At 38.6% G+C, this 523,999-nt stretch overlaps 4 protein-coding genes, 3 long non-coding RNA genes and 1 other non-coding gene across 21 annotated transcripts; 5 read left to right on the forward strand and 3 right to left on the reverse strand.

Moving 5' to 3' along the window:
* The first annotated feature begins 39,561 nt into the window (after positions 1–39,561).
* Positions 39,562–66,303, forward strand: LOC129464682 (UDP-glucuronosyltransferase 3A2). 2 transcript variants are annotated; one of them, XM_055246040.2, is made up of 7 exons: positions 39,562–39,749; positions 42,059–42,160; positions 52,887–53,001; positions 55,482–56,013; positions 61,868–62,099; positions 63,556–63,775; positions 65,593–66,303. In XM_055246040.2, exons 1-7 carry the CDS (start codon positions 39,656–39,658, stop codon positions 65,867–65,869), a joined length of 1,572 nt encoding a protein of 523 aa, XP_055102015.1. In that variant the 5' UTR covers positions 39,562–39,655; the 3' UTR covers positions 65,870–66,303. The 2 variants fall into 2 exon arrangements, with proteins under 2 accessions (XP_055102015.1, XP_055102016.1); XM_055246041.2 differs by lacking the exon at positions 42,059–42,160 and having other exon boundaries at positions 39,563–39,749.
* A 12,123-nt stretch (positions 66,304–78,426) lies between these two features.
* LOC129464839 (uncharacterized) lies at positions 78,427–79,601 on the reverse strand. Its single transcript, XR_008651772.1, has 2 exons — positions 79,477–79,601; positions 78,427–78,697 (listed from the first exon to the last, which is right to left on the reverse strand). It is a non-coding gene; the product is annotated as an uncharacterized lncRNA (long non-coding RNA).
* Positions 79,602–79,622: 21 nt separating this feature from the next.
* CAPSL (calcyphosine like) lies at positions 79,623–107,789 on the forward strand. Of its 3 annotated transcripts, none has more exons than XM_055246213.2 (5): positions 79,623–79,749; positions 93,001–93,137; positions 101,608–101,785; positions 102,077–102,286; positions 107,503–107,789. In XM_055246213.2, exons 2-5 carry the CDS (start codon positions 93,001–93,003, stop codon positions 107,602–107,604), a joined length of 627 nt encoding a protein of 208 aa, XP_055102188.1. In that variant the 5' UTR covers positions 79,623–79,749; the 3' UTR covers positions 107,605–107,789. The 3 variants fall into 3 exon arrangements, with proteins under 3 accessions (XP_055102188.1, XP_055102187.1, XP_063475396.1); XM_055246212.2 differs by lacking the exon at positions 79,623–79,749 and adding an exon at positions 79,780–79,869; XM_063619326.1 differs by lacking the exon at positions 79,623–79,749 and adding an exon at positions 92,412–92,534.
* Positions 107,790–131,640: 23,851 nt separating this feature from the next.
* IL7R (interleukin 7 receptor) lies at positions 131,641–159,900 on the reverse strand. 6 transcript variants are annotated; one of them, XM_063619910.1, is made up of 11 exons: positions 159,385–159,771; positions 158,633–158,831; positions 156,178–156,315; positions 155,284–155,366; positions 151,358–151,496; positions 143,914–144,071; positions 140,160–140,317; positions 137,764–137,932; positions 136,870–136,963; positions 135,829–135,904; positions 131,641–135,433 (listed from the first exon to the last, which is right to left on the reverse strand). In XM_063619910.1, exons 4-11 carry the CDS (start codon positions 155,363–155,365, stop codon positions 134,930–134,932), a joined length of 1,380 nt encoding a protein of 459 aa, XP_063475980.1. In that variant the 5' UTR covers position 155,366; positions 156,178–156,315; positions 158,633–158,831; positions 159,385–159,771; the 3' UTR covers positions 131,641–134,929. The 6 variants fall into 6 exon arrangements, with proteins under 6 accessions (XP_063475980.1, XP_063475979.1, XP_055101816.1 ...); XM_063619909.1 differs by lacking the exon at positions 156,178–156,315 and adding an exon at positions 159,213–159,299 and having other exon boundaries at positions 159,385–159,644; XM_055245841.2 differs by lacking the exon at positions 156,178–156,315 and having other exon boundaries at positions 159,385–159,900.
* LOC134732813 (uncharacterized) lies at positions 140,559–151,418 on the forward strand. 2 transcript variants are annotated; one of them, XR_010116373.1, is made up of 3 exons: positions 140,559–140,690; positions 148,492–148,707; positions 151,288–151,418. It is a non-coding gene; the product is annotated as an uncharacterized lncRNA (long non-coding RNA). The 2 variants fall into 2 exon arrangements; XR_010116372.1 differs by having other exon boundaries at positions 140,570–140,717.
* Positions 159,901–192,265: 32,365 nt separating the features above from the next.
* SPEF2 (sperm flagellar 2) lies at positions 192,266–388,617 on the reverse strand. 3 transcript variants are annotated; one of them, XM_063619888.1, is made up of 37 exons: positions 388,407–388,617; positions 377,558–377,660; positions 364,452–364,704; positions 361,638–361,808; positions 358,640–358,780; positions 356,051–356,115; positions 350,740–350,926; positions 346,275–346,463; positions 334,481–334,668; positions 330,350–330,518; positions 309,529–309,748; positions 308,090–308,244; positions 306,467–306,527; positions 304,992–305,053; positions 303,005–303,108; positions 300,064–300,320; positions 296,026–296,134; positions 294,889–295,046; positions 291,262–291,435; positions 287,571–287,645; positions 281,327–281,475; positions 269,157–269,284; positions 268,941–269,079; positions 255,452–255,589; positions 249,417–249,568; positions 245,411–245,591; positions 235,230–235,377; positions 232,668–232,793; positions 230,283–230,421; positions 227,320–227,549; positions 214,263–214,369; positions 213,367–213,549; positions 210,923–211,015; positions 206,610–206,789; positions 199,797–200,042; positions 199,497–199,619; positions 192,266–192,413 (listed from the first exon to the last, which is right to left on the reverse strand). In XM_063619888.1, the coding sequence occupies exons 1-37, from the start codon at positions 388,462–388,464 to the stop codon at positions 192,324–192,326; spliced, it is 5,451 nt and encodes a 1,816-aa protein (XP_063475958.1). In that variant the 5' UTR covers positions 388,465–388,617; the 3' UTR covers positions 192,266–192,323. The 3 variants fall into 3 exon arrangements, with proteins under 3 accessions (XP_063475958.1, XP_055101815.1, XP_063475959.1); XM_055245840.2 differs by having other exon boundaries at positions 306,452–306,527; XM_063619889.1 differs by lacking the exon at positions 361,638–361,808 and having other exon boundaries at positions 306,452–306,527.
* Positions 373,097–373,158, forward strand: LOC129465077 (U7 small nuclear RNA). The gene has a single exon (XR_008651856.1). It is a non-coding gene; the product is annotated as a U7 small nuclear RNA (small nuclear RNA).
* On the forward strand, positions 388,577–460,245 carry LOC129464525 (uncharacterized). Of its 3 annotated transcripts, XR_008651622.2 has the most exons (5): positions 398,263–398,447; positions 409,536–409,595; positions 458,328–458,385; positions 459,354–459,483; positions 460,207–460,245. It is a non-coding gene; the product is annotated as an uncharacterized lncRNA (long non-coding RNA). The 3 variants fall into 3 exon arrangements; XR_010116374.1 differs by lacking the exons at positions 398,263–398,447; positions 458,328–458,385; positions 459,354–459,483; positions 460,207–460,245 and adding exons at positions 388,577–388,671; positions 449,312–449,387; XR_008651623.2 differs by lacking the exons at positions 458,328–458,385; positions 459,354–459,483; positions 460,207–460,245 and adding an exon at positions 449,312–449,387.
* Positions 460,246–523,999: the final 63,754 nt, after the last annotated feature.

The raw sequence follows: 523,999 nt of genomic DNA on the forward strand, positions 1-523,999 counted from the left end.
AAGGGCTAATATCCAGAATCTACAATGAACTCAAACAAATTTACAAGAAAAAAACAACCCCATCAAAAAGTGGGCAGAGGACATGAACAGACACTTCTCAAAAGAAGACATTTATGCAGCCAAAAAACACATGAAGAAATGCTCCTCATCACTGGCCATCAGAGAAATGCAAATCAAAACCACAGTGAGATACCATCTCACACCAGTTAGAATGGCCATCATTAAAAAATCAGGAAACAACAGGTGCTGGAGAGGATGTGGAGAAATAGGAACACTTTTACACTGTTGGTGGGACTGTAAACTAGTTCAACCATTGTGGAAGTCAGTGTGGCGATTCCTCAGGGATCTCGAACTAGAAATACCATTTGACCCAGCCATCCCATTACTGGGTATATACCCAAAGGACTATAAATCATGCTGCTATAAAGACACATGCACACGTATGTTTATTGCGGCACTATTCACAATAGCAAAGAGTTGGAACCAACCCAAATGTCCAACAACGATAGACTGGATTAAGAAAATGTGGCACATATACACCATGGAATACTATGCAGCCATAAAAAATGATGAGTTCGTGTCCTTTGTAGGGACATGGATGAAACTGGAAAACATCATTCTCAGTAAACTATCGCAAGGACAAAAAACCAAACACCGCATGTTCTCACTCATAGGTGGGAATTGAACAATGAGAACTCATGGACACAGGAAGGGGAACATCACGCTCTGGGGACTGTTGTGGGGTGGGGGGAGGGGGAGGGACAGCATTAGGAGATACACCTAATGCTAAATGACGAATTAATGGGTGCAGGAAATCAACATGGCACATGGATACATATGTAACAAACCTGCACATTGTGCACATGTACCCTAAAACCCTAAAGTATAATAAATAAAAAAAAAAAAAAAAAAAAAAGAAAAAAAAAAATTTTATTCCTCCTTAATTTTTCTTTAAGCCTCCATTTTCTGAGGCAAACTAACCTCCTGGAAAATGAAAAGGCAAAAAATGGGTAAAATCTAATAATAATTACCACACTTTTTTTTTAACAAATGGGTGTATATACTGGCAAAGTAAAAACAGGAGACTTAATAGTTGTCTTTGTGTATCTTCATATATGTGTATCTTCTTTATTTTAGAAGGCAAAACTAGAACCAAAGAGTAGAAGTTACTAGAGATAGATTTCTCTTCTCTATGAGAATTTCTAAATTATGCAATTTACCAGAATTGCAATAGGCTTCTCAGACATTGAAAATTAAATGCTGTCTAGTCAGAGAGCCAAACAGCATCTGGCAAGGATGTTTTAGAATGAGACCCTGCACTGCATGGAAAGTTGCATTAGGTGACTTCTAATGTCCCTTTCAATTCTAAGAATTTAATGAGTAGAATCCAGTTAATATGGTTTTACTGCATTTAAGATAATACACAATGCCGTGTGAGTCATAGACTAATTATGTTTGTATACAACTTTAGCTGTTGACTTTTTAGCTCTCTAATATTTGTAGTTTATTTGAGTGAAAGAAAATTTTGTTAACATCTAATAGTCATTATGTGTTCTCAACTGTTGCGTGGTCAAAGTAAGCTTGTTTTAGTAATATTGTTTTACATTTTAGATACATGAATAACAACCAAAGTTAGCAAAAATGTCTCTGTGTCATTTGTAAAAGTTGAAGTTTGTAGAGACTGTGACTTCAATAAATCATGTAAAAATAAAAACATTGACCTATGATTTTTAAAGATACTAGGATAATTATATTGATTAATGAATCTCTGATGAAAATAATTAAATTATATTTATTATAATTTAATTATAATCTCTTGACATTAATGAATTATTTTCTGTTCCCTTATTATATGATTATTTGTGCTTCTTTTCTAGGAATGGAAAGAACGTTATGGACACAATAGAGAAGATTCCACTAGGAACAGAAATATTCATACTGACCCCAAAGAGTCAAACTTCTCAGATGTTAATACCAACCGTTGTAAGTAGTTTTTCTAGTTCACTTGGAAATTGTTTTCTTATGCTTGCTTGCATAGAGATTGAGTGTTAGAATACTCATCCGGAAATGCCTATGTAGAATTATAAATGGTATATTTGCAGTGACTTTTTTTTTCTGCATTCCTCAGTATATAGAAGGAAGGGGAAGCTCAAATATGTACTGTGGTAGGGAAAAGAGAAACTGGAGCATCAAATGAATGGTTTTAAGTATACTAACCCTAAATAATGTAAGCACTTATCCCAGGTATGTTCTAGGCAGGTGTTTATTTCTACAACTTACCTTGATGTTTTTCTTTCCTATTAGTAGGTATAGGTTATTTGGTCATTTTTATAATAATTTATTGACTGACCCATATAAGTTAGGCATATTCCCAGGTATACAGCAATACAAAGAAGGTATATTTCTTGTCCTCAGGATGCTCATAATTGAGTGAGGGACTGATACCAGACAGAAGCCATCTGCCACCAGGTGGGTTAGGAAACCTTCCTATAGCACTGACCCCACACTGACATGATGCAGAAGCTATGCCAAGAAACCAGTTTTTGCCTAGTACCTTGAACTGAGTAGAAGGAAGAGGCTGTTTTTGGGAGAGATGTAAGATTGCTGAAAGAGCCCCACCACTGAGGCTTCAGTGCACAGGGTTTAAGACTGTGGGTGGAGGAGAAAAACTGAGCACTCTCACCCACTCAGCTACAAGTTTCGCACTGAGTACCAAGCAATAGTAGTCAATTGTTGGAGGAGGAATAGAAACATGGAGAAGACTACCTCTGTGGCATGTCCATATCCATGCAGGGACTACTGAAATCTGAGAGTGGAAAAAGAATACTGAGAGAAACCATCTGACACTTGAGGCCCTACTAAGTACAAGGTCATAGGATTTCATTACTAGAGAAATGTGAAGTCTGTGGGGACTTAAGGAAACCAAAGCAACAACCAAATCCAAACTCAGATCAACTATAGGTTGAGTGATTCCAGCCCTCAACAGTGATGATCTAATAGAAGAGATGTGCCCATTCTGGGCATAAAACTATGATTTCTCTCCATCTTTTCCTTCTTTTACACATATTGTCTGACTTTTAACCCAAAATTATGAGATATACAAGAAAGTAAGATAATATGAGCCATTTTCAAAACATAAAATAGTGAACATACCAGACCCAGAGGTGGCTCAAATGTTGAAATTATCAGACAGTGCAATGACTTTAAAATAACCAGTTGACATGTTAAATGATCTGATGGAAAGCTTGGACAATGTGCATGAACAGATAGGGGGAATTTCACCAGAGAGATGGAAACTATACAAAAGAGCTAAATAGAAATGTTGAAAATATTTTAATTACAGATTATGTATGATATTGTAGATTTCTCATGACAGCTCTGATGGAAGGATGCACACCAGATGCAGAAGGAATTCAGCTTGGGGATTGAAAAACAGGGCTTATCTTAGGAAATAGTTTTTATAATGAAGAAATATTTCTGTAATAAGGACATGTTTAGCTGAGTATTTAAGAATGAATAGGACTTAGCCAGGTGAAGGGTATTTTAATTAGAAGGGAGACTAAGTGCAGGACGTTGTGGCATGAGAGAACCTTTGGGAAAATGCATGTTTTTCTCTGTAACTAAAGCCTAAGCATGGGGAGGCTAATAAGAGAGGAGGCCACAGAGTAGCTGGGGAGCAGATATTGTCATTCTCCAATGTTTGTATTTGGGGCCGGGCACGGTGGCTTACGCCTGTGAGGCCGAGGTGGGTGGATCACCTAAGGCCGTCTTAGGAGTTCACGACCAGCCTGGCCAACATGGTGAAACACCGTCTCTACTAAAAATACAAAAAGTAGCTGGGCATGGTGGTATGCACCTGTAATCCCAGCTACTCAGGAGGCTGAAACGGGAGAATCACTTGAACCCAGGAGGCAGAGATTATAGTGAGCCGAGATCATGTCACTGCACTCCAGCCTGGGCGACAAAGCAAGACTCCATCTCAAAAAAAAAAAAAAAAAAAAAAATTTGGATTTTGACCTAAAGGTAAGATTTCAATCTGGGAAGAAGCATGATAAGATTTTTGGTTTAGGAAGATGAATCTGATGGCAGTATAAAGCATAATTCTTGGGGAAGTGAGACGTAGAAACCATTTCAGAGACTGTTTGGTAATACAGTCAAGAAATGATTAGGGTCTAAAATAAGGCAGTTTTCCTGGAGATGAAAAGATAAGGATTTATTTGAAGGACTTTAGGGTAGAATAAATAGGAAAGGGCTAAAGCTTTAGTTAAAACTAGGAAATAGGATTCTGTAAAGGGATTTGGATGCTTGCTTACCATAGAGTGGAAGGAAGTTTACAGAATAGAAAGACCTGGCAAGACGGGAGAATGCTTAAGAGAAGACGAGTCACAAAGTCATAGGATGATGAATTAGAGAGAATCTAGCATGTATTGGGCAATTGCGATTTGCTGAATGAATGAGAGAAAAGATGAAGAGATTTGCTTTTAGGACAAAGTCCAAGCTTACAAAAATGTAAATATGATAGAATTGGCTTGCATTAAGTTTTCAGAAAGAACTATATCATAAAGCTGTTGTAAATCTACTTGGACTCCTGTGAACAACATTGTGAAAATTTTGTTTATAAAGAAATCCCTATCCACATAGAGAAGGGAGAGTTAGTTTTCTTTATCGGCTGTCTGGTATGATAATCATTAGCCACATGCGGCTATTGAGCACTTGCAACATGTTGAAATGATAATCTTTTGGCTATATTGTGTTTAAATATATTAAAATTAATGTCACTTGTTTCTTTTTTTTAATATAGCTACTAGAAAATTTCTAATTAAATATCGGCTTGCATTCTATTTCTATTGGCTAGTGCTACCCATACTCTTGCCTTATGGTAAAAAGACACCTTTTTTTAAGAGTTTGAGCTGATTACACCTTAAAGTCCTAGCCAAGAAATGAGGTTTACTGTAAAACCAACTCAAACTACTTTTGTTAATGAACAGTTTCACCATCGTGATACCATAGTTAAATGTTAATTCTGAGTTACACTAATGAAATGTTTGCACTGTATCTGCTTCTGAGCTTAGAGAGCATCTTAGCTAACTACAAGTCTAGAGAACTTTTCCTTGCTATATTCTATTATACTGCTTATAATTTTAATCTGATTTTAAGGAACCATGTAGTTATCTTTTCTTATGTTCTTTGTCTTCAGAATGAAAATTCAGATTCCTTGGAATTTTGATTTTTCTTTCTGTACCTCCATAGACTGTGACCCATAAGTTAAAAGACAGTAGGGAAGTAGACATTTTTCCCCCTTCCTTTGCAGCTGCATTCAAATATACCAGGGCTAATAACAGGACTGAAAGGGACCGGATAGAACTTCTCCAAGATGCAGAACCTTTGGATTTTAATGCAGAAACATTCACTGATGATCCTCTTGAATCTGAATCAGGAAGGTAAGTTCTAGCTGTGACATTTTAGCTCCAGCATTCCTCTACAATTTTAATAACACATTGACTTGACAAGATTGAAAATAAGTAAGTAAAGCTAAAAGTAAACAAGTGATAAGTAAAGGAAAATGTTCATTTTCACTAATAATAAAAAATATACTAAGTAACTTTTGATACCTTTTTAGACTTTCTAATGCTTTTATATTTTAAAAATTATATCATCCAGTAATGGTAACTAAAATTGTTATCTTCATACAATACTAGTGGTATTATAAATAAGAAAGAATACTTGAAATATATAGCAAAGGATCACAACAATATTTATATGCCTATTTCTGATTGTCCCGTTTGTGAAATTTATTATATTTAGTAACTGCTGCATAGCAGTGTCTAGATGCCAGACACTATTCTAAGCCCTTTAACAAAAATATTGTAATTGTATGGTTGCAAATTCAGTTGGATTTAAATCCAGAGAGGCTCAGTAAAGTGCCTAGAGTCACACAACTTGTAAATGGCAAATCAGGCATTCAGACTCCAGTATTCTGGCTACAGAGTCTGTACTTTTAGCCATTATGCTATGAGGACGTAATTAAAGCAAAATATCATGTGCACGAAAATGTTTACTATAGTACTGCCTATATGCAGTAAAAACCTAGGTTATATTTATATGCAACAATTGAGAGTGGTTATTGAATTGATTAATTTCCCAGATGTGTCCTACATCCCCCGCCCCTTCTTTTTACATCTCTCACTCTGTCATGCATATATTCTAGGGTCTAAAACAGTTGCTGGTTGATTTATAATGAAGTCCTTTTGGATAATATACTTGGAGAGTAAGTTTCTGCTTTCAGCTACTGACTAGATTTTACAGTACTTACAAATTACATGGCCACTCCCTTTTAATGTATTCTTGTTTTCCTGTCTTCCTTTATTATTTTTGATGCCTCAGATCATTTCTTTATGTTCCCTTTTTAGGTATCAGCCTGGTGGACGATATCTCTCAATGTCTCGCAGTGACATATTTAATGATGTTTAAAGTCTGAAAAAGTTTGTGAGACCACTAACCAAGGTCAACACATCAGTTCAGTCTTGATGAACATCTGTGTACCCTAGAGTTTCCTCTATACCCAGTGAAAAGTGTCAAGATAACAAAAAAGGCACTGAGAATTAATTATACCTTAGGAATAATAGTTTAATTTGCATTGAATAGAGTATCACCTTTTCCAACAAGATTTATTACATATCATTTCCTAAGCATCTGCCTTAGAAGTACAGTTACAGTGGAAGGATTTTAAAAAAGATCAACATATGTTAAGAACGTGCAGTTCAGTTTGTTTCAGATTAATTTTTTTTTCAAGAGAGTTATTTTAAAGATTCAAGGAAGCCATAAGTTATACTAAATAATATTATATACAGTTTTGTTATTGTGACTTACATTTTTGTTACTTCTAAAAAGTATATTCAACCTGTATTTCCCAAAGAAATGTAAGTGAATGGAGACCTCAAACAATAACTGTATTCATAAAACTCGTGTCTTAAAACAAGGCTTACCTACTAGACATAACTGAATGTAAAAAGTGCTTTTTCAAATCTGTTTGCAAACTAGTGGAGGATTTTTGCATGTATAAGATTAAGGTTATACTTCAACTGATGCGTGTCTGTGTATTTAGCATGTGTACTATAAGCAGGTGATATAGTATTCCTTCAGTCTTTGTAGTAACTGGATTTTTTTATGCTTCTGGTATTGCTTTATAAAAGATTTTCATTTCAGAAAGCTATGTTCACACTTACCATTTAACATATTGATTTAAATGTTGATTATGCCATTCAAGGATAAATCCTAGGCATTAATGGAAAATTGTTTTTTTTTTAGTAGTCAAAGAGTCCAACAAAATCCTTCAATATTTAAAGGTACCTGTTTATACTTTTTGAGAAAAAAACTGGTTCTTCAAAGGTAAAAAGTGAATCCATTTACTGTTATTACTGATACTTAAATTGTGGTTTATAGAAAACAAAACTAGATTAGAATGGAAATGTGTAATAACTTGTTGGCTAAACATTCTTACTAAATAGATTGTTTTAACCTTTGTGTTTAAGCTAAATTTATGTATTCTATTTTAAAGCACTAGTGTTTTATTGAAAAGTGAACATGTTTGATCGCAGCATGCTTGCAGAGAGTTTTCTTATGTCCCTAGAATATTTGCAACTCTTACTGAATCCATGCTACATTGCGTGACCATACTTCAGCTTGCCTAATACAGTCTCAGTGCAACACCTAGTATCCTGTTTATTACTAGTGATTACTTTCACCCTCAAGTATCCCAGTTTGAAGATGAATTATATGGTTCCCCTAACGTGAAGTTAATCTTTCCCCAAGACATAAATTTAAAATTTTTATTTTTCTTTTTAATAAATATTATCATGTAAGTTGTTTAAAAACACAGCTCTATGCAGATATTGAAAGGAATAGGGCATCGTCCTCATCATCTGAAAATTTTGATCTTCGAGTTTTTATGATCTTTGAGATTAGATCCCTTTTAAAATAATTGTCAGTGGATAGACTTACTCTGATTGAAGGTCATATAGACTACACTTAAGAACACATACTTACAGTCTTTTCACGTGAAGTGTGGCCAGAAAGCAATAAGCCAGGAGCAGAGATAATTTGATGCTCTTTGTAATTTAATGATTGACTAGTTGAATACCTTGGGCAAATCACGTAGCTCTTCAGTGCCTCAAGTGCTTCATTCTGCACTTTCATTTGCAGAATGAAGATGATGCTTGATATTTACCTGCTGATCTACCTTACAAAGCCATTGTGAGGAAGTTGAGTTGGTGTTTATGTACTGGAGTTTATAACTGTGCTATTTTTCCTAGTGATACTTGAAGGTATTGGATGGGGGAAATGATCATCCCAGAAAGGGGTCCAGTTTCTTGTTATTACAGAAAAGTTTACAAGTCCCTAAAGCAAAAATGCTTTTGGACTAATTCATCAAAAGTCCTGTGAAAGTAGTGTTGTTTTATTTAGTCTTTGGGTTTACTTTGGAATAATTTCTTAAGTATAATGTTTCTCATCAGGTTTTGTCATGAAATTAAGATGCTGTTGTTGAAACAGAAGCAGAAAAGGAAAAGAAACTAGCCAATTACTTTTATAACTAACTCTTATAATGCCCTAAGATAAATTGGTAGGAATGTATAAGGTAATGTTACCACTTTCCTTTAGTATTAAATTTTTTATGGTTCTAATAATTGAAGTATATACGTGCATACACTTCACAACCAGTATAGATTCCTTTATGACTTTAAAGTTATATTTAAAATAATACTTGGTTGTTTCAGTGATTCAGAATATTCAACTTCTTAAGCAGAATTTGTCTTACAGAATGTGATATACAATCATATAAAAATGTTATTTTGTTGGATAAATTTGAGTTCAGAAGGCAATGACTTGACCCTGGAAGACTCAGTTTATTGCTGGGGAACGAAGTTAATATTTGTCAAGCCACCTTGTGTAAAAAACTGTAATGGGTAGAAGTTTTCTCTTTTGAGAAGCTTATTGAAATATAATGACATCTACTGCAAAACAGGACTACTAAACACATGTACTTTACATGCAGAGTACATTTCTTAAAGAATTATTTCTGGTAATTTTTGATGACTTTATTACTTGATAAGTATTTGTTTAAAATTTTCCAAATTATTCTTTAAATAGTTGTTAGGTAAGAATATTCAGTAAGCCAGTAATTCAGAATAACTATTGCAGAAAATAATAATAATCTATTAATTTAATGAATCGCCTCTAAATTACTAATTAACTTCTTTTACAACATAAATAACTTGTTATCAGTAGAGCATTTTTTTAAAAAACAAAAGAAAGTATAAGTTTAATTATTAAAATTTGCTCTCTTACCAAATGAATACAAGGGCTTTTGAATAATCTCATTGCTTAAGAGGCCCTCATTTCACAAAAATGGTAAGAACTAAATCAAAAGATTCAAGGGTTTTCCCTTTATAAAGAATAGATCAGAAAATTTGACAATCCAGACATTCAAAAAAACATTCTGCCAGTTGATTTTTTTGGACTACTCTTTGATTAGATGATCAGTTCTGAAATTTAAGCTGGATGTATCCCAAATTAAATGAGCATAGGGAAGTCAATGTGTGTGGTTTTTTAAACGTATATTTTAGCATATTAATGGAGAAATTTAATTTACATTCAGTTACAAACCTCATTCTTTATAGCATTAATAGGTTTAGGGAATGTTCTTGATGGTGTGCTGATTACCACATTACAGAAAAAATAAACTCTCTATATTATAATTCACCTGTTTAGTAAGGTGAGTTTCTTACTCGTGATTTGAGGGGATCATGCCTAAAAATTACAAGTATATTTGCACTAAGCGACAAAATATGTCCCTGAAAAATCTTAGCATACTTGAATCATCAAATGTAATGGATTGTATTAAATTCTAAATGTTAAGAAGTAAGTAGATTTAGGGTTTTGTCTTTCTTTTCTTATGTCCTCTCCCATTCCTTTATACCTTTCTTCCTTTCTGAGGCCTATGTTTATAGTATGACTTTTAATGTGCTGAAAGATTTTCCTTCTGTTTTGTGTACAGAGTTGTTTTTGATGAGTGGTACACTCCGAAGGAGCTAGTTCTGACTACAAATCCCACTGCTTGAAATAGCAATATTGTACCTAAAGTAGTCAAACAGATTTTGCTAGACAACTAAGCAACATCTGAATACAAATGTAAAGTATGCTGGCTCAGTGTATCTTTTAGGTCACTAAAGAGGACACATCAGTAAATAAATTGTTTTCAGTGTAATATTTTTACATAAAAATAGATTTCCCCCCAAAATTTAAGATTTAGATTCTTGAGACATCTTTTTATGAAAAGGAATTAATAACATACATCATCAAAACTTTTCTTAGGAGCGTTGAAACAATATAAGAAGGTTACAGAAGGCCTTCTAAAATATGAATTCCCATCTGTATGAGGTACTTCTTTCCAACTCAGTGACTTTTTGCCCAGAGACTTGGAAGACTGGGCAATGTTTTCTTTCCCCTTTCCCAACTCCTGGAGACAAGGCCCTAGGAGCAATTTCCTCCAGTACAGCAGGCCGTAGTCCTGCTCTGTCTTACTTCCCACTGCAGCAGGAACATGTCCTCGCCTCTGATTCCTTCTGTACCCAGCCATTGGTCCATTGAGGTCAATTGAGGACTCACTGTAATTTTTAAATCTGTTAATAAAGCAAGAATATTGGCATGTTCCTCTTCTCGTCAATATCCTAAAAGACATTTGTTTTTTACACACTCCTTGGGAAAAATTAACTTTTTTTCACTGAAAATATTTCCTTTTGTGGTTATCTTGATCTCAGATTATTTTGTGAAAGAATTTTACTGTACTTAGTTCAAAAGAGTAGAAAGAATGATTTACTATTGCAGACATAAATCATAATTTATTTAAGCTGACTGTACAACACCATTTAGAGTTGATACTGACATAAATGTTATTAGCCTACTAATTTGGAACTGTATTTCTCAACAATGCTGGCAAGCATCTTCCCTACTTAGCATACCAAGTTGTAGGGGAGAGACGGTGTATTTATTTTTTAAAAGCAATCCAATGGATTTTTGTTCATATTTTGAAAACAACTTGAAGGATTTTTCTTATTTTAGATGGTAGAAAATATGTGGACCTGTGTTTTAAATTACTATAATATGTATTTATAAATTATAACATTGAATGATACAACAGAGCTCTAATATTGATGTTCTCACTTTCTGATATTTAATTTTTATAAATGTTTTTGTAAGTAACTAATTGTAGTATTGCTTTTAAATAGTTTTAAAATCTATCTCAAATAAGTTCTGCCCAGACCTGTTTCCTTAAGACAGTATTCTAAAGTTCAGTAGTCCAGTGTGAGCTTGAAATACTCCTATATCCCTTCAGTGATGTTTATATATACCAATACACAAGCAAATTATTAATATACCAAAAACCTAATTTCTGCATTGCATTAATAAAATACTTGTTATTTTGCCTTTATCCAATTCAGTTGATTAGGTGAAATAGAAAATTAATCTTTTCAAATGTGCATATGATCATAATTTTTCAAAATGTTACTGTGGTCATTTTCGGTGCATGATGCCAAATTTATCTTTAGTTAGCCATTGCTACCTGATACGTAATGACAAATGTTTTATTATCTGATCATTGGGTTGTAGATTAAACTATTTTTTTCTCTGTAGATTCTAACTACGTTTTCAAATATGTATTTGGAAAAAGCTGCAAAGTGCTACCTGTAAGCAAATTAGTAACTTTGGCCTTATCTATGCATAGTGTTCTCTCAGTTTGGTTTTGATAAATTCATTGACTTGCAGTTCCTTTGTAGTATTTTAATTTATTGTGATGTAATGAATTTTTTGAAATGTGTATTTGATTAGCTGTTAAAATATAGGAAAGAATGTAGCTTTGCATGAAATAAACTACATTTCTACAAGTTAATAAGAATTTTGCTGATTATTTATATATTTTACTTCATTTGAGATTAAGGTTCTTTTAAGTAGATTCAGGCGTTCTTTGTTCCTTATAAATTTATTAGCAAATATGACAAATGTTTTAAAATAAATATGTGTACTTTAGTTTTCACATTACTTTTTCTTATGTTTGAAAGTAATTATATATGTATTGAAACATACTGTACCCCATAAATACGGACACTTATGTATCAATTTAAAACAAAGCTTATTTTAAAAATTTTTAAAAAGAGAAGTTATCCCCTCACTACAAAATGTTTAAAGAAAATTAGATCAGAAACCAATGAGATTGAAAATGGGAAAACAGTGGAGAAAATCAACAACACCAAAAGCTGAGACTTTAAAAAATAAAAAAGATCAATAAATTTGATGAAATTTTAACCAGGCTAACCAAGAAGACAGAGTAGGCTGCTTTCCTGTATACCAAAAATGAAGACTTGGAATTTGAAATTTAAAATGCAACACTATTTACATTAGTCTTAGCTAATAGAGTAAGAGAAGAAAGGGAATAAAAAGTGTACAGATGGTTTTTTGTTCACAGATGACAGAATTGTCTATGTAGAAAGTCCAAAAAATTTTACAAAATAACTCCTAGACTAATAAGCAGTTATAGCAAGGTTACAAGAAACAAGGTTAATATACAAAAGTCAATCACTTTCCTATATAGCAGCATTGGGCAAGTGGATTTTGAAATTTAAAACACAATGTCTATATTGGCACTCCCAAAAATGAAATACTTAGGTATAAATCTAATGAAAGTTGTATGAGATCTGTGTGATGGAAACTACAACTGATGAAAGAAATAAAAAAAGTAAATAAATGGAGAAATAGCCCATGTTCATGGATAGGAAACCTCAATATTATCAATATGTCTGCTCTTCCCAAATTGATCTATAGATTCAATGTAATTCCGTTTAAAATCTCAGCAAGTTATTTTGTGGATATTGACAAGCTGATTCTAAAATTTATATAGACAGGCAAAAGACCAGAAGAGCCAACACAACATTGGAGAACAAAGTCAGGACTAACACTACTCAATTTCAAGTCTTACTATAAAGCTCCACTCCAGTAGTTACGGCATTGTGGTATTGGTGAAAGAATAAACAGATCAATGGACCAGAATAGAGAGCCCAGAAATAGATCCATATAAATGTAGTCCATTGATCTTCGACAAAGGAACAAAGACAATTCAATGGAGATAGTCTTTAACAAATGGTCCTGGAACATCCACATTCAAATAGATAAGTGTAGATACTGACCTTTCACAAAAATTAATTCAAAGCTGATCATAGACATAAAAGTAAAACACAAAACTATAAAACTTCTAGAAAATAACATAAGAGAAAATCTAAGTGATCATGGGTTTGGCAGTGAGTTTTTAGATACAGCACCAAAATCACAATTCATGGAAGAAAAATTGGAAGTTGGACGTCATTAAAGTTAAAACTTATGCTCCACAAAAGACACTGTTAAGTGTATAAAAAGCTAAAAAGCCAAGCCACAGATTGAGAAAAGTGTTTGTAAAATATAATATATATCTTATATAAGATTCATATCCCAAATATACAAAAGAACTCTTTAAACTCAAACCCAATTAAAAAGTGGGCAAAGAATCTGAACAGACACCTTACAAGATATACAGATGACAAATAAGCGTATGTAAAGATGCTTAAGGGAGTATGTCATAAGGGCATTGTAAATTAAAACAACAATAAAATACCACTTACTAGAATGGCTAAAATCCAAAACACTAAATAACACCAAATGCTGGCAAGGGTGTGGAGCAACAGATACTGTCATTCATTGCCAGCCACTTTGGAAGACAGTTTAACAGTTTCTTACAAAGCCAACATGCTCTTTCCATATGATTCAGCAATCAAGTTCATAGGAATTTACCCAAATGAATGGAAAACTTATGTCCACACAAAAACCTGCACACAAATGTTTATAACAGTTATATTCATAATTGCCCCAAACTGGAAACAACCAAGATGTCCTTCAGCGGGTAAATAAGCAAACTGTTGTACATCCATAAAATGGAATATTATTCAACCTCAAAAAATGAACTATCAAACTTTAAGAAGACAAGGAGGAATGCATATTACTAAGTGAAAAAAGCCAGTCCATACACTGTGTGATTCCAACGATAGGACATTCTGGAAAAGGCAAAACAATGGAAGCAATAAAAGGATCAGAGTTCCAGTGGTGGGGGGGTGGGGGTGGGAGAGAAGGGATAAATAGGTGGAGCTTGAGATATTTAGGGCAGTGAAATTATTCTCTTTGATACTGTAATGGTAGATGTGTGATGTTACACATTTGTTAAAACCCATAAAATTTTACAAAGCGTGAACCCTAATGTAGATTGTGTGCTTTAGTTAATGTATCAATATTGGCTTATCAATAGTAACAAATATACTAATACAAGATGTTAATTAACAGGGAAACAGGTAGGGGTTCTCTGAACTTTCTGCTCAATTTTTTTGTAAACCTAAAACTGGTCTAAAAAATAGTCTCAGCCAGGTGTAGTGGCTCATGCTTGTAATCTCAGCACTTTGGGAGGGTGGGGTGGGTGGATTGCTTGACCTCAGGAGTTCAAGACCAGCCTGGGCAACACAGTGAGACCCCATCTCTCAAAAAAAAAAAAAAATACAAAGTTACCCGGGCATGGTGGTGCCCGCCTGTAGTCCCAGCTACTTGGGAGGCTGAGGTGGGAGGATGGCTTGAGTCCGGGAGGCAGAGGTTACAGTGAGCAAAGATCACACCTCTGCACTTCAGCTTGGGTGACAGAGTGGAACCCTGTCTCGAAATTAAAAGGAATAACAATTTAAAAATCTCTTAACTTTTTAAAAAAGTAATTTTAGTGATACCAAAATCCAATATAGGCAAACCAGACTATTAACTTCCATATACATCCTTTTACATCTCTTTGAGAATAGTATAAGAAATATATAAAGTTAGTCAAAATTGCTAGATTTTCAAGCCACAAAATTCTTAGAAATAAAAAAAAATTTTTTTTTAAACAGTTTCGCTCTTGTTGCCCAGGCTGGAGTGCAATTGTTTGGTCTAGGCTCACTGCAACCTCTGCCTCCCAGATTCAAGAGATTATCCTGCCTCAGCCAACCAAGTAGCTGGTATTACAGGTGCCTGCCACCATGCCTGGCTAATTTTTCTGCTTTTAGTAGAGATGGGGTTTCACCATATTGACCAGGCTGGTCTCAAACTCCTGACCTCAGGTGATCCACCTGCCTTGGCCTCCCAAAGTTCTGGGATTAGAGTTGTGAGCCACCCCGCCCAGCCTAGAAAACAATTTTAAAGGGGAGGTTAGTGGCATTGTTCAGAAAGTCCTGTGGCTAAAGTGGCAAAAATAAGGAGAAAATATGACTACTATTTGACCTTTACCCAACTTTCAAAAGAACATTGCTTTTCTGTCTAAAAGAAGTAAGAATAAAGTTATTTTCACAATGAAGATAGCCAACAAAAATTCCTGAAAATGGATGTATCTTTAACACACACTTAAATAGCTAAAGGTATTATGTGACCTAATTAACCAAAAAGAATTCTAAGAAATTTGAAAAACTGTATTCTTCATTCACACTTGTGGTTTTCTTACCAGGACCAAAGAAATTTTTCGTCTCTGTCAACCTGTTTCACATGTCATCTCTTGCTAAAGAAAAACACAACTCTTTGGCTGGTGATAGCTCAGCCAATGCCCAATAGATATTTGTCAACATCTAATAAATTAAAATAACTTAGTACTTTGAATTCTAAGGATTTTGGAGACAATAAATGTGAATAGGCTAGGTTTGCTAGAGCACAAACAAGGGCTCAGTCATCTATACATCCCTAGAAACTAACAGTGCCTTTCATGGAGTATATGCTGACCGAAGGATGGTTAAAAGGTTAAAAGTGAATACAGAAGTTATAATAGTGAATATTATGGGAAAAGTCATGTTTAGTCATATACATATATCTTGCCCCATCCTTTTATAAAAGCCATACATTGTATATCCTGAAAGGACACAATGTTTTACCTTATGTTGAATTTACAGGGAAATATGATCTTTAACGTTAATTTTGATGAAGCTGTTTACTGAAACAGTTTTCAGAATGAATTTGAAGACTGTAGATAAATGTCACAAGTGTGTAGCCTAAAGTAGCATAGACCATAGGCATAGTTTTAACCTGTTTGAAACTGTTCATAATTGATTATGGAAGTGTTTTTGCTTATTTTAATTCAGTGTATTTTCAGCTACCAAATTATTTCAGTGTTTCATTCTGGGTGAGGGTTTTATAAGAATTGTGGGAATTAAAACTTTCTTTCTATAAATAGTTTATGTCAGTGAAATATGAGATCTATCAAAACAGGCATTTTCAGAGATCTTAACTCTAGCCAATTTCACTTAGGTACCTTGTTAATAAAAATAACTGAATAAGGCACAAGTCTGTAGACATATCTTAAAGCTCCACTGTTCTACCTCACCTACACCGAGGTGGAGATGAGTACAGTAAATGTTAAATCAACTTGGTAGAAGTCCAAGGGGTTCTTGGACTTTAATAGGGCCTTTCCTAAACTACATCTGAACAGTCAATCAATTTTGTAGAATAATAAGCTACAAAGAAGCATAGATATTACCCATGCTTTGTGTATGTATGCGTGTATGTATAAGTATACATAATACATATACATGCACGTACATAATCCTCTACATGTGGACTGTTAACATTGACATAGAACTGTATTTCCACATCTGGCTGGCTAGTCTACTGACTGAGCCTGGACAGAGTTTTACTTCTGAGAAACAAAGCAAGAGTTGTCTCTAACACTGGGATGAGACAAAACCGTTCTTTCTCCCTCAGTCTTGTTATTTTAGGGATAATGAACCTAAGGACATTTGCCTTTGTACACTTTCTCACCAGATTTTGGAGGTGTAACTCAAGCGATCACACCTTGCTCACTGGAAGCAGGAGGGAGAAAGGATTAACCATCAGCCTAATTAGGGAATTGTCTCCCTACCACAGCTGAAAGGTCCTGCAGGTAACTGACTGTGGCTTCTGGCCAGCCTGTTTCATTCTTATAGCGTAAAGACTTGTGAGCACCAAGCACCTAGCCTCAAAGACTTTCACAAAGTCCTTGGTTGGTTGGTTATTTCTTGACGATATGGAAATCATCACAACTGATGCTTGGCTTTCCCTTGATGATATCTTAACTGGTTTCCTTTTCTCTCCATGAAGTATTGAAACTGACTTGGTAATTTCTTGGCTTTTTCTATTTTCTTCCTCTGCCCACCCATCTCTCCATCCATGAGATGGGGAAATTCATGTTTCCATTAATTATTTATTTATCTTTTGAACTTCAAAAATGGTTCTTAGCCACCAAAAGATTCAACAGTTATGGCTTTCATTAAGCTCCTGTGGTCTCTGGACACTTAGGTTATAGAATTCATAAAGTGAGGAGGGAGGAGCCTTTATTATTTACTTCTGATTTGGACACTCGATTCTCTATATAAAACATCTCCCCATGGCCCTGGAATACAGAGATATTTCAGTTAAATTTTTGACATATATTGAAGATTTGTTCACATCAATACCATAAGGTTAGAGTTTATCAAGGGTAATGTATCTGGATATGATCAAGAAAACAGAAATGATGCCAGGTTTAACAGAAGTGATTGGTTATATACATGTTAGAATGCTAAAAGAACAGCAATGGAGCTATGTAGAAACCTAGAAAGAAAATCTGCAGAAAGCAGTCACCCCTATGGTTGGGAAAATACAAGTGAAGAGGTTGGAGTTACCAGATTGTAGAGCTTGAGGAAGAAACATTATGGAATTGGTGCTCCAACCAGCCTGCTGCTGGTACCTAAGCAATGCTATACAACCACATAAACATCTATTTGTTCTGCTTTCTGTTGTTCAGGGCCCAGGAAATACCTACTTTTTATTCTGCAGAAGAAAGTGAACATTCAGTGGGGATTGTATTAGGCCATTCTTGGATTGCTATAAAGAAATACCTGAGACTGGGTAATTTATAGAGAAAAGAGGTTTAATTGGCTCACAGTTCTGCAGGCTTTACAGGAAGCATAATGCTGGCATCTGCTTGGCTTCTGGGACGGCCTCAGGAAGCTTACTGTCATGACAGAAATCACGTCACACAGTGAGAGCTGGAGCAAGAAGGGGGAGGGCTGCCACACACTTTTAACCCTTTTCCCATTTGCACTGAGAATACTCACCTGCAGCACTTGCAGCTGCAGCATGTATGCCAAGATAACTTTGCCACGAAATGTCTCACTTTTATTATTATTTTCTCATCACTCTAGTATATCGACTTTGGAAATAAAAGACATAATTCTATAATTTTGTTTTTAGTAGTGGTATTTCCATGTATAAAATATAGTAATTAGTAGTGGCATTTCCATTTATAAAATATAGTAATTCTTGATCGCTGAAAATGTCAAATTTGAGAAAGTGTAATGTTCTATGCATGATGTTAACATCATTCTCAGACAATTGTTGGGTGAAGATTCATTTGATGAATCCAATTTTTCTGAAATAGACAATTCTGATGATTCTGACAATTCTGATGTTAGTTCTGTTTAGACAGAACTCCAAGAACAGTTTTTATATTTTATTTTTACATTGAAAGTCAATCATATTTGCTTTAGCCTCAAAGAACATGTTTATGTAAAAACTAAATGAGTGCTGGCAGCAAGCTGCACTTTTTTTTTTTTTCTCCTAAATGGTTAAAGGCTTAAACAGCCACATCTCTCAAGATCTCACTCACTATTGAGAGGGCAGCACCAAGAGGATAGTGCTAAACCATTCATGATAAACCCACCCCCATGATACAATCACCTCCCACCTCCAGCATTGGGGATCATATTTCAATGTAAGATTTGAGTGGGGACAAGTATCTAACCTATGTCAAGGATGATCCTATGCAGGTCAGGAGGCCAAAGCCGTCAGCTGTGTAAGCAGTGATTATCATGGTAGCAGGGCTTCATTACATATGACCAGAAATAGAATTACATTACAATCTCAGTAAATAAAATCATTGAAATATTTTAATGAAATTCTTTGTGAAACAAAAACTTGCAAATTTGGAATATAGGGAAATATTTTTTATTTGTTAGATGATGTTATTGTAGTGACTAGTAAGTTCACTCAGAAAACTCATTTTTTCTTCTTCCTGTGCACCACAGCTAGCTTACATTCCCAGGATCCTTTATATCTGGTGAAATCATGTGACTAGTTGTTACCAACCTTATGTAAAAAAAAAGTGATATGTGTCTCACATCCTACAATACATGAAGAACTCTTAAAAGTCAATATGATAAAACCAAACCAATAGAAAAACAGGCAAGGCACTTGAATAGGCCCTACATGAAAGGGGATTCCTAAATATATATGTGCTTGCTTTTCTTAGAATTGTTTTTATTTCTCTTTTTTAGAGACAAGGTCCCACTCTATTGCCCAAGCTCGAGTGCATTGATGCAATCATAGCTCACTGCAACCTCAAACTCCTGGGCCTAAGGGATCCTCCCACCTCAGCCTCCCAAGTAGCTAGGACTACAGGTGCACACCACCACACCCAGCTAATTTTTATTTTATTTTTTATAGAAGCACTCTATGTTGCCCAGGACTGGTCTTGAACTCCTGGCCTCAAGTGATCTCATCTTGTCCCCGCAGAGCTCTGGGATTACAGATGTAAGCCACTGCACCTTGGTTAGAATTATTGAGAAGCAAATTAAAGAACAAAATACCTCAGCCACACCCATCAGAATAGCTAATTTAAAAATAATAATAATGAGTTGACCTAAAAGGAAGAGGCTGAGACACAAAATACAATTTAAAGAGCTTACTTGGGCCAAAATGAGGACAGCTGCCTGGAAGACTGAGACCCAAGTAAGCTTGAAAATGAGCTCCTTTTGGGCTTTCTTACAAGCAGGTTCGTAAAGGTAAAAAAAAAAAAAAGGGACAGGGAGTGGGCTGATACAAAGTCATTCATCAGAAATTCTCAGTGGCTTACAGAAATAATATTGATTAGTGATTGGCTATACATTGTAAAACTATAGGTGAGGTAGGAGACTGGTAGGACTTGATTTCTTGTCACAACACTGCTGACCAAAACAGGATCTGGTTCAGACAGGATCAAGTGGAGAAACCAGCAAGAACCAGCAGATGGCGATGAAAGTGATCCCCAGCTGTCCTCTTTGCTCATTAGCAGAAGACACGCCCACCAGCACCATGACAGTTTACAAATGCCATGACAATGACCCGGAAGTTACCACCCCTTTCCATGACAATGACCTGGAAGTTACTGCCTCCTTCCAAGAAAGTTCTAAATATACCTGTCCCTTAATTTGCATTGGGCCACCCCTTAATTTGCATGTAATTGAAAGTGGGTATAAGGGAATACAAACACAGTTGCCAAGATCCCATACATTGCTGACTCTGGGCATGCTGCCTATGAGTTTGTCCTTCTCTTGAAGGAGCAGTACCATTCAATAAAAGATTGCTGTCTAACCCCACTGGCTTGCCCTTGAATTCGTTCCTAGGCAAAGCCAAAAACTCTCCTGGGCTAAGCCCTAAGTTTGGGGCTTACCTGTCCTGCATCATAGGGTTTGGGTTATAGTGTCTGGTGGGGCATTATTAGGTTAACTTGTGGCTATCTGTGGCAATAGCAAATAAATAAATAAATAAATAAATAAATAAATAAATTAGAGGCAAAGAAGAAGGTGGTATTTTGGAGAAATGATAGAAGTCTGAGGTGTTTAGAACTGTTTCCATGATCAGCAGAGCAGGGAAAATGGAGCTGTGACATAACGTTGTATGGATATAACCATACAAACTTGAGTGTTCTGTGGAGGTGGGGCTTGAGAAGTGCCCACTCATGTCTACTTAGCCCTTAAATAAGAGCTGCTCTTTGCTTTTCCTGTCTCAAGCATCTAAGGCAGCAGAAAAGCTGGACATCAATAACTCAAAAAGTCTTAAATCAGAAGAATCTGGAACCTCTGTCTCAAGGGCATATAATTTGCGGATACATAAACTTGAATGGGAAAAATACATCTTTATTTTTCACCACCTTTTAACTGAAAGTTAGCATATCCTTCCATTCTCAGTGTAGGCAAGAAACCCCATAAGTACTCATGTTACTGTTTGTGACTTTGACACCATCAAAAACTACAGGTGTTTTTGTATCACTTCAAAGTTGCTTTGGAGACATCAAAAAATCATTTACACTCACCATTTACACTCATTGCCACTTGGAAATTGTGGTAATTGACCCACACCTAGAACTTGTTAATACATTAATAAAGAATTGTATGTATTACTAAAAAAAAAAAAGAATGTTAACTATAGGCCCCCAATCTCTTCTGGCTTGTAGGTTTCAGCTGAGAGATTTGCTGTTAGCTTGATGGCGTTCCCATTGTAGGTGATCTGCCCTTTCTCTCTCTTTCTTTCATTTTGACCTTGGAAAATCTGACCATTATATGTCTTGGGAATGGTCTTATTGTAGACTCTTGTAGGAGTTCTCTATATTTCCTGAATTTGGCTGTTGGCTTCTCTAGCAAGGGTGGAGAAGTTTTCATGGATGATATCCTGAAATATGTTTTCCAAGTTGTTTGCTTCCTGCCCTCCCTCCCCTGCCCATTCAGGGATGCCAGTGATTCATAGATTTGGCCTCTTTACATAATCCCACACTTTTTGGAGGTTTTGTTCATTTCATTTTATTCTTTTTTTTTATTTTTGTCTGGTTGTCTTATTTCAAAGAACCAGTCTTTAAGTTCTGAGATTCTTCCCTCAGCTTGGTTTATTCTGCTAATTCTTGTGATTGCATTGTGAAATTCTCGTATTGTGTTATTCAGCTCTGTCAGACCCATTAAGTTCTTTTTTTACTGGCTATTTTGTCCTTCAGCTCCTGTATCACTTTATCATGATTTTTATTTCTATTTTTTTTTGGATTAGGTTTTCCCATCCTCCTGAATCTCACTTATATCTGTTCCTATCCATATTCTGAATTCTATTTCTGTAATTCCAGCCAATTCATCCTGATTAAGAACTCTTGTTGGTGAACTGGTGCAGTTGTTTGGAGGACAAGGTTGACTCCTCAACCTTGTTTCAATCACAGTGTCTAGAATTACTAAACTCATACAACACTCTGGTCATGTGAGTAACTGGAGTTGTTGCATTGGTTCTTTCTCATCTCTGCATGTGGGTGTCCTTTAACTGCAGTGTACATTAAGTACAGCCAATAGACTTCTGTTCTGGATGTTTTCATTGGGCCATGGCTTCGTGCAGGGTCTTTATTTGTTGCTGACTTCTTGTCTCTGGTTTCAAGGGGGTATGTTATGAGGTATTTTTGGCGTTGAAGCTTTAGGGTGTGATCCAGTAGGTGGCACTTAGGCTTACTGGTCAGTTGGTAGACTCTTACTTGGTTATGTGTCTCCCCTGTGTTTCCTCACAATTACAACTGTGTTCCTTCTCAATGCTCTGAGGGTGTGGGTTTTCCCTCCCCATTGAGTGCTGGCTGTAGATCATGGCTTGGCATTCTTGGGCTTTCCACTACAGCTCTGGGGTGACCTCAGTGTTTATGTTCCTTCCCCAACTTGAAAGGAGCAGAAGAAGGGATCTTAGTAGTGGTTGTGGCCAAGGGTATTTTGCTTGTCTCCTAGGGGTTCCACCCCAGAGAGATGCAGGTCAGCAAATGCTGAGTACATTCAGCTCAGGATGAAGGGTCTGTATTGTGGACCCAAGCCAGGGGTTCCCTGTCTTAAGATGAGCAGTGAGGGGTGTGTGGGACCCATGAGAGATGGACTGGCCTCCTCTCCTTAGGTCAACTGCAGCTTATTGGAGGTGTGAATAAAGCACTTAGGGTCTTTGCTTGTTTGTTAGTTGAAGGGTAGCAAAGGCAGTTCTACTGCAGAGGCAGTGGCAGAGAGGCTTACAATTGCCCCTGGAGGCTCTGTCTAGAGAGTTGCCAGGTTGCTACTGGCTTGATAGCTCTGGGGTTGGGGGGGCAGTTGCTGGAGGCCGAGGGCTGGAGGACTTGCCTGATGAGGAGATATCGGAATGGGCACCCATGTTACGGTCTGACCACTTTTGCATAGGGCTGTTGCAGTATGCTGGGGGTGCACTCCAGTCTGTAGTCACCTCAGATTTTCCAGTACCTGGAGGTATCACCATTGAAGGCTGTAAAACAGCAAAGATGGCAGCCTGCCCATCCCTCTGGGAGCTCTGTCCCAGGGAGGTACGGACCTGCTGCTGGCCCATACACACCTACAGGAGGTGGCTAGAGATCCTGGTTGGGAGGCCCTGTCTGGTGAGGAGGAACAGAATCAGGGAATCAGGGACCTGGTTAAAAAAACAGTCTGGCCACATTTTCGTAGGGCAGCTGTGCTGTGCTGGGGTTCCACTTCAGCCCCTGATTGCCTTGGACTCTTCCAAACCTGAAGGCCGGACCTGCTAAATCACCCAAACAACAAAGATGGCAGCCCCACTGTCCCTCTGGGAGCTCCGTCCTAGGGAGGTTTCAAAACTCTGTTGACTGGAGAGCACTGGCAGGGGTGGCTGGAGACCCTGGTTGGTAGGTCCTGCCCATTGAGGAGGAATGGGATTAGGGATCAATTTTGAAAAGCAGTCTATACAGGTTTTCACAGAGCAGCTGTCAAATTCTTTTTTTTCTACTTGATAGAGTCAGCTGTTGAGGATTTCTATTGAGTGTTTCAGCCAGATATTGTATAGAATTTCTGTTGGCTTATTTTTATGGTTTCTGTCTTTTTGTTGAACTTTCCATTTTGTTCATATAGTGTTTTTCTGATATCACTTAATTGTCTATCTGTTCTCTTCTAACTCACTAAGCTACTTTAAAATGATTATTTTCTGTTGTTTTTTTCTTTTTGTCAGGTAGTATGTAGATTTCTATTTCTTATGGGTCAGCCGCCAGAGCTTTACAGTGTTCCTTTTGTAATACCATAATTCACTGATTCTTTGTGTTCTTTGAGGGTTTTGTTTCTTTGCTTGCATTTGCAAAAGTAGTCACCTATGTCACTCCACTTTCTAGCATTGCAAGAGATAGACCTTCCTCAGTAAGTCCCACTAGAGATTCTGGGGTCTCTCAGACCTTTTCTGTGGATGCATCTGCTTCACTTTTCTTGTTCCCTCTAAGGGGGGAAGTCTTATGATTATGTTCTGTCTCTCAATCCTATAAAACCAGACCTGGTACTGAGAGCTTATCTATTTTACCCAACAATGCCCCAAAGTTTTCAAGTTTGTGTGCTTCTTCTCACATTCCAATGGAGTTGAACCTGCTGCTAAAATCTGCATCAGCTATTCAGATCCATGTGCCATTTGCAGGAGTACATAGGCCTTGTGCACAGGGATGCACAGGGCAACATCCATGGATAGACACACAGGATGTTTAAGGCATGCATTAGTTTGTTAGTGGGGGAGTCTGCCAGTAAGTTGTCCTTGTGTGGGGTTTATGGGTGGGCCTTTTACTAGAATCCTCAAGCCACTTAGCAGAATCCATGTCCAGCTATTGAGAATCACACACCAGTTGCTGTGTACTTCTTCCCCTTCTGAATACTTCCAGCTGTCCCAGACATTTCAGTTTTCCTGATCCCCTTAATGTTCTAGGTGGGCAGTGTACCACAGGCTGAGAAAACTTGTAATTCACTTTTCATTTTCTCCTTTGGGAGAAACTGTGGGCTAAGAAGGACTCCCTGGGCACTGAGCTGTGCCACCTGCTACTTAATTTCCATTCTTGCGCCTTCTTTGGGTGAATTAGAGGTATACTGTTATTACACCACTTTATTTACCCTATTGGCTTTTTAGTTTGTGTGTGTGTGTGTGCACATGTGTGTGGGTAGGTGTGTATGTTCATGTGTATTTGCATGTGTATGTATACGTGTATCTAGTGGTTCCCTTAGGGATTATAACATGCATTTTTCTTTATTGATCTATATTCAAAAATTGCCTATTTCATAACGTAACTAGATATAAAGAAATCTTCCTCATCTAAAAAAAAGGTGTTTACAAATTCTAAACTGATGTAGCATTCAATGGTGAAAAAATAACTCTATTTCTTTTCCCTGAAGTCAGGAACATGACAGGCAGGTCCACGCTCGCCATTTCCTTTCAACATTATATGGAAGTCCATGGAGTGCAATTAGGCCAGAAAATAAAATAAAAAAGAAAGAATAAACTCTTTGCAGATTATGCATTTAGGTACATGGAAAATCCAAAGGAATCACAAATGGTTCAGTAAACTCTCAGTACCAGGTCTGGTTTTACAGCTATTATTAAATGAACCCAACCTTGTGATAGGATAAAAGGTCAGTTTACAAATATCAATTGTATTTCTATATACCAGAAATAATTGAAAATCGACATAAAATGTCACAGTACATTTTATAATAATCATAAAACAAAATCTTTTGAATAAATTAAATGATCTGTACACTGAAAACCATAAAACCTTGGAAAAAATTGAAGAGGATATAATTAATTGGAGATAGACTGGAAGAATTAATATTGTGAAGAAATCAATTTACCCAAATTGATCTCTAGATTCAATTAAATCTTAAGAAAACTATAAAATTACTATAGAATTTTACTATAAACATCTTTGTTAAAATTAACAAGTTGTTTGCAATGTGAAATAGGAGAACTTCAGAAAAATTAGAATTCCAGATTTCAAGACTTACTTTAAAGCTACTGTGATTAAGGCAGTATGATATTAGAATAAGGCTATCAAGGTCGATCAATGAAACAGAATAGTAGTATTCAGAAATAACCCCACAAAAAATGATCTTTTGTTTTATGACCAAAATCCCAATACAATGTGGAAATAAAAGTTAAAAAATTTTTCCCAATAAATGTTGCTGAAGCAATTATATACCCACATGGAAAAAATGCCCAGCACTGTACATAGAAATTTGAAATGAATCATAGACCAAAGTATAATAGATAAATCAAAAAAGATTCTGGAAAAAAGCAAGTGATGCAATTTTGAACTCAGAATATGCAAGGTATTTTTTATTGGACAGTATGAAAAGCACTAATCTAAAAATAAATAAATAAATACCTTAGAATTATGATTAGGAAATTCCATTAATCAAAAGATAGCATTAGGCAAATAAAGGACCAGGCATATATTGGGAGAAGACAGCACCCAATGTATATTGGACAAAGGACTCTAACCCAGAATATATATAAATTCCTACAAAAAATAAGACAAAACAAACAAAAAAATCCCACATAATTTGAAAAATTACAAAATACTTGATTAGGAATTTCATAAACAAGGCTACCCAAATTGCCAATAATATATTTCAAAAGTATGCAACGTCATTAGTAATCAGGAAAATGCAAATTAAAACAAGGAGTTACTAATAACTAACACTAAAAAGACTGACTGACAATTCCAGATTTGGGAAGGCTGTGGGGCAAGTTGAACTCTCATACATTGCTGGTGGTAGTGGAAACTGGTACAATCCTTAGAAGAACTCTTTAGTAATATCTAAGAAAGCTTAACCTACCCTACCTTGTGTCAAGGAATTCCACTCCTAGATTTATACCAAGATAAATGAATGCACATTTCCAACAAAAGGCATGCATAAGAATGTTCATTGTAGCTTTATTTACGATGGTAAGAGCTGGTAACAATCAGATTCTCATTAACAATAGAATGGGATGAAGGGTGGGGTCCAACTTCCCCTCCCTACATAGAGCAGCCGTGCCCTGGCAACTGAGGACAGACCATGGTTTCCTGCTCTGGACTGGCGGGAGAAGTTCTGCCCTGACCCCCATACTAGTGGTAGCCATCAGAGAGGTCAATCTGTGGTGTATAGCCACACTGCGGCCGGGAACCAACGAACAAAGCCTTTGTAAACAGGTCATGAGCCCTGTGACGGGGCATGATATGGAAGCAGATCGTGTTCCTGCCAGCTCAGGACAAGGAGCTGGTGCACTTTCTGCTCCACCTTCCCCTGAGACTTCAGCCTGCTCCAACAGGATCTCTTTCTGCCACCCCCATCAGGGAGGGCATGTACACTGGGCATCAGCCTACCTGGTAGCTCTTACTTTTTATCGCCGTCTACCGGGCTGCATCTGAACTCCACCACTAAACAAAACATACATCGCTACAGTAAACAGCATCTGAGATAGCTTGTGGATAGGTTCCACCTCCTAGAACCCATCCACAACCAAGGAACCCGTGCAGAATACTTGCCTCCTGAAAGCACCTAGAAACTAAGCCAAATTATCATACACAATATACACCACAGTCATACAACCCCAAGGGAAAAAATTAAAAAATGAAAAAGCCTCACCCAAATGACAGCAAATTCAAAAAAAGAAGTTATAGCATCTTTGGATGAAAAGGAATCAGCACAGGAACTCCAGTAGTACAAAAAGCAACAGTGTTTTACACTTCCAAAGGATCACACCAGCTACCTAGTAATGGATCCTAACTAGATGGAAATGTCTGAAATGAAAGGTAACTCAAAATATGAATTGCAAATAATGAGATCCAAGAGAAAGTTGAAATCTAATACAAAGAAACCAGAAAAATGATCCAGGATATGTAAGTTGACATAGCTATATTAAGGAAGAACAAGACAGAATTTCTGGAATAGAAAAATTCACTACAGAGATTTCAAAATACAGTTGGAAGACACAACAATAGAAAAAAACCAAGCAGAAGTGATGGCAGCGGCAGCTCCAGACGGCCTGCTGCTGCCATCACGCAGGCTGCAGTAGAGGGGTGTAGACGGGGTTGCACGACCCAGGAGCCGGCAGGAGCCGCAGTCCCACGGAGCAGGCAGGAGCTGCAGCCCCAAGGAGCAAGCAGGAGCCGCACACCCCATGGAGCAGGCAGATCTAAACCTCCCTGTGCTCTTGAGGTCCAGGAGCAGGCAGGAACCCTGCCCTCCTGGGTGCCACTGCAGCTGCCCAAACCACAGCTGCAGATCCAGGCTAAAAGGAGTTCTGAACATGGAACAATACCTGCTACAACAAAAGCACGTGTAAGTAAAGCCCACAGACTCTACACAAAGCAACTACATAATAGAAACTGCAAAGCAACTAGCTAACAAGTAGCAACTGGCTAACAATACCACAATAGAAACAAAACCTCACATATCAATATTAACCTTGAATGTAAATAGCCTAAATGCGCTCCTTAAAAGACATAGAACGGCAAAATGGATAAAAAACAGATTTAACCCTCTGCTGCCTTCAAGACATCCATCTCACGTGTTCAAAATAAAAGGATAGGGCAAGATCTATCACTGAAATGGAAAACAAAAAGAAGCAGGGGTAGCAATTCTTGTATCAGATAAAACGAACTTTAAACCAACAATAGTAAAAGAGAACAAAGAAGGGCATTATATAATGATAAATGGTTCCATTCAACAAGATGATTTAACTATCCTAAATATATAGGCATTCAATATTGGAGCACCCAGATTTATATGACAATTACTTCCAGAAGTAAGAAAGGAGATAAACAGCCATATAATAACATAATAACAGCATTAGATAGATCACAGACAGAAAACTAACAAAGAAATTCTGGATTTAAATTTAATACTTGACCAAACAGACCTAATAGACATCTAGTGAATACTCCAGCTGACAACCACATAATATATATTATTCTCATCTGTGCACAGAACTTTCTCAAAGATTGACCACATGCTCAGTCATAAAGCAAATCCTAACAAATTTTAAAAAATGAAATTATACCAAGCATCATCATGCACCACAGTGGAATAAAATTAGAAATCAATACCAAGACGAGCTCTGAAAACCACACAATTACATGGAAACTAAACAACTTGTTCCTGAAAGACTTTAGGGTACATAATAAAATTAAGAGAGAAATAAAAAATTATTTGAAATGACTGAAAATAGAGGTATAATATACCAAAATCTCTAGAATACAGCAAAAGCAGTGGTAAGAGGAAAGTTTATAGTGCTAAATGCCTACATCAAAAACATAGAAAAATCTCAAATTAACAATTTAATGTTCCACCTGAAAGAACAAGAACAAGAACAAACAAAAGAACAAGAACAAACCTACAAGAACTAAACTCAAAGCTAGCAGAAGAAAAGAAATAACTAAAATCAGTGCAGAAACAAATGAAATTGAGACCTCCAAAGCCGTACAAAGGATCAATGAAATAAAAAGTTAGTTGTTTGAAAGGATACACAAGATTGATAGACCACTAGCTAGATGTAGGGAAAAAAGAGAGAAGATACAAATAACTACAATCAGAAATGGCAAAGGTGACATTACAACTGATTCCATAGAAATATAAAAGATCCTCAGAGACTACTACAAACATCTCTATGTGCACAAACTAGAAAATTTAGAGGAAATGCATAAATTCCTGGAAATACCCAGCCTCCCAAAGTTGAACCAGGAAGAAATGGAAACCATGAATAGACCAATAATGAGTTTTGGAGTTGTATAAGTAATAAAAATTAACCCACTAGAAAAAATTGGGCCAGGTACAGTGGCTCATATCTGTAATCCCAACACTTTGGGAGGCTGAGATGGGTGGAATGCTTGAAACCTGGAGTTCGAGACCAGCCTGGGCACCAATGTGAAATCTCATCTCTACAAAAAATACAAAAATTAGCGATGCATGGTGGTGTGTGCCAGTAGTCCCAGCTACTTGGGAGGCTGAGGTGGGAAGATTTCTTGAACCCAGGGAGTCAAGGCTGCAAGGAGCTGTGATCACTCCACTTCACTGCAGCCTGGGTGACAGAGTGAGACCGCTTTTTTGTTGTTTTTGTTTTTCTTTTTGTTAAAAAACAAAACATCCTGCTCCATCCTGGAGCAGATGGATTTATAGCTGAATTCTAAGAGACATACAAAGAAGAGCTGGTGCCAATCTTACTGAAATTATTCTAAAAAGTAGAGGAGGAGGGATTCCTCCATAACTCATTCTAAGAAACCAGTGTCATCCTGATACAAAATCTCTCAAGGACACAACAAAAAAAAAGGAAACTATAGGCCAATATCGCTGGTGAACATAGATGCAAAAATCCTAAACAAAATACCTGCAAACCAAATCCAGCAGCACATCAAAAAGATAATTCACCATGATCAAGTGGCATTTATTCCTCAGAAGCAATGATGCTTCAAGATGGGCAAATCAATAAATGAGATTCACCACATAAACAGAATTAAAAACAAATACCATTTGGTTATTTCAATATATACAAGAAAGCTTTTGATAAATCCAACATCCCTTCATGATAAAAACACTCAACAAACTAGGCATTAAAGAAGCATACATGAGAACAATCTATGATAAACCCACACCCAACATCATATGGAATAAACAAAAGTTGGAAGCATTCCCCCTAAGAACTGGAAAAAGGAAAGGATATCCACTCTTACCGTTTCTATTCGGCATAGCCCTGGAAGTCCCAGCCTGAGCCATCTGGCAAGGGAAAAAAAAATAAAAGACATCCAAATTTAAAAAAAAAGAAGTAAAATGATCTCTCTTCAATGACAATATGATTCTATACCTACAAAACCCTAAAGCTTATTCCAATAGGCTCCTAGACTAGACAAATGACCAGTAAAGTTTCAGGATACAAAATCAATGTACAAAAATCATTAACACTTTTACACATCAACAGTGCTCAAGCTGAGAGCCAAATCAAAAATGCAATCCTGATTATTATGCATCCTATGCATTGCATGCCTGCACCAAAGTACCTCATGTATCCCATAAATATATACACCTACTATGTGCCCACAAAAGTTAAAATTTAAAAATTAAAAAAATGCAATCCTAGGCCGGGCATGGTGGCTCACTCCTGTAATCCCAGCACTTTGGGAGGCCGAGTGGGGCAGATCACTTGAGGCCAGGAGACCGAGACCAGCCTGGCCAACATGGTGAAACCCTGTCTCTACTAAAATACAAAAATTAGCTTGGCATGGTGGTGGGTGTCTGTAATCCCAGCTACTCAAGAGGCTGACGCAGGAGAATTGCTTGAACCTGGGAGGAGGAGTTTGCAGTGAGCTGAGATCGTGCCCCTGCACTCCAGCCTGAGTCTCAAAAAAAAAAAAAAAAAAAAAAAAAAAGGCAATTCTATTCACAATCACCAATAGAACCCCATGAAATACCTAGGAATACATCTAAACAAGAGATGAAGATCTCTGCAAGGAGAACTATGAAACTGCTGAAAAAAAAATCGTAGACAACACAAAACAAATGGAAAAACATTCCATGCTCGTGGATTAGAAGAATCAATATTGTTAAAATGTCTGTACTTCCCAAAGCAGTCTACAGATTCGACACTATTCCTATCCAACTACCAACATCATTTCTCATAGCATTAGAAAAAAGCTGTTCTAAAATTCATCTGGAATCAAAAAAAGAACCCAAACAGCCAAAGCAATCATAAGCAAAACAACAACAAAGCCAGGCATCACATTACCTAACTTCAAACTATCCTAAAAGTCGATAGAAACCAAAACAGCATGGGACTGGTACAAAAATAGACACATAGATAAATGAAACAGAACAGAGAATCTAGAAATAAAGCCACACACCTACAGCCAACTGATCTTTGACAAGTGGACAAAAATGAACAATGGAGAAAGAATACTCTATTCAATAAATGGTGCTGGAAAATTGGCTAGCTCTATGCAGAAGAATGAAGCTGGACACCTACCTCTCACTATGTATAAAAATTAACTAAAGATGGATAAAATGCTCAATATAGGATCTATGACTATAAAAATCCTAGATAAAAACCTGGATAAAACTTCTGGACATTGGCCTAGGCAAAGAATTTATGACCATGTCCTCAAAATCAAATGCAATAAAAACAGAAATTGACAAATGAGACCCAATTAAACTAAAGCGCTTCTGCACAGCAAAAAAACCCAAAACAAAACAACAACAACAAAAAACTATCCACAGAGTAAACAAATAACCTACAGAAGGGAAGAAAATACTTGTAAATGAGTCATCTGACCAAGGGCTAATGTTCACAATCTACAAGGAATTTAAACAAATCAACAAGAAAAAAACAAATAACCTCGTTAAAAATCGGGCAAATGACATGAACAGACCTTCTCAAAAGAAAACATACAGCCAACAAACATACGAAAAAGTGCTCATCATTAATTATCAGAGAAATGCAAATGAAAACTACAATGAGATATTATCTTATACCAGTCAGAATGTCTATTACTAAAAAGTCTAAAAATAACAGATGTTGATCAGGCTATGGAGAAATGGGAAGCTTATACACTGTTGGTGGGGATGTAAATTACTTCAGTCCCTGTGGAAAGCAGTTTGTCCTGCCTAGGGACCTAGACTCCACACCCTTGATCCATTGCATCACCAGCCAGACACATTCCACAGCCCACTCTGACTCTTACAAGCACAGGGGATTGGCATATCACCGGGGTGTTGTGGGTCTCCTGGTGATTTAACCCTCAGCTGGGACTGGCCCTAAGGTATAAGGTATGAGGGAATTCCAAAGTCCCCCTTGACGCAAAGGAAATGTGGGCGCAGTGCCTGTAGTTGCAGGATATGTCACCAAGGCCTGGGAGCAGACTCAGAAAAGATGTCAATTCTCGCCCCTGCCTCTCTTCTCCAGGGCACTGTTGCATAGGTACTGTAAAACAAAAGGGGCACCTGGCTGAGGAAAAGCCTATCTGTGGGCCTTACATTAAGTGCCATCTACTGGATTGCAGCTTGAGTTACACCACCAAACAATGCAATGCCTCTGAAACCCACGCCAGGAACCCATCTACAACCTAGGAACCCATTCAGAGCATCGGCCCTCTGAAAGTACCCAGCAAAGAAGCCAACCAACTAAACACAACATTAACCGCAGTCAAACCCTCAAGGGAAAAAAGGATAGGAAAACAAAAAGGCCCATCCATATTCAAAAAGCAAATGAAATCCCAGGTCCCTCAGATGATAAGAAACCAGTGCAAGAACTCTGGCAACTCAAAAATTCAGGGTGTTTCATTATCTCCAAAAAATTGTACTAGCTCCCTAGCAATGAATCCTAACCAGATTGAAATGTCTGAAAAGATAGACACAGAATTCAGAATCTGGATGATAAGAAAGTTCAACGAGATCCAAAAGAAGGTTGAAATTCAATCCATGGAAGCCAGAAAAGTAACCCAATATATGAAAGACATCATAGCTAGAAGAAAGAACAAAACTGAACTTCTGGAATAGAGAAAACCACTACAGGAATTTCAAAACATATTTGGAAGCCTTAACAACAGACTATTCCAAACAGAGGAACTGATTTAAGAGCTCAAAGATGGATCCTTTGAATCAACCCAGTGAGAAAAAATAAACAATTTTTCGAATGAACAAAGCAAAAGAATTTATGACTAAGTCCTCAAAAGCAATGGTAACAATAACAAAAATTGACAAGTGGGACCTAATTAAACCAAAGAGTTTCTGCACGGCAAAAGAAACTATCAACGGACTAAACAGACAACCTATGAATTGGGAGACAATATTTGCTAACTATGCCTTTGACAAAGGACTAATATTCGGAAGCTATGAGGAACTCAACAAGATCAAAACAACCCAATTAAAAAGTGGGAAAGGACATGAACAGACTCTTCTCATAAGAAGACATACAAGCAGCCAGCAAACATGACAAAATGCTCAATATCACTAATCATCAGGGAGATGTGAATCAAAACTACAATGAAATACCATCTCATACCAGTCAGAATGGCTATTATTAAAAGCTCTAAAATAATAGATGTTGGCGAGGCTGTGGAGAAATGGGAACGCTTATATACTGTTGGTGAGAATGTAAATTACTTCAGCTTCTGTGGAAAGCAGTTTCTCTTCGAGAAAGAGATTTCTCGAAGAACTAAAAATAGAACTACTGTTCAACCCAGCCATCCCATTACTGGTTATATACCCAAAATAAAATGAATCATTCTACCAAAAAGACACTAGTTCTTGCATGTTCATTTTAGCACCATTCACAATAGTAAAGACGTGGAGATAGAAACGTAGAGATTTATGTATGGAATATCTATATGCACATCTGCTTGTATATGTATGTCCTAGCTCTTTCCGCTGAGAGAACTACAAACAGCAGTGCTTCCTTAGCAAGAGCACACATAGCAACTGTGTAGGTGTCTCTTGGTCTAGTAGATCATAAGCTCCATGAAGGCAGGGACTGACTCATGCACATCCTTACCTTTCAGCGTTAAGTTCAATTTCATGAACATAGGAATCTTTAGAAAATTGAACAGTTTGTAGGCATCCAGCTAGTAAATTTCAGGGCCAGGCTATAGCTGTCTGAAAACCAGCCTTCTGTGTCAAGCCTAAGCTGCTGAGAGTTGTCATTGAATGCTGCTTCCACCCTTCTGTTTCTTCAAACAGGTGCAAGTCTGCAGCCCTGGCCACCAGCATCACTGGGTGCTCCCAAACCCTGAGCCCACCAGTGGATGGTGGACTGAATGGACTACATCCTCCAGATGGGGTGGGGACAGGGGGCAGCACACCTCAAGCCTTACGCCTTCCTGCAGCCCTGGAATGAGCAGAACCTGCTCGACGTCTTTGTGCTCCTCCTGGGGCTCACTCTGGGCGCTATGTAGCTTTGTGGGAAGCTGCTGGGCATGGCACGGCAGCTGGGTGGCTGCCTGGGGCCAGAAAGCTGGAGGAGATGTGAGACCACGTACAGCCTTGGCGGGGTGTGTTTGTTGGGCAGCGCCACCATTTCTTGTGGGCTCCCCACCAGTTCTGGCAACCCTGTTCTCCACATCATCTCCGCTTGCTAATTTTGCCACAAATTCATCCTTACTGGCTCCTGCCTGTTAGCAGAATTCTTTCCAGTCCTCTTGTCCACCTTTATTTACCATCAGCGAGGGCTGTGCTCCGATTCTGTCTCTGAGTGACTTGGACCACTGACTCTTAGATTTCCAGCCTTAAAATCCTCCTTCCTTCTCATGCGCCTCTGTAAATCACAGCCTGACCATTCCAGACTCCCTGTCCAGATCTTGTCAGCCTCTTTCACTCACTCCTGCCCCTACCATCTATCATGGAATAACATCTGAGAAAGATACCTTGCATATTCTTTCAGTTTCTGCTTTGTTCTCCTGCATATTCTCTTCAATGCTCAGGAAGCTGCCCTGGGCTTGAGAGTTCAGGGCCGGACACAGGCTCGCAGGTCTCCACATTGGGTCCCTGTCTCTGGTGCCCACGGTGAGCTCCTTCTTTGCTGATCAGGCTGGAGACTGTAGGTTTCCAGATTTCCTGAAAAATAAAAGTTTACAGCATTATCTCTCCACAACGTCACTAAACGATTGGCCAAGAGATTTCTGTCCTAGTTGCCCAGAATTCTGTCATCTGGCTACTCAGGGCTATCAGCGAATGGGGCAAGTCTGCACTGGCAGCTGGCCAGGATGAAGGCAGTGGGAAGTGGGTGGAGGGTTAGCCAACCTGTAGGGTCTGAAGAAAGGGTAAAGTGGCCAAAAATCCTCCAGAATGCTTGACCTGTTGAACTAGAATATTTTGCTATTTAGTCTTGGCCTATATTCATGCAACCTAAGCAGCAAGCTATCATGGGCATGCTGATAAAGGAACACTTCTGTTTCCTGGTTACAGTCTCTGGCTGGATCTGAGGAAGCACTGAGTTTGCTTCAGTGACTTTCCTTTTTTTTAATTGAGATGGAGTCTCGCTCTGTCGCCCAGGCTGGAGTGAAAGTGGCACGATCTCAGCTCACTGTAACCTCCACCTCCCAGGTTCAAGCGATTCTCCTGCCTCAGCCTCTTGAGTAGCTGGGATTACAGGCATCCACCACCACACCTGGCTAATTTTTTTGTATTTTTAGTAGAGATGGGGTTTCATCATGTTGGCCAGGCTGGTATTGAACTCCTGACATCAGGTGATCTGCCCACCTCAACCTCCCAAAGTGTTGGGATTACAGGTGTTAGCCACTGCGCCCAGCCTTCAATGACTTTCTAAGTGTGATGGGGACCACAAGGTAGGCAGCCAGAGCAGATGATTTCAATCATGGAGCCCCAGATCCATGTAGATGAGAAGGTGGAATGCAATTGCAGCTGTGGTTCCAAGGACAGCACAGACAGGACTGTGTGTTATCCCTTGAGGGACCATTGCTACAAACCAGTTAGCACTAAACCTTAAGTCGTATAAGGAGGGTGAAACCCACTTTATTTGGGTTCTGTAGAAAATTTGCAAATGGACTCTTTTATCAGTTTGTATGGTTCTGAAGTTCTCTGTGCAAAGGATTTTGTAGTGAGTAGGAGGTATGTATCCACATCAAAATATCTCTACATGTACAGGAGAATGGAGACTTTAGGCTTTACTAATAGGCGCTAGAATTAATCTGGGTATTCATGTGTACTGTTCCTTTGTGGAGCCTATGCCACTCTTTGCTTTTGACTGGCATTAAGGTTTAGAAAATGCATAGGTTTGTATCGGGACGATGTAAAGAGAGCACACCATAGGGAGTTTCCCCTTCTGGGGCCTCCACAATCTGCATGTAATTAAATGCTGCATGTAAGATAAACATAAACAAGAAGAGCACATAACAGCCACAGAACCCATAGCTTCCCACAGTAGAAAAGAAGACACCAGATTGTAGCAAAGCTATCTCTCAACTTCTGCTGCAAGCCTTTATGGAGACCTAATGAGTCTGGAAATATCGTACATAGGAAGCAGGTTCACTGTGAATGGGTTATCAGTTTGTCTGAGTCCAGTGAGATGGAGCACCACCCCTGCTCCAAGTTATATGAAGGGAGATAATGGCCTAAAATAATACAGTCTTCAAAGAAAGCCAAAAAGTAGAGGAAATGTAACAGAATAAGTGGGAGAAATAGCAACCTGGTAGATTTAAACACATGCATTCGGACTGAAATACAAGATTGACAGACTTGAATAAAAATTTCAAGCTGATTGCTGTTTCAGGAGACACACCTAAAATAGGAGGACACAGGAGGGTTGAACATGAAAGGATAGGAAAAGATAGATCTTTTTCCACAATGGAAAATAAAATCTGAATGGTTAGTAGTAATGGCAAACAAAATAGACTTTGGGTGAAAAGTATTACCAGAGACAAAATAGGTCCTCATTATAAAATGAGGACTGTTTTCCCGGAAGGTATAATACCTGAAACTATAATTGTTCATATATATGCATTTAATGAGTAGCCTTATGTGTATAGAGGAAAAATTGCTGTAACACCAAGGAAAAGTAGAATTATAGTGGAAGAGCTATAAAAACATCTTAATGAAAAATTTCAAACATTCACAAAAGTAGAGCTTCTTTATGCCCAGGATTTAGCTCCAGTGATTACTAACTCCTGGCAAATTCTCTTTTCTTATCCTGCCACCCACGTTTAACCTTGTTTACCCCCACGACCTATTATTTTGAAGCAAATCTAAGAAATCATAAGACTAAATCTGTAAATGTTTCAGAATGTACCTTAAGCGCCAATTTCCTTCCTTCCTTCCTTCCTTCCTTCCTTCCTTCCTTCCTTCCTTCCTTCCTTCCTTCCTTCCTTCCCTCTCTCCCTCCCTCCCTCCCTTCCTCCCTCCCTTTCTTCTTTTTTGATGAAGTCTCACTATGTTTCCTAAGCCGGAGTGCAGTGCTGTGATCTCGGCTCACTGCAACCTCCACTTCCCGGGTTCAAGCGATTCTCCCACCTCAGCCTCCCGGGTAGCTGGGACCACAGGCACGCGCCAACATGCCTGGCTAATTTTTGCATTTTTAGTAGAGACGGGGTTTCACTCTGTTGGCCAGGATGGCCTTGAACTCCTGACCTCGTGTTCCCCCCACCTCACCTACCAAAGTGCTGGGGTTACAGGCATGAACCAGTGCACACAGCCAGAATTTCTTTATAAGATGTTTATAACCACAATTACACAGAACTCTTCTCCAAAGCAACAATAACTACTTAATATTTTCAAAACTTGGGTTCAAATATCTCTGATACTTCTATAATATTTTAGAGTCCATTGGAATCATGCTATTTAAAACGTTAACGAATCTGATACCTGACTTTTCATATCTCTTTCCATTTGATTTTTCTTAGTAACATTTGCCATTAATATACTACGTATTTTATTTCTTAGTGTATTTAGTATCAGTTTGCCTGGCAGAACAATGCCTGGCATAATAAATAGCTATCAGCCAGGCGTGGTGGCTCATGCCTATAATTCCAGCACTTTGGGAGGCCAAGGCGGGTGGATCATATGAGGTCAGGAGTTCAAGAACCAGCCTCGCCAACATGGTGAAACCCTGTCTCTACTAAAAAATACGAAAATCAGCTGGGTGTGGTGGCAGGCACCTGTAATCCCAGCTACTCGGGAGGCTGACACAGGCGAATTGCTTGAACTTGGGAGGCAGAGGTTGCAGTAAGCTGAGATTGCACCACTGCACTCTAGCCTGGGTGACAGAGAGAGACTCTGTCTCAAAAAAAAAAAAAAAGCTATCAATATAATTGTTGAATAAATAAAAATCTTGGAGTTTGATAACAAATCCTTTATTTTGCTAATGCATTATGAAAAGTACAAGAATAAGACGAACTGGAACCTTGTGATGTCTGCTAAACCTCGCCCTTCCCACACACTTGTCTCTCTCTCTCTCTCCTCTCTTTCTCCACAATAGGCATGGCTAGGTGAGGGATGCACAAATGAATAAGAATGTAATGCTTTAAATTCCAATGAGAAAAAATAACACCTGTAGACTGAAGAAGGCAGGAATAGAACAAGCAGAATTCAAGGACTCACTGCAACCAAGGATTTCTCTGCTTGTTTAGAGTTGCACTGAAAGCCCTTCCTAAAGGAAGTCTTAGTTTGAGGACAGAGAGTGTAAAGGGGACTACCGGACCTAGTGATCCCTGCCCTCACCGGGGCTGACATTGCACGGAGGCAGAATTACAAGCTGTCGTCAGCTTGTGCTCTTGGAAATTATGGAAAGATTCACCAGTCCTATTTCAGAATACTCATTCAGAATGATAGTCTCAGCTTTTGAATTTCAGTCCTCCAGGGACAGACCTGGACTTCCAGAGGTAGGACTCCAGCCTCTTTTCAGGAATGTTACCTTCTAAAGAGATACTAAGAGATAGATTCCAGGGAGGGTAGACTGATTTCCCTTGGGGATTCCCTTCCAGGGAGGTCTTGGGCTTGGAACATCAGCTCAAGATTTTAAGCAAGTCTCTCAGGAAATAGATTGTGGGGCTGGCAGTATGAGGTAATAGAGGCAGTTAGAAGGGAACTAGAGTAGGTAAATTCACACAGCCTTGGCAAAAGAGAGGTGGGTCCCACGGAGATAGAGCTTTCATCAGCGCGATTTACTGAGGTCCCTGCCATTCCTGACTCACAGTAAGGATTTTCCAGGCAGGAGGGCTGTGATCACAAGGGCAGAGCAGGGTTAAGGATGGGCTCACCGACCCCTCCTACTGACTGCTGGTACTTTGGTAGAGCGAGGATAGATTATCCAATGGAGCACGAGGGAGGAGGGGCAGAGGGCAAGAGGGGATGGACAAAAGAGAAGACTGGCAGGATCCTCACTCCTACCTCTACCCACAGACAGTGCCTTTGGCGCACTGAGGTGCACAGGGTCCCTTAGCCGGGCGCAGGGCACGCAGCCCAGGCTGAGATTCGCGGCTTCCGCAGAAGTGAGCATGGCTGGGCAGCGGGTGCTGCTTCTAGTGGGCTTCCTTCTCCCTGGGGTCCTGCTCTCAGAGGCTGCCAAAATCCTGACAATATCTACAGTAGGTGAGTGCTTGGACGGAGAATTCCCAGACAGGCGCGTCGCGGATACACGCACTGCCAGGGCTCCAGAGAACAGCGCTTGATCGGAGTCATCCACGTGATTTTCCAGGCTGGGCTTGTGGACCCGGCTGGAGGAGGGAGAAGCCCATTCAGCTGTGGGGCAGAGAGGGGCCTCTGTTGCTGAGGTGGGGAAGATAGTTTTGGAGAAAAGAGATTCTCCTTTACTGTCTCTTCCTGTTCAGGACGCGCCCCTATCCCGCAGGGCTGGGGCCAGAAATTTGAGACTCATCCCAGAGCTTGAGTTCCTGGGCTGCCTTCTGGGAGCGCAGTGGGACTTTCAGAGGCTCACCCCAAGTTCCATGGGGCCGGGAGGTGCACAGTAGCTTCCAGTAGAAACGGTGGTGAGCGTTTTCAGGCTCTTGGAGACCAGGGAAAAGCGCTGTGAGGGCAGCACTGCAAATGTTGTGAAGCTGCATCCGGAGCCAGGGTGGCGCAGGCAGGTATTTCATGGCTGCAAGGCCAGCGGAGTGTTTTCCACCAGGGGAAACCTGGAGAACTGCCCAGGGCTGAGGAGAAGATCCAGGTCATTCGCATCTTTTGGAGTATCCTTCCTTTTCCTTGTGCCGCTGACCGTTTTTGAGGGATTCATGGGACTGTTAATTCTGCATTTTGGGTCTCAGTTTTACTTCTTTTACTCTTACCACAAAGGGAATAGAAGATGAAAGAGAAACATATATGAACATAAAGGGATCATCTCAGGATCGAGCTTCCCCAAGACTTTATTTCAACCCATAGTGGGTTCTAATGGATTCCTTTTAGATCACGGAGTATTAGGGCTTGTAGAGCTGGGAAGAACCACAGATCATCTAATTCAGTGCCCATTTGAGGGATGGGGAGTGAGATACCTTCCTTAAGAGCACTTGTGGCCTCCCTGATGTCCCATGAGGAATTAACTCAGGGTTTTCTTACTGCAAGACCACGCTCACCACGACTTCCACTCTGAAGCCCTTTTCACTGGGGATTTTCAAAAATCCCTGTTTAAGAAACAGTGCAAGTCCATTTGAAGACTTTTTCCCCCTCTGTTTGAGTGTTAGTAGCAGTGAAGCAACAGAGCTTCTTGACTTCTTGAAAGTACACAGCCCTCCTTCCTCAGGCTCCAAGGAGTTGATGTCATTTCTGAGGTGCTGGAATGCTGATTTTTGTCCCAGAAAGCCACCTGACTCCCCAAGATCCACGCTAACAGCTGCTTCTGTGGGGACCCCTTCTTTCCAGCCCCCTGTTCTTACATGGATTAAAATGTGAGCAAGATCTGTCGCAGATTTGTACTTTATACATCCCTTGTGGCTCCAGACTATTCAAGCCTGGGTATAAGTAAACTGAGTCATTCAGAGAGCTGCGCACTGCTTCTCTACTCCCTTCCACCCCCACCCCCAAGCTTTTGGTCTTTACTATTCCATTACCTTCTGTTCTGATCTTCCTTTCTCTGCTGCTGAGAACCTTAGATTCAAGCAAAGGCTGTGTATTAGAACATGTACTGAGAAGACATTGATTTCGTGGAACTTGTACCTCTTTTGAGGGTCAAGCTTCTCTTTCCTTAGGATGGATGTTTCTGGAATCAGTGATTCCCTAGTCTCTCATGCAACCAGGATCCAGCAGGCCCACCCCAAGGGCCCCACAGTTGTCCTCAAATGTCTTAATTAGAACTTGATCATTGTTTGGTCTAAATTAAGTACATCCTTTTGAAATACATTAGAATCTTAAGGATTTGGATTCTAAGTAGTGGCCCCTCATTCCTTCTGTTCCAGTGATGATTTCTTGGACCAATCCCTTAAGGTTTCTATCTCCTACAGCAGCATAAATGTCCAAAGAGCAGGATCCCAGAAACAGCTCTCCTTGTTTTTTAGGAACTATTCACATTCTTATGTACAACACTATACCTGTATTTCCACCAATGCTGTGATTTCTTTTGGACTTTGTGTCTCCATAAGGCCTTAGTTAAAATATACATGTACCTCAGGCTGAGGAACTCCCGTGGCTAAGCACATAGTAGCTCATTACACTGACATGGATACTGTGACTCACAAGGGGCAATCTCTCACGGACCAGAGCCACAGGTAAAAATTTGGGCGGCCATGCTCTGGGTGAGTAGGCTGGGTTTTACCCAGAGGGACATGAGGAGACTGGCAAAACTCATCTTCCTCCCCTCGCTGTCCACTTCTGTTTCCCTATCTTTCCTCTCCTGGATTGATCACTACCGGCTTCAGACACTGTGGTCTCACCAGTCCAGAACTGAAGTTGTGCATTGTTCCTAGGTGGAAGCCATTATCTACTGATGGACCGGGTTTCTCAGATTCTTCAAGATCACGGTCATAATGTCACCATGCTTAACCACAGAAGAGGTCCTTTTATGCCAGGTATCTTTTCTCACTTTTCATGATTTCTCCTACTCCAAGCAAAGAACAAAATGCTGTTTGCATAGAAAGGCTTAGCAAAATGTTTTTTAAAAATCTAATTCAATTGGAAGGATGAAAAGCTTGTGTGTGTGTATGTAAAGTGCCAAAAAACTTCTTAGGCTCTAATTACCAGGACCTGACACTCCATACTCCCATATATTTTTTTCCCCTTACTTGACTTCTACTCTATCCCAAGCAACCATCCACTCATTATTATGAATTATTTTAACAAATACTACTTTATAAGATGGCTTAAAAAATATATTAAACATGGTGGGGCAAGGTGGCTCACACCTGTAATCCCAGCACTTTAGGAGGCTGAGACAGGTGGATCACTTGAACCCAGGAATTTGAGACCAGCCTGAGCAACCTAGGGACACTCTGTCTCTACAAAAAATACAAAAATTAGCTTGACATGGTGGCACCCACTTGTAGTTTCAGCTACTTGGGAGGCTGAGGGTGGAGGATCGCTTGAGCCAGGAGGCAGAGGTTGCAGTGGGCTGGGAATGCACCACTGCACTAAAGCCTAGGCAACAGAGTGAGACTCCATCTCAAAGACTCTCTGTATAGAGATGGAAGAGAAATATTCAGCCTTATTTAACACTTCTTACATGTAAGAATCACTTTTCGTTTTATAGATTACTTTTCCTCTTTTTATGATATCGGAATTTAAGTAAGCTTTTGCAAGGAGCCCCTTATTTATGCAGCTAAGTTAGGAGTCTATGGCTGAGATGGTCTTGCATTCTTCAAAAATAAGTGGCTGCCCACGAGTTTGTGCATAGTGATTTCAGATGTTCTTAATGGAGTCACTGAATCCAAAGAATTTTAGCCAAAATGAAGCTCATAAATCTTATCAACTCCTCTGTTGATCCACAAGGAAACAGAAACCCTGAGAACTTAACAGATTTGCTTGATAACAGAGTTGGGTGGATTTAGGACTTTATGCTCCAAAATTGCTCAATATGAAAGTGTTGCTCAGGGAAATGCCCAAACTCCATCATCATGCAATACACCTGGACATGCACCCCCTGAAGCTATAATTTTAAAAAAGAACAAAATCCAAAAGCAAGCATCTTGGAGGAAGAAAATTCTGAGATATTTTCAGCCTTTGAAGCTTATATCAGGCCTCGTCATTGTTCAGATTTCTAAAACCATTTTTTTTTTTTTTTGAGACAGAGTCTCGCTCTGTTGGCCAGGCTGGAGTACAGTGGCATGATCTTGGCTCACTGCAACTTCCATCTCCTGGGCTCAAGCAATTCTCCTGCCTCAGCCTCCTGAGTAGCTGAGATTACAGGCGTGTGCCACTATGCCCGGCTAATTTTTGTATTTTTGGTAGAGACGGGATTTCACCATGTTGGCCAGGCTGGTCTCCAACTCCTGACCTCAGGTAATCCTCCCGCCTTGGCCTCCCAAAGTGCTGGGATTACAGGTGTGAACCACTGCGTCCAGCCAAAACCATTTTTTAATCTACATTTTTTCATTTAAATTTTAAAATTTCATTGTGGTAAAATATATATAACAATCTACCATTTTAGCCATGTTTTTTAATTGAGTTAGAGTCTTCATCTGTCTCCCAGGTTGGAGTGCAGTGGTGTGATCTTGGCTCACTACAACCTCCATTACCTAGGTTCAAGCGATTCTGATACCTTAGCCTCCCAAATAAATGGGACTACAGGCGCGTGCTATTAGGCCTGCGGCACCCTGCCTGGCTAATTTTTTTTGTATTTTTAGTAGAGACAGGGTTTAGCCATGTTCGCCAGGCCGGTCTTGAACTCCTGATCTCAGGTGATCTGCCTGCCTTGGCCTTCCAAAGTGCTGGGATTACAGGCGTGAGCCACCGCACCTGGCCCCATTTTCAAGTGTACCATTTAGAGGCTTTAAGGACATTCATATTGTTGTAGAACCATCTCTGAAATTTTCAGAAGTTTTTCATCGTGAAGTGGAACTCTACTCATTAAACAGTGACGCCCTGTGGCTGACAGCCACTATTACTTCTTGAAACCATTACTGTGACAGTTATTACTATTACTACTTGAGACCATCATTACGAGACTGAACGAAGGAGGATGAACATAAAAATGAAAACTTAAAAGAAACTGTTATAAAGGAGCCAGGGGAAGAAGAAAAGAGCTCCCCGCTTCTAGTGAGCAAAGGCAGCCGCTGAGCTTCCACAACCCTTTTTTATAGGGTAGAATGAGCAGGCAGGAGGAGGTAACGATTGGTCAGCTGCTTGATTGATCACAGGTTCATATTATTACTAACAGGCTTCAGATTTGCCTAATCACAAGAGACACTGCACTTGGGGCATGACTGCCTTCAGCATTCCTTCTGGGTGGCAGATGCAGTTTGTCAGTTTGCCAACATTCTGCATTTATGAGAAACAGTTTGCTGTTTACTCATACAGCCTCCAGTGGTATACTGAGTTGATCACAATCCTCACTCTTTTGGCCTCCAACATTTCTCCCTGTTTTTGAATTAATTTGAGACAGGCAATTACTGGCTGTGCAGCCCTCAATTGCCAGTTGGTGGCCCAGCTGATCTTACAGATGCACAGGAAACCACGGCCAGCATGGCCACACACATGGAGTCAGGGGTCTTTGCCTGACCCTGATGCTCTAACAGTTTCTCAGCTTCCTGTGTGGTTTTCTTGATCTTTCTGCATGTCATGGGGGTTGATGTGTGACTCCAGTCGGTCCTCGTTCCATCTTCACATTCAGATTCAACTGGCTTATGGCTTGTACTGGGGGAACCAGGCCTGTGGTTGGAATCCATGGGTCCCCTCCAGTCTCCCGTTCCAGGGTCGCACACACCTTGAGAGCACCCACACGGTTTGTTCATTTTCTGTGAAAACACAAACATACCCTGGTCCCCACCTTAGTAAATCTACCAAAACAAAAGCAAAGGTTTTTGTAGCTGTAGCCAGGAGGCGTGCTGTTGCTGAAGCATCTGCACCACAAGCTACAATTCAGCTTCTGCCTCTTTTGGTTAATTGCTGCGGGGGAAAACTTTCCACTGATAACAAGAAACAGGCTCTTTCTGATTAACAGAAGACACAGAGAAAGCAAATCTGAGGCTTATCCTGCTTGTGCTCAGTTCCCACATCTTGACAAGCTCTGAGAAAACCTCCAAAGTCCTCTGCACATCTCACAGGTGCCAGCACGTGTTTACAATCTACGAAAGCCAAAGCTAAAGTTAGCCTTTCTGTAGCCACAGAAGACGGTACAAGCCAATTTTCATCCTCTCTCTCCTGTTCACCACCCTCAATAGGTGCTATAGGTGGGGCAAAAAATTCTCTCAAACCCTGAAATAACAAAAAGATGGTATGTACCAAACTCCAAACAAAAAAGAGAAAAGAAATAACCAAATTCTTCCCCATGTTATTTTGATTCAAAAACTTCCCGTTCTTTGTACCTCTAGGGCACTAAACAGTACATTTTTTAGAACACTGACCTTATGTTGCTGCCAGTAGACTTGTAATGGGGTTTCTCGTTCATCTGGTTGGTTTTGATTTCTTCTGGGCTTTAGTTTTTTCTGCTCCCAGACCTTCCTCACTCAAGTCCCTGTAGGATGCTGTGTGTCTCTATCAGTGCCTGGAAGTTCCTGCTAGTCTCTGCTAGTCTTTATCTATCCCTATTTGTCCCTGTGGTCCCTGTTAGTTCCTGCAAGTTCCTGCAACTCCCTGTCTTTCCCTACCTATTTCTATTTGTCTCTATCTCTATTTATTTCTATTTATCCCTGCTTATCTCTGTCCCTGCAGGCTTCTTCGGGTCCCTGCAGGTCTCTTCAGGTCTCTTGTTTGTCTCTGAATGTCCCTATTTATCCCTGTTCAGGCAGCATTTGTGGCAGACTGCCACAATTACTACTTGTTACTGTCATTACGAGGGACATTACTCTTACTACTTGAGACCATCATTAAGAGACTGAATGAAGGACGACAAACATAGAAATGAAAACCTAAGACAAAACAAACTGTTATAAAGAAGGGGGCCAGGGGAAGAAGAAAAGGGCTCCCCACTTCTAGTGAGCAAAGGCAGCTGCTGAGCTTCCACAACCTTCTTATTTATTGGGTAGAATGAGCAGGGAGGAGGAGGTAACGATTGGTCAGCTGCTTGATTGATCACAGGTTCATATTATTACTAACAGGCTTCAGATTTACCTAATCACAAGAAACACTGCACTTGGGGCGTGACTGTCCTCAGCATTCCTTCTGGGTGGCAGACACGGTTTGTCAGTTTGCCAACATTCTGCGTTTATGAGAAACAGTTTGCTGTTTACTCATATAGTCTCCAGTGCTATCCTGAGTTGATCACGATCCTCACTCTTTTGGCCTCCAACAACGCCCCATTACCCTTCACCTTCAGCCCCTGATAACCATATTCTATTTTATTTCTCTATTAATTTGACTATTCTGGGTACAGCATATAAGTGAAATGATACAATATTTGTCCTTTTGTGTCTGGCTTGCTTTATTTCGCATAATATCTTCAAGGTTCATTCATATTTAGCATGTGTTAGAACTTCTTTTTTATGGCTGGATATTCAATTTTATGGATACATTACATTTTGTTTATCCATTAATCCATTGATGGACATTTAGTTTTTTTCCACTTTTTGACTATTGTGAACAATGCTGCTATGAACACTGGTATACAAATATCTTTTCGAGTCCCTGCTTAAAACCATTTTAATATCTTTTACATTAGTTTTCATACTCTTCACTGTCTTTGTATCTGCCTAAACTGGATATCTGATTAAATAGTTGTAGTATATTCATTTTTAAGACAATTATTTCTTAATTTCAAAAATTGTAACTAAATTAAATTGATTTAAATTAAAATGTAGATGAAAAATTAATGATGACATTTCCAATAAGCTTTGAGAAACTACTGGCTGGGTATAGTGGCTCACATTTGTAATCCCAGCACTTTGGGAGGCTGAGGCAGGAGGATCACTTGAGCCCAGGAGCTAAAACCAGCCTGGGCAACATAGTGAGACTTCATCTCTACTAAAAATAAAAATAAAACATTAGCTGGGCATGGTGTCATGCTCCCGTGGTCCCAGCTACCTGTGGGAAGCTGAGCAGGAAGACTGTGTGAGCCCTGGAGGCTGAAGCTGATCATACCACTGCGTTCCAGCCTGGCCAATAAAGTGAGACCCAGTCTGAGAAAAAAAAAAGAGAGAGAGGGAGAGAAACTACTGAAAGCTACAGACCTTTTACTCTTTAACAAATACAAGCAGAGCAAAATCTATAAATGATTCAAGGAATGTGTGGGTCCTTTCTGTTTTTTCATAGGATTAGGAGTCTAGACTTTCTTTTAATAATTCCCTCATCACGGATGTCTCTGAAGCTTTGAAATAGAATTCTCATTTTTCATTTCATCCATAGAGCTTGGCTGAAGGTCTGCAAACAAGGAAACACATGATTGGGTTATTATTTCTGATCAGATGCCCAATTTAATGAATTTGAGCCAATTATTAACTCCTTATTTGGAAACACTTTCCCATACTGTTTATTTATTTGCAACTTTAATAAATGACATCAGAGGCACTGAAGAAGCAAAGGTTTCTAATACTCACATGTACTACTGCTCCAACCAATCAATATCTGGAATCACAATTGGATTATACATATTGGCTAGAAGAATATTCAAAAGCATAAGAGAGAAAGCCTAAATTGCTTTGAACAGACTGTGAGTAGAACTGGGGATTCTAAGAACTCTGCTAGTGATGACTCGGAAGGAAGGAACATGATAGAGAAAATCTGTATTGTCTTAGAGACTATAAATCATCATACACAGACTTTTTGGAGAAATATAGATGTTCAAGTGTTCTTACTGTCTCTAGTAAAATGTGAGAGGAAAGATAAATTGAGAAAATAACTATGAGGCAGAAAACGAGGACTTTATGGTTTTGGAAATTCTCAGCCTTTTAGGATTGTAAAAGATTTTAAAATTAGGGAATTCAACGTCAGGAAAGCAGTGTATCCTGTTGTCTTGTAGAGAAAGCCAATTGTATGGCTGGACAGCCTTTTGCTATTGCCTCTGAAGGATTAAACGGTCAGAGTATTCAGTCACACAGAAAGCTCATTGAGGAGATTAGCATGAAGCAGGTTTGGTGTGCACTGGTTACCAACTTGCCCGAGTCTGCTCAGAAAGAACACCCACATAACGCAACAAATTCCATGAAGTGGATTTTACTTACACGTGGGCAGCAACCGAAACCTAAAATTCACTGTGAGCTGGTCCTCCAAGGCTCAGAAAGCTGCCTGGGATGAATGGAGTCTCAACTGTACATGCCCCGCTTGCATTGCAGATAAAGGACCACGAAGTGCAGACCACCTTAGGTTTTATACCCTGGAGAAACATGGCGTGCTAAGCTGTGTTGAAGGACATCCTGTTTCTAGTGGAGACTGTAACAAAGCCTGGGCTATTCCACCCAGTGCCTCTCCATCTCAGACTGTTACATTCCCAGCACATCCTGCAGTTATTCTTGATAACTACAAGTGACAAGCAGAGAGGAAAACAGGGTCAGCCCAAGGCCACCCTGAGAACTGTCCTGCAATTAGGTGTATGTCTCATGGATTCCTTCACCCGTAATGGCAGAAGCCACCAATCAAGATGAAACTATCTCGTAAAGATGTGTGGAGGCTGGGCACGGTGGCTCATGTCTGTAATCCTAGGAAATGAAACAAAGGAAAAGGAAATGAAACAAACAAAGGAAAAGATGGAAAAGATGGATAGGACAAGATAATGACCGGTCTACAAATAAAATCAAATATCTATTTCCGCAAATAAACATAAACAGAGGATCATCACTATCTCACAGACCTGGTGAAAAGGAATGAGAACATGTCCCTGAAAGGATATTTATTCTTGTTCAAAAGAAACAGGTTGAAATGAAAAGGAAAAGGAATAGAAGTAAAATATTATGGCTACTTAGATCAGCAAGGTGGAGAGGAAGCACACTGAGTTGAGGATAAAAGAAAAGACATAAATGAGTAAAATAATTGAGGGGATATTCCTACAAGCCAGCCAGCCAGATATAAGATTTTAATGGTCCACATTACAGAGGCAACGTATTAAAGGATGATGAGGTGAACATCTAGACTCTACCTGGTGGTCTTGCTCTTCTAACAGGCAGTGGATCCTAGGCCGGGCGCGGTGGCTCACACCTGTAATCCCAGCACTTTGGGAGGCTGATGCAGGCGGATCACCTGAGGACAGGCGTTCCAGACCAGCCTGGCCAACATGGTACAAACTTGTCTCTACTAAAATACAAAAATTAGCCAGGCATGGTGGTTCGTGCCTGTAATCCCAGCTACTCAGAGGGCCGAGGCTCACGAATCGTCTGAACCTGGGAGGCAGAGGTTGCAGTGAGCCGAGATTGTGCCGTGAACTCCAGCCTGGGTGACAGAACGAGACTCTGTCTTAAAAAAAAAAAAAAAAATTCTGTGGAGCAGCCTCTTGTTTAGTGGAATGAATTACTATGACATACCCAGGAGAGTCACAAGGTACTCCCCCCAATTTTTTTTTTTTTGAGATGAAGTCTTGCTCTTGTCACGCAGGCTGGAGTGCCATGGCGTGATCTCAGCTTACTGCAACCTCCTCCTCCCGGGTTTAAGTGATTCTCCTGCCTCAGCCTCCCGGTACCCAAGAATTTTATAGCTTCAGAAGTACTGCCAATTTGGACGAAAAGGTATGAGGAGAATATGAAAGGGAGGAGAATATGACAGGAAGGAGGGCTCTTGAACTCCCCAGATTCTGCAAGTAGAAAATAAACTGACAAACCACTCAGCTGTAACCACATGCAACGATTCATGAAAAACGAAGGAAAACTCTGAAGGTGAAGCAATGAGCCCAGATGGCAGAGCTTCTAGCCCAGAAGGCTGAGCCAAACCACAGGATTATTCCCAGTCCTTAAAACCTAATTTTGTTTGCCCAGTTGGAGTCAAAATGTCTTGGGACTGGCACCTCATTTTTTTTTTTACTTTCTTTTGGCCCCCATTAGAAGAATGTCTATAATTGGTATCCTATGCCTGTCCCACTATTGGTTTTGGGGAGCAGGTCATTTTTTCCTAGTTTCACAGATCCACAGAAGGAGAGCAATTTTGCCACTGAATGGACTATACCCAGACTCTCACCCACACTTGATGTAGATTATTTGGATGATGTGATTTGGGAATTCTGAGCTGATGAGCTTTAGATGAGATTTTTCACTTTGAATTGAAATATAATTGTTTGAGACTTTGGGGGATGTTGGGACAAGATGAACACATTTTCATTCCATGAGGGATGTATATGAATGTCTGGGATCTAGAGAACGCACTGTGGTAGGCAAATAATGCTACCCCCAAAGATACACATGTCTGAATTCCTGTCATTATGAATGTGCTATTTTACACGTTCAAAAAGCAAAAGGATCTTTGCAGATGTGATTAATACAAGCATTTTGAGACAGGGAGAGTATCATGGATTACCCAGGTGAATCCAGTTTAATTACAAGAGTTCTTGTAAGGCAAGCTTGTCTAACTCGTGGCCCACCAGCTGCATGTGGCCCAGGACAGCTTTGAATGTGGCCCAACACAAATTCATAAACTTTCTTAAAACATTATGAGATTGTTTTTGCAATTTCTTTTTAGCTCACTAGCTATCATTAGTGTTACTGTATTTTATGTGTGGCCCAAGACAATTCTTCTTCTTCCAGTGTGGCTCAGGGAAGCCAATAGATTGGACACCCCTGTTATAAAGGAAAGAAGATGGTAGGAGAGTTAAAGAAGTGATGATGGAAGAAGAAATCAGAGTGATGTGATTGCCTGTTGGAAGGGGGCCATGAGCCAGGGGTGCAGGTAGCCTTGAGAAGCTGGAAAAGGCAAGAAAATGGGTTGTTCCCTAGAGCCTTCAGAGGAAATGCAGCTCTACCCACACCTTGATTTTATTCTAATGAGATGCATTCTGGACTTCTGATCTCCAGAACTATAAGATAATACCTTGTGTTGTGTTAAGCAACTAAGTTTGTTGTAATTTGTTAAAGCAGCAATAGGAAACTGAAACAGCCATGATAGGTGCTCAGAAGAACTCCAGGAGGCATGAAAGGAGGATACTAAAGCCTTTACAGTGCAGGTGTCCCTGGGGGGCACTAATGAGAGAGCCTGTTGTATTGCAACTTGGACAGATTCTGGAGCCTTCTGTTACAGGGGATCCTACGCAAAGTGGGCTGATTTTCAAGTAATAAATATGAGTGGACCTAAGTAAAATATATAAATAAGGAATATGTTGTCTTTAAAATGTAAAAAAGCCCTAAAAGATGTTGGGCTTGTAACATCATGGACACAGAGAGGCTCGGTAGTTGTTTCTTAGTGGTACTGGGGATGGAGCGGTCTTCAACTAACCAAATGATCCTTTGGAATTTAAGTGAGGGACTGGGTCTGATACTTTGCATGGGACAATGGCTTATCTCCTTTGTGAGCTCCTTTTTGAATGTTTCTATGTCTTAAATGAGTGTGGCAGATGAATCTCCTCAGAGGAGGACACCCTCAATGTAATGTTATATCTGTACTCCTAGAGAAAGCTGGAAGCAGTGGCTCTTGCTGGCAAAGACTGTGGGCAATAGTAGGGCTGTTGAAGTATACTATGGGTAGCCATGCATTGTGTTTCTTCCAAGGTAAAGACGTGCTGTGGCTGAGAGCCTATTAAAATCAGCATGGAAGAGAACATTCTAGCCAACTCTATGACTGCAAAGTATTTGCCAGTAGATACTTGGATAGAGTCTTTCCTTTCAATTAGCTTGAGTATGAGGGCCTTAATATGTGGGACTATGTGTTAACATACCCCCAATTCTTATACAAAATTTGATTTGGATGTGACGAAGGCACACGTGCATTAAGAAGATATGAGAGGTTTATGACTCATAGGGTGAGGTATTTTTTTTTCTTTTTTTCAGAATAGCAGGACAGGCTCCCAGGCCAATCTGAAAAATGGCTTTAGAGAGCAGGGAGGGATGACTGGCTTGAGTTTTTACTGTGAGGAGGGGTAGGATGGGCTGAGGATTTCCCTTCATTGTCCTGACTTGCATGGATTGAAACTCCTAACAGAGATAAGACAGAAGGTGTGTGTGGCTTTTCTTACCAATTTGCTCAGATGAAGCATGGGGTTGGGAAGGGGAAATGGGGCTTGACATTTGTCAAGAGGCAAAGAGTGAAAATGGAGTCAGACTTCTTATTACACATGGACAATGAAGAAGGGGCCAAGCTGGCAAGTCAAGATGTAGGGGACTATTCTTTTAATGAAGTCTTTTAGTAATTTTTGACTGAATTTAAAAATTATTTGCATGATCACTTTAAATAATAAAAATGATTGTTTTTGTAAAACAGAAAGAACAGAGGCTCTGGAATCAAACAAATGTGTACTGTATTTAAATACAAACCATACCAATGTCTCACACCTGTAATCCCAATGGTTTGTAAGGGAGCTGAGACTGCAATGAGCTAGGATCGTGCTATTGCACTGCAGCCTAAATGACAGAGCAAGACTCTGTCTCAAAAATAAATAAATGCATACATTAAACAATACTTAAGCAATCATTCAAATACATACATAATCTTTGAAATAAGTTTTGATATTGTTGTGCTAATGTTACTCTTTTATGTAGCGTATTTAACTTCTTTTTTAACCCGTTGCTGTTTTCTTAGATTTTAAAAAGGAGGAAAAATCATATCAAGTTATCAGTTGGCTTGCACCTGAAGATCATCAAAGAGAATTTAAGAAGAGTTTTGATTTCTTTCTGGAAGAAGCTTTAGGTGGCAGGTAATTTTTTTTTATTCTTTGAACCAAAAGGTCACTATTTTCATAATACAAATGAATGGATGGATGCATGGATACTTGGAATGAGGACAAGAGAAAGTGATGAATGGATGGATGGATGGATGGATGGATGGATGGGTGGATGGGTGGATGGATGGATGGATGGATGGATGGACGGATGGATGGATTGATAGATGGAGAGACAGATGACAGGGGGAGTAGATGAGTACTGCATGCCACATCATCCAGTAAAGTCCCTGGAAATTCCTCCTCATACCGTCTTTCTTACACTATAAGCATGAGTGCTTTTCTGCAGAAAGTGGGAAATTGTTTCTTCTGGGACTTCCTTGCAACACTTCACCTACAACCATTGCCTATAATCTCCCCAACACAGAAATTGGGATAGGCTCTTCAACTTTTCATTGTTGGTGGGAAAATTAGAGTCACCTTTTCCCACTTACTGTCTTCCCTTCTTCTCACATATATTCATAAATAAGGGAAGGCTTATGAACATTGGGTTTGTAGAAGTTGAACATATAGCCATGCAAAGTTCTTTTAAAAAGCAATCAACCTGGTACAAATGAAACATGAAACTGACAGCTTTTGCTTAATCTGGATGGGAAGGAACACATAACTTTTTAATCTTAGATATAAAAGAGGAAACACAGAAATCTATGCCTATCTTGATTAATCACAGTGGCCTTACCTCTCTTCTTTCCTGGAAAATTCTACTCAGTAGTCAAGGTAGTGCTTAAATCTGACTTTTTCCATAAAGCCTTCCTCCTCACCCAAGATGGAACACCACATTCTCTCCCCTATACATCTGATCTAATCTACCCATTTGACACTTAGCCTATATCATCTTGCAGAGTTAGTTATATATTTTAAGCATATGCCTCATCTCTTCTTACCCGGTTTAATATTTGTAAGGACAGGTATAGTTAAGGGTGCATTCTTAAAATATTTTAATTTATTAGCTTAATTTTAAATATGATTAATGAACTACAGTCTAAACATTTTTACTACTTTAATGGCTTTTTTTTTGAGACGGAGTTTTGCTCTTGTCGCCCAGGCTGGAGTGTAATGGCGTGATCTCAGCTTACTGCAACCTCTGCCTCCAGGGTTCAAGCGATTCTCCTGCCTCAGCCTCCCAAGTAGCTGGGATTACAGGAGTGTGCCACCATGCCTAGCTAATTTTTGTATTATTAGTAGTGATGGCATTTCACCATGTTTGCCAGGCTGGTCTCAAACTCCTAACCTCAGGTGATCCACCCTCCTCAACCTCCCAAAGTGCTGGGATACAGGCGTGAATCACCGCACCCAGCCCATTACTGAAATTTTCAAAAACGTTTGGCAACTTTTCCTTTGTTATGTGAATCTTTAAAAATATACAACAGGGGATGACTTCAACCAATCTGCATATCACTAGTGAGGGACCTTCTCTAACTGGAGGGCAATGGTACAGTGGTGTACAGGTTACGGGTGTGTCAGGGAATTGATTCTCTCAGTCTTCCATGCAGCCAGTAGGTTTCTGATATCTAGAGCTCTTGCACTTACTGCAGCTGGCCTAGGCATCCTCATCTATTTCCCCAAAATTCTGTAAAATAGGATCATATTCTCTGCAGGCATTATTGGGAATACATTGCAAAAGAATCGTCCCTTTGCATAGGCATATGTCAGTAAAGCTTTGACCTTATCTTATCTGAATACCCCAGCCTGCATTGAGGTGGAAAGAAATAATAATAAATAATTAAATAAAATAATAATATAAATAAGTAAACAAATATGTAAATAAATAGTATATAAAATATGTAAAATAACAATAACAAATAAAAGTAAATAATAAAGAAAGAATGATAAAGAAAAAAATAATGCCTTTCAAAAACCAGGTTCCTTTTGTTTTTATTTTTTCCATTGCTTAACTCCTAGGGGTAGAAAGGTGGAATTCTCATTTTCGGCTGAGATTTTTGGTTGAAATATACTCAAAGGGTTCCTTGACTGAGGCAATCTCTCGTATGCAAACACACAGTGCTAAAACTTAGCACATATCATCAATATTGATAAACTCTATCGTCAAGTTACTTACACAATTTGGTTGGATAAATAAGAAAATCACTCATAAAAACTCCATGTGTAAATGAGGGCTAAACAGAGTGTCACCTAATTTATCAAGGAGACGGAACTCTGAGATCTGCTACTCTGAGAGATGGCTCCCAGAGTAGAAGGACCTTGAGTCGGCATTGATGGTGGTTGGGATTTGGATAAGGAGAGAAAAGGGGAAGGGAGAAGGGTACACTCTAGAGAGTAGAAACATTTAAGCCAGGATAATTATGCAGAGGGTATTTGTGGGAAACTGGTTGAATTTGTGGGTGACTGCTAGAAAGGTTGTTGCTTTCCTGGGATATTTTCTTGATATCTCAAGATACTTTTATATACTGTAAATTTAACACTTCCCATGAATATTTATTATTTTTTTCTTACAGAGGAAAATTTGAAAACTTATTAAATGTTCTAGAATACTTGGCGTTGCAGTGCAGTCATTTTTTAAGGAGAAAGGATATCATGGATTCCTTAAAGAATGAGAACTTCGACATGACGATAGTTGAAACTTTTGACTACTGTCCTTTCCTGATTGCTGAGAAGCTTGGGAAGCCATTTGTGGCCATTCTTTCCACTTCATTCGGCTCTTTGGAATTTGGGCTACCGATCCCCTTGTCTTATGTTCCAGTATTCCATTCCTTGCTGACTGATCACATGGACTTCTGGGGCCGAGTGAAGAATTTTCTGATGTTCTTTAGTTTCTGCAGGAGGCAATGGCACATGCAGTCTACATTTGACAACACCATCAAGGAGCATTTCACAGAAGGCTCTAGGCCAGTTTTGTCTCATCTTCTACTAAAAGCAGAGTTGTGGTTCATCAACTCTGACTTTGCCTTAGATTTTGCTCGACCTCTGCTTCCCAACACTATTTATGTTGGAGGCTTGATGGAAAAACCTATTAAACCAGTACCACAAGTAAGTGAACCCTCAGCATTCAGTTTGGGATTCACGCAGAGGCCTTCAGTGCATAGTTGGTGGCTGCCACTTGCCAGTAGGATCCTGAGGCTGAAGTCGGGATAGGCAAGGGAGGCACCTAGGGCATGCTTTTAAAGGAAGTGAGGAGTTGCAGGGTTGTGCAAGTATAATATTAGGCCTTGCACCATCCTGAGATCAAGGGCATCTTTATGTGGATTCCTCTGGCTCCTCTCTTGCCACACCCTAGTCCTAGCCTTGATAAAATAAGCCCTGTGTTAAAGTTTCATTTTTTGTTTGCATTTTTATTTTGTATGATCACGTGTACAGTAAACACGTAGTTAGTGCCCATTACATGCAGTAATTGTTAAGGAGATAAGCTACTCACAATGAAACGACAACACTATGGATTCGGAGTAAGCAGCAGTGGGTCTGTCTGGGTCTGACAGCAAGAACTGCCGGTGTTATCTCCAGTGTTCCCTGCCTGTAGAGCCCTGGCTCCTGGCTCCACCTAGATCTTCTGGCTTGATTTCTCTGGGGTGGACCCCTGCCACTGTAATTTGCATATGCTGCTCAGGTGATTTGAATGCACAGCGCAGTTTCACAACTCAGAGCCTCTGCTATAGAAATTTTTCAAAAGGAAGAGAGCTAAGATGAGTTGGCTGCCTGTTGCCTCTGAGCACTGGGTTCCCATTTTACAGAAGTTATCATATTTAATATCCTGCCACCTGTAGGGAGGTGTGATCATTTTCATTTTTACAAACGGAGAAGGACAGAAGCTCAGGTGATGTAGGTGACCTTCCCGCCACCATGTATTTCAGAGGTCCTGAGGGCCTGGGCTTTCCAGCCACCCAAGTGTCTACTCTTTTAACTTGCACTGAGTGAGCAGGAAGAGTTGTGGAATGATCTATGGGTGATATGGGCTTTGCATTGGTGGCAGAAAGTTTTAGGAATGGAGCTGAGAGAGAAAGCACCCCAGGTCGGGGAGCAGGGGTCCCAATATGTGGAGATGTAATTGAGATCGCCATAAGGCTGGCTTCCCTGGGTGGCGCTGGCTACACTAGTGGAGTAGAAGATTCAATTGCATGAGTAAAGCTGTGGGGATTTACCAGAAACCTTAGCTATCAGATGGGTGGATCAGGCCTCCACCATGGAGTAAGGGGAGTAAGGGTTGAATGGCTGTGAGACAATATCCACTTAAAACAATAGTGTTTCTCCTCTGCATTTTCCAACTTTTATATAATGGTCTTATGTTGCCTTGTCATTATAAAAATGATGACAAGGCTGTGTTAAAGAAGTCCTTGGGAATGGTAAGTGGTATGCTGGCTGGAATCCAGTAGAGTCTGAACCACGTAATAGAATGATGGGTTGGGAGCTGGGGTGAGCCCTTGTAGGGCAGAGAGAATCAGAATCAGAGTTCAAAGAAATATTTGGAAGTAAGAATTGACAAAATTGTGCTAAACACAAAATTAAGACATTAGATACGGTAAGCCCAAAATATATGACACTGGTCTCACCAATTTAGAAACTTTATTTGCCAAGGTTAAGGATGCACCCATGACAGCTTCAAGAGGTCCTGACGACATGTGCCCAAGGTGGCTGGGGCATAGGCTGGTTTTATACATTTTAGGGAGACATGAGACACCAATCAATATGTGTAAGATAAACATTGGTTTGGTCCAGAAAGGCCGGAGAGGGGGATTCTAGGTCATAGGTAGACAAGAGACAAACAATTGCATTTATTTGAGAATTTACAGAGATAGCCACTGATGCCTTAGTCTGGGTTAGTGAAACAATAGGGCAGAGGAAGCAAGCCGACATACACTTGTCTCAGGCAAGCAGAGGGATGCTTCTGAGTTCTGTCTGCTCTTTGTCCACAAGGAATTTTTTTGTGGGCAAATGGTGAGGGAGGTATGTAGCTTTTTTTTTTTTTTTTAATCTTTGTGGCTATCCTATTTAGGAATGGAATGGGAGGTAGTTTTGCCTGATGCAGTTCCCAGCTTGACGTTTCTCTTTGGCTTAGATTTGGGGTTCCTGAGATTTATTTTCTTTTCAAAGCACTAACTTTGTTAAGAGCTACCTGGGGGACTTTAAGATATAAGCTGTCCAGGCCTGCTTTTGGGACAGAGCATTACTGCTTTATTTTTTTTTTTAAATCCACCACATTAAGGCATTGATCATTTCTTTTTTTTTTCTTTTGAGACGGAGTCTCGCTCTGTCGCCCAGGCTGGAGTGCAGTGGCGCAATCTCGGCTCACTGCAAGCTCCGCCTCCCGGGTTCACGCCATTCTCCTGCCTCAGCCTCTCCGAGTAGCTGGGACTACAGGCGCCCGCCACCACGCCCGGCTAATTTTTTCTATTTTTAGTAGAGACGGGGTTTCACCGTGGTCTCGATCTCCTTCAATTTTTTTGAATTTCTTAAAAGTTGTTTTATGGCCTAATGTATGGTCTATACTTAAACATGGTCCATGTGCTAAGTAGAAGAATGTCTTTTTTGCAGTCATTGGATGAAAATTTCTGCAAATATTATTAGGTTCACTTAATCTGCAGTGCAGATTAAGTTCAATGTTTCTTTGTTGATTTTCTGTCTGGATGATGCATCCAATGCTGAAAGTGTTGCATTTTCCATCTATTATTGTATTGGGGTCTATCTCTCTCTTTACCTCTAATAATGTTTGCTTTATGTGTCTGGGTGCTCCAGTTTTGAGTGCCTATATATTTATAATTGTTATATGTGCTTGCTGAATCAACCTTTATAAAATTATATAATAACCTTCTTTGTCTCTTTTCATGGTATTTGTCTTGATATCTATTTTATCTGATGTAAGTATAGCTACTCTTTCTTTTTTCTTGGTTTCCACTTTCATGGAATATCTTTTCCTACCCCTTTATTTTCAGTCTATGTGTCTTTTTATAGGCAGTGTGTTTCTTGGAGGCAACATGTTAAATCTCTTTTTTTATTCATTCAATCACTCTTTCTGTTTTGACTGGAGAGTTTAGTCCGTTTACATTCAATGTTGTTATTTGTAAGTAAGGACTTACTCCTGTCATTTTGTTATTTGTTTTCTAGTTGTGTTGTGATCTTCTCTTTCTTCTTTCCCTTCTTCTGCTCTTTCTTTTAGTGAAAATGATTTTCTCTGGTGGTATGTTTTAATTTCTTGAATTTTATTTTTTGTGTATCCGTTTTAAGTTTTGTGATTTGAGGTTACTACAAGGCCTGCAAGTAACATCTTATAACCCATTATTTTAAACGGATGACAACTGAACTTTGATTGCAAAAAGAAACAAACAATTAAGCAAAAAAGAACAGTAATAAAAATTCTACACTTTATCTCCCAGTCCGCTAAGTTTTTGTTGTTTCTATTTATATCTTATTATATTGTCTAAGTTCACTTATTCTTTCTTCTGCTTGATCTGTTCTTCTGTTAAGAGACTTTGAGGCATTCTTCATTATGTCAAATGCATTTTCAACTCCAGAATTTCTACTTTTTTGTTTTTAATTCTTTCAACCTCTTTGCTAAATTTAGCTGATAGGATTCTGAATTTCTTCTCTTTGTTATCTTGATTGTCATTGAGCTTCCTCAAAATGGTTACTTTGAATTCCCTGTCTGAAAGGTCACATTTTTCTGTGTCTCCAGGATTAGTTGATGGTGCTTTATTTGGTTCTTTGGGTGAAGTCATGTTTTCCTGGATGGTCGTGATGCTTGTAACTTGTTCATCAATGTCTGGGCATTGAAAAGTTAAGTATTTATTCTAATCTTTGCAGTCTGGGCTTGTTTGTACCTGTCCTTCTTGAGAAAGCTTTCCAAGTGTTCAAAGGGAATTGAGTGTTGTGATCTAAGTCTTTGGTCACTGCACCTGTGTCTGCATTAGGGGGCACTCCAAGCCCAGTCATGCTGACTCTTGCAGCCTTGTAGAAGTACCACCTTGGTGGTCTTAGGTAAGAGCCAGGAGAATTCCTTGGATTACCAGGCAGACTCTCTGGTTCTCTTCCCTTACTTTCCCGTATACCAACAGAGTTTCTCTCCTTGTGCTAAGCTGCCTGGAGTTGGGGAAGGGGTGACACAAACACTCTCATGACCACCTCCCCTGAAATTGTGCTGGATTACACTTGAAACCAACACAGCACTGGACCTCGTCCAAGACCTATGATAACTATTGCCTAGTTACTACTGATGTTTATTCAAGGCTCAAGAGCTCTTTAGTCAACAGGTGGTGAATTCTTCCAAGCTTATACCTTTCCCTTTAGGGCAGCAGGTTCCCTTCTGGCCCAGGTTGGGTCTAGGAATTCTGTCCAGGAACTGTGTCCTGGAATTGGGAATTGTAGGGATCTACTTACTCTATTCCCTCCCTTCCTAAAGCAGGAGTCTCACTCGTGGCCACCCCACCCCAAGCCTGTGAGAAGTACTGCCTGGCTACTGCTGATGTTTATTTTTGGCCCAAGGGCTTTTGAATTAGCCGGTGGTGAATCCTGCCAGGCTTAGGTCTCTCCCTTCAGGGCTGCAGGTTCTCTTCTGACCCAGGGCATGCCTAGCAATGTTGTCCAGGGGCTAAGGCCTAGATGTGGAGATGTTAGGATTCTCCTTGGTGCTTAATTTTACTGCAGCTAAACTGTGCCCAACTTGCAAGACAAAGACTTTTTAACTCTTCCCCCCTCCTCTCCTGGAGGAAGGAGTCTCTCCTGGAGCTGTGAGCTGCCCTGCCTGGAGTTGGGGGAGGGGTGACACAAGCACTCCTTGGCTGCCCTGGCTGGTGTCTCACCAGGTCATGTGCACTCCAGGGATTTTAGTTCTTGTGGCCTAGATTGCTTTTCAAGTTTATTTTGAACTCCAGAGCACTTTAGCCTGCCGTGGTTGGTCTAACCAGCACTGAGGTTCCTACTGCTGAGGTGGATGATTCCCTTCTAGCAAGGGCTGGTCTAAATGCTCCCTGCATGGGTGCCAGCTGAATTCTTCCCTGTGTTGCTTTGCTCTGTGACTGCAGAGCACTGACTTCCACTGCAAAGTCTATAGTCACTGTGCTCTGCCTCCCCTAAGCACACAGATTCTCTCTCTGCACCACATGGTAATTGAAGACTGTGTTTCCTACCTTCTCAGTGCCTCTTTCCTCGGTATGATGTTAAAACCAGGAATGGTGATTGCTCACCTGATTTTTTTTTTGTTCTTATGAAGGCGTTTTCTTGTGGATAGTTGTTAATTTGGTATTCCTTCGGGGGGCAAAATCACTTCAGGGTTCTATTCTGCCATCTTGCTCCATCTCCCTATGGCATTGCTGCTTTTAAAAAAATCTTTCTCTGTGGTTATAATTTGCAGTCCTGTGGGTGAACTACTGAGGGAGAGGATGAAGTATGTACAAAAAGATCAGTGACCGAGACTATCATAAAACATTAGAGGAAAACACACTAAAAGGTTACATTTTGTGTAGATGGAGAGGAGCCTTACCCCATGCTGCCACCATTTCTGCCCACAGCACAAGTGTTCTCCCAGCATCTCCATTCCAGCCTCCAGAAGTCCCACTCCTCATGTTGGACCCTGGACACCTACTAGTACTCTTCCAGATACTATTACCTCTAGTCTGACCTTAGAAAACTCCTGTGACTCCCTGGACCTATAATGGGTGGAAGGTCAAGAAAGGCCCTGATAATAGGGTCAGGCCTTCAAGAAGAAAGATGTTCCCACCAACACAAAGGACATGACCACAGTGCAGCTAGTACTGAGCTACACTAGGAGCTAGAATAATAGCTTTGGGACAGTGAGGACAGGGCGCTGTGTTAGTAAATAGTCTGGTTTTCACTTTCTGGTCAACTAGGCTTTCACCAATAATTTTGTCACCTCTTTACCTTGGTAATCTTTCTCCAGGACTTGCAGAACTTCATTGCCAAGTTTGGGGACTCTGGTTTTGTCCTTGTGACCTTGGGCTCCATGGTGAACACCTGTCAGAATCCGGAAATCTTCAAGGAGATGAACAATGCCTTTGCCCACCTACCCCAAGGGGTGATATGGAAGTGTCAGTGTTCTCATTGGCCCAAAGATGTCCACCTGGCTGCAAATGTGAAATTTGTGGACTGGCTTCCTCAGAGTGACCTCCTGGGTAAGGTCTGCCCAGGACTGCTCCTCTCCTTCCACTGACCTGTCTTTGGGGCTCATCACGTCTCTGACCTTTAGCTGGACATTTGTACCCACTGGTGAATGGTACAGGTAAGGCTCAGTGGACAGAAAAGTAGCAGCCAGCTGGAGTTCTTGGGAAACCAGGCTATACTTCCAATGGGATCAGATGCCAAAGCAACCAACTTTCCTTCATTCTTTTCTATCCCAGACCTGATGTCTGCAGCCCTATGTGATATTCCTGTCAAGTCTCTTTAACCCTGCTGCATTTGGTCTTGGACAAGGTCACCCAAACAAAATTAAAGACAACCTATCAACTCTGAATGTTTATACTAGGGGTTGGGAGAGGTGCCACAAACTTTAGTGATTTTGTGAGCACCAGTTCGGCCACATGGACTTACACAAACACACATCCACACATAAATATGGACACATCCTCTTAATTTACTAAGGGACTGAGCAACTTCTACCATCACAAGATTAATGCCAATGATGTATTTAGGATGTGCCAACATACCTGTGTGCCAAGCTTAGCAACTTCACAGTTGGTGATTTGGTCTACCGAGTTGTCTGGGATCAGAGAGCTCCCTCACCCCCAACAGGTTTTCTCTGTGCCCAGTGCTGCCCTAGACACTGACTAGAGCAGAGATTCACAACCAAGATTATGGCTCAAAAGAATCTGGGCAATTTAAGAAGTAGATTCCTGGTCCTACTTCTGTGAATATATTTTTTAAAATTCTGGGGTAGGGCATATGCCTCCCATTTCAAAGAAGAGACAGGGAGTCTGATGCACATTGCAGTTGAGTGACCCAGGTTGAGATGTGCTTGTCATTATCAACAATCACTTTAGTTAGCTCTAGGTAACGCTGGCATGGAAAGACAGGAACTGGAAATACAGAGGCAAAAGATCCAGTCTACTTTCAAGGCGCTTCTCTTATAATTGAGGACACCATACAGTCAATACAAGTTTTATGAGTGACACATGAGTTGTGATGTCAACAAATATGTCAGGAATACAAGAAAAGAGAAATTAGCTGTCAGTGGATAAAAGAGGGCTCAATATAGACAGAGGAGGTAGAAACAGAGAGACACACAGAATACAGATGAGAGAAGCAAAGAGGCACAGGGAGGACAGAGAGAAGGAAGAATGGATGGACAGATAGAGATGTATGCCTTGCTTAGCACTCTTCTCTACAGAATTCACTCAGTTCTAAGCCTTAGCTGAGTTTCTGGCTGACGGAAGATGTTTCCATATGATAGCAATGCTTGGAATCTTGTATCTTGGAACCGTAACCTTGGATGTGTCCCAAGCACAGTCATTAGATACAATGTCTCCAACACACCACTAGATCCCCTTGGCACTTTCTTATCCCCTTCATCTCGGCCTGATGTTTCGACATTTTCATCCTGAAGTGTCCCACCCTCTTTCTTATTTACAACAGCTCACCCAAGCATCCGTCTGTTTGTCACCCACGGCGGGCAGAATAGCATAATGGAGGCCATCCAGCATGGTGTGCCCATGGTGGGGATCCCTCTCTTTGGAGACCAGCCTGAAAACATGGTCCGAGTAGAAGCCAAAAAGTTTGGTGTCTCTATTCAGTTAAAGAAGCTCAAAGCAGAGACGCTGGCTCTTAAGATGAAACAAATCATAGAAGACAAGAGGTATGCAGCTTCCTGGGGTTGTGGTCATAATGATGAATGAAGGCAAAAACACTAAGGGCACTATGGGAATCTGGTTTTTTGGTTTTGTTTTGTTTTGCTTTAGATTAAAACTGTATTTTCTAGGACATGGGATAATATGTGTGTGATGCCAACAGCTGACCTGTGTCCTCTGAGAGCAAGACTAGAGCATTTAAGTTAGATGCTAAGAATCATATCCTACCTTTTCATTTTGGGGAACCTAGACTATGTACAGGGGGTCTCTGTGAGCTATGTTTCAGGTCAATTGGAATTCAGGTCAGCGGGATTCCAACTGAGGCAGGAGATTGCCTTTCTGTTACCCAAATACTCCACACTCTTCTCCCCCTTGGCCTTTTGTTTGTGGTGCTCCCTCTTCACATACTGGCTCCTTTGTCACATTCCGGTCTCATCTCCAACTCATTTCTTCTTAGAGTTCGCCTCTGACAGTCCTGAGTAACCTCTTCTCCCACCTACCCCAGTTATATCATTTCCTTCTTAACACTTCTTAAGGTCTGTAATTACCTCATTTATTTATGTGTTTGTTTATTTAGAGTCTCTTTATGTTGCCCAGGCTGGTCTCAAACTCCTGGGCTCAGATGATCCTCCTGCTTCAGCCTCCCGAGTAGCTGGGATTACATAAGCCACCATGCGCAGCTTATGTTTTCATTTATTATTTGTCCCCCTCGCCTTCCAACTAGAGAGTGGAGAATTAGCTTAATGAGGACAGCAGCATGTGTCTCTTGTTTTCTGCTATCTTCTTAGTGCCTAGCACAGGGTCAGCCGCAAAGTAAATGGTTAATGAATTTTAGTCAAGTGAGGCAATAGAAGGGACCCAGTGACCTCCAAGGTAACTAACTGCATATCCAGCACAGTGATCTCATGTGAAGAGAAAATTACACCTCATGTAATAAGTAAAAAGAGCTGAATAATTTATTAGAGTTTCAAGGGCACAAACCAAAATCGGACCTGAAGGCTTAGCATGTACTAGGAGCACTCAGCAGTTCTAGCTAGATGACTTAACCACATAGCTCATGATTCTTAGCCTTGGAAGAGTCATTAAATTCCATGGGTTGATAAACTCCAGATCAATTGTATATATTTGCAATTTCATGTATTGCAGTTGGTCATTTTCTGAAAAATGTGTTTGTAGCTTTCATTGGATTTTTCAATGACCTAGACCCAAAATGACCATTCTGAGCTGGGATGGTCCTCAGACATTGTACATCAGCAGGGCCAGCTTCACAATTTGTAGGACCTGGTGTAAAATAAAAGCGTGGAGCCTCTTATTATAAAGTTTGAGAACTTCCACATGGTGAAACCAAGTACAGGATGCTACTAATTATGTGGTACAAATATGCAGCCTGCAGCCTGGGAAGCCAGCCCTGGTCAACATGACGTTCTGATGGTGCAGGAATGTGTAGGCTTTAGCCTGTGCCTAACATTCCCCAGAGTGAGATTTGTCACCCCATCTAGAGACTGGCACAGTGGAGGTGCTCCATGTATATGTATAATAATTACATCATATATAATTTTCCTAGGGTACATCCTAAGCCTCCTTGGAGCAGGGACTAGTCTTTGTGGACTTGGTCACTTTTTTGAAGTTTAAGACTTTTAGCATTATACATGGATTTTTGCATGTAGGTGTCATGATTAAACTTCAAGGGGAACCAGGTAGATTACTGCAAAGCCAACAAAATTTCCTTGAAACTCAGTCTTTGGTGCATCATATAGAACGGATCACACATTCTAACTCTTGTGAGGTCACATTAGTAATGCCCCCTCTCTATCTCTCTCAACAGATACAAGTCTGCGGCAGTGGCTGCCAGCGTCATCCTGCGCTCCCACCCGCTCAGCCCCACGCAGCGGCTGGTGGGCTGGATTGACCACGTCCTCCAGACACGGGGGGCAACGCACCTCAAGCCCTATATCTTCCAGCAGCCCTGGCATGAGCAGTACCTGCTCGACGTTTTTGTGTTTCTGCTGGGGCTCACTCTGGGGACTCTATGGCTTTGTGGGAAGCTGCTGGGCATGGCTGTCTGGTGGCTGTGTGGGGCCAGAAAGGTGAAGGAGACATAAGGCCAGGTGCAGCCTGTTTGGTAGGTGATGTCACCATTTCTAGGGGGCTTCCCACTAGATCTGGCAGCCCCGGTCTCTAGTCCTTCTAGTTATCTCCTGTTTTCTTGAAGAACAGGAAAAATGGCCCCAAATCATCCTCTCCACTTGCTAATTTTGCTACAAATTCATCCTTACTGGCTCCTGCCTGCTGGCAGAATTCTTTCCAGTCCTCTTGTCCTCCTTTGTTTGCCATCAGCAAGGGCTGTGCTGTGATTCTGTCTCTGAGTGACTTGGACCACTGACCCTCAGATTTCCAGCCTTCAAATCCACCTTCCTTCTCATGCGCCTCTCCGAATCACACCCGACCGTTCCAGCCTCCATGTCCAGATCTTGTCAGCCTCTTTCCGTCACTCCTGCCCCTACCATCTATCATGGAATAAAATCCAAGAAAGACATCTTGCATATTCTTTCAGTTTCTGTTTTGTTCTCCTGCATATTCTCTTCAATGCTCAGGAAGCTGCCGTGGGCTTGAGAGTTCAGGGCCGGACACAGGCTCGCAGGTCTCCACATTGGGTCCCTGTCTCTGGTGTCCACGGTGAGCTCCTTCTTTGCTGATCAGGCATGGAGACTGTAGGTTTCCAGATTTCCTGAAAAATAAAAGTTTACAGCATTATCTCTCCACAACGTCACTAAACGATTGGCCAAGAGATTTCTGTCCTAGTTGCCCAGAATTCTGTCATCTGGCTACTCAGGACTATCAGGGAATGGGGCAAGTCTGCACTGGCAGCTGGCCAGGATGAAGGCAGTGGGACGTGGGTGGAGGGTTAGCCAACCTGTAGGGTCTGAAGAAAGGGAAAAGCGGGCAAATATCCTCCAGAATGCTTGACCTGTTGAACTAGAATATTTTGCTATTTAGTCCTGGCCTATATTCATGCAACCTAAGCAGCAAGCTATCATGGGCATGCTGATAAGGGAACACTTCTGTTTCCTGATTACAGTCTCTGGCTGGACCTGAGGAAGCACTGAATTGGCTTCAGTGACTTTCTAAGTGTGTTGGGGATGGCGAGGTACGCAGCCAGAGCAGATGATTTCAATCGTAGAGCCCCAGGTCCATGTAGATGAGAAGGGGGAATGCAATTGTAGCTGTGTTTCCAAGGACAGGACTGCGTGTTGTTCCTTGAGGGACCATTACCACAAACCAGTGGGCACTAAACCTTAAGTAATATAAGAAGAGTAAAGGACACCCTATTTAGTGTTCTGCAGAAAATACGATTTGCAAATGACTCTTTTCAGTCAGTGTGGCTCTGAAGTCCTCAGTGCAAAGGATTTTTTTTTTTTTTGAGGTGGAGTTTCTCTCTTGTTGTCCAGGCTGGAGTGGAGTGCAATGGCACGATCTCGGCTCACCGCAACCTCTGCCTCCCGGGTTCAAGCTATTCTCCTGCCTCAGCCTCCTGAGTAGCTGGGATTACAAGCATGCGCCACCACACCCAGCTAATTTTGTATTTTTAGTAGAGACGGGGTTTCTCCATGTTGGTCAGGCTGGTCTCGAGCTTCCTACCTCAGGTGATCCACCTCCCTTGACCTCCCAAAGTACTGGGATTACAGGTGTGAGCCACCGTGCCTGGCTGGTGCAAAGGGTTTTGTACTAATGAGTAGGAGGTATGTATCCACATCAAAGTGTCCCCACATGTACGGGAGAATGGAGACTTTAGGCTTACTAATAGGTGATAGAATTAATCTTAGCATTCGTGTTTACTGTTTCCTTGGGAAGCCTACCCACTCTTTGCTAACCTCCTCCCTTTTGACTGGCATTACGTTTTAGAAAATGTGTAGGTTGGTATCAGGGTGGAGGAAAGAGCACACCATGGGGACTTTTCCCTTCTGGGGCCTCCACAATCTGCATGTAATGAAACGCTGCATGTGTGATAAAGATAAACAAGAAGAGCACATAACACTCACAGAACCCATAGCTTCCCAGGAAATGAAACACTAGATTGTAGCAGAGCTATCTCCTGAAATCCTGCTGCCGGTTTTTATGGAGTGCTAATGAGTCTGTAAATATTGTGCTTGTGAAGCAGGCTCACTGTGTACTGGTTCCCAGTTTTTCTGAGTATAGTGAGACAGATCATTTCTCCCCATATGAGTTAGATGAAGTGGGCCTATTATTTATAGATTGGCAGCAAGGGACAACAGAAGTCTAGGATTCATTGCCAGCTGATCCCCCAAGGCTCAGGGACTTCCCCAGGGTGGATGGCATCTCACCTGCCTGTGGCCCACTTGCACCACAGCTGAGGCACACAGGGAAGCAGACCACCCTGGTTTTGTACCTCAGGGACAGCATGACATACTGGGCTACAGTGTTGAAAGACCTCCTGTTTTGGGGGGACTGGAACAGAGCCCTGGCTGTTTCAGCCAGACTTTCCCTCTATCCAGATGTTGCTGATCCAGCACAGTCTACATTATTCCTGTGACCTGCAAACCATAGCTACAATACTTTTTACCATGCCCAAGGTGACTACTACCACAGGGAGGATGAGCAGGCCTGCCCAGGGCAGTAACCTAAGTAACCTAGCCTGGGATCCCTGGGATCTAAGTTAGAAGTTGCTAAAGGGCTCAGAGAAGATTCTTTCGGTGGCCCAACTGTCTGCAATCAGATCTTCTCTACCTGTGTTTCAGCAATACCTGAGTTGTTTATCCAGTTACAGCAGGAGGTGTAGGCAATTGCATACAGTCTTCCCAGTTGGGCTAAAAGGCGGTCTAGAGCGATTCTGTTGTCTAAAATAATCTTCCCAAGAGAGTTGAGGGATGTCTGCTGGGCTACCAAAGCAGTGGCAGTAAAGGAAGAAATATCTGCCATGGTCAGGGACAGGCTTATGATTATTTCTTTAGGAGTGCTGACTCCTATCCATGCTATTAAAGATTTCATAAAGAATGTAAACCCAGAGTCACTTATACCTTCTGATATATCTCTAGTTGGCCGGGTGTACAGCTTTAGGCTGCTGGCCCAGTGATGAATCTCATTCCCAGGAGTGGTATATAGGGGCACCCCCAGCATGCAGGACCCAGCCATCCACTGGATTTCCAGGCACAGACATTGCTCATCCCATTTTTGGGTCACCCTCAGACTGCCCATGAAGAAATACGTAGCCGTCAGTTGTACATAGCACCCTTTATCCCATTTTATTGTTCAGTGGCCTACTCGTGGGTATGGAGGCACAGCCATTTGCAGCTAAGTCATAGTTGCATGAGCTCAGTTTCACCCCTATACTATTGTTTATAATGTCCCTTCCGAAAGGGCCAGCATGATTGCAGTCCTTGTTTTCGTCATTGCCACTGGGACACTTATCTTTCATGTAATCAGATAAAAGTAGTGTGTCAGGCCGGGCACGGTGGCTCATACCTGTAATCTCAGCACTTTGGGAGGCTGAGGTGTATGGATCACCAGAGGTCAGGAGTTCAAAACCAGCCTGGCCAACGTGGTGAAATCCCATCTCTACTAAAAATACAAAATTAGCCAGGCATGGTGGCGGGTGCCTGTAATCCCAGCTACTTGCGAGGCTGAGGCAGGAGAATCACCTGAACCCAGGAGGCAGAGGTTGCAGTGAGTTGAGATCACACCACTGCACTCCAGCCTGGGTCACAGAGCAAGACTCCGTCTAAAAAAGAAGGAAGAAAGGAAAAAAAGAAAAGAAAAAAAGAAAGTAGTATGTTAAACTATTAGCCCACCAAGGTTTTACTAATTGTGGTCATGACATTTTGCCACCTTAGGCCAGTTAAGTTAAAACAGGGCACCTCTGGTTCCCTTTCATGGCAGGATGAGAGGGCCACTGTGGTCTGTGACAGAATAAGGTCCAGGGTGGTCGATTCAACACTTCATCAGTTGACCAATTGTATTAGGCCATTCCTGCATCACTATGAAGGAATACCTGAGACTGGGTACCTTATAAGAAAAAAATGTAATTGGCTCATGATTCTGCAGGTTTTACAGGAAACATGGCATCAACATCTGCTTCTGGGGAGGCCTCAGGAAGCTTTCACTCAGGGCAGAAGTTGAAGCGAGAGCAGGCACTTCACATAGCAAAAGCAGGAGTGAGAGGGTTGGAGGGAGGTGCCACACTCGACAACAACCAGATCTTGTGGGAACTCACTCCCTATCGCGAGGCCAGCACCAAGCCTTGAGGGATCTTCCCCCAACATCCAAACACCTCCCACTGGGTGGCACCTCCAACACTGGGGATTACATTTTAACATAAGATTCGGTGGGGACACAGATCCAACCCATATCACCCATGGTGACCACAGCTTGGGAGGACCTAAAGAAGGCATTGTGCTTCCAGGCCCCTGCTGCCATGTCCTTGTGGAGAAAACAGAATGACAGGTTGGTGCCCCACCCCCACACCTTCTGGAGTATCTTGTGTTCCCTAACTATTGGATAGGAGTCGGGCTCAGTTGGTGCGGCACCCAGTCCACAGGCTACTACCTCTTCGGCACCCACTGCCCTTGTTGCGTAACCCAGACCTGTCAGCCTCTGTTTTCCAGTCCAGAAAGGGAGGAAACATCCTGTAAAAACTTGACATGTCTGAAAACGCCACTCACCCAACCGGAAAGATCAGATGTCCCTGGAGCCAAGAGAGGGACCTGTGCATGGTGGTATTCGTTGGTCCTGTCCATTGCTCTATGAGACTCCATATAGGGGAATTAACAGGGGGAAGCATCACCTCCGGTTTAGATTTTGTGAGCCCTGTCTGGGGTACTGTGGAGGCCCAAACCACAAGCCACCCCTGGGAGGCGAATTCTAAAGGGAGAAAGGAAAAAGAACGGTTGAGAATACTGTGATTGGGATTTCACAGGTGTAGCCTAATCAAGCAGCTGCATGATCCACCTCCACACTCACCAAGCCCAATGTTTCCTGACATGCTCTCAGGGCTGTGCTTCCCTGGCACTGGAGAGCAGTGTTTAGTGTCCGTATTGCCCTAGTTGGATAGGGGTACTATCCCACTAGCAGACCATTCCTTGGTCAGAGTGAAGTCCTGCAGTGTATCCAAAAAGATGATAGAAATTCTTTTCATGGGTTGCCATGGTAGTCCCAGCATCCATGCAAGTGACAGATATTTCTCCCTTTTCGGCAGCGAGTGGTTGTAGTCTTTGTTCCCACACAGAGGTCCTTTAATAGTTCAGTCACTTGGTTGCCATTTTCGTGACCTGAGAGGGAACAGCCCATCAGTCAAAAAGTATGTATTAAGATATGGTAGCAGGGGTGGCTGGCATGGCCATCACCACTGTGTGAAGTTGGCCCATTGGGCAGAACATCTACATCCAGTAAAAGTCAAGAGATGGCCATTCACTGGCTGGCCATCTGAAATTACATCTGGGAAACCACAAGAGACCCCATCGGTTTGTAGTTTCCCAGAGCCATCTGTAAACCAAGAAATGCCAAGTGGCCTTGGCATTCAGCCTGCAACAGTCCATTGTTAGTCTTCATGCCCTGAAGGCCTTTTTGACCAGTCAAACTGGGCTGTTACATTGCAATAGGATGTTTTGTACCAAATCCAGAATTAACAAAGCAATGTGCAATTCTGCACTCAGTATGCAGTACGGCTTTTGTTGAATAACCCACTGGGACTTGGGTAGCTTAGGTGACAGGCAGGAGTGGATATGTCCCATTGTTATGGCTCAAATTCTTGGCTGTGAGGGGCAGAGCTTCTCAGGCAGCCGTGATGTTCTGTACCAGAGCAGCCAACGTGTCAATGCCTATAATAATGCACTCAGGGGTAGGAACTGCAGTCACTACCACACAAAATGGCACAAAAAGCCTTATCCAAAGCAGATAAACACCTTCAGTCACTGTGTTCATCTTAAAACTTTCTGATGTCATCAGTTTAATTTTTTCTCTCTTTCCTCCTTTTCGCTTGACAGCAGTATAGGACCACTAGTCTCTGGTGGGCACCTGGAAACCTTAACCTTACCCCTAACTGCACCATCCAGCCAGACATTTGGGTCTGCATTATCCCTTCTTCAAACACCCACACTAACCATGCTGTGCAAGACTTCCCTGGACTTTCTCTGTATCTGCCCTTTGAAAAGAAATTCTCCCTCCTCGTCAGGTCCCACATCTCATGTTGGTTCTCACTCAGAGACCTCAGGGATCATCTGAGACTGTCTTTCTTGTTCCCTCTCAAGTGCCTCAGGCTGCTGCTGAGTTCCCACTCCTGGAAGTTTCCGGCCCCAGGAATGAGCGATTACATAAGTACCCCCAAACCAGAGGATTATGAGCTGCGGTCACATTTCCATATCCCTTTCTGCTGCCTATGTTCATGCGGCCAGCTCGTTCACATCTTTGTGGGTGACTTTTGTTCCACTTCTCACTGTTCCGTCCCCAGAAAACATCCAGATGCATGTTGAGACCCTGCAACCCGGACTGGCCTTTCCACCATGTGTTAGAAACTGGGGGGTATCACCCCTCCTGTTTCCCTAATAAGCCATGCTTCTGTCAGACCGAACCATGCTTGCTGTGTCAATTTTGTTAAACAGGTTCACTGTGCACTGGTTAGTAACTTATCTGAGTCCAGTGAGACAGAACCCAGCCTTCACCTCCAGCAAGTGACATGAAGTGGGTTTATTACTTACAGATAGGCAGCAAGGAGGCCTAGATTCATTGATTCATTGGGAGCTGATTCCCCAAAGCTCAGGAAAGCTGCCCAATGTTGACGGAATCTCCATTTAGTGCGCCACACTTGCACAGCAGATGAGTGACCCCAGAAAGCAGCCCAGCCTGGGTTTTATACCTGAAGGCAACGTGACACACTGGGCTAAAGCACTGAAGGACATCCTGTTCTAGAGGTGGGGGCATGGGAACAGAGCCTGGGCTGTCCCAGCCAGTTCCTCCCTGTCTCAAGATGTTGCACTCCCAGTATACTATTCTACAATTATTCATGAGATCTACAGGAGAGACATGATAGGAGAACTGGATCAGCCCGAGGCCATCTAGAGAACTGTCCTGCAGTGTAGGAAAAGAGAAAAGGACCATGGATGGCCTGCAAATGAGTTAAATGTGTGCCCAGGAAGAGACAGTCTACATTGCACATGAAAATTCTGAGAAAAAGTCCTCGGAGATCCAAGCTTTGATGACAGGAAAAGGACATGAAAGCATTAGGGACCGTTGGTGATAGTCAGGAGAAGTCTTCATTTCCGAGGAGGAAAGGATGAAAGAGAAGGGGGAGGCATTCTTTGGATACTGGATGATGAAGAAAAAATATGCAACAGGAGGGAATGTGTGGTTCTGCAGAGGACAGACAAGTAGGAAGTTGGACAATGCAACCTCCTAACCCCAATCACCAACTGCAAAATCCATGCATTAAGGAGATCGCAACTCACCATACTCCACCCTACCAGATAGAAGAGTCTTAAAATTGAGGGAAAAGCATCATTGAAAATCCCAAGTGAAAAATGGGCAAGGAGCCAGGCTCCTTGCCACCATGTCTCAGAGCAAAGCAGCCACCAGAGCTTTGTGGGTCCTTGAATCCACAGGAATGCCCACCTCACCATCCACCATGTCCCAGAGCCTGCGGAGACTCTGGGGGCTCCCGGGGCCTCAGGCCTGTCTCGGTACAGGCCTCCTCCTTTCTTTGCCGTCCCAGGCTGGCACGAATGCCTTCCCTCCTCCAGGATGGTAGGCAGGGGTGCTTGGTTGTCACCTCATTCCTCTGATGGAGATGGGGAGTCAGGAATGTGAGGGTCACAGGGAGCTCCCCGGGCTCCCTGCTAACTTCTCCATAAAAAAGTTGTTGGTGTTCGCATGTTCTCACTCATAGGTGGGAATTGAACAATGAGAACACTTGAACACAGGAAGGGGAACATCACACTCCAGGGCCTGTCATGGGGTGGGGGGAGGGGGAGGGATAACATTAGGAGATATACCTAATGTAAATGACAAATTAATGGGTGCAGCACACCAACATGGTGCATGTATACATATGTAACAAACCTGCACATTGTGCACATGTACCCTAGAACTTAAAGTATAATTAAAAAAAAAAAGTTGTTGGTGTTGAGCAAGACAAAATAACTGAACACTGGTGAGTCTGTTCTATTCCATTCTCTTCTGTTCTGTTTTAGGGGTATGTAAGGGTGGGAGAGGTGTGATCTTGCTATGGTGTGACTCTGACAAGAAAGCAGCTTACCAGACCCCGTTTCAGAATCTTGCTGGATTTTGCTTCCTCAGGCCGGACGCTGAACTCTGCTGGGCCTTATGATTGAGCTGAAGTAGGTGTTTGGATGGTCCAATCAAGTCTGCTTTCCACAGCTTCCAAGTTCACTGAGCACAGAGACCATCTGTTTTCTGGACACTTTGTTTATCTAACTGCAATTATACTCTTCTTTGAGGATTCTCAACACCAGTGTTATTCAAATATCCCAATAGACTAACAAATGAGAAGAAACTTGAAAAAAATGGGCAAAATCTGAGAGCATAAAATTTACACACACACATCTGTGCACACACATGCATCACCTAAGTGACCCTTAAACACATGAAAAGATGCTTGCCTTTGCTCACTTTCAGAGGAAGGCAAGTTAAAACTACATTATGATACCATTTCTCATTAGATTGGCAAATATTACAAAGATTTAGTAACACTCTGTGGTGAGGCTGTGAGGATACAGGCTCTGTCAGCTTTGCTGGTGGGGAAACAAAATGGTAGAACCTTATGGAGGAGGATTTGGCAATATTTAAGAAAACTACACAACACATGCATTTATCTTTTGACCTAGGATTCTCACATCTAGGAATTTTCCTTGAAGATTATCTCCAACAAGATCCAAATACATCTGCTTATTGCAGCATTATTTACCATACATTGAAAAATATTAGGAACATCCTAAATGCCCATATATAGGAGATTAGTTGAAGAAACCATGGCACAGCCACACAATGGAATACTATACAGCCATGTAAATGAATTAGAAAGATTTCTATAGAGCGAAGTGTTGTAGGTTCTAGGAGATGGTTTATTCTTTGAAAGAATTTATAATACCTTCTGTGTATCTGCTTATTTTTGCAAAAAGAAATAAGGAAGGATAAATTAGAAAAGAATGAGACTGATTATCTCCAGGGGCTGGGTGGAAACAGGGAAGGGATTGGGGAGGAAGTGACTTTTCCTTTCTAGATAGGTTTGACATCTAGAATTATATTATTATCTTACATAGTTTTAAACCTAAATTAAAGGACAGAGACTAAATGGAATCAACATAAAAATAAATTGGCTATATTTCAATAAATAAGATAACCATACTTAAAAAGGATAAGTAATATATGTTGATTTTGAATCTGTTATCTATCATCTATCTATCTGTCTGTCTGTCTGTCTGTCTATCTGTCTATCATCTCTATCTCCCCAGTTTAAAGACAAAAACAAGTACAAATAAACTTTGAAGTCTAACCAGTGTTGTAGTGTTGTTTAAATCATGATGAAATATGGATTTCATAGAATTTACTACTTCAACTATTGAAAAGTGCACAATTCAGTGGCATTGCATAGAGTCTTGCTGTTGTGCAAGAGATGAGACTCTGGATTTTGGACTATTGAGTTGATGCTTAAACCTGTTAAGACTTTGGAATTAGAGGGGTGGAATGAATGTATTTGTATGTGATAAGGACATGAGTTTTTGGAGGGCAGGGACAGAATGTTGTGGCTTGACTGTGATTTTCTTTTATCTGACCATCCCTGGATTTAGCTCTAGTAATCATCGGCTGATTGCCATGCTGTTTTTATCAATGATCTAGTATAAAACAGGTTGATGCTACCAAATTCAGATTCCTTTAAAAAGATAGTTTCTAAAGACAATGTTTGAGATTTTTTTGGACCTAAGAAGGGCTCCTCCCAGCTGTCTCTTTTCCCAGTTTCCTCTGGCAAGTTAATCACCCTACAGTTTAACTTGTATTTCCAATGAATCTACCCATAGCCTATCAATTGCCTTTCACCACTAAGTCCACTGTTTCTTTGTTTTTTTCTGTTTGGGTTCTCTTGGGCTGGAACCACTCCATAGTTTTTGCTGAAGATGGAGCCAATTCCTTTGCAAAGTCTATCAGTCAGGTTTTCTCATTAAAACAGAGCAGTAGGATACCTTTATTTTTTCAAGGAATTGGTATAAATGATTTTGGAATTGTAAGAGTTGGCTATCTGAAATCTGTAGAGCAGGCCAGCAGGCTGGAAACTCTTAGGTGGGAACTGATATTCCAGTCTTGAGGCAGAATATCTTCAAATAAACTGATTGCAGATATTAATCACATCTAAAAATAATATCAGAGCAACACATAGATTAGGGTTTGATTTAATAACTAGGTACAATGGCATATGTCAAGTTGACATTAAAAACACAGTTTTATACAACTCTTCTATAGCATACTGGGAATATACTAACTCTTCCCCAGAGTGGAGGTCCTTGGGTGATGTTCACTCTTATTCTTGATATTCTGTAACATAAATACTGTGAAGTAATATATTAGATTTTAAGGAGATTGGGAAGAATACAATAGTATTCTACACACACAAATTCATAACAAAATACAAGGTAAATACTCATAACATTTACAATCCTTTTGCAACTGATCATATGGTGACAGCTAGCATTTGTATTTCATATGCCCTTTGTCCTCAGTGAGTAACACAATTGATTTTTTGCTTGACTGGGAAGGGGACCCAAATATTCATTCTTGAAGAGTTGGGGTTATTAGTTTTCCTTACTGAATTGGGTTATTGTAGATTTTTTGTTGACTTTAATAAAAGGGCATGGGCTTGCTTAGTGATGTGCTAACAGAGTTCCTTTATTCCAGGCTTACTCTTCTCTTTAATGACCTATAACAGTAAACCAAAGAAATGATTGCAGTTGTGACAAGTGCTACAAAGAAAATGAAAACATAGTATTTGCTACTTTTTTTTCCAACTTTTATTTTATGTTCTGGGGTATATGTGCAGTTTTGTTACACAGGTAAATGTGTGCCATGGTGGTTTGCTGCACAGATCCTTCCATCACCTAGGTACTGAGCCCAGCATCCACTAGCTATTCTTCCTGATCCTCTCTCTCCTCTCCCCACACCCTCTGACAGGCCCCAGTGTGTGTTGTTCCCCTCCGTGTGTTCATGTGTTCTCATTATTCAGCTCCTATTTATAAGTGAGAACATGCAGTATTTGGTTTTCTGTTCCTGCATTAGTTTGCTGAGGATGGCTTCCAGCTCCATCCCTGTCCCTGCAAATGACATGATTTTGTTCCTTTTCAGGCTTACTCTTTACATCAATGTGTAGTAGCAACTCAACTTCACTTGGTAATCACGTCTTGCATGATAAATCCAGTCCAACATTTCAATCTCCCCAAGCATTTAGATACCTTCCTCTTCAGTGTCCCAAGGCAATTCTGGTATTTCAGCTTCATTTAGTGTAGGCCACCCTTTGTTTCATCTTTAACTCAAACAAACAAACAGAGCTCTATATAACCCCTTGAGCTGCAACTCTATATTGAGAATTTGTGCTTTGTGGGCCTGTATCAGTAAATTCATCTTGAGTCAACTTTATGTTCCTTCTACCATTATTTCACACTATTAACTTACATTCTCACACGTATTCACCAGATTTCTGTCTGTATAAATTGAAAAAATATGCATTACTTTTGATACGTAGTATGTCTCCCATTGGTTCACAATTTTAACTCTCTTTCAAGCCTGTTGGGACTAGAGTGTAGATATAGTTCTACAAGCCAAGAAGTTTGGTGGAAGTAGGTTCTGAGGATAATCAGCAGTGTCTTCCAATCAAAATACCTCAGAGGTGCTAGTACACTTTCCTTTGAAAAATCAGGATGAAACTTCCCAGACATGAATAGCAGGGTTTCTCCTACTGGCAAAGAAGATGCAGGATAATTTAGAGGCTAAGTGTCCTCAGCTTCATCAGGATTTACTCTACATGTTTCATTCCAATTTTCAGAATCTCATTCCTTCCCAATCAATTCCCTCAGTTTACCAGAAGATACTTTGCCTGGTTGGAAATTCAATTTGCACTGTAATTCTGCCACTCTCAGGATGAGACTGTGGATTTGATTTTCTGAAACCTCAGGCTGATGACAATGAGAGATAAGTACATTCCTCTGGGAAGACATAGAAGGTTTCAGATCATTTATGTGGAGCTTGAACTTGGAATTTCAAGCCCTGAGTTCATCCTTTTTCTTTTTCTACCACAGTTAAGAGCAGTCATCCTCATCACATTTATTAGTTTGACTAAAATATTTTAAGGTATCATGATTACCCAGAGATTTGCCTTTTATGAATATTTGATTAGGAATCCAGTAGTAATATTTTGCAAATCTTTTTACCACATTACACCATAGACTATCATTGTCTTCCTTACCACTGGAAAGAATACTTACGCCTTAAAATATAATCAATCACGTCAGAAACCCAATACCATAAACCCTGATCCAGTTTTTTGAACTGGATCTGGTAGATACTATCTCTACACATGGTAAAACCCTTGGAATTACACCAGTTGCTAGCAATAGAAACAAGCAAAAGCATTGCTTAAGTACTCCAGAGATTTTGTTCTTTTTACTTTATTTGACACAGCCTGGAGGCAGACTATTGAGGGCTTGCCCGGTGGCTCCATCATGCTGTCTGTCGTCCCCATTTTCCTGTTTCTTTTTTATCTTTTCTTAAATTATTGCACCAAACTTGCTCTCTGGTAGGTGGCTTTCAAGAAATACTTCATATTTAAGTGCTTGTGCCCTTATATTTGCTTTTGCATTCACAGAAGGAATTAAGTTTTTTCTTAAAAGTTTCAAATGCATGATATCTTGTGGGTTAAACCACTGAAAAGAAAACATTAGAGATCTGAGGTTGCCCTGGAAGAACCATAGTTCTAATTGCTTAATTCTGGGACAATTCTTCAGACAATTCAGATAAAAAGATGAAATAGCTACTACATATACTCCCTGCAGATACATGAAAGGACCCAAACCCTTGTCAAATCCGTGAAAGAACTTGCCTGGTAGTCTGCAGAGCTGGGTGCCTGGCATCTACTCAGTTCTGTGAGTTCTTATACTGCAAAGAGGTTGCACACAGCCAGGATTATGTTATATACAGAGATGTGTGTGTGTGTGTGTGCGTGTGTGCGTGTGTGTGAGAGAGAGAGAGAAAGAGAGAGGTGTAAGGTCTGAATCAGCAGTAATTATACCTGCCTGCTCCTGAGAGCAGGACGTGCAGGAGTGGGAATGGCAAGCGTAGGGTGGATGTCATAAATACACAATGAAAAAGAACATAATGTAGATATTTTCCTGTAAATAAGCTACTAGATTTCTTCTTATCTGGCAAAGTAACTGCTAGGGAACATGCGAAAAACAGAAGTAAAAAGAGACAAAAAAAGAAAAGAAGAGAAGAAACCAAGGATGAAAACAGCAGAAATGACATCCTCTGCAAATGCAGAGAAGGAGGGAGAACCGTGAGTCACCTATAATTACTCCTGGGTGCTCCCAAGAGTTGTGGTTTTAAGACTCACCTGGTAATGAGGCACCCTAGCAGTAAGCTTTCTGGGGACAACAGAAGGACAGGAAGGTGCTGCCTAAAAGAAAGAAAATGTGCTGAATACTACCTTACAAAACATGGGAGACAAGTTTTGATGCTGTTCTAGAAACCAAACCATTGCCAGCAAAACTTCCCGGCTGGCTTTTCTCCCAGTGCAAATAGCTTGAGCTTTCACAGTCACTGAGATTTCCTAGGCAACAGGAGTGTAAACTTGAGAAAAGGCAGAACCAGAGTAGAGATTGACAGTGAGCTGAGCCAATCAGGCTGTGAGTCTGCAGCAGTGATCCCAGGCCCTCCAATTAATACCAAGAGAGTGGACCAGGGCCTCTGAGGAAGACAGGTAAGAGGGAGGAGGCTAAGGTGGCATGGGAGGGACCAGTTTTCTTAGACGCAGGAGACAGCGTCCATAGTTTCAGTTCGAAGCAACTGGTGGCAAAAGGTTAAAAGGTTAGCATTTAAGGTAAATCAATGTTTTTATCTATTCTATGATTTGATTTTTTTTTCTTGGTGTGTTTTTCTTAGCCCAGAAAAGAAGACAGTAGATGTTACTCTCTAAAAAGAAAACCTAAAAATCTTTTAAGAGTTCTTGGACTAGAGAAGCCATCAGTAGGCTGTCAGTGCAAAGAGGAAAGAGCTTGGTACTGGGAAAGATTTTTGTAATCTTTGCAAAAAAATGCTTAGATAAAAATGTACAAAAATAAATTTCATTCAGTAAAGGGGAAGGAAGTAAACATTATTGAGCAGTCATTAGGTACTAGGTATTTGAGTGTGAAGAGTTTGGGTGAATTGCTCTAATGATCCTGATGACCACTGATAAAACTGAGCTTCAGGGAGGTTCAGCATTTCCAAGTCACAAAACAATAAAACATTTCAACTTTCATTCAGACCTTGCTTTGTCTGATAATTAAACTTACGCTATTTCTGCTATACACTGACAACTGAGAATCAGAATAAAATCAGAATGCTTATTAAAGTGTATGTACATGGCTTGGTTTTACTACCGATGTGTGAACTGAGACAACCTCCAAATCTCTCTGTGCCTCAGTTTCCTTATTTTGTAAAAAGTGGATATAGCTATGTCTGTAACATGTAAGAATTGTTATCAAGACTTATTTCATGCCAGACAAATTTTCTGCTCTAAACAAATTAACTTTGAAAAACTTGCAAAACACAGGCCACCCTTTTAGCAGAGAACATGGGACAGAGTAAGTGTGCAGTAAATGTTTCCTATTACTGTTGTTCTTATCTTTTGCATAGTCCCGGAGGTCAGCAAAGTGTTTCTATATAAGGCCAGAGAGTAGGAAATTTAGGCTTCATGGGCCAGAAGGTCTATGATGCAACTATACAACTTTTGAGTTGTAATGTGAAAGCCGCCACAGACCATATAGAAATACATGTATGTGGCTGTTTTCCAATAAAATGTTATTTACAAAACCAGGTGGAGGGCCAAATTTGGTCCATGGGGTGTGGTCTGATGTCCCGGGCCTAGATTATTTTAGGTTATGTTTGCCTGCACTGAGGGCATCCTTCATAACTGCCCGTGGAAAAGTGAGCCTTATTTGCTTTGGGTGAACAGAGGTGAAAAGGGAAAAGTCATCAATGTGTTGACGTCTGCCCTTAGGGCTTTCCTTAGTCTTCTGCATCGGAGTGATCCGGTTGCTCCACATGTTTAGAAAGCTTCATGCTCCACATGGTTTTGTGAAATAAGCTGATCTAGACATGCTCACACTCTTACTTTTTGGAATAACAATATTTCTTCTGCCAACTGAGGCAGAAACTGTAAGTTGCCTACTCAATAGCCACTGCCTTCTTTTTTATAAACAGAACCTTAGGGGTGGCAAATTATTCAGCCAAAAATCAGGTTTCTCAGACTCCTTTGGAGTGGCTGATGAGATTTACATAGAAGGCATTGGGTGAATCTTCTGGGAACCACTTCAGAAAGGGCTGATTTCACTGGAAAGAGCATCCTTCTTGCCTTTTGCCCTTTTTCTTTTCTTTTGCTTGGAGTGTGGAGGTAATGGCTGGAGCTGCTATGGCTATTATGTAGGAATATTATGTACCCTTAGGCAACTTTGAGTGTAAAAACTATGCTAGGGTAGAAAGATAGTACAGTCTGGGAACACTGATGACTGCTTGAAGCACTTCCAGTCTTCTTTTACGTGAGAGTAAAGTAAATCTCTATCATTTTCAGATATATGACCTATTTCTATTATGAGTCGCTGGACACAATTCATAACTGATACACTGATCTACACTGATGTTGGCACTATGACATTGGATTTCTATCCCTTAACACTTTTTGGTTTTCTAGAAGTATCAGTTAAGAACAACTAGGGGCCGGGCGCGGTGGCTCACGCTTGTAATCCCAGCACTTTAGGAGACCGAGGTGGGAGGATCACAAGGTCAGGAGATCGAGACCACGGTGAAACCCCGTCTCTACTAAAAAGTACAAAAAATTAGCCAGGCGTGGTGGCGGGCACCTGTAGTCCCAGCTACTCGGAGAGGCTGAGCCAGGAGAATGGTGTGAACCCGGGAGGCGGAGCTTGCAGTGAGCTGAAATCGCACCACTGCACTCCAGCCTGGGTGACAGAGTGATACTCCATCTCAAAAAAAAAAAAAAGAACAACTAGGATACAAATAATTGACTAGATTTCTAAGTGGCCATAAAATAAACATTAAAATAGACAAATGACTCCAAAAGAAGCATTCATTCTAAGGGACTGCAAGATAGTTACTAAGTGATTTTGGTGACTAATGGCTGCAAAAGGGCAAATGTCCGCCGGAGCTGTGTCTTTACTTGCATCTAAAAGGGTGACAGAAGATGTACCAGTTGGGCTTTGTCCTTGCAGTGGGTTTGAAACAAGTGTCTGAAGTCATGACTTCATGGCAAAAATGGAATATTTGAAAGCTATCTTGTTGGTCTTAAGAGCATAACCACTGAAACCAACAAAAGCTTTACTTTTCTTTTGTCTTGGTTTTATTTATTTATTTCTCTATATTGCAATTCAGCTAACTCTTTGCTTACCTTTGCATAGTTTAGGTAGCTTCATATTCTGTTTCTTTAAGATGTTGCATCGAGCAGGTTGACCTAACTCAGAATAGATTGTAAGTTATTTCTTGGTAAAAACCCCAGAGACTCAAGGCACAGCAAAGGGAAAAGCAAGATGGAGAAGACAGCAAGGAGAGAGCTATTAGGAGAGTGCATGCCCCCTACCATTCCCAGTGGATGCTTATCATGACAAGGACCCTGCAAACTTGGGGCCTCTGTATTTCATTAAACTTTGTTTTGTTTGTTTGTTTGTTTGTTTTTACCACATGATGTCAGTTACATGGGTTCTTGAATATTATGCTAAGCTGTTTATTTTGCTCTCTTTCATAGTCAAAAGTGCTGGAGAGGCTGTTACTTGACAAAATTCTACTGAGAGAAGAGGTTATAATAGAGTGATTTTCTCTCTCCTCATGAGTCTTAGGGGTAGTTGAGTCTCTTCTCACACTGGATTGCTAGTTATTTTACCCAGCTAAAGGTCAATATTTAGGGTCAGCCCAAACATTGCAGGAATAAGCTTTTTGCCGTCTGTATCAGTTAGGAATATTTTTGACTGGATGTGACTGAAGACCTGACCAACAACAGATTAAACAGATGATACAAAGAGATTATGTTTCTTTCAAGACTGGAGTGTGAAGTCAAGAAGTTGCCAACATTAGTTCAGCAGCTCGATGGTGTCTGGGCTCTAAACTGGTATGGATGTGATTCCCTTGGCCCTTCCCTCATGATTGCATAGAGGCTGGCATAGCTCCAGACTCCACATCCTCACTCAAGGCACGAGGAAGGCAAAAGAGATGAGAGAGATATTCCAGAGCTCTCAGCACTTTCCTTTGGGTCCCTTTGGCCAGAACTGGTTCCTGTGCCTACCCAGTAGAAAGTGGAATAGGGCAGAGAAAAAGAGAAATAGAATGACTTTGTCTCAACCAGGTGGCAGTGTCTAAAAAATTAGCAGTAATTCAAATTTAATCAAGTTAAAACTACTTCTAGGAATGTAAACTTCCAAGGATTGGAACCTTGGCTGTCTCATCCATTCCTCTTGTATGGCACATAATAGGTGTTCAATAAAAATGGGTTAATGCAGAACCAAGACTAGAGTGAGGCAAGGTAGGTGTTTAGGGTACACTATTTAAGGAGACACTCATTCTCAGGCTTGGGCAAGTGTATGGTTGACATTTGCATGATTCTGAGACTGTGTTCCTCTTTAAACATTGTGCCTTTCTCTTACTTAGCCCTAGCCCCAACCCTGGTTCAGTGAATAAAGTGAAATATGAATATGTATGAAGTAAACACTTTATCACAATGATATTTATAAAATATTATTTTAAAAATGTACCATATCACAAACATTAAAATAAGGACTGAATTCACAACTCAAAGATCAATAGAAAGAAGTAAAGACTGTGATTTAGCATAAATGGGCTCTACACAAACCTGCCTATTGAGAGTGGCTGCAACACACATTTTAAGCATTTCGAGAAAATGTATTCTGATGCAGAGAAAATGTGGTAAGATGCCAGACTTCAGTGACATCTTATTTCCACAGTATGCTATGTCACTTAAGTACTGATGAAATGCCATCATACTTTATGTGGTATGTGGAAGTTGGCAATCCAAACAAAAACCAGATGTTTCATATATTCATACATTTTAGAAAAAATTTAAAAAATAAATTGTGGGAAAATAGTAAATGGTATAAAAGATAATCAGTGCAAAAGTTTTGAGTTTGATTTAAAAACCCTCACACATCATTTGAATTAAAACAAACAGAGAAAAAAATAGCTGCTGCAAGAGGAAGAGGCTAAGTAAAGTTTTTCATCTTAACCAGAAGGTATTTACACTGAGCCTTAAGGATTTGAAAACCCAAGCAAGGACCTAAGATGGGAGAAGGGGTCATGTTTAGGGACTGTGAGTGGCCCGGATTTGCTCTGCACTGCCGTCCTCACTCTCTGCTGGTATGAAATCTAGCAGCACTCCCAAGCATTCTTTTCCCTGAAGCTTTTCCTTTCCTGCATCTCTTATTTCATGGACCTTCTCTGAGTCCCCAAAGCAATTTATCAGTTTTAAGCAACATCATGGTGTAGCTGTTGAATGCAGTGACTTAGAACTGTTTTCAAGGCTGGGCGCGGTGGCTCATGCCTGTAATCCCAGCACTGTGAGGCCAAGGTGGGTGGATCACAAGGTCAGGAGTTCGAGACCAGCCTGGCCAACATGGTGAAACCCCATCTCTACTAAAAATACAAAAATCAGCTGGGCGTGGTGGCAGGTGCCTGTACTCCCAGCTACTCGGGAGGCTGAGGCAAGAGGATTGCTTGAACCCGGGAGGCGGAGGTTGCAGTGAGCTGAGAATGCACCACTGCACTCCAGCTTGGGCAACAGAGAGAGACTCTGTTTCAGGAAAAAAAAAAAAAAAAAAAAAAGGGAACTGTTTTCAGCCCTGGCTCTGCTACTCCCTAGTGGCGCATTCTCAGACAAGTGACCTGGGTTCTTCAGGTCTCTGCTAACTTCCTGTAATAGGGCAGTAGTATTTGATAGAATCCACCATGCGAGGCAATGTGTGGATATATGTAAAGTCCTTAGCCATGGACTTGGCCCCCAGCATAGTTACAACTGTATTACTACCTCTTCTCTTCATGCCTTTATCTTGCCCTGTGTTGTGTTATAATAAGGCCTTACTCCTCTTACTAGAAGGTGACCTTGTATTTCCTGTAGCTTATGTTCTCAAACTTAGGGATACATGAAAACCAACTAAAAACAATAAAACGCCCAGCCACAGCACCTACACCAAGAAAGTCTAATTTACTGTGCTTGGCGAGTGCTGTGGGCATCTTTATTTTTCAACAGCACCCACGGTGGTCCCAGGTCTTTCTCTATAGCAGAGCTTCTCAACTTCAGTACTGCGGACATCTCTGACTGGTAATTCTTTGTTGCCGGGGCCATCTTGTGTATCTTGTGCAGGATGTGTAGCAGCATCCCTGGCCTCTACCCATTAGATGCCAATAACACTCTACCCTACTTCCATTGCAACAACCAAAAATGTCTCGCAGGAGGCATTACCAAATGTCTCCTGGGGGTGGGGGGATTGTACCCAGTTGAGAAGCACTTCTCTACAATTATCACCTGAAGAGTTAGCACAGTGCCTTGCATAGCTAGTAGTGCTAAGGGCATGTTCAGTTGATTCAGACTCAAATGGGTCCTGTGAAGTAACTCTCACAATGTCGACAACACTGACACACACTCTTATCTGAGGTTTCTGTGTACTGCAGAAGCCATGTATTCAAACTGCCAGAGTCTTCAATTTCGGTCTCTTCGGGAGGACATCACTATTTATTTACTTCCTAGCCACCTGCTAGGCTATACTCAACACCTAGTGCTATAGTTTGAATGTTTGAAATGCATGTTGAAACTGAATCTCCAATACAATACTATTAAGTGGTGTGGTCTTTAGGAGTTGGTTAGGTTACAAGGACTCATCCCTCATGAATGAGATTAAGGTGTTTATAAAAGTCGCTTTGCAAATTATTCATCCCGTTTTTGCCCTTCTGTCTCTTCTGCTATGTGAAGACACAGCATTTGTCCCCTCTGGAGGATCCATAGTTCAAGGTACCCTCTTAAAGGCAGAGAGAATAGTCCTTGCCAGGCACCAAATCTGCTGATACCTTGATCTTGAACTTCCCAGCCTCCAAAACAATGAGAAATAAATTTCTCTTGTTTATAAATTACTCAGTCTATGGTATTTTGTTCTAGCAGCAAAATGTACTAAGACCTCTGGAATGCAATATTTATTTCAGAAGGGCATTTTCCAGGGGGAAACTTATTGAGGAACTATGGGTTTTTGCCATCTACCATGTAGTAATAGCTAGTTTATTGAATGGACTAAAGTCAGTGCAGATGTTTAATTTTTTCCATTAATTGCCTTCAGACTTGGTCTGTTGTATATCTCTTCTCATACCTGGATGACATTTCAAGTATTGAAAGGTCCACCAAGTCTTAATCAAAATTTCAATCTTATACCCAGTTTCCAAGTACAGAGAGAAAGAGCAAAAGCCACATCAAGTTCCCCATCCCTATGGGGGACTGGTCTCAGTGCTCAGGTTCAAGCCTGAGCTAGCAGAAATAGGGAATGTTTTGTCTTGGATGAGAATTTAAAAGAAGGCAAATGTTTCCCACCTTCTTGGAACTAGCTTGATGCCCTACAAGCCTCATCAACAGCTGCCTACTCTATGCCTTTCTCCTTTCTTCTCTCCCCATGGTAGAATGTTTTCAAAGCACATGGGACAATTATAGCAGCCCCAGGTTCCTTGCTATTGAAAATAGCTAATGTAATGGCACAGGTATCTAACAATTACAGAAATGCCTAAAAAATGTTAAAAATCATGACATGGTCTGGCTATGGGGAAAATGGGCTTAACAGCATCAAGAGGTGGGACAGGCGCTCGGACCAATTGGACTGCAGACGGCTGCTGTTGTCACAAGGCTGGACCTGCAGGACTTCCTCAACAGGACAGCTTCCTCACAGTACGTGCTGTCTCAAGCAGTGGGGTGCAAAGGAAGACTGTCCAGGCAAAATCTGGTCCAGCCATCGCGACTGCACATCCCTGCCAGCAGGGAAGCCTCCTTTCCCCTCCTCAAGCACATCTCGCCTCTGTCCTCTACACCACATTTGCTGTCCCTTTCTATTTACCTAATTCTGTCCTTCCCTCTCCACTTTAACACAGGTTAACCCTGCTCTTCTCTAAAGTTCATCCGAGCTGACTAAACCTGCTTCAGTTCTCTTTCAAGGAACGGTCTTTTCCCTGAAAAAGGAAAACCAGGAATGTACTGTCAGAGAGGTCAAAGGAGGGAGGGTTTCTTGAGGGTGAGGTGAGAAGTTTCCATTGGATTTTGCAACAAAGAGGATGGAAAAGCCTTGGTGCCTTATAGTGTCTGGATCAACGATCTCTAGGGTTGCCTCTTTAGCAATAAGATCACCTTCTGTGTTTGCAGTAGTTGGCTGCAGATGGAGAGGAACAAAGGAAGAGAGATGTAATTCAGCTTACTGCCACCAGGGGGCACCAAAGACAAGTCAATAGATGCAGGCTAGGGCTAGAGCAGTTCCGTCTTCCAAGGGTCCACTTAAATCTGTCTCTGAACCTTACAGAGGGAACCATGAAGATACAGACTCCATGCATTTACAGCTTTCCACATCCTTCCTACAATAATTCGCAAAATCCAGGCAGACAGAGTTTTGCGTGGCAGTTGGTTATGCACCAGGAGGACAGTGGAATGAGACAGCCTTAATGGGACCATTGCTACCGTGGCTACACTCTGCCTCTGCCCCAAATCTCCAGGCTTCTGTGAATATCCTCCCTTGCCGTCAGCCACTGGAGGGTGGGGGTGGAGAGCGCAAGCAACAGCTCTGGATGCCAGCCCCGAGTCCGCCCTCTCCCTCAAACTGCATGTTCTGCCACTGGCCATCTTGTATCTCTTCCTCTCTCTCTGTCCACACGGTCCAGGCAGCATAGCTGGAAACAACAGTCTCCCACTGGCTAGCCTGTCCCGCCTTCCTATCCATTCATTCTTCTGACTTTACAATGCAAATTGCCTTTCCCTTTTTTTTTTTTTTTTTTTTTTAGACGGAGTCTAGCTCAGCCGCCCAGGCTGGAGTGCAGTGGCTCGATCTTGGCTCACTGCAACCACCTTCTCCTGAGTTCAAGCGATTCTCCTGTCTCAGCCTCCTGAGTAGCTGGGATTACAGGCAACCGTCATCATGCCCGGCTAATTTTTGTGTATCGGTAGAGACGGAGTTTCACCATGTTGGCCAGGCTGGTCTTGAACTCCTGACCTCAGGTGATCCGCCCGTCTCTACCTCCCAAAGTGCTAGGATTACAGGCGTAAGCCACCGCGCCCAGCCAGAAGACTTTGTGGTCTCCTGTTTTTTAAGAAGACATTTTCCCTTTTTAAGAAGACTTTTTAAGAAAATTTTTTCCTTTTTTAAGAAGACTTTTTTCCTTTTTAAGAAGACTTTATGGTCTCCTGTTGCTCTCAGGACAAAATCTAAATCCCACCGTGGCACCCCAGGCTCTTTGGGATCTGATGGCTGCCCGCCTGGTCAGTTTCATCTTTACCCAAAATTCCCCTTTCCCTACTTCCTCCGAATCTCCACTACTGTTCATCTCCCCCTGCCACCAATACCTCTGTTCTCCAACCATACTGAAATACCTGTGCTTTCCTAATTATATTGTTTTCTCTCTCACCTGGGTCTAAGCAGTTGGTACACCTGCTATCTAAAATATCCTTCTATCCCCACGTCCCCAGCCTCGATAACTACCACCTTCCATTAGGATGAAAGTTCAGACATCATCTCCTCTGAGAGGTCATCAGGAAGCCCCACTCCCAGGCCAAGTAAGCCTCCCGTCCTCTTGTGATTGCATCCCCCGCTCAGCCCCCAGGCTGTAAGCGTTGTCTTGGGCCCGCTTCATCCTACCCCTAGCACAGTGCGTGGCGCTTCCTGAGCTCTTAGCAGACCTGTGTGGAAGGCAGAGACTGAACCGCACGCCTGGCCGGGGGAATGTGCAGACGCCTGAGAACACGTGGTGGCGCTGCGGCCAAGTGCATCGGGAGCGCAGCCTCTTCTCCGCCTTGCACAGGGATGCGCTCCGTTGTCACCACGCCGGATCTTTAAGGTTCAGACAGAGTCTTCTGCAGGCAGAGACACTTTGTGCACTGCTGTGAAGTCGGTGACATATGTTTGGGGACTGACTCTTGCCCTGGTGCCTGGCGCCTTTATTGAAACTTCAAAGCTGAGCATCTCCCTTCTTCACTTGAGATCCTGTGCAATCGTGCCTTCCTTAAAAGCCCCGGTGCTTAATAAACTTTATGTTTTCCGTTCCGCTTAAATACAGGAGATCAGGATTCAAACTAATGAAGACTCTAGGCTATTAAGGGCTTGCTCCTCTGAGGAATTCCTCACTTTCCCACACTCTATTCCAGCATAGTGCCTTGAAAAAAGTACACAATACACTTAGCTGGTGGTTGGTGAACTGCGTGATCAATGATTAAAAAGGATGCTTACTATGGGCATTTCAAGTTTCATGGTAGGCTAGCAGGAGAGAATGGACTTTTTTTCCCCTTGAATTTATTAACTTAGACTCTAGAAATAAACTGCCCACGTCATCGCTGGGTAGGGTCAACCTCAAGAGGTGGGACAGCCTGGGGTACTGGGCTGGCTGTTTCTTGCCTTCCTGGACTGGATTCCACTTTCCTATGAGAAAGCACCATCAAACTGTGCTTTGAGATTCGTATATATTATTTCACAAACCACAAACATGATGAAGCAGAAAGAGCCCTGCTTGGGAATCAGAAGCCCTCTGTTTTGGTCTTGGCCAGGACTTTTGAGCAAGTCACTTTGCCAACCCAAGCCTTTGTTTCCAAGTTTGCAAAATGAGGTTGTGCTAGAGGATCTTCAAGGGTCATACAGTTCTAACAGCGTGTGGATTACTGTGAGCCACGTTTCCGTGTGACTTGGGCAGGTTACCTGATTTCTCTGCATCCTAATTTCTTTATCTGTGAAATACCAATAATAGTAGTAACTAGCTCATGGACTTTTTCTCTTTTTTAACTTTCACTAATTTACGAAGATGACTGCATGCCCAGCACACTTTAAAATTTATTTTTTAAACTGACAGATAAAGTTGTATGTATTTACCTTGTATAACATGATGTTTTGAAGTATGTATAATTGTGGAATGACTAAATCTGGCTAGTAACATCTGGGCATGGGTTTTATTTTATTGAGATGAATACACATAACATAAATTAGCAATTTTAAAGTGTATCTTACATTCACAATGTTGATAAACCATAGTCTATATCAAGTTCCAAAACATTTTTATTATGCACGAAGGAAACTTCACACTCATTAAGCAGTCACTCCTCACTGGCCCTCCCACCCCAGCCCATTGCAACCACTAATTTGCTTTCTGTCTCTATGAATTTGCCTACTCTGAATATTTCACATAAATGAAATCGTACAATGTGTGACATTTTGCGTCTGGCTTCGTGTACTTAGCATAACATGGCCAAGGTTTGTCCACATTGTGGCATCTGTCAGTACTGTGTTCCTTTTTATGGCTGAAGAATGTTCCATTGTATGGCTATACCACAATTTGTTTATCCATTTATCCATGGATGGACATTTGGTTTGTTTCTACCTTTTGGCTGTTGTGAATAATGCTGCCATAAACGTGGGTATATGTGCATTTGTTTGAGTTCCTGTTTTCAGTTCAGCTCATGGGGTTTTTGTGGGAACTGGACCCATGCTGACTACCTAGTGGGGGCACCACTGATGCCTTTAATATTATTCCGAAGGTGTGCAAAGAGGGTCCCACTGGGGATCTGTCCCAAATCCAGGAGCCAGATCTCACTTTCTCTCCATGACTGGTTTTTAGTCTCTGTTTCTTTTCATTCTCACTTACTGTCATGGATCGCAGGGAAAAACTAGAGCAAAATGAATGAGGTGGAGAAGGTAGGGAAGATGTCATGGGAAACGAGAATGGGAGGTGAGTGGCTGGGGAAAGCCATTGGGCCAGTATCATGAAGCAGGGTAGAGGGTCAGGAAAGACGATGGTGGTCTTGGGAAGGATCAAGACTCTGAGGTGGGTTTAGAGAATGAGAAGGGCATGTCGACACCAGTTCCTGCTTCCATAGGGGTTAGGGTGGGGATGGGGCACATGCCACTAGCAGAATATGGTCAGGGCAAGAGAACGGCTCAGGCAAGGATGAGTAAGGCAGCAGGAGATGGCTAGATGAGTGAATTGGTGGTCTTGTCCATGACTCAGGATTCTGGCTGTCAATGAGGGGAGAGTTAGAGCTGAAGCTGGGAATGAGCTCTGGGAATTGTCAGCTTGAGGTCAGGTGACAAAATAGTAATAAGCAAACGCCAGTTAGAAAGCTAAAGCTGCCAAGAAGGGCACAGTCTTGGCTGCAGGTATCCCTGTTGGATGAGAATTGGAGCATGCTCCTTGTGTGTGCCTGGCAAGAACAGAGATGGAAGTCTCTAAGAGCAGGGTGTGCCACCCTCTGGAGTTCCAGGGAACCTCTGCTTAGGTGCCAGAGGAAGCAGAGGAAGACGTGTAGCTTTAGACAAAGCAAGTTTTTCCTAATGTGGAGTAAAGAGCTGGGACCGAGACAGGTCTCCTTCTTGACCCGAGGTTCAAGAGAACTGAAAGGAATTGCTCCCACCTTCACCCACATACTGCAAATCTGAATACAGGGCAAGAAGGAGGGATCCTGTACCTTGGCTCGGCGGAGGCTGCAAGAAAGTGGCTATGTTAAGTGTGTGCATCCCTGAGTTGTCTATTCTGGCCTCAGTTATCAGCTTGATGAGATTCCCTTTCCCAAAAGTCAAATAAGGAGTACCCTGTATGGGAGACCTTTCAGGGTGTATAGGAGAACAACTGTCTTGGCATAGACGAGGTTGTGAATCTGCAAGTTGCTGTCTTTGATGAAAATAATTCAGTCCTAATGTAGCACTTAGGGGAAGTGCCAGAATTTGACTGGGGAGGGAGCCTTGAAGCCAGGGTGGAACCACATTCTAATACCGTTTTTTTTTTTTCTGCACATTGCATGCTGTCCTTTGCACATCCTTCAAGCCTCTTGCCTCTCATTCTTTTCATTCACGACTCACCAGTAACTTCTAGAGTCCCCAATTTACTGAGCATGTGGACTCATGAGAATTAGTGTTCTTTGAAGCTGGGATGGAATTTAAAGACCATCTTATCCAATCCTCCCATTTAACAAAGGAGGAAACACAGGCTGTGAGATTCACTCACAGGCAGGTTACCAGGCAGATGGGGGTGAGGGGTAGGGGGAGTTGAGGGGTGGGGATTGAAGAGTCAGGACTATAACCCAGGTCTCCAGGCTCCCAGCCAAGTGCTCTTCCCACTGTTGTGCAAGCTTTGAGAGCTCAAGTATGGCTACAGGAGTTTGTACGTCCCTTGGGGACCACTCAGGAGACAGCACTTCACTGCACCCATCCTAAGAACCTCGTTAGGTGTTAGTGGGCACTAACCTGTGAATCAAGGAGATCATACCCACTACAGGTAAGAATCATTAAAGATCAAGTGCTGAAAATCTCATTCAAGACAGAAGCAACAAAATCAATGTTTAGACCAAAGAGGGGAACATTAAATGTGAGGGTCAAGGGAATATGGAAAATTCTACATAAAATAATACGGCATATAAGGTTGGTTCAAAAAAGAGAGTATAGAGAAATTGGACTTCTTTTATAGATGGAAGAGGGCTTCAGAAAGATCAAAGCATCTTGGGAAATGGTGATATATTTAAGATTATTGTCTAGGCTGGAGAAACCAGATGTCCTCAGGACTAGGTAAGTAAGTTATAAATATGCCAGGCAGACAGTTGGCATAGAGAAAAATGGGAAATTCTGAGATGTTTCCTGACAGAGAAGGCTGTAAATTTCCTTCTCGGTGAGGCTGCTGTCACTCTGCCCAGCCTGAGGCAGCAGCGAGGCCTGGACTCTGCTAACATGCTATGTTTTCCCCTCAGATGGCAGGGACAGCACGCCATGACCGAGAGATGGCGATCCAGGCCAAGAAAAAGCTCACCATGGCCACCGACCCCATTGAAAGACTCCGACTGCAGTGCCTGGCCAGGGGCTCTGCTGGGATCAAAGGACTTGGCAGGTAGGACCCAGCTACAGGTGGCAGGGAATGGAGTGGGAAGGAACGACTTGGCCAGGTGAGGCTAATGTTGGCCATGTGGTCTTGGGCAACTCATTTCCTCCTAGGGCCTCAGTTCCTTATTTGTAAAATGTAGGGTTTAGAAGAGTTCATCTGTGAGGTCCCTTGTGACAGTTTAGGGATCTTAGTCCCAGATTCAGCAAGATTCATATCTGCTACAAGACAGTGCAGCTCTGGGAAAATATGAGTTAAAGGGAGAAGCAGCATGTGCTGTGGCATGGAGATGCCTACCAGGACAATGAGAGGGACTCTCTCTACAGCTGTGATAATGAAGGCCAGGGTGGAAGAGAGAGAAAGGAACAGCCAGTTAGCCCTAATTGCAGAATTTGGAGTTTTGTTCTCAGGCAATCATTTCTCCGTCACTTCGAGGGACACTGGTATTGCTTGTCAGATAACTGATAGCTCACTGCCAATGGGGTTCTCTCAGCTGGGTAGCTCCTGTTCCCCCACCCTCTGTCCTCTGAGTGTGAATAGTTTTAAGGACTGAGAAACCCAAGGGGAAAGGAGATTGTGAGCCTCCTGAGGGCAGGTTCTGTGCATTATAAGAAACTCCATCAAGAGGCTGCCATGGGCCAGGCATTGGACATGTCTCAGGGACCCATGGGTGAAAAAGGCTTCTTAAGCCCCCATGAAGGACAAAGACTGTGGAGAATATGAGTGATCTAAATGGTATCTCAGTGGTGTGAGAAGTTGTATATTAGAGAAGTACAGGGTGCCAATGGGAGGGAAATCTAGTCTTGCACCCAGACGATGTGGAAGGCTTTACTTCCAGCAAGGTACTGAGTGCCTGGGAGACAACTCTGAATGGTCCCAAGTCTCAGACTAAGCCCAGCTCTGTCAGAAGGCCAGGCAGTGGGGATATGGACCCTGGTGGCCAGGCTGCCCCAGTCCAGTGGGAAGACCAGCCCCCATGCCCTCAATATTGTGTCACTTCAACCTCTACACCATTCATCATGGGTCCACATCATTGTCCTTAGTGCAAACCCTTGAGGAATCCTCTCTTCCACTCTCTGGTTCACTCAGTGGAATCCCTCCTGCTGCCTGTGCTGTCTTCACCCACTGCACACTGCGTCTCTACCAGCCTTTCCACTGGGAACCAGTCTACATTCGACAGACACCATTCCATCCTAGGCCTTTTGTAGAATGTGCCATCTGCCTCCCTTACTGGCCTTGGCCTTCTCTAAGCACCTCCTAACTCAAGTGGAAGGTGCCCCTTCTCCTCTACTCCTACCTTAGGGTCAGTTGAAGACTAAACACTCTCCTTCAGTCTAACTCCAAATCCCAGGTCATGTCCACCCCTTTGTTCATTTATTTCTTTCCTGTAAATCCTGTCTTAGAAGGGCATCTCTTCAGGTTAGGCTCTGCCATCTTCCCACCTGCACAACATTTAGCATTCTGTGAAGCATTGGCTCCTGGCACCATCTTTCCACCCTGAGTCTTTATCCTGACCAAGATCAAGATGACTCTATTATTTATAAACTTGGCACCTTCATTTTTTGACACGAAATTCTTGTGGTTTTCAACAGCATACGTTCTTTCTTAGTCATTTCCAATTGGCTTGTAAATGTAGATACTTCTCTAGTATCTAAATTCTCAGCATTCTTTTGCCGGTATCCTTAATTTATCAGACACCTTGGCTACTCCTGAGTTAGCACATCTCTACCCTGGCCCCTTGCCACATTCTTGGAATGATATCCATTCCTGAGATCCAAACTAATTTCACAATTTATATGTATATATATTTTTTTCTTTTAATCAGGAAAGATACTAGCTAACTAACCAACCAACCAGTGAATATCTCTATGTAGTTGCCTTAGTATCCAATCCAAACAAAACAAAAGTCTTTTTTTGTTTGTTTGTTTCAAATAGAGCTTCTTCTTCAGCCCCTACTGTTTTAACAGTATTACTACTCTTCCAGGTCCTTGGGTTGAAAACTTTAGAATTATCTTCATTAGCCCACCATATTGACTCCTTTATTTCTATAATATCTTGAAAGCTTTCTTTTTCTTATTTTCATTCCAATTGCTCAAGTGTAGACACTCAACATTTTTTCACTGGACTCTTATGATTGTATTCTTACTGGTTCCTTTGCTTCTAAGTTTTCAGTCCTCCAATTCATTCAACCCACTATTGCTAGAGTTCTCTTAGTTCTCTTATTGCTAAAGTTCTCATTACTTTGATAATGTCACTTCAAGTCAACTGTTTAACGACTTTAAAAACGACTTGCTAATAAAGTTCAAATTTTTAGCATTTAAGGACATTTAAAAGTCTTTAGATTCTGATTACTCCAACTTTCCATCTTTTAAAAAATATTCTTTAAGTGCTAGGATACATGAGCAGAACGTGCAGGTTTGTTACATAGGTATACTTGTGCCATGGTGGTTTGCTGCACCCATCAACCTGCCATCTACATTAGGTATTTCTCCTAATGCTATCCCTCCGCTAGCCCCCCACCCCCTGATGTTCATGTTCCAGTGTGTGATATTCCGCTCCTTGTGTGCTTGTGATCTCATTGTTCAACTCCCACTTATGAGCGAGATCATGCGATGTTTGGTTTTCTGTTCCTGTGTTACTTTGCTGAGAATGATGGTTTCCAGCTTCACCCATGTCCCTGCAAAGGACTTGAACTCATCCTTTTTTTGTGGCAGCCTGACATTCCATGGTATATCTGTGCCACATTTTCTCTGTCCAGTCTATCATTGATGGGCATTTGGGTTGGTTCCAAGTCTTTGTTGTTGTAAATAGAGCTGCAATAAACATATGTGTGCATGTGTCTTTACAGCAGAAAGATTTATAATCCTTTGGGTATATACCCAGTAATGGGATTGCTAGGTCAAATGGTATTTGTGGTTCGCCATCCTTGAGGAATTGCCACACTGTCTTCCACAACGGTTGAACTAATTCACACTTCCACCAACAGTGTAAAAGCATTCCTCTCCAGCATCTGCTGTTTCCTGACTTTTTGATGATCGCCATTCTAACTAACGTGATTTGCATTTCTCTAACGACCAGTGATGATGAGCTTTTTTTTTTTTTTACATGTTTCTTGGCTGCATAAATGTCTTCTTTTGAGAAGTGTCTGTTCATATCCTTTGCCCACTTTTTGATCTTTTTTTTTGTTTTTTTTCTTGTAAATTTGTTTGTCTTTGTAGATTCTGGATATTAACCCTTTGTCAGGTGGATAGATTGCAAACATTTTCTCCCATTCTGTATGTTGCCTGTTCACTCTGATGACAGTTTCTTTAGCTGTGCAAAAGCTCTTTAGTTTAATTAGATCCGATTTGGCAATTTTGACTTTTGTTGTCATTGCTTTTGGTGTTTTTCTCATAAAGTTTTTGCCTATGCCTGTGTCCTGAATGGTATTGTCTAGGTTTTCTTCTAGGGTTTTTATGGTTTTCGGTCTTACATTTAAGTCTTTAATCCATCTCGAGTTAATTTTTGTATAAGGTGTAAGGAAGGGGTACAGTTTCAGTTTTCTGCATATGGCTAGCCGGTTTTCCCAACACCATTTATTAAATAGGGAATCCTTTCCCCATTGCTTGTTTTTGTCAAGTTTGTCAAAGATCAGATGGTTGTAGATGTGTGGCATTATCTCTGAGGCCTCTGTTCTGTTCCATTAGTCTATATATCTATTTTGGCATCAGTGCCATGCTGTTTTGGTTACTGTAGCCTTGTAGTATAGTTTGAAGTCAGGTAGCATGATGTCTCCAGCTTTGTTCTTTTTGCTTAGGATTGTCTTGGGTATACGGGCTCTTTTTTGGTTCCATATGAAATTTAAAGTAGTTTTTTTCTAATTCTGTGAAGAAAGTCAATGGCGGCTTGATGGGGATAGCATTGAATCTATAAATTACTTTGGGCAGTATGGCCATTTTCACAATATTGATTCTTCCTATCCATGAGCATGGAATGTTCTTCCATTTTTTTGTGTCCTCTTTTATTTCACTGAGCAGTGGTTTGTAGTTGTCCTTGAAGAGGTCCTTCACATCCCTTGTAAGTTGTATTCCTAGGTATTTTATTCTCTTCGTAGCAATTGTGAATGGAGATTCACTCATAATTTGGCTATTATTGGTGTATAGGAATGCTTGTGATTTTTGCACATTGATTTTGTATCCTGAGACTTTGCTGAAGTTGCTTATCAGCTTAAGGAGATTTTGGGCTGAGATGATGGGGTTCTCTAAATATACAATCATGTCATCCGTAAACAGAGACAATTTGACTTCCTTTCTTCCTATTTGAACACCGTTTATTTCTTTCTCTTGCCTGATTGCCCTGGCCAGAACTTCCAATTCTATATTGCATAGGAGTGGTGAGAGAGGGCATCCTTGTCTTGTGCTGGTTTTCAAAGGGAATGCTTCCAGCTTTTGCCCATTCAGTATGATATTGGCTGTTCACTTGTCATAAATAGCTCTTATTATTTTGATATACATTCCATCAATACCTAGTTTATTGAGAGTTTTTAGCGTGAAGGGGTGTTGAATTTTATCGAAGGCCGTTTCTGCATCTATTGAGATAATTATGTGGTTTTTGTCATTGGTTCTGTTTATGTGATGGATTACATTGATTTGTGTATGTTGAACCAGCCTTGCATCCCAGGGATGAAGATGACCTGATCGTGGTGGAAAAGCTTTTTGATGTGCTGCTGGATTCGGTTTGCCAGTATTTTATTGAGGACTTTTGCATCTATGTTCATCAGGGATATTGGCCTGAAATTTTCTTTTTTTGTTGTGTCTCTGCCAGGTTTTTGTATCAGGATGATGCTGGCCTCATAAAATGAGTTAGGGAGGAGTCCCTATTTTTCTGTTGTTTAGAGTAGTTTCAGAAGGAATGGTACCAGCTCCTCTTTGTACCTCTGGTAGAATTAGGCTGTGAATCCATCTGGTTTTGGGCTTTTTTGGTTGGTAGGCTATTAATTATTGCCCCACTTAAAACCACTAATTATCCTTTTTAGTGTCTCTCTTTCAATATCTTCTTAAGAACAGAGACTGCATCTTGCTCGCCTTTTTATTCCTCTTTACAGGGCTCAGTGCAAAGTTTGGTGCATTATAAATTCCTAAGCAGTGAATTTTATTGAATAACACATGGTGGTTTAATAATACATAATTAATTTCAGATTTATTTATGTTTTACAAGGAAACTGATAAGTTCACTTTCTGTAGCATTGCTGTCTGTTCATTAATTAATTAATTAATTAATTCATCCAGCCAATAAATATTGATTGAGACCACTACACAGTAAATATATATTAATAAACAAAATGATCATGATCTCTGCCCTCGTGGGACCTATGTTCTAGTCTATGTAATTCCCTTATTCAAAGTGTTCTTTCTTGTTTTTCAAATGAAACATGAAATACAAAGAAGTAAGAATTTGTCATTTTTACACATAGCTAAGGTAGAGGAAAGCACAAATTGTGACTTGATAATTATACATTATTTGAGAATTAATAAGGAACTTAAGATCAACCAGTCCAGTCCTTCACAGAAAACTGAAACCTACAGAGGTACCCAGGTCACATTGGAAATTAAGCTAATTTTAGCGGTAAAACTGAAACTCAAGCCCAGATTTTCTGAATCCTAATTAAGAACTCTTTCTACATGGTAGATTACCAGCAAAATGGAAATTCTCAGGGCTGTGCTGAGGGTAGTAGGAAATGATGGAGGAAGAGGGACTGTTAGCAAAGAGTGAGGTCACAGTGGGGTGTGCTGAGATTGATAGAAGACTAGAAGGATCCCAAGCATCATAATTAAACACAGTTAGAAAATATATTCATTCTTTCATAGGAAAAGAGATGGGTACCACATGTTTGGAGGTGATCAGACATAGTTAGAAATAATGTGGCATGTTTCCAAGTGGAGGCTACTTGTAGCTAGCACAATGTCTACGTTTTGGGCAGTCAGTGGATGTATGTTTAAAAAACTAGAAGCTATCTGTACATTTTTTGCTAAGTTCTGGAGACATTATCAAGAAAAATAGGTACCATAGGGTTTTCAATAAACAATAATGCTTATTGTTACTGGAGCATTATTATTTCTAGGTCTTCTCAGCTGATAAAACAAGGAAATATGTGTGTGTATGGTAATCTGCGTATAAACATTATTTATTTATTTTCTGCTTTCCTTTAATGGGGAATGGGGAAACTTTGGGTCCTTTGAGTCTATTAGCAAAGATGAAAGCATATAAAAAGTTACATTTTTATCTTTTTAAATAGACTACTTTAAAAACCAATGTCAGCACATTATTATTACGTAAGACCCATAATTTATTCATACTTCGTTAGTTTTTACCTAGTGTCCTTTACTGTTTCAGGATCTCATCCAGAACTCTGCTTTACATTTACTTGTCATGTTTCCTTAGGATCCTGTTGGTTATGACAGTTTCTCAGACTTTCCTGGTTTTTGATGAACGTAACAGGTCAAGTATTTTGTAGGATGCCCACCTATGGGAATTTCTCTGTTTTTTTTTTTCTTCATGACTAAACTGGGCTTATTGTTTTTAGGGACCACAGATGTAAAGCACCATTTTTATCACATTATATCAAAGATATGTATGATTAACATGTTATTACTGTTGATGTTGACACTGATCACCTGATTGAGGTAGTATTTGTCAGACTTCTCCACTGTAAAGTTGCTTCCCTTTTCCCTGTTCCATATTGTACTTTTTGGAAGGAAACCTGTTTGTAGAGCCCACACCTAGAGAGTGGGGAGTATGTGTTCCCTCCTTGAGGGCAGAGTATATCCATAACTTATTTGGAATTTTTCTGCAAGAGAAATTTGTCATTTTCCTCACATTTACTCTATCATTTATTTAAACCAATATGGATGTAGGGATTTCTTTTTTATATTTTGGGTTATAATCCAACATTGTTTTATTGGTTTAATTGTTCCAGCTTTGATCCTGAGAGCTCTTTAAGTTGGCTCCTATATCCCTGACATATCCCCATCACTGTGTTGTTTGCTTTTTAGCACTTCTTTACTTTCTGGTACTACAAAATGTCCCATTTGGTATATTCATGCCCTAGGCTCTACACGTGCTTATTGTTACTGGAGCATTATTATTTCTAGATCTTCTTGGCTGATAAAACAAGGAAATATGTGTGTGTATAGTAATCTGTGTATAAACATTATTTATTTATTTTTAAAAGACAGAGTCTTGCTCTGTCACCCAGGCTGGAGTGCAGTGGTGTGATCTCGGCTCACTGCAACCTCTGCCTCCCAGGTTCTAGGGATTCTCCTGCCTCAGCCCCCTGAGTAGCTGGGATTACAGGAGCACACCGCGATGCCCGGCTGATTTTTGTATTTTAGTAGAGACAGAGTTTCACCGTGTTGCCCAGGCTGGCCTTGAACGCCTGAGCTCAGGCACTCTACCTGCCTTGGCCTCCCAAAGTGCTAGGATTATAGGCCTGAGCCACCACACCAGGCCTAAATATTTTCATATGTAATGATTTATGTCTATATATATATATATATATTTTTTTTTTTAGGAAGAACAACGCATCTTTTTTTTTAATTTCCATAGGTTTTTGGGGAACAGGTGGTGTTTGGTTACATAAATAAGTTCTTAATATAGACATAAACCAAAATCTCTGATTTATGTCTATATTAAGCTAAATATGAGTTCACACTGATGTCTCCAACTCTAATCCATGCCTCTTTTCCTATCTTATCTGTAAATTCTCACTCCCACTTTGAGAAACCTGGCTTCCATCTTTGTTATCCATTTACCTGATGGTTCAACTTCAGTATACATGTACATCAGTATCAGAATTGTTAACCTGTATCCCTGTGGGAAACAATTTTATCAGCTAGAGTACAGTAATTGTGTGCAGTTCCTGTGTTCTTACAGACTCTACTCATTTTCAAAGAACTCAAAGTACTTTCTCTCTTATCTCTTTTCCCCTTTTGGGGATGTTTCATTGTTTCATAATACAGTGAGATTCTCTTGTCACAGTTTGCATTCCTTCCCTGTGATTTTCTGACTTCCTAAATCATTTTTTTAAAATTCATATGTATTAAGGTTTACACCTTGTTCTGTAAAGTGCTATGGGTTTTAGCAAATGCATAATGTCATGTATCCACCATCATACTATTATAAAGGATAGTTTCATTGACCTAAAAATCCCATGTTTCACCAATTCAACTCTTTCCTTTACCTTTCATCTTTTTACTGTCTCCACAGTTTTGTCATTTGCAGAATGTCATGTAATTAGAATTATACTTTGTGTGTGTGTGTGTGTGTGTCTGTGTGTGTGGTGGGAAGAGGCTCTCCAGTTTTGGAAGGGAGGGTGCAGAGAAGAATTTAAGACTTTTGTATTTTGATTTAACAAAACCTTGAGTGTGGATTTTTTTTAATCTTTACAGTTACACCTGTTATGTGTACATTTCTTCTGAGTTTTTGTGTGTATTTTCTTCAGAGTGTTTAGAATTATGGATGATGATAATAATCGAACCCTTGATTTTAAAGAATTTATGAAAGGGTTAAATGATTATGCTGTAGTCATGGAAAAAGAAGAGGTGGAAGAGCTTTTCCGGAGGTTTGATAAAGATGGAAATGGAACAATAGACTTCAATGAATTTCTTCTCACATTAAGAGTAAGTGGCCCCATTAATCAGTGTATCTGCTGAGTTTGGCTTTCACGTGGTTTGGGTTGGCTACCTTGAGGTTTTGTTTTTACCAGTTGTTAGCACACTGTGGGGAGGGAGATGAGCAGAAGACTGTGAACAGACTTAGGAACTTTTTGGAGCAATCGTAGTGCCTATTACATAATAGTACACAAATATTATTTCATATCATTGAGGGGAATGAGATATTTTATCACATAGGATACCAAAAAAGCTCATTTGCTTATGTATGTCTCTGTATGTATTCTTCTGTTTTTGTAGCCTCCAATGTCCAGAGCCAGAAAAGAGGTAATCATGCAAGCTTTTAGAAAGTTAGACAAGACTGGAGATGGTGTTATAACAATCGAAGATCTTCGTGAAGTATATAATGCAAAACACCACCCAAAGTATCAGAATGGGGAATGGAGTGAGGAACAAGTATTTAGGAAATTTCTGGATAACTTTGATTCACCATATGACAAAGATGGATTGGTAAGTAAAAGAGCCGAATCTAGGGGAAATTTCTTCAATTCGAAATCGTAAATAGGAAATAGGTCCAAACCCTTAAAAATGTTAACACATTGATACCATATTTGTTGTAAATAGAAGTAAACTATTTCCCTAGGAACCACCTAGAAAATTCTCCATTGCCAGGGGAAACCTTCATGTTACTTTAGTTGAAACCTAATGTATGTATGTGCATGCACAAACTCATAGACATATGTTGAAATGTATTGGTAGGGGATCCACATAAGTGATGACCTGTCATCTGGGGAATGTGATGTTCTGATTAAACATGACATTTTATGGTTATTATATTTACCATACTCAGCTAGTTGCATTCCAATGAACTGACTATAATAAAATATATTTAACTTTGAAATGAGATCATAATTTAATTCTGGGGAACAGATTTACAAGGCCTTTCAGGATGTTTTGGTGCCTTCACACTCATCCTCATTCGTCATCACACTTTGCTATGTGGAAATGCCATTTAAAGGTAGTTTTTGGTAAATGGAATGTCAAATAACAGAATTTACTCTGATTTATTCTTTAGTGTGCTTTGAGATTAACTTACATTTCCAAACTGCACTGAATTTGAAAACAAAATCAACCACCCCATCTCCATTAACTTTTATCTTCAAGTTACAAATGCATAGCTTGGTAGGGTAAGGAATTATATAGCTCCATGACTGTGTCTAGGCTGAGATGAAAATGTCATCTGTCCTTTATCAACAGCCCTAAATGGACTTTTTAGAAAAAAAAAAAAAAAAAAAAAAAAAAAAACAAACCCAGAGCCAGTTCTGTTCTTAGGTGACCTAAGGGTTTTGGTGATAAGGAAAGGGGGTTGTCCCTTGAGCAACAGTCAGCAGCAGCACAACCCCAGGGTTCATTGTCTCTTAAGCCCTTTACAGCACAGGAAAAGATTAGTGGCCCAGTGGACAAGAAGAGAGTGGTTAAGGGAAGAAGAAATAAACCTTCCTCTTCTGAAGAGAATGTCCTCAACTTTTTAAATGAAACTTCATGAGGAGTCTCATTAGAAAGGGGTTGGGGATAGGAAGGTGACCTTTCTGTCCTTCCTGCTGACATTTCCCTGTCAAGGGTGGAGACATACCCTCTATTTCAGGCTGAGGATTGTGGAGGCAGGTTTACAAAAGGGCCGAAATTCAATAGGGCAGCCAAAATCTTAGGGACAGAAATAAAAACTACGTGTTTTCTTCCAGTATTGCTGGCCTTGATCACTGAGATGTCAGTAGAAAAATAGCCAACTGCCATTTCCCCAAATTAGCCCACCCCTTTGTGGATCCCAGAGTGTGTCTGCTTCTCTCTGCAGGTGGTTCCTCCTCATTGCCAGGGGAAACCTCAGCTACCCTTTTCGCTAACAAAAGTCAAAATAGCCAGTTGTGATTCGGCTGATTCAAGTCTGCACACCACCCCTTTTGATATTTATCTTAAGAAGCCACATTAAGCTCTCAAAAGCTTATAAAGGTTATTGAGGTTTTTAGCAGTTATAGCACTTGATGTCATCTGCATGTTACAGACCCTGTATTGATACCCAACTCTGGCTGTTCACAGTCATCATCAGGGAGGATTTGTTAGTAATGTAGATTGCTAGCTGCACTGCAGAACCACAGAATCTGATGTTTTGGAGGGCGGCTTCACATTTTAACGTGTACCAGATGACTCTTATACTTACGCGTATTTGTGATCCATTGCTCTAAAAGATTCAGAAGTGATTGTTTTAAAATTACCAAATATAATATGCACATGACCCCATTTAGCATAATAATGAATCTGGGCAACATTTTTTGAGCACATATCAACTGGGCATTTGCTAAGGGCTTACCAGGGATATCTCATTTAATAGACATAATAAAACTGTTTCTGAAACGTGACGTGTAATTCAAACTTTCGCACACTGAATTGTATCTTAAATGCACAAGAAATTGTTGATGTAGAGGAACTCCATGGTAAATTCTTTTATGAGGAGAATAATTAGCTTCTAATTTACCTCTTGCAAATTGAACTATTTTGCATGTTAAAATTTCTTGTGGTGAAGCATAGCTGTACATGAAGCCAGTGTGCTCATTTATGGTTAAAAACATCCCATATAAGACAAAATTTAAAATAATGCAAAAATTTAGCATAGCTCCTAGCTAAGGATAATGTTCAAACTTGATAATCTAGGCTAAACTCTCAAATACCCATAAAGGTTGCTGGAGTTTGCAGCAGTCATGGAATTTGATGTCATAAATCTTGCACTAATACCCCACTGGACTCCCATAGCAGCCGGAAGCCATTTGGATGGAGGTGTGAAGCAATCAGATAACCTGTGAAACAGACTTTCCTTACCCCTTTTCTATCACTAAACCCCACCCCAATTTGGTGAGACATTTACTTCTTATTCTTTAATATCTAAGTTTTAAATTCTTCATGTGTATATATACTTTATAATCACAATATTTTAAAAAAGCCTCTTAGGACTTTAGACCTTCAGGGAATATCAGTCTATTGCCTCATCCATCTCATAAAAAATTTTAAATAATTAAAAATATGTTAGGTATATTACTGAGTGTATGTATTAATAGTAACCTAGATTTGTTTTAGGATTTTTCTGATGAATTTGGAGCTGAGAAAAAGGGCTTGTATTGTGACTTCCATTACCCACATCTGGGACCTTCCCCTGTATATATGATACATACCGTGTCATATAAAGGTAGCCTAGTCAAGAGGCCTGCTAAAAGTAGGAGTGCCCAGTCTCTCATTTTTTCTAATGTCAAATAAAATGAATAAGGATAGTAATTATTGCTAACCAGCAATTTATTATGATGAGGGCAAATTTACAGGGGATCAGAGAATTTGTGATTCAGGCCGTTCCCAATATAAGTTGAGTCTCAGAAAACAAGCAAACACCTAGCTAAGAGTAACTGATGGCTTTTTCCGAAGTGGTCAAATACATTAGCTCTGACCTCTGGCTTGATGTCATCTGACTTCCAAGTGAGGTTTAATGCTTCCTTTATCTTTTGCCCATCTTGGATTCCTTCTCCATTCTCCATCAGAGCCAACTGAACTCATGTCACTCCATTCCACTGGGGGAGTTTGGGATGGAAGGATGGAGGTCACGATACCAGTCTCAATCATGTATTGGTGTTTCAGTTAGGGTTTGCTTTCAATCGCAAGAAATAGGAAATCTTATTATACACTGGAATACACAAATTAGGTTTTATTTTTTATTCTACTTGATGTTCTCACTTGAGTGGCTTAAAGAGAGCAGAGCTGAGGTCTTTGTGATTTTCCTGGCCTTTCCTTCATGATCTCAAGATGGTTGCCTAACTTCAGCCAGCACATCTGAGTTTCAGGCAGCAGGACAAAGGAGAGAGAAGGAGGGAATGAGAAAGGGCTAGAGCCTGCATCAGGAAAGCAAAGGCTTCCCTAGAAATTCATGTCAAGTTTCCTTTGTATCTTATTAGTGAGAACTCTATTACTTGGCCATCCCAAGCTGAAGCTGCAGGGGAGTCTGGGAAAGTGAGTTTTGAGTTTTTCAACTTTTGTGGGAGAGAAAAGGTAGGGACGGAGTATTACAGTGGATGTGGAGGGAGTCTCACTCAATGGCTGTCATCCCTGGTCAACCAACAGACAATAGAAACAATAACAAACTAAAAATAATAGGAGTTTGATAATTTTTAATTAAAAAATAATTAGCTGTAAAAAGTGTTCCTCAAACTGTCACGGTAAAGTGCACCATCAAAATGGCTCAGGGTCTCTTGTGTAACTCATTTACTTTACTTGCTATTTGCTGTAAAATGATCCACTTACTTTGTTGGAGTATTTCACCAGCCTGCAACCTTTTTGAGGACTAAGACTTTATCTTAATTATCATTGATATTCCCGGTTAAATTATTGTAGTGTGCACAACAATTAACTGGGATGTTTAGATTTTTAAGAAGTAAATTCCACAACCACTTGCTTCAGAGATTCTGATTTAGCAGGTGTGGGGTACAGCCTGGGGACCTAGGCTTATGACAGACACCCCAGGTGGTCCTGATGCAGGTGGTGTGGACCCACACCAGTAAACATTTCCCTGGAACCTCACACAACATGAGAAAGATAGAAAGAGGGCAATAATGATGTGTGAAACTTAATGTAATCCCTTAATGAGGGAATTGAAAAGCAGAGGCTGAGGGATCCAAAGGAGGAGAAGAATAAAGAAGTTCAAGAAAGGGGGACGCTAATGGTATCCTAATTTTGACAGAGACTCTATGCATGTATTGTAGATGTGTATTTACAGTTCAACTATGAGCTGAGTTCAAATGCCTTTCTTTCTACTCCCCTTCCTTATGTTTTTAGTGGGAAGGGGTGGTATGAGAGAGAACTATGGATCCAGTGACTTTTTTTTTCTGGTCACTTAAAATTTCAATAGGACAAGTGGGTCAGTCATCTCTTATGATTCTTGGAAGGCATATGTATGTCTCCAACTGATCATGTCAACCAACATGGTTAGAGTGTACATATTATCTAGACCTGTTAAAAATAAGACTAATAACTGTCTTTTCTTCTTCCCCAAAGGAAAGTAATATAAAATCCCCGCACAGATAAACACATTAGTCAATATTTCAAAGAGATGGTCATGGGTGTAGAGTGGAGAGAAGCCAGGATGGGTGGGAGGCATGAAGCAGGGGTAAGCTTTTTATTCACCCTGGGCCTCGAATGAGTTATTTATGTGTTAGAAAAGCATGCAACCCAGGAGCATTTAACTAGAAATCTGTTTCTTCACCCACAGGAGAGAACTCCATTTTTGGAAAGGGAAAACATCACTTATTCTGACACAAGGACATGACATGTTGTTTCTGACATGTCACAGAAAGACAGAAATAACTACAGTTGCAGAGCACTTCCTTCTTACTCTGAATTTCAGTCTCCCCTATCTGAATCGACGGGCTCCCACCCTTAGAGAAAAGATGACAACCTATGTGTCACTTTCCATTTAGGTTGGCTTAGAAACTTTCAACACTTTCTCTCTTCCCAGGTGCTGTTCTCACACCATCCGCAGCTTCACTTGTTCTTTTGTTTTAGATCAGTTCCTCAGCCATGATCACACACACAAAGGAATCCTCTATTTCCCTTCTATTTACAGGTGCACAAGGTGGGCGCCCATTGACAGAGTGAGAAGCAAAGTTTCGTTTTTGTTTCTAACTTTTCCACTGCAGGTGACCCCTGAGGAGTTCATGAACTACTATGCAGGCGTGAGCGCATCCATTGACACTGATGTGTACTTCATCATCATGATGAGAACCGCCTGGAAGCTTTAAGCACGTGACCTGGGGACCAGGCCCTGGGACAGCCATGTGGCTCCGAATGACTAAACGTCAGCTCAAAAATCAGAATCATATTTGATTTCACACTCATCCTAATGTTTTTTTTCTGTGTCAAAATACTGCATTTTCTGGGGCCAAAAAACAGGCAGAAATAAAAGACATTGAGTAGCCAACTGTGAGTTTGCCTTCCCTAAGACTGTTTCGTTTGTTTTAAAATAGGACTTAAATAAAATGAGCTCCGTAAAGCTCCTAGTGCTGTGCTGATACATGCAGGTGTCTAATCAACTTTAGGTTTTATCCCTCGGCCATTAATGAAAGCTTGAGTATTTTAATTAAAACCCTCACCCATGCACCCATAGTTTTTCTTCACCTCCTTTTAGATGATCCATTTCTAGGTGAGATGATAATTTATCTCTTTTTATGACTGATTGTAAGTCTTTAAGTGTTTCAGTCTCATTTGGGGACCAGAAGAAGACCACGTGTTAGCCTCAATTTCTACAAGCAAATCTTGAGTTTCACTGCCTAGGGTTTAGGGAAGCCGCAGTTTGACAAATAGATTCAAAATGATTTATTTAATAGTCATTTTAAAGACTGGTATGAGAAAGGAGGCTATTTCTTTGAGCAGTAGATCCACGACTGTTCATGGTACTCCTGTGGCTGAAGTTTTGAAACTGGGCTGGGCGCTCAGATTTTATGTGGGACATCTTGCCCTGTGTGTGGGCAGACTATTCCAGAAAGCCTTCACCTGGTGGAATGTTTATCTCTCCCCTCCCTGCTTTCTGCCAATTATGTTGAAATTCCCACCTGTGAGGGCTGGGTGCAGTGGCTCACGCCTGCAATCCCAGCACTTTGGGAGGCTGAGGTGGGTGGATCACCTGAGGTCAGGAGTTCAAGGCCAGCCTGTCCAACATGGTGAAAACCCTGTCTCTACTAAATATAAAAAGATTAGTTGGGCATGGTGGCCCATGCCTGTAACCCCAGCTACTCCAGAGGCTGAGACATGAGAATTGCTTGAACCCGGGAGGCAGAGGCTGCAGTGAGCTGAGATCATGCCACTGCACTCCAGCCTAGAGCAAGACTCTGTCTCAAAACAAAACAAAACAAAACCAAACAAAACAAAAAAACAAAAATTCCCACCAGCACAAGGAGGTTGGGTGTGACATGGACTAGGATTACAATAATATTCCAAAGCAGGTTTTCCATCATGATGCTTCATGGCTTAACACCTCCTCCTCCCAGCACTAAGCTTTGGCTTCATATCATTGATGTGTAGGACTCTGCCCATGAAAGGCTACTAGAAGCAAAGATAGCCCAGAGGCTGGAAAATAGATAAGGACACTACAGCTCTCCTTCTGTGTCTTCTGTATCTGGGGCCAGAGATAAAAGCACAGTGACCAGCCTCTGGTTATGGTGCTGGAGACAATGCCTACCCACCTTGCTGCAAGGTGAAATACCTCCTTTTGCCTCTGTCCTTAGCTGCACTCATCCCCCAGTTTGCAGACATGGATTGGGTTAATAGTCTTCTTTAAGATCTTATATATTTAATTGGCTCTGGATTTAGGGATTGAACACACTTGCCATATTTTGTATCAATTCACTGTTTAGGTTTTATTTCATAGGCTTGGAAGTTGAGATTCGGATATGTATTAATTTAAAACATGTGAAAACCAGTGCTGCTAGATAAGCATTATAGCAGTTATTAAGTAACTTGTTGAGATGCTCAACTTTTTCTTGAGGTTAGGTGCATCCCCGTATTACCAGAAACTAGTTTTTTTTTTTTTTTTTTACTTAATTGCACAAGTCTGATTTTGTATTGGATTTATTATCTCTGCTCATACAGAGATTGGTTGGGCCAAAGATACCAAGTGTTATGAAGAAACGTGTAGACTTAACGTAGAAAACCAGAAGAAATTGTAAAGAAATGTGTAGAAAAAAATCCATGTATTTTTGCAGCCTGTGCCTTGCAGACTGTGGCTAAGGAGAGGTCCCCTATTTCCTGGGGATGGTGGGTTTCAAGGCTTTTGCTCTAGAAAGATTCTTGTCTTTGATTCTGGGTATGACTCATGCCTCAGCTTAACTGAGGCTATAGAGTGAGCATGTGATTCTGAGCAAGGACTAGGTTGGAGCTATCAGCTTAGGCTTCTCCGGTGATACTTTGCTTCCTGTCTAATGGGGGCACAGGGCACAGCAATCTGATTTCAGATAACCCATACCTCATAGTGTATTTGGTCACATTTAGTTGCTTCTCTTCTAGCGGTTTGGGTTCTGGGCCCATGAGCAAGGTTCCACCAAGGTCCTTTCACCCTCTGGAAACAAAATCTGCTAATAACCTAATGGTCAAGGGTCACTGCACTCCAATTTCTCATTCTCCTCTATGGCTTCTGGCACAGTCAGGAATTGTGCATTATTTAGCTCTACTCCTTCTAGTAGGAGTGGGAGGAACAGAGAAGAGACATTTAAAGAAATCATTTGCTAACACTCTTCTGGATATATTTTTTGTTTATTTAACTTACAGATTTTAAAGCTTACTCCATTTACAATTTAAAAACTAAGCTCTTAGGTCAGAAGATAAAACACAATAAAAAGTTGCCAAAACATCCCTCAGGAAAACCTCACCTGTTGGGTCTGGTCCTCAGATAGAAAATTAAACAAGCCAAAGAAAAGAGAATGAAATTAGCAACTTTTTATGAAACAAGAATGATGTATGCAAACATTCTGAGAATGAGAGTTTGTCAGAACAAGCCACCCATAACAATACTGAATTTGGATTTCTAACTTGATCAAAGGCAAACCCATGCAAGAATGGCCAGAGACTCTGACTCTCTGCTGCTGTGCACCTCATACTTGGATTCCATTCACAGTGCAAATGAGAAACCTAGAATGTGCAAGCTATGCAAGCTAAACTGTAGACTGAGGCAGAATTCTTTCTGCTGGTCTGTGGGGCTGGTTTTCACAGTGATTTAAACTGTGATAGGATCTTCCCAGGCACAGATGGCACTTTGGAGGACCATGTACTTGTTCTGTATGGTTTGGCAGCAGGCATGGAGTCACATTTCATACCGTAATCATGCTTTTCAAAGGCAGAGCAGGGTGTTCTCCAAGTAGCTGCAGAATGACTTGGCATACATCATGGCTTGCAGGTGTAAATACATCCCATCAATAAATATTTATTGAGACACATGCTTATTTTCTAGGCTTTGGGGACAGAGCAGTGAACTAGAATAATTGCAAGCAAAACCACTGGCTTTCAAACCAAACTAACAACTCACAGTTTTTAAGAGATCAAAGAGGGTAGAGAGGGAGGGGAAGGACAGGCACCCAAATTCCCCTCCCAGAATCTCATTCAGCCTCTGAAGCCAGGACAGTTGGAGCCCTTTCTGTGGCACTGTGTCGGGGAGTGACGTAGTCAATTTCACGAACATAGACAGCCTATCAAGACAATGCAAGGAAAATCCCTCTCTGTATTTGGAGGCAGATAATTGTCTTGGCTCTTTAATTCTCTTGGCCAAAGTAGATTGTCTCACTGAGCCATGGGAGTACAAGTAGGTAATACTTCCATTCTCACTAAACTACCTGCAGATGCAGTCTATGTTGAAGTTTAATCAAGTGGAGAGATAGAATTTACCAGATGTATTCATAGATGGTGTGTGGGGGCCCTTCTACCTCTGCTTCATGAAATTCTATTAACCTTCTCTGAGTAGTACACCTTTTTTGGATTTATGCGCATCTGTTTTGTTATTGTTTTTATTTATTTATTTTTTGATATGGAATCTCGCTCTGTCACCCAGGTTGGAGTGCAGTGGTGCCATCTCGGCTCACTGCAACCTCCATCTCCCAGGTTCAAATGATTCTCCTGTCTCAGCCTCCGAGTAACTGGGATTACAGGCACCTGCCACTACACCCAGGTAATTTTTTGTATTTTTAGGAGAGACAGGGTTTCACCATGTTGGCCAGGCTGCTCTCGAATCCCTCACCTCGGGTGATTTGCCCACCTCAGCCTCCCAAAGTGCTGGGATTACAGGCTTGAGCCACCACGCCCGACCATGCATATCTATTTTGAGTATAAAAATAAAGAACCTCATATTTTCCAGTTTTCCAAATTGGTCAACAAACTTGCTTTCCTGGAGATTATTGATTGTTCTTTTAAATTAAGATCCTGTTGAATGAAGCAGTAAAGTTTTATTTTATTTATTTATTTATTTATTTATTTATTTATTTATTTATTTATTTTTTGAGACCGAGTCTCGCTCTGTCGCCCAGGCTGGAGTGCAGTGGCGGGATCTCGGCTCACTGCAAGCTCCGCCTCCCGGGTTCACGCCATTCTCCTGCCTCAGCCTCTCCGAGTAGCTGGGACTACAGGCGCCCACCACCACACCCGGCTAATTTTTTGTATTTTTAGTAGAGACGGGGTTTCACCGTGGTGTCTATCTCCTGACCTCGTGATCCGCCTCCCTCGGCCTCCCAAAATGCTGGGATTACAAGCGTGAGCCACCACGCCCGGCCAGCAGTAAAGTTTTAAATCCTAGAAATGCTTATGAATCAAAGGAAATACAAAGGCATCAAGAGTCTGACAGATCGTCATTTAATGTTATTGAGTTTCGTGTAACTGATCCTTTTGAAAGCCAATGTTTCTCAGCATGATTTTACTCCTCCAAGTCACTTATATGAAAACTATGTAACTTTGATAGAGATAGCTAGTTCTTTTATTCTGAAAAAATAAAACTCACCAGTTAACCCCTAAAATTATACGTTCTAAAACAGGTGATGGGTGAGATATGTTGAAAGAAACATAAACAAATGATTGATGGGGGTTCTGAGAACATTGCTGTGTGAGAAGAATTCTTTTTGCCATTTCAGCTGGTGTGGTGAGAGGCTGTGGTGAAACAGCTCTTCCTCTCTGAGAATAGCATGACCTTCTTGTTTAATTCTCACACCTGCCTCGCCAAAGCCATATCTTTTCCCCTGAGCAAAGTATAGTGGAAGAACCTCCTCAGGAGTGAAGCCCACAGAAAATATGAGCAGCCAACCAGTAGACAAGGTTTTAATATGGACCTTGCAATGACCAGAAAGGTAGAGTTCATCAGGGAAAAAAATCTCAACACATAATGGCCTTTTTTTTCTTTTGTATTAGATTCTTATTTTGATTCTTCCTAATGGAATTTATTTATTGTTTCTCTGGGGTATTTAAAAAATCCTAGCAGCCATTGAACATTGTTGATGCCATGTGAGTTTCACCAAAGTCCCTGTGAGCACCATGGGCTTCCAGCTCCATCTCCCAACACTGGAAGGGTGATACTCAGCTCAAACACTCCAAGGATCACATCCAGCTTTACATTATGCCACCATATAACTGTCACTCATTTCCAATTTCATTCTGCTCCAGACCCTTAATAAATGTACCAGGGACCTTGTGACTCAGAGCTCAAACACTTTCAATTCAAGCAAGAACCGAGTATATAGTAGTTTATTATCCTGTGCTCAAAGACTTGAGTAACTTTTTCTTTTCTGGCCTGAATACTTGGCATTCAGAGCCTGCTATTGACCTGGGAACATCTTGATCTTAAACTTGAAAGGTTTGAGTTGCTGAACTCCTGGAAACGCTTAGGCGACATGTGGAACTGATGACAATCAGCAACCCGAGAGAGCCTTAGAACAGGATGAGACCTGGAATTGAGAGAAAATGACAAATGGAGGAGTGACTTGCTCCTTCCAGAGTTAGAGTGAGTCCGAGTGCTTCCTGTTGATGGGATAAAGTGCTACACAATTGCAGGTTATTATCAAATGTTAGCCATTACCTTACTAAACCCAGCTCACTCCTTTTGTTTCCAAGGGAACTAGGAAATAAAGTCCCTTCCACAAATGTCATACTTAGTCATGCCTAAAATCTCATTTAGCAGTGTTACTCAAAATCCATTTACTTAAGATTATTGAAGTGGCTAAGTGTGTATAGCAAATCACCACGAATTCAGGCTCTACTAATTGAGATCATTTAGACAGGGTTTGAGTGGAAGTTTACTTCTATTTTATCTGTACCAGAAAAAAGAGAGGATGGAGGTTGTTAAGCAAGTCAGCAATGCAAAGATTATAAGAGCTGTGCCTACACAGGCCAAGTACCTGTAAAACATATATACATTCATATAAATATATTTGCAATACATCCATATATGTCTTACAGGTACTTGGAGCTATCTATTTGCTTATAAATATAATTAGTATGCTAGTCGTAAAATGTTTTCACATGTCTTTTAAAATAGTCCTAGGTTAATTGTTAATTGACAATAGTTTATTGGACAACTATAGCTCTAGCTGTTTTCTAGATAGTGAAGTGTTTCTATTATGTAAATCCTATCTTGATAATATTTTTAAATAGAAATTGAATATACATTGAAGCAGAAAACAACATTCTGCTTTATAAGGAAACATTTTCATGACATTTATGATGTAAATTTTTAAATATTTTATTTGAAAAGCTATAGGTGTTTCTAGTGGTAAGCTATACATGCATTGAAAACAAGAACTTGGCTTAATAGCAAGAGCTGGAATATCATTTCTAGGGTCGAAAAATTGAAAGGTTCTTGAGTTACAAAGTTAGATATTATTTAATTTATAATACCAGCTTTGTCATTTTTTTAAATTATCAGACTGCACTTTGCCATTAACTTGGTTCTAATTTAATTTAAGGTTTGAAGTATTAGCAACTATTGTAACAAAAGAGTACATCTGGCTGTGTGCAGTGGCTCATGCCTGCAATCCCACCACTTTGGGAGGCTGAGGTGGGTGGATCACTTGAGGTCAGGAGTTCAAGACCAGACTGACAAACGTGATGAAACCCCGTCTCTACTAAAAATACAAAATTAGCTGGAAGTGTTGGTGCACGCGTGTAATCCCAGCTACTTGGGAGGCTGAGAGGCAGGAGAATAGCTTGAACCCACCAGGCGCAGATTGCAGTGAGCCGAGATCGAGCCATTGCACTTCAGCCTAGGCAACAAGAGCGAAACTCCGTCTCAAAACAAAACAAAACAAAATCCAAAACAAAACAAAACAAAACAAAAACACATCTAGCTATTTCAGTTTAAAAGTGTTTCCGAAAGATATTTCTTCTTATTAGCAAACATGTAACATATAATGCTTCTTTAAAAGTATACTTCCTTGAAGGTGCTTTTGGATCATTTAAAAATGTTATTTGTGTGGTATTTCAGTTACAGGTGATAACATTTCTTCTTTGAAAATTATGAGGCCCTGTTCACATTGTACTCGCTCATGTTCTCAAAAGAGCAAAACATAATTACTCATAAAACTATTATTTTGACAGCCAAGAATGAAAGTTCGAACATTTGATGTTAATATTACTTTCTTGCAGGGATGAACTACTTCCATCTAGCAGGCCAAGCAAGTTTCCAGAATGCCCAGGCTTTGAGTGGTGCTTCTAGATCTGTGGGGAATAGTATGACTGTATATGCTGGTATTAAGGAATCGGGAAGGTTAAGAGGGAGGAGAGAGAGACGGAATTTAGAGGCTGATTCCTACTCTTTGCATCTTTGCTCTTAACTTCATTGCCCAGCATAGGAAGCACAAGTCCAACCTTAAAATATTAACATGTATCCTGGCCAAATTGAGAAGTGGGTAGAGTTGGCCTTCTAGTACCTCCTATAGGGCTGGTACCTCTCCACTCTGCCACTGAATGTCAGGCATCATGTATTTCTGGGTGCCCAAGGATTCTGGGAAGTACCCATTCTCTAGTTCTATTCCTACCTGTGTGTTTGGTGTAGACTCCCTTTCACTAAAGCACTTTTTATCTGTTCATTTATGCTATAAATTTCTACACCCTAAAATGCTAATAATAGTCACAAGAGTGGTTACACAATGTCCATTCTAGAGCACTGCTGTCCCACAGAACTTTCTAAATTGATGGAATTGTTCTATATCTGTGTTCTCCAATATGATGGCCACTAGCCACATACGGCTAAAAGACAGTTGAAAAGTGGCTAGTGCAACTGAGAAACTGAATTTTTCATTATATTTTATGAATACATTCATATTCATTTTATGAATGTATTCATAAAATATAAAATATGAATGTATTCATAAAATATATTATAATATATTCATAATATAGGTTATAAAAATATATTTCATAATCTATTTTATGAATATATTCATAAAACATATATTATAAAATATATATTTGTAAACATGTATATTTTAATATATATTTGTAAATATATATATTTTAATCAGTGTAAATTTAAATAGCCACATGTGGCTAGTGGCTACCATATTGGATAGTACAGTAGAGATCTAGAAATCTTATCTTAATGTACAAAGTGATGGCCACGAGGGAACTGTAGCTGGCCAGTGAGCAGGTGAATCTTTGGCTACCCTTGCACATGTCCCATCTCAGTGAGCCACCTCAGCGGGGACAGGCAAGCCAGGCTCTCCTTGCCTAACTCGAACCTGCTTGATTGACAGTGGTAAATGACACCCAGTAGAAAATATCTCGGAGAATGTAAAATGCTCTACTATAACTCACATATTTTGACACCATTTCCTTCTTTCTTTTCTTGCCTTTTTCTTTTCTTCAGGTTTCAAAAGAAGACTTTTTGAATTATTATGCAGGTGTTAGTGCTTCTATTGACACCGATGCCTATTTCATTTTGATGATGACAAAATCTTGGAGATTATAATTTTGCCTATTAATTCTTTTGGAAATCAGGGACTCCCCGAGTGGAATAAGTTTGAAAGAATTCCAAGCTATGGATTTGGATTAGGTGTAAACTAAATTTCCTAAAAGACTTGGAATTTTAAAAGCAATAAATAGATCTTTGGTCATCTTACTTAATTATCTGGAATGTGTTCATTTTTATAAATGCCTGAGATTGTATTTTTAAGTCATGAAGGAAGGAAGAAGGAAGGAAGGACAGGGAAAGGAAAAAAGAAAACCATGAAGTGATATTGGGAAGCGGCTCCTAGGTAAAACAATCTACTTGTTGTTATAGATGTTCCTCTTATAGGTGTAAATGTAGCTGCTCCCTCACACCTTCACTTTACAGTTTTGGAACTCCATAGCGGAAGGTGATAATACCGGGATTAGAGGAACCTCTAACTGTGTAAAATGTCCTGAACTTATTTATTTTAATCTTGGTGAATACAAATAAAAGAATATTTATTTTATTCTGAAATGTATGAGTCTTTTTCAATTTTCAGATTTTAATGCAAATTTCCACATGTGCATAAACAGGGGACATAAGTGCCTCTGGTAGGAAAAGGAAGGTGAGCTCAGCTGGCCCACTTGGTTGAAGGCTGGGCTTTCATGGAGTGGTCTCACTTATTGGGTCAACCTATTAGGAGGAAAGAGAGTGCAAGGGAAAAAGGAAGTGCCTATTGCAAACTTCAGAGGCTTTCTGGAGCTTTAGGGTAAATTGGAGAGGAGGACTTTAAACCTGTTTTGGGGAATTCATCTTTTTGAACCCACTTTTAGGCTCCTTCGCCAGACAGGTGATGTCAGGTTTTTTTGACTGATTTCTCTCCTCTGTTAACTGCTTCTTACGTAACAAAAGCAGCTCTAATTTGATTGCACACACCTATAAACCGTTCACCTTGGAAAAGGGGTAAAAGTGTGGGAAAATAGATGGAAGGTGAAAGCTGTGCTTCTCATGGTTTAATGAGCACATAGATCACTTGTTAACCTCATTGTTTTTTAGAAGTCTGGGTGGGGCACTGAACTTTTGCCTCTAACAAACTTATTTTTAACATTTTTTTTTTTGAGATGGAGTCTCGCTCTGTCACTCAGGCTGGAGTGCAGTGGCACAATCTCTGCTCACTGCAAGCTGTGCTTCCCGGGTTCATGCCATTCTCCTGCCTCAGCCTCCCAAGTAGCTGGGACTACAGGCGCTAGCCACCACAACCGGCTAATTTTTTTTTTTTTTGTATATTTAGTAGAGACAAGGTTTCACCGTGTTAGCCAGGATGGTCTGATCTACCCGCCTCGGCCTCCCAAAGTGCTGGGATTACAGGCGTAAGCCACCGCGCCCGGCCAACCTCTAACAAACTTCTCTATGATGTTGATGCCTCTGGTCTTCAGATAACACTTTTGAGTAGCGAGGGGTAAAGTGATACCTGCCTGTATATTTCCAGTGTGTTTTTTTTATTATTTGCCCACCTTTGGTTGGCCATAATAGTTTGTGCTTTTTGACTGCTGGGCTATCCCTTTGTCTTTAAAGTCAGGAACTTATGAAAGAAATAGAAAAAAAAAAAGTACCTCCCAGGTATGTGTATATGTGTAGGAGAGAAAGGAAAAATAACATTTGCAGTTGAAGAATTTCTCATAGTCTAGGATGGAGTCCTTCCAGCATCAAAGATTAGAATCTGTCAGCCCTCCAAGAGTAGATCCATCTCTTTAAGATCTACGTTGAGCAAGCTCATAGCAATTGATGCAAAAACTAGAATGTCAAGCCACTGATCAACTATAATGAGGATATACTTCTTCTCACGTTTCCTGATAAGATCAAAGAACTTCAACTGGATTTGAGGATGTGAGAGAATGACAGCATAGCTCTCAGTTCAGGGATGCTTTTAGTAGTTTATTCTCAGATATTACAAAGCAGTACAGAGGATATATTCATGGTATGTTAGAATAATGCTATGTGCTATAACAAATAAATATTTCAATTTATAAAAGCTCAAACACAATATCTATTTATTTTTCATTCATAAAACAGTACTTCTGTGTAGTGGTTTTCAGTCCCAGGCTTTTGCCATCTTGTGATTCTGTTGTTTTCTAGGACCTTATAGTAACTGAGTCCATGTGACTGAAGAGGAACAGGGAGTTGAGAATGCTGAAAAGCTTTCTGAAAAGCTTTGGCCTGGAAGTGACACACGTCACTTATGCTTGAATTTCATTTGATGGTAGCTAGTCACATGATTACAGCTAACTGTGGAGGTTGGGAACAGGGTGGCTAAGAAATAGTCCTTGCAGGAAAACTTCTTGCCAGCGAAATTGTACTTCATGGAAAGAAAGTACTATTTTGGTTAACAACTAGCTATCTCTGCCACTTGAAGCAGTAGTCTTCATTGCCTGTAGTGCATGCTTGGTGATCTCAGTAGCTCATGTGGAGTGAGATATTTGTCAGTTTGGAGGAATGCAAAACTGAAGTCTCTCCATCCTCAGCCATGTTAGCAACCAAGAAAACAACTTATATAACCATGTAAAGTAATAACTCTTCAATCAGAAACCCTGTCACCTGGGCCTCAAGACTTTATTCAAGGCCTTGAAATTTATGCTACAACACAGAGGCAACTCGTCCTTTATTGCCTCTATAATATGGGCCCCAGGAATTTTTAATCTATGTCCACATAAAGCCTTTCTAGGGGGAGTTGAAGCTATGTCTTATTATACAAATTAGGACCAAGTTATTTATTCAAATGGTAAATGATAACATTTTTGTCCTAGAGGCAGACCTCTTCTTGGAAGACAAATTATATTTATGAGGTTCTTTGGTCACTGGAATCATAACAAGGGGTATGAAGACTAAGTAGTTAATGAAACTAGGCAGACAGTTTAATGCATTCATTTTGCCGGTGAGACCATATCACTGTTTTCACGAAATTCCTAGAGGGGACTAATAAACATGTCCTCCCTGACCTTCCTTTTTCAACACTTCATAGCTAAGTAACTACCTGTGGGAGGGACACTTTAGATTCATTGATTATGCATGTTAATGAAATCAGTATGTTACCAGTGGAAGGCATCCAAGTTACCTGCAGCGAATCTGTAGAGGTCTGTAGCAACTTCAGTTCTTGCCTCCTCAGAAGGTGGAACTCAATTGAGGGGCATAAGGCAGAAAAAGAGACAAAGGCAAGTTTCAGAGCAGAAGTGGAAGTTTATTTGGAAAGTCTTTAGAACAGGAAAGAAAGGAAAGTTCACTTGGAAGAGATCCAAGTGGGCACCTGAAGGTCAAGTACCATGTTTAACCTTGATCCTAGGACTTTGCAGCCTGGCCTCTTTCCCACGATTCTTCCCTTAGGATGAGCTGCCCACATGCACAGTCCCCTCCTTACCCTTGGGAGGTGAACACGCATAGTGTGTTTAGGAAGCTGTACGCATGCCTGTCTGAGGCTTTCTTCCCTTTTCTTGTGGTGTGCCCCCGGAAGGTCATACTCCATCATTTTGTCTCTTACTGTGCATGCCCAGGAAGTTCCTTTTCCTTGGTGTCTGCATTCAATTAACACTTTAGAGCAACAGGTGTAGACCATCAGGAAATGGCCTCTCCCTGATGCCGGCTCTCAATTTATCACTTTCAAAAAGGCAATGTGATAATTGCCAAAACATCACCTGATGTTTCTACTGGATGGGGGAGAGCCCTCTCCTGCCCCACTCCTGCCTGTCAAACTACCTGTAACAACTCAGGATCTGGCCTGTCTTGCCTGCCTGGGGGTGATGTTTTTTTCCTTAAAGTGCTTTTATATACCTCTTGCTATGGTTGGAATGTTTGTTTCCCCACAAAACTTAATATGATGAACTCCTAACCTCCAAGGTGATAGTATTAAGAGGTGGGGCCTTTGAGGATGTGATTAGGTGATGAGGGCAGAGCCCTCATTAATGGGATTAGTACAGGTTGTAGGAACCTCTACTTCTTACTAGCTGGTTATAAACTCAAGACTGCAATATAGAAACCCTGCCAGAGTTTCCACCTTGCCTGACATGCTCTGCAGAATTTGGACTCAAAACTGCAACATTAGCTTTTACCTGAATTTCCAGCTGGCCAACTTGCTGTACAGATCTCAGACTTGCCAGCCCTCACAATCACATGATCCAATTTGTTAAAATAAATATCTCTCTCTCCCCACTGATACACACACACTATGGATTGTACTTCTCTACAGAACACTGACTAATGCAGAAGAAGTATGGATAGCCCGGGGACCCCCAAAGTAAGAGGAAAGTTTCTAAAGTAAAAATAGTCTTGTTGAGTATTATTTCCTTTAACTTGTAAGAGTGTTGCTAACTCTGGGTGGTGAGTGCCAGGACTGAATTGCAGTACACCTAGCTGGGGCTGAAATACAATAACAAGCTAAGTCACTATTTACTAAACTGGCTCATATTTCAAGGTCCTGTGCAAAAGTTAAAGCCTTTACAAAGCTTTCCTCGACCTTTCAGCAAAATTGACTTGCTCTTTCATTTCTGTGCCTCTTTTGCTACGTGTATATGCATCTTTATATCACAGTCCATTAGTCAGATGTATAAGAAATACTACCTTATTTTCTCCGACATTCAAATTTTGCAGTCTTGTCCCATTCGAGCTTGCTGGCAGAAATGTAGGCTGTCTTTCTTGGGATTCCCACTTAAGCCTGTGCTGCTGTTCTTGGATATGAAGCAGAGCCAATGCAGGAGTGGGAAGTGTGTAACCTGAGTTCACACAGGTCATCCTTCTTTTCAGAGTCCCTTAAGTCCACTGAATTTTGGGAACTTCTCTACCACACCTGGAAAATGGCAACTTTGAAAAGCTGCCAGTGGGATAGGTGAAGAGCTGTTTTGAGGTATCTGTGGTCCATCTAAGTGAGAAATCCAATAGGCAGTTGGATATTCATTCATTGAACCAATATATGTATTTATTGATTGAATATTAGGTGCTACCAGTGAGTACTTCTTTAAGTGCTGGGGATCTAGCCTTGAACAAATAAATATAGTACACTTCTTCATGGAAGTTCAATCTAGCAGACATGATTCTGAAGTTTACGTCTGGATGGAATGGAAAACATTGAAGGTAAAAAGCCAATTAACAGAACAATAGAAGCAAAGAAACAAGAGAGATCAAATGACTGATGAAGCAAGGTTCTGGAGGAAGAGAGACGGATAGAGATAGAGTTAAGGGCATGAGTGGTTGGTTTGGTCTTCTACAGATGAAGGGTTAGTTTATTCTTAGACTAGGGGAATAGCAGGCAGGAATTTATCCAGTTTTGAGTTTGCAGATGGAGATAGGAAATAAGAGCAGAAACATGAGTTATGGTCCACATTTTTTCAAAGTATAGGCAAACTTATTTTCTGGGAATGAGAAAGATCAAGGTTCAATGGAAGACTTAAAGTAAAAGGTGAGTGTATTTGACAATGGTCATTGAGGGCATTGGAAAAGAATGCTGTCAAGCACAAATAAAGGAAAACAAATTTATATGGACCCCGTTTGGCAGCATTATGTGATTTTTCACTAAGACAATTTAGCAGATAAAGTGCAGAAGCAGAGATGTGACTTGTAGGAACATGTTGTATCATCTTGTTCCATAGCATTTGTCACTGCAATTTGTATAATAAGAAGGGCTTGATAAACTGTGATGAAATTTATTAATTACTAAAAATACTGAAGCATAAGAAATCTTGAAATATACTGTTGTACTATCCATATCACAAGGGAGAAATCAGATTATGACTCTAGAATAGAAAATCTTGCTATCAAGGTTATTATAGTCTGGATTTTACAGAAAAAATGAGAATAATAATTCTAAGTAAGAGTTATATTAATACTTAATTTATACTTTTATTTTGTATAATTATATATACATACATATATGTATGTAGACATGTGTATACTCCCATATATATGTATATATGTATGTATACATATGTATGTATATATGTATACTCCCATATATGTATGTATACATATTCATGTATATATGTATACATATGTATATGTATATGTATATATGTATATGTACATATGTATATGTATATATGCATATGTACATATGTATATGTATATATGCATATGTATATATGTATATGTACATATGTATATGTACATATGTATATGTACATATGCATATGTACATATGCATATGTATATGTATATATGTATATGTACATATGTATATGTATATATGTATATGTACATATGTATATGTATATATGTATATGTACATATGTATATGTATATATGTATATGTACATATGTATATGTATATATGTATATGTACATATGTATATGTATATATGTATATGTACATATGTATATGTATATATGTATATGTACATATGTATATGTATATATGTATATGTATATATGTATATGTATATATGTATACACATGTATATATGTATATATATGCATGTATACATATATAAACATCTATATACTACCCCCGTCAAAAAAAAAAGAAGACAAAAGAAATAAGAGGAAGTTTCCTACTTTCATGCATCCACTGCCATCCCATTCTTTTCGCCAGTAACCACTGAAAACGTTTTGGAGCACTGCCTTCCAAACTTTTTTCTAAGCATATTCTCATTCTAATATTCCCTCTTTTTCTCTCTAATTAAAAAAAAAAACCACTCGTTCTGATGATAGACATTCTTGTTTTCTTCTCCAACATTCTTAATTTCTTCCTTCTTTGTCACCCCTATTTTGACCAGGTACCCATCTCATTCTCAGTTCTGGAAAAGGTGAGCCATTTCCAAGCCAATAAATTCATGGCATTTTCCTAGTGACTGTTATTGGCCCCAAGATATGCATATGATTTCAACTGGATCAATCATATCAAAGGGAAAACCTCCCATTTCACACTGAAGAGAGCAGTATTTTTTTAATGTTAACAATTTCAGTAAGAAATGATTATAATTTTGCTATTAGATTAACAGATCCATGAATTTTGAAGTCCTTGCATGACCCAAATACTTTTTCTTCTCTAAAATCTCTCAATACACATACAGACAAAATGTATTTCACAAAGTAATGGAAAGCATGTGGCTGTGGTCTTGCTGCAATATGGATGGGATAGGAAGAGCTTCCTCAAATAGGGAGGTGACATTTGTGTCTTTCTGTAAATGTAACCCACGCTGTCCTCATGTGTAACTGTAGGATTTTGCACTAATGGCTTGGCTCTTCACTCCTGCCCCTATCCACCTATTTTGCCATGTGATTTTCAGTTTCTACCCAAGGGGAAATATATTTCTTCACTCCTTGATTCTGGGTTTGGTCATATGACCTTCTTTGCCAATCAAATGAAGTGGAATTGATGGGTAGGCCAGCCTTGCATTTTTCTGCTTGCCCTCTTATGCCCCTGCTATAAAAAGAGGCAGCTGGGTTAGCCTGCTTGTCTCTGGAGAAAGACGGGAAACTTACGGAAAAGAGGCATTCCCAGCTGAACCCAGCTAACTTCCCTTCAGTTTCAGATCCCTGAGTCATCCTAGCTGATAGTAGTATCATAGAATCACCCAGCAGAGCCCAATCTAGATCATTCAACACAATTTGTGAGAATAAATGTTGCTTAAAGCCGCTGTGTTTTGGCGTGATTTGTTGTTGAGCATCAATGTAGCAATAGCTGATAGATACACTGCACATTTCGGAATTTTCATGGAAATGACAGGGGAAAGGAGTAAGAGAAAGACAGAGACTTTTGGAGAGTTTTCTCTTGCTAGAAGCTTTTGACAAAATAACATAGACATTTTTTTTTTAATCAGCATATGTAGCACCACCGTGCTAGTTTTAGAATGCTGGTAATTACTAAATTTTAAAAAGTCACAACAAAAAGAAAAGACAAAAATAAACTGGAAAAACATAGTAACATTATGACAAGCAAAGTTCTGTTATCCTTAACACCCGAAGTCTTATAAGTCAGCAAGCAAAAGATGAAGAGTCTAAGAAGGAAATGTTTTTTTTTTACATTAAAAGAATTTTTAATGGCTTTGTTAGTATTCCATAGTATGAATATACTATAATTTATTTAGATTTACAATTCTTCTTAGTTACAAGAAGTAATATATAGATATTTTATATATAGAATTTCTAGGTATACACATTAAAATTTTTGTTATGTATTTCCAAATTGTCCTCTTAAAAGTATGTACCAATTTACGTTCCTATTAACAGTAAATGATAAAGCCCATTTTCCTATGCCCTTCTCGCACTGAAATTTAGTGATCTTTATAATTTTCACAATTTAATGGGCAAAGCATTTATCTCATTTATTTTATCAGCATTGCTTATTCTGAATGAGATTGAGCACATTTTCCTATTTTTAATGTTTGTTTTATTTCTTCTGTGAGCCTTCTGTTAATGTGCTGTGTTCATTTCCTTCTTGGGCTCTTCATCTTTTGCTTGCTGACTTGTAAGACTCTGGGGTCTTATAAGGATAACAGAAGTTTGCTTGTCATAGTGTTACTGTCTTTCTCCAGTTTATTTTTATCTTTCTTTTGGTTGTGACTTTTTAAAATTTAGTAAAGAAATTACCAGCATTCTAAATTTTATCTAGTCAAACGTATCAATCTTTTCTTTTATGGGTTTTAGGTTTTACGTTTTATCTAGAAATGCTTTTTGCATCCAAAAAATGTGAAATGATTCATTCATGTATTCTAGCATTTGTTTTTATTTTAAAAATTATTTATGTCTTTGAGTTATGTGGAATTTATTTTGAAATAAGAAGTCAATTACCTTTCTTCTTTGTTTGCAAATGGCTAGTGTGTTATTCCAATGTTATTTGCTAAATAATCCACTTTAACGCTACTGATTAGAAATGGATGAATTTTTTGTAATTACGTAGATCTGGACTCGCAGATTCTCTATTTTATACCATTGATTGTTCTGTGAATTCCTGCTGAATCAAATTTTAAAACCATGTGTATGGTTAGTCGCTTCACAATTCTTTTCTTCTCTGGAATTGTGCAGGCTATTCTCCAACATTTATTTCTCTGCATGATATTTAGAATAATAGTGTATGCACAGAAGAGCATCTGGAAGCCTAAATGTCAGTTATTAAATGTGATTATTCTGAAGAATGTGATTAGAAAGTGGCATCTTCAACTTGGTACATTACACGTCTATCTTTTTTTAATTTGAGGACACAACCAAATAATAGTTTAGTTGTAAAGATTCCATAAGAATTTAAAAAAATAAACATGAAAATATTGTAAGCAGAGACCTTAATAAAGTATTTGTGTCTTGCAGTGTGTTTTCTACTTGACTCCCTCGTATTTTCCATATGTACAATAATTTTATCTGCCAATAATGATGATTTAATTTTCTTCTATTCAGTATTTATGCTTTTTACTTTGTTTTCTTATTTAATTGCATTTCTTAGAATTTCTAGAACCATGTTAAATGAAGTGACAATAGAATTTGTTTTGTCTTATCCTTCAATATAATGGAGTGCTTTTAAAATTTCACCATTGAGCGTGACCCTAGCTTATCTGCTCTTATTTTATTAAAATTTTTTATTTGAGAAAATAAAGCTTTAAGCATCATTCAATTCTACACTGGCAACTTCACACTTAAATTCATGAAAGTTTATAATTATGTAACAAACAGGTTTATCAGTCTGATACTATAGCATTTACTGAAGCTATAATTAAATTAATGCTTTCTTAGGCGCTAAAAGTAATATTTCAGTCTATCAGTGGATAAGCTTAATAATAAAATGTTTTCTGATTATTCTGCATTTTTGTCTCACGACTAGTGCAGTTCATACTTTGCAGGAACTAATTTATCATAAAAAAGAGGGTCCTTTTCAGTCTCTGAGTTTTCCACCTCTTCTTGATGAAAAATCTTTACTTAGGGTAAAGGCAAATTGGTTCTAACAATTTACCATTGAGGAGCCCTCCAGATGAACTCAAGTGTTTCAGCACAATTCAGTATTTAAGCCTTATTTTTCAATCCTCAGGGGCTTTGCATATTGTTTGCTTCACTACTTTTACCTGAGTCTTGATGAGCATGAATGTGTTCCTTGGACCCAGTAGGTTTTGTGCATCACGCTTTCTTTGTCTGAACAGCTGTGTCATTGCAAGCTACACACAAATGCCCACACAAATGCCACAAGCCATTAAAATTCAGAAATTAGGGTAGACTTTCATATGAATCTAAAATAAACTAAATAACTGAAAAAACACAATTAAATATCTATATTTATTAGATAAATGATGCTTTGGAAAATTTTCTTTTCACTTCACCCCACCCTATTGTTTCCCCACTTCTGTGGTTACAGTGGTTAAGAGTACAGCTGCAAAGGCAACTGTGTATGGGGAATGCAACCGACTTCTCACACATGGCTGTCCAGATGTGCTCCTCTCTCAGGGAAGTGGAACTTGCTTCTGTCTGAACAACCTGGCTTGGCATTCTTTTATCTTTAGCAGTGATGAGGAAAGAAGTTGACCAACACAACATCATTTCCTAAATGTTTATTCATTCTTTGATTCATTCATTCAATGTTTATGAGGGAATGCCTACTAAATTTTAGGTACTGTGTTTAGCAAGAGATGTAAGCCCCAGTAAGTCATAGTTCTCTGTGCCAGAATGCTTACAAGCCCCCAGAAGAGTCAGACAAATCAAGTAATTACAAATCAGTGTGGTGACAGTAGAAATAAGTGAAGTGCTATTAGGAATGCACCCATGAGTCATATCCTGGCCTGTAAGAGGATGTCCTCCCAGAAGAGGCAATGCCTGAGGCTAGTCTTGAGGGACTGGTATGAACTACCCAGACAATGGGGGTAGCAAGTGCAAAGGCTGGCAACTGAGACCACAGGCTGAGAGTGGTGGCAAAAGGTGAAGAAAAAAAGGTAGGCTGAGCAATCCCTGTCCCTGACAAAAGTATCCCATATCCTAATAATGAAAACATATAAATATGTTACTTCAATGGCCAAAGGGTCTTTGTAGATGTGATTATGTTAAGATCTCCAGATGGAGAGATTAGCCTTGATTATGCAGGTGGACCCAGTGTAATCACAAGGAATCTTATAAGGCAAGAGGGCATTGTCATGATAGAAAGAGGGGATGAAATAATCCACTTCAAAGATAGAAGAAGGGCTAGGAGTTGTGGGATAGGGAATACAGGTGGCCTCTGGTGGATGAAAAAAGCTGGAAATGGATTCTCCCTGCAGTCTTCAGAAGTATCACAGCCCTGTTGACACCTGGATTTTTGCCCCAGAAGACTGATTTTGGACTTCTGGTGCCTGATCTGCAGGAGAATAAATAAATTTGTGTTGTTTTAGGCCACTAAGTTGTGACAATTTATTACAGTAGCCACAAGAAAGTAATACACTAGGTCATCAAGAGCCTTCCATGCTGTGTTAGTTCATTCTTGCATTACTATAAATAAATGCCTGGGACTGGATAATTTATAAAGAAAAGAGGCTTAATTGGATCATGGTTCTGTAGGGTTTACAGGAAGCATGGTGCTAAGATCTGCTTGGCTTCTAAGGACGCCTCAGGAAACTTACAATCATGGTGGAACGCAAAGGGGGAGCAGGCACATCACATGGTGAAAGCAGGAGCAAGGGTAGGAAGAGGTGCCACACACTTTTAAAACAACCAGATCTTGTGAGATCTCACTCACTCTTGAGAGAACAGCACCAAGGGGATGGTGCTTTCACCAGGGTCCACCTCCAATACTGGGGATTACATTTTATCATGAGATTTGGATGGGGACAAGAATCCAAGCTATGTCACGTGCCATGCTGGAAAGCCACTAAGAGATTTTAGTTAGGGAGGTAGCTTGATCAGATTTCCTCTTTAGAAAGATACTCCCAGTGGGGGTGGGGGATAGGTCATATGACAGCCAGACTAGGGCAGGGTCAGATGGACTTTTGTGACTGCTGTACCCACTTAGGGGACACCACAACCAGGTCAAAGGTGAATCTGAGACTAAGACCAAGTGGTTCTTTGTGCCATCTTTCTCTTTGTCAGAATAGCTCTTCCTTTTCTTCCTCCCTTCCATCTACCAGTACTTACTAAATATTTGTTTTATTCCAAGAATAATACAGGTAGTGGAACTTGCATGGAACTTGAATTTTAGAATCAGAGAGAGGCAATAAGAACAATCAGCAAAAATAAATTAATTATTAATAATTAGTAATGAATTAGTGATTAATAATTAGTAATGAATTAGTGATTAATAATTGGTAGTTAATATTGAGGAAGGGGTTTTGGAGGAAATAAATGGGGAGGCATGATAGAGACTATCAGGAGGAGGGTCTTGTTTTCATCAGAATGACCACTTCTGTGGAGGTTACATAGAAGCTAGGACCTGGAAAATAAGAAGGAGCCGGCCACACAAAGATCCAGAGAAACCACGTTTGAGATGGAGAGAGCAGCAAGAACAAAGGCCTTGGGACAGGCAGGCTGGCTGATTCCATATTATAAGATGTTGTGGAGGAAAAGGATAAAAGCCCTTCACTCAAGCTCTAGCTTATCTCTTGGCCAATCAGTAAGAAGACACCCAGAAAGCTATTAACTGCAAGCTTCTCTTTCCGGGGCCTAGGGATTTCCCTGGAGCCCCACATGTACTAGTATCTGTGTTATTCTCGGAATGAAACAGATATTCAGATATTTAGTAACTAGTAAGTACTGGTAGATGGAACAGTGGCAGAGAAGAAGGAAGAGCTTTTCTGACAAGGAGATAAAGGTGGCACAAAGACCAACTTGGTCTTAGCCTCAGGCTCACCTTGGACCTGATGTGGCATCCCCTAAGCAGGAATAGAGGTCACAAAAGTCCATCTGTCCTGGCTGTAGTCTAGCTGTCATATGACCTATTCTCTTCCTTCACCAGGGGGATCATTCTAAAGAGGAAATTTGATCCAACTATTTCCCATGCTTGAAGAGGCAGAGAGGTCTAGAGGCTGAAAGAAGCTTCCTGGACAACACATAGAGACCCAGTTAATAGACAGGATGTGGATCATCCACATTCAAAGGAACATGATGGGCCCTGACACGTTAGCAGTAGACACAACACAGGGTACACCAGCCACAGACAAGACAGGAAGCCTAGAGCTCAGGGGAGTCCAAAGAAGTCACATGGCCCCAGATTCCTTCTCCCAGTACTATGTGCATTCATTTTCTAGGGCTGTCATAGCAAAGCACCACAGACTGAGTAGCTTAAACAAGAGATTTATTGTCTCACAGTTCTGGAGCCTAGAAGTTTGAGATCAAGGTGCTAGCAGAGTTGGTTCCTTGTGAGAGCTGTGGGGAGAATCTGTCCCATGCCTCTTTCTTAGCTACTGATGATTTTCTAACCATCTTTGATGCTTATTGTCTTTTAAAAATATCACCCCTGATCTCTGCCTTCATTTTTCACATGATGTTTTCCCTATGTGCATGTCTATCTCTAAATTTTCCTTTTTTTTTTATAAGGACACCAGTCATACTGGATTATGCTGCACCCTAATGACATTTTAAATTGATTACCTATTTAAAGAAACTATCTCCAAATAAAGTCACATTCCGAGCTACTGCATGTTAAGAATTCAACATATGAATTTTGGGGGGACACAACTCAATTCATAACACCATGTATCTAAAACTCTCAGGAGAATGAGAGGAGAAGAAATCTGAATTTGACTAAAGATTTAACAAGAGACTGAACTAAAAATGGCATGACTAAGTTAGCTTGTGTGTCAAACAGGCTTTAATGTGGCCCTTGTGATCGCCAACTCCTGAGAACCTTGTCTTTGTATAATCCCCTCCCCTTGAGTACGGATGGGACCTCTGACTTGCTTCTAACCAAAAGAATGTGCCAAGATGATGGAATGTCACGCCTGTGGTCATATCACTTATATAAGACACCATTTTGCTAGTAGACCCACTCTCCCTTGCTGGCTTTGAAGAAGCAAGCTTTTGTTGAAAGAGAGCTTATGGGCCAGGCACAGTGGCTCATGCCTGTAATCCCAGCACTTTGGGAGGCCAATGCGGGTGGATCACCTGAGGTCAGGAGTTTGAGACCAGCTTGTCCAACATGGCGAAACCCCATCTCCATTAAAAAAAAATACAAAAATTAGCCTGGCATGGTGGCGTGCACCTATAATTCTAGCTACTTGGGAGACTGAGGCAGGAAAATCTCCTGAACCTGGAAGGCAAAGGTTGCAGTCAGCAGAGATTGCGCCACTGCATTCCAGCAGCTGGGGCAACAGAGCAAGACTCTGTCAAAAAAAAAAAAAAAAGCTTATGAAGAGGATCATACGACAAGATGCTGTGGGTGAACTTTAGGAGCCAAGAGTGAGAGCTATCAGGAAGCTGGAGCGCTCAGTTTTACAAGCACAAGAAAATAAATTCTGCCATAACCTAAGTAAGTTTGGAAATGGACCCAATGCCAATGGAGCCTCTGGAAGAGAAGCAAGGCTGGGCCAGCATTTTGATTGCAGCCTTGCTGAGGACTCAGCCAAGCCATGCCCAGACTTCTGACCCACAGAGGCTGTGAGATAGGAAATGTGTGGTGTTTTAAGCTGTTAGAAAAAGAAAGAAGTAGGAAGAGGAAGAACAAGAACAAGAAAAAGTAGGGGGGGAGGGGAAAGGGAAAGAGGAGGAAGAAGGGAGGAGGAAGAGGCCAAGAAGGGGGAGGAGTCAAGAGAACAGAAGCTATTATCTTCCTTTCTTTCCAAGTTCCCCTCACCACAAGCCTTTGTGTGGCTTTAATTAGAATATAAGACTGCAATTTAAAACTAGATGAATTAAGCTTTGGTGACTTAAAGGAATCTACTTCAGAAAGGGATATTCAATGGAGCATCTTTAGAGATGAGTAATTAAAGAAATGTCAGAATTATTTTATATTTGTATCCTACTGAATTAAGATTCCTTCCTAAAACCTGATACACACATGCACAGAAAATGTATATTTCACATCACATGCCTGATTAAAATCCTGCCAAGCACCTCTATTTTCTTCAAAATAGATGACAACTTCTTAGGCTGGCATGCCAAATGCTTAATCATTGGCCCCCACCAATTCTGCCAAGCCTAATCTCCAGCCACTCTGCAGACTGTAGGGACTAGGTATATCGAGTGAAATAGGTGTCCATGCAGGGCTTCCACTGAACCACCTGTTGAGTGAAGCAACACTCTCTGTTCTCTCTGTTAAATACATTGACACATTGAGACTTAACCACTAGTAGGCTGTCTTCTAGTGCAGTGGTTCTCAACCTTTTTAGGACCAGGGACTGGTTTTGTGGAAGACAATTTTTTCCATGGACTCATGGGGAGGTGAGTTTTCAGGAGCTGAAGAGACATGTGGTCCATTCTGGGAATCCCTCTAGCCACAGTTGCCAGAGAAGACAGGCACGCCATGAAGAGTTCCATAGTATTTAATTAAATATGAGATGGTTACATACATTGTACACTTACACACTAAGCAGCTCTGCGAAATGTTCGTAATGCATGTGGATAGTATATGGTCAAATCAGAGATCGTCACTGTAGTGAACAATGGATATTTTAAAGAATAATCCTAACAATAAACCACGGAGCTGACAAAAATCCCACCTAATTTGCATCATTTCCAGGAGTTCTGCCACATATTCTTCCTGGCCCCTCTAGAAGTCTCGTAGCCCCTCTAGAAGAGCTAAGAAAATGCAGGTATGCACCTCCGAAACAGCCCATACTTGGCTTTTCTGAAGCAAATTCCCATGGAAACCACATTGAAGGAAGAAGCAAAGGCTGGTAGGAAATCAGCTGAATTAGCCTGGGTGCCCTAGACCCAGTCATGGTTGTTGGACTAAATTAGTTGTCTTTTCATTTCATGCTATATAGAACTGGCAGTTTACACTTCTGATTAATGCATTGTCTCTGATCAGGAGGTTTATTTTTTTCCTAACAAAATTCTGAAAGGAGATTGGGCAGAACCAATTAGTAATCTTACATTACACACTGTCCCTAGGTATATAATCAAGAATTAACAGCAGTTATGATTATACGATTATAATACATGCATTTTAAATACTATAGTAACAGATAGATGCTCAGACACTAAATTCCAGTGATAACATATGTCAAACAACATTGAGACAAAGGATTTTAGAGCTGGAGATATCTCAATGTTTCTCTATGGTCATCTCATCTTCGAGAGATTTTCTATTTACACCAGGGATACAAAATTACGGCTCCCAGTTCTGACTTAATGTGTGAGGTTGGGTAATTTACCTGTCTTCTTGTGTCCCCATTTTCCCATAAGTCAAAGAAGATAACAATAAATACTTCAAAGAACCTCTGTGAATAAGGCATCAGAGACCTAGGTTTGGCATGAGATTTTGTGGAGCCTCCTATTTGAGACTTGACTCTCATTTCTACAAAAGGTAAAGATCACCTGCCCACTGACGAAAAATGTGTTCTGCTGCCTACAAACCAGGAAGATTCTACTTTTCCTCCATGTAAATTTACATCATTTTTTTGTGGCATTTGCCCTGCCTCTAACAGGGCACTTTCAATATGGCTCTTTTATAGCATTTTATAATATAATAATAATTTGTTTACCAAGCTGTCACTTTCATTACGTTTTGCAATTTATGAGGCAGAATGCCATGCTTTTATTTGTCTTTAGGTCCCCTGTGCCTAACAGTATGATTGACATGTAGCAGGCTTTCCATAAATGCCTATCAAGGAGGTGGAAGGAATGCTTATGGAAGTGCTTTGAAAATTGCAAAAGCACTAGGAAACCTAAGGGATTATGGCATTGTATTTATTACTGCTGGTGCAGAGGAGAGTACTTCAGAAAGTAAAATATTCACCTGAAAAACAAGATGGTCTGATTTTACCAGTCCTTTAAGTCAACAGATAAGGCCCATTCATCCACAGTTAAAACCCCATTCACAGACAACACAAAACAAAACAAACAAGAAAACTAAAAGATCAGAAACACCTAGTCCCCCTAAATAAAGTAAAAACAGAACAAAGAAGAAAATTCAAAACAGAAAAACAGTAACAACAAATCTCAAACAAAACCCTGGACCTATGACCCCTTCTCTAGTTTTCTGTGCAGCATTTGCCCTTTGTGGTCTGTGCACAGCCAGGGTTTGGAGGCCTGCGGGACAGGGGTTTGCTGCACTTCCCTGAGCTGACATTACTCAGTTGCCTTGACTTTGAGCTAGTCATTAGAAGTCAATCTAGACCAAGAAAGGCAAGATGATAAATGTCAAGCATTAATAATACGTCTCTTCTGTATATCTTCAAGAATGTAGCCACAGTCAGTTCACTTGTTGCATGTACTTGTAACTCTTTCTCTCTGAAGTTTGTGGCAGCATCTATTGCTGGAGAACTTGGGACAATTTGGGGATGAATGTAGGTTGGGGTAGTGTCTATACACATAGGAGGGGTCATGCCTCCTCTCACTCATCAAACGTACCCGTGTCCAGGGTCAGCGACAGGTTCCTCTGAGATCATGGACGGATGCAGTTGGGTGGTAGCAGCAAGAGAATCACAGTCTTGGTAACAAACAAGAGAAATTGTGAGTTTCTAATTTATTCCCTCTTGAGTTTATTTTCAGAAAAATGAAATCAAATCAAAGGCTTTTTCTTGTCTTCTTTACCTTCTCTTGATATGGCTGGTCATGGGACTTCACACCCGCAAGACCGTTTCTCCCCCTCTTTCTTTCTCATAGCCATTTTAATTTAATTGACCTTATATATGTTCACATTTGTCTGGGGGCAGTCCTAGTTTCTGCTCATTGTCCTGGAGGGATTATATGTAAGTTCCCCTTTCACTTTCCAAACTGACTCAGTTTGGATCATAAATTATCGAGGCACACCCTGTTACTAGTGAGGTTTGGCACTCAAGAATGGGGCAGTCCTCAGTGAAGAGAAAGGCACACGGCTCAGGGAACTGCAGTTAGATTCCCAGCCATTGTATCTTGGCCACACCCTTCACTGTGTGAACAACTTGGACAAGTTACTTAACTCCTTAGTTCTGAATTTAATGATCTATAAAAAAGAGAGTAGTCATAGTAATTGCACACACCTCCCAGGATTATTGTCAGGATGGAGTGAGACAAGGTGTGCAGAGCACTTGCAAAGCACTGGATATATATTAAATCCTAATAATGGCAACTATCATTTTTTATTTTTCTTTCTTTCTTTCCCCTCATGCTCTCTTCCTGCCTTCCTCAGTCCTCAATCATTTCCTTTACTCTTTCATTCTTTCCTCTTTTTTTTTTTTTAAAAAAAAGCTGAATCACTGGGTCACCTTAAACCTTGTGACCAAATCCACATGATAGAAGCAGCATGCTCTTGCCTCATTTTACACGAGTGATACAAAATTACGGCTCCCAGTTCTGACTTAACGTGTGAAGTTGGGTAATTTACCTGTCTTCTTGTGTCCCAATTTTCCCATAAGTCAAAGAAAATAACAATAAATACTTCAAAGAACCTCTGTGAATAAGGTATCAGAGACCTAGGTTTGGTCTAAACTGTTGAGTGCCACTGAACTCAGGAAGAGTGGTCAAAGCAATGTTTCAGAATCCTGCAGACTGTGTAGTGGAGTTTTGCTAAGTTTGTCTTCTCTGTGCTGTGAGGGAGACTAGGAACTCTAGACTTCCCCTTTAAATCATCTTTGTCGCTCACGGTAAGTTCAGTCTGGGTTTCTTACGCTTCACTGGTTTTGGTAGAAGCTGGACATGGTGACATATGCTTCTTCTTGATTTGATCCCAGGGAAGTAAGAATGGGCTGACCCTGAGCAACTGGGTTCAATGTCAGGATTCCGGATTGGAGAGAAAATGGAGGGGGAAGGGTGCTGTTTGTAGTCCCAAGGCTAAGCAGGAGGTCCTGGTACACATGAGGCCCATTATTGCCACTCTCCTTGCAGTCTAGGGACCTGGAAGAGGAGAGAATAGGGATATCACATGCACTGACATTCCCAGGCAGGCATGTGAGGGATGAATCTCTTCCAAAACTTTCTGGGGTGATGACTACATCCCCAGATGGGCAGTTGGGGCTCTGCACATCCCCTCCAAGCCTCTGCTTCTCAGATTCTTCTAGTTGCTGAGGAAACGTATCTTGCAGAAAACCTTCCACTTCATCTCTAGCTTGAATGTCATCCACCCTATGAATCTGGCAGTCCAGGAAACTTTCAGGATTGAAACTCACATTTAAATTCTGCACAGAAAAAGGATAAAAGGCATTAAGATGGCACCAGAGAGACACACCACCAAATGTTCAGTACAAGAGTAAGTCTGAAGAGTTTTCTGACAGGGAATGTCACAGAATTGCCCGCATGTTCCTCAATGGACTCTTTGCTTCTGGAGCTTCTGAGACACTTCAAGACTTGAAGTGACCACTGGCTGTGCCCTCCAGCCCCAGGGAGCCCAGAAGTTCTGAGATGTGTATCTCATTTCAGTTCCCTACTGCAGCTAGGGTCTTAGGAGGGACCCTAGTTACAGGATGCATCAAATACCAAAAGGTCAGGTTCAACCGTTCCTTGTCCTGGAATATCATTCTTGGCCACTGGGATGTTGCCAACACAACACTTTTCAAGCACCGAAAGCACTCACCTTTCTTGGTTTCTTACAAAGATGTTCCAGAGTCTTCTTATGATCAGGGAGACTGGGCCATACGATAGGCTTAATCCTGAAATCAGAGAACACTGATAGATGAAGTGAATGGCAGAGGGCACAGGCACACTGAGTCTTCCCACTTATTCTGAGCCTGGAGTCAGAAGAACAGATTTCTAGTCTTGGCTCTATCACAATTAGGTGGGTGACCATGGTCAAGGGACTGGCTTTCTCTGGGCCTCGGGGCCCTATCAATTCAAGGAGGGGTTGGACCAGAGACCACTGCTATCAATCCATTCTGTGAACAAGACATGACAATAATATACCTCTGGGAAAAAGCCCTAGAGGGAAGGAACACCAAGGCTTGCAAGGAGGTAGTTTTGGTGGAGCTATGGAAGTACAATTTGACTTGGTTGTTTACTCCCAATTTAAGTGTTGTCTTTTTATTCCTTCTCTTTACTGACAGCAACTCTAGCAGCTGATTTTGGTGGAAGTGGGAATATTTTCAAGTTACCCAGGAAATTGCTTAGTACTTTCAAGGCAGTACTTTTCAAATTAGGGTATTTGTAATCCTGGGGATATGTAGCCTTCTGCCAAGGGCATTCTTCTAGAATAGTAAGTAACTTAACGAGTGCATGTTTAAAACATCATTTTTATGATGAAACAAACAAAGCCTTAGCATGGATTAGAATACAAAATACCATGAATTTATATGCTTAAAGTCGACTTCAAGTACATTGTGCATTTGCCATGAATGATGGCTTCTGCAACCTTTAGGAGATACTGGAAGAAAAGCTTGGGAAACATTGCATTACAGAATTCTTACTTTGGGGACAGGGTTTGCCTAATGTCCAGTTTATACATTTTTGCCTCTTATGAAATTAACCGTGGAAATTTGCTGAGGATAGATAGGGATACTGGGCACTAAATTCATGAAATGCCTTAATCCCCTTTGTGGTTTTCTCATCAATAAATGGGGCTCAAGCTCTGACTGTCCATGATCCCACACAATCACCCTCTTTATTAGTTGAAGAAGGTCACCTTTTTTTCCATAACACACAGGCCAAGATGACCAACAGGGCAACAGAGAAAAAACTCAAAATGCTGATGGTTAGTAAGATAGGATCCGTCTCCCCTGGAAAGCAAGAATAGATCGTGGTGAGCATTCAGTAGCCATGCACTGGGGGTAGGGTCTCAGGGTGCTTTGCATTTACTTAGGAATGTGGGCCCACTTATTACTTCCTGAAAGTTGCTTTTCAGTTAAGAGAAATATTTGACAGCTTTATGGAGGGATTTTGGTTTAAAAGGCATTGACTTGGGTGACCAGGCCCAGAGCATCTGCCACTTGAAATGTAAACGTGATCTAGAATCAAAGGTACCAATGCTCTCTTCCCTTCTTGACTTTCTACCAAGGGAAAAAAGCCAGAGCAGGAGACGGTAAGAGGGATGTTCACCCCTCTTGCAAATTCTAGGGAGGGTATGTCTCAGTTCCTACACATTCTCAGTTCCAGTCCCAAAGACATCTTCATCCTTCTGGAAAAGGAGACATAGGACAGCCACACCTGCCTGCATACCTGACACCAATAAAGGTGCTTCTTAAAGGGGCCTTAGAGACAGCAGCCATTGGGGTCCCATGCTAAATTGGTTAACTGGACGTAGTGAGTGGGGATTTTGTTCAAAATGTATGGCAGCTTCCAGGAACACAGATGGCCTGTACTAATTCTCAGCTAATAAGGACCCTGCTCCCTCTGCTTCCTTGTTTTTCACAAAAGGGGCAAAGACAGCAGGCAAGTCATTCTCCAAAGAAAGTGTAAGAATGCCCTCCAGGGGTGTCCTATTTTGCAGGTTAGTTTCAACAATCTTCCTCTCACTTACTCCCACACTTTGACATGCAAAGCACTCTGAGAGAACAAAAACGCTACCACCATTCCTTACCTGAGCTATTATTGATCTCTGGAGTTCTGAAGTAGTAACTTGGACTCCATTCGCTCCAGAAGCCTTTAAAATAGTGATCAGGGATGGATCGAACTTTAATCTCATACATTGCTGCCGGTTGGAGCTTTCTCTGCAGGAGTGTCAGCTTTGTGCTGGATAAATTCACATGCTAGAGAGGAGAGTGCAGTTACATTCTTAGGATGAGAAAAGAGGTGTTGCCTAAATCTCCAAAATCATTTCAAGTGGGATTCCTTTAGTCCCATAAGCATTCTCTCAAGTTATCTCATATTTGTTAGAATAAGGAGCTCTGATATGTAAAGGAGTCAACAGCAAAATTAGGGACAGAATCTGATCTTATAAAGGATGTGAGTGGTCAAGAAGGAGAGTGAAATGATGGGTCTTATTCAGGTGAGTTAGGCACTGCCCAGGCTCTCCCTTTCCACACTTCAATATCTTCTTCTTTTCTCTCTATCCTTTCACATACTAAGGGGAGATGAAAGATTAGGTTAGGTTAGTGAGCAGGAATCATTTCTCTCCAGGAAGATGCCATTTTACATTGTGAATAGTGATATAGAGACAAGTCTTCCCGACACAGTGTATTAGCTTTAAGATAAAAAAAACCACTCTATCAATTTGACAGATAAAAAGAAGTCCATTGTTATTTATATCTGTATTTAGTTGATAATTAGTTCATTTTCATGTATTTATTGAATTTATCTATTCCATGCTTTATGAGATGTTTCCCAAATTTTTTGCTCATTTTTCTATTGTGATTTTTTTAATGATTTATAAGAGTTCTTTATCTATTAATGATACTAACCATCTATCAGCTGTTCATGTGGCAATTTAAGCTTACTTTTAAATTTGCATTTTTGATTATTGTGTGTGTTGATGTACATAAACCTCTACTTTTTATGTAGTCGCATGTCTCAATTCTTTCCTTTCTTCTACAGCTTTGATGCTTAGAATATTCTTCATGTCAAGATTATGTAAACATTTGGCTATAATTTTTCTAGTTTGTTTCGAGTTTCACTTTTATATAATTTCCTTAAAACATCTGTTATTTTGCTGTTGCTATATGAAGGTGGCTAGGCATTTAGCTTACATTTTTTATAATAAAAAAAATTTTGGAGCGGCATGGTGGCTTATGCCTATAATCCCAGCACTTTGGGAGGCCAAGGCGGGCAGATCACCTGAGGTGAGGAGTTCAAGACCAGCCTGGCCAACATGGTGAAACCCCAGCTCTACAAAAATACAAAAATTAGCCGGGCATGATGGCGGGTGCCCGTAATCACAGGTACTTGGGAGGCTGAGATGGGAGAATTGCTTGAGCCCAGGAGGTGGAGGTTGCAGTGAGCCAAGATAGCGCCGTTGCACTCCAACCTGGATGACTGAGCAAGACTCCGTCTCAAAAAAAAAAAAAATTTTTTTTTTTTTTAGTTAACTAATTGTCCTGGCAGCATTTATTCATAATCCTTCCTTTCTCCACTAAGTTGCTTTTCGATTGGTGCAATTTTCAGATGAATAATGAAAGATGGCAGGATCAAGGGTGGGGTGGGTGAGTAGAAGGAGGGAGCAGGTGGTTTGGGCAGTTGTTAAATTTATGCAAGTGGCATCTTGCATCACATTGCAAACAAACAAGGCCAATCTTGGCCTGAAAAAACAGGACAGCAAGAATAAGAAGGCCTTGAGAGAGAGAAATCATCATCTCTTCTTCGTGTCTGAGGTGCAGAAAGAACAGAAGTTAGGTTGGTGGGTTAAGAGAAATCTCATAACCTGGTACACTCTACTCTTCTGCCACCTCCTCCCCAAAATAAATTTCAGGGACTGCCAAATCATTCCAACCTCAACAAATCATGAAGAGAGCATCTAAGTAACCCTCCTGATTATGAAGGGTAAAAATTAAGCTGTTACTTCAAAAACAAAGACCTTGGGCTTTAAAATAAAAACAAAACAAAGACAAACATTATGCCTCTTTTCTTTACCTCATGCTGGTCCCATGAATCTCATAAGCCAGAATGTGGCTACGACTTGGTGATCATAAGCAGATATACATTTTGCCTGATTTGCCTATGAAAGTGGCACTAGACATGACACGTTTTGAGGCCCCTGAATACAGAGGATTAATTTGGCCTCAATCTATATTGTTATCCAACTCACTAATGTAGAAACATTCTGAAGACGAAAATTAGAGCAGAAAAAATAACCAGAGCTAGAAGAGTATGCATCAGAGAAGATCCAGGTTTTCGTGGGGCCAATATTGGGAGCTTCTTTCAGTAGAAGGTAGATTTTGAAAGCAAAATTGTTGGGCCCTCCCAGGGGAAATGCACTACTAGGCCAACAAAATAGAAAACATTCGTAAGTTTTTATTTTGTTAATGTAGTTGAACTACATACCACCCACTTGTTTTCATCCTTTTCCTGGCGGTAAGCTACATCGTGCATTAAAACTTTTACATACTTCTTTTGCAAGTGTGATGTATTAAATGTCACCACAAAGTCATTAGCTCCTTCACGATAGGTGACACTCAGGTCAAAAGGAACCTCAGGTTTAACTGGAAAAGAAAAAGAAATAAATTCTGTCTAAAGGGCAGCCAAGGAAATAATTATAGTATTTAAAATTCATCTCCTCTGCAAATCACTTTGACCCTTTTTGTGTCAGTAAATGGCCAACTATTCAGAAAACCATTTCTTCTTCTTGGGTTTAAATCCAGTCCACGTTCTCCAGCCTCCCTTGCAGTGGGGTGTGGCCTTGTGAGTGAGGTGGGCAGAAGGAATGCACACCCACTTCCACCCTGGCCCAGACACACACCCATGTGTGACTCCTCTGCTCCGTCCTCTTCCACCACTTGGAGTCCTGCATTACAGACAGTGGAGCCACAGGGTGGAAAGTGCCCTGAATACTGCTTGGAGAAGCCCCAGCTGCAGGTTAGAAACATCCATTTTGACTCTGCTGTGAGTGAGAAATAAACTTACGGTGTTTGAGATATCACATGTTTGGGGGCTTATTTGTTACAGCAGCTAGTGTTAATTTTACGTTAAAACAAATCCTCTTTGCCTTTTGAATATTGGAGAACTTGTTACTAATGAGCCCCAAAGCTCATTAGTATTTAAAGTATTTAAACTGTGAGTCTTCATTCTTGTAATAAAATTAGGTTATATGCTGTGAACCTTGCACCTCAACTCAGCTACAGTGACATGAAGGGTCTGCATCCTGGCCCTGGCTAAGACCTTCCAGAATGTCCTCAGGGGGTCCCCTCTGTCAGTCTCACTGCCTTAATGCTGAATTCCTCTTGGGCCTCTCCCCACTGCCTTCCTGCCTTGCAGAGTTGCTGTTAGGATCAAATGCTCCACACACGCTAAGCTGTTGGAGGGAGATTGGTATTATTTCAGGGAGAACAAACCCAGAGAAAGGTATTGATTTCCTAGAAAGGTCCTGAGACTTCTCTGTCCTGGCCTCTTGGCTGCTCGTTGATCACAGCCTGGGAAGTTAGTTGTCTGGGGATGGGGGTGCTACTTCTTGCATGACTGATCTCAGGCGCAGTTGTTCACAAGAGGATGCGGGTTCATCAAACTTTCACTCAGCAGAGTGTGAGCTGGGATTTAGAGTTACTTGCTGGCCCAATAAAATGCAACCCACATGGCAGAGTTTGGACTAGCTCTTGTTGTAGTCACTTGTTCGTAGTGGTGACTGCCTGTCTCTGCTGCTTTGCCTTAGAGGTACTGAAAAAAAGTAGTGACCTCGTTTTTCACCCTTGGATGTGTTGTAAAAGGGGAAGTTTGTCAAAAGGGAAAATGGCCTGGACCTAGAGGGAAGCAGGAGGAAAGGCGATGGGTGGAGAACAGCCCAACAGAGAATGCTGGCAATGCCTTTGCCCCTCTCTCTGGTTCCTGCTCTCCATTCCATTCTTGACAAGGCCTTCTGAGCTGAAGCCCCTGCCCTGTGCCCATCTTTTAATAATAGAAGAATTAAAGGAAGAACACATCTCCTAAGTGCTGCATGCTTTGCTTATGCTGTCTTCAAACAATAGTCACTTATCACCAGCATATTGATAAGGAAACTGAATTTCAGAGAAGTTAATTATGTTCAGGCCCCTGTAAAATGGTTTAAAGGGATTCAAATCCAGTTCTTTGATTTTGAGGCTCACTCTTCTTCATTTAGCTTTTGTTTCTCTACCTAGTTACATATCACAATGGCTGGTCCTGGTGCCCTCTGGACAGTTCTGCCTCAAGCCCAAAATATCTCTTTGAGCAAATTAGAAAAAGGGGCTCATTCATCAAGCCATATTTTAGAGGGAATACATTCTTGTACAATCTGAATAATCATATCAATCTACTCTGCTAAGAGAAGTGGGAAGGCAGAAAGCTTCCCTCTTCAGGCTTGCTGCGTTGGAAGACGCCTAAACAAGGGGAAGTGAGGGTGCAGGTGGTGGCAGTGGAGCGCTGGCTCTGGGGCTCAATCAGAAGCATCCAGTTTAAACTCACTTAAACAGTAGTTCCATTAATGAAGTGTCCCATTAGGACCTAGAAGGAGATGCTACTGTGAGACATGCCTCCGCCACTTCTCATCCTGCTTGTCCAGGGGTGCTTGCCATAGCCCCAAGGGACTCACACTACCCCTTCCAAAGGGGCCTATGCTATCAGCAGTGTGTGTACCGTACGTACCTCTCCCCCTTGCCGTTCGGATGAGGCATGTCAGATTTGCAGTCTGCTGGGGGATGGAGACTGTAAGTGCATTGAGCATGTGGGATATGGGGATTTGGAGGTGGCAGGTGTCACCTGGAGGCTCTTGGTGTGTTGTGAGTGCTTATGTGCATGTAAGGGCTTGCATGCTGGTGTGGAGTTTTCTAAGAATGGGCTCTCCCCTGATGCTCCAGGACCTTGTCAGAAGACTGAGAACCTCTGCCTTCTCTGCTCACTGTCAGAGAACTGAATGTATATTTGCAATGTAAATGGTGAACCTTTAGATATGGTGCCCTATCCATAGAGGCCTCATCTCCAAATGATCAGAACCCAACTTTGTCAAAACCTCAGAGATACCCTGTTGTTGTCAAACCCAGTCCTCTGCCCCTAACCAGGACCCACACTGGTCATGGCCAATGCTGCTTCTGTGTGGCCAGCATGCACAGCCATCTGCCTAATATCTCTTTTCTACTACCTTTGCTTTTTCACAAGTTAATTGTTCACACATGGAACTTCTGCTTTAACTCTCTATTTTAACATCTTAGTGAAACAAAACTGAGACAAAGCCGAGCTAGGTTTCTCACTCTTTCTTGTCTCTAATGAGTATTGCTCTATTACCTTTAATTTTGTTTTTGAGAGTTGAAGGGGGAGCGAATAGGGAACGCTAAAGGTATTTTTTAGACATGGTTAACATTTAAATCAGTAGACTTTGAGTAAAGTAATTGCCTTCCATGATGTGATGGGCATCACCTCATCAGTAGAAGGCCTCTAGAGCAAAGACAGAAGTTCCCTGAAGAAGAAGCAAGTCTGTCTCAAGAGTACAATACAGAAAATATGCTTGAGTTTCTTGCCCTGTGGAATTTAGACTCAATACTGCACTCTTTCCTGAATTTCTAGCCTAGTGGCTTGCCTTATGGATTTTTGCGATTGCCAGTTCCCACAACCACAAAAGTCAATTTCTTAATAGAAATCTCTCCTATCAATCATCTATCTATCTATCCTTCTGTTGATTCCCTTTTTTTCTAGAAAACTCTGACTAATAGAGAAGGCATATATACTTTTTAAAATAACTTGATAAGTTAGCTAAACTCACTCAGAATGTTGTGGGGATCTGGGGAGAAGACCACAGGGAATTCAGGAGAAGGACAGGTGAGGAAGGAAAGGACAGATGAGGAAGGAAAGGACACCTGTGGATGGATGACAAGAAACCCAGCTCCAGTTAGACACTTCATGTAGATTTGCACACTCTCTTTCACAGCTGGGTTTAAAGATCCTCAGAATTCTTTCATGGCAGGAAATTATAAATTTCAAGTTTTCATTTATTAAAAAAATTTGCAGTAGGGAATTAGCTGTTATCTATTGCCAATTATTTCCACTATTTGTCTACTTTTAACCTACAGAATGTCCAGACACAGTGTTTTCAGGAATCCCAAAAGTGACAACCATACTCTTATATACAACTTCTTACCTATAGTGGTTAGGTCTATTTTTTTGCAGGTTAGACTCTTTTCTCCAGCCTTCACACATATATTGCTCTTTCCAATCAGCAAAAATTTCTTTGTCTCGATGAAATATATCTCTTGTAGTTTCCTGAAATTCAGGCACTTTACCTCCACCAGGGCCCCACTGTAGGAATAAAAAGGAGATATGTCTTGATTCAGGTAGGAGTTCCTGTATACAATGGAATAGTATCATATGCACATTGATGTAACTTTGACTTTAACTCTGTTCATAGGTATGTGGGTGGGTGAGTGGAGGCATGTTCAGGAATGAGAGATAATGAATTAAAATCATATGGCTTTCTGTTGCTATGATACTTAGTGGTGATTTACTTAGAATTAGATGCAATTGAACCTGAAATAGTCAAAACATGTCTATAAAATTATGGGAAATTTCTATATTTTTTATAATTGATCATTGAAAAACAAATGGTTTAGGTAAAAAAGTAATTGCTTTTTTTTGATATTCCATAGGAATATATGTGAGAAATAAGAGCTGTAAGAAAAAATTGATTAAAAAAAGAGTTAAAGAAAATGATAATACATACACATAATGCATATACATAATATCACAGATACTTGATGGTTAACATAAGGGATTTTATAGGTAATTTTGGCTGATAAACCTTAACAAGAATGGTTAAGAAAACAAAAGATATAAATTTCTAATATCTGGAATGTAAGAGGAGATATCACTATAGAACATGCAGATGTTAAAAGTACAATGAGGAAATTTTAAATGTTATTTTAATGTATATAATAACTTAGATGTAATGAAAATGTTTTTATAAACACAAATTAGTAAATCTGACCCACATAGAAATGGAATATTTCAATAGTTATATTTCTCTCAAAGAAATTAAACTTATTATCAATAAACTTCCCCACAAAGAAAACTCTATGCCTGATGGTTATATATTCTGGTAAATTCTTCAAGTGTATAAGGAAAGAAATAGTGCCAATCTGACACAAATTCTTTTAGAAACTAGAGGAGGAAAGACCCTTCTCAACCTATTTTTTGAAGCTAGTTTATTCCTGGTACCCAAACCTGGCCAAAATATTACAGAAAAGAAGTTGATAGACAAATATCCCTCAAAAATATTTAAGCAAAATTTCACAAGAAAATACTGATGCACTAATTTTAATACATAATTACAAAGTAGTGAATATCTCAGGAAACCAAAGCAGGTTAAACATTCAAAAATTAATCAGTGTAATTTGCCACGTTAACAGACTAGAAGACATAAATAACCTGGTTATAGTCAATTGATGCATTCAAAGCATAATTTAATAACATGAATGCGTCTATTCATGTTAAAAACTCACAGCAAATAAGAAATAGAAAGATACTTCCTCAATCTGATAAAGAGTATTTACAAAAGCCTGTAGTTAATATCATATTTAATGCTGAAATTGTGAACATGAATTGTTTCCCTAAGACCAGGACACGACAGGGATATCCACTTTCACCATTTCTATTCAGTGATGTACAGGAGGTTTTAGCCAATGCATAGGACAAGAGAAACAAATAAAATGTATCCAGATTGGAAAGAAGGAAAAAATACTTCCAGCATTTGCAGACAACATGTTTATTCACTTGGAAAATGATAAAGAATATTCAATACAACTACAGAAATGAATAAAGTAAATTATCAAGGCTATTATACAAAAGTCAGTTTATATGTCTACAGGCTAGCATCAAACAATTAGAAAATAAAATTTAAAAATTATATTTCAATTTATGATAGAAATAAATACATAAAATATTTAGAAATAAAATGTTAATAAAAGATGTTCAAGGTCTTTGCACTGGAAATTGCAAAATGTTGTTGACAGGTTTTAAAAGAAATCTAAATAAATAGAGAGATATGTTTATGGACTAGCTAATTCAATATTGATAACATGAAATTTTCCCCAAAATGGCCCCTATAATATTACTGAAAATCTCAGCAGAATTTTTTAAGAATTGACAAGCTGATTCTAAAATTTATGTGGAAATACAAGGAGCCCATGATGATAGCCAAAACAACACTGGAAAAAGTAGAACAAATATGGAAGACTCAGAAACCCGACTTCAAACTTAGTATAAAGCTATGATAATCAAAACAATTTAGTACTGGCATAAGGATAAATAAATTGATCAATAGAAAGAATAGAGAATTCAGAAACAGACTCACATATAATGTTAGTGGATTTTAAATGCAGGCACCCAATAAATTCAATGGGGTCATAGCACATCATTTTCAACCAATTTCTTTGAAACAGCTGAGTAAATGTATAGAAAATATAAACCCTAGTTCCACATAGTTACATAGGATTAATTATATGTTGGATATAACAGACACTTCTCAAAAGAAGACATTTATGCAGTCAACAGACACATTAAAAAATGCTCATCATCACTGGCCATTAGAGAAATGCAAATCAAAACCACAATGAGATACTATCTCACACCAGTTAGAATGGCGATCATTAAAAAGTCAGGAAACAACAGGTGCTGGAGAGGATGTGGAGAAATAGGAACACTTTTACACTGTTGGTGGGACTATAAACTAGTTCAACCATTGTGGAAGACAGTGTGGCGATTCCTCAAGGATCTAGAACTAGAAATGCCATTTGACCCAGCCATCCCATTACTGGGTATATACCCAAAGGATTATAAATCATGCTACTATAAAGACACATGCACACATATGATTATTGTGGCACTATTCACAATAGCAAAGACTTGGAACCAACCCAAATGTCCATCAATGATAGACTGGATTAAGAAAATGTGGCACATATACACCATGGAATACTGCGCAGCCATGAAAAAGGATGAGTTCATGTCCTTTGTAGGGACGTGGATGAAGCTGGAAACCATCCAAACTATCACAAGGACAAAAAACTAAACACCACGTGTTCTCACTCATATGTGGGAATTGAACAATAAGAACACTTGGACACAGGAAGGGGAACATCACACACCGGGGCCTGTCATGGGGTGGGAGGAGGGGGTAGGGAAGGCATTAGGAGATATACCTAATGTAAATGACGAGTTAATGGGTGCAGCACACCAACATGGTGCATGCATACATATGTAACAAACCTGCATGTTGTGCACATGTACCCTAGAACTTAAAGTATAATAATAAAAAAAAACTAAATATAAAGGCTAAAACTATAGAACATTTAAAAGAAAACATGAGAAAATATCTTCCCAACTTTGGAAGTAGGCAAAGTTATCTTAGCAAGGATACAAAAAGCACTACATACAAAAGAAAATAAATGATATATTAGACTCCATCAAAATAAAAAAAACTCTTGCTTATTAAAATGCACCATTAAGGAAATAAAATGGCAAACTTCAGACTAGAAAATAGATGCAATATATCTATCTGACAAAGGAAATGTATACAGAATATATAAAAAACTCATATCCAGCAATAACAAAAGGACAAATAACTCAGTGATTTTAACAGATGCTAGCCCAAAGAAGACACGCAAATGACCAAGTATATGAGAAGGTGTTCAACATTTGTTATTTGAGAAATGCAAATTAAAAGCCTAACGAGATACTATCCCAGAGTCAAATGTTGCAAATGGTGTATAGCTCTCATGCATTGCTGGGAGGAGGGTAGAATGCTATAACCACTTTGAAAAACTGTTGGGCAGTTTCTTATAAACTTAGATACATGCTTACCTTATGACACAGAAATTCCATTCTGAGGTTTCATACCCCAGAGAAATGAAAATATATATTCACAAACTGATTTGTCCAAGAATGTGAACAGCAACCTAAAAAATAATAGTCTCAAACTTGAAAAAACACAAATGTTCATCAAGAGGAGAAAGAATTAAAAATTTGTGGTGTATTCATACAGTGGAATTACTACTTAGCAATTGAAAAGATGAGCTATGAGATGGACATCAACATGGCTAACTCTCACAAACACTGTGTTAAATGAAAGAAGACAGAAAAGAATAAAGAGTATTCTATTAATAAGAACTATCAGAAACTGGCAAAAACCAAAGGGTAGTAGACTTGAGAATTATGATTGCTCCTGGGGTATGAAGATTGACTGGAAAGGAACATGAAGCATTCTTCTAGGGAAAAAAAAAAGTTCTATATCTTTACCATTGGAATGGCTACAGGTCATAGACATTTCTCAAAATTCACTTAAGTTTTGTGCATTTTACCACACATAAATTTTACCCCTAAAATGCATTGTAATCAAACAAGAAAGTAAAGAAAAATAAATAAATAATGTAAAAATTAAAGTAGTAACAAAGGTATATATTCTCATTGTAAAGGTAGAATAAAAGTAATATAGGGTTATTTTCCTTTCCCAACCCTAAATTTAATTTTCCTCTTCTGTGATAAACACAGTTACCAATTTGTTTTTCCTATGTGCTCTTTAAGCTCGGCCAAATAGCTCTAAAGAGGTATAACTGGGTCAAATTGGAAGTGAAGATCTGGGCAGAAAAAAAGTTCCTCTGGGTGAGTTTGCATATATGAAAGAATTCTTTCCATTAACCAGATGTAATTTTGTTTAAATCCTAAGGAGTGTGTTCTAGGAAGGCCTTTTACTACCTACAACCCGCAATGTGTGCTGGCTTTCCTTGGTGAACTGGATGTGTGTACACTCTTCTCTGCATGTGCTCAAATGAGTCCTTTTGAGAATGGTTCCTGGACTCTGCACAAAAAGAGGAACATGTTCGTCTGGCTTCGAGTGAGCTGGCCAGGAGGTTAAACGCAAGGGAGAATGCCCTAGCCTTAGGTACAGAATCTTTCACCTTTGGTTTACTGTGGTCTGAGAGTGACTGGTTAAGCTCCTACAGTCATGAAAACTAGAGATAGGTGAAGAAATGTTAAGTTAATTAATTGCCTAAATATATTGATTATTTTGGGGACATTCCTTAAAACTGTTCTCCCTTGGCCGGGCGCGGTGGCTCAAGCCTGTAATCCCAGCACTTTGGGAGGCCGAGGCGGGCGGATCACGAGGTCAGGAGATCGAGACCATCCTGGCTAACACGGTGAAACCCCGTCTCTACTAAAAATACAAAAAATTAGCCGGGCGTGTTGGCGGGCGCCTGTAGTCCCAGCTACTCGGGAGGCTGAGGCAGGAGAATGGCGTGAACCCGGGAGCCGGAGCTTGCAGTGAGCCGAGATCGTGCCACTGCACTCCAGCCTGGGCAACAGAGCGAGACTCCGTCTCAAAAAAAAAAAAAAAAACTGTTCTCCCAAATCGTTACTTTTGTTAACTGCTATCTTTTAGGGTATGCAATTGTTTAGGCTTTAAAGAGTAGGTGTGTATGTGTGTGTGTCTCGAAGTTACTAGAGAGTTGTGTTCCTTGTTGGGGTAGATGGGCTTTCCCAACTTGGAACAGGATAAAAATAAAAACCGAATTTTTGGGTAAGCTAGACAGATACCAGGGAATAAGCTTAGGACAAACATCAGGTGGAAAGATCTGAAGATGGTAATGTTGTCACGATTTGATAAATAAATATAGAAGGGGAGACTGGGAGCGGGGTCCCATTTGTGAATTTTAGGTAAACATGGGATGTGGAGAAACTAGGACAATAACTTTTAGTTCAATCCTCGAATACAGAATATATTTGTAAGGAAAGTATGTGTGAAATATCCAATTACAGGCCCCAACCTGTAGCAAGTTTCTGGCACTGTTGGGAATTTAAGGAGGATCTAAAATGGTATTCGCAGCTCATTCCCATGATTTTGAGAATGAAATTAATGGGCAATGGACAATCAAGGATGACCGTATGGCTGTCTTGTGAACTGGGCATCCTTTTAAGGGCTCTGAACTCCAGGAGTTAATCTATTAAAGAGCTCATATTTATATTTTCCACTGAAAACATTTATTTCTTAAGGCAGTCCCTTTCCAACTGAAATATCTGAATCCAATTGGAAAACCCAAATAGAGGAGGCTCTGGACAGATTACAATATGACAGGAAAAATCAAGAGATATGTTAAAGGGTAAGTGTGTTCGAGTGGGCAAGGAAGTGGTCAAATATGGTGTGAATGAAAGTGAACAGAAAGGTCAACCTCAGCTTGGCCAAGAGAAACCAGGATGAACACTCAGCCCACCAGCCAGCTGGTTAAAGAAGCCAAAGTCAAACCTCTGTGTGGGAGAGTGATTTGCCCATGAAAATGAGTGCATTGTTTGAATGAGTTGTTTGGCTGTTTTAGCGCAATCCATTTCCAGCCTAGATTGTGGACATTGAACTGGTTCCGGTTCTTTTGACATATTTATTCCTGGAAAATGTGTTAGGGAAGTGAACAGAGGCAGACGGAGAACACAGTACACTACTCAAGTCCAAGAGCATGTTTATCTAAGGACTGCAGCAGGAAGCACTGCATGAATAGATGCAGGAAGCTCCGATAAATTGACATAAACTGGAATTCAGGGCTTGTTTGGACTATAGACTGTGGAGAATTGTCTCAGTGTCTATGGAATGTAGGAAGCCTTCTGTTACTACTGGTGGATCTTGATTTACTTTGCTCACTAAGACACTAACTAAAAAGTAGGTCATTCGGATACGAATTTGGAGATAGCCTCAGGTCAGAATTTCAAGCTAGAGTAGTTTCTCAAATCACCAGAGGCAGTAACCCTTGGCAACAAGAGATGACTTATGGATGAAGGAGAAGGAGAAGATAAAGTTCCCTGAGACCTTCAGTAAACTTTCAAACCAGACTCTTTTTCTTTGCCTTTTCTGTGAGGTCTTGTGAAACAAAATGCCAACTTATTCCTGTGGATTTTTGGAAAATTTACATTGAGAGGATCATCTGAAGTCAAATTGTGTCAAGATGGTAGAAGTTAGGTCAATATTCGCAGAATTATAATTTAATGTTGCTTCCCCATTACTCTTTATTCACTGGCTATTTGGAATGATTTACATGATGCAATTATTTAACCATCACAACCTTCCTGTGAGGCAGGTCATCTCATTTTACAGGTGAGGAAACTGAGGCATAGATACATTACATAACTTTCTCTAGATCAAAAAGCTAGTAAACACTGGTATTGGGATTGGAAACAAGGCAGCTTAACTCTCAGATGCAACTTGAAGACACTGGATTGTCTCGTGTTGGGCAAACAGATTTTTGGTGAGGAGTGTTGTAGGAGACGCGGGATTTAAGTTCTGATATGAAGTTGGGAGGGATGTGGGATCCCCAAGATCCGTAGCGTCATTTGACTGAGTCTCAGGATCTGAAAGCTGAACCGTGAGAAGAGCTTTGCATGAGTGTTTTTGGTGAAGGACAAGGAGTTTCAGGAGGTCTTTGGGAATTCCTTAGATGTTAATATTTGTTAACTAGGCCACATATTCTTTCTTTTGCAGCTATTAAAAAGAGCATATGAAAAGAGAGACAGAGGATGTCTAAGCAACCATTAAAACCACCATCCCTCACCATATTTCAAATTCCAGATTGGTGGTGTTGACATCTGGGTCCTCAAAAGCACAGGTCAGTGAGTGCTGCGATCCATTAACTTCCAACTGGCTATAGCATGAGAATGAGTAGTCATCCAGTTCTGCGTCTTCCAAGTCTCCTGGGGAGGAATAAACATGCGGCTGTTAATGAAACAAATAAATGCATCCTTTTGAAATATGGCATTACCTTAATAAAATAGCAGACTCTGTGGCAGACATGAAATAGTAATGGATTATGTAGTATCTAAGGAAGGAAAGCCCAAGGGCAAAGACAAGAAAAATGCTTCAAAACCAACCAACAAAAAACAAAAACGCTCAATGCTAACAGCGTTTTCCAATAGAAAAAAAAATCATAATGAGTAAGTAACCTCCAAATATTTCTGAGTTAAAGAACCAGAGGCACTGAACACATTCTTTTCTGTATTTAAACTGGAGTTTCTTCTGCTACATTTGTTACATTGATTGTTCATATATTTCAAAGAAGAGACGCTTTATTTCCATTATCCCCATGCTACCTAATCTCACTTTTCACTTTATTACAAATCATAATTTATTCCCTCCCTAGTATCTTTTTTTGTCTTAAATGAAGGACAATGATAGCTATCTTGCAGTCAGAATTTTGCTTTTTTAAGAGGTCAATTTCCCTTGCCTAAAAAGGCATTTCAACTAAAAGTGGCACTGATTATTTCCATTGTCTTAAGCTACTGACTGAGACAAACGTGATTAGGAAAAAAAATTAGATCTGGCAGGACTCCAATTTGGTGAAACTTCCTGTGAATGTTGTACATACTGCTTCTGTTCTTACAGATTCTTCTATAGACACAGTATCTGATAGATTCTAGCAGGATTCTAGAAGAAAGTGGGGAACCAGATTTTTTTTTTTTTTTTTTTTTTTGCTATTACTTTTGGAAAGTGTAATCTGTCACACATCGTATTTGGTTTCTTAAGCTGAGTTGTAGACCCTATAATGAAATCTAAATTTTGTGTGTATGTTTTACATGATAGGAAAGTGAGGCTGGAATAAATATGTCAGAAAATATACACCCACTGGGACCTGAGAAAATCCGGAGTAAGCAAAGCCATTCTCAGAGTGCTGAAGTGTGAGCCTAGGACTGCTTCCATGTATTTTTGGTTCATTGGTACTAGAAATTAGATGCTTCCAAGGCTTTACACTGGAGACAGAATATACTAAAATCAAATCCCAGTTGATTGTCCCAGAGATGAAGGGCTGTCTGAATAGCACTTTCTTTACTTAAATAACTAAGTAGGGAAAATGGGAAAGTTAGTAAAGCTGATTGTGAATGGACCAACCAGTTGAATGACAGGTTGGTTCAGTCAAAGCAACAAATCTCAAACAGCCCTAGCTAGACCACAGGTGTGGGCACTGCTCACAGCCACAGGCATTTGTCTTTCTGGCCATTCCCAGAATCCATCCAGTTCACAATTCTGCCACCAGCAAAAGCTCTTTATGTAATTTCAGCAGGGTATGGCCCTCCTTCTGATGACAGCATGAAATAATGAGGGCAGCCCACTAATTTTGTAGACTTAGATTTATTCCTTGTGCAGTGGTAGCTTTCTAAATGCAGTGGTTGTGACCTTACGTGGCAGTCCTCACACTGTCCTGACATTTTCTCTTCCACCAATCCTATACGCAGAACATACGTTATTATTTGGATTCAGACATCCTGTGGGCCAGCTTTGTCTTCATGATTCTTCAATAGAAACAGCACACTCTAGCAGATGCCAGCACCCACACAACAAAGGACTCCCACTGCCACTCAGTCTGGCAAAGCATACAATACACAATGAGCCATTTATACACTGTTTCCTGCACCTAAAATGGCTGTATTTTAGGAAGCAGCTCACTGGCTTTTCAGTAGATATTACAGGGCAGAGTTGCTTTCTAACCAAGAAAAATTCCCTTCAATGACTTATAAAATGTGATGGCATTTTACAAAAAGAATATTCTACATGACGTGAGCTGAAAAATTCTTGGCTAAGAGTAGTTAATGTACACAGTGGTTAAGACCTGTGGTGTCAGAGCTGGACAGATGTGCATTTAAATTCTGGATACTCTACCTGTGGTCCTGTCAGGTAGGCAACTTCTCTAAGACATGTGTTCTAATATGTAAACTCATGCTATGAGCAATCACTGAATGGATATTTACAAAGAGGTAGCTTAGAACACAGTAAGGATTTAATAGGGATTAGCTATGAGTATAATATTTTCTGAGAAATAAGTAATGAAAAGGTAAAATAAGAATTCTAATTCTGAAAATATACATGAAACATTTGAGCTTCTCTTTAAAAAGTTTATGTCAATTGAAGGTGTTATAATTACTATGGTTTTGAAATTACATAGAGCTTTTGAATAATGAGCTAATCTATTATTCTTTAAATGCTCAATAATTAATATTATTCATATTTAAATAGATATCTAGACATATTTATCCATAAAAATTTAAATTTTGTGGAATATGTATCATAGACAAGCCAGTGTCATTTAGAAGTCTTCTCCCTACTGAATGGAGCTAGTTGATTAATAGTGTAAATGATCTGGATTTTTAAAAAGTATCCCTTTCTTCTTTTGATCATCCTTGTGATGATCAGAAAATTAACAACTTTCAACAAGCAGCAACCGGATGTGAATTCCTTATACCCCAAACTGGGAAGTATTTTGACGTAATCATGTGAATAGGGTAATTATACATCTTCTAAAAAATCTGAAACTTAAAAAGTTGACGTGAAAACCCAGCTTTCAACTAGAATTCTTATATATTTTAAAAGTAGTATGATCATCAGGGTGAAATAGTGAGTATAAATGACACCAAAGAGAGTAAGATTTATGTTTCCTGCCTCACATCAGTCTGTGTGGAAATCCAAGGCAACGTTTAGCATAGAATAATGATCATCCCCCATAAAGTGAGTCATATACTGTAAAAAATGTCAAACTCTCTGACAATTCCCTTAATGAGAAAATTCTAGGGATTTCCATCCTTCGTAATTACATGACTCAAAATATATAAGCTGAGTCATTAGGCTGATGTGTCTGATATTGTCTATAGGCAAATACTTTTTAACTCTTAAAGAGAAAGGGCTTAATTTGCAGGAGCAAGTTGATGGTCTAAATTCCCACATGCCTCTTGCTGCTGTTAGAAGCTTCTGCCTAGTTTTGTTATAATTACAATGTGTTTATGTAAGGGCAGGTTTGGCTTCTCAGTACGAAGTTTTTTAGATCCCAAAGAGAATTATTACATATGGCCAATTTGTTGGTGTGGAGGCAATTCAGTGTATTTCAATGAGTAAACTCATTTAGATCTCTCTCTAGTCAGTTACTTACTTAAAATCTCACATAAATCTCTCAAAACTAAAGTATTTTGAAAACACTTTCAAAAGTTATTGGATGTTTACTATATTCTAGCCACTGATTTAGGTGCTGAGGATATAGCACTGGTCAATGAAGACAAAGCTATTGCTTCTGGACATTATCTCATCCTGAAAGTTATGCTTTCAGGATTTCTTAAAAAGTCAAACAAAATGAATCCAGTTTGATCTCCCGACAAGGCAAAATTACTGTGGACATTTTCCTACAAGCACAGTCATAGCATCCACATGAGCGTTCTTTTTGTAAGAGCAGAGTCATCATTCAACATTTAAGATCTACACTTGGGAATGAAATGCATTCCTTCTTGAGAATTCTGAGGTCTTATAAACCACCCATAGTATTGACCCGCTGCCCCTTGTCATGGTGGTTAGAACATTAAAAAAAAAAATGACTGAATATGTGGGAAATTCTCAAACTGCACTCCAACCCAGTGCCTGACTTAAGTCTGTTAGGGAACTGAGTAACCTGAAACCATGCTACAGATAATCCAAAATCCATAAGAAAAGTTAGAAATGACTCACCATTTTGAGCATAGCCACTTTCTCCAGAAACGACTTGAAGTAAAGAAAAAACCATGCCAAAAGTTGTACCTAGAATTGTCATTCTGAGAGAGAAAGAGAGAGAGAGTAGATGTGTGAGCCAGTGTGTATGAAATGAATGAGAGGAAGAGGAAGGGAGGGAGGGAGGAAGACAGAGAAGCTTAGATCTAGGGCTTTATACTTATCTAACCACAGACAAGGGAAGTATAAACACAGCAAAAAAGAAGGCAAGTTCCAGAAACAGGAAGTCTGAGTAAAAGTATTGCTGCTGTAAGCAGAGGTCAAGGACATGAAGAGACAGAGCCTCTGAAATTATTGTTCCTCCTGGATATTCCCTGCAGCCCCCACACTTACTGTGCTTACGTCAGAGTAAGGCAGTAGAGTCACACCTAGGCTCAAGCTATCTCAGGCTAGAGGCTACTTTATTTATTTTTTTAATTTTTATTTTTTTGAGACAGAGTCTTGCTTTGTTGCCCAGGCTGGAGTACAATAGCATGATCTCGGCTCACTGCAATTTCCACCTCCCAGGTTCAAGCAATTCTCCTGCCTCAGCCATCTGAGTAGCTGGGACTACAGGCGAATACCACTACACCGGGCTAATTTTTGTGTTTTCAGTGGAGATGGGGTTTCGCCATGTTGGCCAGGCTTGTCTCGAACTCCTGACCTCAAGTGATCTGCCTGCCTCAGCCTGCCAAAGTGCTAGGATTACAGGCATGAGCCACCGCGCCTGACTAAGGGCCCACTTTAAAAGAATCTGAAGACAAAAATTCAAACTTACAAAGTGAATCAATTGGTTGTTTGGAGTGAGTTTTGATTTAAAGAAACAGTCTGCACTGTGTGAAGTACTTTATTGTGGGTTTATTTTAAATAGCTTACCTCCAACTTCCAAGTTTCACAAGAATAGCAGTTTTTCTCTTTTGTTCTCTATGTATCTCTGGTATTTACTCATATTTTACACACCATAGTAGGCATTCAAGAATTATTTGTTTAAGGCAGGGGCTGGCAAACTATGACCTAGGGACCAATTTTTAAAAAAATTATTCATTTATTTTTTCTTTTTCAAAAGATCTTTTTTTTTTTCCCAAGTAAGCCTTGGGACCAAATTTAGTCTACCACCTGTTTTTGCAAATAACATTTCATTGGAATACAGCTGCTTTTATGCTACAATGGCAGAGCTAAGTAGATGAGATAGAGATTGTATTGTACAAAACGTGTAAAATCTTTACTATCTGACCCTTTGTAGAAAAAGTCTGCTGACCTCTTGTTTAAAGGATAAAGTAGGTACTTTCTTAGTGTATCTAAAACAGGATTCTATCTGTGAAAATTTGATTGCCACACAACTTTTCAGGTACATATAGTACATATGAACTACATTAGTGCCTAGGTAGGCAGGGCAGAAGTCTGAGACCATGGCATAGACAATTCAGACTCCCCCAAACCTGTATGCCAGTCAAAAGCCTTCCTAATATGGCCTCGTGGTTAAAGTGGTGGTATTTGTAAAGCCTGACTGCTTCTTGGTAACTGTTGGATTTTTTTTTTTCTTTTTCTTGAAAAAAATAATCTAACCTGGATTCAGGCCATAAAACTCTATGTTTGATTCACAGTGGCTCTCTTTTGGAAAGATGCCACAAGACTGCAATTATAAGATGAGGAGTGCAGAGAAACTAAGTGGTCAGTGAGTTATGAACTTCCGTTGGATTCACTGCCATTAGGTAGAATTGCTCCCATGGGCCTGTGAAATGGCTAAAATTAGCAGAGACAAGCAACATGCCCCCAAGTGTAAAGCAAATCGGAGAGACTTTAAAAGACGCATGACTTAGCCTGTCCCATCATTACAATTATTTGACAATAATGAAGTAAGAAAAAAAGGAGGTGGGACATTTGTGCCAGTCTCTGGATCCTCCTTTTCAGTTTTAAGATAGACTCGGTCTGCACCAGTTATAATGCCACACTTTGGACTGTAGGCTCAAGGAATACTTCGGAGCAAGAATCCAACTGAAGGGGACATAGTCCATCTTCTCCATTTGTCGGGGCCTTCTCTGGGCATTTCAAAACCCTTCCAAGCCAAATAAAGAGTGACAATTTTGTGCATCGATAATAATTTATGTCCTCGTTTCTAATCTTGTTTTGAAAGCTTGGTTAGAAAATTGTAAGCCTGATTCACAAAAATTGGTATGTTTTGTGCGCTGAGCTAAATACCCTTTCAAGAAGGCTATAATTACAGATTCCCATGAATTAAGCAAGTGTTCAAGGAGAAATCCCAAATTATATCTATCTACCAACACAGATCTCCTAAACTGCTAGCAGATTGTCACTTCACGGGTGAGTAACTGGGTCATGTCTCTTTAAATTCTCTTGTTTATCATTTAAGTGGACTATTATTTTGATTGTATCTCTTTCCTTTAGTTGTGAAGATGTAAAAGAACAAAGCCAAGACACAATATTTTGGTACAGCATGTGCTGGTTTGTTCTGGGGATTTCCACAGGGGTGCTTACTCTTGGGTGGGGCAGGAGATGCTGAAAAGACCTCACAGAGAAGCCTAAAGTGTGGGGAGCTCAAAGAAAAATGACATGCGTCACCAGTCCTTCTAGAGATTGTGGGGGGAACAACAGTGCCTTCTCTCTTTCCTCACTCAGGTCTTGTTAGTCCTTTGGAGACTTAGAAAAGCTGAGGAAGAACCACCTAGTTCACCCTATCCCCCAGGTAACAAACATTTACTGTGTTACTTTGTCATTACTTTTATGAGACAAGCACAGAAAGAAGAAAAGAGGATGAGGAACACTATTTGGGGGCACTCAAGTCTCCAAATGTGAAATCAGGATGGAAGCGTTGGACTGTGGTAGAAGCAAGCAGTTTGGCATGGCAACTGACTTGGACATGTTTCTTCTCCTCCCCTTCACCCATCACTTCCTTTCATGGCTACATTTTCTCGTCTCTCTTTTGTACTTTGTCTTCCTTCAGTTTGATGCGTTTGTATGATGTAGTAAATCATTAAAAAGGAAAGCCAGCTGGGTGCAGTGGCTCACGCCTGTAATCCCAACACCTTGGGAAGCTGAAGCGGGCAGATCACTTGAGCTCAGGAGTTCAAGACCAGCCCTAGTAAACATAATGAGACTCTGTCTCTACAGAAAATAGAAACTTAGCCAGATGTGGTGGGGCCTGCCTGTAGTCCCGGCTACTCAGGGCTGCAGTGAGCTGAGATTGTGCAGTGAACTGAGATTGCACCACTCCACTCTAGCCTGGGTGACAGAGCAACAGTCTGTCTCAAAAAAAAAAAAAAAAAAAAAAAGCCATTCGATTCTTTCTCATACACAAGCAGAGCACACTGACCTTGTTAAGACTCCCGATACCAGTTGGCCAAGTCTCCTTTTCTTCCTTTTTTGTGATTGTTCAGGCTATTTGCCCAAGAGGCAAAACACAAAAAAGACTTTCTTTTATCTTCAGATTGCAATAAGTTCTGTGGTGTTCCTGTATAACCAGTAGAGTCCTAGCAAGCTCAGAGAACTGATCTTCTAGCGATATTGAGATCCTAAAATGTTAGAGGGGTGTATGCATTATTTGGTTGTTTGTTGTTTGTTAACTGGATAAAAATCTATCCCAGATCTTCCTTTTTTTTTTTCTGATTAGTAAGGACAAAGGTTTTCCTGGGAAAATTCAGGCTGAGCATCTTGTCTTATTACTAATGTTTACTATCTGGATCCATCTATTAGGAACAGAAATTTTGACTCTATTCTCTACAGAAATTATGAATTTAGTTGGACAGATACCAGTGTATCATGAGAACCCTGAGAAACAAACTGTTTCAAGAACAAAAGCATTCCTCTGACTCAGTTTTTAGATGAAGCTTATAAAATAGTCCTTAAGCCTTTAGTAATTTGACCTAAATGAGGATGATTTAAAAGTCACTCACCTTGGGACTGTATATTGAAGGACAATAAAGTGAAACAGCAATAATAACAGGCAGTAAATGTTGCAACAGGAATATCCTGGGTAAAATCTGATGTTTGAAAAATATTGAAAACACATTCTATGACACATTCTATAAAATCTGTATGACCTGCCCCCATCTACTGTCAACTTACCTTTCTTAACAGGTTTTATCCTTAAGGTGGAAAACAATCTTGGGCACCAGCTTTCTTATTTAAAGAAAATCCAGTCCTGCTCAAGAGAGAGGCTGGGGACCCCAAGAGCTGTGGACAAAAGCCAAACAAACAAACAAACAAACAAAAAAATCCAAGGGTATCAAGCAGGTGAGGATGGCTGTAGGAAAAGCTAATGCCACTCTAGTCCTAAATGAATAGTCTCTAGCATTTGATCAATGTGTGCTGAGTCAGTCCCTAGGGTTCTGAGGGGGAGTCCCAGCATCTTGAAGTTTCATTTCCAGGAGCATGACATTTTCCTTGTTGTGGCTCTTCTTTCATTTCCCTTTCCTCCTTCCCCCACGTCTTCAGCCTCATGTCTTGCTGCCATTTGTGTTCTTTCTGGGCAGAGTTTGAAATGTCATACTATTTTCACCTTTATGAGATTTTAGCCTCTGTCTCTGGATGCAATAAAAATGGAAACTTTGAGCACCAACCTTTCACTCGTTGCTGACTACATTTCTGCCAGAAAGTGAGTGGTATTTCAATTTCAGGACATGCCCACATTTTGATAAAACAGTGAACAAGAGGGCTGACCCTGGGAAGAGTGGTGAGAGTGATATGCCTTCTGGCAAAGGCTGAGTCACAGTGCCCCTTTGGGCAGCAGGAGCCAGTGTGGTGTCCCTGCAGCTCAGTGTCTCCCTCTCAGGCCTTCCCAGCAGACAAACAGTTCACAGCAGCTCCTGCTGCCCACTTCACTGTCGGACACAGTGCCCCACTATGTTTCTGAGAAAAGTGTGGATCAAGCAACCCCATTCTGGGTGCCGGCCTGTGCCCCTGCACACAGTACTTGCCTCAGGGTAAGCTCCTGTCCTGCCGAGTGGTTCCTGAGGGACCTCAGCTGGTGGCCACACCCTGCAGGTTGTTTCCAAACCTGGACCACTGGGAGAACTGGCAAGAGCCCTCAATTCTACTCTGAAGCTTCCTCTGCTCTCCTAGAACCCAGTCCTCTGTGCAGATTGAGTCCCCAAGAACAACTCTGCTAGCCTATAATTTCCCAAGCTTAATATGCAAAGTCCCAGCCTGGGCAATTATGGTGAAACCCTGTCTCTACCAAAAATACAAAAAATTAATCAGGTGTGGTGGTGTGCACCTGTAAGCTACTCAGGAGGCTGAGGTGGGAGGATCACCTGAGTCTGGGAGGTTGAGGCTGCAGTGAGTGGAGATGGCACCACTGCACTCCAGCCTGGGTGACAGAGTGAGACCCTGTCTCAAGAAAAAAAAAGTAAAGTCAACCTTAAAAGTGAACCTCAGTGACACTGCTCATGGAATTGTCACAGAGAATCAGCAGGGGTTCCTAAAAAAGCAGGAGCAAGGGCTCTGCCTTTGGTCACACTGCATACCCCTGGGCTAAGTGATTAAGATACAATCATTCTTTCCAGATGCTTTCCAAGAAAATGGTAATGTATTGCCAACTCTTGCTTTCACTTTATCATCGGTCTTAGGAAACTTCGGAATTTAATAAAGGATTTTTTGTTGTTGTTATATGTGTTAGTTGAGCTATGCCGCCAAAACAGGGAGACCCAGAAACATAGTGGCTCTAGCAAGGATGCAAATTTATTGCTCTCTCAATTAGTGGATTATCCACAGCAGGCAGGCAGCTCTGTGAACTCATACAATTAGGAACCCGGTCTATCTTTCATTTCCTAGGTGGCTGCTCTTGTCTACATATTGATTTGAGGTTAGCTTACCAGCACCATGATCCCATTTCATCTCTGAGAGAGAAGATAAAAAGGAGAAAGTGAGGGGGTTCCTTTTTAAGGACATGATCTGAAAGTTACTTCTGCTCATAACATTGTGGCCAGAAAGCAGTCACTGTGGGCACTTTAGCTGCAAGGGATGAAGGGTAATACAGTCTGAAGAGAGGATTGCTATATGCCCAACTAAAATTGGAGGTACTATTAGTCAAAGAAAGAAGGAGAGAATGGATGTTGAGAGAAGCAGCAGCTTCTGCAAGAGTTGTATATTTAGTGGTTATGCAAATGCATGCATCTCAAAGGCCAAGGGCAGGAATTTAAAGTCCGTATTCTAGGATGACAATTTTTGCTTGGAGCAATGGGTAACTGGTGGGAGAGGGACAAAGGGTGAATTTAATGGGGGAAGGAGAAACATGGTTAAATATTTTCTAATATCACTTGCCATATTTGCTATCTTCTTGATTAAAGCAGACAGCGAAGAAAACTCACATGCACCAAATACCTGTGTGACAGGCACTGAACCATGTTCTTCCATCACAGAGTAACTCTCTAAAGTAATGTTATTCTCCCATTTTGCAGATTAGGACAGTGTAGGTGAGAGGCACTTGCAGGAATAGAATTGGGACCCAAGTGCGATTCTGAATTCATGCCCTATTCATTAGAATTCAGAGCTTTTTAAGCAGTAGAACTCATTTACTTTCCAAACAAAATTCCGTGCAGAGAACCACAACACAAAACAGATTTAAGCAGAGGGAGGTTGCCATTCTCCTCACTCAGCACTCTCATGTTGGTTCCTTCAGCCCCTCAGGTACAAATTTGTGGTGAGAATAAGAGAAGAGATTTTCTTTTTTTAGATTTCCAGCCCCATATGAATGGCCAAAGGTGTATATTTCTTCTTCAGGACTTAGCAATTACCTGAAGCTCTGTTGCTGGAGAAGCCAGACCAGATCAGAGCGTTGTTCTTACCGGCATATCCATCTGTGCTCTAACTTGGGTCCCAAACATAGATTGGGGTGGGAGGGGCAGGAAACCCCTCACAATAGTGTGCAAAACTTGCTCTCCATTTTTCTAGAGATATTTGTAGCTCTTCCTTATTATCGTGCGTCTGTGACCTCAAAGATGTTAAGAACGACTGCCTGGCTGTGCAGCTGCTCCATCCCCTTCCATCACCTTCTCACCAGCTGTACCCTCGTTCGAGGCCTGGAAGGTGGCAGCCTTTGGTTTCTTACTGAAAAATCTTATTGCTGAAGACCCGAAGCACACCAGCAGTCCCAAGGTTCTCCTCACGACTTCTCTAGAAAGAATAACATCATGTACAAATTATATAGAACTGGGTTGGATGCAGTGGCTCACACCTGTAATCCCAGCAGTTTGGGAGGCCAAGGCAGGCAGATCACTTGAGGTCAGGAGTTCAAGACCAGCCTGGCCAACATGGTGAAACCCCATCTCTACTAAAAATACAAAAATTAGCCAGGCATAGTGGTGGGCACCTGTAGTCCTAGCTACTCATGAGGCTGACACAGGAGAATTGCTTCGACCCAGGAGGTGGAGTTTGCAGTGAGTGGAGATCATGCCACTGCCCTCCAGCATGGGCTACAGAGTGATACTCCATCTCAAAAAAAATTATATAGGAACTTAAGTCTTTTGGATATGTATATCCAGTTGATGGAAAAGCTACTTGTTGAAAGACTGCTCTTTCTCCTTTCAGCTGTCTTGCCACTCTTGCCTGAAATCAATTAACCACATTATACAGGGTTATTTTTTTTACATTCGCAATTCTATTCCATTAATCTATATATCTATTCTTCTTGTGGCACTACACTGTCCTTATTACTATAACTTTGTAGTAAGTTTTGAAATCAGGAAATTAAGATCTCCAATTTTATTTTTCCTTTTTTTTTCAAGATTGTTTTACATATTTTAGGTCTCTTGCATTTTCATATAAATTTTAGGATTAATTTACTAATTTATAAAAAAAGGCTGCTGGAATTTGACAGAACTCCATTAAATCTGAAGGTCAATTTTGAGAGCATTGCCATTTATAATATCAAACCTCCTAATTCATTAGCACAGGATATTTTTCCATTCTTAAAGTTTTAAAACATTTTTTTCAATAGTGTTTCATAGTTCTCAGTTCTTTTGTTAAATGTAATCCTAAGTATTTATTTTTCTTTTGAATGCTATTACAAATGGATTTGTCTTCTTAACTTCCTTTTCATACTGTCAGTTCCTTGTTATAAAAATACAATTGCTTTTTATATATTTATCTTATATCCTACAATTTTTCTGAACTAATTTATTTGTTCTAATAGTTTTTTTTCTTGTGGGTTTCTTTTTTTCCTTGTGGATTCTTGTGAATGTAGACAATTTTCTATATCTAGAATCATGTTTATGCATATGGTGATAGTTTTACTTCTTTCTTCCAGTCTGGAGGCTTTTTACTTCTTTCACTTGGCTAATTGTCCTGGTTAGGCTCTCCAGGACAACGTAGAATAGAATTTGTCAGAGTCTTTTTCCTGATTTCACAGACAAAGTATTCAGCTTTTTTTTTTTTGCCATTAAACATACCCTTAGCTATGGGGTTTTCTTAGATGTCCTTTATCAGGTTAAGGAATTTCCTTCCTATCCCTTTGTTGTGTGCTTTAATTGAAACAGATCCAATAGTCCCACAGACCAGGGGTCCCCAGTCCCTGGGCCACAGACCGGTACTGCTCTGTGGCCTCTTAGGAGCCAGGACACACAGCAGGAGGTGAGCAGCAGGCGAGCGAGCATTACTGCCTGAGCCCTGACCCCTGTCAGATCGGCGGCAGCATTAGATTCTTATAGGAGTGTGAACCCTATTGTGAACTGCACATGCAAGGGATCTACGTTGCGTGCTTCCTATGAGAATCTAACTAATGCCTGATGATCTGAAGTGAAACAGTTTCACCCCAATTTCACCCCCTGCTCCCACTTTGTGGAAAAATTGTCTTCCACGAAACTAGTCGCTGGTGCCAAAAAGTCTGGGACATCTGCCATAATCAGTTGTTATTTCTTTTTATAAACATAGAAATTGATACTTTTCTTCTGAAGCAGAGCCAGACAATGAGTTTAGGCCTCTCAAAAGGTATCAAAGACCTGAAACTGAGGAGATAATGGCCCCTCATTCATTATGATTGCTTCCTTAGCCCTCCTGGGGTCCTGTTTTCCCATACATAGTTACATTTCTTCCCTGCTGCATAGCCCTCTAATTTTAGTCAGTCAGGGAGATGGACTTGAGACTGATCTGCCATCTCCTCAGTTGCAGCACCCAATTAAAGCCTTCTCCCTTGGCAAAAACTGTTGTCTCAGTAATTGGCTTTCTGTGTGATGAGCAGCGGGACCTCAACTGAACCCCTGGTATTTTGGTAACAGATTTTAGTTCCCTGACCATGACCATGTTGCTCATGGCTGGGCTGCTGTGTGTCAGCAGTCTCAGAAGCCTTCCTAAGCAGCTGTCTGCTCAATTTTGGCTGGTGATAACTTCTCATTTTTCTCTGGCTTTGCTGTTGCTGGCCCCAACCATGTTCCTGATTGCCTAGGAAAGACAGCCCTTGAAATATGACATCTGCATCTGGATAGATGAATGTCCTTTGTGGACCCAGACAGCAGGATCTGCTCCACTCAATTAGAGACATTTTTAAAGGCATTTCCATTTGTAGGTTGAAGAAACCCAACTGACTAAGAGAGGGACGCACACTGATTGTTTCAGTATGAAAACTCTTGGGGACTTGTTTGTAACTGCATGTTGTATGTGTGTCCAGGCAAGTGAGTGTCTTTTGTGGGTAGCAGACAGTGGGATTGGCTCCTTTCAATTTAAGAAATTCCTAAGGAATTTTTTTTGCAGGTTGATCAAGCCCAACTAATGGAGAAAGGAAGCACCTCGACTGTCTAAGTTTGGACACTTATATGCTTTGGCTCTGTCCCCACCCAAATCTCATCTTGAATGGTAGTTCCTGTAATCCCCAAATGTCATGGGAGGGACTCAGTGTGAGGTAATTTAATCACAGGGATGCTGACCTCCATGCTGTTCTCTTGATAATGAGTTCTCACAAGATCTGATGGTTTTATAAGGGACTTTCCCCCTTTTGCTCAGCAATTCTCCACTGTATGTTTCCTGAGGCATCCCAGCCACGCTGAACTGTGAGTCTATTAAACCTATTTTCTTTATAAATTACCCAGTTTTGGGTATTTCTTCATAGCAGTGTAAGAATGGACTAATACAGTAAATTGGTACTGCAGAGATTGGGATGCTGCTATAAGGATACCTCAAAATGTGGAAGCAACTTTAGAACTGGATAACAGGCAGAGATTGGAACAGTTTAGAGGGCTCAGAAGAAGACAGGAAAATGTGAGAAAGTTTGGAACTTCCTGGAGACTTGGAGGGCTCAGAAGACAGGAAGATGTGGGAAAGTTTAGAACTTCCTAGAGACTTGTTGAATGGCTTTTACCAAAATGCTGATAGTGAAATGAACAATAAAGTCCAGGCTGAGGTTATCTCAGATGGAGATGAGGAATTTGTTGGAAGCAGAATAAAGGTGATTCTTGCTGTGCTTTAACAATGAGACTGGTGGCATTTTGCCCCTGCCCTAGAGATCTTTGGAACTACTTTGAACTTGAGAGAGATTATTTAGGGTACCTGGTGAAAGAAATTTCTTTTTTTCCTTTTTTTTTTTTTTTTTTTTGAGACAGAGTCTCACTCTATTGCCCAGGTTGGAGTGCCATCGCATGATCTTGGCTCACTGCAACCTCCACCTCTCAGGTTCAAGCAATTCTCCTGCCTCAGCCTCCCAAGTAGCTGGGATTACAGGTATATGCCACCATTTTGTATTTTTAGTAGAGATGTTTTAATTTGTGACATGTTAGAATGATAGGACTTTCTGCAGTATAAATATTCTATTAACTAATCCTTGTGCTAAGGTTAAAGGGCTTTGATTCCTGGGTCTGAAAAAGGCACTGACCCCTGCTATATCTTGAGCATTGACACCAGTTGAAGCCTCATCTTCAGACCAGGGAGAAGATGACAATCAAAATGAACTGCTTTCATGAGACACAGGACCAGAAATTAAAACCATTTAATCCCTCTAAGTTCAGGGGCATTGAGGAAGAGATGGGTACATGAGATTGTAAGGGCCTATTTTAAGGCATACGATTAGTTCAGAGTTTTTCTATAAATTAAACATTAATATCAAAAGCACGCTGGTGCGCGGCCAGCATCTAGGCCTGTGTGTCAGAGTAACAAGGTTTTCTTGGAGCCTTGATCTGCTCTTTAGTAGAAAATGGTAAAAGGTCATAAAAAGTTTATGGAAAGTATTCCATCCTCTTTTATATTTTGGAAGAATTTGTGTAGTATTGGCATTAATTCTTTAAATATATGAGAGAATGCTTCAGTGAGGCAATCTAGGCCTGGGCTTTTCTTTGTGGGAATTTTTAAAATTACTATTTCAACCACTTTACTTGTTCAGGGTTATTCAAATTTTCAATTTCTTTCTTGAGTCGGTTTTGGTAGTTTGTATCTTTCTAGAAATTTGTCCATCACTTAGGTTATCTAATTTGTTGGCATATAGTGGATCATAGTATTCCCTTTTATTATTTTTTAATTATTTAATAATTCCTTTAATTATTGTAAAGTCAGTAGTGATGTCTCCTCTTCCACTCTTGATTTTAGTAATTTGAATCTTCTCTCTTTTTACGTGGGTGGTCTAGTTAATGATTGCTGTCAATTTTGTTGATTGTTTCAATGGCATGTCTTTCTAACCTACTATATGTCTCTCTCTCTCTCTCTATATATATATATATATACATATATAAAATCTCATGGAGAGGAGAGAATACAGGAGGGCAATATCTTGTTGACAGCATCTGTTCAAGTCAATTCCCACTCTGATATCTGATTGGAGAAAGCATTACTAATAAAAGAATCATACTTTAGTATTCTAGTATGAATATGTAGAATCACAGAATAGATACAGGAAGAGGTGAGTCATAGAGCAGATGATGTGATTGGAAGAATTATATGTTGTTCATGGGACTTTAGTGAGATCGATTGAAAATCTCTTACTTCACATTGTGAAATACTCATAGATGTGCCCATGCAATAGAGATCTCTCTTCTTTGAAACTGGACTCTATTTCTTTTTTTTTTTTTTTTTTTTTTTGAGACGGAGTCTCGCTTTTTCACCCAGGCTGGAGTGCAGTGGTGCGATCTCGGCTCACTGCAAGCGCTGCCTCCCGGGTTCACGCCATTCTCCTGCCTCAGCCTCTCCGAGTAGCTGGGACTACAGGCGCCCGCCACCACGCCCGGCTAATTTTTTTGTATTTTTAGTAGAGACGGGGTTTCACCGTGGTCTCGATCTCCTGACCTCGTGATCCGCCCGCCTCGGCCTCCCAAAGTGCTGGGATTACAAGCGTGAGCCACCGCGCCCGGTCAAAACTGGACTCTATTTCATAGAAGCTACAAGTGTGTTGGAAAGCATATTTGACCCACCAGACACTGCGTCATAATCTTTGGGTGTGAGGGGTTGAACAAAATCATTGCATGGTTAGATGAATGGAGGCTGGCTCTTCAAGGGTGTGGTTATAGGCAATGGGTTGAATTGTGTGGCTAAAAACCAAGTTTTAGTATTGATAGACAACTGGTGTGCTTTGTTTTATTTAAGAGAAGAAATAGCTGATGTGCACATGTAGGGAAAATATGGGCATAGATGCCAAGAGCTTGAGTGACCAGAGAAGAAACATAGTGAGGGACTCAGGACAGCGGGATGCTGCACAAGTTGGCAGTGCCATATGCCATGGATCTTTGTGCGAACTGAGAGTCCTGGGCTATCTTACTGTGTGTATTGTACCACAGAACAGCCTTGCTCCAAATTCTCAAAAAAATCTGCAGTAAAATCTATATTAGTGCTACATGTTAAGAGAGAGAACAGACAATGATAACAACCATGTATAATAGAAACTATCTTATCTGACCTTCCCATAACTGACTCTTCAGGCCTGCTGACCATGCAAGCCACACTGCTCTGACCAGTGGAGGTGTTTATTTACCAAAGACAAATTGTGTTTGTCTGCAAACCTGTTTACACCAGATGTAATTGTTATTATAATTATACAGGTAAGTTAAGTACTAGATCAACTGGTGGACTATCAATATAAAATAAAAATTATCATTTCTATAAGACATGTTTGAATTATTTGAAAAGTAAAGTTGAGGCCGGGCACAGTGGCTCATACCTGTCATTCCAGCACTTTGGGAGGCTGAGGATAGTGGATCACCTCAGGTCAGGAGTTCAAGACCAGCCTGGTCAACATGGTGAAACCTTGTCTGTACTAAAAATACAAAAACTAGCTGGGCATGGTGGTGGGCACCTGTAATCCCAGATACTCTGGAGGCTGAGGCAGGAGAATAGTTTGAACCTGGGAGGCAGAGGTTACAGTGAGCCGAGATCATGCCACTGCACTCCAGCCTGAGGGACAAGAGTGAAACTCCATCTCAAAAAAAGGAAAGAAAAAAATTGTAACAGATTAAGTATGAGAGAATTTTTAATGATTAGTATAAAAACGTAAACATGTAAATGCGCTGTTCACTCAGCTTCACAACAGGATATTACTCCACTTAAGAGAAAGATAAGCTATAAATTATTAGATGAGGCCTTATGAAATACAGGGAAAACAATATCAATCTCCAGTAAAAGGAACTATACTAAAAGAAAAATTATTTAGTCTTATACCAACATATTAGAAATGAATGCATATTAAGTAAAAAATATTCAGGTTATGATTTTTTAATGATTTTACTCTTTATCCTATTATTTTCAGTATACTGATCAATTTCCACTTTGATAGCGTTTCTGCAGCAGTAGTTTTTGTTGTTGCTTACTTTGTGCAGGTATTTATTGTTTTATTTATGGGTCACTACAACTCTTGTAAATTGTAGTACTATTCCCATTTTATAGGTGAAGTATCTAAAACTTAGGAAGTTTAAATAACCAGCCCAGGCATACAGTTAGAATATACATAGCAGGAAATAAACAAATGAAACGATTTTTAAAAATCTCTATTCTAGACAAAATTCTTAAATTGTAGTGTTTAATTTTCTTAAAAAATTTACTGTACAACAGGGACTAGATTTCAAGGATACGCAAACATTTTAAAGATCTACCTGCTCATGATACAAGAGGATGAAGCAATTAAAACAGATAACCACAATACAACATGGAAAAAGCTAATTACCATTAGAGAGCTATCAATCACATCAGAGATCATTTACAGGGTGGTAGAAGGAACCTGGCTGTGCAAGCCGCTCCACTCAGTGCAAGCCACTCCACTCAGCCTCAGTTTTCTCATTTCAAAAATGCAGATAATAACACCTTTGTAAAGGGCAGTTATGAGCCTTAAAGCATTTAGCAGGAACCTGGCACGTAACAGGTATTCAGCAAATGGTGGCTATTATTGCTGGTTGGTCCATGATATGTGCTTTCTTTGTTGTCCTCAGCATCAAAGGTTGATTTCCCTACTTTGCTCCCTTTATTTGATTTCATGCAAACCTGGGCTCTTCTAGTCAATCATCAAAATCAGTCAATTCAAAATACTATCAAACCAGTCTTTCTTTGGAGGTCAGACACACAAAGCACTGAACTTTTCCCCAGTCAGCCACCCGTTCTGGTGTTATGTGGATAGAGCAGCTGCACTGTGTCCCAAATTAACACGGTCCTAGGAGGCTGCAAGAGAGGGTGGCTAGGGAAGAGGAGCAAGGCTGCTCACTCTCCGGACTCATTTCAAAAACGCATCTTATTGACAGATGGAGTATGTAAAGCAATCAGTCTTCACTGTGGTCTGAGTTACATTGATCTTTCTTTTTTACATTTTGTGAGTTTTTAATTGCCTCTCATTTGGTCAAAAAAAAAAAAAAAAAAAAAAACAGATGTTTTTCACTGTCTGTTACCCCGTACTTTGCTGCAGTGTTTTCCCCCTCTTTGTGTTCACACCGATCTTGATTCACTGTTGCTCAGAACTTTTTCTCCTTTTTGGTAATCAAGATGATAACTCATTGCTATGTTTTGCATTCACAGATGAACGAGGATATGAGATCTAAGCGCATATTTTATGATATTTAGTTAAAATTATTTAGAAATTTTAAATTTCATCACTTGGCATATTTAAATTTTAAAAATTTAGTCAAGATAATATAAAAGAATGTCGGAAGTGTCTGCTTAACGCTAACCACAGATTCCAGACAAAGACTTCAACAACTTGAATAGTCTCATTTCTTCAAAAGTTTAGTCATAAAGCATCACTTTCAGTCTTTCTCTGATTAACACTGAGAAAAGAAACGGTGCCACCACTCCTTTCCCTGAACTTTCTAGGTAGATGTTTTGCAATTACAAGAAATGTTTGTTTATGAGGCATTTGAAGGAACGACTATGATGCCAAGTAAGAATTTTAATTATGAGTGCCAGCAAATAATTTGGAATTGCTATGGCTGGAATTGAGGAAGAATTGTGAGAATGTTTATCAAAAGAAAAATCTGAACGTTCTAAATGGTAATGGAAAGGACCCCAGGCAGTAGAAAGAAGTAACAGCTCATGGCCGAAAAGCTATCAGTGAAAAAATAATTGCCAAAGGGCTACGTTACAGTGAGAGAAAGGTGACTCTTAATAGGCTTAAAATTGGCCACAACCCCTTAAAGAGCTGAATGAATAAATGCATGGACATGCAGCTCACTATCACTGGCATCCTCGTCATCACTGTCATCATCATTATCATTATCATCATCATCATTTCTAACACATGCTGGGATCTTCATTCTATTTCATTTAATTATTACGACAATCTTACTTCCTAGGAAAGAAAACTGAGGCTTTGAGATTTAAATAATATTCCTGGAGTCACACGGCCATTTTAAGAAAGATGTAAGTTCATATGATTTCAAACCCATGCTCTTCATGACTACATGAATATGTCTCTGAGAATACAACTTCGAAATTATATATGTAGGAAGGAGCCAAACCCTAAAAGTTAGTCTGGGCCTTGAAAAGACTCTTCCAAAATCATCTCAGTAAAAGAAAACTCCTCAATCCTGTGTCCAAGGAAGAGACTCCGTCGGCTCCCTGGCATTCTACTCTGATGCGGCACAGTCTGCTGTGGTGCACATTCTAGTTGCCCCTCTGCTGCATTCCCATAGCCTCTTGGGGACTCACTACAATGGGGATGGGTGGGCAATGACCTGTTCTAATCTGTGTCCTTCAGTAAGTAGGGAGTTCACTGAAGAGAGGCTTGATGTCCGAAACTGCCTGGAGCTTCATTTGAGGTCTTCTAGTTCAATCTCTGATAAAAGTTGACTGAATAAAGAAAGCTTGGGCCGGGCGCAGCGGCTCACGCCTGTAATCCCAGCACTTTGGGAGGCCGAGGTGGGTGGATCACTTGAAGTCAGGAGTTTGAGACCAGCCTGGCCAACACAGTGAAACCCCATCTCTATTAAAAATACAAAAATTAGCCGGGAGTTGTGGCACACAGCTATAGTCCCAGCTACTTAGGAGGCTGAGGGAGGGGAATCGCCTGAACCCGGGAAGCGGAGGTTGCAGTGAGCTGAGATTGTGCCACTGCACTCCAGCCTGGGTGACAGAGTAAGACTCCAACTCAAAAAAAAAAAAAAAAAAAAAAAGAAAGAAAAAACTTGGAAGTGAAGCTAATTCCTTTATGCAGTAGTTTAAGTTCATTTTCTTTTGTTGAAGTCAGTAAAACATCAAAAAAAAAATGCTACTCATGGCTTTTCAGAGGCATCTTCACATACATGAAAAAACATTACAAATTACACACACCTTTCTTTCAGGAGAATAATCTCAAATCCTCTATGTTTTTATTACTGTGTCATCTCTCAGCCCTCTAGCTATCTGAATGGTTCTCCTCTAACATTTCTCCAAGTTGTTCTGCCCTGGCTTAGTTTAAGATCACGGATTTGGGATGCCAGCAAATGTCTTTCAGCATTGACTCTCTTGAGAGCCCTACCATGTTTTCTATAATCTGAAAAAGACTTCTGTACCTTCTAGGAGAGCAAATGCACATGCTAATGCTAATTCAGTGGAACAAATCAGAAAAGAGTAATCTTTCAGGTTTTCAGAAACAAGGTAGTTTCTGATTTAAAATTTTCAAATAATTAAAATGGGTTGACTTCAAGTTTTAAAAGATTGGGTTAATTAATCATCCTGGTTCAATTTACCCTCACATTCTTATTCCAGTTCTCAGTGAAAGGAAGCCATAATCTTGAACATGCTTTTGCCCATCTTTCTTCTTCCTTGGTCCCTTCCCCCTTTTTTTTTGCAGATAACACACAATTGGCTCAGTTCTGGTTGGCTACATCTATTCCTTTCTTGGTTATATCGTGGTAAGTTACTTTGTCAAAGAATCAGTATTTTAACCACTGCAGGCAGCATCTTGATGTTTCCAGATAACATATCAACATGCTTGTTTGAACAACAACAACAACGTGTTCGGGTAGGAAACTTTAGAGAAATTACGTTTTCCATTTACATAGTTTAGACAGCAGTTCTGTCTTGACACATCAGCTTTTATTTTTGTGATGCACCAGAAGTTCACTGTGTTTTGGCCACTTTGAGGTAGTGGTGCTCTGTGAGACTGAGTTTTCAGATAAGTTGAAATTAGTCTTGTTTTCCAGAAAATAAAAACACAATAAAAGTCTTGAGCCAATTTTGCATTGAAATAAAAATGATTTCCTACACCTCTCTTCTGCTTGGTTTCCGAATTCCATTTCACCCTCAGCCTTTTATTTCTGTAGACCCACTACCTTCTGAGCTGTGAGCCCACATATGTTCTAAGTCAGCACTTTGGGCCAGAATCATGCTGATAGCAACTTTTGCTTACGGATACAGTTGGTCTTGAACAAATTACGGGAACAAAGAGCTTTGTTTAATCTGACACTCTACTTGTGGTTTATAGGTGTTAAAAACATTTTTCCCAATAAGGGAACACCCAAATACATGTAATCAGCACACTGGCAATTATACAATAAAAATAAATGGATATAAGGTTTATCTGGATAATTTTAGCTATTGTAAATGATTAGATCCTTCAAAAGCTTAATCAAGTGTCATTTTGAGTTGCATTTCCATATGTCCTAAATAAAGATCATTTTATGTGCAGCAGCGTTCAGTATCAAAAACATGATATCCAGGCAATGTCACAATACTTCATAAAACACCAGATAATTTGATCAAATCCTGCAAACAGCTTTTTAATTCAGAGATTTGTTTAAAAGTTCATTTAGATATGAGTCATCATTGTAGTAAAAAGGATTCAACTGGTTATTTGAGAAGAGATGAGTTTACTAAAGTAGCAACTTGATTCTTAATGATAATGAATCAAGACCCAGGGAGAAAAAAAAGAGGATCATGGAAAAAGATGACACTATCTGAAAAACAGAGGATAGGATTTTGTAGTAGCATTTTCTGTCATTTTGCTGTTGTTTGATTGAAGAGACAATTCCATAATGATTTAAATTCATGTTCCCTCTTGATAAGTGTTTCAGAGAAACCTTATGTGATTGAAAATAGGTCAGCCAGTGTTGGTAAGTGATTTGCAATTGTTCAACACATTCCTATCGAAGTAGGTCAGATTAGTGTCCTGCTAAGCACAAGTATATTTGTTTAAAAAGGTGTTCAGTTCTAACAATAAAAATCTATGTAACATTTGAATGAAAACAAGGAGAAAAAAGTTAGAACTACATAGTCCTCCCTTTATACTGATTAAATATAAGTTACAGTCCATTCAAATGGAATCAGGTACAATAAGAAGACCAGACACCTGGGCTTCAAGCCAGGATAGAAACAGGTAAGATGATTACAATAACAGTAGACATTGCCTTTAAAGCAAAATATCATTATTGTGTCATCAAATAATTCAGAATTTTTGTAAATCGGGTAACTTAGAGGGAAGTTTAATTAGGTACTAGAAATAAAGAAAATGATTCCAAGGTTAAAACATAGTTAAACCAACCAATAAACAAAAAACATGATAGAGCATGATTAAGAGAGCAACTTATTTCACAAGTATTTGCAATTGCTTTAGAACCAACAACATTGATATATGAATTTAATATTGTTATTTACTGCATTTCACTAACCTATGATGACATTAATTGTAAGGTTCATTTCAATCTCAAAGATGTTAACTTGTGAAAAGAATAAAGTTATCTTCTGAAAAAATGTCCTTTAATCAGAAAGCACATTTGTCATCCTAGTTCTTATTATAATATATGTTTGATGTTTGAAGATAATAGAATTGTACAATAGAATTGTACTTCTTGGAGACTATTATATTGCTTATGCCATTGCTGTGAAGTTATGAGAGAGGGACACACATGTTGCAAAGCATATGTCTCGTGTGTGACAAATTTGATGTTTTATCACAGGGTGTCCTGCCCAATCTGTGCCTCACACTATGTTCCCAATACCGTTTGGTTGCATTTCCAGAAGCCAACAACAGGACTAGAATCCATGTTTCAAATGGACCCTTTAATTCTTGAGAAGCTATCTCCTCCTAGCTGTGGAGGAGATACAGTGACACTTTACCTCTTTGGTCTCTTCTTAGCTCGTAGCGGCGAATGCCTCATGAGGGAAGGGTGAGCCTGGACACTTACTGCCTAGTTCCAGGTCAGTATTTGGCTGGAAAGAGAAGTTACTATGGATCAGAGGCTATGGTTCTCCTAATTGCTCTTAGTAATAGCCATCACCACTTCATCCATGCAGGTTTGGGGACTTCCTGTCTACTTGGTGGATAACATTTGATTCCTAAAGATGGGGTGAGAATGACATAAAGTTATTTGCCAAGGAAGAGCAAATGTTAACACTTACTTGACGCCTGAAATCCTTAGAATGCTAACTGAAGCAGACTCTCCTTAGCTAACTATAGGTAAATATTATACTACCCACCAACACTATTGTAAGAAAAATTACTGCAGGTAACACGAAAAATGAGATAAGGAAGACTTTCTTTGTGCTAATCCATGGTTAGAACCTTCCTTTAGGAAGGAATCTTCTTAGAAGAGAAGGAAGCACATAGTAGATGTTTTGGATATCTAGGTATCTTACTACTTTTCAATTTCTCATAAAAATAAACATTTTGGGTGACAGCACCTGATGTATCAGATTACATATTTGTTTAGATCAAATAGCTTTGTCATTGAAGTGAACTAAGATCTGTTCTAGAGCTTCCAAGGAGAAAGAATTGGAAACCTATACCCTTTTTCATTTCTGAAATGGTTAAAGCATTGCCCTGGACTGTAAAACTGGGACTGTGGCTTGGAAACAATCTTTGATATTATCTGAAAATCTTCAAAACAAAATGCAAGTATGGCCGTATTTTTTTTTTCTAGCTGATCTGCCATATGTGTATTTTGGCTGTCTGTCTGATTGTGCTCAGATGTGGGTAGTGGTAGGGAGGAAAAAATAATGTTTCTTAACTCTGAGGATAAAAAGACTTCAAACCGTGTGCCTCTCACATCCTTTGGTAATCTGCCCCACATTCTGCACCGTGATGTGGGATATAGATACTGCTAATTTGGTGTTTATTTCTTCGGAGTGGGGGTTGGGGAGTAAAGTGGGGAGAACAAGCATTAAAGAGGAAGGTGTTGCAGATAGGTGGCAGTTTCTGAGCTCAGTGAAGAGGAGTCAGGTGCTAACTCTCAAAGCAGAACTCAAGGAGCTTTAATCACTATTATTACTTAAGTAATAACAGGCACTATAAGGTGCCTGCTGTTAAGAGTAACAGATATGGGGTGATCCCAGATCATCATCCATCACCTTCCTGGTCATTATTAAAATATCAATATTCACTGTCATTTCTTTTTTCTACTCAGAGCAATCAAACTGAGAGATACCATGTAGGCAGCAATGATCTAAGCAGGAATTCTCAAACCTTCATCTCAAATTCATTTGAAGTTAAGTTAAGAAAGGAGGACATGCTCTGAGGACATTGAAGTCTCATGTTTTACCTTAAAATGTGTGTGTGTGTGTGTGTGTATATATATATATATATATATATACATATATATATATATATATATATATAGTGCTTGATGGCATATATAGGTTTCTTAAAAATAAAAAAAAAAATAAGGTGGCTGGGTGCAGTGGCTCACTCCTATAATCCCAGCACTTCGGGAGGCCAAGGCGGGCGGATCACCTGAGGTCAGGAGTCAAGACCAGCCTGACCAATATGGTAAAACCCCATCTCTACTAAAAATACAAAAATTAGCCCAGCGAGGTGGCATGCGCCTGTAGTCCCAGCTACTTGGGAGGCTAAGACAGGAGAATTGCTTGAACCCAGGAGGCGGAGGTTACAGTGAGCTGAGATCTCACCACTGCACTCCAACCTGGGTGACAGAGCAAGACTCCATCTCAAAACAAACAAAAAAACCCCCAAGGTTTTCCAATTTCTCTCTCTCTCTCTCTTTTTTTTTTTTTTTGAGTTGGAGTCTCACTCTGTTGCCCAGGCCGGGGTACAGTGGTACGATCTCAGCTCACTATATCTTCTGCCTCCCAGGCTCAAGAGGTTCTCTTGTCTTAGCCTCCTGAGTAGCTGGGATTACAGGTGTGAGCCACCACACCTAGCTAATTTAGTAGAGACAGGGTTTCACCATGTTGGCCAGGCTGGTCTTGAACTCCTGACCTCAAGTGATCGGTCCACCCTGGCTTCCCAAAGTGCTGGGATTACAGATATGAGTCACTGCACTAGGCCCTCAATTTCTTTATGTATAAAGATACACATACATCCCTAATTTTACATGAATATGATATTAAACATGCTATTCGAATGCAGTTTTCCTCTCATTTATTTTGTTTGTTTGCCCTTTCATGCACAATAATCTTTTATCCTCTAAATTCAGGCTATTAACTTAGAGTATATCTTACACATTTTTCTATATGTTCACAGAATCATATATAGCATATACACATCTATGAGTATAGACACTACACACATTCATATATGGAAAGACAAACAAATGCATTTAATTTTTTGTCTTTTATTTTGCAAAAAGAGGATTATATAATACATACTTGCCTGAGTCTAGCTTTGCACACACAGCAACAATACATTGTGGAAATCTCTAAACGAACCAGTTATCTCTGAAATCTTACTCTCGTTTTAAATGATAGCACAGTGTCCCATGTTATAGTTATATTACAATTAACTCAATTGCTTCCTTTAAGTAGGGCTTTGTTTTCTACTTATTGGGAAAAAAAATTGATAAATATATATGACCTATATATTTATTAATATATTTATATCTATCTATCTGTTGTTTTCCCATGGATTAGATCCTCAGTAATGAGATTTTTGGGCTGAAGACTTCAAATATTTTTGATTTTAATGAGATTTTCTAAGCTTGCTTCCAAAAAGCTTGTATTAATTCACATTTCTACCAGCATGTATTAGAGTAAACATAATGTTTAAAGTACTTGTTATTCAAAGTATCGTTCATGGACCAGAAGCAACAGCCTCAGCTGAGAGTTTGTTAGAGATGCAGGCTTGCAGCCCCATTCCAGATCTACTGAATCAGAATCTGCATTTTAATAAGATTTTTGGGTGATCCATATGCACTTTACTATTTAAAAATTACTGTTTTTAAATCACTTGCAATCTGTTAAGTTGGGAATATATTTATTAAGTGTCTTCTCTGGAAGGATAATTAAGAAATTACTAACAGTGGTTGACTTTTGGATGGAGGACAGGAACTGACAGCAGACTTGGATGGAAATTGTTTTTCACTAAATATTTGTATAATGTTGAACTTTTTCATGTGCATGTATTCCTATTTAGAAAAATTTTAAGAACAGCTCTTCGCGAATGCAGTGATTACTTTCCACCCCCAAATCTGCAGGCACATAGTAGACCGTGGTTCACATGTGCTTATCACACACTAATGCCCACATTGTCAGCTAGTGTGTTCCAGTTTAAAAAAATGCAGTGGTAAAGGAAAATTCTCCAAGCAACATGGCTTGCCTTTTGAGGATATGAAAATGTAATGATGTCAATGAGGGTTTTTCTGACAGGGAGCATTTGACAAGGCAGACAGTGAGTCAGTGTCACAGAACACTTTCAAACTTTCCTCTGCAACATTCCCATAGTTTGAGTTGTGATCACCATCCCACTGTTAAATTTTTAATAATCTAAGATTTCCCCAAATCAGAAAGTTGCACTAAAAAATTCTGACTGATTTATCTTCTTGGGATATGGGGGTTCTCAGGTTTGCTGTGAATCAAGTGTTGGAAAACAAGTATGGAACATCTTGGTTGCAGGGTCCACAATTAGATTTGTTGACACCAAAGTAGGGGTGAGGTTCAAATGAGTAGGGTAAGTAGTCCTGCTTTTTTAGGTTAGAAACGGAGCATCCTCATCACACGGTTGGTTCCTGTAAATCTTCCTAGGACAAGAATTCCCCTTCTACCTCACTGATGCATTGTACATACAACTTATTCTTAGGAAATATTTTATGCAGTCTAAATTGAAAACATATGCAAGTTCTAAAAGGTCTCTGAATGCTAAAATGTATCAGTCTTTGAAATCTAATTTCTCCAGGAGCCACAACCTTTTGGGTCTCCATGGCTTTACATTAAGAGCAATGATGCAAATTTATTTGGCTCATGTACCCAAACCTACCCATTCTCTCAGGAACACCAGCCTGGAAAATGTTGCCCAACTATTTGGGGGATCTTTTATGGGGTGGGGGGAGTTATACTCATTAATGTTCACAAATATCTGGTTGGCCACCAAATAATCTGCCATTTCTTACTTTTCATTGGCTTTGCTCCCTGCTTTCAGGTACCAACACTCCTGCCAGGATTTTTTTTTGCTTCTACAGAGCAGCTTCTTTCTCCCAGTGGGCATCTGTCCCCAGCTGCAGCTGGAACACTGGAGTCCTAGCATGTATGTAGGGTGGAGGGTACAAAGCTTGCATGACATTGTTCTGGATGAAGCGAAATAACTTAGTCTCTCTTCTTTAGGGGTATGAAAGCGCTAGGTCCCAGGATGCTAGCGAAACACCACTTTTGGCATTTACTTAACAGGTTCCTCTCTTCTGAGGCCATGGGCATAGGGGGCTTTGCTAGAAGACAAATCCAAGTATCAGAAAACACACTGTGGCCATGGCCTTGTCATAAAATCTAGCTGCTGGGCTCTGGTTTCTTTGATGTTCAAGGTATATTTTGTCTCAGGACTATACCTCCTGCATGTAGGCATCTGAATCCTAAATTAAATTTACGCTGGGGTTCCTGCTACATCCAAAGCAAAAAATCTACACTCAAAAGAAATAATCATTTATTGCTTGGACTTCTCTGAGCTCTAGTACCTGAATCAGAGGGTTTCATGGCAAAGCAGATACGATCCGCAAAACTCTTGAGGAGCTTCCAGGGGCAAGAGTCCAGCCAGCTGTTCAGTCATTGGCTCCACAGCAAGGTCAGTCCTACCTAGACCTTAGTCATCTCTTCTTGCCCTCTCTAGAGTGGAAATGGAAATCAGTTCCATTCTGCATGGGAGAGAGCAGCACCCAGCCCCTCACAGGATGATGGAGTGAGGAGGGGGTTGCTCTCTGTTCTCAGGTTCTGCGATGCTGCATGCTGCCTCATGCAGCTCAGCTCTGGGGAATGCCTGGTGTGGATGGTTGGGTCCTGGGACAGAAGGAAGGGAACAGAGGATGGGAGGAGAACAAAGGGGACGCTTTTCCCCAATGCTCCACTAGAATCAGTAATGTGGTTCTCAGAAGACACATTTTATTCTTAGTAGAAATCTTATTTTATTCCCCAAGGAATAAAAAAGATGTGTTGGTGGCCATGAAAGGGAACTGTGTGATGGGGTGGGTATGAGGAATACATTTTCTCCCATGCTCTCTTGTTCCTGAGAATTTCTGTGAAAGGAGAGGAGTGCCTTGTGAAGCGAGCCTGCAGCCAATTTGGAAATAGATCCCCCATCTGTGATTTCCAGATCAACAGTTTGATTACTACTGATAGGTGGGTAGATGGTAATCACCATCTCAGTGACCGTAGCCTGAAAATAGTGGTAGAGGAGGGGTGGTTACAGGAAACTGTGCTGGCTTTTCCATTTCAGTTTAGTTTTGCAGATTAAATTGAAAGTTTCACAAAGGTGCATTGCTAAACACTTTCTTTTTTTTTTTTGAGATGGAGTCTCACTCTGTCACCAGGCTGGAGTGCAGTGGCATGATCTCGGCTCACTGCAACCTCTGCCTCCCGGGTTCAAGCGATTCTCCTGCCTCAGCCTCCCAAGTAGCAGAGACTACAGGCACGCACCACCATGCCCAGCTAATTTTTGTATTTTTTGTAGAGACGGGGTTTCACCATGTTGGCCAGGATGGTCTTGATCTCTTGACCTTGTGATCTGCCCGCTTTGGCCTCCCAAAGTGCTGGGAGTACAGGCATGAGCCACCGCACCCGGCTTAAACATCCTCTTAATGCAAAGGAATGTGTGGGCAAATGGATCAACAGGTTGTGCAATGCGTTTGCAGGCTTATTCTTGGGGCCTGTCCTACTCTACCACTTATAGGTTTCTTCAAGGCTCAGCTTCATCCCACGTATCTGTGCAGTATCTCACTTCTAACCTTCTGTGTCTAGCATGGGCCAGAGATGCAGGTAATGGGAAAACGGGCTGTCAAGAAGCTTGTAGCTCTGATTTTGAGCCAACTGCGCACCCCTAGACTCCCAGGGATCAAATGACTGGCAGCCTCGGAATTGAAGAGCAACAACTGGAGAACTTGGCTGCTGATTGTCTTCCTTCCTCAGATTTTTAAATTTTTTCACCCATATGGTTTGAGTGTCCAGGTTTGCTGGCTGGGGCCACCTAAGGCAGCTGCATGTGGTCGGGTGGCTTATGCTCTGCAATAATGTAACCAGCTGAGAGGAGAATGGAAGCTAACCTTTGTTAGCCAGTCTGTTGTTCCCTGCCGTGTGCTACATCAGTCTGAAGGAAGGGATGTCTTTTTATCATTTATCCTCCAAGAGAGTGCCTTGTGAGGAGACCCAAGGGCCCTGAATGAGCTAGTGGTGGCCCTGGGCAGATAGTTTTAAACTGTGAAGCCTTGACTTGAAGCCTGTCCCCTCACTGCCAAGCCCAGACCTTCTCTGACTTGCTTGAATCTGACCTTGAAAAATTGATAGCCCACAGGCCGTATATACAAGATCCACCAACGTATTTATTTGATTTACACAGAGCTGGACCACATAGTGTTGTGAAATATTTGAATTGGTTGTCAATACTTAAAATTTAAGAGATTTTACATAAATGTCTGAGTTTCTGGCTTCCCACAGCACTACCCGGTAGCAGCCAGTTAATGTGTGACAGCCCTTGCCATGCCCTGTGGCCTCTCTAGCACTGAAAATGAAGCTCAATTGCTGATTTTTTTTTTTTTTGAGACGGAGTTTCACTCTCATTGCCCAGGCTGGAGTGCAATGGCTCAATCTCGGCTCACTGCAACCTCTGCCTCCCAGGTTCAAACAATTCTCCTGCCTCAGCCTCTCCAATAGCTGGGATTACAGGCATGTGCCACCATGCCTGCCTAATTTTGTATTTTTAGTAGAGACGGGGTTTCTCCATGTTGAGCAGGTTGGTCTCAAACTTCTGACCTCAGGTGATCTGCCTGCCTCAGCCTCCCAAAGTGCTGGGATTACAGGTGTGAGCCACCGCGCCCAGCCATTGCTGTTTATCACAGTGCTTGTGCTTTGTTTTCTTCTAGAAGAATTAAAAGAAAAGCGAAATCTATCTTGTGCTCACGTTTTAAAGTGGGAAGGTTTAAAAATAGATTGAGAAGCCATTTGTGGAAAAGTCTAGCCTGCTACATATTTTCTAATTGACTGCTAAGTCTTCATCATCTGTGTTTGCAGCCCATGTCCCCGTGTCTTATAATCATGCAGTTGAAGAAATTCAGTTCTAGCACATGCTCCTCCACTGGGCCATTACAAGCAGTTACTAGGCTTATAGAGGAACCTGAAGTTATCATGACCCCTCTGCAGCAGAGAGGCTGATTTGGAGGAGCGCATTCTGGGGGCTCATCTGTTTCGCTGTCATCAGTCTAAAGTGTTTACAGTGACAAAGAGTTTAGACCCTTCTTGCTGAGCTGGGAGGCTAGTCAGTGAGTGGATGACCCAGGACAAGGTCAAATGGTCAAACAAAAGAATACTGTGACCAGAAATATGAGACCAGAATCAGGGGGTGAGGATAGGGACATTAGGAACACAGATGACGAAAGCCAAGTAACTGCAAAAGAGGTACATAGCTCAAGAAAATCAGGTTTCATAATCTAAGGCCCCGATGGCAAAGTTTTTTTGGGGCAGTGTCTCACTCTGTCACCCAGACTGGAGTACAGTGGCTCGATCTTGGCTTACCACAAACTCTGCCTCCTGGATTCAAGCGGTTCTCCTGCCTCAGCCTCCCAAGTAGCTAGGATTACAAGCATGTGCCACTACTGCCCGGATATTTTTGAATTTTTAATAGAGATGGGGTTTCACCATGTTGGTCAGGCTGGTCTTCAGCTCCTGACCTCAAATGATCCACCTGCCTCAGCCTCCCAAAGTGCTAGGATTACAGGTGTAAGCCACTGTGCCTGGCCGTGCAAAGTTCTGTAGTAGGGAGCAGATGCTTAAAATGCAGAGGGCTGGGAGGCTCAGTCCTTAGTTCAGAGAAGCTCTTGGGGACTTTACATGCTTGGTCATACCTCATGATGCCTGTACATGGCCCATAGGTGACAGAGAAGCAGTCTAGTCAGATGGTTAAGGACAAAGGCTCTGGAGATAGATTCCTTCCTAGGTAAGAATCCTAGCCTCTTGCTGGCTGTGAATCAGGTGAGCTCCTTAACCCCTTCATGCCTTAGCTCCCTTTTCTACATAATGAGGATAGTGATATACTCACCTTTTAAGGTTCCCTATACATGAGGATTAAATGATCTAATTCTTACAAAGTGCTTAGAATAGTAGCTGGCACATGCAAAATATCCAATTAAGTGTTTATTATCACCTGCTTGCTACTTCTCCCAGCTTCCTTAGGAAAATGCAATCTTTAGAAACATGTTTATCAACTTGTAGGAAATTGCCCTCTGAAAGAAATAACAGCAATATATGCATCTTAGTATTTTAAAGGAACTTGCCAAGCATGCACCTGGCACAATGGGCAAACTTTATAAAGGGTAGCTAAATTCCGAAATAATTTGTAAAGGGCTCCTGAAGCGTCAGAAAGCTAAATGATGTTTTCCAATTGAGGATGCTATTCCCTTGGATACTTTTGGAGGGAGCATGGTGCAAAGCTCTCCTTAATTTAAAAGGACGTTACCATGAAATGGGCTCACAGTGAAATCTGTTGGGAGAAGAGTGAGCCTCACTCTCTGGAGTGCATGGTGGAGTCTGCCATATACGAGAAGGATGTTGTGGTTTCAGCCAGGTTTGTGGGGGCACAGCAAGGTGAGGCTGTCGCTATTTTCTCCGTGTGGTTAGTGTGAAGTGAGCAAAGACACAACAGCATGTGTTTGGAGCTCGAGTGCTCAAGGCGCTGCTTTGAGCCCAGTGCGGCCCTTTGGGGCTTTGAACTGCAGCCACAAGACTCTGGTGGCATCTCTTTCCAGATTTGTTTTGAAACAAGCTTGAAAACAAGATTTCACCCAGTCCTTATGCTGAGATCTGCGAGTGAATGTGCTTGTGCATTTGCTTGTCCCTGGCTCAAAAGAATGTTCAGCGATGTATCTAGTAACTAACAGAGGATGCCCTGCTAAGTCTTATGTCTTTGCCAGAGAACATGGCAGAAAAGCTATTGGAGACAGTAGGAGCTATGCCAACAGGCAACATGAATTTGTTATTAAGTCAAACAGTAATGTATGAAAGGAGATAAAATAATTTGCAAATGGTGTTGAGGCAGAGTTAGGACACCCTTTGTTTAGGTAAGAAATGGGTAGAGAATGGGGGAGGGGCTAGAGACAGCCTGGATGTCAAGCTGCAGGGCTGACCTGTTTAGGATTAGACCAGGCTCCAGGTCCTAAAAGCAGTTGATTATAATAGACTTTGTGGTTCTCATTAGCTTTCATGTAGTAGACTAGAGCTTTTCAGCCTCTAGTAGATGTACCCTCATGGTGCCTAGTCTCATCTGTCCTGAGCTACAGGGGGCCAGCTGGGGAGAAGAAAAGTGACACTCTTTCTACCTCCACACACTCATTCACACACACACACACACACATGCACACACACAAAATCCTGTAAACATTAATTCAATTATCTCTATAGATCTAGCATAAGGTACATATAAGATTATAGAAACATCCCTGCTCTAAAGAGTTCATCTCCACTTCCTAAAATTTCCTCTAGTGGGTGACTTCCCTCTTCATTAATTATTTCATTCCGAATTTATTAAGTATACAACAAGTGCCAGAAGCTATACTGAGTGAAGCTGGGATAAGTGTTCAGTGTGAGAGAAAGATGAGTAAGCACTGAAAGGTAGATTAGAGTCAGGTTCTGAATAACATTCTACGAAATCCAAAATTCATTTAGTAAGGAGGGGTCAGAGGGAAGGGTTTTTTGTGTTTTTCCTGAGACAAGGTTTCACTCTGTTGCCCAGATTGGAGTGGAGTGGTGCAATTATGGCTCACTATAGTCTCAACCTCCCACACTCAAGCAATCCTCCTGCCTCAGCCTCCTGAGTAGCTAGGACTACAGGCATGCACCACCACATCTAGCTAACTAAAATATATATATATATTTTTGTAGAGACAGAGTCTTGCTCTGTCACCAAAGCTAGAGTGCAATGGTATGATCATAACTCACTGCAGCCTTGATTTCCTGGGCTCAAGTGATCCTCCCACCTTAGCCTCCTTAGTAGCTGAGATTACAGGTGCGTGCCACCACACCCAGCTAGTTTTTAATTTTTTTTGCAGAGATGGCATCTCACTATGTTGAGCAGGATGGTCTCGAACACCTGACCTCAGGCAATCCTCCCACCTTGGCTTCCCAAAGTGCTGGGATTACAGGTGTGAGCCACCATACTTGGCCTCAGAAGGAAGGTTTTTTAAGCAAAAATGTGACATGCTTAATCAGAGTTTCAAGATTATTGCTTTGAGAGTAGTGTAGAGACTGTATTGGGAAAGAAATATAGAGGATTGAGGAGAAGATACCGAAAGCAGAGGAGTATTTCAAGTCTAGAAAAAATATTTTGAGAGCTTTTGAAATACAGTAGTGACCGTGGGAACCCAAAGGAGAGGAAAATTGTGAGAAATATTTATAAGGAGTAACCAGTAAGACTTGGGTATGACGGGAGAGAGAGAATGAGGAAGCAAGGACAGCTCTGAAGTTTTGAGTATGGGAGACCAGAAGAACCACAGATGTTGCCATTAATATAGAATGGGAAGTCAGGAGGAGGAGCTCTTCCTGTATTGCCTCAGAAATGGAGAGGCTAGAAGGTCATCCAGTCAAATGCCACATCTGCTGTCGGTATCCCCTCTTCTCCCACTTGAATCATCTGTTAGGGAACCATAGACTGGCCTGGATAGGACAGCAACTAAGTGGCTGGGTATGGTATTGGGCTCTGAGGCCTGGAGTTCCAGTGCAAGGAAATCTGGGATGCTCACAGTGTGATAAGCCTAGTCAAAGTGTTCTAGAGAAGTGAGAGAACCACACATGATAAAGGATAAGCTGAAAGGGCCCACTGGGGAGATAGAAGTTTGGGTAGCAGAGCTGAGCAACTGATTCAGTAGAGACGAAATTTCAATAGGAGCAAGACAAAGAGGTAAAGTATGACAAAGGATAAACAGAAATGGTCCATTGGGGAGATAAAAGTTTGGGTAGCAGAACTGAGCAAGTGATTCGGTAGAGATGAAATTTCAGGAGAAGCAGGACAAACAGGTAAAGGACTGGGCTCCTGCCATGGCTGTCAACTTCCCTGCCACAGTGAACCCTGCCTCTGTCAGAATACTTCCGTGCTTTTGGCAAGAGGGAGCTCATAGCTTTCAATGGTCAGCTGAAATCTCTCATGCTTTATCATTCACCACTAGTGTTAGTTCATCCCTGGAGGCCCAGAAAAGATGCTTCATCTAAACAGCTTTTCAAATGGTTGGTGATAGCTCCCCTAAATCTGAAGTTTATCTTCCTTGTCCCCCAAATCTGAAGTTTCTCTTCTCAAAGATGAAGTTTCCTCACTTTAATCACACGTGTATGTGTATAGAACTGACATATATCCCAGTTTATCTGCATAGAGTGCACATATATTAAAGTGTGAGGCCATGAACTTTATCCAGAACTGCAGTTGAGGTCTGACCACCACAAATCAGAGGAAAGTCAGCACCTCCATTACTGGAGCTATTGTATTACCACTAATTCTCTGAAGATAATGGGTTCTCTTGGGGCCACATAGCACAGCCAATTAGATTCATTTGACTTTGAACAAAGTCTTTTGTTTTTATTTTTAAACACCGCTAAGCCATGTTTCATCCTGTGTTTGTGTGGTAGGTTATTTGTACCTGAGCATAGACAACTGGGTAAGAGGATGGCGTTTTGGGGTTAGTATTGCTTTCTTAGTCTGTGTCTGTTTTTTACCAGCTGTGTGACTTTGGGCAAGTTACATAACTTCTCTAAACCTCATTTCTTCATATATAAATGGCAATCTTAAGGGTACCTACTTCAAAGAATTGTCAGAACTAAATGAGATAAGGAGCATTTAGCACAGTTCCCAGCTCACAGTAAACCCTCAATAATACTAGCTATTATTATCTATTGTTACCTAATATTAATATCTCAATCTTGTTAGGTGGGACTCATCCTTCAAGAAATTATTGGGTCTTCTTTCTCCTAGTAAACATAATTTAATTCCAATCTCTTTTAACTTTGTGTCAACCACAATTCGAATTAACATGAATTCTATACCTCTCTTTGAATATCTTTGTTGTTGGACTGTATCACAGAGGTGAATAAGACAGACATGGTCAGTATCCCCTATAGCCATCAGTCCATTGAGGAAGACAGTTAATGAATAACTCATGTATGAATCTTCTGTGTTTGCTAAAGTTATTTCACCAGTTACAAATTCACTTGTCTTTGCATCTAGCTGTATTTGTTTACCTTGTTCCCAAGGATATCACGGAGATATGAATAACTGTAAAATGCCCCATTGATGTCCAAATGCCCTGTATCCGGAAAGAGATGAGTAGTGACAATGACTCAAATTGGGAGATTTTATCTAAAAAGCCCTGCAGGATTTTCAGGCTAGTAGGTAGATGTGTATGAGCTTCTGCAGGTCACAGAAGTCAGAGATGAAGAAAAATATTTAAGTCCTTTACATATCGATGAGAATGGAAAATAAGTAGATGGTTGGAATACTCAAGAGAGAATGGGATGAGACATAGGAAGAGAAAATAAACTATGTAAGGAGAAGTAATTACAGAGATAAAAGGACAGCAGAGTTGGTAGTCTCTCTTGTAATCCAAGGGAGAATAAAATTTTAAAAACGAGGCAGTGATTAATAGGATACAAATATGGAGACAAATTGCTACCGCGTTTGTTTATTGAAAGGCCATTTAGTACTTTTCTGAGGTAAGTTTCAGTGGATTAGTAAGGAGAAAGCAAGATATTTTACAGGTTAAAAAATTGGCTGCAAAGCAGAAAAATAATAGATAAAAATTAGTAAAATTAAAAAGGTGGTTATTTGAAAAGATGCATAAAATTGATTAATCTCTAGTCAAATGACCAAGAAGAAAGGTGAAAAACATCTATCAGGAATAAAAAGAGGTCATCATTACAGAACCTGCCAATGTTAATAATAAGGGAATATTATAAATTTTTTGCCAATAAATTTAGGAACTTAGATGTAAAGGACAAACTCCTTGAAAGACACCATATCTCACCCAAGAAGAAGTAGATAATAATCCTATAGCTATTAAATAAATTGAATTAGTAATTAAAATTCTTCCAACAAAGAAAACTCTGGTTCAGGAGGCTTTATTGGAAATGCTTAAGGAAGAAAAACCAATTCTACATAAACTCTTCTATAAAATAGAATGAATGCATACTAACTCATTTATGATGCCAGAATTAACCTTCTATGAAAACCAAGTATATTATAAGAAAATAAAACTATAGACAAATATCTCTCCCAAACCCAGATCAAAAAATTCTCAAGAAAATATACATATGTAACAAACCTGCACATTGTGCACATGTACCCTAGAACTTAAAGTATAACAAAAAATATATAAAAAATAAATATATAAATAAATTTAAAAAAAGGAAAATATTAGTAAATAAATCCATTTTTATACAAAAAGTGTAATACATTCCTGGAATGCAAGACTGGTTCATCACTCAAAATTAAACAAAATAATTTCCCATAACAATATTCTAACAAAAAGAAAACATGATAATTTTTTAGATGCAGAAAATAATTATCTGACAAAATTGAATATCTGTTCACAAAAATAACTGTCAGGTGGTAAAGCAGGAGGAATGAGGGCAAATTATTATTTTAAGAAGTCTGACAGCAAAAGAAAACAGAGAGAGAAAGAGAGAAAATTAACTCTAGGCATAATTAGAGTAGTGTTATGGGAAGGAGATTTCCCCCATATCTTTAAGTCTTGAACAGGTTTATATGCTGAGGGGAAGTGGCCAGAGGAGAGAGACCAAAAAAAGAAAATATTGGAAATAATGATGGACTAGGGTTTTAGAGGTTGGGGAGGGATTAGGACCTATAGCACAATAGGAGCAAACAGACTTTAAGAGGTTTGGTACTCTGGGACTGAAGGGAAGGATGAGAGAATAAGTATGGATGCAGAGGTTACGTGAAGCAGCAAAGTTGGGCACTGTTAGAGGTAAGAGGAAAAGTGAAAAGGCTCACATTGGACATTCTTACAGCTCTCAGAGATTCCCATCTCAAAGGGAAGCAGTGTGGTGTGGAGGAAAGAGCATGGGCTTTGGCATTGGTCTCTATTGGGGTTAAATCACAGCTCTGCCTGAGCCTAGTTTGGCAATGCTGTGCAAGTTACCTAACCTCTATGATACTCTGTGTCCTCACCTGTAAAGGCGAAATTAATAGCAAACCCAGAGCATTATTACAAGGACAAAATTAGAAAATTATGCAGGCAACATAGCACACCTCATAACCCATAGCAAGTGCTCAATACATGCTATTCTCATATCTGTTGCCTTTATAAAGAAAATAGAGGTGGGACCAACATTGTGGGGAATAAAAAAGACATTTGGATCAGAGCTTGTGGGAAATGCAATGAGATGTTTACTAAAGACGTGTGAAAATAAGTGAGTAGTATCAAGGTCAGATAAGATTGCGGTTATGTGTTAAATAGATCATGCTATGATAAGCAAATAGGGGTAGGAGATAAACGTGCAAACAGTGGAAGAAGTGAGAGAGACTCTGGCTCATGCCCAGTCACCAGACCTGCTTCATTCTGATGATGATTAAGAGACTCTGATCTGGCAAAGACTGACCAGGAGACCCTTTGTGGGCTGGTTGCCATCCCACTGCTTAGAGGAGTTAATGAGCCTCAAAAGAAAGATTCTACAATTTTCCTATTTAACAACATTGTACCACAAAATTATTATGGGAATGCTGCTTGCTCTGCTTCAGTGTTTTTCTATTGTAATGTATTGCTGCCTTGTCTCGTTCAGTTAATGAAATGTGGATTCACTTACTGCCTATGTCCTTATGATATTTTATTGATTTGAACTCTGTTTTCAGATATTCTTCTCCTTCCTTCTCTAGAATTACTAGAATTACCCTGTTGGTTCACATGTGAATCAGCTAAATTGAAATTTTGTAATCTCAGGTAGGGCTTCTTCTCCATCTCCCAAGTACACGTCTGGGTCAGTATCCTCCATTAGCTTGAAGACAAGTGCTCTTGGAATAGAGCTTCAAGTGAACTTTAGCCCACAAGAAGCAAAATTAGGAAATGTGTCTCTTTGTAGAATTAGAATTAGAATTCCCATTAACAATAAGAATTGTCTTGGGCTGCTCATTGACTTAGTGATCAATTTAAATGTGATTTTCCCACGTATTTTGCACAAATGTATCAACATAACATAAAGCTGTTATGGTTTTTAGTCTTAGGTTCTGGGGCACAGCAACAAAGAAAATACACAAAACTCTGACCTCACAGAACTTACAACTGACTGGAGTGATAGATAAGAGAGTAAATATACTGTAGTTTGTTAGATGTTGATAAGTGCGATGGGAAAAAAAAATAAGAGTGGGAGTAAGATGTGGTGAGTTGCTTCTATTTTGTATGAGGTAGTAAGAGAAGGCTTTATTGATAAAGTGACATTTGAGCAGAGACCCGGAGGAATCTGTGGGACAAATAATGCAGAGATGTGGGAGGAAAATCATTCTAAGCAGAGAGAATAGCAAGCACAAAGGCCCTGCATCAGGAGTGTACCCGGTGGGTCCTAAGATGGGCAAGGTAGTTTTGTCACTTAAGCAGTGAGAAAGGGGAGAACAGTAGATGGGCTCAAAGAAGCAGCGAGGGTAAGATCAAGATGAGGACTTGGGCTGGATTTTGGGTGACATAGGACATAGAGGGTTGGAGCAGAGGTGTGACATGGCCTGACTTGCATTATAAAAGGCTCCCTCTGGCTGCTGTGCTTAAAAACAGCCTGTAGGGGGAGCAAGAACAGAAACAGGATCACTGGTCACCGGATACTGCAGTAACCCAGGCAAGAGATGGTGAAGGCTTGGACCAGACTTCCCGTGACAAAGGAGTAAAGAGGACCACATGCTAGGCCAGGCGCGGTGGCTCACGCCTGTAATCCCAGTACTTTGGGAAGCCGAGGCGGGCGGATCACAAGATCAGGAGATCGAGACCATCCTGGCTAACACAGTGAAACCCTGTCTCTACTAAAAATACAAAAAAAAAAATTAGCCGGGCGAGGTGGCGGGCGCCTGTAGTCCCAGCTACTCAGGAGGCTGAGGCAGGAGAATGGCGTGAACCCCGGGGGGCGGAGCCTGCAGTGAGCCGAGATAGCGCCACTGGACTCCAGCCTGGGCGACAGCGAGACTCTTGTCTCAAAAAAAAAAAAAAAAAAAAAAAGATCACATTCTAGATGCATTTTCAGGGTCTGTCCTACTTGATTTGCTGATAGCCTGGAGGGAGGATATGAGAGAAAGAGGCAACTCAAGGATGACTTCAAGTTCTCTGGTCTGAACAGCAGGAGGACACAGTTGCCTAAAGTGAAGGAGAACTTAGAGGAGCAGGTTTGAGGCAGAGGAAAATCAGAAATTCACCTCGGACACACTGAGTCTGAGATGACTATTAGCCATCCATGTGGAAAATGGGGGGCCATTAAGACACAGAAGTTTGGATTTTGGACGAAGGTGACAATAGAAATTTCAGTGTTGGGAGCCTCTATAATACCCATGAAGTCATGGAAATCGATGAATCATCCAGGGCTTGACTGCAGATGGAGAAGGCTGATTCCTGGGGCCCTCCCAACTCAGAGGTTGAGCAGAAGAGGAGGATTCAGCCAATGAGGAGACCCACAGGGGTTATCACAGAAGCAGCCCAGCCACCGAGAATACATCACCATACTTGAAACAGTTTATTGATAAGTGTCACTGAACTTGAGTCACCAACTTATCAAGCAAAAAGATGAAATTGTACATCTATCTATGAAGGAAATATATTCTATTAAGAAATAATTATGAATAGATGATGGGAACAAAGCTTTACTAGCAGTTCAATAATGCAGCCTTCTTCTTGGCTATTGAAATAAACCTGGAAATTTTACTGCATATGGAGCAAGAACTATAAGATGTACCTAGAAGCACTGTGCTGATGTGGAGTTTTGGGGAAATTTTCACTATATCTGCCTAATGTAGATACCTCTCATAGGGAGTTTTCATGACTTATTTATTTTTGAGCATACTGTTTTGGGGTCTTCCGTTTTCAGAATCACTTCAAAATGCATTCCTGCTTACTTCGGATTTTTACTTTGGATTTTTTTCTGTCTTTATTATGAAATGTTCTCCAAGTTAAGGAAGGTTCCCTTTTCAATGCCAATAATAAACTGGTAGGGTTCATTTCTATACTTAAAATCATAACATATATGACAAACATCACTGTCACATGTAATTTTTGGAAGATTTATTGCTGAATTACAAAAATCACACCCTTTTGTCTTCATTTCTTTTCCTCTGTATGTCTTGAAGGTGATCTCTCTCCATCACTTCCTTGTACATGTTCACTCCTTTGGAGAATTATTTTAATATCCTAAGACAAAAGATTCAAAGAGAAGTTACAAATACTAATAAAGGATGATCAATACTATACTACACAAATACTAATAAATGATCACATAGTACATGGCAACCACTAAACAGTTTTTATTTCTTTTTTTCCACTGAGCAAACTTCTCCACTTAGTTTTAATCTCACCCTGAGACTTACTACTTGTAGGTTTGGAAAGTTATCTAAGATCTTGGACCCTCAGTTTCCACGCCTAGTAATGGAGTTGTCATATTAGGTTAATTAACATTTGTAAAAGCAGTTACACAGAACCTGGCATATAATGAATGGGCAAGTTAAAAGATTATTTCCTTATGAATGAATAAAAAAACCAGTATTCACCCTCTATGAAAGAAAATGCTAATGCTAAATTAATCATGTCTATAGATTTGTAGAATTTTAAAACAAAAGATTACTTTCCTGAAATTGTCTCATTCTTTCATTTAAAAAACATCAGGGAAAGAATGATCTGTTTTTCATTTGCTATACAGCTATCTTACATCTTAAATCACAGATATTTTAGCTATTATCACAATGTAGAAGGAGTACCAACATGTGAAAAATACAGAATTGCATTTAGGTAGCTTTTAGGTTTTTTTTTATTTCACAATTTTAGAGAAGTGTTTTAACAATATTAGCAATATAAGTTCCTTTTCCTCAGAGCTGAGTTTCAAAGGCTTGAGTTTGACTGTGATCATTTTAGTTGAGAAGACATGAGTTTGTTCACCATCTGTGTTGACCCTTGCCGATTGACATATGCACTGCTTCTATCAGTCACTGCGAGGAATCACAGTGAATCATTTTCTTTAGAGACCTTGTTCCTTGAAAACACAGATCTCTAAAGCCAAAGGTCGATGCTAAGTGAACCAAGTGGAAAAGAAAAGCTGCTCCCCATTGACTTTTCTAGTCTTACCTGGTACGATTCTTCCATTTATTATTTATTTTTTTCAGAAATGGAGTTTCGCTCTGTCACCCAGGCTGAAGTGCTGCGGCATGACCACAGCTCACTGCAGCCTCAGTCTCTGAGGCTCAAGAAATCCTCTCACCTCAGTTTTCTAAGTAGCTGGGACTACAGGCAGATGTCACCATGTCCAGCTAATTTTAAAATTTTTTGTAGAGAAGAGTCTTGCTCTGTTGACCAGGTTTCTCTCAAACACCTGGCCTCAAGCAATCCTCCCATCTCAGCCGCCCAAAGTGCTGGGATTACAGATGGCAACCACTGTGCCCAGCCCACTACAATTCTTAATAATATGTCTTCTTTATATAGTATGTTTATAATAACTAATGTCATTTTAATATTATCAAAAGTTAATTTGAGGATTAAGGAATAAGCTAACTTGTGAATATCTGACACTCCATAGCATGGGGAAAACGATAAGCTCCAGATATATTTAAACCAGTCTTAGCTAAATTTATAGCTGAAATCAGGGACCACAATTTTCAGTAGCAGTGAATGGACAAGAGCCTGTGAAAGCCAGAAAATGTTGGACACTGGTGCTTTGAAAACACAAAGCACTGAAGCAGCTATCATATTTTGTTATAAACATAAAGGAGAAGCTTAGAGAATATTTTAAAGTCAGGTGCCTTGAACACAAAGAGGAATGAAAGTCTCCTTCAGTTCATGCTTATAATTATAGGTATGTTATCCTAATGTAATTGGGTCCTGATTCATTTGTTTATAAGATATTTTCTGGTGATATTCTGATGTTAACATTAAAAGATTTTTTGCTATCTCCCATTGAATATAAACCTCAATTATAAGGTAATATGCTTGATTTATATATTTGTTTTAAAAAATGTATAATAATTGAGCCTGCATTCATCACAAGAAACTAAAGTTATTAAGTTTTTAGAGAAAATTGTTTATTCATTTACATTTATAAATATATATTTATCACAGGAAATTGACTTTGTTCACCAACAGCCCAGTTCCAATATCCTCAATGATCTTCTTATATTTATACAAATCATTTTCTTAATAATTTAGGAGCATTATTTGAAAATAACTTTTTTGTACAAGGCCTATGAAAGTGGAAAATAAATAAGTGACTTTAGCTGAATACCTATAATGTCCAACACAAAATCTGGAACTTCCACATAGGTATGGACCAGAGGCTTCCTGGGACTTCAGTTTGGACCCTTTATCATCATGGCACTGCACCAGTAAAAGTCCTTCTTTTTTTCCAAAGATAAGACATGTGCATTCAAGAGATTAGATGCCGGCTCACTAGTCCACCCACATATAATTGCACATGATTCAGAATTATTTCTTGTGCATGGTAACTACTACAGACCAGCAGTAGTAGAAGTAGGTTGGTGCAAAAGTAATTGTGGTTTTTTGCCATTGAAAGTAATGGGAGGCCAGGCGCGGTGGCTCATGCCTGTAATCCCAGCACTTTGGGAGGCCGAGGTGGGCGGATCACGAGGTCAGGGGATCGAGACCATCCTGGCTAACACACTGAAAGCCCGTCTCTAATAAAAAAAATGGAGAAATTAGTTGGGCGTGGTGGCAGGCACCTGTAGTCCCAGCTATTCGGGAGGCTGAGGCAGGAGAATGGCGTGAACCCGGGAGGCGCAGCTTGCAGTGAGCCAAGATTGCACCACTGAATCCAGCACTCCAGCCCTCCAGCCTGGGCGACAGAGCGAGACTCCGTCTCAAAAAAAAAAGAAAGAAAAAGTAATGGCAAAAACTGCAACTACTTTTGCAAGAACCTAATAGTAGTAGCAGTAATAGTAGTAGTAGTAGTAGTAGTAGTAGTAGTAGTAGTAGTAGTATCTCACATATATTGAGTGCTTTCTATCTTCCAGGAACTGAGTTAAGTACTTTATATGTATTATCTCATTTAATTTGTACAAACCACCCCATGAGGTGACTATGATGATTGGCCCTATTTTACAGATGCAGACACCAAGGCACTTTGAGGTCACTTGCCTAAGGCCACACACTTCATAGGTATTAACCCAGTCAGTGCAGCTCCAGAGCCCACTCTCATATCCAAAAGCCAGTACACCTTAAATACATTATTACAATTATGCATACTTATTTTTTTCAAATATGTATCTTAAAATGTTGTCACTTCTAAACAAGAACCTTGTAAACATAAAGCTGTTAGGCAACAACCTTCACTTCCCACTGTTTATAATAGCAAACAACATTTTAACCTGAAAAACCACACTCTAGCTTTTGCTCTTCTTATCTTGAAAGATCTTCAGATGACATCACTGTGGTTGAACTGTATTATAAAAATGTGATCTATTTACTTGTACATGGATATCTGAAGCAAAAAAATGACAGGACGAGTGCAGTGGTTTGAGTCTTCAAAGATTCTTTTCTCTCCATTCCTTCATTCCTTTTGTTTCTATTTTATTTTTATTTTTTTTAGCAAAAATAAGAATAGAACACCTTACTGGAAAGGGACCCTTTTTCACTGTAAATAACAGAATTTAGACTTTTCTGGACATGGGCACAACTCTTCTTGATGGACCATCATACAAATGAGTCCCACTGGTGGTAGTTTACTGGCCTCTAATTAGATTCCTTGGTGGAGTGACCAGGAAGAGGTGTGGAGGACATGAGGAGGGAGAGTTAAAGTAGATGATTCAGGTATATCTTAGAGAAGCATTCTGGCAATGAACTAACTCACTAACTAACTCTCTGCTATGAGAATGCCAGGTGCTACAGGTATTGTGAGACTGGTTAACAGAAGACAGACACCCTGCTGCTGGGTGGCTTTCAGCCAGAGGGGTACTGTGCACCAAGGAAGGCTTGGCAAGTGTGCAGGCAGAGGTGGTTTTGGAGGTCAGTGTGTCAGGATGTTCCTGGAATATAGGGGGTAGGGCCTGAAATGTTAGGTATTCTGCCACACTTGGGACAGTTATCCTCAAAGAGGAACTGTGCTGCTCCAAATGCCAATAGTACTTCAGTTAACATTGCTAGTTGCTGACACTCCTTCAGAAATGAGGGGAATTTGTAACTTAAAAGGAGTCCTCCAGCACTTTGGGAGGCTGAGGCAGGTGGATCGCCTGAGGTCAGGAGTTCAAGACCAGCCTGGCCAACATAGTGAAGACCCATCTCTACTAAAAATACAAAGAATTAGCTGGGCATGGTGGCAGGCGCCTGTCATCCCAGCTACTTGGGAGGCTGAGGCAGGAGAATCACATGAACCCAGGAGGCGGAGGTTGCAGTGAGCCCAGATGATGCCACTGCACTCCAGCCTGGGCAACAAGAGAAAAACTCATCTCAAAAAAATAAAGGGGGGGAGTCTGATGGATGACAGCTTTCCCGGGAAGTCAGAACACCTATTCAGAAAGGCTAACTCTTGAAGGCAGCCATCTGTTGGCTATTTTCTTTTCTCAAATAAAATGTCAAATAGAATCTTCTCTGCAAGTTCATCATACTTAATCACTCTGCTTAGAGTGAAGATATTTTCAAGTCATACTGATTTTGTGGGAGTTTTCTTCCCAGTATGAGAGGAAATAATTGTGGCATCATTTTTATGCTCTTACTTGTAATCAGCAATATAAAATAAGTCCTATTTTACATAATCCTAAAGGATTTTGCAAATTATTTTACCGGTTCAATGTAAGAGAGCTGTTCCCTGACATGTGGAGCAGGGAATGTAAGCTAAAATGCAGTCTAGAGAGATGGGCCTATGGAACCCACGTTGTGCAGGATGACATTATGGCACAATATCCCCAAGGAATGCTTGGGGATGAAGAAATTAGTATCATATCATGCTCTGCTCAGCAGCCTGTTCATTCTCTCCTGCTTTTCAAATGGAATTCACATTTCCCTTTGTGACATCTGGGTTCTTTGCAATCTGGCCTGATCTGACCAATTTAATGGGATCATTTTATACCTTTCCCAGGCTATTCATGGGGTGGGGCTCCTGCAGTCCTTCTTCCATGCCTTCCCCAGACCTTGCCTTCACCCAGGACTCTGCTGCCTCCCTACCCCAACAGCAAAATCCATGTAGACTTCCCTTTCCCTCTCTCCACTTTCCCAAACCTTGGCCATCGTTCAAGATCCAGCTTATTCCTTCTTGGGCAGACTCCCTCCACGCTTCCAGCACAAAAATGTCATCTATTGAATTCCTATAATTTTGCACTTGGTTGGTTTAACTTATATCATTTTCTTGCAATTCCTGCATATAAAAATTATCTTGCAAAAAGGAGTTAAAATTTTTTAGACCAGTGACGAAATTATGTACTCAATTTTTTCTTTCCTATGAAAGCTTATACTACGGGTCTCAGTAGTAGGTGATCAGTATCGAACAGTACCCCTAACAGCCGTCATTTCTGTAGCACTTCCCCTGTGTCAGATACCATGCTAAGTGCTTTACATGCATGACCTCACTTAATCCTCACCATCACCCTTTGAATATGAATGTCTCATCCCCATTTCACAGACGAGAAAGCCAGGATTAAGAGAAAGTTAAGGTCAGGGAGTTACTGAGGGGTAGACCTGAGATTCAGTCCCATGACCTGATTCCAGAGCCTGTGTTCTTAAATGCTGTAATCATATTTCACTATTGCATAGGTTTTGTGTCTAAACAGCTGCTACCTTGTTTTATATCTATCTATATCTATATCTATATCTATATCTATATCTATATCTATATATGTAAAACCCAATAGCAAAGACATGGAACCAATCCAAATGTCCATCTATGATATATAGACTGGATTAAGAAAATGTGGCACATATACACCATAGAATACTATGCAGCCATAAAAAAGGATGAGTTCATGTCCTTCGTAGGGACATGGATGAAGCTGGAAACCATCATTCTCAGCAAACTATTGCAAGGACAAAAAACCAAACACCACATGTTCTCACTCATAGGTGGGAATTGAACAATGAGAACACTTGGACACAGGAAGGGGAACATCACACACTGGGGCCTGTCGTGGGGTGGGGGGAGTGGGGAGGGATAGCATTAGGAGATATACCTAATGTAAATGACAAGTTAATGGGTACAGCACACCAACATGGCACATGTATACATATGTAACAAACCTGCACGTTGTGCACATGTACCCTAGAACTTAAAGTATAATTAAAAAAAAAGAAATCAACTTCAGTTATACTAATACAGGCAATAAAATTAATTTTAATATTAATTAATGATTTAATATTTAAAAGGATCACCAATTTAGAACAAAAACATTTAGGCACACAGGAAGATATTTAAATCTGAATAGTTTCATTTGTGGGTATGGGACGAAAACTGCAAAATGTAACTTGTTATCATTGAGAAGTCAAGATACACAATCTACATTTTACCAAAGTGAAAGTGCTTTTATTTTCAACTCAGCAAACCCTTTGTAGTTCAATACACAACTCACAGGAGTCAAACAGGGACACTTCATGTTAAACTGGTATCTGAGAGGGATGTAGTGCTACAGTATGAAAAGGGGTTGGTGTCAGCCTCTGCCCTCCTTAGTCCCTGCTGTTAAAGGCCTGGGACTCGCCATAGTGGATGCACATTTGGCATGTGTGGTCCAGACCTGCTTGGTGGTTATGTGATTTCTGAGTTGTAGTTCTTCCTTTCTTCTGCTGAGTTTGTCCAGTTTCTCTGGGGTTGGTCCTTAGTTTCTCCACCTTGCCTACTGTTTTCCTGACAGAAGTGGTGCCCAACCTTTTGCATACACTATCATTTCCGCTACAAAGATGATGTGTACCTTGCGTGATTAGAGTACAATGAATATGTCAGTATTTGGCTGGAGATCATGGTCTTGGTTAGTTCTCTTTGGCAGGAGCAATCTTATTCTCCAAACTCTTCAATCACAGGCTAGCATCATTACACAGCTACAATGACAATCCGAACACTGTCACCCACCCAGCTTTAACTACCACCTATCAACTGTGCCTGATCTTGCTGCCCTTTGGGTATTTCAGGCTGGCCTTTCTGGCCTGATGTGATTACCAGCTTAGCTTCTCCAGATTCTGGCCTGGCCTGGCAGAGTGCAGCTTCTTTCTCTTCCATGCCAGCTCACATTTAGAAACATCCCAGCATGCCCTGAACTGGAGCCCAACCAAATTAGAGCACTCTGGGGTAATACTCACAGGAAACTTATAGTCTGAATAATTTGAAATCAGGTCTTGAATAAAAGGATGCTTCAAGAGAACAGCAACTTCAATTGGCTCCAAGTTCTTGGCACCTAGGTCTTGAAATGTTTTTATGAAGCCCTTTAAAGAAGAAAAACATGAAGTTAATCAATCTTATAATCCAGGAGATGTTTAAAAAATGGTTGTATTTACTAAAGAGATTCTGTATAATTTCTATACAATGATATATTTTGAGAGCAGTTCCATAAAAATATGCTCAGAATTGAGGCTAACTTTTTACAAAATAACTTAACCAACCTCTGCATAAATGTTCTCTATCTTTAGGTGGCTGGCAAATCTGTTGGAGTCCTGTGCTTCACTTCCCCATTTGAACACTTTGAGTAGTGTTTCCATGGACATCTTTTCATTGTTTGCATTTTCAGGGATTTCTTCAACCTTCTGTTCCCTTTTCTCCCTGTCGTCTTTTAATTTCCTTTCTTCTCTTGCAGCATTTTCCTCAGGTTCAGGAAATTCCTCAGCTGGACTTGCATCAGTTGAGGAGGTCTGCAAAGTTAAATGAAGAGAACATGAAGTTAAACTGAAGTTTTTTCCAACAATGGAGACTTTCAGAATATACCAATTTCATAATCACACACTTTTCATGAATGACAGAGCCTACCACAAACTAGCTAACCAGTCTAGAGGAGAATACGCTAGCTGCCTTGGGAATCACAATGTCAAAATTCAAGACCAGTTTTACCTGTAGTGTATAGAAGCTTGTATAGTGTGGGGTGTGTCCTACACATCTTCATACATTCTTGGGCTGACTACCCTGCCAGGTACTTGTACACCTGTATATAAATATAGATATACACATGTACATAGATTTTAAACAAGATTTGCTTTCAAAATTGATTGCAATTGAGAGGCTAAGGCAAGTCAATTGCTCTAGCTTGACAGATTCTAAGAGCTTCAGAAACATTTCTTTGGACACTGGAGGATATCCCAACTAAACACTCAGAAGGCAAAATAGAAAACAAATCCAGTATACAAAATCAGGTTGGGATTTTTACTGCTGCTCTTTGAAATTTGGCCAAAAGCCATGAACTCAGGCACTCATGAGTATGGTGAAGAGTAAATTGTTTTGATTTCTTATGTATCAAAAGCCTGAATGTATATATTCTTCTTATGTATCCTACCATTGACCCAGTAGTTACAGAACTAGGAATTGATCCTGAAGAAATATTCATTTGCACAAATATCTTTGTATATGGCTGTTCATTCGGTGTTACAGCAAAAATAGAAAACCTAAGATTCCAAAAAATGGGGGAATGATAATATAAACTGTATTTCTGCAATGTAATATTACACTGCCATGAAAAACGATGGTTTAGCAGAATTCTTAATAACACAAGAAAACACTCATGATAGAATAAATGCAAAAAGCAAGCAGAAAACAAAGTAATACATGCAGTAGGATAGTTTGCTTATATATCTATTCTATTGATGAAAATGGAAAGCAGACACATTGAAGAGTTAACAGTGGTGACTTCTGGATAGCGGAATAGACAATTTCCTTTGCTTTGTGCTTCTTACATTCTCTATAGTAAATTTGTGTATATGTGTGTCCATACATGTGTGTATGTATGTATGTTTCAATATTTGATAATTTGCCAAGAAAGAAAGGAGCATTTTGGCATTTTTGGCTGGCCAGATGTCACAGAACATCTGAGATCTGATCTCCTTTACTCCAAGGAAGAAACAAATGCTAATTAGGAGGGTGCCAATGCTGTAAATATTCAATTCAGTAGAAGTATCAAGTCTATAGATTGTGCAACCTCTTTCTAAATAGTCATATAAATCTCATGTATAAAAGGATTATGACGCAGCATAAAATTAAGCCTCTGGTAATCATATGTCCCTATAAGGAATTTGGAGGGACAGCGGGCAGTGTAATGAAGGCAGGTTACATTTGCTATAGCTCTGTGTGGTCACTTTGCCTTAGTTGGGTCTCTATATCCATTGTTAAGTTGGGAATTTAAGCTTGAAAAAAGAAAGAGAGAAAAAAAGACAGAGGGAATGCTCTGACAGGTGAAGATTTTGGAATCAAATATACATATTTATATAATTTTCCTCCAGGCTTTTGTCCACTTTAAACATTTGGAAATGCTACATGGCAGAAATGTAAAATCAGCTTTAGTATTTCCACCCAGGAATCTTGGGGATTATTGCATTGGCTACCCATCAGTAATTTTCCAGGGCAATGAAACAGTTAGTGTAGTGAAATGAACATAGTTGTGATGTAAAACATCTTTCTGAGTGAGTCCAGGATGAATAAATTTCTATTCAGAGTGTAGCATAGGTTCTGTGTACCCAAGATAAACATAGAACCTGTAGGCAAGCAAACGACTAGCTGCTTAGATGAGCAGATGATACCAAAATTAAGCAAAGAAGGAACCTGGCCTCTCTGTAACTATTTCCGTAATTAGGGGGAGAAACTTACTTTCCAAAGGCCTGATGTAAGCTAATGGAATAAATGATTTTTTAAAAAAATTAAGAGGTAGCAATGTAAACATTTGAAATGTCAGAGCGAATAATCCTTAACTTATTAGTGTCAGAGGATGCTTTTTACATGTTTGCTATTTTTGCTTTCTCGGGGGTTGATATAGAATAGGTTTAGCGGCTCAGTGGGAGGGGAAGGAAGGGAGAGAGACTGAGATCAAACTGAAGAAGTTGGCATGGTCCTGCAGAGAGGGAAACGTGTGCAAGAGGAGGTGGTTCTCTCCAATAGAGTCTCTGAAAGCCGGTGATGTTGAATGTGGGTACAGGAACAAAACCAGTGAGGCCAATTTGGAGAAAAGCCAGTACTTTTGAATGAGCAATTATCAGTGGTATCAAAGCTCTACAGAAATCACATTATTATCTAAGCAGGGGAACACATTGTGGTGCTGTCAAGCACTATGTCACACTTGGCTAACTCTCAGGACTCCCAACAAATGTGTCCCCAGAGTGCTACCTGTGTGTCTTCCTGACCATGCATTTCTATAATTCAATCGGCTCAGTCCCACATCTCGGATAGCAGCACAGAGGTTTGGTCTTGGATTAATGTGGGCAAAGCCTCAAAGAGCAGAAGAGCATAGAAATGTATGTGTTTTCTACCCCAGGGCCTCAAACGCTCCTTGCCAAGATGTTTTTACAAGACTTTTGCAATGTGAGAGATTCAAGCTCACAATTTACTAACCCCACACCACACAGGTGGCAGAACGAACCATTTTCCCAAATGTCATTTATTTAAAGATCCACCTAGACTAGGGCATTACTGATGAATGCCTCGCTTTTAAATTTCTTTTAAATTACCCAAGAAGCTGTGGCTTTAAACAGAAGGCCTGAGCCGCATTGAATAAAATCAGCATGAATAGCAGAAATAGAGTAAAGAAGAATGAAATGCTGGGGAGATTTCCAGTTGTTTGTGTGGAAAGCAAAAGCAAAGATTTGATTGAATGGCTTGGGAGTGAATATGAATCTGCTGGAGGTGTTATTTCTGAGCATTATGGCTTCCTGGGACAGGGTTGCCCAGGAAACTGGAACACAGTGGAAATGGCATAGAAATGGAGTGCCACAGTTGGAGACAGTGGGATGAGGAGTGAGTGAGAATGAAGGAGGTGAGTGGCTTCTGTTTTCCAAATGCTCCTGGGGTTCACTCCAAGTCAGGAACAGGCCTGTGTGTGTGAGAGAGCCCTGTGTTCCATCCCTGGCTCCACCTCCCACCCACTAGCTTAATCTCTGCAGTGCAGTGTCCTTGGTTCAGTTCCTCCACAGTGCCCTTGGACTTTAAAGGAGCTCTTGAGAGCAGCACTCAAGGAGAGCTGCTTCCTGGGTGGGAACACTATCATATGGTGAATGCAGCACTCAGGGATGGAAGGCATTAAGAGCCTTCCTGTGCTAGCTAGCCTGGCTGCCAGCTTGGGGAGACAGCTGTCTGTTGCTATGGCAACAGCTCTAGCACAGGCTTCCTTTTTCCTGGCCTTTCCTGTTCATCTCAGCCTCCTGGACTCTGCTGTTGCCTCTGCCTGCCTGGAATGTCTGCTTTCTTCCTCTCTACCGTGGAGACTAAACTCCATTCATTTCACTGTCCCTCTCTTCCTTCTTCCCTTCTTTCTTGGCCATGTTCACAAATACTAACCAGGCACTGGCTATGTGGCAGCTACTTCAGAGGACATGAAGATGGGTAACAAGGTGCCCCAAACTCAAGGCAGGAACCCTTTAGCAGTAGAAATAAATAGATAATTGGTCTCCTGCCTGAAGGCCTAGGTCTCCTTACTTCCCTCCTTTGCCCTCTGTAGTCTCTCCTCAACACACAGAGATCCTGACTTAGTGAAGCCAGGTGACTGCACCCTTCCAATGACTTCTCATCCTGCAGAGAGTTAAACCTAAGGTCCCTGCAGTGGCCCTCAGGGTCCTCTCCCTCTCACTTCCCTTCCCTGTTACTCTCCTTCAGTCTGGTCCTCTCCAGCTCTGCTGGCTAGCCCTGGTTCTCAGAGCACACCAGTCATGGCTGCTTTTGCACTCAGTGTTGTCCTCACTTCAAGTGCTCATGCCCCAGGGACCTGCAAGGCTCTCTTCCTCACCTTCTCCAGGCCTCTGTTTATACGTGTCTTCACAGAGAGGGCTTCTCTGGCCACCCTAATGAACACTGCAACCCCCATTCCAATGCCTTTTTTTTCCCCCGAATTCTTTTTTTTTCATAGAATTGATCACCATTCGATGTAGTCTCTGTTTTGCTTATTTGTTTATTGCCTGTCTTCCTCCTACCTGGAATAATTTTTGTTCACTGCTATACCCCCGAATCGAGAGTGGTCCGCAGCACACATAGGTGATCAATAAATGTTTGTGGAAGCAGTGAATGTGTGTGTGTGAAGGTGCTCCGCCCTGCCAGGGAAGTTCTGGTTATAACCTGGCTCTTGCTGTGAGAGCGCTCAGTGTTGTCAGGGGACGCTTCGTGAAAGATGTGGCATTGTTGTAGGCCTTGGATAATGCGGAGGCCTCGGATCCTTTGAGATGAGATGAAGGGTATGCCAGGTGGAGAGAGTAACAAGAGTAAAGACAGAGAGGCAGGAAAGCAGAGGGCATCCACACCTCTTCTGGCTGGCAAGGCCTCACGTTAATCTGCCTTTTATCCCATGCTCCCTCCCTGTTTGGGGCATCATTCATTCTTTTCTGTATGAATGAGGCCAATTAGAGTCCCTTCAGGAGAGCAAGTTTGGCTTCTTTTGTGTTCTTCACGGGACCGTGCAAAAAGCATAATTTACGAAGTGAATGAACTAATTAATTGATCAATTAATTAATGCAATGTTTACTGAGCTCTGTACCAGGCCTTGCCTCAACTTCAGGGATGCAGAACAAAACAGATGCTTCCTCCCCACCAAACTCCCGGTCCACAGGGTGCTTAGAGTCTAGAGAGAAGCAGATCTCAAGGAAGTCATTGCCAGGTGAGGAGTATGTTGTAGGGGAAGCAGGGTGCACCATGGGAACATATAGCAGCAGGTCTGACATCATTTGAAGTGAGGGAAGACAGACATTAATGAGACCTCACAGCACGCTGTGATCTGGGCTTAGATCATAGATCCAGAGTTAGTTTAGGGGACTCTCATCTACAGAGAGATGTAGAAACATCTCTGGGAAAGTGGCAAATGCAGTGCCCGTGAACGCACATCATACCTAACTCCTCACTTATTTGGGAATTTTTTGTTTTTTTTTTTTTTTTTGAGATGGAGTCTTGCTCTGTCACCGAGGCTGGAGAGCAGTGGTGCAATCTTGGCTCACTGCAACCTCTGCCTCCCAGGTTCAAGTAATTCTCCAGTCTCAGTCTCCTGAGTAGCTGGGACTACACGCACACACCACCACACCCAATTAATTGTTGTATTTTCAGTAGAGATGGGGTTTCACCATATTGGTCAGGCTGGTCTAGAACTCCTGACCTCAGGTGAGCCACCCGCCTTGGCCTCCAAAAGTGCTGGGATTACAGGTGGGAGCCACCACAGCCAGCCCCTTATTTGGGAAACTGTTAAACTGAGCTTCTACTGTCAAAGGCGGCAGCATTCTTGAATGGAAATACACACTCTTGGCTGAACTTCCTGCCACTGTGTGTTGAACCAGTTTTTACAGCACACTGGTTTGAAGAGTTGTTAGCTCATTAGATATGTATCTGGCCTCACTCTGGCTCTAGTGGAATGGGAAGGAGATCTTTCTGTCCACATGCTCAGGGCCAAACTTTAGGGTGGCATTTAAGAGTTTATCTCTTCCCTCCCATGAATGCAGTTACAGGAACCTCCCATTCCTTTCAGACTACTTCTACTTTAACAAGTATGTGTGAAAAGGATGGAAATGTGTCTGGAACATTTGAGGAGTCTGGACTGGTCAGCAATATTTTTCCCCTCTGTTTCTACAAAGGAAAAACAGAACCAAGCATCCCATCAGATGGAGCCACTGTTCCGGCCCCCAAAGAACAGAACCAAAAGCCATGCCAAGAACAAACAGGCACCTAGGCAGCACGTTACCTAGCACCCTGCTGGAGACTATCCCATCTCAAAAGCCAGGGAATGCCAATGCCTGAGAGAGCTCAAGGGGAAGGTGAGGTAGCATCTTAATCAGATATTAAGCTTCTTTGTCCTTGGACACAGGTGATATGAAATGCAGGTTCCCAGTGGCCGGGCTTTGGCCTGAAACACTACCAAGCCACATATACGTGGTGTGCATGTAGACCTGAACTTGTTTCATCTGCAGTTTCTACACAGAATCCCAAATGGATTGGGTTGATACCCATTTCTGTTGCATTTATCAGGATCAGCACTCATGCCAAATAAAGGCCATCCTTTACAGAGTAAAGTTTGATTCCACCAAGACACTTTGAATAAATCTTGACTTTACTACAAAAATGTTTGATGGCAGTTGGGTCCCCAGGTCTTAATCCAATTGAGTAAGGCTTTGTTGAAGACCTAGTGTGTGTAAAGCATCATATGATACACCTAGGAAAACACGGAGATGAAAAGAACAGAGTCCTTGTTGTCAGTTTAGGATCTTCAGGCATCCCCTTCAGACTCTATAGTTAGTCTATTTTTGGAATGCAATTACCTTTTCTGCACTTGGAATGGAAGCTTTGACTTGTTGGAAGACATGAGTTCCAACAGCCACACTGAGGGCCCTGTAGACTCCTTCCATGGTGTCTGGGTGGCAAGCAAAGTAAAGCAGCATCTGTGTGTAGTCAAGCTGGGGTGGATCCTTCTCATAGTCAGCAAATAGCCTAAAGAAAAACTGCACACAAAAAGAATTCCAAAGATAAAATGGGGCACTCTTGTAGTCAGTAGTTAGTCATGGCAATGAAGAATCCCCCCAGGAGCTTTGGAATAAGGTTGCCTTCTGAGGATTGAATTAGTAAAGCTAACACATAATGAATTGTATGAACTGAATAATGTTAAGAAAAAAGCAGTAAAAGTGGGGCCCTGAAATATCATAAAAGAAATATTGTGCTAATTAATGCTACTAACATATTTAGGAAATAATGTACTAATTAAGGGTAGTGGGGGGCTGCACATTAAATAGGAAAAGAGAGCCACGAGCACAAGGACCCATCTATCTGTCCTCAGCATTCTCCGGACAAACTAGGCCCTGGTCCTAAATATGAGGCTTCTGGTCCATCGGTCTCTGTGGGGAGTGAAAGGAGGGAAAGAAAATGATGCCTAAAGTCACTGGGATTCTAGCCATTAAAAAGTCTTTAAACTGGTTCACCTGCTCTGGACTTCATACTCAAGCTACTGACCCTAGTTGACTTCACATCCAGGCAGAGAGTATATTAAACACCAAATATCAAATCAGCAATTTTGTCACTCTGAATGCCTGAGCTGACATTGACACAGTGTCTCGTGCATTTGGCAGCATGAGAAGTTAGTGCCTGGGAGTCAAATATCCTCTGGGGCCTCCAAAGCAGAGGCCCAAGCCCTGGAACACACAGGCCACACCTAGGCACATAAGCAGCCCTGTCTGGGGAGACTGCTACCTTCTAGCTTTTCTCAAATGTGTATTTATGACCCGGAGAACCTTTTCAAAAGGTGAATTCTGGTTAAGTATATGGTGCTGGACCTTCTAAGGTTCTGCATGCCTAGCAAGGTTCCAGGTACTTCTAATGTTGCTGGTTCTGGCCCATACTTTGAGAAGCAAGTTCTTAGAGTCAGAGGGTATTTCCACCATATTATTTGTTACCAAAACCCCTTACAACTATCAACAGGTATAACTAGGCATAAATGAAGATAACAGGTGGAAAAATAATTTCTGATATTTGGAAAATCCAACAAAAATTTAAATAATGTCTCAAAGAAATGAGAGAGGCCAGGCGTGGCGGCTTATGTCTGTAATCCCAGCACTTTGGGTGGCCGAATGGGCAGATCACTTGCAGCCAGGAGTTGGAGACCACTCTGGCCAACATAGCAAAACCCCATCTCTACTAAAAGTACAAAAATTAGCCGGGTCTGGTGGCAGGTGCCTGTAATCCCAGCTGCTCGAGAGGCTGAGGCAGGAGAATTGCTTGAACCCGGGAGGCGGAGGTTGCAGTGAGCTGAGATTGTGCCACTGCACTCCAGCCTGAAAAAAAAGAAGAAGATAAAAGAATAAATAAGTAAACTATGTAGTGATTATGAAAACACAGAAAAAAGAGCAGGTCAAGGAAAGGGGAATTGAGAGTGAGGAGTGGAGAGGGAGCTAGACAGCAAGACTGAGATGAAGTTTGACCAGTGATGTGGAGGAGGGCAGGGAGTTAGCTGGGGAAGACATCCAGGTGAAGAGCATGACAGACAAAGGGGCTGCTGAGGCTGAACTCCCAAGGTGGGGGCAGGCCTTGCATGTTTGATCAACAATGAGCAGGTCAGTGTGGCTGAGCAGAATTGGCAAAGGGAGCATGGCAGGAGGCGAAATGAAAGAGGCAACAGGATCAGAATACACAACGCCTGGTTGGACACTTAAGGATTTGGGCCTTTCCTCTGAGTAAAACACAGAGCCATGGAAGTTTTGAGCAGGGGCTGCTGTGATTTGATCTGCAAGCTGGGTGAAGACGAAGCATAATCAGGGAGACTTATCATGAGGCCGTTGCAGCCATCTAGGTGAAGCTGATTGTGGCTTGTTCCAGGTGACAGCAATAGGGCTGGGAAGAAGTGGTCTCATTCGGGATTTATGCGTTTTGAAGACAGAACTCTCAGGATTTCCTAAGGTATTGGATGTGGAGTTTGAGAGAAGAGAGGAACTGGGGATGACTCCTGGGTGTTTGACCTGAGCAACTGGAAGGATAGGGTTGCCATTGACTGAAATGGCAAGAGGTTACGGAGGGCCTGGAGGTGCAGATCTGTGCAAGTTTCCACAGCAAGTCCTGGCAGCGCTGGGAGCAGAGCCAGGGCTTCTGGCCTCCAGGATTTCTAATGTGTCCATTTCTCACCAATTTGGTATTTCTTATTCTAATTACAGCCAAATAAGTAAACAAACATCTTTTGTTGTTTGACGTTTTATCTTTGCCCACCTTTCTTTAGCAGGTTAACCATTAACCACTGTTTAATCATGTATAGTTAACCTGTTTAGCTTGTTGACTAACACTTACATAGGACTTACTATGTGCCAATCGCTGTTCCAAGAGTACCACACACATGAACTCCCTCTGCACAACAGCCCCACCAGAGAGGGATAAGAAATCAAGGCGCAGAGAGGTTGGGTAATGCCATGGATACCTCACAGCTTGTAAACAGCGAAATCTGTGCTTTTATCCCAGCGTAAGAACATTGCGATTTATGTAACTTCTGAGCATTGAGTCTCAGAGACACCCATGGGGAGGATGGAAAACACTACTCCTTTCACCTTTTCTGTCATATGGACATCACACACACACACACACACACACACCTGTCAGCCATCTTTGTTCCATAACAACACGTTTTGCTCGCTCTCCACAGTCCTGCCTCTGCTGCTGACTTTGTTCCTTTCCTCCCTGTAATCTTCCAGCAGCAGGTGGGAGCCACCTGCTCCAAAAGTACTAAAAGGTCCTTTTCTGTTTTGCTGCCAAGTGAGCAGCTCAAAGATTCTGCCTTTGACTGACATTTCTAAAAACTACTGGCTGAAAATGAAAGTACTTTTCACTTGGCATAATATTCAAACTGCCAGTTGCTTCCAACTAATGAAGAACCTGTTTATGTTGATGGCAGATTTGTGCATAAAAGCATATACAGACCATTCCAAAACGCTCCAAGATAATTGGTTTTCAGTCCCCAGTTTCACATTAAAAACAACACCACACAAAATACTGCCCCTGCAACTGCCAACCTTATATCTTGGACTTTTGGGTAACTCTCTGACCCTTTCTCTTACCGGCTCTCCTGCTAGCATCTAGCAGAGGTGCTCAAAAAATATGCATCCAATTGAAGGAAATTGCTCCATTTAAGGCTGCAACTGGAATCTTGCTCAATTTTGTACTGCAATTTGGAACTAATGGCTGGCTAGAAATTGAACAATCTATACATTATACAGAGTTCACTGTGATGTCTAAATCTACCATTCAGTTTTTTCATGTCTTACTGAGGTCAGAGTAGCATTGAGATTTTTTTTTTTTTTTTTGAGACCAAGTCTCGCTCTTTTGCCCAGGCCTGACTGCAGTGGCGCTATCTCGGCTCACTGCAAGCTCCACCTCCCAGGTTCACGCTATTCTCCTGCCTCAGCCTCCCGAGTAGCTGGGACTACGGGCGCAGTGGCTAATTTTTTTGTATTTTTAGTAGAGACAGGGTTTCACTGTGTCAGCCAGGATGGCCTCGATCTCCTGACCTCGTGATCCACCCGCCTCAGCCTCCCAAACTGCTGGGATTACAGGCGTGAGTCACCGCACCTGGCCGCACTGAGATTTTTAAGGTCTGGGTTTTCACTGTGGCCTCAGAAATAGAGGCTCATAAGATGCTATTATTGAGGATAATAATAATATTGAGAGCAGCAAGCTGTGATGGGCTATGGGCAATGCTGTAGGCAAACCCTTGCTGTATTAGTCAAAATCAACGAGAAATGGACATTGGTAAAATGACAAATTTTATCTTAAGCTTTTAGAATTGGAAGGAAGCTTAGAGACAAATGTGTTAAAACTTAGCTTATTTGACAGACGAGGAAGGTGAATTCTGAGAGGCCATGGAATCGTCCGTGATCACATAGAGAGTTAACAGTAAGGCTCTGAGATTCCGGCCCCTGCCTCCTCCCCAGAGCTTCTCTACACTGCCTCCTTAGTGAGCTAACTAAGGTCTGCACTTTGGAGAGACAGCAGAGGAACTGAGGGGCAGGGGTGCAGTCCACAGCCAAGTTATACAAGTGGAAGAAAACACAAAGAAAACGATTAGTGCTACAAAGCCACATGTTTTAAAGATCTCAGTCATTACCTCTACAAGATGCTCCTGCCTATTAAATGGCAGGGGTTCAAGAGGATTTTCGGGAATTTTTATATCTTCATCTCCTGTAAACCACAGACCAGCCTACATAAAAAATAAAAATGAAAATTATTAAAGTATGTATTTTGCTGAGATGTTCCTCTAAAAGCCACAGAGACTGAGCCAATCTTGTCTCTAGAGCAGTTGTCTCCCAAGTACGATGCAGAAACCACAGCGGTGTAGGAGAAAATACTAGAACTTCCATTTACATTTCTTTTTATCTCATTCTTATGTGATTTTTATTTTTACATCTTTGATAATGTTCATAATATATTAGTGCTGTAGTATATGTATATATTTTATAAATAAGTATCCATAGATTAGGAGTGCTGGCTATTTTTAACGACTGGATCGTGCGATGACGCTTGGAGGCTGCTACCCTGTATTAATCTTGCATTAGTCATATTTTGGAGGAGTCTGTGCCCCCATTAAAAATAGCTCATATTCCTTATGTCCTGTTCATGTCCTATCTGTTTGTGGAGACTTGCATGATGCTGGTATACACTGCTAGTTTTAGAAAACTCTTTGTTTTCTGAATGACTGACTCAAGATCTCGGTGACCTTTTGTTCATGATGTCCCTCTGTCTCAGTCTATAACTGACACCAATTAGAACTTCATTTCTGCAATGCAAGCATACTTTACTGTCCTAATGGAGCGTTTTTGACAAATCTTATAAAATTTTGACCTAAAGTTATTTTGATTTTTCCACTGAAACAACATTGTGGGGGGATGGGCAATGAGCTGGCAAGTGCTGACGATCTGTGAAAGGCATGCAGGCTGGTCAAGTGGGCCTTTCCAAATGCGGGTTTCAGAGGAGGGGGACCTGAGGGCGGAAGGGGAGAGGGCAGAGCTCAGAAAACAACTGTTCCTAAAACAAAGGTAGTGTTCAAAGAAGTATTGCTGAGTTTCTCTTAAACACAGCATCCAACTTTCTCTAAGAAACTCACACCTTTGGTAAAATAGTTTTCTGGTTTTAGCTCAGCACTTTGATGAAAATTGCCAACACCCTTTGTTCTTCTCATGTTTGTGCAAAAGGATGTTCAAATTGATATCCTATGTTAATTGCCACATACAATAAATAGCGAAGGTCAGTAATTTTATGAGTGCGCACTTTAAAAAATCTTAAGACAGCTATGGAAACAGAGTAAGTTTTGCTCTGCTGCTTTTGCTTTCAAACAAAACCACCTTAACAAATTGTAAATCTACTTGGAAAATAAATGTAGCAGAGCTCGAATAACCAAACACCTGTCTTGATCAGCCCTGAAAGAGCCTTGTCATAGTTTGTGTTTTTCCTTCTGGCTCAACTCTATGAGCCTGGAAACCTCAGAGCTCTCTCAAAAAAAAAGAGGTCATGCATTAAGGAAGAAAAGGGAAGCAGGAAGGGATATGTTTGGTGAAATACATGTGAGATGTAGGCACCTGGAGAATATTACTCTGTTTCAAAGTTAGCTCCTTCTGGAAGTTTCTCTCTTTCATGTCTACCAGCAATGTGAAATGGTGAGCAATATAATGACATTAATCAAGTAAGTAATTCAGGCCCCTCTCAGTTATGAAATTTTGTTTTTACTCTTGCCTTACTCAAACTTCTCAAAAATCAGTTGACTTTTCTTGTTCTCACTTCCTAAAGACCCATTCGTTTCCTCAACCCTCTGCCATCTAACTTCTGTACTTATTATTCCACCAGAATTTCTCTAGCACAGGTTACCAGTTACATGCCACCTGCCACGTCCAATGGCCAAATATTACACACCCTACTGGGTTATCCATCACTTTCCTTGAGTGATCTCATACATTCATAAATTCAATAACCACTTACATGATATTGACTCATGATCCCTTCTGTATGGGCCATATTAGATTGGACATTTCGCTCTTCATTTCCCACAGATATTTCAAACTCAACTTCTCAAAAATAATCTCATCATTCATCACCCTTTCACCCCAAAGAAAAAAAAAACCTGCTCCTTTCTCTGTGTGTGTATGTGTTTTTTGTTGTTGTTGTTGTTGTTGTTTTTTTTTAATCACTGTTCTTTCTACTCCGGGAGTATTGGACATTGAACCTATTAAAAGTTTTGCAGATGATTCTAATGTACAGCCAAGGATAAGAACCACTGGTTAGGAACTCAGGAGAAGAACAATGAAGTTTATGTAACTGTTTTCAGAACCCTTTGTTCTCCTGGAAGTTCTGACTTTTTCAGATCTTTTCCCTGGGGATGGAAGCCAGGCTTCTGCCTGGGGCTTTGACACTGCCTGTGCTGCCTCTGGGTGCCTAGACATGGGGATCTGAGAAGCAATGCACTGGCCTGAGACCTGGCAATGTAACATCAGTGAGTAATTCACTTCTTAGGTCACAAGTGTTCTGGTGTTATCAATGCCATCAGGTGCTGGTAACAACCTGCATATACTGCTCGAAAGTGATGGTGCCCAACTGCTCCTTATCCACAGCCTTGAACTTCTGAAGGGTCTCAAGGAGCTCCTCCTCCAACGGAATGGGCCAAGGCATTGAGGTTACTAACAGGAACTTCCGCCAGTCCACGAACTCGGAGTCGACTGTTAATAAAGATGTTAATTCCTGTAACTAGAAGAAAACAGGAAATATCTTTGGAATATCTACATGAATCTATCTTGATGCTCTACTTGCTCATATTTTCATAGTGAGAGTTTCCCATGAAAGAAGTGGGACTTTTCACTGGCACATAGAATCAGTTCTGACTTTTGTTTCCTTTATTCTACCAACCAATCCACACCAGACAGCACCTAGAAAGTGTTTCATTTTATGCTTCCTTGACATTTGTGATTTTTGCTTACCATTATACCATCAATTACACACATCACTCCAGTTAACTTTGTACCTTTCCAACAGAGGAGAGACAAAAATTATAGCTGTGCCTGTGCAAGGGCTTTGTGGCCCATGGGGGAATGCTCTTTAAGCATTTTGTTTTCTGAACATTCTTAAGGAAAAGGTTATGATGAAAAGCAAGAACAACCAGAATTATCTACTAGGACTAGTTAGGATCATTCCATTTGGTAGTTTTAGATAGAAACTCACTGGTTGAACATCACAGTCTCTATAATATTTCACTGACATACCATCACTTATTCTTCAAATATTGAGCATATGCATACTATATGTTTTAATTGGAAGTTCATTCATTTTTCATTCACTCAGATTTCATTGATTGCCTACTAAATGTCAGACACTATGCAAGTACTCGTTATTTTAGAACTATTAAAGCATTGATCAAATAAGAATGCTTAAAGCTTTAAAACTCAAACAACATAGAAGCTTACTTCAGGTTGGGTAAGGTGCATCCAACTACTAGGAAAGTTGTTTGTGCCAAGGTTCAGGGTCACCAAATCGATCAGAATGTCAGTAAATGCTTTATTTCCTATTATGCCTATAATACAATGAAAAATATTTTGTCACTTGGTTTAGGTGATGGTTTTTCTCTTCTTTTGCTAAAATAGAAGTAATGAGTATTTGAAAAATCTCTTTATTCATATTATATAAAATGGTAAGTTTTAAAGAAACAGAAGACATTTTGGAAATATAAAAATAATAATTTCCTGATGCTCTCTCATTATTGTTTCTCAACTAAGTCAAAATGCCTTTTTTGACTTAGTAATAATTAAATCCAGATTGGGTAAAATTATAAAACTGTATACTTTTTAGAGTCTTCTTTGACCTTTCACTCAGAATAGGCTGAATTTTTAAAAAAATATGTATGATTTTAAGGTTTCCTCCATGCAGTAGGGCACAAGAGTAAAATATTTTGGCAAATATTAGATAAAAGTGTTCCAAATGCATGCAGATCACCACTACAATCAAAGTAATACATTTATCCACATCTTGCCCTTTGGATCAGACCATATTTGCTTTTGTAAATTAGAGAAATTTGAATTGTTAAATTACTGGATTGAAAGTGCTAATTTAGTCACCTAATTGGCTCAGTATTCCTAAGTATTTCATGAAAGACCACTAACCTTTTAAATTCTTTGCTCTTATGAACCTACTTAACTCAATTTAAAAGAGATGTCTACCTTGTTTTTCACTTCAAATTGCATTCACATGCATTAAGAAATAAATAAGAAAACAAAATAAATGAATCTGCTTTAAAAAAAAAATGTCTGCCTAACCAACACAAAGAGGTACCTTCTAGAACAAGGAGAGACTCCTAATGTGTATCCAGGGATCTTTCAGGTTCGGAGTACATAGCTATTCTTTGTTTTAGGAATAAAAAGAATGAAACATAGACACACTATCCCAAGGTTTTCTTTTACATCTAAGTTTTTAGCATTTCTAAAAGTCCACATGAACTTTATCATTTCCTCTAACCTCCAGGGAAATGGCAATAATCCTTCTAAAATCTCAGCGCTTCGAAACAAATACACAATTTTGAGATGTGGAAGGTAATTTTCCGGGTAGCAAGAGTGAAACCTTTCTTCTTTGATATAATTGGCCATCCAGCGGGCTGTTCAGAAATACATTCTGTATCCTTTTTCATCAAACCTGAGTATCCAGTTTTATAGACATGAGAACATTTTCCCAGATAGCAGAATTTTCAGTGAACTGAGGTTTATAAGATCCTATGTGGGTTTTTAGCTAAGTCAGACATAAATCAGTCATGTTCTTCAAGCTACAGCCATAAATAAAATCTATTGAAACTGTAAAGAGGCTCAAAGTATTTTAAAAATCTTGTAAGCTGCAATACATTTCCGCAATCTCGAATAGATACGGTGCAAAACAAAGTGTTACAAGACAGTACTTACAGTTTACATAAGAATTGTTTACCTGAGGATTTAGCATGAAATGTGAAAACTGTTTTAATATTTGCCTTTGTTACTTAAATGGCCAAAGCATGTAGTGATATGGTTGCAGTAACATAATTACATAAACTTACAAATTTTGTTCACAGATGAAAAGAGAAGCTCTCTTTCAATTTGGCTCTAAGTTAATTACGTAATGCAACTATCACTTAGAATTATCGAGGAAAAATAATGAATTGTATGCCAGGCCTAAGGGAACTCAGACCGTAGTCATAGCCTGGTCACCCTTAGGGATAACTCTCAAAAAAATGACATCAAAATAACACCATTGTGTAGAAGCATACAGCTCCACCAAAAGAGTGTGAAAGAACACATGAATACATAAGTGAAGTTAGAAAGCTATAGAAGAAACAATCTTGGGGTTTTTACTCTGTATGTTTGGAAGAGGCCAAATGCCTTTTGTTTGATGTGAAGACAAGTTACTGTTTTACTTTTAAATTTCAGGCTTCTGGAAACCATTTATTTTATTTTTTTTTACTATGCAAAAGAGCTACATTGCTAAGCAACAACAATGTCAACATTGGCATATTGCTAATCACTTTCATAATGGCTTCCTGAGTTTGATGAGCAATCTGAATTAGGTCTTGTGTCACCAGTTGAAGACGGTGTTCTTGTATTCCATAAATGGATAGCTTTCCTAGGGTCAAAGTTATTAATGTCTGGAGAATTCAACTGAATAATTAGGACATCCGTCATACTTTCAGCCTTGATTTTTGCATGCATATGTGACTTGGTCGATTTCATCTGAGTAAAGCCACGTTCTGCTTCAGCTGAACTTGCAGGAAGGGTCAACACTAGGTCGACTAGTGTCAGGATATTTGGATACTTGTGTAAGTAAATGGAATTCACAAAATCCCAGGTCAATTTTCGAATGTTCTGAAATCTAGGAGGGAGGAGAAGAAATGTAAAAGATTGAGACTTCCAAGTTTTACCTAAACATTTATAAGTATCAGCCACTTTGCTCAGCTTGCTTTCTTGCTTACGTGGCATAAATCTCTAATTTCAACATGCTCCATTCAGTATCCACTTCACTAAGTTTCACATTGGCAGCTTCTAATACTGGTTCATAATGTGCAGTCAGGATGGATACTTCTTTTTCTCCAAATTCTATAATCAAGATACCAAAAATAGTCATATATGTAAAAGAAACTCACACAGACCATCGGAGAATAATAGGTTCAAAGTCAGCGCGTATAGATTACCTTGATTTATCTTTGTGGGCCACAATTTAAAACTTCCAATCATGGTAGCCCTCACCACATTTTGGCTGGCATCTCTGAAACAGCCTTGAAGCCTCTTGATAAGATGTGTTAAAACAATGTTTCTCACAGCAGAAATGTTTTCTTTCCCTCTGAGGCAGTTACCATGAAAGCATGTGGCTGAATCCACCATGCGTTCTTTTGGCCCTAGTCTGGGGAGAAAAGAAATCACCCAAATAACAACTAACAAATTAAATGAAGAAACATCTGGCAGATAATTTCACAAGTGAAACTGTCTAGTTTGACAGATCTTAGATCATCCCAACCTCTCACCTTGTTTGATACATTTGGAGCATTTCCAGCGTTGACTCTAAAGTGGCAAATATGTCAGCAATTGAGGAATTTCTATTCTTACTGACACAGGACAGAATGCTAAGGACATTAATGACATCCAACAAGAAGTGGGCAAATTTAACAATATCAGCTTGGAGAAGGGACTCCAGAAGTTCTTTGGGTTTCTTTTGACTGGTGTCACTTTTGCCTCTGCCTGCCTGTAACACAGGTTGGGAACAACATGGTGGTTATCTTTCCCAAAATTATTATTCCAAGGAGCTCAAGGAAAGTATTTTCTATGATTCTAAAAAAGTCAAATAATATGGTATTTCAAAATTACTTACCGAGTGCAGTTGCTGAACAATTGCAGGATATCCCTTGAGAAAGTTCCGGAGGGCTGCCTGTAATCCATGAAGCCACTTCCTGTCTCCTATTTGAGAAGGCATCACAGGTCGAAGGTGAAGGCCTTTGAAAGCAGTTATCAGAGCACTCTGATGAAGAGGAGAATTGTGATAAAAGTGATAAATGCCGTGAAGGAGGTCTTTGACATCATTGTACAGAGGAATGTTCTGGAACACCGCTTTGTAATATAGTTCAAGGTGATGTGCAAAGCAATATATAGTTTGTACACATGGTTGTATTTCTCTTAATTGCAGGGCCACCTCATTGTTCTCTCCCTCTATGCCATGGGTACCATCACTTCCAAAACCAACCATCTTCTTTGCCCAGTCTTGGCTCGACAGTCTAAGTTGAAGATTTATCTCTAGAGTTTTCTCAATGGCATTTTTTATTGCCAGAGGATCATTTCTTTCTACTGTCTGTACCCCAACAATTTGACAGTGCACCTTTCCTGCATTCGCAAACTGCACATAGACAAGTTTGGCTTCTTTGATTAAACTGTCTATGATTCTATCACTGATGACAGAGAAAAATTTACTTTTTTCTAGTTTCTCTCTTAGATTTTTTCGTTCTACTTCAGCAATAAAGTATGCAAACATTCTTGCTGATTTTTTAGTTCTGAATACTGGGCCAATATCAACAACTTTCATATCATCTAATTTGCACATCCAAATAAAATCTTTGAGGGGACGTCCGGTCTTGGCAATAGCATGGCATGATCTGAATAAGTTCTCTACTCTCCCGAGGGTTACTTTGCTCATGGTCCTCATCATTAGTTTGGTGGTGGCTCTGTTCACTGGAGAGCTACTTGTTGCTTCCATTAACGAGGCCTTGGCATGAGCCTCGCTGAGATGATGTGCGTTGAGAAATTCAGTCCTAAAGTTGTCAGTACCATAAAAAAAATTCACTTGACTTCCCCCTGATTTCACTCCATGCTTACGACACAAGGCACAGAACATAAGATTTAATAGCTCATCATATATAAGCCACGGGTATTTTTTAAGCCAAATTTTCAAAAATTGATGGTTTCTTTTTGGAAGGTAATGGTCAAGCTTCTGCGGCCTTTTCTGCTTTTCGATGACTCTATTCACACCATCCGAAGGATTCTTGCCTTTAAAATAACTCCACATTGTTATTTTAAGTAATCACAATTTCTACCCTCAGTTTTGCTTAATCTCTGACCCCCACATTTGCTCACTATTTTTGGAAAAATTTTATTGAGTGCTTATTAATTACCAGGCATTCTGTTAAGTGCTTTAGCTAGTTTATATCACAGAATCCTCACAATCCATTACCCCTATTATATGGTTCAGAAAATGCACTGACTATTGTTATCACCGTTTTATGGATAAGAAAGCTGGCGCACAGGGAGGTTTATTGAACTGTCCAGTGTTGCAGTGCTTGTAAGTGGTGGAGCTGAGATTCACCAGTAGCCCGACACTCCACAGCCTTTTTGTACACTTCCCTCTTACACGTGTCTTGTATGAAGAAAGGAGTGCTATGCTCTTCTTCACTTTAGAATCCATTTCTCCATGCATAAGAGTGACATGGCTTTTAGCTAAAATTTTCTTCCCTTGGTGAGAAAAAGGAATAATAGAGCATACATGGTAGTGTGTCTGCAAGATCTGCCTTGGACATCCCTTCCCTCCTGCCTAAGTCCTACCTTCTGTTGCAATGCCACAGCAAACTTGTTAATTTACCAAAAAAATAAAAAAGGGGTGTGAAGCTTTGAAATCCTTGCCAGGTGGTTTTGTACAGGAGCTGTGCCTCATGCCTCATCTTTTTATTTCCCCCAAAGGTCTAATTTTTGAGACATATTTGATTATTTGTCAGACAAGGGGACATACATTTATCTGAACAGAAGGATAAAAAACTAAAAACTACACAAAACAAAGTCCTCAAATACCAGTTTCTCCCTGAAGGCAGAGAGCCTAGACCACATATATGTGTCCCTTCTACACATTCTTTGATGCTACTAATCATTGATTATATTGCCCTGTTTTATCATATAATAAAAAATTGAATATGTGTTTATTAAAATATTTCATGACATATATTCTTTTTTTTTGTCAATACTTTATGGTTCTAGGGTTTGACCCCTCTGACTTGAACTAAATAATGTGCTTCATACTGGCTGGCTGACTGCTAAGCACTTGGTAGGTGTTTAAGAAAATTAATCTCCTTTCCTAACTGGTTTTCATGATTTCATATCTCAACCTCTTTTAACTGAAAACCTTGACATTAGTTGATCTGCCTCTGCCTTTCATACCTTATTGCGGTCTAACTTCTCCTTTGCTTTTTTTGTTTTTTTTTGAGACGGAGTCTCACGCTGTCGCCCAGGGCTGGAGTCCAATGGCACGATTTTGGCTCACTACAACTTCCGCCTCCTGGGTTCAAGCAATTCTCCTGTCTCAGCCTCTCGAGTAGTTGGGAATACAAGCACCTGTCACCACGCCTGGCTAATTTTTGTATTTTTATTAGAGACGGGGTTTCACCATATTGGTCAGGCTGGTCTCAAACTCCTGACCTCAGGTGAACCACCCACCTCGGCCTCCCAAAGTGCTGGGATTACAGGCGTGAGCTACCGTGCCCAGCCTCTCCTTTGCTTTTTAATCAGTCTTTTTGCGGCTCTGGTTAAAATAGACCCCTATTTTTGCAAATTCTAAATGTTACTGTATTTCATTTAAAATTAGTCTCCTTGTAGTTGACTGCTACTGCCTGCATTTTCTTACTCAAGCATTGGGCTACTTGTCAGTCTTCCGTATTAGGCCAGTTGCACTATGCCTGGGGGCTGCTCACACAATGCTGGTGAATAAATGAATAAAGAAATGAAAAAAGAAAGTCTCTTTTTGTTAAAGTCTCTTTTTGTCTCTCCCTCAGAGGCAGAGGGTACACATTCAGAACTCTAGGCTGTAGTGGTTAAGCTAGATCGTTCAGCAACATGGTTTTACAGGAGTTCAAAGGCAGAAGTAGCTACTGCTGCCTGTATGAGTCAGCATGAGGGTTAGCCCAGAGGCTTTTGAAACTGAACTTTCCAGGAAGAAAAGCAGGGGAAGGGTATTCCAGGCAAAGGGGAAAATGGAGCAGCTGTGGAGATTTTGAGATTGCATGACATATTGAGGGAGCATGGTAGCTCATGGCTGTATTCTCAGCACTTTGGGAGGCTGAGGTGGGAGGATCACGAGCCTAGGAGTTCAAGACAGAATAGGCAACACAGAGAAACCTCATTTCTACAAAAGAAAAGAGAAGAGAAGAAAATTAAGAAAACAAATTAGCCGGGCATGCTGGCAGGCACCTGTAGTCTCAGCTACTTGGAAGGCTGAGGTGGGTGGGGCTGTGTTGAGGCTGTAGTGAGCCATGATTGTGCCACTGCACTCTACCCTGAGCTACAGAGTGAGACCCTGTCTTAAAAAAATTATAAAAATTTAAATTTAAATTAAAAAGTAAATTTAAAATTAAAATTAAAATTAAAAAAATTTAATTTCCAATACTGATTTTGCTAGTTTCAAAACAAAATTATAGTTCTATGGACAGATTTTCCAAAAGATATTACCTTGAATTCTGAGTATATACTTTCATTTGTCTAATGTAAGTTGTCTGGCTTCAGGAAAATACCTGTGTGTTTCATTCTGAAGACACATTTGAAACTCTACTCATAAACAGTTTTAACAGGTCTAAAGCCTTCTAGATTCACTACTGCATTTCTGCGATCTGAATCTGATCTAGTGGAAAGAATTCGCCATTGAAAGAAGCAAAGGCAGGTGGGGGCCATAGTCCTCTTTGCTGTAATCCCTATATTTTGCCACTTGCTGTGATAATTCTATCAATAATACCTATTCTTCTATATCATTCCCTTCTCTAAGAAATCTTTCTGTATTTCTTGATTTGGGTAAATGTCAGACTAACTTAGATAATTTTCAGATCAAAATACTTACCTGCAAATACATAATATTGTATTTTTATAATTTTCTCAGAAGCACTAAGCCTGGAAAAATCCATAAAACTTTCTAGTTACTCCTTTCAGGCAACCAATCACTCAGGTGCCCTTATTCCTGCCTCTGGGTTCTTTAAGGCTTTGCAGAGAGACTGACAGTGTCTACCACTCTCTCACACATATAGCCTCTTCCCTGCTCCAGTCCATTCCCCATGACACTTAGCTCTAAATGCCTTTGAAAATCCTCTCCTACATGTCCTTTGCAAGCCACTTGAGACTTCACAACCTGACCACAAGCTCTCTGTGGTCCCATCTCCTGCCTCTTGTTTGTTCACAGTTCCCTCAATATGTCATGCAATCTCAAAATCTCCACAGTTGCTCCATTTCATCCCTTTGCCTGGAATACCCTTCCCCTGCTTTTCTTCCTGGAAAGTTCAGTTTCAAAAGCTCTGGGCTAACCCTCATGCTGACTCACATAGGCAGCAATAGCTACTTCTGCCTTTGAACTCCTGTAAAAATCATGCTGCTGAATGATCTAGCTTAACCACTACAGCCTAGAGTTCTGACTGTGCACCCTCTGTCTCTGAGGCCAGTCATTAAATCCATCCATCTCTGCCGGGCGAGGTGGCTCATGCCTGTAATCCTAGCACTTTGGGAGGCCGAGGTGGTTGGATCACGAGGTCAGGAGATGGAGACCATCCTGGCTAACATGGTGAAACCTTGTCTCTACTAAAAATACAAAAAAATTAGCCGGGTGTGGTGGCGTTTGCCTGTAGTCCCAGCTACTGGGGAGGCTGAGGCAGGAGAATGGCGTGAACCCGGGAGGCGGAGCTTGCAGTGAGCGGAGATCGCACCACTGCACTCCAGCCTGGGCGGTCTCCAAAAGGGGTTCAAAGAAGGGGTCCTTGTCAGCTTCTTAGAGCAATGTTACAGGCCTTGAACAAATAAATGCTGCATCTTTTGAAGAAAAAGAGAGGGTGTAGAATTTGCTAAACTATATTCTCTTCAGGTAGGTTCTCAGCAGAAGCAAAAATAGCAGTGAACCAAATCTCTAAAGGCATTTCATTGAGTACCAATGGGCTTACAAGGAAAAAGAGTTCTTACGGCTTAAGTGCGGACAGAGGAACATTGCTAAAGTATTCTAGTTTCAATAGAATCCAAATTGCTTCCATCAGAAAAAGGCTATCTTCCTTATGTACTTGGCACTTGATGTTTGGAGACAAGATGTACCTACCCAGAACTTACCGGAGTACACAAAATGAATGTTTTTGTTTGGAATGCTTGTACTCCCCAGGAAACCACATTACTTTATGATTTAATTCTACCAGGTGGTGTACATTTTTTTGGAAGCACTCAGGGGTAATATTGCAAATGCATACTAGGGTATTTCCATCTTCAAGAAACCAAGCTAACATTTTGGATAATAGAATACTTTGTATCAATATTGTGTATTATATACTAATATGACATTACTATAATTATATAATCAAGTCACAATGGCTTATATGATTACACTTAAATTGCACATTCTATGTGCTATACTCTTTCTAAGCACTTTACATATACTAATTACTTTAATCTTCATAACAACTGTATTTCAATACATGGAATAAGTATCATTATTATTCTTATTTTACAGATGTGGTAACTGAGGCAGAGAGAAATTTAATAACTTGTCCAAGATCATATGACAGTCTTTTGACAAGAGGTGAACTTGAGAAAGAACTGTTTGACTCTAGCCATCCCATCATAGACTGAGGTGGATAATAAGTGAATTAACATATGAAAATGTTAGCAAATGGTCTGACACATAGTGACCATGCCAAATTGGCTATTGTTATAATTCAGAAAATGTTCACTAGACCTAACTCTGTCGGGAGTATGCTCATAGGAATGATTCCTAGGATAGGTAATGGAAAGAATGGTTTGCTGATTCATTAGCTTTCTTTTACTCATACTGTTCTTATGCTTCTAAAGTATGGATCTTTGTTAAGTGGCAGGAAAAATGCAAGTGTAATCAACTGTTTCATTGCATTTTGCATGATCTAATTTGATTATCATGTATAAGGTCATTATTTTTCTGGTATATTTGTGTCAATCATATCAATAAATAATATTTTATGTCTAATCATTACCTTTACCAAAAGAGAGGTAGAATCATCATAAGTGGCAGAATTTGACCAGAAAAGGAGGGTTGAATATGTTACAATATATGATGGTTTTCAATTTTACATTATCTTTAGTAAGGGCTAATGAAAACTTTTGTTTTCAAAGGGATTAACCAATACTTAGCAGAAAACCCCTTAAGCTTTAGTTCTTTCCATTTACATCTTGATACTATCTAGTCGCAAGTATTTAAAGCATTAAGTCATTGTTTAATCAAAGATTAAATAATAATCCAATAATTGTATTTGTGTGGCATGATTAAAACTTGCAAAGTGTAATTTAGTAATATCAGTGCTTTTTATAAATCTGCTAAAAAATCCTACCATGGGCCTAGTAACATAATGGCTGTTATATGCAAATAAATATGTATGCTTCCCTCCCAAAAAAATCCATCTGTTTTAATATATTTTGGTGAACTTGAAAGTTGCATCTTAGATATTATGGATTGCATGGGCATATATGAAATCATATAGGAAAATGTTTACATTTCTTGGCATAGAAATAATAGCAAGTTTGAGCAGGAAGTTCTGCAGGATCACACATTTGAAACACACCATGTTCAGCCAGCTCCTCCACACTTTCAAACCTGCTATCACTCACTAAGACTGCGTTTTGAAATTATAGAGCTCTAGGGTAAATACAATGGAAGGTATCATAAAGGATTGTTTTCCATTTCTTGGAAGAAATACAACAAAAGCCTTCATTTAAAAGACGGATGGGTGTGTATCATGTTTCTTAAGTGAACAATTGCCAAACCAGGAGAGAAAAACAAAAAAGCCAGAGTATACTTTGTGCCGCCAGAAGAGATGGGGAAAAGGGGTGAGTGGCAGTTAATGGGTTTCCTCGGGCAGGGCCACTGTCAATGTTTGGAGCCTGATTTCAAGAGTATCAGTAGAGAACCTCCAATTCTGTGACTCTGATATGCAGAAAATGGAGTAATACTTTTCCCCGCCCTCTATAAGAATAGCAAGAATAATAACAATGAACATTACTCCTGTCAATCAAATTCCCAACACTTATTATTTTAGATATACCTAAAAAGCAATATATGCAATACATATTTTTTCAAATGGTATAGTTGAGCTAATAGAGAAAAGAGTTTAAACTGTTTGCCCATAGACCATACATAACTCACTTTGAATCATCACAATCCCCAAATCCTACTGTATTGTATAGCCTTGTAAATTCTGTGGTAATTACAACTGTTATTCTTGCATATGGGTTAATTCTCCAGCTTGGGTGGGCGCAGGTGGTTCCTCACACAGAGAAAGCCTCCTCTTCTACTCGCCTGGAGTTCATGCGGTTGGAGAAAGAAAAGCAGAGCAGTTTCCTAACCATTTCCCAAACATCATGCTCCCATCCTCACGCTTCTTGTCTACAGAGTTTCCTGCAGCTGTTCCCCTAACTGTAAACATTCTCTGTAGCCTTGCCACGAAATCTCTTTACCCTCTTCAATTTCTCCCTCCAAAGTTTTGCTCCACAGACTTTTCCTTGACCAATTTCAGGGCACACTGATGCTTTGCATTCTTGAGCACTTGAATAACATTCATAGTGTGTCCCAGAAAGAACTCAAATAGTTGTTCATATTTCCTTCCTCTTTGCTTGCCTTTTCAAATTAATCTCTCAGCTCCTAGGGCAAATGGTTTCCTTTTACTCTGCTTTTTTTAAAAAACAAAACAAAACAAAACAAAACTCCGTTTCTCCCTCCCTCCCTTCCTTTACTTCCTCTCCCTCCCTTCTTATTTCTTCCATAGTCTGAAAACATTTATCTGTTGACATCTTTGTGTCTCAAGGGTTTCTAGAGTTAATCTTCTGAGACACATGTCAAGTTATACCTGCTATTTTTTTAAATTTATTTTTAAACTTTTAGTGGAAATATAAGCTCTGGATTTGAGGTTGGATCCAAGAAAGTATTATGATTAGCATCATGGATACTAGGGTTCCTGCTGAAAGATATAAGTGGATGATAATTTTCAAAATCCACTTCTACCTATTCAAGTGTCCCCAGATGCCTTTAGTTTTTACCTATTAATTGAGTGATTTCCTCCCAGTCACCAGAGTGTAGGATTAAAGCAAACCACATGTCATGTTTAGAATCTACTTACACATATCTTTTTATTTTTTGTGTAAAATAATGGCCTGGATAAAATGAAGAGAAAAAGCAACTCTGCAGAGGGAAGTACATAATGAAAGGGCATTGTGGAGCTCGCACCATGTAGAAGAGGGTGCACTCTGTCTGACTAACGGACTGAAGGAATTTCATGGGCTGAACTTTGTAAAGTTGAGATTTTTTGTACCTGCTGATGGCCATGTTTCCTTTGTGCCCAAATGCTGCCAAACAGCACCTCCATCCCTCCACAGCTGAAGTGTGGGCTTTTATACCTTGGAGCTGTAAAGCCTGCTCTAGCTGATTTGATGAGCTGACACATCAAAGCGCAAGGTTCACCCAGGCACACACACATACACCAATTTCACCTATTGGGCTTGGCAAGGAAGCTTTCGGACTTAGAGTAGTGCTCTTTTTACTAATCATGTATGATGTGAATTTCTAGAAATACTGGACTTTTTTTTTAAGTAACATTGTATTAATACTAAAGTCAGTTAACTATGCTACAGGGAAAAGTAATAATTTCCCAATAAGTAGTATATGTTGAAAGATAAAAGAAATCTGTTTATGAGAGGCAACTTAGCTCAGTGAGAAGGGGCAAGAACTTTGGATCTGCAGAGTTCTGAATGATATATGACCATAGGCAAAAAATCTGCTAAACTCCTCTGTGAGTCAGTATCTAGATCTTTAAAGTGGAGATGATAATCCTATGTGATCTGTCTGAATTACTTGTGCTATCAATTGACAGAACTCATTGAAGAATATCTGGAAGTAGGAAAAGCCTGGAAAAAAAAAAAAAAAGCCTGTGCAGATGCTGTAGGTCCATGCTGATAAAATGTGAAAGAGCTAAAATTGTTGTGTACAGAAAACATTTACACATACATATGAACAAACTGACTATTTGATTCTGCTTATGGTCTACAAGCACTTATTTGATTCTGCTTATGGTCTACAAGCACTGAGGGAAAAGGCCAACATAAAAGGGAAATCTTCTACTGCCTGGTCTCCCCTCACAGAAACACAAACTCATAATCTCAATATAAAATCTAAACTAGAAGTATGCACAAAGTCTTTCTGTAAGCTGCCAGGTGGAGTAATACTCAAATATACAAACTTGTCAGCAAGGGGCAGCGAGGACAGGAGAGAGGAATTACCAGGAATGAGGATCACCACACTGCTCAAGCATTATTCACAGTGAGTCCTGCTTATTTAATTAGGGTCTATGTTGTATGAAACAAATATTTAATAAACTAGAACAAAGCAAGGGCATGTTTTAGTGCCACACAATCCCATAGAGCTGATTTTACTTGTTGGCAAGTGATTGCTGTCCTGGTTAATCTTAACCTTTTTTTGTGCTCTTTTCATGATAATTATTTTTCCTACCTTTAGGTGCCATATCTAAGAACTGATCTCGAAGACTGTCAAGCTGTTCAATGGTCAGGGTGCCATCTTCTTCCTTTTCTACAGGTGGAGGACGTATCGGTGGGGGAGGATCTGGGAAGACTTTTATATTGCCATTAATGAAGAAGTCTTCTTGGCTTAAATAAAGTTCATTCTGAATTTTTGTAGATGTTTCAATGTGATAGCGAGCTACGTCAGTTAATTTTTCTATACTGAAAGTGGTAAAATGGATAGTGTTAACCCCATGAAAGATGCTATTATATTAATAAAGTTTGCTTATAAGACATACACACAAAAGTAAACACATTATATAGCTGTTAGACAGCTAACTCCATCTGCATGCTTATAAATTTCAATTTGTCCCCAAATATATTTTGTAAAAAGGCAGGGTATAAATAAATGCAGATTAAATAGAAAATGCATGCTTATTAAACAGCTAATAGTTACACATTTTACACAAAACTGAACTTAAAGAGAACCTATTAAATATAGTTTTTATTAGTATTAGAATATATTTTACTATGTAAGCAAGATTATATCAAGGGTTATATTTCATTCTAAGTATGAACCAGAATAAGGTTATATGGCATAATACTCTGTAAAACATGACTATTAGAATTACATTTATTTGGAATCAGGATGAATTATACAGTGAATCAAGTTCGATAATGTATTTCTAGAAGGGTGGCTTTTCTCTACTTCTGTCAAGAAGTTTGATGTTATCTAAAACAAAGATGTCAGAATAGCCTCTGTTGCATATAATCCATTGAAATTGCTTTGCTATCTTCATGAACAATAACAATTCCTAGCTAGATCACATGGTAAAGCAGCAACAGTTGGGAACCACTATGATGCAGTAGAAAGAGTACTGGAATCTGAGTTCTCATCCTAGGACACTCTTAAGCCACAGATCCTGGGGCAAGTAACCTAAGCTCTCTGAATTTCCTTGTCTTTGCAATGGAATCAACAACGCAACACTCCCTATCTTATGGTTATTAATGTGAACTCATGTACGGCAAGGATTTAAACTGTACTGGGGGTATAGTTAATGACCTTTTAAAAGCCATTTTAAAGGCTAGAGAAGTTTTATACATGAATAAGTGCATTATCGCTGTATTGAAGAAAGGATCTTGTTTATATATTACAATGAAAGTGAGCATCACAGAAAAGTGCATATTTGATCTGATTTTATATAATTCATAGGCACCAAATATACCATATACCGAACATATAACTGAAAATTTAAAAAGTAGTATTAGTTGCTATCTTTGAAAAGATACTCTAGAATTCAACTCCAGAATGTTGTCTTTGTGAGTGTCCATGTAACACGTGTTAGCCAATTAGTTTATGCTTTAGGGTGGTTGCGTGCTCGGGGACAGAGGAGGTCACTGGATAGCTGCTGAGTTTATGTGAGTGAGGAGGGACTCCAAATGTGGATAGAGACCCAAACATAACCCGGCACGATACTCTGTAAAACATGACCAGTAGAATAATACCTTTATTGGGAATCAGGACACTAAAACAGATGCGCGCCACCTAGTGGAAGGTTACTTAAGAGTAATCTTAACAACGGAAGGAAAAAAGTGCCAGGAAAATAAAAACAGGATTTGAAGGTCAGAGGGATCTGCCAACTAGCTATTTACTTACTTACTTAATTAATTAATTTATTTATTTGTATCACATTTCTAGGTTTTAACTTCTTGTGGCCACAGTTCATGACAGCATCTGTAGATTCACAGGGCAAAGACGTATACAATATAAATCTGAGAAATATGAGTACATCTGCTAAAATATGCATTTACACTGGATGGCCACATGGATGGGAGCCATGAGTCCCAAAAACGAAGAAGATAGACTTTCATTTGAAAATAGCAGGCAGAGAACAGAACTGAATATTATTACTGTGTGATGCTGATGAGTAACTGACTTGGTTATCCAATAGCAAAATGATTTTAAGTATTACTGCAGTAAGCTTACTTACTTGTGCTTGTGTTTGTATTTTTTATTCTGTTTAATGTTTGTTTGTTTTACTATGGAGCAATAGTTCTAAACAACTAGGCTGAAGACTTTACAGAAGAATTTCACTATGAGACAAGGCCCAGAGAAAACAAACCATAACAGCTGCTTTTTACATGACGATTGTTGCTTCTAAGAATACTTGCCTTTTGAATACTGTTTGTGTAGCAACTTCTAAGTTTTCAGTAAATGTTTACTGTAAACTGTAGTGTATCTTGGAATCTAGATCTAATGTAAACTTCTGAAATAGCCTGGCTGGAGTGTTTCCTTGTATAGATGAAGCCAATGAGGCCCAGAGCAATCAAGCATGCCACTAATTTGTGGACAAGATGGGGCTCCTGGTCTGGACAATCATGACTCACTCTGCTGAGCTGCCTCTTTGTACCTTTTAAGGGTGAACTAACAGGATGACAGTCATTGCCCCTCAGTAGCAGTGAAAGTCTGGGAAGTCTTTGGAACTCAACAGAAAAGTAGAACTTGGGGTTGGTCTTACAAGAGAATCAGTCTAGCTGGTAAAACATTCCAGTGAATGACTTTTTAATCTCCCCTTAATTGGCTCTGACTGATAATAAATCTACCATTGGAAAAGTATGAAGCATTATTTTACTTCTGAAAACTATTTTTAAATTACCTATAATCTTACCTTGTAAAATAAGGTTCTCATTGATTAGTATGATAGCTAAACTCGTAAATATTGTGCAAAGTTTAATATAGCAATAGAACCCTTTAATGCGTGATTTACTGTTAGAAAAGAGTTAATATAAACATGATATTAAAGCTCATGTTATCTGTTTATACATGTGATTTCCTAAAAGGTCAAAATTTATATTTGTAACTAATTTAAATTTGTAAATACCTTAAAAATCTTCATCAATTTTCGTACTTAGAATACACAAAGCATATTTTCAGAAAGTCATGTAGTACTTTACCTGGCCATTTCATTCAAATACCTCTCACCAAGCCATTTTTCCATGAGTTTATATACATCAACCATCTTTGTTACTAAATCTTCAAGAAGAGCCAATGCTTTTGTCTTTATCAGTTCAAGTCGAAACTGCGTGGCTATTTCTATTTGCAAAGAGAAATAAGAATGTTTTAACATATTGCAGTGCACGCATTTACTAATGAACAGATTCACTTTGAAACCACTGGTGCTTCAATTTGTGAAGCTTTAGGTGCACGTTTAACATACCAGAATAGATAAGATAATATCCATCTCACTGAAAAGCAAAATGTAATATGTGGTAGAGTCATTTCAGAAATTATCTGAACCAAAACTATAATTGAGCTTTTTATCTATTGCACTTTATAGCAATCTACTCTTTGATAAATGAAATGTGAAAACACACATAGGTAATTTCTGAATTTTGAAAAGGGAGTGGGGGACAAAGTCTCTTGCTTATCTACTTACTTTAGAACCTGCGGTGGCACTGCCATTGTATTTCTCAGCACCACTAAAATCAGGGGAAACTCCATGTGCCCCCGGGCCTATTACTGATCTTGGCACATAATTTGGTTGGTGGATTTTATCTCCAAAATTTTTCCAGTTTCTCTTTTTGGCTTTTTTTCATCATCACCACCTCGTTTGGGTGCTGATTATCTCTCACTTAAACTGTTGCAATAGCCTCAATCCTACTTTTTCTAACTTTCTTCCCCCACCTCAAATCTAAATCCACCTCCACACTATCCAGAGTAATTTATCTTACCTGCAGATGTGATCATAATCACTTTAACTGCTCATAATTTTTCACTAGCTCCCAGTTGCCACCAGGGAAGAATCAAACATTCTTGGCAGTGCCTAGATAACCCTCCATGGTCTGGCCTCCCCATCTCCCAAGTTGCTCCTTCCCAGAATATGCCTCATGCTCCTAAGCTACTCACAAGCTGATATGCCTCTTACCCCTCTCTCTGCCATGGCACGTAATACTTCTCTTCATTCTCACGCCAATTTTTCCCCTGGAAAAACTTCTCCATAGTCTTCCAATTCCGCTCAAGAATTAGTTCCTCTGGTAAGCCAGGAACTCCCCTCATGTCCCCTTTGCTCCATATGCCCGCCACCAATATCACATTTTTTTTGAGACAGGATCTCACTGTGTTGCCCAGGCTGGATTCAAACACAATTGATCCTTCACCTCAATCTATTCGGTAGCTGTGACTACAGGCCCAGCTGTCAACAGGTCAACATGCAACAGTGATTGCATTTCTCTTCCTTGAGACTGAGTTTTATTTTTTGTTTATGTTTGTACATATAAATGTGTGTCTCCAGCAACTATCACAGGACTTGGCACAGAGTGGAAAGTCAATAATCATTTGTTATATGAATAAATGAATTTTGCTACACTAAGGATCATGTACGGAATGAACTGAAAGATGAAGTATACTGAAAACCACTGAAATCAGATGCAGGGCAGGCAATAGGGGAGATGCATCTGTCCTGGATTCGCCTGATGCCACAGTCTCCCTGTGTTCAACTGACTTCAGATTTTATTGTTGGGGTTGTAGAAGTGGGTGGTAGTAAGATGGGGAGGACAGGGGAGAGAAAATGAGAGAAACAAGGGATGGAAAACATCCTTAGTAGTTAACAGTCACTGAGTAGTTAAAGTTGTCTTGGCATACCCCATGCCACATTTTGGTGGTTTTGTCATTTTGTATATTGACCATGTTTATTTCCCTTAGGATATGTTTGCTCAGTTTCCTGATCTTTTCAGATTTCATTTAGAATTGCATTACAAGACAATTAGGAGAGCCATAAGGAGAATATGTTTTGCGGAGTCATTGCTCCTATAGAGAAGAACACCCCTGAACATAATAGATACATGACTGGCTCTCCTATGGCCTTTGTTCCCAAGAACTCATTTTCCGGGCCTGTTAGCCTTTAGTTAAAATGTTATTTTCCTCATGAGGGACCTAAATTATTCTTACTGTAATATAAAACCACTTACTTTAGGTAGTCCCTATCTAAACCTGTAAAATCATACAAACTTTCAACATTTTCTTTTGTTTCTGTTTTATGAGATTTTAATTACTGCTATTGCTTTTTCTAACCCATTCCCAAATTCTTTTTGGTTCTTTTTGAGATCCTGCCATCAGTTAAGACTGATTAGGTGATGCCAAAACATCTGACTCATGCAACACTCAAATCTAGTCCTCATGTGGTCAAATGAAAACAGTCAACTGAATATTGTGCTTTTCAACCTCTTTGCTGTATGTTCTCATAGACATGGTCTGAGGCAATTGACGAGCCAGTTGTGGGCTGTTTGGCTAGTGGTCTCCTTTCTACTGAAAAGCATCATCTTAGTCGTTTCAATCACTACCTTCAAATTGCAAGGCAGCGAGGTGTTCTTTTATTTTGACCCTCAGTTCATTTTTCCTTTCGATTTCAGCCATTTCCTCTGTTATTACTATGACAGGAGTTGCTTCTGCCATAGGTGGTGATTTACCTGAAAGGGCAATGAAACATGCTGAGTAAACTAACAAAATACAAAGGTATGCACATAGTACTTGGACAGAATGAGCACAAAGCAAAATTTGTTAAGCTATAAACCTCTAGTGATTTGGAAACAATGAAACCTTGGTCCTCCCAGAATGTGTGATGAAATACTGAATTTTTCCTTGAAAATCCTCTGTATGGTTCCTGGGCTGGACTCATATAAAAACACCCAATTTGTGTAGTATAATTAAACAATAAGGTATGTAGCAAGTGCAAAGATGGTTACAGTTTCCAAACATAGTGAAATCCAGAGTTTGGGGACAGAAATTAGCAAATCCCAACATAGTGCTGACCCCATTAGACACCTGCAGAATTACCACTCCATAAGGGATAACTTCTATTAGCAAAGTGTTTCCTAGATCTTCACCAAAAAAGAAGATACGAGAATAACCTCAAGAAGATGTGGGTGAAATGCGGGTGATAGTCAAGAATCTATAATCTGTTTAAATATGATTATTATTTTTTGAGACAGTCTTGCTCTGTCACCCAGGCTGGAGCGCAATTGCATGTTCATGGTTCACTGCAGCCTCGACCTCCCAAGCTCAGGCAATCTTTCCACCTCAGCCTCCCTAGCAGCTGGGACTGCAGATGTGTGCCACCATACCCAGCTATTTTATTGTATTTTTTTGTAAAGACAGAGTTTTGTCATTTTGCTCAGGCCGATCTCAAACTCTTGGGCTCAAGCAGTCCACCTGCCTTGGCCTCCCAAAGTGCAGGATTACAGGTGTGAGGCACTGCTCCTGGCTAATTTAATTATATTTTAATTAGAACTTAACTATAAGTACATCAGTGATTATATAAGAGAATTAGAAAATATAAATTTGTCAGTACTTATCAAAGGATTTACCCATGGGCTATGGCAATATGATTCTAGTTGCAGGGCCCATTTACATAGCTCTATTTTCAGTTCAACTAATCTTTCTTGAGGGTCTGACCTCGAAGGGTTCAAATCTTGTAAAGAAGATACTGTAAACAAAGAAATTGTAATATGTTGCAATAATAGATGTGTATGTAAGTTACAGATGAAGGAGAGATTAATCTCTCTGGATTTCTGTTTTATCATCTGTAAAATTAAGGGATCAGACCCCAACAGTTACTCCATTAAAGTCAACAGAAGCACTTCCCTTATTCCTGCCACTTGAGATGGACTAAAGTGGTGTGTTCTTTATCGAGGTAATACTCTTCCCCTTCCTTCAAGTGCCACTGACCCACTCCTTCCTCCATCCTCAGTGCTTTCCTTTAATTCCCATTCCTGGCTGCTTGAATGTTCTCCATCTAAGAAGAGTCTTCTAAGCCATCGGACGGAGAAGGGAGACCTTGTTCTTAAGGTACTTGTACCTCCCCTATCAAAGCACAATGGTCACATGTCTCTCTACTGCAAGACTATAGCTGGATTAGGGCAGGGACTGTGGTTGTGATTTTTGGTTTTGTTTTTAATTTACTATTGTGTTCTTGGCATCCATCTAGGGCATTTCACATAGCAGGTGTATAATAAATATATCACAGACAATCTATGAGTGGAGTGAGTTCTGCTCATTTGCTTCCCAGGATTCCACTTCAGAGAGGGAGGGTAATGTTGATGCCAAAGCTATTCATTCCTTAGGTTAATTAGGGATCTCTTTCAAGATGTATTTTCTCAACTCTTTGTTTTCCCTCATGCTACTGAGCCAGGGATTTAGGCAGGAGGCCTCCAGGAGAAAAGGACTTGCCCCTGAAACATACACATAGCTTTTAAAAACATAGCTTTTAAACTTCTCTTTTTTTTTTTTTTTTTTTTGAGACGGAGTCTCGCTCTGTCGCCCAGGCTGGAGTGCAGTGGCGCAATCTCGGCTCACTGCAAGCTCCGCCTCCCGGGTTCACGCCATTCTCCTGCCTCAGCCTCTCCGAGTAGCTGGGACTACAGGCGCCCGCCACCACGCCCGGCTAATTTTTTGTATTTTTTTAGTAGAGACGGGGTTTCACCGTGGTCTCGATCTCCTGACCTCGTGATCCGCCCGCCTCGGCCTCCCAAAGTGCTGGGATTACAAGCGTGAGCCACCGCGCCCGGCCTAAACTTCTCTTTGTTACTGCAGTGTTAGCCTTTCTGCACAGACTTTTCGGATGACATAGTACCATCCTGGAAGTTCTTTTAACATTTCAAAACTGTCTTTGAGGTTTATTTTACCCTGAGTACATCTGGCTATTTGGTTAAACAAGTTAGGTGAGCTTGGTATGCAATGTGATTTGCCACTAACACCACAAATCATAGAAGCCTGGGTCTCTAGTTTAAACCTAATGAGTAGTATTTTAGTGGCTTAGAAGCTAATAATGTGTCTAGTTAAATGCTTGTTTTCTACCAAGGAGAGGTTTAGGCATCCAGGGTTCTGAGTGCTAAAACCATAAATACCTTTGGGTTTTTTGTCTTCCTGTTTTTTCTTGGGTGGCTCCTTTTTGACTTTTTTATTTGCACCCATCTGAGGAGATTTTTCTTTGGGGTCTGCTGGCTGGTTTTCTTTTTCTTCTTCCATGAGCCTCTGATGAATTTCAGCAGCCACCTGGTTGCATAACAGCAATATTTCAGTTAATGTAGCATTTATAAAATATGGTAACCATTTGGATGTAGTCATTACTAAATTCTGTTGAAACCTTAATCCACTGTAAACAATTGTACCCATGTCCTCAAACTTTACAAAACACACCCCACCATGTTCTACTTAAGTGGAAACCTGGCCCTGTCCCAAGATGCGGCTTCTCTACCAGCATCTGTGTGGAGGCTGCTCACTTTCTCAAGCCCCACCTGCAAATCATCCTTATGTTTCCTCACTGCCACCTCCGGAGCGTCACAACTCCATGGTTATGCAAAATTTCCTTTCTTTTAAATCTCAGACACACATTTATACTTCTCAGTTGCTTTAATCTCTTGACTTCCAATCCAGAGTATTTCCCTGTATCAGTGTTTCTTAACCATTTTTGATAACTGATCCCCTACAGAGGTTTTTTTTTTTTTTTTTTTTTTTTTTTTTTTTTTTTTTTTTTTTTTTTTTTACATTTTTTTCTTTTATTTGCATTCACAAAATTTTAATCCTGCAGAAGCGTATTTGTTTATGTTCTGGGTATGTATATTTGTGGTTTCTACATACATGTATTCATCACCTTCAGCAACAGCCAATTTTTGGAACTACATGCCCTGTGTTAATTGGGTCATGGACAGTTGAATCCTGGGCTTCTATTCTACTTGAGCACTAAATATCACCCCCAAAAGGCTCAGCATTTGTGAGGTTGACCCATTCCACAGGCTAACCCCAAGGTTCTTAGCTTCCTCTGCTGGGCTGACTTTCAGCTTCTCTGCATTCCACCAAGCACCTCCTTTCATTCTCACAAGTGTCCTGGCTTGAGATTAGTTGTTCTGTCACCTCATTCTAAGTGCTGAATGGAGAAGCTCTGTCCTTTCCCACCCACCGGGTCAGGAACTGCTGGTATCCCTCCACCTCTCCTCTGTGGCTGGCTCTGCACTTCAGGCAGCAGAAAAACCTTGTCTCATGACAACACAGATGAACCTGGAGGACATTATGCTAAGCAAAATAAGCCAGGCAAGAAAGGCAAATACTGCATGATCTCACTTATTTGTAGAATCTTAAAAAGTCAAAGCATAGAAGTAGAATGTACAAGGGTGGTTACCAGGGGCTGGGGTGAGTGAGTAGGTGGGACAGGGAAAGGGGAGATGTTGGTCAAAGGGTACTAAGTTTCAGTTAGATAAGAGGAATAAGCTCTGGTGACATCTTGCCCAGCACGGTGACTATAGTTAATAATAATGTATATTTCAAAATTGCTAAAAGAGTAAATTTTCAATGTTCTAACCACAAAAATAATAAGTGAGGTAATAGATATGGTAATTAGCTTGATTCAATCATCCCACAATGTATACAGACATCAAAACTTCACATTGTACTTTATAAATGTATGCAATTATTATTTGTAAATTAAGATTATATATATGTACACTCTTGTCTTGAGGCTTGTGTCACTGGGGTTGTACTTGCAGTTAGAAATACTGGACATTTTGCAATAAGTTCAACTGCCCCTAGGGAGGCGAAGGTTGCTTATGAGTGTCACCCCAAGAAATGAGAACCCAGGAAAGAATCCCAAAGGTAGAAACAACACACACACGTGCACACACACACACAGATATTGTGGAGGCAGTAGCAACATAGGGTTTAAAACTCTAAAATCTCAATAAAGCAATTGGTGAAAAATGAGGGTTATTGAGGGCTTATTTAATTATAATTTCTGGGGAGAATGGGGTGAGGGGATGAGAAGACAAAGAGAAAGATTAATGAAGGTGAATAGAAAAATGAATAAGGCATAACCTCTACTCTCAAAGACTATTACATTTTTGTGGGTGAGATAGACCAGCCAGTTCCTGCCTTCTCCAAAATTCTGCCACACTCCATACCCCATGGCAGCATGTAACTGTTCCCAAGTGTTCTATGAGTGTTAAATCTTGCCCCACCGTCCAAAGGGGCATCATGCTTCCCAGAGCTAAACCAGTCCTACTTCTTTTTATTCTTCATAGCTTTCAGTGTCTGTGCTGTGCTCAAAGGGGACGCCCAGTAGGTGCTTAATAATCAATGGACTTTCTTTCAAAAGAATCATATTCCACAGAATGCACCCTCAGCTTCTTCAGTATCAACAGAATCTGGAGGAATACAGAAAGGTTTCAGAGAGCAAGCAGATTTCTTGTGTGTTTTTTTTTTTTTGTCTTTTTCTTTCTTTCTGCCTTTGCTTTTTCTTTTCTTTCTTTTTTTATCAGATGCCCTTTTGATAAAAATGAATACCAGATACTGTACTTGCAAGTTCTTAGTAAAGCTGAAAGCAGACTTGCTAAAATTCTTCCCCTAAATTGCAAGCAATTCAATTTTTAATCGGTTCCTGCAAAGCACTGTAAGTTAGCAATTTTCTTCAAAATTGGATTTTTCTACTTTGTAAACAACTTTGTGATGATGATAATTATCATAATTACCTGCATAATTATGTATAATAATTGTCTGAATTTTTCTGGTCCACTTCCCTCAAAGACCTCTGGGTTGCTATCAAAAATTAACGTAATTCACAATTCATTCAGCAATCTAGCTTATAAAGCTGAAGAGAACTTTAGACATAATGCCTCGACATTGTGGGTGTTAAAAATATGACTTGTTTCTTTGAAATCACTGCATACCCGCTAATTAGAAGAAAGTTTTGCCAAAAATTAACATAGTCTACTAAATGGATAGCTCCTGGTAAAACTGCTGTGTAGAAAAAAGCCTGTGTTAAAGTGCTCTCATTTTTAGTTGCACTAATCTCAGCTGGTGCTGTTTGCCCCACAACAATTTAGTGAATCGCACCTGTTTCATTAGAAATTCAAAGTTGCCTTAAGACTGTGTGACATCAAAGTCAAGCAGTATTCAAATATGATTGTTAGTAATATTAATTACTAAGCAGTCCATTTTCCTACGCTTTCTATAAGATTTTTAAAAGTCCACAAGGAAAAGGGTACAATTTTGAATACATTTCTTTACATAATAAGTTAAAATCTATAGTTTCTAAAACACTTTACATACATTATTTCATTGGATTTTTCCAGCCATTCAATAAAGGAAAGGTAGACTATCTCCAATATTACAGATACAGCACTGAAGAATTAGAGAGGTTAAGTGATTTTCCTAAAATCATATCAGCTTAATCAAGAGGCATAGCTATATGATCCTCCCTTTCTAAGAATATACTATTTTTCAGTGTCATTTTCTCAGGTAATTTTAATGGGATTCATAAGACTTGTAGATTATGTCTATGTTGCTCATTTAACAATAAGAATAACTCATTTTTTTCTAGAGCTTCTACATCTGGTTTCCCACTTTCTGGTGCTTGGTAGTTGTTGTGGTCTCTGCTACGATCATTATTGTCACTAATGTCATCATTAATATTGACATCAGCATCATCAGCACAGCAGCAGCAGCACCTCAAGACTATATTGAGGGCTTATTATTATATTATGTTTGATGTGGGCATTATGCTAGGTCCAAGGTATACAAAAAGTTTTAGAATCTAGTTAAGTATTCAGACTAACAACTAACAAGATACAAATTACAAAACAACAACAACAACAACAACAGAAACCTAGATACTAAGAGCCAAATGAGTAGGAAAGACAATAACTGCTTTGAGAATAGAAAGAGCACACGATTACAGATGGCTAGGACTTCAGGAAAGAGACAATTAACTGGTCAGGAATCAAGATAGAAACTAACGCTGAAGACCTAAAGAAGGTCAAGGGTGTGAGATTCTATGATGGCAAGTGGAGATCATCACACTAACCCCTTCTTCTCTTAGGTCAATAATGAAAAATCATTTTAGTATCCTTATACACATCATATCCCATTTATAAAAAACCTAATACTTATTTTCTTTCATCTAGTTCATTTTGCCCATTTACATTTAATGTAGTTGTAGATATATTTGGGCTATAAATCTACCATCTTCTCTGTACTTTCTATTTGTATTGCTTGTCCTGAATATTTTTTCTGTCCTCTTTTCTTTGCTTCTTTTGGATTGAATATTTTAAATTTCATCTTCCTCCCATGTTAGCTTGGAAATAGCACACACTAAATCACTTAGTGGCTACCCTAGAAATAACACCATGAATTATTGACCAAATAATAGACTTTGAGGAAATTCATGGTGTAATTCCTAGGGTAACTGCTAAGAGACTAGTAACAGAATACATGATGACCAAACTTACAGAGGGGAAAAAAAGCAGAAAAGAAAAGACACAGAGAAGATGAAAATGAAAGGATGAAAAGATATGACATATAAACAATATCTAAAAGTATAATTTACAAAACAAAAGCACTATATATGCAGAAGATTATTTCATAATAAGAAAAGGTCCAATTCACCAGAAAGATTTAACAATTTAAAATCTATATTTTCCCAATTTGTCTTAAATATACATAAAACAAATTGACCAAACTACAGATGATCTTATTATAACTCTCTAGATAATTCAAAGGAGAAAACAAATGAGAAAAATAAGATTTAAATAATGATATGTAATATATATTTAAAATACATAATAAAATAATATATCAAAATATTTGTATATAAACAAGTACAATATGTACACTAAACACTTAAATGAATATATTTCAAGTACACATGTAACATTTCAAAAACTGACCATAAGGCAACTTCAAAAACTTTTATGAGAATATGCTCCACGAATAAAATGTAATCAAGCCAGAAAACAACATATTATTTTGAAAATTATTTCCTTTAAATATATAGTGGTGAGATTACTGGAATATGGTAGTTCTATTTTTGTTTTTTAAAGAAACTTTCATACTGTTTACCTAATCATTATGCTAATTTATACTTCCCCTATAGTGTGCAATGATTTTCTTTTCTCCACATCCTCACCAGCATTACTTATCTTTCACCTTGTTAATAACAGTCATTGTAACAGATGTGAAGTAATATTTCATTGTGGTTTTATTTTTTTTTTACTTTTTATTTTATTTTTATTATTGTACTTTAAGTTTTAGGGTACATGTGCACAATGTGCAGGTTTGTTACATATGTATCCATGTGCCATGTTGGTGTGCTGCACCCATTAACTTGTCATTTAGCATTAGGTGTATCTCCTAATGCTATCCCTCCCCCCTCCCCCCACCCCACAACAGTCCCCAGAGTGTGATGTTCCCCTTCCTATGTCCATGTGTTCTCATTGTTCAATTCCCACCTATGAGTGAGAACATGCTGTGTTTGGTTTTTTGTCCTTGCGATAGTTTACTGAGAATGATGATTTCCAGTTTCATCCATGTCCCTAAAAAGGACATGAACTCATCATTTTTTATGTCTGCATAGTATTTCATGGTGTATATGTGCCACATTTTCTTAATCCAGTCTATCGTTGTTGGACATTTGGGTTGGTTCCAAGTCTTTGCTATTGTGAATAGTGCCACAATAAACATATGTGTGCATGTGTCTTTATAGCAGCATGATTTATAGTCCTTCGGGTATATACCAGTAATAGGAAGGCTGGGTCAAGCGGTATTTCTAGTCCTAGATCCCTGAGGAGTCGCCACACTGACTTCCACAATGGTTGAACTAGTTTACAGTCCCACCAACAGTGTAAAAGTGTTCCCATTTCTCCACATCCTCTCCAGCACCTGTTGTTTCCTGACTTTTTAATGATGGCCATTCTAACTGGTGTGAGATGGTATCTCACTGTGGTTTTGATTTGCACTTCTCTAATGGCCAGTGATGATGAGCATTAAAGAATGTATTGAAGAGATATCTACACTCCCAGGTTTATTACAATATTACTAAAAATAGCTAAGATATAAAATCAATCTATGTGTTCATTAATGAATGAACAAAAAAACATGATATATATATATACATAATGGAATACTATTTGGCTTCAAAAAAGAAGGAAATCCTGTCATTTTACAAAAATGTGGATAATCCTGGAGGACATTATGCTAAATGTAAGAAGCCAGGCACAGAAACACAAATATACCATGATCTCACTTATATGCAAAATCTAAAGAGTTGACCTTATAAAATTACAGAGTAAAATGATGGTTAACAAGTGCTAGGGGTGGGGTGGAGTGAGGTTGAAGAGATGCTGAGCAAAGGATACAAATTTAAGTTAAGAGGAATAAGTTCAAGAGATCTGTTTTACAACATAGTGACTATAGTTAATAACAATGTACTGTCTTTAAAATTGGTAACAGAGATTTTAAGTGTTCTCACTATAAAAAAAGATAAGTGTATGTAATAATGCATGTGCTAATTAGCTTAATTTAGCCATTTTACGATGTGTACGTATTTCAAAACATCATGTTGTACATAAGAAATATATATAATTTGTGTTGATTTAAAAAAGCAAATAAATACTGTTTAAAAATTTATCAAGAAAGAAATATCATACAAAAAACAGTCGTGTAACAAACCTGTGCATGTAATCCCTGAATCTAGAATAAAAAATAAATGTAAATAAATAAATAAAGGAAAAACAACCAAAAGAAGATTAAAAAAAGAAAATTAAAAATATATTTCTATAATGCTTTGAATTCGATGATAGAAGTAACATATTAGAAACTTTTTGAGATGAAGCTAAAGTAAGTCACAGAGGAAACTTTAGAGTAGCAAATGTGTATGTTAGAAAAAAAAGACTGGATACTAATAAACTATGATCTATCTCAAATCCCTAGGGAAAGAATGGCAAAGTAAACCCAAAGAAAACAGCATGAGGAAAAAAATGATATTAAGAAAAGAAAAAAACACACATTGTAAAATAAATGAATGAAGTTAAAAGTCAGTTATTGGAAAGCCTGGTATAATTGATAAACACCTGGCTAGGCTGATTTTTAAAAAAAGAGGAAAAGCACGAATAATAAACATCAGAAGTGACAAAGTGAACGTCACATAGACACTGCAAGTATTAACACAAATGTAGGCCATTTTAAATAACTTCATACCCATAAATTTAAACATTTAGAAATGGAAAAATTCTTAGCAAAATAATATCTACCAAAACCAACTGAAGTTTTTTCTAAGAAGAAACAAACCCAGAAACATTGCATAATCTATTAAAGATAATGAATTCTTGGGTGGGAGGAGGGCAACAAAAACTCCTACTACAAACTTCCTATAAAACTTTATTTCTAGATGGCCTCTTAGTGAATGCTACCAAGCATTTCAAGAAGAAATAATCCCAACCTCCACAAAATTTTCCAAAGTATAGAGAGGAAACATATCCAGACTTGATTTATGAAGCTAGTATTATCTGGATGCTCCAAGCCATCAAAGATAGCATGAGAAAGGAAAATCACAGAACTCGCTCACTTTCATTATCTCACTCAAAGACTAAAATTCCAAACAAAGTATTAACAAAACAAACCCAGCAATACTTAAGAAAGATGATGTCTCATTAAAATGTTGGACTTACTCCAGGAATGTGATGGAAGTTTAACATTAGAAAATTGGTCAATGTGATTTTTCATATTAACAGAAAATGCAGAAAAAATTATATAATAGAGGCAGAAAAAGCATTTGAGAATACAATTCATGAAAAAACCTCTCAGAGTAAACAGGATATGAAAAGGAATGCTCATAATCTGATAAATACTGCCTTAAAATCAGCAGCCAACATTTTTGAGAATCTTGACAAGCTGATTTGAAAATTAATATGGAAAGGCAAAAAGTTATGAAAATCCAAAATGTTCTTGGCAGATGACAAGATGGGAAGATTTGCTTGTTCAGGTAACAAATAAATGGTATATTGGTGTGGTGTTGGTATAAGCATAGACAAATGGAGCAGTGCAACAGACTTACACATAAGTGGTCATCTAATGTATGACAAAGATGATAGTTCGGTGAAACGGTGAAAGGGTTTAGCACTACCCATGAAAGCCGAGGTATTAAGTATAGTATTGTCTACTAACTTTGAAGATAGCACACATTGTTAGATGTATACCCAACAGTTACCTATGCACATGGGTACCAGTAGACATGTACAAGCATTCACAGCAGCAGTATCCATACCAACACCAAATTGGAAACCCAAAGGTATTATCAAAAGCAGGCTGGTAGGCCGGGCGCGGTGGCTCAAGCTTGTAATCCCAGCACTTTGGGAGGCCGAGGCGGGCGGATCACGAGGTCAGGAGATCGAGACCACGGTGAAACCCCGTCTCTACTAAAAATACAAAAAAATCAGCCGGGCGTGGTGGCGGGCGCCTGTAGTCCCAGCTACTCGGAGAGGCTGAGGCAGGAGAATGGCGTGAACCCGGGAGGCGGAGCTTGCAGTGAGCCGAGATTGCGCCACTGCACTCCAGCCTGGGTGAGAGAGCGAGACTCCGTCTCAAAAAAAAAAAAAAAAAAAAAAAAAAAAAAAAAAAAAAAAAGCAGGCTGGTTAAATAAATTGTGATACATTCATATAATGCAACACAATATAGCAACAAAAAATGAACAATATAAGATGAATCTCACAAAGAAAGTTGAGCAAAAAAAGACACAAAAAAGACAAAAGATACGAGTCCATTTATCTAGAGCTCAAACGCAAGGAAAACTACACATCAGTGTTTAGAGCTATAGACTTGGGTAATAAAACTCTTAAGAACATGAAGGAAATGATTCCTAAAAAGGCAATATGGTGGTCCCCTTTAGAGAATTCGAAGTAGGTTAGAAATGGGAAGGAACAAAGAATGACTAGGTAGGTGCAGCCCTTATTCTACTTCTCTGCAGGTAGTAGTGTCATGAGTATTTACTTAAGGTAGGTTCATTAAGTCATGCAATTATAATTCATGCATTTTCCTTATGTATGTGAAAATCCATACTAAAATGTTTTTCAAAAGAAGCAAAAACAATGAGAGGAGTTATCATTGCTTCTGAGAGGGAGAAATGAAAGAAGTGGGGAGAACAAAAGAAAGAGAGGGAGGAAGAAAGGAAACATTGAGCTGCTTGTATGAGAAGGTCAGAGAAAAAGAAGCCTGAAGGCAGAGAGGCCAAGAAGAGACTTGGAAAGTGCCCAGCTGGAAATTTTGTTTGCTGTGAGATCTGTGATGCAAGGTCCTCTTCTACCTCTTTCACAAAATCTTTTGGAAAGTTGATGCTGCTTTCTGTTTGAACGCGATATTTCATGGAAACTCAAAGAAGGCTTGGCATGTTGTGAAAAGAGAAGACATCCTGGTAGACCCAGGACCTGGCAGATGAGGGAATAGCAATTGATCACCCGAGTTAAACTCTGTGTGTATCTTCTTCATGGTGTGGCATTTCTGCTTGGATTAAAGTTATGTGTATGCCTCCCCTTTCTTTTTTGATTTGGGTAGAAATGATATAAGCTTTGAAGTCATATAGACCTAGGTTCAAATTTCATTTGGATATTTACCTGCTAGGAGAACTTGGGCAAGTTTCTTAGCCTTTCTGAACCTTAATTCTCCGTCGTAAATTGGATAATAATAATACTTACCCCATAGGTGACTTAGGAAAAATGCCTAGCAGAGGGGTTGCCAACTAGAGCCCTATAGGCCAGACGTGATTTGCTTGACTCTGCAGAATATTTTTAAAAAATTTTTATTTCATTTCTTACATGTTAAAATTAGTAGTTTTACATAAAAATCTGAATGTCTGGCTTTTCTTGGAAAATTGGAAAATCTGGCCATGCCAGACCTCATTTTTAAATGGCAATTGCATGTGCCCCTGCAAGCAGGGGTGTGACTTCTGCTTGGCCCCAGACCCATCCCTCCTGATTGTCTTACACTTGACCCACCTCATTAACATTTCCTGACTGCCTTTAGGCCCTGCACGTGGAACCACAGCCTAGCACAGAAAATAACCTAAATGTTGGTTCATTTGTTTCATGATCTCAAATATTTATTGACTGAATCACATTTCTCTATTTCTTTCAGAAAAAAATATTTTGAAGGTACAACTTTCTACAGTGCTTGAGAACACTGTGTAAATTTTCTACTTATAGCATATTACCAACCTTGGTACTTAATGAATGTGTATTACTAACAGAAAATACAACGAGCACTGCTTACCATGTGAGATACTGCTAAAGAAGCCTGCTGCCAAGTGTCCATGACCAACTTTTCATCGGCCTCAAAGTTGGACTCAACGTTTTCTAGGGAGTTATCCATCTTGCCCTTCAGTACTGATTTTGTTTTTGCTTTGGGTGTAACTGTTTCCAGAGAAATGGATATTCGAGGAACTAGAGGAATTCTTTGAGAAACAAACAAGCAAAAGGGATATAAAAATTTTGCTTAACAAAATTCTGTTTTTGTGACCACGTTACTTTGTAAATTTTACTGTCTTGGTTTAATCTCAATTTTCAAAGTTTTCCTGAAAGAATTATTTTAATGCAGAAAAGATTATAAAACACTGCATTCAAATTTTTGTGGTCTAGAACATCTTGTTAATAAGAAGAGACTCAAAGAAAACAACAACAAAAACCCATAATTTTCAGACTTAATTCTCAGTAATTATAAAGCAGAGGATTAGACAATGGCCATTATAAAGAAAAGCGACTTTGGAATTTGTTCCAGAGCATACACTTCCCGTGAAGGATAAATAAAAAAGTCAGTCGTGAAAAGGCAAACCAAACGAAACTGGGCATCACTTCTCTAAGGTGACAAGTATCATTTGGCATCCTGGAGGGCACAACTGAAGGTAGGACATGACTGTCCATGGCCATACCACACTGAACACACCTGATCTCCTCTGACAGTAGCACATGACTAACACTAATGTGAGGTCTGAAAGGGGGTACTGCACAGAGGCAGCTAAGTTTTGATGGTGGGTGGGGGTAGCCTACAGCACCACCCCCACAAAGGTTTTCTCTTTGTTTTATAAAGTCCTGTGGGGACACAAAGTTAAGCTCTCCCTCCCTCTTCCCTTGTTGCTGCTCCTGTGTAGAAATTTTTGAGCTGCCTCTGGGAATATCTTATCCCAGAAGGATCCCAGGATCTCAAAGGTTAACAGAAGCAGGGAAAGATCTACAAGGTAGAATGCTTATTGTGACTGGAAACCCCCTTTAGTAATAGAAAGTGCAAAGGGCTATCAGCTTGGGGAAGAAATGAGAAGAGAACAGCTCCAAGGATGCCTTTGTTGAAACTAGAGGAGGAGAGTCAGAATCAGTAATCTAGGAACAAGCATTTGGTTTTGTAGACTCACGTTGCTGGAGAACAGAGCAGTGATTCAGAAAAATGAATCACTGGTACAGTATCCTAGGCACGGTCCACCGTGCCTAAAAAGGCAGTGTATTGAGGATCTGCTACTCGTCTACCCACAAATTAAATTACATTTTAAAAATCAAATAAGGCTAAATCCCTGTCACTCCAGTTTGACTGTGATTCATGTGTTCAATAAGTTAGGGTAAGGCTTCTGTGATCACTTCTAGATGTTTAATACAGTACAACATGTATTTTTCAACGTCTTGCTTTGGAGGACAGCAGTGGTGGCATATAACTTAGAAAAAGAATTTGCATTTAGAATTTATTTACTGGAAAAAACTCTGATGTAGGTAGCTCTCTCACTATCAGTAGGTATAAACTTGAGCATGTCATTTGACTTTATGAGGTTCAGTTCCTCTTGGAATAATACAAATATAATAATTATTATGATAAATATTCATTATTAACTAAGAGTTATTACTATCATTGTGAATAATCTTATGATACGACTACTAATATTATTATTGCTATAGGGTTGTTGGGAAGAATAAAGTGGACAAAATATATGAAAATTTTTAACATTATTCTTGTTTCCCTTTATATGTGACAGGTTGATAGGTTAGTTGGTTGATATATTGATTGACTGATAGTTCCAGTAGGTATCCAAAGCTGTGATTTGGGGCTGAGACTGGTGCAGAGTTATTCGCAGGAAATAAGAACTGGATGTTCTTTTGCCAGTTTCATTCTACTAACCAACATCAACAGCTTACCCATTATGCCTAACTTGCTATTGTGTGCTGAGAACAGAATGTACTGCCACTCTAGACATTGAAATGTGGCCTCTTTTGATGGTTCTAGGGGTTTATACTGCCTCTGGATTTTTTTTAATTGTTTTTAATCTCAAAGATCTCTTTCAGCAGCTTGCTGAACATTTTCCTTCTATTTGCGTCAAAAAGAGGGGACACATTTTTACTCTTAGATATTCTTGTGTACACACGGGCCTGACAGGGATGTGATGGGAGTAGATGGAAAAAGCCAGGAGAGAACAGAAATGGGCTTTGGATCACTGCATAAAATATTGTGTTCAGGCCATCTCAAACTCTTTTTGGAACAAGGGAGGGTAAAAGAAACAAAGCAGGAACATTCAATAGGTAATAATCTACATTTATTGAGCATTATTGGGACTCAATCTCATCTTCTGATACCACAATATGGTATTAAATGCTTTGTAGATTTTATTTTCTGTAATCTTCACAACAACCCTCCTTTACAGATAAGGAAACTGAGGCTTAAGAGAGATGGAGTGACTTGACAACAAATAGTCTTAATTTATCTACATACAGTGATTAACAGAACTAGGATTCGAACCAGATCTGTCTTACTTCAAAATATATTCATTATCCTGCATTTAGTTTGTACAGCTCCTGACACCTGCATTGACTGAGCAAACTTCTAAAAATATGGTACACTACCTTCAACATAAAATATATAGCTCATCCCCTTGGAGATTTAAATTTAACCTTCAGTGTCTTTATATTATTTTTTTTAAATTTGACTTTCTTTTTCCCCTCCTCATATCTGATATAATGTTTTTTGTTTATCACCTGCCTACTGATTATTAAAAAGGATTGTTTTAATTCTTCACTATATTTTATTGATTTAGTTCAAATTAAAATTCATTTAATTTTTATGATTTTGATTTCTATTTTTTAATTGCTTTAATTTATTTTAATTCTTACTTTTAGCTCTCTTAATGTTTTATAGTTGGAAACCATGCCACAGGAATCACCAGCACTCCTAACTCCCATTTCTAGAAGACATTTTTCTATCTGTTCAGAATTTCTCAGAGTTTGGGATTTTGCCTTTCCCTTGCCCCTACCCATTGGATCTACAAAAACAATGACTTACAGACTTTTATATCGCATAGGATTTGCTTGGCTGAAAATAAAATTTTTCTTCTATCCTACCACCAAGTTTATTTTTTTGCTGGCAGAAATCTTATGTTAGACTATTAATAGGTCTTTCAGTCACTCTCATAAGGTCATTATCACATACTACTGAGACTTTACTGTTTCTCAATGTCTTTATCTGTAAAAGACTCGAAACACCTTCCATTTTCATTTTCATTTATATAATGCAATATGTACACACACAGACCTGCTTTGGTCCTTTCATAAAAGTGTTAGAGGTTCACATTTTTTTTTTTTTTTTTTTTTTTTTTTTAGACGGAGTCTCCCTCTGTCGCCCAGGCTAGAGTGCAGTGGTGGATCTCGGCTCACTGCAAGCTCCACCTCCCAGGTTCACGCCATTCTCCTGCCTCAGCCTCCTGAGTAGCTGGGACTACAGGCGCCTGCCACCACGCCCGGCTATTTTTTTTTTTTTTTTTTTGTATTTTTAGCAGAGATGGGGTTTCACCGTGTTAGCCAGGATGATCTTGATCTCCTGACCTCGTGATCCGCCCTCCTTGGCCTCCCAAAGTGCTGGGATTACAGGCGTGAGCCACCGCGCCTGGCTGAGGTCCATAATTTCTTACCAGAAACCGTTGGGGCCAAAAGTGTTTCAGAATTCAGAATTTGTGTATACCATATATTCCCTAATACCACCTGCAGAGTCTGTGGGATGACTCCGTCATAAAACACATTTTATCTCTGCAGCAAAATGGGTAAATATTCCCTATAAATTGGATAGTATATATTAGTAGTCTTAAGTCAACGACACACTAACATTAAAAAAAAAGACATGTTTGGTTATTAGAGCTTTTTTGGATCTTGGATTTGCAGTTAAAGGAGTGTGATTTTTATTAGTGGTAATTAATTTTAAATCACAAAGCTTTATGTTCAAAACAATTACAGTGTGATATAATAGCCTGCCTTACCTAAGCTGGCTTTCGGAATTGTCTTTACTATCCAGTTGGACCAAAGGGATTCGAGTAAATCTCTTATTGTCCTCTACTGGGATTTTACTTTCCATTCCCCGGTAATAATCTTGAAGGAGTCTCTTCGTATCTTGGAAACGGTTCAGTTCTGCCTTTAATAGCAAATGTGAATGTTAATATCCAAGAAAGAACAAGCTGATCTGTACATATTTCTGATATAAGCCTCTGAAAGCACTTTTGAAAACATTTAGATTGAAAATAATTTTCTGGAAATTAAGAAGGAGCACTAGTTATAATTCTATATCTAAGATTTTCATTAAAATTAAAGATAACTAGTGACTTTTCATTCTCTATATTTACGGAACATGATTCTACTGATTCTACTTAACAAAATGACTTTTCTATGCCTCTTGACATTGTGACAGTTACAGGATGTATGATGTTTCAAGTAGTGCATGCTATTCACTACTTTAACATTAGCAATTCCTGTGTCCTAGATTCAATCAGCATATAGTAGCAAACTTCTTTGTCATAGGTAGCATATGAGTTGATTTGGAAGATACCAAAAAATACTATACATACAAATACAAAATACAAATACAAAAAAACACTAGGTTCTGGTTCTCTAGAGCAACTTAACTTAGCTGTGGAGAAACAACAAAGGGTAATATAAAGGTTTTTTTTTTCTTCTTTCTTTTTTTTTTTTTTTTTTGAGACAGAGTCTTGCTCTATCACCCAGGCTGGAGTGCAGTGGTGTGATCTCAGCTCATTGCAACCTCCACCTCCCGGGTTCAAGCGATTTTTCTGCCTCAGCTTCCTGAGTAGCTGGGTTTACAGGGCCCTGACCCCACGCCCTCCTAATTTTTGTATATTTAGTAGAGACAGGGTTTTGCCATGTTGGCCAGGCTGGTTTTGAACTCCTGACCTCAGGTGATCTGTCCACCTCGGCCTCCCAAAGTGCTGGGATTACAGACATGAGCCACTGTGCTCAGCAACACAGAGTTTAAGGAATAGTTCTCTTTCCACAATTTCCTTTCTTGTTCAATATGTGGAGAAGAGAGAGAATTCAGTTCCTCCAGTGCTCACAGCTAAACCCTTCTGCTTGCTTTGCCAGTAAGTACCTTGTGAAAAGTGGAGCAACCCAGAGGAGCTGGTGGCAATGTGAGCATCGGTCATTCCCTTGTTGTGACTCCCTGTCAGCACAGGTCATTTCCTTTTGTGGTACGCATACGCTGAAGTGAGTGCATAGCGATTCCACACAGTGCCAAAAACACAAATGTAGAATATGATATTTTTCAACCTGGTCTCCCATTCGTTTTAGGACAATATGGTGTACATCTGTGCTTCTCTATGTTAGTGTAAACCTGACCTCCAGACTTTGCTTTAGTCACCTGGGCTACTTAAATCAGTACCTGAGGGCCTAAATATTGAAGCTCCTTATACAGATGAATTCCATGACATCTAGTTAATTACAGAAAGCATCTTTTTAAAAGGAAAACAAAATTGGCCTAATGTTCAAAGGCTTATCTACACCAGACTCAAAGATATTTATGAAGGTGTCCGTACACTTATCAAACAATTATGTCACCACTTATTTCGTAAAATATCAAGAAATATTCTCTTACTGCCGTATTCACAGTTCAGAACAAATAAATGTCTGGTTTTTTGTTGTAGTCTACAAAACAAAAGACAAGAACAGTTTCAGTAAGACTGTATTTGATACAGAAAAGGTTAAGCCAAATTGCCCCTGGAAAAAGCTGTTTTCTGTACTATTCAACTTTTCTAGCTAAATGACTGAAACAAGAAAAAATTAATTTGGCGAACTTGACTCTAAGTTAAAAAATAAAAGTACCATTTATGTATTGTTTCACATTATAGAACATTTTTAATAGTCTCCTTGGATTTTAAACATAAATATATATTTAAGTAGTTTTTAAACTAGCATTTTGAAATGACAAGAAAAAATAAACCTTTTTCTCTCTCCTTGCAAAACAACCAAATTAAGTTTTATTATTATTATTATACTTTAAGTTTTAGGGTACATGTGCACAATGTGCAGGTTTGTTACATATGTATCCATGAGCCATGTTGGATTCATGTATGAACAAATCCTACAGTTTGACAATAAGTGTTTGCACCTGCCAGGCTTAGATTTGGTAAAATAGAGGAGAAAAATGAGTCTTATAAATAATAAGAACTTGCAGAATGACACATTTATGGTGAATAGGATCAAATAGAAACCCAATTTGTACAAATTGAATACTGACAACTTTGGAGAATTAAAATAAGTGTGTTGAGGTTATAAAAATTATTAGTCATTAAACCATAGCATTGTATTATTTGGTAAATAAATTTAGAAATCAGGAAATTATTTCCTCCTTAACTTAGAGAACTAAACTCTTTAATAATGACTAGGTTTAGTAGAGCTTCTTTTATACAATTGGTTTTTGGGACAGTGCTGTTATCTGTGCCTTAGGCTTACCTTATTATAGTGATTATCTTATATAAAATACTTATTTATTTTTTAAGGCATAATTTAATTAACTAAATCTGAATAAGATGGCATACTATATCCAAGATTTTCATAAAGGCAGAATTAATCAAAATTCCTGTTACATTTATGATAACTAGTAAACAATATTTTATGATATTATGATAACTAGTAAACAATATTTTTAATTGTTATTAAAAACAATAATTTTTAATAGTAAACAAGATTTTTAATTGTGACAGAATCTTAGATTTAAAAAGAATTTTAGAAATCATCTAGCATAGCATTTTCTAAAATACATTTTGTAGAAAACTTGTCCTATAGGCAGTTAATGAGTACCTTGTTGGGGAAGAAATAAAAACTTCTCAAGGTCAAATAGTGTAGAAATAGAATTAGAAATAGAAATAGAAATAGGATTTCCTTCCTCCAGGGCATCTTGATGTCTAAATATGTCGATACACTTGTCAATCTCCCAGGGAGAGGGAAGAAGGCTAGAGTAGATAGCACTTTCCAAAGTCATTTGATCACAGAGTCCTTGTTTTGTGAACATCTTGTAGGACTAATGTCTACGGAACCCGTTTTGGAAACATTTATCTAGCTGTCTGTTACCCAATACCACAGATTCTTGAAGGCTTTCTCTAGTGTACTTTCCACCGGTCCTCCAAAACCATGTGCAAACTTCTGCTTTTGAGCGTCCTGGACAAAAAGCTCATTGCCTCCAAAGTCTGTTACTTGATGGGCTGTTCATTAGGCTCTTTCTTTAAATATTGAACTGAAACCTCCTCTTTTGTAATTTTTACCCCCGGTTTTTATAGAATCCTATTGATCAGTGCAAAATAAGGCTCTCTTCAGTTCTATGTGGCAAACTTTCAACTATTTGAACAATAAAGCAATGGTTAGGAATACAGTAGACACTCCCTTATCCATGGGGGATAAGTTTCAAGACCCACAATAGATGTGTGAAACCTCAGATAGTTCCGAACATTATATACACTATGATTTTTCATCTGATAACTAAATTGGCTACTAAGTGACTAACAGATGGGCAGGTAGCATCTACAGGGTGGATACACTGGACAGAGAGATGATTCACATTCTGAGCGAGACAGAATGAAACAGTGTGAGATTTCATCACACTACTCAAAATAGAGCACAATTTAAAACTTATGAATTACTTATTTCTGAAAATTTCCATGTAATATTTTTGGACTGTGGGTAACAAACTAGGGAAAATAAACCTGAGGAGAAGGGGGAGCTACTGTACTGGCTTTGAGGTCAAATGGGCAAATTGTTTCACCTGTGTTTGTCTCAATTTCCTCATTTGTGAAATGAAGATACTAGAACTTACAGTAGGCTGGGTGTGGTGGCTCACTCCTGTAATCCCAGCACTTTGGGAGGCCGAGGCAGATGAATCACCTGAGGTCAGGAGTTCGAGACCAGCCTGGCCAACACGGTGAAACCATGTCTGTACTAAAAATACAAAAATTAGCCAGGCGTGGTGGTGGGCGCCTGTAATCCCAGCTACTTGGGAGGCTGAGGCAGGAGAATTGCCTGAATCTAGGAGGCAGAGGTTGCAGTGAGGTGAGATCGCACCATTGCACTCCAACCTGGGTGCAAGAGTGAAAACTTGTTGTGAAGTTTTAATGCATTCTACATGAAAATCTTTAGAATGGTGCCTGGCATGTACATAGTAAGAACTTAGTAAATGTTAGCTTTTATTTACTGATTTTTCCTCTTTATTCCTTGTTGGTCTGAGATATTGGTTCAGTTTCTCAAGATAAAAGTCCTATATCTAGGGATTATTGAAATATTGAGTCATATACCATTTCCAAAGGAGGTATGTATTGCTCTGAATCAAGAGTGATTCATAAAAATTATCTGTTCCTTATGCCTTCATTACTGGTTTTCAGCTATTTCTGCTATAGCTTTTGATACGACTGTTTATAATACTTGATTTTTGCTTGCCCAAACCATGTCGTGGGGATGCTGTCCAGACTGGTCTAGGCTGCTTAGGCATCTCACTTTAATCTTTGCATACAACCCATGCCATGTGGATCTGTCCTCCTGGTCGTGGCCCGGCTTTGTCCTCTGCTTTAGATGACATCTTTCTAACTCCATCTTCTCTTTACAATCCAGATTCCTAACACGGCTGCATGGGGTCTTCACTGTCCTGGTATCCTGATTTCTTGAAACCTCCTACCTGAGGGGCTGTTCCTGCTTCTCAGATTTCTGCTGATATTTCAGACCTTTTGTGGTCTGGCCTATGCCTGAGACATGAATTGTCCCTTTGAAGGCTGGAAGTACCAGCATGTATTGGTCCTTTGATGAAAAGACATTTACTGAACACCTATTATGCACTAGCTGTAGGGATTGCCAGATAAGTACTCTCATTTCCTGTAGTACCTCTTTATCTAAGTTAATCAACTAAAGATCAGAAATGTACCCTTTTCCATTCTCTATCTTCACTCCTGTTATTTTAGGAAAAAAAAAATCGTGTACATACAGCTTGAACGAAGACAGCCTTCATATTCTCTTCAGCTTGACTCAGCTTTAGACAGGCTGCTTCCTGACTCTAGGCCCCACCTCCCTTTTGTTACGGCATTTGCTTTAAGAAAACTTGACATTGTAAATCCTTTCACTGTTCCTTTGAGATGTAAATCTTTTTCAAAAGCCTCCTACCAGTTGTACAACCCAGGAAAGAATTTCTTTCTCAAGGACCTAAAAACCATCTCTTCGTAATATAATTAATCATCAAGGAAGACAGGGACTCTATCTCTCAGTTCCTGTGTGAGACTAGGAGCCTAACTTCACTAGGTGCATTGCTTCCAGTCCTAAAACTACCTCCTGTGATGAAGTTCGTACAAAGTTGACTTTTCCTTCTAGTAATGTCAATTGGCAAACACAGTTGGCCTGTGACCCATACCCTCTAAAAAACTCTCTAGCCCTTTGTCTTGGCAGAGCTAGGTTTGTGCTTTCTCCCCTATTGCTGGCAATAGTGTCAGAATAAAATCAGCACCTGTCTTCTAATCTTGCCCTGTGCAATTTTTTTTTTTTTAATTTAAAAGGCTGCAAATATAAGTTAATCGGGTTGCATTGATTATGGTCTGTTTTTCTAGTCCAGTATTGGAAAACTTTTTATTTTCAGGAATCAAATGTCTGCCTGGTCTGATCTTGCCTATGCTTCTTGTGGCCAGGCTGCTTTCCTGGGCTTTCTTTGTCCACTTAAGGGGTCTGCTTTGAGAGTCTGGTGAGATAACTCAGTTGTAAACACTACTTCTACTGTGGCTTTTTACATATCTAGGCCACCTGGAGCAAAGCTGGTGGGTAGTTGCTTGGGATGCTTCCGATTTGGGTGCATATTTGGGCTGGGCCAAAATGTATTATTTCAGCTAGCTTTCTTGGTGAGTTGGAGCTCATACCAGGCATAGTGCTATACCAAAATGAGCCCTGAACCTCTTATATTCCCAAGAAAGTGTCATATGAGGGACTGAGGGATGAGGCTGTGAAGGGAAGTGCCTGGGTCATTGTGACCAGCTGCTCTTACCTGCATCAGGGAAAAGAAATGGTTCATTGTCATTCCAAGAGTGTCCTGTAACCAGCTCTCATTAATGATGTCAAGCCGCTCCTGCTCTGCCTCTTCCTTCCGGGCGTCACAAATGTCCCACAGGCGGTCTCGCAGATCCTGAACAGAAAACAGGCATTGTGGCTATGCTTTAGACTGCTGCTCAAATCACCTAGATGCAATAAAACCAAAATCCTTTGCCTCTCTTAAAAATGTCTCTAAAGATATTTTACACCGATTGCACTCCTGTATTGTATGTGCTCATTCAACCAATATTCATTTTGAGTCTATTCTGTCAGTCCCTTACATTTGAAGAGGGACTCACCGCATCATATGTCTATGTCTACCACAAACCCCACTATGTTTTACTTTATTCATGAATGGCTATGCTTTATGTGCTTTAATCCTTCCTAAAAAAAAAAAAATGTGTTTGGTTGAAAAAGTCCTCTCAGTGAATTTTTGGAGGGAAATGGCAATTGTTGGTGGAAAAAAAATACGCAGCTGTATTAATTAACATAATTAATTAATATAAACTTGTTAATTAATACTACAGGTGGAACATATTGTTCACCAAAAAATGTTGTCTGAGCTTAATGGGGTGATCCAAAAGTAAGCTTTGTATTAAAGAGATAGCAGTAAAGAGATTGCCCTTGCCGGATACTGGGCAATAATAAAGATGATAAATATAACTATAATAATTTATAACATACTATTTATATATAAATACATAATAAACTGTATCAATGCATTTATAGTATGATGATTTTGAACATAATATAATAAATTATGTATATATTTAATAATTTACATATAAATATAATAAAAATAACTAGTTATCACATAGAGTCCTTTCTGTGTGTATCTGTGTGTCAGAACATAAGTCACTATACTTGTATTGGCTCATTTAATGCCTCACAACATCCTTAAGCTAGGTAGCATTATTACCTTTATTTTACAATTGAGGAAACTGAATCACAGAGAAGTTACTTTCTAAGGTCACACAAAGAGTAAGTGGTGGAGCCAGAATACGAACCTGTGGTCTGGAATAATATATACTACTATATTAGGCTTCAGTTACTTTATCTGTAAAATGGCTACTTACCTTTTGAATACTACTTACCTTTTGGATATGTTATGTAGAAAAAATTGGCTGGTGCATATAACGCACATGCAATAATTCCTCAATTAATGAAAACTATTATTATAATCTTATTCATTGCAATGAAATATTTAATATTTCATAAAATGTCCCATTAATGGAACATATACAGTCAAATAAAAATTGACAGTTTTTGCAATAATAATAATTCACTGAGGCCAGGCACAGTGGCTCATGCTTATAATCCCAACACTTTGAGAGGCTGAGGCGGGAGGATCATTTGAGGCCAGGAGTTCAAGACCAGCCTGGCCAACATGACAAAACCCCCATCTCTACAAAAAAATTAAAAAATAAAAACTTAGCCATTCATGGTGGCACATGCCTGTAGTCCCAGCTACTCAGGAGGCTGAGATGGGAGGATTGCTTGAGCCCAAGGGTTCAAGGCTGCAATGAGCCATGATTGCACCACTGCACCCCAGCCTGAGGGACAGAGACCCTGTCTCAACAAAAATTAATAATATTAATTCACTAAACATTTATTATGTGTTGAGCATCATGTTAAATGCATTACATCGGGGTCCCCAACCCTTGGGCCACGAGCTGGTACCCATCCATGGCTTATTAGGAGCTGGGCCACACAGCAGGAGGTGAGCGGCAGGCAAGCGAGCATTACTCCCTGATCTCCACCTCCTATCAGATCCGCAGCAACATTAGATTCTCATAGGAGCCTGAACCCTATTGTGAACTACAAATGTGAGAGATGTAGGCTGCATGCTCCTTATGAGAATCTAATGCCTCATGATCTGAGTGGAACAGTTTTGTCTCTAACCATCCCCCTCGCCAATATCTGTGGAAAAATTGTCTTCCACAAAACTGGTCCCTGGTGCCAAAAAGGTTGGGGACCACTGCATTACATTGATTATCTCTTAACTCCCAGAGCCCCACAGTAAGCAGGCTTCTGACAAGACCATTGAGACACAGAGAGGTTAAGTTTCTTGCCTATAATTTCAACATGGTAGAGCCAGAAATTAATTTGAACCCAAGCGGTTTAATGCCTACAGGGAATTTTATTTCTGTGACATTGTGTTTATGGAATCCTTTGTTTTTGAATTCTTACCTTTGCATTTTGGCTTGTTACCTTGAGGAGCCTGCACAAGAAATGAAAATATCACGAGCCATTTTTATTGGCATATGCTAAGTATCAGAACAATACACCATTTTTTTAGAGCTGATCTTGACATCTTCATGGTGTTTCCATAAATGCTGTCAGGTATTCGATAAGTACTAACTTGTGCTTATCGAATATTTATATTTTTTAAATTAATTAATGAGTTATCTTATTTTTCCATAAGTTATTGGGGTACAGTGTTATTTGGTTACATGAGTAAGTTCTTTAGTGGTGATATGTGAGATTTTGGTGTACTCATCACACGAGCAGTATACACTGCACCGTATTTGGAGTCTTTTATCCTTCACCCCCCTCCCACTCTTACCCCCAAGTCCCCAAAGTCCATTGTATCATTCTTATGCCTTTGAGTCCTCATAGCTTAGGTCCCACAAATCAGTGAGAACATAATGTTTGGTTTTCCATTCCTGAGTTACTTTACTTAGAATAATAGTCTCCAGTCTCATCCAGGTCACTGCAAATACCGTTAATTCATTCCTTTTTATGGCTGAGTAGTATTCCACCATTCATATATATAGCACAGTTTCTTTATCCACTCATTGATTGATGGGTATTTGGGTTGGTTCCACGATTTTGCAATTGTGAATTGTGCTGCAGTATGTGCAAGTATCTTTTTCAAACAGTATGTGCAAGTATCTTTTTCAAATAATGACCTCTTTTCCTCTGGGTAGATACCCAATAATAGGATTGCTGGATCAAATGGTAGTTCTACTTTTAGTACTTAAAGGAATCTCCACACTGTTTTCCACAGTGTCTGTACTAGTTTACATTACCATCAGCAGTGTAGAAGTGTTCCCTGATCACTGCATCCTCACCAACATCTACTGGTTTTTTTTTTTTCATTATGGCCATTCTTGCAGGAGTAAGGTGGTATCACATTGTGGTTTTGATTTGCATTTCCCCGATCATTAGTGATGTTGAGCATTTTTTCATATGTTTGTTGCCCATTTGTATATCTTCTTTTGAGAATTGTCTATTTATATCCGTAGCCCACTTTCTGATGGGATTGTTTTTTTCTTACTGATTTGAGTTCATTGTAGATTCTGGATATTAGTCTTTTGTCAGATGTATAGATTGTGAAAATTTTCTCCCATTCTGTGGGTTGTCTTTTTACTCTGCTGACTGTCCATTTGTGGTGCAAAAGCTGTTTGGTTTAATTAGGTCCCAGCGATTTATCTTTGCTTTTATTGCATTTGCTTTTGGGTTTTTGGTCATGAAATCCTTGCCTAAGCCAATGGTTAGAAAGGTTCTTCCAATGTTATCTTGCAGAATTTTTAGTTTCAGGTCTTAGGTTTAAGACCTTAATCCATCTTGGGTTGATTTTTGTATAAGGTGGCAGATGAGGACCCAGTTTCATTTCCCTACATGTGGCTTGCCAATTATCCCAGCACCATTTGTTGAACAGGGTGTCCTTTCCCCAATTTGTGTTATTGTTTGCTTTGTCAAAGATCAGTTGGCTGTAGGAATTTGGGTTTATTTCTGGGTTCTCTATTCTGTTCCATTGGTCTATGTGTCTATTTTTATACCAGTATCTTGCTGTTTTGGTTACTATGGCCTTATAGTATAGTTTGAAATCAGGTAGTGTGATGCTTCCAGATTTGTTCTTTTTGCTTAGTCTTGCTTTGGCAATGTAGGTTCTTTTGTGGTTCCATATGAATTTTAGAATTGTTTTTTCTAATTCTCTGAAGAATGTTGGTGGTATTTTGATGGGGATTGCATTGAATTTGTAGATTGCTTTGGGCAGTATGATCATTTTCACAATATTGATTCTACCCATGTATGAGCATGGGGTGTGTTTCCATTTGTTTATGTCATTTATGATTTTTTTCAGCAGTGTTTTGTAGTTTTCCCTGTAGAGGTCTTTTGACTCCTTGGTTAGGCATATTCCTACGTATTTCATTTTTTTTTGCAGCTATTGTAAAATGGGTTGAGTTCTTGATTTGATTCTCCGCTTGTTCGCTGTTAGTGTATAGAAGAACTACTGATTTGTGTACATTAATCTTGTATCTGGAAACTTTGCTGAATTTTTTTTATCAGTTCTAGGAGCTTTCTGGAGGAGTCTTTAGGGTTTTCAAGGTAAACGATCATATTGTCAGCAAACAGGAACAGTTTGACTTCCTCTTTACTGACTTCAATGCCTTTTCTTTCTTTCTCTAGTCTGATTGCTCTGGCTAGGACCTCCAGTACTATGTTGAAGAGGAGTGGTGAGAGTGGGCATACTTGTCTTGTTCCAGTTTTCAGAGGGAATGCTTTCAACTTTTCCCCATTCAGTATTACGTTAGCTGTGGGTTTGTCATAGATGGCTTTTATTACATTGAGGTATGTCCCTTGTATGCCAATTTTTGCTGTGAGTTTTAAACATAAAGTAATGCTGGATTTTGTCAAATGCTTTTTCTGCATCTATTGAGATGATCACATATTTTTGTTTTTAATTCTGTTTATGTGGTGTATCACATTTATTGACTTGTGTATGTTAAACCATCCCTGCATCACTGGTGTAAAACCCACTTGATCATGGTGGTTTATCTTTTTGACATGTTGTTGGATTTGGTTAGCTAGTATTTTGTTAAGGATTTCAGCATCTATGTTTATCAAGAATATCGGTCTGTAATTTTCTTTTTTGGTTATGTCCTTTGCTGGTTTTGGTATTAGGGTAATGTCTGGCTTCATAGAATTAATTAGGGAGAGTTCCTTCTTTCTCTATATTGTGGAATAGTATCAAAAGGATTGGTATCAATTCTTCTTTGAATGTATGGTAGAATTTTGCTGTGAATCCATCTGGTCCTGGACTTTTTTGTGTTGGTAATTTTTAAATTACCATTTCAATCTTGCTGCTTGTTATTGGTCAGTTCAGGGTATCTAATTCTTCTTGATTTAAGCTAGGAAGGTTGTTATTTCTCCAGGAATATATCCATCTCTTCTAGGTTTTCAGGTTTATGTGTGTAAAGGTGTTCATAGTAGCCTTGAATGACCTTTTATATTTCAGTGATGTCAGTTGTAATTTCTCCTGTTTTGTTTCTTAGTGAGGTAATTTGGATTTTCTCTCTTCTTTTCTCGGTTAATCTTGTGAATGGTCTAACAATTTTATTTTCAAAGAACCAGCTTTTTGACTCATTTGTCTTTTGTATTTTTTTTTTTTGTTCCAATTTCATTTAGTTCTGCTCTGATCTTGTTTTTTTCCTTTCTTCTGCTGAGTTTGAGTTTGGTTTGTTCTTGTTTTTCTAGTTCCTCGAGGTGTGACCTTAGAATGTCACTTTGTGCTCTTTCGATCTTTTAGATGTAGGCATTTAGGGCTATGAACTTTCCTCTTAGCACCGTCCTTGCTGTATCCAAGGTTTTGGTAGGTTGCATCATTGTCATTCAGTTCAAATAATTTTTTAATTTCCATCTTGATTTCATTTTTGATCCAATGCTTATTCAGGAGCAGGTTATTTAATTTCCATGTATTTGCATAGTTTTGAAGATTCCTTTTGGAGTTGATTTCCAGTTTTATTCCACTTTAATCTAAGAGAGTGCTTGATATAATTTCAATTTTCTTAAATTTATTGAGGCTCGTTTTATGGCCTATCATATGGTCTATCTTGCAGAAAGTTCTATGTGCTGTTGAATAGAATGGGTATTCTGCAGTTGCTAGGTGAAATGTTCTGTATATATCTGTTAAGTCCATTTGTTCCAAGGAATAGTTTAAATCCATTGTTTCGTTGTTGACTTCCTATCTTGATGACCTGTCTAATGCTGTCAGTGGAATATTGTTGTCCCACACTATTTTTGTGTTGCGGTGTATCTCATTTCTTAGGTCTATTAGTGATTGTTTTATAAATTTGGGAGCTCCAATGTTAGGTGCATATATGTTTAGGATTGTGATATTTTCTTGTTGCACAAGGCCTTTTACCATTAGATAACGTCCCTCTTTGTCTCTTTTAACTGGTGTTGCTTTAAAGTTTGTTTTGTCTAATATAAGAATAGCTACTCCTGCTCACTTTTTGTGTCCATTTGCATGAAATGCCTTTTTCCACCCCTTTACTTTAAGTTTATGTGAGTCCTTATGTGTTAGGTGAGTCTCCTGACTGGCAGCAGATGGTTGGTGAGTTCTTATCCATTCTGCGGTTCTGTATCTTTTAAGTGGAGCCTTTAGGCCATTTACATTCAATGTCAGTATTGAAATGTGAGGTACCATTGCATTCATCATGCTCTTTGTTGCCTGTGTACTTTTGGTTTTTTTGTTTGTTTGTTTTGGCTTTTTAACTTGTATTTTTGTTTTATAGGTCCTGTGTGATTTATGCATTAAAGACGTTCTGTTTTGATGTGTTTCCAGGATTTGTTTCAAGATTTAGAGCTCCTTTTAGCAGTTCTTGTAGTGGTGGCTTGGTAATGGCAAATTCTCTCAGCATTTGTTTATTTGAAAAAGACTATGTCTTTCCTTCATATACGATACTTAGTTTTGCTTGATACAAAATTCTTGGCTGATAATTGCTTTGTTTTAGGAGGCTGAAGATAGGGCCCCAATCCCTTCTAGCTTGTAGGGTTTCTGCTGAGAAATCTGCTGTTAATTTGATAGGTTTTCCTTTATAAATTACCTGGTGCTTCTGTCTCACAGCTCTGAAGATTCTTTCCTTTGTCTTAACTTTGGGTAACCTGATGACAATGTGCCTAGGCGATGATTTTTTCGTGATAAATTTCCCAGGTGTTCTTTGTACTTCTTGTGTTTGAATGTCTAGGTCTCTAGCAAGGCTGGGGAAGTTTTCCTCAATTATTCCTCTAAATATATTTTCCAAGCTTTTATAATTCTCTTCTTCCTCAGGAACAACAATTATTTTTACGTTTGGTCATTTAACATAATCCCAGACTTCTTGGAGGCTTTGCTCATATTTTCTTTTTCTTTTTTCACTGTCTTTGTTTGACTGGGTTAATTTGAGGACCGTGTCTTTGAGCTCGGAATTCCTTTATTCTACCTGTTCAATTCTATTGCTGAGACTTTCCAGAGCATTTCAGGTTTCTAAAAGTGTGTACAGTTTCCTGAATTTTTGTTTATTTTTTTTCTTTTAGCTATCTATTTCCTTGAATATTTCTCCCTTAACTCCTTGTATCATTTTTTTGATTTCCTTGCATTGGCCTTTGCCTTTCTCTGGTGCCTCCCTGATTAGCTTGTTAACTAACCTCCTGAATTCTTTTTCAGATAAATCAGGGATTTCTTGGTTTGGATCCATTGCTGGTGAACTAGTTTGATATTTTCAGGGTGTTAAAGAGCCTTGTTTTGTCACATTACCAGGGCTGATTTTTTGGTTCCTTCTCATTTGGGTAGGCTCTGCAGAGGGAAGGCCTAGGGCTGAAGGCTCTTGTTCAGATTCTTTTGTCACACAGGGTGTTCCCTTGATGTAATACTCTCCCACTTTTCCTATGGATGTGGCTTCCTGTGAGCCAAACTGCAGTGATTGTTGTCTCTCTTCTGGGTTTAGCCACCCAGTAAGTCTACCCTGCTCCGGGTTGGTACTGGGGGTTGTCTGCACAGAGTCTTGTGATGTGAATTGTCCATGGGTCTCCCAGCCATGGATACCAGTGCTTGCTCTGGGGGAGGTGGCGTGGTAGTGCAATGGACTCCATGAGGGTTCTTAGCCTTGATGGTTTAATGATCTATTTTTGTGCTGGTTGACATCCTGCCAGGAGGTGGTGCTTTCCAGAAAGCATCAGCTGTAGTAGTGTGGAGAGGAACCAGAGGTGGGCAGGGCCCTAGAACTCCCAAGATTATATGCTGTTTGTCTTCCGCTACCAGGGTGGGTAGGGAAGGACCATCAGGTGGGGCAGAGCTAAGCATGTCTGAGCTCAGACTCTCCTAGGGTGGGTTTTGCTGCAGCTGCTGCCGGGGATGGGGGTGAGATTCCCAGGCCACTGGAGTTATGTACCTAGGAGGATTATGGCTGCCTCTGCCGAGTCATGTAGGTTGTCAGGGAAGTGGGGGAAAGCTGGCAGTCACAGCCTCACGCAGCTCCCATGCAAACCGAAGGGCCGGTCTCACTCCCACCAGGCCTCTGCCAACAGCCCTGAGTCTGTTTCCAGGCAGTGGGTGAGATGGGCTTGAGATCTTGCTCAAGGATACCCACCTCCCAGCTGTGAAAGAAAAGGGCTTGGGTCTTCCCCGACCTGAGGAGTCTGCACACCGGATGTGCACCCTCCCCGCAGCTCTGGCCAGGAGGCTTCTTGCCCAGTTCAAATTGTTACAAGGTTCAGCTAGAGATTTCCTTCTCCCTGTGGAGTTTTACCCCCTGCTCCTCTGGCCACCCTTTCAATGGAACCCTGTGGTGCCAGACGGGAATGGGCTGCTTGGGCACCCAGCGAGCTCCCAGTGCCTTTCTGCTACTTCCTCTACCCCTGTATTTCGCTCAGCTCTCTAAAGTGACTCAGCTCCAGGTAAGGTTAGAAACTTCTCCTGCAAACAAACTTTCAGTTTCTCCAGTGGGGGAGTGTTCAGGAGAGGAGGGTCTCCCTTTCCCACTTTCGCAGTTGGGGCACTCATAGTATTTGAGGTGTCTTCCAGGTCCCACAGGAGCAGTCGGCCTCCTTCAGAGGGTCTGTGAGTCCTCTCAGGATTGCTGGTTTGTTCTTGCAGTTGATCTGGAGCTGAAATTCACAGTGCAAGCCTCCACACACTCCTCTGTCCAGAGTTGCAATCTAGTCCTGCCTCCTGTCTGCCATGATGATCCAATTTTTTTTTTTTAGACAGAGTCTCACTCTGTCGCCCAGGCTGGAGTGTGCCGTGGTGTGATCTTGGCTCACTGAGGCCTCCACCTCCTGGGTTCATGTGATTCTCCTCTTTATATATTTTTTAAAGAAAAGAGAGGACACAGCAGAGGAAAAATCACAAAAGCAGGGCTCTGGAGACCTTGATTGTAGTTCTTTTTCTCCCACGGACTCAGTGTGAAACCTTTGCAAGTAACATCATGTCTGTGGCTCAGTTTTGTAATGGACAAAATGAGAACAATGCAACAGCAGAACCTCTCTATTAACTTCATAGGATTGGAATTAAATAACTGAAGAACAAGGAATATTATCAGGGATAAAAAGGGATTAAAGCAATGAGTTTTTGTTATGAACTTGCCCAGAGACATTGCTGGTTTTCACACTTTATTTAGCAAGAATTAGGGAATTACTAAATATTCCTGAATAAATCAGAGATGTATTTAAGAGAGATTCATAACTATTAATTGAGAAGATCATGCAGACTAAATCATTATAAATGTCTATTCTTACAAAAGTTGTAAAGACTTTCCACTGGGTAAAAATCCACATTCAACTTATGTGGTACTTACTAGAGATACATAAAACAAAATGACACAAAAAGGTCAGTGTGGAAACATATGACCACATACAAATTAAAAATAAAGCTAGGTTTATGGTACTGATATCAGGTAGAAGTCAAATTTAAGACAAAAAGCACTTTGGATGCAAAGATTTTATACCATAATGAGGAACAGGGCAACTTGGGCACAGAATCCCAACACTACTGCTTACTATGTTGGCTTCTTTACCATATTTGTTCATCTATAAAATGGGAGTATTACTAGTGCCTGCCTCAGAGGGTGGTTGTGGGGATGAAAAAGACAGTGCCAGAACATAGTGCACGCTCAGCGTTTAGCTATTACTGTTGCTGCCTTAAAATTGATGAAAATCAAAAACTGTAGCAAGGAAAATGGATAGAAATGTTTTAGTCACAGGAGTTTTTCACTTACTTTCACCAGTTTTTACAAGATCATCTAGCTATAAAAATGTTTTAAAATAAAAGGAATAGAGTGGTTATTTCAATCAGAATTACCTGTACCCTTTTAAAAATAAATGTGATACAAGGATTTATACCAAATCTAATGAGTTTGGTCATAGGGAATAAAGCAAAGGCAGGTTTATTTACTTTTTTTAACTTAACTTCAGAAGTTTCTCTACTGTATACTTTTGCTGAAGATCTACTGCTAAAAATGTTATAATATCTTTGATAAGGTTGATTTGGCCAAAACTTACTGAACTTTCCAAGTAAAAATTATGTATGTTGTTTTCTAGTATCCATGGATATTTTCTAATATCCAAATTTCTATTCAAACTTTATTTTTCTTCCCTTGACTATTCTTTCTATAGGTTTCTCTGCCTTTATTGTCTGGATTGAATTTTAAGTTTAATATGTTTTATTTGCCAAATTTTAAATTTAATTCCAAGTTTTTAAGAATTATCTTCATTAATTCCTTTCTCCTTTCCTCAGCTTTATTTTCTAGCTTCTTTTTGAAGTTATATTTATTTCTATTCTTTCATGCCTAATAACAAGGAAGAAAAATAGAAGGAAGTGTGTCCACCATATCTAACAATGTAGCTAAATATTCACATGTAATATATATGTATATATTATATGTAAACAGTCTGTGTTAATATATTTTAGAGTCTTCTCACATCATTGGATTAACTTTCTGAAAAAAATAAAATGGGATTCCTATCGAAGTAACATAATATTTTAAATATTTAAAAGTAAATAAAGAACTATAAAATTATTTAAAATTGTGTTACATTTCTATATAATCTTGGGGTGAAGTATTTTTTAATTGATCAAAAAAAAGCTATAAAGGAAATTTCCTTATTTATATGAACATGAAAAACCTTCTGCATATTAAAACTCATCTCAAACATCAAACTGGGAATATATATGTACTTTATGATCAACAGATGGCTTGTTTCCTTAATATATACAAAGATCTTAGAAGTCAGTAAGGAACAGAGCATGCTCCATCAGAAAAAGGGGCAGAAATCACAAACAGGTTTCAGGAGGTGGAAAATAAATGACCATTAAACTCAGGAGAAAATGGTCAACTTCAATTGTAAATTGAAGAAAAAATGTAAATTATAGGAATATGTTCATATTTTTACCCATTAAATTGGCAAAGATTAACGAAAAAGAATCTAATATTTGATATAAATCTAATAATTTAGATTTAAAATATTTGCATAATTTAAAATATACAAATCTGATATTTGCATAATCTGTTGGAGTAAAATTTACAAGTTCTTACTGTGTAAAGTTTTCAAATTTGTAAATTTTTAATATATTTTAAAAACCTTAAAAATAAGCATAATCTTAGACAATTTTCACTTAAAAAAAGTTTGCCCATGGAAATAATTAAGGTGTAGTCAATAGCTGGATGAAATTTTACTATAAAATTCTCTGTAATAAAATGTTGGTGCTCAAGAAACTGTTAATAAGATGGTGACTAAACATAGAAATCTGTAAAATAAATGATATAGTCCACTAGTCATATCCTTTAGTCATAAAAATGATGTTGTAGATGAATGTTTATTGAAAAAGAAAACATATTCTATTTACTTAAAAAGAATGTTACAAAACAATACATATTTTGCTATCAAATTTTTGTAAAAACAACCACCATTGTCTATTAGGGATTTGTCATTTTAAATTTTGCTTCTTATCTAATTTATCTACAATAAACATATGTTGCATTTGGAATTAGGAAAAAGGAAATCCCAAATAAGATATTTTAAATTTCCAAATCCTCTCATTCTCTGCCAACAATCACCTGACTAACATTGGGGAAGAAGTATACAGGAAGGTTGGCTTTATGAATAGGTAGGAAAAAGAAAACAGAAAAAAAGTTGTAGGGTTTATATAGATATTAATTACTCTTTGAGGAGTGTCAAAGAATAGGCAAAATACTTCAATTTTACCAAGACATTTGAATACCTATTGGGTTAAACCCTTCAGCACCCACCCTATCACCCAAGCCACAGTGATGCCTTGCTTCTATTGCAAAAGCTTCCCATCTGGTTCCAACGTGTCTTCCTGCTGTTTTTACTCTACTGTAGACTCTTTCAAAACCAGATAGCAATGCTTCCCGTCTCACTCAGATCAATAGCAATATTCTCATAATAACCTCCAAGGACTTAGGTAATCTGGTTACCTAAAAATCTCTCTGACCCTATCATCAGCCAATTGTTGCCTAGCTCACTCTGCTCCAGACATACCAGCCTCCTTGCTGTTCTTCAAACACACCAAGTGTCCTCCCCCTTCAGTGCCATCGCTCTTGCTTTCATCTGTGCCTCATACACCCTTTCTCCAAATAGTCACATGGCTTACCCAATCACTTCTGTCGTCAGTCTGTTCAAATGTCACCTTCTCAGTGAGATTTTCCACAGCCACTGTTTACAAAAGGGTACATCCAACATTCTTTTCCCCTTGCCTTGCTTTCTTGCTCTCTACATGGCTCTTATGACTAAGGACACATTCACTATATGCTTATTTGTTTATTGCTTATTCTGTGTCTCCTGGACACAAAGATATAAACACCCTGTGGTCACAGATTTATTTTGTTCACTGCTGAATCCCTAGCCTCTTTAATGGTGCTAGGACCATAATAGATGCTCAATAAGTATTTATTGAGCAAATGAATGAGGCATGGATTTGAGATTGGCAATGTTTTAATTACATAAATCAATATTTAGGTCATAATCAGTTTTGACTGTTAGTAATCTATACTTAAGGTAGTGGCAAGGTATCCCTCTGATGGGATAAGGGGGGGTGTCAATTTAAAAGGAAAGATGAAGGGTAAGAGAATGAAATCAGGCTTTTTATACATCAGAGGACCCTTTCTAAAGCATCAGGGTAATATAATTCACTCATGAATTTATGAAAATCTGCTTGTCATTGTGCTTGCTGGAGCACTACCAGGAATTGGGCTTGCTGGAGATACAAAGATGTGTAATATTTAGTACCAGCCCTTAAGAGATCTATTCAATAGAGGTAATTCTAGGTTTTCCATGTCATTCCCTCATTCCTCTTCTCCTTGCTATCAACCAAATGTGTAACTGTGCTCAAGACAGGAATGTGATTAACACCAGGCATAAACACAGTTACATTGACCCACAAAGGGACTAAGGGACTAGAAATCTACAAGACAGATGCCAAGAATGCTCTCGCAGTGCAGACTTTGGCCCCTCTTTCCAGAAGTGTTGCTATGGTATTCTCATTCTAAACTCAAAGTGTGGAAAAGCCACTGCTCTTGAAAGTTACCTGGTTAATAGTTCAAACCATTTTTTTCCTCATCTTCATACTTCACAAAAGTAAGGAGCAAATGAGTTGGGGTGTTGCAGGACAAGATATGAAAGCCAGCTAACCCTGTCCCAATAGGTGACTATTTCCTTACATTCACTCGTTGGTGTAGTTCAGCCTTTGTTTCCTCATCATCCCACAGGTCATCAGGAAGGGAGTTGAAATCAGCCTGCCATTGAGCTACAAAATCTTGCTTGTGCTCTGGACGCTTTAGAAACTCCTGGAAACTTGTTCTGTAGACATTAATGAGACAAATTTTATATGTCATGCCTCTAGACTGTAAAATTCTGACTTTGGAAACATTACTTACCTAATCTCATATAAGTAAGCAAGCACAGTATGCTGGTCTTCCCTCAGATGCCTGAGTACTGTTTTGATGGTGTTTATATAAGAATTTTCTATTAGTTCCCAGTAAGGTACTAAAAACGAAGGCATTTCCTGTTAAATGGTAAAGTGTAGAAATTGTTACTTCAGAATGAAAGTTCTTCTGAATAATAGAGTCAAAAGAACAGTCCCAAGCAAAAAGGTCAGGATGCAACTGCAATTACATAAAGCATTCCCTGTGAGACTTCTTGCTCCTCTTCTCTCACACGCCCCCCACTCTAGCAAATTCATATTCCAAATAATCCTCCATGTCTCAGCCCAGATATTATTTATTCCAGAAATTGGGGGGGGGGGGCTGGTCGTGGTGGCTCATGCCTGTAATCCCAGCACTTTGGGAGGCCAAGGAGGGCAGATCACCTAAGGTCAGGAGTTCTAGACCAGCCTAGCCAACATCAAGAAAGCCTGTCTCTACTAAAAATACAAAAAATTAGCCAGGTGTGGTGGTATGTGCCAGTCCCAGCTACTTGGGAGGCAGAGGCAGGAGAATTGCTTGAACCTGGGAGGCGGAGCTTGCAGTGAGCCAAGATCGTGCTGTTGCACTCCAGCCTGGGCAACAACAGCGAAATTCCATCTAAAAAAATAATTATTTATTCCAGAAATCCTTCCCAGATCCAACAAGTCTGCAAGGTCACCCACTGAGGTTCTGAGGTTCTCCCTTAGTATCCTGTACGTTTCCCATCATAACACTGATGACATTAATTGTAACATCATCATTTACTTGTCTATACTCATCTCTAGAATGGCAGTCCCATAAAGCCAGAAACTGTCTTGTTTACCATTATAAGAAGACTCTTCAAAAAGTTTATGAAAATGCATATTATGAAAAAACTATGCATGAATTTTGAAATTCAAAATTCAAAATTTCAAAATCAATGCATAGTTTTTATAACATGTTTGAACACATCTGAAGATGATGTAGTTTCAGACACTGAGAAAGACAAGGTATCAGTTTGAAAAGAGCCCCTATCAGCAACATGAATTCTGCAAAAATTGAAACAAGAACAAATATCAAATTGCTGGTAAAGGTTGGGAGGAAGAATGGTGAAATCACTGATGCTTTACAAAAAGTTTACAGGCACAATGTTCCAAAGAAATTAGCAGTTTACTAACTGATCTTAAGAAGAGACGAGATAATGTTGAAGATGAAGCCTGCAGCAGTAGACCAATCCATATCCATTTTCAAAGAAAAAATTAACTTTTTGTGCCCTCACTGAAGAGGGCCAATGATTAACAGCAGAACAATAGCCAACCCCACAGACATCTCAATTGGTTCAGCTTGCACAGCTCTGACTAAAAATTAAAGTTGAGCAAACTTTCCACTAGATGGATGTCAAAACCATTGTGCCCAGATTAGCAGCAAACAAGAGCAAAGCTTTCAGTAGAAATTTTTAACAAGTTTTGACAAACTTGTTAAAAATTTCTACTGAAAGCTTTGCTCTTGTCTGCCACTAACAATGATCTTTGACAAACCTGACAAAAACAAGAAATGGGGAAAGGATTCCCTATTTAATAAATGGTGCTGGGAAAACTGGCTAGCCATATGTAGAAAGCTGAAACTGGATCCCTTCCTTACACCTTATACAAAAATTAGTTCAAGATGGATTAAAGACTTGAATGTTAGACCTAAAACCATAAAAACCCTAGAAGGAAACCTAGGCAATACCATTCAGGACATAGGCATGGTCAAGGACTTCATGTCTAAAACATCAAAAACAATGGCAACAAAAGTCAAAATTGACAATTGGGATCTAATTAAACCAAAGAGCTTCTGCACAGCAAAAGAAACTACCATCAGAGTGAACAGGCAACCTACAAAATGGGAGAAAATTTTTGCAATCTACTCATCTGACAAAGGGCTAATATCCAGAATCTACAATGAACTCAAACAAATTTACAAGAAGGAAACAAACAACCCCATCAAAAAGTGGGTGAAGGATATGAACAGACACTTCTTAAAAGAAGACATTTATGCAGCCAAAAGACTCATGAAAAAATGCTCCTCATCACTGGCCATCAGAGAAATGCAAATCAAAACCACAATGAGATACCATCTCACACCAGTTAGAATGGCCATCATTAAAAAGTCAGGAAACAACGGGTGCTGGAGAGGATGTGGAGAAATGGGAACACTTTTACACTGTTGGTGGGACTGTAAACTAGTTCAACCATTGTGGAAGTCAGTGTGGCAATTCCTCAGGGATCTAGATCTGGAAATACCATTTGACCCAGCCATCCCATTACTGGGTATATATCCAAAGGACTATAAATCATGCTGCTATAAAGACACATGCACACGTATGTTTATTGCAGCACTATTCACAATAGCAAAGACTTGGAACCAACCCAAATGTCCAACAATAATAGACTGTATTAAGAAAATGCGGTACATATACACCATGGAATACTATGCAGACATAAAAAATGATGAGTTCATGTCCTTTGTAGGGACATGGATGAAGCTGGCAACCATCATTCTCAGCCAACTATGGCAAGGACAAAAAACCAAACACAGCATGTTCTCACTCATAGGTGGGAATTGAACAATGAGAACACTTGGACACAGGAAGGGGAACATCACATCCCAGGGCCTGTTGTGGAGTGGGGGGAGGAAGGAGGGGATAGCATTAGGAGATATACCTAATGTAAATGATGAGTTAATGGGTGCAGCACACCAACATGTCACATGTATACATATGTAACAAACCTGCACGTTGTGCACATGTACCCTAAAACTTAAAGTATAATAAAAAAAACATAAGACAAGGTGAAAGAAGAGAGAACAGTGGTGAGTAATGACATTTAATATATGTAAGTTTAATAAATGAGGATATGACAAAAAAAGAAATTGTTAACAAGTGAGATCAAGATTCTAAAGCATTTCTTCAAAGAATTTGTAATAGGAGATGACATGTGGCTTTATCAGTATGATCCTGTAGACAAAGCACAATCAAAGCAATGGCTACCAAGAGGTGGAAGTGGTCCAACCAAAGTAAAAGCAGACTGGGTCAAGAGCAAAGGTCATGGCAACAGTTTTTTTTTTTGGATGCTCCAGGCATTTTGTTTGTAAAATTTCTGAGGGGCCAAAGAAAAATAACATCTGCTTATTATGAGAGTATTTTGAGAAAGTTTGCTAAAGCTTTAGCAGAAAAACAACTGAGAAGCTTCACCGAAGAGTTCTTCTCCACCAAAACAATTCTCCTGCTCATTCCCCTCATCAAACAAGACCAATTTTGTAAAACTCTTGATGGGAAATCATTAGGCATCCATGATATGGTTTGGCTCTGTGTCTCCACCCAAATCTCATCTCAAATTGTAATCCCCATAATCTCCATGTGTCAAGGGAAGGACCTGGTAGGAGGTGATTGGAGCATAAGGTGGGGTTTCCCCATGCTGTTCTCATGATAGTTAGTTGTCATGCGACATGATGGTTTTATAAGTGTTTGATAGTTCCTCCTTCACACATACACACACACACACACACTCTGTCACTTGCCTCCATGTAGTTAATATGTTCCTGCTTTCCCCTCTGCCATGATTGTAAGTTTCCCAAGGCCTCCCCAGCCATGTGTAACTGTGTGAGTTAATTAAACCTCTTTCTTTTATAAGTGACCCAATCTTGGGTATTTATAGCACTGTGAAACAAACTAATACAATCCACCTCATATTTCTGATTTGGCTCCATCTATCTTTTTTTGTTTCCTAATCTTGAAATATCTGTAAAGGGTACCCATTTTTATTTAATAAATAATGTAAAAAAGACTGCATTGACATGGTTCAACTCTTGGGACCCTCATTTCCTTAAGGATGGACCACATTGTTGGTATTATCTCCTGCAAAGGTGTCTTAAACTTGAAGCTTACATTGAGAAATAAGGCTTATTTTTTAATTTTATCTTTTAATTCAATTTTTCCACAAGCTTTTTGAAGTCCTCTCATGCCATCTTTTCTTTAATTACCATAGTGTTTGGGACATAGTAGGCCCTCAGGGAATAGTTATTGAATGAACAAATTGAATCATCACAGGTGACACATTTTGTCTCAGTTAGGAAACTGTCTAGCATGAAGAACACCTAGTGTTCATATCAGTGTGATGGTGAGTTATTTCTCTGATTACATTTAGAAGGTTCTTTCATTGCTGTGTGCATCATGAAAATCAGAAAGCTTCTTTTATATTTTCGTTAATAATGCAAATAAACAATCGAAACCAAGAAATAATCTAAATGAATAAAGCTGAGGATCCATATTATATTTAGTATATTCTTGCTGTCCTCATTATTCCCTTATTGGCTGTGCATTTATTCACTCAGGGAATTACACATGGAGACCTTAGAGGTCATCTGGGCTAATTTCCTCTCCAATCAAGAAATGCCAAATGCTACAGATATATGATCTAATCTCCCTGTGGACCTTATGTATGTATCAAGCACAGAATTTCAAGGCAGCCTCCTTCAGTGTTGCACAACTCATGTTACTGGAAAACTTTTTCTTCTGTTGAGCAGAAATTTGTCTTTCTGTAATTTCCACTTAGTCCTAGCTATTCTCTTTGGAGAAGGACAGACTACATTCACACTATGTTTCTTATGGCAGCCTGTCAGATATTTGAAGACTGGTATCATTAGTGAGGAGAGAGCAAGACTGGGATTCAGGATACATGAGATCTGACCCAAGTCATTCTGTCATTACTTATGTGTCTTACTTTGTCCAAACCAATGAGTAAATAAATCAAAAATTCTTCACTAAGTGGTCACCCTATGTAGGTAGGTACTTTCCTAGGTACTAGAAATTTTGTGGTGAATATGGCAGAGTTGCTGGCTTTAGGAGCTTATATTCATATAGAAGATAGGAAACAGTGAAGAAATAATAAGTAATTAAGAAAACCAGTAAGCAGGTAAGTACTAAAGACCTAGGCCACTTAATTAGCCAATAAAAAAGCAATTCATGGCCGGGCGTGGTGTCTCATGCCTATAATCCCAGCACTTTGGGAGGCCGAGGCGGATGGATCTTGAGGTCAGGAAATGAGGCCATCCTGGCCAACATGGTGAAACCCCATCTCTATTAAAAATACAAAAATTAGCCGAGCGTGGTGGTATGCACCTGTAGTCTCAGCTACTCGAGAGGCTGAGGCAGAAGAATTGCCTGAACCCGGAGGCAGAGGTTGCAGTGAGCTGAGATTGCACCAGTGTACTCCAGCCTGGTGACAGAGTGAGACTCCGTCTCAAAAAAAAAAAAAAAAAAAGGCAATTCACATACTAAGTGCTGTGAAATGACAGAGGTGCTGTTTTGTTTAGCGTGGTCAGGAAAGGCCTCTGCATTAAGCAGCATTGCAGTTGGCATTGAGAAGAAGGAAGATTTAGGGCAAGCTTGTCTAATCCATGGCCTGTGGGTCACAGACAGCCCAGGACAGCTTTGAATGTGGCCCAACATAAATTTGTAAACGTCCTTAAAACGTTATGTTTTTGTGATTTTCTTTTTTTCAGCTTATTAGCTACTATTGGTGTTAGTGTATTTTATGAGTGGCCCAAGAGAATTATTCTTCCCTTGTGGCCCGGGGAAGCCAAAAGATTGGACACCACTGATTTAGAAGAAGAGCACTCTGAGCAGAAGGAACAGCAGATGCAAAGGCACTGTGGTGGGAATGTTCTTGGCATATGCAAAGGAGAGAACACAGGCTAGTGTTTGCAGGGCTTGGTGAAACAAAGAAGGACTGGAGAAAGATGACATCTGAGAAGTGGGTAAGACCCAGTTTCTGAACTGTTCCCAGATTCTATCCCTTCCTCCCTCTTTCCCTATGTCATTGCCTTCCTTCAAGCCTTTATTAGTTCTTGTCTAGAGCAGTACAGGGGCCTCCAAACAGGTCTCTGTGATTCCTTTCAATATCCTTGAATTACCTTCTATTCTTAAAACAATGAATACTTATTGAGAACCTACTTTGTGCCAGATTCTGTTCAAAGGGCTTGATGTGGACTAACTCATTAAATTCCTACAACAACTTAAAAGATTTATTTCTATTAGAATTTAAAGATGAGGCAATTGAAGCAACAGAGGTTAAACAGCTTGTACAAGGTCATGCAACTGCTGAGTGACATAGCTGGGATTTGAACATCGACCAGTCACAATCCACTTTTTTTCTTTTTTAACAATTCATTGTACTGTCTCTCTGAGTTATTGTAGTGAAAATTACTCCAACATGTTACTTTCTTGCTGAAAAACATTCCGTGGTTCCCACTACCATGCAAATGAAGTCCAAACACTTTAGCACAGATTTTAAGATCCTTCTAAATCTGGCGCCTGCCTTCCTGTGAACTGCCTCCTAAAGCTGTGTCCTTAAACCTTCTGCTCCTGATGCACTGAGCCAATCTCTCAGACTGGGATTCTCTCTTCCTATAATATTCCCTACCCAATGAATTCATACTTTAAAAGGTAATTTGCAGTGGGGGCCTTTTTTGACATACTAAATAAAATGTATTATTCCGTCTCTAAGTTGTTATGACAGTTTATAGTCTTATTATAGAGGAAACTACAAAACTGTGTTGAAATCCCAACACTTTGGGATTACACAAGGCGGGCGGATCACGAGGTGAGGAGATTGAGACCATCCTGGCTAACACGGTGAAACCCCGTCTCTACTAAAAATACAAAAAACTAGCAGGGCGTGGTGGCGGGCGCCTGTAGTCCCAGCTACTCAGGAGGCTGAGGCAGGAGAATGGCGTGAACTTGGGAGGCGGTGCTTGCAGTGAGCCGAGATCATGCCACTGCACTCTAGCCTGGGCGACAGAGTGAGACTCCATCTCAAAAAAAAAAAAAAAAAAAACCTGTGTTGTAATTGGTTGCTTACAGAAGTCCCATTTATCGGAGGGATATGTTCCAAGACCCACAGGGGATGCCTGAAACTGAAGATAGTACTAAACCCTGTATGTACAATGCTTTTTCCTATGCATACATTCCTATGATATAATTTAATTCATAATCAGGCACAGTAAAATATTAACTAATAATAAAATAGAACAATTATAACAATACACTGTAAAAAAAGTTATGTGATTGTGGGCTCTTTCTTTCTCTTACTCAAAATACCTCATTGTACTGTACTGTGGGTAATTGAAATCATAAAGTGAAACTGCAAATAAGGGGCAACTATTGTTTATACCTCTGGCTCCAAGTAGACTGTGTCCTTGGACATGGCAATTGCAGCTTGCCTGCTTTCGTGATCCCAGAACTGAGTAAAGCATTTGCACATAATGAGTGCTCAATAAATGTTAACATGGATATAAACAGGCTTATTTGAACCCACTTTTATCATCATATTAAATTTTTTGGAGACTGTATGGCTCCAACTAGTTCTAAAAGCCTAAGATCTTACGTCTAACCATACCTCAAGGGTTCATGTATCTAAATTAAACATTTACAGTTCTTTTAATGACCCTCTAACATTATTTCAACACCCTTTCCTGACCTATTTCTCTCTCTGGTTTCTAGTTTGTCATAATCTCTCTTAAAGAAAGTGATATCCATAGTGGTGCTAAAGACCATTTTTAAAAAGCACACCACTAAACCTACCTCCTGGTCAACTTCAATCCATTAATCAACACTGTATGCATGAAGAGTTGCCTCCCAAGAATAGGTTGAACTGAATTAATATCCTGCTCACAGCCCTCATTTCTCTACAATGACTTCGTGAATAAATTGTCAAATACTATTTTGAACTCAAGAGATATTATGTCTATGGTACTCCCTGATCCACATATCCAGCTTGCTCTCAAGGCTAGAGCAGGAATGGGTCAGCTCAACAAGACTTATTCTTGCTGTGCAGGCTCCAAATGATCACCTTTATATTTTATAAGTGCTCAGAAGTAATGTGTTTAATAATTTGCTCTTAAATTACAACAATAATTAATGTATAAATTATTGGTCTGTATGTTACTAAGTCCCACTGCCTTTTCTTAAGTATTTAGGCATTTGCCTGCATGTAGTTTTCTGGAATCCCCTGTACCCTCTGTGATTTCTGTGAGTCATGGATAATGTAATATCTGCAGGTTCTTCCAGCCCCTGAGATGTAATTTTTCTGGGTCTGGGAACTTGAACTTACGGATGTAATGAGGTGCTCAGAGCTGTACTTTCCAATTAAACAGTTTTCCCTTTGTTAGAGAACACAAAATCATAGTAGGAATTCAGTAGCCAAGGCAATATTCTCTAAAGTTTCAGAGACCCTCACTTTACACAGGCATCATCCAAGTTCCTGAGAGGATCCTAGTACTTTGCTCATACAAGCAACAGATTCATCTTCAAGTACCACTGGTCAGGTCTTCTGTCTTTTTCCAATTTGACTTCCTCTCTGTCACATTTCCTTCATAATGAGTTATGAAGCTAAAAGAAAATGTTCTAACTATCAATACTAAAAAATCCAATGAAGCTTGCTAGAGGGAAGCCTCAATTACCTTTCTGTTCTCTCTATAGGAAAATGAGCTTACAAAATCATTGTCATACATAAAGACCTGCAAAGATAAAGAATAACAGAGGGGTACAGGGCACCTAAAAAGTGTTTGTGTGCTTGTCTGTTTCTTCCAGTTATAAAAATATTTCTTAACTGAATACAAATCAGTTCTAAATAAATATTCACTTCATGACTGATTTTGTATTTGCAATTTTGTGTTTTTTTTTCTTAAAGAGGGTCCACCAAGTCTTTAGGATTCACAAAACCTTATTACTACTGTTGATTAATTTGACTTCATTTCTTTTCTCATTTAAGAGGATTTCAGGTTACCCAAGCTGGGTTTCCATTTTCAGTCTTCTATTATCCTCTTAAACAATGTAACTACAAATCTTTTCATTTTTGGAATTTTGGCAGAGACATCTACACATACCCTTGACTGTATTCTTTCAACGTTCGAGTGCCTGTGATGGGCTAGACACTCACTAAATTCCTATCCTTTCATAATTTTCTCTAATTTTTTGAGTATCCCCTGCCCACTGCCCCTCTCCCCTGTAAAATGCCCTGGGATCACATTAGTTTCTTTGGTACATAATTGGGATTTTAAGGGCAAATTTTCTTCTGATTTGAGCCCATCCATTTCTCTTAGAGCCTTATTCCTGTTTAGAGGCCGATTATGATTTCACTATAGGTTTGAAATATGCTTTCCTGATAACTAGAGCACATGTTTCTTATGTTCCGCCAGATCTTTCCTTTATTATTACACCTCCTTTATTAGTACTTTCTCCTAAATTATTCATCATTTCCATTTACCTAACTGTCCATGTTTGTTGGTCAGTACTAAATTCGAAGCAGAAGTACTCCATAGCCCCCTCTATATTTTGAATGTTGAAATTGTCAGCAAGGCCAGTAGAGAATTGATCAAAAGCTATGCTTTAATCTGAGTTATACTTTTGGCCGTAGAGTCCTATGTCTGTCAGCCTCCTGAAGAAGGACAGGTTTCCAAACCCAGCACACATGGCCCTGTGGCCCCTGGGCCCAGTTTCAGGGAGGAGTGCTGCTACAGGTTGGTTGAATGTAAGTGAGGGTGAGGGCACTACATGGGCCACATGGCCCGAGGCATAGCTGCCTCTTTCGTGGAGTCCTGGTCTGGGGAGGCTGTTCTTGTGACTCCACAGGCTGGAAGCAAAGATCTTTCACTCTAACTGCCTTCTGCGTTCTCTCTGCACCTTTGATTGTGGCTGGCAAAGGGAAGCGATCCCAGGGTCTCCTCGCATTTGGCTGCTACCTGAATGCTATATGGAAGCAGCCTCTCTTTTCAATCTGTCTCCCTCCATTTGCCTGTTGAAGTAAGGTTGACCTGGGGCCCTTAGAAGGTCTGGAAACAGGATTACCAGATAAAGTACAGGATTCTCAGTTAAATTTGTTGTTTAACTGAAATCCAAGTTGAACTGGGCATCTGTCTTCCTCTTCCTTGGCAGGTGTATTAGTCCGTTTTCATGCAGCTGATAAAGGCATACTTGAGACTGGGAAGAAAAAGGTTTAATTGGACTTACAGTTCCACATGGCTGGGGAGGCCTCAGAATCACGGTGTGAGGCGAAAGACACTTCTTACGTGGCAGTGTCAAGAGAAAATGAGGAAGAAGCAAAAGCGGAAACTCCTGTTAAGCCCATCAGATCTCGTGAGACTTGTTCACTATCATGAGAACAGCATGGTAAAGAGTGGCCCCTATGATTCAATTATCTCCCCTGAGCCTCTCCCACAACACGTGGGAATTCTGGGAGATACAATTCAATTTGAGATTTGGGTAGGGACACAGCAACACCATATCAGCAAGTAAACTCAGCAGTTCACGTGTGGGGAGTCCAGAGTGGAAACGAACTAGACTGGGCATGTTTTGCTGTAGCAAAAGGTGTTTGCTACCTGGCCTTACATAGGAAATGAGAGGTCTGTGCTGCACATCTTCCATGGCCCTCCATACGAGTTTCCTTCACTTTGCTTAGTGCCTGGGGAGGCTAATGTATGTAAGTACTTCAGGAAACTCCTTGGTCCTCCATCTTCTTCACCAGAGTATTTTTCTGCTCCTGTTTGCGGGGTCGCACTGCATCCCTCTGGGGAAGGCCACGGCTCCTGTCAGATGGCCCTCTAAGTGCAGAAGTTCTCTTGAGGCCCAAGGATCTACTCCCTTTCTGCACCTCCTCAGCCTGGGGGCCGTAGTGACCCCCAGCTGTCCCTTGCTGGAGGAGAGGGAATAATCTAATCCTTGTAGGTTGCCATACTTATTGCCTACACATGTGTAAATAGTCTTTAATTCCACTCTCCTCAAATTATCATGTTTTCTATAGAATCCTGAATGCTGGAAGATCTACGTGGAGCTGGTGCCATATTTCAATGTTAATTTTGTTTTAAAAAAATTCCTGATTTTATTTCTCTCTTGTCCTCTATGGATTTATTTCTTACAAGGGCTTCAAGTTTTGGAGTTAAGGAATGAATTTAAGTGTTTTTGCCCCACACTCCCCATCACTTACCATATTGTATCATTTTAATTTTATCTCATTCCTAACACCCACTTCTGTATCTTGCTCCTATGCTAAGTTTTTGAACCTACATATATATTAATATTAATATATATATTAAAGTAGCTTCTGTTTGGCTGTGAGGTCGATTACATACCTCCATAATTATATCACTTAATGTTCTCAATTTTAAATATTTTCTGCTCTAATTTCACTCTCAATGCTAATTAATCAATTAGAAACCTATCAAGAATCTGTTACATACTCTGTACTGTGTTTGTGTTGAATACATTGAATTATTCCATGTTCCTACCCTCGCCAAAGAGTTTATAATTTAATTGGGAGAGAAGACATATCCCTAGGAAAGCTCAATAATAACAGCAACACCACAATTGTTGCATTTCATAATCGGGTCTCAAATGCCTGGCACAGATGGTTGCTACTGAGTTCATCAGAGTAAGAGATCATTGGGGACTGGAATGAGGGAGAAGGAGACCTTGTCTTTTAAAAAGCTCTTTGACGTTTAAAAAGTTTTAAAGGAAGGACCATTCTGTGGACTTTCTGAGAATTCATCTGTCAAAGCAACCAAAAATAGCAGATGGCAACTGGGCCTTGCGAGTTGAGCTAGGCGGAGCTTCCAGCGCTCCCCTGGGACATCTCCTTGCCTTACACCAGCATACCCATTAACGTTCCCAGGTCAGATAGCTGTCTGTTCTTTTATGGGTTTAGTTAGCTCCAAAAATATTCTTCTACTTCTAAAAAGTCAAAGGTTAAACTTCATTTAAAAGCATTATGATGGGGATATTAAAACATGAATAGAAGGCTAGAAATTTGCTGGATATGTGTTCTGGGGAAGTCATTCTTCCAGGAATCTGCATCTCTGTGTGTTCTTGAGAAGAAAATTGTTCCTCACAGAACCCATTTGTTCCCCTCATTTTAGCACTAAATAGGAGTTCAAAGCATGACTCAGAAACTCAAGTAGGAGAAAGGATGAGATATGGGTCATTGAGTAGTCTCTAAAAAAAATCTCAGATGGATAGATATATATTACCTGCTGTAAAAGGCCTTCAGGATGTTGCAAATGACAATGTGAATCTTACTATATGCAGGAGAAAGAATGAATTCTACCAGCTTGATTCTAAATGGCCATACCTCAGGAACTGGTTCATTCACATAGACCCATTCTTCTGATCCTGGCTTAGGTGGCTGCGGCACTATTGCAACAGGTGATGTATCTGTAGAGTCAGCAGGTGATTTCTTTACTGGTACTTTTCCTCCTGATGATTTTCCTTTAGGAGAACCTTAAACATGCATATCAAATTATTCCAATACAAGTAAATGAATGGGACAGAATTCTAGTGGATGAATACATCTATAATTGCCATGGATTTCAGGTCTTCATAATGGTGATTCATTATCTTCATAAGGGTGATTCATTAACTAATTTTTAAGATTTTGAGGAGTCTTACAAAAAATCCTTATTCTCCACAGCCCCCAAATTAACCAATAATATTAATAAGTGTTTTAAAGCAACCAACCTATCCAAATTACTAATATATTTGATACTTTATTTTCATCACTGTCCTTGCTTTGACAATGAACATGTGACTTTTATAAAGTTTAGACTCTAGAATAAAGTGTATTTCACTTACTATTTCAGAAACTGGCAATTAAACTCTCCACCCTGAATGAGAAAGAAGGTAGCTAGAACATGAGTGGTGCTCTTGGTATCCCTTGGAGACCAGGTAAGAGGGCAGAGAGAAAGGAGGATATTATAAGAGTCAGCTGGAGTAGGTGAGGGATGCAGGGGAGAAGAGGGGCTGTTGTAGCCCCTGAACATTCTCTGCACATGACGCAGGGTTTCTGTAGGGAAATTATATTTATTGCTACAGTTAGGGAATAAAGATGAAGGTAGTTGCTGTGCCATAAGCCTGGCAGAATCAAGGCATGAGAGAAAGAGAAAGGAAAAGAAAGGGAAGGAAAGGAAGGGAAGGAAAGGAAAGGAAGGGGAGGGAAGGAAAGGGGGGTGGGTGCTTGGGAAGAAAACGAGAAAGAGGAGGTCTAATTTTCAATTCAGAATCCGAAAAGGACATTCACTTCACTTTCCCTGATAACATCAAGAGGGGAATCTAGATCTGTTAAGTGGTACCCTATGGTATGAACAACCTTGGTCCTTAACTCAGAGAGCACTAATATTCCCTGAAAAGATCAAGTTATTACAGTTTGGAAATTCACCCCGTTTAAAATTCCACTTACCTTTAGATTATTTATTGAAATTTTTAGATGCAGTTTACAGATACCTGTAGAATTAGGAGCACTTTCTTCCTCCAAAATGTATCTTTAATAAGTATTATTTAACGATAATTTGTATTTGCTTAGAAAAGCAAATACATTTTCCACTTTTATGTTAGTTAAAAATAAGTGGATTATACGTAGAGGAGAAATTGTTAATTATATCTTGTGGGCAGTTTAGGTAATCTCTACTTATATATTTAAAAACAGTATCTATTATCTATAGATCTGAAGTTATATCTAAATTATATAAAATTTAGAAAAATTTAAGAAAGTGTTTAGGCAGTAACTGACAATTTTCACAATTTGATATATTTTTCTATGTAATGATTTTGCTTAGACCTGAATCTCTGATGAAGTACAAATGATAACTCTATGACCAATTTAAAATAGAGGGAGCTCTGACTGCCATTTCCCCAAAACAGCGCCCCCTGCCAGCAGGAAGCGTTAAGATCTGTCTTCGTCCTTATCCTTAATCTAACAACGGTTAGCTAGATGTACTTCTTTAGAGAGAGGAATGAGACAGCCAGGTGGCAGGCGGTCCCTGGAGAAACTCCAACCAGCCTGCCCACTAAGGTGGAGCCTTGGGAAGTTCACATCATTTGCGGTGGGGAGGAGCCTGGCCCCTCCTTTTCCTGTGTGGAAACTGGGATTCAAACTGCCAGGCAGGAAGGGCTCTAGCGGAGGGGCTCTGGCCTTGCGAGAGTCCCTGTTTCCCTCTTTTTTTCCCTTTTCACCCAATAAAACCCTGTTTTACTCACCCTTTAAGCTGTCTGTGAGCCTAAATTTTCATGGCCATGGGATGGACAAGAGCCCCGTCTTTAGCTGAACTAAGGAAAAGTCCTGCGACATGAATGCTTATAACATTGATACTAAATTTATTATTTTAAGTGGCTTGGTAGCACCTACAATAATTGACCCTGTAAGACAAATCAGAAGGCAAGCACTGGAACAATACTAACACTAATACATGTGGCAAAGCATCGGAACTAAAGATGGCATGATTTCCAAGTGTTCCAGAGAACTCTGGTCCCAACAGATATTCCTCCAAGGGAGAAGAATTCTGCAGCCAAATGCCCTGGGATCTTACATATGGTGTCCCCTGCTCCCTTTGAAATGCACAATGTTATAGAAAAAAAAAATCCTGTAATTAAAAACATTTTAACTTGATGTAACTTGGCATTTTCTGAATTTAGTTGATTATTGAAAACTTTCTTCATTTGGCTCCTAATTAACATCTCTCCTGGGCAAGGCTATATGTTTGAAAAGCCATTGTTTAATGAAGAAACATAATGGGACAGTGGCAAATGGGTTCAAGAGGAGGTGAAATATTTTTTAAGAACACTCTAAGTACCATTGTTAATGGCATCTCAGTGTCAGGATTTGGGAGGGAGAAGGGTACAGATTGATCTAATATGCAGAGAAGAATATAAACGAATCAAAGACATCAACAGCAGGAAATAAAAAGTTTGAAGAAAGGAAAAAATATATGATTCCTCAACTAAGAGGCTCTTTAAATATAATTGGTATCAAATGGCTCACAAAATAAACAGATGAACAATTAATGGTGTTCACCTGCAATGGTGTTAATTTGAAAGATTAAGAAATAAAATCATTTCTTCCACATGAAGGAAGTCCAAAACCACATTATTTATATGTAACATAAAGATGTCTAAATCTTGAGAGTTCACCTATTTCAAATATTATTTAATGCAATAGAATAGTAAAATAAAAGCAAAAAATATTTGCAAGTCTTTGTAGTTAATTTGAGCTAACTACATGGCTCCAATGTATATATTTTGTTGTTGAACTTGTGTTTGCTTATGAATTGCTTGGAGTCCGTATGCTTTTATTAAGGATGCTCTTAGAGCATCTGTTAATTATGTCTAATTTGATGCTTAGGTACCTAATATACCTAAGTCTTTTTAATTTCTATTTTTGATAATTCTATAATGATGTTTCATTTACTTTTTTGATCCTGATGAGAAAAAAGGGATGAGTAATTTAAATATGAAAATTATTCTATTAGTAAACAAGTGAGAGCTGAGCATAAATTATAGCCCTTAAAATTTTAACTAAAACTTTTATCTCAGTGTTAACTCACCAATTAGCTCTAGTTATATAAACCTATCATATCATATAATTAGAGAAGGGTGAGATTCTCTTTGAGAATCATGGTTATATATATTTAAATGTCCAAACGTCTATTTTAGCACGTTATGTTTTGAACATTACACGCTCTTGGACTGCAACAGCACTGGCAATTTGTGATGAACAGTTTAAAAAAGACACATACTTCATGACAATGCCACTTGAATGAACCTGGAAGAAGTAAATTGCATGCATCCATAACTGCATTTCAATCTTTAGTTAATTGGTTGCTACAGCAGCTTCAGTATGAATCTAACTGATATGCTTTTTAGAGCCTGGGATTTTCTTTCATCAACTATCAATTACTTTAGAAATTATATCCCCCTATTTCACAGAAATAAAGTAAAATAGAGAAAAGAACATAAATGAAACTAGGGTCAGGAAAAATATAACTTAAAGTAGAAGTTCAAAATCAGGAGAGGAATTAGAAGGCAGACATGGAGGTCTAGGTCCTTGCACAGATACTAAACCTGAGCCATGAGTTTTTTTCTGAACTTCTAGTCAGCCAAAACACAAAGGAAAATGCTCCCATTTAGAGGCGCCCATTATCTAATCACCCAGAGGAAGAGACATTTTCCTGTCCCTTGATTCTGAACGAAATTTATCATCTAGGATTTCATATAGGGGCCACTGAATGATGTAGTGGGCATAATATTCCTTCAGAAAATATAATACTAGGTTATTATTGGTATAATAAAAGTTTCACCTCCACTGCTATGTTAAGTTGTGGAGGACTTTTTTTTTTAAAAAAACTGGAAGTTTTATTTCATTTCAATGGACATTAAAGTTGGCCTGCTGAATTAGAAAACTAAGGAAAGTCATTATGAGTTTTGAGTGAAAACATGGTCTTCAGAAAAGCTGTTAACAAAATTCTTTACAATAAATAATTCTATAAAAACTTAAAATTGGCCAGGCGTGATGGCTCAGGCCTGTAATCCCAGCACTTTGGAAGGCTGAGGCGGGGAGATTGCTTGAGCCCAGGAGTTTGAGTCCAGCTTGGGCAACATGCTGAAACCCCATCTCTATAAAAAAATACAAAAATTAGCCAGGCGTGGTGGCGTATGCCTGTTGTCCCAGCTACTCGGGAGGCTGGGGTGGGAGGATTGCTTTATCCTAGGAGGTCAAGGCTGCAATGAGCCATGATCACACCGCTGCACTCCAGCCTGGGCAACAGAGTGAGACCCTGTTTCAAAACAAGAAACAAGTTAAAATCAAACATTATTGTTTCATAATCAAACATTATGCAGAAGAAAAACTTTGCAAGGCTGATATTTTAGAGATAGTGTCACATGGATAAAGCCATAGGCATTTACAATTAACTGAAAAAGGCAAGCAATGCAACGCCACCAGATTAATTTAAGTTGTAAGATACCTGGGCAGTAGGGAAGCAGTCAGGGACAAAAAATAAATAAATAAATAAATAAAAATAAACCCCAAAGACAAACCAACCTAACCTAAAAACAAGCTGGACTTAATAGCTTGCATTTCAGAACTGAGGCCATGGAATTGTAATATTGAGAAAAAAAATACCAAGTAAATATCAAATACGAATGTCAGGTCAAAATAATTTTCAATAAAACAACATCAACAAAAATAACGTGTTAATGCTCAAATAGATAACTTAAAAGCACCTGACTGTTAAAAAAATAGTTACAGAGTACATATCCAAATACCCTAAAAAGGACACCAGCCCTCATAAATAGGCTTTTAAAAGTTTACTTATTGAGGGTGTATGCATGACATAAATTTTCCAGGGAATTTATGATTCTTTAAAAAAGCAGGGAGTGGGGTTGGGGGTGGGGAAAGTAACTCAAAGTTCTCTAAAATATTTGCAAGGTTCTCTTTACTCTTTGATGGTTGAAGAATTCTCTGAAGAAACTCAAACAAGTAACAAGAATTAAAATCCCTTGCATGAGATACAAATTAGAACAAAGTAAAATCATTAAAATCCATTGCCAGTATGTAGTTACACCAAGAAGTTACATCAAGCTGTAAACATTTGTTAATTCGAATTCATATATATATATAAAATATATACTATATGTAATATATATACTATATATAAAATATATATAAATATATATATATATTTTTTTTGAGACAGAGTCTCTCTCTGTTGCCCAGGCTGGAGTGCAGTGGTGCAGTCTTGGCTCACTGCAGCCTCCATGTCTCCCGGATTCAAGGGATTCTCCTGCCTCAGCCTCCCGAGTAGAGTAGCTGGGACTACAGGTGTGTGCCACCACGCCCGGCTAATTTTTGTATTTTTTTAGTAGAGATGGGGTTTCACCATCTTGGCCAGGATGGTCTCCATCTCCTGACCTCAGGATCTGCCCACCTCAGCCTCCCAAAGTGATGGGATTACAGGCATGAGCCACTGCACCCAGCCCCAATTCATATTTTTAATTGTTTATAAATTACTGGCTTAAATGATTACAAAAAAATGTAGTCAGGTCTCAAAAACTTCAAGAGTTCCACTAAAAATAGATGGTAAAAATTAAATGTTCTACTTTAGTTAACAGTATTGTACCAAGGTTCCTTTCTTAGTTTTGTAAATGTTCTAAGGTAATGTAAGATTTTTATTTTATTTTTTACCAAAGTGCTTATCAGTGAAGGAAATTCAATAAGGGGTCCAAGAAAACTTGATTCAGTATGTAGCTTTCTGATGGCACAGCTTAGCCCAAGGATAACAGCTAAAATATCTCTGATGAATGGATAGTCTGCATATTAGATACTGTCTAAATTGTCCCTGCAAGCATCACTTTTCTCAGCAGGGCCTTTGGCAAGCGCCAGGATGCAGAAAGTTTGAGACTATATTCTTTGGCAACGGCTTATGATTTACAAATGCCTGAGAGAAGTGGCCAATGTATACTACTATACAAATCTAGCTATTTTCACTGAGATAGTTATAAAATGCAGAATTACATGTAATTATATCTATTTTTATCTGCTGTACCTTTTCTTTTGAGTGCGGTCTCACCTTTCTTCCCTTTTCCTTCCTGAAGAGATTCTTGCTTACCATGCGGGGCTTCTAAACAAAATTCAACACACAAAAATCATTGATGATTTACTTCAATAGCCTGGGCTAGATGATTGTAAGCAAGCTAATGCTATTTCCCATAGGTAAACAGTTACATTTGTGAACTGCATAAAATGGCTCAGGTCTTTACTTTGAGTTAAAATTATCCTGAAGACAGACTTTGGGTTGAAACTTCTGGAATGATAGCTCTAATAGCAGCATTATTCTGTCACATTGAGATGTTTAGTCCTAACTTTAATATAAACATTTGGTAGTGGATTTGATCATAAACTCTTTAATGAAACTAGCTGTAGCGTTTTTAAAAGATAATCACAAATCCATTTGGAGCATATGGCTGTATTTGGATTTATTTCAACTGAATGTGCCTATACAACAAGACAACTGTATCTGTAATAAAAATGATGACAAAGCCGGGGCAGTGGCATGCACCTGTAGTCCCAGCTATTGATGAGGTCGAGGCTAGAGGATGGCTTGAGCCTAGGAGTTTGAGTATGGCCTGGGCAACATAGTGAGACCCTGTCTCTAAAAATTAAATAAATAAATAAAACAATCAAAAGATAAAAATGATGGCCAAACACTTTGAAGAAGAGGTAAATAACCACATTGTTTTGATATGTTGCACCCTTGAACTTCTCTTGGTCACACGCTTGGTTGCCTTGTGACTTCTACATTTTCATTGACCGTAATGGTAATGCAAAGAATGATGTGAGTATATTTATCTTAAATTCCCTGGGATACAGTTGAGAAATATATTGGAAGGGAGAAATTGGAAAACTGATGATCTGGAGATGCCCCAATTAATGAGTTTGTTCCTTGAAAAAAAATTCACTACATCCAGCATTATTTACCAAATGGATTTAATTATTTTCCTCCCTTGGTCCTGGGCTATAGTTTTTTCCTTCATTTTAAAGGATGAAGCAGTATGGCGATTGAAATGCCTGTGATGGAGACAGACTCCCTCTAACCTATTTTTTTGTATTTGGAAGTGATAGTTACAAGAATGTATAAATGCCTAGCAGATCTCACTTATATTTAAATATCACAGACATGACAACCAAGATTCCACAGAAATAAGACAAGTGACTTTGTTAATCTCTCTAAATGAATGTTTAAAAATCCAAATAGTTGACCACCAAATTTGGAAGAAAGAGGGGGGTGATAGCGAGGGAGGGACGCAAGGAAGGAAGGAAGGAAGGAAAGAAAGAAGGGAGGGAGGGAAGGAGGGAAAGAAAGAAAAACCTAAATAGAAGTATAGGTAGTATTATTCTATTGTGCCATACTAAGAAGTAATTCTCAATTAAATAGTGACAATTGATACTGCATTTGATAATAGACCCTTCAATGGAACATAACTATGGAGTTTTTCAAATTTAATCCCAAGTATAATGGAAGCAGATCTAAAATACGGAACTGAATAAAATATAGAACAATTTTTTAACAAAATAACCATTAGGATTCAATGTACTATGCCTCCTCTAGCCCTTTTTAAAATTTTTGTTTGTTTTTTTCGTGAATAATTCCTCTTTTCATCTCAACTTCTGCTGAAGATTGTAATTAGATGCTTGAGTAGGGCATGTTCAGAAGCCTCAGGCTTTCGGTTCTACAAATGTTCCATTTTGGAAAATTTGTAAATTATTTACACAAAAAATTTTAAAAACCTGTGATAAATGTTCCTCTCTCAAACTGCCTAACCAAGCTTCCCTGAGCTGCAGGGGCAGTGCTGTCTGCTCTCCTGCCCCATCAATGTCCATCACAGTGAGGTTAGGTGGCAGCAATTAGGACTCTGGAGATTAACCTTTCTAAACATTCTTAAATATCAGGACTAGCCCTGACCTTGGTGGGAAAAAAAAGACAAGTACAACGACTCTTTAAAGCAATAATAGATTTATTATTTCTTCAATGCACAGTATTCAAGAATACAATTATAAAATAGCAAACAAACTTCAGAAACTTAAAGACTGAGCTGGTCCTGATCAGAAACACTCGAGTTTGGTTTCAGGAAACTGCTCAAATACATAGATACTCTTGACTGGAGCAAGCTGAGGAGGAGCAAGAGTTGTAGAGCCATAGCTATAGGTTAAAGGACCATATTCGATAATTCCAGGCTCACCTGACCCACTGTGAAAACTGTCTTCCCCAGTTCTTTTTCTTTTCTTTTTTTTTTTTTTTTGGAGGTAGAGTTTCACTCTATCCCCCAGGCTGGAGTGCAGTGGCGCAATCTCAGCTCACTGCAACCTTCACCTCCCAGGTTCAAGCAATTCTGCTGCCTCAGCCTCCCAAGCAGCTGGGATTACAGGTGCCTGCCACCACACCCAGCTAATTTTTGTATTTTTGGTAGAGATGGGGTTTTACCATGTTGGCCAGGCGGGTCTCGAACTCCTGATCTCTGGTGATCAGCCCACCTCAGCCTCCCAAAGTGCTGGGATTACAGGGATGAGCCACCATGCTCGGCCTGTCTTCCCCAGTTCTAAAAAGCATTTAAAATATTTCCATTTTCCTCTAGACCTCTGAATTGTTTTCTAATTTCCTAATGAGACAGTGGGAAAAGGGTGTATATTTAATTCATGTTTTTGTGTTTTATTGTTGACGTGATAAAAGCATTTTTTAGGGTGTGTGTATTTTGCCTGTAGTTAATTTCTAATTTCCTGGAGTGAAATGGTCTTTAATATACCATAACATATCTTACTAAAGTCTTCAAATGTCTTTGTTTAATATGAATGAGTTTAATTTTAAAAATTCAGACCTATCTCAAATCTCCGTGAGGCAGAAAGACTATGGAGTTTAGAAATGTGGTCATGACACAGTATCAAAGATACTTAGGTAGACATGGTGTAACTGCACAGTCAGCCATTTATAAAACTGAAACTAGAAACCAGAGCCTCATTTGTTTTATATACACACACAAATGGATACTGACACTCTACCAATATCATGCATTACAACAATTAAGCACTTCACTTTTGTCATTATATTCACTGTCTACCACTTAATGCTAGACTTATGGTCCTTAGCGGTTAAGGATCTAGAAAAAACTTAAGCTAAAATTGTTCTCTATCTAGGCTCTTTGTCTCTATGTCCATAAATATATGTTTACTGAGATGGCAGGAGCTTGTTTCTATACTTTTATAATCACCTATTCCTGAAGATTTACAATTACATATAAATTCTAGTTCTAATGGTTGCTGTTAATTTATTCCCTTATTCTGGTGGAAAACCAGCTATACTCATTCTTATTTTATTAAGATGTTCTTACTCGTTACATAAATGTAACTCTATAGTTCAGCAAACAGACATGTATCCTCTTGATCTGTCTGAAGTTACCTGTTACTCTGTGCCTTTTCCTCTCTCGTCTGTAATCTTACTCTAATCAGTAGACCTAGGTGTGATGACTCCATGTCTCCTCCTACACAGTGAAGAAGCTGGGCTTTGTAACAACTACGCTTTTAGCTACTCTGAGGGCTTTTCCACTTCCATCTAAGTGTAAAGCCTTGTTTCATATGATTGAAGTTGCCCAAAGTCTGAATATAGATAGACTATAATTTATAATTCTTTACTGAGTAAAAATAAGAAACTGAAAAACAGGATTATAAATCATTCTGTCAATCACCTGATTGAGGTTTTCCTTTTGCAGTAGGAGTTTTTGAAGGCACATGCTGAAGATGAATTTCCTTCTCTTTTTCTGGTTCAGGAGGAGGAGCGGGAGGAGGTGTGGGAAGTGGAAGCTCAGCCAGGGAGGCTGCTGCTTTTTTCTCAGCTTCCTTTTCTTCTAATTTCTTCTCAACTTCAAAAGGATGATAAGAATTGACCTCCATTAGAAACTCTAGACATCTACTATTTCACTTGAACTCAGAGAAATCTAAATTAATATAAAACACTCTTACGTATTTAAAGCTAATTCATGCTTTAGGGCTTTCCCTTAAATCATCTAGTCCTTAAAGCTAAGATTTCAAGTCTTCTCTCCCTTGTCAGAAATACGGTTGCCCTTGCCTTTTGATGGCAGTGGTGGTAATGTTGATGGGTAGTGGTGGTGATGGTGGTGGTAGTGGTGGTGGTGGTGGTATTAATAACAGTGGTGTTGACTGTGGTGGAGGTGGTGATGGTGGTGGTGGTGGAGGTAGAAATGGTGATGGCTGTGGTGGGGATGGTGGTAGTGGAGATAGAGGTGATGATGGTGGTGATGGTGGTGGAGGTAGAGGTGGTGATGGTGCTGGTGGTAGTGGTGGTGATTGTGGTGGAAGTAGTGATGGCTGTGGTGGGGATGGTGGTAGTGATGGTGTTGGTGGTAGTGGTAGTGGAGATAGAGGTGATGATAGTGGTGATGGTGATGGAGGTAGAGGTGATGATGGTGCTGGTGGTAGTGGTGGTGGAAGTGCTTGTAGAGGTGATGGTGGTGGAGGTAGAGGTGGTGATGGCTGTGGTGCGGATGGTGGTAGTGATGGTGGTGGTGATAGTGATGGTGATGGTGGTGGTGTGGTAGTGGTGATGGTAGGAGTGGTGACAGTGGTGGTTGGCATGGGGGTAATGAGGAATATATGTGTATTTATGTGTACAGAGCAGGTATAAAGGGTTAGCAAGTGGGTGCCAAATGTAAAAGTGATAATCTACAAGTAGCTAATAATGATGAAGAGAAAAATAAAATATTGTTTGAAAATTTCCAGTGGGAAAGCAAAGTGAACAAGTGTAAAAAGATGGTAAAGGGCAATGTAATACAAGAGGTGGGGTGAGGAGGAAATGGAAGGGGAAAGAAATGTGTATCATTAACTTTAATAAGTGAATACAAGGCACTTAGAATACTGCACAGTACATATATCCTCAATTAAGCCTTAGCAATTATGCATTCCTGCAACAGCCATTTATTGAACCTGAATTATGCATTGAAGAAAAGGAAGGATTACAACAATAAAGTAAAACTACTACTATTTCTAATGATAATAATTATAATAATATTGCAAACAATAGTTCTGATTGCTGGAGATACAACAGTAAAACAAAACAGAAAAATCAATGGCCTTATGAAGCTTACATTCTAGTGGTAGGAAACAAACCACAAATATGATGAATAAATTAATTTATACAAGAGTTAAGATGGTGATAAGTGCTATGGAAAAAAAAAATAGAACAAGTAAGGGAGATGAAAGTGTTGTGGGCAGCTCTTAAGTTTTAGATGGACTACCAGGGTCAGTATACCCAACCATACTCTGAGCAAAGACGTCTGAGCAAAGACATGAAGCAAGCCAGGGAGTGAGACTCGTGGATTTCTGGTGAAAGAGTGTTCCAGTCAAAGAAGATGGTTAGCCCAGATGCCTGGAGGGATGGAGCATGGCTGACTGGAGTCTTTCTAGGCTCCCATCATTGTGATGACCCTTTGCCTTTCGTGATGCAGTTTCACCTTTCCTGGCACACCCTCCCTGACTGCCCAGTCTTTCCATCACTTCACACTGCGGAGGCCCACAGCTCTACTCAATGTACCACTGGCGACAAATGCCTACGTTCTTGCATGACGATTTCTCTTTACATGTGCTTACTTCACCCTTAGATTACTCTTTTCAATTCAGCAAGCTAGGAGGCTTCATTCTATTAGATGTTCTTTCGAAGTGGAAATTAGGGGTTTTAGTTCTGATTTTTAAAGTTATTCATAATTATTGTTTTAAACATCCAAGAATTAAGACAAGTAGAAAGGGGAATTGCCTGTTAAGTCTCTTTAAGTCCCATCTCCTTCCCCACCATCAAGTATTATATATGCTGCCCAACTCTTTTGTCATATGTATTTAATACATAAATACGTACACTTTCCTTAAAAGGGACTATTTTATATGTAACCTGCTTTTTCCTACTTAACAGTATATTGTGGTCAGAATATAGAAGTACCACATTCTTTTAGTTTTTTAACTTAGTCGGGACATTTAATACAGAGCACTGGGCTAGATTAATGTTTCTTGTTTTAATTATTAAACATTTGTTAATTACCTGTTTGAAATATAAATCTTAAGTGATAACTGAGTCTATTAATGTAGTCAGTGAATATTAGAATGCAAACTCTTTAGGAAAATGTTGAAGTTGGGTCTAATAGTTGGCAAAAACAAACTGATTCTAACCTGTAGCTTCAAGCCTTTATGAGTTAGAATTGGTTTGTTTTTGCTTCCCAACCAAGACTCTGTAAGATTGCTATTCTGTCAAATGACATGCTAAGCCTCTTAAAATACTATATGATTGTTTTTTGTTTGAAAGGTTCATGCTGGTAGTTTTTGGAGTAGGCATTTACATGTAGGAGCTTGTCTTTCTAAGTGTGAGCTCCTGGATTTACATGGTTATTGTGGTTTATGTCTATGGGCTATTTTAATTTTAGTTAACTGGCACATTATGGTAGTTAGGTCACAAATTTAGCGACAGGAGACAGTATGCTATCAAGGCAACTTTAGAATCCTTTTGACACTATTAACTTTGACCATTTTTTATTATACCAAGAAATGGTAGTTGCCAATATAACTTGGGGTAATTAATAAACAAAAAGGACAGATTTATTTTTCAAATCTTGTCTCGAAGGTAAAATCCCAATGGAAATATGACATTGGACTGAAGTTAAAATATCTTTCAATAAAAAGCTTCAATAATAGTATAAAAAGTTAGTGGGCAATTATCATTGGTTGAATGAAGGAGGAAGGAGATCTGTGTGGTTTTATGTGGGTAAGATAAAACATGGAAGCAAGTTAATATATAATTAATAATCAATTTAATAATAATAAACATAACAAAATAGGTGGATGTGCGAAAAAATTGCCTAGTGTGTCCATCCTAAAAGAAGAATTCACATGGTTTCTTTATGATGCTAAAGCTAACAAAGTAAAACCTTTACCTTTATCTACAACATCCCTAATTTTCATTTTTTAACTTAAAAATATCTAATTAACAAATAAAGATTGCATATATCCAGAGAATAAAATGTGAATTAACATTTAAATTCAACTCTGCTGGGTTTTTTGTTGTTGTTGTTTTTACATGAAAACAGTGCTTTCAGAGAGATGGTCTCTGTTTGATTAAAATAAGAGAGAGAAAAATCTTTTATTCAGAAACATATACAACAGAAAGCTAAAGCCAGAGGCAGAATACACTTGTAGATAGTATAAATCCAAAGATAAGAAAGAACTTTTCAATCACATCTTCATTTCCTACCAAACTCATTAAAAACCACACATTTTAGTTGCCTAAACTCAACACTATAAACAAATGTAAATACCTTTATTCTTTTTTTTTGCTATTTCAGTCGTAAGAATTTCTTTTACTTTTTCACATAAAGATTCCTTATCTATTTCAGCATTGATTTTTATCAAAATATTTTCTGGCTCTGAAAACCATTGCTCCAATAAAGGCCAGTTGTCCAAGAAGCCTATAATTCTGCAAAATCAAAATATGATATGAATATCTCATACTGATCAAAAGATTAGAATGACATTAAGCATAAATTATCCGACATGCATAATGAAAAGACATACTGCCAATATAATTGCATCTGAAAAAGAAACAATGTTATTTATTTTAAAGAAGAAATTACTTAATGTCATCAAGACATATTTTTTGAGATGTATGAGAGTAAAAGAGGAAAATGTCATTGATTCAGGAAAACTTTTAGTATGAGTTCGGGTCTCTAAGTGAAAATCTAAGAAAACATCATCTGTGCTCATAGTAGAATAACTGAACTCTCTTCGGATGGTAGCTACAGCCTGATTCACCTAGGCCATCTAGTTTTTTCTCAGAGATAGAAATTGAAGAGATCTTTGAGTTAGTATAGATTAGACTTATATACTTTACTCAAAAATGTTATTGGAATAATTCTTGAAACTGTTTTTTTTCTTCCTGGAGAGTAGACAGCCTTAATGTAGCTCAAATTACTCTTCCCTGGTTCATTTCATATTGTTAAACTTTTCAGGGTTTCATAAAATTGTATAATTTTGTCTAAATTTCCCTTTCCAATGGCAAATTGCACACAACCAAAAGAATAATTTTGTTTTAGCAAAATAGAAGTAGTCTACACTCCAATGCCTGCCTTTTTGAAGTTCCACCATCGTCACCGGTATTTCCTTAATGAATGGTCAATCAGGATTCCATATAATTAACTTATAAGTTCATGTAACCATAAAGGGAAGTATTGCCTAATTTAATTCTTCTTTTTTCAGACTATAATGACTTGCGTTCTAAATATGAAAGCTAGCACATAAATATTTCACTAATTATCAAAACTACTTAGTTTTCTTTTACCTGTAAAAGACTGAATGCTAAGAAATAGATATTCTTCTAGATCTGATGATTCTAAAGCAGTTGTCAATCTATTTAAAAAGCATGAAACAAGAAGCAGAGCATTTAGTTAAAAACTAACCTATGTTGTATCTGGTCTCTTAAATTTTGGTCTCCATCCTTATCTTGGTTTTCAGCAGCTACACATTGACTGATATCTTCGTGAGCAGTTTTATAGGACAATTCTTCAGCTATGGTATAAAATTTATTTAATTAGATAATTTTCAAAACCAAAGTTGCTACTTACTGCTAAAATATACTGATGAAAGATGCCAAACAGATATGGTCCTGTATTTGGTCCAGTGTTACTTAAAAATATTTTAAAAGATGTTGAAAGAGTATAGTTTTGAGATAAGAATTCGATTGTTTTCTTCGAAATTGGGGAAAATAAGTAAAACATTAAAGAGAAGCTGTAGTTTCAGTGTAGAGGATCTCAGGATTGTCTATGATAGATGAGAATGAAAAATGATGGGTCATCATGAATAACTAACTTGAAAAGAATTGGAAAAATTAACATGGTGATGTAAAAATTAAGATGAAAGAACAAGGTGGCTGGAACGTCAAATATGCATAAAAATTATTTCTTGAATATTAGAATGCAAACTCTTTAGGAAAATGTTGAAGTTGAGTCTAATAGTTGGCAAAAACAAACTGATTCTAACCTGTAGCTTCAAGCCTTTATGACAAAATTATTGTTTCTTTCTAGACTTTATGATCTCCCTGCAGAATAGACATAAAGGAATAGAGCCAAAGAGACCAAAAACAAACTAACAAAAAAACCAATCTCAACAGCTCCGATTAAGTCCTATTCTGGATTAATGGTACAAAGTCCAGAATACTCACCAATTTAGAATAAATAAAAAATCATAAAGAGGAAAGAAAGCCTTGAACTAGATTGAAAGAAATTACAATTACTCAATGCAAGAGAACATTGAATAGTGAACTAATAGAGTTCAAGCAAATGAAGAACCCTCACAGGATACAGTAATCAGTTGTTCTTCATCTCCATTCATAACAGAACAAGGTGAAATGAATTTAGAATACAGAATGATGCTTTAAAATGATTAATAAAACCCAAGGATCACATTGGAACAGGTGACTGAAGAAAACTGTGGGAGTGCTCTTCTTGGGAGATGGCCATGCACCATCTCATGGTCACTATCTCGCCGCTGTCAGGACTTCAGTGCATGGATCAGCATTCCTCTCTCTCTCCAACCTCTCAACCCCTGAGCCCCAGGCAGTGCTCCTTCCCCTTCCCTTCACTGGTGGTACTCTGTACCATGGCCAATGAATTTTGTGATCACTCTGAATGGCTCCATCTTTGCAATCCTAAAGACCTATACTCCTACCACAAACTTTCCAGCACTCATGTATAGTTGATGAATCTCTTCACTAACATCCAGTCCCTAAATTCCTGCCTCCTTTTTTCCAAATTTATCTGCATTATCCTGACTTCACTTTATGCTATCAAACCTAAACTGCATGAATGAACACTTCAAGTTCTCCCTGCCTCTTAACAACTCCAATTTCTGTGTCCTCTAGCTGTACCAGCCTTAAATGATATCATTTTGTTAAGACTTATGCTGGCAGGCATCTTTGAATAAAAATATACAACCTTTATTCTCACTAATTCCCTAGCTAAAAAAATCAGTTGAGCTCTTTCATATATATATATATATAAAACCCTTTATATATATATATATGACCCTTTATATATATATATATGGACCCTTTTCTAAAATAAATAAAGACAGAAAAAAAAAAAGTAACAAATATCCTGTGACCATGGCTCTTTTTTTTTCTTTCGGAGATAAACTTCTTGGGAGTTATTTCCACTCACTCTCTCTGTCTCTGTCCCTCCCACTCACACCTCAATACACTGCAATCCTTCCTTCTCTCTCCCACCCTCCATGAAATGGCTTGCATACCAGTCACCAAAAATGCCAAAGGACACATTTCAGTCCTTATTTTGGCTTCTCTGTAGTACTTATAGGTAAAATTTAGCGTACAATTCTTAAAAGCTGTTACATATATTATGTCATTTTATACTCAACAAAAACTTGTAATTGGGATTGAAATTCTATAATTGGCTCCAAATTGCACAGTTCATAAATGGTAGAGAAGGGATTTGATTCCAGGTGACGTGACTCCAGGTTCTGGACTTCTTTTTAATTTTTATAGTCTTTGTTGCATTATACTTGCCAAAAAACGCATACACTAATACACATCTGCTTGAAGTAATTAACTGAAGACAGTCAGTACCCAGATACACAAACATTATCAGTCCCAGAAGCCCCTTCCTGTTCTTTTCCAGTCACCATTAGCCACAAAGGGTCAGTATTTGATGCCTGAACTCAAAACCTGTCTGTACCTCTCACCAGAGGGTGAACATTACTGTTCTGTCTCAGGCTGACCAATGGCTAAACAGCGGAGGCAGCCACCTCCTCTTCCATTCCAATGCAGCCGTTTACTCTCACAATGGCCATTCCCCCTCCTTACGTCCCCCAGTCTCCTGCCCATTGGCTTTGAGTCTGGATCATTTACCTCAGCCCAGCCCTGGGAGGACTTTGTAGCCCACGTGGCTTTGGATGTAGTGTGTTTCTCTGTGATGATGTTCTTCAGGTTTCTCCATAGACCCCGAGCACTGCAGAACTGCATGCTGCATCCGACCCTAGTGGCTAGGCTCCCACTCAGCCCAGGCTCCTGCTGGTCTGGAAGGGGGACTGGATGACACACTTGCCTTGAAGATTTGTCTTCCCTTGGCTTATGAGACACTACTCTCCCAGGCTTTCTTCTTCTCCATTAGCTGCTGCTTCTAAACACTTATTCCTTTGCTCTCCCCACTAAATTCTGGTTATTATCTACAGAGCAATGCAATTTTTTTGGAGACAGGGTCTCACTCTGTTACCCAGGTTAAAGTGCTGTGGTGTGATCATGACTCATTGCAGCCTTGAATTCCTGGGCTGAAGTGATCCTCCCACCTCAGCCTCCCATGTAGCTAGGATCACAGACATGTGCCACCAGGTTAGGCTAGTATTTTTATTTTTGTAGAGACAGGGCCTTGCCACGTTGCCTAGGCTGATCTCAAACTCCTGGGCTCAAGTATTTCAAATCATCTTTTTTTACAGTGTGGAAATTGTCTCAGCTGAACCAAATTTATTTTCATTTCTAAGAACATGAATCATTTGCATTACTATCAATTTCCTACTATTTATAGAGTTATAGAAGAATTGAGTCAAAACCAGAGAGAGGCACAGACCCCTATAGAATCAGGTACCCCCAAGGGTCCAAGAGGCAATATTCAGCCTTCTAGTAAAATGATGTGAAGGCAATCATTTGTTGATTTCAAAGTCTTCCACCATTTTTCCCTGATGTATTTACCACATGCTTATTATCATGTGCCAGATTCTGTCCTAAGCATGTAGCTCTGATCTCATTTAATACCCATAACAATACAACGAGCCACTTTATCATATAGGTTGTGACACCAAGGCTTAGAACAATAAGGTAACTTTCTCAAGGTCAAATACCTTATATGTAAGAAAGCCAAGGTTCAAGAATAAGTGCTTTTACCCATAAGTATTTAATTTGTGGAATAAAGGATATTTTTCAAGGTTGAAAAACAGTTAAACTATGAATTTTTGCAGGAAGATTCAACCCCATCATGTGAAATTTTCAGCCAACTGATACCGCTCTTTAGAGTTAATACTCAGTCCAAGAAAAGGATGTTATCAGATCCTTTCTTACAGCCCAGATGTGGTTTATGACCCTCAAGAGGGTGACCCACCAAAACATGCTAGACAGCCACAAAGCACTCCTCCATATGTGCATGTCTCAAAAAAAACACCCCAATGCCAGGGGAACTCCCAAGTTTTGATGGAAAGATTCAGTGAGATGCTTGCAGTTGGACTGGAACTCACTAGTTCCCGGCTTTGCCCACAGCGCTGAATGCTAACAGTCAAAGTAAGAGGCAACTGTGCTCAGCTAGATAATTATTTGATAGGCTGAAGTGGATTATTTTGTACTCATTTATAATTGCAAATGGGACTATTCACTGATTCAAAGAACAAATAAAGAGTTTTCATTGTAAAAAGAGAGTAAAAAAAGGTGTCCAGCTTACCTATAATATCATTCACGTGACTCATTGAGGAAGTATCTGAAACATCTAATAATATGACAAAATCAAATGCAGGAGAGGGAAGAGGTATTTCTTTGGAAGTCGCAGGATCAATAGCCAATGTGGATTTTTGTGCTTTTTTTCTTTCCACTTCTGTGAGGTTTCTATTGCAGCCTGTAAGAGCTTCTTCCAGAAGCTGTGCTTGGTTTAAAGTCATTGGAAAACCATCTAGGATCCAGTCTTGATTCACAGGTATCTCGCTAAATTGAAACAGGACAACTCATGAATATTTTGTTAGACACAAGTACTTTGGAAATAATATGATGAATCTTTCCTTTTTCTTGCAATTCCACAATAACTTCCTACTGCATGAATTTCATTACTTCATAGCTAAAAGATTAGGTTTACTGATGTGCCACATCACTCCCTTGCTTAAAATACTTCTGTGGATGCTTGCTGCCCTCCAAATCCATTCCAGAGGCTTTAACACATTAAAATTAACTAGCCATACCTGTATCAGTCCCTTTCCATGCTGCTGATAAAGACATATCCAAGACTGGGCAATTTACAAAGAAAGAGACTTAATCGGTCTTACAGTTTCACATGGCTGGGGAAGGCTCACAATCATGGCAGGAAGCAAGGAGGAGAAAGTCACATGGATGGCGGCTTGTGCAGAGAAACTCCCGTTTTCAAAACCATCAGATCTTGTGAGACCCATTCACTATCAAGAGAACAGCACGGGAAAGCCCCGCCCCCATGATTCAATCATCTCCCACCAGGTCCCTCCCACAACACGTGGGAATTATGGGAGCTACAATTCAAGATGAGATTTGGATGGGGACACAGTCAAACCATATCAACACTTTATTTCTCTATAACTTGTTATCTCTTACAGTTTTGAACCATTTACTTCAAACAAACTCATCTCCTCAATGTTATATGAGTATGAACTGCATTTTCTATATTGTGTTCATAGACTGTTCCTCTTTTGCACCTCAGTTTCCTAATTTATACAATGGGGTAGCATAACATACCTCATAAGGTAGTTGTGAGGATGAACTGAAATGATGCATTTTAAAAACTCAGCACAGAGCTAAGCACACACTGGATACTTGTACTGCCAACCCTTGAGCTCTTCCTATCCCACCCAAGCCTGTGTAGAGTCATAGTATCCTGATCTGAATTTCTCTGACTTTCACTTTGCCATGCAAGTGGTTATATTTCTCTGCTTAACACAAATTCAAGTGAGTCTTTTAAAATCTCAGTTAGATTATAGGATGCTGAAGTGCAATTGGGTTTTTGCACTCAGCACAGTGTCCTCTTTAGAGAAAGGGTGTTGAATAATTATTGTTTTAATTTGCAGCTGGAAAACAAGGTGAGAAAGGCATAAACTTCGACTTTGTTCTTCTAAGCCCTTAAATTATGCAAAATTGTGTTTTTGGCCTTCGAATTAAAAGGCATAATTTCATTTATTTCTGTCAGAACTCATATTAAACAATGGAATCCCCTTTCCAAAAGTTTCTGAGTCTACTTTGGGGCCTGCATGTGATCCTTCTGATAGTGTAACAAGGAAGGAGGGGGAAAACAGAAGTTAAAGGAAATTTCATTATTGTTCAAAGTCATGAAACTAAAAATCACCCAAATCCAATGATCTTTCCACAGTATCAAGCTGTCTTCAGGTCACTGTCTATATTTCTCTCATTAGGTTATTAAGAGCAAGAAAAGACTTCATTTTGGTTTTATAACTCATCCAGAGCTTGGTGAAGCATTCTGCATAGAATAAATTTGTTGATTCATTGGCCAAAGGTGGGAAAGAGAATTTCCTTGAGTTCCTTCCTCCACCCACAGTCACAGGAGCCACTTCAGAGGAAGGGGAGGTGAGGGCCACCCTTGTTCAGCTGTAGTTTGAGGACATGAGATGATAGGGAGTAAGGAGACCTGGACTTTGGCTGGGGCTATACCACTAGCCAGACATGTAACTGGAGCACCTCACTGAACTGTCATGTGCCTCCCTTTCCTTATAGAAAAACGATAGATTTAGACTGGATCAAAGATTTCACACTATGACTGTCATCTGGAGGAACCTCAGGGGCAATGAGGATGGTGGTGGTGGAAGGAAGGTAATGGAGTTCTGACGATGGGATGTGGAGGTTTCAGTTCCACTGAAACTAAAGTGAAGAACTGCTTTATATCTGATGCTTTTCATATACATTTTTATTTGGAGCAGAAGCAAAGAATCCCATGGCTGAAACACATGCTTTACACCACTTCTGAGAAATGTTACAACGATTAGAGTGAGGCCCCTCCTAGCTCTGGGCAGCCCTGTGATCTGATTTCTAGACACATCATCATTGAGAAGCAACTTAAATCTTTAATGTCATCTTTTAAGAAAACACTAAGGGAAGTCCATTCCAGATGCAGAGTAGAACTCTCAGCCCTCCTTCCTCATCTCTCTTGGTCTCACTGTTTCCACATCCCACATCTCACTACTCAGTTCTGCTTCCTCACCTACTTTAAGTTGTCCGCAGCTCTTTCTCAGGGGGCTTTTTGACAGTTTTCTCCAGTCTGCTTGGCCTTCTCTCTTTATTACATTTGTCAGCCAAGTCTCTATGGCTTCTTTTTTCCCTGTGGTCTGTGACCACACAATTGAGTCTTTCCCTTGGCTTTTCCAATTACTCAATTTCTCACTGAATTCCCCACAGGTAATAGAACCTGACTTTATTCACATCTGGGTAAAAGAAGTCAAGCTTGGTATGGGAGAAGAAGTGGAATATAGGCATGTAAGTCACAAAATATATCTATCTTTTCATTGCTGTATATTTTCACATACAGATGAGTGAAATGTATGAGATATTAAACAAAAAAATCTGTATTATTCTTTATACATCTTTGTGTGATAAAGAATATATTAAATAGATGAGAGGAAGAAAAATGCAATACGTACTTAATAGCATTTACCATGATGTCAACAAGCAGCACATCAGGAATGCTCTTTCCTTTCTTCAGCAACTGTTCAGATTTTGCACCAAGCTGAGCACGTGTAGTGAGCTGGGAAAATAAACAAGAAATGACAGAAGATGGCTAATTTAAAAGTCAAATTCCAGACGTTTGGAGGAAAAGTTAATTAAATGACCATGCTCTCTGATGACACTGATCATGTGGCACAGTTCGGGAGTCAGGGAAGCATTTCAGGAAAATGTGTGCACAGAATTTGAGGCTCTTCCTTCAAGGCTCTCTCCCTTCCAAGATCGTACTCTTCAATTGCAGCTGCTCTTGCATCCCCAAACTTAATTCTCTAATACCTTAACTCAGAAAGATGGAGCTCTGTGCTTGGGCTCTAGCCACTCATGCCATGCAGACAGGGGCAAGCCCTCTGGGGAAAACCCATATAAACATGGCCCTTGCCCAGTGAAGTTTTCATCTTTCCATGGTCAAATTCCACAGATTTTCTGCCTGTTGTTTGCTGCTCGCTTGTTTGCTGTCTTCTTTTAGCCCTCAAATAATTATCTTTTATATTTTGCCTAGTGTTTATACTTATTTGTAGGTTAGTCCAATACAAGCTTCTCAATATCACTGAAACAGGAACTTCCCTACAGTCTATTCTTAGCTCAGCCACCAGAGTGAGAATTTTATGTCAAATGGTGTGGCTCTATTCCAAACCCTGTTAAAATTCTCCCTTGTACTCCAAATGTCCTCATAATTGCCTGAGGCCCTGACTGACCTGATTCTTTTCCTTTCTCACCTATGTCTCTAACCTCATCCCTTACTAAATACTCTCTGGCCCCGCTGGCCAGACACCTTCCTGCCTCACTATTCTCACGGCCTGGAACACTTCCCCAGATCCAGCAGGCTGGTTCTCTCATCTCTTTCAATCTGCTTAAGGCTCCCTTTCCCAAGGAGGCCTGCCCGATGTCATAAGGTGACCAACTGTGCCTCTTGCTGCCCTTGGCCTGTGTTCCTGCTCCCCTTGCTTCCCTCCATGTTTCCTTTTCTCATGACACTCATCATCATCTTTAATATCATATTTATCTCTACGTTCATAGTTTATTATGTCTCTCTCTATTAGAATGTAAACACCATAAGGGCAGGAAATCCTGTCTTTTGTATTCACTGATATATCCAAGTTATTAAAACAGTGTACAAAACAATGTATGCTCTTGGAATTGAATTGAATATGGAATTTGTGAGATTTTAAAATCAATAAATGTAATATAAAAACATACTTATCCTTTCTGCTAATTCATATTTCAAATTCACAGAGTAAAAATTGTAAGTCCCCCTTTCCTTTTTTTTATTTCCCTTACCATTGCTCATCTTGTTTACAGTTTGGTGTATATCCTTCCAAAACTTTGTCTATCTTTAAGCAGTTTTGAAACCTAAAATATTATAAAACTGTTTTTCATGATGAGATGCATAATAAAAAAATCAAATACAATACAAAAAGTAAAATTCCACTTGATTGAGTCTGGTCATTTTATTTGATGACCAATTAGTTTCCATTAGGAGAAATAGTGAGTGAACTGCTGTAAATATTTTTTCAGGAATTAATAAACAAATTCTGAAGAGTCACCAACAAGAGTAAGGATAAATTCTGGAAAAAATATTTAAAGGTAAAGAGGGTATGAGAGAAATAAAAGTCATAAATTAAATGGTAAAGATGAAATGAATTTGGTCTCAGTCTAAAAGTTTTAAAAGCACATGTTTATTACCCTGGCAAAAGTGAAGAGTAATTTCCACTGCTTTCGATATAAATATTGAGAATACAAAGAATATTAAGTAAAGTCAGGTGAGCTAATATTACACCATCAAATTAACTTTGAAACCAAAGAAGAGCACATTGCAATTTCATTGCATTTGAAGACACTCCAAAACACCATTAATCATGACACGTTTTAATATGCTAGTAGCTAAAATTAGATCATAATACTTACTTTTAAGAAACTATCACTTGATTTGACTTCTTCAGCTTTTGGTGTTTTATCAGCATTAGCACCTAGCAATAGGAAAAGTGGTAAGAACAAATTTCTGGTATTTACACCTAACAACCACAGCAGTGTTTGACCATCTATGGTTTTGGACATAAGGGTTATCAGATCCAGCTATGCCTGAGATACTCAGAGGAAGGAAGTAATAGAATCACCACAGCATAGCTTTTACCTTCACTCACACCATTAAGATCCTGGTCACTATGTGTCTTGGTGTTTCCCCTCCCTCCCTACCTCCCTCCCTTCTCCGCTCCCTTCCTGCACGATCTGAGCTCATAAAAATATCATTAGGAACACTTTAACACAGTCGGGGTTCGCTTTTCAGAAAACAGTCAAGTTTTTCAAAAAAATGTTAAAATGTTATTTTTTTACACTTTTATTTTCCTGGATTACCAAGTTACAAATAAACATCTTAAAAGCAGATGACTCTACAAGTCAGAGGTGTTTTAAGTTAAATTCTATGATAAAAAAGAGAAGCTTTAAGAGTTTGTTTATAATTACTTAGACTAATGTATAATTAAATATGTAATAAAATACTTATAATAGTTTAAAAAATCAACTAATTTCTTAGTTGATTTTAAAAATCAACTAATTTCTTAATTATCTCTTAAGAAACAGATAACAGGAATAAGGGACAGATAGTGTCCTCTTAAGAAGGAAAGTCCAACCTCTCTGGAGTGTCGTATGCTCATAGTAAACCTGGACATTGTTCAATGGTAATGGCAATAATAATGATAGCACAGGAGGAGCTCGGCTTCATGCAAGAATACGAGGAAGCTATTTAATATGGCAAAGACTTCACTAGCACATACAGGAAAAGATATTTAATACTTAAAATTGTTTTCCTTCAATGGTTCTACAAAGGATCTGAAGGACTGCAGCCCAGATCCCAAGGGAGATAACTTTTTGTTATGTTTGGGAAACTTAGTTGTATTGGTAGTGCCCAAGGCTGAGAATAAACTTAGGAACCACTGTGCATGCAGGTTAAAAAGACCAGCCCCTACAGCCTTCTGCAATACAATAAACAAAGCAGGAGCACGTAGAAAGCCCCAATTGTACTCATACACACAGTCTTACACACAGGTGAGAACAAGAAAAGACTGTCTGTCTCCTTGCACGGACAGGAAGAATGAGGGTGATTTATCCTGGCTTCTTTCATAATAGCAGCAAAACTAATCAACTATTCGAAAGAGGCTGAAAAGATTGCCTTGTAATTTTCATTTTTTCCCCAGCTGTAGGCAAGACTTATCTTGCTCCCTCTGTCAAATGGCCATATGTAGACAACTATGTAAAACTCCCCTTGGTTCCCGTTTATTTCCCTGAAAGCATGTTTATGCTCACATATATGTGCTCTCATTGTTTCTCTCTCTAATGTAAATAATAGATGATTTGTTTTGAGATCTTACTAAGTATCGTTTCACCTTCTGTTTCTGGTAATACTTCATCTGAAACTGGACCAGCTGAAAATACATGTTGTGGATCCTTTGGAGAGAAAACACACAGGGAGGGATTTTACCATTGCTATATTTTAATAATCCTCCTAATTTTATATCTATAAGTAAAGGTTTGAGAACAAATACAATACTTTTTATCTATAACATTAATGATTTTAAAGGAGATTAAAGTTTCAGTCCTAAATTCTTATTTCCAGAAACAAACAATATTGGATGATGATTGCACTTACAGAAATACACAGCAACCTGTGATGTAATCTGTCTTTTGAATGGTCTTCAATTACTATGTAAAATATGCCAACTACTATTTTGAAAAGATAGTGGAACCTGGGGAAAGGGTAAAGTTTATGGAAAACCATCTTGAACAATCCTAGAGATGTCAGTCATAGCCATAAGGTAATTTTTTTAAATGTACATTATCTATTACTTTATTGATTAAAATATAAAGATATTACAACATGGAAGAAGAGATAGCCCACCATGAAGAAAACTTCTCCCAGTTATTTTCAGAATTAATTGTTAAATGATATTTGTTTTTGCAGGCTATGCAAATGATCTGGATCAGATTATCAGCTAATTTATTCAATTGCAGAGGCAGCATAAGGTAGAAAGAGGAAAGAGTAGTGGACTTACAATCTGGAAACTTAATCCTAGGGAAGCTATTGACAAGTCTTCTGACTCTAAGCAAACCAATTCATGCTTAGGGTCTTTACTGTGTGCTCTGTAGAATGAAGGAGCTGGACTACATCAAGGATTCTGAAGGTGGTGCTACATTTTCCTATTCACCCCTCCAACCCAGGAATCTTCATGCAATAATGAAATGAGATGCAATATTGATGGGAATATGATACAGGTAAACATTTCAGAGAGCCATCCCCCAATTGAGATCTATTAATATCGATCAGGTGTCAGCATACTACAGCTCATAGACCACAAAGGCCTGCCGACAGTTTTCATACAGTTGCTGAACACCACTTAAGCAGCCGACCACTGTGAGACTGGAGACAAAGACAGGAGTCCTCCTCTACCTCTGTACCTGCTGGGATTCAACAACTGCCTCAGCCACTGCCCAGGGCCAGCATTGGTCCCTGACTATACACTGGGGACTTTGATGTTAGCAACTGCCAGAAGCTGAGTGGGAGGATCTCGGTCCAGGAGTTGGTGACTTCTTGAGTTCCCCCAAAACAATCCTATGCCACCCTCCCCAACCTCCACAATTCAATCACTTCACCCACCCCCACTTACCAGCTAGTGGCTCTTTCCTTGGGAGAATGGCTCCAGCTGATGGCTACTAGAACCAAAGGGGGCCCATCACACAAGACAGTCCACCCAGACAAACTGGTGGGAAGCAGGAGTTTTCTCTCTTGTTATACAAGTACCCACATAATATCCTCGATTTTACCTCTTGGCCTAAAATTTGTCCTAAATATTTAACTTAAATATTTATTCTCTAGACTTTTGCAGAACCTAAACTTTTACTCTCCGGGTCTGTACAGAAGAAACTTCTGGTCTAGAAGACCTTTTAAATTCCATCCAGCTCCAAATCTCTAATGTACTAGGCGCAGAAGAGAAAACTAGAATCATGCTTGCCTGGCTTTCTTTAATCTCCTCTTGCAGAACTGGTAGAGCATCTTCTTCGTCTTTTTTCTGAATTGGTAGGACCTCACTGACTTTTTCATTGTCATGAAATGCTTGGATAGCTTCTTGGACAAGAGTGTCAATAGAAAGTATCTGTATAGGAAAGTCTAAAGTACAAAAGATAATTTTATAAATAGCTTTTCATTTGGGAAATGGAAATTGTTGTGTTTATGTGCTGGTTTTGCCCTATAACACTGTCTTTCAGGCCCACTAGAACTGTCTTTTGGATAAAGTTTCTTTTTTGTTTTGTTTGGTTTGTTTTGTTTGAGACGGAGTCTCACTCTGTCGCCTAGGCTGGAGTGCAGTGGCACGATCTCAGCTCACTGCAACCTCTGTCTCCCGGGTTCAAGCAATTCTACTGCCTCAGCCTCCTGAGTAGCTGGGATTACAGGTGCCCGCCACCACACCCAGCTAATTTTTGTATTTTTAGTAGAGATGGGGTTTCACCATGTTGGACAAGCTGATCTCAAACTCTTGACCTCAGGTGATCCACCCGTCTCGGCCTTCCAAAGTGCAGGGATTACAAGCATGAGCTACTGCACCCAGCTGGATCAAGCTTCTTTTTAAAAAACGTGATAAGGCCGGGTGTGGTGGCTCATGCTTGTAATCCCGGCATTTTTGGGGGCTGAGGTGGGTGGATCACGAGATCAGGAGATTGAGACCATCCTGGCCAACATGGTGAAACCCTGTCTCTACTAAAAATACAAAAATTAGCTGGGTGTGGTGATGCATACCTGTAGTCCCAGCTTGAACCTGGGAAGCGGAGGTTGCAGTGAGCCGAGACTGTGCCACTGCACTTCAGCCTGGGCCGACAGAGCGAGACTCTGTCTCGAAAAAATAAATAAATAAATAAAAATAAAACAAAGATAAAAATTGTGATAAAATTCATAAAACATAAAGTTAAGCACTTCCACCATTTAAAGGATACATTTCAGTAGCACTTAGACATTCACAATGTGTGCAACTATCACCATTATTTTGTTCCTGAAATTTTTAATCATCCTAAAAGGAAATCCCAAATCAACTGCTGTCACTCCTCATTCCCCTACCCCTGACTCTGGCATCCAATAATTCGACTTCTTTCTCTATGGATTTGCCTATTTTGGATATTTCATACAAATGGGCTCATACATTATGTCACCTTTTGTGTCTGGCTTTTTTCACTTAGCATAATGTTGTCAAGGATCATCCATGTTGTAGCATGTATCAATATTTCACTCATTTTTATGGCTGAATAATCATAGCCTGGAAAATTATAAAACTTTTGATGATAGAGATTTCCCAACATATCAGCAGTGCTTCTTGTATGTTTTTTATACACATAGACATTTGCAGCTACAGTCAGTGTAAATAGGACCTAATGGCAGGGAGAGTAGGAGAAGAAATTCTACCTTTTTGTAGAGACCTTAAAATGGTAGTTTTTCCACTTAATGTTTTCCCCAGTAAGCATCCTTTAACAGCAAATGAAGGTAATTCAGGTGTTGTTGATTCCGCTCGAGGAGGAAGAGATTTTTCAACTAGCCTGTGAAGAATATGGCCCAGTATGCAATTGTTGGAGGGTGGTAAATTGTCAACCATTTCTTCTGGTAAGGCCCACTCTCCAACCATGTTCTGTAAAAATAACAATCAAATAAACACAAATATTCTGAAAAGTGGAATTTAGGTATATGAAATATTTAAATGTTAAAAGTAAATCCAAATTATAGCCAACAAAAGCCAATCAATACTTTAGTTATATTATAAAAATGAGTAATAACATTAATAATAGTTTCATATTACAGGGCAGAAAAATGCTTCTTACATAAAAGCAAAGAAAAAAACTAAAAAATCTTAGCTTATGAAAGTGAGCATATAAATTGAGGCATTTTGTAATCTAGGTTGAACATTAAGACATTTAAATTGATGTTATCACCAGTAAGCAGATAAAAGACAGTAGTCATTTCTCTGCTATCTTATGCAAGTATTAAATTTATTTTATAATATTTTAAAGTAATAAAGATAAAAGAGAATTTTCATGCTCAATATCTCTAAGTTTACCGTGTTTAACTCCCACTTTATTCAGGCTTCTTGATGAAATGATCAAATGATTAGATGGAGGGAAAAAACACTGTATGGATCACATTCTCTGACTTCCATGTAATATAATTAGAAGTTGATTTTAGAAATATAGAAAAAAATGAGTATTTAAAATGAAAAGCATTCTTTAAAAATAATTCTTGTATGAAAGAGGAAATTGAGATTATAAAGTCTAAAAGGAACGTTAAAACAACAGATTTATTAAAAATATGGGGTCGGATCAAACTGTACACATAGGAAAATGCCCCTTAGCCTAAAATGCCTTGATCGAGGTGCAGTGTTCAATAAATCAGTAGAGTGACCAGAGTAAATAATAATCTACTGAATATTTCAAAATAGCTAGTAGAGAACAATTCAATGTTCCTAGAATAAAGAAAAGATAAATGTTTAATATGACAGATATCCCAATTACCTTGATTTGATTATTACATATTTTATAAATGCATCAATACATGTGTTTATTATGAATCAATAAAAAAAAGAAGGAAAATAAAGTAGCCATTAAAATAGAGAATAAAAGTAATTTTAAAATAATCAAACTAGGAAGAAGAAACTTGTAAAAATAAAAATGGAAATTAATAAATTACAGAGTAAAACTATCCAGATACTCTTTATTGATAAAATTCTGAAACTTATCCCTATTAATAATGGATAATGAAATTACTACTTTGACACAAAAGAGAAGAATAGCAAGTATCAATGTTGTAGCATAATAGGAAAAAAGGTAACAGCAGACACATGTACCCTCTGTTCATCATAGCACTATTCACAATAGCAAAAACATGGAATCAACCCAAGTGCCCATGAAGAGTGGAATGGATAAAGAAAATGTGGTATACGTACACCATGGAATAGTGCACAGCCATAAAAAATAATGATATCTTGTCCTTAGCAGCAATATGGGTGCAGCTGGAGGCCATTATCTTAAGCAAACTAATGCAGAAGCAGAAAATCAATACTGCATGTTCTCACTTATAAGTGGGAGCTAAACATTGAGTACACATGGACATAACGATGAGAACAGTGAACACTGGGGACTATTAGAGGGAGGAGATGGGGAGAGTGCAAGGGCTAAAAAGCTACCTATTGGGAACTATGCTCACTAGCTGGGTGACAGGTTCAGTCATACCCCAAACCTAGCATCATGCAATATACTTCCGTAATATTTGTGCAATATACCTCTGTAACAATCTGTAACAAATGTTACAGAAGTATATTGCATGGTATAATTTTAATAAAGTAGGAAGTGGGAAGAAAAAGAAAATGTTAGGTACAACTATACTATAATAAGTTTGGATTTATAACTATGGTAATAAATGATATTCTAAGAACGCAAATAAATAAAATTAAATAAAATCTTTGAAAAGATAAAAGCCATGAAAGAAATGAAAAAGATGTCATAGAACTATACTTATGAAAACTGAAGACACTAATGGTTTACAGAAAAATTTTCTTTCCTTAACTGAACTGAAATTTAAATGTTTAAAAGTCTTCTAGAGTACAGAAGAAGATAGAAAGCTTTCCTGTTTATTTGGCAAGACTAATATAACCCTTATACAGAAAATGTATCAAAGATAATTGACAGAAACAACATCCCAAAAGAAAACTACAAGCCAATCTCACCTGGAAATATTTGGCACAAATCATGTATACAATATTAAAGCCAACATAATATTAACAGACAATGAAGACACTAATTGACATTGACTGCATACTATGTAGCATATACTGTTGTTTTCATGCATTATCTCAAATGATTCTCACACAACTCTTACACAAGTATTATTATTATCTTCCTGATTTATAGAAGAAAAATCTGAGTATTGCAAAGACTAAGTTATTTTTCCATGGTCATAATAAAGAGTAACGGCAAAACCTAGACTGGAACCCGGGCAGTCAGATCCCAGAACATGTACTCATACCCAGTATATGATGTTGACTTTATCCCACCATGACTGAATAAGAATTATTCCATGAATCCAAGGAAGGCTAAATACTAGAAAGCCTATGTACTATATGCATTAATAGGTTAAAATAAAAAAAAGCATATGATCATTTTGACAAATAAACAGCTGATAAAACTCAAAATTCATTTCTGATTTTAAAAATACAAGAAAAATAAACAAAATAAAACAATATCTTAGTAAATTATAACTTGAAGATAACTTTCCTAACACTCTCTGGACCAATGGTAAATCAAAATAAACTACACATTTTTCCATTAAAGGCAAGAACAAGAAAAAGTTTCTCATCATGAGTACTATCAGTCACATTATTTGGGAAGTTCTAGCCAGTGCAACAAAATAAGAAAAAGAAAGAAGCAGCAGTGTCTCTAGAAGTAATGGTGGCTACTGAAGAGCAGACTTCCTGGTGCAGAGGTGGCAGTTATAACCTGAACTGCCACTAGTGCTCTGGAGTGGTGGTGGCAGTGACAGTTTTCTTGTCAGACTTTGCTATGATAGTTCCGGTGATTTTCTTTGGAAGTTTAACCTTGAGCCTACTTCTTGAGCCCACCTAGGGATTCTCTGAGCCACCCACCATATTTTGAGTATTTTCTTTTCCTGCTTATTCAACAAGAGTCCATTATTTTGCCTGCAAATTTTTTGCTTGCAATTTTTTTTTTGCTTGCAAAAGCTGACAAAATCAACAGAATTAACAAAAAATGTATAGATTCTGTATACAGAAAGCTTCAAAATTTGACTATTAAGAAAAATGACTTGAATAGAGGGTGAGATAAAAAGGTTCAAAATTATAAACCATTTAATTCTCCTCCAAATTAATCTAACTTAATGTTTAATGACAACAAAAGTGCTAGTGTCATTTCCCCCTAGTTATTGCTCAAAGGTTGATATGACAAATGATTTGAAAGTTAAAGTGCGCCTGGTGTGGTGGCTCACGCCTGTAATCCCAGCACTTTGAGAGACCAAGGTGGGCAGATCACGAGGTCAGGAGTTCAAAACCAGCCTGACCAACATGGCAAAACCCCGTCTCTACTAAAAACCCAAAAATTTGCGCCACTGCACTCCAGCCTGGGCGACAGAGGTAGACTCCATCTCAAAAAAAATGTTAAAGTGCAGGAAGAAATATAATGGGCAAAAAAAAAAATCTATTAAAAATACTTTAAAAGGAAAGTAATGGGAGTGCTGCCTCATAAGTTATGAAAGTACTTTTTAAAAATATGGTAATGAAAAGAATGAGTTGCAGGGACAGAATATTCAGTGTGCAAAAATATAGAGTCCAGAAACGGATCTAATTATATGTAAAAGTTTAGTATGTAATAAGGTTTATACTTCACATTAGCAGAGAAAGATTATTTTACAACTGGTATTTGAATAACTAGTTATATATTTGGAAAAAATAATGTTAGATATCCTTATACTTTCAGAAAAATAAATTGACACCAGAAAAATGAACGACATAAACAAGAAATCTAACAGCATCAAAATTTGGGCGAACACTTATATGCTCCACGATTGTTTCTCCAAGCGTAACACCAAAGCTGAAAACCACAAAGGAAAAAGTTGGTAGTTTGATTATACTCTATAAAAATAAAGTCTTCTGCACATCCTCAAGCACACGCACACAAACACACATAACTCACTCACACACTTCAAAAACAAAAAACAAAAGCAAAATATCTGCAATATAGAGATATGTGTATATACATATATATTTGACAAAAGGTTAAGAATTTTAGTACATAAAATATGTAATCAGAAAAAGAAAAAGAACAGAAAAATGGTGGAAAGGATATAAATGGGCAATTTGGACAGTAGAACAAATGGCCAATGAGTTTATAAAGAAATGTTCAAATTCATAGTAATAAAAGATATCCAGATCAAGCAATGATATATTTTGCCTAAAACCAAAAGATGGAGTCATACTTCTCATTCACCACTATTGAGAGGGTAAATTAGTATATTGATTTATTATATTTTCTAAAGTGTCCAAAATCGCTGTAATAGTTCTGTCATAACAATAAAAATAATCAAGACATACAAGTCAGATAAGAATTAATATTTTTTATTTACATACACATATAGGTAAAATGGTATTTTTCTATAGTCACTTGAGGATCTTTAAAAATTATCTTCAGTGCACATAAAATATATTTAGTAATGTGATTATGTGATAATTTCATTACCTAGATATTATTCCATTTGCACTCTATCAAAGACAAAGAATAGAAATACATGTAATTTATATTTTAAGATTATTTGGAATTAGAACATATAACCTATTTATTAAACTATTCAAACTTCAAAAAACCCCAAAATATTGTTTCAGCAGTGCAGAGATGTCAAATCATAGTGGAATATTGAAAATTAGAAATTCCAAGATACATTAGTATTTTTTTAATCATGTAAGTCTCCTCAAAATTGTATCTCAGATGATCAATTCTATTAGCACTTGTATTATATCACTGCCCCTAATCATCTTGATGTAAGTCTTTTCGGTCCAAAGATCAGGGATAGAGAAACATAAGCAATGCCCATTTGGGGAGATAAAGGAGCTCTCTCATCAAAATAGGTGCTTGTGAAATCCAAAAAGGGAACCAAAACAAAAGACAGGGTACATTATATTTCATTATATTTCTTTAAGAAACACCAGCCAACTTCTGCTAGTCTGGATTGTCTTAAGTCAGTTAGATTTTTTTTTTTTTTTTTTTTTTTTTGTGGAAGGTATGTGTCTTTGTCTTGTGTATGATTTAGCTCATTTCCTAACCATTTTCTGGAGGGCACCTCTCTGAAAAGATCTAGTTTAAAAATTATTGGCCAAATTTGACCACTAATTTGAATGACATTTTTTTCATTTTAGTCAAATAGATGATGTATGGTTTATAAATATTACTACACTATCATTAAGTAATGAGCAAGTCACATTTTTGGCTTATAAATAAATGCCGATATTATATTTTTAATCCTTAACTCTGGATTAATATGACAAAGTGGACCTTAGTAACAGATTAAGTCTACAAGTGGAGTTATTTATTTAAATAACTTGAAGTAAGAAAAGTTTGTTTAGGCCACATTTGACAATATTTCTATAATTATGCTATGTCATATATAAATAAGTATATCTCTATGTTCTTGCTTTTCTTTCATCAGTATTCTTTTCATACCCATTATCTGACAAAACACACTTACTCAGAATATAAGTTGTCAAATTTGGTAAGTGCTATGAATGGCTTGTCTGGTTTAGTGCCAGAATTTCTGATATGAGAACACTGCAGATAAGACAATACTTTTTGAAACAAATTTTTAAAACCCCAAAGTACTCATAGTAAGTTTTTCTTTAAAATTGGTGTAATGTAGTTATACACAAATTTTAGTATATTTAGTATATAAATATAATCCTATTTGACTGCCACTTCTATACATACTACCCTGTATTTATAAAAATTATTTTGTTTTAGTTTACTGCCTTTGTTTTTTCTAGGAGCTCTGTGCATAATAATAATCTGCATTGTTCAAAATTAGCCAAATACTAATTGGATCTGCAAAATTACTGGTTGCACTATAATTGATTACTTGCTTCTGCTTTCATTCATTGGAATTATTTATACTTCGAATTAGACAAATGGTGATTATTTTATGTAATGTGGCCAATTAGAAACTAACCAAATAAGAAAACAGAAGCTATAGAAATTATGTAATTTTACAATAAAAAAGGTGATAATTCCAAGGCCAAGTTGAAGTAGAAAGTTGCCAATATTTTAATGATTTTGAATGTGCAGTCACTTAACCCTTTTTAAAGGAAACAGTCTTAGGCTTAAACCAGATGACGAGTTTCTATTACATAACACTTCTGCTACTTGCTTGCTTTGCACGCTTATTAATTCCATCATCTTTGCAGCATAATAACAATATGTATCTCACCAGATTGTTGTAAAGATTAAGTGAAGTAATGCTTGTGTGAGGAGCCTACGTGACCTCTGACTATATACAGTTTAAGAGTTCTCAGGCAGCTGCTGGATGCACGTAAGAGCGCCACATCCAGCTGCACTCCAATCTGAAAGGTCTGCTTCCTCACAAAAAATCCCAATAGCCCTCTTCCATCATTAAGCTAGCTGTAGAATGTGGCCAAACACAATGGAATAGGACGTCACTGTGAAGAGAACAGAATGCTTAGGTTAGAAGAACTGAAGCCTGACCTGTAGAGATAAGCAGATAAAGGATTTGGTGGAACACATTGAGCAGAATCACTGTCAAAATAAAGCCTATGAAGTTCCTAGCAAAGACCAAAAATAAAGGCTGAGTTAAGGTAAGCATCTCAAAGGGGATGAAATCAGAACATGATGAGTGAAAAGAGATCAGAAGAACTGGAGAAAGAAGAAATTCAGACTAGAATGATGGTTACTAGTTTAACTACAATGAGCTAAAGAGATTTACTAGTTCACTAGTGATAAGGAATCAGAAATTTTTATCAGATCTCTACTTTACATATTTATTATCTATGTAGATATGATTAAATTATTTATGTAATAAAACATATATTATTTACTCTTTCAGGTATTGTTGTAAATAAACATCTGACTATTAGGCCCAGACTCTGATGCCCAGAGTGGGCAAAACCAGGTAAATATCACATGGTATAAACAATTGCTTTAACGAGATACTCTTTCTGCGTAGATGTACTAGTCCTTGATTCATGTAAACTGTCATGAACATGTAGGAAATAATTATTAAGATGTACTGATTTTAATAATAATATTTTAATTGTACCTGCATAAATACTATCAGTATGCATTTTTGAGAAGGTGTTAAGTATAAGATTCAGGATCTATCAACACCTAGGAGGTCTGACTCTCCCTGTGAATTTTTGTCTGCCTACACACAGACATCATAAAATTACAACAGAGAGGAAATAGACTCTGCCCGTGGTCAAAAGTCACAACCTGTTCACTAGCACTGGTTTTTGCTTGTTTGTTTGTTTGTTTTGAGATGAAGTCTCACTCTGTCTCCCAGGCTGGAGTGCAGTAGTGCGATCTTCGCTCACTATATCCTCCATCTCCCGAGTTCAAGCAATTATCCTGCCTCACCCTCCCAAATAGCAGGGATTACAGGCATCTGTCACCATGCCTAGCTAATTTTTATATTTTTAGTAGAGATGGGGTTTCACCGTGTTGGTCAGGCTGGTCTCGAACTCCTGAACTCAAATGATCCACCCACCTCAGCCTCCCAAAGTGCTAGGATTACTGGCGTGAGCCACAGCACCCAGCCCACTAGCACTGTTTTTATTAATTGACCTACACTGACCTTTCCAGAACTTGAATTCTGAATTCCTGGAACCATAGTATCCACCATTTTTATAGATCCCAACTTTACAGATCACATGGGCCTACCACTCCGCTGTCTAGCCTGGATCCAAAGCACTCACATGCCTCTCTATATCCTGTTGTAGGAGCCTAATGGTGACCTGGAGTTCTGATTCTGGTTAATTCCAGTCTCTCATATCTTTTTAGTTTTTTGTGGCCTAATGTGTCAGTATTCTTGGTTTCCTTGTTATGAATCATGGCTAATAGAATCATGAGCATTTACAAACAGAATCTGCTTGGAAGCAAACATGCTTGAATGTGGGCTGAGTTGCACACTTCAAGGGCAAGCTTAAGCTCCCATGTGTCCACTGGATTCCCTTCTTGATTGTAACATTGCCCAAGTGATTGAATGATGCTGCTGATTACCCCTGTAAAAACCACATGCATCTCATTCTCATTCTTGCCACTTCTAAACATCCAAGTTGGGAATGGAGCTTCCTCATTCACCGTTTCAAAACGTGGGGAGAGTTGGCTTACTTAGATCAGTTTGAATAAACAGAATCTGGGCCTTTGGAAATATTTGTCAGTGCATAAAATCTCAGAGCACCTAGCACAAAATTCAATAAACAAATAATAGAGTTACACCAATAATACTTAGTAGAGACATTCAAAGGTGGCTTTTTTAGAGGAGTGGTACTAGTCTGAAGGTACATATAATCCAGTGTTTGTCTTCACGGATCACTAGAACTTCCCAACATCTGCATGGCCTAACATGTCCCAAATGTTCCCAATTTGGTATGTTCTAAATATTTCAGAATTAAATTACTGATACATTTAGAAAGACAAGGCAAGTGCTTTTTCTTCTAAGAGACAGAAAGGACCGTCTAAGGGGATACAACACTTACACTGTTTTTGATACCTGCTAGTTTCCTTGGGCTTCCTGAAATGCAATCTTTTTTTTGACCTATATTTGATAAGACCCAACAACAGACAGATTATCTTGCTGTAGTGTCCAAAGGACTTAGGGCAGAAGCTTCTAACAAACTGACTTCAAGACATTCCATATGTAGTGACTCCACGAAATGAGGCTATGACCCTTTTAGAGGGCAGCCAATGTACTGTAACTCTACCACGGCAAGACATTCAAGCTGCCTTGATCTATGGCTAGCTTTCCCTTGGCCTACCACTCTGCAGGTGTGCTTGGCTGGCTTTTCCCTTGGCACACCACTTTCCCTTGGCACAGCACTCTGTAATACTTAAAATATAGTTAAGACTTGTACTAGCAGCCTCAGAAGTAGTTGTAGCCATTACCAATCCTCAAATTTCAGGGAAATTTGAATTTATGTTCATCATGATGGACCTTTCTTCAGCTCTTCAAGACGTCCAGGAAGTCTTTTTCACCAGACGTGTCCATTTTTATTGGTCTGAACCCCTGTAAAGCACTCCTAAAGCTCTCTGGCTTCTCTTGGAGCACAATTACCACTTGGACTACATCTTCTAAGATAGTGGCTTTCAGACATTTTTGACTAGGTCTCCCCGTAAAACAAACAAAAAAATGCATTCGACATTGTGACCTAGCATTTCTGTACCGGTAGATATAAAATGCACAAAAAAATTTTATGAAATCCTTATCATCACTACCTGTGTTACGTTTTATTTCCTATTGTATTGCATTTTATTATATTTATTTTGTCCTTTTTTAAAATAAATGCTGGTTGTGACCTAAATTAATTTCACAATCTGGTTTCAACCTCTTTTTGGACAACAAATAATAAAAGATATTTCACTGGACAAGATACCAGGAACTCTCAGTTCTAATCTCATGTCTATAATTACCACCCTGGGTTTATTTTTTAGATATCTTCAAATAGGGAGAGTAATTCTTAATTTTATACTAACAGTCACTCAACTCAGAGAGTTAGAGTCAAAGTATATTTTTAAAATAATACAGTTCTCAGTATAATTTCTCATAATTGGTTATAACTAAAGACTAGCTCACTCATATGCTAGATCTTATTTGTATTATTAGATCTTGGTTTAACTATCAGTTACTTATTTTCTAGTACTTTGGAAAACTGTATTTTGTACAATTGCTGTTCTTAAATTTTTTTATAATGTGAATCTCTAAAATCTCTTATCAACAGGTACATTATTATTAATCAAAATGCAATAAAACTTTAGGCTTATTGGAAAATAGACAAATTAATAGTTAAATTGTATCCAAAGAAAAAGTATTAGTGAGTGAGAGGTTAGGTAATTTATTAACTCAAGCCCAAACACCATGGGCAGAAAATGATGTCTTAACCAGGGACAAGCTGACTGCCCATTTATAGTATTTTAAGTTGTTGCACAGCCTACATGTTTCTGTTGAAAGATTGTTAGAAATAACCAAGATTGATATCTTCAGAGGTTATTGAAAAAGTCTGGATGCTGGAAGTGACTCTTAGTAAAGACACCCAAACACACTTCCTAAGCTTAGTTTGGTCTACAAGCTTGAAATTTAATGAAGCCGTGGAGAAAATACAAAAATAGAAGAGTGTAAACTCCACAGCTCATAGGATTAGGTCCGTTTTGCATTAATACCTTTAAATCAACTGACGTCCACTCATACTTCACAAATCAACTGAATTTCATCCCTTCCAATGTGTCTCATAACCTCCTATTCATATCCACACAGCATCATTCTCTGGAATCGTTTTTTTCTCATCCCTACTAAACTGTGAACACTGGGAGGGAAGGATCTCTGTCTTATTTAACACCTAGAATAGTGCTGGTAGAAGTAGGCACTCAATAAATATCTATTTATTGAATCAATCAATCAATCAATCAATCAATACTATAGGCTGAATATATGTGAACGGAATAAATGAGTGACTAAATTGAAATTCAAATTTAGTAATTTTAACTAAGTACAAAGATGACTTAGGCCCCCAAATAAGATAGGGATAACCCAAAATTAGGGACAAGATCAGAAAGTATAATCCTCATAGACAGAAGCTAGCAAAAATCCATATACCATGAATGAAATTAGCTAATACAGGAAGCATCTCCCAAAGTAACAACCTATCGTATGATTTAAAGTGTGCATCTCTGTTAAATTAAGGCATCTCTTTTTTGTTGTCAGCAAAAAGCATTTCATTTAAGATGTAATATATGAAAAACAGTTTATTAATTTGGGTCTTTCTAACAAACTATGCCAGAGACTTAACAGGGAGGAAAGAGATGTTGTAATTCCATTTTTAGGCATAAAAACAAATTAATGTATTTCAATTTTCTGATGTTTTATCTCAGAGGATAGATGGAGGACATGTCTTAATTTTTTAAATAGAAATATCCCCAAATCACCTAAAACAAATGGGTAACATCACTTAGGGAAAAATAAATCCCTTGAGAACATTGACTATATTCACATTACCAAAAGTCCTATGGTTGTAAATAGTTTTTCCAAGTGAATCCATGTTTGGAAAGAGATCTGTCACGCTTGAACGTGGGTAGCAATAGATTAGAGCTGGTCAGAAATTCAAATAAGTAGCCTGAAAGATGCCAGAACACTAGGCAGGAAATAAGTCAGGTTTAAAACAGTCAGGAGATGGCAGGTCCTAAAAATCCAAGCACCTGGGCTGAGTCCAGGGTCCTGGAGTGGGGAAGAGCAGCCCATGTCAACGTACAATCTGCTCTATGGCAGAAGCTGTTTGTGACCTGGTTAATTTCATATTCCTAACTGGGTGTTTGCCTTGGATCTCCTAGACTAGTATGAGCCAGCTGTGTTCCACATGACTGGCAGATGAGAAAAACAAGCTGCAGATGTTCTAGCTCTGTTTGTGGCCTCTATTGCCCAGAGCCTCCTCACTTTGCTTCCAAGCCTTTAATGTGTGTTCTGTTCTGTTCCAGTTCTGCCTAGCTTCCAACCTGCCAGCTTTGTTTTCATTTTCTAGTCTGGTTCTCACCCAATCTCAGTTTTGATCATTGGCATGCTCAAAGGACTTGGCTTGATCCCACCTCTGTCTCTTCCTGTTTCTGGCCACATCAGGGAAATTATCTTGACTGTCTTGGTTCCAGTTCTAAGAATTAAACCCCTGGCACTGTATCTCCTGGCTGACCTTCTGGCCGGGTCTGTGCTGGTCTCCTACCAGAGGGAATAAAATACTACAGAAGTATACCTATTGCTAGGGTAGAATGAAAAGTCTAGTGGCTATATTCCAGTTACTGTGCCTGGGGAATATGGCACTCAGAATAAAGCCATACTCCATGGGAAAGTAGTAAGGTAACACTTTAACTTTTAGAGCCTCTGTTGTCATCTCTTCCAGGGCTTTCTGTCCTCCAACTACCCCCAAACCCTGACGAAATCTGGAAGAACTGCCTAAATTTTATTCAGATGTAAACATTTGTAATAACTTCCCAGGTTTCTTAGAAGAGGCAGAAACTGTGGTTATTTATCTTCCCTAAGGGGAGTTCAGCTGTGTTATCTGGCAGCCCCACAGGGTTTCTTGAACACTGTATGGGACCTGTTTGATAGCCAGGTGACAGTGGAAAAGATTAATACTGCCTTAGACAAAAAGGCAAAGAGAAGAGAGGATGATTAGCTGAAGCGCAGCTGAATTCTGTCTTCTCATCCAGGAGCTGTCATGGAATGGGCTCTGTGTTGGGGCCCAGTTTCAAGAAGGCCTCAGAACAACTTTGGAAGATGAATTGACCCTGTTGCGTGAGCCTGGAAGCCTTGTTAAGTCACTTGACCTCCAGTCAGGTCAGTGTATGGTTAGCTACCCGGACACATCTTTCTACCAGACACTCTGGCCTTCAGATTCCAGAGGAGCCAGTGGGCAGGGGTGTCTATCTTTCACTGACATTGGCAGGGTGGGTACACCTCTAGAGAGAAGGTCATATCTCTTGCCAGGAAATGCAGAGTCTGAGCAATCAAGGGAAAGGAAGAGGTTAGCTCAACTTCATCTGCCATGTGGACCCCCATGCTGAGCTGAAGAGTGTTCCGGCTAGAAGCAGACTGTGAGTGGCCAATGCCTTGCCTATGGATCCATATCATGGTTAATTCTGGATCATCAGGAAATCTAATGAATTTGACCTGATTCAATAATGCTTTTCACTCAGTAATCTGATCACTTCTGTTCCAGGAGTAGCCTTCCTCATTCTGCCCTAATCTAATGGTACGAAAACAGGCATGTTTAATTTTAGCCTATTGCAAAAGAAGACCCAGGGCAGTAGACTGCATCTACCTTATGCTTGTTTTTGGAGGGAAGTTTACACTGGCCACGGTTAGTTACTCAGCGTGTGACCATGGTCACTGTCAAGGCCTGTAGGCCCACGCTGGAGAGAGCCTGGCACCTCATGATGCAATCCAGTCACTCCAGCTTGTCACATATTCAGAAGTTCAGAAAGCTCAGCAGTGACAGGTCTATTTTTTAGAAATGCTGAGCTACAAATTACTAATATATCAGGCAGCCAGAATCACTGGGCTGACTGCAGGTCTGATTACCATGGGTAACTGACACTAAGCCATTCTGGGAGATCCTCTCTCTTAAAAAGTTACATTTCAGTGCTGCTGAAATTCAGTGACCAATCAGATGCAAACAATGGGTAGGCGCTTCTGATTAGCACTCTGATTTCCAGCTGTGCTCGAAGTAACTCACTCAGGAGATCAGTGGAAAAGTAGTTCAGTCACCCCAAAATGATAGGTTCCTCCTCCTTGTTCCATTCTCTATCCCTGGGAAGCCACCATGGCCCTTCCAAGGCATTGAATGTGGCACACTGAGAATTACAGCAGCCCAGCGCTTTTCAAAGCACAACTGCCTGGGTCAAACAAACAAACAAACAAAAAATAAGACTCTAAGGTCACTGCATTGCTCCGCAAGTGCCCTTGAGACTGAATCAACCTGGACTTCTTATCAGATTTCTCCCTGTTCTGGGGCCACCAAACAATTCTGATGGTGGTGGCTATCCTTATCAAAACAGTAAATGTCATTCCCCAACTGCTTAAACTATGCGTTATCCATCAGTGAGGTGGTAGCCTACCTCAGGATCACTTTTATAGTAATTTCTATGGTCTTACTATTTAAAGGAACGTTTCCAGAAGCATCTACATCTGAATTCACCTGTCTACTGCTATTACCTAGCCAGGGATACTAAGAAAGACATTTTTGGTTGGAATTTCTCTGGTGTCACAAAATACATAGGCATTATGACTTGTTCTGCCTATCTTGTAACTGCAAAATTCACACAGTATTTTTCCACATGGAATACCCTCTTCTGTAATGACTTACTACCACCCTCTTTATTTCACTGCTAAGATTGATACCTCAAAGAGGTATAAGCCACGCCCAAAAAGCTTAGAGGTGACACTGATCAATGTGTCAAAGACTACTATAGGCTCACTGTACCAAATAATATGACTGACAAGTCCTGACACTGGACAGGAGTGGTGGCATGGGGGGTCTTTTAGGTGAGAGAGTTTATGTTTCTCAGTCCTACACATCTGAGCCAAATTAAAATTTAAACACTTTCTTGGATCCATTCAAGTTTTCAACATCACAAACCCCACTGTGTTCTTCCTATATTTATCTGTTAAGACATAGCTTTAGCTGCATAAATGTCTTCTTTTGAGAAGTGTCTGTTCATGTCCTTCGCCCACTTTTTGATGGGGGAGGGACAGCATTAGGAGATATACCTAATGCTAAATGACGAGTTAATGGGTGCAGCAAAACAAAATGGCACATGGATACTTATGTAACAAACCTGCACATTGTGCACATGTACCCTAAAACCTAAAGTATAATAATAAAAAAAAAGACATAGCTTTAAAATATTTTATTTTCTTTTGAAACAGAGCCTTGCTCTGTGGCCCAGGCTGGAGTGCAATGGCACGATCTTGGCTTGCAACCTCCGACTCCTGGGTTCAAGGGACTCTTGTGCCTTAGCCTCCCAAGTAGCTGGAATTACAGGTGCCTGCCAAAATGCCCAGCTAATTTTTGTATTTGTAGGAGAGACGGGGTTTCACCATGTTGGCCAGGCTGGTCTCGAACTCCTGACCTCAAGTGATCTGCCTGCCTTAGCTTCCCAAAGTGCTGGGATTACAGGTGTGAGCCCCCACATCCAGCCTATAGTTTTAAAATAGAAAACTTTATAGTCAACTCTAAAATCCTAGCTGGTAATTCCGAGCAATTTATTGAACAGAAAGTGGGCTTGATGCATAGAAGCTGGCTTCTGTAGTTGCCAAAGTAGGTAGAGAACAAACCCAAAACTCAGTGGTAGAAAGCCCAGAAAAGCCCTGACCACCTTCCGTTTCCCTGTTCCCACAGAGGAGGGAGCTTGGAAGAGGGCTGGCTTCTCTCTATGTGATCAAGAACAAATCAAAACAATCACTCTGATCTTATTCATGTCAGTCATCCAGGACTCCTCTCTTTGGCTTTGTCCTTCTCACATCCCATTCCACTTCTATCTGGCTGCCAACTTTTTGGAAACCATTTCTCAATTCTGGTCTAACGTCTTGAACTTGATACATTAATTCAACTATTTCTACCATGGTTTTCAAATGAACTTACCTTGTCTCCAGTGTTAATAATTTAAGCCAAATACCCTTCACATGACCCAAGTTCATCTTCTACTCCTGCTATTCCATAGACGCAAGTCCCAGATCCCTATCAAGCCCTCTGAAATCCCTGGCCTACAACAATTAGAAAATAGCCTTGTTTCTTGGCAACCAAGGACCTAGGGCAAATAGAGCCCTCTTTGAAAACTAATACATTGATGTTCTGCTCTGTAAGTTAGAATCAGTGTGCTTGATTACTACAAATAAGAATCCTGGCTAACACGGTGAAAGCCCGTCTCTACTAAAAATACAAAAAATTAGCCGGGTGTGGTGGCGGGCGCCTGTAGGCCTGTAGTCCCAGCTACTGGGAGGGCTGAGGCAGGATGGCGTGAACCCGGGAGGCGGAGCTTGCAGCGAGCCGAGATTGCGCCACTGCACTTCAGTCTGGGCGACAGAGCGAGAGCGACAGCGAGACTCCGTCTGAAAAAAAAAAAAAAAAGAATCCTACCCAACCAAGATACAATGAGGCTTAGTCTACAAAAGCCAGTTAGATAGCCTTACCATTAGTGAAGGAATTTAGGGAGTTAGAGGTAAAACTGTAAACAAATGGAGAAAAGAACCTGCAGGTATGAAATGGCACATTCTTAAAAACTAAACTAGAATGATATGAGAGTATTCCTTTCAACATCAATCTTCCTTCCCAGCTCCTTTCTATTTTGGAGGCTGATCATGATTCTTACTGCCTATCTTGAGAAATGTTTGTATTTTAGGAAGTGCTGATGTCTTAATTCAAAGGAATGATATTGTGAGGCATTAAGTGCAATGACAGGCAGAATTTTTACAATAGAATAGCCTTAGAGAATATCTCAGCCTTCATCATATAAGCAAGTGCTTACTTTGTCCACTTAGAGGTCAGCTGTATTCCTCCATATCTGAAAATAAAAGATGAAACCATCATATTTTTCAGGGCCCTCCAGTACTACACAATGCAATTATATACATTTATATTAAAATGAGTAATTAGAATTAATGCTCAGGTTCATCAGTAGAAGCATCTTCATAGTGAAAAGACAAGAAAATTAAGACTTCTTGGCAAGAAACAGAAGAGGCCATAAAACAAGCAACTTCATGTGAAATTAAAAGTTCCTATACTTAATTAGTAAGTTTCCATATTGTGACATTTTGTAAGTATCCTGAATAAATGCATATATTATGGGCTGAATGTTTGTGTCTCCTCCAAATTCATATGTTGAAGCCCTAACCTCCAGTGTGATGGTACTTGGAGGTTAGGCCTTTGGAATGTAATCAGGTTTAGATGAGGTCATGGGGCGGGGCTCCCACGATGAGATTAGTTTTCGTAAACCACCATTCTCAGCAAACTATCGCAAGGACAAAAAACCAAACACCGCATGTTCTCACTCTTAGGTAGGAATTGAACAATGAGAACACATGGACACAGGAAGGGGAACATCACACACCAGGGCCTTTTGTGGGGTGGGGGGAGGGGGGAGGGACAGCATTAGGAGATATACCTAATGTTAAATGACGAGTTAATGGGTGCAGCACACCAACATGGCACACGTATACATATGTAACTAATCTGCACGTTGTGCACATGTACCCTAAAACTTAAAGTATAATAAAAAAAAAAAGAATTTGGAAACACCGAAAAAAAAAAAGAAGAAAAGAGAAGAGCTCACTCTGTGTCTCTCTGCCCTGTGAGAACACAGCAGGAAGACAGTCTTCTGTGAGCCAGGAAGAAAGCTCTCACTGGGGAGCCAAACTGGCTAACACCTTAATCTTGGGCTTCTCAGTCTCCAGAACTATGAAAAATAAATTTCTGTTGTTTAAGCCACCCAGTCTATAGTGTATTATTATAGCAGCCTGAGCTGATCAATGCAATATATATGTTTTAAATGTAAAAAAGTGATCAATTCACATGCCGTTAACATTCATCTACTAGAATCTATCACTGTGCTTGGGTCAATTATCCAGGGATGTCTTTGGGCCAAACAATTCAGATGAGACAGGAAAACAGAGAACTCCATGGCCCATTTAGTCTCATATTTCTATTCTTTGGTGGAAAAAGACCTGGTGGTAATAAAGGTCATTGTAAAAAAACTGGGGGATAGGTATCCATACATGTGCTGTAGTGACAGGCGTACACATGTTAAATCTAACATATACAACCACATCTTAAAGTCTGATTGACGGAAAATCATAAGCCAAAAATAATGTTAATAAAAATGTACATTATAACACACACTGTAGGGTTAACCCAATAACCACAACAAACTCACCTGATCATGAACTTAAACAGTAATTTGCCATTAAAGGCAAAAAATAGCAGCAATTAAAAATCATGAACAACTTAAGACAACATGGATGATGTGCTGGAAATGAAATATCCTTCCTCCAAATTATAGAAATTCCAAGTATAACTTGGTTGTGGGCATGCACAGTAGAGCTCTGAAAATGGTTAAGTGTTTTGTGGCAGGGACTTCTTAGAAAAATCCAAATCTTCAGGAAACCATAGCCATGAGCTAATTTTAGTTTATGAACACTAAATCTTAGTAACTCTTAAACTCATTCAACTAGTAATTGCTAGAAAGCAGCTTATATAAAAGTGAAATGCTATGAATTGCAACTCATTTGCTAGTAAGACCCACAGAAAGGATTTGCATTAAGGGGAATTTGAGGTTCACCAGCAGGAGTCCACTGCATGATTGAGAACCACTAGCTGCTGTGTGGGGCTGTGCTGCCAGCTGCACTAGAGGAACCAGGCCTCCTGGCTTAGCCTGCTACCCATGGTCCATTGGGCTTTAAGGGCCCTTCCTCACTCTCTACTAAATAACTCAATGTTGTTATGCTGTGGGAGTTGCCTAGGAACCCCAGAGAGGTCTGGCTGCTCCATGATGCTGTTCTTGCCTCCTTCCTGGGAGAGAGAAATGTTATTTCTAGCCACTGGGCTAGAGCTCCCTCACATTCAGTCATTCTCACATAAATAGAGTGTGATGATTTAGGAAATAACGTTAAGAAATGAGTCAAATTTTTGGCAGCTACATATGACATGTAGATAAGCAAATATCTGTTTTAATTGCAATTTCTAGGTACAATATTTAAAAATTTTAAGCATAATAGCTTATTCTAACAGAACACAGGCTTTTGAAAGCACAAACTCAAAACTGGGAACTGTCGGTTCTTTAAAGGTAGAGGGCATGGACATCAATTAAGTATGCTAAGAATATAAACTTTTTGAAGATTAATTTCTGAATAATACATTTGCTTGAACATAATGTTCATTATAATGTTATTGAACATTATATATAATGAACATTATTATGTTCACGCAAATGTATTAATTTCTGAGTAATATATTTGCATTAAAACTCCTGAACAAATTTAATAATGACAAATGTGGACAACTGTTTCTTTTAGATAAGCCAGGATGCATTGTTCCGCTGCCTCTTGTGATAGACTATTTAAGCCAGATAATATATTTTACAAGTTGAAACATTTATTTTTTACTTGTACGTAGGAACATTTAGGAGAAGTTCTTGAAGAGACCAAAGATCTAAAAATAAAGAATGATAGTATAATAGTTTACAGTATATCCTAAAACCTGTATATGGCATATTTTCCATTATGGTGTCGAAGGGAGCTTGTGAAAACATATTATAAATCCTAAGGTAATTTTCATTTCTAGAAAAACAGCAAAGTCAATACACAAAGCAAAGTACATTGCTAGACGCTCACAAACTCCTAACAAAAGTTTATAATTTCCTGCAAAAGAAATGCATCATCTGCTTCAGGATGTGGGTAAGACGAGCATGTTCCTGTGGTAACCATTTCTCATACAAGGAAAATAGCTAGAGAGACAAAAATCTTTGCTAAGCTGCAGCCTACTAGGTCTCCTGATTTGTAAGAGCAACAAGAATAGAGATTGAGCTGTTTTAAGAAGTAATTTAGAAATAAACATTCGATGAACCAGTAAAGTCTGTCAAATAAAATGACTTTTAATTTATAATGGAAAGAAATACCTTAACACAGGTTGATACTGTCAAAGCATTTTATTACATGGCATTATATTTTACGTGGATGTAATAGGTCTGGTATATTTTACGACCATACAAAACAAACATCCACATATATTTTTTAAGGTTCTAGTCAATCCTTAATAATAATTCTCTTAGTGCTACAAATACAGATTCATTTAATTAAAATATAGTATACATTTAATTTCTCATAATCTCATATTTTTCCTTATCTTTTAACCACAAGGTTATCTTCTTGTAATACTTACTTATTAGCATTATTTTGCACTTTTCTTTGTTCATTGTAATTCATTCATTTTATTCACTCTTTGTCCCACAAACCTTTGTTGAGTATTTACTATCAGCGAATAATTAGGTCAAATCATCTTTTCATAGATTTTTTTCATGTTGCACTTACTGACCTTCCGGGACTCATTTTGTAATTTTTCTAATAAAAAGCCTCACTCCTCATTCCATTGCTGTTGATCCACTCAAAACTTCTATCCAAAAGCTATGATTGTTACACCTTTACTTCTAAGGGTGAGATGGAGTGGGATGGGGAGAGTAGGATGGTGAAGAAAGAAATGGGTATGTATTATATGCATCCAACATAAAGTGCGCTCAGCTAAGTGTTTAACTCATGTTATTTTAAATGAAGTAGGTATAGTAGTATTCCCTTTCCATAAATTGAAAAATGGAAATCTATTAGCCCTTAATGAACTGGTCACCTAAGGTCGCACAGTTAGTAGTTGGCAATTTCAGTAATGCAGCTCTAGTCTGTCTAATCTCAAAGGCTTTACAACAGTTCTTCTAAAAATCACAGTTGGCACCCCATACTTTTTATTTCAATCTTTGAATAAAAGATTGTTTGAATCTATGCTATTCATAAAACCCAGACCTCCTCCTCTTTCATTTTGCCTGGAAAAAATCTATTATTTAGATCGATTACAAAAGAAATACTTTTTAACAATGGTTTTTGAAGCAAAAGTACACAGCCCATACAAAGAAAAATGCTAATAAATAAATTAAAGCATTTTAAAAATTCTGAAATCTGTCTACCTAGACAATTACCATGCTTGATGTTTTTTTCAGACCACTCCCCTAAGATTACTAGGAACAATAGATAATAGCTTATGTATAGTTTAAGCATCTAAAAAGTAGTACAAATATACAAATTAAAACAAGGGAAAATGCAAACAAAACGTCTATTTTTATTAGTAGAAATGAAATAAGGAATATCACAAAATTAATGTTAAAGAAAAAGGATTTATTATGTAGCATTCTAATTATTTCATATCAGTAGGTACCTTATATTCTTCATAATCATTGGTATCCAGCAAGTCCCTTTTCTCCAGTTCTGTAAGTTGTTCTCTTGAGGGATTAGCAGGTAGTGTCTTAACAGAGGCTTGTTCATATATGGGTTTTGCATTAAAAAATAGCTCCTTCCAATCATGCATCAACTTATATGGAATCAGACTATTGCACAAAAAAAAGGTAGAGATGAATCGATGGTTAGTCAAATATAGATTTTAAACATTGGTATTTTTATTATATTTATGTAATTAGCTCACTTTCATCAGACAGAAATAATTACTGAAAAATGATCTTAAAGGTTACCATATGTGCAATGACAATATGACTAATATATATGAGATTTTTCTGTTACAAATTATTTACAAAATGTAAACCTACTGTTCTCTTAAAGCGGCCTTGAAAAGCACTCAGTTTGTTCGTTTTGCACAGGAGGACACTGATACTAGAGCATTTAAATAATTTCCTAAGGTTGCATAGTAAGCTGATATCAGAGCTGAGAATTAAGGAACCTAAATGTTCTGACCGTACTCACTATTTTTAGATATATTGTTCTGCTATGAAACAGTCAATAAAAAAGTTTAAAGAACCAGTGGCATAAAGTAACAATCATTCTTCAAACCCACTAAGTTCCAGACATTTTACTAGCCATTAGAAATATAATATCAAGTGGAATACCTGGCCTTAAATAGCAGACTCTGGGAAAGAAGGGCAAAAAATAATTGCATATATAAATGAAAGTTTTGAATAAGAATTATACAATGGGAAAGTATAACAGTATGACTCAACTTAACTTGTTGGTTCCAGGAAGGTCTCCTTAAAGAAATGACTGCTAAGCTGAGGCCTGAGGAATGCTTAGGAGGCAACAAGGACAGAGTGATGGGAAAATTGTTTCAAGACAAGATGTGTGAAATGTCCTGACATGATCATAAACAGTTGGACTAGAACTTGAAATTATAACTTAAAAAGTAGTATTTCATTCTGATTCATGCTACAACATGAATGGACCTTGAAGACATTATGCTAAGTGAAATAAGCCAGACAGAAAAAGGACAAATATTATATTATTCCACTTATATAAGGCACCTAGAAGAGACAAATTCAGAGACATCAAGTAGGATAGAGATTATCAGTGGCTGGGGATTGAAGGGGATGAGGAGTTATTATTTAATGGCTACGGACTTGACAACTTTTCCTGTTTAAAAGGTTGTGTGTTCAGGGGTCTTGAACTCCTGACAAACCTCATATTCAGGTACTTCTCCTTTTTGCTTTCTCCACCACTTATTAGGGCTTTAAAAAGCCCCAAAATTACCTGTTTCCTCCTAATAACCTTTTAATATTCTCTTTCAATATGACTTACTATGACATTTGTAGACATTCTATGGCTTCATGGTTGCAACCCACTAAAGTAGCCCATGTATCTTGAAAAAAACTATAGAAGAAAAAAACCTTAGCTATCTGACCTTTACCATAAAATTCTTTTCACATTTAAGGATATGAGGATAGAAACAGATAAAATGGCAAAAGTAGGAACATTTTTAAAATAGCTTCTCTAGTCATACAGAATATTGGTCTCCATGTTTTTGCCAAACTTCTCCTTTTCCTCAAGATTCTGACTTGCCATTCCCTACCTGATCCGTTGAGGCTCCTGAATAACAAAATGATCTGCTATGGCTTCTAGGGCCCTGAATATCTTCCTTATTAGCTGACATTATTAAGATTCCATGCATACTTTTGGGCTAGCAATTCAGTTTTCTCAAAGGATTCAAATTCTGTCAGCTCACTTCAGATAAACCTGGTCTGGTGAATCAATTATTAATTCAAAATAAAACAAGTGAGGAAAAAAATGCTATTATATCAAAAAAAGGGCTGCTTTAGAAGCAGTACTGTACTTTCCATTTTAGAATGAGCTCTTTTGACTTTATATAAGTTAGTCTGGAAATTCCAGCTACGTGGTCTGTTTTTTTTTTTTTTTTTCTTGAAACGGAGTCTCACTCTCACCCAGGCTGGGGTGCAGTGGTGTGATCTCCGCTCACCGCAACCTCCTTCCCCTGGGTTCAAGCGATTCTCCTGCCTCAGCCCCAAGAGTAGCTGGGATTACAGGTGCCTGCCACTGAGCCCAGCTAATTTTTGTATTTTTAGTAGAGATGGGGTTTCACTATCTTGACCAGGCTGGTCTTGAACTCCTGACTTCGTGATCCACCCGCCTCAGCCTCCCATCCCTTTGCTCACAGAGATAGATGCATATTCTGACTGCCTTCTTTGGAAAGACTTACCAGAAACTCAAAAGAATGCAGCCTTCAGTCTCTCACCTATATGTGATCTGGAAGCCCCCAGTGGGTGGGCCTTGCTTTGAGCTGTCTCCGTCTTTCTGGATAGAACTAATGTACTTACTTCTTGTATATTAATTGATGTCTCATGTCTCCCTAAAATGTATAAAACCAAGCTATGGCCTGACCACCTTGGGCATATGTCATCAGGACTTCCTGAGGCTGTGTCACAGGTGCATCCTCAACCTTGGTAAAATAAACTTTCTAAGTAACTGAGACCTGTCTCAAGTTTTCAGGGTTCACACTTACTAGTCTCTATGAATCATTTATCCCACTTTCATGTTATTCTATTGCTATTTAAATATACTTTGATTTTTAAAATTAAACTTTCTATTTTGAGGTAATTGTACATTCACATTAGGTGTAAGAAATATGGAGATCCATATATCCTTTACCCAGTGTCTCCTGATTGTAATATCTTGCAAAACCAGAGTACAATATCACAACCAGGATATTAACATTGATACAGTCAAGATACACAAACTTCTATCACTGTAGAACCCATCGTGTTGCCCTTTCAGAGCCACACTCACTTCCCTCTCACCTCCATCCCATTCTTAGCCCCTGGCAATCACTAATCTGTTCTCAGTTTCTATAACTTTGTCATTTCAACAATGTTGTATAAATGAAATCATAGAGCATGTAACGTTTTGAGATTGGCTTTTTCCCACTCAGCCTAAGTATCTGGAGATTCATCCAGATTGTGGCATGTATTAATAGTTTATTATTTTATATTTCTCAGCAATATTCTGTGATATGGATGTATCACACTTTATTACCTGTTGAGAGATATCTGGATTGTTATCAGTTTTAAGCTATTACAAATAAAGATGATATAAACATTTGTATACAGGTTTTTGTGTGAATTTAAGTCTTAATTTCTCTAGGATAAATGCCCAGAAGTGTAATTGCTAGGCTGTGTGGGAGTTGCATATTCTGCTTTTTAAGAAATTGCCAAACTGTTTTCCAGAGGGGCTGTACCATTTCACTTTCTCAGCAGCAATGAATAGTGGTTTTCTCCAGATCCTTGCCAGTACTTGGTGTTTTCATTTTTTAAAAAATTTCAGCTATTCTTATAGGTGTGTAATGATATATCATTGTGATTTCAATTTGAATTTCTCTAATGACTAACAAGGGTGAATTTTTTTACACGTGTATTTGTCATCTGAATATCCTCTTCAGTGAAACGTCTTTCCATATCTTTTGCCTATTTTTGAACTGGCTTATTTTCTATTGTTGAATTTTGAGAATACTTATATATATTCTAGATATTAGTCTTTTGTTGGATAGGCAGTTTGAAATATCTTCTCCTCTTCTATACATCCTTTCATCCTTTTCAAAGCAAAAAGTTTTAATTTTGAGGAAGTCCAACTTATAAAGTTTTGTCTTTTGCAGAGCAAAAATTTTTAATTTTAATGAAGTCCAATTTGTCAGGTTTTCCTCTTATGGATCATGCTTTTGGTGTCAAGTCTAAGAACTTGTTGCCTAGTCATAGAACCCAAAGATTTTCTCCCATTTGTTTCCTCAAAGTTTTATAGTGCTATGATTTACATTTAAGTCCATGATCCACTTTGAGTTAATTTTCATAAAAGGTGTGGAAAAAGGCATGTATGCATCTTAAATAAAAATAGTGAGTAAATCAAGTCAGTAATCAAGGTCTCCTGGATCCCACCTTTTAGTCTTTTCATGAATCATTTTTATCTCTCTTTACTTATCATCCTAGTATCTACTTTACAATCTTATCCTTCCTCATTCTCTATCATGTCTCTACTATGTTATTACAAAAAAAATACTTACTTATTTGTCAACATTCGATAGTCTGCCACTTTAGTGGACAAATCAACTATTTGATCCAAAATTTCTGCACATATTGAATAATGCTTTTTATAACGAGCTTGAGCTCTTTCCACAGCAATCTGATCATGAAGTCTCTTTTCTTTAAGGAATTGTTCTTCAAAGTCAATCTTGGCTTGTTTTGCCAAAGCCTAAAAAGGCAAAAACATAGTTTTAAGTCACTATAATTGAATCAAATAAGAATAATGTCATCATTTCAATGGTGAAAAGGTCTTTCAGTAGAATGAAACCTCTTCTCACACCAGGAAAAAAATTAATCATGAATGAACACTTTTTTCTTAATATATTAGTACTTATTGCAAAGACAATATTGGAAATATCCTACTCTTAGCTTATCTTATCAACAAAGCATAATACAGTGAGAAGTGATCTAACTGGGGAAAGCCCAATGTGGATTGATGAGGAATTGGATCTTAAGCCTTCTAAAAGATGTCCTGAGTTCACCGGTTGCAAATAGGGATCAGAGAGAAACAGGCAAGTCTGTGCCAGACCCTAAGCATAGCTGACCCCTCACTCCCACCTCCAGAGTGCCAATTTGGACACATCTGCTACAGCCATTGCCCTTTGTCTTTCAATGGGAGAGTTCTATAATACTGGTTTATACTTAGAAAATATTTTAGAAAGTCCCTGATTATACTGGCTTGAGAATGTAACACATTTGCCAACAAATGTTAAATGTGTTAATTACAAACCCTCTACAGATACAGCCTTAATAAACTGATGGCATTCATTTGTAGGAACATCTATTTATGCAGAAAGCAATGAAACACTTAGCTTGTTATCGCCCTCTCCTTAGCGCACTATTATTTTGTTTAGGGAATCTTTTCTTCCCACAAGGTACAAAAGTTGAACTCAGTCCAGCCAAGCTGAGGATAACATAATACTTAATTAGTGGGATTCAAATGACCAAATATTGCTTTTCAGATAGCTATGCCAGCTTCTTGAGAAATTCAGTTACATGCTAGCCTGCTCTAGGAAAAAGATTTGCCTCCTGTAACAACCCAGTGAGTATCAAATGGAAGTAAACTTGGGCTTTGGAGGAGCTATGGACGAGTTCAAGCCCTAGATTTTATATATAATTCAAGTTCTAGCTGTGAGACCTTGGGCAAGTCATTAGTCTCCTTATGTCTCCATTTCCTCAAAGTCAGGATATTAATAGTACTTAGCATACCCCCCAAAATTACCAAACCATCTCATCAGAACAAATATTTCCTATTATGACACTATTCATAAATGACTAGATGTGTGACAATGGACTGCTGTGTAAGGTCCACCATTTGTTTTGCTATTACTGTTTTATTTTGTGTGCTTATTTCATTTTTGTTGGGAAAGGGGTTAAGCTGGATGATCACGAAGGTCAGTTCTGTACATTTGACAGATTGAGGAATTACATCAGAGTTTGTTATTCTTGTATTATTCTGTATACCCTGTTTTCATGGAGAAAGAGTACAATTTAAGTACAAAGCTTTATGGCATGATTCATGAAGTGAAGAATTCAGAGGAAAAATGAATCTAAGAGAGCAGAAATATCCAATGAGAATTCATGGAAAGAGTGACACAAAAAATGGATCATGAGGTTGGTTTACTACAGAGTTCTCTGAAACACATGGAAATATTTAGGAGGTGAGGAATAAAAACCTTTAAGGGAAAGGTAGAATGTTCCTACCAGTAATAGTATAGCTTTCTTATTTTTTTTATTTTTTATTTATTTATTTATTTTTTTTTTATTATACTTTAGGGTTTTAGGGTACATGTGCACAATGTGCAGGTTTCTTACATATGTATCCATGTGCCATGTTGATTTCCTGCACCCATTAACTCGTCATTTAGCATTAGGTGTATCTCCTAATGCTGTCCCTCCCCCCTCCCCCCACCCCACAACAGTCCCCGGAGCGTGATGTTCCCCTTCCTGTGTCCATGAGTTCTCATTGTTCAATTCCCACCTATGAGTGAGAACATGCGGTGTTTGGTTTTTTGTCCTTGTGATAGTTTACTGAGAATGATGTTTTCCAGTTTCATCCATGTCCCTACAAAGGACACGAACTCATCATTTTTTATGGCTGCATAGTATTCCATGGTGTATATGTGCCACATTTTCTTAATCCAGTCTATCGTTGTTGGACATTTGGGTTGGTTCCAACTCTTTGCTATTGTGAATAGTGCCGCAATAAACATACGTGTGCATGTGTCTTTATAGCAGCATGATTTATAGTCCTTTGGGTATATACCCAGTAATGGGATGGCTGGGTCAAATGGTATTTCTAGTTCTAGATCCCTGAGGAATCGCCACACCGACTTCCACAATGGTTGAACTAGTTTCCAGTCCCACCAACAGTGTAAAAGTGTTCCTATTTCTCCACATCCTCTCCAGCACCTGTTGTTTCCTGATTTTTTAATGATGGCCATTCTAACTGGTGTGAGATGGTATCTCACTGTGGTTTTGATTTGCATTTCTCTGATGGCCAGTGATGATGAGCATTTCTTCATGTGTTTTTTGGCTGCATAAATGTCTTCTTTTGAGAAGTGTCTGTTCATGTCCTCTGCCCACTTTTTGATGGGGTTGTTTGTTTTTTTCTTGTAAATTTGTTTGAGTTCATTGTAGATTCTGGATATTAGCCCTTTGTCAGATGAGTAGGTTGCAAAAATTTTCTCCCATTGTGTAGGTTGCCTGTTCACTCTGATGATAGTTTCTTTTGCTGTGCAGAAGCTCTTTAGTTTAATGAGATCCCATTTGTCGATTTTGGCTTTTGTTGCCATTGCTTTTGGTGTTTTAGACATGAAGTCCTTGCCCACGCCTATGTCCTGAATGGTATTGCCTAGGTTTTCTTGTAGGATTTTAATGGTTTTAGGTCTAACATATAAGTCTTTAATCCATCTTGAATTAATTTTTGTATAAGGTGTAAGGAAGGGATCCAGTTTCAGCTTTCTACATATGGCTAGCCAGTTTTCCCAGCACCATTTATTAAATAGGGAATCCTTTCCCCATTTCTTGTTTTTGTCAGGTTTGTCAAAGATCAGATAGTTGTAGCTATGTGGCATCATTTCTGAGGGCTCTGTTCTGTTCCATTGATCTATGTCTCTGTTGTGGTACCAGTACCATGCTGTTTTGGTTACTGTAGCCTTGTAGTATAGTTTAAAGTCAGGTAGCGTGATGCCTCCAGCTTTGTTCTTTTGGCTTAGGATTGACTTGGCGATGCGGGCTCTTTTTTGGTTCCATATGAACTTTAAAGTAGTTTTTTCCAATTCTGTGAAGAAAGTCATTGGTAGCTTGATGGGGATGGCATTGAATCTATAAATTAGCTTGGGCAGTATGGCCATTTTCACGATATTGATTCTTCCAACCCATGAGCATGGAATGTTCTTCCATTTGTTTGTATCCTCTTTTATTTCATTGAGCAGTGGTTTGTAGTTCTCCTTGAAGAGGTCCTTCACATCCCTTGTAAGTTGGATTCCTAGGTATTTTATTCTCTTTGAAGCAATTGCGAATGGGAGTTCACTCATGATTTGGCTCTCTGTTTGTCTGTTATTGGTGTACAAGAATGCTTGTGATTTTTGTACATTAATTTTGTATCCTGAGACTTTGCTGAAGTTGCTAATCAGCTTAAGGAGATTTTGGGCTGAGACAATGGGGTTTTCTAGATATACAATCATGTCATCTGCAAACAGGGACAATTTGACTTCCTCTTTTCCTAATTGAATACCCTTTATTTCCTTCTCCTGCCTGATTGCTCTGGCCAGAACTTCCAGCACTATGTTGAATAGGAGCGGTGAGAGAGGGCATCCCTGTCTTGTGCCAGTTTTCAGAGGGAATGCTTCCAGTTTTTGCCCATTCAGTATGATATTGGCTGTGGGTTTGTTGTAGATAGCTCTTATTATTTTGAGATACGTCCCATCAATACCTAATTTATTGAGAGTTTTTGGCATGAAGGGTTGTTGAATTTTGTCAAAGGCCTTTTCTGCATCTATTGAGATAATCATGTGGTTTTTGTCTTTGGTTCTGTTTATATGCTGGATTACATTTATCGATTTGCGTATGTTGAACCAGCCTTGCATCCCAGGGATGAAGCCCACTTGATCATGGTGGATAAGCTTTTTGATGTGCTGCTGGATTCGGTTTGCCAGTATTTTATTGAGGATTTTTGCATCAATGTTCATCAAGGATATTGGTCTGAAATTCTCTTTTTTGGTTATGTCTCTGCCAGGTTTTGGTATCAGGACGATGCTGGCTTCGTAAAATGTGTTAGGGAGGATTCCCTCTTTTTCTATCGATTGGAATAGTTTCAGAAGGAATGGTACCAGTTCCTCCTTGTACCTCTGGTAGAATTCAGCTGTGAATCCATCAGGTCCTGGACTCTTTTTGGTTGGTAAGCTATTGATTATTGCCACAATTTCAGAACCTGTTATTGGTCTATTCAGAGATTCAACTTCTTCCTGGTTTAGTCTTGGGAGGGTGTATTTGTTGAGGAATTTATCCATTTCTTCTAGATTTTCTAGTTTATTTGCATAGAGGTGTTTGTAGTATTCTCTGATGGTAGATTGTATTTCTGTGGGATCGGTGGTGATATCCCCTTTTTTGTTTTTTATTGCATCTATTTGATTCTTCTCTCTTTTCTTCTTTATTAGTCTTGCTAGCGGTCCATCAATTTTGTTGATCTTTTCAAAAAACCAGCTCCTGGATTGATTAATTTTTTGAAGAGTTTTTTGTGTCTCTATTTCCTTCAGTTCTGCTCTGATTTTAGTTATTTCTAGCCTTCTGCTAGCTTTTGAATGTGTTTGCTCTTGCTTTTCTAGTTCTTTTAATTGTGATGTTAGGGTGTCAATTTTGGATCTTTCCTGCTTTCTCTTGTGGGCATTTAGTGTTATAAATTTCCCTCTACACACTGCTTTGAACGTGTCCCAGAGATTCTGGTATGTTGTGTCTTTGTTCTCGTTGGTTTCAAAGAACATCTTTATTTCTGCCTTCATTTCATTATGTACCCAATAGTCATTCAGGAGCAGGTTGTTCAGTTTCCATGTAGTTGAGCGGTTTTGACTGAGTTTCTTAATCCTGAGTTCTAGTTTGATTGCACTGTGGTCTGAGAGACAGTTTGTTATAATTTCTGTTCTTTTACATTTGCTGAGAAGAGCTTTACTTCCAACTATGTGGTCAATTTTGGAATAGGTGTGGTGTGGTGCTGAAAAAAATGTATATTCTGTTGATTTGGGGTGGAGAGTTCTGTAGATGTCTATTAGGTCCACTTTATGTAGAGCTGAGTTCAATTCCTGGATATCCTTGTTAACTTTCTGTCTCGTTGAATAGTATAGCTTTCAACCCTGGTTGCTGCCATTGCCTGTCTCCACATCTCCCTCTCTCTCTTCCTCCCTTCCTCGCTCCCTCCCTCCCTCCCCCCCCTCCCCCCTCCCTTCCTTTATTCCTCTCCCTCCCTTCATCCAGCTCTCTAGTCTTCCTTCTCCTTTTCTACGTCTACCATCAATCCTCGGCCAAAGCCACCATAACTTCCTGTCTCATTACAGCTAAGTGGGTTGCAGCCATAAAAAGAGAAGGAGGAAAAGGAAAAATGAAGTCTGTGGGAGGTAGTAAATCCCAGTGGTTATGAGCTTGGACTCTAAAATCTGATAGAGCTGGCCTTGCTCCCTGCTACACCACTGAGAAACTGTGTGACTTTGAGCCTTCTAGTCTTCAATTTCCTCACGTGTAAAATGTAAATAAGGATGGCATCCACTTATGGTCACTGAAAGAATTATATTATACATGCTTGTAACAAACATAGTACAATGCTTGACTCAAAAGTAAAGCTCAAAAAACATCAAATATTATTGTAATTAATTATCAATAAGAATAGTAGATAGCACAGAAGTTTGAAATCAGGAACTGTCTTAATATAGAATAGTTTTTCAATTGTCTCAAAGGAAGAGATTAGCAGATTTAATCTAAAAACAAAACAAAAACCCTCAAAAAATTGAGAGTGAAAGAAAAACACAAAGTTCTCCTCCCTCATTTTCTCTTTCTCTCTCTCCTCCTCCCTTCCTCTTTCTTTCTTTTTCTTTCTTTCTTCTTTCTCTTTCTTTCTTTCTCTTTTCCTTCTTTTTTCTTTGGTTTCTTTCTTTCTCTCTCTCTCTTTCTTTCCCTTCTTTTTCCCTGAAATGGAGTCTTGCTCTGTCATCCAGAGCTGGAGTACAATGGAGTGATCTCAGCTCACTGCAACCTCCGCCTCCTGGGTTCAAGCAATTCTCCTGCCTCAGCCTCCCAGGTAGCTGGGATTACAGGTGCACGCCACCACACCTGACTAATTTTTGTATTTTTAGCACAGACAGGGTTTCACCATGTTGGCCAGGCTGGTCTTGAACTCTTGGCCTCATGATCCACCTGCCTTGGCCTCCCAAAGTGGTGGGATTACAGGTGTGAGCCACCATGCTCAGCCCTTCCTCCCTCCCTCCCTTCCTTCCTTCCTTCCTTCCTTCCTTCTTTCCTTCCTTCCTTCCCTCCCTCCTCTCTCTTTTGCCTTTTTCTTTTCTTTTCTTCCTTCCTTCCTTCCCTCCCTCCCTCCTCTCTCTTTTGCTTTTTTCTTTTCTTTTCTTCCTTCCTTCCTTCTTTCCTCTTTTATTTCTTTCTTTATTTCATGAGCAAGAGCAAACGTGGTACTGCCCTTATGGACTTTACATGCCAGTGAGATAGGCAAACAGTCAAAGAGCCACAAAAATACATATATAATTACACACTATGACAAGTGTCATTAGGGCAAGACTGTGGGGTATGAGGATATAACAGGGGCCTGACCTAGACAAGAAGGGGCATATGCAAGGAGCTTTGAAAACAAGTATTAATTGGGTGAAGGCACTTGGGAAGAGGTGCAAAGTAGAAGAAATGACTTGTTCAAGGATCTGAGAGCAAACCAATGTGGCCAGAGCCCAGGCAATGAAGGGAGGCAATGAAGCCTCAGAGGGGATTATATGGAAGACCAACAAAGGCTGGAGCAGCCTCCCCAAAGTTTCCTGTGCCACTGAGGGGAGCATGTAAGCTGCAGTAGCTGAGGTCTCAATAGCACTGGGCTTGCACCTGATGACCGTAGGGTTTCCAAGTTGGCTTGGCCCTTATAACCTGGGGCATTGTACATTCTCTGTGTGTGGAGGTGGGATGAAAGAGTACAACTTAAGGTTGATTTAAGGAACATAAATAATGTTATATTCTTACACTCTCCAGTTTTTGGTCACCTATTCATAACCACTAAAAATGGATGAAGGAAACCACTGCAGTAGTAGTACTGCAGTAGAAACCAGGGTTGGTAGTGTAGACATGGAGGAAAATGGACATAATGAAGAGAAATTTAATGCATGAAAATGATAGCACTCAGTGAATGTTTTGGGTATGGAAGAATAAGGGTGAAGCAGCTTTCAGGTGGGCCCTGAAGTTTCAGGCTTATATAATTCGATAAATAATGATGCCATTTGTTGAGCTATGGAACACTGAAAAAGACTAGTTTCATAGAAAAGGTCATACATTTGGCTTGGAACATGTGGAATTTGAAGTGTCTCTGAGACATACGATCACAGATGTCAAGGAATACTAAAAATATGGCCCTTCATCTCGGAGGACAGAGGCATAACTGCATGGGTCATCTGTCTATTGCAGTAAATACATCACCATGGTTGTGGATGTGATTGTCTGAGAAATAACATAGAAAAGAAAATAAGGAAGTCAAAGATGAAGCTTTGAGCAATCTGTTAATAAATGTTTTGATATAAGAGAACAATGAGCCTGTAAAGACAATGACTCTGCTCCTGAGAAGGAGCAGCCAAAGAAGTAGAAAGAAAATCAGTATTTTCCACAGCAATACTTAATAGAAAGTAGCCATGGAATAGCAAATCAATACTATTAAAATAAGTAATACAAATATTATTAATACTCTGTGAGCATAGTTAAGAAACCTTAAAGACTTTAATAGATTTAAAAGTACTTTTAGAATGTTCCACCTCCTCCTACTCTCAAATAATAATAAAAATGACAAGAACAATAAAAACTAAGAACAAAGCTGGAAGCATCACACTACCTGATTTCAAACTACACTACACTACACAGGGCTAGAGTAATCAAAACACAAAAACAGACACATAGACCAATGGAACAGAATAGAGAACCCAGAAATAAGACCACATACCTCCAGTCATCAGATCTTTTCCCTGAGATGGGAAACCTGACAACAAACCTGACAAACACAAGCAATGGGGAAAGGATTTCCTATTTGACAGATGGTGCTGGGATAACTGGCTAGCCATATGCAGAAGATAGAAACTGGACCCCTTCCTTACACCATATACAATAATTAACTCTAGATGGATTAAAGACTTAAATGTAAAACCCAAAGCTACAAAAACTCTGGAAGACAACCTAAGTAATACCATTCAGGACATAAGCATGGGCAAAGATTTCATGATGAAGATGCCAAAAGCAATTGCAACAAGAGCAAAAATTGACAAATGGGATCTAATTAAACTAAAGAGTTTCTGCACAGCAAAAGAAACTGTTGACAGAGTATACCGACAACCTACAGAATGGGAGAAAATTTTTACAAACTATGCATTTGACAAAGGTCTAATATCCAACATCTATAAGGAACTTAAACAAATTTACAAGAGAAAAAACAAACAAACCCATTAAAAAGTGGGCAAATGACATTAACAGACACTTTTCAAAAGGAGACATACAAGTGGCTAACAAACACATGAAAAAAAGCTTAACATCACTGACCATTAGATACATGCAAATCAAAACCATAATGAGATACCATCTCATACCAGTCAGAATGACTATTATCAAAAAATCAAAAAACAACAGATGCTGGTGAGGTTGTAGAGAAAAAGGAACACTTTTACACTGTAGGTGGAAGAGTAAATTAGTTCAACCATTGAGGACAGTGTGGCAATTCCTCAAAGATCTAGAGGCAGAAATATCATTCAACGCAGCAATTCCACTACTGGGTATACACCCAAAGGAATATAAATCATTCTGTTTTAAAGACCCATGAACGCCTACATTCATTGAAGCACTATTCACAATAGCAAAGACATGGAATCAACCTAAATGCCCATCAATGATAGACTGGATAAAGAAAATGTGGTATATATACACCATGGAATAATATGCAGCCATAAAAAGGAATGAGATCATGTCCTTTGCAGAGACACGGATTGAGCTGGAGGCTATTATCCTCAGCAAACTAATGCAGGAATAGAAAACCAAATACTGCATGTTCTCACTTATAAGAGGAAGCTATAACATGGACACCCAGAGGGGAACAACACACACTGGGACCTTTCAGAGGGTGGAGGGTGGGAGGAGAGAGAGGATCAGGCAAAATAACTAATGAGCACTAGGCTTAATACCTGGGTGATGAAATAATCTGTACAACAAACCCCCATGACACACATTTACCTGTGTAACAAACCTGCACTTATACCCCTGAACTTAAAATAAAAGTTAAACAAATATATATATTTATTTATTTATTTTGGTATATATATTTTTTGTATATATGTGTGTGTGTGTGTGTGTATATATATATATATACTTTGGTATATGTGTATATATGTGTGGGTGTATGTGTGTGTGTATATATATATATATATATATATCAAAGTTTTTTTGGTATATATACTCATATATATATATATATATATATATATATGTACCAAAAAACCTCCTTTCTTCACATAAAAGAAGTAGTAGAATGATAATGCCGAAGGGAATAAAATGGATTTTGTGTAGTTAGTGAATGATACTGGAGAGAAGAGGTGACTGTTAATTCGGCAAACTGAATTCAACATTTATTGATTGATTTATTCAGCTCCTACTTATGTACCAGCTATTCTTGGTGGAGGAGTTGATAAAAAACATGTATAGATGAAAGCCATAAAATCCAACCATCTCTAAGGGAGAGATGCCAAGGAACTAGATAGCTCCGCTGTTGGAAAAGGTAATCATGTGAGAGAAAGAAATATAATTTTTTCAGGTGCCTCAGAACCTCACAATTTAGGTCTCTGAGGCTTTAGCAGGCCCAACTGTTTCAGTCCTCTGAAGTTAGTTCAACCCCAGTTCAAGAAAGAATAGATGATCTTTATCACCGTGAGACCAGTCCAGCTAAACATACTTTGCTGTTTAGCTGAGCTTGTGAAATAAACATATTTTTCAAATAGGCACTGAGAAAGATAAACACATCATTTCTAATATAAGTAAATGCCACTCAATCTAGTCAAGTCTATTTTTGCCAAAGAAGAGAGATGAAACAATCATCCAGATAACTCAGCTCTTGAAGCCAAAGAAGACATTGAGGTCAGCATTCATTCAGCTCAAATTCATGGGGTATGGCTCCCTCTCCCCATTCCATACCCACTGTTTAGGCTACGCCTGTTCCACAAAGGCAAAAGCAACACTCTTCTCACTGCAAAATATGCTACTTTCCAAATGATATTTCTAAAAATTGCATAATTTTGGCAAAAGTTACATTGCACTTTGATGGAGTATCACAGTGGAAGCTATGAAGCTAGTAAATAAAACACTGCCCTCCTGTTTTCTATAAGGTTTCTCTTCTGCCCAGTCTGGTTTTGTAAATATTTTATGACAGTGAAGACAGGCTATCTAAAATGCCACTCACATGAGTTCTCTTCAATCAAATGTGGACTAATGGATTAAATAAATCTGAAACTTCCCCAATAGGAAGTAGACAAGAAGTAAACCATATACTCCGTTAATAAAATCAATCTACTTTTGTTACTAGAACCCACATATACATAAAGTTTGGGACAAAAATAATCTATTAAATAATTAAAACATTGGATATTTTGATTTTCAGAGTTGTAAAAGGGCCGAGACACAATGATACCATAGTAGCAAAGAGCACAGCTAGCAGCCCAGATCTGAGTTTCTGTATACAATTCTCAACTACAGTGCACCAGAGTATCCTAGAAAAAGCACTTATTCTCATTCTGAGGAAGGAATAGCATAATATGGGCCTGAGGAATCTTTTTTTTTTTTTTCAGAAGGCAAGGAATTGTTGATTAAAGACTAATGGTGTCTAGTTGAAAGGAAGCAGCTTAAAAGTTCTCTCACTGCCTGAGGATATTCACCTAGAATAACCAATACCAATGTCTACTCTAGTAAACTTAGTGAACTTTTAAAGAAAAAAAAAGCATCTAAAAAAAAAGTAATGACTCAAGGAACTGAAAGTTAGACTATCACCATTCTTTTTGGCAGCACACTTTATACTTGAAGAAAATAGAGTGACATATTTAAGATATTCAAGGAAACAAAGTGTGAACTAACCATTTTATATACAGCCAAACTTACAATCAAGTATAAAAGGCACACACTATTACCAATATATAAGAACTCACGGAATATGGTTTCCATGAGCCCTTCCTGAGAAATCTATTGGAGAAAGAGCTTCAGACAATCAAAACGACTAGAGAGACATGGACATAAGGGTTGGTGGTGAGCATTAAGTACTTAGCTACTTGTAGAATCAAGACTAAAAGAAGACAGTATAGTACTGTGTAGTGGCTACGTGCCCTGTTGATGGAGTTATACAAAAATAAAAATGGGAAGATAACAGGCTGATCATATAAAAGAAAATCAACTCTTGTTAGATGATTGGCAACAAAATATAGCTTTTTTTTTTACCATGACTTGGTAGAAAGGAACAAAAGTAACCTTAGAAAGATTTCTAAGGGAGATAGTATTTACCGCTTCTCGATCAAGAGCATCCTGGAAATCTTTAAGTCGTCTTTCCTCATGTTGTTTTTGTCTGAAAATTCTGTTTTGCCATAAAACTTCCTTTTCATGCCGAACATGCATGAGCTGCACGGCAATCCTGCGCTCCTGCTGGGACTGCCGCATCAGCCGGTTAATCAGCTGTTCCTCCCGATAAGCCTCCTGAAAACACCAGGGGAATTATTTGTTAAAGTGACACCCAAATTTCCCACTGAGCTACGAAGCCTATACAGAAACAATATATGAAAGGCATAATGTTCATCTAAATCAATTTCTGTCATTTGACTTAATTTGAACATGGCAAAAAAAAATCAAGTTATGAAATGGGGATTTCCAACAAAAGTTGGTGTTTAGAAACATTACGGTTTTGCAACTCACAATTACTTTAAACAAATTATTACTTCATTCAAAACATTATTAAAAATAAATTAGGTGATTTTTTTTTCAAGGTTTTAAAAACAAGCAAATAGCTAATGGATACTAGGCTTAATATCTGGGTGATGAAATAATCTGTACAACAAACTCCTGTAACATGAGTTTACCTATATAACAAACCTGCACATGTACCCCTGAACTTAAAATAAAAATTAAAAAAAATAAGTGCTATAACTCTAAATTTAAAAGCACGTTTTCAGAAGGTTGGGATTATGTTGTATGCATTTTAACATAACTACTAGTTGTAAAACAAATGCAGGCGTTGTCAGCTGAAGACTGCAGATCTGATTAGTTCCCAGTGAGGATATTGCAATACCAACGTGAGGGAAAGCTACTAATAAAAACTGACAGAATGTGAAGCCTGGAGAAAAGGCTAGGGGAAATGACCCACTGCTTATCTTATCTGAGTGGTCATAATCTGAAAGAAAAACTAGATGTATTCTTGGCTGCTTGAGGAGAATAGGAAGGCGACCAGTAAATGAACGGTGGAAAAAAAACATTAAACTGGGAATCAGAGGACTTGGTCCTCATAATAGGCTGGGTGGCCTTGGGCAATTAACTCAGTTTCTCGGGCCTATTTCTCGTCAGGTAAAATTATGGGTTTAGGTGGAAGATAATATCCAAGGCCCCATCAAGCTCTCTCACTCTTTCGAAACAGAGACATCATGTGGAAAGAGGAGGTATCTATAGTACTCAATGGGGAAGACATAGAAAAATATCTAGAGACTGGAGGAACTTACTGTGGTCTACAACCACTATCTAATTTTCCAAAGATGCCCAAGCAGCTCTATAGGGGAATAGGGCACTGCAGGAAAGACCTGACAGCTAAGTATTCAAGGATCTTCTGGTTAAGAAGTGAGGGAAGGGCCTGGCGTTCAAATGCCAGTTCCAAAGAAATGGCATAGAAAAGATTCTTAGAAGGCAGAGGTAACTGACTTGAGGCAAACCTTAATTGGCCAAGATACTAGCCATATGACCACAGAACCAGGTGGGAGCCAAACTGTGTTCCCAGTTTGAATACACTTAAATGCCTATGAAGTACTTTAACAAGCCCAAAACTAAACTCACTAACTCCCCTTCAGACCTGGTCCTCTCCCCATATTTCCCCATCTCAGTTGATGATCCTACAATAATCCATTCTGTGATCTAAGACATTAGGGCCATCCTAAGTTCATTCCTCTCTCATCACTCCTAATACTCAATTGTTCAAGAAGTAGTCTAGTATACCTCCTAGGTATGTTTTTAAACCATCCCCCCTCATTCCATTCCATACCCAGTGACACCACCCCTATCTTGAACATCAGCCCCTCCCTACCAATCCTTTTCTTACCATCCCTACTCTCAAAACCTATCCCCTAAAAAGTCAAATTGATTTTTATAACTTTAAATCTCATCATTTAGTTCACATAATTCCACATATTTATGAATCAGTAGGCAAGATATCAACTTGAGCACAGGTCTCTGGCTCTCTCTTCACCAGTCGAACTAAAACAGGAATAACCAAATTCCAGGGAGAAACTGTAACAACTTGAAAGCTAGGGAAGATATTTTGAGGCATTTCTGATGGACTAAGTGCAAATGGCACCAGAAGAAAACATTCAGGGCTGATGTGGGATTTATGTCATGCTTGTGAAAAGCAGCAAGTAATTGAAGGAAGTAGAATTCCTAGCCCTGACATATACCATTTTTCCTTTGGAGGAGAGGAGAATGGATGGAAAAACCAGCCATTGTACACATAAGAATTTCCCATTCCACCACTGTGGACCAGCATCTCTTGTGTCAGTTGCACAGGAGCCTGAGCTCACTACATTCCATAGGAAGGAGGTGATAGGAATGGAGGGAATGCAGCATATGCTTCAGGCCTGGTTCTAGGAATAGCAGCTCCCCCACACACAGAAAAGAAGCAGCACAAGATGAGGTTCCTGTGATGCAAATATATAGAGCCCTGACTCCTTTTTAGGCCCCTTTGGTTGCTTGATTTCCAAACTGGTAAATATACCTCCAACTCTAGTTTTGAAAAGTCAGTGTTAATAGCATCCTAGTGGAAAGTTGAGGAAATCTAGAAATAATTCATTTACTCCATTTTCCAGGCAAACGCCAGACCTAGATTACAAGCAGAAAAACAGTGAGAAAAAACCTTGCAGCCAACACACAAGTACTTTGGAACATATATAGAAATGTGTTCAAAATTTCATTGCTAGGTAATGAAACTTGAAATGGGTAGTTATTTTAAAATTAACTTTTCAACTATCTAGTTTTCATAATTTGAAATTCTTCTAATTAAAAGGGAGATAATCAAACTGATTGAATAAAGATATAATTTGAAGAAATCAGAACATGAATAACTTTCCAGTGCAAAGAGATGTGCAGAGCTATTTTTTTGAACTTTCACTAAGAAGTGGAATCCATGAATAAATTTCACTTCTTCATATTTATATGAAGCCTTTATTTCCTTTCAGTGAACAAGCAGACCAGACGTGGGTAGGTGAATAAAAGCATCTTCAAATGGTCTTTGTAGACATGCAGATTTGTCCTATTTACATTCACAACTGAAATCACCATCCACCCCAAGTTTGTTCCTCTCACCATCTTCCATATCTCAGCAAATTATACCTCCAGCCATCCAGGTGCACAACCTAGAAATCCAGTTTTTCATCCCACTTTTTCACTTTCCCTTGTTTAATAAATCAATCAGTCCTGTTGGTTTTACCTCCAAAATGGCTCTTAAAGCTACTTCTCTCAATCCCTATTGCCACTACACTACATTTAAACTGGGATAATCTCTTACCTGAACAACAGACTTGGATTGCCCTTCTGTAATCTATTCTCCAAACCAAAGCCAGAGTGATCTTTCTACAGGCAAGTCTGACCTGGTCACTCTTATTCTGCTTTGCATTCAAACAGGAAATCACAAAATCTCCTATTTCTTTCTGTGTATCTTACAAGGCTCATCATAATTTGGCCTCTGGTGACTCCTGCCAGATGGCATGACTTTCAGTTAGCTAAAAACACTGAGCTTTCCATGTGATATTCCCAAGTCTGGAAACACTCACCTTCCACCACCTTTCCTGGAAACTGCCCCTAACCCCGACCCCACCACGACCATCCCACCTTCAATTAGCTAACTCCTGACTCTTTATCCATGCTTCTGCTATTGTCCTCCAGACACTGTCTCCTGAAGCAAGCCAGGTGGACTTCTCTAAGTGTCACTCGGCCTAATCCCCCTTTCACCTTCACAGCACATTCACACTCCAATGTACTTGCTGTTTGTAGATGCTCCTATAAACAGAAAGCTCTGGGAGACAGGTGTCTTGTTATTCTTGCTCTCTGTCATATCTCTGGGCCTATCACAAGTACTCAAAGCATAGAAGTTCAATAAATATGTGTTCAATGTAAGAAATGATCAGTGATTCTCAAGCTGTAGTGGCGTCAGGATCACCTAGAGAGCCTGTTAGCACAGATCACTGGGCCCCACCCCCAGAGTTTCAGGTCTGGTCTGGGGTGGGGCCCAATAATCTGTATTCCTAAAAGTCCCAAGCAATGCTGGTGCTGCTCGTCCAGGAACCATGATTTAAGAACCACTGGAATAGACTGGTGAACAAAAGGAGAGGATGAACAACTTTTCCATATTGTTTTCATTAAACCATTCCCTTTTTCCTCTAAAAGTAACAATAGAGTACACATGGCAGATACAGATTTTAGGTTCCTTTTAATGTAATTTTTATTAAGGTAAAATATACATAACATAAAATTTACCATTTTTAAAGTATACATTTGTCTTAATTACATTCACAATGTTGTACAACTATCACCAGATTTTAGATTCTTCAGTAAATAGCTACGTTTTTTTTCTAGTATATTTGTTATTATGATGAGGATGTGAAAGTGACATTTGATGCAGAGTAGCAGACAATACATATATAAACTACATACTATGTGTACAGAAGACTACATTTTGTAGAATTCCCAGCACTATTACTCAACCTTCATCTAAATATCTTACCTCTTGTGCTTCGTGGGCTATTAACTGGTCCATTAACAATTTCCGCCGTCTTTTCTCTCTTTGCTCTCGTGCAAAAGCATCTTCTTCAAGGCGCTTCTGGATTTTTTTAATGTACTCATCATCCGAGTAAGTATTTAACAAATCGGCGGTTGTCTGGCCTGCTGTATCTAAAGAAGTCTTGGATGCACTAAGAATAATAGTTTTTATTTTAGATTTTTTAAAAATAATGTGATCCCACTACCTGTGACTATGGAGAAAGACCTCAGGAGAAGGATCCCTTGAGTTTACTGTTAATTTATTAATACAAGCATTGAAGAAGATATTTGAAATCAGTGTGATACTAATAGCTTATCAACAGATCCCCTTTGCTTTACCCCATTTCTAAATTCTCTGTGAGGTCCTTATCATAGCCTTCTTTCAAGGCCCATCAGCTTTTTGTTCTTTCACCTTTTTTTTTTTTTTTGAGATAAAGTTTCGTTCTTGTTGCCCAGGCTGGAGTGCAATGGCGCATCTTGGCTCACTGCAACCTCCGCCTCCTGGGTTCAAGTGATTCTCCTGCCTCAGCCAACTGAGTAGCTGGGATTACAGGCATGAGCCACCACGCCGGGCTAATTTTGTATTTTTAGTAGAGACAGGGTTTCACCATGTTGGGCAGGCTGGTCTCAAACTCCTGACCTCAGGTGATCTGCCCGCCTTGGCCTCCCAAAGTGCTGGGATTACAGGCGTGAGCCACCGTGCCCAGCCTGTTCTTTTACTTTTTTTTTTTTTTTTTTTTTGAGACGGAGTCTCACTCTGTCGCCCAGGCTGGAGTGCAGTGGTGCAATCTTGGCTCACTGCAACCTCCACCTGCTGGGTTCAAGCAATTCTCCTGCCTCAGCCTCCCGAGTAGCTGGAACTACAGGCATGCGCCACCACGCCCGGCTAATTTTTTGTATTTTAGTAGAGGCGGGGGTTTCACCATGCTGGTCAGGCTGGTCTCGAACTCCTGACCTCGTGGTCTGCCTGCCTTGGCCTCCCAAAGTGCTAGGATTACAGGCGTGAGTCACTGCTCCCAGCCTTACTTTTTATGATTTTCATACTACCCAGAAATTCTGGATTTCTTTTCCTCTTCTTCCTGCTGGCTCTGGGCCTCTGACCTCCTCTGTTTTGAATCAACAATAGGCAGACTATTGATAACCCAAGCGTCAGAGAAGGCACAGCTTGCAACAGCAGACCAGGCACACTAATGCCAGGTCACTAGAGAGTACTTCTATGTACAGATGGTTCCATCTACCACATTCTTCCATCACCTATGAAAGTGCAAGTTACTCTATCAACTCCCAGATGAATTTTTGACTGCTTAGAACAGTGGCTGAACTCTTATTGAAAACATAGCCATTGAAAGCACAGCCATTGAAAGTTGTCTTGCTTACCATGCCACACATGTAAGCACAGGACTGACTGGCTTCTTGCTCATGCCCTAGAGATTCACGTGAGAAGACTCAACTCAGAGCTCTTGTCCTATCTCATGTCCAAAACATAAAGGATCAGGAAGAACCCAGTGGTCTTCCCAACAGAAAGTTAAGCACATTTAATTTAGTGAGTCAAATGGGGGCTTAGTACAGAATTCATACATTCATTCCAAACTTATCATTAAAAGATACATTTTTATGTATATAAAATCAAATAATCATCAATTCTCATCTGCATCCTCTCCAAAAAGTAAACAGAATAATACAATAGTACAAGATATACCATAATGTTACTTGCCTAGAAATAACGAATTTTTATGTTATGTATAATCATTGTTTTTGTTACAAGCAATTAATATATTTGGTTTACAATATTACTTATAATCTTATTCAAAAAATAAGGACATATTAAAGTGTGTAGAGACTTGTCATCAATTCTTATATAGACACAAGTACTCTGGTAAAATCATAGTTAACTCATGTTCAATTTTTAATGATGTAATACCTGCATATTTATAATATAGACCATATTGTAGTATAGGTCATAATTTGGAGGTTTGCTGCTCCCAGCTGATCTCTTAGTGAATAAGAGAAGTATCCTATTTTTCTTCTGCCTGCACCTGTGCCTAGCATGCCTGGCAAATAGTTGATGTCTGCTAAATTTCAAATAATGTGCTAAAAAACACCATACATACATAAAAATCAAACTAAAGTTCCAATCATTTTATCAGCCAGGGCTCAACCTTTGATTGTATTTTGTCACTGAGAAGAGTTGAGCACAAACTATGCAGGTACCAAGCACTCAGTAAGGCCAAAAACAGAGTTTAACTCTATCTATTTATTAAGATTTAGTATTTAATTGTGTAGCATAACACTTTTAGATCTTTCATCAAAAATCTTATTATATTTGTACTTAAATGTGTTGTGTAAAAGCTCCTGCCCTGGATTGAGTGTGGGGTTAATAGCTCTCTCAACACAATATTTATGCTGTCAATAATATACTTAACAAATTGCTTCTCCTTTATCAATTAGTCAACTCATCCATCTGTTGTCTTATTCCAATAAAGGCAAAAAAAAGCTACACATTATGTACTTGAATAAATATTCATTTTACTAGATGTAGGTTTCTTGAGGGCAATGATTATATTTTCTTTTTATTGTTTGCTTGCCAGACATTCATCTAATCTAATAATTGTATGTGTATAATCTATTAGTAGCAGAAACCTTGGTCAAATTTGTATTTCTTAAAAAGTAGTTGCTAGGAAAAGCCTCTGATAAATATATTAACGCAAATACCAAATTACAGCAGCCAATAACCCCAGCTAAAGAAACAAATAGCAGACAGTATTTATTATTCATCTAAAAAATGAAAAAATGGAGGAACCTTGTTATATGGGGAAAAACCAGCCATGAGGGCTCTTGCATTGCTGGCATGAGACATCATTTCATTCTTCCACAAAAGAGAAACAATGAACTTTGAGGTGGCATCCTGAGAAACTGTTCAGGAGCAGGCTATGAAAGAGGCAGCTGCAGAAAGTGCTCCTGCGGTTCAAGCTGGGAGATTTTATTGCCTTCTGACGTCAAGTTAGTGTGAAGTTTCTCAATGTGCCCAGAACATTCTTGATTCTAAGCTAAGATTCAGCATGAACTAAAAAAGTAGTGATTAATGAAATGGCTTAAGAAGGGTGCTATATCGTAACCACAGCCTCTGTTTTCTTGAAAAGTTTGCTCTAGGCCAGCACTTCCCAACGTTTTTCTTTTAAAGGCCAAAAGAGAAAACGAACTTTGTGCAACACACTGGAAAGGATTTAGATTCTCAAATGAAGCTGTTCACAGCCACAGGTAACTGGCCCAGGGACTTCAGCTGCCCCAGGCCTTCTCCTCCTGCTGTAAGTGAGGGTGTCAATATTTCAGATGCCCTCTGCTGGAAATCTTTGGCAGGACCAAGTGGAGCCTTCTGTGAAGAAGGGACCTGACACTACTATTTCCCTCCCTTTTCTCTCAAAATAGAGCCCCAATTTTATGCAGGGAAACTGTGTGTCCATTTAAAGACTACATTTCCCAGCTTCCCACTCTGTCAGGTGTGGCCATGTGACTGAATGCTCTCCAATAAGATATAAGCAAAAATGTTATATGGGACTTCCGGGAAGGCTTTTGAAAGAAGCTATTTCAGATAGGAGATATCTACTTTTTTGTCTGTCTTCTTTCCTGATATCTGGAACATGGGCCAAGTGGCCGGAGTCCCAGTAACCATCTTGTATCATGAATGTAACCCTGAGGATGAAAACCACACAATAGGACAGTGAGGCAAAAGTAAAGAAAGGAGGAGCCTCAGTCCTTGATAACCTTGGAGCTACAGCATACACTATGGGCTGCTTACTTTCTGATTTCTATTACATGAGAGACAAGCAGATTTCCCTCTAATTTCATTCACTGTTGTTTTGGGGTTTCTGAAACTAACTGATAGAGACCTAGGGTCTGGTTGGGTTGGCAAAGGCAATAGGGAGCAGGTAAATGTTTGCAGCTGTAATGTACAAGGATGATCTTTAAGACATTTAATAACTGACATGGCAAGGACACTAACCAATAGACATGGATACTGGTGCAGGGCCTGGGAGACAGTGCTGTGCTTCATCTTAACTATGGTTGCTAAACTGTGTGGAAATTGAGGGGTCCCAGGAAAGGGGCAGGCCAGGGAGCTATAGAAAGTAGCATTCACCAAGTAGCAAAGTATTCAGTAGTTTAAGATGGTCTTCTGGTGGACACCATCTGTTTATCGCCACGGAGCCTGTGGCTAGAGAGGTGGGTGAAAGAATGAGAAGAAATTGGTGTTTTCATGGGCCAAGGTTAGGGTAGGTGTGTGCTAGGGTTCAAGTGGTGGCTGCATGGATGAGGAGAGTTGGATTATGTTGTTTTTACGGGTCAGGATCAACACTGATAAATGGGAGTGGGAATCAGAATAGCGCATCAGGAGTTTCTGCAGAGGAAACTTATGTACATCACATAAGTATTCTCCACTTTGCTTAATTTCCTTTCTTACATCTGACTTCATCATTTCTTCCTTATGGCTCTGATTTTCCTTGTTCCTCCTCATTTGACTGTCTCTCCCTTCCTTCAGGAAATTTTAATATGAAACTGAAGTATGTAATTTTTTTCTGCTTTTCTTTAGAATTAGTATCTTCTTTAACAGAGATTTATCTCATATTTCATAAGATGTAAATGCATAGAGTTTGGATCATTTCCATTTAAAAATATAAAAAAACCCAAGTTGTTCCTACATATGTCATCTCTAATGAATTACTTTCTATAAATCAATGACCTCCCATAGAAAACAAAGTGTGAAGGAGCTTTATCTTTAGGTAAATGAAGCCAATTAATGAGGAACTTTGTTCAATGGACCCACTAAAATGACTGTCTTAGTGACATTTGTTCAATGAACTCATTCATTCAACTTCTTACTGCTGGTCTCTATGCTAACTGCTGAGGATACAGCATGATATAAACCAAACTAGAGTCTAATAAAGGATTTACTGTGACAAATTTAAATTAGTGGTACCTTGAAACAATTTTAGTGAATGTTTAAAAAATATGTGTGAACTTAGAAGAATAAACATAGCACAGAAGAATAAATCAACTTTACATTTCATAATAGTCACTTTCTCTCTAGATATTTATAAAAGTTGCTAACAAACAATCTGAACTTTAGCTCATTTATCTTCCCTAATTACTCTCTGAATCAAGATTCTTTGGAGTGAAAAGATCCTGGAATAGCTCTTCCAGATAAACTATTTCTAAATATTCAAAAGCTATGTGTACAACAGAATGCAGTTTTGTAATTATTAAAATAGCTCACATCTCACCTTTCTTTTGCTTGGAGATCCTTTTTTATTAATGCTTCGAACTTCTTAATTTCATCGGCCACATCCTTTAAAGAAAATTCATCATCAGTTCTCTGCCTCTAAAAAGCATTGAAAAATCTTCATTTACCATATTCAGTTAAGTTTATAAATTTATACTAATTCAAGGTAATTAGGATATGAAAAGCTGTATTCTAAAAATGTTTTTATAATTTTGATTTGTTGCTTTTAGACTGGGCTAACTATACCTAAAAGAATGTGAAAATTGCCTCCCCTGAATCATTCACTTCATGATTTTGACAGGGCACCAAAGGGCATTTAATTAGAATACAGATTATCAAAGAGTCAGGACATACATTTTTGGATACGAATATTTCTTTTTCTTTCTTTCTTTTTTTTTTTTTTGAGATGGAGTCTCACTCTGTCACCCAGGATGGAATGCAGTGGCACGATCTCGGCTCAAGGCAACCTCCACCTCCTGGGTTCAAGTAATTCTTCTGCCTCAGCTTTCCAAGTAGCTAGGATCACAGGCATGCATGACCACACTCAGCTAACTTTTGTATTTTTAATATAGACGGGGTTTCACCATGTTGACAAGGGTGGTCTCAAACTCCTGACCTCAGGCGATCCTCCCGCCTCAGCCTCCCAAAGTCAAATATTTCTTTAAAAATTGTTGTCTCGGGTGTTTTAAACATTTCTCATGCAACTTTATTTACACTATTAATTTGTCATCTGAAGTTTAACTTTAGCTCACCTTTGTGTTTTACAAACACTTTTTAAAAAACTTTAATCAGGCCACATGCAGTGGCTCACACCTGTAATCCCAGCACTCTGGGAGGCCGAGGCCAGCGGTTTGCTTGAGCCCAGGAGTCTGAGACCAGCCTTGCGTACCTGTAGTCCCAGCTACTCAGGAGGCTGAGGTGGGAGGATCACTTGAGCCTGGGAGGTTAAGGCTGCAATGATCCATGATTTTACCACTGCACTCCAGCCTGGGCAACAGAGTAAGACTGTGTCAAAAAAGAAAAAAAAAAAAAAACTTTAATCAACTCAGGGACATACTAGAGGTAGATACTGAAATGGAGTCAGATAAAAGCCTCTGTGGGTGGTAATTTTAGAATCCAAGTATAGAATATTTTGTTAGTATTTAAAAAACAAAAAAACGTGAATTAATATAAAATTCAATGGATTTAGGAATCAGAGAGATCTGTCAATCTCTGCTTTACTACCACTGGGTAAAACATGTCAACTTTCTGGGTCTCAGTTTCTTCATCTACAAAATGGGAAAAATAATATCCTACTTAGAGACTTATTTACAAATCAAAGATAATGTGAAGTGCCCAATCCACAGCTTGACATACAGCACATGTTCAATAAATGGTAGCTATTAATCATCTTTATAGGTCACATGAGAGAATATAAACAATCACTGTAGCAGTATGCAGTGCGAATTGCAGGAATTTGTATCAAACTGAACTGTAACATTGCTCTCCTGTGAAATATAATCAGATTGTATCTTACTGAAATGATTGACAGTTGGTGTGGTCCAGTAAAATGTCACTGGTATAGGTATCTTAAATTTAAATATACTGATAGCAACAAGTCACTTAACAGTCCTGGGATTCATAGAAAAATAGTGTGGCAAGATGAGGAGGAATTGAGTAAAAGCATATAGTAGGAATGGCATATGTATGCTATGTGTACCTTGACTGGCCCCTGCTGTACCCATGGCAGTTATGACCTGCTATGGTTTGGATGACTGTCCCTGAAAACCACATGTGAAATTTGATCCCAGTGTTGAAGGTGGAACCTAATGGGAGGTGTCTGGGTCATGGCGGTGGATCCCGCATGAATAGACTGATGCCCTCCCTGGGGGTGAGTCCTTACTCTGTTAGTTCCCATGAGAGCTAGTTATTAAAAAAGAGCCTGGCACCTTCTCTCTCACTCTCTTTTTCCCTCATGAATAGACTGATTCCCTCCCTAGAGGTGGGTTCTCACTCTATTAGTTCCCATGAGAACTGGTTGTTAAAAAGAACCTGGCACCTTCTCTCTCCCTCTCTCCCTCCCTACACCCTCTCTCTCACTTTCTCTCTCCCCATGTAATGTCTGCACATGATGGCTCCACTTCTCCTCCCCCTTCTCCTTACTAAGGCCCTCACCAGATACCCAGTCTTGAATCTTCCAACCTTCAGAACCATAAGTGACATAAACCTCTTTTTCTTTATAAACTACCTATCCTCAGGTATTCTTTTATAGCAACACAAATGGATAAGACATGACCCGTTACAACGGCACCCATTCTGATCTGCTTTGTTATTGACCACAGAATCTGTTTCAACACAGGAGTGCAGACTGCCACTTAATAGGAGTTTGCCATTGCTGGCCTAAAGCTACATTCTTCATTCTGAACAAATAACAATATAAAATGAGTTGAATATGCACATAGTGGAGGAATGCTGAATGAGAAAGGACAAGGTCAGAGATAATTTGGAAAAAGCAAGTGTGAAGTTTTGGAAGGTCTCTCTATATGTTTCAGAGAGAGACTATTCTTTAGTTAAGATAAACACAGCACAATATTAAAGGATTATCACTTACTTCTGCCTCTTTTTTCTTTTTCATCATTTTTTGGGCCTCGAGTGCTTTCAAAGTACGATTTGGTGCAGGTTTAGGAATCTGTATAATAGCTGCTTGGATTTTGGCCATTATTTCATTTTGTCGTCTTCTGTTTAAGTATTGCTGAATATCCCATATACATTAGTTTAGTGATTCAGAATAACAGAATAGGCAATATAATACACTCATAGGTACAAATATATAAAATTTATCTATTGAAAATTTCAGAACCCAGCAATTCAAGAGACTAGGTGTCACAACTGTGTAATATTAAGAGACATCAAGAGACTAGGTGTCACAACTGTGTAATATTAAGAAGCAGGTGTCAATATGACTTACTGTGAAAAGTACGATGTTAAAACACAATTCTGGAATCTGCAAATCATATCTATTAAATGTCTGTATTTTCATTCTGTGTGCTGATACTAAAAGGACAATAAAGATGTCCCAAATATAAATAAGAGTATAATTATTTCCCAATCCTACTGTCATGACCTTACCAAGCATGGAAGAAAAAAATTCTATCTCTGAAGATTGTCCAACGAGAAAATTCTATCTAGGAGACAGTTTCTAGGATGGTTCCTGGGAAACCCAATAAGAATGACAAACTTCCCCAAAACCCAGTCACACTTAAACAATGAGTTCAGGGGCAACCTCAAACACTGAATTAACACTAAATTACATAATTATTGGATCGTCTCTTCTGTATGTAGGCAGTAGTTATTTTAAGAAGAATATAAGCAGGAGAATGTAATTGAAAAGAAAAAGTGACTGAAAATCAGATAAAGTATTTTAAAAGTAAATGGTTTAAGAGGTAACATGTGAAACTAATCATGACTTTACTACTAATACATTATATTAGAACTAATATGATCATTAGCTCCCATGTCCAAAGATAAAAAAGGTCAATTTACCATTAAAAAGGCATACATTATAGAAAATTTTCATTTCATTTTCCAAAATATGAATATTTATTTAATTGCAATATGTTTATCTTTTTTTCTTAAGAAGACCAGGAAGACACAGAGTCTTCCTTTTGCCTTATTTGTTCCCTATGATCATTTTGAACATAATTTATTTCAGAATATTTAATGGTATCATATTTGCTTTTTCTCAACATTCTTGGAGACTGTCTGCATTAGGCTTGGCACTAATAGACAGGCTGGTTCCACATAAATTAGAGTCACAGCAATTGGTCTCAACTAAAACACTACTTTAAGAGTGCTTTCTCTCTTTATCATGTAACACCAAAGGGAAATATAATCATTTATTTACCCTCTGGCAAGTCATATAATTACATGACTGCTTTACACTTTATTATATATAAAATCCACTCCAGTTAGTCCACTCTTCTTCTTGAAGCTACAAAAACGTCCAATTCTGAACTCTGAGGCAGGTAGAAATAAGCATCCCTGTTTTTACAGTTGGAGAAATTGAAGCTGAGAGTTGTTTGGAGGCTGGCTCAACGTTAACCAGCTTGCAAGTGATCTTCCAGTTTGTCTGTCATCTTTCCATTCTTCCCTGCAAAGAGCTGACTATGTTCAGAATATAATTTCTTATCATTCCAAATAAATCCATGAATTTAAAAAGTGATTTTACAGTGCAATGGGAAGAACTACATAATTCTTTTGCCTGTAGTTTACACATTCCATATACCCAGTCACCTGAAATACTCTTTTTTTTTAAGTGAACGTATCTATTTTTATTATGAAACATTAAAGTTTGACACATTGCCTCATTTGCTTTTTTAAAATCTATTATCTGACTTAAACCTATTCAGCAAAAATGCCAATAAATTATATTAATCATAGTTTGGGTCTTTTTAAAACTAGGAATATGTTTTATGATAAACAATAATACTAAATCTGAGTTGTATGAACTGTTAACTTGAAATTTGTTTTAGATGTTTAGCTTAAAACAAAAAGAAAACCAATCACATTAATACACTGTTGCAAAAGTTTCTCCGGAATGCCCTCCACATCACTGTGTGTCAGCATCCTTTGGCTTCTTCACTGAGGTATGGAATGCAGCCATATGTAGGCGTCAAGGCACTCATTCGAAGCTGTCCTATCCTGCACATCTTAGCAATCACATTTGATGGAGGGCTGATGATATGCACTAACTTCCAGCCCAGACTATCTTGCTTTTAAATAAACTAATTTCTTTAAAAGAAAATCATCAACTAAGGACTCAAATGCTGAATTTAGAAATAATAATTCCAATTCAATACACATTCAACCAAATGTGTGAGTACTTAAAAGTCACAAATTTTGCAAAGTAAACAACCAATGAACTAAGGCAAATAGCATTGCCACCACATGCCTTAAAATGGTATTTTTGGTGTTCAAAAGACTCTTAAAAATCTTTAATGATTCCATGTACCATTATTCTCTCACCTACAAAGGCACAGAAGATCATTAAAGAGTTTTAAAGAAATTTGAGAAGGAGCAGAGAGTTAGTCAAAGCAAGAAGCAAGGGCCAGAAAGATGTTAAGAGTTGTTCAACGTGATTGAAAGGTAAGCAAGCAAAGAATTACCTCACATCTCCAAGAACAGAGAAATGGGGCAGGACCAAAGGTTGCAAAAGTGGAGAAAGCGAGGGGACAATGTCTGATCTATCTGCCGCAGTGGTGACAATGGTCATGTGCCTTTGACCAATGGGGTAGCTAGTAGCAACCCTCCATCACTAAAGCAGCTGAAACATCAATTTCTACCAGTGAAGGTAATGCAGTTGTCTTGCCACTCCAGAAGATGGCAGTTCTTGTTCTCAGCCACAAATAGAGGTGAGAGTCAGCAAGAGTCAAGATGGAGAAAAGGAGCAGGGGAGAGAGAGAAAGGGTGAGAGTAGGGCACGACAAATTCGTGCATCAGGAAAGTGCAACTCGTGCTCCACTACTGCTTATGCAATGTGTACTATAGGCATAAATCACAAACTGTATACTATACACTAATGAATTTCTGAAAAAATAGTTCTATAGAACCTTTTCGATATCAAAACATCTTTGCTCTTCCTTGAGTTTTTGAAATCTTTCAAGTTTCTCAAAATGCAAATGGGCAAGATCTTCTTTCACGTGTTTATATTTTTCTTGAAACCTGTGTGTAATCTGCATCAGATTGAAATCAGTTTGACGTGGTATCATGTGTGTAAGTCTCTAAATGAAAAAAGCATTTCAAAAGATTTTGTTATTAGAGAATAAAGAGCACATTTTCATTATAAGCACAAATAAATTTGTCTTCAAAATGAAATTCTTTAAATTACTATTGTTGATAGTTAAGCTAAATTCAAGCCCCATTCCAATTACTCATATTCTTAATTGATGTAAGAGCAATTATAAAAACATTATCCTTTGTGGTTCTTCTTGCAAAATAGCCTCATATATACTTTTATAGTTAAACTTTTTACACTGAGTTTAATTTTCAATAAATGGTATTTATATTCTTGGAAATACATTTTTGCAAAAATAATTTCATTAAACCAATTTTAACATATAAGAGATAATATAAGAAGCTAGATCCTTTCCATTGCTTAGCCACTCCTTAGTAAAAAGTGAAGAAACATTAAAACTTCCTAGGTTTGTGTTTCAGCTTTACCACTTACTATCTGCATAAAATTGGGCAAGTTACCTAATCCATCTGTGCCTTAGTTTCATCATCTGTAAAATGGGAATAATGAAAGTACCTATCTTTTACAGCTGTTGTGAAGATCTAGTGACATAATATTCATAAAGCACCTGAAACAGGGCTTGGCACATCACTAGGCATGCCATTTAATAAATTTCAACCATTATTAATATTACCTGCATCTCTTCTCATCTAGTATCAAAGAAGACGGCATCTCTACTTCTTTCCTATGATATCACCTCTTTCACATGAACCATTGATTGCATATTCCTCTTTCCATCCCCAGAGGGCCTCTTTCCATCTGGTCCTTGTACCATTTTCATCTCTCCTGCCACTGATTCTTTTTCTCAACTGATAAGTGACCCCAGTCTCTAGGTCCATAAAACAAGCAATCTCATACTTCACTTGAGCTTTTCTCTCCTACTGTTCTCTTCTTTACCTCCACATTTCTTGAAAGAATAATCTATGCTGCCCTCTTCCGCATCTCCAAAGTCCTTCTCAACTCACTGCAATCCATATCACTCTAATGAAACATTTTTCTGTCTCCAATATGTAAGCTCTAAGAGGGTTGGGGCTTTTCCTGTCTGTTTGTTGTGCAAGTGCTTGACAACAAGTAGGAGCCCAATAAATATTTGTTCAGTGAATGAATTATTGATGCTGGAAGTTCACCCATGACCAACATTAAATGAGCTAATAGGCACTTGTTTGTCTTCATCTACACAGCTCTTATAGCACTTGCCACTGTTGACTGCTTTACATTTTATTATATATAAACTCCACTCCAGTTAGTCCACTCTTTTTCTTGAAGCTACAAAAACGTCCAATTCTGAACTCTGAGGCAGGTAGAAATAAGCATCCCTGTTTTTACGGTTGGGGAAATTGAAGGTGAGAGTTGTTTAGAGGCTGGCTCAACATTAACCAGCTTGCAAGTGAAGGAGGCCGAATGCAATATTAAATTATTCATATTAAGACTAATCTAATTTCTAGCTCTCAAGGAGTGCTGAGTCCATTCTGCTACCAGACTTACAATGATATCCATGAAGAATGCACAAACATAAACATGGAGATGGCCCTCATATCTATTATGGCATTGCTGCTTCAAAATTTAAATTTAAAAATATAATTCTATCCATTGATATTTACTATTTTGCATCAGTGCAGCACTCATGATTATTCCAGAGGCCTGTAAAAGTTAACGCACTTCATTTACCATAAGGAATTGCATAAAAACTGGAGAGAATTGTCGACTTTTTAGTTAGTCAATTAGTCAATAACACATTTAATGAGTACTTACAACATTTGAAGCATTGTACTAGACATATTCATCAAATCTGATGTACTAAAAATCTGGTAAGGTCATATGACAAATAAATAATGAATAGTTAGCCAACAATATCAGTATCAGGAGGGTAAAACCAAGAGAGTGAGAATTACTTATGCTCTAGAGTTCCAAATGAAGAAATCATGTGTACTGGGCTGCACGGTAGATGAAGAACAGTTTGGGGAAGAGGAGAGATGAGAAGGGTGAGTTTGGGTGTGAGGGAAGGAAGAGCAGGAATAGAAAGTCATATTTAAGGACAGACTGTCAATTAACATAGAAGAAAGAAATGCCATGCTGAGGACTAGAAAGAAGTAAAAATAGGTTTCTGAGCAGAAGAACTCAATAAAAGTAAAATTTAGGGAAGATTCATTTAGCAGTTGATTGGCTTATCCAGAAGATTGAGAGACATTTTAGCAGGTTGCTGCAGTAGCTGATAAGAAGATCTGAGCAAATATGATGGGGTAGAAACAGGAAGAGAGAAGCAGGCACAAAAAGTATTAGGCCTGTAGTCCCAGCTACTTGGGAGGCTCAGGCAGGAGGACTGCTTGAGCTCAGGAGTTCAAGACCAGCATGGAAAAAAGAGCAAGGCCCTGCCTCTCTAAAACAACAACAACAAAAAGTACTGGAAATTAGGAAGAGTTTGATAAGCTATTGGCAATATGGATAGGCTACAGAGAGACATCAAAAATGGCTAAATTCAAAATATTAATATAAAATAAAACCCAAGTATGGCCAGTAACATACATAAGGGAAATATATGCCTAATGAGGCTTCTTTGAGAATTCAATATCGTCATTTCTCTTTATCAAATTTTACATTATGACCTGCTTATTATGCTTTTTTATGTACCTACCTCTCGAAAAGTATCACTTTTCATGTTTTGAAGTCTTAAATTTGTCAGACGTTGCATGGTTTGCATCTCCACTCCAGTCAGTCCACTTTTCTTCTTTTTCTGAAGAGCAATGTACAATTGATATAACAGCTTTGTTGCCACCCCAGGCTTTTCTGTGATGATGCCGTGGGCCACATTCTGATCAAACTGCACACCCAGAAGGTGAAGTGTTGGCTCCAAGCGAGAAAAATTATTAAGTTTGGCACTTGAAACCCTAGACAGTAAAATATTTTACATAATTAGACATTAGCATTAAATTAAAGACAAACAACAAATATCAGAAGTATTATCATTATCCAATATTTGAATTATTTCATGTTCTTTTAGCTGTATCATTCCTCTCTAAACCCACTCTAATGTAAATACATTGAGATTTTTTATTGACCATGTCTACCTGAACTCTATGCATTCATTTCTCTTAAATGGCTACACTAAAATTTTTCTGCTCTAAATTGACAATAGAATTTCTTCAGAAGTAAATATAGAAGTCACAATACCTAAACCTGATATACTGTTCCTAGTACACTATTTCTCAAGAGACTGCATTCAGGTAGTGGTTCTAAATCTTTTGTTTTTGAATCACAGATACCTTTGAAAATCTGACAGTTATGGAACCTTTTTTACAGAAAAGAAAATATACATTTATATAGAGAGAAAGCGTGTATAACATCGTATAGCATGTTTTTGAGCCTCTTACAGTCTAACCTAAAAGCATCCATCTTCTAAAAGGATGTGGAGCTGAGGAAATATAGGAGTGATTTCTAAATATGAATGAGGAGCCAGCACCATGAGACGCCCAATGTCAACAAAAATAGTGATGCAGTATCTTGAATTCATGTTCTGGTCATGTGGTGTAACTTACTGTCCTGTTTCCTCTGTGTACTAATAACTCTTTTAACAGAAATATTTAGCAAGATATATTTAGTGTATTATGCTGCATCAATCAAACTTCAAATAAAATATTTTAAATTAATAAAAGAGAAACAGGCCTTGGAGGAGATAAGAAGAGATAATGCATGCTACAAGAAAACCTTCTCAGCATGAGACTAAATATACTTTTTTAAAGGTCTTCTCAGGTCCAGTTTTGCAATCTGTTTCTCCACAAATCACCATACAGTTGGAGGTACAACATTTGTCTAAAATGACTCAGGTAAAGCAGACCATGTTTTGAGGAATGCGATTGTGAAAGAAGATAGTCAAATCAATGACATGTGCTTCCAATCTCTAGAAAGGCATCTATCACCCCTTTTGATCTTCCATCACAGTAGTCCTTTCATGCCCTTCCCATTCTAGGAGTCCTGTGTGCTTTGCTCACTACACATAACTGGAAAGATGTGAACTGAGAGCCATCTGTCAGAGCTTTGGTCTGGGTTATAACCTTGGGCTACACATTTTAGGGGCACGCTAATTCAGGAGGGAGAGTCCAAAAGCAAACATTACCCATTTCCAAATTTTGTCAAAGATTAGCCCTGCACTTAAGAAAAAGAGAGAAGAGTTTTCTCTTTCTCTCACTTGTATCACGTGGCTCCCAGAATGCAGTTAATAAGCCTGTTAATGTTATAATTCAGTTACCTACTAGGGTTTAAATGTATTTTACGAAGTGGCCAAAGTACACAGGTCTAACAATACTTCTCTCTGGAAGCTTATTTCTAATCAATCAAATTTGGGGAACAGAACTTGTGTGTAAATTGGTGGAAGCCTACTCTTGTTAAAGCATGGGTAGAATCGAAATGACAGGATAATTAACAGTTGTTTTTTGAACACAGAAAAACCACTGGGACATCTTTGCTCTGGAGACAGAGCATATGAGGTAAATGACGACCTCTGAGGGAATAAGAAATGTATGTTAGGAAAAACCTTTACCCTCTCTACCAGCAGTCCTTGCTTGCTAAGAGACTACCTATCTCCTTCCCTTCTTGCCATCTGGTGAGGGAATACATCTTCTTACAAGGTAAGTAGTAGCTGCCCTCCCAGAAATTGTCTTGACTATTTACTCTAAAAAAAAAATCTTCTCAATTTTCACTATTTGTGAAGGAATAAAAATATTCAAAATCAGGGAATTCTCTCAGAGTTAGATGAGTATTCTTAGAATTAAATTATTTCCAAGATCAATAAGTTATTTACAAAACATATTTCCAGTTTACATTTTAAACTAAAGAAACTAAAAGTGTTAGATAAGATCCCCAAATCATAAGCCCTGGCACCAGTTGCCTAAAAATTAGGCTATGACAAAAAAGGGATTATTTTCCCCACCAAATATACCATTACAAAGGTCACACCCATAAAATTTACTGATCCTTGTTTTATTTAAAAGACCATGTGCCCTGGGGAAAAAATGGGCTCTTCCAAGAATTGAAGATGGATGATATTTGGTTCTCAATACAAGTAGGACCCTCTTCCCACATTAGGGAATGCAATGACTCTTGGTGAGAGAGAAAGTTAGTCATTTGTAGTATATAACAAGCAGGGCTGTTACAAAGGACATACACCTGTCCAAAGGTGGAACAAGAGTATGAAATCTACCCTCTGTTCAGATTGCTAAGCCTTGTCCCTGGCATGAGACTGTTTCATCCAAAATGGGCCTCCTTTTTCCTTGTAAAAAGGCCTTTCTGTTCATGAAGGCCTGCATTTTTACAGTCATTTCCAGCCAGATGGGGACCCTTTTTCCATTTCACAAAAGGCCCTCTGTGGTCCTGCCAACAAGAGCCACTTTGGTACACCTGAAACACTCATCTGCAATCTGGTCAGGATGGTCCTTTAACTTTTCCGTGGTTAAGCAGATATATTCTCTGATATCCCTCATTTATTCATTGGAAACACTATTATGAGCTTGCTATGGGCCAGGACAATGCTTGGAGCACAAAGAATAAACACACGCTGCAACTTTCAGGATCTTCACAATCTAGTTGAGGAGCAAACATTCATTTACCATTCATCAAACATTGTTTGGGCTCCTTCATGTGGCAGGCACTCTGATAAGAACTGATATATAAATAAATAATTATAACTTGATAATGATAATGTAATAAGGAAAGGGATATCCAAAGTTTTATTAGAACAAAGTGAAAAGGGAGACTAAATCTACTAAGAAAGTAATAGAAGAGTTTAGAGAAGGAGTAGATTTTTAGCTGGCACTTCAAAATAAATACAAGTTTCTCATGGTAGAAGTGAAAAAATAACATTAATTTGCAAAGGTGCAAGGCATAACAAAAACATATGATGTGTATGTGGACCAGAGAAGCTTAGGTTAGGATTCTGGGTTGATGGGAAATGTGGCTGGAAAGGTGAATGAGGGTCACACTGAGAAGTACTTTATAAGCCATGACCTTGAGAGTGACAGAGAGACTGGAACACTTGAATTTCTTAAGCTGATGGGGATATCACACCTAGAGATATGAGTGTAGAGTTTTAGCTTCATATTGGGAAGTCTAAACAAGGTCTTTATCTGTAGAATTTACTAGGAAATGTAGGCATTCATTAATTTAAAAAATACTGACTGAAAGCTAAATATGCACCAGGCCTATGTTAAGCCCTAGAGATATAAAGAAAAATAACCTAATACCCTTAACTTCATGGTGTTTTGTGCAACATGAAACACAGATAAAGAAACTGACAACAAAGTGATCAGTGTTATAAAAATTAAATGTGTAGGCTGAGTTTCTAACTTTCATAAAGGGATAGACAGCAACAACAACAAAAGGATTGGACATCTGGTTATGTGCAAGTCATAACACATCAATCTATATGTACAAGAACTGAGAAATCACAAAAAAGAAAATGAGGGCATGGACACTGACCTACCTACCCTGGCATTCTTATACCTTGGAGAGTAATCCAGCTTCTAATGGTGGCAGCAAGGCTAGGTACAGAAGGAGTGAAGGGCTGAGAGGTCAGGGGCAGCTGGGGCTAACAACGAATTTATATGCCATGCCCTTGAGGAAGAGATGTGTGATATGAGATGTACGTATGGGTTAGGATGTTACCCTGTACACCAGAAGCTCAAAAAATTGGATAGAATTAGCAAAAAAGGGTTTATTTGGTATGACAGTATAGTTCTAATCTATGGCTTCTTTTGTGTCATACAGTTACTATATGTACAACTAGGATAATCTGGATTATGAAAGAATAATTCACTTCTAGCATGGAAATATCAGAGATTCTTTTGCTCAGAAGTCTTATAACACAGGTGCAGCTTCATAAGGGCCTATCATTTCAGACAAACAAAAATAAAAAGTACTTGAGCAGGAAGTACAGGTTAAAATATTATGGATTTGAGGTAGATCTTCATAAATGGCAGAGTCAGAACCTCTAAAAATCTGTTCCTCCTTAAAGGCAACAATAACACTCATAAAAATTGTAAAAATCAACTTTTTCGTAACTCTGGAAATTAGCTAAAGGCTTGTAACAACTCAAGGAGCATTTATTTAAGAAAAGCTGCTTAATAGTGGTAAGAAAAGAGAGCTTTTTGTCATTTTAGTTTGCTCCACGTCCACACCCCTCTCCCTAGCTCCATGGTGGCTATGAAAATCAGCAGCAGACTTACAACCATGGCAGCTATAAAAACCAGCAGTTTAGCAGTCATCAGAGCAGACAAACAGATTTGAAGTGCCTCCAAAGTCCTGTCTTCAGAGTTGCTTTTCTGTTCTTTTTTCTTTTTTTTTTTTTGAGACAGAGTCTCACTCTGTCACCCAGGCTGGAGTACAACGGCGCAATCTCAGCTCATTGCAACCTCCATCTCCCAGGTTCAAGCGATTCTCCTGCCTCAGCCTCCTGAGTAGCTGGGAATACAGGTGCCCACCACCATGCCCAGTTAATTTTTTGTATTTTTAGCAGAGATGGGGTTTCACCATGTTGGCCAGGCTCATCTCAAACTCCTGACCTCAGGTGATCCACCCACCTTGGCCTACCAAAGTGTTGGGATTACAGGCGTTAGCCATCACACCCGGCCCAGAGTTTTGCTATTTGACTACCCAGTAGTGTTGTGAAAATCCCCATTTTCAGGCCTTGTCATTATTTGACCTGACAGAGCTTACTCACTGAAAAAAGTCCTATCCCAAGGGTGTTAGGAAAAAACAATCATAGCAATTATTTATAATCACAGTTACCTGAGACAGTAAAACCAGTTGGAGCAAAGAAGAGCCTGGCCAAAAACTTAAAGGAAGACCTATGAATGAGATGTCTGTTAGGGAGTCTGAGGCCATATGCATGTGTAGGAATGTATGGATGCCTAGGAAAGACACGAGGAGGTCCAAATCTCTCATCTTTGGCTGACTTTGAGATGTTGCACAAGCAGGAAGTAAAGGCTAAGGGAAAATTGTAAACTGCTAGAGCATTGAAAACATGCCATAATCCACTCATAGAGTTTCTTAGCAAAGGAAAATGTGTTCGTCCAAAGTGTTAAAAGATATCTCTGTTCAATTGCTGACCACTAATCTAATCAACTAGAGACTTCAATTGCAGTATACAAGAGGGAATATAGACTTTACAGAATTAGTCCAGGAGAGTTACTAAACAAACAAACAAAAAAAGCAGAAGCAGCAGCAGCACCAACAAACCCTGGGAATATGTAATAGTCTGAATTGACACATTATATTATTTTAAATGTCCAATTTTCAAAAATTATGAGACACACAAAGAAACAAAGTATGACCTATACACAAGGAAAAAAAATGTGAATAGAAACTGTGGGGAAGTCTTGGACAAAGACCCTCAATGGCCTATCATAAATATGTTAAAGAAAGGAAAAGAAACTATGTTTATAAACCCTATTCCTGTTTAGAAAAAAAAGTGCAGCTCACTGCCAGTGGTCATTTAATTTTACATAAACACACTCTATGAGGCTGAAGCAAATCTGACGAATTTTCAATGTGAAAATAAAATATAAAGACTGTTCTTGGGGTTATTTCTAAATACAGAAAACACCAGAATCATCTGAATCATTAGAATCGTGTTATTTTTGAAAAATTAGATTCAGTAAATAAATCTTTGGCCAACAGCTGTTGGAGAACGGTGTTAACATTATACATAGAAATGCTATGTTTTCTAGGATTTGACATTTTTGGTGATTGAGAATTACTACATTTTGTAAATGAAAATACCACTGCTAAAAACTGAATCCTGTAAATAGAATGATGTCTTTTGTTTCCAAAGTCAATATACTAGAGCAATGCAAAAACAATAATAAAAGCAAGATATTTTATGGTAAAGTTATCTCAGGGTAAATGCTACAGCTGCAAGCACTGCCAGCTAGTGTTCTTGGGGTAAAGGGGAAAATGGTTAAAGTTAAAATAAAGTATGAGAACACTGTTTCAACAAAAAGAGAGTATCAATAAAGAAATAGAAATTATAAAAATAGGAACACAGTGAAATTCTGAAGTTGAAAAATACAACTGAAATGAAAACATTCACAATAAGAGTTCAGTAGCAAACTAGAGTTGGCAGAGGAAAGAATCTGAGATCTGAGAACCCAAAGATAGGTCAACTAAAACTATTCAGAGGAGGAAAAAAAAGCATGAAGAAAAATGACCAGAACCTCAAAACACATGCATCCACTCTAATCATGAGAAAAACATCAGAGAAATTCCACCTGAGGGAAAATCACTTAGCTAGTATTCTTCAAAACTGTCAAGATCATCGAAAATAAGAAAAGTCTGTCTGAGAAAGCATCACATTCAAGAAGAGCCTAAGGAGATATAATATGATATGCTTGATGGGATCCTGGAACAAGAAAGACATTAGGTAAAAAATAAAAAAAAACCTAAATGGCATATAGATTTTATTTGATAATAATATACAAATATTGGCTCATTAATTGTAAAAAATGTACCACACCAATGTAAGATGCTAGCAATAGGTATGAATAGATATGTACAATATAGGAAATCTCTGTATTATGTCAATAATTTTTCTGTAAATCTAAAATTGTTCTATAATAAAAAGTTTATTTAACAATGAACAAAGCCTCAGTGACCCACAGGACATCACCAGGCATACCAATATACACATAATTGGAGAATGATATGGGAGAGAGAAAGAAAGGGGACAAAAAGAATCTTTGGAGAAACAGTGGCCAAAACTTCACAAATGTGATGAAAGATATGGATCCACACATCCAAGAAGCTCAATGAACTGCAGTAGGTTAGTCACAAAGATATCTACACTTAGACATATTATAGTCAAGTTGTTGAAAGACAAAGACAGAGAGAGAATCTTACAAGCATCAAGAGAAAAAGACATCAAATACAAGAGCTTCTCTATAAAATAAACCGCTGATTTCTTGTCAGAAATTAGGGAGGCCAGAAGACAGCTGGAAGACATGGTCACAGGGCTGAAAAACAAAAACTGCAAATCAAGAATTCTATGACTGGTAAAAATATGTATAAAAACTGGAGGATAAACAAAAACCAAGATAACTCACTGTTAATATACCTGCCCTATAAGAAATACTAAAGGGAATCTTTAAGTCCTAAATGAAAGGACAATAGACAGTAACTCAAATCACATGAATAAATTTTAAAGCACATCAGTAGAAGTAACTACACAGAGTAACATAAAAAATAGTTTAAATATATTTTTGTTCATAACTATTTTCTTCTCCTTATCTGATTTAAAAGTTAAGTGCATACAGCAATAATTATTAAACTGACTTGATGGGCTTAAGATGTAATTTGTAGGACAACAATAGCACAAAAAAGGAGGAGACAATTGAGCTACACCGAAGCAAATTTTTTTTCTATACTAATTAAATTGAAGTAGTATTAATCTGAATAGTTTGATTTAAATTAAAATATTAATTGCAATCTTCATGAAAACCACTAAAAAATGACTCAAAAAATATAGTAAAAGAAACAATAAGGGAATTAAAATGGTATTAGAAAATATCTAACACAAAAGAAGGCAGTAGTAGAGCAGTAAAAAAGACATAAGACATATACACAACAAATATCTAAATCACACACTTAAATCCTCCTCCATAATTATATTGTAAATAAATGGATTAAATAACTACAATTACAAAGAGGGAATTGACAGAATATACAATCCAATCATATGCTTTCTACAAGAAAATACACTTTAGATTCAAAGACACAAATTTATTGAAAGAAAAAGGATGGAAAAACATATATCAAGCAAATAATAACCAAAACAGACTAGAGTGACTATAGTATCAGGCAAAATTGACTTTAAGAAAAAAAAGTATTACTTGATAATAAGAATATTTTATATTGTTAAAAAGATCAATCCCTCAAGAAGAGGGAGTTGTTTATAACAATTACAAAGAATTGTTTGTAACAATCATAAACTTATATGCATCTAACAATGGAGCCACAAAATACTTGGAGCAAAAACTGAAAGAATTAGAAGGAGAAATAGACAACAAGAATAATTTGAGACTTTCGTTCCAACTTTCAATAATAGATACAGCAAGTAGGAGGAAGATCAGTAAGGAAATGTAAGACCTGGATAACACTATAAACCAACTGGACCTCACAGATATCTATAAACGCTTTATTGAACAATAATAGAATATACATTCTCTTCAAGTGCATATGAAACATTTTCAAAAAGAGAATATATGTTAGACCATTTTTAAAAACAGCTTCAATAAGTGTTGCAGCTCCTTTAGAATTTGTCTAGCAGGTTTTATAGGTTTTACCAGAAAACTTCCCACCAAAAAAAAATTTCATTAAGTTTAAAGAGATTGAAATAACTGTGTTGTCCAATGACAATGTAATTAAATTAGAAATAAATAATACAGCAAATTTGGAAAATTCAAAAGTACATGGAAATTAAATAACATATTCCTAAATAATAATGAATCAAAGAAGAAACCACAAGAGAAATTAGAACATTACTTGAGATAAATAAAGATGCAAAATGACATACCAAAACTTATATGATACAGCTAAATCAGTGCTTAGAGGGAACTTTATAGCCATCAATGCAAATGTTAAAAAAGAGAATCTCAAATAAAAAAGTTAACTATCCATAACAAGAAACTACAAAAAGAAAATTAAACCCAAAATAAGCAGAAGGCCAGAAATGACAATAAGAACAGAAATAATAAAGTAGCTGATGTGGTTAAGCTTTGTGTCCCCACCCAAATTTCATCTTGAACTGTAATCCCCATAATTCCTACATGTCTAGGGAGATACCTGGTGGGAGGTGATTGGATCATGGAGGCAGCTTTCCCCATGTTGGTCTTGTGATAGTGAGTGAGTTCTCATGAGATATGATGGTTTTATGAGGGGCCCTTCCCACTTTGCTAGTCACTCTTCTCTCTCCTGCTGCCTTGTGAAAAAGGATGTGTTTGCTTCCTCTTCTGCCATGATTGTAAGTTTCCTGAGGCCTCTCCAGCAATGTGGAAGTGTAAGGCAGTTAAACCTCTTTCCTTTATAAATTGCCCAGTCTCAGGTATATATTTACAGCAGTGTGAAAATGGACTAATACAGTAAATTGGTACTGCAGAGAGTGGGGTACTACCATAAAGATACTCGAAAATGTGGAAGTGACTTTGGAACTGGGTAACAGGCAAAGGTTGGAACAGTTTGGAGGGCTCAGAAGAAAACAGGAAAATGTGGAAAAGTTTGGAACGTCCTACAGACTTGTTGAATGGCTTTGACCAAAACGCTGACAGTGATATGGACAATGAAGTCCAGGCTGAGGTGGTTTCACATAAGATAGTATAGTATTTGCATATAATCTACATACATCCTTTCATATATTTTCAATCATCTCTAGATTACTTATAATACCTAATACAATGCCTGCATATTACTTCATTCTTGTGGATTCAATGTAGTACTCAGTTTGTGACAAATACAAGTTTTGCTCTTTGGAACTCTGTGAAATTTTTTTCCCAAATATTTTTGAATTGCAATTGCTTGAATTCATGGATGTGGAAATCATGGATACAGAGGGCCAACTATATCTGAGTTGTTTCTACTTTTTGGCTATTAGGAATAATCTGCTATGAACATTGTGTTATCACATGGATAGGTTTTCATTTCTCTTGGGTATATACCTAGAAGTGGAATTGTTGGGTTTGAGAGTCTATGTTTACCCTTTGAGGCACACCTAAACAGTTTTTTTAAGTGCCTGAATTAGTTAAATTCACACTCACATTGTATGAGGGTTTTGATTTCTCCATGTCCTTATCATCACTTATTTTCTATCTTTCTGCCTATAGCCATCCCAGTGGGTGTAAAGTGGTATCTCGTGATCTTGATTTGCATTTTCCTAATCACTAATTGATATGGTTTGGCTCTGTGTCCCCACCCAAATCTTAACTTGTAGCTCCCATAATTCCCACATGTTGTGGGAGGAACCCAGTGGCAGATGACTGAATCATGGGGGCAGGTCTTTCCCATGCTGTTCTCGTGATAGTGAATGGGTCTCACAAGGTCTGACGGTTTTAAAAACAAGAGCTTCTCTGCACAACCTCTCTCTTTGCCTGCTGCCATCAATGTAAGATGTGGCTTGCTCCTCCTTGCCTTCCACCATGATTGTGAGGCCTCCCCATCCATGTGGAACTATGAGTCCAAAACAACTTTCTTTTGTAAATTGCCCAGTCTTGGGTATGTCTTTATCAGCAGCGTGAAAATGGAATAATACACTAATGATGTTGAGCATCTATTCATCTCCTTATTAGTTGTGTGTTAGCTTCTTCGGTGAAATGTCCATTCAGATCCTTTGCCTATTGTTAAATTGGATTGTCTTTTTATTATTGAGTTATAAGTGTTACTTATATATTCTAATAGCCACATGGAGATGAGGAACTTGTTGGGAACTGGAATAAAGGTGATTTTGCTATGCTTTAGCAAAGAGACTGGTGGCATTTTACCCTTGCCCTAGAGATCTGTGGAACTTTGAACCTGAGAGAGATGATTTAGGGTTTCTGGTGGAAGAAATTTCTTTCTTTTTTTTTTGAGATGGAGTCTAGCTCTGCTACCCAGGCTGGAGTGCAGTGGCCCAATCTTGGCTCACTGCAAGCTCCGCCTCCCAGGTTCACACCATTCTCCTGCCTCAGCCTCACCAGTAGCTGGGACTACAGGCGCACGCCACCATGCCTGGCTAATTTTTTGTATTTTTAGTAGAGATGGGGTTTCACCGTGTTAGCCAGGATGGTTTCAATCTCCTGACCTCGTGATCCACTCGCCTCGGCCTCCCAAAGTGCTAGGATTACAGGCTCTGGTGGAAGCTAAGCAGCAAAGCATTCAAGAAGTTTGCTGCAGGCATGGAGCCCTCATGGAGAACCTCTGCTAGGGCAATGCAGAAGGGAAATGTGGGGTCAGAGCCCTCACACAGAGTCTCTGGTGGGGCACCACCTAGTGGAGCTATGAGAAGAGGGCAACCGTCCTCCAGAAACCAGAATGGTAGATCCACCAACAGCTTGCACCATGCACCTGGAAAAGCCACATACACTCAACACCGGCCTGTGAATGCAGCCAGGTGGGGGGTTGTACCCTGAAAGCCACAGGGGCGGAGCTGTCCATGGCCATGGGAGCTCACTTCTTGCATCAGTGTGCCCTGGATGTGAGACATGGAGTCAAAGGAGATGATTTTGGAACTTTAAAGTTTAATGACTGCCCTACTGGGTTTTGATATCTGTAGAGAGTCCAGGAACGAATACCTCAAGAATACCAATGGAGGATTCTATCCATCAATTGATAAATAGATAAACAAAATGTGGTGTGGTATATTCATATATTCGAAATTATTCAGAAAATAAATAGAAATGAAGAAATACTGATACTTGCTAACATGGGTGAACCTTGAAAACATTATCCTAAGTGAAGAAGCCAGTCACAAAATGTCACAAATTGTGTGATTCCATTGATATAAAATGTGTAGAATAGGCAAATCCATAGAGACAGAAAAGTAGATTAGTAGGTGCCAGAGGCTGGGTGTTTAGATGGTGGTGATGGTTGTGAAGATACTAAATATGTGAATATTTTAAAAAACACTGAATTGTATGCTTTAAAATGGTGAATTGTGGTACATAAATTATATTTCAATATAGCCACTAAAAACAAAAACCATTATGAATTTTTTATTAGTAGTTAAGTTCTATTTTATATTTTTAAAACACAAATAATAATACTAATTGTCCACCCAAGGCACTATATGTTGTTTCACTTCTTCTCTTAAAAGAAGGAACAGGCTGGGTGCAGTGGCTCACGCCTGCAATCCCAGCACTTTGGGAGGCTGAGATGAGTGGATCACGAGGTCAGGAGATCAAGACCATCCTGGCTAACACAGTGAAACCTCGTCTCTACTAAAAAAAATACAAAAAAAAAATTAGCCAGGCTGGTGGCGGGCGCCTGTAGTCCCAGCCACTGGGGAGGCTGAGGCAGGAGAATCGCGTGAACCCGGGAGGTGGAGCTTGCAGTGAGCCAAGATCCCACCACTGCACTCCAACCTGGGCAACAGAGCGAGACTCCATCTCAAAAAAAAAAAAAAAAAAAGAAAAAAGAAAAAAGGAGCAATCGATTAACAGAACAGGAAGTAATCTGGTGTAAATAAGTCCCATTTAGAGATGCGGTCTTGCTGCAACCACATAACAATCTCTCCTTTGTACTCTTGAGACAATAAAAAATGTATGTGCAAGGAAGGAACAATTTCCATATCAATGGTCTGCTTGGGTGTTCAAGGTTTGGAAGGGATCTTATGATTCATGATTCTTTGAAGTTAACTTTGGAAAATGCCAAAGAAATTAACTTTTCTTAAAAGTAAAGAGTAGTCCAGAAGCAGGGGCACACACATGTAATCCCAATACTTTGCAAGGCTGAGGCAGGAGGATCGCTTGAGCCCAAGAGTTCAAGACCAGCCTGGGCAACAGGGCAAAACCCCGTCTACACCAAAAATACAAAAATTAGCCAGGCATGGTGGCATGCACCTGTAGTCCCACCTATTTTGGAAGCCGAGGCAAGAGGATTGCTTGATCCCAGGAGTTTGAGGTCGCAGTGAGCTATGATCACACTACTGCACTCCAGTCTCAGTAACAGAACAAGACCTTGTCTCAAAACAAATAAACAACAACAACAAAAAGGAATAATCTCACTAACCTGCTGTCCAAAAATTCTGAAAAATCATCCTGAAGTTCAAACTTGTGTAGAACTTCTCCAAGTAGATAGCCACTGGCAAATGCCTTTGCAAATGACTTGGGACCTGAGTTTCAAAACATTGAGATAAAAACCATGAATACAATGTTGCGCATAGAGCTAATGATCTCTTTAAATATACACACACTAAAAACTACACAATTTAACTGGAACTCAAAATGCCGTGAATATATTTCTAGAAACATCTTTCAATAACCAAAGGAAAAGGTTGACATTTAACAGTAGATATTTTATAAAGATTCCCAAATAAATATAAATCAATAATTGATGAAATACAAAATTTTGAAGGAAAAGACAATTTTTTTAAAAAAAAAGCTACCAAAAAATTTATAAATAACATTAGATCTAAAAACTAGCCTTAAAGATATTTTATCAAATTATACTCTAATTTTTTAGTTACTCACACAACCTATGATGATAGCATATTTTGGCCAAGTGAGATGAAAGCTAACTTCTTTTAAACAAATACCTCATTTTAACCTGCAAAACAATGGAAAGTTTACTAAAGCCATTTGCACCTTCTTAAATAAAACCTCCTGAACATAATCAAACTTCTCCTTCATGGTTCAGAGGGGACACTACGGCCCAGTTATTGTCCCATGCAATTACGGAGAGATAGCCCAGGGGAAAACTGACTTTAGAGCCAGAGATATCTGTGTTGGAATCTTGGCTCTGCCCCTTACTAGCTGTGTGACGTTGGGCAAGCTGCTTCATCTTCCTGAGTTTCAGCCTCATGTCTAGAACAAAGATAACCACATCTACATCTTATCTCAGAGAGCTATTTAATATTAATAGCTCTCTTTTGCAGTAGTGTTTGAGAATTGCTGGGTACCATGCCTGCCACATAGTAGGCACATAATGATAAGTGCAGATTTTTTTTGTTTTTTTGATGGAGTCTCACTGCGTCACCCAGGCTGGAGTGCAGTGGCCTGATCTACAACCTCTGACTCCCGGGTTCAAGCGATTCTCCTGCCTCAGCCTACCGAGTAGCTGGGATTACAGGCGTGTGCCACCACACCCAGCTAATTTTTGTATTTTTAGTAGAGAGGGGGGTTTCACCATGTTGCCCAGGTTGGTCACGATCTTTTGACTTCATGATCCACCTGACTCGGCCTCCCAAAGTGCTGGGATTACAGGCATGAGCCACCGTGCCCAGCCAAGAAAAAAAAATTTTTAAGTGTTCAATAGGATTTGCTTTTTTAAAAAATGTTCTTAGTTTTGAGTTACTTGTATTTTTCTTATAAAGTAAAATATATAGAGTTACATGATATTTAAGGATTATATATAAAATAAATTATATTATCATAGGCCAAAGCCATCATCTCTCAAATTACTTCAAAATCCTCCACAAATATTCAACATGCTTCCATCAGGTTAACATACAATAAAACATTATATTATATTAAATATAATATTTCAACATCAGTTAAAATATTATATGTCATTGCAGTATCACAAATTCAGTTTTACCAGATTGTTCTATTTTACCTGTCTGACTAATGATGAGGTGGCTAATTGACAGTGACGAAATAACATTTCTTCATGATTTGTAGAAGTGATGCTTGGTTGTGTGGTTGCAGGAAGGTGAGCTAAGTTGCTCCATAACAGCCACTGCGCAGTCCTCACTCCAAAGATTACACCCTATCATAATACTTTTTTGCATATCTGATACCAGACCACAGTTTTCTCTAAGACTTTCTTAATATCTGTTCTCAAAACCCTTTATACTCAGAGTAATACCTCAATCCTTAAGTTGAGTCAATACAATAATAAAGGTAGTTTAAAAAGATGTCAATGATTCCCACTGATTCTATGTACTTGGGGTGAGCTCTTGAACTGTCTAGAATTAGAATCTATTAATTATGATTACATAATTTTTATATGCAATAGAAAAAATAAAAGGTAAAAAACATTAAGGGGAAACAATGCTTTTGTCTATGGATCACTTTAGCAACAAGTAAAGAAATGAAACTTTTATAAGCTCCAGGAAAATGAAAGCTTCCAATCACGTAAACTTGTGTTCAGCCATATAGTTCATGTGAGAACAGACACATTGCATCTATTCTGAAAGTCCACAGTCTGGCACCTATTAGTGGATTTTGGTAAGCTTTTCCACAAACAGACCAGTTTTATCATCATTTTAAAACTATTCAGGGCAGAATGATCTCACTCTAAACCCATGATACATTCTTTCAGAGTTGATGGTTTGATGCCCTTCCTATCAGTCATATCTGTCCTTCCGAAGCTATGTCTTAATGTGAAACACTGAAGCAACTCTTGAGAAAATACACTTAGAGAACAGTATGTCCTAAAGCTTCCAGCAGGAGAATTTGAAATTCATGGCATACCTGAGCTTTATAACTCAGCTAGATCTATTGCACCACCTGGAACACCTTACAGCACAATAAGCTTCATAACCCAGGCACACCTTCATAACACCTTACAGCACAAGTTAAGCTTGAGCTTCATAACCTAGGCACTGAATTTTCCCGACTTTAACGTGACACCACTTGAATATCATAATGCCTTTCAATGCTACTAAAATGAGAATTGGCTTGATCTTATACTAAATGTCATCTGTTATTCAGCAAGTGTCTTCCGGCTTCATACCTCAGTAGTCTTTAAAGCAACTGAAATCCAAAGGGTTCCTTCTGCTCCAATGGGCAAAAGTGTGTCACCTCCTCCTGTGTCACTGCAGCTTTCACTTTCCCTTACAGACCCCAAAGCTCTCATTGCCACCATGACCCTCAATGTGCCACCCAGAGTGCTCTAGCTGTGTCTTTCACCTCTTCTGTCTGTTGCTTTCTTCTGTCTGCCTCTTCCCTTCTCTCCTCCCTAGCCTGTCCCTATTCTTCCCTTAGTTTTCTGAAGAGCCACTGGATGTAGAACCATTATTCATCTATGGATGTATCTGTGTCTTTCTATTCCTACGCCATCAGGGTCTTGTCCCAGTTTTTGGCTTATTGCTTTCTGTTCAAGAGCTGTTGCTATGTTACCTTCAGGTAATATCTTTCCCTTCCTGCCTCCCTCTGGGGTTTGCACTGTGCATGTTGTTCACGTTGCCTGAATGCTGAAAGTCTAGCCCAGGAATAACTGGGGAATACTAAATCCCTTTCCTTCATCTTCAATGTGGCTGACAAATGGTGTGTAGCAAACCATTTTCTACAAAAAGGTCACCAGAAAAATAAAATCATTACCCATTTCCTTTGAAATGGGATGGCATATTAGTAAGGCAATTATGATATGGATAAAATGGGGGTGTTTATAGTATAAAGGTTAAAGAACGATAGTAAACACTTAATGTACTTCATTGTCAGAGTAGTTTATAACAAATAAGCAAGTACCAAAATATCTGTCTGAAGCTTTTAATGCATAAGACACTTCAGATTTACCATGTGCCACATCAGCAGAAACTAGAACAATGAGTGACGAATACAGCAAATGATAAAAGCAATAAAGGGGAAACTTGGAGAAAAAAAATTAAAAGAAAAAGAAAAAAGAACACATATAGGAAATTACACAAAGAAAGAAAAAGCTGAAGAAAAAGTGTATACACTAGGACTGATAGACTAAAACGTATAAAATAAGAAGACAGGGCCGGACGCAGTGGCTCACGCCTGTAATCTCAGCACTTTGGGAAGCTGAGGCAGGCAGATCATGAGGTCAGGAGTTCGAGACCAGCCTAGCCAATATGATGAAACCCTGTCTCTACTAAAAATACAAAAAGTAGCTGGGCATGGTGGCACGTGCCTGTAGCGCCAGCTACTCGGGAGGCTGAAGCAGGGGAATTGCTTGAACCCAGGAGGCGGAGGTTGCAGTGAGTCGATATTGCGCCACTGCACTCCAGCCTGGTGACAGAGCAAGACTCCGTCTCAAAAAATAAGACCTATAGGAAGCCAGAGAGAGAGACAGAGTAAGAGAGAGGACAAAGGTGATAGGGAGAGAAAGAAACAGTGAGGAAAAAAGAAAAGGCAAGAAAAAGCTTATTTTTTTCTCTTTGGCTTGTCATGTTCTTCTTCCCACAAGTGTCACTGAATACTATGACTAATTTCAGGACGCCCACCTCTATAAACTAATTTGCACTAAGAATTGAAATTTTGTAAGGGGAAAAAGAGGCAGGTTGACTCCAGAACAAGGAACAATGAAGGAATATGATAAGTAAATAAACCACGGGAGCCCAGTGACAATCTTCATCCTAAACCCAAATTACTTACATCTGGGATTAAAATTATTTAGCAGCAACTCAACCCTGCCTCTAATCTTCTCAACCCTGCCTCTAATCTTCTCAACCCTGCCTCTAATCTTCTCAACCCTGCCTCTAATCTTCCAAGCCACATGCCTGGTCCCCATCACTAAAGTTTCCTTTTCTAATAAATCTTTGATGCGGGCCTCTGTGATGGGTCTATGTTAGGCTGGGACAGCCGGTGAAATGATCTATGTGCCTTTCCATCAAAATGGCCCTTAGCCAGCTGGAGGAAGCACAGAAAGCCATCCACATTTCACTTGGTGATAAGGAGAGCACAGGTTCTGGAGAAAGATTCTCTGTTGGACTTGTGGCTCATTTACAAGCTGCTTCACCTTGGGCAACTATGTAGCCACAGTTTCTCATCTGTAAAAATGAGAGAGTGATGGACTCTACCTTGTAAGAGTAGTTTTGAGAATTAAATTTTATATGTAAAATGCTTAGCATACTGCCTGGTCCACAGTAAAAGCTCAGTGATTATTTTTATTGTTATTATTACTGTCTTCTAATTTAAGAAAACAGGTCATATTAATTACACAAACTGTAAATAACAGATCCTTAATGATTACACTACAAACGTTCATGTTTAAAACACAATTCAGTACTCAGAAAGCAAATACTTGGCAATTCCTGGCATTCATATACAGGCCCACTCTTTAGGCCTGATAGTCTATAACTCCCCCACTGGTCTGGGGAAGCACCTGTACTTAAACACAGTCTATTTCTACAGCAAAATATTTAAATAGTCACATCCAGTGAAATAAATAAGGACTAAACAGCCTTATGGCATTTCTGGTCAGGTTTTGCTGCCAAATGAATAATGTACAAAGTTGCAGTTTTCAGAGATTTTTGGATTCTAGAATTTTTTAGATAGGGGACTGCAGACCCATACCATTTTATGCTCAGTGTCATTTACTTCTCCTTTACTAGAGTAGGAAAGATCGAGCCTGCACTATCAACTACATTTAAAAAGCCAAGAAAATTTACTTTCATTTGAGATAAAAAACAAAAACAAACAAACAAACAAACCCTGCTGAAGGCTTGGAACTGGCATGGCCCTATCAGGCTGTGGTGCCCCTAGAAACCGGCTGGGTGCTCACAGCTATGCCTTGGCATTCTCCAGCTGAACATAACCAATTTCACAGCACACCAACATCAGACTCTGTGACACTGATGGATCAAAACAAAAACAAAATCCCTCTGTAAACATGTCTGAGCTCAGACCAAAACAAGAATATTGTCCAAAACACAAAAATAACCAAGTATGTCCCTATTCTGGCCAATAAGAATGATTGCTGCTTCTCTACTAATTATAGCTTTGCTTTGATCATTTTTCTCACCTTCTAGATAAGATTTATTAAGATACCCAAATCATAAAATTGCCAATGCTTCTGGACAGGATTTAATTCACAGCAAGGCACCACTTCCTGGAACCCTCCTCAAAAACACCTAACACAAGCCCAAGTCATTTCTAGCACCTTCTTACTGAGATGCCCCGCAGTCCTCATGGTTCACGTTCTCTCTTGTTACAACAAATCTATAAATCTAACTTTGTTCAACTACAGATGTGTCCTGTGATCTTTGGCAGGGGATACTGACGTTTTCTTTCCTTTGGTAAAAGAATAGGATGGTCAGTCTTCACAATTTTATCCTTTGAAGGTTTTATCATAATTGAGATTTACTATCTGAAACTAAATCTCAATTGCTATATTATAACCCTCTTTAATTGTGAAAATATTGAGCAACAGTCTTTTCTTGAAGCTCCATTTCTTAAAACTTTTGCTTTGATTTACACAATAGCCTTCTGCTACTAGACTTGCTGTATTAATTTTTAGTCAATGAAAGCCAAGTTTTAATCAAGAAAAATGCTGTGAGGCTAGCCAGGAAATATCAAAATCTGTTGCTTTACGTCAGAAGCAATAGATTTTCTAATGATTCTGAGTGTTTAAGTATGAGAAAATGTGTAAGGTTTAGACTCCAGGTTTAAAGAAGACTAGAACTAAAAGGCAGCAGGCCCAGAATCTCCTGCTAACTTGCTACTACCTAGGTGCATAATCCTAAACAGTGCTCTTAACACATCTGATTAGATTTCCTCATTTGCTAAAGAAGAATTAAATGATGTCCAAGATGATTTTTCAGATCTAAGGTAATATGATTCCGTAATGTGGTAAGGTTACCACAATACATTATGAACTATTGCATAAAAATAAATATTCAATGGGATTTTTTTTATATCTCTATCTTTTCTTAAAATAAAATATGATCCTTCTGAAAATATTAGGACAAAAGACCAAATCAACAAAGTGTTGTTAATGCATGAGAGGATGCCCCTCAACTGTGGGACAAAGAGTAGAAAATATCACTCTCCAAAAACAAATGCTACTAAGATTTAATATAAAATGACAAGATTAATCATCTATGGAAACCCACTTGGAAAAAATCCAAACCCAATTAACAAGGAGCATAGATTGTCTCTTAAAACTCACAAAAATATATCTATTTAATTTTTTTATATATCATGTAGGCAATGATTAATATATCCCAATCTATTAATTAACCTTATTTAAAGTAGGAATATGCCCTAACAGTAGAATAATTCACAACTGTTGTAATTTCAGAAGCTTTTGGTAGTAGAAGTAACATTGGAAAATACTATTGAACAGTGTGGCTTCCCTAAGTACTGTAGGCCAGAGGGGCAGGAATTCTGACTCTAATCTAATCTAATTTCATCTGTCACTGCTATCTAGATGAAACACCTCCAGATCAGAAAAAGTAAAACACAGCACATATTAGCTTTGACTGCCCCTCCAACAACTGAACCATTATTTAGCTCACAAGGCAGCAAATGCACAGGCTTGGCATTCTCTCCTGTTTCTTTGTCCCAACAAGCAACTATGGGCTGGGCCACTTCTAAACAAACAATAATTCATCCAACTTTGCCACTTAACCATCTAGGAATTATGTTATGCCCTATGATATTATAACATGCCTAGATGGCTGAATTTTTCTATTTCTTGTGACTTCAAATGAAAAATAATCCTTATAAAAAGAGCTCAAGTGAATACATTTGAGAGAGTTACTTAAACATATATATTCATGCCTAAGTTTAAAACTTTAATGTACAATATAGGACCTAAAAGCATAAGTTCAAATTCTAGCTCAACGACCTACTAGCTGTAAGACCTTGAACAAATTACTAAGCCCTCTCCTCCTCCTGACTCACCTGAACATCCAGGGCAATACCTCTTAGGGTTGTTTTTAAGATTAAATAAGAAAATGTATGTAAAGGGCTTAGAACAGGGTATGGTATACACACATAAATGCTCAATAAGGGATAACTTTCATTATTTATCATTCTTTCACTTGTAGACTTCATTTGAACTCCATATAACTTTTCCACAAGCTCCCACAATATTATAATATGCTTATGACATTTCAACTCAAGTACTAAACCTCTTTTTCTCCTATTTTGTCATGTGATGTTTGGCTTCTTTTGATTTTTCACCTTTAATGCTATATTGAATTTTCCCTTCAAATTACAAAGGCAATATAAACAACAAGCCACATAACAGAGATGTATAAAGAAAAGCTACCAATCTCCCACTTCCCCAGGGTAATCCCTATAACACACTTGTTTATATCCTTCCACACTTTCCTCTATGCTTACACAAACCATAATATGAAGACTCATGTGTAAGTCAATAGTCCAGTATATGTTTTTCCATACTTTTCTTCTTGCTCATATAAATGTTCATATTCATAAGTGTGTGTTTCTTAATTGGTACAAATATATAATTATACTAGTCAAAATAAGCTCTAACTTTTGGTTTTTACTTGACAAAAATACATAAATATCCTTTAGGCCAAAAGTTATAGAAGCTAACTCATTCTTTGTAATAACTGAATAACAATTCATAGTATGAATAAAGCACCATTTATCCAAGCATTACACTTTTGAAGGATACTCAGATTGTTTCCAATTTTTATTTTTGCCCCTGTAATTCATGTAGCAATAAACATCTTTGTTCAAATATCCTTATATATTGGTGCTTTTATTTTTATTTGATAGACGCTGAGAAGTAGGATTTAGCATTTATGTCCAAAGTGCTATTTTAAATGCTTTACATTTAATATCCCATTTAATCTTGATACAACCAGATGAGGTAGCATTATTATTGCTGTTTTTAAGCATGATGAAATTTAGGTAAATAACTTGTCCAAAAGATTTCCAAGCAGTCTAACCTCCAAGTTCTTGCTTCTTTACACTTCCCTTACCCAGAAATTGCCTGATTACTTTCCCCAGAGTTTGCACCAACTCACAGTCCTTCCATGATTGATTCTACAAACCATCCAAAGCCTTCCATTGTGCACCATAGAACAGTTTATCTAATGATGGGACAGCAGCAGCAGGAAATGTGCTTCCTTGAGTGCAGAAATCCTAGCTTGCTGGCTTACAAACACAGTTAAGTGTGTTCCCAAAGGCCTTTTACAATGTGGAATCTGGTTACCTCCTCGAGGACTCTCTTGCTCTATCTCTCTTATAGTAGCTGAGATTAAAAAATTTGTATGTTTTGCTAGTGAATGGAAAGCAGAATACTCCACTAGAACGGGGCGTCTCTGCTAGCTTCCAGATCTACACTTCAGGAGCACAGATGCCAGGAATTTTCCATTCATAGCCTAAATGCTGTTAAAATTCTTACTTAGTCTTCAGCCCTTTTATGCTTACAGAATGAAGTCATTCTTCCTCCACCTCTCAAAACCAAAATCCCAAAACTAATTAAAATTATAATGGCACCTACTGTTTTTATTTTATATATCTTTATTAATTTCATTTATTTCTCCTAAAAGTATTTCAAAATGTTGCAACAGAGTCCTGGGGATTTCGGCAAAGGGTGGTTTTTGTTTTGTTTTGTTTGTTTTTTGAGACAGAGTCTTGCTGTGTCACCCAGGCTGGAGTGCAGTGGCTCAATCTCGGCTCGCTGCAAACTCTGCCTCCTGGGTTCAAGCGATTCTCCTGCCTCAGCCTCCCAAGTAGCTGGGACTACAGGCACCCGACACGACGCTCAGCTAATGTATTTTTAGCAGAGACAGGATTTCACTATGTTGGCCAGGCTGGTCTCGAACTCCTGACCTCATGAGCCGCCCACCTCGGCCTCCCAAAGGGCTGGGATTACAGGCGTGAGCCACCGCGCCCGGCCCAGGTGTGGTTTTTACTAATAAAATAAATGAACTAAATTAAACTAAGCAATATGTAACTGCTTTTCTTTTAGAAGAATACAACTTAAGGGCATGATATTTTATTTTGGCTCCTATAGTGAGACAGGAATAACAAACAATAAATGCTAAATATTGTCCTCAGTCCATCGTATTTTAGCAAATAAACAGTTGGAGACACAATGGGATAATCGTAGAATACCAGGAAAGAATTTAATTCAGTTCACAGGGAGCGTGTAGATGGTAATTTGACAAAGAAAGAGTCTGAGGTTTATGCCTCAAGAAATGCAACAGGAGATGATCCGTGCTAGAGATCCTCATGCTGAGAGTATTAATAACTACTTTGCACCCACAGAAACACTACCGATCTAGCAACTTCTGTGGATAACCTAAGGTTAAACTGGCACCACTGCCTCTCTGGTAGCAAGCTGGTGTTAAGCAAGTTCTTTTGGGAAAATGGACTGAAATGACTTGCCCTGAAAACCTCTTCCCTTAAGCAAAAAAAAAAAAAAAACAAAAAACAAAAACATACCAACTGAAAAATGAACTCCTACTGAAGAATTACAGGGCAGTCAAGGAAGCTGTCAGCATGTAAAATTGCCTCTGTGGTTGTCAGACTTGGAAACTTTGGGTGGCAAGTGCATGGTTAGGATAAAATTAGGTTGGTGAATAACGTCAGCTTTGGGCAAGAGCCAATAGTGACCAGAAATAGCTAAAGTTTGTGATTTGGGGCTTAAAATTTACTAAAATTTGTAAATGTTAACATATTCTACATTAACTTATTTTACACCCACCCTCCCCTGCTGGTCAGTTAAGTATGGAAAGCATTATTAGGTCCATTTTATAGAGAAGGAAACACATTCAGAGAAGGTATTGTAACTTGTCCAGCGGCTTCGTATTTCCTCGACTAGCCACCACACCATGCTTCTACTTCTGGTGATGTGAAGGCGGCATCGTTAGGGTCAGACTACAGAGTCCAGCAAAGTTTCCTCTCCATAGAAGCAAAGGAGACCTTCCTAAACCCGCTGATTGCCTAGAACACATCACAAAGTCAGAATGCCTGCGGGTTGGGCCCACAGTGACAAGGGTAACTCGAGAGCGGCAGAGTGGGGACGTGACAAGGCCTTGCCCTGGCTGGGGTGAGCTGTAGGGAGGTTGCGGGACGGACCTGGAGCACTGCCGAGCCGAGTTGCTCACTGTGGGGTGCTGCCGGCTCCGCAAGTGCCCCACCTGCGCAGCTCGCGCCCCGCCCGCCACCTTCCCTGAGTGCGCTGCGCTGCGGGCTCTGCGCCCCGCTAGCCCCTCAGACGCTCGCCCCTGGCCGTGGTCACTCACTCACGGTCCGGGACACCTTCAACTCCTTGTTGAGCCACTGGCACAGGATCTCCGACATGGTTCAGCCGGTGCCTCAGACCGCAGGCGGGTGCTAAGAAACTCGCCAGGAACCAAGTCGGCCAGCCCGCGTCCTCCTGTTGCCAAGGGCAACCCTTTGCTAAGGAAGCGTATCCATGCTAGAACTAGGCGAAAGGCCTTAGAGAAGAGCGGACGCTAGGGCTCAGCAGCAGAGGACAGAAAATCGTGTTCCGCCACCTGCTGGCGGGTAAGACCTGAGCGTGCGCCAGCGCGGGAGGAAGCAGTGGGGGCCTGTGAGAGAAGTTAGGGAGCAGCGGGTGTAGGGAGAGGCCAGGCGGGAACACTTAAGGACACAGCAGGGGCTTCTTAGGTGAGCAGAAAATAAAACGAGAGTCTCCGCAGGGCTCCGTGGCTCACGCAAATAATCCTACCACTTTCTGGAGGGCGTGGCGCTCGACTGAGCCTGGGAGTTCAAGACCAGCCTGGGCAAGGTAGCAGAAACCGTTTTTTTCTGTAAGAAATTAGGCGGCTGTGGTGGCGTGCGCCTGTGGTCCCAGCAGCTCAGGATGCTGACGTGGAAGGATCAACCCAGGAGGCCGACTTTATAGTGAACCGACATCGGAGTCACTCTCAGATTGTTGCCCACTGCACTCCAGCCTGGGCAACAAAATGAGACTCTGTCTCAAAAAAGAAGAAAGAAGAAAGAAGAACAAGAAGGAGAAGGAGAGGGAGACGAAGGGGAGGAGGAGAAGAGGAGGAACAGGAGGAAAAGAAGAAAGAGGAGAAGAAGAACAAGGAGAAGAAGGAGAAGAAGAACAAGGAGAAGGAGGAGAAGAAGAACAAGGAGAAGGAAGAGAAGAAGAACAAGGAGAAGGAGGAGAACAAGGAGAGATCAAAGAAGAGGAAGAAAAAAGAAGAGGAAGAAAAAAGAAGAAGAGGAAGAAAAAGAAGAAGGGTATTTGGGGTATCCATCACCTTCAGTATTTATCATTTGTATACTTTGGTAACATTTCAAATCTTCTCTACTAGCTATTTTGAAATATACAATGTATCATTGCTAACCATAGTCACCCCAGTTGCTAGCTAACATTAGACCCTGTTTCTTCCATCTAACTATAAGTTTGTACCCATTCCCCAACCTCTTTTCATTTCCCCTTCCTACCCTCACATCCTTTCCAGCCTCTGGTACTCATAATTTTGTTCTCTATCTCCAGGAGATCAACTTTTTTAGCTACCACATATAAGTAAGAACATGCAGTATATGTCTTTCTGTTGCCTGGCCTATTTCATTGAACATAATGGCCTCCAGTTCATCCATGTTGCTGCAAATGACCTGTTTTCATTCTTTTCCACGGACAAATGGTATTCCATTATGTATATATACCATTCTTTCTTTTTCCATTTGTTCGCTGATGGACACTTAGATTGATTCCATATCTTGGCTATTTTGAATAGTTCTGTGATAAACATGTGAGTGCAGGTATCCGTTTGATATACTGACTTCTTTTCCTTTGGATAGATACCCTGTAGTGGGACTGCTGGATTTTATGGCAGTTCTGTTTTTAGTTTTTGGAGAAACTTCCATACTGCTTTCCATAGTGGTCATACTAATTTACATCCCCACCAACAGTATGCGTTCGCTTTTCTCCACATCCTCTCCAGCATCTGTTGTTTTTTGTCTTTTTAATAATAACCATTCTAAATGGGGTAAGATGATATTTTATTGTGGTTTTGATGATTAGTGATGATGAATTTTTTTCATATACCTGTTGGCCATTTGTACCTCTTCTTTTGAGAAATGTCTATTCATGTCCTTTGCACACTTTTTAGTGGGATTTTTTTTTTAGTGTTGAGTGGTTTGAATTTCTTGTATATTGTGGATATTAGTCCCTTGTCAGATTAATAGTTTGCAAATATTTTCTTCCATTCAATGGGTTGTCTCTTCATTCCGTTGATTGTTTCATGTATTGTACAGAAGGTTTTTAGTTTAATATAGCCCCCAGTTGTCTATTTTTGTTTTAGTTGTCTGTGCTTTTGAGGTCTTATCCATAACATTTTTGCCTAGGCCAATGTCCTGAAGTGTTTTCCCTGTGTTTTCTTCTAGTAGTTTTATAGTTTTAGGTCTAACATTTAAGTCTTTAATCCATCTTGAGTTGATATTTGTATGTGGTGAGAAATACTGTTCAGCTTTACTCTTCTGCATATGGATAGCCAACTTATCCAGCACCATTTATTGAAGAGGGTGTTCTTTCTACATAGTTCTTGGTGCCTCTGTTGAAAATCAGTTGGCTGTAAATATGTGGATTTATTTCTGGATTCTCTATTCTGTTACATTGGTCTATGTGTCTATTTTTATACCACTACCAAGCTGTTTTGATTACTACAGCCTTGTAATGTAATTTGAAGTCAGATATTGTGCTGTTTCCAGCTTATGCTGTATTAATTACTATAGCCTTGTAATATAATTTAAAGTCAGATACTGTGCTGTTTCCAGCTTTGTTCTTTATGCTTAGAATTGCTTTGGCTATATGGGCTTTTTATTGGTTCCATATGAATTTTAGGATTGTTTTTTCTATTTCTGTGAAAATGATACTGGTATTTTTATAGGAATTGAATTGAATCTATAGATTGTCTTAGGCAATATGATCATTTTAATGATATTAATTCTTCCAATTCATGAACATGGGGTGTCTTTCTATTTGTTTGTGTCCTCTTCAATTTCTGTCATCAGTGTTTTGTAATTTTTCTTGTAGGGTCTTTCACTGCCTTGGTTAAATGTGTTCCTAGGTATATATTTTTACTGTACTAATTGCAAGTGAAATTGCTTTATTTATTTATTTATTCATTCATTCATTCATTCATTGGTAGAGATGAGTTCTCTCTATGTTGCACAGGCTAGTCTTGAACTCCTGGGCTCAGCAATCCTCTGCCTTGGCCTCCTAAAGACTTGGGACTGCAGTTTTGAGCCACTGCACCTGGCCTTGATTTATTTTTCAGCTATTTCAGTATTAGTGTACAGAAATGTGACTGATTTTTTTATGTTCATTTTGTATCCTGCTACTTTATTGAATTTCCTTATCAGCTGTAAGAGCTATTTGGTGGAGTTTTTAAATTTTTCTAAATATAAGATTATGTCATTTGCAAAAAGGGACTATTTTCCAATTTAAGTATGTTTTCTTTCTTTCTCTTGCCTAATTTATTTGGCTAGGACTTTCTGTACTCTCTTGAATAACAGTAGTGAAAGTGGGTATCCTTGTCTTGTTCCAGTTTTTAGAGAAAAGACTTTCAACTTTCCCCCATTCAATATGTTAGCTGTGGGCTTGTCATATACGGTCTTTATTATTTTGAGGTATGTTCTTTCTATGCCTAGTTTGTGGAGAGTTTTTATCATGATGGAATGTTGATTTTATTAAGTGCTTTTTCTGCATCTATTGAGATCATCACATGGTTTTTGTCCTTCATTCTGTTGGTGTGATATATAACATTTATTGATGTGTGTATGTCAAACCATCCTTGCATCCCTGGTATAAATCTCCTTTAATCATTGTGTATTATCTTTTTGATGTGCTATTGAATTCAGTTTGCTAGTATTTTGTTAAGGATTCTTGCATCTATACTCATCAAGGATATTAGCCTATAGTTTCCTATTTGGGTTGCATTCTTATCTATTTTTGACATCAGGGTAATACTGGCCTCAAAGAATGCATCAGGGAGAATTCACTCCTCCTCAATTATTTAAAGAATAGTTTGAGGAAGACTGGTATTAATTCTTTATACATTTGGTATTATTCAGCAGTGAGTCCATTTGGTCCTGTGCTTTTGTTTGTTGGGATAATTTTTATTACTGATTCATTCTTTCTAGTTGTTATTGGTCTGTTCAGGTGTTGTATTTCTTCCTGATTCAATCTTGCTAGGTTGAGTGCTTCCAGAAATTTATCCGTTTCCCCTGAGTTTTCCCATGTGTTAGCATATAATTGTATATAATAGTCTCTGATAATCGTTTATATTTCTGTGATATCAATTGTAATATCTCTATTTTCATTTGCTGATTTTATTTGGGTTTTCTCTGTCCTTTTATTGATTACTCTATCTAGTGGTTTATCAATTTTGTTTATCTTTTCAAAGAACCAGCTTATCATTTCATCGATCCTTTGTATTTCTTTTTTATTAAAGCCCCTATTTTGTTTAGTTCTGCTCTGTTTATTATTTCTTGCCTTCTGCTAATTTTGGATTTGGTTTGTTCTTGCTTTTCTTGTTCCTTGAGGTGCATTGTTAAACTGTTTATTTGAAAATTTTCTACTTATTTGATGTGGGCATTTATTGCTATAAACTTTATTAGTTCTGCTTTTGCTGTATCCCACAGGTCTTGGTATGTTGTGTTTCCATTTTCATTTGTTTCAAGAAATTTTTTAACCTCCATCTGAATTTTTTTCATTAACCTATGGAAGTTCAGGAGCATGTTATTTAATTTCTGTGTGTTTATATGATTTATATGGTTTCCAAAGATTCTCTTCATATTGATGTCCATTTTTATTCCACTGTGGTCTGAGAAAATACTTAATATGATTGCAATTTTTAAAAATTTGTTGAGACATGTTTTGTGGCCTAACATATCCTAGAAAATGTTCCATGTGCTGTTGGGAAAAAAATATATATTCTTTGGTAGTTGAATACAAAGAGAGTCTTGACTGAAGATTTTTTTGTTTGTTTTTTAAAGAAGCTGTATTGAGGCTCTTGTTCTAATGGCAGCAGTTTTGTCATTGATTTACAAATAGTTTTAGTTGCTATATTATATGGGCTACCTTTGCATTAATAGAATGTATCTAATTCCTTTTATTCTCAGTCCTAGTATAGGACCTGACATGCAGCTAGCATTCAATAATTTTTATTGGCAATAATTTTTATTGGCAATGGTGGCAGAACTAACAATTAGGATTATTAACATCTCTATATTGTTTTGAGAGGTAAAATTTTATTAAACTACTTTTCTAGTCAGTTTTACCTTTCAAATAATTATTTCAAAATTGTATTTTGACAAAAACTCATCTTTGGCATGCTGAAGTCAGTTTTAGCAAAAATGTGGCTGGGTTCATTCAGCGAAAATCCCCAACCCTGGATATCTGATCAGATTGTAATCTCCCACCATTCCCAGGACTTATCACTCTGGCCTGCCTTCAGCAAGAAGAATCCTGTGAAGTCAGTCTAGCTAGAATCTCCCCTGACCCTGATGTTTCCTTTTAGTAATTTTTTATCCACTGATCACCACCCTGCTCTTTGGCTATAAATCCCCATTTTTCTTTATATTTGGAGTTGAGCTTGATTTTTCTCCCCTATTGTAAAACCCCACTGCAGTGGTCCCTTGAATAAAATCTTTCTTACCCTCTTTAACAAGTATCAGAAAAATTTTTGTTTAACAATTTCTAAAGGTTTAGATGGAATAATAGAAAAAAAGTATATATATATATATAATCTATGCATTATTTTATATGTACAATAATATAGAAGTAATTGTATGTTGTAAATACAAGAAACTTCCTGCAATGGGACCTGGATACACCAAATTATGATTCTTTTCAACCATCGGCACAATAACAGTACTGTCCAACTAGACCAATCTCTCTTGAGATTGATCTGAAGTTAATCTCGGTGTCCCGTTGAATAAAAACTTAGTACCGTTACTAAGTACTTAGTACCATTTCATTCTTGGCTTTACTTCTAAAAATCCCATCACATGAGTTTCCTTGGTATCTCTAATGTGTACACATTGTCATTTTGGTTTGATGGTTCTGTTTCAAATATGTTCTTATCGTAAACTCAAGTTTCTTCTCCAGAGAGCCGTCTGCCTTCCTATATCCATTTTACAGAACTAACTAATTGTATTTGGTAACAATATCTCAGGAAGTGGGAAGTCCAAGCAGGATATGATTTTATTCAGAGCGATTATCTTAACCACTTATGGAAAAACATGGATTATTTTGGTTGAGGCAAAACGGCCTAATCAACCCAATACAGCATGCAAGGCTATGGTTGGAATTCTGAGATAGCTTTATTGCCAACAGAATTGGAGCCTGATATATTCAATGTGTTTCACTCTAGAGTTATTCAAATTAGGAAGATTATAAGATTCTACAAAGCCCCTATAGCCTGGAGAATATATGTCCTGCAACTGTGTCTACTGGAAGCACTGAATTCCTGAGCATGTTTCTAAGGGGTGGATACATACGGTGCGGTGGCCTCTGAGGCAGTTCTGCTTGTTGTCATCCTAGTAGTATGTTTAAATTGATGACCAGAGCTAATTTAATAAGAGGTTCCCAGCTTTACTATTAGTCAGTAGGACCTGGGGGATTGAAGTTCATGATATCTAGGGTGCTGAGAAGATTGCTCTTTGGGAAGGGCATAGACGATAGAGCACCAAACTTCACAGCAGCATTGGTAGAGAATGACTGAGCTCATAAACACTGGTAGATATGTGTGGGCTATAATTCTCACATCAAAGTGAAATACTTCTGTGCCTATCTATAGGAATTGTTTGGTTGTTGTTTGTTCTTTGTATCAAGAGCTATTTGTGCTATTCATCTTTGGTATCCAGCTTGGAACAACATAGTCTGCCCATATGGTGTTTTGGAAAGAGAGTGTCTATACAGGATTTGGATAAATGAAGATGCAGACACTTTACAAAAAGATAAAAGTCATTCATTTTACAAAAAATGCATGATAGTCATTTCAGTTCACAAAACATCCAACTTGGAAATGATCTGACATTACAATATCAATAAAAATGTGCTATCACTGAAATACATGCATTTTACTATGTAAATTCGTATTAACTTGAAATTGCTATTTTATTTATTTATTTATTTATTTTTGAGATGGAGTCTTGCTCTGTCGCCGGGCTGGAGTGCAATGGTGCGATTTCAGCTCCCTGCAATCTCCACCTCCCAGGTTCAAGTGATTCTCCTGCCTCAGCCTCCTGAGTAGCTGGGACTACAGGCACGTGCCACCACACCCAGCTAATTTTTGTATTTTTAGTTGAGATAGGGTTTCGCCATGTTGGCCAGGATGGTCTTGATCTCTTGACCTCATGATCAGCCCACCTCGGCCTCCCAAAGTGTTGGGGTTACAGGCGTGAGCCATCACGCCCAGCCAAGTTTAAGATTAAACCTATTGTGTGCCCATTAAAGTCCCAGCTCTGGACAAGGTTTCTAGCACTGCCCATGTTAGTATTTAGAATTAAGTGACATGTTCGTTCTCCCATAAGGAATCAGCTGGAAGAGATTAAAGAAACTGACAGTTTTCTTTCTCTTCCTGAGATGGCTTTCTTGTGGTTTTTAATAAAATATTTTAGAATATTTGGCCCCTTCACCTGATTGTAACTACCACACCAATCATAAAACGAAAAGCTTTCTTTTTTAAAGCATCACCTGTCATTTTAATTATCAATCTTTATTTCTTTTTTGTAAAAACTGAAGTAGAAATTATAGTTATTTTGAGACCACAAGTTGGATTGGAAATGTATGCTTTATAATAAAATGCAATTCATTAAAAATATACCTATTTCTTTTAAAAATTAATTATTATTAATTATTATAACATTTTTTACACCAGTGCAACAATCACCACAAGATTTCCATGACCAAATGTTTGGGGGGTTTTCTCCACATACCAAGCAGTGGACAGCAGCTGGGTGTCCTCTAATTCAATTCAATTCTGGTGGTGTCTTCCTGGAGATAGCCTTAGATCTCACAGGTTGAGGGCTCATTCCCACAAGAATGCCTCCCCTTCAGATACCAGTACTGAGCCTAAGCCTCTGGAACTTCAGACTGAGCAGTTTCAAGCAGGGCTTCTCATGGCCTCCCTCTTTGGGCTTGATTAATTTGCTAGAGTGGCTCAGAGAATGTTTACTTAGGTTTACTGGTTTATTATAAAAGGTATTATATTACAAAGGATACAGGTGAAGAGTTGAGTAGGGCAAGGCATATGAGAAGCGGTGCAGAGCTTCCATGCCCTCCACAGGTATACCACCATCCAGGAAACTCTACATGTTTAGCTATATGGGAACTCTCCTAACCCTGTCCTCTTGGGCCTTTTATGCCATTGGATAGGCATGATTGGGAACCCTGTAGAAATGTGATTGAACAAAAAGAGTATGATTTAAACCCAGAAGGGCCTGTGTGTTCAGATTCTTCTTGGCCTCTCTGTGCAGCGTTCCTTCCCCCATGGTATGAGTGTCCTATGACCCACAGTCAGATTAGAGTCCTGCCTTGGGCAGGTGAAAGGAGAGGAGGAGAAGGTAAGAGAGGGAGAGATTCTATTTACTTTAACAAGGGCTGTGGAGTTACGAGCCAGGAACTGTGGATGAAAACCAATATATGTAAATTATAATATCACACTTTCCCCTCTAGTATGTCCTGTGCAATGGTTCCAGTTTATATTCCTAAAGCCCTGCGCTTGTCCTTACCCGGATACTTCCATGAACTCCACTGGAGCAGTGTTTACCTACTGTGGGGCTTAGCCTCATAAAAGTTAATGTAATTTCTTCAGTGAGTCATGCCAGAATCCTTCACAAATGAAGCAATGTAGAATGAAATTAAGTAAAAAATATCAAAGGGCATTTCAGATAGTAAGGGTAAATGCATATGTGGAGTTTTTTGGAAACATGTTTGCCTTATGTTTGTACGTATTTGTGTGTGTGTATGTGTGTGTGTGTGATTAAAGGGTGGATGTGTGTATGTGGTTTGCATGTGGGGAAAAGTTTTTTTTTCCTGTGGGTCATTGTCAATAAAATTTGCAAGCCACTGTTGGAGGATAAAGACCCCACTGAAAGTAATCCATGATCTAGCCTCAATTCAACCTTAACTATAAGCCACAAACTCATTTACACATCCTGTTCACATTCCTTTCTCAAGTCCCAACTTTCCCATCTCAACACCTGTCTTTCCTCCTCCCTCTGCAAAAAAGACATCGGAATACATGGATGACTTTTCATTTTCACATACCCAGAACCTAGAGCAGTGCCTGTCCAAATGCTCACTCAGTAAATGATACAGCATGAATCTGTGCATACCAACAGGACTTTTAACACACACCACTCACTTTAACATCTATGTATTATGTTGCACAATTTCTTGTTTGTGTATGTGTGTTATTGGATGATTCCAGTCCTTTGTACTTAGAACAATGAGGATCACAAAAGGATATGTGAACATGGGAACTGATTTTTTTCTTTTTTGTTGTTTTTGAGACAGAGTCTTGCTTTGTCACCCAGGCTGGAGTGCAGTGGCATGATCTCTGGTCACTGCAAGCTCTGCCTCCTGGGTTCAAGCCATTCTCCTGCCTCAGCCTCCCAAGTAGTTGGGATTATAGGTGCCTGTCAGCATGCCTGGCTAATTTTTGTATTTTTAGTAAAGACGGGGTGTCACCATGTTGTCCAGGTTGGTCTCGAATTCCTGACCTCAGATGATCCACCAGCCTTGACTTCCCAAAGTGCTGGGATTACAGATGTGAGTCACCGTGCCCAACCAGAACTTGCTTTTTTTCATGTTCTTGAAAGTAGAACTGAAAGTGTTATGCCATGATGAAATAAGGTATATTAGACTTCCCATCCTACCATGATTAACTATAAAACAGAAAAAGTACGTAAAGCAACTACAGATAGTGCACAAATATGTCAGCTTTCTTCCTGGGGAAGTTTCTTGACTGTGGCTTAAAGAATTAGACACCAAGCAGAGAGCGAAGATCTTTCTGGGTGGAGGAAACAAAGATTGGAATGTAAGGCTTCTGGAATTCTGAGGGTAACATAATGGAGAAGAGGAATGTAGAATTTGGGAGGTAAGATAATGCAGAAGAGGAAGTTACGATGAGAAGGAGCTCTAGAAATTAGCTTGAAGTCTCCTTGAGTCTTTAACCAAATACAAAGCTGCCCATGCATAGGAGACTAGGAAGCTTACTGAGATACTGTGATGCTGTATAATGCTAGGAATCAGACTAAGTGAAGAAACTTCATTGAACACTCAGAGAATTCAGGTAAAGACCCAGAGAGAAAAAGGCTTTTTTTTTCTTTTTATTATAAAGGCACTTTAATCATAGTGTAAGGGCTAACAAATCTTAAAATAAAATTTTAAAAACTCTAGTGAGATAAAGCTGATTATCCAATAAATTAATTTCCTGCCAGAAGAAAAATCAAAATTTAAAACAAAAAAAAAATTTAGACTCTTAACAATGTGGCACCCATAATGTCAGACATAAAATCAAGAAGAAAGAACATATGAATCATAACCAGGGGGAAAAATGGTCAAAAGAAATAGACTCAGAGGTGACACGAGTGTTAAAATTAGCAGACAAAGACAATAAGCACTATAAAAATATTCCAAATATTTTTAAGATGAAAGTTAAGATATAGATGTAATGTATGAACAGTTGTAAAATATAATAGTGCAATGGAAGCTATTTTTAAACAGATGGAAGGTCTACATCTGACAAATCTTTCATCTGAAATGTAAAATTCATTGAATGGATCTAACAGTGGATTAGAGATTCAGAAGAAAAGATAAATGAACTTGTAGCAAGACAACAGTAACTATCCAAACTAAAGCACAAAGAGTAGGCAGTCTAAAAATAATAAAAAGAACTTCAGTGACCTGTGGAACAATAACAAATGATCGAATGTGTAATTAAAAGCCCAGAAGAAGAAACAGAAGAGATTGAAGCAGAAAAAAATTTAAACACATAATAGCCAAGTATTTTCTAAATATACTTGGCTATTTCTAAATATGATGGAAAATATATATTGAAAAACCAAAAACTTGACAAAATCCAAACAGGAAAAGCACACAATAAAACTACAAATAGGCACATTGTCAAATGTCAAGTTGTTATTTTGCATAAAAATAAAGACCAGTTGAAAGATTAAGATTGCAGAAAAATGAAGAGAAAGCCTTAAAAGTACACAGAGGAAAAAAGACATTGTGAGAGCAATGAGAAGAATGACAACTGATACGATAAAGAATAATGCAGGCCAGGAGATAGTAGCTTTAAAATATTGAAGAAGAATAAATTAATCCTATAATTTCATACCCAGCAAAAACGATCCCTCAACAATTAAGGCAAAATAAAGACATTTTCAGGTAACAAAGGCTGAAGAAATTTGATATATGCATTGTAAAGATGGTAAACTTTTCAAGCTGAAGGAAAGAAATACCAAATAGAAACTCATATCAACATAAAAGAAAGAACACTACAAATAGGTAGTATATAGGCTAATATGAAAGAGGCATGTCTTACATGGCAGCAGACGAGAGTATGAGAGCCAAGCGAAAGGGGTTTCCTTTTATAAAACCACCAGATCTCCTGAGACTTATTCACTACCATGAGAACGGTATGGAGGAAACTGACCCCCATGATTCAATAATTTCCCAATGAGTCCCTCCCATAACACATGAGAACTATGGGAGCTACAATTAAAGATGAGATTTGGGTGGAGACATAGCCAAATCATATCAATGATATAGCTAAAGCTGATGAAGAAAATTATGGGAAACTAAGCAAATACTCAAGCCAACAGAATGCAGGAAAGGAAAAAAATGAAATAAGAAAAACAATACACAATGAAAAAAATGAGACAATTACAAAGTAGCATATTACAGATTAAACCTAACTAGAGCAATGACTCTTGTATGTAAATTAAAAACTCTAATTAAAATGCATAGATTACCAAATTAAACTTTAAGAAACTCAAGGCCCAACTATATATTTTTAAAAGAAGTGCAGTTTAAATATAAAGACACATATAAATTAAAAGTAAAATTATAGAAAATATATATAATGTAAACATTATAGCCAAATATTTACAGCATCATTCATAGTAAAGTATCATTTATAACAATATCATTCAAAGCTGAAGTAACGATATGTCTGACAAAGTAGACTTTCAAACAGGAATTACTAAAGATAAACACTTCATAAAATTAAAAAAAATTGATCAATAATACATTATAATCCTATTGCCATACACCTTGTAACAGAAGCAAAAACTGGCAGAACTAAAGGGAAATTAAAATTATATAAATTATAATTAATGATACTTTTAAAAAATTATTTTATTTCAATAATTTTTAGGCAACAGGTGGTTTTGGTTACATGGGCAAGTTATTTAGTGGTGATTTCTGAGATTTTGGTGGACCTGTCACACGAGCAGTGTACACTGTACCCAATGTGTAGTCTTTTGTCTGTCAATCCCTTCCACCCTTCTCCCTGTGTCCCCAAGGTCCATTATATCATTCTTATGCCTTTGCATCCTCATAGCTTAGCTCCCACTTATTAAGTGAGAACGTACGGTATTTGGTTTTTCATTCCTGAGTTACTTCACTTAGAATAATGGTCTCCAACTCCATCCAGATTGCTGCAAATGACATTATTTTGTTCTTTTTTATGATTTTTTCTTGATGATTTGTTTGAATTTCTTGTAGATTCTGGATATTAGTCCTTTATTGGATGCATAGTTTGCAAATATCTTCTCCCACTTTGTGGGTTGTATGTTTACTCTGCTGATTCTTTTGCTACGCAGAAGCCTTTTAGTTTAGTTAGGTCGCATCTCTATTTTTGTTTCTGTTGCATTTGCTTTTGGGTTCTTGGTCATGAACTCTTTGCCTAGGCCAACATCTAGAAGGCAACTCTTTGCCTAAGCCAACATCCACTGTTATCTTCTAGAATTTTTCTGGTTTTAGGCCTTAGATTTAAGTCTTTGATCCATATTGAGTTAATTTTCATATAAGGTGACAGATGAAGACCTAGTTTTATTCTGCTACATGTGGCTTGCCAGTTATCCCAGAACCTTTTGTTGAATAGAGTGTTCTTTCTCTACTTTATGTCCTTGTTTGCTTTATCAAAGATCAGTTGGCTGTAAGTATTTCGCTTTATTTCTGGGTTCCCTTGGTCTGTGTGGTCTGTTCCATTGGTCTATGTGCCTATTTTTATACCAGTACCATGTTGATCTGGTAACTAGAGCCTTCTAGTATAGTTTGAAGTTGGATAATGTGGTGCCTCTGTATTTGTTCTTTTTGCTTAATCTTGCCTTGGCTAGCTATGTAGGGTATTTATCATATGAATTTTAGGATTTTTTTTTTTGAGTTCTGTGAAGAATGATGATAGTACTTTGATGGGAATTGCGTTAAATCTGTATATTGCTTTTGGCAGAATGGTCATTTTCACTATAATGATTCTACCCATCTGAGCACGGGATGTGTTTCCATTTGTTTGTATCATCTATGATTTCTTTCAGCAGTGTTTTGTAGTTTTCCTTGTAGAGATCTTCCACTTCCTTGGTTAGGTATATTCCTAAGTCGTTTCTGTTGTTGTTGTTTGTTTTTTGTTTTGCAGCTGTTGTAAAAGAGATTGAGTTCTTGATTTGATTCTCAGCTTGGTTGTTGTTGGTGTATAGCAGTACTACTGATTTGTGTACATTGATTTTGTATCCTGAAACTTGACTGAATTAATTTATCAGATCTAGGAACTGTTTGGATGAGTCCTTAGGTTTTCTAGGTATAAAAATTATATCCTTGGCGAACAGTGAGAGTTTGACTTCCTCTTTGCCAATCTGGGTGCCGTTTCTTTATTTCTCTTGTCTGATTGCCCTAGCTAGGACTTCCAGTACTATGTTGAATGGAAGCAGTGAAAGTGGGCATCTTTGTCTTGTTCTAGTTCTCAGGAGGAATGCTTTCAACTTTTCCTCATTCAGTATGATGTCAGCTGTGGGTCTGTCATAGGTAGCTTTTATTACCTAGAGGTATGTTTCTTCTATGCCAAGTTTACTAAGGGTTTTAATCATAAAGGGATGCTGGATATTGTCAAATGCTTTTTCTGCATCTATTGAGATAATCATATGATTTTTGTTTTTAATTCTGTTTATGTGATGTATCACATTTATTGACTTGTGTATGTTAAACTATCCCTGTATCCCTGGTATAAAATCCACTTGTTCATGGGGTATTATCTTTTCGATATGCTGTTGGATTTGGTTAGCTAGTATTTTGTTGCAGATTTTTGCATCTATGTTCATCATGAATATTGGTCTGTAGTTTACTTTTTTTTTTGTTGTTATATCCTTTCCTGGTTGGGTATTAGGGTGATATTGCCTTTGTAAAATGCTTGAAGGGGAATTTCCTCTTTATCTTTTGGAATAGTTTCGGTAAGATTGACCAATTTTTCTTTGAATGTCTGATAGAATTTAGCTGTGAATCCATCTGGTCCTGGACATTTTTTTGTTAACTTTTTTTATTACTATTTTAATCTTACTACTTGATATTGGACTATTCACAGTTTCTATTTCTTCCTGATTTAATCTGGGAGGGTTGTGTATTTCCGGGAATTTATTCATCTCCTCTAGATTTTCTAGTTTGTGCACATAAAGTTGTTCATAGTAGCCTTGAATGATCTTTTATGTTTCTGTGGCAGTGGTTGTAATATCTCCTGTTTCATTTCTAATTGAGCTTGTTTGGATCTTCCCTCTTCTTTTCTTGGTTAGTCTTGCTAATAGTCTTTCAATTTTGCTCATCTTTTCAAATAACCAGCTTTTTGTTTCATTTGTCTTTTGTGTTGTTTTTGTTTGTTTGTTTCAATTTCATTTAGTTCTGCTCTGATGTTTGTTATTTCTCTTCTGCTGGGTTTGAGTTTGGTTTGTTCTTGTTTCTATAGTTCCTTGAGGTATGACTTTATATTGTCTATTTGTGCTCTTTCAGGCTTTTTGATATAGGGATTTAATGCTATGAACTTTTCTCTTACCACTGCTTTTACTGTTTCCTAGAGGCTTTGCTAAGTTTTGTCACTGTTATAATTCAGTTCAAATAATTATTTAATTTTCTTCTTGATTTCACTGTTGACCCACGGATCATTCAAGATCAGGTTATTTTCTTTTCTTTTTCTTTTTTTCCTGAGATGGAGTTTTGCTCTCATTGCCCAGGCTAGGGTGCAGTGTTGCGATTGCAGCTCACTGCAACCTCCACCTCCTGGGTTCAAGCGATCCTCCTGCCTCAGCCTCCCAAGTAGCTGGGATACAGGCATGTGCCACCACGCCTGGCTATTTTTTTGTATTCTTAGTAGAGACAGAGTTTTGCCATGTTGGCCAGGCTGATCTCAAACTCCTGGCCTCAAGTGATCCACCTGCCTCAGCCTCCCAAAGTGCTGGCATTACAGGCATGAGCCACCACGCCCAGCCAATTGTCATGTATTTGTATAGTTTTGAGTGTTCTTTTTGGAATTAATTTTCTGTATTATTCCACTATAGTCTGAGAGGACATAATTTCAATTTTCTTAAATTTATTGAGACTTCTTTTGTCACCTATCATATGGTCTATCTTTGAGTATGTTCCATTTTCAATGGGAATATTTGAGAGTGTTCCCATTCTCAATGGAAATGTTCTCAAAGATAGACCATATGACCAAATAATAGGTCACAAAAGAAGTGATCTATGTGTGTGCCAATGAAACAAGTGTGCCAATGAAAAGAATGTACATTCTGCAGCTGTTGGGTAAAATGTCCTGTTAAAATCTGTTAAGTCCATTTTGTCCTAGGGTATAGTTTAAGTCTATTGTTTCTTTGTTAACTTTCTGCCTTAATTACCTGTCTGGTGCAGTCAGTGGAGTATTGAAATTCCCCAGTATTATTGTGGTGTCATTTATCTTATTTCTTAGGTCTAGTACCAATTGTTTTATAAAATTGGGAGCTCAGTGTTAGGTGCATATATATTTAGGATTATAATATCTTCCTGTTGGACTAATCCTTTTATTGTTATATAATGTACCTCTTTGTCCTTTTTTTTTTTAACTTCTGTTTCTTTAAAGTCTGTTTTGTCTGATATAAGAATAGCTACACCTGCTCACTTTTGGTTTCCATTTGTGTGGAATACCTTTTCCACCTCTTTACCTTAAATTTATGTGAGCCCTTATGTGTTAGGTGAGTATCTTGAAGATAGCAGATACTTGAGTTGGTGGATTTTTATCCATTCTGCCATTCTGTACTTTTAAGCAGAGCATTTAGGCCATTTACATTCAATGTTAGTATTGAGATGTGAGGTACTGTTCTATTCATCGTGTTAGTTGTTGCCTCAATACCTTGTTTTTTCCCATTGTTTCATAGGCCCTATGAGATTTATGTTTTAAGGAGGTTCTATTTTGGTGTATTTCAAGGTTTTATTTAAATATTTAGAACTCCTTTTAGCATTTCTTGTAGTGCTGGCTTGGTAGTGGCAAATTTTCTCAGCCTCTGTTTGTCTGAAAAATACATTATCTGTTCTTCATTTATGAAGCCTAGTTTCACTAGATACAAAATTCTTGGCTGATAACTGTTTTGTTTAAGGAGGCTATAGATAGGACCCCAATCCCTTCTCACTTGGGGGTTTTTGCTGAGACATCTTCTATTAATCTGATAGGTTTTCCTATATAGGTTATCTGATACTTTTTCATCACAACTCTTAAGATTCTTTCCTTTGTCTTGACTTTAGATAAGCTAATGACTGAGGGCCTAGATGATGATCTTTTCATGATAAACTTTCCAGGTGTTCTTTGAGTTTCTTGTATTTGGATGTCTAGATCTCTAGCATGGCCAGGGAAATTTTCCTTGGTTATTACCTCAAATAAGTTTTCCAAACTTTTAGATTTCTCTTCTCCCTCAGGAACATCAATGATTTTTAGTTTTGGTTGTTTAACATTATCCCAAACTTCTTGGAGGCTTTGTCTATTTTTAAAATTCTTTTTCCTTTGTCTTTGTCTGATTGGGTTAATTTAAATGCCTTATCTTTGAGTTCTGAAGTTCCTTCTACTTGTTCAATTCTACTGTTGAAACTTTCCAGTCTATTTTGCATTTCTCTAAGTGTATCTTTCATTTCCAGAAGTTGTGATTATTTTAATTTTTGATATCAATTTCTCTGGAGAATTTTTCATCCATATCCTGTATTTTTTTTAAAGTTTTTAAGTTGGTTTTTGCCTTTATCTGGTATCCCCTTGAGTAGCTTAATAATCAACCTTCTGAATCCATTATCTGTCAATTCAGAGATCTTCTTGGTTTCGATCCATTGCTGGGGAGTTGGTGAGATCATTTAGGGGTGTTATAGAACCCTGTTTTGTCATGTTACCAGAATTATTCTTCTGGTTCTTTCTCATTTGGACAGACTATTTCAGTGGAAAGGTCTGAAACTCTAGCCCTGCTGTTCAGATTCTTTTGTTTTACAGGATGATCTCTTGATGTAGTGCTCTTCCCTTCCCCTAGGGATGGGGCTTCCTGAGAGCTGAACTGATGTAATTGTTATTGCTCTTCTGGGTCTAGCCACCAGTCTGGACCCCCAGGCTCCCCTTGTTGATGGTGGGGACTGTGCAAATTGTCCTGTGATGTAATCTGTCTTCAGGTCTCACAGCCTGGATACCAGCACCTGCTCTGGTGGAGGTTGCAGGGAGTGAAGTAGACTTTGAGAGTCTTTGGTTTTAGTATTAGCCATTTTCATGCTGTTGATAAAGACATACCCAAGCCTGGGCAATTTACAAAAGAAAGAGATTTAATGGACTTACAGTTCCACATGGCTGAGGAGGCCTCACAATCATGGTGGAAGGTGAAAGTCACATCTCACATGGTGGCAGACAGGATAAAAGAGCTTGTGCAGGGAAACTACACTATATAAAACCAACAGATCTTGTGAGACTTATTCACTATCATGAGAACAGCACAGGAAAGACCTGCCCCATTATTCAATTGCCTCCCACCAGGTCCCTCCCACGATAAGATGGAATTCAAGATGAGATTTGGGTGGGGACGTAGCCAAACCATGTCAGTTGTAGATATGTTTCGTGTTCTGGCTTTCTCAAATGCTGGTTATGTGAGCAGTGAAGTTGTCATGTGGGCATACTCCGGACCTCTGGTTAGCCAAGATGTTGCAAGCAGTAGAATTAGCTGTTGTTTCCTTCTTCCTGGGATCATGGTTATTTTGTAATGAGTTTCTGTAATGTTCTGAGTTGGTTGGCCTCCAGCCAGGGGGTGGCACTTTCAAGAGAGCACACCAGCTGCAGTAGTAGCAGGGATATCTAAACTTGCCCAAAGTTGGCCAGAGTAAGTATTTTGGTTTCTCAGGCAATAGGTGGGGCTGTAAGCCTCCCCAAAGTTTCTGTCTTTTGTGTTCAGCTACAAGGGTGGTTAAAGAAATACCATCAGGTGGGGGCAGTGTTAGGTGGGTCTGGCCTCAGATTCTTCTTGGGTAGGGCTTGCTGTGGCCACTGAGGGGGATGGGGGAGGTGGTTCTCAGGTTAATGGGATTATTTTCCAGAGAAGTGGGGGATAGCTGGTAGTGAGACACCTCACCTAGGTCCCAGGCAGTTGGCAAGGCTCATGTCACTCTTGCAGTGCCCTGCTCAGACCTTGCCCGAGACCCTGAGCTTCCCCACTGAGAAAGAAAGCACAGCTTCCAAACATCGCCCCTCCCCATCTGCCCACACTGTCAGTGGTGGCTCCTGCACTTGTATCTGCAGCAGTTCATGCTTGACCTCCAGATTCTGCTCAAGAAAATTTGTACCCTGTCAAAACTATTACTAATTTCAGTTGAAAGCTTCTTTCATCCTGTGACTCCTCCCTAATTCCACTGGCTGTCTCCCTCGAGGGTCCCTGTGAGATACAGTCAGGGATGGCTTCCCTGGGCTCAGCCTGGAGACTGGGAGCACCTACAAGGCTCTTTCCACTGCTGCTTCTACTTCTTTATTTTGCATGGCTCTTTAAATCTGTTTCAGCTCTAAGTAAGGTTAAATCCTTCCCCCATAATCTGGATTTTCAGATTCCCCAGTGGGGATGTGTGTTCAGTGGCAGATTTCCCCCTCTCACTTTGGGAACTCACAGTTTTTTGTCTGTCTCACAGAATTTGCAACAGGATGCCACTTCTTTCAAAGGATCTATGAATTATTTTGGTTTTCCTGGTATGTTCCTGCAGAGGTTCTTGGAGCAAAAGCTCGTAGTGCAAGTCTCCACACACTGTTCTGCCCATCCAAGTGGCAGCTGCACATTAGCCCAGTGTCCTATCTGCCATCTTGTCCTCAATTTCTAATATTAAAATTATATAAGATCATTAGAGATCCTAACACTTAACTCTCAGTACTTGATATGCTAAGTAAACAAAGCCTTTATTAAGGACATGGAAAACTTAAAAAAACACTATATCAGTGATATTAACACAATTAATATTTATAAAACACTATACCCAACAATATATATTCAAGTATACATGGAACATTCTTAAAGAAAGAGTATATTTTAGGTAACATAATAAATCTCAGAAAATGTAAAGCAATTGAAATCATGTAGAGTGAGTTCTCTGATCAAAATGGAGTTAAATTAAAATGAAAATAGAAATATATCTGGAAAATTCCAAAATACTTGTACATTAAGCCATACACCCTTAAATAACCTATAAGGCAAAGATGAAATCACAGTAAAGTTAGAAAAATTTTAAATTAAATGATAATAAAAATATAGCAAAGCAAAATTTGTCAGAAACCATTTAAACCATTGATATGGTTAGGCTTTGTGTCCCTACCCAAATATCATCTTGAATTGTAATTTCATAATCCCCATAATCCCCAGGTGTCAAGGAAGAGACCAGGTAGAGGTAATTGAATCATGGAGGTGGTTTCCCCAATGCTGTTCTCAAGATAGTGAGTGAGTTCTTATGAGATCTAATGGTTTTATAAGGGGCTTTTTCCCCTTCGCTCAGCACTTCTCCTTCCTGCTGCCTTGTGAAGAAGGTCTTTGCTTCCCGTTTGCCTTCTGCCATTATTGTAAGTTTCCTGAGGCCTCCCCAGCCATGCTGAACTGTCAGTCAATTAAACCTCTTTCCTTTATAAATTACCCAGTCTCAGAAAGTTCTTTATAGCAGTATGAAAATAGACTAATACAGCCATGTTGAGAAGGAAATTTATTATTTCAAATTGTATATGAAAAAAGAATAAAGGTATAAAATCAATGATATCAGCCTTCAATTTAAGCAGCTAAAATTAAAAAGCAAATTAAACACAAAGTAAGTAGCATGAGGAAAACGAAGAAGAGTGTAAATCAAGGAAATTGATAAAAGAAACCCAATAGAAACAATTTTAAAAATCAAATGTCATTATTTGATAAGATAAAATCCTAACTATACTTATAAAGAAAATAAGATACAAGTTTTACTAGCGATAGGAATGTAGAGAAGACATCATTACAGCTCCTTCAGACATTGAAAGCAAAAATAAAACCTTTTGAAAACTTTTATATCAATAAATTTAATGATGTAAATAAATTTCTTGAAAGTTACAAACAACCAAACTCCTTCAAGATGAAATAGATGAGTCCTTTCTCATACTATTTTCTAACCTCTCAGATTCTTCTAATGATCGTTTTCCACTATATCTTTCTTCAATTAAGATAAACAGATCTGTAACACTATTCCAGGCAGATGCACCTATAAAGCCCTCCATAAATATGTATCTGCTGGCCATCTTAGATCTTTTCAAAACAAGGCTCACAAAACTATACCAGATTCCTCAAGCTACACTCATGTTTCACTCATTGAAGTGTCCTCAATGTATAGTTTAGTAAGCACTTAATTGTAGATCATCAAACTATTTAATAAACTTTTCAGGCATCTGAAGCAGCCCCTTAGGAAAATCAACAATCTCTCAAGCCGAGAAGTCTTATCTTTACTTCTTTTGTAGCCTTCACAGCCTTGATCACCGTGCACATCACAACTCTAAACGTTCCATAGAATCATTTGCCCTGCCCCTTCCCACACACCACCCACTTGGAGAAGCAGCAGCTGTTGGAGGCTGGCTGTTGAACTACACAATAGTACAAGTAGAGCTAGGGAATATATAGAAGTTTAGGCTGATTCTTTGATGGCCATAAAACATGTAAGATAAAAGTTACTTTTTATTTTTCTCCCTACTGTAAGTCTATTTGGTCATCATTCAAGTGTTCTCTCTAAGACAGAAAAAATATCTGATTAATCAAGAGTCCCAGATGTGTTTTACTTAAATTTTACTGAATGCTAAAACTCACAGTAGAGGAATACAGGTTTACCTGCTTATGGTGCTTTGCTTTACTGTGCTTTGCAGATATTGCATTTTTCACAAGTTGAAGGTTTGTGGCAAACCTGCACTGAGCAAAGTCTACAGGTACTGTTTTTTCCACAGCACATGTTTACATTGTGTGTCTTTGTCACATTGTGGTAATTCTCACAACATTTCAAACTTTATTATTATTATTGTGATATCTCTTTTGGTGAACTGTAATCAGGGATTTTTGATGTTACCATTGTAATTATATTGGGGCACCACAAACCACACCCATATAAGACAGCAGACTTAATTGATAAATATTGTGTGTGTTCTCCACAGGTCAGTTTTTTCTCTATTTCTCTCCCTCATCTTAGGCCTCCCTATTCCCTGAGACATAATAATGTTAAAATTAGGCCAATTAATAACCCTACAATTACCCATAAGTGTTCAACTAAAAAGGAGTCAAATAAAAGGACGAGACACTCATTTTAAGTCAAAAGCTAGAAATGATTAACCTTAGTGAGAAAGACATATCTAAAGCTGAGGTAGGCAGAAATCTAGGCCTCTTGTTGTCAGTTAGCCAAGTTGTAAATGTAAAGGAAAAGTTCTTGAAGGAAATTAAAAGTGCTACACCACGTGAAACCGGGAGGCAGAGCTTGCAGTGAGCCAAGATTGTGCCACTGTACTCCAGCCTGGGTGACAGAGCGAGACTCTGTCTCAAAAAAAAAAAAAAAAAAAAAACCTTGCTACTCCAGTGAATACACAAATAAGAAAGTGAAACAGCCTTCTTGCTGATAGGGAGAATGCTTGAGTGGTCTGGATAAAAGATCAAACGAGTTGCAACATTCCCTTAAGCCAAAGCCTAATTCACAGCAAGGTCCTAACTTTCTTCAATTCTAGGAAGGCTGAGAGAGGTAAAGAAGCTGCAGAAGAAAAATCTGAAGCTAGCAGAGATTGTTTCATATGGAAAGAAGCCATCTCCATAACAGAAAAGTGCAAGGTGAAGCAGCAAGTGTTGATGTAGAAGCTGCAGCAAGTTATCCAGAAGATCTAGTTAAGATCACTGATGAAAGTAGCTACATTTATCACCAGATTCTTAATGTAAATAAAACAGCCTTCTAATGGAAGATAATGCCATCTAGTACTTTCATAGCTAGAGAGGAGATGTCAATGCCCGGCTTCAAAGCTTCAAAAGACAGGCTGACTCTTGTTAGTGGGTAATGCAGCTGGTGACTAAGTTGAAGCCAATGCTCACTGACCATTCTGAAAATCCTAGGGCTCTTAATAATTAAGCTAAATTGTGTGCTTTAGAAATGGAACAACAAAGCCTGGATGACAGAACATCTATTTATAGCATGGTTTACTTAATATATTTAAGCTCACTGTTGAAACCTACGCTAAAAAATTATTTTCAAATATTACCACTCATTGACAATTCACCTAGTCACCCGAGAACTCTGATGAACATGTACAAGGAGAAAGCTGTTGTTTTCATTCCTGCCAACACAACATCCTTCTGTAGCCCATGGATCAAGGAGTCATTTCAACTTTCAAGCCTTATTATTTAAGAAATACATTTTGTAAGGTGAATGCTTATACACTGATAGTAGAATGTAAACTAGTACAACTTCTATGGAAAGCAACATGGAGATTTGTTGAAGAATTAAAAGTAGATATACCATTTGATCCAGCAATCCCACTACTGGGTATCTACCCAAAGGAAAAGAAGTCATTATATCAAAAAGACACCTGCACACATATTTTTATTGCAACACAGTTCATAATTGCAAAGATATGGAACCAACCTAAATGCCCATTGACTAATGAGTGGGAATGTATATATGCACCATGGAATACCTACTCAGCCATAAAAAAGAACAAAATGATGTATTTTGCAGCAGCTTTGATGCAGCTGAGACCACTATTCTAAGTGAAGTAACTCAGAAATAGAAAACCAAATACCATCTGTTCTCACTTATACTTAAGTGGGGGCTAAGCTATGGGTATGCAAAGACATACAGAGTGCTATAATGGACTTTAGAGACTCAGAATGGGGAGGGTGGAAGCAGGGTGAGAGATAAAGACTACATATTGAGTACAGTGTACACTATTCGGGTGATGAGTGCACTAAAATCCCAGATTTCACCACTGTACAAGTCATTCATGTCACCAAAACCCACTTGTATCCCAAAAGCTATGGAAATAAAAAAAGTCTTAAAATAAGTACATTCTGTAAGGCTAAAGCTATTATAGATAGTGATTCCTGTGATGGATCTGGACAAAGTAAATTGAAAGCCTAAATTGAAAGGATTTGCCATTCTAGATGCCATTCAGAACTTTCATGATTCATGGGAGGAGGTCAAAATATCAACATTAACAGGAATTTGGAAAAAGTTGATTCCAACCTTCATGGATGATTTTGAGCTGTTCAAGACTTCAGTGGAGGAATTAACTAAAGATGTGGTGGAAATAGCAAAAGAGCTAGAATTAGAAGTGGATCCTAAAGATGTGAATGAATTGCTGCAATCTCCTGATAAATCTTGAATGAATGAGGAGCTTCTTCTCGTGGATGAGCAAAGAAAATGGTTTCTTAAAACGGAATCTACTTCTGCTGAAGATGCAGTGAATGTTATTGAAATAACAACAGAGGATTTTGTTTAGAATATTGCATCAACTTACTTGATGAAGCAGTGGCAAGGTTTGAGAGGATTGACTCCAATTTTGAAAGAATTTCTACCGTGGGTAGAATGTCATCAAAGACCACATGTTATCGAGAAATCATTCATGAAAGGAAGACTCAATTGATGCAGCAAACTTCATTGTCATCTTATTTCAAGAAATTGACACAGCCACCTTAACCTTCAGCAAGCAACACCCTGATCAGTCAGCAGCCAAAAACATTGAGGCAAGACTTTCCACCAGCAAAAAGATTATAAGTCACTGAAGGCTCAGATGATTATTAGCATTTTTTAGCAAGATAAATTTTAAGTTAAGGAATGGATATATTATTTTAGACATACTGCTATTGAACACTTAATAGTAGACTACAGTATAGGATAAACACTACTTCTATGTGCACTAGGAAACCAAAAAACCACGTGACTCACTTTGCAACATTCACTTTATTGTGATGGTCTGGAGTCAAACTCACAATGTCTCTGAAGTGTGTCTGTACTAAATCGAGCAACTGGTTTTATAAATATTTTTGAAAGATTTCTCAACTATGTATGCAATCTACAACTGTGTTCATTTTCTGTGTATTCTCCAAAATGTGCATTTCTATTTTAACATTTGCAGTGACATTTTGAATTGTTATCTCTGCACTGTTTCAGAGTTTTCTCTTCTTAATACAAACTTAGATGTTCATTTTTAAGGTTAACGTAACCACTAGAGAATGGCAGGTTTTTGCTCCACTGGAGTGCTTACCGGAAATGTAACGACCTTTTGATGTTAGATTCAATTTAAACTGTCATTGGTCTTTTGAACTTCATCTGTTCACATTTTTAATTTTTTATTGGCACCCTTTTAAACATGTAATCAAAATATTTACCGTTTCATAATCATTTTACTGGATTACTAAAAAGTCTATACCATAAACATAATTCATGTAGTATTTTCATTTCAGTGAAAATCACATTACCAATTTCGTAAGAAATATGAAATTAGAGGTAAAAAAATCTGATATCTTAGCAGAATTTCAGTCATGTATATCCTCCATGAAATAGGCTAAAACTACACTATAGTTACAATCTCTCTTGATTAACTTTTTAGCTTCTATGGGGGTGGGGGTAGGAGCTTCTCTGAATGGCTAAAACAAGATTATAAAGTTGAATTTCTATGAAATGGCTTCTAAAACCAGAGTGAAGGAAGTGTGTGTCCCATGTTTGGCAGCAATTTTTCTAGACTCCTGGATTTTACCAGCTGGTAATATTCCAAAAGCAAATTTGATGTCAATTAAGGTTGCAAATTTTCTTTTTTGTTCTTGCAAGTAAGAACATACAAGCAAACACTACTATCTTCTCTGGTTATTATTTCACATAAGAAAATAAAATTACACCAAAAGACATAGGAAGCCCTAATTTTGAGAATGATGGACATTTCTTGAAACCAAAGAATAGGCTACGTGAAAAACATACATTTTATCATGACAGTCTTGTACATGTCTTTATAGATTAATTGTTGCCAGACTCTGTTTTAAAACATGAAACCTAGGCAGGACTACTTGGATATGGATTCCCAGTATCCATGGTGTTTACAACCCTTCATTGCAATGTTGGAGAGCTAGATTCTGTGTGTGTGTGTGTGTGCACGCACACGCGTGTGCACATTCTGAATACAAAGAATCTGTGGTTGCCCATTTTTGGAGGGTATCATCTATGTCCTCTAAGAAGAAATAGAGAGTTAGTTGTTAGAGGATTTTAAGGCCTCCATGGAGATTACAAATGTTGGCCGGGCGCGGTGGCTCACGCCTGAAATCCCAGCACTTTGAGAGGCTGAGACGGGCGGATCACGAGGTCAGAAGATCGAGACCACTCTGGCTAACACGATGAAACCCCGTCTCTACTAAAAATACAAAAAAAATTAGCCGGGTGTGGTGGCAGACGCCTGTAGTCCCGGCTACTTGGGAGGCTGAGGCAGAAGAATGGCGTGAACCCGGGAGGCGGAGCTTGCAGTGAGCCAAGATCCCGCTACTGCACTCCAGCCTGGGCAACACAGCGAGACTCCGTCTCAAAAAAAACAAAAACAAAGACATATTAAGTGAATTTGAAGTTCTTTTATAGAAAGCATAGAATCGATGCCCACAAACTTTATCTAGGAAATTCCACAGTTTAGGAGAGCATTGTCCTTACTATGTCAAATCCTCAAGGAGGAAAACATTTGCCTTTGAATTATGCACCTCCTGAGAGACTGCTGAATTCATGTAATACTAATGTAGACATTTCAATCATGCTATTTTGAATGGTATCAGGAAGCCAAATCCAAAGTAAGTGCTATATTTTCTTCTGGCTACTGGTAGTTTCTATTCTACATTTTTAAGTATCTTATTTGAGCATGTTACTGAATTATCAAATCCTCTAAAAGTTTGAGAAGACTAGATCAAGCTGTATCAAAAAGAGATGCAGACATTTAAATGAAGCATGAAGTTAGCTTCCATTTTCTTACTTAGTTATTATCTACTCTATTTCACCAAGTTGATAACAGGTCTGCACAAGTTTTATTCTAAACCACCCAGATGTGAGAAAGGCAACCTATGATGTAGTTATAATAAAAACACAACTATATTTGTTAAGACATTTGATATAGTTGTACCTAATCAGTTTTGAAAAGTAGAACTCAGTGTTCAAGTACTATTAATTTGATATCTCTGCCAGATGGATCTCATTTCAGATTAAATTCCCGCTAAGCTCACCAAATAATTTCTATTAAAGGCACTTGGGGAATCTTCAAACACAGGGTGAGATTTTAATAGCTCCCAGGAAATTAATGATTGTAATGTATGCTAAAATAGTGATGATGTGACGACCAATAATTATATTAACTTCTGTTACTTTGAAAGTACCTTTACGTCATCAGAAAAGGTAGAATATTTACTGTGACAAAAGGTTTATGAGGACAAGTCTGCTGGGTATGAATACACATAATTTGTCAGTCAAAAGGTGGAAATATTCTGTATTAGGAAGTCAAGTACAAAGAAAAAACCTGTATTTGCTTTTCCATACTAGCTATTAGAAATTTCCATACCATATTCTTTGATATATGAATACAAATGTTTGTGTGCATGTGTGAGTATAAAACTGCACACAAAGTGGAAAAGAGGAAATCACTCTGTTTACTTGTAGTGCAGGTGGAAAATGCATGAGTATTTAAAAGGACAGTTGCTTATAAACAGAATAGGTCACCATTATGTAAAAAATCTTTGAAAATGGAAACCCAATGTTTATCAATTCATTGTAAAAGCTGCTTTTCTTTGAGTCTTCAAAGCTTTTGGAAATGAGGAGCCCCCTATTACCATGATGATCATCAGAGACTGAAGGGATCACACCTCACACTTTATTTCAATTACACCTAGTTACCTGTTAACATCTTAGGAGAAGTCAGCAGGTAGGGGGTGCAGGAACTCGTAGATCGAAGAGCTAAGCACAGTGAAAGAGACAGTGATTCCAGAAATGGAAAATAAAAGGGGGGCTCATAAGGGAGGTGGGGAGGGGACAAACTTTCATTCCTTTCAAAATTTACATGAGGTTAAGTCTGACTTTTAGGGTGCAATCTGGGGCAAGGGTGGAGTAAGTCCTCATTTAACATTGTATTGGAAATTGTGACTTTAATCAAAATGACATATAATGAAATCAATTTTAGTAGGCTAATTGATATAACTAAGAGTTAGGTTCTTATGGCATATTTCTGGTAACAAATCATCATCAAAATTCTAAATAAAGACCAAAATACTTCTAATATTAAACACTAAAATACTTGTGAGCTTCATATGTTTAAGAAAGATTAATAAAAATTAAGATTATTATTTACCCACTTATGCTGGTTCAAGGAGACAGGTGGCCAGAGTGTCTCTTAGAAACTCAGGGTGTCAGACAGGAACCAGCCCTGGACAGGATTGCCATTCCATTGCAAGATGCCCTCATACACACCCCCACTCACTCAGACTAGAATGAGGTAGCCATGCCAGGTCACCCCACGTGCACAGCTTTGGGATGTAGGGGGAAACTGGAGTACCTACAGAAAACCCATGCAGACATGGGGAGACCACGCGCATTGCATACACACAGTGGCCCCAGCCAGGAATCCATTTTTTTCTTGTCAATGTCATAAAGAAATGACGCTGAATAAATTCATGTTATTCAAAGACCTGCTGTATTACAGAAAAGTCAAAGAAGTTCTAAAGAAGATATAATATTAGGACTCCCATAATTGCTATTTGTTTTGAACCCTCATCAATTATTCCATGCAGCGTAGGGTGGGAAGAGATCAAAAAGAACTTCTGACAAGGAATGGGCAGAAAAACTCAATAATGAGGGATGCAACCTCCCTCTCTAATATAGCTACAAATACAAGAGCAAAAGATGTGGCAAGAGAGGTTAACGTCAAGAAGCAAGTGCAGAAAAAGCTGTCAGTTTTTAAAAAATTCACCCAATTAAAATGTGGTTTGACTTTTAGATGTCTTACTTATATTATGGACATTTTTAGTGAGGGAAAAAGCCAAAGACAAAAAAATTGATATGGGCGATTTTCTTTTTGCAAAAACGTGGGTCATGTAATTATCATCAACAAGAAAAAATGCCAAGTAACTAAATTCCATTACATAACATGAATTTTTGCTACTCCTCACTTTCTTATTGAATACACCACCTGCTCGTGTTTCCTCCTCCAAATCTCCCAAAGAAAATGCATTGGCAGTTTGTCATCCAGAGATGGCTGAGTTGGTTTCATTTCTGTAGGCTAACCACATTTAGGCTTGGAAGCCTTAAAAAGAAGAGGAGGAGAAGGAAGATGAGGGGGAGCAGGAGGAGAATAGAGAGGAGGAAGAGGAAGGGTGAGACGGATGACGTGTGAGGGAGGGAAGACAGAGAGAAAAATAAAGAAGAAAGTAGAATGAATAAAGATTATGTGATCCATAACCTCTAGACTTATGTGACATTGAGGCATGGAAGCTAATATGCTAGATTTTGGTGATCCTAAATGTAGGATGTTACAGAAAGAAAGTCACTTTGCTAACACAAAGAAATAGTAAAGAAAACTTTGTGTGCTTTTTTCTATTTAGATCTCACACTTAAAATGCAGTTAGAGAAGAAAGGGCATTCTTATAAGATAATGTTTCCTTTTGTTCATTTAGCTATGATTTAATATTTTTATAGGTATTATACTATATATTTTGTTTTAATTAACTTGAATTTCATGAGAATACTAAAGAAGTATTTTAATTTGGTACCTAATTTATCAATAGTTTGAAGCACTAACGAAAAATGCTTTAGCTTTAAAAGTTTTTAAATTTAAGTTTTAATATATACTTTTGGTTAGGAATTTAATGGTTAGGATAAAACCGCAGACATAACAAAACCTCCAAAAATATATAGCCTAATTGCTTGGTTGACTATTACAAATCCATTAGAAATTGTTACTGTGAGTTAAAAAGAACCAAGAGATGGAGTTAGATAAGATCTCCTGCGAATATAAGCAGTATACCTTAGAAAAACAAGAACTTTAAGACTAATTATAATGAAAAAAGTTTGGGTAATTACATTTCCATCAGCAGCAAACATATATATTATATATGTATATGTTATATATACACACATATTATGTATATATTATATATGTATATGTTATATATACACATATATTATGTATATGTTATATATACACATATATTATGTATATATTATATACGTATGTTATATATACACATATATTATGTATATATTATATATGTATATGTTATATATACACATATATTATGTATATATTATATATGTATATGTTATATATACACATATATTATGTATATATTATATATGTATATGTTATATATACACATATATTATGTATATATTATATATACACATATATTATGCACATGTATATATAAAATATATACACATATATTATGTATGTGTATATAAAATATACACATATATTATGTATATGTGTATATAAAATATACACATATATTATGTATATGTGTATATAAAATATACACATATATTATGTATATGTGTATATAATATATACTTATGTATATGTGTATATAATATGTACATATATTATGTATATGTGTATATATTATGTATATGCGCATATAATATGTGCATATATTATGTATATGTGCATATAATATGTGCATATATTATGCATATGTGTATATAATATGTGCATATATTATGTATATGTGTATATAATATGTGCATATATTATGTATATGTGTATATGATATGTGCATATATTATGTATATGTGTGTATATAGTATGTGCATATATTATGTATATGTGTGTATATAATATGTGCATATATTATGTATATGTATGTGTGGTATATGCATATATTATGTATATGTATGTGTGGTATATGTATATATTATGTATATGTATATATAATTATGCATATATTATGTATATGTATGTGTGATATATGCATATATTATGTATATATGTATGATAGATGCATATATTATGTATATGTATGTATAATACATGCATATATAATATATACACATATTATGTTTATATAATATATACACATATATTATGTATATATAATATATACACATATATTATGTATATGTATACATATATAATATATACACATATGTATATGTATGCATATATAATATATACATATATTATGTATATGTGTATATATTATATATATTATGTGTATGTGTATATATGATATATATTATGTATATGTGTATATATGATATATACATATATTATGTATATGTGTATATATGATATATACATATATTATGTATATGTGTATATATGATATATACATATATTATGTATATGTGTGTATATGATATATACATATATTATGTATATGTGTATATGATATATACATATATTATGTATATGTGTATATATAATATATACATATATAGCATATATACAATATATATACGTTATATATGTCACTTTATACATATATATAATAACAAAATGCCAGGGATGAGGAAGGCTTTTCGTGAAGTTAAGCCAGTAATACCAGAGTTGGTGTTAAGTTTATACTGATGATTTCTATCAAGTGTCTAAGCTATATGGGGCAATAAATTCCCTATTTCATGTGGCAAAGAATAAAAGTTGCCCCTTATTTTACTGTTTCCAAAAATTATGATTTGATGTGACTGGTAAATGCCTAGACTTATGTCTAAGGGTCATTTGATAAAGGGTGTATAAAAAGATGAGTTTAGGGGGAACTGGGGAACAAGAACAACATACTTCACAAATACCTCGGAGTTTTCACCACAGTGCAGACCAAGAGCTGAGGCATTTGAAAACTAGGTGAACACAGACTTCCTAGGAATACAGATATGAAGAAGAAATAGATTAAATGTGATCATGCAGATGGTTGGATCAGTAAATATTTTAAAAACCAGAGAATTCAGTAACTACACTAAAATAGACCTGATACCTAGTAATAAAATTTATTATATTTGCCCATTTGAGCATTGTCCCTAAGAATGTTATCATCCTTATTAGAGTTCATCACACCTCTTTAGACTTCAGTTTCTCCATCTGTATGTTGAATGAGTTGGACTAGATGACTTCTAAGCTCCTTTTCAACTCTAAACCTTAACAAGTTTATCAGTTTTTACTGAATTCAAGATCACACTTGGAAATGCCTTGGTCTCATTTGTTATGAGGAAGGTATTGGAAATAACAATGTTGGTAGCCATAGTAACAACACCAACAAAAAATGCCCTGTTGAATGTGTTAATTAGCTTGATTTAGCCATTCCACAATGTATAAATATATCAAAACATCATGCTGTACACCATAAAATATGCAATTTTTATTTGTCAATCGAAAAACAAAGTTTAGAAAATGCCCATGACCTCAAAAAGGGGCAGAAAGGATTAAAACAGTCATACTCCTTACTTAGTACAAATAGGGAAACTCATGGAGGACGATCTCACACTTGATAATATAGAAATAAGAAAGCAGTTGAGAACTTGTGTTCTAGCACCTCATACAGACTTGAGGGCTCTTGGAAGAGGATCTTAAGTTTCTAACACAATCTTCGTGATTTGCATTGTTGCTGAACATTACATCAACAGAGTTAAAGTTAAATGTTTTTGAGGAAAACCACTGTATTAAAAATCACTTTAAGTAGACTTAAACTACTCCTATTGAGCTGGTCCATGATTACTTATTTGCTAGAACTTTGAAAAAAGGTGTAAGGGGTAGAATAATCACCCCTTAGATTGTTCAATAATGCGCAATAATCCTTTCTTAGATCAGTATTTCCTATAAAGTGAGGTGTATAAAATACACAGTGCAGGGAGGTATAGAAAAGGTGTAAGTTCCATTGATGCCTTTTCATCCGATACTTCAAATTTTTCTATATTTTAGTTATTTTAAATTATGCATTTTATTTAATGGTAGATTATGTCTAACTTGTATAAATAAATAAATAGAGAATAGAGAATCACTGATTGGTTTTTAATTGATGAGGTGCATGCTCAGAAAAAAAATTAAATTGCTAATTTAAAAGATTGTCTTTTATTCACTCATTCAACAAACATTTATTGAGCATCTATTCTATTCTAGGCATTATGTTAGTCTCTGCAAACCACTGAAGAGAAAACATTGACAGATTATTTTAATGTTAGAAGCATTTATTCATGAATAAATGAGGATTCTTCTAAGAATTATAGTGGGCAGTGAAATATTTTTGGAAGAAAAACTGTCTTAGTCTATATTTGCCTGTCTTTCCAGATATCAGGGTGCAGTTTGCCTTGTGACCTCAATTCTCTGAGGGGTACAAGAAAAATAACTGGCTTTCAATTTGTGCAGTGTTTTCTTGTTGTAAGACTGGAAGTGACATTACCAAGATTTTTACATGTTAGAGGTAAAACCAGAAGCCCCAAAGTGAACTTTTAATAAAAGAGATATGATCATGTCACCTTCTTGCTTAAGCCTGGGATATTTGTGTTTTTGTTGTTGTTGTTTTGTTTCTGTTTTTGTTTTTAACCATAAACAGAATAGAAATCAAAGTTTTCGGCACAGCATTCAAGAACTCACAAGATCTTCCCTGAATCTACCATTTATCTATGCCCATCACTAGAACAATTGTTCCTCACTTGTTCTACTTCAATGAGCTCTCATATCAAAATTTTACATATCTTTCAATGTCCACATCAAATGTCAACTCTCCTATAAACATTTCTCCTGCACCTATCTTTACTGATAGTTAATCTTATTCTTTTATGTTTTATGGCATTTTATTTATATATCATTTTCAATTAAGAAAAATAGAAACGGGGTCTCACTCTATTGCCCAGGCTGAAGTGCAGTGGTGCAATCATAGCTCATTGTAACCTTGAATTTCTAGGCTCAAGCAATCTTCCTGCCTCATCTTCCTTCAATTTTTTACTATAGTATGCCTTTAATTATTGTTATTTTTGCATGTTACTGCTGTTCTTACTAGATTACAAGACCCTTGAGGATAGCGATTATGTCTTATTCAACTTTGTGTTTTCCATGTTGACTGATACGGTGTTTTGCATGTAAGAATAACCTAGGAAAATTCAGTACATTTAATTGTTGTTTAATTGAAGGGCAAAAATGAAAAAAAAATTTCAAAAGATACTGAAATAAACTTCTAGATTTATCAGACGGTTTTAATAGCAGCTAATAAAAAAACCCTAGAAATAATTAAACTCATGTCAAGAAAGAAGTAATATACATTTAAAGGAAAGAAAGCCTGTAAGTATTACAAATGCAAGAAAATACAGAATTTGAAGTAAGTAGTATTAAGCAGAAATGGTACCAACAAAGCACAGTACACTGCATTTGTATAACACCTATACCTCCTAAGTGGTTCAAGTTAACTAATTGCCTTGATGCGGTCAACTTTATGGCAGAAGCCACTCAGACTGGAAATGCTTAGTACATCTTCAAGTCCATAAATGTCATGACCCTTCTCATATTACTACTGTCTTGGAAAATTTTGCCAAATTACTACTGCAAATTCTGCTTAGATGCCTTTTTACAAACATACCCACCTTTAACTCATTCCCCTGGTAGAGTGCTGTGAAAAATAAGAAATTAAAGATGTTGTAAAGGTTATTGCATCAAAGCTGAGGATAATTACAGACACAAAGTGGTTTGTTGTACCTGAAGCCCACAAGCAGAAATATGTAACACTCATATGCACATCACCTTCAACAGAAGTAGGAAAATCCTTGTACATTGTCTGCTACACTAAAATCACTTCACTCAGTACAGATAAGCACATAATTTCTCAGTGAATAATGGAATTATTAGTTAATGCTGACTTGATCTTTCTATTAATATACCTTTCAGAAAAAAGAAGAAAAGCATGAGTAATTTGTAGACTTTAAAGATCAGCAACACTCTTAAGTGATTTGACAGTAAGAAACTAGTAAGGGACATTCTAAGGTTTCTTGCTTAGTTGCTTAGGAAATCAAGAACCTCATTGCATTAGAGCTGAGGTAAAGGAAGTCCTGAATTTATAAAACTCTAGCAAGCAGAGAAAAATAAACAAAAATGAGCAAAATTTCTTAGCTCAAAAGTTTAGCAATTTTCTTGTTTTAGAACTAAAAATTCAGTAGTATCAGCTGCCTATAAAATCCATAGAGCAATCAGAGTGAGTAGCCATTATCTCATTTGGTGCAATTCAGAATGACAATTCAAAGCCAGTATATTTTCTATGTATGCTTGCAAGAATGATGAAAAATGTCATGGATGGTTGAAAGGTAACTGTCACTCAAGAAGAATATAAAACACACTTTCTGAGTGTTTTTGAAAGATCTCATAGTTTTTTTTAATTGAAACTTACGTCTTTCAAATATAAGCTGCATTGGACATCAGTAAAATATCTGGGCAGGCATACAATATCTGTTGAGAGTCTCTGGACTCACCTTTTATGGATTGGTAGGATGTCATAGAAGATTTTGGCATTGGTAGTCTAACTCAGAAACCTCTTAGCTATCCAAGACACCTTCATTCCTTTATCTTCTTGTTCAAGCTATGGCCGAGATCTGTTAACAGATCCTAAGACTAGCTCCTTCTCATCTTTTGTATTCATTGATCTCCACTGATTCTTAGTTAAGATATTCAGTCCTCACATGAACTGTCATGAGAGTCTTGAAATTGGCCTTCTGTTACTCCAATATGCTCATCTTGAATCTACTATTTACATTATAATGAGAGGAATCATCCTAAAATGTAAAACTCACTATGCTGCATCCTGGATGAAAGTTTTGGAATGACTACTGGTTGCCTAGAAGATAAAAAAGAAGTCTTTTAGTACAAGACATTGCAAAATCTTCTCTGTGTCTATTTCTCCCACCTCAGTTATCAACACATTTTCCATTTCGTCCTCTCTCCATTTCTACCATAATCGTCCCTCTGGATGTTTCTCAATTCAACAAACTTCATTCCTCCATTCCACTATCCATGCTGTGATTTTTGTCTAGAATACTCCTTTTCCCTTTATTCCAGCATATTTTGCAAAACACGATCAATATTCTCTTTCTCTATGAAGTCTATAAAATTAACCTCACTCTAGAACTGTGCAAATACTTCTATTGTGACACCAATAACAATTTATTTCACTAGCATCTTTAAATGTCCATACTACAGACAGGTTCCAGAGGCAATTCCACAAAAGCATGGAACATGCATGATTGTTTTTGTTTCCTCAAAATGTAGCAAAATAGGCACTCTATAAATATGTATTTCAATTCCCTTTATTAAGGGGAACTTAACTTATCCAGAAGCATTAAGAAACTATTAAACAAGCACTGTTTCTTAAAAAGAATTCACTATACAGTCATGTGTCACTTAATGATGGGGATACATTCTGAGAAATGCATTGTTAGGTGATTTTGTCCTTGTGTGAACATCATAGAATGTACTACATAAACGTAGATGGTACAACCTATTGCTCGCAGGCTACAAACCTGTACAGAACGTTATTGTACTAAATACTGCAGGCAACTGTAATGCATTGATAAGCGTTCATGTATCTAAACATAGAAAAGATATAGTAAAAGTTATAGCATTATAATCTTATGAAACCATTGTCATATATGTGGTCCATGATTGAGAATCAAGCTGCCTGGATTTGAATCTCAGTATTTCAAGTTACTTGATTTCCCCAGCTCTCAGTCTCCTCCTCTATGAAATGGGATTGATAACAAGAGCAACTTCCCCATGGGGCTGCTATGCAGATAAAATTAGCTAATATTTGTTGATATTTGACAAAGGCTTATAGCACAGCACCTGGCCACAGTATGTGCCATATAAATAAATGTTTAGTTATTGCCATGACTTTTAATTAATGACATACATTAAAAGTAATGGCAAAAAACGCAATTGCTTTTGCACCAACCTATAACTAATGTATGCCATTAATTAAAAGTCATGTCAAAAAACACAACTACTTTTGCACTAACCCAAAATAAGTAAAACCAGAGCCGCCAGGTGAGATGCCATGAAAAAGCAAGGACTTGAACTGTGAAGCAAACACACTATTGGGAGCAGATCAGAGTGAGTTATTAGTAGAAGAAAGTCTGTTTTTACCAGACTTTGGAGTTAGAATAAGTCCTGAGACAAACCTCACACTAAGTCATCAAAGCTCAATAAGATGAAGAGGCTTTAGATCTGAGAGGGAAATGGTATTGGTCCAAACAAAGTCTCATGAAATATATTTCACAGAGACTGAGCTTCTTTCAAACATCTGAAAGAGTCTTTGCCTGTACAAGCGGACCCTCTAAGCCCAGCGCCTGCCCTCCAGCTATTACAAATGAGCACCACCACTTGATGGCATTCAAATCATGCACTTTACGCACAACCATTTCACATGGCTAGATCATTTCCAATGGTATTCTAATGCACTTTAACATGTCTTTGAAATATTTAGGGACACAAAGAAGGAGAGAGATTAAGAAAAGTTATACTACATTTTTTCCAGGGGAAATTTAATTAATATTTGAATAGAAGGAGCTCTTATGTACTCTGGCATTTGTATTAATCTGTTCCAATCTCAGTAAGTAATCCAAAATGCTTTTGAAAGCACCCGTGCTAAGCACTTTATAATAGTTGTGTTAATTAAATATACTCTTTACTAATCTTATTCAAAAATAGGGTCTTGCTAACACATGTTAAATTTATAATTCAGTTTAGCATATACAATTGCATAATTTTTTAAAGAACAAAGACTTCTGACTGCTGTATATTCAGAAGTAAATAATGGATTTAATGTTTTAAAATCAGACACAATTTAATTTCCTGTAATTAAATGTCACAATAGCTACACTAGAGTTGCAGTGGAAATTCCTTTGTTTCTATAGCTTTAGTTAGTTGAGGTAGGAGGAATTATTTCCTGAATCTGAAGTGTTCTATTGTCTTTTCCAACCAAATGCCAAATTGAGTCACCATTTTAATCTTATTATGTAACTCCAGAATTGCAGGAGCAAACTTTTAGAAGAAGGTTAGCTTTTTAGGACAGTGCACTTCACATAGTAGAAATTCAGTAAATGTACAGATAATGACTATAACAAACACTCTTCTGTTAGAAGCAAAGAAGAGGAGCACAGCCTTTTAAAGGCCCCAAATAAATTCCCACTCCTGGGATATTACGTAAGAAACCCTGATGCTAAGTACCAGGGACTGGCTTCTTTTTCTTTCAGCTCCTCTTTAAGAACAATGGGAAGAAGTTAAGTAGAGATGTTTGCTTTTATTGAGAGAGTAACTTGAATTGAATACTTGTGCTTCTAATGTGGCATCTCTGTTAAGAGCTTGTGAAGTATTTTGTATATATAAATTTTTAGATAGCCTCTAGACTAAAACAAAAGAAATACAAGGCTATAGACATGTCCCTTGACTCTTTTAAAAGAAAACTTTCACAGAGAGCTTAATCATGAGTTCATAAAACCTGAGCAGAAAGTTAAAGTTGTTCTGTTTTTCTTTTTTCAAAGGAGATTTTTGATGAGAACATAATTAGTCTTTTGCTCTCCATGACAATTAGCCCATTTCAAACACCAGTGGGCAAGAGCCAGACAGGAGCAGCCCAAAGGTCACAACTCAGTCAGAACTGACACCACTCGTGCACATAACACACTTAGCACTGTGCTTGATGCATAGTGAGCCCTCATCAGTAACCACAATAATAGATGATTATTATTTGAGAAGGTAAAGTCTGACACAGTAACTGGGCTTCTTTTCCTTTCCTGACTGCCTCGCTTGGTTATCTTTTCACCTTTATTCTCCTTGCCAAAGAGGTGTTAATTCATTTATTCAACAAATACTGACTGCGTACCTATTCTATGGCAGGCACTGTTTTAAGCACTGGCTGACAATATTCAACTTTCTCTGAGCTCTATAATCCCGGAAATCAGGAAGGGTCAAGAAATCACCCCCACCTGTTTTGTGTTGCTGGAACAGCTTACTGCAAAGAGCCATCCTTCTTCATATGACTTAGATAAGGTTCAATCATGACTCCCTTCTTACCTAGTCCCATTCTCTGCTTCATAAATGGTAAGCATCTATGACTACTTGTTTCCATTGACAAATATGGGCAAAAAGCCCACTTATCTGTGTTAACTAAACTTTAGTTAGACTTCTCTCCTTCACTCAGAAAAGAACTGAACTTTGGTGCACTCTTGACCATTGGAATGTGGAAAAACTCCTCTTCCTCTTCAATGGCAAGAATCAGCTGACCTCTGGAAGAACATCCCTAATTGATCCTAACTCCTGCTCATCTTACTTCTCACACCTGGTTCTTTCCAGTGTCATTTACTCGTTCCTTTAAAAGAAAGGTGTTTTTTTTTCTTTTTTTTCTATATGACCTTGTGATGCTTTGAGATCTCATGGTTGGTGTATTCTCCCTATTGCAATATCCATGCCCTTCTTGTTATAGTCCCTTTTCCCTGTTGTAAAATCTCTCTGTACTGAATTCCACATTGGTTTGGTTTTTTTTTTTTTTTTTGGCCAGCAGTAAACAGAGCATCCAAATATTCTGCTGTCTTGGCACTTATAATCATGGGAAAGACAGACAATAAGAAAAAGCATATTTGTACTCTTGTGATAATTGTTTAGAAGAAAAATTAAAGCAAAGGAAATAGGTATTAAATATGGACAGTGTCTTAGTACACTTCTGCTGTTATAACAAAATAACTGAGACTGGGTAGTTTTTAAGGAACAAAAATTTATTTCTCACAGTTCCAGAGGCCAGGTAGTTTAAGATCAATGTGCTGGCAGGCCTGGTGTTTGGTGAGAGCCCCATCCCCTGCTTCCAAGATGGCACCTTGTAACTATGTCCTGCAGAGGTAACAAATGGTGTGTCTTCAGAAGGCAAAATGCAGAAGGGTAAAAGGGGGCTTAAGCTAGTTCCCTCCAGTGCTTTTAAAATAGGCACTGATTCATTCAAGAGCTTAACCACTTCCACAAAGGCTCCACTTCTTAATACTACCACATTGGGGATTAAGTTTCAACATGAATTTGGAAGGGATACATTCAAATCATGCAGACAGGTCATTGAAATTTTACACAGGGTGACCTGGGAAGGCCTCATGGAGATGAATTTGAGAAAATCCTGAGGGAAGTAAGGGAACAGATATCTGAGGGAAGAAGATTAAGCCTTAAGAGCATGCTTAGAATATGCACAGAGCAGCCAAGGAGGTGACAAACTGACAGGAGCAGAAAAATTTAGGGGACTCTCATTTGACTCATTTTGATGGAGTCATGTAATCTTCTGCAATGTGAGTCTTACTTGAGGTGCAAGGGCACTTTTTGAGCCCTGTTAATGGTGGTCATTGGAGAGGTGGTCTTACACTCAGCACCATATTGACTTCTGTTGTGGTGGCTTCATTGACAATAAGATGCCTCCAAGTGGAGTGAGACCTAAGGGGTCAAATTCTTGCTTTCAGGCACAGTAGTCTTCAAACCCAGGCATTTGATTTTCAAGGCCCTGCTACATATAACTTGGCCACAAATAGTATATTGGAAAGAGAATTGATGAGGTGCCAGATGGTTTTGCCACCACAGACTGGGAAAGGTCCTACTATCTTGAGGCCAAATAAGGGGAGGAATAAGGGGTCACAAACAGGAAAGTTTCTAAACACACATCTTTTTTTCTTTCTTGGGGCTGAATCACTGCATATGAGTGGAGTAGAGGATAAGACATTTGGATAGTTTTGGAAATCTGAGGTTAGATTTCCTTCCTATCTCACTTCCTTTTTGAGGAACTCCAGAGAGTTTTTAAGCTTCTCAGAGTAACCCTGTTCTGCTTGTATAAGTCTGTTCTCATGCTGCTAATAAAGACATACCTGAAACTGGGTAATTTATAAAGGAAAGAGGTTTAATTGACTCACAGTTCCACATGGCTGGGGAGGCCTCACAATCATGGTGGAAGATGAAGGAAGGGCAAAGAGAAGTCTTACATGGCGGCCAGCAAAAAATGGTAGCTTGTGCAGGGTAACTTCTGTTTATAAAACCATCAGATCTCATGATACTTATTCACTACCACAAGAATAGTATGAGGGAAACTGCCCCCATGATTCAGTTATCTCCCACCAGGTCCCTCCCACAATGTGTAGGTATTATGGGAGCTAAAATTCAAGATGAGATTTGGGTGGGGACAGAGCCAAACCAAATCATTCCATCCAAGCCTCTCCCAAATCTCATGTACTCACATTTCAAAACCAATCATGCCTTCCCAACAGTCCCCCAAAGTCTTAACTCATTCCAGCATTAACCCAAAAGTCAAAGTCTCATCTGAGACAAGGCAAGTCCCTTCCACCTATGAGCCTGTAAAATCAAAAGCAAGTTAGTTACTTCCTAGATGCAATGAGGGTACAGGCATTGGGTAAATACATCCATTACAAATAGGAGAAATTGGCCAAAATGAAGGGGATACAGGCCCCGTGCAAGTCCGAAATCCAGCAGGGCAGTCAAATCTTAAAGCTCCAAAATAATCTCCTTTGACTCCATGTCTAACATCCAGGTCATGCTGATGCAAGAGGTGGGTTCTCATGGTCTTGGGCAGCTATTCCTGTGTGGGTTTGCAGGGTACAGCCTCCCTCACAGCTGCTTTCATGGGCTGATGTTGAGTGTCTGCAGCTTTTCCAGGCACACAATGCAAGCTGTCAGTGGATCTACCATTCTGTAGTCTAGAGGATTTTGGCCCTCTTCTCACAGCCCTACTAGGCAGTGCTCCAGTGGGGACTCTGTTTGGGGGTTCTGACCCCACATTTCCCTTCTGCACTGCCCTAGCAGAGTTTCTTCACAAGGGCCCTGCACCTGCAGCAAACTTCTGCCTGGACATCCAGGTGTTTCCGTACATGCTATAAAATCTAGGTGGAGGTTCCCAAACCTCAATTCTTGACTTCTGTGCACTTGAAGGCTCAACACCCTGTGGAAACTGCCAAGGCTTTGGACTTGCACCCTCTGAAGCCATGGTCCGAGCTGTACCTTTTCCCTTTTAGCCACAATTGGAGCAGCTGGGATGCAGGACACCAAGTCCCTGCACTGCACACAGGAAAAGGACCCTGGACCTGGCCCACAAAACCATTTTTACTGCCTATGCCTCAGGGCTTGTAATGGAAGGGGCTGCCATGAAGAACTCTGATATGCCCTAGAGACATTTTCCCAATTGTCTTGGTGATTAACACTCAGCTCCTCATTACTTCTGCAAATTTCTGCAGCCAGCTTGAATTTCTTCACAGAAAATGGAATTTTCTTTTCTATCTCATTGTCAGGCTGCAAATTTTTCAAACTTTTATGCTCTGCTTCCCTTGTGAAACTGAATGCCTTTAATAGCATTCAAGTCACATCTTGAATGCTTTGCTGCTTAGAAATTTCTTCTGCCAGATGTCCTAAATCATCTCCCCCAAGTTCAAAGATTCCCCACAATATACATAGTCTAGAAAGGTACAGAAAAATAAGCAAAAGTCCTCTCCAGCTCCTGTGAATTGAGAGGAAGTTGCTGAGAGTGGACCATAGCCCTGGAGTGCTCTCTGTCTCAGGTTGAGGAAGATACAGATCTTTACAGGCCTGTGCTTGCAGAGATATTCTTGAATATGCACTGAGACTCAATGGACGAAGACAGCAGGGGCTATGCCAAGGACCGTAGACTAGCAACCTCTCTCCCAGTGACAATATATGAGCTAAAGTTTAGGAATCTTACAAGAAGAAGAGGGGCAGAGAGATTAAAGGAAGCCCTGATTTTGCTGAGTTTATACCCAAAGCAACTGAGATAAATTCAATTTACTGTTAATTGATTGGACTAGGTTTTCTATAATCATGTGAAATATGATTTTACATAGAGATTAAGGTTTTACTCCCTAAGCATGTGGTCTGAAAGATTAAACTAGTTACATTATTTTACAGTACTAATTACTTTTATTATTAGTAAGTAGTAAATTCACCTCACAGTGTAGCTGTCTTTCAGCAGAACACCTCTAGTACTGATGCTCAGCTCTTTAATTTGGAGTATTCATCCTCAAGTTAAACATCCTCTTGTTTGGCTATTAGTCATCTTGTGTCTTCCTCATGAGAATCTCCTTGGGGCATTCCTTCACATTGGCCAGAAGGAGACATATCCCCTGTAGTCAAGAAGAATGAAGCATCAATAATATTGACACTGTCTCACTGCACAATTCCAGGATTGTATTTTATTTAAATGATGACTTGTGCAAAGTCAATTTGCTTTCCATCAGGCAGTTACTCTTTGATAATCTTGATATTTTCTTTTCCATTCATCATTTTTAATGCATATTTTTTACTATTTATAAAATTATTTTAATTTTTGCCTATGTGTTATAATTTTCATAACAATTTGTCTTTTAGATAATTTGTATGCTTACAAGAGTTTGCTATGTAAAAAACATAATGGGACACACATTATTTTGTACAATTATTTCTTCACATGTTGAATTGTTGCATTAGGATAAATTCCCAGAAATAGGTCAAAGGGTATGGACATTCTCGAGGCTTTTAATGTTTAGCTAGAAATTGTTTTCCAGGAATGTTGTTCTGATTTACTCTCCCATTAACTCTGTATGAGAGTGGCCTTTTCACTGCAACATAGCCAGTATTGAGAAATCTCATTTACCAAATGGCAAAAATTCAGAGATTAAGCTTATAGTTGAGTTGGAGGAAGTAAAATTTTGTACATTTCAGAAGGGACAATTTGTCATTGTCCCTTCTGAAATGACATTAAACATGACATTAATGCATGCAAGGACATTAGAAAGATGCACACCATTGAACTAGCAATTTCAATTATGTAATTTTTTTTGTAAAACGTATTTGACTAAAAGTTAAATGGAGAGCATATGCAAAAGGAGCATTTAAGAATGTTTATAATGGTATTGGAAAAATTGTTTTTAATTTTCTAAGCAAGTAATTATATCATCTACAAGCTAATTTTTTTCCCCTTTTGAATGTTTGCACATTTTTCTTGTATGATGGTATTGGCTACAGTGCCATCTTTGTGGACACTGGCTGAGGTTGCTGCAGTGGTCAATGGCATCCATAATACTGTGTAGTTCCTAGAAGCAACATTATGAGATCTGGAGAAATATGCCAAATGATAAATCAAAATATGTTTAATAATATGGTCTTGTCTTTGTAAAACTCGTGTTTTAAAGGAAGGGCTGTCCAGGTGCCAAGGCTCTGCCTATAATACCCAACACTTTGGGAGGTTGAGGAGGGAGCATGTTATTGGGTTTTATTTTTATCCATTCATTCACTCTGTGTCTTTTGATTGAAGAATTTAATTTATTTACATTCAAGGTAATTATTGATATGTAAGAACTGACTACTGTCATTTTGTTAATTTTTTTATGGTTGTTTTAAAAACACTTTGTTTATGTCTTCCTCTTTATCTGTCTTCCTTTATGGTTTGATGGTTTTCTTCCTGGTAGTTTTAAATAATTTTTATTTTTGTTTTGAACATCTCTTATAGATTTTTGCTTTGTGGTTACCATGATGTCTAAATAGAACATCTTATGCTTATAACAGTCTGTTGCAAGTTTATAATATCCTCCCTTCCATTTTATGTTTTTGGTGTCTGAATTTAAATCATTTGGCAATGTGTATCCTTTAATAATGTATTTTAGCTATAGTTGTTACTAATAATTTTGTCCTGTAACTGTCATACAAGGGATGAAATTACTTTACACACAACCATTACAGTTCTAAAGTATTCTGAATATTGTTCTGTATTACTTGATATGGTTTGGCTATGTTCCCACCCACATCTCATCTTGAATTGTAATTCTCACAATTCCCACATGTTGTGGGAAGAACCTTGATGGGAGGTGATTGAATTAGGGGGGCAGGTCTTTCCTGCACTGTTCTTGGGATAGTGAATGAGTCTCATGAGATCTGATGGTTTTAAAAATGGGAGTTTCCCTGCACAAGCTCTCTCTTTGCCTGCCACCATCCATATAAGATATGAATTGCTCTTCCTTGCCTTCTGCCATGATTGTGAGGCCTCTCAAGCCATGTGAAATTGTAAGTTCATTAAACCTGTTTCTTTTGTAAATTGCTCAGTCTTGGATATGTCTTTCTCAGCAGTGTGAAAATGAACTAATACAGTAAATTGGTACCAGAAGAGTGGGGCGCTACTGAAAAGATACCCAAAAATGTGGAAGTGACTTTGGAACTGGGTAACAGGCAGAGGTTGGAACAGTTTGGAGGACTCAGAGGAAGACAGGAAAATGTGGGAAAGTTGGGAATTTCCTAGAGATAAGTTAAATGGCTTTGCTCAAAATGCTGATAGTGATATGGACAATAAAATCCAGGCTGAGGTGGTCTCAGATGGAGATGAGAAACTTGTTGGGAACTGGAGCAAAGGTGACTCTTGTTATGTTTTGGTAAAGAGACTGGTAGCATTTTGCTCCTGCTCTAAAGATTTGTGGAACTTTGAACTTGAGAGAAATAATTTATGGTATCTGGCAGAAGAAATTTCTAAGCAGCATTCAAGAGATAACTTGGGTGCTGTTAAAGGCATTCAGTTTTAAAACAGAAACAGAGCATAAAAGTTTGAAAAATTTGCAACTTGGCAATGCTAGAAAATCCCATTTTCTGAGGAGAAATTCAAGCTGGCTGCAGAAATTTGCATAAGTAATGAGGAGCTGAATGTTAATCACCAAGACAATGGGGAAAATGTCTACACAGCATGTCAGAGACCTTTGCAGCAGCCCCTCCCATTGAGGGGAAGAAAAAATGTTTTCCTGGACTGGGCCAATGCTTTCTGTGCTATGTGCAGCCTAGAGACTTGGTGCCCTGCGTCCCAGTCACTCCAGCTGTGACTAAAATGGGCCAAGGTACAGCTCGGGACATGACTTCAGATGGTCCAAGCCCCAAGCCTTGGCAGCTTCCATGTGGTATTAAGCCTGCAGGTGCACAAAAGCCAAGAATTGAGGCTTGGGAACTTCCATCTAAATTTCAGAGGATGTATGGAAATACCTGGATGTCCAGGCAGAAGTTTGCTGCAGGTGCAGGGCATTCAAGAGAACCTCTGCTAGGGAAGTGCAGAAGGAAAATGTGGGGTCAGAGCCCCCACACAGAGTCCCTACTGGGGCACTGCCTAGTGGAGCTGTAAGAAGAGGGCTGCCATCCTCCAGACCCCAGAATAATAGATCCACCAACAGCTTGCACCATGTAGCTGGGAAAGCCACAGACACTCAATGCCATTCTGTGAAAGTAGCCAGGAGGGAGGCTGTACCCTGCCAACCCACAGGGGCGAAGCTGCTCAAGACCATGGGAACACACCTCTTGCATCAGTGTGATTCAAATGTCAGACATAGAGTTAAACGAGATAATTTTGGTGCTTTAAGATTTGACTACCCTGCTGGATTTCGGACTTGCATGGGGCCTGTAGCCCCTTCATTTTGGTTAATTTCTCCTATTTGTAATGGCTGTATTTACCCAATTCCCGTACGCCCATTATGTCTAGGAAGTAATTAACTTGCTATTGATTTTACAGGCTTATAGGCAGAAAGGATTTGCCTTGTCTTAGATGAGACATTGGACTGTGTACTTTTGAGTTAATGGTTTAAGACTTTGGGGGACTGTTGAGAGGCATGATTGGTTTTGAAATGTGAGTATGTGAGATTGGGAGGGGCCAGGGTGGAATGATATGATTTGGCTGTGTCCCCACCCAAATCTTATTTCGAATTGTAACTCCCACAATTCCCACATGTCATGGGAGGAACCCAGTGGGAGGTGATTAAATTATGGGGGAGGGTATTACCTGCACTATTGTCTCTTTAGTGAATGAATCTCATGAGATCCGATGGTTTTAAAAATGGGAGTTTCCCTGCACAAGCTCTCTCTTTGCCTGCTGCCATCCATAATGTGACTTGCTCCTCCTTGCCTTCCACCATGATTGTGAGGACTCCCCAGCCATGTGGAACTATAAGCTCATTAAGCCTCTTTCCTTTGTAAATTGCCCAGTCTCAGGTATTTCTTTATCAGTAGTGTGAAAATGGATTAATACATTACTTATACTATTAGGTTTTGTGTTTTCGTAAGTTTTATGTTATTTATTAGCAGCTTTTTCTTTAAGTTGTAAAAAACTTCTTTAGAAATGTCTATGTGGCAGTCCTAGTGATGATAAAATATTTTTTGCCTAGTAAGCATTAATATGTCTCAGAAACTTTTTACTACTTTTTTGTTTCTGAAAGATAGCTTTGTTTAGTAAGGCATTCTTGATTGGCAGGTTTTTCCTTCAGCATTTTGAATATATCATCTCACTCTCTCCTGGCCTGTAGAGTTTCTTCTGAGAAGTCTGCTGATAATCATATTGGGACTCTTTTGTATATGATGTATTTCTTATCTTTTGCTTCTCTAAGAATTTTTTTGTCTTTGAATTTGATAGTTTGATAATTATATGTTCTGGAGAATTTCTCTTTGAGTTGAATTTAATTGGTTTTCTCTGTACTTTCTGTACCTAAATGTTGGCTTCTTTCCTCAAATTAGAGGAATTTTTATCCATTATACCTTTAAATAAGTTTTCTGTTCATTTTTGTTTTTCCTTTTTTAATGCCTACTATGCATGAGTTAGGTCTCTTTGTGATGTCCCATAAATTTGTAGGCTTTCTGCATTCTTTTTCACCCCTTGTTGTTGTTGTTGTTCCTCTGATTAGGTAATTTCAAATGTTTTGTCTTCAAGTTCACTGATTTTTTTTTTTCTTCAGCTTGAGCATGCTAGCTGTTAAAGCTTTCTTTTGCAATATTTAGTTCAGTCATTGCATTCTTCACCTCTAGGATTTCTATTTGATGTTTTCTTATTATTTCTATTTCTTTGTCAAACTTCTCATGTGGTTTGGGTATTGTTCTTCAAATAACATTTAATTTTTTATTTGTATATGTATATTTCTGAAGTTCACTGAATTTTTTAAAGAGGATTATTCTGAATTATTTTTCTGTCATTTCATACATCTACTTTTGTGGAGTTCATGGTTTGAGTTTTGTTAGTTTCTTTTGAAGGTGTCATGATTTCCTCAATCTTTGTAATTCTTAAGTCCTTGCATTGGCATTTATGCATTTGAAGAGACAGCCACATTTTCCTGCTTTTATAGGAGTTCTCTGGTAGGGATAAGCATTTGCTTGTTAGTCTTGCCTATGATTCTGAATGAGCCAGCTGGTGATGACCCTGGGCAAGGAGAGCTTGCTTTCAGGTTCCTTGCATGGTTGGGCTGCTACTCTCTTTTTTTGAAATTTGGGTGGGGTAGCTGGCTAGGTTTTGCTATCCAGCAAGAACCCTGGCTGAGATCTGCTATCAAGCTGAGCTGCTGTATAAGCACTGCTATTGCCTCTGATCTGGCTGGGCCACAGGCTGTAGTTATGGAGAAAAGGTAATGCTATTTGACTTCAGCAGTTGCATAGAGTTGCAGAAAGGGCCCCAAGTTAAGTAGATCAGGACGGATGGAATAACTGCCATTGTCAGAAAAAATGCATGGTTGAGATTTGCCTTCCTCCCTAGGAAGTTTCTGGAAATAGGCTTTGAAACTGAGGGGAGCCCTGATTAAACTTCCAGGTGTGGTAAATCTAGCATCTGCTTGTTATGGGAACTTGCTACAGATTTTCTCTCACTCTGAGTAGGATCCTGGGGTAAGGTCCAAGACTAGGTCTGGAGGGTAGCTGTCTAAGGATTCAAGCCAGGTAACATTCTCTACCTCTTCTGGGAGTGACCAGCTTGGCTTTGTGGGTGAGCTATGCTGTTAGCTGATATCTCTGATGGAACTCTGCTGCTTCCAGGTATATTGAGCTTTTACCAAAACCTGCATGTTATTCTCTGTGGACTCCACCTTCTTGCTTTATTTCCTTCTGACCCCAGGTGGCTTAGCTGTGTAGTTTTCTCCTATGTTCCCCATTCCTTATGAGGTGAGAATGAGGACTGGGTTTCCTAGAAACTGTCTCAGAAAGCTAGGGAAACTGGATGTCCATCAACCTGGTTCTCTTTTCTCAGTTTAGAAACTGTGGGCCCTGAGGAATCTTCTCTGTGTGGCACAGTGCTGACTTAGAGGAGGAGGGGCAATACAACAAAAGCCAGACCATTTCTCCCACCTTTTTAATTTTGTCCACTTTTGTGGAACACACAGGTGACTCAGACTTATTCCCACATGTTAAGGTGTTCATCAAAGTGTTTTTGTGTGTGAACAGTGGCTGGTTGAACTTTCTTCTGGGGTAGGAGTGAAGTCTAGGACCTCCTATTTTACCATCTTGCATTAGCATTTTAAATATTTTTAAAAATATCAGCCAAAGTAATTTATTGTAATCAGCTTTGTTTTTATTCTCAGGAAACTGGATTTCTGACCTCAGCTATAGTCATTTGTTATATGACTATAATAATTTGCTTTATTGAAAGTCATCATAAAATAAAACCTCACAGTTTTTTCATTTTTGCATAATTTTATATATTTTACCACTAGTAAACATTAATGACATTTAAAAAAAGTTTAAGAGAGTTTTAAACACATTAAATTTGTTACTCTTGGAAGTCCATTTAAACATATAGCAACTCTTTGCTGTTTCTTTTTGCCAGTGTGCCCCTCAGAGTCAAATTCAACTATTTCTAAGTTAATGGACCCCTTCACTACTCAAAATGTAGTCTTTTAACCAGCAGCATCATTTCCTGGGAACTTTTGAAAATGTAAATATTCAACCCTACCCAAGACCTGCTGACTAGGAATCAACAGTTTACATTTTCCATAGGATTCCATATGTACATTAAGGCTTGAGAAGCACTGAGCCAGGAGTGATGACAATAGGCACTTTCAATTTTCTTCTACTTTGTTGTTTTTGATTTGATGAACCTTATTTAAACCTGTCCTTGTGGGTCAAAACAACTGGTATAATGCTTTTCTGCCAAACCTGAAAGAAATTTTGTTTTCTTTGACAAGGAGGCAAATGCAGCTGCATGATTTCAAACTAAACAAATCAAGGTAAAGTTGAAGTTTTCCTGAAAAACTCAAAGGTGGGAAAAAAAGTCACAAACATAATTGTTCACATATTACCTGTCAGAACTAGATGTTGTTCAAGTAATAAGATTTCTTCTTTTTATCTACCAGATCATATTAAACAAAAACACAGTTCCTTTATATAAGCACTGACTACATCATAGTATACGGATGACGTTTTATACTGCCAGAACTTCTTTTGGATACAAATGGGTTCTTTCAAAACCATACTTTAAAAAATATGAATATTTGAACTAGAACAATTCAGAAAAATAACATGATACCTCCTGACTACTTATACTAAACACATCCGGTGGAAAATAATCCTAGTTTAAAAAAGCAGATAGAAAATTTTCTTCTGGAAATTAATGTTAATGAAGAAATCTTTCTGATCCTTGCAAGAATTTCACTATGTGCACAGCTGTAAACAAAATAATGTGGAAAAAAAAGATATTATTTTCTTTTCCTATGAGCCCAGCAGAAATAATCACTTCACTAATTATTTTAATCTATGAGTAGATAAGTAGAAGTCTGTAAAATAAAATCTTCCACTGACTTTTATATTTTTTTCTGAGAGAAATTCTTGTTGGCACTCTAAAAAGCTGGATTTTCTATAGTTTTGGCAGAATAAGACAGCCACAAATCATTTGACATCTGTCTTTTTATTTCTTTAACATTAGAGAACCAAATGCCCCTCTTTTTTTGCAACTGGAGTGGACTTTCAGGTGATAGAATGCAGGAAAAATGAGATTGTGTAACTCCTAGGGCTAGGTCTGAAGAAACTGTGTAGTTCCTGCCTTGCTCACTAAAATCCATGATGTCTAAATGCTTCGCATTGGGATACCCCTCTCAGGACCGATAAACCCAAGTCGTATGGAAAACATTATGTTCAATTACTCTAGTTGACAGCCCCAGCTGAGCGAGCCATTTTGGAAGTCGAGCATTCAGATAACTGGGGTCCTGGCCAATATCCAACTGCAACGTTTTGAGAGACAACAAGTGAGAATCCCTAGCTGAGCTTTTTTAAAATTCCTGACCACAAAATTATAAGCAAAATAAGATGGTTGTTTTAAAATGCTAAATTTTGAGGTAATTTCTTTTTTAGCAATAGATAAAACACCAGTGAATGCCACAATCTCTGCACACAGAGACCATTGTTTCCTTCCTGTTGCACTGTATGTTTCGTAGTATTGACTATTCAGCACAAATATTAGCAATAACTTTGATCATAAGTATATTAATAATCTCTGATTGCCAAAATGTCATTTACCTAATTTCATTTTGTTTTTCAAATCTTACTAACCATGTTGAGTTGAAAGACAGTAAAAATGATTTGAGAGAGCATTGTTGGTGCTGGCAGGATAGGATTTGTAGAGTGAAGGCAACAGCTTTGGGTACCTGAACCCATGAAAAGGCCAGGTACAACTGACTAAAGAGGGTTATCTAAGAAGAAAGCAGTAACTGATGAATGGGAGAACAAAATCATTGTTGGCTACTTTTATAGAAGTCCCTTCTGAAAATGACATCATGCCACAGCTTCCTTCAAAGCAAAATGTTTTCCCAAAAATTATAACAAAAACTTATTTTTCGTGAAAGCAGGCCAACTGTTTTCAACTATTAACTTGTGCTGATCTCTAACACATGGATAAAGGGATTTCTAATTTGAAATTAAAGTTTGTTGCTAAAGTGGCAGGCTAGTTTCAGGTTACAGCTGGGAATTCTTGACTTAAATCATGACTGAATCAAGAATCAGAAGTAAACACTGCAAACATTTTGTGCCATTTTTTGCTAGAGTCCAAATCCATCCTTCCTACCCCGGCAAGCTGGCTTCATCTATCTACTGCACTATCTAACTGTAGGACATACTAGAGGCTTATAATCTAAAATTATTTTTCCTTTTGGTCCTCACCTAAACCATGTTTAGGCACATTTTAATTTTATTTTTTTAACCTTAATCTATCGGTTTCATTTTATTCTAACATAGGTCTCTATTTATGGGAGGTAACCAATTAAAACTACCAAAAGGTGTTCATATCTGAATTGATGGCAGAAGAACAGGTGTATGTAATCATAGATATAAAGAAAAAAAACAAAAATGAAAGAACAATGCAGTCTTTTTAATGAATGTAATCTATGTTTGTTTGTTTTTTTAGGGAAACAGGATTTTTAAAAAATTTTTTATTCCCATAGGTTTTTGGGGAACAGGTGGTAGTTACATGAGTAAGTTCTTTAGTCATGATCTGTGAGACTTTGTTGTACCCATCACCTAAGCAGTATATACTGAACCCAATTTGCAATCTTTTATCCCTCACCCCGCACCCACCTTTTCCTCTGGGCCCTCAAAGTCCATTGTATGATTCTTATGTTTAGGCACATTCTTAAGTAGGGCTTAGGAATTTGGGGTTTATACTGCGTGGGGGCAACTAATCACATGATTTCTGCTGGCTTGTAAAGTGGTGATTTTCTCATGAGAGATGGCCCTATTGCCTACGAAATTTTTGCTTCTGCTTTCCCCAGGAGTGACTCTGAGAATAATCGGGCTGTATACTGCAGGAGGAGTGTTAAAGGCAGAGGTATTGCCCTGTTGAGAATTGAGCTTGGTAGAAGGCAAATAGACTCCCAGAAGCATAACTCATAGCGGTGTGCCATAGTTACTACTGAGAAATTGTAGCACTTTTGAAGAAAAGAGAAGAAGGATTAGCTCAATTGAGACACCATCTTCATATCTATGAGACAGAACTAGAGAGGCAAAGAGTGAACCTAAAATATAGGTGACAGGTATATTCAACATGTAAAAACACTTTTCCTTTAAACTTACCTTAGTCAGGTTCAGATGCTAACTCATTAAATATGACTACCACTAAAGCAACAATGAAAAGAAATGTAAGAAGTAACATAATAGAATGATAAAACAATCCAATTATCTAAATATGTTTTGATTCCCTGATATTTATAATATAGATAATAATCATTAAACCTTGAATTTTATGGTGTCTCTGTGTCTCCAACTGAGGCTTCTTTGAAGTAGTGATGTCATATTAAATACTATAAATGGGCAAGGTAATTGATAACTTACACTCTGCAGAATGGGAATATTTGTCCCATCTTAGATTATTCACAGGCCCACTTGCGCTTTTAGAATTAAATTATATTTCATCTTATCAACTTTTCTATTCCTTGTAAATACTCTCTTTTTTAACCTTAAGAGTAATGATTGTAATTTATTCAGTGCATACCTGGCTACAAATTATACTACAAGGCTATAGTAATCAAAATCATATGATACTGGTATAAAAGTAAATGCATAAACCAGTGAAACAGAATAGAGAACCCAGGAATAAAGCCAAATACCTACAACAAACAGATCTTTGAGAAAGCAGACAAAGACGTGCACTGAGGAAAGGATACCCTATTCAATAAATGGTGCTTGGAAAATTGGATAGCCACATGCAGAAGAGTGAAACTGGATCCCTATCTCTCAACATATCAAAAAAAAAAAAAATAACACAAAATGGAAGGAAGACTTTAATGTAAGACCTGAAACCATGAAAATTCTAGAGGAAAACCTAGGAGAAACTTTTCTGGACAGTGGCCTAGGCAAAGAATTTATGGCTAAGCAAATACAACAAAAGCAAATACAACAAAATAAGAATAAATATATGGTACTTAATTAATAATTAATTACTCTTATTAATTAATAGTACTTAATTACTCTCTTTTGTGCTTTTGTTTTGCAGTGCTTACTCATCAAACTTCTCCCTTCCTCAATCCTTCCATGACTAAATCCTTCCTTCAGCATATTCAAAGAATGAATATCCTTACCTGAAACATCATTCACATCATTCACATTTGTTCACATGGCCACCTCTCATGCTAGTGAAGTTGTTAACTGGTATCTTGATTCAAGGGAAGTGTGCTGTGGAAGGTTATTTGAACATCTTCTGCGTCCTGCCATTAGCGGTGGTGGCATCGTGCCCAGGATTGAAGTTGGCTACATACTCAACCACGAAGACTGAGGAGAAAGGGATTATGGGCAATAATGTTTCCTGGTTTTCCCGAAGTTAAGTGTTCAGGTAGGAGAAGTCTAAGAAGTCTGTTATAATTCAGTTCACCTGTAGCTCTGGTTGGTAGAGCTTCCCAAAATGTACCCTGCAAATGACTTAGACTTTATATAAAATGTCTTACTTGGGAACAAGATAAAATAGGATGCAGGGCAAGATTTCAGAAAAGATTAGACTGTGTTCTCAGAGAGACTTCGGGTTAGGTCCTGCCTCTGCCATTCACTAGCTTTGAATTTGGGCAAAAAATTTATATTTTCGGCCCTCTGTTTGCTCATATATCATAATGTTCATCCAACAACGATGCCACACTCTTCATGTTGTGTAGCTATTTTGAAACTGTGTTCAAAGTTTAGGTGTGGCAGAGGTTCTTCTTTGACCCAAAGATCAGACAGACTTGGTTCAAATAGATGATGGTAATTGCATGCCTCCTGCTGGAGACTGTTTTGAAGATGGACATGTTACCCATTTCTGGCCAACAAGACATAGAGGAGATCAACCTGGAAGGATTATGAGGAAATCTTCCTTGCCCTTGAAGAGATCCATTGGTAGAAATAGCCTTTTCTGCCAGTGCTCATCACTGTAGGAGGACATGATTCTTAGAACTGTGGCAGCCATCTTGTGATCAGGAAGGGTCAAGCTAGAATAATCAAAGCCTGAATGCCAAGGGAAGGACAGTAGAAGGAACTGATGCCATTACGTTGACCTCTGGCAATGTAACGAGTTGCTTCACTAACAGAGCTTGAGACTTTCTTATGGGAAATATTAAATTCTTCCTATTGGGTAAGTCTGTTGAATTAGGTTTCCTGTGGGACTTGACACCAAAGGCCTCTTAATAGATAGATCAATTCTATGAAATGAGAATTCAAATATCTATATCAAGGTTTTTTGAAAAAAGAACATGAGACATATGTATCAAATAAAGATTTCATGTAGTGCTTTTCATATTGTACGTGCCTAATAAATATCATCAATGTTAGAATTAACAGCATTATAATTATTACTGCCTAATATTCCAAAGTAAGAAAGTTCAAACTATGAAGGTTAAGTGACTTGCCCAAGGTTACACAGTGAGCAAATAATAAAGCAAGGAAGAGAACGTAAATTTCTAAACTTCCACAAGACAAGATGCTTTTCATCTAATGATGCTTTTCATTCTATGTCAGAGATGTACTTTTATGTGGTTGCTGCCACTTTCCCAAACTCTAAATTTTTTAGAGAGTTTATTTTCTATTTTTTAAGCCTTCATGAGCTCTGTATTTTCTAGATTTCTTTTTTTTTTATTTTCTAAAAGGAAAAATATAAAAGAACAAACACTATATAGGAGTACAAAGGGCATATGTAATTGCTCCTTCTTTATAAGAAATTTGTTTTACTTTCAGATTCTTGCATTTATATTCATATTTTCTCCCAAGGAAGTCAAAAACAAAACAAAACCCCAAAAACTTCATTTTAAGTTCTGTAAAATTGGAAGCAAAAAAGAATCCCATTTTTTTTTATATATAATAAATACTTCATCTTATCTCTTTGGTTGTCGGCTCACTTTTCTTTTTCACTTCAGTATATTTTCTTACAAAGAGAGGAGAACCAGAAAATATGGAGCTATATCCCAAGGGTGGATATAGCTTGGAATATGGGGAGGGGTAAATCAAAGAATATTAAAGAAGAAACTAACCCATATTATCACCCCTTTTGCTTCCATTTCCTAACTTCTCCACAAATTGAAGCAGCAGATAATATTTATTGCTCTTGGTGATGTCATAGTTTTCTGGAAAAATTTATTTTACAAGAGTTTTGTTTCTAATGAATTGAACAGCTTTGATTTGTGTGTTTTGTTGTGACCTTCTGGTTTCAGGATAAGGCTGGTTTTTAAGTCTCACAGTATTTCCTAGCAGATTTGCACTCAGCAAAAAATTGAAGCTTTCTTTGTCAACTTTGAAGCTTTATGTGTCATTGTGCAGTGAAGATAATGAAATACAGCATTATTCTTTTGTAGAGTTATCTTCCAAAGAAGTAATGTTTTCCCACTAAAGTTGAAAAAATAACTTTAGAGATTTACGGCATTGGCATTGCCTGAGAATTAGACGAGCTGGAAATATATTATTTCTCTTAGGTTATCAAGAGCTTATATAGTTACTCAAGTAATTTAATGTGAGCTCATTCCGGTTCCCTGCACTTTCAGATTCAGGTTGGTGGAACCAACACATAAGTTGATTTACCATTGCCCCATGGCAAGAAAACCATGGGAAGAATAAAAATCTCCAAGAGAGCAGATCACACCCATTAATATTTGCAGTGGTTTTGGTGATTGATTCTTCCACATCCACTCCATTCCAGATGTCTAAAGGAATAACAGTAATGCCACTTCTCTAACTAGTAATTGGTCTAGGCATGGATATAGTTATATCCCTAGATCTATATTAATATACATGAACATAATCTCTATATATGGATAGAAATCTATATGGATATGAATCATATATATGGATATGAATCATATGTATGGATACAAATATAGACATAGAGATATATATGGATTCTATATATGTGTATGAATATAGATATATCTCTACATTTATATCCATAGTCACATCCATATATCTTAGATTAGAATTGGTTTGGATATGAATATAGATATAGAGACCTATCTATATTCTAGATATAGAGATATATCTATATTCATATCCATGTATATCTCTATCAATATTCATGCCTAGACCAACTATATCTATCTATCTATATCTATGCCTAGACCATTCATACACACACACACACACACACACACACACACACACAGACACACAAGAATTTCTAGCAAACGAGGCAAGAGGGAAAGTCAGTTGGTGATGGACAAGAGAGGATTCTGGGATGAATGAGACCTAGAGAGAGTATCTCAGGCTGGATTCTCTAAAGAAAATCCTGAGATGTGAATTCTTGTGCAAGATATTTGCTGAGGGTGTATTCCCTGGAGACGAAGAGTGAGGGAAGCAGAATAGAATGCAGGAAGAAGGCTAAGCAAGAGTATGTTCTCAGGTGGAGAATGGCTTCAGCCTGGTCCTACAGGAAGCTCTGGGACAAACACTTCACCATGGAGTTGGTCCCATATTGAGGCAAAGGACTGATGTTTTGTAACCCCGTGTTGGTCAGTTACTAGTCATTGGTTGGCTCCCTCTTTCCCCAACCCTGACAAGAAAGGACATTGCCTCTCAGGCAAGGTGGGTCCTGTTTTGCCAAATGCAATTCTCACAACAGCTTGGGGAGAAATGTGCTGGCCTAGTAAAGGGAATCTGGGCGAGGCACCAATAGCATCCCTTAATGATGATATGTCTGAAGCTACCAGGTGTCGAACACAGTGCCCACACATAGAAGAGAGGGCAGGTCAAACTAATCAGAGAGAAATAGAGTCAGAACCCTGACACACTCAGCATACTCTAGATTTCTCATATGAGATAAATTGCAGAAGTTACTCCGACCCAAGAATTCTGTGATTGCCATCGAAATACTCTGACGTGATACTTACAAAGAGGTGGTATTTCACATATCACTATTGTAACAGACACGCTGAAAAATAGAACATTCAAACAGCACAGATAGATGATAAAATCAAAATATGTCTTCTCCCTGTCTTTTACACCTATCTCCTCATATAGCTTAACTATTTTCTTTTGATGATTTCCTTCATAATACTAAATGATATGCTCATATTTATATTTTTATCAACTCTAAGTAATATATATTGACTTTTTGCTCTAAAACTTGAGAAATTTAACTCATTTATATTACCTCTGCTTCCCTGCTTTTCTGCTAATGTTTACTAGCTATATATTGGTTAATGTTTTTATTTTGTCATGTTAGGGTTTCAGAAATGCATTCGCATCTTTTTTATGGATTCACCACTTTTGCATGATTTCTGACTCCCTAGATATAAGGTGAGAGAACATGCACCTCTGCACCTCTTTCCTGACCTCTCTCCTTGCCGATAGCTCAGAATTTTTCTCAGCTCTACCATCTTCATGTTGTTAAGGTTTATCACAGTAATGTTTCCCAATGCTTTATTTCACCATTAGCCTTAGAACAGAACTTATTTAAGTTCACTACTCCAGGTCATCCTAAGGTGTAGGCTCCCAAACCCAGTATATCATAGCAGTGGTGGCTCCTGCCTGTAATCCCAGCACTTTGCGAGGTTGGGGCAGGTGAATTGCTTGAGCTCAGGAGTTCGAGCCCAGCCTGGGCAATGTGGTAAAACCTTGTCTCAACTCAAAATACAAAAATTAGGTGGGCATGGTGGGGTGCATCTGTGGTCCCAGTAACTCTGGCGGCAGAGGTGGGAGGATCACTGGAGCCTGAAGAGGCATGGCTGCAGTGAGCTGTGATCATGCCACTGCCCTCCAGCCTGGATGACAGAGAGAGACCCTGTCTCAAAAAAAATGAATAAATAAAAATAATAAATGAAACATAATTTAAAAGTTAAAAGAAAGGGGAAAAAGGGAAAGAATAGAAAAATACCCAAAACAGTTACAGAGCAAGAATCTTCCATGGGCATACCAAGCTCTCTCTCCCTTTCCTCATCACATCAAGCACTTCCTTTCCTGGGTACAAAGTCCAATAAATAAACTTTGCGTATGCATGTCAATATCGCTATTCCTTGGGGTGGAAAGAACACGTGAAAGGCAGAAAGCATAAGTTTTACCCAGAGAGATCAACATCGCCTTGTTTTGGTAATTTCAGGAATTCCTAGCACTTTTTATTTTAATTCTGTCAGCAATTTTAATCACAAAATTAAAAATGTGTTTGTTGTAAAATTACTCATTTAAAAACATTTTATTTATTGTTTGTGTCCTCCATTACACTGTTGGCAACTCAAGGGCTAAAACATTATATCCTTAGAACAGCCTTCCCTAATAACATGGTAGATATACATACAATAATTAGAAATGTACAGTGTAGTAGAAAGAGCACTAACAAATCTGAGGGTCAATAGTTCCCAGTTCTGCCACTAAAGTGCCTATTCATTAATTTATCCATTAAATACATTTTGCATTTCTCCTCTGTGCCAGGGAATTTGCTGGGTACCGAAGAATAGGTTATGTATCCCAAATATACAGTCTAAGTTTCACATGACAAGTATAAGTACATTGGAGAAACCAATGTGTATTACTTTGGAAGATACCAGTAGTTTGGCTTATTGAAGCATAAAGCATGAGGCAATGGCTAAAGGGATATGAGCTTGGAGAGACAGGGAGGGTCCAGATCATGGAAGGCCTAGAGTGCCAAACCAAAGAGCCTGAGTGTTACCCTGTAGTCGTATGGGAGTCATTAAAGGTTTTAAACAGGTCAGACATAGCTATTAAATAGAGTCCTGTATTGCAGATAGGAGAATGGCTTTAAGAGGAGGTGACCAGTGTCAGGCAGAGTGGAAACATTTCATTGTCCAGGTTTGAAGTGAGGAGAAACTGATCCAGGATGTAGCAGGAGGAATAAAGAGAAGGAGAGAGCTTTGAGGAACCGCTAGGAAGTGAAATCAGCAAAATATGAGATGGATTAATATAGGGGTAAGTGAAGAATACGAAAGTAAGAGGAAAAGAGTGAAAAAGTAACATCCCAAGGCTTCTAGCATGGTGCCTATTGTGGCCACTGACCAATAAGACATGGAGGTGATAAACAGAAGACAAGAGGATTAGAGTCAGGGAAAAAAATGTGATGACAGAGATAAGAGTGAAAGAGAAAGTAAGCGATTGAAAGATGGTACACTGCAGCTTTGATGATGGAGGAAAGGGAAACAGCCAAGGAATGCATGGGGTCCCAAGAAGCTGAATAAGGTGAGGAAACAAGTTCTCCCCTCAGAGCCTCCAGAAGGAGTCAGCCCCGCCAACACCTTACCTTTAGCCCAGCGAGACTGATTTTGGACTTATGACCTCTAGAACTGTATAATAATAAATCTGTGTTGACTTAAGCCACAAAATTTGTGGTAATTCGTTACAGCAGCAATACAAACTGAAACTTCCAAAAGTATGTATTGAATACCTCCTGTGTGCCAATGTGTATCTTTTAGAAGCCATCATACTCATGGAAGAGAAAGAAACAGGAAGAAATTATTATAAATATACTGTGAGAGGGGCTGAAATAAACAAGTTTGTACAGTGAACTAAGGGGTCAGAAAAGGCAAACCAGTTAATTCTCCCAAGGATAAGGGGCAGGAAGGGCTTCATCGTGTTGGTGAATTCAGCTGAGTCTCAAAGGATGAATGTAACAATTACTAGATGATTTCCGAGACTCCTTAAAAAAGCGGCACTCTGAGATCAGTGGACTCTTTTTAAGTGGAGTAATTAACTTGCAAGACATCTTGGGAAACAGGCAGCCATTCCAGGTTGAAGTAATGAATTTCCTCAATTACTCTTCTGAGCTCTTATTAGCATGACTCCCATTTCTGTCCTCCAGATGATCCCTCTGGGTAATGGCATTTGATATACCCTATCATTCTGAACAGCCCAAACAATTATAATTCCATTTTTAGTTCTTTGTTTCTCATTATTTATTAATGCACTAGTTTTCTGCCAAAAACTGGATGGCTCAAAACAACAGAATGTATTGTCCTAGAGTTTTGGAGGCCAGAAGTCCATAATTAAGGTGTTGTCAGGGGCATGCTGTCTCTGACAACTCTAGAGGAGAATCCCTCCTTGCCTCTTCTAGCTTCTTCGGCTTGCTGGCAATGCTTGGTGTTCTTTGGCTTGTAGATGTGTGACGGCAGTCACATGGCTGTCTTCTGCCTGTGTGTCTTCACCTCATCTCCCTCTGTGTGTGCCTGTGTCCTTGTGCAAATGTCCACTTTTCATAATGACACCAGTCATTGTGTATTAGGGCTCACCCTAATTACCTCACTGTAACTCAATTACATCTGTAAATATTCTATTTCCATATAAGGTTAAGTTCTGAGGTAAGGTGGATTAGGACCATAATGTATCTTTTTTGGAAGACACAATTCAACACATAAGAATTGATTACCTCAGTTTATTTATACTTATGAATGGATTAGAAAGAGCAAGAATATTAAAAAGCTACTTTGTTCTTTTCCAGGCAAAAGAGAAAATACAAAGTGGAAATTGGATAGTAAACAGGTTAAGATTAAGAACAAGAAGACAATAAATAGGATAAAATAAAGAACAAGAAGATATGGAAAAATATGCAAGTAGTAACAAAATAACTACTCTGTTTTAAAACCCATAATAAATTTTCTATTTAAATGTTTTAAAGATTTTTTTAGGCTCTTTAAGAAAATAGTTTATGATATCACCTGAGATTTTTATAAATGTAAGTTATTTCAGAAAGCAATTTGAATCTGGAATAATATAAATGCATATAGAATTGTTTTCACATAAGGAAGTTAAAAAATTGATCATGAGGTGCAGAAGTTTTAGCAAAAAAGAGGAAGAGAAGACAGTCAGTGACATCAAGATATTCAGTTGCCTTTCTTCTCTTAAGTCCCACTACATAATCCAGAAAAGCAGGAAGTTAAAACTTTTGGAAATTTTATTCTTTCAGCAGGAAGTTATGAAAAAGGCTGCCAGGATGACACCCTGTAATAAATTATTCATAATCACAGCCTCTAGGACCTCCAAGGGAACTGCCAAGCTGAGCTGCTAAAGCATTATACCACCCTGACCACCCTGAAGTACCAGATCACAGCTGAGAAAGGAAGATGGTAACTCTATTTACATAAAATAGGGTGAGTTACAGGCATATGCTGATTGAATATGTTTCAGGAATTAAGAATCAATGAGAAAGACACATTTTAATTTTCTTCCCCTAATCTGCCTTCTAGGGCCATGCATTTTCACTATTCAATGTGTATGCCTTTGTTTTGTTTTAAAATAATGAATGGAATTATAGAAATATGGAGTCAACTTGAAAAAATATGTCAGACTATTTAAAAGCTGGTATCACCACCGAAACACTTTTTTTTCTGCTATTTTTAGTAGACCCTAATTGTCAGTGAAGTAGCAGATGGTCTCTGGAATACTAGTTAGTTTGCTACGGCTTCTGACATTCCTTGGCTCGTGGCAACATCACTGCAATCTCTGCTTCCATCTTCACATCTCTTCTTTGCCTTTACTCAGTCTCCCTCTGCCTTCCTCTTAAAATGATATATGTGACTGCACTTAGGTCCCATATGAATAATCTGGGATGATTTCCTCATCTCAAAATCCTCAGCTTAATCACACCTGCAAAGACTCTGTTTCCAAATAAGGTAATATGATGTACAGGCTCCAAAGATAAGGACCTGATGTCTTTAGGAAACATGATGCAGCCTGGTATAAACATAGAGTTTGCAAAACTAAAACTTTGACATAATGATAATAAACATGCAGTACTGAGTGGTGGTTAATAAGGTCGGCTCTAGAGTCAACCAACCTGGGTTCAAGTCCCTCCTGTGCCATGTATTACTTGTGCGACTTCGAGCAAGTGAGTCGACATTTCTGTACCTCACTGTCCTAATCTGTAAAATGGGGCCAATATTCTCACCTCTGTTAAAGGCATGTGAGGAGGAATAAATGAGATGATTCACTTAAAGCATTTAGCATGTGATTTTCACATGGCAAGGTTTCAGTATTGCCTATTGATAAAACTAGTAAGAACAGTGGTGGAAGAGAAGAACTCTGCAAAATTTCCAATATGATTCTCAATTATTCTCTCTTACACTTAAAAATTTCCTCTTGGATCACAGAAAATGTCTGAGACCAGTTAAGTACTTTTATTTGATGGAAACGACATCAAAATAGCCTTAAAGAATTAATACACTAGGAGCAGGAGGGGCCACAGGCAGAAATATTAAATAGAAACAAATGGGGATTTCAGTCTAAATAGTTTCCCTTGTGGCAATACAAATACAGAATTGATTTCCAAGAAAAACGCAAAAGCAAACAGCAGAAATGCTTTTAAACTGGTAGACATTAATTGCTTAATGGATGACTAAAGGAGAAGCCATAATTTCAGATTAAAATAGACTATAAGTGGGTGGATTATTAGTCTAAGCAGCCCTTTTTTTGTGTCCAGAGGTACGTTTTTAAAAATTAGAAAAAAATACTATCCTGGAAGCAAAGGGTACTCTAGAATTCAGTCACTTCTTAAAAGAAACAGTTTGTGAATCCACTTGGAATGGAGGGCGTTCTCACCAGCAGGCAAAGTGTGTGGTCCTTTCATTTAGGTGAAAATGGTTGCCTGTACATTCCTTTATTTTAAATTTGGAGTTGAAGAAAAATTGAGAGAAGGACATCTAGGGGTTCAAATCTACTTCCATCAACCATAAATCTGATTTTGGAGAGCTAGTCTCTAGGTGATGAGTAGGTGAGTATCTAGGAAGTCAATTCTAGAGGAAGAATTCTCTGGAACCACAAAATAGATACGCAGAATGATTGAATCAGCTAAATATCTCTCCTTATCAATTTTACATGCAAAAGGCTTGCATTCAAAATGAAGTTCAGTTTTTGCCTCCCTGAAATTATATATGAATAACAATTTTTTATTGGAGAACAGCATTGACATGTGAAGATTTATTTACTCTTTGCTGATACAGGAAGGAGTATTATTATCCCTTTCCAGAATTATCTTTAGCAGTTTCTATCAATGTCCTTGTCATTTTGAGTCTACCGAAATCATTTCTCTGACATCAAATTCTAATGGGATTCTTCTTTATTGCTTTCCTGTAGTAGGATTGTTAAAAAGCCTCCTGTAGTAACCATCAGTACACCTTTTCATTATAATCAACATTATTGTTCATCCTAACAGGGGAGGTCAGGTTGTGAAAAAGCCTTGTAATAACTTCCCATATTGGCAGAGTCTGATTCAGTAGGTTTGGCATGAGGCTTAGGAATTTGGGTTTCTTAAAATCTCTCCAGTAGCTTCATTTATACAGTGTTTTCTGGTAGTTTAAGTACATTAATGTACAGTTTAGGAGGAGAACCTTCTCTCTAGAAAAGTGATATGTACGACTCCTTAAGGAGACACTCTAATTCTGCCTCTTGTGACCTCTAGTGCCGTGGTGTGTCAATATTTATACCTATGTGTGTGTGTGTGTGTATGCAAGTGTGTGTTTTAGAGTGCATGAAATAATGCCTATTTACTTCCAAACATTTGGAAAAATCTTGATTTAGACTATAAGTGGAAATAAGAAAGTGAAAAGTCCCCTGATAATCAAAAACTTTAAAATTATTTGAGAATTGATTATAATTTCAATAACAAAGATTATTATAACAACAGAGTGATTGTCTAGAATATTATAGCTATCAATGTTCTTACCTTTTTTACTTCCTTCTAATTATGGGGTTTTACGAATTCCATGTATCTTTGAGGATGTTTTAAAATTTTTTTTGAGCAAAATTGCCAATAACTACCAACAACAATAACAATAATCACAATAGCTGACACCCAGTAAGTTTCAGGGACTATAGCAAGCGTTTTACATATAGTTTATGTAAATTTACAACTACCTTATCAGAGCAAAATTATTACTATTTCTGTTTTAATGAGGAGATCGAGGTGTTAAGTAACAAAGAATTTAAATCATACAACTGAAAACTGGTTAGGTTAGGATGATCCTATGAAATCAAATTTTAAAGCTTAACACCGCCATTAAATAAATAAAACAATTAATATTTAAATAAGTGGCATTTTAGAGCACAGGCTTATTTGAAACTTTGCAAATTTTTGCCTCAGAACACGATGCCCCGAGACCAGATTGTTATTTCTTCATTCATTGATTTTTTTATACTGTGTCTACACTTCCCAAAGGAATTCAAGTTGGCTTACAAGAGCAGACTTGTATGCTAGAGATAAACAATCTAAGAACCGGAAGCTTGATCAGCAGCAGGGAGTATCAATAACTGCCAGTAGAAGACCTAGCTAAAGTTATGACAACTCAGGCAGGAAAGAAAATAGCATGAGTGTGGAGATTAACATTTGTGTTCTGAGTGTGGTGGAAAGAGTTCTTGAGATACTAATCTTAGAGATTTTGCTTTCTTGTTGCTCTTTCCAATCTTTTCTTCCTTCATCAGTCTGGGGCACCCCTGTGGCCTCCAGGAGAACTAGGGTTGTTGTAGCAGAAATGTAAGGAGAAAAACAATTATTTTCAGTAGTCATTTAGTCATTTTAAGTACAAACAACACTAGGCTTCTAAGAATCAAAAGGAAAGTCTTGCTGGAGAATTTTTAACATGGAAGTTATCAGAGATGTAACAGCATTGGGCCCCATCTCTATGAGACCCCATAAGGCTCCTTGTCTAGGGGCAGGTGAATATCATCAACATGGAAGAGGTCACTAGTCTATGGGAGAAGGTCCTGCCCCAGTGGATCCTGGTGGAAGCAAGGCAAGGGTGACTTCTCTATCCTCTTAGACAAAGGAGTCATGACCTCATTCTTCAAAACTTTAAGTGAAGGCCTTTCATCTACAGCTGCCGGCATGTCTTCTGTGGCCCACTCAGCAAGAAGGACCCCTGCTCATGCTGCTGGAAAATGCCCCATGAGAACAATATCCTTGTCATCAGCCAGGACACGGAGCAAGGTCCCCAATCCTTAGAGTGGGAAGGAGTGGTGTGGAATAAAAAGCCTTAGCACAAGAGCTAAGGAAAACCAAGCCCACACTAGCACTGACATGGGAGAGATTTAGTGCTTCGATCTGATACACACTTAATGCACAGAGTAATACTGGAAAGACATTGAATATTGCTATAAAAACAATGCATCCATTAATATTGCATTTTTCACTTAAAATCACTTTCACATGGGGTAAGTAGAAGTTTTTAAAAAAGATGTGGAAACACTTTTTTAACACGAAAAAATTGTATTCCCTATTTATTGACCCTTTTCTCACAATAGGATATAAACTCCATGAGAGTAGATATCTTATGAACTGAGTGTCTTATTCACTACCATGCTTGAATGTGATGATAGAATTATGTCTGGCACTTAATTATTTCCTGTGGACAGACTCTGTGACTAATCCCGCTATTAACTGAATGAATTAATGTGGGTTTGAAATGATGACCTTAGGGTGGAAAAGAGTAATCCCTTGAATGTCAGCTCTGGTCAACTGGTATTGCTTCCAGGGAATACAAAACAAAGGACTTTAGGCATGGATTTTAACAGTTATCTAATTGAACTTTAAAAAAATTTGAATGTGGCACCTGGCATAGCTGGATTCTGATAACACAGCTATCACAATGGGGACATTAGCTGGCATTGACCAGAAAATGGACCTCAGGTAACTGAAAGACTCAGTGACCTGAATTATTTAGCACTGTCCATCTAAATGCCGGGGAATGCCTGCCTACCTCAAAATCATGGTTTCAGTTTTACCTACTGGATGTTGTGCTGCTCTTTCTGACAGTAATTTGTGGTTAAACTTCAACTGTTTCTGCAACTTATTAAAAATAAAGAAGGGTACTTGTATTAGTCTATTCTCACATTATTTTTAAAGAGCATATATAAATATACGTCACACTGTATATTTATAAAGAAAAGAGGTTTAATTGACTCACAGTTCTGCAGGCTGTAGAGGACGCATGGCTGGGAAGCCTGAGGAAACTTAAAATCATGGTGGAAGGGGAAGCAGACATGTCTTATATGGTTGGAGAAAGAGGAAGAGAGAGTGAAGGAGGAGGTGCTACACACTTTTAAACAACCAGGTCTCGTGAGAACCCACTCACTATCACAAGAACAGTAAGGGGGAAATCTGCCCCCCATGATTCAATCACCTCCCACCAGGCCCCTCCTCCAACACTGGGGATTACAACTCCACATGAGATTTGGGCAGGGACACAAATCCACACCATCAGTATTCATCTTCCTATTTGCTGCTGAAGCAGAGACTGTACATGTTGTTTGTTCAAAAGTGATACATATTTATGGTAAAAAAATAAAAATGCATAAATCTCAAAAGAAAAAAATTACCCAGAGAAAAACAGTACTGATAGTGCAAAACTTTCTAGAATACTTTCATGCACACAGATGCATCATTTTCACGGAAAATAGTTATTTTATGCATACTGTTTTATAACTTGCTTTCCTCCCTAAAATATATCGTGTACATTTCCCCATACATACTCTTCTCCAGCCATACTGTTATTCTTCAGGTATGTTCTTTTAAGAGCTATACCATTTTTCATCACAATGATGTGCATAATAATGGGCTTAATTCTTTTCCTATTGGTGGATTTATAGGTATTTTCATTTTTAAATATAATATATAGGTCTTGAATGTGCATTCTTTTTTTTTTTTTTTTTTTGAGACAGAGTCTCACTCTGTTACCCAGGCTGGAATGCAATGGCGTGATCTTGGCTCACTGCAACCTCTGCCTCCCGGGTTCAAGCAATTCTCCTCCCTCAGCCTCCCAAGTAGCTGGGATTACAGGCATGCACCACCACACCCAGCTAATTTTTTTTTTTTTTTTTTTTTTTTGAGACGGAGTCTCGCTCTGTCACCCAGGCTGGAGTGCAGTGGCGCAGTCTCGGCTCACTGCAAGCTCCGCCTCCCAGGTTCACGCCATTCTCCTGCCTCAGCCTCTCCGAGTAGCTGGGACTACAGGCGCCCGCCACCACGCCTGGCTAATTTTTTGTATTTTTAGTAGAGACGGGGTTTCGCCATGTTGGTCAGGCTGGTCTCGAACTCCTGACTTCAGGTGGTCCACCTGCCTCAACCTCCCAAAGTGCTGGGATTACAGGCGTGAGTCACAGCGCCCGGCCGAATGTACATTCTTTTAGTGATGTTTGTACAAATGTATACTTATATAGTTTGGATATGTTATTCACAGCGCCCGGCCAAATGTACATTCTTTTAGCGATGTTTGTACAAATGTATACTTGTATAGTTTGGATGTTATTTATGGAGCAATTGCTGTCTTCTTCATCAATACTTTTGCAATTTTGATTGAGCTGTGCATCCACATTAAAATAATTCATTTTTAAAAATTAGCTTTAGTGTACTATGCTCTTACTTCAAAAACATTATTTCTTTGCTCATGAGCTTAATTTCATTTTATTGCTATATCATTGGATGTGTTTCTTCAAGTTACTGAAGAATGATAAATAAATGGGTGATGTACTTTATGAGTCCTTCCAAATATAAGCGTGAATTTTTATTGCCTTTATACATGATAATCAATTTGGCCTGAGACAATGTTTGGTTATATCCTCCCCACCCTCAAACTATGTAAATATTGCCCTAGATTTTCTTGCAAAAGTTTCTGAGAAGAAAAATCTTGGCCCAATCTGAATTTTGGTTATTTATTGGTTATAGATATAGATGTAGGTATATAGACATAGACACAGACTGGTATATCTAGATATAGATATAAACATAAATATAAAGATATGTTTTTATCTAGAGGTTTTACAAATGTTTAAAAAATTCTTGTAAATAAAAATATCGTCAGAGGTACTTAGGTGTAGATTTCATTTGATTAAGTTTGCCTAGAAGACAGTTGACTCTTACAACTGCATATCTGGATATTTTTTAGTTCTGAAAAGTTTCTTAACATTGTTTCATATTTTTGTCCTCCCTCATAAATAATAATTGTCTTTTTGTTGTATTTTCCCTCTCTCTATTTCATATCTATCATTTATCCAGCCTTTGCATTTCAAGAAAGTCACTCAAATTAGATCTCAACACCCTGTTTTAGTTTTTCATGGCATCATTTTGGTCTCTATTTCCTGCAATATGAGTTTTAATTTGTTATAATACTTTAGTTTCTTGAAGATATTTTACTATATTATTCTTCTCTTTTTTTAATATTGAACTGTTCCTTATCTCAGTCCATTCTCTTCTTATGTCTTTTTATTTCTGTTTCAAAGAAGCCACATCTAATTTAATTTGATAAAAGTGCCAAAATCTTCTTAAAATGTTCTTCTAAGATAATTAGATCACAATTTTCCACCCAATGTGCTTCTCTTCTGAGTCTTCAGAATACGATTTCTTTTCCTTTTTCTCCCCCATTTGACCAGGGATGTAGAGTTTTCTTTATTTTCTTTTTACCTTTGTACTAGTCAAATTCCACTCTCAGATTTGTACCTAGAGAGTAAGATAAAGACAAGCCCAGTCCAATTGCTATGGTTTAGATGTGAGTCCCCACTCAAATCTCATGTTGAATTGTAATACCCAATGTTGGAGGCAAGGCCAGGTGGGAGGTGATTGAATCATGGGGGCAGGTTTCTCACAAATGGTTTAGTACCATACCTTTGATACTGTCCTTGTCATAGTGAGTGAGTTCTCATGCAATCTGGTCATTTAAAAGTCTGTGGCATCTCCCCCATCTCTCTCTGGCTCCTGCTTTCCATCATGTGATATGCTTTCTCCCCTTCACCTTGTGCCATAATTGTAAGTTTCCTGAGGCCTTCCCAGAAGCCAAGCAGATGCCAGCATCATGCTTCCTGTAAAGCCTGCAGTAACATAAGCCAATTAAACCTCTTTTCTTTATAAATTACCAACTATCATGTATTTCTTTATAGCAATATAAGAACAAACTAATACATCAACTATCAATTTTTGGCAGACCTTTTTTTGTTTCAGTTTTGCCCTGTTCTTCTCATCCCATAAATGACTGTTTGATAGTCTGAAAAATTGGAATACATGAGACATTATGTAGAGTTACTGGGAATTCTCCTGTCTTTACCCTAATGTACAAGCATTTGCAGATGGAGACTATAATACATTTGGAGGTGTTGCATTTAGACGGGCCTAGAATAAAGGAGGGGCAGAAACAAGGCACACTTCTCTGTCTCTTAAAAAGCAAAGCCTAGGCTGGGCATGGTGGCTCACACCTGTAATCCCAGCACTTTGGGAGGCCAAGGTGGGCAGATCACTTGAGGTCAGGGGTTCGAGACCAGCCTGGCCAACATGCAAAACCTCATCTCTACTAAAAAGAAAAAAATACAAAAATTAGCTGGGCATGGTGGTGCGTGCCTGTAGTGCCAGCTATACGGGAGGCTGAGGCAAGAGAATTACTTGAACCTGGGAGGCAGAGATTACAATGAGCCAAGATTGCACCACTGCATTCCAGCCTGGGCAACAAAGAGCGAAACTCCATCTCGAACAACAACAACAACAAAACAAACAAACAAAGAAAAACCAAGGCACCAAAGTACAAGAGTAGTAATGCTGGAAATTTGAATACACTAAAGAGAAGCCATAAAGAGCTTCCTTTAACTGAAAAGGTGACCTTGGCGTTCTTTGGCTAGGGTTTCTTGCTCTGCATGGTTTTAGGCATCCACTGGATTCTTGGAACATATTCCCCCATGGATAAGGGGAGACTACTGTATGCCTTCTCCCAATATTTCAATGTTGCTGGTACACATGTATTAGCTATCTATCACTACATAACAAATTATCCAAAATTTAGTAGTTTACAACAACAAATATTGATCATCTCACATTTTCTATGAGTTGAAAATACGAGTACAGATTAACAGTGTGCCTCTGGCTCAAAGTACCTCATGAGGTAGCAGCAGTCAAGGTTATCAGTTAGGGCAATAATCTCATCTAAAGCTTGGGTTGGAGATGGGATCTACTTTCAAGCTCATGAATATGGCTGTTGGAAGGCTCCAGTCCTTCATTTTTGGGCCTCTCCACAGGGATGCCTTCCAACGTGACAACTGGACTTTCTCAGATAAGCAATCCAAGAGAGAAAAAGTGAGTATGCACAAGATGAAAGCCAAAGTCTTTATCTAACCTAATCTTAGAAGTAATATCATGTCACTTTGCCATATTCTGGTCATTAGAAATGAGTTGATATGTGCAGTGCATATTCAAGAGAGTGAATACTGCACAAATGTCTGCAAGTAGGGATCATTGAGAGCCAGCTGAGAACCTGTGTATCACTGGCACTCTAATATTTTGAACTGCATGGATTTCCAATGCCAAAATTACACAAATTGTCTCTTCCTCTCTTTCTACTTGAGTATTTTTTTATTTCAGATATTAAATAATAATTCTAGGAAATTTTAAAGTATATTTCAATGGAAAATGTTAACAGTCTGTGCAATTGTGGAATTCATTTGTGATGAATAATGTAATAATTATGGATTTTCAAGCCATCTTAAGAGTGTTTTAAAAAATACTATTTGATAATAATGGCTGGAAGGCAAAATACTAGAATTCAAGTTATTACTCTAAATTGAAATACTCTGGTGGATATTTTCTAATAATAGATAAATAAAAGTCAAATTGGAGAAATATGCCTCTTGAACCCTAAATAACAACTACAAAAAAAGTCTTATGATAAAAAGTACCCTTGTATTTCCATCCTCAGTTGAAAGAACTGCTTGATTATTTTAAATAATGGATAACACATAATGTACACTTCTCCCATCTCTTAATATTTCTCTTTCCTTTTTCAAATAATGGAACACAACATAGGAATAATTTTTTATCATTAGAGTAACAATCTAAATTTTAGCACAGTCTTTCCATTGGATTAATGAGAGTTCTTACCTGAAGAATTTCTGTGCCCATCCACCAAAGGAAACCTGTCATCAACAATTAATGTTGTTTAGTCAGTGGTGGTTCTACCATGTTGGTTTCTTGTTTTAGAAAATATAATCTTGGTATTTAAAGTCAGCACATTATGCCAGTTATAAATCATGTTTTTCTTTCTTAAGGAAATAATTAAAAGGTACAACAAGATAGAAAAATGGGCTGGAAGTCTGAAGATATAACACATGAAATGACAAACATGCTCACACAGTTGAATTCAAGAAAGAAATAAAAATACAGAGATCAAAGCATGATGTAAGCTTATTAAAATATAAATATGTTTGTGTAATACATATATAAATATGTATTCTGTTTAATCTCTGTCCATATATATGTGTTTAATCTTTATACATATATACACACACGTATATATAGAGATTAAACAATAAAAGAGACAAATAGTATAATTGTAACATTTTAAATCTAAATGTAAGTACAAATTAATCTTATATCAGACATATTTCCTGAAGTTTGCAGAGATGAAGATATGCTTTAAATTTAGGGAAAAATTGTGGTTAAAGGCATTTAATGGTAAAAGAGGATGTATGGAGGCCGGGCACAGTGGCTCACGCCTGTAATCCCAGCACTTTGGGAGGCCAAGGTGGGTGGATCACAAGGTCAGGAGATCGAGACCATCCTGGCTAACACGATGAAACTCTGTCTCTACTAAAAATATAAAAAATGAGCTGGGCATGGTGGCGGGCACCTGTAGTCCCAGCTACTTGGGAGGCTGAGGCAGGAGAATGGCGTGAACCCCGGAAGCGGAGCTTGCAGTGAGCAGAGATCACACCACTGCACTCCAGCACTCTAGCCTGGGCAACAAAGTGAGACTCTGTCTCAAAAAAAAAAAAAAAAGAGGAGGTATGGGAAAAAACGATGATATATCCATATTGTGTGTTTAAGAACTTTCACAGGAATTTTTCTGTTTGTTTTTGCAAAGCTATTCCTATATTCTGTTCATTTGCATTTCTTTCTTAGACATTCAGGCCACACTTAAACACCTTCAAGCAGCTGGCAGTAAGTACCTTAAGAGAAAGTATCACTGTAATTTTTTCTACATAGTCAAACATTTTACCTTGTAAGCTCAGTCAATAAATTCTAGTTGCCCTATTGGATTCTGAATGTAAATTTATAGAGAATGAACTCTCATGACCTATTCAGAGTCAGGTATTCTCTCAACTAATACATGGTGGCTATGTGGGGTAGGGAGAGGGAAAGGTGGGTGAGGAGGGGATCACACAAAATTGAAGTGGGTGCTGTCAACCATGTGAATGAAATGAGAAGGGAATAGTGGAAGGGGTGATTTCCAAGAAAACAGGTCTCAGAACCCAGAGAAAAGAAGACTGTGAAGTAAACAAAAACAAAATTTCCACTATAGCATAATATCCTTCAAAATAACCGAAGATAATTGTCAGGCTCTCAGTGAGTCTTCTCTTTTCTGGGTTTTACACCTTGAGATACTTTTTAACATCTTCACACAGCTGTGAAGCCCTTATCTTTTTTAACCTTTCCAAATTTGTGAATATTAGATATAATGTACAGTCCTATAAATGATTAGCATAATGTGTAATTATAAACACCTGTCCAAACACTACCCAAGATGGCAAGCGGAATATTGCCTGCACCTTCAAATTCTCTAATTATTCACATCCTGTAAACCCCCAGAGAAAAAATACTATCTTTTTGTGTGTGTGTGTGACGTAGTCTGTGTCGCCCAGGCTGCAGTGCAGTGGCGTGATCTTGGCCCACTGCAACTTCTGCCTCCCGGATTTAAGCAATTCTCCTGCCTTAGCCTCTCGGGGAGTGGGGATTACAGGTGCCCTCACCACGTCCATTGAATTTTTTGTATTTTTAGTAGAGACAAGGTTTCACCATGTTGGCCAGGCTGGTCTCAAACTCCTGACCTCTAGTGATCCACCCGCCTCGGCCTCCCAAACTGCTGGGATTATAGGCGCGAACCACCGCACCCAGCCAAAATGCTATCGTAACTTTTGAGGTAATTTCTTGTTTGCTTCTTTTTTTTTCCCCCTCCTTTTGGTAGTTTATTCACCTAACTATATATCCCTAAATGTTTTAGTTTAGTTTTGCCTGTATTTTTTTTTAGCTTTGTGTAATGGACACATACACACATATATCTGTTTGTGTCTTAATTCCTTTGCTCAACATGGTGTTTATAAAATTCATGCATATTGATGTGTGTAGCTATATTTTGTTTTTATTACTGAATTATGACAGGTTTCTTAAATCCATTCTGCAGTTGAGGTACATTTGGGAACTTTCCAAGTGGTGTATTATTATGCACAACGTTGCTAGGAACCTTTCAGATCATGTATCCTGGTGCCCACAAGTAATTGTTACTCCAAGGTATACACCTAGGAGCAGAAATGTTGTCTCATAGGTTATGCATGTCTTTAACCTTACAAGATAAGATCAATCTATTTTCTAAAGTGATTGCACCCCAGGCAAGATATGAGAGTTCCTCTTGCCCCATATACATACCATGACTTAGTCTAGTCATATGTTCAGCCTCTTCTTTGTGGCTGTAATTTACAGGTGTCACTGCCTTCCATCATGGCCCTCAGAATTATAACCAGGACTTCAGGTGTGATCTGACCACAGCACTGTCCTCTCGTTTGTTATTCAATGGCATACATCTATGATTAACCTAATCACATCGATGTTGGACAAACCTAAATCTTTGTTGATAAGTCACGTCTCTTTTGTATTATATTTTTGCAGTTGATTTTTTTGGGTAACAGTAGAACTTTGTACTGATTCTTACTCATCTTGTCCAATTTGACCTATGATTCTAGTTATTAAGATTGTGTAAGATAATGGTTCTGTCACTGAAAATAGTAGCTGTCTGTCAGCATCAAGAAACTTTCACATAATTCACCAGTTTATCTCAATGTAAGTCACTGATATATTGTGAAGAACAGAGTATAGAAAAGAGTTTTGGAAAATGTATCCGAAAATTTTTCTCAGGCTACCTCCTATCCACTACCCAGCACTCTCACAATTTAGCTAGTCAGACAGGAGCAAAAGCATCCCTGCTACTTTACCATCCAGTCATTGTCATTTTACACCTATAACTCCTTAACTTCCAGTTGACATCCTTTCCTTGCTCTTGTTCTAATAGAGCTTACAAAGAGCCCACGTTTGTGTGTGTGTGTGTGTGTGTGTGTGTGTGTGTGTGTGTGAAACTTTTCCCCAAGACTCAGATCACTCTGAACTTTGATAAGCCTAGTCTTGTTCTGTACAATTATAGTACCCTGTGACACTCACCTTTGGGTTCATGCCCTTGTTTTTCTCTCACATACAAGTTCTTTAAAATTTGAACTCATCTGAGAAAGCCAGTATAATCAGCCTTTTTTTTCATATACCTGCCCTATGTTTTCTCGTTTGCAATTTTGAAATGAAAATTAAAGTTTTCAAGAACCTCCTAACTCTCTGTCTTTCTATGGCCTAAGATTCATGCTATGAATTAACACTTACTTTTTCTGATTTTTTAATGACCATCTCTCTAAAATCTATGGCATACTTTTCGTTGGCTACCATGAACTGTAAAATGAATGTATTCTCCCAGGTCCCACCAATTCTTTTTTTATAAACAAATGATCCTATATAGGAAGGACTAGCTTTATGGGCATGTGGCTTACTTACATAGTTGCACAGAGTCTTATGCTCAGAAGCCCCACCCACTTAGTTTTAATACTCTGCTGTTGCTATCTTGAAATTCTTAATAAGTTTTGAACAAACGGCCCAGTATTTTCTTTTGCATTGGGCTCTGAAAATTGTGTAGCTGGTTCTGGCACCAGTCTGTATTAATAATAGGAAACAATCTATCCATTGTCTCTGTTTCCTATGAGATAAAACTGGCTACAAGGCAATTTAGGACATTTTCAGATTTTTGTCACCCAACAATACTTCCAGAGATAATAACTCTGTTCTACAATTTACTTCCAAAATCATACCTCAGGGCTTTTTATCAAGGTCCATCTACAAAAAATTTCCTTTCTAAAAGTAACTTTGTTTTTCATTATAATACATGTATATTGCAAAAAAATTAGAAAATACAAAGAAGACATTTCTATAATCCATAAATGAAGAGCTTTAATATTTTATCTGATATTCTAATGATCCAGCTTTTAACATAATTATGACTATGGGACACCTACAAAATGATGTATATTAATATTCTAAATGGTATTATTTTATTATAAATATATGTGTGCTCAATTACAAAAAATGAATTCAACTAAATATAAAGATATTTTAAAAGTTAAAAATCTTTCTAAGAACTCAATACTCAGAAATAACAACTTTGATAGTTTTTGCTATAGTTTTTATCTCTGCAGATTTTTAATAGATGAAATTGTGCTACATAGCTGATACCTAAGTAAGTAAATACATATCATAATTCAAAAATAATATGAAAGTGGCTTAGTAATGGATTACACTTCACCAATATCTTACCCTTCAATATTCACTTTCTAATTCTACTCTCTTTGTTTTCTCACTTACTTCCAAATCATGTTTTGATCATGTCGTATTGCTACTGGTATCTACTGAGTAGAGACCAGGGATGCTGCTAAATATTCTACAGTGCATGTGACGGCCCTCCCTGGCACCCACAACAAATCTTGTCTGACCCCTAATGGCATTAGTGCTGAAAAATTCTAGTTTAATGTTATTCTGGATGTGGTACTCAATACAATTAGGAAAGAGAAAGAAATGAGAAATACAAATGTTAAAAAGACACACTTATTATTTGTAGGTGAAATGAACATATACTAGTCAACCCCCAAAAAACTATTTAAAAAGCTATTGATCATGGATTGAATAATTAATTCTATTAAAAATGGCCTAAAAGAAAATTAATGTGTATTGCAACTTGTGATATTTTAAGATGTATCAACTGCAACCTAATGTATTCAAAAAATGAGAAAAATGTAAGCATTTATTTCTTTTATAACTTGTTACTTTTTGTAATCATTTTCATTTTTAATTGTCTTTTTTTTGTCAACAAATGTGGTTTGGAGTGTAAGTTCTATACAGGAGGATGATTTGGTGATGCAGCTGCAATGACAGGAAAACATTCCAGGTTAAGAGGCTATGCTAGGATATACATCAACATATTGCTTCCTTCATTGAGAAAGTCTTGCTGTGAAAAATGTCAGGTGACCTAATCAGTATGCTTACTGATGCAGTAAAAATTGTGAATTATGTAAAAATTTACCAGGGTTGTTGATCACAAATGTTATTGCATAATGACATACAAGGTTATCGAGGGGAAGAAACTCTGTTGAGGATGTTTGAGATATGAAAATTTTCTCCTTATATTTTGGGCTCAACATTTTAAAGATGCAAAATAGCCAGACTTTCTTTTTTCTAATGTCTTCTGAATTGTTTACAATTTTAATACTTCCATGTGACAAAAAAATGCAATTTTTCAATTGGAGATAAAACGTAAGAGCAAAAATGAAAGCTAGAAGCTTGGGAGAATCGTTTCTACGGACCATTGTTACATGTTCCATAATTTAATAATAAGTAACCATGAAGTTGAAAGAAGAGAGACAGACCCTCTCATATTGTTTTATATTGTTTTATACTCAGAAAAAGAAAGAGAAGCAAAACTAAATGCAGGTAGACCGGTGCCTAGGAACCAGCCCAAAACCAAGGAACCAGACCCGAAACCAGGCCTGGGCCTGCCTGACCTAAGTCTGGTAGTTAAAAATCGACCCCTGACCTAACCGGTTATGTTATCTATAGATTCCAGACATTGTGTGGAAAGGCATTGTAAAAATCCCTGTCCTGTTCTGTTTTGTTCTGATTAGCAGTGCATGCAGCCCTCACTCGGGGAGCTGGGCTCTTGAGACAGGAGTCTTGCCGATGCTCCTGGCCGAATAAACTGCTTCCTTCTTTACCTCGGTGTCTGAGGAGTTTTGTCTGCAGCTTGTCCTGCTACAAAGTAGGTTAGTGATCTGAATACTGCACACCTGCAAAAAGTTATCATACTAAATACCTTCCAAATGTGATAAGATGTTTTGAATTTTCTTTTTGGTCAAAAGAAGATCCATTCTAGGTAGTGGATTAGTTTTGAATCTATGTCTTTCATCAAGTGATATTATAGGCTGCACACAGTGGTTCATTCCTGTAATCCCAACACTTTGGGAGGCCAAAGCAGGAGGATCGGTTGATTTCAAGACTAGCCTGGGCAAGCACATGGTGAGGTTTTGGCTCAAAAAAAAAATTAATTAAACATTTTTAAAAAGAAGTATTATAAATGTATAACCTTAAAGAATAAGTTGTTAGAATTGAATACTAATGAAAAATTGAAGATAGATTTTGAAAATATAGCTTTATTTTCATCCTTTTGGGAAAGCTAAAAATTAATACCAAGAACTTGATGAAATTGCTTTAACATCTCATTCCTATTACCATGAACATACTTTTGAGAGACATGTTTCTCTACTATGAATCAGTAAAACACTTTAGACATACTTTGTCCCCACATGAGTAGTAGTATTGTCAGTCTCACCAGAAAAGACAGTGGGCAAGAAGAAAGTCCACTGGACACATTAAAACCTTTAAATACTGATATATATATACATCATGTGCATTCAATGTATGTATATAGATGTTTAATATGAAAAACTGCAGTGACAGACTAGATTTTTTAAAATTTTATTTCAAAGGAAGCACTGATCTAAAAAGACCTAAAAAGAGGGAAAAAATTAAGAAAATTGTCAAAGAAATTCTCCCTCAAAATGTGCCAAGCCCTAGTGGTTTTAAAGATTAGTTCTTTTAAATTCTTAAACAACAGATAACTAGTGTAACTAGTAAATAGTTCCAGAACATAGAGAGAAAGGGTTAATTCCAATGACAAACAAGAAAACTTAATAAACAAGACAAATAGGTTAGTTACATAAAAAGTAAGTGTAATAATGCCAAAAAGGCATTTGATGATGTTCAACATCCATTACTGATTCAAAAAAATAGAAAATAGGAATAAATGAATATTTTTAATACAGAGAAGTCAGATACACACACACACACACACACACACACACACACACATTTCAAGTCAAAAGCCAGCATTATGCTGAATGAGGAAATGCTAGAGCTATTCTCATAAGTCAGGAACAAATTAAGTTCTTTGCTCAACATTGTTGAAGCTCTAATATAGATGCTATTATGGTAAATTAAATAATGGGCCCCCCTATTGTATGTTCATACTCATGTATTACTCCCTGGAAGCTATGAGCATTTTATATTACATAGCAAAATGGAATTTGCAGATGTGATTAAGGCTACAGACCTTAAATAGGGAGATAATCCTGGTTCATTTAGGTGGGCTCAATCTAATCATGTGATCCCTTAAAAACATAAAAACACAACAAGAAATAAAAGAGATTCCAGGTATGAGAAGGCTTTGATGCACTGTTGTTGGTTCCAGTGTGGAGGGTCCACATGCAAGGACCTGATAGAGACCTGTAGAAGCCAAGAGTGGCCCCTAGATTACAACCAGCAAGGAAACAGTGGACCATAACTACAAGGAACTGGGTTCTTCAACAACCTGGCTGGGCTGGGAAATACCTCCCAAAGCCTCTTGATAACAGCCCAGCAAGACAGTGTCATGATTTCGTCTCTGTGAAACCCCAAGCAGAGAAACCAGCCTGGATGAGCCAGTCCAGACTTCTCACTCACAGAACTGTGAGATAAAAATTTTGTGTTGTTTTAAGCTGCTAAGTTTGTGTAAATTTTTATGGCAGCATTATAGACTGAATTGTGTCATTACAAAATTCACATATTAAATCTCTAACCTCCAAAATGACTATTTTTGGAGAAAAAGGCCATGTAAGGAAACAGCAAGAAGGGAGCTGTCTCCAAAACAAGAAGAGAGGCCTCAGCAGAAATCAACTCTACTGGCTCCTGGATCCTGGACTTCTTGCCTCCAGAATTGTGAGAAAATGAACTTCCATTGTTTAAACCACCTAGTCTGTGATATTTGTTATGGTAGCCCTGGCAAATGAATACAGGCAGTGATAGAAAACTAATAGAGTTAGTAAGAGCAATCAACAGGAGAATGACCCTTGCAATGTGAAACATGTGTGTTTGTTTTTTACACTTAGTTGACAGTATACTTTTTCAGCTTAGAAATTTTATCTATGAATCAAATGTATCAGTTCTTTCCTGGCTTCTGGATTTTATGTCTTGCTTAGAAGGCTTTAAATCCCTACACTAGCCATCAATTGCTCCCTCACTCAGTCTAGCATCATGTTATTTATTTGTTTCAATAGGTTTTTGGGGAACAGGTAGTGTTTGGTTACATGGATAAGTTCTTTAGTGGTGATTTCTGAGATTTTGGGGCAGTGTGCACTGCAGTGCACTGAGCAGTGTACACTGTACCCAATGTGTAGTCTTTTATCCCTCACCCACCTCCCACCCTTTCCCCAGAGTCCCCAAAGTCCATTGTATCATTGTATCATTTTTATGCCTTTGGGTCGTCATAGCTTAGCTCCCACTTATGAGTGAGAACATACAATGCTTGGTTTTCCATTCCATTCCTGAGTTACTTCACTTAAAATAATAGTCTCTAGTTCCATCCAGGTTGCTGTGAATGCTATTATTTCATTGATTTTTATGGCTCAGTAGCATTCCATGGCATGTATATATATACACATATAATCTGGAGATTATATATATACAACTTTTTCTTTATCCACTCATTAATTGATGGGCCTTTGGGCTGGTCCATATTTTTGCAATTCTGGATTGTGCTGCTATAGATATGCATGTGCAAGTATCTTTTTTGTATAATGACTTCTTTGCTTCTGGGTGGATATCCAGTAGTGGGATTGCTGGATCAAATGGTAGCTCTACTTTTAGTTCTTTAAGGAATCTCCACACTATTTTTGATAGTGGTTGTACTAGTTTACATTCCCACTAGCAGTATAAAAATGTTCCTTTTTCACCACATCCATGCCAACATCTATTTTTTTTTTATTATGCCCCTTCTTGCAGAAGTAAGATGGTATCACGTTGTGGTTTTGATTTCAATTTCTCTGATAATTAGTGATGTTGAGCGTTTTTTCATACATTTGTTAGCTACTTGTATATCTTCTTTTGAGAATTGTCTATTCATGTCCTTAGTCCACTTTTTGATGGGAATATTCGTTTTTTTCTTGCTGAATTGTTTGAGTTCTTTGTAAATTCTGGAGATTTGTCCTTTGTTGGATGCATAATTTGTGAAGATTTTCTCCCATTCTGTGGGTTGTCTGTTTACTCTGCTGATTATTTCTTTTTCTGTGCAGAAGCTTTTCAGTTTAGTTAAGTCCCATCTATTTATCTTTGTTTTTGTTGCATTTGCTTTTAGGTTCCTGGTCATGAAGTCTTTGCTTAAGCCAATGTCTAGAAGGGTTTTTTCCGATAGCATTGTATTTTAATGGTAAGGTGCTAAACAAGTATTCTTGCCCTTCCCAAACTTGCTTTACTTTTCAAGGCTCTCTTCTATTAACTTGCTCTTTCTTGATTACCAGTTTCCCTGAACACCAAGAACAGCCCTTGGTATATGGTATGCACAAAATAAATTTGTCTCGACTAAAGGCAGTTACTTTGGAGAAACAGTCTATTCAATTGCCTTGTCTCAATTTCTGTTTTGTGTGTGGGGTTGAGGGTGGCATTATTTCTTTTCTCTGCTGATTGCCACAGGCATGAAAAAGGGAAATTCCACAATATACATATTTCCTCTATAACCCAGGATTATTATATTGATAGAAAGTTAAAATTGACCTGTTGAGTGGACAGCTCAAGCACTCATGTACCCTGTATCATGTGACTGATTAGAACAAAAAGGCACTACTTGGACATTCCACTCCTGTTCAAAGCAATACCCAAGGAGTTTCTTCATTTCAATTTACCATTGAAAAGTATTTCAGATCTCCATTCTGCTCCTTTTGTTATTATTATTTTATTTTCTATTTTAAACAAGCACTCATTCATGGTCCATTTGGCTCTTTTTCCTGCTTTTCCTTGTGAACTACCTTTGCAAAATTACAACAGTGAGAATAGTCTGACATCATTGACTCCATCTTACTTCTAACCTCCAAGCTGTCCTTGGTCAATCCTGGGTATAGGCCAAACTAACTTTTGGAGAAGCTTAGTTTATAGTTTAACCTTAAAGCAAGGATATTAATAGTCCTTCTTAAAATTAAACCACCTTTGTAAAACTAATGAAAAGCCACAAATTAGGATTAGGAGATGAGCCTGCTAAGATGTAGGCATAGTTAAACGACAAAATAACCAGTCATTGTTCTGGAATTAACAAGATTTGTAACTTCCCCAATTACTGCTGTAGATAACATCACTATGGCAGAACCTAAGATTGGCCATTTGAGTTGTGTTTTCAGACTTTTACATTTCTGAAGATCAGCTGACCCCCACCTGGACTCCTGGTTCATGATTCAACCAGTCCTGGGGCCCCAGCCAGAGGTGGACCCAGCACAGAAGGACTATTTCTCACACCCCTGTGATGACATCCTTGACTAATCAACGGCACCCATTCCCTACTCTCTGGCTCACCAACTATCCTTGAAAACCTCAGTGATAACTCCAGTGCTCCAGCACGGGCTGGCCTTGTGCCAATTAAACTCTTCCTCTACTGCAATACCATGGTCCCAGTGAGTTAATTTGGTCTGTGCAGTGGTCAGAAAGAACCCGTCAGGTGATTACACTTGCTTTCTTCCCTCCGGACCCCAGGCAGGGGCATGTTGAAGGCATCTTGCAGCCGCTCTTAAGGGCTAATTATTTGCATCTTCTCCCAACTCTATGTTCAGTGACTTCAAGTTGGTCAATTGAAATCAGTCATGGTGGGAGTATAGATATCACAGCATTTGGCAAATGCTACAAATCAGAATCTTCTTTCCCAGACAGTACTGGCTCTAGGACTCAATCTGCAGCATGAGTTAGCCTTCTTCATGCCCTGGCCAGACACTCCTGCCCCTGTGAGAGAGGGAGAGACAAGGAACCAAGAAAATCTGCTTGTCTTGTCACTAAGCAGTATTTACAAAGATTACTCAGAGGAAGCCATGAATGGCTTCTGGAAGTCCTTTATTGATCTGTGGGTTATTGCACTTTAATGTTTGAAAAATTATTAGTTAGCAATGTTGGAGTTTTTTTGATAAAAATAAAGATTCAAAAGAATGATTTTTAACTCTCAGCTTAAAATTTCATTCAAGATCAATTTAATAAACTAAATATCTGTTAATAAGGCAATATTACTTATATTAAGTCCATAAGGAAAACTATACAGTGGTGTAACAAGTATATATGTTCTTGGCATAAAAATCTTAAGTGGAAAAAGTAAATGGCTCAAAAATGTGCACCTTATTATTGCATTTATATATAAAAATTATATATAGATAGAAAGGAAACATTTGGGGGCCTTTGAGGTACTGATAATGTTCTGTTTCTTGATCTGGGTGATGAGTATATTGGTGGTCACTTTGTAACAATTCACTGAGCTATAAATTATGATATGTATACTTTTGTACATGTATGTTCTACTTTAATACAAATGTTTGCTTAAATAGTATCTAAAGATATGTGTGTGTAATTTCTTAGAAAAAAATCTAGAAGTATTCATTCATTTAATAGTGCTTTCCTCTGGTTTTGGGAAATGGTGCAGGGGAGTTTCCTTTGTTACCATACAAATTTTGTATTGTCTGCACGTTTTATCATGATTATGCATTAATTTATAGGCATAAAATATGCCCCCAAAGAATTATTAAAATATCAGCTATCCATCCATTCACATTACTTTTAACATTGATTTTTACTCTATGCTTTCAGCTGTTTCTCATGTTCTACTTGAAGTTCCAGATGGAGGGAGGATTGCATTTCCCCCTCTGTTTTGAAAACACACTAGCAAAGGCAACACCTCTGAAATGTAAAATCTGTGTGATAGCCTCTTTTAAGAGAGTCTCTTCTGTATTTGAAAGCAAGTAAATTACCCAAGATAATGCAAATTCCATTTTGTGAAATCTTTGTTGAGAGGTAAATGAATAACTGAGCAGGAGACTACAAGACTATGCCTTGGCCCTTACTCTCCTCCTCCATGGACTTGGACAAATATTTTTTAAAGTTCTTGAAAGTTAGTGTGAGAAATTATTTGAGGACTAGAGATACAGTCATTAAGTAATATGTCCAAGGCTGGCATTGATGAAGCCTTCTGCAGAACCAAGAGAGCTCTTCACAAACCAAGTCATACACATTTCTTGAGACTTCACACCTAAGTTTCACCCACTCAGGAGTAAGTTCCTAACCTACTTTAACTTAACCAGAGCTGTTACATATTGCTATGCAACAGTGCACTGAGGCCAAATGAGGAGCTGAAACCAGCTTTTGCTGCCCATCACCAGCTGAGTGCCACATGGTCTGCCTTCACCCAGAGGAGACATTATTCTCATATTCCCAGAAAGCCACTATGTAGGTTAGTGGTGGCTCTGACTGAACCATTCTTATAGAAAGTAGGACAATGTATTTGGCATTGATCATTTCAAATACCATTTAAAATAAAAGTTATTTGAGAATATTACTTATTACTACATTGTATTAAGTTCATCTCCAATCCTGACACTTTCAGAGCCTTCCTAAGACTTTCAGTTACTTAGCCTATATCAGGCTGGTGCAAAAACACACATGGAAATATCTAAAAACATTCTTCATTTCAGCATTGTTAATTTTTAAAGCTTTCCCCAGGGTTACCTTTTTATATCTTTGATGCCTGAATTGGCAAAGAGAGACTTATTATATATTGTACTCTTTTCCCTTAAAGCAAGACAATAATAAATGCATTTTTAATTAGACCCAGCAGATGTGGGCTAGGAGTCTGAAATTTGCATTTTCATTCTGCCTGTAGCCCTGACTTAAAGCTTGGAAAAATTTTCATTCTCTAAATTCTGTACAATACAGCACTACCCTCTAGTTATTGGGAACCTTTTCACAACTAACCTCTTGGTCAAATCCTAATCTGTGGAGATTATCACAGAATTTATGTCTACTCTAAACTCTGGGCAAATTCCTAGGCTTTTACATGTGGCTCAAGGAGACAGAAAGAAGCAGAGAGACCCTATGGAGTCCTCTTCAGGAGCAGCTGATAAAACTAGAGTTAAAAAAAATTGGGGGTGGATAATTGCCTGTAAAACTCTCCTATCTCTCAAGATTCCTGAGATAAAGCAAGGGGTGACCAATGCAATCCTCCCCTCTGGAGAGAAGAATACAAAAATGTGGTGCTGTGTTAAGATTCAGGAAACTGACCCTATTTCTCCAGGCATGGAGGTAGGGTCGGTCAAGAAAAACAAGAGCTCTTCAGTTTCTCAGACATTCCATCATCCTCCTCCTGTCTGAAGAACATGTCTGGGGGGTGTTAGGAGTTAGGGCTCTGGGACTTCTCACAATTTTAATCTCCCTGCTTTTTGTGTGTGATTGCAAAAAATCTCCTTTGTGTGATCATCATGGACCAGAAAATTTGTGCCCCATTCAGGAAAGGCCTGGGCTGCTGCTCCAACAATGACCCTGCTGCTGCCTCTGTGCCTGGGTCATCCCTAGCTTCCTCCATCTGGGGCAGGGCACTGGGCATTGGTAGGTGCCTCAGGAAGATGATCAACTGCATTGTATGGTAGGCAGGAATGTGGGTATTCATGTTGCATTGGCTGTAGCTACTTCTCTCTCACCCCCTACCTCTACCTCAGATTTATGTTGACTCAATCACTAGGCTGGGTCTAGGTCTTTAGCTGTGTAGGGCAGCAGTCCCCGACCTTTATGGCACCAGGGGCTAGTTTTATGGGAGCCAGTTTTTCCGTGGAAGGTTGGGAGGGTTGGTTTTGGGATGAAACTGTTCCACCTCAGATCATTAGGCATTAGTTTGATTCTCATAAGGAACACACAACCTAGATCCCTTGCGTGCACAGTTCACAATAGGGTTTGTGCTCCTATGAGAACCGGATGCCCCCACTGATCTGACAGGAGGTGGAGCTCAGGAAGTAATGCTCATTCACCCATCACCACTCACCTCCTGCTGTGGGGCCTGGTTCCTAACAGGCTATGGACCTGTCCACAGCTCAGGAGTTGGAGACTTTTGGTATAAGGTACTTTTATCTATATCTCCTCCCCATTCCCCACCCCCAATTTGCCTCAGGCAGCCTCTTTCATTTCTTTTCTCACCTAATTAAAGCAATCTACTTCCAATCTGTCAAACTAGCTAAGATCAGCCTGTAGTTCATACCACCACTCCTGAAAATCAACCCACCCAGCTTCCAGTTTATGCCAACTACCTCAAGATTTCTTTTAAGTTTTGTGCAGTTCTTTAAACCTTTCACTGCAGTATCAAACGTCCAAAACTTGAAGGCTCAAAAATGAAAATGTAATAGTCCTAAATATTAGTATTTCAACAAACCTGAAAAAAATACACATAAATGTTTACATACAGCATTCATGGATACTTCTTGTTTCCATATTTTCTCTATTTGTTTTTTAAATGCCAGCATTCTATGAAGGTAATAAACTCTATGGTAATAAAAATTGGATCTGAAACCCTGTTCCTACCCTTATTTACTTCTGCTCAATTAGGAGCACCATTTGCTGATCTTAGAGTTTGTTTCCTATATGTAAAATTGTTACCTATAGGAACAATTTTGGTGAATCGGTGAACCCATATGGGTCTGCGGCAACCTCAATTTTTGCCTCCTCAGAAGAAAGAATTCAACCAAGAGGCATAAGGCAGAGTAGGAGAGTGAGGCAAATTTTAGAGCAGGGATCAAAGTTTATTAACAAGCTTTAGAGCAGAAACAAAAGGAAGTAAAGTACACTTGGAATTGGGCCAAGCAGGCAGCTTGAGAGATCAGGTGCATAGTTTGACCTTTTGACTTGAGGTTTCATATGTTGTCATGCTTCCAGGGTCTTGCATTCCTTCTCCCATGATTCTTCCCTTGGGGTGGGCTGTCCACATGCTTAGTGGACTGCCAGCACTTGAGAGGGTCACACATGCAGTGTCTTTACTGGACTTGTACACATGCTCATTTGAGGTGTTCTTCCCTTGCCAGTCAAACATCCCTAGAAGGTCATATACTAGTTAAACTCTGCCATTTTGCCTCTTAATGCACATGTTTGAGCCCACTTGCTGAACTCCTAAGATCTTATCAGGAAGCTGCTAACCACAAGTTTTAGTTTTTTTCTATCTATTGGGAGACTGCTTTTTCCTGGAGTTGGCTGCAACCAATTATTATTTTAGAGAAAAAGTTAACAACCATCACTTGATGGTCACCTGATGTTCCTGGTTGCGGGGGCCCTCTCTTGCCTTGCTCATGTCTGCCTTACTACCTACAGTAACAAGAGGAGGTTGTAATATTTACCTTGAAGATTTAGGGGGTTTTCTCTTAGAAAAAAAATTCCTAAATACAATACCAGAACACAATACACAGAAATTTTTATTTTTCCAATTGAACTGAAATATTTTACTCTTGCAAAGGTTGCAAAAACTATGACCATATGATATGGTTAGGCTTTATGTCCCCACCCAAATCTTATCTTGAATTGTAATTCTCAGGTGCTTAGGGAGAGACCTGGTGGGAAATGACTGGATTAGGGGGGTGGTTTCCTCCATGCTGTTTTCGTGATAGTGAGTGAATTCTCATGAGGTCTGATGATTTTATAATGGTAGTTTTTCCTGTGCTGACACACACTCTCTCCTGTTGGCATGTAAAGAAGGTCCTTGCTTCCCCTTTACCTTGCGCTATGATTATAAGTTTCCTAAGGCCTCCCCAGCCATGTGGAATTGTGAGTCAATTAAACTTCTTTTCTTTATAAATTACCCAGTCTCAGGTATTTCTTTATAGTTGTGTGAAAGCTGACTAATATACCATATGACCATGTAAACCTACTGCTGTGAGTGTTGGCTGCTAATTAGCCCCACAGCTGGCCTCTTCTCCACATCTGGTGCCTGTAGTGGAATGACTTAAATGTTGTGCTCAACTGCAGCTATCTTCCAGAGAGCATGCATATAGCCTCTTCACAAGTCATGGCTTTTGTACAGCGTGTGGTCTCAGTGGAGTCTGAGTGCTCTAGAGGGACCATCCCCTTGAACAAGGAAGAAGCAGCAGGGTCTTTTATGACCTAACCTCAGCGGGCTTCTAATATCCTTTCATCATACTTTGCTGGTAAAGCAGACACATACCCACTCAGATTCTAGAGAAAGAAACACAGACCTCACTTCTCAATGGGAGGAGTGTCAAATTATTTGTGGTCATATGTTCAAATAGCCATAGGGGGCCAATTAGGAACAAATTATACAAAAGGGTATACAAGTTGTAGACAAACTTTTTATTGTTTTTCTATGACCTGCTCTGAATCATCACCATGTAGGTCCTTGCAAATCTCAGTTCTCTGTGAAATAATCTCTAATTTACAGACTCTGCTTTGGAGATGCTGAAGTTATTGCATAGTCATGGAATTGCATTGGGAATGAAATAAATGAGAAGTCATTAAAAAGTCTGAATCAGCAGTCCTTGGACAAAGGTCAAGTCTATTTTTCTACAAGCAATATTGAAAGCCTAAATGGCTAAATTATTGATGCCAAAGTACTTCACTCTTACTAACACTAATAGTCTTTTAACGGATTTCTGTAACACAGACATATATCACCCCCAGAGAAGCAAAAACAGTTGCTACACTGAAATGTCAAGTCCATCGGTAGGAGGATGAAGAAAGTGGGGCAGTTCTACAAAGCTGGTTTATGATTTTTGCACCATTAAAATGTTTTTGTAATTTGTTTTAACTTTTATTTTGGGTTTGGGGGTACATGTGAAGGTTTGTTACATAGGTAAACCTGTGTCATGGGAGGGTTGTACATGCTATTTCATCACCCAGGTATTAAGCCCAGTACCCAATAGCTATCTTTTCTGCTCCTTTCGCTCCTTCCACCCTCCACCCTCAAGTAGACCCCAGTGTCTGTTGTTTCCTTCTTTGTGTTCATAGTTCTCACCATTCAGGTCCTACTTATAAGTGAGAACATGTGGTATTTGGTTTTCTGTTTCTATGTTTGTTTGCTAAGGATAATAGTGTCCAGATCCATCCATGTTCCAACAAAAGACACGAGCTCATTTGTTTTTATGGCTACTTAGTATTCTATGGTGTATATGTACCACATTCTGTTTACCCAATTTGTCACTGATGGGCATTTAGGTTGACTTTTGTCTTTGCTATTGTGAATAGTTTTGCATTGAACACTCAGGTGCATGTGTCTTTATGGTAGAATGATTTATATTCCTCCAGGTATATACTTAGTAATGAGATTGCTGGGTCAAATGGTAGTTCTACTTTTAGCTCTTTGAAAAATCACCATACTGCTTTCCATAATGGTTGAAATAATTTACACTCTCATCAACAGTGTACAAGTGTTCCCTTTTCTCTGCAATCTCACCAGCATCTGTTATTTTTTGAGTTTTTAATAGTAGCCATTCTGACTGGTGTAAGATGGTATCTCACCATTAAAATTTTGAATGGATAGATGCAGAGTAGACAGAAAGATAAACAAAAACAGGGAGACCAGAAAGACAGAGATAAAGTTTACATGCATGCATGTGCCAAAGCATTAAATTACTCAAAGTAAATATTTAAAATACAAAATAATTTTTTATTCACTATGTCTAATTTTATTTATTTATTTATTTTTGCTGTGGTAGAAAACATAATTTAAAATTTACTTTAATAATTATTTTTAATTATTTTAATTACTAGGCCATATAGTAGTTCTATTTTTAATTTTTTAGAAACTTCCATACTATTTTTTAAAATTTATTATACTTTCAGTTTTAGGGTACATGTGCACAATATGCAGGTTAGTTACATACGCACACATGTGCCATGTTGGTGTGCTGCACCCAGTTACTCATCATTTAACATTAGGTATATCTCCAAATGTTATCCCTCCCCCCTCCCCCCACCCCACAACAGATGCTGGTGAGGTCATGAATAAAAAAGAATGCTTATACGCTGTTGGTGGAAGTATAAATTAGTTCAGCCGCCATGGAAGACAATGTGGCGATTCCTCAAAGACCTGAAGACAGAACTACCACTCAACCCAGCAATCCCATTACTGGGTATATACCCAAAGGAATATAAATTGATCTATTATGAAGAAGACACATGCACGTATATGTTGATTGCAGCACTATTCACAGTAGTAAATACATGGAATCAACCTAAATGCCCATCATTGACAGACTGAAAAAAGAAAATATTATATATATATATATACACCATGGAATACTATGCAGCCATAAAAAAGAAAGATCATGTCTTTTGCAGGGGGGGACATGAATGGAGCTGGAGGCTGTTACCCTTGGCAAACTAATGCAGGACCGAAAAACCAAATACTGCATGTTCTCACTTATAAGTGGGAGCTAAATGATGAGAACACATGGGCACATAGAGGGGAACAACACACACAGAGGCCTATTGGAGAGTGGAGGGTGGGAAGAGGAGAGGATCAGGAAAAGTAACTAATGGGTACCAGGCTTAACACCTGGGTGATGAAATAATCTGTACAACAAAGTCTCATGGCACAAGTTTACCTATATAACAAACCTGTACATATACCCCTGAAATTAAAATAAAAGTTAAAAAAAAAGAACATATTCTGTTGTTGGGTGGAGTGTTCTGTTTATGCTTGTCATGTCCAATTAGTCTATGGTATTTTTCAAGTCCTTAGTTTCCTTATGGATTTTCTGTCTTGCTGCTCTATCCATTATTGAAAGTGGAGCATTAAAATTTACTATTACTGTGTTACTCTCTATTTCTACTTTTAATTTTGTCAGTGTTTGCTTCATGTAACAATATTATGGTGTGATGCTAAGTTCATATATATTCATATCATCCTAGCAAATTGACTCTTTCATCATTATAAAATGTCCTTTGTCTCTTGTGACAGTTTTGGAGTTAATGTCTACTTGTCTGGCATAAGTATGTCTACCTTGCTCTCTTTTGGTTATCATTTTCATAGAATATCTTTTGCCATACTTTCACTGTCAGCCTATGTATATCCTTAAGTCTAAAGTAAGTCTCTTGTAATCAGCAGTGTATTTGAAACTTGTTGTTGTTTTTTAACCCATTCAACTATTCCATTTGTATTTTGAATGGGGAATTTAATCTATTTACATTTAGTGATTACTGATATGAAAGAACTTACTATTGCTATTTTTAAAATTGTTTTCTGTATGTCTTGTAGTTACTTCATATATGTGTTCTTCTCTTGCTGCCTTCTTTTGTGTTTCGTTGTTTCTTGTAGTGATATGCTTTGATTCCTGTCTCATTTTCTTTTGTGTATCTTCTATAGATATTTTCTTTGTGTTTACCATGAGGATTGCATAAAACATCTATTCAATTGCATACAAAAACTTTACTCCCTTACATTTCCCCACAACATACGTTTTATGTTATTATAAACTGCATGTCACAAATTGCATCTTTTTATATTTCATAGCCATTAACACAGTTTTATAGTTATAGATCATTTCTGTGCTTTAATCTTTTAAACTCTATACTTGAATTAAAAGTGATTTATATGCCATCATTGCATTTTTTACAGGATTCTGTCTTTGTTTATGTATTTAACTTTACTAGAGAGCTTTATATTTTTATATGTCTTTTTTTTTTTTTTTTTTTTTTTTGAGACCAAATCTCTCTCTGTCACCCAGACTGGAGTGCAATGGCATGATCTCAGCTCACTGCAACCTCTGCCTCCCAGGTTCAAGCAATTCTCCTGCCTCAGCCTCCTGAGTAGCTGGGATTAGAGTCACGTGCCACCATGCCCAGCTAATTTTTGTGTTTTTAGTAGAGACAGGGTTTCACCATGTTGACCAGGCTGGTCTGGAACTCCTGACTTCAGATAATCCACCCACCTTAGCCTCCCAAAGTGCTGAGATTACAGGCGTGAGCCACAATGCCCAGCCTATATGCTATATGTCTTTATGTTTATGTTGTTGACTAGCATTGTTTTGTGTCAACTTGAAGGATTCCCTTTAACAATTCTTGTGAGGCAGGTCAATTGGTGATGAACTTTCTCAGCTTTTATATTGGAAAGTCTTTATTTCTTCTTCATTTCTGAAGGACAATTTTGCTAGATATAGTACCTTTGGTTGGCAGGGTTTTTTCCCCCAGCACTTTAAACATATCATCACACTCCTTCTTGTCCTGTAATATTTTGGCTGAGAAAGCCACTGGTAATCTTATGGTTGCTTCTTTGTATATGATGAGTTGCTTTTTTTAATTATTATTATTCTTTCAAGGTTTTTTTTTGTTTGACTTTTCAGTTTTGTTATAGTTTGTCTTGATGTGGGACTCTGAATTCATTAGAGTCCTTTCAGATTTTTGAATTTCAATGTTCACTTTATTTTCAAGATTCGAAAAATTTTGGAGCATTATTTCTTTACATGAGTTCCCTACTTGTTTATCTCAATGCCCTGCATCCAGAACTCCCACAATGGATATATTGGTTTGCTTGATGGTAAGTTTCTTCAGGTTTCCATAAGCTTATCCTATACAAAGTTTTGTGGGCTGGCTTTGTATAGGAAACTTTCCATAAGTTTCTTCAGCTTCCTTTACTTTCCTTCATTCTTTTATCTCCTTGCTCCTCTAACTCAATAATTTCAAATTACCAGTCTTTGAGTTTGCTGATTCTTTCTTCTTCTTGATCAAGTCTGCAATCGAACCCCTCTGGTATATTTTTTTTCAATTTAGTTACTGTATTCTTCAGATCCAGAATTTCTGGGTTTTTAAAAATAGTTTCTGTCTCTGTGTTTATATTCTGATTTCATTTATGCATAGTTGTATTGATTTTATTTGGTTGTCTTCATTCTCTTGTAGTGCATTATGTTTTAAGATGGTGATTTTGAATTCTTCATCCAATAATTTACAGATTTCCATTTTTTTCTTTTTTTTTTGAGACAGAGTCTTGCTCTGTTACCCAGGTTAGAGTACAGTGGCATAGTCTCAGCTCACTGCAACTTCTGCCTCCCAAGTTCAAGTGATTCTCCTGTCTCAGTCTCCTGAGTAGCGGGATTACAGGTACTTGCCACCATGCTCCACTAATCTTTTGTATTTTTAGTAGAGACAGGATTTCACCATGTTGGCCAGGCTGGTCTCAAACTCCTGACCTCATGATCCGCCCACCTTGGCCTCCCAAAGTGTTGGGATTACAGGTGTGAAGCATCATGCCCGACAGATCTCCATTTTTTTAGAGTTGGTTTCTGGAATTTTATTTTGTTCCTTTGATTAGACCATATTTATTTGTGTGTGTGTGTGTGTGTGTGTGCGTGCATATACATGTATGTGTATGCATGTGCTTTGTTATTTTTCTTGTGTGATTTGTGCATTTGAAAAAACAGCCACTTCTCCCAGTTATATGGGCTGGCTTTGTATAGAATAAGAACTTCACCAATGAGCCTGGCTAGAGAATCTGGGAACCTCTCAACCCTTTATGAGATGTGTCTTCATTGGGGTTATGTATCCAACTTCCCAATTAGAAAGGTTTGTCAATTTCTTTTTTCGGGAGCTTGTAACATCTTTCTTTATCTAGTGTTTGTCTGGGGTACTACAGGATTTCTGGTGCTACAAAAAACTGCTGAGCTCTTTTTTGTTCTCTATGACCCCAGGCACCTAAAATATGTCAGCTCCATCAGGAATACATGTCAGGTGAGGTAGAAATCAGTCTATCAGACAGCACCCTGAAATAACCAAATTTAACGTATTTAACTCTTCTATTTTCCGCCAAAGGAGAAAGTGCGAATTACACTTTTTCTCCTAATTGTGTTGAGTCATGTGGCTTGGAGAAAGGAATGATGCAGTTGAAATCAAACAGCTTCTCTTACACATTTCAACAGGGCTGTCCTTGGCTTTGAACTTACCTGGGGGTACTGTTACCTCCTAACTGGTATCTGAAGATCTCATAAAGACATTTTGGACTGTATATTTTTGTTCAGTTGGTGTCTCTGTAGGAGAATGAAGTCTGAGGCTTCCTATTCTGTCATCTTGCTGTCAATCCTCTAATTTTATTTCTATCTTTCTACCAAATAGATAGGTAATTGTCCCATAGGCACTTGTTGACAAGTTTATCTTTATATCGTTTTTCCACTGACGTTCAATGCTACTTTTGCAAGTTCCCAGATATGCATGGGCCTTTTTAAGGGCAATTAATTCAATTCCTTTCATTGATTTGCCTATTCCTTAACCAATATCACACTGTTTCAGTTACTAAAGCAGCATACTTAGTCATGATCTCTGTTAGAGTATATACTCCTACTTTATTTTTTAATGTTGTCTTAAGTTTTATATCCATTAGTTTTATATCCATTTAAAATCATTAGGTAAAATCCCCCCCAAAAAATTTCTTGAAATTCAGATAGAAATTGCACTGAATTAATTAATTAATTTTGGTGGGTATTGTCAATTTACAATAGTGAATTTTTCCATTCTGTCAATGTACTCAGATCTTTTTCTTTTTGCCCTTCAAAAGTTATTTGTAATTGTCTCCGTTCAAGTTTTACACATCTTTTGTTCAATTTATTTCTGAGTAATATATAATTCTTGTTGCTACTGCCAACGATGTCTAATTTTTATGACAGATATTAAGTGGCTTTACTAATGTATGAAAGTGCTACTAATGTGTTAACTGATTTTAAATCAAACCAACCACAATTTTGCTCATTTTTGTAACCCTGTTTTGATATCATTATTTTTAATATTCTGGGATCTCAAAACCTGGAAGTGACTTGGGCACCTTCTGATTTCTGAGAGTACTTGGATAAGCATATCACAGAACAAAGTGCCAAAGCAAGTCAATGATAAAGAAATGAGATCCGAATGTCCTTGTTTAGTTACCTATTCATTGCTGAGGTCCTCAAACTTCAGCATACTTCAGAACCACCCATAAGAGGTGCTCATGCAGTAGGTCTGGTGTTAGGTCATATAATCTGCATTTTTAAGTCAACTAAGAGATTCTCATTAAGATAATCCTTAGGCCACACTTGAATAAACAGGGATCTATGGAATCTGCTGGCCAGAGGAGTCAGTTGCAATGTAACTGATGGCATCTTGGTTTTGAATTTTGCTAAGGATTTTTACCTAGTATGCTGCTCTATTAACTTTTGCCATGAATTAGGGAAGTCTATCTTTCGAGATTAAAAACATTTCCCCAATTATGGTCAGTTTGTTTATTTCGTCTTCCTGCCAGCTGCGTCCTCCTTATTCTCAGTGTTAGCAGCTGTGGTCAATGCATTTCAGAGCTTCTTGTTTCTTGCTAAAATTGTTGGCCATGAACTAACTAATTAGTTGGCTTGCGGGGACAGGAGCTACAGTAGTATAATCACAGTCCTTAGCAAGAAAATGAAGCCTGGTGCATTTAAGAGATCAACTTTGATCTTAATGTTGTGGTGAGCCTCATGTGTATTATAGGGGTAAGCCAAGATGAAGGGAAAAACAGAGAAATCCAAATGGATATACAGCTGATCCTTGAACAACATGGGTTTGAATTGTGTGCATCCACTTATGCATGGATGTTTTCCAATAAATATACTAGAAATTTGTACGGAGATTTGCAACAATTTGAAAAAACTTACAGATGAACTGCTTACCCTAGAAATATTGACAAAAAAATAAGAAAAAGTTAAGTATGTAATGAATGCACAAAATATATGTAGATACTAGTCTATTTTACCATTTACTACCATAAAGTGCACACAATACTATTATCTAAAGTTGAAATTCATTAAAAGTACTTATAGACTATTCATGGTGCCACTAGCCGTCAAGAGAAATATAAACATAAAGATACAGTATTAAATCATAACTGCACAAAATTAAGTACATACTGCACTACTCTAATAACTTCGTAGTTACCTCCTGTTGCTATTGCAATGAGCTCAACTGTTGCAAGTGTCCACTGAAAATGCCATGTGATGCTAATCATCTCTGTGTGAGCAGTCACTCTAGTAAATTGTGAATGAGTAAAAAGTGATTGCTTGCTGTTCTCACATATTTTTTATTATGGTTAGTGCAATACCATAAACCTTGAATAACACCAAGGGACCATACTAAGTGTCATTGGTGATGCTGGAAGTACTCCCAGAATGCATAGAGAAGTCATGACATGACAGTACAGGGTTGAATTTCTTGATATGTACCTTAGGCTGAGGTCTGCAGCTGTGGTTTGCTGCCATTCAAGATAAATGAATCCAGCACAAGGACCACTGTAAAAAAAGATAAATTCATAAAGCCTTTGCTGTAGCTATGCCAGTAGGCATGAAAATGTTGTACTTTTGGGGAAATATGTTTTTATCTCATATTGAAATTGTCATTTTTATGTAAGTATGGGATTGGTATCAGAAAGGCATACCTAGACACTAATATGATTTGAAAAAAGTGAAGTCACTATATGACAATTTAAAGCAAATGGAAGATGAAGGATCTAAAGCTAGAGAATCTAATGCCAGCAAAGGATGGTTTAATAATTTTAGAAAAAGTTTGGCTTTAAAAATGTCAGATAACTGGAGAAGCAGCTTCTTCTGAAAAAGAGGCAGCAGGCAGGTACCCAGGTACCATTAAGAAAATCATTGAGAAAAAAGGATATCTGCATGAACAGGGTTTAAATGCAGATGGAAGTGCTCTATTCTGTATATAAATGCCATAAAGGACATTAATTAATAAGGAAAAGGAGCAAGCACCAAGATTTAAGGCAGAAAGGGATATGCTAACTCTACTATTTTGTGCAAATGCAATAATATTTATGATTAAGACTGCCCTTATCTATAAAGCTGCACACTCAAAAGCCTTGAAGGGAAAAGATAAACACCAACTGCAAGTTTTTTTTTTTTTATGGGCAACAAGAAGGCCTGGATAGTGAGAACCCTTTTTCTGGATTAGTTCCATTGATGCTTTGTCCCTGAAGTCAGGAAGCACTTTGCCAGTAAGTGACTGCCTTTTAAAGATTTTTTGATATTGGACAATGCCCCTGGCCACTCAGAATGTCATAAGGTCAACAGCACAGGTGTGGAAGTGGTCTACTTGCCCCCAAAACCAACGTCTGTAATTCAGCCTCAAGATCAGGGGCCATAAGGACCTTTAAGTCTCACTCATTACACGTGATACTTTACGGAAAGGATTGTCAACAGTATTGAAGAGATCCCCAGTAGAGAGAATGTCATAAAAGTCTGGAAGGATTAAACCATTGAAGATGCCATCATTGTTATAGAAAAAGCTATGAAACCCATCAAGTCAATAAATAAAACAATAAATTTCTGCTGAAGAAAAGTGTTTCTTGATGTCGTACATGACTTTACCAGATTCATAACAGAGCCAATCAAGGAAACCATAAAAGAGATTTTGGATATGGCAAAAAAGGTAGGGGTAAAGAGGTTCAAGATATGGATCTTGGAGAAATTAAGGAGCTAATACACTTAACACCAGAGGAATTAACAAAAGATGAGTTGATGGAGATGAGTGCTTCTGAACAAGTGCCAGATGATGAGGAAGATGTAGAAGATGCAGTGCCAGAAAACAAACTGACATTAGACAATCTAGCAGAAGGGGTCCAATTATTCAAGGCTGCTTTTGACTTCTTTTACAACAAGGACCCTTCTATGACACAGGCACTGAAACTAAAGCAAACAGTTGAAGAAGGATTGATACCATGTAGAAACATTTTTAGGAAAATGAAGAAGCAAAAAGTAAGAGAAAATACAATATATTTCCATAAATTTACACAATTTGTGCCTGCCTCTCCTGCTTTCCCTTCTACCTCCTCCACCTCTTCCATCAGAGACAGCAAAATCAACCCCTCCTCCTCCTCAGTCTACTCAACGTGAAGATGAAGAGGATAAAGACCTTTACGATGATCCACTTCCACTTAATAAATAGTAAATATATTTTCTCTTCCTTATGATTTTCTATAACATTTTCTTTTCTCTAGCTTACTTTATTGTAAGACTGTAGTATATAATATACACAGAATAAAAATGTATATTAATCAACTGTTTATGTTATTGATAGGGCTTCCAGTAACAGCAGGCTATTAGTAGTTAAGTCTTTGGGGAATCAAAAGTTATACACAAAGTTTTGACCACACGAAGGTTGCCACCCATAAGCCCTACACTGCTAAAATGTCAACTCTGTGTGTGTGTGTGTGTATACACACATAAACACACACTCACACACATATATACACTTATATAATATACACTCAACAGACACACATATAAGATGTATATCTTTCTATCGTTTTTGAAAGTAAAAATATTTTATTTTTCAAACTTTTTCTTCATAAAATGACCTCAGGGAAAGATATTGGCTTGTCTAAAAGCTGTGAACCAAATATCCCCCAATTATTCAAAGTGAAGAGTGATGTCATTCTTACTTGATAGTGACCAAAGAAGAGCGTAAACTGGTTATTTACAAATCCGTGCTGCATTAATCTAAAGGTGAATCTCCTTTCAGTATCTTACCAATAAGATTGTTCATTTGGGCAGTTTTGCTTCTTGGCACATATTGGAGTAAGGAGAGTCATCTGTTATTTTGTGATGTTCTTACCTCTGGTTTCTAAAGCTCTGAGAAAAAAAAATGCAAGGAGGAGAGTCTGATATTTATTGAGTCCCTAAAACATGCCAGACTCTATCTTAGGCATAATCCCATATTTTATCACTGATTTAATCTTCATAATAACCCAATGGAATAAGATATTATTATAATCTCCATGAGATTATCAGATTGAGAAGATCAAGGCTAGGCAATTCACTCTGCCTGTCCAAGGCCACATAGGTAGCAAATTATTGGGCCACCAATTGAATCTAAGACCATCTAACATAAGGCTCAGGTTCTTCATGTATTCCATCTCATTGTCTTTTATATTAGGACACAAATCAGATTAGGGAACATTTATGGACAGACTTGATCCAAAAATATAGTTCTCTTTATGTAAGAAGAACTCCCTGAATTGATGAATGAATGTATGTTCCCGTGTGTGGGAGTGTGTATTCCTTTGGGCTATTTCTATAGACTTACCACACATTAGTTAATTCTCCTTGTGTTTAAAAGTGCTCGGGTGAAAGCTTGTAATAAGTACTGTGCTAAACTATTCTCTAGGTTGTCAAATAAAACCCAGATACTCTAAGAAACTATAACAAGAGCCCAGATGGACCACTGAAATAGGTTTCACCCCTCTGGAGAGTCTCAAAAATACAAATGACTCATTTAAACAACAGCTCGTGAGCTGACTTATGCCAGTTCTTCTCTAATTAGATGTGTACTTTCATTTAATGGGAGTCAACGGGAAGGAATAATATTTAGTGAGATCTGCCTTCAAGAATAAAAGAAGGCAGCAGAAGTTAAAGGGCAATTTCTAGCTACCAATGTGCATGGGATAAAAAATCATTAACTATAGCTATAAGAGTTTTGTAAAGTGGATTAGTTTTGTAACTTCTTAATCTTTGAGACCTTGCTTTCTTCTACTTCTCCTCAGTGATTAGTATGAAAACTTGTTAAAAACAAAAGACCTGTGGACTGGTGTAGCTTGTAGCCTGTACTACAGTGGCTTCAACTAAATTCTGACCATCACAGCCCTGACCTGCTGCTCAAAGAGAATGTCTAATGATGCTCTCCTTAAAAATAGTTCAGCTTCTAGTTCTGCCCAAAGGGCTCAGGAGGAACCACAAGCTGTACTCTTTTCACAAAAAGAATATACTTTTGAATTAGCGCATAAGCAAAAACCTAAGAACATTTTGTAAGTGATTACAAAGGCCTGAAATAAGGAACAACATGCTGGTTCAGACTGCTGGGAAGAGAATATTGGGAACCCAAAAGATCAATAAAACTTGGAGGAAAAACTGAATCCAAAAATTACAGGGACAATTTTCTTAATAATTGTTTTTTAAACCATTTTCTTATATGAGAGTGAAATAGAAATTAATACCAAATGACATTGGTTCTATGAAGAATATAGTTATTCAGCATAAATTAACTATAAAGATAGAAAATCTAGAGCTTTATTTTTGTTGTATTCAAATGTTTTGAGCTGAAGAATCCCTCTAGGTATCATTATAGGTTATTTGACCTGCTTCTGAAACTGATACAAAGAGCAAAACATGACAAGCAGTAATCCCTTAAATTGTTGGTTTCATGGAATTATTTCTGCCTGAATATGTTGTATTTTTTTTCAAGGGAGAAAGGAAATGAGGAGTTCTGGTAAGTGTGTCTATACCCAATATTCCAGAATAGAGTAGGGATAAGAATCCCAAGGGATACAATGGCTCAAATCAGTATTAAGGACAATAGGAAATCAGGCTGTCTCTGAGGTGAGATTTCAGAGAGGAAAATAAATCCCTAGGAATTGTCCTGGATCTAAAAAGTGACCTCATGGACCTAACAATAGAATGCTGACTGGGTGGGTCCAGACGCATTAAAGCCACCCAAATAAACATTGAGGTATTCTGACAGACAAATTTGAGTGAGTCAAATATTCTGATACTTTTTACAATGTTGAAAGAAGAATTCATAGAATCGAGAATCATAGAGGTCACCTTATGTCGATTCTTACCAGTGAGTTCAGTTTTTCCTTTACTCACTGACAAAAGGTAGGCAGCCAATCAAAAATTCCTTCACTCAGCAAATATTGAGTAAGAAACTTATTACCCAATTAGCTCATCTTGGGTCAAGTGCCCATCCCTGAACCATTCAATTGTAAAGAGAAAGGTGAGGGTCATGATGTATGAACTTAGCTTTGGTCATTGCAATTAGGATGAAGACGAGGGGAGGGGAGGAGGCATTTCTTAGGTGTTGCTAAGAAGCAGTTCCATAGGTATTCAATATAGCACACATGGTGATTTTTTTCAGATATCCAGATGGGTGAATTTTCTATAAAGTTGCAAAGATAACATGTGTATTCTTTGTCTGGTTTTGCATTTGTAATGGGTTCTCAAAAACAATAGCATTGTCTTCTCTCTAGTCTTCCTTCCCTTAATGATCTCATCCATTTTCATGACAGCAGAAATGTTTACAACTTCTCCACGTATTTCTTGGGGAAGATCTCTTTTCCTGTGTATGAAAGCATGATGAAAAGTATGTAGATGAGGGTGTGAGAAGTGAAGATTGGCAAAGGACAAAGTTCCGGGGAAGAACAATATTTGGTGCACCTTATGTCAATTGGTGATAGCTGCCCAGATCATTTTATTGTGAAGAATTCTCATTCTACATCTAGCCTCTGGATCAGTTGTAGGGGAAAGGGAGAGAGATGGAGATCAGCTGTGCCATATATTTGAATCACTTAATTGTCATCTCCAATGAAAAAGCTGTGTGGAGGGAGACAAGCTAGTAAAGGAGATGGATATAGAGAAATTAGGTAGAACAGAATTAAAATAAGGTTGGGTCAAGGAAAAACACCCTTATGACATGAAGGGAGGCTAATGATATAAAACCTAAAAGTCTAAAAGTGATCAAGTATGATAATGTCAAATAATATGTCTTTTTGTGTTGGCAAATAAGTCATTGAAAATAGCTTTTTGTGGAGTATTGATTGTGCAAACCTAATATGAGAAGACTGAAAAGCTAATGGATGATAAGAAAATGTAGACAACAACTGTAGTCTATTAAAGGAGCTGCCTATAAGTGAGAAGGAAAAGCAGTAGCTAGACCGGTGTATAAGGTTCAGAAAGTTGTAATTTTTAATAGACAGATGTAAGCTAGAGATTTTTCACATTTGTGGAAAGAAAAATGAACTACAATCTTTATTATAACATTGTAATAGCAAAAAAGTTGGAAATGACCTACATACCCATTAATTTTTTAAAAGATAAATTTTGTATGATTATATAAGGAAAGTGGATTAAAAATATGTTTTAAGTTAGTTGGGAGATATTCATTATACCATGTAAATCTTTATTCCTTTTGTTTGTCTGAAATAGTTTACTATAAATTTTAAAAATAGTTTTTTGTTTTTAAAATAAGATAAAATAAATCAAGTGTGTATAATTCTTATAACAAGAGAAGGAGTGAGCCACCTCTGTTCCCACGTGGAATTCTACTTCCTAGATGCCATCATGTCCAAGTCTTAGTCATGTTCTTTCAGAATTTACCCCATTAAAAAAAAGATGCTGAGTACTTGATCCTATACAGAATTGCACACAATGAGCACATCACCTAATCGTGAGTATAGATTCCGCTTAAGAAAAGGAGTCCCTTTATAGTGTAGAGTTGTGGCTCAAGTTCATCACTGGCTAAATTTCAGACCAATATTAGCCCTAGGAATGCAAACTGAGTGGCATATGCAACAAACTTCCTACTAGATTTCAAAGATCAGGCCATATGGGAGTGAAGAAGAAGGAACCTGCTGGTTTGATAGTGGTGAGAGGGACAGGAAGCATGGCAATGTTTGAGAAGCACCAAAACAATGAGGCAGACAGAGATGATTCTGATAAAGATTAAATACATGCAAAAAAAAGTGGCTTATATTACCAAATTTTGCTCTATAGATGTCTATCTCCATCCACTTAATGAGAACATGTGTTTGTCTGTTGTGTTCATTAATTCCTAATTGCCTACATAATAGGCACTCAATAAATATTTGTTGAATTAATGAATACATGCAAGAGTAGATGGAGCATGGCAAACAAAATAGAATAATATGTTGCAATGCTATGGTTGGTTTTCCCTGGAAGGTTCCTTCATAAATGTAAATTGAAAATAATTATTTCTCATCCAGGTTGGAGAGCTAGAGAAAAATGCAATATGTGCTTCCAGCACCTTCCTGTTGGTCTCAGTGGAAGTCAGACAGTATTTTTGTCAACCATGTGGCTTCACCTCCCTTAGGAAGTTGCAGTCAGAAGAATTCATTTCCCAAAGTGCTTACTGATAAGAATTCCTTCAAAGTCAGAGCGTGAAGGGGCTTCATTTGAGGAAAACAGAAGGATTATCTAGGGTACATGCTTTTAAAAGCTGTTATTTCAATCTTCTCCTTTTTTATCTCCCCTGAAGACTCTATTTGTTTTGTCTCTTCCTTTTCCCTTACTCCATAAACAATTTGGCTGATAGTTTCACACACGAGACGTTTTTATTATTTACAGAAAGATCTAATGCTGAGACACTGGCATAGCTACTCATAAATTCTTCACTTGCAGATTCATTTTATGTGTTTATGAGTTACCTCCTGAGAGTTCTCATCATATTTTGCAAGGTTTGTTTTTTTCAGTCCCCCACCATTCATGCCAGGGTTTGAATTAGCAAATGTGTTCTTTAGTTTAATCTTGGTGGTTTTTTCTTTACTCACACTTGTTTTCACTGTGCTTATTTCACTGTGCTTCTGAAGGGCAAATGTGTCCTAGTGCTTTATTCTTTTGGTTCTAATCCAACAACACGACTATAAAGATCCGTGAATTTCTTGTTTGTGCTTTTTCTGATGGTGGTATTCTATTATGTCATAAAATTACATCACTACAGTGGGTTGTGGAAAGGGCAGGGGTTAGAAGCCCTGTTTTTTATCCAAGTTATGCAATTTACCAGTTCTATGAGTTTAGGCTAATCCCTCAAGCCCACTATGCCTTAGTTTATTTATCCACCCAGTGAGTAAGATAATACTGTTCTTATAGAGTTGTTGCCAAATCAACTGAGACAAAAAGCTAGTAATGTCTTCTGAAAAGTGCAAAGCACATAAATCAAACTAAGTTACTATTACGAGATGTACATTTCCAATGAGGTTGCCCTCATCACCAGCTTAGTTGTGCCAGCCCAGCCATCATTTCTCAACACTGTCAGAATTATCTGCTGTTCAAGTCAAGCAGAATCACAGCCAATCCCTTCTTAGAATCCAATTATAAAGTCATTACTTAAAACATTGTTGAACACATATATGTGCTCAACCCTTCTTGAGGAGTTGCAAATACAGTGGTTAGTCAAATATATGGATAAGTCATGAGCTCACATTCTAGCTCCCCTCATGAGTTTACATTTGAGTCAGCATAAGATAATAGGAAAGGATAATTTATGTAGTCTAGAATACATGCAGGCACATGTATATTTATACTGTAGAAGTGATGGTGTATCATTACCATTGCAAATTGTACATATAAATCAATTCTCCCTAAAAAATATCCCATTCTTATTGTGTGTGCACACACCTTATAAAACTCAGGGGCATTAAAAAAACAAACAAACAAAAAGAAACCAACATGGTGTTTAGGGTGGAGGTGGGGGAATGCTCACTCCTTCAGCCAGAACCCAGCCTAAGCGACTTCATTAATAACCCTATTATAGAAAGGCCACTCTCATCTGAGACACAGCTGCTATCTTCTCTCCATCCTGACCTCTCTCAATTGTTTTTTTGTGAAAGAAAATATGTTGCCTCTCATCCATGAGTTGTTTTTCCTCCACAATCTCCATCACCCAAACAAAGTAATTATCTGTCTTATACTATAAACATTTCCTTTACCTCTCATTCCACACTGGAGAAAATATGTATGCCTCCAAATGATCCACTTGGGGTTTATTTAATCCTTTTGGTAGGAAGCAAAAGCTAGCTCATGCTTCATCCTTTTAACGTGGATATTGGTGGAAGACACATGGGTGGAAGGCTCAGGTCCTACAGATACCTCCTAGCAGCTGCACGGGTTTGGACAAGAGACAATTCTTCTGTGCCTCAGTTTCTTCATCTGAAAAATGAGATAATAAAAATTACTCATCTGATAACATTCTTGTGAAAGTTAAATTATCTAGTGCATGTAATAAACTACCTGGTAAAGCAGGGTCATTCAATCAATATTAGATAGTAGTATTATTTTTTGATAGGGTAATTGCAACTGCTCAGTGGATTCTTCTTGCCTGCTGCCCAGATAGAGCCAAATTATCAAGGCAGGGGAAATGCAATAAAATGTTTTACACATATATGGCTAAACAAGAGACTGGAGTTCTATTATTACTCAAATCAGCTTCCCTGAAAATTCAGAGGATAGGAATTTTCAAGGATAGTTTGGGGGAAGTTGGGGGTGGCTTGGCAATGGGTGCTTACTGCTGATTGGTTGGGGTACAATCCTAGGGCTGTGGAAATGGTCCTTATGGGCACTGAGTCACTTCTGGGTGGGGCCACAGGAGCAGTAGATGGGTCCAAATGGAGCCATGGTTGGCAGGTCCAGGTGGAGCCATTGTTAGTAAGACATGCAAAAAAACCTGAAAAGACATCTGAAAAGACCAATCTTAGGTTCTGCAATTGTGATGTTATCTGTAGGAGTAATTGGGGAAGTTGTGTAGCTTGTAACCTCCCAAATAATGGCTGGCAATAGTTTATGTCTACACTTTAGCAAAATTCAGGCTTCCCGCATCCTCCTAGCCTGGTGGTCTGTCATTAACTTTACAAAGGCAGTTGAGTTTTGGAGAAGCGCTATTATCATTTAAAATATAAACTAAATGTCTCCCAGAGTTATCTTGGCCCAAGCCCAGGAATAATTAAGGCCAGTTTGAAGGCTGAAGGAAAGATCGGGGTTGGTTAAATCAAATCTCTTTCACTGCCATTATTTTCTCACTATTTTAATTTTTGCAAAGGTGGTTTCATAATTTGTCTTAATTTTTATCATATTCTTTTAACAGACAGCTTGGTGGCTCTAACAGAATAAAGGTTTGTTGGATAAATATAGACTCAGATTAGATCATTATTTTATCAATAGGAAGCCACATGATAGTTGCAACATTTTGGACTCTATTATTTGTGATTTCAGGCAATTTACTTAATTCCTTTGGAAGATCTTTTCTTTGCTCATCAACAACACAAAGTGTTGGCCTCAATTTATTTCAAGTTCAAAATCATCTGAGAAGGTAAAGAAAAATAAACAAAAATAAGGATGTAAAATTATTCAGAGGAGAAACATGAATAAGAATCAAATAGAAGAGGTTTTGAGTTTATGTGGATAAGAGGAATAAGAAGATTATTTCTTGAGTCATATAAATAGACAAGGGCAACGGTCTAAACAAAAATGATAGTTTGTAAGGTGTCTGGGTCATGGGAACCAGGAAGGATGAAACAATTAGCACTAAGTGTCAATTTCTTGGATTGTTGAGTGGATAAAATAACAATTTTAAAGTGTCTTGAAAAAGATAAAAGTACTTTAAAAATGCAAAGACATTTAATTCCTTCAGTGTCTTCTTAGTTTGGTTTTATTAAGTTATGAGGTCTATAGTCATCCACTCTTTGTTTATTGTAAATTTAGTATCCAAAATAACTTACTTTGTTTTAACAGAATTTTTGACCTTTGCTGTTGTTACAGAATTTAAAAAGCATTTTTCAGAACCCAAACAGGGGAGATTAGTATAGAGTTCTAAGTATCAGATGGCATTTGTGGAGGCACCTTCCAACACAGTCCCCAATAATCCCACCTCCTGGTATTCATATCCTGTGTTATACCCTTCACATCATACCAGGGTTGGTCTACACGACTGATAGGACATGACGGGGTGATGGTGCATCACTTCTGAAATTAGGTTACAGAAGAATATGTGGCCTCCATCTGGGTCCCTCATTCTCTTTTTCCCCTTAGAATGTAAGTCAGATACTGCGTTGTCAGTCACCCTATAGAGAAGCTCACGGGTGAAAAACTAAAACCTCTGGCCAACAGCAGGCAAGGAACTGAGAACTACAGCCAATAGCCACATGAGTGAACTTGGAAAAGGATCCTGCAGAACAGGTAACCTTCAGAAGGCCTTAGCCCCAGCCAGCATCGTGACGGCAACCTCTGTTGTACTCTGAGCAGGAGTTACCAGCCCTCAGAAACTGTATGAAGTAACAAATGTTCACTGTTTCAAGCTCTAGGTTTGTGGCAATTTGTTATGCTGCAATGTATAACAAATGCAGTGTTCTTCAGACTAACACTGCTCTCAAAATTAAGAAAAGGTAGAGGTCAGTGAGGCCTCAGCTCATGTGGCCAGGCAGATGCATTTCAGAGAGAATAGGCCTTGGTCTTGTTTCCTGTCTGCAGCACATACTGTAGTTCCTCTCTCGAGGGAAGCCTCTGTTATGAGTTGCTAGTTATCTTTCCAGCATTTTCTGAGCATTTCTGATATTGATTTTGAACACCTTCAATATATATTAAATACTAAGAATTTCTCCTTAGTATATATGGGGGAAGGAAGCATGTAAACTTGTGAAAAACTTTGTCCTGTGTTATAAATGCATCTGCAAAAGTGGATTTGTTTTTCAATCCTAATGATGCATTTCTAATTTGTAACATCTATTGCCTGAACTTGCTTTCTTTTCATTCTGCGTTTCTATTTTGTCCAGATCCATAGGACAGACTCTTCAAAGTTGCATTTGGACTTGGGACTATTTCAAAATCACTTGAGCAAACACGTCTCTAAATGACCACTTTTCATTCGTTCAGCAGACTAGCTCTCATGAGTTAGTCTTTCCTCCCTTTCTGGAAGATATTTAGCTTTCATTGATAATTCATTAACTGTTTTTAACAAATGTGTAGTTAGCTTTCATTAATAATTCATTATTTGTTTTAATAGTTGTGAGCAGCTGAGGGTCCCTGGACACTGAATTTACCTTTTAGAGTTAAAAAGAACTTCACCCTTTTTGAGTTGAGAAAAGTTTAATCAATTTAATTACTAAGGTTTTGTTCTTGCCTATTAGCCTCACAAGCTTCTGAGATTTTTTTAAGCAGAGGCTGTTAAGTTGTGACAATTTTCTTTTGGGGAAATTATTTGTATCATACATTGGCTTTGGAATCACACTGCCTATGTTCTATTTCCTTTTTTATTTTAATTTAACTTTTAAAAATATAAAAGACCATTTGAGTTAACATTCTAAGACTCAACAAAAATGTATTTCAGTCTCAGATATACAATAAGGAAGTTCTTGATTTTTACTTGCTAATAATTTTTTTTTCAAATGTTTCCACATTCCTTTGTCATCGTTTCCATGGTTACGTTTATGTCTTTTTTGTAGCCACTGTTTTCTCTTTAGCATATGTTTCACTTCATTTTAAAGTTTACTACTAATTTTATTTTTAACCCCAGACCACAAAGCATATTTACATGACTTAAAACATTTACACATGATAATTTCAAAATTCTCACAGTCATAAAAGCCATGGCAGTCATACTGTTTTACTTAATCCACAGAGTGTACTTGTTTTTATTTTGATTTTTTAGAAGGCTATTTTTTTTTGCCTTTAGCTATGTGTTTCTGAATTTTTATTTTTACTAGTATAATTAATTTTGCACACAGCTTTGCAGAATGTGCAACAAGTTACACAATTCAAAGAGATTTTCTCCAGCTTGCTTTCATTTCCTTTGCCCTGGTCTAATACTAACATTTGCTCCCAGGCTCTACCAATTTCCTCCATTCAAACTCAACAGACTTTATTTTTTGTTTCTGGCCCTTGCTCCATGGGACCAACCACTAATAGGTTACTATCTATGATTTTCCAGGTTTTCTAATTTTATTTTTTCCATCTTAACATTCATCACTGGTCTATCTACCTGACACACAGTGCCAGTCTATCTTTCTCTGTGAAAACTGCCTGTGGGGCACATAATTTAGGGCTTGTATTAGTCATGGTTCTCCAAGAACCAGTAGGAAGATATATCTATATATCTGTATAGATATCCATATCATCTGTATCTATGGCATCTATATATACACATATATACATATGCACACACACATATATAAAACAGCAAGAGTGAGAGAGGGAGAGATTGAGTATGAGGAATTGGCTCATGTGATTAAGGTGGCTGAGAATTCCCATGATCTCGATCTGCAAGCTGGAGAACCAGGAAAGCCGAGGGTGCTGTAATTCACCCAAGGCTGAAGGACTGAGAACCAGGAAAGCCAATGAGGTAAATACCAGTCTTAGGCCTGGAGAGGATGAGATAAAATATCCCATCAAGCAGTGAGGCTGGGAGGAGAAAAAAGGAGAAAATTCCTCCTTCCTCCAATTCTTGTTCTATTTAGGCCTTCAGCAGATTGGCTGATGCGCAGCCACATAGGGAAAGGCAATCTACTTCACTGGGTTCACCAATTCAAATGCTAATCTTATCAGGAAACACCTTCGTTGACACACCCAGAAGTGCTTAATCTGGGCATCCCTGACCAGTCAAGTTGACATACAAAATTAATCATCATGGAGCTTGATAAATTAAAATCTTAACAAAAATAATAAACAGCAAGGAAAGGCCAATCTTCTGATAAGAAAACACTACATCAGTATAAAACATAGAAACAGACACTGCTCCTAGACTCCTGGAGGCGGTAACAAAGGTGGTAGTTCACTGTGAGAAAGTTTACACTTAGTAGTTCTCCCAGTTGAATGTACTCAGGAAAATATAATACCACCTGGAATGCTCTTAAGTGTAGCTAATTTCTTTTTTTCTTCTTCTTCTTCTTTTTTTTTTTTTTTTTTTGAGATGGAATCTCTCTCTGTCACCCAGGCTGGAGTGCAATGGCATGATCACTACAACCTCTGCCTCCTGGGTTCAAGCGATTCTCCTGCCTCAGCCTCCTGAGTAGCTGGGATTACAGGTGTACGCCACCATGCCTGGCTCATTTTTTTATTATTAGTAAAGACGGGGTTTCACCATGTTGGCCAGGCTGGTCTCAAACTCTTGACCTCAAGTGATCCACCTGCCTCAGCCTCCCAAAGTGCTGGGATTACAAGCATGAGCCACCATGCCTAGCCAATGTTGCTAATTTCCAGGCCCAACCCCTAAAGACTCTGATTCAGTAATCCTGGAGTGCAATCCAAGAATCTGCACCCTGCAAGATTTCCAGGAAACCAGGTTTAGTCCCATGCTTTGAGGAAAGGACATTGTGATGAGAAACACAGAAAGCTCTTGTAATATGTATATGCTTATAGTATTGAAACAAGGAGAAACATAAATGTAGTGCCTTTCCTGCATGAGAAACATAATCATCCCTCCCCCAGATTTTCTAGTAGATTCTATAGTGAAGGTGAAATTAAAGGAACCATTTAAGTAACAAAGAGGAATGTATTTATGGAAAACTGTCTTGTGAAGAGTGTAAAGAAACTATTTGAATTTGCTTTGAAACATAGAAAGAAACATCTAAAGGAAAGTAGGCTTTGTTGGCATGGTGGAAGAATCTGAAATAGCCAAGAGCAAGGTCAAGGTAAACCTTCCAAGGGCCATTCATTCTAATAATTGTGTCTGCTTTGGATATATAGCTGACTCCCATTTAATCTAGGAAGATATTTGAATTAGGCCTTTGCCTATAGAACTGTGATTCTCATTACCAGCTACACATTAGAGTTATCCAGGAGCTTTAATAAATACAAATGTCTGAATCTCACTGACTGGATAGTGGGTTTTAATTGGTCTGAAGTACGATCTGATTACCAGGATTGCTGAAAGCATTTCAGAGATTTTTAATGTGCAGCTAGATTAATAACCACTGCTCTAGTTAACTTAGCAAGTACTGCAGCAGTATGAAATTAACCTAAGATTGACAGTAGAGTAATTCACACTGCTTTGCATTTGCAGTTCATCATTAGCTAAAAGCTCAATATTTTCAGTGTTTCCCAGGCCCCTAAATAAACAAAGCTCTTATTTTGAGGATTTGTCACTACACTGTTAACAGAGTCTTTTTTTTAAGTGTCACTTTTGTAATCATCCCTGTGTACATTCATTGTTCAGGAACAATTGCCTGATCTTTCAGAGAGAAGCTTTTACTTCTGAAATTCCCAAATTCTTCCCCCGAAGTCCCTGTTCTGTGCATAGAACTTCCCTCCCTGTTCTAGCCTTGATAATATACACTATGAGATCGGTACAAACAAGACATTCTGAGTCTTGACAGGAGGACAGAATGTGAGAGGAGAATAAAAGTTTCCTTTGTGTAGAGTATTGGTTGAACTTGCTGGTGTTGGTGAAGGAATTCAGCTTCCTGGTTGCATAGTATCTGTGTAGTTTCATTTTCATTTTCACTTTTCCCTTGTTGACTCAACAAATATTTGAATCATTACCCTATGCTACTCACTTTGCTGAGCGTTAAGGATACAATGATGAATAGGACAGACATGGCCCCATCTCTTATGGAACTTAACATCTAGTGGAGGATACAGGACAGAAAACAGAAAAATTCCACTATTGTGTAACTAATTTGTTTATTCACCCACTAATTCTTCATGCAGTATTTAAACTGAGCTAGTGCCTAGAAAAGATGGGTGAGACCCAAGGATGCATTTTAGATACTGAAAGGAGGGTCCTTTCTCCTCAAATTTAATTTTAATAGAATACATTTAAACATGCAGAGATTGTATAAAGCTGATTGACATTAGCCATCAAGTATGGCTGTGAAGTGGGTTGTACCTCTGTGTGGCTCTTTCTAAAACTTTGGCAGGGACCACTCAGTACTTGAGCTTTTGATGCTAAGGTACTTAGAAGTCATGAACTTAAGTCTGTCTCTATTTGGAGGCTTTTTTTTTTTTTCCTAAAACATGAAATTGTTTCCCAAAGAAATGAATAAAAATCAAAGCTGATTTTGCAAATAAGAAACCTTAGAAGAAAGGGATTTTGTCAGCCACTAATATAAAATCATCTAGGAATACAAAATTCTTACTGAACTAGAATCTCAGTGGCTGACAGGGCAACCTGCATTTTTAATATGGACCCCAGGACTAAAGTACGATAACTGTCACCTCAGAGAATCTGGTCTGTCTCTCACTGACATTTTTCTTTTATCATTCGCCATCAGTGAGTCCTTATGGATATTTTTCCAACTTGATTATCAAGTCAATAGGTTTCCACAAGGATTTTGAATAAGGCTATCTTCTTGAACTAGTATTAATAAATCCCGTATATGATACATGGGATGCCATCTGGTGAAGTAACAAAGGAACTTGTCTATAAATGTTTGAACTGAGGAGAGGGGAACACTCAAGGTCAGCCATCCAAAGTGAGTGAGGAGCAATTCAGGTGGGCAAGACTAGAATATGTTAGTAATCAAAACATTGAAACCTACTCAATGACATTGTAGTAGGGCTGAGAAAAGCCTGTGAACAGAAGTCTATTTATGCTTTCTCTCTAGTTTTAGACTTTATGTTGTCTACAACAAACAAACAAAAAATCCTGTTATTGTTACTAAGCGTTGACTGTCCAGGAGAGAAATAGAGAGAGAGAAAATAAACATCTGATAAAAAGAGAAAGCCTTTTTTCTCTGAGTTAGAGAGGAGCCACCAGGCTTCATCATGAGCTGGAGGAAGTCTTCTGAAGACTATTTCAAGACTTGGCTCAAGGTCCATAATCATTGCTCAGTGTTCTTACTGTAATCTGGAGTTCCCCTGAGATTTCAATACTAAGAGAGTGCACTGGCCAGAACATCTGTGCATCCCAGTGCCCCTAGTGTTTATTTTTCTCACTGTGAATTCATATGCTGGCATGTGGTTTATCCTTCTTTCTCCGTTGAGCCTGGAGAGTATTGGTTGAGCCCCCAGCTCCATCAACCTCTCTAATTATGGTGTCAAAACAGAAAACAGAAACAGAGTTTCTTGACTTCAAACTTGAGCATTAAGACTCTGTGGGACTACACTTAGGTGAGCAGCTGGACTCATTCAATAACATGTCTAGGTTGTTTCTCAACAACCGTAACATATATGATAGAATTTTTAGAGCTCTTAGGAGACAAGCTTTCATTTTGGAAACAGATTCAAAGAGGTGAAGTGGTGAGCTAAGGCCAGAAAGCAAGAACATGGATGGATAAGGACAGAAAGCTTTTCAATCTAAGGGTAATGTTTCTTCTACAGCATGACAGCATCTCTCACAAACTGTGCTTGCCACAATGACTTGTTTTCATCCACTTACATGTCCACTGAGCTTTTGATGACAGTATACCTTTGTTGGATGCAAATAGATAAAATGACTTCATAATTATAGAAGCTTAACTTACAGTAATTTTGCCCAAGGCCCTATAGCTTCCCAAACCAGTACGTATCAATGTATACTGATATACTTCTTAAGCCTGGCATAGATTTCTTCTTTTCCTTTTAGTCACCTAGAAATGTCCCTACCTAAGCATATTAAAAATCAGATGGAAGACAAACAAAACTCCCTTGCTTGAAATTGTGATCTCCCTCCTTTTGAAAATAATAAAAACTGACAAAATATTTATGTTCTATTAAAAGACACAGTCAACCCTTAAACTTGGTTTTTTCTTTAAAAAACACATCACCAAGTACTAAAAGGCTAGTTCCTATGAAACTGTCTCCAGCTAGAAAGGGAGGTCAAGATGCCCCACAAATGTGATTTACTTCCTTAAGCATGTTTAGACAGACCTCTTGCACACAGAATTGCCTTTAAATAAATAGCCATATAAAATTCATTTTGTCTGTTTTGCCTCAAGTTTGTTGTGCTTGAGGTTTATTTGCCTGGTGTTTACGGGGCTGGGGTATAACAGAAACCAGACCGGAAATCAACACATTTTATCTGGGCTCTCAATGTCATGTGTCAGAACAGTCACTGGCCTCCCACCAGTCTGTTGATTGGATTCAGATTATGACCTCCCTATTCGTTCCATTTAAATTACCCTGAAGGTATGACCTCAACAGTGCTCTGAGACAGTGTTGGAATAAGCTTTGCAAACAGCCCAAGCTAGGAATTCAAAAAGGCCTCAGCAGTAGCCTAAGAAAATCTTTATTACAAAAAAAACTTACAGATTTGATGTAAAACATGCTTACAATCACTTTGGGAACAGCGTTTGCATGATGTATTACAGCTTGTACGAACTGGAAAGAGAAAACCTCTTCTAAATGATTATCCAAAACAGTTTTAAACCAAGGGTATCTCTGAAACAGTAAGTTGGTATAAACAATTGTTAGGGATTTTAAAATGTAGACTGTTCTCCTTCATTTCACCTCTGATTTTCAGGTAGCTGCACAGCTCTCAGGCTAACATCTTTCTCTATATAGTTGATACTACAATTTGTGTCTGTGTGTACCTGGCTCATGCATCTGCAGTGAAATTAATTGCCAGGGTCAGGACCACAGAAGCAAAAAGAGATTAATAGGAAAAGACATTAGTGCTTCAGAAGATAAAGGGCTTAGAATTCTACGAATATGACTTCCTCTGATTACAAAATGGTAACTTCCTACTTTTAGAACGATCAAAAAGACAGAACACAGAAACGTTAATAACAGTTGGCCTCATACTACCAAACATCCACATATGTTAGAAAATATCCATGTAATTAGAATTGAAGTCTCTGAATTGCAACAGCACATCCCAACCAAAAATAGATGTGGCCAGAAGTCTACTAAGTGGGGACCACCCATCCTTCCAGGTTCGACATGAAACTGAGTGGGAGTTTGGCCCAGAAAAGGCAAAGTTCCCTTTTAAAATTGGCGGAAAAGATAGTCTGTAAAAAATTAACAACTGTTACAGAAGTTTTAACTATTAAAAACAGAGATGGCATCTATAATACCCACATCTTGGTTTCTAATGCCATTCCCAGAAATGGAAACAAGCAAACTAAAAAACAGGGCTCCTAAGAGAAATGGCTGATCCAGGACTGGGATAGGAAATACACCAGATGAACCTGGAACATCTCTTAGTACCTGAAAGTGAGGACATGCTCGACAAAAACCAAAACCCATTGGTAGGAACATGTCAAAGGGGAATGGGAGCCAATGGAAAGAGCTCCCAATGGTCAAATTTGAAACAACTTGAGCAAACAAAATACATAAAGTAGTATTGGATTATAAACCAAAATGTAAAATAAATATTCATGAACCTGTACTTACATGAATATGAATCCCAAATAATTTATGTATTCTACTCTCAAGGAAGTGGATCATAACTCTCCACTCCATAAGTGTGTGCTGCATATAGTAACTCCCTTCTCAAGAGTGCATTATGGTGGCCAGGCACGGTAATCCCAGCACTTTGGGAGGCCGAGGCAGGAGGATCACCTGAGGTGGGGAGTTCCAGACCAGCCTGACCAACATGGAGAAATCCTGTCTCTACTAAAAATACAAAATTAGCTGGGCGTGGTGGCACATGCGTATAATCCCAGCTACTAGGGAGGCTGAGGCAGGAGAATCGCTTGAACCTAGGAGGCGGAGGTTGCGGTGAGCCGAGATTGTGCCATTGCACTCCAGCCTGGGCAACAAGAGTGAAACTCCGTCTCAAAAAAAAAAAAAAAGGCATTATGGAGAGGAGTGGGGGAGTACCTTTACAGTGGAGAAGCCCGACAACCATACCACGGCCAGGTGGTCATGGCTAACATCATCAGTGATAAGTTGTATTAATACTGTACATCTTTGATATGATGCAATGAGAATTACATTTTACCTCTATGGTCTTCCTCTGCTGAACCCACACTCCTGAGAAAACAACAGACAAATTCTACAAAATACCTGGTCCATATTCCTTAAAATTTCAAGTCATCCAAAAAAAAAAAGAGTCTAAGAAACTGCCACATCCAAGAGGAGCCAAAACGCAATATGGTGTCCCATATGGGATCCTGCAACAGAAAAAAGAGTACACATACACACACGCATGCACACACTTCTCCTAAGCAAACCTGAATAAAGTATGGGATTTAGTTTATAATACTATATCAATATTGTTTCATTGCTTGTGACAAATATACCATTTTAATGTAAAATGTTAATAATGGAGAAACTGGATGTGGGTATATGAGGACCCTCTGCATTACCTTCATAACTTTTCTGTAAATCTAAAACTATTCTAAAATGAGAAGATGATCAAAACCAGCATTTACTAAAAAGCAGAATAGAGTGGTAAGACAGGTGTGCAATGGGTAAGGAAAAGAAGGAATAAAGGGATATAATCAGGTAACGTGCTTGAGTTTTTTGTGAAGTTATAGAAACCTGGGGAATATTTCTTAGGGACAATCCCTGTCTTGGGTGTGTGCAACACACTGATAGTCAACCTAAGGACATTTCAACCTAAGGACCGAGAGGGCTCATGCATATATTTGCATGTTAGAAGGCAGGAAGAGATGAATGCCTGGAATAGAATGCCTAGGACTTCTAAGAGGAAAGAGTTGTGCTTTCTGATGTTAAGATTACAGGAAAAGGGCTGGGTGTGATGGCTCACGCCTGTAATCCCAGCACTTTGGGAGACCGAGGCGGGCGGATCACGAGGTCAGGAGATTGAGACCATCCTGGCTAACATGATGAAACCCCATCTCTACTAAAAATACAAAAAATTAGCCGGGCGTCGTGGCGGGCGCCTGTAGTCCCAGCTACTCGGGAGGCTGAGGCAGGAGAATAGCATGAACCCAGGAGGTGGAGCTTGCAGTGAGCCGAGATCAGGCCACGGCACTCCAGCCTGGGCGACAGAGCCAGACTCCATCTCAAAAAAAAAAAAAAAAAGATTACAGGAAAAGGGTTTCTTTTCAACCCAGTTATGGAGGACTTTCAAGCCCCCAGTTCTCATTTCTGCAGGCTTGCTCTGTTCTAGGGCTAAGAGTCTAATTCTAGGAGAAAGCTTTTCAGGGATCCTTTTCATAATCAATAAACATCTGTTGAGCATCTGTTATGAAGCAGGAACTGGAAATACAGAAATGAACAGGCAGTGACTGTGCTTGCTCGGAAATAGGCAAGGGTGTTCTTTTGAATCCTCAGATTTCAATTGTCTGTGACAGAACACGGAGTTGCATTCAAGTTTTATCATCTGAGTAAAAGGATACTGTGTGGGGAGGCAGGGTTTTATGAGACCTAAATTACTATGAACACTTACTACACATGTAATAAAATTTTTACCTCAAATATTCAAAAAAAACAAAAGAAAGAAATGATCAGTATGAGGTCCTTCATGTCAGGAATCTCACTGAATAGCGGAGTGAGTCCGTAAGGCAGCATGAGAATTGCTAAAATAGAATTAAACATGGGCTGCTAAGGGGACATAGAAAAGAAGTATCTAGATTGTACTCGGGGTCATTGAAGACTTGAGCTGAGTGTAGAAGGACAACTTAGAAATAGGCTAGGTGAAGGGCTGGGCCTTGAGGCAAGAGGGAGCAGCTGAACAAAGTTTGGAGGCATAAAACAACATGTCCCAGCCAGGTGCCGTGGCTCATGCCTGTAACCCCAACACTTTGGGAGGCCAAGGCAGGAGGATCATGAGGTCACGAGATTGAGACCATCCTGGCTAACACAGTGAAACCCCGTCTCTACTAAAAATTTTTAAAAAATTAGCTTAGTATGGTGGCACTTGCCTGTAATCCCAGCTACTCGGGAGGCTGAGGCAGGAGAATCGCTTCAACCCGGGAGGCGGAGGTTGCAGTGAGCTGAGATTGTGCCATTGCACTCCAGCCTGGGCGACAGAGCAAGAATCCATCTCAATAACAACAACAACAACAACAACAACAACAACAACAACAACAACATGCCCCACCTGAAGAAGTGCAATGAATTCTGCACAGCTGGAGTGAAGGGTATCTGTGGGCAAGGGCAAGAGTTAAAGTCAAAGGTGGAGATAAAGTCAAAGGGTAAAGACTGGGCAGAACAATAAGGGCCTCAGAAGTGACCTAGGGACTTGAACTATTTCTAGAACATTATAATCATCCTCCTCATAGTCTCTTACATCCTATTTCCACGTCTCCGCTGGTGCTTCACAGTAATGTACTGAATGAAGTCCTACAAGACAAATGGAGAGATCAACATGAACTTGACTGACGTCAGAGGACAGACAAGAGACTGATGTTTCAGAACTGTCATTTTTATTGTACTATATAACTCGATTCTATCATAAAGATTACATTTTAAAGAAAATAAAAACTCAAGTGATGAAAGTGTGAAATTTCCACCTTATGAAAATGATAAAACAATGTGTAGGGGGAATTCCTAAACCAGGCAGATTGTTCCATAGAACACTTTAAAAAATCCCTACCCTTAAATTTGGACATCCTCAGGATGAAGATCTGGCTATTCATGTAATCATAGATTTAATTTCTCCCACAGATTGTGCTTATTAATTTCTATTAATTTCTCCCACAGATTGTGCATATTCTTTGAGTGCCTTCAGGGTACAGAAAACTACTTTAACTCCAGCACTCCCTTAGCAACAACAGAAATGTTCTTAGGACTGAGAATGTTCTGCTTAAGGAAGAGAAGGCTAAGAGGTGACATTTGAAGGACTCGTGACTGGGGTCTGTCGTGGTTGGCCTGGAGAACACATGGCTTGTGAGGGCTAAGCAGGAACCCTGTTGGTCTAGTTTCCCTCATATCCCCAGTGCCTAGCAGGCAGCCTGGTAAGAGTGGGCACTCAGTGAGGACTACCAGATGGCTGAAGGATGTGGAATGGAGGGATAGAGGAAGGGACAGGTGGGGGCATTTGGGAAGTGACGCTGCCAACTACACAAAGCTGGCACTCTTAGGAGAGGTGGTGAAGGTCCACTGTTGAAAGCCTAAATGGTGGCACAGCATAGATTAGCTCTGAGACCATGGGTTCTGAAACCTGGCTCTGTGGAGTTGCTTCCTGTCTCTGTCGCTTTCTAGCCTGGTATAGGTAAGAAACACCACCTTTCTCTCCTATGTTTCCTCATCAGAAAATGAGGAATAATAAAAGATATTATAATAATGTTTATATGTTATGATTGTTGTGAGGATTAAATGATACACATACCTCTTAATTTGTATGTAATATATATAAATATAAGTATACATATTTTTTCAGCCTCTAACAGTTCTAACAGTACCTGGCACACAGAAGTTATTAAAATACCATTTATATCTTCATTTTGAGGTGCCTTTCCTCTTTGGTACTTAGACTCTTGAACACTAATAGCAAGAAGAAAGACGAGACAAGATAGGAAAATATAATTTTCCATCTTTTTTCACTCCATCTTGTTCTGACTAAGGAGAAATTGAATGGGAACCATGGAAAATGATTACAGAAGTAAAATGACAACAAAAGGTCAAAATGAACCTAGAAAAACCTGAAAAACATGATGTAGTAAACATCATAAACCAACGAACTTTTCGGTTTGGCCAAATGGGTTGATATAAAGTTGAATTCACATGAACATGAAATGGAAGGACGGTAAGAGATGGCAAATTTTCAGCACAAATCAGGGTGAGAAAAATACTTTCTCAACTAAAAATAAATCTTTCCCTGCTTTAATCTTTGGAGAGAAGGAGAAATGCATAGGGCTGAAAACCCTGTGCAGGGGCTGCTCTGTGCTTTGCTCTCATGACTGAATTCCTGGTGGCTTACTCATTCTGCCCTGGGAATTGTCCTTGCTTCACACAGGTTCCAGGAACTTCTCATGGTCCCTAGAAAGGGAGCAGATCATCTGCAGCAGGTGGTGGTTGACTCCACAATGACACTCAGGTCTAGACTAATGAGGGCCACTTCTCTCTTTATCATCCCACTCCTCGCTCAGGCCGCCTGTGCCTGGCTCTCATTACATCCAGCTAACTTTGCCTGTGCTGAGAGGAAGCCTCTCAAGGCCAGAAGTAAGAATACTGTGATTCTGACTTGCTGACAAATCACTGGTTCTTGGAATTGTTTGGCAGGTGTATTTGCCAAACCACTAATTTACCCTAAATTGAAAATAAGACGGGGAAAGAGGAACAGCTGAAATACCTGATGTTTGTGGCTTCCTCTCTTCCTGTATTCCTACTCACAGCATGGCAGAGCTGTGCGTCTCAGAGAACACGGCTGCCATGATCAGTGCGGATTATTTACAGTATTTACATTGAGGCACTTGTAGTGCATACTGAGGTTGTCTCCCACATATCCAAACCATACCTCTCCACTGGATATTAAGTTGCATTTGGGAGAATTAGAGAATTGACCTTAGTGTAAGAGAGGGCCTGCTCAGTTACAAGGTCTTTTCATCATCTTTAATGGAATTAGCACAGCCATGAATGTATGACCCAATCTGGCACAAGAAGTGTTTGTTAGAGGCTGCGGCTTCACGGGACATGAAAAAGTCAGCCGTCCTATAACCACAATGGAGAGGAATCAATTGATGCTGTGGATGGATGTATAGCAGAGGGGAATCTCAGCCTTGATGATATTTATGAACTGCTGGATTAAACCTGAACTGCGTCCTACCTTAGAATATCCTCCTATGAAACCTAGTAAATGTCTTTGTTATATCAGACCACTCAGTTTTCTTACTTGCTACTAAAACATTCTAAAAATACAGAAATTGACTTAAAATGTATAATTTGTCTAGATGGCTTTTAAATTGTTATCTTTTAATGTAAACATATAGGATAAATTTTCTAAGACATACAGAGTTTCATATGAATGAGCGAATGCATAAATGAATGAAGGAATAACAATTGGCCAAATCATCAAATTTTATTCTTTCATTCTATGAGCCTTAGTTGATTGCCCACTTTGGGCTTAGACTTGACCCTGAGGGTAAGTGGATATATAACAACCTGCCCTCAAATTGTTTACATCTGCTAGAAGATACAGATGCACAAAAATAACATGGAAATACAATGTGACAAATGTGATGAGAGAGCTATGCACAAATATTCTTGGATTTCAAAAAAGTATTGGTGCCAGACTGTATCTTACAAGATAACTAGGGACTAAGTCAGGCAAAAAGAAAGCAAATGAGTGTTCCCAGCATTGGAGACATAAAACAAAGGCAGGACATCCATCACTCCAGCTACAACATGAATGGCAATCCTTGGAGTTGTCCAGTGCACAACCTGCACTACTGTTTGTAGCAGCCACCAATAAAGACAAAGGAATACAGAAACCAGCTTGAGAACTCCTGGAACTACAAACTGTCATTCCTGCTGCAATGGCAGCCAGATCCTCCCAGATTAGGTTGGAAAGGCATTAGGAAATATGCATTTTTCTTTTAGAGTTATCTTATATAGCATGTTAAGGAAATTAAACCTTAGCGTTTCTCTTAAAGTATGTGCATTAGAATCACCTGGTGAACATCTTAAAAATGCAGACTTGTAGGTCCAACCCTCAGAGATTGATTTTATAAGTCTGGGGTAGGACCTGGCACCTGTATCTTTAACCAGATCTCCAACAGATTCTTCTATGTCTCCAAATTGAAGAAATCGTGGTGAAGGTGATGTGGTTTGCTAAAGGGAGTCATTCACATGGCCAAATTTGTTTCAGAAAAAGTCCATTCCATCTGAGGCATGGGTTGGGAGCTGGCCAACTGGAGGCAGTTAGGAAGATGTTCAGTAATTCAGATAAAACATGAGGAGACCAACATGGTAGGAATGGAGAGGAGGCAACAGATTTGTGCAGCTTCCTAACCAGGCCAGGTGGCCTCAGGGCCAGAGGGGCAGTATGACCCTCGCTTGTTCTCTGGATGAAGAGCTTTACCCTGCCTCCTGTGAGTGGACAGAGGATGCCAGAAGCCTGCGTGACATCTCCTGAAATTGTTGCAGCAGTTGCCTTCATGATGCCTGCCAAGGAGACACCTAGTCCAGGAGTTGAGGCTGATGGCATCATAAAACACTCTGGTCCCAAGCACTATAAGCCACCCCAGGGGACCAAGAACAGACAAAGCTCCTTGTCCTCAGCAATTCTTCATTTACAGAAGGAGATATATGGATGCTAAGTAAACAGTTAGAATGCTAAGTAAATAGTTCCAGTTACTCTTAGCATTGTTGAAAGTGCCCGATGCTTTCATTTTCCATGTGTTTCCAGCCTCTTGTTTTTGTTGTTGTTGTTGTTTGTTTGTTTGGTTTTGAGATGGAGTCTCACTCTGTCACCAGGCTGGAGTACAGTGGTGTGATCTCAGCTCACTGCAACCTCCACCTCCCAATTTCAAGTGATTCTCCTACCTCAGCCTCCCAAGTAGCTGGGACTACAGGCGCCTGCCACCAAGCCCAGCTAATTTTTGTATTTTTAGTAGAGACGGGGTTTCACCATGTTGGCCAGGATGGTCTCCATCTCTTGACCTCGTGATCCGCCCGCCTCGGCCTCCCAAAGTGCTGGGATTATAGGCATGAGCACCACCCCTGGCCAGCCTCTTGTATTTTAACTCACAGATTCCAGCCTTTGCCCCACTCACTCATTTCTAAAGATACAGGAAAAAATACTGGTCAATGCACTTATTATTTTAACCTCCAAAATAAGCTTTTCCATTCTTCTTTCCTCAGTGATATTTCTATAAAAAAACTACTAACATTATATTTGTTTATGGTTCTACCCAAAGGATAATAGAGTCTCACTGAGACATGTGAGGCCTTGTAACACTGTTAGAAGAAAAAGCTGCCTGGTAGACAAAATAAGGAGCTTAATTCAAAAGTTTAATTCTCAATTCCATTCCAAAGAACTATGAGCTAGACTGATGTTAATTCCCATATCTCTGAGGAAGAGTTGGATGTTATGACACTGTTCAAGCAACTACACTTAATGAATGTATTTTATTACAAAAAAGAAACATCAGCGGGAGCTATCTTCTCTAATACTTATTCAGGCTGAAAGACATTTTCATAGAACAAGGTTTCTCAAAGCGTGGCCTTTGGACACACGTACACAGGAAACTCCAAAGACATTTATTGAAATTTCCAAAGCATTTATTCCAATTTCCTGTACTGCAGGCCTAAGAAAGCTGCATTCTAGGGGCAGATCCAAAGCAGCCAGTCTCCAGATTTCTCTGCTGATTCTGTGCATACTAAAGCTTATGAACATAGTAATGAAGACTCCAACACTGTTTACCCTCATAGCTCTGACACTTAGACTAAGGAAACTCATTAACAAGGGCCAAAGTTTCAGAAATGAGGATAATCTTAGAACAAGAAAACCTCTATACCTAAGACATTGGTGTATAAATAAATGTTAACTTTAAGGAAATTACAACTCAAGAAAAAGGATACAGAACATGCTTTAATTATTAGAAGGCAGATCCATAACAAGTTATGGACAATTTGAGAGCTGAACCATATACCTTTGAGGGTCACATTCCCCACAAAATGTTCCTTGGAGATGCTATGAAAAACAGATCCTAAGGATGCTCAGATTTGGTATTTTGAGGATGTATCAAACTTGACACTATATATTTTCCTATAAGACTATACATTCCTGAAATACAGAAACTGTGGCTTTTGCATTTTTGTATCTTTGGAAACTCAACACAGTGCTTGTTAATAATAGATAATACTGGACATCAGCAAATACTGAGCACATATCTGCCATTCAGTGAATGTTTGCTGACATGAACTGAGGGGAAGAATCACTGTTGAAAAAGTCCACCATAAATAAGAAAAATCCAGTAAAGTTCAATGAGATATGAGAGTGAATTTACAAAATCACATGCATTGTTGTTACTCAACACATCCTTGATGTTTCACCAAAAATGCTTATCAATGTCACATTTTTCCATTCTATCCCAAGTATCGCATACAATTCTATTCTCAGAGATTTGTCACTGTGGTGACTGTGCCTGGTGTTCTTGGTCATGTCCTCTTAGGTTACCCAACAAATTACTAATTTTGCCATACTTATTTATATTGACTCTTCATAATACTGAACTCTGTTTTAGAAAGTAAACTTTAAATAACCTTCTTACTCTTGATTTACTTTGCTCTCTCTTTTTTGGTTTGTTTTAAAATGACTATGGCTTTAAAAAATGATGAGTTCGTGTCCTTTGTAGGGACATGGATGAAACTGGAAAACATCATTCTCAGTAAACTATCGCAAGGACAAAAAACCAAACACCGCATGTTCTCACTCATAGGTGGGAACTGAACAATGAGAACTCATGGACACAGGAAGGGGAACATCACGCTCCGGGGACTGTTGTGGGGTGGGGGGAGGGGGGAGGGACAGCATTAGGAGATACACCTAATGCTAAATGACGAGTTAATGGGTGCAGGAAATCAACATGGCACATGGATACATATGTAACAAACCTGCACATTGTGCACATGTACCCTAAAACCCTAAAGTATAATAAAAAAAAAAATAAAAAATAAAATGACTATGGCTTAAAAATTTTCTTGAAAAAAGTTCTACTGGAATATTAAGATACAACAAAATAAAATAAAGGTCTTCCACTGGTTATAGCAAAGCCTCTGGTGTCTGGCATGCTGAGATAGAGGAAAAATGGCTTGAGAAAGAGAAATTGCTTTGACCATCTCTGAAAATCATGTGTTAAAGAAAAGAGAAAACAGATTGTGGCTAGTTTTATCTCCCATTGTATTCGATCCCTTTGAGAGAGTTTAGAAGTTGGAAGAGGATTTGAGTTAATTACTCTTGAAAAATTTTTACTTTGGTTTCTAAAACAAAGAATTTTGTAAAACACCCTTTACACACTGAAAGAGATTTGTACATTGTTATGAATTATATAAGAATATGATCTAAAGACAAATAAATGAAAAACACATGGATTAACAATCCTGTTGACTATGCGTGTGTTAAAAAATTAAAAGAAAAAATGTTGTGATACAATACATATAGAGATTTTACTAAGCCAAAAACCATATCTGGAATATAATTTGGAGTGCTGAAGAAGCCCTTGGGATAAAGGCTTTGAATACTTTTTCCATAGCTGTAATTTTTACAGAAACATAACGTGGGCCTTTTTGTATATTCTATATACAAATACAAAATATAGTTATTTGTGTGCAAAGTCTAAACAGAGCATACTTACTTAGAGTTATTGAACAGGCCTTCCAAAGTGAAATGGATAACAGAATTATAAACTGCCATGGCTAGAAAAGATCCTAGAGATGACTGACCCTCTCATATTGACCCAGGGCTGGAGATAGTGGGTCTTGCATGAGATTATATGGCAGATAAAAGTTAGAATTGGGGCTGGTTTGAAACTTCTGATTTTAGTTCCAGACAGAAAAGAATTATTGGCAATAAAAATGTCAAAAAATGATTGCTATTACTCCAACTTGTATCACCATGAACCAAAAATTTACTTGTCATAGTTCATAAAATCCTGCAGCATATATTCAACTAAATTAAAATCTTCTATTTATGCAAAGTAACTATATGATGCAAACAGATTTTTAAATTTACTGTGTTGCAAAATAGCTCTGACTATTTAGTGTTTCAGAACTTGATACTGAGTCAATGGTCATGTTGAAATGAAAAGGCTTGAACTGATTACACAAGACAGACTATAAAATGAATTCTAATCTAAAATAGAAGAATGGAGCATGGAGGCTGAGATGAGAAGTGACCAGGCTGCTCCTTAACACAAGTAGCTTTAGACAAAGTATTGCTTTGAGCCTCAAATTTCTCATGCCACCTCCTAGGACTCAAACAATCCAAAGAAAGCATTGCATGGGAAACCACTCCAAAAATCATTAGTGTAACACAAATGCAATGTTAGTGCCACTGTTATATGAAGTAGACACAATATATATATATCATAACAATTAATATCACAGAGAGAAAGAGATGACATTTTAAGAAATCGGCTCATATGATTGTGGGGGCTGATAAGTGCAGGCAAGTGTTGATGCTGTCAACCAAATAACAGAGAGAGATTCTCCAAAGATAATGAGTTTGTTCGGTGTTGCACAGAGGATTTGCAAATCTGTAATGTGCAGGCTGTGGGAATCATAAGCATATCCAAAGAGGTTGAGGCAAGGAAAAGCTTTTAAAGGCAAAAGAGAGAAAGTATGCAATAAGTTGTTTTAAAGCAAAGAGAATATTGGTTCCAGGGGCTTATCACAGGAGTTGATGCCAGTTCATTAATGAAGACAGTAGGTCAGGCAAGTGTACTTATGCTTCTGGCTAGCTGTCCTTGTGACTCATGTAGCAAGCTGCAGTTTAAAATGTCCTTGGCAAAAGTTCTTGTACAGGCATTTGTGCATAAGAGCCCTGCAGAGAGTCTCTGTAACAGTTCTTATCACAGGTAGGTGTGCATAAGTGCCCTCCCATCTCAGTCTCCTGGCTTTATTTATTTATTTTTTTGTTAGGGTTTGACGTAAGTGACTCCATTTTGATTCTGACAGCTTTCACAATGGAATCTTGAGTTTAAATTCTGCAGGCCAGGAGACTGGAAACTCAAGTAGGATTTCCACGTTGCAGTCTTGAGGAGAATTCTTACTTCTTTGGGAATCTTCAGTCTTTGATCTTAAGGCCTTCAACTAATGGAATGAAGTCCACCTATCCACAGTACACTGATTTAAATGTTAGTCACATTGACAAAATTCCTTCACAGAACATCTAGACTAGTGTTTGACCAAATAACTGGGCACCATAGTTTGGCTACATTGACACATAAAATTAACCGTCACATCTATCTAAGAATATAATTGTGGGATCATGTGGTAATTTTATGTTTAACTTCTTGAGAAACTGCCAAACTGTTTTCCACAGTGGTTGTACCAGTTTACACATTCACTAGCATGCACCAGAGTCCAATTTCTCCACATCCTCTCCAACACTTGTTATTTTCTGTAGTTTTATTAAAGCCATCCTGGTAGGTATGAGGTGGTCTGATTATTTTTTAATATACCTTTGGAGTCACTAAATATTTGTTGTTGGAGTTCAAGTAAGATAGAAGAGGAGGTGCACACCTGTTATCCCAGCTACTCGGGAGGATGATGCAGAAGAATCCCTTGAACCTGGGAGGTGGAGGTTGTGGTGAGCTGAGATTGCACCATTGCACTCCAGCCTGGGTGACAGAATGAGACTCAGTCTCAAAAAAAAAGATAGAATAGCTGCCTTTCACATGACATAGAAGGTGGGTACCTGGACTAGATGAACTATTTGGGTTGATGATTTAGGCATCATGTAGTAAGATTATATTTCAAAAATTATTGCAGTGTATATACTGTGAGCAGGGAAACACTCTTTCCTAACTTCTGGTGTTTCCTTCCACATCACAGTTTAACATTCTTAACCAATCTGTCCTCTTTCAGATATAAATAATGACTGAGCTTGAGATCCTGCCTTTCCTTTTTTTTCTTAAGAGCTAACTGCCTGTGAAGAGTCAATCCTGGCTCTGCATCTCCAGGGACATGCCCCACCTCTGCAGGTAGGGAGGTCTTCCCAGTTTCAGGCTGACCAGTAGGTCTGCCTAATCTTGGGATTCAGTATGAGGAATCTCACATGCCAGCAGATGAATGCTAGATTTTCTAAAACAATCCTTTTATCAAAGGAGTTATTTGGGTCTCTGTCTGCTGTTCCTTTTGTCTTATCTTGAATATTTTAGACTTTAGGTTGGAAATCAGGAAGTATTTTATTGTATCCATTACTTGAAGACATCTCTATAAATATAATTCATATTATCATATTAATATTTTGTTTTATGATTAATCTGATCTTGCTAACAAGACTCCATGCATTTATTAAATGCATTTTATGAATGTTAGAGATTCACCTTATTGATGGATACTATTGAAAGGGTAATTAATTTCTAGGGGCTTAACATGTTTGATTATACTTAGAATCACACCAAAAGATGGATCAGATATAAAATTTACATAAGTATTATAGTTGTTATTGTTTAATTTTTAAAAACTAATTGTGTAGGATTGGAGAAATGGCCTGGTATGAGATTTTCTTTTCTAAATTAAAACAGTTGCCTTTCTGAAACAAAATAAAAAATTTTGATGGCATAAGAGAAAGGAATTATGAGATTAAAAAATATAAAAGGACCAAAGGATGTATGAAATTTGCAGGGAGGTGGAAGAAATCTTGAATGGAGAAGAGGGTTTGAGTAAATAAATCTTACATTTATTCAGTTCGAATTGGTCCTTCATACTGTTCTTTCTCAAAGCTATTGCCATTTTATCTGAACTGTCCTTTCACTCATTCCCTCATATTATTTTTTCAATTGCCACTGATTATACTTTTCTTGGTCTTTTATGATCCTTCCAGAGTTGATAAATAAGTGGGAATCTTTTCCCTTTGGCATTTTTCCATCATGACTAGCTCTTTACTTAACTAAGATAATTTATTCTCTAGATAGATCATTAATAATGTGTGATGGCTATGTGTGTTTCAGAATAACCAGATAGTCAGGTATCCCATTGTAAGTGTTTTTGCAAAACTTCAAATTTAGGTTTCTAAACAAATAAACATTTTTCAAAGCCAAGCCGTCTTCATATTCATGTCTCCTATGGAAATGTCTGTCATACATTCAAGTTCTTCTATTTCAAGACCATTATAATTTTTCACCATGAGTATCCAAAGCATGAGATTACAATAATTTTGTTCTAGGAACACTATCGACTTAGGAATTAATTATAAGCAAAAGAAAACAAACTAAAATAAAATTAAAAACCCCACTTAGAGTTGTGTATAGTAAGGCTATGTATATTGAATCCAAACTATGATTGTAAAAGAATATTTCAACTTGAGCAATTAATCATTCCCTATTGTTTGCTTTGAGGTTTGAATTTCATGATTTTTGGTTTTATTTTATTTCATTTTTCAAGACAGAATCTCATTCTGTCAGTCAGGCTGGAGTACAGTGGCATGGTCATAGCTCACTGTAGCCCCAACCTCCTGGATCAAGTGATCCTCACACCTCAGCCCCACGAGTATCTGGGACTACAAATGGACAGCCTTTGGCTATTTTTTTTTTAATTTTTACAACTTTTTGGAGAGAACAGGTCTCACTTTGTTGCTCAGGCTGGTCTTGAACTCCTGACTTCAAGCCATCGTCCTGCCTTGGCCTCCCAAAGTTTGGGGATTACAGGCATGAGCTACAGTTTCTGGCCTGAATTTTATTTTTATAATGTATTTTTAAGTTATTGTATTAGTGTATTAAGAAATAATCATAAAAACAACTTTATAACTTTGTAGTAAAGATATAATGAGTTAAGCCATTTAAAGCATTGTTTAGCAGCTATCATTATTCACCTAAACTTTGGGGAATAGATTATGTTATTGTTATTTAATGTCATGGTTAAAAGTGTGAGCCTCAGTTTTAACTCACACTTATTAGATGCATGAGTGTATTAGCTCCATCACCAAAATATTATAGACTGGACAGTTTAAACAACAGACATTCCTCTCCTCATAGTTCTGGAGGCTGAAAGTATGAGATCAGGGTGCCAGCATTGTCAGTTTCTGGTGCGGTCTCTCTTCCTGGTTTGTAGATGGTTGCCTTCTGGCTTGTTATCTCATGACTTCTTTGTGTTAGAAGAGAGGTAGGGGGAATGCTGCTGTCTCTTTTTATAAGGGCAGGGCACTAAGCCCATCCTGAGGACCCCACACTCACGACCTCATTAAACCTATAATAATAACCTCCCAAAGGCCCCATCTCCCAATACTATCACATTGGAGGTTGGAGTTTGAACATATGCATTTAGAGGGGGGCACAATTCAGTCTACGACAGTGAGGCTGGACGATATTGACCCTCTCTAAACTGAATTTCTTAAACTGTAAAGTGAGGATTAGAACACAACAGAGTTATTGTGAAATTTAAATGATTTTCTCCTTTTGCTTGTGTTGTTTTGTGAGCATTGCTTTTGTTATAAGAGAAAAAAGATAAAAACAAACTCCTAAGGTAAAAGGAAATGTCCCTCTTCTAATTGGCTTTGCTTTCAGAATCCCTCCTGATCTAGCTGTAATTCCCTTCTACTCCTCTCATGCAATGTGTTTCCTTGCCAAATTAGACTGGTAGTCATACTCTTAACTTGTACGTTTTATGCCTGTTTCTCTGGAATATGCTATTGAACCAAATCTATCTAATGAAATTCCACCTTCTGTATAAAACTTTTCTAAATCTTCTTATAGAAATAAAGTCTCTCCTTTGAGTTTTCACAGAATTTTGGGCCACTCTTATAAATATTATTTCATTTGCTTTGTATTATAGTTATGTACAATCATAATTTATGTCCCTGTTGGTCAAAGTTCTTTGAAGGAAAGACAAACCAGGTTATCTACTGTAGATTTAGGACATAGTAACAATTCAGTTTATAAATAAATTGATAAAACTGTAGGGATAGGTAGTTCATTGGAATTTTCTTTTGTTCTTTTCATGCATAAAGAGATTGCCATATGCATTAATGAAAATGAAAGACCATGAGAAAATGGTTTACTCAAGAGAAACAACTTTTGAGCACTCAGTAAGCAGTAATTGTATAGTTGACGTCTTAAATTTAAATCATAGTCAAGTATTCATTAAAGTAAGTTCCCTGAGGATCGGCACCAGGCAACTATTTATTAGCTTAGGTTGCTATTGTATATACTTGAATACAATAACAATAACAATACCTACTTTGGCCCAGCATTTAAGAGTTTACAAAATACTTCTATGTACATTATCTCATTTGTTCATCACACCAGCCCTGTGAGACAGGCAAAGAAACTATTTTTATACCAGCTCTACAAAACAAAAATTTGAGTCAGAAATAATGAGATTTGTCCAAGGTCACAAGCTAGGACACAATGAAACCAGGACAAATCGTTCATCTTTTCACTCCTCATCTGCTCTTCTTTAAACAGCATGCTATCTCCTGCCACACAGCATGTCTTTAAAACTATTTCATTTGCTTTGTATTATAGTTATGTACAATCCATAATCCATGCATTTTGATAAATCAGACCAGTGTCACCACCATCCTCCTCTTAATCAGTATGTGAGGTTTTGCTACACTCTAAATTTCATTTGATTAAGCCTTCAATGGAACAGATTTTATTTGATTGCAAAATGCCTAGGGAAAACCCTAATATAATTACCGCAATGCTTTTTTTGTTGTGTGGTTTTATATTACTTCATTAAACTGCTATACTACATTTACCAATGTATTCAGTTATAAAGACATATCATCTCCCTATTAATTCTCTACTTTTTTAATAAAACAGAAATCCAGGCAAATCACTTCAATTTTACAAAAGTTCTAAACTTGCTTCCCTGAAGAAGGCATCAATTAAAATGAACATGAAAGCCAGGCATGATGACTTGTGCCATTATTCTCAGCCATTTGGGATGCTGAGGTGGGAGGACCACTTGAGCCCAGGCATTTGAGACCAACCTGGGCAACATGACAACCCCGCTAACACGTCTCTACAAAAAATAAAAAATAGCCAGGCATGGTGACACATACCTGTGATCCCAGCTATTCCGGAGGCCTAAGTGGTAGTATCATTTGAGCTCAGGAGGTTGAGACTAGAGTGAGCAGTTATTATGCTACTGCACTCCAGTTTGAATGACAAAGGGAGACACTGTCTCAAACAAAAATGAATAAATAAATAAAATGAATGTGAAGTACAATGTATCACAGACTAGTTTGTTTCTTACTAAAATTTAATAATAATTGATCAAAGTGTCTAAATTTCATAGACATTAAGCATGTCTCATGGGTATCTTTGCTAATAACTGGCTTGCATGGATCTGCGTTATTTACCTTTACTTTTCTTTATAAAATGCTGTTCAACCTTTGTAACTAAAATTACTGCTTGTTTAGGAAGTAATACTAATTACAACTCTCACTGTGGCATAACTTTGATTATATTTCCCCAAGGAAAACTCCAGCATTTAGACTTTTTAAAATATCCTTAAACTATCCCAATTAAATACATGCATATGAAATTCATTAGATAATTTCCTCAGAAAAACAAAGTAGAGTAAATGTAACTAACTAAATTTTGTTGTAGTGAATGCTATGGTTTATATCATTTCACATGAGTCTTAAGTTTTTATAAGTTACAACCCTCTTTGCTTGGAAATCCTCAACTAACCTTTTAGACTTGTACAAGTACCAACAACCTCAGTCTGGCAGTTGTTAAGTGCCTTGCTCTGCATGTGCAAGCTCTGGCTTGGCCTCTTGCCATGATGTCAATTAAGGCCTGCTTCTTTGGTATTTGTGCTATATCAAGGTGCCAATTTATGACAGGAAAAGAAAGCCCTTCAGATTACAAGTGCTGCTTCATTTTGATTCTGTATTAGGCTGTTCTTGCATTGTTGTAAAGAAATACCTGAGACTGTGTAGTTTATAAGGAAGGTGGTTTAATTGGCTCATGATTCTTCAGGCTGTATAGGAAGCATGACACCCGCATATCCTTCTGGGGAGGCCTCAGGAAGTTTAAAATCACGGCAGAATGTGAAGGGGGAGCAGGCATCTAACATAATGGGAGCGGAAGCAGGAGAGAGAGTGGGGAAGGAGGTGCCACACACTTTAACAACAAGATCTCATGAGAACTCACTGACTCTCACAAAGACAGCACCAAGCCACAAAAGATCCACCCCCATGAGACAAACACCTCCCATCAGGCCCCACTTCCAACACTGGGGATTATAATTCAACATGAGGTTTTGTGGGGACATCTATTTGGACTATATTATTCCTTCCCTGGCCCCATAAATCTCATGTCCTTCTCACATTGCATAAGATAATCATCCTCTGCCAATAGTCACCAAAAGTTCAACTCATTTCAGCATCACTCAAAAGTTCAAAGTCCAAAGTTTCATCTGAGACAAGGCAAGTCTCTTTCACCTATGAGCATGTAAAATAAAAAACAAGTTATATACTTCCAAGATTCAATTAGGGTACAGGCATTGGTAAACATTCTCATCCCAAAAGGGAGAAATTGGTTAAAAGAAAGGAGTTACAGGACCCATGCCAGTTCAAAAACCTACCAGGGAAGTCACTAAATCTTAAAGCTTCAAAACAATGTCCTTCGACTCCATGTGCTGCATCAGAGCACACTGCTGCAAGAGGTGTGCTCATATGGTTTTGGGCAGCCCTGCCCTGTGACTCTCCAGGGTTCAGCCCTTGCAGCTACTCTCATGGGTTGGAGTTTGTATTAGTCCATTTCACACTGCTATAAAGATACTACCTGAGGCTGGGTAATGTATAAAGAAAGGAGGTTTGATTGACTGTGGTTCAACATGGCTGGAAAGACTCAGGAAATTTACAGTCATGGCAGAAGGCAAAGGGGAAGCAAGGCAAGTCTTAAATGATGGCAGGAGAGAGAGTACAGTGGAAACTGCCAATTCTGAACCATCAGATCTCATGAGAACTCCCTCACTATCATGAAAAAAGCATGGGGGAACCACCTCCCGTGATCCAATCACCTCCCACCAGAATCTTCCCTCGACCCACAAGGATTACAATTTGAGACGAGACTTGTGTGGGGACCCAGAGTCAAACCATATCAGAGTTGAATGCCTGTGGCTTTTTCAGGTGCAATGTACAAGCTGCTGGTGGATCTACCATTCTGGGGTCTGGAAGATGGTGGCTCCCTTCCCATAGCTCCACTAAGCAGTGCCCCAGTGGGGACTCTGTGTGGGGCCTCCAACCCCACATTTTCCCTCTGTAATTCCCTAGTAGAGGTTCTCTGTGAGTACTCTGCCCCTGCAGCAGGCTTCTGCCTGGGCACCCAGGCTTTTCCATACCTCCTCTGAAATCTAGGCAGAGGCTGCTAAGCCTTCTTCCCTCTGGCATTCTGCATGCACCTGCAGGATTAGCACCATATGGAAGTTATCAAGGCTTACAGCTTGCTTTCTTCAAGGAGGCAGCCCAAGCTGTACCTGGACCCCTTTGAACCACAGCTGAACAGCTGGGAAGTAGGGAGCAGTGTCCCAAGGCTGCATAGGGCAGCAAGGCACTGGGCCTGACCCAGGAAACTATTCTTCTCTTCTAGCCCTCTTGACTTGTAATGGGAGGAGCTACTGTGAAGGTGTCTGAAATGCTTTTGAGGCCTTTTCCCCATTATCTTGAATATTAGCACTTGGCTACCCTTTAGGTATGCAATTATCTCCAGCAGGTAGTTGCTCCACAGCCTGCTTGAATTCCTCTTCAGCAAAAGCTTTTTTTTTCTCTTACACATGGCCATCCTACAGATTTTCCAAATTTTTATGCTCTACTTCCTTAAATATGTATTCCAACTTTATTTCTTTGCTCCCACATCTGACCATAGGCAATTAGAAGCAGCCACGCCACATCATGAACACTTTGCTGCTTAGAAATTTCTTTTGCCAGATACCCTAAATCATCACTCTGAAGTTCAAACTTCCACAGATTGCTAGGGCATGAACAGAATGCAGCCAAGTGTTTTGCTAGGGCATAACAAGGGTGGCCTTTGCTCCAGTTTCCAGTAAGTTCCTCATTTCCATCTGAGACCTCATCAATCTGGCCTTCACTGCCCATATCACCATCAGCATTTTGGTCACAATCATTAGCTAGTCTTTGAGAAATTCCAAACTTTCCCTCATCTTCCTGTCTTCTTCTGGGCCCTCCAAACTCTTCCAACCTCTTTCCATTACCTCTTTCCAAAGCTACCTCTACATTTTCAGGTATCATTACAGCAATGCCCCACTCCTTGGTACCAATTTTTTTATATTAGACCATTCTTGCATTGCTATAAAGAAATGTTTGAGGTTAGCTAATTTATAAAGAAAAGAGGTTTAACTGGTTCACAGTTCTGCAGGCTGTACAAGCATAGTGCTGGCATCTGCTCTGGGGAGGCCTCAGGGAACTTTTACTCATGGTGGAAGGTGAAGTGAGAGCCAGCATATCACCTGGCAAGAGCAGGAGCAAAGGCAAGACTTCGGGGAGGTGGCACACTTTACAACAACCAGATCTCTTGAGACTCACTCACTATCATGAGGACAGCACCAAGCCATGAGTGATCTGCCCCCATGAACCAAACATCTCCTACCAGGCCCCACTTTCAACACTGAGATTATAATTCAACATGAGATTTGGTGGGGACTTATATTCAAATTATATCAGATTCTAAGATCATAGCTTTCCACTGTGTTTTCTGTGACATTGTATCTGCTACACTACAAAGCTGAAGCTCTTAGAGACAGAGTTCAAAAATAGTATAATGATCTTTTAGTTTGTAACTGAAAATAGGTGTGACCTAAACATAGGGCATTCCGAATGCTTTATTGTGGCTGGGTGACTTCAATAATACTGATATAGTTTGGCTGTGTCCCCACCCAAATCTTATCTTGAATTGTAGCTCTCATAATCCCCATGTGTTGTGGGAGGGACCCAGCAGGAGGTAATGGAATCATGGGGATGGGTTTTTCTCATACTATTCTCATGACAGTGAATATGTCTCATGAGATATGATGGTTTCATAAAGGGCAGTTCCCCTGCACACGTTCTCTTGCTTGCCAGCATATAAGACACAACTTTGCTCCTCCTTTGCCTTCCACCATGATTATGAGGCCTCCCCAGGCATGTGGAACTGTGAGTCAATTAAACCCCTTTTTCTTTATAAATTACCCAGTCTTAGGTATTGCTTCATAGCAGTTTGATAATGAACAAATACAGATACCGAATAAATACCTCATTAAAGCAGCACATAAAAACATTGGAAAGAAAGGCTCTAAAAATGTGGAGTTATCAGGGATCTGGGAAACATAGGCAGCAGGCCTGCCAACCTGGCAACAAGATGTCAGGATGACACTGAGGTGAAAAAGCTGAATCTAAACCACCATCTGATATTGCAACTAAAAGTTATTGTCTTTTTCCACTTGGCTTATTCAAATGCTGCACCCAAACCACATAAGCTGAAAGCCTGTTATGCTGTGTGTCATTCCAGTGGAACATAGAAAAGATCTTTTGCAAACCAATTGTATCTTTGGGACATTATGGCTTTTAAAAATCTTCTCTGTCATAGAGCATACTCTAAAAGGGAAATGAATGCAGGGTTTTGGTAAAATATAAACTCCATCTAATTGTTGGTAATACTACATATAGACTGAAACATGGTAACACATATACAGACATGCAGTTGGAAATGGAGGTTGCTGTGTTTACTGCGTTATGTGAACAAACTAATTTAACAAATTTAGAAAGTATTGATGGCCAGGCATGGTGGCTTATGCCTGTAACCCCAGCACTTTGAGAGGCTGAGGTGGGAGGATTACTTGAGCCCAGGAGATTGAGAACAGCCTGGAAACCACAGTGAGGCCTCATGTCTACAAAAAAATGTTTTAAAATTAGCAAGGCATGGTGCTACGTGCCTGTAGTCCCAGCTACTTGGGAGGCTGAGGTGAGAGAATTGCTTGAGTCTGGAAGGTTGAGGCTGCACTGAGCTGATCACTCAGCTGCATTTCTAGCTGAGTGACAGAGTGAGACCCCGTATCAAAAAAAAAAAAAGTATTGGTATTATTCATGATGGAGGGTGAAGTTGGAGCTTGCACATCATATGGCAGGAGCAGGAGCAAGAGCGAGAGTGGTGGGGAGGTGCCTCACTTTACAACAGGCTGCCATTTACATTACTTCTCAGAATAGCAATCTATATTGATTCCAAAATGTTTTTCTAAATAGGAAACTCTTCTCAAACTTCAAGGATGTAAGAGACATGAACTTAAGATGGAACCACAGGCACATATAAAAACTTCAAGGTCATTTGACTAGGCATAGGTCTTCTAGAAATCCAGTTACCTTCGTGAGATAAAGGAAATTGCAGGAATATGTGGAATTTGGTTAGACTGGGGTAGCCTCATGAATCCTTGTAAGCTGGTGGTTAAAATTCAATTCTTCACAAGTCACATTCAGATATTCCTGCAAGATTTTTACTAATAAATTATGTACATATCTTATTGAAGACCTTGAATGCCACTAGACATGACTACTGTCCAAGGAGGCCCCAAGATGCCCTTTAAGATGGCCCCAAGATAACCTTCAATGAACTCTGCCTCCTGATATTCATGGATATTGTGGAAATGACAGTGTGCGACTTCTGAGGCTAGATCAATAAGATACTGCACCATCTGTTTTGTTCTTGGATCACTCTAGGGAAAGCCAGGTGCTACGTTATGAGGATATTAATATCTGCAGAGGAGCACGTGATGAGGAACTGAGGCCTCCTGCAACAATCAGCATTGACCAG

The sequence above is a fragment of the Symphalangus syndactylus genome, chromosome 16 (assembly GCF_028878055.3).
Source record: "Symphalangus syndactylus isolate Jambi chromosome 16, NHGRI_mSymSyn1-v2.1_pri, whole genome shotgun sequence".
NCBI lineage: Eukaryota > Metazoa > Chordata > Mammalia > Primates > Hylobatidae > Symphalangus > Symphalangus syndactylus.

Bases quoted from the DNA above. Each gene is read 5' to 3' on its own strand.
- LOC129464682 (XM_055246040.2), top strand. From the start codon at position 39,656: ATGGCTGGGCAGCGGGTGCTGCTTCTAGTGGGCTTCCTTCTCCCTGGG. The intron at 42,161-52,886 runs GTATCTTTTCTC...CTGTTTTCTTAG, and splicing joins AAGAGGTCCTTTTATGCCAG to ATTTTAAAAAGGAGGAAAAA. The intron at 62,100-63,555 runs GTAAGGTCTGCC...TATTTACAACAG, and splicing joins TCCTCAGAGTGACCTCCTGG to CTCACCCAAGCATCCGTCTG.
- CAPSL (XM_055246213.2), top strand. From the start codon at position 93,001: ATGGCAGGGACAGCACGCCATGACCGAGAGATGGCGATCCAGGCCAAG. The intron at 101,786-102,076 runs GTAAGTGGCCCC...CTGTTTTTGTAG, and splicing joins AATTTCTTCTCACATTAAGA to CCTCCAATGTCCAGAGCCAG. The intron at 102,287-107,502 runs GTAAGTAAAAGA...TTTCCACTGCAG, and splicing joins CATATGACAAAGATGGATTG to GTGACCCCTGAGGAGTTCAT.
- IL7R (XM_055245841.2), bottom strand. From the start codon at position 155,365: ATGACAATTCTAGGTACAACTTTTGGCATGGTTTTTTCTTTACTTCAA. The intron at 151,497-155,283 runs GTGAGTCATTTC...ATTCCTCCCCAG, and splicing joins AAGTGGCTATGCTCAAAATG to GAGACTTGGAAGACGCAGAA. The intron at 140,318-143,913 runs GTAAGAAGTTGT...TTTCTTTTCCAG, and splicing joins AATAGACCTAACCACTATAG to TTAAACCTGAGGTTCCTTTT.
- SPEF2 (XM_055245840.2), bottom strand. From the start codon at position 388,464: ATGTCGGAGATCCTGTGCCAGTGGCTCAACAAGGAGTTGAAGGTGTCC. The intron at 300,321-303,004 runs GTACGTATTGCA...GTTTCAATTTAG, and splicing joins ATCATGGTAAATGCTATTAA to CGAGATACCTGTGAATCAAG. The intron at 269,285-281,326 runs GTATGGCCATTT...ACCATTTAACAG, and splicing joins TGAATGAACCAGTTCCTGAG to GAAATGCCTTCGTTTTTAGT.